Here is a 485780-nt window from a genome sequence, read left to right on the forward strand (position 1 = left end):
CACTGTGCTGGCTATCCCTGCCCTAGCCTGATCTACAGTACTATTTTAGGCAGTTTGACTCAGACGGAAGTCTGAGTTCAATGGGGCATTCACCACCACTCTCCTGACAGAAATGTCACCGCCACTTATCAGGGCTATAAGCATTTAGGATTTGTTTATAAGCCTTACTTCTTGAGGCTTCAAGTTAGATTTCAGACCTAAATAGTACCATATTTAAGTAGAATATTGACAAGATGCAACATGTGCAGAGGAGGGCAACCAAGGTGATAAAGGGGCTGGAAACTATGAGGAACAGTTGGGGGACTGAGTATGATTAGCTTGGAGAAGACTCTGAGGTGATCAGGCGGCCATCGTCATATATTTGAAGAACTGTCACATGGAAGATGGAGCAAGCTTGTTTTCTGCTGCTCCAGATGGTAGGACCCGAACCGATGAATTCAAATTGTTGTTGTTGTTGTTTAGTCGTTTAGTCATGTCCGACTCTTCGTGACCCCATGGACCAGAGCACGCCAGGCCCTCCTGTCTTCCACTGCCTCTGCAAATTTGGTCAAACTCATGCTGGTAGCTTTGAGAACACTGTCCAACCATCTCGTCCTCTGTTGTCCCCTTCTCCTTGTGCCCTCCATCTTTCCCAACATCAGGGTCTTTTCCAGGGAGTCTTCTCTTCTCATGAAGTATTGGAGCCTCGGCTTCAGGATCTGTCCTTCCAGTGAGCACTCAGGGCTGATCTCCTTCAGAATGGAGAGGTTTGATCTTCTTGCAGTCTATGGGACTCTCAAGAGTCTCCTCCAACACCAGAATTCAAAAGCATCAATTCTTTGGCGATCGGCCTTCTTTATGGTCCAGCTCTCACTTCCATACATCACTACTGGGAAAACCATAGCTTTAACTATACGGACCTTTGTTAGCAAGGTGATGTCTCTGCTTTAGGTTTGTCATTGCTTTTCTCCCAAGAAGCAGGTGTCTTTTAATTTTGTGAAATCCGACCAAATATTAGGAAGAAGTTTCTGAGCTATTTGACAGTGGAACAGATGCCCCTTCATCGGGGATCTCCTTCATCAGAGGTTTGCAAACAGAGGTTGGGGGTGTCCATCTGTCAGGGATTCTTTAGGTGCGATTCCTGCATTGAAGGAGTTTGAACAAGATGGCTGTTAGTGTCCCTTCCATCTCTACAATTCTGTTCCCTTACATTTAGGGAACAGTGTTTTCCCTTTTCAGCTGACAGGAACCACCATCCCAGCAATGCATATAATGCTTTAATTCAGCAATGTGCTCCAGGTTGCTGTCCGGGGAGAAGGATGGCATCAATTATTATCTTTTTCCTAAGCCACCCAACCCCTGTGTCACAATGAAAGAACAAAGTGTCCCAGCATATCAGAGCAGAAGGAAACAAACTCTCACCATGTTCCCAGGTGTATTTGGCAGGCTGGCATTGCTTTCCGGTGCCTTGGACAATTGCCCACCTTTTTTCAACAGAACGCTAGCTAACCATTCATTGTGATCATAAAAGCAGCCTTGAAAAGAGGAAAAGACAGACACCCCTGTCTGGGGCAGTAACTCCAGCATCTATTTAGTTCATGCTCTTCTGCATTACAGCTATTACAGGTCTGATGAGCAGGTTCTCACAGCACAGTGTCATTTGTTGTGATATGTGTCAGGATGCCATGCACCTCTCTGCCACCCTCCAGAAAGTTGTGGGTGTTCAGCAAATCCAGAGATCTGCTGATACCTAGGAAAGACTTATGAATAGTCATCCAAAATGAACGAGCAGGGATGAGGAATCTGTGGCTCTCCAGATCCTGATTCCCACCAGCCAGCCACTTTTTGCACCCTAGTGGAAGGACTGAGATAACCACAAGGCAATGTCTCTGCACCAAGGTCGTGGGTTTGAGTCCCTCGTTGGGCAAAAGACTCCTGCATTGCAGAGAGTTGGACCAGATGACCCTTGAGGTCCCTTCCAACTCTACAATTGTATGATTCTTTGATTCCGGGGATGGACAATTTCCATTTCCTTCCATTTCTCATGTTCAGCCTTCAGTTCTCCATAGTTCCACAGAAGTGTGCTTTTTATTTTTATTATTGTTTTAAAAAATCTCATGAAAATCCTTCAGCATTTGATTGTGTTTGTATGCATTTTTGCCTAAAATACATTTTGCAAAGCAGTCTTCCTAAATTGCACATTTGTATGTTATTTTCACTGATATATGCATTTTATGCAAGCTTTATCCCTGTTTTAGCGACTTGGCCGGAGAATGGTGTTTCAAAATTCAGAGAACAGAAATTTCAAAGGATTGCCGTGTTCCAGTTCTTGTTTTGCAAAGTGCAAGTTAGAAATATTTACCTTTATATGTGACCTAAAACAAAAAACCTTCCCCATCTCTGCTCCATATTCCAAACCAGCAAGGTGACCCAGAAAGAGACCATGGTCAATGGTTTCCCATGAACAGTGTTCCAAATGACAGATTACCAAATTAAACATTTTCTGAGTGCTATATCTCTAGATAGGGCTGGGAAAGGCCCTGTATGAAGTCCTGGAGAGCTGCAATTAGCATCTACTAGGCTAGATGCGACAGGGACACGGGTGGTGCTGTGGGTTAAACCACAGAGCCTAGGTCTTGCCGATCAGAAGGTTGGCAGTTCGAATCCACACAACGGGGTGAGCTCCCGTTGCTCGGTCCCTGCTCCTGCCAGCCTAGCAGTTCGAAAGCACGTCAAAGTGCAAGTAGATAAATAGGTACCACTCCAGCGGGAAGGTAAATGCCGTTTCCGTGTGCTGCCCTGGTTTGCCAGAAGCAGCTTAGTCATGCTGGCCACATGACCCGGAAGCTGTACGCTGGCTCTCTTGGCCAATAAAGCGAGATGAGCGCCGCAACCCCAGAGTCGGCCAAGACTGGACCTAATGGTCAGGGGTCCCTTTACCTTTAGGCTAGATGCACCAATGGTTTGACTCGAAAGAAGTCATCTTCAAAAGGTGTATGTGTGAATACACCTTTTTAAAAAGGACAGCAGAAGCAGAAGTCCACAGTGCAGCCCTGATGTTTTTGTGATTGCTTCAAGGAGGGGTTTAATATTGCAAACAGGTCATTCAGTATCACAAATACCTCTTTGTCAACAGTGTTTTTGTTTTGCTTTTTTAAAAAAACTGATCAGATTTTCTGCAGAAAAGACAGATCCAAATTAAATTGGGGGAGGGGGGAACTTGCTGGCATTTGGATGCTGCACAGAACTTGCATGCATGAGGAGCACCAATCCCTTGGAGTGCATAACCTCTATCCCTTTGCAACACATAAGCTACGTATATCTTCACAGGGCGCAGATCCCATAACTATGTGTGTTCATCTGCAGGCATCGTTCAGGAGTTCTGGTGCATGCGCAGAGATCAGGAGCGGGCCCAGTGGTTCAATCCTGTCCCCCTGCCCCGGCCGCTCTCTGTACATTCATTGTACACTCCATGTTGTCCTTTCGAAATCTTCCTGGGCAGGATGCAAAATAAGAGAGGGAGGGAGGATAATGCTGGCATTAAATGAAAAGGGCAAAGTCAAAGTGCACGTTCTTAATAAAAGCTGACAGCAGAATGGCCTCCTCCTTCCCCAGCTGCTTGGGAAGCTGCAACAGCACCCGAGGCTCCCTGGGATTCACAGAATTCTGCCTGCCTGCTTCGCGGAATGCTGCTCTGTTTGTTATTAGGTAACACGAAAGGGACATCGGTGTTAAGCACTGCCCCCAAGCCAAACACAACCTTTCCCGAGTGAAAGCGAGAGAACAGGAGGGCAGGGATTTATTGAGCCGCTGCTCTTGAGAGAGCAGGTTCTCGCTATTTGCAGGTTGGGCATGCTTGTGCTGACACAGATTTCTCCATGCAGTCACGGCGCCATTCCCTAGGGACGGGCGAATCCATCCGTTTCCATTTCTCTCTTTTTCTCATTTTCTTTTCAGTCTTAAATCTGGTTCTCTGCATTTCCACATCGGCTTGCAATTTTGTTTGTTCGAAGTCCTCATGAAAATTCATCAGCCTTGAGTGTGAATTTTTCCCTAATATAAATATGTTTGCATGCAATTCCCCCTAATGTACACCTTTTTGCAAAACATTGTCCTGTAATGCAATGCCATTTTCACTAGCATATGCATTTTTATGCCACTAGTATATGCATTTTTGCAAACATTGCTTGACGGAAGAACTGTATTGCAAAATTCAGAGAAATGCACATTTCAAAAGACGGCTATGTTCTGGTCTGTGTAATGATTTGGAAAGTGTGAGCTAGATAGACCTGCCTTTAAATGAGAACAGAATTGAGTTTCTCCTCCACCTCTACCATTTCCTAATCTGATGTCATCCAGATGTTTTGGATTACAGATTACCTATAGGAGGGATCTGATCGCATGCAGGGAAATTATGTTGGCACAATTAAAGTGGATTAAAGTGCTCTGGGACTCTGGTGCAACAGACTTTTTAAAAGGGCTTTTTGCAGTTAGGAAAGTGATGGGGGAAATGCACTCAAATGTGTGGATAATTACAGATTGATTGGAAGACGTGTAACCTACATGCAAGCAAATTGGAACGAATTCCAAACAAAGCCGGGGCATTGTATAAACTCACTGCCAGCTCTGTGCAAGCAAATCAGGATGACTGCTGCATAAACACGTTGTCTGCAGGAGTAGTGCAACTCTCATCAACCACAACCAGCATGTCCAATGGTCAGAGAGTTGCAGTCAGAAACATCTGGAAAACATTAGGTTGGGGAAAGGTGTGTTGTGTTCAATGATCTTGGGAGACCATTGCTTCCACACAATCATGTTGTGCAGGTTCAACAACCTGCAAAACCAGACTTTTTTCCAGAAAGGGAAGTAACAGGGAAATGTGCCGTAAAGTGTAGATAACAACTGCTTGATGGGAAAACATGCTCAACAAATCGCCGGCATCACCCTGCAAACTTTGTGCTAATTGTTCAGGATGGATGCTCAATTGACAGGTCACCTGGAAGCGACCTCTGATTCATATCCCAGCAATATGTGTCTTATGTGTAAATGAGTGGCAGAAAATACATGCCAGGTCATTCTAAGCAAGATGCCATGCCCAGACCCAGAGAGAGGGAGGGGAGAGGAGGAGTCATATCATGCTGAAACTTGTAAACAAAACAAAAATCTTTCTACCTTTTAGCGCCTGGGTTCTCTTTCCTATAACTATTTATCTTATGTAGAATTCAGCTACTCTCCAACAACATCCCCTGCTTGCTCTCACTGTGGTGGTTTTGTTGTGTTTTTAAAGGCTGCTGCTTGTTTAGTTTCAGGCTGTTGTTTGATCAGTTCTGAAGGTGCTTCCTCCAGACAGGTGTTTACTGCAGGAACTATGCTCCTCGTGCATGCACAGTTTTTTTGTAGCATCTGCTAGGGATGGGCACACCTGTCAATTCTGGTTTCTCAGTCTTCCACTCTAAAGTTCAGTTCTCTGGGTTGCATGCATCAGCATGCAATTTTTTCCGAAAAAAAGAAGTCCACCTGAAAACTCATTTTTGCGAGCAATTTCCTCTAACACAGTGTGTTTTAAATGTTACCACTAGTAAGTGCATTTCTATGCACACTTTTCTCTAATATAAGCCTTTGTATATGTTATGTGTTTGCAGTACTGCATTATGAAATTCAGGAAAGGCTTGCTACGTTTCAGTTTGCATATTGTTTCATAATCCAATGCCAACACCCCCCTTTCAATCTAGATTTGTCATTTCGGGGGGGGGGGGGATTCAATACCTTTTTTAAGCTGTTGCCAATTACCTGTTTGAGCTATATGAATGACCCGTTTTCAACATTCATCCCCCTTCTGGAAGAATCTACATGAGGGGTGCAGTTTGGTGTGATTCTGTTGCCCTTTTTAAAATCCCTGCACCCCAACTGCTTTGATAAGTACCCCACTATGATGCCAAAAGTTTGTTTATGGCTCCCTGGTCACCATTCCCGTGAGATGTTTTTAAATCATGGTATTTATTTCTAAGATTGCCTGTTTTGATACAAATCACCATATGCAAAGTTTAGGCGAATCTGCATCCTCTTTTGCCCCATTTTTGGCAATGCACAAGGGCGAACCCTATCACCATTTTAGGATTAGCATGGCAAGCCAGTCTTGTCAGGGAACCTGACTCAAGCAGAAAGTCAGTAAAGCAAATCGTGCCCACATTTCCTTGGTAGGAATTATCATTTTCTCCGAATTGAAACCCCTTTCCTTTACCCACTCACCCGCAAAAAAAAATCCATTTCAGCAGCGATGACTCTCCCTCTCTCTCTCTCTCTCTCTCTCTCTCTCTCTCTCTCTCCCTCCCTCCCTCCCTCCCTCCCTCTCCCCCATGGGCTTTCTTTAGTCCCTACAACGAAAGCTGTAACTAGCATGTGGCAGTTTGGTGAAGCTCCAGGATGTTGTTTCAGCCAACCGACTGCACCGCCATTTCCTGTTTAGATGCACTAATTCTATTTGCACAGTTGCGAGGAAGCTGTTTCAGTGTGGCTCGTTACTGTCAACTGTGCGAGGAAGATCTAAGAGAGGCAGCTCGGCTTCCGCATCTGAATTCTATACAATGGAAAAACAGCAGTTAAAACCTCTTCTCTTTGGCAAGCCACAGGTGTATCCATGACATCCATGGGGATGCTCCACATCGAACACAGCAACCCTGGCAGTGTGTGTTCCGGTTTGCAAACTTTCTTTGGAACCTGAACGTCTGACTGGGCTTCCATGGCTTCTGATTGGCTGCAGGAGCTTCCTGCAGCCAATCGGAAGCCGCACCTTGGTTTCCGAACGTTTTGGAAGTAGAACGGACTTCCAGGACGGATTCCATTCGACTTCCGAGGTACGACTGTAACTCCTTGGACAAACCATTACCCTACACCTTTAGATGATGCCCCACTGATCTACTGAGGACATTTAAGGGAACGAAACTAGTGTAAGGAGTTTTTGTGGGTTTTAATATTCTCTGGCCACTTCGTGTTAGTGGCACAGAAAGGATAGGTTACCACCACCGACAGCTAAATAAAATTTGGAAGGTAGGTGAGAAGCATCATCTTACACGTTTCGTCCAATCAAGATAGGGTAGGCATTTTAAAGAGGCAAATGGCTTCATTAATTTAATTTGTGAAAAACAATTACAATGTAAATATTGAGGAGGGCAATTTCCCCCCATGTGATTTATCAAAATAGTTAACACTTGTTAACATTGATAATGATAGACTTGTCATACCTTTTTTTAAAAAAAAATCATATACTCACATCACTCGTCAACCCTGCCTACCTGCCAAGCCCCCACTTCACCCCCTTGCCAACCCCCTTCCATTTACACCCCATCCCCTTCAAACTCTCTATCCCCTCACAGTTCCTTCAACCTCCCCATCTGCACCTCCCCACACCTTTTCCAAGTTCCATCTCATGCCCCAAACTCCCCTCTCCCTCCCTTACAGTTGTCCCAATCCCAGGATCCCAATTGCTGCCTCCACCCTCAGGGGAGAGAGAAGGGGGGTATTGGGATAGGGGCAAACTGTGAGGGGATGGAAGGTCCATGGGGTCACGAAGAGTCGGACACAACTAAATGACTAAATAACAACAACAACAACAAAGTGTTGTCACATTGCAGGTTCACTCTAAATTCAAAAGTTTGGGCCTGTATGAAGTTTTAATCCTAGCCAAACAGAACAACTTTCCTTGTATCAGAGAATCCAGACTGGCTCAGCTGACCAGTGTGAGAGGTTTCAAGGCCACATGTGCAGTACAGTCTAGTTTACATGCTTCAGAGCACTACCATAGCCGTTCAAGCTTCTATTCTCAGCCCAGCCTATGTTCCTGCTATTCTTAGCATAGTAAGAACACAGTAAGCACACAGAGCTTTTCCACATCCTGCTCCAATAGTTTAAACAGAGGTGAGAGTTTTGACTTGGCCAAAGCATTACTAGGGGAATTAGGGACACAGCATCTCAACCTTCTTCCGAAATGCTAACGCCAAGAAGCCAGAGGGCCTGTCATGTGACTCGGGAGAATGGTTGGAGAATTCTGGCAAAAAAGTGTTTGCTGTTGCTGCTTTTGGTCTGATTACGTAACTGATTACGTTTTTCTTGTCATGAAGGCCTAATTAGGGATTGTTTCTACCCTGAACCCCAACACAACAATCAGAAAGTGAAGGACGAGGTGGCTTCTCCCTCCAATGTGCTAATGTGGTGTAGTGGTTAAGAACGGTAGTCTTGTAATCTGGTGAAACGGGTTCGCTTCCCCGCTCCTCCACATGCAGCTGCTGGGTGACTTTGGGCCAGTCACACTTCTCTGAAGTCTCTCAGCTTCACTCACCTCACAGAGTGCTTGTTGTGGGCGAGGAAGGGAAAGGAGAATGTTAGCTGCTTTGAGACTCCTTTGGGTAGTGATAAAGCGGCATATCAAATCTAAACTCTTCTTCCTCTTCTTCTCCATTCCAGGATAATCTGGAGGGGAGGGACAGCAATATACACCTGACCTCCTGTCTGTGGCGTCGTTGCTGCTTACTGGGAGGGAGAGTCAAGGCAGGAGGTCAGTCGGCATAGTGTGGGTCACCAGCAGAGTCAATCTGGGCTTCTGTTAGTATGCCCATAGAATGGCTACTTCTCCACTGCTTTGACCCTGATTCCAAGCTGGGAAGCAGCAGTGGTGTCACAGACAGGAGGCCAGATGTGTGACATTGCCCTTCCTTCCGGCTGCTCCTGCTCTTTCTGCAAAAGCCAACTGGACGGGTGAATTCTCAATCGCACCTGAAGGCTAGCTTAGGGAGGCACAAAGCAGATGGTGTGGCACACACAGCTCTGTTCATCATAACCTGCCCCATCTGCCACCCGAGGCAGCTGCCTCCCTCTGCCTAACGGTAGGGTCAGACCTGCTTCAGATCTTTCCATATTCAGTCATATGAAAGACTTGGTGGAGTCACACACAGCTTCGGCGCCATACTCTGCTTGTGGTGTTTGCTCGGGTCCCACAACGGGGAAGGAAGGTCTGGCTTAGGGCCTCCCTCCACTGCAATTTACCTGGGGACCATCAACTGCTTGGTGTCTGTGTCTCTGTGGCAACAGCCACCTCTTCCTCTGTTCGTGCTAAAACTGAATTCTAGGAATGAACAGAAAGCCCCGTCGCACTTCTGCTTTGCGGACATTCTCTCTCACATTTTCTGTTGCACAGAGAAAACAGAACTAGACTTGCAGCACCATTCCCAAGATGATATTGCATAGCCTTCAGAAGAAAAGGTCGCTCCCAACGTCACTCATTGTTGCTTTTCTTTTTAGGGCAGGAAATTCTCATAGCTGGCCTCTTTCACTCGCCTAATTCCACACACATATCTTTTTTCTTGGAAGGGGAGGTAAGTAGTTCCCATGCCAGATTTTGCAGGGCCTTCTCTGAGTGGCCCCCCTCATCACCACTCTCCATCTGCTTACCAGCAACCATATGAGGCGCCTCTCTGCTCTTTTGCCTTACTCTCGTCACTGGTCACACAAGAACCCTACCTTATGTAGACTGAGTTTGCGCAATTGCCGTGAGTGTCTGGGAAAAACAAAACAAAACATGGTGTGTATATGTGAGCGGAATGGCTCACTCTAGGAGGGCATGGCTGGCTCCTTTCAGGCCTTTTGGGAAGTGAAAACACACTGCAAACTTTTCATTCCAGGTTCCAATTAAATGACCTTTATTAGGGGTTCCCAACCTTTTTGTGCCCTGGGACACATTAGGATATCTAAGCAACCAAGAAATAGTCAGGGACACCACCAAACACCCATTTCACAGAATCTCCCACCGTGGCAATGCTCAGAATTCTACCACAGAGAAACAACAGGCAAAACATCTATATCAACACTAACAAAACACAGACAAAAAAGCAGGCAACCCCACAAAAAAGAGAAGGGAAGCAAAAAACAAAACAAAACCCTGAACCCTCTCAGTTATTAAAAAAAATAAAAATAAGAATTTGGATAGGCGAAGGACCTTTGTGGGTGTCTAAGGGCATTACGGACATCACATTGGGGACCCCAGATTTATACAGACATACAGTGGAACCTAAGGGACGCAGGTGGGGCTGTGGTCTAAACCACAGAGCCTAGGGCTTGCCAATCGGAAGGCTGGCAGTTTGAATCCCCACGATGGGGTGAGCTCCTGTTGTTCGGTCCCAGCTTCTGCCCACCTAGCAGTTCAAAAGCACATCAAGTGCAAGTAGATAAATAGGTACCGCTCCGGCGGGAAGGTAAACAGCATTTCCATGCGCTGCTCTGTTAATTTGATGCTGTCCCACTCCTGATGTTCTGACCACCCCTCTGAGGATCGCTTTGTCTTCCATGCCATGTCATGTTTGTACGAGAGAAAAGCACAGGGGCAGCAGACACAACTACTACATGGTGCACTCAGCAGGGGAAAGCTCTGCCATGCTGCAATACCTTAATCTCCTCCCAGTTTTGATTTTAGCCTCATCCACTTTTGCTGCTGGCTATTGCTGGCATGCACCCCTCAATGGGATGACCTGCAAGGGAATGTGACCATCAGCAAGACAAAGGAACCACTTCTTTTTTTAAAAAAAAAAACCCAAAACAATTTACTGTATTTGGCAGAGAATGACGGATTTAGTTTTTAAAGGATTAGGAGTGTTTACTTTCATATGGTTGTTTAAATAAATGGCATTTTAAATCAAGGACCATCACCTGGTTAAAGAAATCTTTGCTGATTAGTTGTATGAGTTTTAATCAATTCATCATGAATAATTTTGCAAATGAATGTTAATTCTGAAGGAAAGATGTACTTTGGTTTTTGATGTTAGGTGCTTCACAGCAAACATTATTTTAGATGAAATGTTCTTCTTAATGCCTGCCAACTCGGTTTTTGTAAGTGCGCTTTTTTTTTTAAGGAACATTTTTCTTTTAGACATCTGCTGCCTGATTTATCAGAAGCACCTTTTTAATCCATCAAATGCTTGAAGTTGATTGATCAAAAGATTTTAAGTTGATTAATCTGATTCATCAGTTAAACTTTGCAGCCTTATTGTTTTTTTTAACCAGTTCCCTTTTCGACCATCCAAATAATTTGTTAGAGTGAGATATGATAAATACGATTTCTTTTTAAAATCTAATGTAAAATCAAAAATCTGTTTTTCATTTTCAACACCCCCTCCATCAGTTTTGTTCATCCTGGTGAAGTTGCTCCCATCCCTCTTTTCTGGTAGGTCCTCTCTGTTGATTACAGGCATAAAGGAATGTAATAATAACCAATAATATTAGTAGAAAGAATGCCTAGTTTAAAGTTTTCTACTTCACTACCTCTCCAGGCTTTACATGTTGAATTTCTACCTGCCTTGCAGTTGTAGAGCCCGGCCATATAAAAGTTGGCAACCTTAAAAGTGAAGGTCTTCAGGTTCAATAATACTTCCTGATTTGTCTTGAAAGATCTGAATGTGAAAAATAATAATAAAGAAATAGGGAAGAGTGTGTTGCAACATTGCTGCTAGTTTCTCTCTGCTAGCATCTCTCCCACTTTCGTTGGAACCTCCTCCCCACCCTCTACTAATTTCCATCTCCTCTATAATTCTCTTTCATTCATAACCAGCTGCTGTTTATGACCGCTGGTTGTGTTATTTTTAGCTACGGAGACAGGCTAAACACAAAGGAAGCACATGCAGATTAATAAGCAGGATGGGACTGAGGCCCAGCTAGCACCTAACACAGCAGATTGCAAGGCCTGCCTGGCACCCAGCATTTGTGCCCTCCTTTGGGTTGCCTATGGTTTTCACTGGCCCAGCTCCCTTGCCTTTTAACTGCAGTCTGACACGCAGATAGGTTAGCAAGTAAGAAGCTTCTCTTGGCATGGAGATAAAGTAAGGAGCAAGGCGTGGATCTGCCAAACTTCTCTGACTGTGCAGTTGCTAAAAGCACAGGAGCAGAGCCAAAAAGAAGTTGGCAACCCAAGCTTTTATTCTAATGTATCCTCTAACAGTCTCAAAAATTTGGAGATGCATGTAACATCTCAATGTTCAGACCAGCAGCCACTGCCTGCACACCCCCTCTCACTATTACCACACACTGCCGACGTTTGCCTTCTGAGCATGACTGACCCAAGATGTGATTTATAAAGCAAGCATGGGCAAACTCCAGTCTTGTGGGATGTATTATGATGACTTTACTAGAACTCTGCCATCCATCAACCAAAGCCAAGTTCAAAATGGTGGTTTGGGGTCTGAGCCAATCCCTTACTTCACCTGGTGGGCTATATACTGGGTTAGTCTGTGTATACAAGTACAAATCTCCATCTCCACCACTGCACAGCAGGGATTCCAACACAAACCCTCAGACTAGTCAGCAAAGATGCCCAAAGACCTGGGAAAAGGCAACCAGTTGGGTGGACAGTGTCATTATACAGTTTCGTCACCAGGTGGCAGTGGACCTAGTTCTAGGTCAGTCATTTCCTGCCCCGTTTTTCTTGGAAAGAGACAATAAAGTTTTTGTCTTGCTTCCTGATTGGTGTGTCCTGTAAGCCTTCCAGAAAAATTGCTTATATTTAACACCTGAAGAACACAGTGAAATTAAACGATGGTGCATTTAGCATGAATATATTTTTTTTAAAAAAAGAATTACTATTGTTAATAGCATGAAATCCTTGACTGACTTACTAAAAAACACCAGTAGTTATTAACTAAACTTTAGTCCTTCACAGTTCTGCAGACTCTGGAGAGGGAAGTCAGTCAGTCAGGGTTTTTCTTTCTTGAAAGAATTCAATAATTTAAATTTAGACATATACACAAATATATGAATACACATACATATCTTACTATATAATATTTTTTGTAAGTCATCATGCTGCAGTTCTCCTGGCTGCCAATAGGTGGCCAAGCCAACTGCAGCATGAAGATAGAACAGCAGGCAGGGATATGCAGGCACTTGGGTGGCAGGTGACCCAGATGAGCCACAGAAGAACAGTCAGGACAGGCAAGCAACTGTCTCACACTGGTGTCACTGTGCACTTGCACTTGACACTAACGTCAGAAACCAAGGAGGAAGAAAATGGCGGGACAGTCCTCTTCATTCCCCTCTCTCCCATGAGTGGCAGTGGCCTATCCCCATCACCCACAACTGGGCCCAACTCCCCTCTCACAGTTTGCCCCGAGCTCTTCCCCTTCTCCTTGTGCCCTCAATCTTTCCCAACATCAGGGTCTTTTCCAGGAAGTCTTCTCTTCACTTGAGGTGGCCAAAGTATTGAAGCCTCAGCTTCACGATCTGTCCTTCCAGTGAGCACTTAGGACTGATTTCCCTCAGAATGGATAGGTTTGATCTTCTTGCAGTCCATGGGACTCTCAAGAGTCTCCTCCAGCACCATAATTCAAAAGCATCAATTCTTCGGCGATCAGCCTTCTTTATGGTCCAGCTCTCACTTCCATACATCACTACTGGGAAAACCATAGCTTTAACTATACTGAACATTATAGAGTTAACTATAACCTCCTGGTATAACGGGCTGGGCTCCAACTCTACCCTTGAACTTTCCCTTCTCATTTTCTTTCAGTTTCTGTTCAGTGTTCTTTCCAGCAATAAACCAGTGTACTTATTACCCTGCAATAAAAATAAGTTTGTTCCATATAAGTAGTGTGGCCCTGGACAACAGCACGTACAACTCATTGGTACCTTGCTTTTGGCCTGCACATTTATTTGCATTCTGACTACACATTTATTTATACTATAAGCCATGGACAAGGAACCTGTAGCCCACCAGACGCTGAGGGACTCACAACTCCCATCATCTCTGACCATTGGCCATTACGGCTGAGACTGTTGGGAGTTGGAGTCTGTCAATATCTAGAGCACCACAGTTCCCCAGCCCTACGAACAGCAGATGGAGCTTGTCAGTCTGGGAAGTAGCCCATCTAGGAGAAGGAAAACTCTGATCCTAATCCTCTGCTGCCTTGTGTGACATCTTCGGGAAAAGAAAAGGCTAAGGAGGACAGCCTACACAAATCCAGAATGGAGTCCTGAGGATGGTTGGATGGCACCTTGCATGCCTGCTTCTGGCAAATCCTACAGTCCAGCAGGTGTCAAACGTATTGCTCTGCTTTCCTTTGGGCCACATCAGCGAGGCTGAGAGGGGGTCTTGTCATCTGGGCAGCCCAGGGCCTTCCATACACACTGCCCTGACTTGTGCCCCAGGGAGGTCACTTCAGTGCTGCTAACACAGCGGTTTGACTTCACCCCCGAAGGCACACTCCATTGTCTCTCGAGGCAGACGGATGCGAACAACTAAAAACAAAGTCATTCTGAGTTCAATTTTGAGTGCCAGTCCTTACATAAACAAAGTGCCCTGTAGCATTTCAGAATTCAGCATGTGGGTATTTATACCTACAGTCATACCTCAGGATAAATACGCTTCAGGTTGAGCATGTTCGGGTTGCGCTCCATGGCGACTCGGGAGTAACGGAGTGCGTTACTTCTGGCTTTTGCCACTCGCGCATGCGCAGACGGTCAAATTGACATCACGTGCATGTGTGGAAGTGGCGAAACATAACCCACACACGCGCAGACGCGCTGTAGCATCTTACGTTATGTTCAGGATGTGAATGGGGCTCTGGAACAGATCCCATTCGCATCCCAAGGTACCACTGGATATAAAGTAGTTAGACCTCATAGTGGCAATGGAAAAAATCTTGCAAACACAATTTCTCTTATGACTTGCCCAGATATGTTTTTATTTGGTGGAGTGGGTGGGAAGTATATTCCTTTTTAGAGTTTGATTATTTCTATGGTGGGCTGACTGCCCCATCCTTTTCTGAGGGGAAGAAGAAGAAGAAGAAGAAGAGGAGGAGGAGGAGGAGGAGGAGGAGGAGGAGTTTGGACTTGATATCCCACCTTTCACTCCCCTTGAGTCTCAAAGCAGCTAACAATCTCCTTTCCCTTCCTCCCCCACAACAAACACTCTGTGAGGTGAGTGAGGCTGAGAGACTTCAAAGAAGTGTGACTGGCCCAAGGTAACCCAGCAGCTGCATGTGGCGGAGCGGAGACGCGAACCCGGTTCCCCAGATTACGAGTCCACCGCTCTTAACCACTACACCACGCTGGCTCTCGCAGATAGCACAAATGTATCTGTGAAAAACAGGTACAGTTGCTGGGCAGTGCTCTCATACTGTTCTTTACAGAGGTATAGATTTTTCGCCACAGAAGCAGCATACAAAATGCATGTGCCGCTATCATCCTTGACTTCTCCCAGCATCCCCTTCTCCCATTCTCTGCCTCCTGCTTAAATAGCAGCTCGCAAAAGTGAAACACCGGCTCCTCCCATTGGGAAGCCTTCCTTGATTTAGCGCATAAATTACCCTGTACCGAAACATTTGAGTAATGACAGGCAGCACTTCAACACAAAAGGTGCAATTTTGTTATATTTACTGCATTTTTAATGAACCGAGCTTTTTTCTTCTTTTGTGTGCTTTCCCAAGCAGCTTTGAACATCTCTGTTCAGAGAGGGGAATGTGGGCGATAAATTCTGTTGAAAATAAAACAAGTCAAACCTGCAAAAGAAAGCGTTGCTCAGGGTTCCAATCAGCCATGACCTTCTCTGGGATATTCTGTTGTCCTGCTCAAGGTTCCATCCAGTATTTACCCTTTTCCAGGATATTCCATTCCATTCCCCCACCCTCAACAGTCATTCAGCATGCTCAGTCCTCACTGGGCTGTTGACCAAGGCAGAACAGAGTGGCAATATTACTTTCCTTGATCTGGACACTATACTAATAATGTAAGGAAAATCAGATCCTGTCATGTGTCGCAATAAATCTATGTTATGTTTTGTTTTAAAGTTTTCATTTTATGGTTTAATATTGTCTTTACTTTGGGTTACATATTGGGAGAGGCACCATAATAATAACCATCATGAACCTTCTGCTCGTTTCTTTCACACAGAGAAGCTTCCAGAACCCTCATGAATTAATTAGAATAGGAAATATCTCTACACATCAGATCAATACTTTCTGTACTAAGCAATGCAAACTGACAACCTCTTGTTCGCCTTTTCTCTAAACCCAAAAGTCCCCAGCACTGAAATATTTCTTCACAGGTGACTTGCCCCACCCCCTTGATCATTTTGGTTGTTGTTTGCCCCGGCCGACCCAAGACCATTTGTAGCCTGAGGCAAAAGACAAAATGAACCTCTCTCCCCTTGTGTGTACGAAAGCCAACCAGACTTGCAGCTGAATCTCACTTTGACACTGACAACGGGCAACGTCTTCCACTGCCCTTGAGGGCTAACTTGGGGAGTGCTAAGTTAGGCAGCTCTTGTGACTGAGGCAGGGTAATTTTTGGTTTCACTCAGTCAGCAGATCAGTGTACTTCCTTCCCAGGGATATCCAATGGCCAGCCTGGGTGGACCACATAGTCCCAGTGCATGAAGAACACTGCCAACTGCAGTTCAGTGGTTCACCACACGGGGCAGCCACACACCGCTCGTGTGTGTTTTGCACAGGAAGCTGCTGACTCAGACCATTGATCCATCTAGCTCAGCACTGTCAACACTGACAGGCAGATGCTCTCTGGATTTTCAGAGAGGAGGCATTCCCAGGCCTACCTGGAGATGCCAGGGATTGAACCCAGGGCCTTCTGCATGCAAAGCAGATTCTCTGATACAGAGTCGAAACCCCAAGTGCTGGGGTATCTCATCCTCAAAGGTTTGGTAAAGGTAAAGGTACCCCTGACCATTAGGTCCAGTCGCGGACAACTCTGGGGTTGCGGCGCTCATCTCGCTCTATAGGCCAAGGGAGCTGGCGTTTGTCCGCAGACAGCTTCCGGGTCATGTGGCCAGCATGACTAAACCACTTCTGGTGAACCAGAGCATGGCACGGAAACGCTGTTTACCTTCCCGCCAGAGTGGTACCTATTCATCTACTTGCACTTTGACGTGCTTTTGAACTGCTAGGTTGGCAGGAGCTAGGACCGAACAATGGGAGCTCACCCCATCACGGGGATTTGAACCGCTGACCTTCCGATCAGCAAGCCCTAGGCTCTGTGGTTTGGATAGGTACACAAATTCTTACTTCGAATGCTGTTGACTTTGGAAGGACATGTGTAACATTCAGAAGTCCCATTAGGGTCACTGATGCATTTTGAGTCACTTTTGGTCAAAGGATGGCCTCATATATCATTTTTGGTGGGCCTCTGTTTTCCTCCCATCGCTACTGACCTCTTAGGACTAAAAACTGAAAGTGGAGGCAGTGAGACAGGAGCCTTCGAGCGCTGAAACACATCCCCTCCACACATTAAAGTCCTCCACCCACCAGCGTCCCAATGGGGATTTCTCCCGAACAGCAGCTGAGGAAAAGGAGTGCTGATGTAATAATCACGTCAGCTAATGGTGGTTGTGGGGAGTGGGAGGGGGGTTGGTTCAAACTCTGCAGTCGCTAGGCTAACTTTGCATTACATTTTCTTGAAAACGGTATCAGTTCTTGTTTACCTCCGGAGAATGCAACTGAATGCAATTATGAAGCCGATACTGAAATCAGAGAGTCGGGAGAAATCCCCATTGGAGGAACAGCAAATTGTAATAAGCATTCCAATTAGACAAGGAAATATGCCCTAGCAAATCCAAAGCTGGCTCTTTCCTCTTGTCAGCTCTCGAATTTCCTCATCGCACCGAAGGAACAGTCCAAAGCCCATGAGTCATTCATCGTGACATCCTGAAAACAAGCGAGCTTCTTCCATTCGAAAATTCTGAGGAAAAGTTCTCTTTTTGAAGAAAAGGAGGGTGCGGATTTCCCAGCTGACAGACGTGAAAAAACAAACCGTTCCGTCAAAACAGCATGGGTGTGTGTGAGAAAAAACAATTGATGGTTAACTGCAAGAGAATTTCACGATGAACTGGCTGCAAAATTTCTTCCCTGTGCTTGGAAATCCACTAATTCAATCTACCACACGACAGTGCCACAAAAATACTTTTGTGGAAAGTTTCAGGGGTTTAAGGAGGAGTGCTATATATTTACTTCTGGGGTGGGGGGTGGGGAGTGTCTTGTTTAAGAAAATTAAAGAAAACGACACCTATATTTTAAAGCCAATGCTAGTGTGGTTCAAAATAAATGACTAGAGGCAGATTTCTTTTCAGCCAAAATACTGGATTTGTTTAAAATAGGGCTGCATCATCTTTGAAGAAGCATGATTGTTGGTTTGCTCTCATACACAAGTCAACAGTTAATTCTAGTTGAAATGCTTCAGAGAATTCATCTAGAATGAGCATTCATTCTGATTTTGAGGTTAGATGGCATATCAAAGCATGTGTTGTCCCACAGCTTCCCGTGCAATTTCTTGCCACTTTCCTTACTGCAAAAAAATCAATCTTTTGGGAGTGAAGCAGGTTTGTTCCACAAGACTTCCAAATAGGCTATAATAGCACAACCTGGATTTGCCTGTCTGTGGTTGAATCCCACCTGAAGATAGTCTGGAAACACCAAACATTCTTCCTGAGATCATTTCTTCTGAGATCTTCTGAGATCATTTCTGTTGCGAAACACAGATGCGTCATCTAAAAACAAAGAAATTTTTTTGGGTTTTTTTCAGAATTCTTTCTGCTCACATGCAAGTTTATGCTAACGTTAACTGATTTACGTCACATTGACACCATACATGAGGGAATGTGCCTATTGGGCTGAAAAATGCCCTCTATTCCTGTGCTACAACTATGTAGCCATCAGTGTTCTCCCCAGGAACTGAAATTAGTGGGGAGGGTTGTTCAAATTGGGAGGGGGGGAAATGAAAACTATTTCAAAATTCTGGAGATTTCCTTAGGAGTACTTAGGCCATTGCTCTTTGCAGGTAGGATACAATCACATACAGGTAAATTCAGGGTGTGCAATTATACTGTATGGGGAGCTCTTGCACAAGAAGCCCACTTCTGCAAAAACAGCTTTTTGCAATAAGTGGCATGAAAGTGCACTGGCAAGTATGGGATAACACTTGCATGATGCAACATCATCTAACCTCCCTGCAGACAAACCAGAACGAATGCTAGTTCAACAGCCAACATCATCTGATCTCCCTGCAAAGAAATCAGGATGAATGCTCAGTAAACAGGTCACCTGGGAGCACCTTGGGATTTAAGTTCCCATTAAAGTTAGCTACTTGTACACCCGTCTTATGCTTACTTGCATGCAGGGGCCGATCTACTATGAAACCAAGGAAGCTTAAACTGCAGGGCTCCTAATCCCAGAGGAGCCCTAGAAGTCATGCGTGTATACAGCAATTCCCTAAATCTCATCCTTCACTCATAACTTGAAAACTATAAGGCATAGGATTTTTTTATTCAGACCAGTAACTTTGACATATGAGATAACTCAGTACAGCAAATTTAATCAAAATCTGAGATGTCGTAGTTGATTTTTTTTTTTTTAAATGTGGTGACTTGTTGTGGAACAACCCTATTGAAGACCTCATTGCTGGTTGTGAAGGGGCCTCCATCACAGGTCAAGCTTCGGGGGGCCCAAAAGCTAGGTCTGCCACTGCTTGCACAACTCTGTCAGGGAATTTCTCCAATCTGATGTGGTTGTTTTATTTGTTTGTTTAAAATATTTGCACTCGTCAGTCACCCCAACAAACCCAGCAGGTACCCCATGGAAGAGGGTTGGGAGGGAGGAAGCTACCATAGCTGGTTTGCCACTCCTCTGGTGATTGTGCTTGCAGACAGCTGTCACCACCGGAAATGGCACCAATGGCATCTTCCTTGTGGGTGTCCAGCACGTCGACATGCGAGCATTGCTGGTTAGTCACACAAACATTCCAGTCACCGGAGAAAGCCAACACCTGGAAGCATCCTTTAGAAGATTTCTTTCGACAGCAGCCACCAAATCCCTTGCCATGCTTACGTAATCCTGGTTGAGAAAAGAAGAAATGTGACGGTTGTGGAGCACAGTGTATTATGCAATGGATACAACCCTCCCTTGCTTTCAGAAAAATATCTGCTGCACGTGGAACTTGTTGGTTAGGTTCTGATGACAAATCGAGGTGGCTAGACTGATACAACTGCCTAGTACAGTGGTACCTCAGGTTACATACGCTTCAGATTACATACGCTTCAGGTTAAAGACTCCGCTAACCCAGAAATATTACCTCGGGTTAAGAACTTTGCTTCAGGATGAGAACAGAAATCGTGCTCTGGCGGCACGGCAGCAGCAGGAGGCCCCATTAGCTAAAGTGGTGCTTCAGGTTAAGAACAGTTTCAGGCTAAGTACGGACCTCCGGAACGAATTAAGTACTTAACCTGAGGTACCACTGTATAAGGGAAAGTCCCAAATTAGTCTTTCTTCCTACCAGGTACAAAGTACTGGTGGCCACTTCAGGGTCCCTGTCCTTCCTTCTTAGGGTCATAGCTAGATTATAATGGTGCAACTGGAGCAACTGCACTAGGAACCCTACTAGCAGGGGCCTAGACTATTGAGTTTTAATTTTAAAAGGAGAGTGGAGGAGGGAGATAGAGGTCTCTAGCCATCCTGTGCAGAAAGTTATGAAGCAAAATGTGCAGGCAACCTTCTAAGTGTGACACAGGCCATCCTTGCTGCTCATGTCTTTCAGTGGTTTTAGCTAATGAGTGAAGTCAGAGCTGCGATTGATGAGTAAGGTGCTTGGGCACAAGACATTAGAAAACCCTGGGATCATAAACAGCTTCTGTTTTCTCCTTCCCCTTGAATGCCTTCCTGCTTCTCACTGATTTTCTAGCCCTTGGAATTTCTATAGTTTCCTCTTCCTATCTTTCTAGCATCTTTCCTGTAGTGGGCTTATCAAAGATCAGGTACTCCCTACAAGCTATTTTCTGCCACTACACAACAAGGACAAAGAGATGTTAGAGATTCCACCCACTCCACCCAAAATGGCAAGTGAAAAATCCGAAAACTTGTAGAGGCAGCTTAGGCATGTCTCCCTTGTTGCAGGAGCTGAAGTTCAGGCAGTCATTAAGATTTCACTGTATAACTGACAGTACAAAAGTATACATGTCCAAGTGGAGAGGGAGAGAGCCCCAGCCTTACAGATGCAATTTGATGACTATAAGTTGATGCTTTTTATGAGTGAATTTAGAGAAAGTCAGATTTTGAGGATTGGAGCCCCGCTTGGACTGGAGAAGGAAAGTTGGATAGATCCCTTCATGCAGGGATTTACTGACCTTTGGGACCTGGACTTGGGTCAGGAGGAGACTGGAGTTGTGGGGACCTCCAGATTTGGAGGAACTTTGAAATACGTCCTGAAATATCTTTTGAATCTTAGTTTTAACTATGGAGATTTGGCTGACCTGTCGAGAAGGAATAAAAACATTGCTAGGTGGGAATTTCCCCAAGATCTATTCAGCATCAAAGGAAGGAAAATAAGAACAAGATCAGGAGAAGACAAAGTAAAGTGCATGTATAAATATGAAGAAGACTTGCAGAAGGGACTTGGAAAAGAGTTAAGAGCCTCGGACAGAAGATCACCAGGTTGATGGACTATATGGAATTGACGGAAAAGACTGGCAGAATCCGAGACCAGGGAGAAGAGATGGTGGAAGAATATTGGAAAAAGTTTAAAGTCTATATATAGAAATAATGTAAAATTAATGAGTGTTAGAAAAATGATGAAATGGAATTATATGGCTTTAGTAGAAATGTTATAATGAATTAAGTATAAATAAGTACTATAGTATTAATGGAAAATAAGGTTAAAATATGTTAAGATAACCATATGACAGAAAATAGAGAAAGATGGAAAGGATTTGCTGAAATAATTAATAGAAATGGAATACAAAAAGGGAGGTGAGAGGAGGTCGATGAAACAAGGGAATGAAAGAGAGGGTATTGAGATGGTATGATGTGTGTTTTTTGAATTGTTTTGGCTCTCGTTTTGTTTAATGTGTTAATATTGTGTTGTGTATTGTTTATATATTGTACTGTGTTGTTTTTTCTTTCTTTTGCTTTTTCTTTTTTCTTTTCTTTTCTCCTTTTTGTAAGGTTTAAAAGTAATTTTTTTTTTTAAAGTATACATGTCTACTCAGACATAAGGGTCTGCAATGAAGGGGGCTTGCTCCCAGGTAAGTGGGTACAGGAATGCAAAGTCAAATAATAAATTTAACACAATTAAATTATTCTTAATAAAACAAAAATTATTCCATAAATTTCTATAAACATGTAAAATCTTGTTAGCTATCAGAGTAGTTTCTTTTTGTTTATCAAGATTGGGGGGAAAGGAAAAAAATGTGTGCTTTGCTGAGAGTTATGAAACCCCACAGACTCCACAATATTTTTGTAAATATATCAGTCTTTAATATACCAAAATATTTATTTTCTGGTCCTTTCTGGAGGAGAAGGGGAGCAATTCTAAGAACTGCACCGGAATCCTTAGCCATCTTGATCTGACTTCGCTTATTGCTTTGTTATACCTAGGCTGGAATAGGACCAGGTGGCCATTCAAACAGAGGACTGTCCCCTGCAAAACAGGACACCTTGTCACGCTGAGACAGATGGCTCCTGGGTCACAAGGTTTCTGTTATGTTTTTCTGTTCGTAGATCTGTTTTGAGTGCATGCCAGTACAGTCTTAAGTTCCTTTGCACTACCTAGAAATGTTTCTGTGAAAATCCCAGCTGTGTGAGTCAATTTGCGTCTCTCTCTCTTTTTCTGGTACATCTTAAACTGCAAAACAACACTCAAACCAGGAAGAGAGCTATTTATATCTCTCCTGGTGAGATATAGTCCATCAGAAACCCAGATACCGGTTTCCTGGAAATTTTGCCCCATGAAACAAGAAGCCAATAGCAGTCTTATCAACATCATTGACACAAACAACCTCAAAGATCAAGGCCCCGCCAGGGCCTGCAAATCGACTCCTGCAGCTAAACTTGACCCGGGATGTAGCTGGAAGGCACATGAAACAGTGGAGCTCAGTGGCAGAGCAGCAGTTTTACATACGGCCACCATATGCCCGGACTTCCCCAGTTATTGCTGGGATTTCAAAGGCAGAATTGATGTCCAGGGGAAATTTCCAAAAGGTGACGCTTTGTCCTGGATCTTAGGCAAGTCAATTGGAAAATTGTGGGGGTCTTTGGAGTTTCGGGGTGTCTGGGTTTTTGCTTTTTGAAATATGGCAACCCTAGTTTTGCATCCATAACGTCCCAGGTGAAATCCGCAGCCTGTGAAAGGCTCCTGTCTGAAATCTTGGAGAGCCACCGTCAAAAGAAAATACTGAGCTAGGTGGACCGAAAATCTGACTTAGGCCACATTCGCACCATCCACTTCAAACAGCCATGAATTCAGAATCCCCCCCAAAGAATTCTGAAAGCTGTTGTTTGTTAAGGGGGCTGGGAGTTGTTAGGCAACCCCTATTCAGCTCACAGAGCTACCATTGCCAGAATCCCCTGTGAAGAAGGATTGATTGTTAAAACACCACTAAGACAAGTGGATCGGATGGGCATGTAACATACTTCACAGAGGAACAGGGCCAGCCCAATCATTAGGTGCACCTCCTGCCCGCTCACCTCCACTGCCAGTGGAGGAGATTTCCGGCAAGATTTCACCAAAATAAGGTGAGATCTTGCTGAGCGCATGAGATCACACCCCAAATCGGTGAGATCTCACCCAAAATCGGTGCCTGCAATCGGCGAGATATCACTCAGACTGCGACAAAATATGTCTCTCTCGTATCAGTCTCTACAGCCACAGCAAGCACTGTCAACTTTCAACGGTTTGACTTTACCCCCAAAGGCACACTCCGCCGTTGTCTCCTAAGACTGATGGATGGCAACAACGTACAAATGAGTGTAGACAAAACCTCCTCATCAGGACCAGCACTGGCTATCTAAAATATACTTAATCCATGTGTGTGCAGGGGACTATTTCCCTGTTATTTTCTTTCAACCATTAACAACCATCGGAGCTGCAACAGCAATGCAAAACACCTACCCAAATATTTGTTTTGAACATGAAGGGAGGTATCCCAAATATCCCTTGGAGTTTCCTCACCAGAGGAGTGCAGGTGTTGCTGATGGTGTCATTTATAGCTTATCCTTCCTCATTCCTTGGGAGGTTTTTAAGCAGAGGTTGGATGGCTATCTGCCATGGATGCTTTAGCTGAGATTGTAGGTTCCAGCTCTACAATTCTATGATCCCTATAAAAAGCACCTGGGAGGTTTGTGTGAAGTGGAGAAGGCCTGGTTCCAAAATCTACAAGGAGTCTTGCAGCACTTGATGCAAACCCTCCAACTGTCCCTATTTTCCACAGACGTCCCTGATTTAGAGAAGCTGTCCCGGTTTCTGCTTTGATCCCAGAATGTCCCATTTTTCCTTGTTGTTGTTGCTTAGTCATTTAGTCGTGTCCGACTCCTCATGACCCCATGGACCAGAGCACGCCAGGCACTCCTGTCTTCCACTGCCTCCCACAGCTTGGTCAAACTCATGCTGGTAGCTTCGAGAACACTGCCCAACCATCTCGTCCTCTGTCGTCCCCTTCTCCTTGTGACCTCAATCTTTCCCAACATCAGGGTCTTTTCCAGGGAGTCTTCTCTTCTCATGAGGTGGCCAAAGTATTGGAGCCTCAGCTTCAGAATCTGTCCTTCCATTTTCCTTAAAGCTAAAGGGACCCCTAACCATTAGGTCCAGTCGTGACTGACTCTGGGGTTGCGGCACTCATCTCGCTTTATTGGCCGAGGGAGTTGGAGTACAGCTTCCGGGTCATGTGGCCAGCATGACTAAGCCACTTCTGGCGAACCAGAGCAGCACACAGAAATGCCGTTTACCTTCCCACTGGAGCGGTACCTATTTATCTACTTGCATTTTGACGTACTTTTGAACTGCTAGGTTGGCAGGAGCAGGGACCGAGCAACGGGAGCTCACCCCGTCGCGGGGATTCGAACCGCTGACCTTCTGATCAGCAAGCCCTAGGCTCTGAGTCTTCTCTTCTCATGAGGTGGCCGAAGTATTGGAGCCTCAGCTTCAGGATCTGTCCTTCCATTTTTCCTTAGGATGTCCCTATTTTCATTGAAGAAATGTTGGAGGCTATGGATCCAATCCCAGAGCTGTCTGAAGGCAATTCCGTATAGGGAAGGTGTTTTTTTATGTTTAATGTTTTATTATGTTTTTACATATGATGGAAGCTGCTGGGGCAACCCAATAAGATGTGTGGGATATAAAGAGTAAAATTATCATTATGGAATGGGACGTCCCTATTTTCATTGGAGAAATGTCAGAGGGTATGTTGAATGACGTGATCTCTCACTCATGAAAGCTTGTGCTGTAATGAATTCGTTAGGTGCCACCTTGCTAGTTCTGCTGCAAAATAGACCAATTCAGCGACCCCTCTGGGAGTGTGTGGTATCAGATACACTGAAGTGCCCAGCCTTGCAAACAAAGGAAGCCAAGTTTCCTAGCCTGCAGCTATTTTCTGCTCCTGCTAAGAACCCTATTATCTATCAGATTAGCAGCATTCTTGCCCCCAGAAATCAGGCATTCTTGGAGGGCCCACTGACTCTTGGCATAGGCAACTGAATACTTAAAAAGAGAGGGAGGAGTAGATTAGTCACTTTATGACCAAACAACAACAACAACAAAGCCTTCTAGACTTTCCTGGGTGAGAAGGGATAATTGGTCTCTAGTTGCAGCCTTATAGCCGGGCTGCAGTGGGGTAGCCTGCTCTCAGTAATGTTGAAATTAAAACAGGGTGTATTTCATGAGCACAAGTTATCTCACTTTCAAAGACAAGACGCAGTTGTGTGCAGATATCCAAAGATGCAACTCTATGCATTTACTATTATTATTATTATTATTATTATTATTATTATTATTATTAATTTCTTGATTTTGATTAATAGCATCTCTATGCCACCCAATGGCAGTGTCCTCTGGGTGGCTTCCAAAATGGCAAAGCATTAAAATTCAATAAAAATTAGAGTGCAAGAAAAACCAGCAAACAAATTCAAACATTAGAATTCAGCGTTAAAAAAAAAAATGTTGACGGAAATGACACGTTCTACTCATGTAAAAACACACTGATTCCCGGACCGCCCGTGGGCCGGATTGAGAAGGTGATTGGGCCGCATCGGGCCCACGGGCCTTAGGTTGCCTACCCCTGGTCTATGCAATTCCCCAGTGCAGCTCATTTAGAAACTGAACATGTGCAGAGTAAGAAAGAAAGAAAAGCCAGCCCTCCTTCTCTCAGCCAGGAGCCCAGTATTGACACAAAAGAACAAGAGAAGGAACAGCCATTGATGCACATACATACACACACACTGTCAATTCTACCCCTCTCCATAACAGGCCCTTCTAGGAATGTCTGGAGTTCCCCCCACAAAAAAAGAAAATCATCAAAGAGCGGCAAGCAGCCATCTGCTCAAAGGGCAGCCATCCTCCTCCTTCCTCCCCTCCCAGACAAAGGAATGAAGGACAAAAAGAAGCGCACACAGCCTGCCAGGGACTGCGCCAGACAAAGGGAGCACTTTGCAGCTATTGTTTCTCAACCTCCCTCCTCTCCCGCCTCCTCCAAGTCATCCAGGGCAGGGCAGAGAACCCCAGATGCAGGCAGAGATGTTGCTTAGCCTTTGCGTGAGGCGGAGTGAGGCATCTACCCCTCAGCAGGCAGATCCCAGGGTAGCGAGTGGCTGATATGTATTTCAGAGTTCCTTAGGATACCTCCATCCGGCTTTACAGCCCTACTCTGCAAGTGAGCAGACTTTGCCCCACCCACTTTTCCATCTGGCCCCGCCTACCACTTGCATGTGGCCCCCAGAAGGATGCCTAGGAAGGAATTTGGCCCTCAGGCTGAAAAGGGGGTAGAGAGAAAGCTTCTGCTATCCCTGACCATTAGCCACAGGTTCCCCACTTGCGCTCCAGTGACTACAATGCAATGCTGTGCTCTAGTTGTTGCACTGCAATATAAGGAGCCTCACAATCAAATCTCCTTCAATCAGGGACGGAAAGGATGTGGTATTCATGTGGTGCCAGAATCATGGTTTCCAGAAATTCTTCTTGCTCTTCCTGGTGCTAACCCTCAGCCTCTGCCCACTAGGCCACAGCTCCCAGAGATGGCCAAACGACACATTAGGTCATGGGTAGGCAACCTAAGGCCTGGGGGCCGGATGCAGCCCAATCGCCTTCTCAATCCGGCCCACGGACAGTCTGGGAATTAGCATGTTTTTACATGAGTAGAATGTGTCCTTTTAGTTAAAATGCATCTCTGGGTTATTTGTGGGGCATAGGAATTCGTTCTTTTTTTCCCTTCAAAATATAGTCCGGCCCCCACAAGGTCTGAGGGACAGTGGACCAGCCCCCTGCTGAAAAAGTTTGCTGACCCCTGCATTAGGTTATTCAGACAATGCTGGCCCTACTGTTAGGCACAGGGAAGAAATCACCTCAGGCAGCTGGTCTGGAGTGTCATGAAAGGACAGCAGCAAATTGTTAGTTATTTAATTTATTGTTGCTGTTTTAGTGCCAGGAACAGGGAGAGGTGCTGCCAACAATTGCATTGAGTGTCTCCAGATCACTTCCCCCTCGTGGAGCTGCAGTTCCCAGAGTTTCCTAAGTAGAAGACCTGATTGCTAAACGACTCAAGGAATTGTAACTCTGGGGAGGCAATAAGCCCCCTTAACAAACTACATCTCTCAGGATTCTTTGGGGGAAGCCATGACTGTTTAAAGTGGTATGATACTGGTTTAAATATATAGTGCAGATGGAGCCCTATGTGTGGGGTGTCCCCTTTGTTTTTGTTTCTTATGCATAACACTAATTTTGTTGGCAGACATTTATCTTTTTTAAAAAATAATCTACTGTGGCACTTTCTTCTTCTCTACGTCTGTTGTCAAAACAGGCATTCTGCTAGGCGCCTGTTTCACCCAGAATTAAGGAAACAAAATAAAACAAAACTGAATATACCTACAAACAATTTTTAAAAACAGCTTAAAAATATTTGCACTGTTAAACCAGTTCCACGATAAGGAGATATATTTAGGTAACTGTAATCAGTTAAGTGTTGTTATCAGTAGCTACATGTTTCTGTGCAGGCGAACAGTCCTGGATCATGACCTCAAGCCCAGCTGGCTTCGCTTTCTGACTAGGGCAGCTTGTTTGCTCACTTTCCAAACAGAATCAACTTTGTTATTCCTGTTTGCTGCGCCTCTAAATAAGTTACGGTCTCCCACTCTTACTAATCCTTTTTTGCTACTTTCCCTGCTCCACTAAGAACAAAAGGACTACACACACACACACACACAAACACACACACACACACCTTTCTTTTAATCATGCAGATGCAAAGAAATGGAAAAAAAGAACCAGCTTCCTTTCTCAGTGCCAGCCTAGCTCCTCCTAAAAGCAAACGCCAAGTATTTGGGTGCCAACAATACCAAGCTACAGTACTGAAAACCATACCCCTGAAATTTGCAGATGTACCCCAAAAAATTAAAAATGCAACCCAATTTGGCAAAAAAGCCCAGTCCGATGAGGACTGAGAATGCCCAGTAACTCTAGTCAGGTGGAAGAGAGAAAGAGACAATAGAAAAACAGGGTGGGGTTGAATAAAAACGAAGGTATTTGTGGCATGTTTAGCAAAGTCCCTTAAATACACAAAGTCCAGAGAGAAAAGTCTTGACAACACTCTACTGAACAAAACTGAAGGAAAACGGTATAGTCAGAGGAGGAATGAACAGCAACATTTTGTCTTTCTTGTCAATCCTTGTTCTCATCATATTACAACCAAACATACAGGAGAAAAACTCCCTCAGAACTACGCAGCTTATCAAGGCATCTGCTACCTCAGCAAACAGCAGGTCACTCTGCTTGGTTGCTAAGCAGCACCTCCACCCACCCCCCTTTTGTCTAGCGGATGTTAATGAAATTAACCCTTCAGTTGCAAACTGAATGATCCCTGCTGTTGCACTTCCCGCACACTGTTGTAACTGCATAGATAGATAAGAGATAGACAGATTAAAAATCCACTTTTTCAGACGTTCCCAGTGCATCTCACTTCAGTCAAAAAATGAGACGTAGGCCCTCAGGCCCTATGACTTACTATGTCAAAAGACAAGAGACAAAATAGGAGGGGAGGGGAGAGTAGAAGGGGAAGGTCTAGTCTGACAATGCTGATCTTCTCTTGTTGCTGGTCTTGCTTGGACAAAGGAGCTGAAACTGACCGAGCAGCCATTGTTCCTCTGGCCAGTAGAGTGGCGGTGTGTCCTATTTTAGACAATTGGACAACTGTCTGCCTTGGGCTCATTCTCCCCCTGAAAGAGCAGGTTTGTAGTCTGGAGGTCCACCTGGATCCATCTTTGTCAGTAGAGGTCCTGGTGACCTCAGCGGCTAGCTCCTACCAGCTTCAGCTGGTAACACAGCTACAGCCATTTCTGGACCAGGATAGGCTGACCACTGTCATCCATGCATTAGTAACCCCCAAGCTGGATGGCTGCAATGCACTCTACGTGGTTGGTCCAGAAGCTGCCGCTGGTGCAAAATGTGACGGCTCAACGGCTCATTGGGGCAGGATAGCGCCGATATGTTGTCCCACCGCTGAAAGAATGGCACTGGCTTCCAGTTAGCTACCAGGTTAAATTCAAGGTGCTGGTTCTGGCGTGGAAACTCTTAAAACAGCTTGGGACCAGAATATCTTTTTTAAAATTGTCTTACCTCTTATATACCCAATTGATGACAGGTGAGAGCCTCATGCAGACACTATCAGCTGAACTGCCCTGAGATCTTTTGATGAAGCACAATATATAAATCTAAATAATAATAGTAATAGTTACTATAATAATAATTCCATTCTGCACAATAGTGGACTTGGGCCTCTAGTGTTGTGGTACTACTCTTTGGAATTCCCTCCTCTTGAATATTATTATTATTAATAATAATTTTATTATTTATACTCCACTCTCTCTGTTGCCTTTTTGGCACTTACTGAAGACCTTCCTCTTTCAACAAGCCTAGAGATTTTCCCCAGTCTGCATCCGTACTGGAATTATTTTTAAAGTATTTTTTTAATTGTTTTGTCTTTTTTTTGTTTGTTTGCTGGGCTCCTTTGGGAGGAAGGGTGGGATATAAATTTAATTAATTAATAATTGACTCCACCCACAAGCGGCCATTTTGCTTCACTGACAAAATTTTGCATCTTGCTCCAGTTGGTGGACCTTGGAATGCATGTAACAAAAAGGAAGGAGGTGATTCTTCTGTAAGCCCTGCAACCTATCAACTCCAGCTGTAAAGTAAAGGTAAAGGGACCCTTGACCATTAGGTCCAGTCGTGACTGACTCTGGGGTTGCGACGCTCATCTCACTTTATTGGCCGAGGGAGCCAGCATACAGCTTCCGGGTCATGTGGCCAGCATGACTAAGCCGCTTCTGGCGAACCAGAGCAGCACACGGAAACACCGTTTACCTTCCCGCTGGAGCAGTACCTATTTATCTACTTGCACTTGACGTGCTTTCGAACTGCTAGGTGGGCAGGAGCTGGGACCAAGCAACAGGAGCTCACCCCGTCGCGGGGATTCGAACCGCCAACCTTCTGATCAGCAAGCCCTAGGCTCTGTGGTTTAACCCACAGCACCGTTGCGTCCCTGTACAGGCAGGCTAATAGCTCTGGGGAAAATAAACCTGCCAGTACTGTTCATAAGAGAAGTTGGCAGAAAGCCCGCAAATGGGAACCACGCCGGATTTTGCCAAGCAAAACTCAGAAGTCACAAACGTATCAGAGCTTGCAAATGTACCCTCCTGTCCCTTTTTCTGCCTGCTTTCTACAAACACTGAAGTGATAGAGTTTTATTGGCACCGGCGTTGATGGAAAGTGAATTTCAAAGCGGCATGAATGAGTAGCCATGGAAACGGAATTTTAAGCGCACACGCACAGGTATTTGTAACAGAAGCGCTCACCTGCCCGTCCAATCATCCAACGGCGACAACGGGCATGTCACAGCTAGCCAATCATGCCCAGGAACCCAACTTGAATGACAAGCAGCCCATAAACACATAGTATAGTGAACAGCACTCTATACAAGTGCAGGAAAGAACAGCCCCCTCAAAAAAAAAAAAACCCACGTTAATGTGAAATTGGCATCTGTTGTTGAAGGCTCTCAAACAGCAAAAGAAACATGTCAGATTCATTGTGAATGATTACATTATTCATTGGGAATTATTCACTCGGTTCTAAGGTAGAATTTTAAACCAGGGATTTCAGACTATTCTCGTTGCCCAAACACATATTTCTTTTTGGGGGGTGGGGAGGGAAGGCAGGAAAAGGGATGGGGTGGTCTACCAAGAAGAGGAGAGATTGTGCCTGTTTAATCCTCTGCATCATATCTACACCAGCAAAATGCCAGTTCTTAGGAGAGTCGGAATGTGTGTGTTGGACAAAGGATTTTTTGTGCACAGGCACCCAATGGAGATCCTGTTGATTATTATTACTTACATTTTTGGACAAGGTGGTGACTTCCACCTTCCCCAAAAGGGGAAATGCATCACAAAAAAATGAGGGCAAATGAGGACACGGATTGGCCGAAAATCTGCAAACCTTGGAAATAATGACTAAAATCTAAACAGAAATACAGTGCATCACACCTGAATGGGGAAGACGGTGGAATGGGGAATGGGGAAGATGTGCTAACTTCAAGGCCCCCTTCCTCTCCCTTCCTATAATGATCTTTAAACCAGATGTTGTTGTTTAGTCGTTTAGTCGACTGGTAGCTTCGACAGCACTGTCCAACCATCTCGTCCTCAGTCGTCCCCTTCTCCTTGTGCCCTCAATCTTTCCCAATATCAGGGTCTTTTCCAGGGAGTCTTCTCTTCTCATGAGGTGGCTAAAGTATTGGAGCCTCAGCTTCAGGATCTGTCCTTCCAGTGAGCACTCAGGGCTGATTTCCTTAAGAATGGAGAGGTTTGATCTTCTTGCAGTCCATGGGACTCTCAAGAGTCTCCTCCAGCACCATAATTCAAAAGCATTGATTCTTCAGCGATCAGCCTTCTTTATGGTCCAGCTCTCACTTCCATACAACACTACTGGGAAAACCATAGCTTTGTTGGCAAGGTGATGTCTCTGCTAGCCATTCAAATAAAGAACTAGCCTCCGTTAATGTAGGGCACATGGTCAATTTGTCCACTTCTCCAAGCAATGAGATGTTCCAAGAGCTCTAGGCTTATCCCAGGGGTTTGTTGGGGTTTTTTTGCCCTCTGACAGCCCTCTTCATATAGTGGACTGGCTTCTGTAATATAGGACATATTGACATCTTATTATTATTAGCATTATCCTTAGCATAATTGGAATGCTGTCAACTGCTTAACCCTGGCTGGCTGGGATCAGGAATTGTGGCAAGGAGCAATTGCAAGGGGAATTGACATCCAAGATTCGCCCAGTCAAGGGAGTGGCAGGCAATTGAGATTCGCACACTATATGGCATGACTTCATAACCTGCACAAATGAAAAGGAGGACTATCGACACCTTTATGACCCCTCTCTTCAGCTGTGGAAGAAAGGCTAAATTATGAATAGCTGTGGTCATCAATCTTGAGGAGTAGCTGCCTATCTGTGCACCGCAGACCTGAACGGTACAGAGGTGATGCTCAGCATAGGAAGAGAAACAAATAATGAATACAGAAACTATTGCTAGGCATTACCTTGTAAACCTCTAAGCACTGACTGGTACATCTCTTTTGTTGTTTCAGTGCTGGCTTTTTGGTAGCGTCCATGACTTAATAATGAAAATGATTAATAACAGCAGCAACATACAACAATTTGTACAGCGCAAAAACTATTACAGCAGCAACAGCTACTGGTTATCACTAGGGATGGAATAGAAATTGGATCCAGACTTCATTTGAAGCTGAATCTATCAAATTCGCAATTTCCAGAGCCAAAGCACTGTGCGAACCATTCACAGCTATCCTTCAGAATTCACACTTATCCCTATTTTGTTGGGCAGTACAGCAACCAATGTATATATTAGGGGGGAGAATGTGCATAAAAATTAATAAATTGATGGAAGTAACACATACAAAGTGATAGGATGGCACACTAAAAAGTGGGGGATAACACTTCCTTGATGCAACATTGTCTAATCTCACTGCAAACAAATCTGGATGAATTCTCAATAAACGGGTAATCTGGAAGTGACCAGGAGTTGCTGAGCAAACTCAGGGCTCCTTCACGTACTTTCTTATGATTCCTTATCTTTAAATCAGACTTGGACGGTACTCAAATAGGACTCTCCTCTGAGAGCTCTTTGAAACAGAGGGCTGTTCTCTGTAAAGTAGGGTACGTGGCCTTGCTACTGCATTTACGATTGTGGCCTCTGTTTTGAACGTGGAAATTCTGCTAGACAAAATTTCATCATGAGGCACGTCAACAAGGTGACTGATGGGTTCAGTGTGTGGGGTTTTTTTTTACTGGGTTGGGGGGACAAGGAATAGAGAGAGAAATTAATCACGTTGATGATGAATAGGAAACACCAGGCTAAAAACAAAGCTTCGGTTTGAGCAATGCGGAGTTGTGCAATTGTTTGGGGGTTGAATTCCTTATCTAGCTGCATGCATCACCCTTCTGTGCAAGCACGCACGGCCGCCCACCACTCAGCAAGGTTGTGCAAACTTCTGAGCTGCTCTTTCCAAAGCTTTCACAACTGAAGGCAAAGGCCCCACATGCATGTTGCACATCTTAATCAGGCGATCAGGGAATTAACCAGAGAATCCTATGGATCCTTATTGGTTACACGCCCCTAGTCTCTTTGTTTCCATTAGGCTGGTGCAGAGGGCACCTTCTGCTCCTGCATTTTTTATTTGCTGGGTCAGCATCAAATTATTATTATTATTATTATTATTATTATTATTATTATTATTATTAAAATCAAATACACTGTCCTTCATTCGAAGACCCCAGGGCAGTTCACAACAGAAAAATACAAAATGAGAATATAAAATGCATAATGAAATAAGTAGGTTGCGGCTGCAACACTCGGGGAAGGGCTGTGGCTCAGTGGTAGAGTATTTGCGTGCACAAGGTCCACCCAAGTTTAATCCCCAGCTTCTCCAGGTAGGACTGGGAGAAAGTCATCTGAAACCCTGGCAAGCCACTGCCAATCACTGTATACAGTACTGAGCAAGATGGAACAGTAGTCTGAGTCGGCGGCAGGCAGCTGCCTAAGTTCGCAAGCCCCAGTGAAGTGAATGGGACCTGCATTAATGGGCATTAAAATGTTAAAAGGGACCCCTGACCATTAGGTCCAGTTGTGACCGACTCTGGGGTTGCGGCGCTCATCTCGCTTTATAGGCCGAGGGAGCCGGCGTACAGCTTCCGGGTCATGTGGCCAGCATGACTAAGCCGCTTCTGGCAAACCAAAGCAGCACACAGACATGCCGTTTACCTTCCTGCTGGAGTGTTACCTATTTATCTACTTGCACTTGGATGTGCTTTCGAGCTGCTAGGTTGGCAGGAGCTGGGACCAAGCAACGGGAGCTCACCCTGTCGTGGGGATTCGAACCGCCGACCTTCTGATCGGCAAGTCCTAGGCTCTGTGGTTTAACCCACAGCGCCACCTGCTTCCCTATGGGGACACAAGTAATGGGCATTACTGTGTCATTAATAAATCCCAGGCTTGAATTCCTATGAGTGTGTGGGTTTGGAACAACCTAGGAATCTCAGGGGTTTCAAGAAGGATCAGTATTTGAGGATGGGCTGTGAAGACTTTCTCCCCTCGTGTGCATTCCAGGGCCCTCCCCAAAAGTTCAGCTTTTGTTTAAAAAAGAAGAGAAAGAGGAATCTTTGGCAACCATGGAGAAATAAGGGCAAGTATGCAGGAAGCATTCTACCCAATTGCTCGATAAGAAATGATTTAATCGTACAATTGCAATAGGCTCAATATATACACACACAATTTGGGCTGGCAAGATGTAAAGGTTCTCTCCTTGTGTATCACTAGAGGCAGTCAAGAGAATATTTTAGGGAAGAACCAGCTGAAGGGAGCCATAGCTTCATTCGTCTGGGTTGATTTACTTTCACATGGCATGGAGAAAGTATATCATCTAAATTATATAGTGCAATTATATAGGTTTCGTCACTAGGTGGCATTGACCTTAATTGCATCTGGGTGGAGTCTAGCATTTCCTGTGTCTGTTGTGTTCTTGTAGTAGAAGGTCAATAAAGTTCTTGTCTTACTTCCTGAGTGGTCTAAGCCTTTTAGGACACATAAAACACTTTTGGAAGTTGTGATTATTCGTGGAGCCGATAACTTTTGTCCAAACACATTCTATGTGAATGGGCATCCGTCAGAACAGACTACAAATCAAATTTACCTAGGAGAGTCTGTGTGGTGTAATGGTTAAATGTTGGACTATGACCTGGGAGACCAGGATTCGAATCCCCACACAGCCATGAAGCTCACTGGGTGACCTTTGGCCAGTCATTATCTCTCAGCCTAACCTATATCATGGGACTGTTGTGAGGATAAAATAGGGAGGGGAGAATCATATACACCACTGTGAGCTCCTTGGAGGGAAAAGTGGAATATGAATGTAATAAATCAACAAATTATGGGTTTGTCATGCACTGCATTCAAGCAAGCACACCACTTATCTCCATCAAGTAACATGTAAGACCATTTTTTTAGAGGGGGAGGGTGCATGAGGCCTAATTGGCCTGGAACCCGAGCTCAACAGGAACCTCAGATTTAGACACTTGTTCATTTTTTGACATTTGATAAGTTTCAAACCTTGTTTTCATATGCATCAGATCAAAGTGCGACACACTCTCTCAGCTTAAAGCTGTAAATCTAAGCAAACAAGAGATGTGATTTGGTAAAATGCATACCTTCACCCTCGATAATTAGTAAATTTGCGCAGAAAAGGGCTAGTAAATCATTTGCTAAATACAAAATCATTTGCTAAATACAAAAATATTCAAAATATATATTCCTCTTTCTTTTTCGGTGCTTTATTTTGTTTTTGTGGGTTTGTTTTTTATGTGTTATTGTTGTTTTATGTATAACTCTTTTTCTTTTTGGTGCCTTATTTTATTTTGGGGCATTGTTGTTGCTCTTACTATTACTATTGTTGTTCCTGAGGTCAGAAGCATCCCAGACCCTGAGATTTCAGAGCCCTGGCACTGTCACACCGGCAGACCCTGGAGATTGAGGTTAATTGGTAGAGGGTAGTGGAGAAGGCTGCCCTCCCCCCAGTCTATACTATACAGTGGTACCTCAGGTAACAGACGCTTCAGGTTACAGACTCCACTAACCCAGAAATAGTACCTCGGGTTAAGAACTTTGCTTCAGGATGAGAACAGAAATTGCACGGCGGCGGCGGCAGGATGCCCCATTAGCTAAAGTGGTACCTCAGGTTAAGAACGGACCTCCAGAACAAATTAAGTTCTTAACCCGCGGTACCACTGTATTTTGCAGGCAGCTCTTGCTGAGCTGAAACTTGCAAGCTACATGCACGGATGATGATGATGATGATGATGATGATGATGATGATGATGGACAATTGACACTCTCACCCACCTGGAGATTCAAGCCCTCTGCCTGCCAACTGTAGAGGACTAGGCAAACCTGGAAACTTCAGGTCAAACCTGGAGATCTGGCAACCCAGATTATTATGGGCAGGGTCCTCAAAAGCTCTGAGAAGGACCTGTGCAATTGCATAAAAAGCTGCTTTATACTGAATCTGGTCATTAGTCCATCTAGCTCACTTTTACCTACACTGGCTAACAGTGTCTGTCAACACAGGGAGCTTTCCCCGCAAGGATCCTTGGAGATCCCAGGGACTGAATTTAGGACCTTCCGCATGCAAATGTGTGCTCTCCCCACTCTGGCTACATTGAATGTAAATGAGTTCCCAGGAACAAAACAGCAGGAAATGCCTCAGGCTGGCAGCGAAGGGAACTAGCGAAGCCGCACAGAGAGGAACTACGAGTCCAGCTTTTCTAACCTAGCCCATGTTTGCTCCAGATTCCTACCGGTTTCAGTGGGACGGACTTCCAAGTAAACAGTGTGCAGGATGAAGCAGATAGCGTGTAGCGTCCCGAACTCGTGATGTGGCAACGTGACCCACAGCCAACTCTAGGGAAGCAAAGACAGGAGCTGTTTATATCGGAAGTGCCAGGCGATCTTGGGCAGAGGCCTGCGCATTTCTCCTTGTTGTTGTTGCTCCGTCTGCTGCTGTTATTTAAAGCATTGATACCGCACCTTTCCTCGGCTGAGGCAACTGTCAACACTAAAGGAAGGCTATTTTAACCATAATAAAATAACAGTGAAACTATACTGAAACTGAAGAGATTTTTTTGAAAACAACAAAAAATACAGACCAGCATTAAAAATAATTTAACCAGACAGCTTCCAGAAGGTTAGAACAATTTAAAGACGGAGCAAACTGCTCATGAGATGGTCATATGGTCATATGTCTTACTTTGCACAGCTTTCTCAGTCATTGCCCATCTATTATTATTATCCCGCCTCATTCCCAGCCCCTGGACAGCAGACTTTGCAGAGCCAAATATTGGCATCCACAGGCGTGGGGGACAAAGGGACATTTCCCCTCACCCATGAGCCATAACCCCGATTCCTAGGTTTCATTTTAAAAGAGAAAGCAAGTTTCTCGCATTTGTAGAACATGAGATATGAGGCAAAATGTGCATTTCTTTTGTAAGAAGCCAGACTGCTCCCACCTTTTTATCGTATTTACTTTACCTTCCCCCTCAGTGGAAAGATCCTCCAGACATTCATGGCTACCTTGGTCTCAAGTTTACCTCACCTTGGTCTCAAGTTTACCTCACTATGCTGTATTGTATTTTTATCTAAATCATAAGTTTCGCCAAATCTGCACTGGTACACATAAACGAGCACATGCAAATGTTATTCAAATCTGCATCATCACCACCACCACCCCTTTTTTTTGCTGATGTATTTTCTCTCTTTTTTTGACAGTGTTGCACAGCTGTAATAGGGTTGCCCCACTTCAAAAGTCAAAATTAAGACACCCCAAAAGGTGTGGTGCCAGGGGGAAAGTTGCACATATATGGAGCTGCAAATTTGGAATCTTCTGTTATTTGTTGCATTGTATTCCTACCCTTACTCCAATGAGTTCTTCTCCCTCCCCTCAACCAGGGCCAAGGCCTTTTCAGCTCTGGCCCCAACCTGGTAGAACGCTCTGTCACAGGAGACCAGGGCCCTGCGGGACTTGACATCCTTCCACAGGGCCTGCAAGACGGAGCTGTTCTGCCTGGCCTTTGGTTTGGGCCCACTTTGACACCCCCCCATGGGACCCTGTAAGTTCCCTCTTTGGCCATTTTAACGGCTCATGTGGGACCAACATGGATAGCTGGCCCTGATGAATACTTGAGGTTCCTGACCCCTATGGTTGTAATTCGTGGGCAGTCATTTAATTTTATCCTGATTCTAATTTTTAAGCTGTATTTTAATCAATTGTTTGATTGTGTTTTAATGTATTTGATATTTGATGTTAGCCGCCCTGAGCCTGGTCTTGGCAAGGGAAGGTGGGGTATAAATAAAGATTTACTTACTTACTTACCTACCTACCTACTTACACTGTCCTCAAAACAATCCTGTGAGGTTTGTGGTGCTGGAGGAGACTCTTGAGAGTCCCATGGACTGCAAGAAGATCAAACCTCTCCATTCTTAAGCAAATCAGCCCTGAGTGCTCACTGGAAGGACAGATCCTGAAGCTCAGGCTCCAATACTTTGGCCACCTCATGAGAAGACAAGACTCCCTGGAAAAGACCCTGATGTTGGGAAAGATTGAGGCCACAAGGAGAAGGGGACGACAGAGGACGAGATGGTTGGACAGTGTTCTTGAAGCTACAAACATGAGTCTGACCAAACTGCGGGAGGCAGTGGAAGACAGGAGTGCCTGGCGTGCTCTGGTCCATGGGGTCACGAAGAGTCGGACACGACTAAACGACTAAACAGCAACAACAAGGTTAGTCAGAGGAGGAGGAGGAGGAGGAGGAGGAGAAAAGAGAGAGAGAGAGAGAGAGAGAGAGAGAGAGAGAGAGAGAAGCCCAAAGTCACCCAGTTAGTTACAAGGTTGAATGTGGATGCAAACAGGGGCTCCTCATTCCTTGGCCTCCAAAGTGCTATCATTCCTTCTATTCCTGATGTTCAAGTGTGAGTGTCAATGCTTGTGTAGCCAAGAGGGCAACAACAGTACACGGGAAGAAGGTATCAGCATGTTCTGGGAAACCCCAACACTTGCAGAAGTACAAAAAAAAATATTTAGGGGAAAACCCCTAAGAGAGTTTGAAAGGAGATTTTAGAGCAGTGAAGCTGATTTGTTCTAGAATTAAATAAAATCATATTAATATTTAAACTCAAGGGGGAGGGCCCCCAAAACATCCCAGTGAGCTTGCTCAGCGGTCACGACATACTGCGTGACTCTTGAGGTGAAGTCGACAGAAAAACAGGGTGAGGGGATGGAAATGAGTGGCAAGGAGAACGTTTGGGTAAAGATTGGTAGGTTTTCTGGGTGTCGATCATTGTCAAATGCCATGCCTCCCCACCAACCACCACTACATGTAAGTGGAGTAAAGGTAAAGGTAAAGGGACCCCTGACCGTTAGGTCCAGTCGTGAACAACTCTGGGGTTACAGCGCTCATCTTGCTTTACTGGCCGAGGCAGCCGGCATAAAGCTCATGTATGCTCATGCATACAGGTCATGTGGCCAGCATGACTAAGCCGCTTCTGGCGAAACCAGAACAGCGCACAGAAACGCCGTTTACCTTCCCACCACAGTGGTACCTATTTATCTACTTGCACTTGGACGTGCTTTTGAACTGCTAGGTTGGCAGGAGCAGGGACCGAGCAACGGGAGCTCACCCCGTCACGAGGATTCGAACCCCCGACCTTCTGATCAGCAAGCCCTAGGCTCTGTGGTTTAACCCACAGCACCACCCGCGTCCCTGTAAGTAGAGTATGCTTGCTCAATTTCTTCCTTTCCTGCCCATGTCTACTCCACCTGTTGTTTGAATTGCCCATTTCAGATGGTGACCTCCTCAAGGACCTACCTCTCCAAGTGATTCCTGCATTGCAGGGCTGGACTAGATGGCTCTGGGTGTCCCTACAATTCTATGGTTCTGTGGGTGATCTGTGCACGGATGGTGCTGCACAAACCACCATCCTCTTGGGAGCAAACCCTGGAATTCACAGATTAGGACATCAAATCTCTGTGCCAAGAGCAAGTCCAGGCATCAGGGCCGCCGGCTGGCTGTCGTTTTTTTGTTTCTGAATGCGGAGAAGCCAGGAAGTCAGAGCCCGCTGCTGTCAGAGCAGGCACCTGCTACTCTGTCCCTGATTAATGAGTGCAAAGGAAGGCCTGCCCAGCCGGCCCTCTCTCACACATGCACACACACACACTCCATGCGCAGGGCACATTATCGGTTTTAAGCACATTTTTATGCAAACGACGCTGGCATTCTTTTCAAGAGGCACAAAGCAAGCCCAGACTAAGAGCCTGAATAGGGACAACACATGGATCCTGCCTCAGCTGCTCAGGCAGACAGACAGAAGTGTGGCTCCAAACAAAGAGATATGGTAATTGTGAACCGAAGAGATTTGGGAGAGGCAGAAAGCAGGGCTGAAGGAAGGGGCTGGCTGTTGTTGTTTTTCAACAACAGAGGCAAATCAGATTCCCTGTCCTCAAAGGCTGCCCATGATATCCAGGCCCCCGAGAGGCTGAGCATCAGATTCAATGGAAGAGCCATATGAAATAATCCCTTACAGAGGGGCTGGAGTAATTAGGCTATAATGAAAGGTTGTAATGTTTGGGGATTTTTAAGTTTAGGAGAGGAGGATGAGAATTGGAGACACAACAGAAGTGTCTAAAGCTATACCTTCACATCTCTGAAGGGCTCTCGTGTGAAAGATGGAGGCTTTCTGATTACTGCCTCTCTCTCTCTCTTGGAATTGGATTCCCCTGTTGGATTGCTGCCTGCCATGCAGCTGTTTGAAAAACACAGCTGTGGTGCACAGCCTCCTGGGACGTGCTTGCAAGGGCCGTCCCAAAGGATCTAAGCCATGAGCATGGACAAGAAGAACAACGTTATTTGTTTAACTTCTACCATTATTGTTCTATTTTAAGCAGCCAGAAAGAGCAAAGTCCGGAGGCAGTATGTTTTTGTGGCTCTGCTCAGATTCCAATACACCTTTGCTCTGGAATCAGCCCATGAAGGGCCGTTTCCTACAGTATGTGTCAATGGATGGAGCTTCTAAATCTGCCTCCTGCATTAGGGGCAGTTCAGATGCATACCGGTTAGGTTGGGATAAGCAATTCCAGAAGGGCAGCCCTCCTATCTGGAGCACCCTCTGGTTTTTATTATTGTATTGTATTGTATTGTATTGTATTGTATTGTATTGTATTGTATTGTATTGTATTGTATTGTATTGTATTGTTTAACAACTCTGTGTAGTGGTCCTATAAATATTCCCATTGTACATATATGAAATCGGCAAGAACAGCTAGTGCAGAAGGTCCTGGCTTTCTGGCAGGGGAGTCACTGCTGCTTTTAGGAGGGGTGAGGTGTCAGGGAAGTCAGTGCCATGTGCAAAGTAGACTTAAAGTGGTTTAATAGTGTTTTCCTTGCCCCTTGGAACTGCTAGAACCCTGCATCAGGTCATTCTTACTCATGACTTTCCCAGAATTCCCAGCCCCCTTAATGAACTACAGCTCCCATGAGCCTCGGGGGGAAGTCATGTGCTTTAAATGTATGGTGCATATGCAGCTTAAGAATGCACAAGCTGAGATTCCTGTGTTGCAGGGGGTTGGAATAGATGATCCTCAGGAACCCTTCCACCTCTACAATTCTGTGATTCTATCATTCTGTGGTGACCATAGCTTTGACTCTGGCAGCCATCTGCGGCAAGACGAAGTGAGATGTAGGCAGGGTAGGAACTCACATCTGAACTCAGAATCAGCCCCTATGGAAGAACATCTGGCAAGAGTTTATGTGTCTGAAAATGTTGGTAACTCAGAACTCAGATTGAAGGAATCAAGTGCCACTCAGACTAGCCCCAAGTCAAGATTGGGTTGTAGTAGCCACAGTAAAAGCTTAGTGTGTGTGTGTGTGTGTGTGTGTGTGTGTGTGTAGATAGTGTGTTTCACTCTCATCAGTATTCTGGTAAGCCCCACACGCCATGAACAAACCTAGAATCAGCAGATTTAGAATCAATATTGGCAGTGCTTTTTTTCTTTAAAAAAGTGCTTAGAGGTACTCTCATTTTCCTGCTCATATTGAAATACTGCCCCTCAATGAGGCCAAACTTAGGTTCACAAAATGTTTAGGGGTATGTGTACCCCAGCATCCATCCTGGAAAAAGCACTGAATATTGGATTAATTGTTCAGAAGAGAGAGTAGCTGCTGGATAGATTGTTGAAGGAGCTAAGAGCTGGGATAGCCAAGTTGAAATTCTTGCTCGATTGTCAACCTGATGAAAGTTGCAGAATCATAGAGTTAGGGCTGGGAAGAACCCTGCAGGCCATATTCTTCGCCAGAGCATAATTAACTTCACGGGATTGCCTGCTGCAAAATACAGCGATGGCCACTGGCTTTAGACGGCTTTAAAATACAAATTCATGGGAGGGTAAGGCTATCCATAATGAGTACGCATGATGCCCAAACAGATGTTCCATGTTCAGTGACAGAAAGCCTCTGAATATCAGTTGCTGAGGTATTATTATTATTATTATTATTATTATTATTATTATTATTATCCTGCCTTTTTCCCAGACAAGGACTCAAGGCGGTTACAAATAAAAATACAAAAAACAGAAAAAGCTATAAACAGAGAAAAGATCATAATTAAAAGTAATTAAATGCCGATAGATCGATTTTAAGAAGCGCAGGGGAGGGAGGGAAACAGACCCAGAAACAGACATTATCTTACGGATGCACTTAATGGCTAAACCATCGTTTTTCATACCTGTGCAGCAATAGCTGTAATTTCTATCGAAACGACATATCACTCATTTACCGTTTATAACTAAGCTGTCAAACAGCACTAGTGGCAGGCGAGTTGTCTTTTCCGTTTAGTAAGTGCTAAATTGGGCAACTTCCCTTGTTTCGCTGTACACAAACAGTTTTCATAGATGCTAAGTAAATGTTTCCATTTAAAGGCATTTCCTAGGCAAATAGACTTATTCCAAGATACACATTTTGGTTAAATTGTTGGATTGCTTTAGTTGCATCCTTGCCTATGTACCGGGATATATGCAAATATAAGAGTTTGTTATTTCTGTTTTCATTGGCCTTTCTGTTAAAATGATATGCGTTTCCCCACCTCCAGAATATTATGGTGTCTCTGAGACGTGGTTTATGGCCTCTTAGGGCTCACCCTCTACTTTTCAGAGTATCCCTGATATGAGGGTGGGGGAAGACAGTGATTTGGAGAACATCATGTGGACAACAGAGAATTAATGGAGATGCAGGAGATCTATATTAAACCACAAGATGGGTGAGCCCTTAATCCAGCCTTGGTTGGTGGCAATGATGGTGAGGAGGCAGACTCACTGAGGGAAGCAGAGCCGTAGAGGGTTTTTGGCCAGCCAAAAAGGTGAGCAGTGTCTGAAGCAGATGGCTAGCCACTGTGGAAACGGGACGCTGGATTTCTGTCCTGAGTTGGCAGGTTGCTTCTTATGTACCCCTTATCCCCCATATTGCAGATAGATGGACTGAGGCTGAAAGCTTGCAGCTTGCCAAAGGTCACCTTTGGCAGAGGTAAGATTCAGTGACTTCCTGGATTGCGGTTCACTCAGGTACTTAGCTATATTAGTTCTCTGTACAGAACTTGGTTCTCTTCTTCCCTGTGAACCATCCCTGATCGATTTCAGCTCGTTGCCCTATTTGTAGCCAACTCCTGTCTGGAGGCAGCAAAAGGCCTTGCAATGTTTCTTGTTCAAGGCAGCTTTCATTAAAGGAGAGATCGTGGCCCGATTCTGCAGCAGCCCAGCTACTTCTTAATAATTTGTGGCACATCCACAGCCTGGAGGGAAGGTTAAGAACATAGCTTCCAACATTTCTCCAATGAAAATAGGGACGTCCCACACATCTTACTGGGTTTCTCCAGCCACTCTGGGCAGCTTCCAATATATATGAAAACATAATAAAACATTAAACATTTAAAAAACTTCCCTATACAGTGGTACCTCGCGTTAAGTACTTAATTCGTTCCGGAGGTCTGTTCTTAACCTGAAACTGTTCTTAACCTGAAGCACCACTTTAGCTAATGGGGCCTCCTGCTGCCACTGCGCCGCCAGAGCACGATTTCTATTCTCATCCTGGAGCAAAGTTCTTAACCCGAGGTACTATTTCTGGGTTAGCGGAGTCTGTAACCTGAAGCGTATGTAACCCGAGGTACCACTTTACAGGATTGCCTTCAAATGGCTCAAGGGGGTGGGGGTTAGATAACTCCATATCCTTCAACATTTCTCCAAAGAAAATAGGGACATCCTACCATACCCTCCAATATTTCTCCAATGAAAATAGGGATCTCCAGGATGAAATGAGGAACCGGGACAGCATCTCTAAATCAGGGACGTCCCTGGGAAATAGGGACACGGAGGGTCTGTAAGAGTAGATAGCTATCTCTTTTCTAATTCACCTTGGTTGCTCACCTGGAGGATGCTTTCAATCACCACAGGTGACCAGGTAAGGGGTTGGTTTTGCTCTCATTGGGTAGCAGGTCAAAACAACAACAACACCCCCCAACTGCTTGCTAACAGTCTCCTAGAAAAAGAAAAGGAACAAAACAGAAAAGAAATCTGACTTCCAGCCAGGCAGTAAAATGCCATCTGTCTCCCTGCTGGGGGTCCCATGTCTCACAGACAGACCTCTCTTTAACATTAGAGATGGAGCAAGCACATGGCAAGCAGACAGTTCAGCAATTGAATTCTGTCTGCTCCTCTGCAGCCCTTTCAAGGGGAACATGGGGGAGGAGAAAACAGGGGGGGGGGGAGTTCTTATTCCAAAACATTTTTCCCAGCCCAGAGGATTTTTAAAATAAAAAAAAATAAGTATTTGGTTGGAACATGTCACGATCAGAAAAAAAGTTAGCAAAACAGTTAAGAGGGTCCCAAAATCAAACAAGCAAAGATGACTTTGTAGACAAATAGTATATCTTCAGTATATCTTCTGTGTCAACTTTTAAACACTCGCTGAAAGCTTTTCTGTTTCAGCCAGGCCTTCGCAGGCAATTACGAATACATCTTTCCACTGATGTCTGCTTTTACCTTTTTTTAAATATGGTCTTTATTATATGTTATAGGTATATAAACCACTTTGATATTTTCTTTTTCTTTTTGTGACATAGTGGCATATGAATATTTTTTATAAATAAATAATAATAGCAAAGAAAATAAGGCATAAAGGACCAGCACTGACTCACGGCAACTTATTGATAACCACAGATGATATATTTTAAAGCTTACAGTTACGACACAAAAAATAATTGGAAAAATTGTACACTGGAATATATACATGCTAATGTTTGATGTTATTCGATGTATGCCTATGAAAAGAAAGGATTAAAAAATAGGATTTTTTAAAAATAAAAAAAAATGTTTTGGATAGAGATGTAGTTCATATCTGAAGCGTCCCCCTCTGCTACCCACCCCCTCCCTCTTGCGCAGAGTTACACCCCCAGGGCTCTAGCAGACGGGAGATGCTAAACTGCTGAGGCCAACAATACTGGACTTTGTACAGGACGCTGATTGTGCAATAATGTGACTTTTCATTAGCGGGGAATCCCCGCCAACCCACCTGTTTCCTCCTTAGCTTTTATTTCTCTATTTACGTATTTGCTTGCAGAATCTCTCCAGGCCGCCCGACAACATGGTTAGTCTCTTGAGTGGCTCACAACTTCAAGTAATAAAAATATGATACCGTTTTGTTTCAAACAAACAAACAAAACCAAATTGCATGACAAAAATAAATGTCAGCATGGGAGGCGGTAGAACGAAACTCACCGGAGAGAAAAATAAAGGCAATTTTACCACATTACTAAAAGTACACAGGCTATTTTCTTGTTTTGCTGCTATTTAGTAACCGAGTTCTGAGTTGGATAATTTTGTTGTGGGTTTTACATTGTATTTTACTGCACTTTTTGTATACCACCCTGAGAACTGCGGCTGAAATATTACTGCTATATTATCGTCGTCTGTGGCTCAAAACACTAAAGCCACAGATTTGTTAAAGGCCCGGAAGCTGGCATTACATTACATTACATATACATTACATGCGAGTCTGTCTAGGAAAGGCCTTCCATAGCCATGGTGCCACTTCCAACTGATCTCCACCCATCTCGTTTTGATTGGCAGGGGTGCCCAGAGCAGGGCCTCTGAAGAGGGTCTCAGGATATGTATATGTGAAAGAAGGTGATCTTTCCGGTATACTGACACCAAACTATTAAGGGCATTAAGGCTCAAAGCCAGCACCTTGGACTGAAAAGCCATCCTAGAAATCAAAGGGGAAATTGGCCAACAAGGTTCCCATTGTCTCCTTCTTTTACTCCTGCTCTTTAAAATGCTTCTTGAAAGGGATGTCTTTGTTGGTTAGCCGTCTGTCTCTCAAGAGACATTGGAGTGAGCTTCTGGAGGGCAAAGTCAAACTGCTGGAGAATCACAGCGCCCGCTGTGGCTGCAGAGACCGGTAACTCATAACTGCTGCCGTTGTTTTTCCTGCGTTAGTAGCAACAAAGTGACCGCTCTGGGGTGCAAGCCTAGGCAGTGCGGATGGAGGTCCTGGGCTGCCCAGATGACAAGACCCACCCCTTGGCCTCACTGATGTGGTCCAAAGGAAAGCAGAGCCATACACCAGCTTGGCTGTAGGAGTTGTTAGAAGGAGGTATACAAGACACCACCCAACCATCTTGGGGACTTCACTCAAGATTTGTGCAGCCTTTTCTTTCCCAAGGCAGGAGATGGAAAAGGGTATCTCAGAGGCCGTTTTCACAAGTAGTATTTAAATATGGGGGGGGGGGCATTTCACAGGCCTATATTTTGAATGTAAACCTCCTGCCTTTGGGCCCGTATCCTATTTTATGCAGGACAGTCCTCTATCTGAAGGACTGCCCAGTCAAGCCAGGCTGAAGAACCCTAAGAAGGGAGAATCCTCTTGTCACAGTCTTCCTCACTGTGGTGAGATGCCCTGGGGTTGGATAATAATTCTCTCCAAATGCGTACCTATCTGTATAAATAAGCATATGCAAAAATTTATGCAAATCAATGTCCTCTTTTTGGGGGGCGGGGGGAGATGTGTATGTGGGTGCCCACACCAGTACAAAAGGGTCCTGGTGTATAAACAACTTGATTTAGGCACAAACAACTATAAGCATCAGTTTCATAAACACCCTTCCCTGATGCTGTGTACACACCAGAAGATCTCTATTGCCTTGTTCCACATTTTGCTTCTTATTTCCTTGTTTCTTTTCCCAGGGAGCAGTGGGCTTTGTGAACTTTATTCTGTTTACAGAACGTAGCAGGCTTTCCCATCCTATGAGAACTTGGTCGGTAATAACTTGGTTTAGTCTCGCTGCACTTCCAAACTGCCACAACGCTGGGATGTGATGCAATCGCATACTGGCAAATTCAGGTTGCACAATTATAGTTGACCGGAAGATCTGGGGCAACAAACTTGCTTCTTCTCAAAAGATTGGACTGGGGAAATGCTCTGGAAAGTACTGGATGAAACTTGCTTTGACATCGTCTAACCTCCCCAGCTTACACCAAAGACTAGAATTGGAGATAAAGGTAAAGGTAAAGGTACCCCTGCCCGTACGGGCCAGTCGTGTCCGACTCTAGGGTTGTGCGCCCATCTCACTTAAGAGGCCGGGGGCCAGCGCTGTCCGGAGACACTTCCGGGTCACGTCGCCAGTGTGACGAAGCTGCTCTGGCGAGCCAGCACCAGCGCAGCACACGGAAACGCCGTTTACCTTCCCGCTATAAAGCGGTACCTATTTATCTACTTGCACTTAGGAGTGCTTTCAAACTGCTAGGTGGGCAGGAGCTGGGACCGAACGACGGGAGCTCACCCCGCCGCGGGGATTCGAACCGCCAACCATACGATCGGCAAGTCCTAGGCACTGAGGTTTTACCCACAGCGCCACCCGCGTCCCGAGAATCGGAGATACCTGGGTTCAAATCACTACTGGGTGACCTTGCACCCGCCACCACCTCTCAGAACAAGTAATCTCACAGGGTTGGTGTATGTTTGCTGAGTAACCTTTTCAAATCAGCTGCATTAAGTAGAGAAATGGGGGTCTCCTTTTCAGAAAATAGACATGAACCTCTGTCCACGTGCTGCAATTTGTAAGAATTGCATTATGTGGAGAAACATGAAGAAATGGCTTGAAATAGGGTCCAGTTACTGAACAAAATGTATAATCACGCTAAGTGGTTTCATATCATGAAATGGAGAATATGTGCACATAATTGGAAATTTAGCCTAAAGAATAGGACATACATCTCCCCCTCATACACAATAATCTAAGAAGAGTCTTGCTGGCTAGAACAATACCTAGTCCCCCAACCTATCTCCCACTGCCATATTGTATTGTATTGTATTGTATTGTATTGTATTGTATTGTATTGTATTGTAATTCTATGCTGCTTTTCATCCACATAAATCACAAAACAGTTTACAAACAATAAATAAGAAGAACATAACAGAACATCACAAATAAACCATCATATAGAATAATTAACAAATAATCGGTAAAAAAAAAATACGATCTATAGAACACTTAACAAAACAACTAAGAAAAATCTAAACTGCACAAAAACAACAAAAGTCATATAAGATTCACAAAGTAGGTATGGTTACTTGAGATGCATCTGAAAACCCTTCCATTGATTAGATTATCCACATATCTTCATCCAGGCACGTGCCCCAGTTGAGGGAAGAAGGAAGTGGTGAATGTGATACTGGTATACGATCAGCCACAACACTGGGCATGTATGGATACACACACACAAACACACTGCTGGGACTACCTACAACTGTTTTCATCCATTTTCAAGTAGACACACTGCAGAGTAATGCAAAAATCAATTTGCAATGAGCTTTTATTTTCAGGATGAAACCCATTTCCCAATAAGTGTTTTTCAGGGGCAAAAAAGAGGCGACAGATTGTGTGCAGAACATGTAGAAAAAACAAGTGTGTGGTCGCCATTTATTCTGTATCAGAGGTGTAGCACGGAGGGCTGCCAGGGCATGCGCCCGGGTGCATTGGAGGGGTGGCAGTGCGGCTCACGCCACACTGCGAGCCCTGCACCACTTTGCAAGGCTAGGATGATCCCAGCCTTGCAAAGTGGCTTGGGGCTGGTGTCGCTCCATCAATGGCAGGGCTGAGCTGGCATGGAGGGTTCCATTCATCCTCCGCATCCCGTCCCCTGGAGCTTGCACACACCCCAGGCACTGGCAAACCATGCTACACCACTGTTCTGGAATACAATGTTGCAGGTACGCAGCCTGAGTCCTATAGCACAGAGCAAAGGTCTTGCAGTGGGCCCGACTGTTGGACAAAATCTGCGGTACCCAGGAGACGGGGGTGTCCAAGAAAAAAAATGTAGGTTTCTCTCTTATCCCTCTGGTGTCCCTGAGTACATCCGTTTCCTTTCTCTTGTATAAAAGTCAGTGAACAGCTGCCATTCAGCCCATGGGGGAAATTAAAGCACAACACTTTGGGGAGGGGCATAGGGTTGGATTTAGCAAGAGGACACCTGCCTATACTTAACTCCCCCCCCCGCACTGAAATCAAAAGGATTTAAAAGTGCCAGATTGCCTCCCACCCCCTCCCTGCTTTAATCAGTCTGATCATGTTATATTAAAAAGTTGGCTTTGCAACCTTTTGCTCAATATCTCCCTTTCTCCAGAGGCTTTTCTTCTTCTTCCAGAAATATGATTAGCTTATAGCAGGTAAGGCAAAACTGTAATTAACAAAGAAGGCATTGGGACCTTGCTTGAAGGGATGGGATGACTAAATACACCTGCAAAATTCAGCCACTACAGTTTGCAGGAGGAATAGCCTGTTGTCTGGCATAGGGCCTTGAACCTGAGTCTTGCCAAGGCACCACATAATCCCTGGCACTGCCCTCTGGATGGCCTCCCTGCTGAACTCAATGTGCCATTGTTGATTATAACTACAGCTAGGCCTGCTAATAATCTCAGGACTGTGCTGCTGAGTAGTGAGTTAATATCACCAGGGGTCACTTACACGCCAGCATCAGGCCATTTTGCTTAAAATACCGACAAGACGCACCCGTTTATTGTAACCGGCATCAAAGTCTTGCAGTATGAAACCATCAAAAGGAGAGTTGGGATAAAAAGATCGGGAAAGAAACAACATACCACCCAGGGGTGCCAACTATAGGGGGCACTGGGTGCCTGAGCACTCACAAAATTTTTGTGGTGGGTGCTTAGCACCCACACCACAGGAGCCCCAAATGCAACTTCCAGTGCCTCACAAAGCACTAGAAGTCACGTCTGAGGCCTCACAAGGCCTTGGAGATGCTGTCTGAGGCCTTTCGAGACCTCGGAACCTGACTTCTGTTGGCACCGTAAGTCAGGTTCCAAGGCCGAAGGGGCACGTGTGACGTCATGATGACATGTGGCAACATGACGTCATGACGTCACGTGCATTGAGCACCCATAAACTGGTGCCCAAGTTGGCTCTCCTGATACCACCAAATGGTTGGTTGGTTTTTTATGAAGGCCTCAGCTAACATCTTAAAGCATCTTTAGTCATACTATCTCCTTGAATTCTGTAGAGAGCTAAGTCGTGCCTTTCCAGAAGATGGGGTAGGTGTTTGTTTTTTTAACACAATGACCTCTGAACCTCCAACCTATTTGCTGGCACAGAAACCATATCTATCTGGAGGAGCAGATTGGGTGGTGTCTACCCACAGAATAAGGCCAAGGAACATGGAGAGAGAGACCGAGTATCATTAGACTTTGACATGCCATGGACCAGCTGAATGAAGCTCGCATACACTCAAACATTTGTGTGATCCAAATCAGGACGCTTGTTTGTTTGTTTGTTTGTGTGTGTGTGTGTGTGTGTTTTATCCTGTGCTCTCTCGGGGGCCAGCTAACTCGCCCCACAGTGCTGGACCAAAAAATGGGGCATTCTGGAATCTTTTCAGAAGCCAGGTGGCTTCCGTAATTCTAGAATGTCCTGCTTAAATCAGGACGGTTGAATGGGAAGAAGTCACAGACCACTGGACCTCTGTTTTGGAAGCCCTGCATTAGGGAAGCTACTATCACTATGTTCATGCAATCTTACTCCCCCCTCCATAATAACAACAACTTAGGTTTATATGCAACACATTTCACCATGGTGGGAAAGATTGTGAGCAGGTTTCCTGGGCGGCTGCTCAATCTGCTGTTCAAGTACCAGCTGCAGTATATGGGCAGCTTCAAGGCCCCTGCTGCTCTTCCTTTCCTAGGGTTCTTTATCTTTAAAGCAGACCCTTGGACTGAACAGCTCTTCGGCTGGGGGAGTGCCCTAAAGTCAGGCAGGTGGCCTGTGCAATAGTAGTCAGCTTCCAATACGTTTCACCAGGGTAATGATTAGCCCGTGCAAAACTTGTTGTTCAAGGACTCGTCGTCAAAACAACCTTCCCTGCATTGCTTACACAGCTGCGGTTTGCACCTCAAGGACCTTTCTGGAAACCAACCTACTGTTTGTGTGATCTCATGGTCTGGGCCAGCCTAAGACATTTTGCTGCCTGAGGCGATGAGGCAAATGGCACCTCCCCTCACCCGTGCCCTAGTCAACGCTGGGATTCTTTGGGGGGGAGTCATGTGCTTTAAATATGTGTTGTATGTGCTTTAAATGTATGTAGCGGGTCTGCCTTGTGTCACTCTGCCTAATGTTAGGGCCGGCTCTGCACCTTATGAGTGTAGATTTGCCACCAGTAGCATTCGTTTCTCTTGCTACGTCAATGGTGAGCTAGCCTTGCTGTGTTCCAGTTCATTCTTTCAGGCAAAATCTGTGCATGTTTTTGAAATAGAGATGGGTAGCCTTCAAAGCACTGTCCTAAAATAATAAAAGGTCTACAAAATTGAACATCTTGCTGGTATTCACCACTTGACAGCCTAATTTGGCTCGCAGGCAGGAGGTTCCCTACCCCTCCTCCAGACCAAGAAGCTGGATTCCACATGTAACACAATTCATGGTGTGTTGTGTTGTGTTTTATTGTGGAGGGAAAAGGACAAACCTCTCACAGCACCTTCACACTGCAGGCAGTTTGAAATGAGATTTAACCCTGTTGCATAATCTGCAGGGAAGGAAATGCCCAGCTGAGTTTTAACACCTTATGGAAGAGCTTTGTAATGCATTCACCCAGGATGACACAAGCATGTTTTGTGTGTTTTGCACTGAGCTGCTCAAATGCTTTTCAGATTAAAGGCTTTGTTGCAGCCAGGTTGGTCCCAGCAGGCAAGAAGCACTGAGTAAGTGAAAAGGGGAGCCTCTTTTTTTCCCCATTTTCCTTTTTATACTCTTGCACGAAATTAAAAGATGCCTGCTTCTTGGGAGAAAAGCAATGACAAACCTAGACAGCATCTTAAAAAGCAGAGACATCACCTTGCCAACAAATGTCTGTATAGTTCAAGCTATGGTTTTCCCAGTAGTGATGTATGGAAGTGAGAGCTGGACCATAAAGAAGGCTGATCGCCGAAGAATTGACGCTTTTTGAATTATGGTGCTGGAGGAGACTCTTGAGAGTCCCATGGACTGCAAGAAGATGAAACCTATCCATTCTGAAGGAAATCAGCCCTGAGTGCTCACTGGAAGGACAGATCCTGAACCTGAGGCTCCAATACTTTGGCCACCTCATGAGAAGAGAAGACTCCCTGGAAAAGACCCTGATGTTGGGAAAGATGGGGGGCACAAGGAGAAGGGGACAACAGAGGACGAGATGGTTGGACAGTGTTCTCGAAGCTACGAACATGAGTTTGACCAAACTGCGGGAGGCAGTGGAAGACAGGAGTGCCTGGCGTGCTCTGGTCCATGGGGTCACAAAGAAAATGACTAAACAACAAAAAGCATGCAGTGTGTGTCGGCTGTCAAGTCACACAGAGTTCTTCTTCAAACTAGATAAAACCCTAAGAGGGAGGAAGTAGAGTTCCCTAAGTTTAAAAGCTTTGCATATACTGCAGTTTGAATACCATTTGGCCAAAATGAAAGAAACACTGGTTCACTTGTTCTGAACCTAGGGGTGGGAGGAAATCACATGTGATAACAGCAGAACTGTGTTCAGATCTCCTGACATGTTTTGGGTATTAAAATAGGAACAGGAGACTCTGACACTGATGGGTGCAGTGGTGCCAAGAGATGATAAACTTAACCTTTCCTGTTCCTTTCCAGGTCAAAACCACCCCATGAAAACTATTGGTCTCAAGGTTGGAAAAACTAATGACACAAGCCCCCACCCCTGAAATTGATAATAGCAGCTTCAAATGATTGTTTAAATCCAGAAAACCCACCCATCTCCTGGTCCAGTCAAAATTCACAGGCAGTTTAAAGTTAAAAAGCGAAAATCATAGTAAAAGCTGTATGTGTATCTTCCAATCATCTGAGCAAGATGGAGGTGCACCAGTCGTAAGACGGCATCCTTTACTTCCTTCGTTCATCCAAATTCATTGTCACATTTTCCCCAAAAATATTTGTCTTCTGTTTTAAATCTTTATTACCAGTGAGTGCCAAATGCCTTCGTTTCCCAAACTGGTATGTCTGGGGTTTATTTTTACCCTCCATGTCACCAGCAGTCTAATCTCACCTTCTTAGGATAACAACTCACGGGTCTGGGAACTGAGAAAATACTGCTTTTTTTAACTTCTTGAGAGCAGCACTCCTGACAACACAGAGAGCATTCCAGTTCAACTGGAAGTCAGAATATTATGGGATGGCACCAACTTCTGCTGATTCAAAGAGATCTTAAACCAAACTAACCTATGAGAAGACGATATCACTGCATCTAGTCTCTACTCTTTGGTGAGTGGGTGGGTGTGTGTGTGTGTGTGTGTGTGTGTGTGTGTGTGTTTGTTACTAGTATTCATCTACCTCTCTTTATATCACAAGGCAGGTTTACATAAATAATGAAATTATTAAAAATTATTAGTAGTATTAGTATTATTATTAAAATGATAGAGCTAAAAGCCACAACAGCAGCATAAAACCGCATCTTTAAAGCTCATGAAAATTAAAGGTCTTTGCTGAAAGGACAATAAAGTAGGCACCAATCGACTATATTTGGGGTAGGGAGAGTGTTATAAAATTGATATATAATATGTAAGAATTAATTAATTAATTAATTAATTAAGTAGTGGGGTGTCACAATGAAGAAAGCCGCGCCGTGGTTCCAGTCTGGTCACAGGCAGACACAACTACTATTTAAAGTTTTAAGAATCACTCGATGCCAAACATATTTAACATAACATGGATTTACCGTATTTTTTGCACCATAACACTCACTTTTTTCCTCCTAGAAAGTAAGGGTAAATGTCTGTGCGTGTTATGGAGGGAATGCCTACGGGTGGCATGCCTACGGATTTTCCTCCTCTAAAAACTACGTGCGTGTTATGGTCGGGTGCGTGTTATAGAGCGGAAAATACGATAGCTTGAACTTTGCGCCTTCCACAAAGGTTGCAAACAGCTTCTATTTTTTCAGCCACTTGGTCATTTTGATTTTGCATGATGATTTCACAGAAGAAGGAGGAGGAGGAGGAGGAATGCATCAGTAAAGAAGAGGACACAGATTTGCATCAAATTCACATATGGTGATTTGCAGGTATAGATGCACATTGAGAAATAATTACTGCACAATAAAAAAGAAATACGATTTATCTAACTACAGCAGGGGAGACTGTGAACAAGTGACCTGTTGTGTCTGCTCTGCCTCCTGTCCAGGTGTAGCTAACTGTTGATGGGCAACTCCACAGCCACCATCCTCCTGCCCTCCCTAATTATCACACCTTAACTTTAAAAAGAAATTTGGACCAGACAGCCCTTCAGATCGAGGACTCTTTCAAACAGAGCAGTGTCTCCTGACAGCCCTACAAAGTAGGGCACATGACCACCCTAGTTTTATTATTTTGACTTGTTACCTGCCTCTCGGGACAGGCCACAATATTTAGAAAAACAAGCAAATTTTCAAAACCATTTTAAAACAAATTACGATCTCAAGAACAGGGTGGGTCCTAAAATATGCACTCCCCCGTGTCAAAAGCCAGGATCAAAAGATGTGTCTTCAACATATGATGGTCCCAGATGCTCCTCTGCAGAGAGGGAATTCCATGACTTAGGGGCTGCCACAGAGAAGGCCCTCTCCTGGGCTGCCCTGAGTTTTTGAGGGCAGTGGAACTACCAATAAAGTCCCTACTGCTGATCTCAACACTGGAGAGGGGACTATGTTGAAGGAGGCAGTGGTGATGATGAGAAGGCTCTACAATTCATTAAATGGGCTGCAACTGTTCTTTCCAGGACAATCCTATCACTGCTCTGGCAAGCTGCAAGGAGGGGAATGATAAGGTCTTTTTGGCAAAGATTAGCTTGATCCTTGGGAAAGAAATCTGAAAGGATTGAATGGCTCCATTAATAAGGTCAATTGCCCCCCCCAAAAAAACGTTATGCACTGCGGTAAACATGTTGTCAAATACTGATCACTTAATGAGCTATTGTTACGCCACTCAGCATGCACTAAGGTGGAGGCAGAGTATATTTTAAGTCGCCAAGGGTAGCTGAAAACCCTGGGGCTAATCTTCCATAGCAGTAGTTTGCAAACTTCCTTTTTTCGCGGACCCCTTTCGGCGTTCTCTGCAGATCATTTAATAAACTGCAAATCAAAGCACATACATGTCTCATATTTTAATATGCTTCCCATTCAGCGTAATCAAGAAGCCCAGTATTGTGAAAATCACAGGCCTTGGACCAGCTGCTGAGAAGGGCCTCTTTGACTGGTACTTTTAAAAATAGCAGCCTGCACCAAACTGCATTAGGCCCTTTACCAGAACTTGGTTGTTTTGTTGATAAAAAGCAGCACTGGTCAAAACAGCCTTGATATCCATCTTTTGAAGAGGGGAAAAAAACTCAGATGGAGGGCCAAAAGCCAATATGCTCAACTGTTCTGCAACCTTTCCACAGACTACTTGCATACAGCTAGAGCATCACAACATCACAAATGACAATCACAAGAATAGGGTGGGTCTTAAAAATATATGTCTCAAGTGTCAAAGGTCAGGGTAAGAAGGTGTGTCTTCAGCCTACGTAAAAAACTGAACAAGGAGGGTGCTAGACACACAGACCAACTGCCCAGACTTTATGGACCACCAGAGGCCACAGACTGAGAAAGTTTGCTGTAGGATGGACAGCTCTGTCAAAATGTGTACCAAAGGAAGCTGAATTCTATGTCCCATATAAATAATGCCAATCAAATACCATATTTTTCTGTCCATAAGATGCCCCCATGTATAAGACAACCTCTATTTTTTGAGCCCAAAATTAAGAAATAAATATTTTAAACATTCCGCGTATATGACGATCCCCAATTTTAACCTTAAAAAAAATGGGGGACAACATAGTCTTATACATGGAAAAATACGGTGAATCTTCACGCCTTCCCTTATTTTCTATAATTTTTTTTCATTTTTCTTGCTTTTTGCAGGGCACAGAGCTATGCAAGCCACAAAACCAAGCCCACTAAACATTGCCCGTATCTTCTCAGAACTAGAAACAGAGGATTGCTCTCTGACTGACATTCCAATAGAGGATTTCCATCTGTAGAGCAGGGCACATGAGTCGCATCTGTGCCATACATTTAAAGCACTCTTATTCCACTTTAAGCAGTCATAGCTTCCCCCAAAGAATTCTGGGAGCTGTCGTTTGTTAAGGGTGCCGAGAGCTGTTAGGAGAACTCTTATTCCCCTTACGGAGCTGCAGTTTCCATAGTTCCCTGGAAGGAGGGGTTGACACTGAAAATCGTAGCTTGGTGTGGGGAATAGAGGCCGCCTGACAACTCTCAGCACCCATAACAAACTGCAGGTCCCTGGCTTGTTGGGAGGGAAGCTATGACTGTTAACGTGGAACAAGAGTGCTTTAAAAGTAGGGTGTGGATGTGGCCGTGGTCACCTGAGCAGCATGTGACAAGCCAGCTGTGCTGCGTCTGGGGTTCCTCCTACTCTTTCTGGTGCTTGAGCCTCTGGCTGCTACTCCAAAGTCCTGCCCTGACAACACCAACTGGCTTCCCTCTTGTTTTTCTTCCCTACATCGATGCCCGTCTGTAACTGGTAATTGTATCCTACAGGTCAAATAAGGCTGATGGCAGTTCAGTAACAGAAGTCTCCTCCCTTTCCCAAGCACCAGGAACTGTGCAACGTGAACTGTTTTCATGCTCTTTCAAATGCCAATTGTGCTCAAATTGCGCAATGCATCCATGTCTCACGCTATCGAGATGTGCTCCATCAGGATGCATTCTTTGCTATCTCGCCTTGTAAACTTACTCCCTCCCTCCCCCTGTACTTCAAGCCAGCGTCTTTATATTAATCTGCCACCTCTTGGGTATGCTTTCTGTACCAGAGGTTGTTGCCTACAAAACTGCTAGTAATGGACCCTAATTTGATGGTTTCCCCTTATTTTTATTTTTTAAAAAAACTTCTCCCTGCAGCTAAAGAAATTGGCCTGGCAGGGAGAAAATATCTAGCCCAGACCTCTTCCTTCTCTGCTGGATTTCCCTCTTGCACAGAAGGAGGGATTGATTGTTAAAGTAAAAGGTAAAGGGACCCCTGATCGTTAGGCCTAGTCGTGGCCGACTCTGGGGTTGCGGCGCTCATCTCGCTTTACTGGCCGAGGGAGCCGGCGTACAGCTTCCGGGTCATGTGGCCAGCATGACTAAGCCGTTTCTGGCGAACCAGAGCAGCGCACGGAAACGCCGTTTACCTTCCCGCCAGAGCGGTACCTATTTATCTACTTGCACTTTGACATGCTTTTGTACTGCTAGGTTGGCAGGAGCAGGGACCGAGCAATGGGAACTCACCCCGTCGCTGGGATTCGAACCACCAACCTTCTGATCGGCAAGTCCTAGGCTCTATGGTTTAACCCACAGTGCCACCCACATCCCGGGCTTGATTGTTAAACCGCTCTGCAAATTGTAGCTCTGGGGGGGGAAAGGGGGCTTCAGCACCCTGAACAAACCAGTGGCGTAGCGTGGGTTGTCAGCACCCGGGGCAAGGCAAGTAATTTGCGCCCCCTAACCCGTGGATTTGCGTCCCCTAACCCGTGGATTTGCCCTAACCCCAGATGTTGCGCCCGGTGCGGCCGGCCCCCCCTGCACCCCCCACGCTACGCCACTGGAACAAACTACCACTCCCAGGATTCTTTGGGGGGCATTTGACTGTTGAAAGGGGCATCATAATGCTTTCAGTGTGTGGTGTGAACTTAGCCTCCTGGCTGGCCAGTATAAGCAGAGTCAGGACTCAGCCTCCTCTCAGTGTTTTCAATGACTGACAAGGTCTGCTTGACAGAGGATGTGTTTCTTTGCAGCCTGTTGCTCAGCCACCCCAGCAGAAAATGCAAATGGTGGAGGTGCTGCTCAGTGACCTCTCTCTGGCACCATGGGCACCAAGACCTTTAAGGAAAGAGATGTAGCTCAGCCACTGAGACTCCAGGTTCAATATCCAGCATCTGCAGTTAAGGGCTAGACGAGAAACCTATCAGAAATCTCGGAAAGCCACTGCCAGTTCAGTGTGTACTAGACAATCCTTGAGCTAGACAATGTCAGCGGGTGCAAGGCACTGTCCTATAGTTCTATCACCATCCCTCTCTACACCTGATGTTCAGGTTCTAAGTGCAGTTGCTTATGTAGCCAAAACAGCATCACCGCAAGAGAAGCAGGTATCTGCAGGCTGGGGGGGAAACCTGAAGTTTGTAAAAAGCATTGGGGTGGGGTGGAAATGTGGGGTGGGCTCCTTCAAACAGCCCAGAGAGGAGTGAGCCTGCTCAGAAGGCAAGGAATGGGAGACCCCCCAAGTGTCCCTATTTTCCCTGATTTAGGGAAGCCGCCCCAGTTTCTGATTTGATCCCGGAATGTCCCGCTTTTCCTTAGGCAAAGGTAAAGGGACCCCTGACCATTAGGTCCAGTCGTGACCGACTCTGGGGTTGCAGCGCTCATCTCTCTTTATTGGCCGAGGGAGCTGGCCTACAGCTTCCGGGTCATGTGGCCAGCATGACTAAGCTGCTTCTGGTGAACCAGAGCAGCGCACGGAAATGCCGTTTACCTTCCCGCCGGAGCGGTACCTATTTATCTGCTTGCACTTTGACATGCTTTCGAACTGCTAGGTTGGCAGGAGCAGGGACCGAGCAATAGGAGCTCACCCCGTTGCTGGGATTCGAACTGGTGAGCTTCTGATCGGCAAGTCCTAGGCTCTGTGGTTTAACCCACAGCACCACCCGTGTCCCTTATCCACTTTTCCTTAGGATATCCCTATTTTCATTGGAGAAATGTTGGAGGGCATGGAGTTATCCAACCCCACAAGCTGTGTGAAGGCAATCCTGTATAGGGAAGTTTCTTTTAAAAAAGGTTTAATGTTTTATTATGTTTTTATATATGTTGGAAGCTGCCCAGATGTGTAGGGTATAAATAGTAAAATGATCCTTATGGAATGGAACGTGCCTATTTTCATCGGAGAAATGTTGGAGGGGATGGAATGCTGAATGCTGGGCTTTTTTGTTGTTGTGGGGCAATAGAGCGGAATGGCTGGAATCCTGAACAGGGGTCACTCCATACTGCAACATTTTGTTATAGCCCCTCCACCTTGTTTCTTAGATTTCTCCGGCAGCAGCGTGCAAAACCCTCACCGTTCCCTTGCAATGGGAGCGGCTCGGATCATCAGGGGCATCATCTCGCTCGGCCATGTGCTGTAAGCTGCACCCCAGACAAAGAGATCTTGTTCCGTCTCCTTTCTCCCTTTTCTTTCTCCCTCTTTCCTTTCTTTTGCCTTCATCTGAATGACAAAGGCTTCCAATTACAGTCCTCCCGGGGAATCAAACGGCAAGGCCTGCCGCTCACTTAGGCGGCTGGCAGATTAAGATAGATAAAAAGAGGGGGTGAGGAGAGAGAGAGAGAGGGAAAGGGTGGGGGGCACCAGGGGGAGATCTGTGCAAGAGTCCCCTTTGACTCTGCGCTGGGGTAAATTCGTGCCCAGGACCAGCCCGGGCTAGTGATGTGGGCCAGGCAATATAAAGAACCACCACTAACATTTAGAAATGAAATCCAGGCGAAAATCCTCAGCTGTCTCCCCTGGGTGTCTTCACAGCCGCCACCCCTGCCCAATTCACCCCCATTGCCGCTGCCACCTCCATTGTATCACTGAAGGGTCATAAATAATTCAGCCTTGCTCAAATATTTATGGAAATCAATTTCGTCCCCGGTCTTTCATTCCTCCTCTCTGAAACAACACCATGTCTCTCCCCCCCCTTCACCCGCCCTCCTTCTGCATCTTGAGCCCATCAGAGACACCTAACACCCTTCCCTGCCAACCCGCCTTGGAACAGAACAGGCGAGCGTTTGTCCCACTTGGCCTGCAAGCTTAGCCCAGCATCCTCAGAGATAACAGGGCCTTCGCAATAACAGGGCCTCTTGTCTCCTGGCAGACGTTTGTTCGGACATCTGCGGGCGCCAGTTATCCCAAGAGATCACCCTCTTCCCACAGATAAGAGATATCGATACAGATATCACTGGGGACGCATGCCCCCTCACCGCAACAAACCTTTCGGCTGTTTTGCGACTTGCCCCGTGTTTTGTGTGTTTTTCTCCCTAGTTTATACTGCACTTTGCCTTCCCCCGTGCGAAGCTTAAAAGTGGACAGCTACATTTAGCTTGACCCAAAAGTGTTGTTGTTGTTTTTCTCACAGCCTAAAGTTCTCAGAGTAAAGACACTGAAAGTAATGGTTAGCCCATTAATTTCAATGGATGAGCTTGGCTGATGTTGTCAGATGCCACCCCAGATCAATAAAACAAGCAGAGCATAAATCATAACAAAAGCCCTCAAGATGCCTAAGTCATTATTATTATTATTATTATTATTATTATTATTATTATTATTATTATTATTATTTGCCACCCATCTGACTGGGTTGCCCCAGCCACTCTTGGGAGTTCCCAATAAAAGATTAAAAATGCAATAAAACACCAAACATTATAAACTTCCCTATATGTGACTACATATTTTATTGCTATTGCAATTCATGTAACATCTGTTATTTCCTCGCTTGTGCACATGTCCCATTGACTTGGTCTGTGGTTTTAGATACATGCATGGACTTAGGACAGAAAAGCTCTCCCCCCCCGCCCCCACTCTTCCTCCCTGTGGAGAGTGTAACATGCACAACCGCCCTTTCATCCAATGGGAAATAAATATTTCCCTCTATCAAGACTTCACTGTTTACAGTGTAGCCTTGCTCATGTTGACACAGATGTTAAGCCCTGCTGATGCTAATAGGACTTGCTTCTTAATGAGTTGTGTGTAGGACTGCAGCTCTTTACCATCACATGATATTAACGGGGATCACATAGGAGGATCACATGCTGTGGAACACGCACACCCCCCCGCCTTAATGAAATATCCTTTGTTGTCAAATATCATCCTGGGTGTTGCATTGCTAGTTTGTACAGGCTGTTGCACTCCCTCAACAGAACTAAATTGGCTCCAGTTCAACAACCTTAATTCAACTGGACTCTGAGTCCGAGGCTGTGTATACACCATATATTCTCCCAAGCAATCCTTGGAACCAGGACCGGCCCACCCATGAGGCATGGTGAAGTGGCTGCCTCAGGCAGCAGGATCCACAGGTGTAGCAGATCTGGCCTCCAAGGTGTCACGGAAAGGTGCTAGCAGAAATTGTGACACACTCCTTGGGAGTCTGGCTCTGCCACCTCCTTGGCAGCTCCCCCCATGGCGAATAGGGGGTGCTGCTGGTCTCCTTCCACCATTGTTCCCCACGTAGATCTCCCCCCTCCCATTCCTGATGTAGATCTTCACTCACTCCTTCTTCCCTGGTGGGAGGGAGGGGGTGACATTTTGTTTGCCTCAAGCACCAAAATGTCTTGGGACAACCCTGGGAACTGTAGATTGTAACAAGTACTAGGAACTGTAACTGTGTGAAGGGTAAATTACAGTTCCCAGTATTCTTCGGGGGAACCCGTGTGTTTAAATGTATAGTGTGTACACAACCTGATTTTCCTAGAACCCTGTTTCATGCATGTCATTTTTTTCTTAATTTGAAAAGGGGAAAGGCAATTGCTTTGCATGCAGAAGGTCCCAGGTCCCGCCAGTCAGTATTTGTATTTGGATTATTACCATATTTTTCGCTCTGTAAGATGCACCAGACCACAAGACGCACCTAGTTTTTGGAGGAGGAAAACAAGAAAAAAAATATTCTGAATCTCAGAAGCCAGAACAGCAAGAGGGATTGCTGCGCAGTGAAAGCAGCAATCCCTCTTCCTGTTCTGGCTTCTGGGATAGCTGCACAGCCTGCATTCGCTCCATAAGAAGCACACACATTTCCCCTTACTTTTTAGGAGGGGAAAACTGAGTCTTTTAGAGCAAAAAACACGGTAATTAAATTTCTATACCACCCTTTAGCCGAGGATCACAAGGCAGTTTCTTTTCATATTGTAAAACAAATGTAAAATATGTATGTAAGATATATATTTAAAATTATATTACATACCATAGTAACAAACAAAAACAATTCCCCCTACCCCCAGTTTAAAAGGCCATTGATTGTTTAATTAGCCAAAGGCCTGGGAGAAAAGGAATGTTTTTGCCTGGTGCCTGAAGATATGTAACGAAGGTGCCAGGCAAGCCTCCCCGGGGAGAGCATTCCACAAATGGGGAGCTACTGCAGAAAAGGCCCTGTTCTCATGTTGCTGCCCTCCAGAACTCTTGTGGAGGAAACACATGAAGAAGCGCTCAGATATTGATTGAAAGGTCCGGGGCAGTTCATTTTGGGAAAGGTGGTGTATTGCTGTCCTGGGCCGTTTTAAGACTTTCTACATTAAAACCAGCACTTTGGATTGGGCCTGGAAACTCATTCGTAGCCAGTGCAGTTGGGCCAGGATTGGTGTTATGTGCTCACACTCTTTGGCCCCAGCGAGCAACCTGGTCGCCAAATTCTGCAGCAGCTAAAGTTTCCTAACAGTCTTCACAAGCAGCCGTGCATCTGACATGTTGCAGTAATGGACAGAAGGGCATCACCAGGAGTGGATCCTGCAGCTTAATTTGACAATACGTTGACAATCCTGAGTTAAATGGACCAATGGTCTCACGCAGTTTAAGACCACCTCCTATGTTCCTGCCTTCTAGAAGGGTCGTTTTGGGCACTGAGGGGATGATCTGCTCACCCTCCGCACCCATGCTCAATTATGATATAAAATCTCACCCAAACTGATTGGTCTTCATCTTCTTTACCCAGCCTGCCTTTCTTGACTCTTCATAAATTATTCAGCTTCCCTAAATATGCATAGGGGTCTCATTAACAACTAAGTTTGCTTATTTAAAACAACAGCATAATCAGACCTATGCTGTGTCTTTGTACTGAGAACCATGAAATATTCATGTGCTGGGAATCTGCATACACACTTATTGATTCTTTAAAGAACGTGGGTTTCACAGCTTGGGGGATGCATCTGGGTGTGTGTGTATGATTTAGGCCTTCAAGATGTTGCTTGTAAGCCTGGATTTTGATTTTCAACATCCAAGATTTCACTCAGTAATCCCTGTAGGAAGGAAAGTCTGAATGCATTGTGCAGAGATGTGGGCATATATGAGTATGGAAAGAGAATATTTAGTAAAATATAGCCTGCAGTTTCCACTGGCCCTGATTTGTAACACAAACCAAAAAAGGTGTATTGCTGTGTCTTAAAGACCAATGGATCTGCAGAAGAATTCTGTGCAGTTCTAGGTAAAAAAAAAGGTAAAGGACCCCTGGATGCTTAAATCCAGTCAAAGGCAACTATGGGGTTGTGGCGCTCATCTCGTTTTCAGGCCAAGGAAGCCAGCGTTTGTCCACAGACAGCTTTCCGGGTTGTGTGGCCAGCAGGACTAAACCGCTTCTGGAGCAACGGAACACCATGACGGAAGCCAGAGCACACAGAAATGCCATTTGCCTTCCCGCCATGGTGGTACCTATTTATCTACTTGCACTGGTATGCTTTCAAACTGCTAGGTTGACAGAAGCTAGAACAAAGCAACAGGAACTCATCCAGTTGCACAAATTCGAACTGCCAATCTTCTGACTGACAAGCCCAAGAGGCTCAGTGGTTCTATACCGTGGGGTGTAGTGGTTAGTTAGAATGTTGGACTAGGACCTGGGAGACCAGGGTTCAAAATACCACTCGGCCATGAAACTCATTGGGTCACCTTGGGCCAGACACCAACTCTCAGCCTAGAGAAAAGATACAAATGTAATAATAATTAGGCCCCAGGCCTAATTTCATGTGATTGGAAAAGAGGGGGAACCAGATGGAAGGGGTGGCTGAAAAAGAGGGAGAGAGAAAGAGAAAGAGAGAGAGAGAGAGAGAGAGAGAGGAGAAGAAGAAGAAGAAGAAGAGGAGGAGGAGGAGGAGGAGGAGGAGGAGGAGGAGGAGGAGTTTGGATTTGATATCCCGCTTTATGACTACCCTGAGGAGTCTCAAAGCGGCTAACAATCTCCTTTCCCTTCCTTCCCCACAACAAACACTCTGTGAGGTGAGTGGGGCTGAGAGACTTCTAAGAAGTGTGACTAGCCCAGGTCACCCAGCAGCTGCATGTGGAGGAGCGGGGAATTGAACCCGGTTCACCAGATTACGAGTCCACCGCTCTTAACCACTACAGCACACTGGCATAGGCAGAAAGAGCGAAGGGGTGGCAGAAAGAGCGAAGAGGGGTTGGCCCCACCCACCTTTGGTTCTGTCTCCACCCACTTTTGACTTAGGCCCTGCCCACTGCCAATATGTGGGACCCCAAAAGATTAGCTTCAATGGAATACCGCCCTCAACTGAAAAACAGTTTCCCCATCCCTGAAGTGTTTGAAGTGTACATAGTACATTCAGCTGTGTGCCGTCTTGCCTGAGAACGAAGAGAAATGAAGCGAGGAAGCTATTGTTCTAAAGGTTTTCCATAACCTCCTGTGCTCTAAGTGCCTGGCAGCTACTCTAAAGCAATGCCTATTTCAGCTCAAGGAGGCAGCCACAAAGCACTTCACTCCTTTCCCTCCATCCTTGGGCTGCCTGCAAGGCGCTCTGTGCTTCTGGATAAATGAATACATTCATTTCGGCGCCTTTCTTGCAAGCCCTTTGGGAGGCCTTGGAAAGGATAGGCAAATATTGTTTTAAACTTTGCATAAGTAGAAGTGGATTTCCTAGCCGGGCAAACATCAAATGACCCAGCTTCATGTTAATATATATTCGTTGGGACTTGCTGGAGTGTTTCCTTTCCTAGCTTTTAAGAGGGCTCGCTTGTCATGCGTTCATCTAGTCCTTTGCTCCATCACTAAAGAGACGACATAGAGTAAAATTAGTTGTGCTTCAAGGTAAGGAGACCGCTTACACATTATCAAAAAGGAGGACAGCAATCTGCATAGAAGTTGCATACAAGATGCCAATCTGTATGCATATATATAAATTTAGAAATAATTACTGTACTGTGATTTAAAGTTAAAGCTATGGTTTTCCCAGTAGTGATGTATAGAAGTGAGAGCTGGACCATAAAGAAGGCTGATCGCCGAAGAATTGATGCTTTTGAATTATGGTGCTGGAGGAGACTCTTGAGAGTCCCATGGACTGCAAGAAGATCAAACCTATCCATTCTTAAGGAAATCAGCCCTGAGTGCTCACTGGAAGGACAGATCCTGAAGCTGAGGCTCCAATACTTTGGCCACCTCATGAGAAGAGAAGACTCCCTGGAAAAGACCCTGATGTTGGGAAAGATGGAGGGCACAAGGAGAAGGGGACGACAGAGGACGAGATGGTTGGACAGTGTTCTCGAAGCTACTAGCATGAGTTTGACCAAACTGCGGGAGGCAGTGGAAGACAGGAGTGCCTGGCGTGCTCTGGTCCATGGGGTCACGAAGAGTCGGAAACGATGAAACAACAACAACAAACTAGGGGAAATTGTGACCCATATAGTACCTGCTGAATCTGCTGTCCATGTGCTCACTGCTGACAGGCATGTTCAAAGCCCCCACTTTGCCTTCTTGGGGTTTTTAAAGTTTCAGCTGGCCTTAAATAAAGGACGCCTTCAAAAACAGGACTGTCCTATGTAACGGACACACAGCCTCCCTGCTGTAACATGCTATGAATGGTTGTTCTTAACCCTGAGAGTCTTCATTATTATCAAGAGTCCTGTCCTCAATAGTTCATTGGCTCCCTCTGTGTATAGGCAGCATGTGGCTTCATTGGCCAAATATGTGATTGATTGGCTTGGTGTTCTTTTCAGGGACATGTGGACATGTATGCCGCTTTTATATTTTATGTTTGGGGTTTTCCTTCTCCCCTTTCCAGGTTAATCACCCATTGGATACAACCGCCATTCCAGCTGCTTATCTCCCCCACCCATGCCCAACCGATGTAATTATATTATATTTTTTATTTATTAACATTCATATTTATTATTATCATCAGTAAAAACCATTTAAAACAGTTATTAAAAAATTCAAAAAATAACACCATTGCTAACCTAAAAATATACTTAAACACATGTAAACATTCTACATATCTGGAGAGACTTGTCTAAACAGAAACTTTTTTAGCGGGCTTCGAAAAGTACACAGTGAAGACACCGGCCTTAAGGGAATTCCAAAACATGGGTGCTGCCAGGGCCAGATTTAAGTTTGATGAGGCCGTAAGCTACTGAAGGTAATGGGGCCCTTTATATGTCCAGCTGTCCTTTGTCAACAACAAATTGTCACTGTTTTTTGTGTTGGATATATGCTATATGGTAATTTATGGACCTAATATGTATCTAAAGCCATTTGCCAGTGTTGTTGTATGTCGGTTTTATTTTATTTATGTGTTTTTTATCTTATATTTTGGAAATTTACATCCAGGTTTCTTTTTCCTTTCAATTTTTTTGGGGCCCCCAAGAGAGTGGGGCCCTAAGTTATAGCTTGTTTAGCTTATACGTAAATCCAGCACTGGGTGCTGCCACATTTGATTTCTTACAAATGTGGCGTATCGGATTCAGTTTAGAGGAGCTTAGGCCAACCTAATACACCCCAGACAATTTGGACTCCAGGTGGCCATGCAATTGTCATCTGAGGCTCATGTCCGTGTGCCCCTTCCATGGAAGTTCTGGAAAGTGGCAACACAAGAACAGAGTTTTCCACTGGTGGCTCTCCTCTCATGCAATGCTCTCTCCAGGGAAGCAAACTAGGCACCATCTTTATCTATTTTAAAATGTGAAGCAAAAATTTCCCTTTCCCCTTGGGCTTTTGGCCCTCAATTTGGAGGGTTTCAGGTATTTGTAGCCTCTTTTAATGTGGCATGATCTGTAAAAAGCTGCCTTTTAACTGTATTGCTGTTGTTGTTGTTCAGTCGTTGAGTCGTGTCCAACTCTTCGTGACCCCACGGACCAGAGCACGCCAGACACTCCTGTCTTCCACTGCCTCCCGCAGTTTGGTCAAACTCATGCTGGTAGCTTCGAGAACACTATCCAACCATCTCGTCCTCTGTCGTCCCCTTCTCCTTGTGCCCTCCATCTTTCCCAACATCAGGGTCTTTTCCAGGGAGTCTTCTCTTCTCATGAGGTGGCCAAAGTATTGGAGCCTCAGCTTCAGGATCTGTCCTTCCAGTGAGCACTCAGGGCTGATTTCCTTAAGAATGGATAGGTTTGATCTTCTTGCAGTCCATGGGACTCTCAAGAGTCTCCTCCAGCACCATAATTCAAAAGCATCAATTCTTCGGCGATCAGCCTTCTTGATGGTCCAGCTCTCACTTCCATACACTTTCCACTACTGGGAAAACCATAGCTTTTACTATACGGACCTTTGTTGGCAAGGTGATGTCTCTACTTTTAACTGTATAGCTGTTTTTAAATTGTGATTGGTTGCTTTATACTTGGTTTTAGTGTTTCACTGTTTTTGTAAGTGGCTTTTGGTCACTTTCGTGAAGAAAGAAACATACCGGTTATTATGATAATAATGTTGGCAGTGGCTGATGGGAGTTGTAGTCCAAAACACCTGGAGGGCACCAGGTTGGGAAAAGCTAGCGTGTAAGATTTTCTGCTCATTTTTATCTTCTCCCATCCTAAAGGCCAAAAACAAAGACCAGCAAACAAACAAACAAAAAACCCCACACCAAATAAATCCTAACGACAATATTAGAAGAACATTGAATACAGGAAAGAGTGAAAGAGCTGGAACAATAGATCACCCAATCTACTGAGGACAAGGCAAGAAGCTTTAATCTAATTTTAGTTTCATAATAACGGGAGGCTGATTCAGGCAGGGCTAGTCAAAGACATTTTGGTGCCTGAGAATGAATAAGATGAATTGGAGCGGTGAAAGGGGAAGCTGCTGCTTCCTGGAGGTGATTCACTGCTTTGGAGAAGTTCATCTGTCCATAGATCGTGCTGCTTCCAGTCATATCACAGCTTCCAGAATGAACTGCAATTAGCTCTCAGCTGTGAGTCAAATCAGCCTCCACAAAATGTCATCAAAGGGAGCAGACAGTTCAATGAAGCTTATGTACTTAATGGATTTCTATCCTGCCTTTCCTCCTAGGAGCTCAAGGTTCTCCCCTTCGTTTTATCCTCACCACAACCTTGTGAGGTAGATCAGAGACAGTGACTGGCCCAAGGTCACTCTCTGAGTTTCAAAGCCGAGTGGAGATTTGAACACTGGCCTCCCAAATCCTAGTCCAACATTCTAACCGCTATAGCACACCAGCTGGAAGCTCTGGCTTATCATGATTTTGGGATGAACCTGGTCTGGGGTTCACCAGGATTTCTGAGGTGTGGCCAAACTTGACATCACTGACTTCCATTTTTATTTTATTTTTTGGTTTAAAAAGGACAAGACCACTTTTGGGTGGGCAGCAGTGCAGTCAATCTTATGTGGATGCCATTATCTGTGTACCCAATCAACAACCGGGTGAAACCACAGAGTCCTGCTACTGGGAAGAGAACAGGGGTCTCCAAGCAACTGTTTGCACCCTTAACAAACAACATTCCCCAGGATTCTTTGGGAGAAGCCATGACTTTTTAACGTGGCGTGATATTTCTATAAATACATGGTGCAGACGGGGCATTAATAAAATAGGCAGGAGAGGACATTCCGCAGTCTGCAGGAAGGGTCCAGACCCTCCAAGTGTCCCTAATTTCCAGAGACAGCCGTGGATTTTCAGAAGCCATCCCAGAGTCTGATTTAATCCTGGAATGTCCTGCTTTTCCTATGTTTTTATATATGTTGGAAGCCACCCAGAGTGGCTGGGGTAACCCAGTCAGATGGATAGGGTATAAATAATAGAATTATTATTATTATTATTATTATTATTATTATTATTATTATTGAATAGGAACTCCCTATTTTCATCGAAGAAATGTTGGAGGGTATGGGGGTCTCTCTTCTATACATTATGTACATAAGAGAAAACTTGCCACTAAACACACAGAATAATTGACCAAGCCCCACGCTGATCTTCTTCAGATGACTCAGTACAACAGTGGAACAGGAATTGACAAACAGACTCTTTTGAGTCGTCCACACTTACACACACCAGTTTGCTTTTGTCCAGGCTGGTCATGTGTTGCTGATTTCCACAGGCTACAATAAACCACCTTTGAATCTGGCTATCTGCTCTGCTGAACGAACCCTCTATTTGCACAGCAGAGAGGAAAGCTATCCGGTGTCAACAAAACTTTGAATGCAATTCCCCACCCCCACCCCACCCTACCTTCCTAGCTCATACAGTCATATCTCGGGTTACGAACGCTGCTGCGTTTTCGGGTTACGGACCGCGCTGAAACCGGAAGTACCAGAACGGGTTACTTCTGGGTTTTGACGCTCGCGCATGCACAGAAGCACAAAATGACATCACGCGCATGTGCAGAGAAAAGTGTTGCAGGATTCATTTTGCAGCTGACAAATGTTGTAAACAAAATCTGCCCTTTTTCCCTTATGGGGTATCCAAGAGCCCGTATAGAGTCCTTACGTGGGCTCCCTATTGGTAGGAGAAAATAACAGAGGCCAACCAGAGAATATTGAGAAGCAAAGCAGCTAGTAAGCCTGATCTTTATTAAAGCTGTTGCAACAGGGTGCTCTCCTCACACGCAGGAAAGGAGGAGGACCCAGAACAAAGGTGTGCCTGCCCTTATATAGACATTTTAAATTCCCTGCCCTGGAGCTCAAGACCACCCCTCCATACATCATACATACATCACAGAAGGGGTGTAACCCAAGACTACCACCCCCACAAACATCAAACCTACATCACAGAAAAGGTGGTCTACAACAGAAATTTCAATGTTGTTGTTTTTCCTGTCTGCCAGGTTTTCTGATAATGCCTTATCTGATTGCCTTTCCTGGTAGTCTGCCCATTCCTTTGAAATGGTGATTACTAAATGCCAGTAACAAGGAAGGTTCTTTTCACCTCCTCCCTCCTTGCAGAGAAACATTTGGTCAGCTTGGGAGTCAAAATGGTTTCAGGACTCTCTTCCTGTGCTGCTTCAGACATGTGGTTTATATACTTATGTACTTGTTTGCTTGGAACATTTATGAACATTTATTATATATCTAAGACCTTAAAATTCTTATTACACAAACACTCAGCCTAGAGCTCCACCTCTGCTCCAGCAATGCTCCTGTGCTTTAAGGCAGGCAAAGGTTCACAACTGTGGCATTCCCACCTGTGTTGTTCTTAACTGTATACTCTGCCCATCTCAAACCACCCTCAAATTTTATTAATAGGGATGTCCCTTTCCATAATGATAAGTTTACTATTTATACTCCACACTTCTTACTGGGTTGCCCCAGCCACTCTGAGCTGCTTCCAAGATATATAAATACATAATTAAACATTAAAAAAAAACACTTCCCTGTACAGTGGTACCTCCGGTTACAAACTTAATCCGTTCCAGAGGTCCATTTGTAAGCCAAAACTGCTAGTAACACGAGGTTCTACTGTACAGGATTGCCTTCAGACAGCTCGGTGGTCAGATAACTCCCTACCATCCAACATCTCTCCACTGAAAATAGGGACATCCTAAGGAAAAGTGGGACATTTCGGGATCAAATCAGAAACCGGGATGGCTTCTCTAAATCAGGGACATCCCTGGAGAATAGGGACACTTGGAGGGTCTGGTAGAGGCAGGGCCGGTCTCTGTATGAGGCAGACTGAGGCAGCTGTTTCCAGTAGTGAAATCGAAGGGGTGCTCCTGTGGGTGGCCCACAAAGAAGCAGCGGTGGCAGGTTCAGGCGAGAGAGAGCCCCGAAATTACACAGAGGCCTTGCATGACCTTCCCAAGACACTGGTCAGTAACCGTGTATAGGACAGCACCTTCCCATTTCACCTCAGGCAGTGAAATAGGACAGGCCACCCCTGTCTATACTGCTAGAGCCCAAAGTACCAGAGAGTTCTTAATAAGAATCCCTTCCCCTGATCCACACCGAGGCAACTGGCCTGACAGGCTGCCATCGGGTGATGATACAGAGTCTCATAGAAGTTTTTTTTGAATGAAATCAGAAGTGGATACTTTCTGGAATAGCCATCAAACTCATCCCACTTGTAACGAAAACACGTGCGGTCAAACCACTTTCTGACACTCACGTTTATCATGAGAGAGAACGTGTGCAATCGCTGAACGTGGGCCTTCCCTTCCCGTTTTTCTTCAAGGTGATTTGTGGAGAGACAGGATTGGGAAGAATATTTCTCACAGGATGGGCGCGTTTGACTGTAATTGCAGGGTCCGTATGACTTTCTGTCAGGGATCCAAACCGCCGCCTTTGCTCAACGCCATCCCAGTAATGATGCCTGCCTGTCTCCCTGAGGCCTGAAATATTTGTGGCATGACAGAGCCGAATTCAACCTTTGGACCTAAACAAGAAGGTGACGATCGGCAGCTTTCTTGGGAAAGCTGTTCAGACAGGCCCTTTTACACCATGGTCTTCTTCAAATACCCAGAGGTGCTGTTAGGTAATGTTTGACTCTAGATTTAAGGATATTAGCGAGGAGTGATGGGCAAGGCACAGGGTTAGACAATGAAGTGTATTACTTCACCTGAAGAGGTGCTAAGCCAGCCCTGTTTTATTAGGGTGGTCTTCCTGCTCATTCTGCTGAGTGGACCCCCCCAGGTGCCTGCCCCAAAGTCTTGCCCTGATGCCACCCCCTCTGGTCACTCTGTTGTCCTAGGCATGGAGAATCTTCAATGGTCACCCCTCCACTGTTTTAATCTTTGATTACCTTTTTAAATGTTGCAATCATAACCCATTTCACAACTTGGATACATGATTGGCATGTACAGTTTGTTTATGTCAGAGAAGATGATACATTTGAGGGCATGGATCCGATAGCAATCACACACACAGGCAGGTTTTTGTGGAATGGGCACTATTTATATCGTTGTCTAGAGATGGATAAACCAGTTTATTTCCACAATAATTTCACCCACAATCCTGTTCCATTTCTGCATGAATCATTTTTTTTATGCATATCTTATCTCGAATTACATATTGAAACGAGTGTTCTTTTCCTTTGATGCATTCAAACTGCCAGGAACTGTGCTACAACTTTGAGAGAAGTGATGCTACTCCAGGCAGTGACACAAGGAATGTGAAAACTAGGGGATAAGCAAGTCCTTCTCCACACTGTAAAATGCGGGAGTGGGTGGCTCTAAACCACTGAGCCTCTTGGGATTGCCAATTGGAAGGTCGGCAGTTCAAATCCACCTGACGGGGTGAGCTCCCATTGCTCTGTCCCAGCTCCTGCCAACCTAGCAGTTTGAAAGCATACCAATGCAAGTAGATAAATAGGTACTGCTGTGGCGGGAAGGTAAATAACAACAACAACAACAACAACAACAACAATAATAATAATAATAATAATAATAATTTATTTATACCCCTCCCATCTGGCTGGGCTTCCCCAGCCACTCTGGGCGGCTTCCAAAAAAATATTAAAATACTGTAATACATCAGACATTAAAAGCTTCCCTAAATGGTGTTTCCGTGCGCTTTGGCATTCATCACAATGTCCCGTTGAGCCAGAAGCTGTTTAGTCATGCTGGCCACATGACCCAGAAAGCTGTCTGTGGACAAATGCCAGCTCCCTCGGCCTGAAGCGAGATGAGCGCCACAACCCCATAGTCGCCTTTGACTGGACTCTACCATCCAGGAGTCCTTTACATTTAAATGACATTTATACCCTTTAAGTGTCATGATTTCCTGGGAAATGCAGTTTACCTCTCACAGAGCTACAGTTCCTAGCATCCTTAGCAAGCCACAGTTCCCAAGATATTTTGGTGGGAAGCCACGTCTGTTCAAGCGGAGCTAGGTTGTTTTAAATCTATGGTGTGCATGTAACCTAAATTTCAATCCTCACCCTGGCTCCAAAGGTGTGGAGTGGGACATTTCTCATCGGAATTTGCAAAGACCCCATTCCTGAGGCATCCCTAAAAAAATTCCCACAAATTGGAGAGAAACCCCCACCAATAGAAACAGAATGTTGGCTGGGCACCTCAGGTCAGTGTGCATCACACGCCATGCTCCACAAAAGCTAAATGTGACCTTCATTTTCAGAAGCAGAACTTCATTCTAGGCCAGTTGTTGGGGAACAGGAGCAAGTGCAGTCTGTTGCCTTTGTGCCCCACTTAAGGGCTTTCCAGAGGCATCTGATTAGCTGCTGTGGGAAAGAAGATCCTGGATTAGATGGAGCTTTGATCTGATCCAGCTGAGCTCTTCTTTTTTTAAAAAAAAAAAAAAGACACATTTATTCAGCGTCATGATCAGTCTATTACAGTTAGCAATCAACAGCATGGGTGTGGGGAAAAATAATCATCTACATAAAACCCTTGTTGGAATGCTTTGCACTTTCCACAGAACACAAAAACTAAAATATCCTGTTACAGATAGTCACAAATACAGTCCTGATGTTTGCAAACAAGCGCTTGTCTAACACATGTCTTCATGAGGCAGTTCTACCCTGCCACAACTGTGTTTGGCTGAGTTCACAACTGTGGTAACCTGTAGCTTCACTGTCACTTCTCTGGCTCTCCTCTCGTGCTAAGCTTTGTTTCCTAGGAATTAAAACCGCCTTCCGCCGCCATAGCTACTGCCACTACCAGAGCCACTGTAGCCACCCCCACTTCCACCATATGGCCCAGAGCTCCTGCCTCCAAAGTTTCCTCCTTTCATGGGCCCAAAGTTTGAAGACTGGTTGTTGTGACTGCCAAAGTCATTGTAGCTTCCACCGCTTCCAAAGCTGCTTCCACCACTGCCGCCACCAAAGCCGCCACCTCCATTGTTATAGCCATCATAGCTGCCACTGCTGCCATAACCTCTGCTTCCTCCAGAGTATCCGGGTCTGCTACCTCCATAGCCATCGTTGCCAAACCCATTCTAGCCATCTCTGCTGCCTCCATAGCCGCCACCACCACCACCTCCGCCACTGCGACTGCCAAACCCTCCACGGCCACCAAAGCTGCCAGCTGAGCTCTTCTTACCTTCTTATGCCTCAGCCACCACTTTTCTCACAAAAAGCCTCAGTGTAGTGAACTGAATTCACACTCATTTTTTAATCATATCAGGGACAGTTCTTACTTTCCAATGTAGCACTTTTAGGTACCTGAAACAGTACTATTGTGTGTATTTTATTTGAAACTAATTCGACCTCTTCCATCCCAGTTAGCCATGCATATGCTGTTGATGGGATGCACAGAAGGCCAATTAGTCACGTACCTCAATTATTTGCTCAAATCTCTCTCTACATTATATGCGCAAAGATTGAAAATTTATACTTCTTTGCTTTGGTCACATTGGCGGATGTTATGTACTAACCTTGGATCCTAGAACAATCAGCAAGTAGGATCCTAGAATGCAACAACTGATTGGCTTGCAGGAGAAGACCAATCAGGCTCCAGGAAGAAGTTAATCAGCCTATTAGGCTGGTAGGATCGTAGACTGCAACAACTGATTGGCCTGCAGGAAAAGACCAATGAGGCTCCAGGAGGGAAGCAGAATCAGCCAATCAGACGGGACTCATTGTGTAAATAATATATACAAAAACCTGAGGTTTGGGGGGCAATTCAATCACTGTTTTACAAGGTGCAATAAAGAGCATGAAATCACTACAGGACTCCGAGTATATTTCAGCGGAGTTTCTCTGTTGTTTGGACAGGCTTCACCTGTTCAGTAGCTACTTTAAAATGCAAAGAAATTGTGGGAGGTTCAATCACAGATCTCCCACATCCCATCTGTTTGTGGTCTGCTATGCTAAGGCAAGGCATCCCCAAACTTGGCCCTCCAGATGTTTTGGGACTACAACTCCCATCATCCCTAGCTAACAAGACCAGTGGTCAGGGGTGATGGGAGTTGTAGTCCCAAAACATCTGGAGGGCCGAGTTTGGGGATGCCTGTGCTAAGGACGCTAGCAAGATCTCACTCGGATTGTTAGGTTATAGTCTGGAAATTGAGAGGTTTCTGGAAAGGTAACAGTCTATAATTGACACCAAGCTTCCCTTACTGGTGCCCTCCTAATGTTGTCAGACTACAACTCCCAGCAGCCCTGACCATTAGGCAAGCTGGGTGGGGCTGATGTAGTTTCAACATAAAACATCTGGAGGACACCACTTGAGGGAAGGCTGATTTGGGGTCCCTCCAGACTGCTGTTTTATTGCATGTGTGCTCTGCAAAAAGTTCTGTCCTGACACAATGCTAGTACATTAGTAGCAGATTTATTCTGCTTTAGTTTGCTCTGTGGTGCTCCCCCAATGCTACTGCATAATTGCTGTGTGGAGGAGATCTAGAACAATGAAAGCAGGACAAAAATAAACCAGGACGTTTGCGGTATTAAAAGTTACAGGATTTCGGCAAGGAGTTACAGGTTACGCACTGATTGAAAGTTGTGTGACCACCCCAAAACTTTTGCAGCACCAACAGTATTGAAAGCAGGACCATGCAGGACCACCCCAATAGCATCATCAGCATAAATCATCATGAATGCACAAAGAAAAAGATGTCAGGTGGAAAAACAAGTGGGCTGCAATACATTAGACAACAGGTAGGCAACTTCTATGATTAATTGTCCCTCTGTGGCTGCTTCATCTCCAGCTGCAACACAGAATTTAAAATGTAGAACAAATCTTTCTACTGCAACCTGGCATCTGAGTGCCACGAGCCATGTATTGTAGTTCAACAACATTTGGAGAGCCAATGGTTCCCCACACCTGGTCTAAAGGCACTTTGTTAAAGCTCACCTGGAATGGATCTGATCAGGGATGGAATGAATAGCTATGTGGAAATCTCACATATGCTGCCTTGGGTTCCACAATGGAAGAAAAGGTTGGATATATAAATGCAACAATTGCTTGAAGAAGCTATGCTTTTGAAACATCCTTAGTTCTGAAACCTTAATCTGATGTTCCTAGTGATGGAAGAAACCTGTCTGAATGTTGATCCATGGCATCCTAGTAAGCTTTGTGGCTGAGCCAGGGATCTTAACCCTGGAGTGTTTATTATAGCCATGTTAGGCCTTGCAAAATGAGAGCTGGTGGTGGAGCAAAGGTACGGTATGTCAAGGTCGAAAGTATGACTTAAATAGTGAAAAGAAGAAGAGGCAACGGTGTCACCTTCGCTGGCTTGCGTTGCTTAATCTCTATCTTGTTTCTAGCGTGAGTTAAGAGCATCTTCCTGGTAGGGCAGAGGCTTTTTGAAGGAAAGGAGGGGAATTTGGACAGGAAACCCAGTCAATGGAATCTTGTTTCATTCTCGCAACTTGCCAATAGTTCAGCTGAAGAACGTGCCCAGAGGTCACCGTCTCCTTATCAGCCCTTCAACAATAAAACAGGCTACAGTCATACCTCATGTTATGTCCTCATCATGTTACGTTCTTTCAGGTTACGTTCCACGGTGAAGTACCGGAAAGGGTTACTTCTGGGTTTCGCCGCTCGCACATGCGCAGAAGCGCAAAATGATGTCGTGCGCATGCGCAGAAGAGGCAAATCGCAACCCGCGCATGCACAGACGCGCCGCTGCAGGTTGTGCTCTTTTCATGTTGCGAACGGGCCTCCGGAATGGATCCTGTTCGCAACCAGAGGTACCACTGTATTTTGTTGCCCTCACTAACAACTAGGCACGGCAAACCAGGGTAGGACCCATACCACTGGGTCCTAGTTACAAGAAAGGAGATTTTGACTAAACCTCAGGAAGAACTTTCTGACAGTGAGAGCTGTTCAACAGTCGAACGGTCTCTCTTGGGCGGTTGTGGACTCTCCTTCATTGGAAGTTTTTAAGCAGAGATTGGATAGCCATCAGTCATGGATGCTTTAGCCAAGATTTCTGCATTGCAGGGGTTGGACTAGATGTCCCTTCCAACTCTACAATTCTATAGTTCCACGTATCAAAGCAGCGTACAGCCATTTCAAACAATCAGATTTCATCGACAGAGTAAGACAAGAATAAATAACCAAAAGTTCAGTCTGCTAGGTCAGCTCCATCTCTGGAGAAAATACCCGGCAGCATAAAATATGTCACAAACAGAGAGCTATGGTGGTCAAGCTCTCTAACTACCACTAGTAAAATGTTGGGAGACTGTTGCAGTGTTCACTGGCGTAAGCGTTCACTGTGCTTCAGAGAAGCCAACATAGGTAGAAGTAGAATTATGTTTGCCTTCACATACAAAAACAACAGCAGGGTTTGCATTGCTTTAATAACAAATAATAGGTTAATTGTAGCATAAGCTTTCCTTGACTGCAGTCCAGTTCACTAGATAGATGCATGAAGTTTTAATCCTCAATTGGCAAGATATATTATAGGGGTTTGGGGGTTAGTATGTGATCTAGTGGCAATGAAATGCAAGTACAGTAGTACAGTCAATAACAGCTCTGTGTATGTTAATATAATCCAACTATTATTCACAACAGCAGTGATTGATTATTGATGTATTTATTTATTTTAATTCTGCATTGAGGCCTCAGTCCTCTATACACTCACCTGAGAAGCCCCACCGAACACAATGGGACTTAGTTCTGTGTAGACATGTCTAGGGTTGTGCTGCAAACCATTTGTAAACCACCCTTCCTCCACAAAGGTACCAGGGCGGTGAACAAAAACTGAAACGAAAACAATCAAAGCACAATACAATTAGCAATAAAAACAACAACATTATCATAGTGAAGAACAAAAGGAGACAGGTCAAACCAGCAGAACAGTCTAAATACTAATCAACTTTAAAATGCCTTGGTGGATAAATGGGTTTTGACCTGGCAGGCAGCCATAACACAGTCATCTCAGTTTTACTATAGTCATTAACACTTGTTTTGGAACAGGAGACTGTGATTGTCATTTGAGCCCAACCTAGCTGAACCAAACTTCTTAATTTGTTTTCATATACAAATTTCTGGATGTATGCATGTCTCAGGGAGATGCATGGAGAGTGGCACAGCGCCCAAGTGCATGCTTGTCCTGGCTCCCACTAGACCAGGCATGTCCAACAGGTAGACTGCAATCTACTGGTAGATCGTGGGATGTTCCTGGTAGATCCTGGTAGATCTCTGGCCCCTCAGCGATCCCCTTACAATAAATGAATGAATGAATGAATGAATGAATGAATGAATGAATGAATGAATCCACTGCCAGTCTTTTTATGACAGTGGGTAGATCACTGCCAGTTTTTTTATACTGTGAGTAGATCACAGTCTATTGGGAGTTGGATGTCCCTGCACTAGACGAAGAACTTGGGTTGCAGTTTCTTCCCAAATATTTAATGCTCAGATCAGTACAATTCATAGGCAAAATTCAGTTCAAAGGTGCTACGTATGGCTACGCAAGCAAAGACGTTGATATAACAACAACAACAAGAACAACAACCCTACAAACCCATTATAAAAAAAGGGAAAGGAGCTGGCACAGCTTAAGATGGCAAGTGGTTCTCATCCTGAGCCTGGGAAACCAACCTAGCACTTCTCTGAGAAGGCTGGACCAGCCTTGTCTGTTCATGCCTGCATTGGCATCTGCATGACCTGGGTGATGGAGGAAGGCAGGGTAACAACACACACCCTGGAGGGGCAGGACTGGACATGGTTTCTGACCCCTCTAGAGGTGGCAGTCCACTGGGTCTCTCCCCAGAGTCATCTACGTGGTGCTACCTTTGAAGGTGACTTGGAAACGACAACCTTGGCCCAATATACCTGAAGGAGCATCTCCATCCCCATCGTTCAGCCCAGACACTTAGGTCCAGCTTTGAGGGCCTTCTGGCTGTTCCCTCACTGTGAGAAGTGAGGTTACAGGGAACCAGGCAGAGGGCCTTCTTGGTAGTGGCACCCGCCCTGTGGAACACCCTCCCATCAGAAGTCAAGGAAATAAACAACTGTCTGACTTTTAGAAGACATCTGAATGCAGTCCTGTTTAGGGAAGTTTTTAATGTTTGATGTTTTACCGTGTTTTTAATATTCTGTTGGGAGCCGCCCAGATTGGTTGGGGAAACTCAGCCAGATGGGCGGGGTATAAATAATAAAGTTGTTGTTGTTGTTGTTGTTGTTGTTGTTGTTGTTGTTGTTGTTGTTGTTGTTGTTATCTGTCAGGCACTCCTCTGTCCTATCCTGACCAGCTCCCCACACCTCAGGACCCATGACAACACATTGCAGAAACTCGCAGATTCAAACCACATATCTCTAGTTAAATTATTTCCGGCAGTACCACAGGGATGGAGCCATGCCTGAAACTTTGGAGAGTAACTGGCATTCAGAGCAGACAATAGTGACCCAGGTGGAGAAATTGTCTGTGTCCCTATGTCCAACTCCAGCAGCAGGATTGCTGATTTACTTTCTACAGATCTGTATCGCAAGGCACAGGAGATGCCACCAGTGGTCTGACTCAGAACGAAGGCAGCTTTATAACAAATTGCTGTGTGTGTACACATCCCAATGGCAGCTTCCTGTGATCTCAGCTGGGCACTGCATCACACAACCAAGTGCTCATTACAAGAAAGCAACCTTTTGCCTTGATATACCAGTGAACACACCATAGGAAGTCAGTGTGGAGTTTGCAGACTTTAGCATGGACTGGCAAGCTTTGGGATCAGAATCTCTGGCACGTATCCACACAAATGTTAGAGCTATCAGGGCGTGCCCAGAATAGTGAAGTTATTGGGGAATACATTGTTTTGAAATCTCAATGCAGAAGACAAGGCAGCCTTTCAAACACTTAACATTCTCAGCTATGTTGGGGCCCTGGGTGATTGCATTTCCTAGTGATTTGCAAAATAACAGAGGGCTGTGTCTGCCGAAGGCAACAGGAATATGCTGGGATGCTCAGCTAAGATCTCCAGCTGTGTGTTTTTCGAAGCGCATTCCTTCCACCAAGATCACCTTCCCATTACAGCCTCCCAATGTGGAACCCTCTTCAGATGATGGCACCCTCTGTGAAAAGCAGTACATCACACCATCTTTTTCTTAGCCAGTGCCCATAAATCTATTTGCCTATTTAACCATCCATCCAGTCACCATTGGCATAGGATACATGACAGAGTTCCATGGGTAAGTCAGATAGGTCCCTGCCACAAGGATCATACAAATCTTAAGATCATCACATTTTAGAGCTGGGGCCTTGACAGTCTTCTAATCTGACTCCCTGTAAAATGTGGGGAGCTTCCAACTACAGCAAGGATGGGGGCCGAACGGTGAATGGCATGGGATGATGTAGTTCAGCAGCATCTGGAGGGCCAAAGATTCCTCAGCCCTGTCCTAATGTTTAGCCAAAATCTGCTTCCCTGCAGCTGATTTCTTATTGACCAGTTTCTTACATTTATGTACCACCTTTTCCTCTAAGGTGCTCCAGGTGATGTGAATGGCTCTCCCGCTCCTCAATATCCTCAGCTTAGGCTGAGAAGCAATCATCTGCCCAAGATCACCCTGTGAGCCTCTTCAGGGCTGCTATATGTCTGGAATTTCCTGAAAATGTCCTTGATTTGTCAGTCGAATTTGGGTGTATGTTTTCTGACCACATTTTCACTTTATGAAATATGGCAACCCTAGCTTCTTGGCCAAGTGAGCATTTGAAGGTCTCCCAAGTCCTAATCTCACACCTTAACCACTACACCACACTAGCTTTCAGTTTCCATCCGCAACAAAAAGGGAATGGGAGTGGGAGGGAGTAAAAGAAGGAGGGAGAGGTGGCGAGGGAGAACGAATGTGGGGAAAATATATGTCAGGGATGGCCAACAGGTAGATCGCGATCTACTGGTAGATCGTGGGGTGCCTGTGGTAGATCGTGGTAGATTGCGGGACCTCTTCCACCACCCCCAGAAAACAACTTTGAGCTCCCAAAAAAAGTTCAACAACTTTGACTTCTCCAAAAAAGCTCAACAAATTTGACTTTCCTCCCAAAGCTCAGCAACTTTAACTTTTTAAAAAAAGCCCAACAACTGTGGTCAATCTAGTGGGTAGATCACTGCCAGCTTTTTTATAGTGGGAGTAGATCACAGCCTCTTGGAAGTTGCACAAGCCTGATACATGTCTTTAAAGCTTGATCACATTTGGAAAAGTGGGTTATAAGAATGTTTCAGTAAATAATAAAGTTGACATTGAAGGTTTTGAACTCCACCCTTATTGGCTTTTAATGCTTTGTGTTCTGTTACAGGCTAAAACCAGCCTTCCCTAACCCAGCACCCTCTAGATGTTCTGAACCATTGTCCCTGGTCATTGGGCATGCCAGCTAAGACTGATGGGTGTTGTAGTCCAAAGTATCTGGGCAGCACCAGCTTGGAGAAGTCTGGTTTAAATTGATTTTTTGTGCTTTCTTTTTCTTTCCTGTTTTGTAAACTACCTTGGAGTTCCTTGTTAGGGCAGGAAGGAGGTAGGAAATTGGTTCTTACAAAGGGCAATGGACACAAGCAGTGTTTATGGCTCAGTCCTACACGTGCATATAGCGAAACTACTCTTGCCTAGCTCTCCTCCCCAGAATGTCTTCTGTCCTGTTAGTCCAGTATAAAGCCTGGGATGGGCTGGCCTGCAATTAAACTGGAATACTTCTAGCAAGGATGGAGGAATGTGTCTACTCAAAGCTTGCATCTACCCGTGCAGCAGAGTGATGTGGAAATGAGAAGGCAGAATGGATTGTGCCGATTCAGATTGCAGATGGAGGATTGTTTTCTTGTATTTTGAATGCTTGCCTGTGGAAAAACTCACTGCAAGGAGAAAAAATGCACAAGGTGAAAGCTGGGACTGTTTGTTCTGATATGCTTGCTTGGTGCGCTTTTTTACCTGTAGGGCTTTTTTGTTGTTGTTCTTTTTAAAAAATGGGAGAATATTGAAAAATTATGGGAGCATCCACACCATAGATTTAAAGCACTCTTCAACAACTAACACTATGCCTTTCCACAAAGAATCCTGGGAACCTTAGTTTGTCATGTGTGCTGACCTCACAGAGCTATACTTCCCAGCACCCTTCGCAAAGTATATTTCCATGTATACTGTTTCCAAGTAGTATAACAGTGCTTTAAATGTACAGTATGGTGTAGTTGCGACCTGTATCACCCACCTGCAGTCTGAAGTGACACAGTCCACGTGTGTAGGCTAGGACAAAGATACCTCAAAGAAGGGATTATGCAAGATCTGGTGTTCTGCACCTGGTTAGAACAGGTGTGGAGACCCTTTGGCCCTTGAGAAATTGCTGGACTACAACTCCCATCAGCCCCAGCCAGCATGGCCAATGGCCAGGGGTAGGGGAGTTGTAGTTCGTTCAGCAAATGTCTGGCAGTCCAAAGGTTTCCCTTACCTGGGTTGGAGTGCCAGACCGTTCAAATACTCATTCAGCTTTGAAGGTCTCTTTGGAAAACTTTGGGCCCGTCTGCCTAACCTCAGGATAGTTTGAGGATAAAATCTGGGGAGGGAGGGAGGGAAAACCATGCACCCCACCTTGAGATTTTTTGGAGGAAAGGGAGGATGATGATGATGATAATGATGATGATGATGATGATGATGATGATGATGATGATGATAATAATAATAATAATAATAATAATAATAATAATAATAATAATTTATTATTTATACCCACTCTGGGCAGCTTCCAGCAGAATATTAAAATACAATAACCTATTAAACATTAAAAGCTTCCCTAAACAGGGCTGCCTTCAGATGTCTTCTAAAAGTCTGGTAGTTGTTTTTCTCTTTGACATCTGGTGGGAGGGCGGGTGCCACTACCGAGAAGGCCCTCTGCCTGGTTCCCTGTAACTTGGCTTCTTGCAGTGAGGGAACCGCCAGAAGGCCCTTGGAGCTGGACCTCAGTGTCGGGGCATAACAATGGGGGTGGAGACACTCCTTCAGGTATACTGGGTCGAGGCCGTTTAGGGCTTTAAAGGTCAGCACCAACACTTTGAATTGTGCTTGGAAACGTACTGGGAGCCAGTGTAGGTCTTTCAAGACCGGTGTTATATGGTCTCAGCGGCTGTTCCCAGTCACCAGTCTAGCTGCCGCATTCTGGATTAGTTGTAGTTTCCGGGTCACCTTCAAAGGTAGCCCCACGTAGAGCGCATTGCAGTAGTCCAAGTGGGAAATAACTAGAGCATGCACGACTCTGGCGAGACAGTCCGCGGGCAGGTAGGGTCTCAGCCTGCATACCAGATGGAGCTGGTAGATAGCCTCCCTGGACACAGAATTAACCTGCGCCTCCATGGACAGCTGTGAGTCCAAAATGACTCCCAGGCTGCGCACCTGGTCCTTCAGGGGCACAGTTACCCCATTCAGGACCAGGGAGTCCCCCCCCCACACACACCTCCTGTCCCCCAAAAACACTCCTTCTGTCTTGTCAGGATTCAACCTCAATCTGTTAGCCGCCATCCATCCTCCAACTGCCTCCAGACATTCATATTTATTTCATTTGCAAGTCGACTGTGACAGAGCCACTTCTTAAAACTTCTTAAAACACAAGATTTATGAGCATGAGAAGAGAGGTAGCATTTGGCTGAAAGCCGGCAGCGGCATGCCTGGTGCTTTAGTTCATGCAGACTGGCATGCGGATTCTTTCCACTTCCATGCCACTTCCTGGCTGACTGGTTGGACTTTATTTATGACTTGAAGAAGTACCGCAGCTCATCGTTAAAGCTATGGCATTTGATCCCACAGGAGGCAGAGATGGCCACCAACTTGGGTGGCCTTAAAAGGGGATGAGGCAAATTCATGGAAGTCAATGCCGTCAGTGTCAAGGCGGCTAAGGTAGTCACAGGAGCAGGGACACGGGAAGCTCCCTTTGGCCCATCTGTCTCAATATTGTCTATGCTGACCAGCAGTGGTTCTGCTGTGGTGCCTGTCAAAGCAGCAGCAAGAACATTGCTGTGTCCCAAGCTGTGAATATTCCTCATGCCTGCAAGTATAGCAATGGACTGCTCTACAGTGGTACCTCAGGCTAAGTACTTAATTCATTCCGGAGGTCCGTACTTAACCTGAAACTGTTCTTAACCTGAAGCACCACTTTAGCTAATGGGGCCTCCCGCTGCTGCCACGCCACCGGAGCATGATTTCTCTTCTCATCCTGAAGCAAAGTTCTTAACCCGAGGTAATATTTCTGGGTTAGCGGAGTCTGTAACCTGAAGCGTATGTAACCTGAAGCGTATGTAACCTGAGGTACCATTGTACAAAGGAATCAGAATGAGTTGGGAAAGCCCTGAAGTGGTAGAATGGACTGTGCCACTTCAGACTGCAGGTTTGGAATCACATTAATAACCATAATCATAATCATAATTTATTATTTATACCCCACCCATCTGGCTGGGTTCCCCCAGCCACTCTTTTAGGAACGTTTACCTTACAAAAAAATTTTTTTAATCCTTGCAGATAGAAAATCAGCACAACAGTTATAAGGCTGTTGTTTTTTTCCTTCCTGATGTGCTAGCTTAAAAAAAAAAAATCCCAGGGATTTTTTTTCAATTAAAGAAAAAGATGGGACATTAAAAAACATTATCGCCCAAGTCCGAAAGAATATAGTTCATTCTACCACCTCAAGATCTTGCCAGCTCCCTCTGATGCAGATGTACACCAGGTTCAAAAAGAAATGAGAATGGATGGGATTCATAAAGGCCGTTTGCATTGCATTAATGGCTTCACCTAATGTCTCCATCAACCCCATTTTCACATTGACTTTCCTTTGCATGATCTTTCATATCTGCCTTGCACAACTGGCAACAGGAACATCATTGCTCAGATCGATACCGCTGGGTGAGAGCGCTGGTAAACCAAGTTCGACTTAACCATTTCCACCTCTTCCTTCTACTGTAAAAAACTCATGCATATATTTTTTTTGAAGGGTGGGGAAGTTTACAACTACTTTTGTTATGTTGTAGTTATGTATCTTTCTCATATTGCAAGCCGCCTTGAGCATGCTTTGCAGCGTAGAAAGGTGGCACACAAGTAAAATTATGCATGTGCAGAGAGTTCTGCCTCCATTATTGGAGACAGTATGCCATCTAGTATACTGGCAACTAGGAATCACAAGTTCTTACCAAGGGAAGTGATGGGAACAAAGCACAACTCTTTGGGCTTCAGCCAAGATGTTACTCATGCTGAACTGTTTCAACATGTGTATATGGGTTGTTGGTTTTTTTTTTAAAAAAAAAAGATAATTTAGCAGGGAATTTGTTGAGTCAGCAGCTGCTGCTCCTCCCTGTACATGACTTTGCTGTGTGCTTCCCTTCCTCCCAACTGATACGGGAGGATTTAGAGCTGTCAGGACTTGACAGAGCAAAGGGTTGGTCTACAGCTTTTTTTGGATCATTCTCATTGATAGAAACAGTGCTAGACCTGCTTTGGCTGGGGAGTGGAGGAAATGTTTCTCAAACCAGGGCTCTCATCAACAGAGGCCCTGGCCCCTCCAGAGGTATTCCAACCACCTATTGTTGTCACTCAAAAGAAACTGAACCATTTCTGCTGGGGTGTACCTACTTGCTTGTGTGAACAAAGGTTTCAGAAAGCGATCTCTTGGGTCTCTATAAGGGGCGGGCTAACAGATAATGAGTGATGACTTCTACCTGAGGTTGACCACTAATACAAAGTTTCTTGTTGCTGCAGCGGGCATCGCTTGGAAACACAACTCAGTAAAGGCATTTCTTAAGGCAGCTGGTGAGAGTTTGGTCAGATAACAAGCTCTAAAATGCTCTGTTCTCAAAAGTGGGTACCAAGGGGGGAATTTGTTGTTTCTTATTACAGTGGTACCTCGGGTTACATATGCTTCAGGTTACAGACACTGCTAACTCAGAAATAGTGTTTCAGGTTAAGAACTTTGCTTCAGGATAAGAACAGAAATCGTGCTCTGGCAGCGCAGCAGAAGCAGGAGGCCCCATTGGCTATAAGTGGTGCTTCAGGTTAAGAACAGTTTCAGGTTAAGAACAGACTTCCGGAACGAATTAAGTACTTAACCCAAGGTACCACTGTAGTTGCAAGTCCCTTCTGAATTCTATCCAGAAGAGTCCATCCCTTCGTTGACACTTATTCAAGGTCAAAGCAGAGCTCAGTTCTGGAAAATAATAATAGTCTACAACATCTTGACAAGCTGCTTTCCAGAGTTGGGTATCATCCAATTCCATAAAGCACAGAGCAGGAAAAGGCTCAGTAGGCATAGTAGCATTAAAAAAAAAAAAATTAACTGAGCGCAGTCCGCTCTTGCTTTAATTGTTGGCCACCTGGATTAGGTGCAATAGAACTGGAGCCAAAATAAAAACATTTTTTTCATAGTTCTTCCAATTACTAAATTGAGCAGGTGGCAGTCTGCAGTGCCGATCTTCCTTTCTGCTGTGCTTAGGGAAAGAGAGAATCCCAGAGTCAGAGGAGCTTGGGGGGACAGACTTCACCAAAGGATGAGGAAAGGAATTTGACCAGGGGTGGGAGAGTCTTTGCAAGCCAAGAACCAGCTGCTGGAAGTCTATGACCATGAGGCACATTTACACAGGCACTTTCTTGATTCCGTGACCTAAGTTCCCTGCTTTTAAGTTCTGTATTATTTTAATGGTACTGTTTTATTGTGTATTTTAATTGGGGGTGTTTGTTTATGTTAAAACATAGAATCATAGAATCATAGAGTTGGAAGAGACCACAAGGGCCATCGAGTCCAACCCCCTGCCAAGCAGGAAACACCTTCAGAGCACTCCTGACATATGGTTGTCAAGCCTCTGCTTAAAGACCTCCAAAGAAGGAGACTCCACCACACTCCTTGGCAGCAAATTCCACTGTCGAACAGCTCTTACTGTCAGGAAGTTCTTCCTAATGTTTAGGTGGAATCTTTTTTCATGTATCTACTACTTAATATTTTAAAAATCTCTCAATGGTATACAGTTTCCAAGTGGTGATTTTAACTGTTTATATTTTAATGATGAGTGTAACTTGGTTTTTATACTTTGTAAACTTATAGAACACAGACCCTCCAAGTGTTCCTATTTTCCAGGGACAGTCCTGGACTTACAGAAGCCGTCTTACTTTCCGATTTGATCCCAGAATGTCCCTCTTTTCCTTAGGACGTCTCAATTTTCTTCAGAGAAATGTTGGAGGGTATGGTAGGATGTCCCTATTTTCATGGGGGAAATGTTGGAGGATATGGAGTTATCCGAACCCACCCCACCCCCCCGAGTCATCTGAAGGCAGCCCTATGTAGGGAAGCTTTTTTGATGTTTAATGTTTTGTTACGTTTTTATATGTTTGAAGCTGCCCAGAGTGGCAACCAGTCAGATGGGTGAGGTACGAGAACACCATTGGAGGGCATGAGAACACCATTTTGGCATTAAGAGATAGCAGCAAGAGCAACAACAATATTAATATTAATAATGATGATGAAATCAAAGAAAATGCAAATGGATCTTGGCCAGGTTAAGCTCCTGAAAATACAGGAAAGAAAGCCACCCTTTGTACTTGCAGATGAGTATTCAAAGCTATGAAGTTGTTGTTGGTGGTGGTGGTGGTTATTGTTGTTTAGTCGTGTCTGACTCTTCGTGACCCCATGGACCAGAGCACGCCAGGCACTCCTGTCTTCCACTGCCTCCCGCAGTTTGGGCAAATTCTTGTTCGTAGCTTCGAGAACACTGTCCAACCATCTCGTCCTCTGTCGTCCCCTTCTCCTTGTGCCCTCCATCTTTCCCAACATCAGGGTCTTTTCCAGAAAGTCTTCTCTTCTCATGAGGTGGCCAAAGTACTGGAGCCTCAGCTTCAGGATCTGTCCTCCCAGTGAGCACTCAGGGCTGATTTCCTTAAGAAGGTGGTGGTTATATTTCCATGAATAACAAAGGTGCATATAACGTCTTTGTTTTCAATGGATGGGACGCGGGTGGTGCTGTGGGTTAAACCACAGAGCCTAGGACTTGTCGATCAGAAGGTCGGCGGTTCAAATCCCCGTGACAGGGTGAGCTCCTGTTGCTCGGTCCCTGCTCCTGTCAACCTAGCAGTTTGAAAGCACGTCAAAGTGCAAGTAGATAAATAGGTACCACTCTGGCGGGAAAGTAAATGGCATCTCCGTGCGCCGCTTTGGTTCGCCAGAAGCAGCTTAGTCATTCTGGCCACATGACCCGGAAGCTGTATGCCAGCTCCCTCGGCCTATAAAGCGAGATGAGCGCGCAACCCCAGAGTCATCCGCGTCTGGACCTAACAGTCAGGGGTCCCTTTACCTTTACCTTTCAATTGATAGAGTCTGTTCTACATGTCAGTTACATTCATTGTGAGACATCGTTGTCATAGGCATCATAGCTATGTAGTTGGTTGATCTGTTCTGAGCACATTGTTATACCATTAAAAAGAATTAGGAACCTGAGCTTGAAGTATCCCACAGGCTGCCTCCACAACTAGCCCTTTCCTCTGTTATTGACACCATTTGTTCTCACGCACCCCCAGCTGTTTCACTGAAGTGTTTTCCCAGTTGTCCGTCCCCCCCCCACTTGCCCCCTCCTTTCCCTCTCTTTCATGTGCAGGTTTTCACGGATGCCTTTGGCTTCTAACAAAAACCCGCAGCCCAAGCCCTGCATGCATAGACTAGCAAAGAGCAATTGTGTCACCCGGTAAAGAGTGATCTGCGACGTGGTTGGTGACGTGCTCAGTAATGCTGTGATGCCCTGCCTGTCTGAATTACCCGTCTGTACACTGCCATGACCTGTTCTGCAAGGTGTCCGCTTATGCTGTTCCTTACTCAACACCTTTAAAAAAAATGCTATATGCACTACTAATACACCAATCCCTAGCAGAAAGTAGATAATTTAAATTTCCTTTTTTGGTGCACTTAAGCCATGGGTAGGCAAACTAAGGCCCGGGGGCCAGATCCGGCCCAATCGCCTTCTAAATCTGGCCCGCGGATGGTCCGGAAATCAGTGTGTTTTTATATGAGTAGAATGTGTCCTTTTATTTAAAATGCATCTCTGGGTTATTTGTGGGACCTGCCTTGGGTTTTTACATGAATAGAGTGTGTGCTTTTATTTAAAATGTGTCCTTGGGTTATTTGTGGGGCATAGGAATTTGTTCATTCCCCCCCCAAAAAAATATAGTCCGGCCCCCCAAAAGGTCTGAGGGACAGTGGACCTGCTGAAAAAGCTTGCTGACCCCTGACTTAAGTGCATGAGCAGAAAAAGGGAAATAATGCTCCAGTTTTTTTACAAACACTATACTGTAGCTTGGAACATGAGCTGCACTTGTAATGGTTCTACAGCACCCAGAAGGCACCAGGAGATTGCGGGTCTTTTGAGAAATCCCCAAAGCTGGGGAATCCATGCCATGGAAGGTTAGAGTATCTCTTTTGTTGCCGGCATTCTGATGTTGTTTGAAACTGTCCACTCCAGCTTTTGATCTCTTGGCTGCTTAGCTTTTATTGTTTTAATCTGGCCATCATATTTCATTGATTCTTCTGTGTATTTCAGTTTTCTGATAATCTCATTCTTAATTCTGTTTTTTAAAATATTTGATGATTATGGATGATATCCAACTATATTGTGTGGAAACTCTGTTTTAATGGGTCTATTCTGATTGACGTCGGATAGCACTTTATATTTTATTCTTTTATAATGGGGATAAGGAACTTGTGACCCTCCAGATGTTCCTGGACTGCAACTCCCATCAGCCCCAGCCAGCATGGTCAGTGCTCAAGGATGATGGGAGTCGTAGTCCAGCAACATCTTGAGGCCCACAGATTCCTCGTCTCTGATTTATAAGAATATTTAGAAACCAATTGGTTTAAAAAAAAAAAACATAGCAGGGAACAAATCATTAGGATATCATACAATACAGAACAAATGACCAACACTGGATAAAATTAATTCCCTACTTGGCAAAACAAGAAAAAATAATAACCAGGCGATGCAGAATTGTAGATGTCTATCTATTTTGGAACAGCATCGCACAGAAACTATGCCAAAGCCTTAGCTCATGTGGAAACTAAGCAAATATGAGAACATATTTGTTGTTAGTTGCTTTGGACATCTGTTCTGGAGGGGGGAAGTGAGGTGTACAATCTCTTTTAAGTAAATAAATGAACAAATAAATAAAGCAGAGTGGCAGAATTCATGTTTGGTGGGGCAGATGTTCTTGCTGCATTTCTGTGCAGAGATGTTTGTTAAAAAAAAAGAAAATAAATTGCACAGTGATTTAATGCACAGATTCGCTTGTGCCTGTGACCTACCTGCACAGGGAGCAGGGGAAGAGGTTTGTGAAGGGGATGGTCTGAAGGCTCATGAAGCCAACATCTTGTTGCAGCTAAGCAGGTCTGGACAGACTGTTCAGTTCCTAGGAACTCCACATATGCCACTATGGGTTCTACAACAGGATATCAATGCAAGACAATAAATACAGTGGTACCTCAGAAATCGAACGGAATCTGTTCTAGAAAACCATTCAACTTCCAAAACATTTGGAAACCAAGGTACAGCTTCCAATTGGAAGCCGCGGAAGTCATGATGGACAGTCAGGTTCCAAAGAATGTTCGCAAACCGGAACACTCACTTTGCGGGCTTTGGGAGCCAAAACGTTCAACTCACAAGGCCTTTGGGATCCAAGGTACAATGGTAAAGTCTACTGGCTGCTGTTGCAGCACCTACCGTATTTTTCGCTCTATAAGACGCACCAGACCACAAGACGCACCTAGTTTTTGGAGGAGAAAAACAAGAAAAAAAATATTCTGAATCTCAGAAGCCAGAACAGCAAGAGGGATCGCCACTCAGTGAAAGCAGCAATCCTTCTTGCTGTTCTGGCTTCTGGGATAGCTGCACAGCATGCATTTGCTCCATAAGACGCACACACATTTCCCCTTACTTTTTAGGAGGGAAAAAGTGAGTCTTATAGAGCAAAAAATACGGTTATTTTACTGCAGCCGCAGGATGGGCAATGTGGAATATTAACATGAGAAATGGTGCGATGGTATGGTTCTGGCCTACCCACCCAGTCTATCTCTTTTTTAAAAAAACTACAGTTCACTCAACATCCATTTCCTAGAAGTGGACAGCCCACATAACACTCTGGCAAGGTCCCCAGTACACAACTGGTTGTCTGGCAGGGAGACTGGGCAATTATAGCAGTAATTATCCATATGGCAGCCCCTGCTCCCAAGTTCTGTAGGAGGTTTATCTGCCAACTGCTCCTGCCTTGTGTTTTTGTAGCTTGGTGAGAGTCTGGGGTGGAGTTGTCCAGGAACAAACCACAGTTAAGGAAGGCTGCTGGGTTTATACATAACACCATGCTATACTTAAAACAAAGCAGGATTTATAAGCCAACAACAAACCATGGCTTCAGGTGATTATGGTTTATTGGGAGTAAGCAAACCAAAGTTAAGACACCGAGCAGGGTTCACACATAGCAGTAAGCTATTGTTCAGTAGAAGGGGATGACAGAGGATGAGATGTTTGGACAGTGTTCTCGAAGCTACAAACATGAGCCTGACCAAACTGCGGGAGGCAGTGGAAGACAGGAGTGCCTGGCATGCTCTGGTCCATGGGGTCACGAAAAGTCGGACACGACTAAACAACTAAACAACAACAACATTGTTCAGTAAACAATGTTCCGATAAACCATGGTTTAGTGTTACGTGCAAATTCTTAGCAACCGTTGTCTTCGTTTTTCTGCTGATAGACCATGAACCATTATTATTATTATTATTATTATTATTATTATTATTATTATTATATTACCACCCTTCAGCCCAAGGTCCCAGGGCAGCTTACAACATTAAAACACAATATTAAAAACAGTTTAAAATAACTTACAATCACAAAAATAAAGCAGCTCCTAAATATGTACACCTCAAGTGTCAAAAGCCAGGGCACAGAGGTACGTCTTCAGCATTCAGCGGAAGTTGTATGAAGGTGCCAGACATACCTCTGTGGGGAGAGAATTTGACATCTTTGGGGCTGCCGCCACCTGAGCCTCTGGGGGGCGGGTACTAGAAAGAGGGCTTCCTCTGCCAATCTTAGCAACGAAGTGGGCATATAGATGGTATTTCGGATATTTGGGACCCAAGTTATTTAGGGTTTTAAACACTAATGTAAACACCTTAAATTGGGCCCAGAAATGAACGGCAACCAATTCAGCTCTTTTTAAAGCAGTGTTTATATGAGGTCTAAAGGGAACCCTACCCCAAAATCTGGCTGCCACATTTTGGACCAATTGCAGTTTCTGAGTCATCTTCAAGGGCAACTCCACATCAAGCTTTAAGATCTGACGCAACTGAGTTCCAATTGCAAAATGGGAGCAAAGAACTAAGGAGGAAGAGTAGCACATGGCAGAGCTACTCAGAAAGAATAACAACTTTGCAAGGGGAAAAAATCAATAAGATTCAGAAGGTGCTGGTGTTAGTTGTTTTGTGATACAAATAGAGAAGTTGAGAAACCCATCGTGGTTTCTGTTTTCAGGATGGAGCAGACACAGAGGGGGAAATGGAGACATCAGAAACTACGAAATCTGCCCAGAGAATCTAGCAGCCTCTCAGCAGACCCGAACATGAAGCACTGGCCAGACTAGAAGCTTAGTTATAATGGCAGACCTTGCTGCAATCCTACACTCTCTTAGCTGGGAGTAAGCCCCAGTAAACTCAAATGGGGCTTCTCAGGTGAACATGTGTAAAACTCTCAGGTGAACATGGTCAAGGCGTCTTAAAATGTAGGGACAGTGTACTATCCTTCTCTTTGTCCCAGGCTCGCTTAAAATATAACTTTTGTCAGAGGAAAATTGGTTCCCTGAATTACATCAGGGTTGGGGACCAGGGATAGAACTACATAATACAAAGTACAGTGGTACCTCGGGTTACCTACGCTTCAGGTTACAGACTCCGCTAACCCAGAAATAGTACCTCGGGTTAAGAACTTTGCTTCAGGATGAGAGCAGAAATCATGCTCCAGCAGTGCGGTGGCAGCAGGAGGCCCCATTAGCTAAAGTGGTACTTCAAGTTAAGAACAGTTTCAGGTTAAGAACAGACCTCTGGAACGAATTAAGTACTTAACCCGAGGTACCACTGTACACCCAACACACATCACTCCCCAGCCCCAGCCCAATAATCCTGAAAACTGTGGTTTGATAAGGATTTGGGGGATCATAGCTCTGTGAGGGCTCTCTGATTTAGGTCTGGTTTAAAGATAAGCACGCATAAAAATGGAGAGCAGGAGGAGGAGCCTTGAAGTTGCCCCTTAAGAATCAGCATCACCTGGTCAGCAGTCGGAGAGGGCATGCAAGTCGCTTCGCACCAGCCTCTATTATGGTGAGATGGATTGTTTTGTATTTCTCTTTACATGATAGCCATTGTTTCCGAATCTGCATATGTGCACATACATTTCCATATCCAAATTGGTGGGATCTTTCGCCCTCTTTTAAAAGTGATTATTATTATTTTTGGCAATGTATAACTAGTCACTCAACTAGTAGCTGGCTGGCACAAGGTCGCCCACTGAGATTCACAGCTGAGTGGAGATTTGAACACAGATCTCCCAATGTCCCAGTCTGGCACTGTAACCCCTACCAAAGGAACAAGCTACTCCAATGAAGCCATACCACATCTTTGCTGAAATGTCAAATCATTATGACAGAGAAGTTACGTTTTCACATGTAGAGCGCTGACTGCATTTTCCTTGCCACACAGTGCCTCGCTCGCTCCCAAAATGTGACAACTTCATGATTTATTTATTTTTAAACCGTGCTAGAGCCTAGCAGAGTTGCGAAAGTTAGCATGGCGTTGGACCAAGCTCTATATTTGGGATGGGGAAGCTGCGGCCCTTCAGATGTTGCTAAACTACAACGCCCATCATCCCTAAGCCTTGACCATGCTGGCTGTGGCTGGTGAAAGTTGTAGCACAGCAACATCTGGAGGGCCCCAGGTTTCCCATCCTCCTCCACAGTCGCCAACAACCACATGTTCCCCTTGCTCCTTCCAAAATGACCCAGCTATATCTAATGCAGCATTGTTGCTTTTCTAGTTTTGTTGCAGCCTGCTTTTGAATTATGGTGCTGGAGAGGACTCTTGAGAGTCCCATGGACTGCAAGAAGATCAAACCTATCCATTCTGAAGGAAATCAGCCCTGAGTGCTCACTGGAAGGACAGATCCTGAAGCTCAGGCTCCAATACTTTGGCCACCTCATGAGAAGAGAAGACTCCCTGGAAAGACCCTGATGTTGGGAAAGATTGAGGGCACAAGGAGAAGGGGGACGACAGAGGACGAGATGGTTAGACAGTGTTCTCGAAGCTACCAGCATGAGTTTGACCAAACTGCGGGAGGCAGTGGAAGACAGGAGTGCCTGGCGTGCTCTGGTCCATGGGGTCACGAAAAGTCAGACACGACTAAACGACTAAACAACAACAACATATCTAATGCAGCATTGTTGTTTTTCTAGTTTTGTTGCAGCCGTTTGAGGTTTCAGGCTGCGGGCCATGTGCCTCTGTGTCTCATTCTGCAGCACTTTCTAGAGCAAACAGCAGCCTAAAGAGAAGACAGCGAGGAGCTAGAAACTTGGCTGTTGGTTTCACTTAACTTCCTTGCGGGGTGTTTTCAGTTTTAAAATGAGTATGTTTCTTTTTCAGCATAACATGTAATCGGAAGCAAAAACGTGCCTTTCCTAATGACACAGGGCTCTGGTGGTGCAAAACCGATACAAAGTTCAAGATTTGTATTAGGTAGAATATAAAAGTGAAGGAGTCACTGGGACTGGAATCCCCCAGGTCATTTCAGCCAAAATGAATATTCAGAAGCCATCTGGAAGCCAAGAAAGGTGGCCTAAAACCAGCATAATTTAGGCCACATCTGCACCTTATGTTTAAAGCACCCTTATACCACTTTAAGGGACGTGGGTAGCGCTGTGGGTTAAACCATATAGCCTAGGACTTGCCAATCAGAAGGTCGGCAGTTCGAATCCCCGCAACGGGGTGAGCTCCCGTTGCTCGGTCCCTGCTCCTGCCAACCTAGCAGTTCGAAAGCACGTCAAAGTGCAAGTAGATAAATAGGTACCGCTCCGGCAGGAAGGTAAATGGCGTTTCCGTGCGCTGCTCTGGTTCGCCAGAAGCGGCTTAGTCATGCTGGCCACATGACCCGGAAGCTGTACGCCGGCTCCCTTGGCCAGTAAAGCGAGATGAGCGCTGCAACCCCAGAGTCGGTCACGACCTGACCTAATGGTCAGGGGTCCCTTTACCTTTTATACCACTTTGATGCTTCCCTCAGAGAATCCTGGGAGCTGTAGTTTTGTTCTGGGAGTTGTTAGGAGGCCCCCAGTTCCCTCACAGAGCTACAATTTACAGAGTGGTTTTGTGGGAGGGAAATATATAGATCACCAATGTGTGGGCTGATTGATAAAAGAATTGGCTGGATCCCTAGACCCAAAGCATGGGGCTAAACACACAGACAGCCCCCAGCAGAGTTTAAAAGTCACAAAAGCAAGCAGCAGTATAGCGTAGGGCTGTAGCTCTTCCAAGGCAACAGGGGCCTCCTAACAATTCTCAGCACCCTTAACTACAGCTCCCAGAATTCTTTAGGGGAAGCCATGGCTGTTTAAAGGGGTATCATAATGCTTTAAAAGCATGGTATGAATGTGGCCATGGTCCCTCCTGCCAGCCCCAGACGACAATCTGAGGAAGGGTAATTACTCAGTTGCGGATCATCTGCTTTGTGTGCAGAGGTTCCCAGGTTTGATCCCCGGGATCACCAGATAGGGTTGAGAAAGACCACTGTCTGAAACCCTAGAGAACCACTGCCAGTCCGTTGGTCATGACATTATGTTTGCTGACTGGGAACAGTTATGGACTACCGGTATAAAGTTTACGGCATGTAATGCCTTAAGAGAGAACATTATGAAAATGATTTATAGGTGGTACATGACCCCAATCAAGCTTGCAAAAATCTATCATACGCCCAATAATAAATGCTGGAAATGTAATGAAACTGAAGGTACTTTCTACCACCTTTGGTGGACGTGCCCAAGGATCAAGGTCTTCTGGGAAATGATCTATAATGAAATTAAGAAGGTACTTAAGTGTACCTTTCATAAGAAACCAGAGGCCTTTCTCCTGGGCATGGTGGGCCAATTGGTGCCAAGGAAAGATAGGATGTTCTTTATGTATGCTACAACAGCAGCAAGAGTTCTTTTAGCAAAGTATTGGAAGACACAAGAACTACCCATGCTGGAAGAGTGGCAGACGAAGGTGATAGACTATATGGGACTGGCTGAGATGACTGGCAGAATCCGCGACCAAGGGAAAGAGACGGTGGAAGAAGATTGGAAGAAATTTAAAGTTTATCTTAAGAACTGTTGTAAAATTAATGAGTGCTAAAATGTCATGGGTAATGTAAAACAGAATTGCAGTGACAAATAATTGGGTAAGAGAAAAAGGATTAAAGAAAGTGAATTACAAGTAATTGAAATTAGGGGTTGCTGGAAAAGTTTAAAACAGGGATGCAGAAAAGGGAGGTATGGGGAAGTCGTTGAAATAAGGTTTAAGAAAAAGAGGTTATGAAATTATACGTGTTTATATGTTTGTTTGTTTATGTGTTGTCAGTTGTATTGTGTTTTAATATATGTTGGAAAATCAAAAAAAAATTATTTAAAAAAAAAAAAGAGAACCACTGCCAGTCCGCAAGGACAGTACTGAGCTAGGTGGACCAATGACCAGACTTGGCCTAAGGCATCTTCCGATGGTCCTATAATCTGGGCTTGACATTCTTGGCCAATTTCATTTCCCAGACTGTCTCCGTGGGCAGCTGGTGCATAGAGAGTGTAGTAGTGCATTGTTGCTGCAATGTTGGCTCCTATCAGGACTGCAGCCCAGCCCCCTGTCCCCTGCCCTATTCAGTGAATGGGCACGCCCCCCCCCCCGATCTCAGCCAGGATTGTTTCCATGAGAGTCACCCTCTACTTCCTTCCCCTTCTCTCTAGCTCCATCGCATCACAGCTTCTGCTGTTGTGATGGCATGAACCACATTAAACGAGTCCTCTGGTTTCTTTGTGGTGACAAGTGCAATATCTATTAGCAGCAGTAGCTGTGGCTCGTTTTATCATATTTCCCAGCCCTGAGTCACTGTGACTGTTGAGTGGCTTAACCCTGTACGTACCAAGTCCTGGAGGTGTCTACAAGAAAAGGAAGGAGCAGGAAGGAGGAAGGCCAGGGGCAACATGGTGGAGAGGCATCTGTGAGTGGGTTCCATGCCTTGCCAGTTCAAAGGAGGCTCACTACTACTTTGAGGCACATGTAAGATGCATTTGATCAATTTCATCTGCTTCTGTGCCATAAACCAGGACTCTTCTTTGGCGATCACTTGTAGCCAAGCAAGATTGTCTTCCATATACATGGTTTTAACAATGAGTCTGGAAGTGACTGTGGAGGCCAATTCTGGATCCACACGTCCTTCCACAGTGGGGACATAGGTTTCTGCAGCCCTACAGATGTTGTCAGGCTCCAATTCTCATCAGTTTCAGGCAGCATGGCCAAAGGACAGGGATGATGGGAGTTATAATCCTGAACCTCTGGAGGTCTGCAGGTTATCCATCCCTGCTATAAATCTCAAGACAAAGTGATTGGTGCCAACTTGGATGTATTCAAAAGAAGTTTAGGCCAACTCATGGAGGATCAAGCTTTCAATGGCTTCTAGCCTTCTAGTCCTTCCTCCATGGCCAAGATGCAATGTGTATCCCTTCTCTGCCTCAATAAAGATGGATTCCTTACTCTCAGATAAGAGACTCTGTTCTCATGCTCTAGGCAGAAGCCAGGGCAAGTGGGATGGTGGCGGAGGCTCTCTCAAGAGGACAAGAGTCCCACTGAGAGCAACTTGCCCAAAGGACCTGCAAAACCGGCAGCTAGCTCTGTGTGCAAGGGTTTCCTTCTGCATTTTTCAACAGTCCACGTGGCATTTGTTTTGCTTAGCTTGTCCTTGAGGCTCTGCTTATATCGCAGGGATGAGCAACTTGGTGCCCTCCAATTCCCATCAGCCTCAGCCAGCATGGCCAATGGTCAGGGATGATAGAAACTGTAGTCTGACACATTAGCTAGCAGTGTTGCGAGGATGTCACAGTTCCCCAGTACTCAAACCATAATATTTTGCTCTTGGAATACGCGGCTCTTCTCTCAAGGTTCCACACTTGTTGCTGTTGTGATTGCCCACATGAAACGTGGTTCCTCTGGTGTCACAAACACCCTGTCTCATTAGCAAATCAGCCCACCTGCCGCTCACATTTTGATGATGTGAGCTCCACCTTTCCTGTGAAGGAACACACCATCTTACAGAAATATTGTCTGAACAGAATTTGTTGTTCTATTTTTTAAATGCTGTCTGCTCTGTCCTCCGCAGTCTAAAGACAGGACCCTCCTCTTCCCTGATAAAACTCACACAGCCTACACCACAAACGTGCCACAAGCACCGTGATATCACTGCTGTGTAGGCAAGTGCCAGTGTCTAGATAACAAGGTTGTTGTACTGAAAGGCAAATTTCCACTTCCCACATTTCAAAAACGAATGTGGCCAGAAGTTCTGCGAATGGTGACGTTGTGAGCTGTGAGGCAGAGCTAGCCTAGGTCCCAGCTTCATCTCAAAGGCTTCCCTGTCTTCATTTACTTCCTTTTATTTCAAAGCGGTAGACTGGCAGAAGAAGGAGAACAATTTTGTTTTTTTGTTTTTTAAAAAAATAATATTTATTAACGGTTTAAAGATTACAGAAAAAAGAAAAAATGAAAAATTAAATAGAACAAATCAATGCCTTACAATACATAGGAAAGAAAAAAAAACCCAATACAATACAGTAAAACAGAAAAAAAGACAAAAGCAGTTAAAAACACATCCAATATTTCCATATCTTTATCTTTCATTAACTTGTTTCATTGACCTCCTCACACCTCCCTTTTTTGTATTCTAGAGAACAATTTTGTTTTTAGGGCGACCACTAGGATGACCAGAAGCAAAAGAGGGCAGGGCTCCTACACTTTTGACTGGCACCCCAAAACGTGCATTTTTTGGCGCCATGTCTGAAAAAGTGCGTTTGTGGGGGGTGCGATCTCACATGGGTCACATGACTCACACAGGCCCCAGAAGATGGCACCCCACTTCGGGGCTGCTTTATACTAGACTAGAGGGTATGTATTTAAAGCAGTATCATACTGTTTTAAACAGTCATGGCTTCCCCTAAAGAATCCTGGACGTGGTCGTTTTTTAAGGGGGCTGAGAGACCCCTATTTCTGTCACAGAGCTACAATTCCCTGTGGTTTAACAATCAATCCCTCTTCTCAGGGAACACGGGAACTGCGGCTTGTTAAAGGTGGCCAGAAATTCTGTCTTGTGAAGGATAAACTACAGTGCCCATAATTCTTTTGTATATTTTGTATGTACAATATATACAGGTATATATACAGTTTTAATGTGATCCCATTGAGATCCGAAGATGAAATTTTGCAGGTAGCTCTTAGAAATATTAAATAATCTTTGCATTTTTAAAGAAAATGTTGTATCGCATTAATTTTTTTAAATAACTTTTTTCAATTTTAAATTTTGTAACTTAAATTTAAAATTCAAAGTAACTCTATCATGTGACATATCATATTGAAGCCCATGAAGTTCTAAAGAGATTGGTCTTTATAGTTTTGACATATCTCAATTCTGGGCTTTTAAGGTTTTTGTGTAGTCCGGCAAGGCCAAAATTGTCTGGGGGTTTTTTTAATTCCAAACCCTCATAACTCAAAAACGGGATGAGATAAAAAACAAAAATAGATTTCAACTTAGTTTTGATCATTCAACAAGTGTACAAAATGTTAAGAAAATTGGATGACATGAAGTAAAAAAGCTGGATCACTTGGTATGGAATGACCCCATTATGCTTTAAATATATCGTGTGTACACAGCCTTCGATGCCAAACAAAGACTTTTCTTTGTTATTCCCAGAGGCTTCGTACATTTTTATCTCCAGGCTTTGACCTTGTTATATAACTGCTTCTTTTGAAACAAGCAAATAAATAAATAAATAAAGGATTATGTATTCTATTTCATTGCACTGATCTGATTGCTTCTATATTTTCTCTGCAAAGCACTCTGGGAATCATGTTGGCTGAAGAACAATAAGGAATTGTTCACAACAACAACAAAATGAGTGTGAGCGTATGGTTGAGAGATTGTTATTGTCGGCATCCGTCTGTCTCTGGAGACAATGGAGGAGTATGCCTTTGCAAGTGAAGTCCAAGTGTTGGACAGTTGCAACGCCAGCTGTGGCTGTAGAGACTGATGCGGGAAAGACATGTTTTGTTGCAGCTGGGGCAGATGAAGGCGTCTGGTTGCGTTGCTACAGATGCACCATGGCGTTTCTCTGCTCTGCGCTCCACCCAGCGGTCATTTCTCCTCTGGCCATTGCTATGGATACACAATCTGATTGTCTGTCTCCAGGCCCTGCGGTTGTCTGTGAGGGATTCCCACACGACAGGTTTAATGTTGTTGCCAGCATTCACGTCACATTCGCAGACATATTTGTAACACAGAGCTCATATCCGTCCACTGTCCCAGGGGGGAAATGGAACAGTCCCGTATTTTCTTGTGAGAGAACAGTGGTCCCAATGGCCGCTGCAATCTCTTGTCGCACTCTCGCCCCCAGAAGGGTCTTTTTTCAAGGCGGTGATATTATGCAGTGCCCCAAAACATGCATTTTGGGGCACTGTGCCCCCCAAAAAGCGTTTTTGGGAGTCCGCAATCTCATGCAGGTCATGTGACTCACACATGTGACTCACCCAGAAGATGGTGTTCCAGTTTGGGGCCGCTTCATATTGCAGGGTATGAAAGTTGGCCTGCCAATGGGCCTGGTCCCCAAAGCCAGTAATCACAGAACCAGAGCAGCACACTCGGTGCCATTGGGCTCCCTCCGTCCCTGACCATTGGCCATGCTGGCTGGAGCTGCGCTTAGAATAGAGCTGGCACATGTAAAAGTGCAGGAAGAAGGTTTTTTAGTTATTATTACTGAGTCACGGCTCCTTGGCACTTCAAATACCCTGAGGGAAGAGGGGCTGCCCCCATTGATTTCAGTGAGGAGGACAGCTGGTTGAATTAAGTACGCAGAGGCAGAGGAACCCAGTGAACAGCAGCAAATTTAAGAAATAGCCTTAGAAAGTCTGTGCAGACCCTTTCTAGTTTCTAGTTTAGCAGACGCTGGGCATATATTTTCAGATTCTGTTATTTGTGCGCGGGGGAAAGACAGCTGCCTGCTTCTGGGCAACCACATCCATGCAGATTTCCGGATCTCGTGATTATACAGTAGAACGTATAAGACCAAAGAAGGTGACTAATTTCCCAGCTTGCATACTAAGGGAAACTTCCCATAGTACTGCATGATTTGAACCCAGCACTGCAAGTTAATGTGAACTGCAGTTAGTGGAACTTGAACCAGGACTCGTTCCTTTTTAAAATGAACTTTCAAAACTCTGGCATTCATATGTACATAAGCAACCGTTCTTGCTAATAAACTGCGGGTGAGGCAAAAGAGGGCCCAATCCACATACAGTGGTACCTCTGGTTACGTACTTAATTCGTTCCACAGGTCTGTTCTTAACCTGAAACTGTTCTTAACCTGAAGCACCACTTTAGCTAATGGGGCCTCCCACTGCTGCTGTGCCACCGCCGCTGCCGCACAATTTCTGTTCTCATCCTGAAGCAAAGTTCTTAACCTGAGGTATTATTTCTGGGTTAGCGGAGTCTGTAACCTGAAGCGTATGTAACCCGAGGTACCACTGTACTGTACACTGGGCCCAGGAAACCCTGTTAGCACCCCATAGCTCAAAATAAGCTGGCAGCTGGAGTTTGTGTCCCTCTTTTCCCCAACCCGAAAATTCAGCCTAATCTTGCATCTATATATGTCTATCAGCATATACAAATTTTATGCAGATTTGCACCATCGGCCTGTGCGGGACAGGAAGGGGACAAAAGTATCTTATTCATCTGGTTCGACAAGGAAAGGCATGGTTGGCCTTTTAAAAGCAGGAAAAACACACGATTGGGAAGACCTGGGCTTAACGCGTCATCTCCATGTGTTCTTGCGTAGGAAATGGTTAAACAAGAACGGTGGACTCTGCTCTCCTGCCCTTGTGCTCAGCGCAAGAGGTTTCTAGCAACAAGGTGTGTGCGCACGTGGCAGACGGGTGAAGCCAGGTATGCTTGCCACATGCCACAAAGCAGGGATGGAACATGGAGGCAGCTGCTGCCCATTCAAGGCCAAAATGTAAAGGTGTAAAGGTGAGGGAATCACCTTGCTTAGGGCACAAGGACTTTTATCAACTCAGAGGGCTTGTTGTTGCTTTTCCCTTCAATGACAGCAGATTTCATACACCTCAGTCGTTTCTCGGGTGCTTAGGAATAACCAAAAAAAGAAGAGAGGAACCTGTAAAACAGGTCTCTGTGACCTCTTGATGGAACAGCTCCAGCTGGCCGTGAGTCACATATACAACTTACCCACTCCAGGTCTAGCAGAAGAAGCAAGCGCTACCAGGCGGGCTTAAAAACCTGCCCCAGGAGAGGAGGACTGCCAGGCTCACAAATGGCAAAGAAAGGAATTCAGCCCTGTTTGGGGTGGGGTGGTACTTGAAGAATCAGGCGTCTGGTTTTCTTCTTGATTTGGCCTTGTACCTTCATGCCCATGTAGCAGCTATGTGCATCTTTTACCCAATTTAGATGGGTGCACCAGCTGCTCCTGCTCCTGAGGTCAGGTGGGGCGACGGCAACTCATGCCTTAGTGACGTCTAGACTGGATTACTGCATTGCACCCTGCATGGGGGGGGGGCTGCCTTTGGAACCTTCAGCTGGCCCAGAAGGCAGTAGCAAGGAATGTGATGTGTGCTGGCCTCGTGAGACAATATCATGCCTATCCTGCAGTACCTCCACCAGTTTCCAGAGCAATTCAAAGACTTGGTAATCACCTTGAAACTCCTAAGTGGCCTGGGTTGGGGGTAACCAATGTGGGAGACATTGCTGGACTCCAGCTCCCATCAGACTCTGCCAGCATGGCCAATGGCCAGGAGTGATCAGAGGTGTAGCCTTTATATATCTATTTTGTTGGCATCTGACTGTCTCGAGAGACAATGGATTGAAGTCAAATCGCTGCATTAGCAGCACCAAAATGACCTCCCCCGGGGCACACGACTGGGCAGTGCGCATGGAGGTCTTTGGCTGCTCAGACAACAAAACCCTCCTCTTGGCCGTGCTGTTGTGGTCCAAAGGAAAGCAGAGCCACACATTTGGCACCAGCTTGGCTTCAGGAGTGCCAGGAGGACTGTAGGCGTACATGGTGCCATCCAACCATCTTAGGGAGTCCACTGCAGATTTGTGTAGGGTTTACTCCTAGTGGTTAAGAGCGGTGGACTCGTAATCTGGTGAACGGGGTTCGCGTCTCCGCTCCTCCACATGCAGCTGCTGGGTGACCTTGGGCTAGTCACACTTCTCTGAAGTCTCTCAGCCCCACTCACCTCACAGAGTGTTTGTTGTCGGGGAGGAAGGGAAAGGAGTTTGTTAGTCGCTTTGAGATTTCTTGGGGTAGTGATAAAGCGGGATATCAAATCCAAACTCTTCTTCTTCTTCTTATGCTGAGAGGCAGAGGGTGCTTCCAAAAGGGGGCATAATTTGCAAATGGGCCATTGGGATATTTTGTTTTTACTCTTATTGGGTTTCTCCTGGACAGGGTAAATCCTTAACTTGAGAAAAAGCATGGATTGACATGTCTTCCCCCGCCCCCAACAACATTGTGTGGACTTCAGGGCCAGAGTAAGACCTTTGGAGATGCCTCCTTTGAAAAATCAAATGTCAAATGCTTTTAACAACAACAACAAGAACCTCTCTTTTTTTGTCCCTACTTTGTTAGTGCCCTAAGCACATGCTTAGTCTTATTATTGGTTAATCCAGCACTGGTGGGTGCTGATCTAGAGAGACTAGCCTTAAGCAGAGCACAGTGGGGAATGGGAACGCTGCCAAATCCCTCAAGCACATGCACACACGTTTGCATCCATGCTAGTGGAAGATGTGTCTGCTGGTGCTGTTTGTGTTCCTTGGAAGTTCCTGCAATGAGCTTTGATTTCCAGTGTTGCCAATTATGGAGAACAGTTGCACTGCTGCTTAGTTCACAGCCAATTGTGAAAGAAGCTAAAGGCGAGGTCTTGTGAAACAGGGGAGGTTCTGCAGTGCAAACAAAAGCCGATTCACACACTGTGTTTAGGCTCTGCCCCACCCCCTTGCAGAATAGTTAGCCCTTCCCATAAGCAATGCTGAGTTGTAAATTTGTAAAGAGAGCCGGGGTGGTGGGTGACCACTGGGGCTGGTGGGGTGGAGGGCAGCGAGCCCCGCAGTAGGTGGAGTCACAGACCATAACCGGCAGAGCCAACTCTGTGTAGATTTGTCCTTATCCCTGCTCCCTGCTGAGTTCTGCAAGGCCAGACCAAGGAGGAGGAAGCTGACAGGCAGTGCAAGCCCTTGGGCTCCTTGTTGTAAACAAAAAAGCAGCCTGGTATGCTCTGCAACATATTAACTCCCAAAACCAGGCCACACATCTTCCCGGCCATGCTCTGGTGTGAGTCATGTGACCCATGCGAGATCACAGAGTGGTGGTGGTAAAGTGTAGTAGAAGCTTGTCGTGGTGGTCCTCAAAGCCACACCCACAAGTGCAGTCCAAAAATGCAGGCCCCTGTGTTGATGTATTGTATACATGCATATATCCCAAAGAGCATTATAGTTCATAGCATAATAGCCAAATTTATTGGGATCAGCTGACAGTTGTAGAATAGTAAAGTGGCAAGTGTCCCTCTAGCAGAATACGATCTGTGCTGACTAGCAGAAGCCCTCCATGGTTTCAAGCTGTTGATGTTCACAGCCCTAATCTGGAGATGAAGATTGGACTGGGAAATGGAGATCTGCATGCAAAAGCAGAAAGGGCTGCAGCCCTTCCCCCCATCATATTGACTGGTAAGCCTGGGATCCACATCCCTGACCAGCCACGAAGTTCACTGGGCCCGTTGCTGTTACAACCTGTGCCCACCTTATTATGAGATGATTATGAGGCTAAATCAGGGCGCCTCACACTCATAGATGCCACCTTGAGTTGAGGTGCTCTGGCAGATAATGTCATGTGCTGCTGCTGCTGCTGCCAGGGGGTGGGGATGGGGGAGTCCTGACACTGTCCTCTTCCACATTCCCCTCCCGCCACACCAAAGCCAAACCAGATGAACCAAGGGAGCAACCCAGCCCAAGACAAGCCCAAATGACCTGTGCCCAGCATCCATGAGCTCACACTGGCTCACATGTTATATGTCTCACCCAAAGCGGACATCTCCACCCAAGGAGGGGTGGCATAAATCAAGTCTATAGAATAAACAATAATAATGGCCTGCTAGAACATAGGTGGTTGGCCACCCGCCTGTTCCTAAGGGGTGAATGGGAGAAGGAAAAAGGATTCTGCCCATGACACAACAGTGAATGTGTAGTAGTGAGTGTGACTAATTATGCCAGGGTCGCAATAGAAGCAGAACTCCTTTTGACAACAGCTGCCAAAATGCAGAACTCTAAGAGTCCATTGACGCCAGCAAAATCTCCTCCACAATGTTGTTTTGTCTAAAAATTAGGAACAGATGAATAGATAGACACGTGTACATTACCTGGCATTTCAGAGACGCAAGTCCCTTTGTTCTTAAGGATATTGAGCTTTTGCTCAATAAAATCTAAAATATCATACATGGCACTGCACAGAAGATCGCATGACCCACAAGGACCCTCCAACACAATGATTCTAAGTGTTTTTCCTTAGCTTCGTTCCTGTGCTCCACAGTGTGTTTGACAAAAATACGGTAACAAATCATACAGCATCTAGCACAGCACATTAAAATTACTAGGGCAGGCAAAAAACAACAACCCTTAAGTGGTCTGCGAAGCAATTTTCAAGTGGTCTGTGAGTGGGGAAAGTTTGGGAACCACTAGTGTCGATTTTTATTTATTTATAAGATTTCTCACCCGCCTTTCGGCATAAGGCCCAAGGGCAAGCTACAACATAATATATAGTTATAAAAACAAATAAAACAGTTGCAATCATTAAAACAAGTAAAACCAGATTAGAAGAATATCGATTCAGCAAAAGAGATAGGTCCCAGCAAAAAGAACTTTCACTGCCGGTAGGTCAGGATAAAGAGGTGTGCCTTCAGGATATGGCAGAAATTGAATAATGGGGGCGCTAGATCTGTGAGGAGGGAGTAACACAATTTAGGAGCTTCCATAAAAACAGTTCCCATTCCTCACATTATCGAAAGTGGTGGAACTATCCAGAGAGACTCCTCTACCAGTCTTAAAACCAGTCTGTCAAGATGGAGGTGGTTTTTCAGATATTGCCGCACCCACATAAATTCTGAATAGGTAAAAGGTAAAGGACCCCTGGACGGTTAAGTCCAGTCAAAGGCAACTATGGGGTTGTGGCGCTCATCTCGCTTTCAGGCCAAGGGAGCTGGCATTTGTCCACAGACAGATTTCCGGGTCATGTGGCCAGCAGGACTAAACCACTTCTGGTGCAACATAACACCGTGACAAAAACCAGAGCACACGGAAACGTTGTTTACCTTCCCGATGCAGTGGTACCTGTTTATCTACTTGCACTGGTGTGCTTTTGAACTGCTGGGTTGGCAGGAGCTAGGACAGAGCAACACACGCTCACTCTGTTGCGGCGACTCGAACCGCCAACCTTTCAATTGGCAAGTCCAAGAGGCTCAGTGGTTTAGACCACAGTGCCACCCACATCTGAATACATGATCAGGAACACTGCAAAAAGCAGGGTCCCCAGATGAACAGAGTGAGCACATGAAACAAGTTGGGAGGTTTCTGTTCACAGATTCAGCTGAAGCATGCAGAAGCATCCCACTCCACATATGGACTGAAGGCAGACAGTTCACCGGGTGGGGCTGCAGAGCTTTCTCTTCCAGAGTAAGGTTAACCATGTAAAGTTAATCTCAGCTTAACTTGACAAATGCTCCTTCCCACAGTGGTACTTCCTGGCAGGCCTGTAGCTGTAAATTTTGTTGTCTGGGGCCTAAAGGGGATGAGGAACCTCCTTAGCAGTAATATTTCAAACATTCCTATGCCGCCTCTTCACTGAAGCCGCTATAATAAAGACACAACAATGTACAAAAAAGAAAAAGCGCGAACAATATTCAGAATAAAACGCAGCTGCAGCGGCGAAGAAGCAGAATCGGAATGGCACAGCTGCAAAGGCCTTCTTAAATAAGCGTGTTTTAAGTAAGCACCAAAATATAATCAAGATGACGCCAGCCTGAGTTCACAAAGCTCAGTGCTTCAAATCTTTACCAAAAATCCAGAACGCAGAAATAGGCAGAGTCATATACAGTGGTACCTCAGTTCCCAAATGCCTCCATTGTCGAACGTTTCGGTTCTCAAACGCCGAAAACCTGGAAGTAAATTTTTCCATTTTTGAATGCTCTTTGGAACTCAAATGTGCGACGCAGCTTCTGCTGACTGCAAGAAGCTCTTGCAACCAATGGGAAGCCGCACCTCTGTTTTTGAACGTTTTGGAAGCCAAACGATCTTCCAGAACAGATTACGTTTGACAACTGAGGCACCACTGTATTTAAAAATTATTTAACTGCATCACATAGGCCAGGTGTGGAGAACCTTTGGTTTTGTCTCCAGATGTTGCAGAACTAGAACTCGTATCAGCCCAACAAGCATGACCAACCATGACGGGAGTTGTGTGTGGATGCAACCTAGAAGCAGCCCTGGGGGGGGTCAAGTTTGGTTCTTAGTGAATGGTGCTCAGTAACCTATGTCCATGCTTGCCCTGCACAATTAAAACGGTTAGAGATTTTCACTTTTCATTTTTTAAAAAAACAAATATCATACTTTTCTGTTTATAAGATGCCCCCTATTTGGGGGGGCTCAAATTTAAGAAAATGGGGGGGAGATGGGACAGAGTTCTTGAGCAACCAATCAAACATCTACCCTATGCACTACACATGTACAGTATAAGACGACCCCCACTTTTTAGCATGATTTTAAAAGAAAAAAACATACAGTGGTACCTTGGGTTAAGTACTTAATTCGTTCCGGAGGTCCGTTCTTAACCTGAAACTGTTCTTAACCTGAAGCACCACTTTAGCTAATGGGGCCTTCTGCTGCTGCCGCCGCACCGCCGGAGCACGATTTCTGTTCTCATCCTGAAGCAAAGTTCTTAACCCGAGGTACTATTTCTGGGTTAGCGGAGTCTGTAACCTGAAGCATATGTAACCTGAAGCGTATGTAACCCGAGGTACCACACAGTGGTACCTTGGGTTACATATGCTTCAGGATACATACCTGTTTCAGGTTAAGAACGGACCTCCAGAATGAATTAAGTACTTAACCCAAGGTACCACTGTAGTCTTCACATGCCCACAAACACACTCTCTCTCTCGTATTGACACAGTGCACCACATGCTCCCAGGCCAGATCCCTGGCACTTAAAACAGGCTTCAGATGCCAAGCCCTGTGAAGAGCTGGTTCTGTCATCTCAGCTGCACCCTGTCCGCGCTCTCTTATTCCAGCAGGTATTACAAGCCTTTCACATCCTCCTCATGGGGGAGAGGTGTTTAATTAGACCATGTAGGAACTTGCTGTGCATGTTTATGTCAAAGCAAAGACCAAGGATGATGAGCAAAGACCAGCTAATTACGAATAGAGCTGCAAGTTCTGAGCGATGTTGGGGGAAGTGGAGCAAGCCTCCAAAATGGCTGCTCTCCAATAAACGGAGCAAAATTGACTCGGGTCTCCCCTCAGATGCCTCTTTTGCTTTTAATTAAAAGCAAACACCAAGGCAAGAGAGTGGGAAGCGTAGCAGGAAAGCCAGCCTCCAAAGGCCAAGAGGAAAAGTAAATACAAGAGAACAATTCAGGAAGTTTGCACTTTTATTTTGCTACTTTTAAGTCTGGAACAAGCCGGCAAGGTGGGATGGGGCCACGGAGTGCTTTTCCTATGCCCTCGGCAACAACCCAAACGTAAATGTTGCATAAATGTATAGAGGGGAATTTGCACAGTGTGTGGCTGGCATCACTTTTCGTTCATTTTTACGAAATGGATTCATATTTGCTTCGTATATGCCTACTGAAGTGCTTCAGTCTGCAGAACTTGCACTTTAAAAATGGAGCATGGTGCTTTTTACATATTTGTAATGATCTTTTAGTGTGGCAGCTTCTACACTGCGGAACTCCCTGCCTCTTGACATTAGGAAGGTACCTTCACTGTATCCTTTTTCAACACCTGCTAAAAACTTTCTTGTTTAGGCAAACCTACCCAGACATATAAAGCTGACATCTGTTTTAATCTGTAATTGTAGCTTATAATGCTCTTTTGACAATTTTCTTTATATTCTGTTTAAAAACAAAAAAAAACCTTGTTTTTAATTTCGACTTCTATTGATAATCTCAGAGCGGTTTAACTGTCATTCCCTCCTCCCAGGAAACTCTGGAAATTTTAGCTCTCTGATGGAAATAGGGGTCTTCTAACAACTATTAGCACTCCCAAGAATCCTTGGGGGAAGCCATGACCGTTTAAAGTAGTATGATACTGCTTTAAATGTATTGTAAACTGCTTCGGTTTGTGGGGTTTTTTACAGTGAAGCGGGGTATAAATTTTATTAAATGAAATGAAATAACATAAAAATGTATAATGCAAGTGGGGGCCTCAAGTGACGCCAAGCAATTGTTGTATGTTTTCCTACCATTTTCTTGCTCACAAAAAAGCTCCATTTGGAAGTGGGCTTGTTGTGCAAAGAATGCCAAAGTGACTTCTACTGCGTACTTTGAATTTGACGGTCAAGACAGTCTAGAAGCTGCCTTACGTTTATGTGTTAATATGTTGGTCTTTCAGGATTCTTTGTTTTGTTTGTTTGCTTGGTTGGTTTTTTGTTGCAGCAGACTAACACCACAACCCCTCTCAGAATAGGTAACCTTAGGTCAGTCATTATATATCAACTACCTCACCGGATTTTTGTGGAGATAAAACTGGTGGTGGGATATGAACAACACCACCCTGAGCTATTTTGAAAGAAGGGTGGGATTAAAATGTAAGCAATGAATAAAAGTAAAGATATCTCGATTCTTTCTTAACCATTCATTCATCCACTGATTAGATTTCAACATTCCTCAGCTGGGAGGGTAGAAAGATTCTCCAGCCTTTCCCAACCATCAGTTATAATCATCCAATCTTCCTGAAACAAAAATACAAGGCACTTGGCAACTTTGCCAGAACTATTAATAAATCTAAATCTCTGGCCAAGCATGCCTCAGGTAACCTACATTGACGGGGCGGGGGGGGGACGGACCCATTCACAGAAATCTGATAGAAAACTCATAACATTATTTTAGGAACAGCTTCTAGCAAAGGCCATTTGCTGAGCAGCAAGAGCAAGGCAGCTGGTCCTCCCAGTGGCGTAGCGTGGGGGGTGCAGGGGGGGCGGGCCGCACCGGGCGCAACATCTGGGGTTAGGGCAAATCCATGGGTTAGGGGGCGCAAATCCACGGGTTAGGGGGCGCAAATCCACGGGTTAGGGGGCGCAAATTACTTGCCTTGCCCCGGGTGCTGACAACCCACGCTACGCCACTGGGTTCTCCCCACCAACTTTCTCACATGTGACTTCTTGGGGCAAGTCGCTCATTTCATTGTGACTCAGTGCAGGCAAGGTGACTTTGGTTCAGCTGCCAGGGCAAGCCAAGGACACCCTACCCGCCCATGAAAGTGTGGAGCTTGTTCCTGTCATGATTATATGGCTCTCTCAGAACTGCCTAGATAGATCGTTTGTTTGTGCTATGACTAGGGCTATGTGTGCTCCGTGATTCGGCTCAAGCAGGCCCACACCTCAGCAAGGGAGCCCACGGCCAACCTCCAGACAGGGAAATGGAGCGTGCGCCTTCATCTCCTCATGCTAGTCACTGCTTGCGTGCTCAAAGAGGACAGGCGAGCCTGCAGCAGCAGCAAGAAAGAGGAGGAGGCCTCTTGGTTCACAGACATTTTACTGGCTAGGTGCTCCTTAGGCCTGCAAGTTTTTCGCAGCATCCGCACAACACTGTTAGCATCAAAATGTGGTCTCTGTGGCTATGAGTGCCTTTTACCAACTTGGCCTGGTATGTCAGCTATGGGCATATCTGTACAGTGGTCCCTCAGGTTACATACACTTCAGGTTACATACGCTTCAGGTTACAGACTCCGCTAACCCAGAAATAGTACCTCGGGTTAAGAACTTTGCTTCAGGATGAGAACAGAAATCGTGCTCTGGCGGCGCGGCAACAGCAGGAGGCCCCATTAGCTAAAGTGGTGCTTCAGATTAAGAACAGTTTCAGGTTAAAAACGGACCTCCAGGACGAATTAAGTACTTAACCCAAGGTACCACTGTATAAGGTTACTTGCCCACCATAGTCCAGCTACTGGTCACCTCAGGACTGGATTATTATGTGAGGCTGCCCTTGGGCCTCGTCTGAAAGCTCTAGCGTGTGCAGAAAGTAGCAGCTAGACTGGTGCTGGGTACAGTTGATAATAATAATAATAATAATAATAATAATAATAATAATAATAATAATTTATTTCCCCAGCCACTCTGGGCGGCTTCCACAGAAACCAAAAATACACTAAAATCACACATTAAAAACTTCCCTGAACAGGGCTGCCTTCAGATGTCTTCTGAATGTCAGGTAGTTGTTGATCGCTTTGACATCTGATGGGAGGGCGTTCCACAGGGTGGGCGCCACTACCGAGAAGGCCCTCTGCCTGGTTCCCTGTAGCTTTGCTTCTCGCAATGAGGGAACCGCCAGAAGGCCCTCGGTGCTGGACCTCAGTGTACGGGCAGAACGATGGGGGTGGAGACGCTCCTTCAGGTATACTGGGCCGAGGCCGTTTAGGGCTTTAAAGGTCAGCACCAATACTTTGAATTGTGCTCGGAAATGTATAGCATATGACACCTCTGCTCAGGGCCATAGTTAGGGGGTGATGAGGTGGGCCCCCGCCAGGGGCACAGGTGATGAAGGAGGCACAAAATCAGCTAAAAATATGTCCATAAATATAAATATTGATTATTGCCTCATAGGAAATGGTTTTAAATAGAGGGTGAATTGAATGGGTGGAGGAGGGGTTGGAGGAGAGGTGGAAAGAAGAGCTAATTTGTCCGTGGCAAGGGGGCGCAATCTGGACGGTTCTGCCAGGGGCGCAAGATCACCTAGCTATGGCTCTGCCTCTGCTAGAGCATCTGAACTGGCTAGGTTCACAGCTCTTGTTTTTGTTCACAATTCCCTGAATCACTTGGGTCCAGGATACCTTCCAGCTCAGTCTGAGGAGGAACTGCCACCAGTTACAGAGGCCCAGCTGGCCTCAACTACAAGTCAGGCATCTAATGTCATGCCAATCCCATGCCGTGGAATACTCTTCCAGGACAGATGCAACACGGCACACTCATTTTGACTTTTAAGCATCTCTTGCAAAAGAAGTAAGTCTCTTGTTAAGACCCCATCTACACTACACATTTAAAATGGCACCATACCACTTGGCTTTCCCCCAAAGAATCCTGGGCACTGTATCTTGAGAGTTATTGAGAGAACTCTATCCTTCTCATAGAGCTGCAATTCCCAGAGTTCCCTGGGAAGAAAGATTGGCTGTTAAACTGTTCCTTGAGGGGAATAGGGTTCTCCCAACAGCTCTCAGCACCCTTAACAAACAGCAGTTCCCAGGATTCTATTCTTTGAGAGATGCTATAGTATAGTTCATGGGGAGGCAAATTAAGGCCCAGGGGCCGGATCCTGCCCAATCACCTTCTAAATCCGGCCCATGAACGGTCCGGGAATCAGCGTGTATTTACATGAGTAGAATTTGTGCTTTTATTTAAAATGCATCTCTGGGTTATTTGTGGGGCATAGGAATTCGTTCATTTATTTATTTAATTTTTCAAAATATAGTCCAGCCCCCCCCCCACAAGGTCTGAGGGACAGTGGACCGGCCCCCTGCTGAAAAAGTTTGGTGACCCCTGCTATAGTTGTTTAAAGTAGTATGTTACTGTTTAAAATACATAGTGCAGATGGGGCCAAAGACACAGCTTTGCAGGGCCGATTCAAAGTGCAGAAGTAAGCTCAGCTGCGCAATCTCTATCACTTCCATGGTCAGGGCCATGCATGGATTTGCATCCATGGGTGTGTGCGCACATGTACTCCCTCCGCAGGTATACATAACAGAACTGCACACGCTGGATTTGGCAAGTGCACGCTGACAGTTCCAAAGTTACAAACAATCATTACATAATTAAACAATTAATTGACTTAGTCATCGCCTGTTTGAAAAGCCAAAACCCCTCCTTCTGAGCACAGCCCCTGAGCACCCAACCCAACCTCCTGCTGGGGCAGGCCCTGTGTAAACAGAAGCAATCCTCCCAAATGTGTTGAAGGTCAACAGTCTCTAGCTCCTGAGAGTTGTGCAGGATCTAATCCAAGTGGAAAGACATCCTCACTGCCCTTTTCTAGTGACTGATAATGGGCTGCTACTATGGAGTCCGTTCCCCCAAACTGTAAAAACCTATGTATAAATCACCTGACATGTTTACATTCCAAGCGGAATGGTTTTAAACAAGTTAATTGTTAATTAACTATGGGGAAATGGCAGCTGTCTGCTTGGAAGCATATTCTGGATGACACCTAGTCCAAACTCCTGCTCAGTACTGGATCCCCAATCTTTATTTTATTTTGTTACTTATTGCATTTGGGGGGAAACATCTGAAAACTCACCCGTTTCCACTAGCTTTTTCCTAAAAGCATTTCTTTATTTGGATTCTGCTGCTATTGAGCTTGGTCACATTCTGAAGGGACTTTTGGCCAGGCATCCCTGGGGCAGCTGTTTGTCTTATTAGATCCTAGTTTGTTATCATTTTATTTGTGAATATAGTGTACATCGGTGATTTTTATTGGAAGCCATCTTGAAAGGGTATGCTCCTAAACATAAGCCTACAAATATTTTAAATAAATATATGGTAACATAGCTGTGTTCATCAGTTGCCTCAAAATTGGGTGGTGTTTTGGTATTTTTTTACCAAAGTTGTTGAGCTTTTCTTACAGTTTTGGAGCTATTCTTAAGGAAATTCGCCAAAGTCTAGCATGTTGTAGCCCATAAAATTGGATCCAGGCCAAGTGTAAAGCAGAGCAGGGGTGAGGAACCCCATGCACACCTTCCCCACACCTGATATTAGGTGTAGGGGCAGACAGAGATGTGAGTTGCACAGCCAATCAATGAGAAAACAGGAATAAACTCTGTGTCCATCAGCATTTGGCTGGGGGGTTCAGTCCTGTTTGGCTCCCTTTGTTCCCTGTGGGGAAGTCACTGGTGCAGCCAAACCCTGCAAAATGCAGGATTGAACCTGCCACCCATCAGCTGATGGGCAGGGAGTTCAATCCTGCCAATGAATTCTTCAGGGGAACTTTCTGGCGCAGCAAAACCCTACAAAAAACAGTAGACCTGGCAAAATCAGTTGACTGAGTTAATCATTGTAATTTCCCATGGATTTCAGTGAGCTTTTTTTCTAAGTGTGAATTACTACACCTTGATTTCTGAGCAACAGTTATAGGCCGTTTTGACTGTACCATAAATCCTTATTTGTCCCCATAAATATTTCCACCTTCTTAACAATTGGCACCTGGCAGCTAACAATAAATACAGAATCAATACTGTATCCCATCCATCTTCATTTGGCCCACCCTGTATCCCCAGCAATGCTAGTGAAAGGGGAGGCATCAACTCTTGTTTCGTTATTAAATCAGTTTCTACGAAGACATGGCTGAATGGACCTATGTGTGATGTTCACAAGTAAGAAGGGTGCATGAGTGTGGCTTTTCCCCTTGTACTCATTCAGGGAAAAGATCCTGTGTTAAACAGTACTAGGGATGTAGAGAAGAAAGAGAGTTTGCCTTGGCGGTGAAGAAGAGAGGCTGAAGCAAGAACCTGCTGATTTTGGAGCTGGGGGGGGGAGGGGGGAGGAAACCACATGGCCCAGAAACTAATCTATAAATATATATCCCCTGGGGGTGGAATGTGACCTCATACTCTACTCATGCAACCACGTTCCCTGTGGGTGAAACATGGGGAAAGTAGCATTGTAACTGGTCCACAGGGAGTGTTGAAATATATCACACACTGTAAACACAAGGAAATGAGGGGTAAATAAGAGGGTAGAAGAACGATGGAGGGCTGAGGCCATGAAGGGATGCCTTGTAAAAAAAATCCCTGGCAATGAGAGCAGCAACACTGTTTTAGAAAAATGGCAAGGGCTGAAATATTGTGAGGTCAGGGCAGGGGCTGTAGCTGCCCATCCCTGCTGCCTGTAGGAAAATACTGGGCCACTTTTGTGGAATGTTCACCTTTTGGAATAGTAAATCTCTTGCCCTTTGGGGTACCGAGATTAAAAGGGGGGGATGCATGCATTTTATTCAATCACAATAAGGAAATATTTGGGCTAGATAGCAGGTTTTATTGCATTACAATTTATGTTCCCTAAAATTCAATTGTAGTGTTATATGTGCAACGGAAGAAACAATACAAATATTCTTAGAAACCATGTAGCATCTAACACAGCACAGAACAATTGCGACAACAGGCAGGAAAACCATTCAGTGGTCCTCCAAGACTGTCAGCAATTTTCAAGTGGTCTGTGATGGGGAGTGGAGCGGATGGGGTTTTCCAGGGTTTCAGGCAGGTGAATTCCTGACCCAACCTGGAGATACCAGGATTGAAACTGAGACTTTCCCCTTGCAAGGCAGCTGCTCTGCCACTAAGCTACCGTATGTTCCTTCCCCCATGCATGCCTGCTACACACAGAAGGCTGATGAAGGAGATTTGTTCCCTGTTTTTCCAGAAGGCAAAGTACTGATGGGAGGAAATTCCAGGGCAGCGGGTTTCTGCTAAACATTAGGCAAAACATCCTAACAGTAAGAGCTATTTGCCAATGGAACAGAAACTGCCTGATTAATAAATTATTACATTCCCCCCCCCCTCATTTTATGCTCCCAACAACCCCGGGAGGTAGGTTAGGCTGGCCCAAGATCACCCAGTGAGCTACATGGCTGACTGGCATATTGTGATCAGACAGACCTCCATCTGGAACTCAGCTCCTCTGAGTTAGTTAGTTAGTGAAAGAAAGAATCTTCCAGCCCTGCGCTTCAACTTATTTATCTACACATGAATGAGCAATCAGGTATGATTACATATTATTAGTAGGATATGTTGAACGATACTGACAGACCCAAGTTTATCGAGGGCACTTCTAGGATAAGTGGGGACTTGAACCCATGTCTCCCTGCTCTAAGTCCAACATTCAAGGTATTGCAATAAACTGGCTAAAGCAGGGATGGGGGAATCTGTGGCAACGAAGGTGTTGCTGGACTACAACTCCCATCATCCTGGACTGTTGACCATGCTGGCCGGGGCTAATGGGAGATGGAGTTGAAGAATATCTGGAGAGCTACAGAATTCCCATCCCTGGGCTGAAGGCTTCCAGATATGAGAAGCACTGCGTCCGAAAGGGCCCTCATTCACTGAAATCATCAGACAACAGCATCCTGAACTATGAATCATTCCTAACCTTCAGTTTACGTTGCACTGCTGTTTGTTTTCCAGTGAGTGAATCCACAATGACTCCAGAATCTACTGTATTCCCTGAGTGGTAGCAGCCATTAAGACTCCAGCAATCTCTGCATCCACAGGGGAAGTTGGGATTATTTTTCCCAACCTTCATCACTTCTGCACATTGCCTCATCACAACAGAGCCCGTGTCTCATTTCTAATTGCATTGCGCAAATCCCCTTTCCTTTGCCAGCCGCCCTGGTGCCAAAATCCGAGATGAAGTCAAACTTGTTCTGCCCCACAAATAAATCCACAGTGCAAAGAAGAGGTAGAAATAAAATGAAACCTTTTGTATTTTGGATATAAACCACCCACTTTTGGCTGAGTTGGAGAAGACCCCTCATTGCTCACAAGGGTATTTGTATGCAACATGAACAGGGATCAAATCATTTTCACCAGCCCCTATGAAATTCTCCCATGATCCCCTATCATTTTGTTTTAACCATTTTTGTTTTAAAGGGTGGGCCCAATCCCTCTGTTCTGTCAAGTAAAGGTGGAGATGTGTGGTTTGTTTTTCCAGGGACATACCACTTTTATCCATCAGTTATTGGCTGCGTTCACATCATAAACTGAAAGAAAGCACACGGCTTCTCTCAAAAAGCCCTGGGAACTACGATTTGCCACCCACAAAGTTACAATTCCCTGCACCCTTAACAAATGACAGTTCCCAGGATTCTTTGGGGGAATTCAAGCACCATCTATGGTTACATCCATACAATACATTTAAAGCATATTTATATCAAGTGGCGCGTCCCCCAATAACTCCAATTTGCTAAGACTCCTGGGAACTGTAGCTCTGTGAGGGGTAAACTTCAAATCCCAGGATTTGGGGGGGCTTAAGCCATGTGTTTTAAATGTATGGTGTATTTATTGATGTATTTTTCACTGAGCCTATCACTATGGACCTCAAGATGGTTCCCCTCCATTTTATCCTCACAACAACCTTGTGAGGTAGGTAAAAGAGACCCAATGAGAAGTATAGTCCAGGCTGGCTCCAAGTTTGAAGTAGACCTTTGGAAAAGTGGGTCCTCTTCTACATCAGTGGGTTCACCTGGCGGTGACAGCATTCTCATCAATGGCAGACAGTAAGGGGCTATCTAAATTTCCCATAATGCCCTGGAGCCATGCCACATCAGGGGCATTATGGGAAACATAAATGATAACTGCCAACCCCACAATGGGTGATGGGCAGCCATTTTAATTTCCCACAATGCCCCCAGAACAGTGGTGCATTGTGGGAAGTGGAGCCGGACACCCAGCCAGCACCAATCAGACATCAGCAGCAGGCTGTGCCACAGCGCTGGAGCTGGTACACTGGTACCTCGCAAGACGAATGCCTCGGAAGACGAAAAACTCGCAAGACGATAGAGTTTTTCGTTTTTTGAGTTGCTTCGCAAGACGATTTTCCCTATGGGCTTGCTTCGCAAGACGAAAACGTCTTGCGAGTTTGTTTCCTTTTTTATAAAAACCGCTTGAAGAGGTGCAGTTGCGACTGACCGTGCTTCGCAAGACGAAAAACCGTGCAAGACGAAAAGACTCGCAGAACGAATTAATTTCGTCTTGCGAGGCACCACTGTAGCTACTCAAGGATGCTGTGCTGTGTGGCACCAGGCCTGAAAACAGCAGGAGGAAGAGCCCAACTGCTAGAACAAAGTTCCTGGGCCAAACAGAGCAGAATTGAAGTCAATATTTGGTGTGTGCTTTCTCAAGCCACTTAACTCCAAGGAAGTGGCAACAGGTCCGCATCACATGCTATTTTTGTATACCTGAGAAAGAGGAACAGAAGATTCTCATCTGCTCCATTTCGCTGCTACCCAAAAGCAGAGGCCTCACGTGTAAAAGTGGAGGTCTTTTGCACAAGGATGGGAAAGGCATACTTCTCAGTGCTTGCCAACCATACAACCATACCATCATCATTGCGTTTATTTGTATGCAGCCTTTCCTCAAGAATTGTGTTTATTTATAACCAGCCTTTTTCTCACACCAGGACTCAAGGCAGCTTACAGAAATAAAAACAACACGGATAACATACAGAAAGCTGAAAACCATATGCAGGATCATAGAATCTTAGAACTGTAGAGTTGGGAAAGGGACACTGAGGGTCACCAATGCAGGGATTTCAGCTAAAGCAGGCATGTCCAAAGTCTGTTTCGGGGGCCTAATCCAGCCCGCCGGTCGATTTAATCCAGCCCCTGTGGCAGTTTATTTCCTGAGGTAAAATCCTATAAAAAACCCTCAATAACTTCGATCCTAAAAGATGCTGAACAACTCCAACCCTAAAATAGGTCAACAACTTTGGTCGGCCCTTCGGTCAGCCCCCACAGCCCTTCACGTCATCAAATCTGGCCGTCTTTGAAAAAAGTTTGGACACCACTGAGCTAAAGCATCCATGACTGATGGCTACCCAACCGCTGCTTAAAATCCCCCAATAAAGGGGAGTCCCCACCTTCGGAGAGAGTCCATGCCACTATCAAACAGCTCTTACAGTCAGAAAGTTATTTCTTGTGTTTAGTCAGAATCTCCTTTCTTGTAAGGTAATAGTAATTAAACTATATAAAAATTATAAAACCAAATCTATTAAAATACAGACAGTATAAACAGCAAAGCACTATTCAAAGCACTTTCCTTTAAAAAAAAAAGTTCCCAAAAGCTTTTCAGAATAAAATAGTCTTCACCTGCCAGCAGAAGGACAGCAAGGAAGGAGCTGGTCTAGCCTCTCTAGGAAGGGAATTCCGAAGTCTGGGAGCAATTTAAAGAGCCTTACAACAATGCAGTGGTTCGGTTACACTATATTTCTCAATAGAAATATTTTGTAAAGCACAATTTCGTAACAGTAGTAGTAGCAAAATAGTAGTAGCAGCAAAAAAGCAACAAAGAACACAGTATGGAAAACAACATTTCAATATTGTAAATGTACGCTTCAATATTGTTAATGTAAACATTGCACTTCTGGCAGTAGCAGCAGCAAAAATAATAATTTTGAACAGTTTTACCCTGGTCCTAGATATTCTAGTAATGCAATTCATAGGATTAGCTTTGTCTTAGCAATATGAAAAGGTCAAATGAATACAAACTCCAACCAAACAAATGTACTGTAATACCATAAGAATCCTTGGTTTTAGCCTAGTTGTTGAAAGGTGAATTTTGTCCTGGATTTTGCCCCAAAGGGAAACCCCCTCCAGATATTCCAACCCTAGGGAAGAGAGAAAAATCCTACTCTTTGAGATCTAGCAACTTGATAATGCAACCAATCTGAAATTAGGCTGTTTTCATCACACAAACATGTGGGCCAAAGTCTCATTTGTTGCTTCAGTAAGTAGTCGATTAAGTGTGTCAGGTACACAGGCCCTGAGCAAAGAGACACAAAACTGGAGGCGGGCTTTGGAAAGTGAAGCCAAAAGGTCAAGCAATGGAACAGATAAGGAGTAGGTGTGTCTTTCCACTATGTCCAATCGAAGGAATGCATAAGCCAACCAGTAGGGGCGTGACCCACTTCTAACAAGCAGGCCCTGGTGATAGGCATAACAAGAGCAATATAAGGAGGAAATGGTAGAAGTTATATGGCAATTGGAATGGGGGGGGGGGCAAGCTGGAACAATTCAATTAGAGTTTGTATGCAAAATATGCAATGGCCCTTTACACCTTCAGAAATGCTGAGTCAATCAGCATGTAAGGTGGGAAACCATTGTCTGTATTCAGGCCCAAACGAAAGGAATTGAATTTCTTGAGAAGTTCTCACGCAGCAGCTTCTCACTGCAGCCTCCCTTTGAAGTTCCTTTGTTATCCTTTCAGGTGTTAGCAGAGTTGACGCGTAAGAATGAAAAGCAAAGTGGGGTGCGCAGAAAAAAACCAAAAAGCCCCAAACAGCAATTCAGGGGACGAGTCACTCAGATGCCCTTATAGACAAAAAAGTTTCCTCGCTTTTCTTGGAAAACGCTTGGGAAATTAGCAGCAGGAGGAGGAAGGCACCGTGCGCGCGACCAGCGGGAACGCGCCGTATTGCGCCACCCTCTCCTCCCCGTCCAGCGCCCTGTGGTTAATTGAGCCATTCGCGAGGGCCACCTCTTTCCAACCGCGTGGCAGCAGATTAACATCCCCTCTGTATTTGCATAACAAAAGGCAGGTCAGGGCGAGGAATGCGCTCCCCACCGGGGCCCGGGAGTTAATAATAAACAATGCGCCTCGCAATATCTTGGCCGGCAGCCGGCAGCCATCCCTCTGCGCCCCCTCACCCGCTCACGCTTCGCCAATCGCCAGGGGAGAGCAAAGGCTGCAAGAATTCTCTCCTCTCCACCCCCTGCTTTCCACTCTCCCCCTCTGTCCTCGTGTTTGTTTGCATGCATACACACGTTACGTGCGCGCACGCCATCGTGTGCAAGATGAGCGCCGGCAAAGAGGGTTGTTAGGCGAGCCGGTTTGGAGAGGGAAGGAGGAGATATGGACAGATGGAAGAAAGCAGGCAGGCAGGCAGCGCTTCCCCCCACCCGTCCTTTCCTCCTCCTGCCTTTGCATATGCTGCAAACTCCCGCCATTGTGTTGCAATCCCTCCTTCTTCGGAGATGAAACAAAAACAGGTAGGCGGGACCCTGCGATTCTTCACCTCGGCCCCCTCTTCGCCGCTTTGGATAAAGCATCCAGGCTGGGGAGGGAGGAGAAGAGCCATTTGGGAGAGCTGGACCAATCAGAGGCGCAGGGGCGGGGACTTTGGCTCCGCCCCCCTCCGGCTTCTCCCTCTCTCTGTGTGTGTATGTATATATATTAAAAAACGCTGAAGTTTAACCTACTTGCAAATACACACAGCGGCGCCTGCGAGGGTTCGGCTGGGAGCCGGAGAAAGAGGAGGCGGAGGAGCAGCAGCAGCCGCCGCCGCCGCCGGAGGAAGGACCCGCCGCTTGGAATTGATGCGGCCGGGCTGGGGGTGCCTTTGCAAGCGCGGCGGGCAGGCTGGCCAGCTCGCTCGTGGGAATAGCAGCCGCGTGTAAGGAAGGGAAGAAAGAAGAGCCGCCGCCGCTTTCCTCCTCCTGCCGAGGTGACTTTCTCAGCCGGGCCATTTGCGAGTTTGCAGCCTTCCCTTCGGATCGCCGCCTTTGGGGTATGTAGCCGAGGAGGGAGTCGAGGAAACCACGGCGGGGAAAGGAGGGTGACATTGGGCGTCGAGAGGCTCCGCAGAGACGGCCACGATCTGAAAACTATTATTATTATTTATTTTGCATTGCCTGCCGTTCGTGGTGGTGGCCAGGAAAACGGGCTTTTTCCTTCTCCTTTCCAGCCCAGCACCAGCCCGAGTCCTCATTTGCGCGGAGCGCTCCTTCGGCGGCATTGTCTTTTGCTCGGGAGCAGGCAGGGAAGGGTTAAACTTCTGTGTTCAAAGTGCTGATCTTTGTGCTGGCGGAATGTGCCGGGGCGGGAGCTGCCTGGAGCCGGCAAAGGGGAGGAGGAGGAGGAGGGAGAGAAAAAGAGAGGGAAGCGGGGAGGGGGGTTGGCCATGGGAAGCGGGTTAGGGAACGGGCGCGCTGCTGCTTGCATTCTGAGGGGCGTATTACCAGCGCCGGGTTCTGCGATCCGACGGCGTTGGGGAGGTTGCAACAGACTTTTTATTTTCATGCACAAGGTCGCCTTCGTTTATCCGGGATGTAAAACCCATTGCATAAATGCTCTGTTCGCTGCCAGCGCCCTGCTTTCGTATTTGCAAGCTGCTTAAGGTGTCCCGGGGTTGGGCAGGAATGACAAATCGGTGACTTAGGGAAGGTGGCGAGGTAACCAACCTCGATTTCATTGCCTACTGCGTCCTTAGGCGGATCTTCATCCTCCCGTGCGCTAGGGGGCAGTATTGTCGTTCCCCTGTCGCTCCTCTAGGGGGCGCCGTGGAGCCTCGGCTTGGGTTAAGAGGGCCACCAGCTTAGATCTGTTTTTAAAAGGGGGTTGGATGAGTGCATGCCTGGCCAGTCTGTTAGGATAGGGCAGTGCATCGTGATAATCAGATCCTGTTGGCTGAGTGCATGTCAGCTGGGAAGTAAAGGGGAGGCATCGGTGGAGAGAGATAAAGGTACTTGTTTCTACATACTTGAAGAACAGAATTTTAAAACCTCAGCCTAAGAGTTGTGGATTGAAAGGAGAAGGGATGTATGCTGTGAGCTTAAGCACCCATTATTGCACTTTCAAGAACCATGATACATACAAAAGGATTTAGGCTGACAGCCCAAAGCTTGTCCCTGAAGCACTAGATAGCCTTGCGGGGAAAAGCCATGGGAAGAAGAGTTCCCCCCCCCCACACACCTTTCTTTTCCTTTTCCTCTCCCTGGGAGGCCTAGGCAGAACTACATAACCTTTGCTCCAGGGTGACTGTGGTGCCCAGGACGGGACTATTTGTTGGGTGGCGACCGTACACTGCAACATCATGTTGCAGTTCCCCCCTCCAACCCATATGGAACCTCCATGTTCAGAATCTCAGAATTGCCAGTTCCTTGGGAGCAGCAGCAACAAGGAGAGGGTTGTGTTAAACAGGCTGTGTTTAACAGTCTTTTTGGAGGCATTTGGTTGGCTGTTGTGACAAATGGGCTGTTGCATTTGTCCTGGCCCAGGAAGGGTTTTGTGGTCTCTTGTGTCCTTGGATGTGTGTCCCCTTCTCAGCTGGCCATGGGTGTTGGACAGTTCTGCCTTAGTGGACACTCTAGCTGCCTCCTATAAACTTTTCCTCCACCCCCAAAGCCTCTCTACCACATGACCTGTTAGGGAAGGGGGAGTCCCTGCCATCTGCCACTGTAGATAAGAGAGAGGTTGTAATTCTATATGTGCATGCGCGCGCACACAAAGCACAGTTTCCTTCAGTGCGTTGGCTCTAGGCCGTTGCCCTAGCCATGATGGGCACAACCTGGGTCCAGCCGGATGTTGCCACACTTAATGCTCCCGTCGCCCTAGACATTGGGCCATACTGACTGAGGCTGATTAGAATTTGGGGGCAGGAATACAGGGAGGGCCACACATTTTCCACCCTGGCTTTAGAACAGTGTTTCCCAAACTTGAGTCTCCATCTGTTTTTGGACTACAACTCCCATCATCCCGAGCTAGTAAGACCAGTGATCATGGATGATGGGAATTGTAGTTCGGGGGGAAAGGGCTAGCGACCCAAGTTTAGGAAACACTGTTTTAGAGAAACAATGTGCACCTGTTAACTCGCAAACCAGGTTTGCCTCTCCGCTGAGTTCTTGGCCTAGCTTACCTTGCAAGGTGGTTGAGAGGATGAATGGTGCAGAAGCCGTGTGTGTGTCACTATGAAACACCTTGTCGAAAAGATGTATACAAAATATAACTTCTGGAGCAGGGGAAGGGGGCACTGGGGAGCCCCATACCCTCTGGAATGGGGCAGCCCAACTTTTCACACCAAGTGGCTGCAAGAGTACAGTGCGAGGCTCTGGCAGGGTCCCTCCTCCTTCCCAAATGTGGGAAAGTGCTAAGGAGGCTTTGGGAAGGAGGTGGGAATACTCTGGGACTCTGTCAGAGCCTCACACCGCCTTTCCAAAGCCCACTTCCTTGCTTACCAGCTTTGGGAAGGAGGCACTAAGGCTGGGGGCTGCCAAAAAAGGCCTTGACCACCCCACTCTGGACTTATGTGTTGTTATCCCAGGAGCAGGCTTGCATATGTCGTGGCAGCAATGTTAGAAACTCATGTATATAAGCTAGGCGCCAAATGGCCCCTTAAACCACAGTTACAGTCACCAAAACAGAATGTCTAGTCACCATTTTTGGGGAGGCGGCTCTAAAGTCTTAATTTTCAAATGATGGGGCTGACTGCGATTGATTCTCAGTTGAACATCTGGCTAGTTCAGAGGACAACCTTGAGCTAGGTTAATGTTGGAGAACTTGAAGAAGAAAAGTCACTTGATCCAGGGACAGTCCACATATATATCGGCCTATTCTGACCTCTTTTTCTTAACGGTGACTGCTGCTGCTCAGGCTGCACAGAAAAAGCGTTTGGGGTTCCTGAAATTCATTCCAGTTGTGCAGGTTTAAAAGATAACAACTAAGAGAATCCTATAGGATGTGGTGTTAGCGTGTGATCCCCGGGCACGCACCTTTCCAGGTGGCAGAGATATCGGGCGCTGTCCAGGCTCCAAGCATCTTCACTTGGTCGCAAGCGGTTGATCGCCAGGGTGCAAAATGCGCCTGGCTAATTTCAAACACTGCATGGTTATTTGGGGGGACGGGACCCCGTGCCGCCTTGTACGTGACCCTCCTCCTTTTGTCTTCCAGTGCCCAGCTTGCGATGGCTGACCACATGATGATGTCGATGAGCCACGGGGTGAACGGGATGCAGGGCTACCGGATAGGCATGAACGGGATGCAAGGCCCTCCTCCTCAGCAGCAGCACGTGCTAAGGACGCTCCCCGCCAATCACCAGATGATGCAGTACGGAGGCCCTGCCCTGGACGGAGGCATGAGGCAGAGGCCCAGCATCAATGGACAGATGGGGCACCACCAGGTCCCAGGCGCCATGATGTTCAGCAATCCGAGCCAGCAGCAGCAGCAGCAACAACACCAGCAGCAGCAACAACAGCAGCAGCAGCAGCAACAGCAACAATACTTGGGACCGGTGGGCACTCAGCAGCTCATGGCCAGCATGCACTTGCAGAAACTGAACACGCAATACCAGGGCCACCCCCTCATGGGCATGAGCAACGGGCCCATTGGGGCAGGGGTGCCGCAATACAGGATGGGGCCCGGGCAGCACCTGGGGATGCAGCACCTGCCCTCTCCGGCCCTGACCTTGAACGTTATGGACACGGATCCCATCGACGAAGAGGTCTTGACGTCTCTGGTCATGGAGCTCGGCTTGGACCGGGTTCAGGAGCTGCCCGAACTCTTTCTGGGACAGAACGAGTTTGACTTCATCTCGGACTTTGTCAGCAAACAGCAGACCAGCGCCATCAGCTGTTGAGGTGGCTCTGCTGTGGGAGCTGGCGCTTCTCTTTGTGGCTTGATTACCACCACCACCACACACCCCTACTTCCTGATCTTCCCCCTGCACAGATCTACAGGCTTTCCCAGGTTGCCCTTGCCCTCACCTCCTGGAAATAACAATGGACAATCATTTGGAGGCTTCCCCTCCCCCCCACCCTCTTTTTTGCTTTGCACTGTCGTGCTCCTCTTGTGTAGGGGGAGGGGGGAGGAATCGGAAAGGTGTCTGTGTTGTTGTTTTTTGCAGACGAGACGGCGCAGAGATGGAGTCGTGTCCTCGGGTTGTGCCTATGGCAGCTACAGAATTTCAAGAAAAACTAAATGGCCTTTTTTTTCACCTGCATGGCCTTCTCTCTCCCCCACCCTGCAAAAAACAACTACCGTCTTGAGTTTGGACTACAAGGGGGGGCAAGTTGCTCAGAATCCACTCCGCTGTTGGCTTTGTCAAGAAAGTCTAGCAAGCCCCTCTACATTCAGTGTCTGGTTTTTATTTTTAAGCCGTTCTTTCACTGAAAGAGTGGGCAGGAGGTAAAAAATAAAATAAAAAATGGCTTGCTCTTCTTTGTAAGCCTCAATCTCTTTATTGCTCCTCAGTGGAATTAGCAACCAGTCTCTCTCCTTGACTTGAAGAGATCAGTGCCCTCAGGTTGTGTTTTGTTCTGTGTTCTTTTTTACTTCCATCTTGTTTTTGTTTTGTTTTGAAAGTGAAACTTCAGCGGATGACATTTTGGGGTTCGGTGCAGGGGAGAGTGGGATTAACCAATTGGTTATAAGATCCTTTGACTTCCTTTTCCGGCTACTACAAACACGGGCTTTTAAGATGCCATCGGAGCTCTTCTTTCTCTGCCTCTGAAACCAAATAAAATCCTTGTAATTGTGTATATTACTGATTCTTTTTTTAAAAAAAAAATCTTATTTATCACTTGTGTGTTTCTAGTCCCTATTTATTTGGAAGGGCTCGGATTTATTTGCCTTCTGAGATTATTGGGAAGGGCTAACGATAAAGGCTGGGGAATGCATGCCCCTCCAACACTTCCATGGGGTTTTTGTTCTGCTATCAGTAACTGAGAGCAAGGCTGGAAAAAAACAAAAACCAGCACCCTATCTATCTATCTCCCTCCCTCCCTCCTGGGGCTCAAATGTAAATTCTTAGTTCTTAATTGTGTTTCTCGGAAAAGAGGAAAATAAGTTTGCGGCTGAGCAGCTTGTTTCCTTTCTCGGTCTCGTTTCCAAAGGCTTTTGGAAAGTTTGCTGCTCAGGTTGGCAGGCCTCTGGAGCTTCTACTGTCCCCTCTTGTCGCAAGCACACGGTAGCACATCATTGTTGATCAATGAAGTGAGAATGTACAGGTGATTTTTTTTTTTCAAAATAAAAGCTAAAACCTCAACATTGAACCTGTTTTGTTTGGGTCATGCCTCTTGCTTTTTAAATCTCCCTGTTTAGAAAATGCAGCGTGGGTCCTGGAAGTGGTTGAAAGTCTCTGGGTTTCCTGTCTTTTTTTCTAAAAAGTGACTTGGGTGAGCTTATGTGTCTCTTGGACAACCCCGGGTCGTCCCGTTTTCTCTACGAAACCGACAACCAGCACATGTGCAAAGCTAAGCGAGAGTTTCTTGTCTGGAAACAAGAGGAGGGACTGTGTGCTCAGCACCTCACTTGCACACAGAAAATCCTAGGTTCAGTTACGGCAGATCCCATTAAAGAAGGATCTCCAAGGAGCAGGTGCTGGGAAGAACCTCTGCCTGCTGGCCTGGAGAGCTACTGCCAGTCCGTGTACACAATGCTGGGTTCAGTGGACTAGTGCCCTGGCTTTGTATAAGACAGCTTCCAGTACATTCAATGACTTCACATGAGTTGCAAGGCGGGGGGGGGGTTATATTAAAGATGCCTTTTGAAATTACCTTTATACCTCCCGCTGTCAGCTTCAAATGTGTGTCTTCTATATAGAACTGGCAGGGTAGTCTCTCTGATCTAAATAAGATGAGTCAACAACATTTTGGCGTTTGCGGCCAGACTAAATTTAGGTTTTGTTGGTGTGCCTCCAGTAAAAGGGAAACGGAGATAAACTAGCAGTTAACTGCGTTCCTGCATGGTTTGCCAATGTACACAACTAGTAACTCAATCCAGCGCCGGTTCTTTATTCCTACTGTTGTACCACCTGCCCCCCGTAAAACCCACCTAATTGTTGATTAAATTTAGCATTTTAGTTTCTTCTTGTGATAATGGTTTAGTGAGGAGCTGACTTGCTTACCTCAGCAGGTTTGCTGATTCCTGTGTGTCTATATGCCCTGGATTACAAAGCCCTTGTTAACTGGCTGCCTTAATACTTTGTGGTGAAGAGTTTATGGAGAAGCAGATGGGGCAGAGATGTAGAATTCAGAGCAGAGCGAAACAGGGTAGATTTTAGGTCGTTCACATTGACCTTCAAATTAAAAATTTCTCCTGACCTGTCTGTACCCCTGTCTGTGCTGCCATTTTGCCATGCTTGTAAAATTTGATCTTACTGCAACTTCTCAAAAACTGGACATTCCATGTGTCTCTAGTGGTGACCTCTGATGAAGTATTTTCCTAGGAGCATAGTTTTAATTCCATTTATATCCCTCCTTCCCTCTGAGGTACTTAAGGTGGCTCTCTGCCCCTCTCCACATTATCCTCACAAAACTCAGATTTTGGATTCATCCCCCTCTCTTGTGGGCCAGCACAGCTATATTTTGTGCGTGTGTGAAATGTATTTAATTTATTGATGAAAACCTCCAAGTGGTTGCATAAAATAACCAATGAAAGCAGATGTTAAAAAGCCTAGCATTTATTAAAATAAAAACAGCTGTGTTAAAAAGATGAAGCAACATATGAAAATGAACACAGCTTCTAATGTATAGTTCAAAACTGCTGATTTTACGCAGTGTGCCTGTGATTAAACAATACAAGTTTGTGTTTCTTTAAAAGTGGATAGGTCTGCAGTCAAGCAGGAGATAAAACAAGTTTTCCTGGAAGTTCCAGTAAAAAATGCTGTTGGCTCCTGATATTGGCTAGTGTTATGTAGCGTTTCCGTGCGCTGCTCTGGTTCGCCAGAAGCGGCTTAGTCATGCCGGCCATACGACCCGGAAGCTGTACGCCGGCTCCCTCAGCCAGTAAAGCGGAATAAGCGCCGCAACCCCAGAGTCGACCGCGACTGGACCTAGCTGTCAGGGGTACCTTTACCTTTATGTAGCGGTTAGAGTGTCAGGCCTAAGACCTGGGAGACCAGTGTTCAAATTCCCGCTTCGGGTCAGTCAACACCTCCCAGCCTAACCTACCTCACAAGGTTGTTGTGAGGATTAAATGAGGGGGGTGAAAACGATGTACGCCACCTTGAGCTCCTTAGAGGAAAAGGTGGGGTAATAATAAAATTACTTCTATTATTATTATTTGTAACCAGCCCATCTGCTGGGTTGTCCCAGCCACTCTGGGCGGCTTCCAACACACATAAAAGCTTAATAAAATGTCAAATATTAAAAACTTCACGATACAAGGCTGCTTTCAGATGTATTCTAAAAGTTGTGTGGTTCTTTATCTCCTTGACATCTCATGGGAGGGCGTTCCACAGGGAGGGTGCCACTACCAAGAAGGCATTCTGCCTGATCACATAAATGCAATCAATAATTATTGTTCAGATGCAGTTACCCTATTACATGCTTGCACTGGAGCTGTAAAACAACAGCTTGGTCTCAGGCTATGACTGAAGCAACTTTCTCCAACCTGATGCCGTCCAAAACTTCTGGAGGGCACCTAATAGGGGAAGGATGGTATGCAGGAATGTGATACGAAGTTCTTGAAAGTAATCAGCTCTGGGACGGCTCAGGGTTTGGATAGGAGGCAACAAAGAAATAATTCTTGGTTCCTAGATGTAAAGTATTACGTGATCCTGTGTACAGGGCACAGCGAAAAGTGGAAAATGGGCTGTCAAGAAGAAGGAGCAAGGGTCTCTTTGGTAATGAGCAGTTGGACCTCCTAATACCTACAGATAAACAACACCTGAAAGAGGAATTGGAAAACAACCACCAAAGGGATATATTCACATTTTCAGGAAATCTACAGTTGTTGCAGAGGAGACACTGTTTTTGTGTGTGTGTGTGTGTGTGTGTGTGTGTGTGTGTGAGAGAGAGAGAGAGAGAGAGAGAGAGAGAGAGAGAGGGAGAGAAAGGGAAATACAGTGGTACCTCGGGTTACATACGCTTCAGGTTACATACGCTTCAGGTTACAGACTCCGCTAACCCAGAAATAGTGCTTCAGGTTAAGAACTTCGCTTCAAGTTAAGAACAGAAATCGTGCTCCGGCGGCGTGGCGGCAGCAGGAGGCCCCATTAGCTAAAGTGGTGCTTCAGGTTAAGAACAGTTTCATGTTAAGAACGGACCTCTGGAACGAATTAAGTACTTAACCTGAGGTACCACTGTAACTTCCAACTTTTGTCATATTTTACTTTGATATATGGCATCTTCCCTCTGTCAGATGAGACCATTTCTCTATCTAGCCAACTCCAGGATTTCAGGGAGGGAGGGAGGAGTTTCAAATGGCTTGCAAAACTGATTCTTTAAACAAAAAAATAAAACCCAGTTCTGGCTCCTCTCAGGTGGGCGCCATTCCAAGAGAACGAGGGAGGCGTTCATGGTGAGTTCCGGAGCACCTCTTTTTCTAGAAAAATAGCACTGCTTGTAACGTTAGAACTCGTGGATATCCGATGAAGCTGAACGTGGAAACGTTCAGGGCGGATTTTACAAAGTATTCACACAGCACATAGTTAGACTATGGCATTGGCTTCCACGGGAGGCAGCAATGGCTGCCAATTGGGTTGCCTTTAATAGAGGATTCGACAAATTTGGGGGTGGCATATGGCTATCCATGGCTACTAGCTATGATGGCTGTGCTCTGCCTCCATGGTTGGGGTCTGTATGCTTCCAAATGCTAGGAGCTAGAAACCACAGGAAGGGAGGGTGCTTTTGCTCATGGGTCCTGCTTGGGGAGCTTCTCATAAGCACCTGGAGACCCATTGTGAGACTAGATGGGCCATTGGCCTGATTCCGCAAGGCTCTTCTGTACTCCGATGATGATGACCTGACTTGCTAGAAGGCAGTTTCCAATGTTGTGTCTTGGCATGTTTTAAGAAGCCATAGCATCACAGAACAGATGCCAGCGCTGAATCCTGGCTTATTAACACCCCTGGCAGATCTGTGAACAAATGTTATGACTCCCGAGCTGCCTCCTGCTTTCAATTGCATCATGGATCGTTCTGAGCCCGGTCACCTTCTCTCAGCGGCTGACTAGCGGTCAACATACACAAACCCCCAGCCTGCTGCGCAACAACAGGAAACGCTCATGACAAAGGGCCACTTCATGCGCTTCTTGGCCTGGAACAATTGTTCATTGATGGGATTATTCTCTGCTCCTCTCACATGAAGAGACTACTTCTCCAAACAGCGTTTGGCTTGCTCTAGTTATTGCCAGGTATGTGAACTGGAGCTTCTCTCCAGCTTTTAACAGCTTGCTCTCAGCTTGTTGCCATGATCTCTGTGACTGGGCGCACAGCACACATTTAAAGCACATGACTTCCCCAAAGAATCTGGGGAACTAGAGTTACTTAAGGGTGTTGGGAACTATAGCTTTGTGAAGGGGAAAGTACAGTTCTCAGGATTATTGGGGAGAAGCTTTATGCTATAACTTGTTTTTATTTTTATTATGTATTTTGTGGTTTTATATCTTGATTTCATTAAGTGAACCGCCCTGAGACTCCTGGGTATAGGGCGGTATATTATTATTATTATTATTATTATTATTATTATTATTATTATTAACAACAACAACAACAGTGCTTTTTCTGGGGGGGATGCAGGGGGACGCATACCCCTAAACATTTTGTGAATCTAAGTTTGGCCTCACTGAGGGGCAGTATTTCAATATGAGTAGGAAAATAAGAGTACCCCTGAACATTTTTTTAGAAAAAAGCACTAATAATAATAACAATTAAAAAAATCATGATATCAATGTATGGTATGTACGCAACTTGTATCCCACTTCTTCCACTGACATCCCTCCCAAATGTCTGCAGAGATGAAACACATCCCCTGCCCCCCAGTTTAACATAGTTTAACAGCAACAGCAGCTTAACAGTTTAACCGCAACAGCTCATCATATGCTGAGGAAATAGGTAGATTAATTCCTCCTCTTGTCTGGATCTAGGCTAGTCCTGCGACAGACTATCAGGGTCCAAGAAGAGGCTTCTACGAAGGTGTGAAACCCACGTTCTTTGCCAGTGGGGAGATTCGAGAACTGAAGCAAATCAGAACAGGGCAGGATTTCAGCAATCCGACTTGGGCGTTTGAGTGGCGGATCACAATACCGCACATGCAAAAGGTCCCAGGTTCAGTCCCTGCCTAGCATCTCCAGTTCAAAGGACCAGGCAGCAAATGATGGAGGCAGTCAGAGCAGACGATGTTGGCCAAGACTGACAGCCTGATATGGCAGGGGTGAAACTAGGATTTATTTCATCTCGGTGAAAGACCCAGTTTGGCACACCCCATGTACATTTGTGTTCACACACAGGGTGGGAGCCTCAATGGCGCCCCTCTGGAGGCTTCACCCCGGGCAAAAAATGTGGCTACCGCTCTGGATATGACATAAGGGGAGACAGGTATGACCCAGTGTATTTATTCTGAGAACAACAGGAGAGGGCTATATATTGCTTCCTGGAAGCCTCTCGCTGGTACTTGAGTGAAACATGAAAATGAGCAACATGGACCTTTTGCCTCTTACAGGGTTCTTAAGTCATGCTATCCCAATTTCTTCCCTGATCTCCAAGAGCCAGCAAAGCCGAACATCTCCAGAGAACTCTTAATGCCAATCCACAGGGGACAGAAAAAAGAGCTTCCTATTGAAAAATAAATCCAGAGGGCTGGGGTTCTATCCGCTCTGCAAGATTGCACAATTTTATATTATTTTTACACTGCGTACAGCCTGTGCGCACTGCCAGCCTGTTCTTGTGCCCTGTTTTCTTTTGCTTTCTTCCTTTTGCTCCAAGGCTCATGTGTGGCACATGTGTGCACATGCATGCACACACCTAGATGCATGTGCATATTGACACACAGTGCCTGGAGTAAACAGAATAATTGGACTGCCAGGAATTAACTTGCTTGTCATACCACTAAACATTTTTTTTAAGTCTCGTGAGTTGCATAATTAGCATTAGACATTGGGTGTTGTTGTTTTAAGTCTATGCTGCCATCTTGGGGCATGCTTCCTTTTGTTTTGTTGCTAGAGCTTTGATATGCTGCCTCAGCACACAAAGCCCTTCAAGTCCTTAAGATGCTAAAAGGCTTTTTGTTAATTTTGGTGCAACAGACCTTCATAGCTACACTTTTGAAAATTGGAAATTGTCATTCTGCTCAGATCCATGCATAATCTTCTGACAGGACAGGGATGCAGAGAAAGGAGACTGAGAGTATGGCCGTAATATTCATAATAATGATAAATTAAACTATTTATTCACATTTATATCCCGTGTTTTCTCCAAGGAGCTGAAAGTAGCACCCATAGTTTTCCCCGCCCTATTTTCACTTCACAACAACCCTTCAAGGGAGGTGTCTGGCCCAAAGTTATAACAAGCTTCCTGGCTGAGTGGGGATTTGAACAAGGGTCTCCCACATCCTAGTCCAGCACTCTGGCAGCGTGGTGTAGTGGTCAAGAGCGGTGGACTCATAATCTGGTGAACTGGGTTCGCTTCCCCGCTCCTCCAGATGCAGCTGCTGGGTGACCTTGGGCCAGTCACACTTCTCTGAAGTCTCTCAGCCTCACTCACCTCACAGAGTGTTTGTTGTGGGGGAGGAAGGGAAAAGGAGATTGTTAGCCGCTTTGAGACTTCTTAAGGGGAGTGAAGGGATGCGGGTGGTGCTGTGGGTTAAACCACAGAGCCTAGCGCTTGCCGATCAGAAGGTCGGCGGTTCGAATCCCCGCAACGGGGTGAGCTCCCGTTGCTCGGTCCCTGCTCCTGCCAACCTAGCAGTTTGAAAGCACGTCAAAGTGCAAGTAGATAAATAGGTACCGCTCCGGCAGGAAGGTAAACGCCGTTTCCGTGCACTGCTCTGGTTTGCCAGAAACGGCTTAGTCATGCTGGCCACATGACCCAGAAGCTGTACGCCAGCTCCCTCGGCCAATAAAGCGAGATGAGAGCCGCAACCCCAGAGTCGGTCACGACTGGACCTAATGGTCAGGGTTCCCTTTACCTTTACCTTTAAGGGGAGTGAAAGGTGGGATATCAAGTCCAAACTCCTCCTGCTCCTCCTTATCCTCCTCTTCTTCTTCTTCTTTCCCACTCAGTGACTCTCAAAGCGGTTTACAGACAATACAGCACAGAAATAAAACAGAAAGTGCAAATCAACACGTCAATGAAAGTGCTTAACATCCGTAATAAAACAAGAACTGATTACTATACAAATTGAACAGGGGATCAGCAGGGATACAGCTGGTTCCTGAATAGGGTAGCAAGGTTCTGAATTAACAATGGAACTGGGCAATTTGTTTAGATAGTCACTAAAGGAGCTACACTGATTGTCAGCTATGTTTCAGGCAAGAGCCATCAAAGTGCATTAGGTTCTCTCAGACTGCGGTTTAACAAGCTGCAAAGTGGCAAGCCCTGAAATCATTCCTAAACTAGGAAATGCAGGGCGATAATAGGAACTGCATTGCCAAAAACAACTGTCTGTAGGTTAAGTGGCCTTCATCTCCATTATTCTATATTTGATACCTTAGAATTCTTATGACACAAGCCACGGCTGCACAACCCTAGGCAGCGCTCAAATACACAACGCTGCTATTGTTATTGTTGTTTTGTATTGTTTGTATAAGCACAGGCTTCAGCAGCGGGCACAAAACTTAGCATGAGGAGAATGCTGTTTTTAATTTGTTTGCTTTTAAAAAGCAAGCTCCTAGCCCCTTCTGCTTGGAAATGCGTGAGTAATACCTGGTGAGGTTTCAGAACCGGAAAGAGGACTTCCAGAGACCAGAGAATACTCCTCCTGAGCTCCTTACCCCTCCCTATGATGAACGTATTAGGCAAAGTAATAAGATATATGGACTTTGGAGTCATTTGCATTTTTAATAGGTGACCCAGATTTCAGATTTCCTTGGTCCTTTGGAACAGAATCCTGACAGCTTTAGCTAGAAAGTAGGTCTGCGGTTTTCACAGTACATTTGAGAAATGGAAGTTGTTCCGTAGGGCCAAGGGGCCATAGTCCCAAAAGCCATGGCCTGCCTTCAGTCAGCCTTTACCCGCCTGCCTGCCTTAGAACCAGTCCATAGGGTTTGTCCTGGCTGCCACCTTCCTCCTCCGTAGACTCAGCCTTGCCTTTGTAGAACACAGCAGGGAGGAGGATGGGGTCGAAATTAGAATTTGTTGCCTCTGCCTGCAATTGGCTCTGGCTCCCCCTGCGTTTGGACTCCTTGCTTTCTGCCCTTCCAGTTCCAATGGGCACCATCTACCACTGCAGTCGAGTAATGTGCCAGAGTAAGAATGGGGCAGCAGAGTGCAAACAGTGTTTTTCAGAGGCAGTTGGTTCAAGTGCCATATTAAAGCTCAGCTCCTTCCCATGCAGCTATGCTATGCTGTTGTTCAGGATGACATGAAAGGGGAGGGAGATGACTCTAGTTAAAGGTACGCACTGCTAGGCACCGTGCCCTCGGATGCTTGTCGGTCAAACCACATCCTCTGCTGCCACTGCCAAGTGAAGGGAGACAGGGGCCTCCCAAGGAGAGAGCCTTTTTGGTAGTGGCACCCCAGCTGCATAAAAGACTCCTCAGAGAGGTTCATCTGATGACTCTGTGGTGGTTTCAATTTGAGGCAAAGACCCAGGCTTTTAAACTTTGTAGGAAACTCTGTTGTTTGTAGGAAACTGAGTTTGCTGTTCCCCTAACCCAAGTTGTAAACTGTGTATAGTACTGTCCTTGCTGCAAGAAAGGTTTACGCACACTCATACAGTTATATTTTATTGTTTATTGTTAATTTTAATTATTGCATCTTATATTGTCAATATTTTCTTTCCCCTCCTTCCCTTCCTTTTTATGGAAGCCATCCAGGGAATATTTACTGATGGGTGACTATACAAATTTAATTAACGTATAACAAAATAAACGAACATATGTCGATACAGCTGCGTGCTGAGCGGCTTAGGGAATGGAAGCGGTATGGTCGCCCACTTGAAATGTCCTGCAATCTCTGTAAGGGGAACAGGCAGCATTCTTGGGTGGTTGCTTTAAAAAGTGCTGGGAGCCACCATATTTATTCCCCACAATGCCCTAGGGCAGGGGCAGGGAACTACCGGTATTTCATTCCCTTTTCATCAGATATTAAGGTTCTTCTGGAGGACCTTCTGAGAGCAGCATCTCGGTGGCAGGTGAGGCCGCAGGCAAAAATAGGAGGAACAATGCATGAGTGTTATACCTTTGTTATGGTAGGCTATTTTCTCTGCCATGGGTGTAGCCAGGATTTATGTTGTGGAGGGCAGAACACCCACCTGTCATCATCCTCTGTCTGGATCTGTCTAGCAGATTCGGAATGAAATGTCTCAAAAACAGTTGTTTTAAATCACTTTCTTTTGACCCCAAATGCTGGCGGCTACAACAGGTCAGGAAAGGCTACACATAGGACATTTCCCCTATAAAGTACCTATAGAAGAGGATGGGACAGCTGTGCATAATTGGACTACTCGAACCCCACACACCGCCTTCTTTATCCCACAAAGTTGGCTTGGTTTTGTTTTGATGCCACTACTGCAAAACGGAGGAAGATGCGTTTCAAAACACAGAAATGTTGTGAATGGTTCTCCGTTGGGTTGCCTCACAGGCAAGCCAGCAAGAAAAAACAGACAGCTCTTCATTTCCTGTCTCTGTTGCAAAATCCAAGCGGAGTTGCTAGCCGTTAAATTGAGGCCAAAACAGTGTGTCGGTATCCATAAGAGCATAGGAAGAGCTTGCTGGATCAGTGTCCTGCTTTCACAGTGGCCCAGCAGATCACTGTGGGAAACTTGTGATCAGGTTTTGTGCAGAAGAGCACTCTCCCCTCTTGCAGTTTCCTGCAAGTGATATTCAGAAGCATTGCCTCCTCCAACTGTGGAGGGCAGAGCGTAGCCACTGCGGCTAGCAGCCTTCAAGAGACCTCACTTCCATCTATTTTAAAAGCATCCAAGTTGGTGGCCATCACTGCCTCCTATGGGAGCAAGGTCCATCGTTTTAACTATGCCATACCCTCTGATGAAAACAGGGACGTCCCATTCCATAATGATAATTTTACTATTTGTACTCCACACATCTTACTGGGTTGCCGCAGCCACTCTTGGCAGCTTATAAAAACATAATAAAACATTAGCCTTTTTTAAAAAAAAAACAACACCTTCCCTATACAGGTTTGCCTTCGGATGGCTCAGGGGTTGGATAACTTCATACCCTCCAACATTTCTCCAATGAAAACTGGGACATCCTAAGGAAAAGTGGGAACAAATCCAGAAACCGCAACGGTGTCTCTAAATCAGGGACATCCCTGGAAGATAGGGACACTTGGAAAGTCTGCTATGCTCTGTATTAAAAAGTACTTTCTTTTATTTTCTGTCCTGAATCTCCCAACATTCACCTTCATCAGATATCCAGTGTTAGGGGAGAGGGAGAAAACTTTTCCTCTGTCCACTTTCTCCATGCCATGCTTCATCATCCAAAGGGAGAGACCTTGGATGGCAAGGGACTCTGAGGGCACACGCTACTCAGAAGCCAGTGGGGAGTGAGAGGGGTTAAACCTGGAGGTGGGTGGACAGCAGATTTTCCACAGCACAAGGGTCACTTGTGCAGCCAGAAAGGGCATTGGGCTGCTGAGCTCTCTGAGTGGCTGGGGGCAGGAGGGCTTGCTGATCCTACCAGGAGTCTTCACATACTCAGTGGAAGGGATCCTTGTCAGTCAGGGGTGGGGGAACTTTTCCAGCCTGAGGGCCACATTCTCTTCTGGGCAACTTTCCGAGAGCCACATGTGATTGGTGGCAGGGAAAGAGGCAGTGGTAGACAGGACAATACATGTGCATTCAGGGCCGTCTTAGCCGGGTGCATGGCACCTGGGCACCAGGCTCTCAAGGGCGCCAGGCCGAGAGTCCGGGACCGAGCTGAGGGGGGGAGGCAGTGGGCGGCTGTGCCTCCCCCCCAGCATGGAACCCACACCCACCTTCATAAGCCCCTGTGGGGGGGCACTGGCACCCCCGTTGGTTGGCACTGTGAGTCCCTAAAGGTAAATAACTATTCTAAAGGTAAATAACTATTTACTTTAAAAAAGGTCAACAACTTTGGGGGTTCTATCCCTAAAAAAGGTCAAAAGGACAACAACTTTGGGGTGTCCCCCCCTAAAAAATGGTCAACAACTCTGGGTAACCTAGGGGTGCTGGGCGGATCTTTGCACCCCAGCGCCGCATATGCTTAAGACGGCCCTGTGTGCATTTTCCTTTGTACAGCAGGGTAGTTTCTTCACACACTGACACACACATCTCGGTCCTCCACCCAGGCAAGGACACATTTCTAGCCAGGCAAAAGCACCAAGGAGGGTGCAAAGTAGAGCTTGGAAGTGACCCAGGAAGGAGAGGATTAGTGTAAGCAGCTTAAATCAGTAGCGCTTTTGCACTTCACTCAAGGTGCAGCAAAAAAATTAAATTTGACCTTGGCCCTGGTCCTCCCCTCAAAGGGCCAGGATGGGCTTCTTCACAGAGTTGCGCTTTGGTACTCCAGCGTTTTTTACTGTATGAATGCGGCAACTCAACCCTGCATTGAGTACCCTTTGTGTAAAAGGCATTGCTCTGTTTTCTGTTCCGAAAGATGAATGCAGCTTTGTGGATCTGCTGCATGGGTGGGTGGGTGTGTTTGTTTGACTTGACTGTTTGGCTTGGATGACAAAATCCAAAGGTCTTTTGTCATCTTCCCTGTGGTAGCACATTGCGCAGCCAAGATTTGCAATATAGTCAAGAATATCTGTTCGTTCAGGCCAGGGACCCATCTAGCCTTGCATTCTCATGCAGGCTAACCAGGGCATGAGCAAAACAGCACTCCTGTTAATGAGCCCCAGCTTCTTGCACCTGCCTCTGTCATACTGCCTCTGATACTAGACTCTGATAGATAACCCTCATGACTTGTAGCCACTATAGGCTCATCCTCCAGGAAATCCAAAGCATTCCTGCATTGCAGGGTTTTGGACTACAGTAGATGACTCTCAGGGTCCCTTCCAACTCTATGAGTCTATGAATTTCTCTATTTGTTAAAAGCTGTTCAACATAGGAACATAGGAAAATAGGAATCTGCTCTTATACTAAGCCAGACCATTGCCACATCTAATTTAGTACCAGGCAACTCCCCATTTCTGCAGGGGTTGCGTTCTGGGTTAAAGCACACATTAGCGGAGCATGCTTAAGCCTGCCCTGCCCCATTCCGCCCCCATTCCTCCCTCTTCCAGGTCCAAAACAACCCGTGCAATTGGAATGAGTTTATACGGAATATAGTATGTTATTGATAATCATATATGTATATTGGTTCCCAGTACGTTTCCGAGCACAATTCAAAGTGTTGGTGCTGACCTTTAAAGCCCTAAACGGCCTCAGTCCAGTACACCTGAAGGAGTGTCTCCACCCCCATCATCCTGCCCGGACACTGAGGTCCAGCGCCGAGGGCCTTCTGGCGGTTCCCTTCCTACGAGAAGCCAAGTTACAGGGAACCAGGCAGAGGGCCTTCTCGGTAGTGGCGCCCACCCTGTGGAACGCCCTCCCACCAGATGTCAAAGAGACTACCAGACTTTTAGAAGACATCTGAAGGCAGCTCTGTTTAAGAAAGTTTTTAATGTTTGATGCATTACTGTATTTTAATATTTTGTTGGAAGCTGCCCAGAGTGGCTGGGGAAGCCCAGCCAGATGGGCGGGTATAAATTTTATTTATTTATTTATTTATTTATTTATTTATTTATTTATTTATTTATTTTTGTTGTTGTTGTTGTTGTTGTTGTTGTTGTTGTTATGTTACAGCTTGGTCTCTCCCACAAACGCGAGACGACTCTGGCTGTTAATTATTTCAGATTTATTGCTAAAACAACAAACTAAGACGGAGCTCCTCTACTCATCGTCCTCCCCAGACGATGGAGTTCCCCGGACTGAGCTCCTCCCCCTTCCCCAGCACGGAAGCCCCTACCTTCTCTTCCAGTATCTTTCATGCATCTCTGCCACTTTTGAAATCCTACGAGATTTGGCAGAGCATATTTCCTGCATTCCAACATCTTGCCCACTATCGAAGTTCTCACACATCTGTCTGTCCCTTTGGTCAGAGCTCAGATTACAGCTGCTGTCCCCCTCCTCTCTGCTTTCTGCTGCTAACTGTTCTCTCCCTATGCCTACTCCTTCTACTCCTGTCAGCACCAGAGCTTCGCTGACAATGTATTAAGACAATAATAGTACTTTAAAAGTTCTCTTTCCAAAGTTTCCCAATTCCCGAAGCATAGAAAAAAATCACACATTTGCTAAGTTGAAATTGGTTCACTTACAAACTCTTCAAAGGTCTGGTTCATGTGATTTTCCATACATCGGTAAAAAGAAAGTTGTGTTGGCAGTAAAATTTAGATGTTTTACAAAGTGATCAAAGTTCCTAAATTATTGGTGGCTGGTGATAGCCATGCAGTCTGAGCAGGAGCAAACAACTCAAACCTATTGACACAGGCTGCTTCTCAGGGTAGATTGGAGGAGAACAAATGCTTGATTATCTAGTTCCTCCCAAGGTGCAGGGGGATATAGCTAAACCTGGTAGGACAGCTTACTCTATGGTATTAACCCCTTCATGCATTACTTAGACTTAAGCACATTAGTTATATGAAGCTGGTTATCTCACAGGGACCACAGTATGAACTGGGAACAGCTAATACAAGTGGCGAGCAGCAGTGCCTTTTCCTACCCAGATTCATGGGTGCCAATTTCAAATACTGGTTCCTGAGCCTTGGCATAGTAGCAATCATACATGCTTATCTTTCGTTCTTCATCAAAGGAGACCACTAATGCTAAACTGGTGCAATTGTGAAAAGGCCAGGATAATGAATTACATCATCATCATTGTCGGACATTTCTTGTACCAGACAAGATGGATAAAGGAAGATAAGCTGACATTTATTTATTTATTTATTTATTTATTTATTTATTTTCTTTCTTTCTTTCTTTCTTTATAGGTCACTCCTGGCGATAAACCTCTAGGCGATGCGCAGTATGCAAAACAATTAAAACACTTCAAAGTACAGCAGACTACAGAAGATCTTGATTCACAAGATCCTTGTCACCTTGGTTTTTGCAGTGTGGCAAGGTGACCTCTTCAAGGTAGCAGTTTTCAACACAGCCGCACATCACTGTATTGCAGGCATGCCAGCTCCCATATCTTCTCAGAGCAGACAACAGAGATAAGATGCAAATCAGATGCGCATTACAAATGCGTCAAATCCACACTGGTGGCAGCTGCAGAAGTTTGCTCCGTCTAAATGTGGAGGATAGGCAGAGAATATGCATCTGGTGTGTGTGTGTTGAGGGAAGAGCCCTATAATCTTTGAAAAAGAGTCAGGCTGGATATTTTAATTAGAATTAATTTACAACCTTAGCATCTCCATTCTGGAGTTTGCAATCAATTTTGCAAAGGTGTTTGAAGAAGCCCTCAGGCACTCATCTATAAGCTCAGATGGAACACCAGACCATTTCAAGGCACGATATATTGCTGTGTATGCACTTTGCAGCCCTCCAGTGATACAGATCTTGCACCCAAGACTGTGCCAACATTTGTAGACTTGTGGGCCAAAATAAACTGGATTTTTGAGCCGATGCTGTGGGGGCACCACACTCTCAGGTTGTGCCCAAGAGTGCTACCTTGGTGCTCACCTGTTCTGCTATATTCCTATAGTGCTAACAACTTGCTAAGCACTGTGCAGGAGAATGTGACAAAGTACCACAACACCTTCCCAGAAGGCTTGCAGTCAACAATGGGCATAACAGACAGGGAAAGTGGGAGAGAGATCACAGATCTGCAATGCACAGGGGAGTGAGGAGGAAGTAAAAGCTCACTGTTGTGCCACAGTCAATAGACTCTCTCCACCACCACCCTGACCTCCCCCCCCCCACCTTATTGCACATATTAGTTGCAACATCAAATGCAGCTGAAGACTAACGCCGCAGACCGTTAAACAGACAGCTTCAAATATCACAATGCAATAACAGATGGTAACCACCAACCCCTGCCTCTTCCAACCAAATTGTTGGATTCCAAGGAATGAGCTTCATTTTCAGCCTGGGCAAAACAGGGTTCAACCATAGACCCTGTTTTCAGTGCTGGGTTTAGCCTGAAAACGCAGGCATAAAGAGAGAACGCCTCCGAGTGCAGAGAACTTTCCCCTTCTCACCAAACAACTACATCCCTTCCAACATTTCACAGCTAAAGATAGAAACAAGCTTTTAATACCCTCAACACCCACACCGAGGGCTACTTGCCCAAGCCTCTCCAGGGCCATTTACACATCTGCTTTCATGACGTGATCATTTATTCTGCAACAGCAGGTCCTGTGCTATTTTAAAAGTCAATAAAGTGTGCAGTCCTTTGGTTAAATATGTGTTGGAGAGGGGAGAGGTTTGTCCAGGGGTAGGCAAATTGAGGCCCGGGGGGGGGGCCAGATCCAGCCCAATCGCCTTCTAAATCCTGCCCGCGGACGGTCCGAGAATCAGCATGTTTTTACATGAGTAGAATGTGTCCTTGTATTTAAAATGCATCTCTGTGTTATTTGTAGGGCATAGGAATTTGTTCTTTTTTTCCCCTTCAAAATATAGTCCAGCCCCCCACAAGGTCTGAGGGACATTGGACCGGACCCCTGCTGAAAAAAATTGCTGATCCCTGGGTTTGTCCTACAGCAAGGATAGGGAACTCTGACCATTGGCAATGTTGGCTAGAGCTGATGGGATTTGGAGTGCAAGAACATCTGGAGTGCAACAGGTTACACAAGCCCTGTCTGACAATCTGCTATCAACAGTTCAAAAGGCTGTCTTGGAATCGGGCAGAATGGCAAGCTGTGTGCAAGTGTGTGTAAGTCTTCACCTTTGTGCATTTACATGCATGTCAGGGAGAGAGAAGATAAAGTGAAAGGGAGGGGGGAGATTAAACTGACTGAGATGCCAGGGTGAGAGCCAGACCCAGGAGAATGCCATCTCTAGGAACTCACACCAACAACATTTTTACCAGCCTGCTGTCACTGGAGGTAGGCTGTCCTTCCCTGGCAGCATTTACTAAGCAGAGACTGGATAGACATCTGTCAGTGCACTAGGTTAGAGGCTAGATTAGATGACCATTGCAAAAACAGGGGCAGTAATGTCCGCAAAATAGGGACCAGCCCTAGTAAATAGGGCCGAATGGAACATATGTAATTGCCAGCACTCAGGGTGTGAGTCCCTTGGGAGATAGTGACTTGTCGGAACTGTTCCTTGCAAAGTGCCATGTGCATAGATTGTGAACAATCAAAGTAATCACAAATAGTGTAAATGGTTAAATATGAAGACAGGGGAGATACAGGTATAACTCCTCACCCAGCCAAGAAGCTGGGTGACCTTGGGCCAGTTGCTACATCTCGGTCGCACCTACCTCACAGGATTGTCGTGAGGATAAAAGTACAGTGGTACCTCGGGTTACAGACGCTTCAGGTTACAGACTCTGCTAACCCAGAAATAGTACCTCGGGTTAAGAACTTTGCTTCAGGATGAGAACAGAAATCATGCGGCGGCAGCAGGAGGCCCCATTAGCTAAAGAGGTACCTCAGGTTAAGAACAGTTTCAGGTTAAGAACGGACTTCCGGAACGAATTAAGTTCTTAACCAGAGGTACCACTGTAGTGAATCTCCACAGCTGCCAACTTGAACTCTGTGGAGGAAAGGTGGGATATAAATGTGATGAAAAAGCAAATGATCAAAGTACTCACATAGCTGGGGGTCAGAGGGTGTGGCTGCTGTGGACTCCCTGCAAGAAGAGGGATAGGGAAGCAGTGACATAATAACATAAGAAGAGCCTACTGGATCAGGCCAGTGGCTCACCTAGTCCAGCACCCTGTTCTCACAGTGGCCAGCCCATTGCAGGAAACCTGCAAGCACGACCTGAGCGAAGGTCCTCCAAATGTTGTTGGATTTCAGCTCCAATCAGCCCCAGGCAGCCAGTGCAGCCAACAGGCAGGGAACACAACATCCAATTGGTCCCAGCTTCCCCATCCCCATTTTTTTGAAATTCAGCATTGATACGCTTCAGTATCATTTTAAGGGGGGGACTAGCTAAGAGGCAATCAGTCATCACAGCAGAGAGGAAAACACATGCACACACACAAACCCTGCACAAATGTTTGTGTTTTTGGAAACCATGCTAACTGCAAGGCAGAGATATTTGAAACTTAATTAGATATTCATTGGACTTTATTAAACTCCCAAACAAGGACATGAATGCCTTTGTTCTGTTGAATGCCTGCAGTAGATCATAATCAAGCTCCATTTTCTTCCACCCAGATCTGAAACATCCTTGACTGAATAGAAAGCGGGGAGAGAGAATAACTTTGCAAGCAAGCCCGCTGGCCCCTAGCATGAGCACCAGCAAGTTCTTGTATATAAATAACCAGGTTCAGGAAAAGGCACTTTCCGCTTGGCTGTCAGAAGAACACAAGCGTGAATCAACAGCTTTTTGAGCTGAAAAGGGGCCGCCTTATCCTTTCGGTTTGAAAGCCTTGCATCTGGTGCACTTTTACAACGACTGGACTTCATTCATACCCACCTGGCTTCTCCCATTTCAGATGCCAGTCTGTCCTTCACACACACACACACACACACACACACACACACACACACTGCTGAAGGGGACGCCTGGTTTCTTGCAGGGAATCAGTGCTCAAATTATGGAAGGAAAGGTAGAGGAGCCCTTACTGAATTTCACAACTTCTGACTCCCCCAATTTCTTAAGAGCATTTCTAATGCCCTACTCAGGACAAATGGCTCCCTGAACAGTTTACACCGATCAGTTAAAGCAGAAGTGGGAAACATCTGACCTGTGGGTCAAATTTGGCCCACCAGCCATCTGCATTTGTCACACCAGGCTGTCCCCCCCCCAAACCAGGCCCTCCAGCCCCATACCTGATGTCATATATGAGATGTCAGGTAGAAATGCTAGTACAGCCAGTCTCTGCAAAAAGCAGCATTGAATTCCCCACCTATCAGCTGATGGATGGGGAGTTCAATCCTGCTTTTTTCACTATCTCTTTCGCCCTGCCTTGCAGGCCAACTTTGACAGGTGGCATGTGATTTGCAGGTGGGTTAAGGTTGGTCTCTGGGGACGCAGGTGGCACTGTGGTCTTAACTACAGAGCCCAGGGCTTGCCGATCAGAAGGCCGGTGGTTTGAATCCTCATGACGGGGTGAGCTCCCGTTGCTCGGTCCCTGCTCCTGCCCACCTAGCAGTTCAAAAGCATGTCAAAGTGCAAGTAGATAAATAAGTACCGCTCCAGCGGGAAGGTAAACGGCATTTCCGTGTGCTGCTCTGGTTCACCAGAAGCGGTATAGTCATGCTGGCCACATGACCTGGAAGCTGTCTGCGGACAAACGGCGGCTCCCTCGGCCTATAGAGCAAGATGAGCGTACAACCCCAGAGTTGTCCGCGACTGGACCTAATGGTCGGGGGTACCTTTATCTTTACCTAAGTTTGGTCTCAGGGTGGAGAGGAGATGAAGCTCTGATCACAGAAGTCTTTCCCACCCCCAGCCTCTGCTCAGGGGCTGACAATCTAAAAAAAACAGGACACAAAAGGAAAAAGGATTGGAGATGGAAGCCAGGGGAGGCAAACTTGGACAGCAGTTCTTAAACAGTAGTTCTAATAATGACCAATTGTTATAGAAATTGTTCAAAGATAGGTAGAGCTGCCCGAGAGAGCTGCTTTTAGTCATACCATGCCTCCCTCCCTCAAAAACCTTCTGAAGACAGCAGCTACAGGGGCCACCAGAAAAATAGATCCCCTCCGGCTTTAATTCAAGTACTGAAGGGAAGCAATGATTCTTAGTTCAGCCCAGAGATGCTTGAGGGATTTTACCTCTGCAAATTGTGGTGCTGACTGATCTGATCTGCTCCTTCTTGATGAGTGTACCTAAGGGAATTTTCTAATCCACTACCTTCCATGCTTCCCAAATGTTGCGAACCTGTTCTTGCTTCAAAAAGGTATCAACATTTGTTTAGACATTTGAGAATCTAAGCTTTACTCAGAGTGGTACAGTTGGAATTAACGGACCTAACTTACTCATGTTCATTTATTTCAGTGGATCCGATGCTTTGAGGAGGACTAGCATTGGACACAATCCTTGGAAAATACAACTATGGTGCAATCCTAAATGTGACCATCCACCACTTTCAATGTTCTGCTGCCTTGCACTTACCAGAATGGGAGATGGGATGAACTTATCTCCCTACTCCCCTGTCCTGTTTGTAATTTTCTTCCATTGGTTCCGATCCCATTCTGGACTGGTTTTATAAGCTCCCCTTGCAGGTAAGGGCATGAAAGTCCCAATGCTACTCCATCCTCTCCCAAGGGAAATAAAGTATTGACTTGTCTGATGCATGTACACCTGTCTTAGTCATTTGCAGCCTAAAAGATGAAAATAGCTTTCTTTGAGTAGCTGGTTATAAACCCAACACTGTGTCTGCAATTCTGTGATTACTTATGTGGAAGAAAATCCCACTGAACTCGACAGGGCTTACATATGAGTAGAGGCACAGGGGACTGAGATGTGCAAATCAGATGCAATCTTCCCCAGAGGTTAAATACTCACACATGTCGTGCTCTCAGCAGTTCTTCAAACATTTGTTTTGGCACTAGCACTTGTCAAAGTTCATAGTCACAGATGTGTGGATGACAACAGTTGAATATAAACCAGGTATGAGGAACAAGTGGTGCCATTTATTCAGCAATAGCAACAATAGCTTACGAATGCCAGGATGTTATGAATGGTCACTGATTTTTTTATTTTTTACATTTAAGCTTCAATACAATTATCACAATCTGCATATTCTGCATTTGGTTTCTTTCTGACCTTATTGCCACCCTACGGCCAGCTGATAATAACATTCCATGCATCTGATGAAGTGGACTCTGGCGCCCAGAAACTCATATTAAGAGCCCCTCCAGCCTGGTTTTGTTGTTTTGTTTTTACAGATGCATTCTCCAACATTTCTCTCTATTTTATTTCATAGAATTTACATACTGCTTGATCATTAAAAAAAAAACCCCTGTTGTTTACAAAAAGAAGCAAACTAAAATCATTTTACAAAAATGTGTCATTGACTTGAAGATAGTGAATTAGTGGTAGATTTATACTATTACTACAGGGACGCGGGTGGCACTGTGGGTTAAACCACAGAGCCTAGGACTTGCCAATCAGAAGGTCGGCGGTTCGAATCCCCGCAATGGGGTGAGCTCTCGTTGCTCGGTCCCTGCTCCTGCCAACCTAGCAGTTCGAAAGCATGTCAAAGTGCAAGTAGATAAATAGGTACCACTCCAGCGGGAAGGTAAACGGCATTTCCGTGCGCTGCTCTGGTTTGCCAGAAGCGGCTTAGTCATGCTGGCCACATGACCCGGAAGCTGTATGCCAGCTCCCTCGGCCAATAAAGCGAGATGAGCGCCGCAACCCCAGAGTCGGTCACGACTGGACCTAATGGTCAGGGGTCACCTTTACTTTTATACTATACTGGACCATCCATACATCATTCTGCTTTATTAGTTGTTCTGCAATGATTCCCAGAGTAGCTGGGGAAACCCAGCCAGACGGGCGGGGTATAAATAAATTATGTATTATTATTATTATTATTATTATTATTATTATTATTATTACCAATGTTATGGCATCACTGTAGTCTAGAGTGGCACTCCTGGGCTATAATGCAACAAAAGTGGAACAAAAAATGAACAAACCCCAGAACATTTGCAGTATGAAAAGTTACAGGGTTTTATCAGGAAGCCACAGGACAAGCAATGTTTGAAAACAAAGCAGTATTCCTGCCCCCAAAAAATATTGCAGCCACAAGCAGCTTTGAAAGCAATAGCATGTATTACCACCCCAACGCCATCAAGAGCACAAATTTGTATGAATGAAATAAAGAAACATCTGGAGGGGGCCTTAATGTGTCTTTAAGGTATCATATGATTCTTTGCTCTTGCAGCAACAGAGTAACACAGCTACTCCTCTGGAAATAGTTTTTAAAATTTATTATATTTATATCCCACTTTTCCTCAATGGTTGTCGTGTGTGCCCGCCCCCACCCCCCACCATTTATCCTGTATTTTAGTCTCACAGCCCTGTGCGGTAGGTTAGGCTGAAAGACAGTGACGGGCCCAAGGCCATCGTGTGAGCTTCAAAGCTGTGTAGGAATTTGAACACAGGTCTCCCAGGCCCTGGTCATTGTAACGACTAGGCTCTCAGAAAACAGCAACAGGGGAGAGGGGAAGGAAGGAAGGAAGGAAGGAAGGAAGGAAGGAAGGAAGGAAGGAAGGAAGGAAGGAAGGAAGAAAGAAAGAAAGAAAGAAAGAAAGAAAGAAAGAAAGAAAGAAAGAAAGAAAGAAAGAAGTCTCAGAAGTGGGTGAGTGCTACTTCTGAATATGAAGTGTCCAATTTGTTGCTCTTTTATTAAGGTATGCTTAGTTTCTGGGCTTAATACAAAGTACTGGTTTTGAGCTATAAATCTTCTGCAGCTCAGGACCCCCTGTATTTTGAGGACTGCCTCTCCCACATGAACTAATCTGGACACTACATTTGTCATCTGAGGCCCTTCTTCATGTGCCCTCTCTGTGGGAAGAGTGGAAGGTGGCGCCACAAGAATGGACCTTTTTAATGACTGCCACTTCTGGAATGCTCTCCACAAGGAAGCATGCCTGGCACTATTGTTGTTTGTCGTTAGGTGCCAGAGAAAAATGTACTTATTTACCTACTCTTTGGGTTTTTAATTGGGAGGGTAGTTAGATATGTCAGTGGTCTTAGTTCTGCTCAACTAAGATAGGACTTGTTCCTTTTAAGTATATTTTCAGATGAGTATTTTAGCTTTCGTTTACTGTTGTTTTTATATCTGATTTTAATGTCTTTGCTAATTCTATTTTTAATGTGTCACTGTGAGACACCTGAGTGCCAAAATAATGGCAACAAATAAATAGAAATATGCTTCTTCTCTAACATTGCTGGTGTTACATACTAATTTTAGCACAGCAACTTTTAAAGCAAGCAATCAGAGATTTTTTTTTAAGGCTTCAAAGGTATCCCTAATTTGGTGGCAATCTTTTTTTTAAAAAAAATGCCTATCATTTTTAATACTCATAAAAAATGCAGGTGGCAGGCACCCTCTTGCCACACGCTGGAGATGATGACTGCTACAACACACATGTGTAGCACTTAAAAGACAAATGAAGTACTGCAGAATTTTTTTAGTTTGCAAATTTAATTAGCTGAGGGTGCAATCCTATACTCAAGTTATGCCAGCTATAGGATATGGCAGCATTTCCCCTCACACAGATGTAACTAGACTATAGGATTTCTTGATCCAGCTCATAGGATGAATTGACTAAGATGTCTTTATTCAGGTGGCAGCCCTGATCTCGTTACCTTTCTAACCCACCCTGAGAGCCCAGATAAATAAGACGTGGTTAAAATACTAGTGCACAACTTAAGACAGCTTGATGTTCAACCTCATCTTTCCAAAGCCAGCCCACTCAGAGAGCTCAATAGCAATTGCAGACTTTAGTAAGCATCTAGCTAGGAGAAGCAAGCTCTACAGGTGAGACAGCTATCAAGAGGCCACATCTCTCTAGGGTTGTCACATTGTTTTATGGACAGAGACCATGTGATTTTAACAGCTGAAGGGTAGGCTGAAATCAACAGGTGAAGCTTTTTCCAGTCCCTGCTGGGAAAAGCTTCATGTAGCAAGTTATAACTGTTAAAGGCCCAAAAGATACGTAGTCTATTTATAAGGTAAAGGTACCCCTGCCCGTACGGGCCAGTCGTGTCCAACTCTAGGGTTGTGCGCCCATCTCACTTAAGAGGCCAGGGGCCAGCGCTGTCCGGAGACACTTCCGGGTCACGTGGCCAGCGTGACGAAGCTGCTCTGGCGAGCCAGCACCAGCGCAGCACACGGAAACGCCGTTTACCTTCCCGCTATAAAGCGGTACCTATTTATCTACTTGCACTTAGGAGTGCTTTCGAACTGCTAGGTGGGCAGGAGCTGGGACCGAAAGACGGGAGCTCACCCCGCCGCGGGGATTTGAACCGCCAACCATACGATCGGCAAGTCCTAGGCACTGAGGTTTTACCCACAGCACCACCCGCGTCCCTAGTCTATTTATATATATATATATATATATATATATATAAAAGTGTCTTCCGTATATGGACTTTGCACACAGACAAGATGGATCCTAAGCAGGAGATATTTCAGGCTGAGACTGAACACCGCAATGGGGCATAAAGGAGGCAGTGGTCTCTGGCATCTGAGTTATTAAAAGCTTTGTAGGATAACAACAAGCCCTGCTTACTTGAAGGTCTCTCTTGTGGTGGGGAGGGTAGTGGCTTTCAAGAGCAAATGTGTCACTGACACATGCCCTGAGAACCAGCTCCTGCTGTTCTGAAACTTAGCCAGCAAAAGCAAATAAACAAAGAAAGGAAGCTTGCCATTTCATCATAACACTTAACAGTTCTGAGCTCCGCTTATCAAGTCGTATGTGTGCCACTGAAAAGCTTTCACGGGATGCTGCTGCCCCCTGCTGCCTGCTTTCTTCCAAAATGCAGTTCTCTGGCAGCAATTCCAGATCATGGGTCACCAGCATGCTCCTACAGGGAGGAGACTTCCCTGGCACTCGCAGAATGTGCCCATCCCCCTGCTGAACTTAGGCTTGTAAGAGGCATTCCTCTGTAGCCAATAAAACAGGTTGCGGTATATGCGCAGTCATCACTGCAGTTTCTCTGGCTTGTAAATGTGTCCACAGGCACCGAAAGAGCAGAGACCCCTTTTCCAGAGGGTTTGTGCCAACTAGACTTCCTGCATATGATCTGAGAACAGCTCTCCCAAAACTTTCTTTCTAGGTATCCATATTTTACTTATCATAAAAGCCAAGTCAGCCAAAGAATATTTCAAAGGTTTTTCCGTACACCCCACCCCAACTTTTAGTGCATTGACTATATTGTGTCCAAAGGTTAATACTTATCCTGTGTGACCTGTTTCTACTGTTGTCCTCTCTGTTATCAAGGCTAACAATTATTTTCCTTCTGGGATCTGACAGAGAGTTGAAGGGAATTGCCCTAAAGCCATTGTGCTTTGTTAACATGGTGATCCTCAGCAAATGCACCCATGGACCCAAACAAACACAACTGGAACCTCCCACCTTCCCAAGTTTATTTGTTAAAAAAATTAAATTTAAAGCAGCTGCAGCATGCACAGGAGTGTCACCAGGTGCTCAGAGCACTCAGGCCTGCCACAAATTTGCACAAATATTTGTGGTCAATTAAAATAAGCTGTGCACACATCATATGTTTTAAGTACATGACAAAGAATCCTTGCAACTGTACTTGCTAAGTGAGGTATAAACTACAGTTCCCAGGATTCTCTGGAGGAAGTCATGTGCTTTAAATGTATGGTGTGTATAGAGCTGGGGTAGGAGGCTGGGGTCTCAGCACTGCATTTTGCAGTGTGCTCAGTGTTTCAAAAGGGAAGGAAGGGGGCAGGATAGCTAAGCCCATAGGACCTGGGCGACCACCTAACAATACCCCTATCCAGGCAGCCTTATTGATGCATAGCAAATTGCTCAAAACAGAGTTCCTTCTGTTCAGAATTTGTTGTAGGTTGCTGCTAACCTGGGAGTCCGCCTTGTTAAACTTAACAGGGACTGAATTCTGAGTAGAAACGTATAGGTGCATCTGTCTCACTCATTATTAGGTATATAGGAAGCTGCCTTATACTGGGCCAGACCATTGGTTCATCTAGCTAAATATTGTCTACAGTGAACTGGCAGCAGATCTCTTCTAGCATTTCAGACTGGGGTCTCGCCCAGCCCTAAATGGAGATGCTGAGGATTGAACCTGAGAATTTTAAAATGCAAAGCAGGTGCTCCCCTACCCCAAGGAAATTTCAGGATAAATTTTAAAATGTTCTAAAATGTCTACTGAGGCATTTGATGGCTAAAAGATACCTTAACATTAGTAACAGTGGGGCACGTGATCACTTTCAAATGTTTGTAATGTTCTTTAAATTGCATTATTTTAACATTTTGATGTTTGCCACCCTGGACTCCTTTGGAAGGAAGGGTAGAATAGAAATTTTAATAATAATAATAATAGGGTTGCACTTTTAGTCCTGGTTAAAAGGGATGTTACTACGGAAAGACTTATTGGCTTGAATATAATTGAAGATTATATGCAATCTGACAAGTGTGGCCCATTAATTAGAACAGCTAACAATAGCAGATAATGCTATTTTGAATTACCATATGCAGAACGTATGCAAGTTATGTTTCTGAGTGTCAAACTAGATGTTCCATGATGAGAGGAAAGAGATCTACCGTATTTTTCGCTCCATAGGACGCACCTGACCATAGGGCGCACCTAGTTTTTAGAGGAGGAAAATACGGAAAAAAATATTCTGAATCAAATGTTGCACTAAACTATTTAAAGCAGCAAAGTAGGTGGCTCCTGTCCGCTTTGCTGCTTTAAATCGAGCCTCAGAGGAGGGTAGGAAGGGGAACCATGGCTTATCTAAGCCAGTTAACAATGCTGAGCCTGACTTATGGCCATCGAGATTAGCCTGGCCGTCTCAGGGGAAATCTGGGGAGGCTGAGGTGGACTTTCCAGTGGTCAAAGTGTGGTTGTGTCTTCCTGCCTGCCATCTACGGTATTTCCTGCCGTCTTTACCCCCTGCACCCCCGCACCCTGCTTCGAGGGAAGGAAGCGGAGCCATGGATCCTCTGCTCGCAACTGCAGTGGATTCCCTCCACTTTGAAGCAGGAAAGTGGGAGAGGAGCTGCTTACACGAGTGTAAGCTGCTCCCCTCCCACTTTCCTGCTTCAAAGCAGTCACGGAGGAGGGAATCCGCTGCAGCCTCGAGCAGCAGAGGATCCATGGTCCCCTTCCTCCCACTTTCCTGCTTCAAAGCAGTCACGGAGGAGGGAATCTGCTGCAGCCGCGAGCAGCAGAGGATCCATGGTCCCCTTCCTTCCCTCCTCCATAGTTGCTTTGAAGCAGGAAAGTGGGAGAGGAGCTGCTTACACGAGTGTAAGCTGCTCCCCTCCCACTTTCCTGTTTCAAAGCAGTCACGGAGGAGGGAATCCGCTGCAGCCTCCCCCACCTCCCGCAGAAGCCACGGGCTCTTTAAAGGGGCTGTGTGGCTTCTCCTGGCTTTTATGGGAGGTGGGGGGATTCCCCCACCTCGTAGAAAAGCCCGCAGGAGCTGCGCAGCCTTTAAAGAGCGCGCCGCTCTTGGGGGCTTTTCCCCGAGGAGGGAGAAGGGACTATGCGGCCAGTCAGTCCCTTCTCCCTCCTGGGGAAAAGCCCACAAGAGCGCACAAAGCTTGTGTGCGGCTCTTGGGGGCTTTTCCCGCCTGCCTCCCCCCTGCATTCGCTCCATAGGACACACACACATTTTCCCTTGCTTTTTAGGAGGGAAAAAGTGCGTCCTATGGTGCGAAAAATACGGTAATACTTTCTCCCATGCCGTGACCCAGATCCAAAGCACACACACATACATCAAAGCTGCTGTTATCTGTGAAGAGAAAATATATATACAGGCACCTGTACTGCGCCTGTCCGCCTGGCTGGGAAGGATATGAATTCAATCAATCCCCTCTCCCCCCTATGCTGTGGCCCTGATCTAAACTGAGCCCCTTGTATCTACTTTTAGAAGATGAAAATTGCCTCAGGAGATCCAGTCACAGCACAGCATCCCTCACTGTGAACTCACAAGGACTACAGAGGCATCCAGAGACAAGGCTCCTTCTTCCAAGTCAGACAACAATGCAGAAAATTATCAAGGCTGGAAAATTTGCACAATAAAGCAGGCTAGTCTCACAGGGGGCTTTCTGATTGTCACCTCATCAAATACCTCAGTATGCAAAGCAGAAGGCAACAAAAAGATCCCTTTTTTGTCAAGTCATTAGGCTTCAGGAAAAGGAAAGGAAGTTGAATTTCATCAATAATATACAATGCTGAAATGAAGCCCTTTCAGAAGACTGGATGTGTCCTTCAATCAAACAACTTCAATGTCATTTTCATATCTTGCTGTGATATCTAGTGATGTGTGCAAACCCATGCTGCCTGGCTCTGAAAAACATTCAGGCTTTTAAAGCTGGACCCAGTTTATTAATTTAAGCTGTTTATATACTGCTTAGTCACCAATGTTTATAAGTGGTGCACATAAAGATTACAAAAAAGCACAGAGTGGATAAAATCAATTGAAAGGAATCATACAGACAGTTCAAAATAAGGCTTGCACAGTTAGGATGCAATCCTACCCAACCCACCCAGTCACGCTGGAGAGTGACACAGCCGTGGCTGCATCTTCGCAGGGGGTGGGATAGGGTGGTGGTGGTGGTAGCAGAATGACAAAGCCCAATTTGGACCAAATTGGTATACAGCTCAAAATGGGTGCTGATGCCACCACATGACAGCACTGAGACCAGCTCAGAGTCAAGCAGATCTACTTGGCTAATTAAGCTGAGATGTGATTGTATGAACACAACTTCATTGTGTGTTTATAAATCAGGTCTGCCAGTGCTTGAGAATTCCAGTCTGATGAAAGAAAAGTACTCTATTGACTTATTAATTACTATGTATTAAATTTCTATACAGCACTTCATCCAGGGATCACAGAGCAGTTATAACATAAAGACACAAAAATACATAACATAGTAACAAACATACACCCATTTAAAAGGCCAGATTGCTTAATTGGCCAGAGGCCTGGGAGAAAAAGAGTGTTTTTGCTTGATGCCGAAAGATATGTAACAAAGGTGCTGGGGAAAGGATTCCACAAAGGGGCAGCCACTGCAGAAAAGGCATGTTCTCATGTTGCCACCCTCTGGACCTCTCATGGAAGAGGCACAGATGAGGCTTGCAGGGTCCGCGTTGGTTCATATGCGGAGAGACGGTCCTTGACGTATGGTCCTGAGCTGTTTAAGGCTTTATAGGTCAAAACCAGCACTTTAAATTGGGCCCGGAAACTAATTGGCACCCAGTGTTGTCGGGCCAGTGCAGTTACTGTGGCAATCCAGATGTTGCTGGAGTACAAGTCTCATTTTCCCTGACAGATGCCCATGCTGGCTGTGACTGATGGAATTTGGAATCCAACAGGTTTCCCATCTCTATACTCTCATATTTATATATATATATCACTTATCATAGAGGTGATCCCTAAGAAGAGATTCTAGGGCTAAGTGCTGCTATAAATTAAGCCTTGAAATACAACAGATACAACCAGTTAACAAGGAATTTGAGGGCATCTTAAAGACTCAACAGATTTATTGTGGCATAAGCTTTCATGGACCAGAGTCCACCACATCAGATGCATTCAGTTGGCAGATATATAAATACATAAATTATGAACAGGTGGAGCCAAATGGAAATGAGGACTTCTACGCCTTCCAATTTGCATGAGTAATGACTGCACCTCTCACATTTTATGACCTTTTTGGCTCTGTTTTACAACTCCCCATGCAAGCATATATCTGCCACTTCATGAATATGATTTGACACTAGCTCACAAAAACTTCTGATGCCACAGTAAGTCTATTAAAGGTACTATGGACTATTGCTTCTGCAGCAACAGCTAATAGTGCAATATTACACCCAAGGCAGCAATCCAATGCACACCATCTTGAATACAGTGGGATTTCCAATTAATTAAACTTATAATGAAATGTGCTGAATGGGTTGCTATCCTGCCCAAGCCTACTTCGGAGGGAGTCTTGCTGAACTCGCTGCTAACGCATGTCAGTACTTGGAATAAACAATCTTGTAAATTTAGCAGAGGATTCTTGCGCCGATGCAATCCTATGTACATTTACCTGGGAGCAAATTCCTCTGAGCACAGTGAAACTTGCCTCTCAGGGAGCATGCACAGAATTTCGTGGCAGAGATGCAATCCGGTGCACGCTGATCTGGAAGCAGGGCTCACTGCATACACCGACAGTTACCCCCAGGAAAATATACCAATCGTGCTTTTGACCGGGAGAGGAACCTTATCACAAGATGCCTGGCAGGGCGCAGCTGTAGCCAAGGGCCGCCCGCATAATCTGTAGGGGTACCAGAAAAAATAGTGAACGACAGGACGCAGAAGGGGCAATGTGTATTTCTGCATATTAACGGGTGCGGGACAAGCTACATCCGCCCTTGGACGTACAGTACATTCACTACAAAGGCGTCGCCCGCGGTTGCGGCCTGCCCCAAAGCAGCGACATCTCCGAGCCGCATTCTGTTGCCATGACGCCCAGCCTCCATTTTTTCAGGCCGCGCGCGTCTCGGTGGGCGGGGCGAGGAGGGGAACGCGACGCACGCGCAGAACCCGCCTAGGAAAGGGGAAGCCGAGGGCAGGTCGCGTCGCAGGCTGTCACTTGCGGGGCGGGTGCGCGCATTTCTTCCCCGCGCCTGCGCGGAGCAGGGGAAAAGAAGGCAGGGCCTTGTCCTTTGCGCGTGCGTCTTCGTGAAGGCGGCGGAAGCGGCGCTAGTCAGATTCGGCTGACCGTGACACAGATCCTGTGTTGTTTATCGTGTGTTTTCCCTTCTTTCGTTTTCTGTCCGGGTTTCAGGCTCGGCCATGTCGTACGGCCCGTTAGAGACGTACCGGCCCGGGGGGCTTCCGCCCCGGGACTTCAGCGCCATTATCCAGACCTGCAGCACCAATGTACAGCGCCTGGCACAATGCAGTGAGTGAAAACCGCTTCCTCCCCTTCCCCACACGACCCGCTGTGTCTTAAGTCTTGTCCCCTCAGGCCTCCTGAATTTTGTCCCCCGACCGCCTAAACAATCTCTGTTACCGCCCCCCTGTCATGTGTTCCACCTCCCAACGCTGCCTTATCCTCCTTAGATTCGTTTTTTTTTTCTTTTAAGATCCCGCCTTTCCGTTTACAATACGTTCAAGGCGGCTCACAGCTCCCTAAGGCAATTTCTCGACCTTCTGTACACTTGATTCCTTTAGCTGCAGTGGCAGGCAGTTCCAAGGGCCCCCATTTAGCGAACTTTAATCCGCAGGGACTGCCCGCTCTCTACCCCGATGGTCTATTAAAGACAATATTTAAAACCGATAGAAAGCCATTATAATCCCTCGCCCCCATGGGTCTCTCTTTTTTTTTTTAAGGCCCACTTTTTCCCCAATAGGTCCGCCCCCCCCTTATCTACACCCCACATCCTGCCTTTCCTCCGTGTTTCTGTCATAAGGGTTATTTTATTTATTTGGTTTGGTCTGCATCATAAAGTATTGCTTTTAAAAAATACAGTAAAATAGACCAACATAAACAAGAGGAAGCAAGATCTGTATTTATAACAAAAGAAGAAGTTAAAGCCACAGGCAGTCTCATTATTCATATTCAGTATGAGTGGGAGAATTATTGCAAAGGGATGAGTCAATCTCTTCTCATTGCTACCTTGCCCATGCTTCACCTAATAGCTTCCTCACTGAGGCCACTTCACGTGTTGTTTGTTGACTAAAAGGCAATCACTTTATTGTAGTCAAGAGGTGTGACCTGCATATAGAATATAATGGCCCTGTGGTTATGTATTTCATTGTGTGTCTTAATTCTGCCAAACCATTGACATCTCTTCTGGTTTCCCTATGTGTACATGTAGCAAAATACACTTGCATGTGATCACTGCGTAACAGTCTCTATATATTGTTTCCAGCTACACAAAAGTGCTTTTGAGGAAGGCAAGAACAGTCTCTGAAATTGTCTTGAGTCTAGTTAGTAAGGGCCCATCCAACCTCATCTTAATATGGAATATGTACCCTTTAATTCCCCCTCATCAATACAATCATCACCAGAGAGAGCTGCTGTCCCAAACTTTCTCCTTCCTAAATCTGGACAGTTTCCCGGTCCTTCAAAAATCCAAAACGGACATATGCTTCCTTTTAAAAGTGCCCCTCTCAGCTTGGGGCATCTTTGGTTCTCTCTTTTTTTTTTATGTGAAGCAACTTCTTCAGAGGTGGGGTTCCTTGAAACAGCATATAGTGGAAAACAGGGAGAATTGATGCCAAAACTCTGGGTTAAAATCATATCAGAATATAAACTGCTCAAGTATAGATTGCAAGAGGACAAAGCCCTTATGTAAAACAAGGATTTTATGGGCAAATCGGGATGGGCCTTAAGAGACCTATTTGCCATGTCGTTTCTTTGACTTTTATTTATGCCTAGAGCTCACCCAGTCTTAAGTCTGACAACAGTGCCTAGAAAATATATACATAGTTACCTGTCTGATCCCTTTCTCCTTCTCCCATTTGCAAATGCTACAGAAGGAAGAAAGGACAGACTTCTTGAGCTTTGAAAGGCTTTCCAATTTTTATAACAAAAAAAATTTTTTTCTTTCCAGTAGCACCTTAAAGACCAACTAAGTTAGTTCTTGGTATGAGCTTTCGTGTGCATGCACACTTCGTCAGATACATTTCGTGTGCATGCACACGAAAGCTCATACCAAGAACTAACTTAGTTGGTCTTTAAGGTGCTACTGGAAAGAAAAAATTTTTTTTTGTTTTGACTATGGCAGACCAACACGGCTACCTATCTGTAACTCCAATTTTTATGTATAAATTAACATCTGAAGTGGAAATGTACAGAGGAACACAGCTACAGTCATACCTCGGGTTACAGCCACTTCAGGTTGCGTTTTTTCGGGTTGCGGACTGCCGAAACCTGGAAGTACCGGAACGGATTACTTCTGGGTTTCGGCAGTCGCGCATGCACAGAAGCGCTAAATCATGCTTTGCGCATGCGGAGAAGCCCCGAATCGCAACCCGTGCGTGCACAGACGCAGGTTGCGAACGCTGCAGGTTGCGAACGAATCTCGCACGGATCACATTCGCAACCCGAGCGTCCACTGTACTACTTTTGTAGCTGGGAAAAAATAATCTTGCAGCTCCTACTCTACTGCACTGCAGCCTTTCCACTAGTCCTAATCTCAGATGCTGTGGAGCTAAATAAGGGCTGGGGGGAGTAGACAATTTGCATAAGCAGTTAGTTTCAATTATTAGCTACCTTTAGTAACATTTGTGTCTCTTTGATATTGGTAGGTATATATATAAAACAACCTCCAGAGGTTACATTTTGCCTCTGTAGTTCATGACTGGGAGCATGAGAAGTCTGCTAGAAAAAAGACAATTGCCCTTTCCCCAGATGCATCCCATGTTTTATTTTTTAATATTGTAAACCACTCTGATTTTTTAATATAAATAATGGTGTATAAATATTTTAGTAAATAAATTATTTGTTACATATGTTTCTCACCTTTCTATCAAAAAATGCCCAAAGCAGCTATTACCAAGGCACACAAAAACCAAGCAATATATCACAATAAAACGATATAAGATCAGGTTAAGGTGTTCAGCTTGAGGCAGAAAAAGGTCCTCCTTTCCTTCCACTCTGCATTTTTAATCTGAAATCTTAGGCGCAGTATTGCACCCAGAGCTAAGAAACTACTCGCGCTAATGAAATTCCCTGGTGCAAAATGTGCCTAGAACAATGGGAGTTTGAACACTGGGTGGCTCCATTTGGGGTCAAACAGCAAGGGGGACAAAACTGAACCCTGTAGGAAACCACAGGTCAACTTCAACGGCATTGAGCAACAATTGCCTGATGCTGTTCCCAGGAAACAGTCCTAGTACTAGGAGCAGACCCACCGTAACATGGTGTCGTCTACTTCCCACTCACCGAATCACTCAAGGAGTTTACTGTAGTTGATGGTATCAAAAGCTGCTGAGAGTAAGAGAACCAGCGTGGTTGTCGTCCTCCTGCCCTTCTGCCACCTAGGTGTCTAGTGCACTTTAGGTGTTATACCTGGACTTGAAGCTGGACTGAAATTGGCCTAGATAATCCACATTTTCTGAGCAGACTTGTAGCTGAACTGTAGCCACACTCTGAAGCTAATTGATTAGGAAGCTGTGGCCCAGTTTGCACATAATGCTAAACTGTGGTTTGATGAGACTCTGTGAGCACAAACAAAGTGTTAGGCTTGCATGCTTCCCATCCCATGAAGCCACAAGATGGGAGGGAGCAGCATGCGAGCATGACACTTTGCTTGGGTTCATAGAGATTTGTCCACATAACACTGAAACACAGACAAATGTGCATGCTCTGCCAGACTAATATTCAAGACAACTGTTCTGTGATTCTGCACAAGTTATTCACAATTGCAAGATTTTTAATATTTTTGGGCTTTATTTAAGCATTGTTACAGACTAGCTTGATCTCATCATGTTCACAACCTAGCACATGCAAGCCGTGAGTGTTAGTACTATATATACTGTATTTGCTTATAACTCTCAGAAGGTGTTTATTATGTCTGATTTAATTATCTGTTCTGTGGTTTACTGACATAAGGCCAAAAGCATCAACCTGGGACTGAACAGTTTTGAAATGTGAATGCAGAATAGTTCTCTTCCTGTCTCTGTCTTTGGACCTGTCTCTACCTCATCTCAATTCGACTTTCAAAAAGTTGCTAATTTCTACAAGAAAAAAGGAAGGAAGTCACTGAAATATATATTAATATTAAGTTCCAAAGAAAGACTTCCTGCCCATTCCTACAGAAATTTACGAGAAGTCAGTCCCGTTGAATTCAATGGGATATCATTTATTAATCTGATGCTCTCCAGTTATTTGGGTCTACAACCCCCATTGGCCATGTTGGCTGAACATGGTTGTTGGCTGTGCTGGTTGGGGCTGATATGAGTTGTACCCCAAGGTACCTAGAGAGCACTAGGTCAGTGAAGGCTACAATGGGGCCTCCCAAGTAAGTGCGTCTGTCTTCTTCTCCCCAACCTCCCTCCCTTTGTATTTTAGATTTAACCTTTACACTATCACTTACTTGCTTTATTGCTGCTTTGTACTTTGTCACTTATTGCTGACATGTAGTGATTTCAGAAGTAATTTTTTAATCGATTGAAGTTTTCTTCCAGTACTCTCTACAGTCATAACAAGAGTCTGTTAGATTTTTTTAATTAATTCATTGAAAGACAACTTTGTGTTGCCCCAAAGAATGTCTCCTTCTGAAAATAGTGAAATCCCCTTGAAATTCCTTTCGAAGCTTTAGGCTAAACACACCACTGAAATGAATGTAACCTATCCTCAAGTAATTATAGTTAGGATCAGGCTATGATTTGAGCAATGTTTTTTTCCCCCTGGCAATACCGCCTTAGAGGAGAACTTTTATGCTCAATGATAACACACAATCAACTTTGCTTCCACAGCTTCTCAGATAAAGAACTTGATGAGTCAGCTGGGAACTAAGCAGGACTCCAGCAAACTGCAGGAAAACCTGTACGTATGACCTGAGCAGTTCTTAAAGTGCACATTACAATGGCAAACCCAAATACCTGGATAAATTTTGAATATCCTGCATGGGCAGTAGAATGTGGTTGGTTGAAGAGATGATGCCACTTAAGTCTGCAAGGGGAGGCATAGCATTTTTTAATACTCTCTCCTGCTCATGTATCCCACAAAATAAAATAGCTATAGTATTTTAAGGAGAGGGGTTCTAGCCCAGACTGCTGCCTGTTGTGCTAGTACACTACTTTGGGTAAGTTCATATAGGGCAGGGATGGGGAATCTACAGATGCTGTTGGACTGTTAGTCCCATCAGCTTCTGCCAGCATGGCTAATGTAGCAGAACATTCATGAATGTGATTCTCCACCTGCAGTCTAAAAAACTGCCCATTCTACATCAAGACTTCCCCATCTCATGTGGCTGCATCTGTAGGCCATTGGACACAGTAACAAACTGCTGTACAACTTGTTAATACCAAAGAGACTAGAAATGCTTATGTGGAAGGAATGTCTATTCACTTCTGGGGGAAATGAAATTTTAATATTGGGAGGCACCCAACAAGAATCATGTGGCTGTCCTAAATTGCTGCATAACCGAGTGAATGAAAAATTAGATTTGTGGGTAGCACAGTTCCTGTTTATGTGCTCAAGCTTCCATTTTGAAGAGTCTAGAAATCAAAGCTGAAGAATGCATTCTTTTTTCATAGACAGCAGTTGCAGAACACAGCAAACCGGCTTGCCAAAGAGACCAATGAATACCTGAAGGAGCTGGGCTCCCTGCCACTCCCCTTATCTGCATCGGAACAGGTATGTGAGTCTTCTGTGCTGTGATAGATCAGAAGGAAAGCTTATTTATTGATAATGGCGATATTAGTGATGTTTTTAATGGAATACCAACATCATTGTTTTGATGGGATGTGTAGGATACTGTGTAAAGGTGAGTGAGGTCCATTTAGAGCAGGGATGGTGAACTTCTGGACCTCAGCCACCAGCATAGGCAATGGTCAGGAATGATGGAGATTGTAATGCAGCAACATGGAGAGACCCACAGGTTTCCCATCCCTAAATTAAAGGCTGAACTTTTTATATCTGCAACTTACTGGCACATGGTGGTTTTTCCATTGGAATTTAATTAGTATTCTGGGGAAGAGGGTTAATCCCTCATTTCCATCTGCTGTAGTGAGTGAGGAAACAACAGATGGTTGAAGGCAAGGGAATCTTTCAGTATCTGCTAGTGCATGAAATGGATGTAAACACTCAATTTTAGGACTCTAAATGCTAGTCTAAAGCTGGATGTTATCTAGGCCAGTTCTTTTCCCTTCCCAGGCTGCTAATGCTCATATATCGAGCCATAAATGCAGACTGGTATTTGCCTACAGCAGATATGAGATGCTCTGGGTATCTAATAACAAGCAAGATCTGCCGCTCTCCTCAACACCTGACAAGCAGATGAGGTGACTAGCTGTGGGCAAGACACAGTGCAGAGAAGTGTTTGAAATGATAATAGGAAGATTCAGCACATGGGCTAATACTAAAGTTAAGAGGCCAGCTTTTAAGACTGCCTGTGCATTGCCTGTGTACCTCTGCTTGTGTGTAACAAGGCTTTATCCACTTCTGTATTATTTTGCTTTGCAAACCACAGAGGAAGGGAGAAAGAGGTTAAATGGGGAAATCACTTCTCCTTAACTATGACCTATTGATGAACTTCCCCATGTCATATCAAATGGTAGCACAGCTGAAAGTGAGGGGCTTCTATTTCAGTGTGTAATGCCAATAAACAATAAGAGAGATTATCACCCAAGTAGCATTGCGATGATGGTCAGCTGAAACTCCTCTTTCACTTCCCTGCCCCGTTCCTGCCTACAGCTTCTGTAGAACCTTCTTAAGTAGTTTGCCTTTTTGCTCACTGCTGCACCAGCAAACAAAAGACAAGTTGTCTATGGAGTGGCAAAAAAAGTTAAATAAATATGTTTCCCATTAACTTCAAAGGAAGATGGAATGGAGGCTGGGCAAAGGAATCCAAGCCCTTGATATGCTGTGCTGGAGGGGGTTTGGATGGAGCGGAGGTCTCCTTCCACCCTGCCCTGCTGGGCTTCACCAGCTTTGTCTAGGGGAGAAGCTCCAACATCAGCAAGGGAGTTCTATTGGTGAGGAGCACCTCAATGCACACATCTGCCCAAACGTTAGACCAGAGCTATTGAGCTGGTATGAGCAATCGGGCTGATTAAGCATAGCCAGAGGTTAGGATTGTAGCCTTAATCCACTTTGCTCAGTTGCACTTCTGTTGTCAGATACCTATAAACTACAGTATAGACCCAGAAACATGTACTGGAAATGCTGTGGGTTGTTTGTCTCCTCCCTCACAGTTTGTGAAGCTGTACTTTGATTTGTGGAACAAGGTGTTATTTCCACCTTGGGAATCCTGTTGGATTACTGTTACAAACAGAATCCATAAAAGGTAGAAATAAGGCATATACATTCTCTTTGTTATTGGATGCTCCTTTTTGCTGTTCTACACAATAAACCATGGACATAATTTGTGTTTTCTAGCGCCAGCAGAAACTTCAGAAGGAACGTTTAATGAATGACTTTTCCGCAGCCTTAAATAACTTTCAAGCAGTGCAAAGAAGAGTGTCTGAAAAAGAAAAGGAGACTGTTGCCCGGGCAAGAGCTGGTTCTCGTCTTTCTGTAAGTTTGTCAGCCAAGCCTCTCCTAAAGAAAAAGGCTGTTACAGGCTCCGTTCAAATGTTTCTTTTTAAGCATTTAAATGTTTTGCATTGTATCCTGTAAACATGACAGTTCTTGACCCTGGTTTTAGCTAGGGTTCATAACAGATCCTATACTCTGCCTATTCTGTGAGGTTGAGATTACTCTTTCAGCAAACACAGTACCAAAATATAGTTGAAGTGTGTTCAGAATACACCATGATTCCCACTTGGAGGCAATACATATAACAACAACAACAACGACACCCCCTGCCACAAACAAATTTTAAAGGTCAGAGGTTGTTTAATCAGCCAAGGGCATCATACCTTGGTAGGTCATCCTACCAAGAACAGACTTCTGATGTGTTGTATTGATCTGGGAAGCCTACCAGGGTAAGTGCTTTGCTGAGAGACGGTTACTTCCTGGGACTATGAGTCAAAGCCACCCCTTGGACCACAGTAATTAGGCGAATTCTCCTATCTGTATTTTTTAATGTTGAGTAAGGTTCCTGCTCCCACTAAAACTCTTCCAAAACACTGCATTAAAATGGTTTCTCCCCTGCATTGGGGAGTTTCTCCCTCCTTTAGCATTGAGATCAGCATTGGCCAAGTTGGGTGAGTAGATAGGAGTCTGACTAATTCCCATATTTAAGGACAGGAAGCAATACTCCTAGTCATGTGAGTAGTGACTCTGGATTGCATATGTTTCCCTTGCACACACTTGTGGCACACACAGGATTAAGAGGATTAATTATAGTGAGTGATCATGCCATGCAACAGAGGGCTTGACTGATGAGATCACTATCCCTTCCTATTTAGTTTTGCTCTGTTCAAGTTATTGGTGTTTTTTAGAAACAAAAAACACCCAACTTCCTGTACTGGTTATTAGCCACCTTGAAAGCTTAGTTTGAAAGGCAACCTTAAAATCTTTTAGTTAAAAACAAGTTATCTTCTCTTGACTATCACAAAGCCTTTTAATCTATCGTTCTTTGTCCTGCCCATTGAAATCAGCAGGACATGAAGACAATACTGATAGTGATCAGGCATTATAATGCTTCAGTGTTTCATCACATCCTCCAGCCTACTTAGTACAAACCTTACCCTGTTGACTGATGAGAACTAAATTCTTTTTTCCAGGGAGATGACAGGTCCAGGGAAGAACAGCTGGTCTCATTTGACAGGTAATGTTTCCTTCTTTAAAGTGACAAATCATTTTTATCTCTTCAAATGCAATCATATCTCTTGACTTGGGGAAAAATGGGTGGGGAACAGGAAGAAAACGCAGGCATTGGTGAATTAACAATGTGTTCCAATAGTACATAAGCTTCTTACTCTTGAATCAGAACAAAAATGGCCCATTTCAGATGTCAGGCCGGTGTGCTCCCTTGATATGCTCTCTGATTCCCTCAGTTACTTCCCAGTTTGCATCAATGACGGCCAAGACCTGAACCATGGTTTGTATCCAGACTTTGGAAATTGAGTTTGAACCATGGCTTGATTCTGGCTTAGAAGCAAACTGGTTTGTGAGCACTTGTTCATGGCATCTTGGTTTGAGCAAGTAATTGTTAACGCAAACCAGGAGGAGAGAGAGGTAATTTGGGAGGGTTAGGAGGGAGTATGCCAGTCTTGGACACAGCTCTGATTGTCAAACTATGACTGAGCTGTAACATCTCAGTCAGACCTGTTGCACTTAAGTATAAATACAGATCCTGACTTTTACCAACATTATTTTTACATTTGACTGTTGGGGGCAGAGTTGCAAGAAAACTCTGACTCTCTATGTCATAGGACATTTCAAATTATTTTCTTGGTACTTTCCGTCCCAATGAACTATTAGCATGCATACAGTTGCCAGTATATGTATTTTAATTCACTTTTGGATGATGTCTGCAAGCTTTTGAGACCTAGGTGGCAAAAATACATCAATAAAATACCTATAAAAACAGCTTCAGATTTTTCTGGAGTAGTAGACTCACAATCTGAGCAGAGGAATTTTCATTGGAGAAACGAATAAAAACAGACAAATATTTTTGCAATAAATTGTGAAATAGGTAAGTGATTCATTATTTGGAGAGCACTCTCCCTCCTTTAATACAAATCAGGTATTTAGGTGAAAATCCAAGTGAGTATTCAGTAATAATTGGAATAGCAGACTGTAATGTAGCATTCTCCCTGCAGCAATGAAGAGTGGAATCAGATGCAGTCTCAAGAGGAAGACGTAGCAATAACAGAACAAGATCTTGAACTAATTAAGGAGAGAGAAACTGCCATTAGGCAGTTGGAGGTGAGTGGATTAGGACTTGAACCAGATGCAAAGTTTTAAAAATCGCTTTGTTGTATTTAAATAGGTCTGAGCGAGGACTTCAAGGTTCTTCTGAACCACACTGGTCCCATCTGTATTTTCTTTAATTGCATACTGGGATATGCTGTAACTCAGCAGTGGGGAACCTCTGACCCACAGGAATCTTGACCTGCCAGGGGGTAAAATTTGGCTCATGGGGCCATTTTTTTGGAAACCATGTCCACATGCCAATCATCGGATATGCGGCGTGGTGGTGTTTGATTCTGCATTAACTGTATGCTCCAGTACCCCGTTGGGAATGGGTGAATACAACCAAAGCAGAAGAGTTCCATGCTGCTTTTTGAACCTCTGAAAGCTACAGGTTTAAAGATCAATTGGGTGGGGTGAGGTTTGAAAGCCCCTTTGCAAGCAGTCCCACACTGCTTTTCAAACAACCCTGCACTGCACTTTGAAGTCCTGACAGTTGGGGCAAAGTATCTGTAAAGTATCGGTTCAGCTGAGCTACCCCCTGGGAAGCTGTCAAGTCTCAACCTTTTCTTCACCGGTATACAGTATTGCCTTGTAGAAATACTTATCACAAATTTATCACACGCCCCTAGTATATACACAATCAAAGATTGGGGCAAGTGTTCAGAAAACATAGACTGTGACTCTCTTGAAGTTGCTGAAAGGGAGGAGTGAAGGATGTGGCTATCCCAGGCTGGAAACAAATGTAGGAGCTACTAGGAAAAGGAAGGAGATCTGCTTGAAGGAGGTATAAGCAGGTCAGGTGGACAAGAAGCCACACTTTGGAATATAGGAACCAGACAGATGGAGCCAATGATGTTTCTTTGGTGTTGAACGGGGGATAAGTTGTAGAAACTCATCCAAGTTTTGAAGACAGAGACCTCTTCATAAATTCTGGAAAATCTGGTTGTAAATGTTTCATTTCAAAGGGATGTGAGGACTCTGATCCAAAAATAAAAATGTAATTTTAATTTTTGGCATTTTTATACACCCTATAAACTATGTCATCTCAAAGGTTTGTAAATAATACTAAGACAGTTTCCCAGGGTTCACTTTTCAGGGGATCAAACTACTATAGCAGAAAAGTGGGCAGGAAAGCCTCATCATGTGGGTGTTGCTATTTAGATCTAAACCATAGTAGAGTGGATGTCCATTTGTGTTACTTTTTCAAATGGGTTCTGTAAACATGCAGTTTGGAGAGAGTAACTCTTCATGACCTTCTTCCTTTCAGGCAGATATCCTGGATGTGAACCAGATATTTAAAGATTTGGCTATGATGATCCATGATCAGGGAGACATGATTGGTAAGATGATACCTGTGTTTGCTATGACAGTTTCCCTCCAAATTGCTGATTGTGCAACTTTTTATGGATGCTTATGGTTATATGTTCAGCCTATGGTGTGTTACTAGCTGAGAATTCATATTGGAGATCTTTGAAACAAATTGAGTGTTCTTTGTGCCAGGCAGTGTGCTCTAAATATATCATTTTTTTATCAAATATATCTTTTTTTTTTAACTGGGCAAAATAGAGGCATTTTTTACCACTTCAGAAGGTGGGGCCTAAAGTACTTGTTCACGCTATACCTTTTGAAAATGAGCCAGTAGTAGTTTGTCAGTGGTTTATGAGACACAGTATATCAGGGCTCACAGCACCTGTGATTTTTATGATAAAACAATTTTATATACTGACTAAGCAGGCTTTATTTCAAAAAGTGAAAACCTGGACACAAAAGTTGTTGGGGTTACCATACATCCGGATTTTCCTGACATTTTCCCAATTTCCACCCAGACGCTGCTTCCGACTGCTGTATGTCCAGGAAATTCTGGACGTATGGCAACCCTCATTATAGCAATGTTGAATAGTAGGGGTGGGAAAGCTGTGTCCCTTGGTCTCATTTCATGTGGGTGGAAGGAGAATAGAAAGGCGAGGAAGATCAAAATGGTGCAAAAAAAATGAAAACAGATGGAGCAAATGGAAGGGTTGGGTGAGGAGTTCTCTGCCAGCATTGCCTGACCTCTGGCAAAGGTGAGCATTCCCTGCCCTGCCAGCCCACCAGGCAAGCAGGAAGGGTGATGGGAAGAGAAGCAAGTGACCCCATCCAAGTTAGTTAGTTAGTTAGTTAGTTAGTTAGTTGTATTTCATAAAATTCAGAGTTTAACTCTGGCCCCACCCACCACCACTCCATAGGTTACTCCTGCGGGAATGGAGCCCTCGACAGAACAAGATTCCCAATCACCGGTATACAGGCTGTTGTTGTTATATATACAGGCTGTTGTAAGAGAATTGTACATCTGTATGCGCTCTTCTTCCCTATAGATAGTATAGAAGCAAATGTAGAAAATGCAGAAGTCCACGTGGAAAGTGCCAATGACCAGTTACAAAGAGCCGCTTATTATCAGGTAACAATGTCTGCACAACCACTTTAAAAGGAAGGGAGGTGGGAGCAGAATCAGTCTTGCTAAGTTTCTTCAGAAAAGAGAAAGCAAAGCCTCTTGAAACCGATGGATTGGATTCCAGCTAAGTTCTGTTCAGAGAAGACCCTTTGAAATTAATGGATCTAAGTTAGTCTTGCCCATTAATTTCAGTGAGCTGGCTCTAATATTGGATACCACCCATGGTTCTTCTAAAACAAAAGGAAAATGGTATCTACATACTTCTCTTTTTCAATTCCTTGTGACACCTTGAAATTCAAACTGATGGAAAAATGCATAGCTTTTAATGTAGAGATTCTTCCCAGTGAATTTGCCCTTTGCACAATCTAGAGGCAGTAAGCACAGCTGAAGTCTATATATGAGGACCTGTAACAGAGTGGTGGAAAGCTAGAATTGCCTATTGTTGAACCCGGGACCTTATGTACACCAGCATTCTACCAACTTGACTGTGTCCTGTCCTCTCTTGAATTTCTAACACATTCTATTTCTATCTCCCGGACCGTGTGGCACCATCTTAAAATATTAATGTTAAAGCTACATGAAAAGTGCAAATGATACATGGGCCAATGACATATTTATTACAGATATTTATGTACCGCCCTTTAATAAAATTTTGTGTGTGGTTTACAATAATACTCAGTAATTAAAATGACAAATAACTATAAAAACAACTAAACTGTAAATCTCAAGTAGAATAAAACAAGGGGGGAAGCCCGCCATGAGACACTGAGCTTAAAAGACTTAAGAAAATGGTATCTTTGCTTGGCACTGGAGTTATGAAAGAGTGATGTCGAGCAAGCATTTCATAACTGAAGCACCAACACTGAAAAGGCTCTGGTAGCCTCTTCCCTCATTTCAGAAAATTTCCCTATGTTAAAAATGCAGAAGCAAAATAAGCCAATATCCCCACACCTATCAATAAAGCATTTTTTATCTGACAGCAGTGATTATTACATTGCTAGCAATTCAGAAATGTGCACAGAGCAACCTATGCATGAACAGGCATTTTCATCTTTTTTTCTGAACAGCAGCATTTTATTTATCATATGCTGAAACCTGCTGGTGTTTTTTAAACTGGGGAGTTACAAAGGAGCTTTCAATGCAGTATGGAGCCTTAATGAAAAGGAGAAGGGGGAAAGCCCCACTTTGTGCACAAATCTACCTGGTTGCTTCTCTCAGTCAACACCACTAGCAATAAACTTGTACCTTCTATTGCTTCCTTTTAGGGACACGGGTGGCACTGTGGATTAAACCACAGAGCCTAGGGCTTGCCGATCAGAAGGTCGGCGGTTCGAATCCCCGCGACGGGGTGAGCCCCCATTGCTCGGTCCCTGCTCCTGCCAACCCAGCAGTTCAAAAATAGGTCAAAGTGCAAGTAGATAAATAGGTACCGCTCCGGCGGGAAGGTAAATGGCGTTTCCGTGCGCTGCTCTGGTTTGCCAGAAGCGGCTTAGTCATGCTGGCCAAATGACCCGGAAGCTGTACGATGGTTCCCTCAGCCAATAAAGTCAGATAAGCACCGCAACCCCAGAGTCGGTCATGACTGGACCTAATGGTCAGGGATCTCTTTACATTTTTATTGCTTCCTTTTAAATACATGTTAAATATTCAGCCTTGATTGTTTAAGCACTCTTTTGACAATTTCTGTTGTTGCCCTCTTCTTGTTGATATTTTGTTCCTTTTCTCTTTGGTTAAGTATTGCGTCCAAACACATCCCACCTTCCTAATGTACACATTTTAATGAGCTGAATGTTGTTTTCTTACCATCTTCCCGGAGTAAATGGATTTTTCCCTATTTGTTTTCTTTTAATAGAAGAAATCTCGTAAGAAGATCTGTATCCTGATTCTTGGTCTGTCTGTGGCTGTTCTAATCCTGGGACTTATTATCTGGCAGACATCAAAATGAAGCCCTTATGTTGAACTGAATGAATTGCAGAGTTGTTGTTTTCCTCCCCAAAGGGAAAACAAGTAGACAAACCCTGTGGAATGAATTGATTGAGAGGAGATGAAACACAAACTGGTTTTCCTCTAGTAATTATAATATATAGAAACTAACATGAAGATAACTAGTTATTGGATTTAGTGAACCATGAAGACAGTATTTATCAGTTAATGTAAAATTATTTTATGTAATCAAACTTGTGGGGTTTTTTTGTTTATTATACTATTGCTGTCCTGAATATAAAGTGTTGGAGAGTGTGATCGGTAACCTGTTAATTGACAACATGCACTACAAATTTAACTTTTTAAAGATACATACTGCTTTTGTAAGCGACTTGCATAGGAATAACTTCTGAGAACACCAGAATCTCACTAACTAAGCAACTCTCCAATGAATTTGTTGCTGTGATCCAGAGATTTGCTTTAAGAGTGTGCGGTGAGCTGCAACTCTTTTTCAGTTCCTCTGCTGCCTTGTATACCACTTTTGAAACTTCCAGAAGTTGCTCTTCATTGCAGCATGGTAGTCTTGTGATTAAAAGTCCAAGCTACACAGTAGCCTTTGTTTTAAACTTCTCAAGAGAACTTTAAACATCTCCCATCTTTTTTAATGGTATACCATGAAAAATGTTTTGGTCACTTGCATTTGGAACTGAGAATGTACTCCGTGATTACTTTTCTGAGCTAGAGATATTTGTACCTAGTATTCAGTAAGAGGTTTTCTCCTTGATCCATTTTTGTGGTGACAGTGAATTATTTAGCAGTGTGTCCAAATGTATTGTTGCCTAATGAAGCTGTATTTGATGGTGGGCTGATTTACTCTTGTCTTCCCAACTTGTACCTCTAAGCCCATATATTATACATTTGCAGCACGTAAAAAATACAGCACAGAGCCTGTAATGGGTAAAAAATGGAGGTGGCATAGAAAAATAGTTATACATTTTGTGAGCAACTATGGCAAATCTGTCTTTCCAAGAGAAGATTTTCACCTTTGCAGGCTAGGAACGTTACTTATCTCCTTTGGCTGAGAGATCTGACCTAGACCTTTTCTCTGCTCTGAATTGCTGGGTAGAGCTCTTAGGTCTATTCCACTCTTGCAGGATAACTGATGTAAAAAAAGGCTGAAAAGTTGACTTGTTTATAGACTTGTAGCAATTTCTTGGGTAGAATTGTAAATCTTTTTACTGACACACTCACTATTTATTCTTTTTCACATTTTACTTATTGAAATTACTAAACTGTGAAAGTTGGCGCTGGAGAAGATTGATGCCCTCAGTTGCACATCTTTCTTTGCACTACTGCTCCATCATTCCATCCATTTAACTGTCAATAAACATTTTTTAAAAGTGTTTTGACATTGTGTATTTTCTTCAGCTCAGACCTAAATGCAAGGATCAAATCACTTTCAATGCCTGGAGAAAACAACGGTCTTTGGGTAAAGTCTTTGACATTCCGATAATTTATTATGCTGCTAGTTTTTGCTATAATGGACTCGTTTGGAAGGAGGCGCATAATATAATTTAATAAATTTTATAGTTAATGCTTCTGACGTGAATTTGTGTCTCGAAGTTTGCATCATAATAAAGTAGTTTTTAAAACAAGTGACAGGAACTTCTGAAATGCTGTTCCTGATATAGTGTATGCCTCATTCTGTGAGGTTTTTTTAAAAAAAAGAAAAGTGGAAATGGATAATATGCACAGGGTCATCAGCAACTGGGAACCAATGGATTAGAGCTAATAGTTTTATCAAAATCTTGCTCAGGAGATGCCAGTGTTACAAAAAGTTAGATAATTTAATGCAATGATTGATAACGTGCATCACGACGCTTCTTGCCCTTTTATGTGTAATGTGCTTATGCCATCTGTAAAACAGTAAGAAATGAATTACACATCAAAAATAGGTGAAGGGGAGGAAAATGAGAGTGAAGCCTGCAGATTGCGGTTAAGGAGCGGGCCGAGTTGAGGAATGAGACGAAGCCCAGCGCTCCGCATTGGGCCGTTTGGACTTCTGCCGTCAACATGGCCGCCACCGCCGCGGCATCCCATGCAACTGACAGACATCGGAGCTGAAGCCTAAGCGCGCCGCCAGGTTCCCGCGCTTTTCGTACCGTCGCTTTGACGTCGCTACGCAACGCCGCGCTCGAGCTTCTCTACACCAGACCAGACAGGACCCGCGCTGCTCCCTCCTCCACACACCCGCCTCGCCGCGGTGCATCCCGGGATCGCCTCCCGCCCGCCGGGTCTTCCAGCTTCCCGGCGTGCCCCGCGCCCAGCTGAATGGGGGCAGTCACAAGATGGCGGCGAACGCGAACTCTGCCGGTGGTGGCGGCGGCGGCGGCGGCGGCAGTGGCGGGATCATCCCACTTTTTGACTGCCCGACCTGGTGAGGGCGGGGGCCTGTGGAGCGGGAAAGGGTCCCGCCGTGCAGAAGGGCCTATATTTCCCCCGGGGAGACGGGAGCGGCATCATGAAGCGGGGAGTGGGCCTGGGTGCAGCAGCCCCTGCAAGCGGGGGAAGGACCGGGAAAGTGCTACGAGCCCTGGAATGTTATGCACCTGTATATATTTAATATATATTAAAAAATCAATTTTTTAAAACCCACGGAGGGTGCTTCTGAGCATGGACAGAGAACGTATTTCTTACACGGCTGTGTGGAGTTAAAAGGGCGTCTCTGAACATGAGCAGAGTGCCTGTCTCTCAGTGAAGGGAGGGTATTTCTGCGCCTGGAAGGCAAGGGGGAAACGACCCGTTTTATCACTGAGCGTGCCTCCCTAATAAAACAATTTCATTCAGTACTGCTAAACTCGGAAATATGGGAGTGAGTGCTTCTAGTCATGTTTGATCTGCACGTTAAGCATTTGTGGCTGGGTGCCCCTGCGCAGAGGCCCATTTTGATCCCGTAGCTGCAATGCTTTGGAGGAGAGACAACCTTATTGCAAAGAGGAATGACGGTTTGTTAAGGTCTGAGTAGCAGGTCATGTTTATGGCTGGGGTGATTAACCAAAGCATGAAACCTGGGGCTCTCTGGAGTTGTGTTGAAAGATGTACACAGTGACCTGCATCTAAGGGATATATTCTCAGTATTGCCTATGTGTGTTTTTCGCTGTCAGGTACTGGCCAGCACTGTGAATTCTGTCTTTGTTGAGGTGTTTACATGCTCATTGAACCTAGGTGTCTAGGGAAATTCTTTGTTTTATTTGAGAACTAGGTCATGCAAGTATGTCTAAAATTCAGAAAACTTTTTTTTAAAAGTGTTAGTATTGTGGGTTGCAGAAGCAAAAGAAAATGTCTCTTTGGGGGAATTACTCCCTGCTGGAAATGGATCATTCATTTTGCTTGTTCAGTATTCTGCTTCAATGGGTGTTGAGCCTACTAAGTGTGTGTGTCCTGCAGTTTCTTCTTCATACAGAAACAATTTTCTTCTGTGCCAATTCTAGGAGTTACGTAGGTAACTGCACCTGTGTTTTCTGGGAATTTGTTTTTGAGTAAGAAATTTTATGACAAAAAGCAGTGGTCACTCTGGTCATAGTGCTTGCCCCAGCTGTCTGAAACTATGCTGAAGGACTGAAAGGAAAGGATGAGTTTTTGTAGTATAACACATTGGAATGCATTTGAGTTATAGAATATGCCCTTTTCATCCTAATATATACATACATACAAAAGTGACTTAGAGGTTAAGTTTCTTCCTCCCTCCAAAACAGAAGGTGTAGTGTAATGTGGTCTGCAATCCACTTTGCCAAAACTGGTCTTGGAAGGACAGGTTTTGATGACAGGACTGGAAGTATGTCATATATGTTCACAGTGAAAGGATTTTGGTAACTGCCCACAAAGGTTTATCTTTTGGTACAGATGTCATGTTTCAGTTTTTGGTTAAACAATGAATTATATAATTAATATCCTTTGAGAGTCTAATGAACACATCTTCCTTTATGATGACGGGGCTGCTAAATCATCAGAAGAGCTCTCTGGGTTGTGACTTAGCAAAGTTTTACCTTCCGTGCTAATTATAGCTGGAGCTATCCACTGTGTCACTCTTTTTTTAATGACAGAAGGAAGAATTATAGTGAGTGGAAGATAGATGACATATTTTTCATAAAATCAAGTTCCAATTTATCTTTTTCTGTGGAAGGATATTGTAATATTTTCCCACCCTTGTTGTTACATGCTTTTTCTTCTGTCTTTAAAAACTATTTTTCCAAAGCAGCTCACAAAACAGGAAATATAAATAAATAAAAATTACAGTTTCGCACAGCAAAAACAGCAGTATAAAAATCTAATCAGCAAAAAACCAACCAGTCCTAAAAAGCCTGACAATAAAAACAAATTCTAAAAGGCCATCTAAAAATGGGAAGGGAGTGGACTTGTAGGATTTCCCTGGGAAGAGAGCTGCACAGTCATGTCACCACCACCAAGAAGGACCTTTCTCTACCCACCAGTCTGAATTTTAACTAATGACAGGAGGGCCTCTGATGCTAACCTTGGGGCTCAGGTAAGTTCATATGGTTGCTTCTATCTGCCACACAGAGGAACAATGCCCCTGGGTATTGTTCTCCAGCAGTTAACTATTTAGCAGTGAGTTCTAGTACATATTTGGCACAGATTGGGCATGAAATGCTTTGCATGCAGAATGTCCCACGTGCAACCCCTGGCATCTCCAAATACACTGGAAGAACCCCCTGCCTGAAACTGGATAATCACTGCCAGCCAGTGTTAACAATACTGAGTTAAATGGACTAATGGTTTGACTCAGTATAAGACATCCCCTGGTGATCCTAAGGCATTGTGACATGCACTGAGTGAGCTTCATCTTTCTGATGGAGAAAACCTAAGTAATGGACTCTGAAAAAATTAAGCTAATAAGACCTTGTATTGCTTTTGAGTGTTCAAAGCACTTCATATACATTATCTTGTTATCCTTACAAATACCCTATAAAGCAAGGGGCAAGGAATCTCCAGATCATGGAACTAATTAGGCCTAACAAAGCCGTTTCCCCCAAACTACATCCACCTGCCCCACACCTGTCAATGTGTGAGATGTCAAGTGTGAGACAGGTAAAGATGTGGCTACAAAGGAACAGTTGAGAACTTGATGTGAGATCCCAGTTGTTGCTTTGCAAATGGGGCTCCTTGATCCGCGAGCCCCACTTTGTCCAAGTGCAGGTGCCGTTTGAATTCATACAATGCCCACAAATGGACTTCAAAGGGGCTCCACTGTAATGGTGGTCAAAGTGAGCCCCTTTGAACTTTGGCAGGTGGGCAGCTGCGCCCACCTGCCAAAGTTTGCTGGCAAGGTTTGGAAGAAATAAGAATTCGGCCCACTGGCCAGACCCAATTCCTCACTTCTGTTGTAAAGTGAATATTATTATCCCCATGTTATAGATGGTGTGAGACACCTAGCAACTTCATAGCAGATTTGAATGGCGAACTCCCAGTTTGTAGCTCACTCTCTTAGCCACTATTACAGGCATAGGCAAACTCAGCCCTCCAGATGTTTTGGGACTACAACTCCCATCATCCCTAGCTAACAGGATGAGGGATGAGCTAACAGGGTCAGGGATGATGGGAATTGTAGTCTCAAAACATCTGTAGGGCCGAGTTTGCCTACGCCTGCACTATTACAAACAAGCGCCATGTTGTAGATGGTGTGAGACACTGAGGCGGAAACACCTAGTGACTTCATAGCAGATTTGAATGGGGAACTCCCAATTTGTAGCTCACTCTCTTAGCCACTATTACAAACAAGCCCCTCTAAATGAAGTATAATGACTTCTGAATAACACAGAAAACCTTAAGTGTTTGCAAACACAGTTTTTGTTTTCTTCCATACTAAATTGCTTAAATGAGATATCCATTACTGTAGAGGAGTTCTTATCAAAAGGGGTGTGCCAGTAGGTCTTACTCCACTGAAGGTATGCGCAAAGCCCGACTGGATCAGGCGAAAGGCCAGCTAGTATGCAGTATCAAAGGAAGCTGCCTTACACTGAGACCAGTGCTCTGCCCACCTCAGGGATAGAGAACCACCAGATATGGTTGGATACCCATCAGCCCCACCTACCATGGCCAGTGATCCAGAATTATGAGAATTTAGGTTCAACAATGCGTAGAGGTAACTGGTTCCCCATCCCTGGTTTACTTTCACCGGCAGTAGCTCTCCATGCTTTCAGACAGGAGTTTTTCCAGCCCTACCTGGAGATGCTGGGAATTGAGCCTGGGCCCTTTTGCATGCAATGTGTGTGCTCTGCCACTGAGCTATGGCTCTTCTCTTAATGCAGATTCTGGTCACTATTGTTACCAATAGTCATGAGTAGGCCTGGCCCAATCTATTCCACTTTAGAGCCATGTAAGCTAGTGACCAGCATCTCGTCTTATGGTAGTGCCATACTATACATTGTCTGAAGACCCATGTACGTTGCAGTGTCCTAAAGGTGCTGACTATTAATTTCACTTCAGCTCATACTTTTTGCACCAATTTCCTGTGTTAAAGTCCAGGTTTTCCATCTATCTAATTTCAGTGTGTTGCAGCATTTATGGTTAACGTATTGCTTAAGAAAAAAAAGTATGAGAGTTGGATTTTGTTTTTATGGCGACTTCAGATCAATGTTTAACTGTAGGGGTTCTAAATGTGACTTTATTCCAAAACTTTATTCCAGAAATTTCTGTTTTTGTTTCCTAGGGCAGGAAAGCCTCCACCCGGGTTGCACCTGGATGTAGTCAAAGGAGACAAACTTATTGAGGTATGAAAATAGATGCAGAACAAATTATCCTGAACCAGGAACACACTTCTAATACTGGGCAGCTATAGAAATAATCACAAGTATCAAACACAGCAATAAAATATCCTGCATCCTTTTCCCTTTCTCTCCCGCAATGTCTGATGAGCACTTTCAGCAAGCTCCCCGAGTTGCTTCCCATTTTGCTTGAATACCCACTATACATCCAAGTATTCCAAAATACCTTAGAAGCAGGTGTTGGTACCCAGTGCTTCCTTCTGGCATCACCTTTTAACAGTGACAGTTCAGAACTAGAAGGGCAAACCTATTTTTTGCTGTTCTGAGGGGGTTGTGTTAGTTTTCACAGTAACTGAATCCCAGAGATTTCCATTTTACAGCCAAGTAGGACGAAGTGATGTGCTGAAGGGCTCCCAGGTCCAAGTTCAATTGTAGCATGCCAAGGAGGGAATGGACTGTGTTGACACAAGAATTGCCCATATCTCTGCTTATTAACATGAGCTATTTACCTCCAAACTAAGCTCCTGTCTGTTTGAACTGTAAGCATCCCCTAGGATGGAATACCTTTCGAGCCCCACAAAGCTGAAAGCAGCAACACTGTAAATTGTCAGTTGCAAAGTACACATGTTGTTCAATTCACACAGGTTTTTTAAGCACTTGATACTAACCAAGCCATCTTTACCTTTGTTCTCGTTTCGAGTTCAAAGGTATAACTAGTGATCGGCTAGGTCTAAAAAGTGCAACATCAAAACAAGCCATGAAGTAATCAAGCTCAGTGTGTGGAGGATCACACTGGGTTATAACTCAGAGGCACAAATGAGTTTTTAACCATCTTGTGGCTTCAGCAGCAGTGAAGCTGATCCTTTGTTCCCATTTCAGCTTGTAAAAGCTGTTTCTATCTTTACCAATAGCAATACCAAGAAACATAATTGCTGCATGGAGCATCATTTTTAATTTGTAACTGAATATGGCCACTCCCCTGGCACAGGCATCCCCAAACCCGGTTTTGGGACTACAACTCCCATCATCCCTAGCTAACAGGACCAGTGGTCAGGGATGATGGGAATTGTAGTCCGAAAACAGCTGGAGGGCTGAGTTTGGGAGTGCCTGGTCTAGCAGCACTGATAAAAAATGGATAAGCCCTTCCCTCTGTTGCTGATAGCTCATAGTCTTCTGTAGCAGCAGCAGTCATGATGGAAATGTCTTCTTTTGGTGACCTTACGTTGCTGTCTGTCTGATGTCTTATCATAGAAACTGATCATTGATGAAAAGAAATACTATCTCTTTGGGAGAAACCCTGACCTGTGCGACTTCACCATTGATCACCAGTCATGCTCTCGGGTCCATGCTGCCTTAGTCTACCACAAACATCTGAAGAGGGTTTTTCTTATAGACCTCAACAGCAGTAAGTTGATTGATAATTAACCAGGTAATATACAGGGGTGGGCGGCGCAGAAGGAATGCTTGGGGTGTATTTTCAAGGGATTTATTTATTATTTTGAAAAGGATGAACTAATACGCAATTCACATAAGTGACACATTGTTAATATCACATTTTTATTAGAAATTGTTAATACATGTTTAATTTGGTGTTTACAATAAAAATATTGGTACCATACTTCAGTTTTCAAAACACTCTATCGTTAAACTCCTTAACATATTGTCTGTCCTTAATAAATACTTCGAGGCTTCAAAGCACTTACATTTCAGTAATCCTTGAGTATCAGCCAGGTGCAAAAAAGGGCACCTGGGCTCGCAAATAGAGAATCTTTAGGTGCAAAATGCACCTGGTGCCCTGCTAATTTCAAACCCTGATGGTGTCATTTCCAAAAAGGATGCCCTGGTGGTTTCCACTATAGCTTTAAGACTCCCATGGCAGTGGGTGGTGGAAGTTGGAGAAGGTGCTGTTGAAACAGTACTTTTCTGAGCAACATTCTCAAGTCATCTTTCTTCCCCATAGCTATATTATTATTACTATCATTACAGGGCCTTCACTGCAATTCCTCCAAGGCTTTAGAATGGCCTCCCTAGTGAGGTTCATCCCTGATCTGCTCTTGTGGCTTTTTCAGATAAGTTGCTGCACTCAGCTCACACTCAGAAAGGGACGCTGTGGTCTTGTGTTGCCACTGTCAATTTGTATTGTATATTATTGACTTGTGTTCATTGCTGTTTTAAGGGTTCACAGATTTTAGCTGGTCTTCGTCCCAAAGCCAAAATTTGAGGGTGCCAGAATCCTCCCCCAATTACAAGCTTACATGTTTGTCAAGGACATTCACTTCCCCTCCTCGCCAGCTCTTAAGTTTGGAGCTGGAGCGGCTGGGGCCAACCCCATAGTTGTGGAAACCAAGAGCAACTTCAGGAACAATCTCCAGCCCCTTCCCTAACTCCGAATTTGGAGTTGGGAGGAGGAGAGTATTTTGGTAACGCGATGCTGGGGCCCTTTTGAATGTCTTCATCACCAAAACAGCCAGCCTCACCCTTTGCTTTGAGAGCACTGGGCAGGCAGGAAAGTGCTGCTGCTGCTGCCACGACATGTGCCAACACAGCCAGCCCTAGAACTGCAGCTCCTCCTGGAAGCATAGCTCAGCTGTGGTCTGAAGGCACATGAGCCTGCCACCTTACTGAACTAAGCAGATATAGTCTGATCAGTGCCTAGATGGGAACACCTATGTACTTTATTTCATATGTATATACCTCTTGATTGTAAGGAGGGAAACGCAAAGCCAATACACCACACTGAGTTCTGTAACGGAAGAAAGGTAGAACAGAAATGTATGAAAATAAACATACAAACAAACAAAACTAACCTCTTCAAGCTGAAGAATTACTCTAACCACCCAAGTTCCTTCTGACTCATACCAGAGGCCAATAGATCGTTTGCCATAGCGAGCAAAATTGCAGAACACTGGCTGTTTAGTGCTGCTTGTCTCTTGGAAGCAGTTTCAAAAGCCTTGGAGAATTGGCTTGCAAATGTTTCATTTAATCAACTAATTCAGATTTTCCTGGAAGAACACAGTGAAATAATTTCATACACTTTCAGTGGGGCCCCACATCTAGCTTTGAATAAACTGACAGCTAATGGACAGTTTCTTCTTTTTTTATTCCAATATTCCCAGCACATGGCACGTTTTTGGGTCATATTCGTTTGGAGCCTCATAAACCACAGCAGATTCCCATTGACTCTACAGTTTCCTTTGGTGCCTCCACAAGGGCCTATACTCTGAGGGAAAAACCTCAGACGTTGCCCTCTGCAGTAAAAGGAGATGAGAAGATGACCAGCGAGGACGACGAGCTCAAGGGTTTGCTTGGACTTCCAGAAGAGGAGACAGAATTAGATGTGAGTTCACCCACAGCATGACACCCATTTTACCTTGTGGAGGGAGCACAGGGTTCCTTGGCTGGAAGCATGGCATAAGCAACAGCACCAGAACAAAAGTCTTCTGACCTTGCAAGTGTTAGTCTGTGCTTGTGTGTGACATACCTACTTTTGCAGCCCCCCATGGTCTGGCAAGTATGGCCAAACCTTTTCATAGAATTGTAGAGTTGGAGGGTCTGTGAATGTCATCTAGTCCAACCCCTTGCAAGGCAGGGACATTTTGCACAAAATGGGGCTCCAACCCACAACCGTGAGTCTTGTGCTATTTCAGACCACTAGACCAAATTCCCATTCTCCCCTGGCTAAACCAGGTGACTTGCTGTTAGCTTGCTCCTATATTATTGTGGGCACCTTGAAGCCTGTCCAATCCTAAATGCTCATGGGGGCAGGAGATGGGAAGTTTAATCTTTATTCTTTGTTGACAGTCTCATCTTTGGTTTTCTAGAACCTGACAGAATTTAACACAGCCCATAACAAGAGGATCTCCACGTTAACTATAGAAGAAGGAAATTTGGATATCCAAAGACCAAAAAGAAAACGAAAGAATTCCAGAGTAACATTCAGTGATGACGACGAAATCATCAATCCAGGTGAGCACTGTGGGTGTGTTCTATGTAGGCCTCGCTGCATATTGCTATTCGTTCCGTGAGCATTAATGTATAGAGGTTTTGCTGGTAATAACATTTCACTTTGAGAAAGCTGGCATTAAATCCCCTTCGGTGCTGAATACACTCTTCAAAATCCATTTTAAAACTAACCACGGTATTTCAATCTGATTTACCCATACAGAGGATGTGGACCCTTCTGTTGGACGCTTCAGAAACATGGTACAGACTGCAGTTGTCCCAGTGAAGGTATGCTTCTAAATGAGAAAACAGCCTGTTAACATAGCCTGTGAAAACTGCTATCTTAGACAGGGATAGTTGTAGCCAGGATAATATTAGATCCAGATGTTTGGTTCTTTTTATTGCTAGACCAATAGAAATACGTTTATAGGTAAGACATGTAAATAAGACTTGCAGCTGCGTCCTAATGACATGTTACCTTTGCTTTGTACTGTGGATTACAGCTTAACCTTTTTAATTTATTTTTTATTTAGAAAGACATGGTTAAGTTATAAGTAGTCATTTTTTTTAATGCAACAAAAAGGCTTCTGGCAAGCTCATGCTGTGCTCCTTCCTCAATCAATGAGTTGTTTCCATTACAGTGGTACCTCGGGTTAAGTACTTAATTCGTTCCGGAGGTCCGTTCTTAACCTGAAACTGTTCTTAACCTGAAGCACCACTTTAGCTAATGGGGCCTCCTCCTGCTGCTGCTGCTGCTGCTGCTGCTGCTGTTGTGCCGCCGCTGCACAATTTCTGTTCTCATTCTGAAGCAAATTTCTTAACCTGAGGTACTATTTCTGAGTTAGCAGAGTCTGTAACCTGACCCGTATGTAACCCAAGGTACCACTGTACTTAGAAAGAAAACACCAAAGGCAGCCGCCTCAAGGCAGTCACAGTTGCAAGTGACAGCCTTACTTAGGCCTGGGCCTTGGAATTCATGAACTCAGGAAAGATTTGGATTGTCAAAAAAGTAATATGTTGTTAATACCACATCCTGTTGCTCTATAATGCAGTTGTATTCTGTGCAGCTTCCTAGGTGGCTGTAATATGTTTCCCACTGTTCTCTGCTTTTTGTCCTTGCCAAGTGACATTATGTTCCGGTAGGAAAGGAGAGTTGTTAGGTTAAACCAGATAAAACAGATAGCATCTTTGGAACCTCTTACTGTGTTGTGACTAAGCAACCAATTCCCTGAGGGTATTACTCCTTGCCAGGTTCATTCCAGCAAGTACTTAATGAAAGTGATGATGGAACAGATAGGAATGGGCTTGATGCTGCAAAGTAGTTGCATTAAGCAACTCATTGCATCCACCCGAGGGCCACATCGAACATGAAAACCAAGCCGATTCAGGCGCTAATTCTTCATACACCATATAAATTATGAAGAATTAATATATACCAATGAATATTTGGAAAGAGGGAAGCACAGATTTCTCTGCAGTGGTTTGTATTGGGAGGTTGTTTCAAAAATTAAATAGTTGTCCTTTCCACTGCAGAAAAAGCGGATGGACAACTCCGGTTCCCTGAGCGCGGATGAGTCTGCCACGCGGCGCATGCAGAACTTTCCCTATAGCGGAGGATTGTACGGCGGCTTGCCTCCCACTCACAACGAGACAGGCGCCCAGGCCCATAGCATTCATGGCACTGCGCTCATTGGAGGCCTGCCAATGCCCTATCCTAATCTTGCCCCGGATGTGGACTTGACTCCGGTTGCACCCTCAACGGTCACCATGAACCCAGCTCCAAACCCTGCTGTCTTTAATCCCGAAGTTGTGAATGAGCCCAAGAAGAAGAAGTATGCAAAAGAAGCTTGGCCGGGCAAGAAACCTACCCCTTCTCTCTTGATCTGAGGAGCAGAGCTTGATCTGTCCTGGGAGACAGGAGCACAACCAGCCAGAGTGGACAAAAAACTCTTCCAAGTGCAGCACCCACAGCTTTCAGAATCGGGGTCCTAACTGTGTGTCATAGCCAGGTTACAGGGGTAGGCTCCCCTACAAAACCAACCTCTGGAAGAACTCTACAGGCATCTAGAAAAGAGAGGTGTTCTCCCCCCCCCCATCTGCAGAACTACACTGCCTAACAGCCTTTTCTTCTTTTACTCAACCCTGGTTATTTTTATCCTAAGGTTATTCATGAATTTAAGGGGCACGAATTTAAGGGGCACAATAGTTATTTTTATCCTAAGGTTATTCATGAATTTAAGGGGCACTGTCAGGTAACACAGAGTCAAAATTAACAACTCTGTCTTGCAGAGTTCAGCTTAACCAGCTGGTCTCAGGTGAATATTCATCCTCAGAAGTGTATGTGGACCTGATCAGTTTTCTAAAGAAGCACCTGGTTTGGGTATAAGTAGTACTCATGTAAGTCAGATAACCATAGCTTGCTTTTAAACATGCGGATCATGAAGTGCTTTAGTCTAGGTACACCCCGTTGTGCTTGCCTTGTGAGTGAGTATCATCTTGAAGGCTGGAAGCACAGGGAAATGGTAAGAAATAAAAATCAAGCAGATGTATTTGCTGCTTAGCATTCTAGATTGAATGCACCAAGAAGGAAAGGAATATCAAATGAGAGCTCTTAAGGTACTTTTAACAGTGGCCCTTCCAGAGAAAAAGCAGTCTACTTGCATAACACTCCGTGTGGGTTGGTTTCCTATACACAAGCAGAATTTGTCACACAGTTCTTCCCCCCCCCCCCGAACTAATCCCAAAGCCCATGAAAGGTTAGCCAGTTTCTTAAGTGCATAATGACTGCAGTTCTGTCAAATGGGGTTATTGCGTGAGCTAAAATAGTTTCCGGATCTCAGCTCCACCATTGTGCAGTTTGACTTCAGTTTTTCATTGAACCAAAAGTAGCTCTAAGGCTCTAGTTCCAGATGTTTGGAATCAAAAGACTTGATTGAGATGTGTATATTGTACACACTAAAGTAACTATGGAAGCAGAGTTGTATTGTCTTTGTTTGAGAGTCTTACTATTCAGGCTCTTGGCACTGGGCAGGCTCTTAATCACACTGCTTGATGGGTCCCTTCTTGGTTTTGTGTACTTAGATGGTTAGTATCTCCAGTGGTTTACTGTTCCCTGTAGTACAACATGGCAGAACAGTGGTCAAAGCTTAGCCAAAGTCAGGCACATCCTGTTTGGTTTGGTTTTTCCCCAGTGGGGTGGGGAGTTAACCACATTCTTAAGTCCTCCAAATGAACCAAGTGGGATTTTAAAAAGCTAGATTGTGTCTGTTATTGCAGAAACATTACAACTATCCAAGGTTCCATTTACCACCTAAAGTATTGAGCAGGACAGAGATTTGGGGCCAAATAATTCAGGTTATCTGCTGCTGCTTTAAAAAATGTGACAACATATTCTATCATGGGGGGAGTCCGAATGGAATGTCTTGAAGTCACTTCACTTCTACACAATCTGCTTTTCTCTGTTTCATCTGACGGTGTACATAGGACCCTTTTGTGAAGATGAAGTTGTGTCTATATTGTGTAGTTACATAACATCATAATCTAGGTTGTGATGAAATGGCTCGTGAGCTGTAGGATTCCATACTTCAAATCTTCTGTAGCCTCACTTGCAACCTCTCATCTTTGGGATATTTTTAGTTAACTTTTACCCGGCTATTAAGCAGTCTTCTGGTATGGAAGGCAGCTCTTCAGGATATGTGACCAGTTTAAAGCAGTTAAGGTTTCCCTTGCTGGATTTTAAATGAATTTTTTTTTAAGTGACTTGTTTCGCAAGATGTGTCCCTTGGGATTTTACTGATTGCAGGTCTTGGCCCCTCACCTCCATGGGATGGTGCAGACTTTTAATTTCAAAATTTAAATTTCTTGGAAGCCAGTTCTGGCCAACATTGAGCATGGGGGAGGATGAGTGAAAGGTGTGGGGCTCTGTACAGAAGTTTGTACATTTGTGTAATAGGCCTTTTCACACTCTGTTGAGCTTTTTACCTGTAACCTTTACTACACTGTAAATTAAATGACTGTTTTGCCAAATTGAGAGTTCAATGTGTGTCCCAAATCTTAACAGCGCAGTCGGCCAGGAAATGATCCTTTGCCATTTCTGGTCTATTTGTTTTAAATATTTCTTTTCCCAAACCAGCATACAGTATTTTCTGAAACAGCTTATCGTGTTTTTAGAAAATCAGGAAGAACATCAATCCGTGAACAAGCTAACAGAAAATAATAAAAACAGCAATAAGCAAGAGTCCAATAAAGAAATTTTTAAAAAGCCTAGGAATGGCACCTAAATGACAGAAGCGCTGGCACAAAGCATGGTGTTCCAAACATGTGCTTGCAGAAGTCCTTTCTCATGTTGCCATCCATCTGACCTTGGAAGGAGAAGGGTACCCAGATCAGGTCCACCAGCCAGGATCAAAATTGGAAGCAAGCAGCCTGGGGCCACCCAGATGCTGGGTTCCCATCAGGTCCAGCCAGCAAAACCAGTGGTCAGGGATGATGGGAGTTGGGAGTCCAGCTGCATCTGGAGGACAACAGTTTCCCTTCCCCTGATCTAAGTAAGCAGGTAGGTTCATAGAATACAATATATGACTACAGTGGACCCAGGCTGTTTAAACACTTCATGGATCAAACCCAGCACTTTGAAGTGCATCCAGAAACATACTGAAAACCTGTATAGCTCTTTCCGCACAAGCAGAGCATGTTCATTCTGACAAATTCCAGTTAGAATGGTGAACTGCCATATTGCTGGGCTTGCATGACTGATGTATCAGATGGTCCGGGTTCCTGCTGGGGGTGTGTAGCTTCAATGGAAAGGAGAACCAGGAAACCCTGTTTTTTCTTTTATGAGAGTGGGCTTCTAGAAGCAGGCTGCTTTAATTCCCACTCATTCCTTAAAGAAACCTGACTCTTGGTTTCCTGCGTTTTTGGCCACCATGGTTGCACCAAGGCCACTCTACATGCCTTGGAAGACTATACTCTATGACCACCAAAGTGCAGGAAACTGCAGGATGTTGGTGCGTTAAAAGCTGGGTGGCAGGGTGAAATTAAACAGGTGCAATGGTGGGAACTCTTCATCTGTAGAATTTCAGCCTGTTATAAGGCTGTTGATGGTGCAGTGGGCAAATCTAGTACATTTTGTTTCCCAAGTAAAGAAGGGGTGCTCAGGTTTTGCGGCTCCATCACACCCTGCTGAAGGAGAGAGCCAGAGCTTCAGCCCCTATGGATAAAGGTCTGAAAACCACCTATCTCTTGAATTTTTCCAGCCCCTGGTCCTCCTTGCTTCCCCTCAGAAGCCTTACTCAAATGTAGAGTTTTCCGTCTCTGAAAATAAAGGCGCATAGTCAGGTTGCATATTTCATTATAAAGCCAAATGGGGTTGCAATCTCCTTTTTACCTGGGAGTAATCACCACTGAACTTGATGCATAGGGTGATGCTGAAAACAAATTGGGGTGGGGTTTTTTGGGAGGGGGGTTGTGATTGTGGCTAAACCTGATTTAAAGGGTAGCTGAGGGCTATTTATTTTTGTACTATATTTTGTTGTGCAAGTTTTTAATAGATTTCTACTCCCTACCCCTGCAAAAGAAATGATTCCTGATCTTTTATCAGGAACTGAAAAGGTACTACCTCCTGATTGGTAAATTGAGAATCTTACAGGAAATTAAAGGAAAAAACCAACACACACTTTGTATTCAAACTATAGCATTTCAGAAAGAAGCCTTAATTTTACATCCTGCACTGTATATGTATGCTCCTGTATTAATTGGGACTTCCAAGATGATGATGATGATAATAATAATAACAACAATTTTTTACATTTTTATACCACATCTTCTCCAAAGAGCTCAAGATGGTGAACATGGTTCTCCTCCCCATTTTATCCTCACAACAACCTTGTGAAATAGGTTAGGCTGAGAGATAGTGAGTGGCCCAAGGTCACCCAGCGAGCTTCGTGGTTGAGTTGGGGGGGGGGTGTCCAGCACTCTAGCCACTATAGTACACTGGCTCTTGATACATAGTGAAAGAAAACTGCTAGCACATTTGTAAAGCCAAGTATGTTAAGAATTCCCTGAATTGCAAGGGATTGAACTAAGACTATCCTTGGGGTCCCTTCCAACTGCACAATTCTATTACAGTGGTACCTCGGGTTAATAATTTTATTCGTTCTGGAGGTCCATTCTTAACCTGAAACTGTTCTTAACCTGAAGCACCACTTTAGCTAATGGAGCCTGCTGCTGCCGCTGTGCCGCCAGAGCACGATTTCTGTTCTCATCCTGAGGTAAAGTTCTTAACCCGAGGTACTATTTCTGGCTTAGCGGAGTCTGTAACCTGAAGCGTCTGTAGCCCGAGGTATACCACTGTGTTCTAAGTTTTGCGGGGTCTTTAGAACTCTGGCCGTGGCATAAAGCACATTGGGCTGGTGTTGTGAATAAGTGCAATAAGCTTCCTAATTAACCCCTTTGGTGGTTGCAAATAAATGTGTTAGGCCACTACTCTGTTCACCCTCCATGTGGGCTGCCCAGTCCACTGGGGGGACAATACTAGCCCCCACCCTGTGGACGCCAGCAACCTACCCTATATCACTGCTTTAGGTAAAGGGACCCCTGACCGTTAGGTCCAGTCGCGGAATACTCTGGGGTTGCGGTGCTCATCTCGCTTTACTGGCCGAGGGAGCTGGTGTTTGTCTGCAGACAGCCTCCGGGTCATGTGGCCAGCATGACTAAGCCACTTCTGGCAAACCAGAGCAGCGCACAGAAATGCCATTTACCTTCCCGCCAGAGTGGTACCTATTTATCTACTTGCACTTTGATGTGCTTTCGAACTGCTAGGTTGGCAGGAGCAGGGACCGAGCAACGGGAGCTCACCCCTTTGCGGGGATTCGAACCGCCGACCTTCTGATCGGCAAGTCCTAGGCTCTGTGGTTTAGACCACAGCAGAATGATAGCCCCAAGTACCATGGATAGCCAGTCATACCACTGAACCTCTATCTTGTAACTATGGTGACCAAAACAGACTAACTTTTTTTGTTTGTTTTAAAGCCATTATTGAGTTTACAAAGGTTGGTCATGAATGTGTGTGATTCTGCCTGGTGATGCATGAAAATAGGTGTGTTGGGGGGGGGGAGGGGAAAACGAGTTTCAAAAAGATCTGAAAGGCGTACGTGTGTAAAGTGAGACTTCCAGGAAATAGATGTCAATAGTCATCAGTGACTGGACATTGTCGGAATAGCATTTTCCACAAAGTTCTCTTTAAAAAATAAATGAATAAAAGAATGGAAGCAAAAGCTTCATCGCTTCATAAGAGGTTCATAGAGAAATCCTAACAAACTATGCATTTGCATCAAATTTAGCTTTCATTTTCAACCAGGCTATTCTTTGAAAGAGGAACTGAAGCTGAAACTTTAAAAATTGCACATCAGTGGGGTTTTTTAAATCCACTCATCATTTTTTCCCATTAAAAAACCACCTCCGTTTATTGTTTCTCTATCCAACTTCAGTGGGAGAGTATCTATGAGATGCTACTTGCTTGACTGCATATTGTATCAGTGTTGCTGTATATGTGTGCATACGTTTTGATTTTAAAGTTAAAGATTCCAACTGATTAATATTTCCTTCATGTTAAGTATTCATTGTTCTGAACCTGCATATCACTTCATCCTCTAGGGTGTATTTGTTGTTTGAAAAGGTGCCTTGAGTGCATTTCTAAACATGACTTGGGTTGCATATGCACCATACATATAAAGCACATCTCCCCCCACCCCAGTGTAAGGGGGAGAAGCATTGTGGAGGGGGGAGAAGGCTTGGGGTGAGGGGGAATGACCTATAAAGGGAGGGGGTTGGTCATGTGTAGGAGGAAGCAGCCCCTAGTAACTGTATATCAGCATAAAACCCTTGCTAGATGTGCAAAAGTTGGTTTGCAGCCAATGTGAACATAGGAAACTGCCTTATATCAGGTCAAGGCATTGGGCCACCCAGATGAAGACTGTCTCCTCGATAGGGGTGGAATGATCTGTCAATTTCAGTTTTCTTAATTTCTCATTTTTATTAATGTTGAATTCAGTTCTCCGCATTTCTGCAGCAATTTAAAAAAAAACTTCATGTAAATTCTCCAGCACGTTAGTGCAGATTTCTCCTCATCAACACATTTTTACATGCTGCTTTGATTAATGTACACAGTTTTGCAAGCAATTTCTCCTCCTGATAGATTGCATTCTTGTGTGTTACTCTCCACCACAGTATATTCATTTGTATACATACTGTCCCCTAATAATATGCCTGTTTGTAAGCATTGGTTGGTTGGAAGAACTGCGTTGCAAAATTTGGATGGGTGTGGATTCTGAAAGGTGGCTGGCTGTGTTTCAGTTCTCTGGTTGTTTTTGTAAGGCGTGGGTTTCATAGACCTGCCTTTAAAAGTGAACTGAATTGAACTTCTCCCCTATCCCTGCTCCTCTGTGGTTTTCCAAGGTCAGGCAGAAAAAGTATTCCCCATCAGCTGCTACCTGATTCTTTTAACTGGAGATACCAGGGACTGAACGTTGAACTTTCTGCATCCAAAGCAGGCATGTGCTCTACCACTACATCATGATCCCTCCCCGAACCTGAGAACTTCCTTGTGCGAAACTGTACATTTCCTGCAGGCCTGCTTCAAAAAGGTGCAAAAGCACTCTTCTGCCACTTCCAACGGGGCGGTTTTGGTGGGTGACACTGCTCGCATCCATGGCATACATTTAAAGCACACTTCCACAGTCATGGTTTCCCCCCCCCCCCAAAAAAAATCCTGGGAACTTTGCAAAAGGTGCTAACCTCACAGATCTACCATTTCCAGCACGCTTAACAAACAACAGTTCCCAGGATTCCTCATGACTGCTAACGTGATGTAAGAGTGCTTTAACTGTAGGCTGTGAACGTGTCCCAAGTCACCCAGGGACTGCATTATTATTTCCTGTCAAACTCAACTACAGTACTTTAAATGGCAATTTGGCCACTGGGGATGCGGGTGGTGCTGTGGGTTAAACCACAGAACCTAGGACTTGCCAATCAGAAGGCCGGTGGTTCGAATCCCTGCGACGGGGTGAGTTCCCATTGTTCGGTCCCTGCTCCTGCCAACCTAGCAGTTTCAAAGCATGTCAAAGTGCAAGTAGATAAATAGGTACCACTCCAGCGGGAAGGTAAACGGCGTTTCCGTGCGCTGTTCTGGTTTGCCAGATGCAGCTTAGTCATGCTGGCCACATGACCCGGAAGCTGTACAGCGGCTCCCTCGGCCAATTAAGCGAGATGAATGCCGCAACCCCAGAGTCAGTCACGACTGGACCAAATGGTCAGGGGTCCCTTTACCTTTACCTTTAGGATAAGCTCAGGTGACACAGCCCATTTATGTGGTACACTGTCACCACATAAGCCACTACCTCTTGTCTGCGTTGCACTTCTTGTTAAGTGCCAAGCATTAAACCCAATCTTGGGAAGCCTACCTCTTTAAGACAACCCTTAAAAGAGGAAGTGAAACTCACAGCTGAACATACACATAGCACAGCTGTCCTGCAGAGCAGAAAAGTCTCCCACACACTGCAGCAGCACTGCCTGCAACAGGAGTTATGGATTCTGTTTCCTTCCACCAGTACATCTGCGATCTGGATCTTTGCTCCTTGCCTAGAGTGGTGAAGATCTGCTCTGGAGTCTACTTCCAAGGTGAGCATCACTGACTGCTTCTCTCTTTGCTGCCAGCAGATTCATCCTAAAGTTGGGAGGCGGGAGGTGAAGACAAGTAATGGAGCTTTTTGAGCATGCTGGTTGTAATTACGGCAAAGCTTGAGCTGCAATCTTAACCCAAAGCCAAGATTGGCCTGGGATGAGAGTCTTGTTATTGGCAGGATGGCATAAGGCCAGCAAGCCCCTTCCAAACTTAGCCCTCCAAGGTCCAGTGCAAGTGTCCCTGGCTGCTTCCCCTCTGCCCAGACCTGCCCAAAGCTGTTAAGATATGCCAGGATTGATTTGCGTAGCCATTACGGGTGAGATGGCCGGTGTGCAGTGTTTGGGGAAGCAATGACTGTGTTGCTCACTGTGAAAGAGTTGTACGTGAGGACTCCTTCCACAACTATGTCCAAGTGGGGAAGTGGGAACAGGAAGAGTCACTGATTTCCCACCCTGCTTTTGGACTTGCCAAAGGTATCTGCTTGCCCACTATGGGAAATGGAAACCTCCGTTCTGATTGACCCGAGCTCCTTGAAGAAGACATTGGCATGTTTTTTCCCCCTGTTCTTATCAACAAATTGACGGTATATGTCAATCAGTGACTGCTAGCCAATAGCAGCAAAAGGGGACTGCCATGTTCAGGGAAAGTATACCTTGAAATGTTTGTTGCTGGCAAGCGAAAATGGGAGAGGGCTGTTGCTTTTGTGTGGGCCTGTTTGTGGGCTTGCCAGAGGCGTTTGGTCGGCCATTGTGAAGAACAGAATGGGGGACTAGGTCAACCTTTTTTCTGTCTTCTGAGGGCTCTTCTTAGCTTCCTAAGTGACTTGAGCAAGGCTGTTTCTGGATGTGATCAAGAGCCATGGTGCAGCATTTATGCAACTCATTTACTTGGGAGGATGGAAGGTCAAGGTAAATTAATAGAGCTCCATTGCTAAAACTATAGAACACTGGTCCCCAAGCCTTTCCTTCCACGGACCACTTGCCATGGGCTGGCTAGATGCAGAGGAGGTGGTGGGAGGCAGCAGCTGTGGGGAACCCCCAAGGGAAGAAGGCTCAGAGCCCAGGGATTGGCGGTGGGATGACCATGAGTGGCCAGAGGGAGAAGAGGGAGCAGACTGGGAGGAGGAGGTGTTGGAAGCTGAAGAGGTAACAGGGTTTAGTGAACAGGAAGAGTCTGTGACAGAGAGCAGTTCAGAATCGGAGGCGGAAGTGGAGGCTGGAGAGGAGGGGGGCCTAGGGGCAGCAATGAGTCAGGGTGGTTAAGAAGCTGGATCTTGAAGTGGCATGACTTGACTTGATTCGATTTATTTTATTTTATTTCTATGCCGCTTTTCATTCACATAAACTTCAAAGTGGCTTACAATGAATAACATAATAGAACATCACAAACACAACACAAATATAAAATAATTAACAAACCATTACCATCTATAAAACACTATTAACAAAACAACTAAAAAAATAAGCTAAACAACATAATTACAGCATTCACAATGCACTACAGCATTCATAATCTATAAAACAATATTAACATTAACAAAATAGCAACTAAAAAATAAGCTTAAGTTTTGTTGAATTCACACACCCACACTCCCCACCCCCATGACTAATAATCTTCCACTCTGTTCAGTTCGTGAAAAGACATCTGCAGATAAGGCTTCTAGGGCTGGTTGGTGGGGCAAGGCAGGTGGAAAAACCCATTGCCCACCCAATGGCCAGCATAAAATCTTTCTACTCCACATTTCAGGTTATATATGTATACTAGGTAGAAAGATGGTGTTAAGGACACCGAAAGCATCCAATTAGCTTCTGCCTGAACATTGCATTCTGATGCCACAATTTGGGAGGAGGAGAACATGCAAGCTTTTAAAAAGATATATGTAATGATAATCTTCTTATCCTCAAAGTTTTATTGGAGTAAATTTGGGAAGTGAAATAAAACATTAAGAGATGGCTAAGATGGTGTTAAGAGACTGTTTTGACGGAATAAAAGTTTTGCTATTATGACCACTGTTGTTAATGTTTATAATTGACACTATTTTGAAAAAGGGAAGCATCTGTGTCACAACAATCACGTGTGCAATTACATCAGTGTTTTGGAGAAAGTAAGAAAAATAAAAGTTTGAAGAAAGAAACCTGTTTTCAGCAGATATGTGTGAGTCTAGAGTGTGTGGGGATTCCAAGTGTATCTTAGATTTTATTTTATTTTTAAATGGTGTGCGTTTGTGGCATGCATGCTATTTGAAACTGCTGCTCAGGGTTCCGCTTTGTTGTTTCCTGCTGACTTGTTTACTTTGCCCGCTTTTTTATCAGAGCCTTTATCTGATCCTCCAGACCTTTGTGCTGAATGTGGATAGGGCTAAAGCAGAGATTGCCAATGATTGCCTTCCTGATGTTGCTGGACTACAACTCCCATCATCCCAGACCACTGGCCATGCCGGTTGTGGATGATGGGAGCTGTAGTCCAACAATCTCTCTGGAGGGCACGTCATTGATTATCCCTGGTCTAAAGTGGTACTCATGTGCGGAGACCTTGAGACCAGGGCTTTGCTTTCTCACTTCATTCTCTCACACACTGATCCAGCCAGGGCTTCTGTGTTGTCTCCTGTACTGAATCCTGTTTTATCTGTATGGGTGGGTAAATCTGTCAATTTTGGTTTCCCTCAGTTCTCTCTCTCTCTCTCTCTCTCTCTCTCTCTCTCTCTTCATTCTTAAGTTCAGTCCTTCAAAGATCCAAATTGGTTTGAGAATTTAACTTATTTAAGTCCTTATTTACAGACGCTTCAGGTTACAGACACTTCAGGTTACAGACTCTGCTAACCCAGAAATTATACCTCAGGTTAAGAACTTTGCTTCAGGATGAGAACAGAAATTTTGCAGCGACAGCACAGCGGCAGCGGGAGGCCCCATTAGCTAAAGTGGTACCTCATGTTAAAAACAGTTTCAGGTTAAGAATGGACCTCCAGAATGAATTAAGTTCTTAACCTGAGGTACCACTGTATGCACATTTTTGCAAAGCAATTTCTCCTTATATAATGCATTTTTGGATGTAATCGTCACTAATATGCACACTTCACCCATATGCTGCCTTGCGGGACCTCTTCGGGAAAAGAAAAGCCTAAGGAGTAAAACCTACTCAAATCCAAAATGGAGTCCCTAAGATGGCTGGATGGCGTCTGTCCGCCTCCTTCCAGCAACTCCTGCAGCCAAGTTGGTGCCACATCAGCAAGGCTGAGGGGGGTGGATCATGTTGTCAAGGCAGCCCAGGACCTCCATACAGTGGTACCTTGGGTTACATACGCTTCAGGTTACACACGCTTCAGGTTACAGACTCCGCTAACCCAGAAATAGTGCTTCAGGTTAAGAACTTTGCTTCAGGATGAGAACAGAAATCGTGTTCTGGCAGCCCGGCGGCAGCAGGAGGCCCCATTAGCTAAAGTGCTTCAGGTTAAGAACAGTTTCAGGTTAAGTACGGACCTCTGGAACGAATTAAGTACTTAACCTGAGGTACCACTGTATACACTGCCTATATGTGTGCCTTGCAGAGTTCACCTTGGTTCTGCTAATGCAACAAAAACAAAGTGAGAGGCAGACATTACTGGTCTCTGCAGCCACAGCAAGCGCTGCGATTCTCCACTGATTTGACTTCACCCCTGGAGGCAACACTCCATTGTATTTCGAGACAGATTCTAACAACAACCCATATGCATTTTTGCAAACATTGCACAGTTGAAGAACTGCATTGCAACATTCTGTGAAGTATGAATTTTGAAAAAGGGCTGTTTCAGTTTGTGTATTGTTTTGGACACTGAAAATTGGTAGTATGCATTTCAGATTATTTCTCCCCCATCCCTAATTACATTGGGCTTTTTCTTTCTTTGGGCTGAGCATGGAAGATATTGAGGGAAGCTATAAAGCAGAAGGGCGAAACTACACATATTGCGTCAGAGGAGTTGAAAAGTAGGAACTGGTGATGTTACCGGGAAGACAAAATAGATTGGGTATGTGAAATCAGGAAGTGGTTGTGACAGATTGCAGAGCCTTGGTTTAAAGGAGGGCAAAGCTAAGCAAAGCTAAGCTACCCTTCGGAGTAGCTTGTATGGGCGTAGGAACAGCAGGGGGCTGGTTTATTTCAGGCCCAGTGGGCTTTCCCCTTTCTCTCCCCTACTAAACAGACAGCAGAAAGTGGCATAGAGTTGTGTGCATTGACGAATGCTCAGAATAGAGAATACCAACTTGAGGATGGCATGTATACAAATTAGGAACATGTAAATTGGAAAGGCTAAAAGCATCATAAAGAACTTTGGAGGGTTGGTTTTTTAAAAAACAAGCAGCGTACAAATTTTATGAAAGAGAGAGAGAGAAAGAGAGGAAGATGTGAATCAAGGTTTAATATCTGCAAAGGACTCAGATTTCATTGGTCTCATGCAGGGGTCAGCAAACTTTTTCAACAGGGGGCCGATCCACTGTCCCTCAGACCTTGTGGGGGGCCAGACTATATGGGGGGGGGGTTTGAACCAATTCCTATGCCCCACAAATAACCCAGAGATGCATTTTAAATAAAAGGTCACATTCTACTTATGTAAAAATAACGCTGATTCCCGGACCGTCTGCGGGCCGGATTGAGAAGGCAACTGGGCCAGATCCGGCCCCCAGGACTTACTTTGCCTACCCATGGTCTCATGCTTTCAGGGATCATTTCCATAGTACTGAGCTAGGGAAGTCTGCTTCAAGGTGATGGGGCCCGTGATTGGTGGCTGGGGAAAAGGATATTGAGCAAAATGGGGTTAGATGGGGTGGGCAAGGAAAAATGGAATAAAAGAGAAGAAATTGAAGAATAAAAATGGAAGAAAGAGTGGGAAGGTGTGCTGGTTTTAGTCACTTGATTCTGGTCTGTTAGGGCAAGGGAGCACTGGCCTGAATCATCGCTCACCTGTGTGGCTTTTTACTTGTATCCAGTCCTGAATCTTGAGGCTGGCTCTGAGTCAGACACACACCTGTGCCTTCCCTTCCCTCATTTGGATTCTGCATGCACTTGATGAAGCAGATGTAGGCTACCTCTTTTCCAAGGTCATTAAAAAGAGGAACAAATAATGCTATTTGAACAGATTCATTCCCCCCCCCCCCACTCCCAAACCTGTAAGGAAAAGTTGCATTACTTCTCCCACCTAGAGTGGCTGTGTGCCCTACTTCTATCTAGGTTAATAATAATAATAATAATAATCTGATCTTATAATAATAATATTTTGCATTTGTAGAATGCTTTTCATTACTTTTTAAAATCTTTACAGCATTCCTGAAAGGTAGGACAATACTGCTATTCCCAACATTAGAGAGAAGAGAGGGGGCTCCTAAAACTGAGAGACAGTAGCTCTTCAAAGTACCTCCCTGGATTTGAACTAGGAGCACCACAGCTCTGGTCCTACACTCTACCCACTAGACCATATTGTCTTTTATAATTAATTAATTAATTATGTTTTTAAAGTAATTTTTAAAAACATTATTATTATTATTATTTATTATAAATTACTTTAATAATGGCTGAATTTTTGAGTGCTGTCCATGTAGAAAGACTAGGCCATTATAAAGAGATTTAGTGGTTCTTAATTGATCAGTGATGTGGTAGTGTTCTATTGTATTATTTATGCAAATTGATTTCCTCTGGAGTTACAGATCTGACTGGGACAAACCTTGTTATGCTGAGCTCGTATTTTGCACAATTTGTATACGGTGTCTGATTGATAATGTGTGGTTTGCTATGCCTAATAAAGGATATTTGATGATGACTAATGTTTTTACAGTATTGTCTTTTTAACCACCCTGCTAGCAGTTTGGCTTCCTGTATACTAACTAAGACCTCCACTTTCTCCAGGATCTGTTTATGAAATCTCTGGCAATGAATGCTGCTTATCAACAGGAGATCTGATGAAAATTATTGATATTCAGCTGCAGAACATCTCCTGCAAGAATGTGGAGAATGGGCACATATATGAGCTGCCGCTGGATTTTAAAGGTATGTGCATTGTTTGCTTGTTCAATTAAATTTGTACTCTATCCTTCAGCTGAAGGTTCCCATGCTCTCAATGCAGTTTACAATACAAAAAAGTGTCCTCTGCTCTTTTTAGTAGTGCCCACAGTGGAATTTTCGCAGATCGCCTCCTGCACACCGAGATGAAAATATTTCTAATGTGGGTCTAGCATGTGAACCTTACTGCGTGACTGGGGTGTGTGGATTTTTTACGTTTACTTTTACAGTGGACTTCCAAGGGGAACACACGACTCGTGAGCCACTTCTGCTTCCTGTCTCACCTTATATAATGTAACATACATGACATCATATATAATGTCAGGTGCTTTGGGCAGGTAGGTATGGTTTGGCTCAAATTGCATTTTGTTTAGTTAGTTCTAACAGCATTTATAAACCCACCCTCTTGTAGAATATTGAGGCTGTGTACAGCAATACAAAAACACCTTTTAAAAGCAGTATGAAACAATTCGTGAAAATGACTGGCTACTCAAGAAAATCTTAAACAAGGGCATGTCAGCAGGAAAAAGGAGTTTTCAAGAGACGCCTCGAAGACTAAGGCAAGGATAGAAATTTAGTGACTCAGAAGGAAGGTACATACAGTGGTACCTCGGGTTAAGTACTAAATTCGTCCCAGAGGTCCGTTCTTAACCTGAAACTGTTCTTAACCTGAGGTACCACTTTAGCTAAAGGGGCCTCCTGCTGCCGCCGTGCCGCCGGAGCACAATTTCTGTTCTCATCCTGAAGCAAAGTTCTTAAGCCGAGGTACTATTTCTGGGTTAGTGGAGCCTGTAACCCGAAACGTATGTAACCTGAAGTGTATGTAACCCGAGGTACCACTGTATTAAGAGAACAGACACCAGGAAGTGGCGTAGCAGAAACAGTATCGAGACAGAGAAGAGGGCCATGGGACTAGTGACACCAAATACCCGACTTCTGCTTAAGAAAAGCTGCGGCTCTATAATGTGGGCAACAGCTGCCATCACTACTCTGGATGACCTCAGTGGATTTATATCCCAGCCAGATGGGCGGGATATAAATGTTAAAAAAGTATTATTATTATTTTATTAATTTTATGGGTGGCCAGTGCAGATGTCTTAGCAGAGGTGTTGCATGCTGTCAGCCATCTGCCCCGATCTAGCTGTTGCACTCTGCCATACATTGGGCCATAGTTCAGCAGTAAAGCGTGGGCTTTGCATTCAGGCCCCCGTTTTCATCCCTGGCATCTCCAGGCCAAAGGACCGGGACTTCTGGTGCCATTAACTCTCTCCTCTTCAAACTTCACAACAATATGAATCGCGTGAGCCCTCTCGTAGGGCAAGGAAACAGAAGAGCCTGGCACTTTTTCTCTCGGGAGTGAATATGTCATCTGCAAGAGCAGGATTTGCCAGGGGTTTAGAAGACAAGGCAGGACCTGGCACACAATCACTTTGTTAGGTAGACCAGGCTCAGGCTGCGTATGCACCCCATACATTTAAAGCAAATAATATTGGGAGCTGTAATTTGTTGAGGGTGCTGGGACCGGGAGTAACTACAATTCCCACGATTCTCTGGAGGAAGCAATGTACTTTAAATGTACACTGGGCCCCTCCTGATGGCCTGTTTATTCAGCATTCAATGTAAGGTACTTGCACAGAGTTTATACTTGGACACGGGTGCCGACACGCCCTACTTCCACTGGTGAGAGGCACTATTTAGTGGGCTGTTGCTGGGGCCTGACACCCACCTACCAACTTTATTTTCTTAACCCTCTGTTTTGTGCAGGTTCGATATATCAGAAAACCTGTTCCCTATTAAAAAACTGTTCTACCTGCATGCATGGCCACAATGGACATTAGGTTCCTGGAATAGGGAGGGTGAAGAAGTACAGTACTAATTGTGGGAAGGAGACCAAAACACAGTGTGCGAATGCATCCCATCCAGTACCACCCACGTTTGTGAATGGGAGATTTGAGTTCAACCGAAAGTGCTTGTGTGTGGATGATGGTGCATAAAAGCCCATGTGAATTAACACTCCGGCGTGTACACAGCTCTTGCCTTGTATTTTATTGCTTTAGAAATAGCTTGTAATGAAAGTGGCGTGTATAGGGCTGTCATATGTTTTGCTTTACGCGGAACAGTGCTAGGAACAGGTGGGGCAGAACTCTCCTCCTGACACTGCCATTGCTGCTGCTTACCTTCAGAAGACATCTGAAGGCAGCCCTGTTTAGGGAAGCTTTTAATGTTACCACTGTATTTTAATATTTTGTTGGAAGCCGCCCAGAGTGGCTGGGGAAACCCAGCCAGATGGGCGGTGTATAAATATATTATTATTATTATTATTATTATTATTATTATTATTATTATTATTATTACCTAATGCAGCAAGGCAATGGTGAGGTTGGGGCAGTGCAGACCACCAGCGGAAGCACCCGACTGGCTCTGCTGCTGCACCAGCCCTGCCTGCAACCTCGCCACTGCCCTGCCCTATCCAGGTAACCTGGTGTCAGGCAGGCGGCCACAACTCACCACACTGGCCATTCCTCTCTTTGAAGGGCTGTTCAGTCCAAGTCTAGTTTAAAGATCAAGAGCCCTATGAAGAGAGAGCAGCAGCAACCCATAGACGGACTGAGCAGTCGCCTGAGCCACCTGGTCTTTCCTGCTATGGTGAGAACGTACTGTATTCCTATTAAATCAATAGGAATTACTTATAATTTGGCGTCTGTACATATAAATTAGCACATGAAGTTGCTATGCAAATCAGTGTCCTCTCCACTACCACCACCCTGGCAATTTGCAGGTGGCCCCTCTAAGGATAAAAGTAAAGGTAAAGGGACCCCTGACCATTAGGTCCAGTCGTTGCCGACTCTGGGGTTGTGGTGCTCATCTCGCTTTATTGGCCGAGGGAGCCAGTGTACAGCTTCTGGGTCATGTGGCCAGCATGACTAAGCTGCTTCTGGTGAACCAGAGCAGCACACAGAAAAGCCGTTTACCTTCTAGCCGGAGCGGTACCTATTTATCTACTTGTACTTTGACATGCTTTCGAACTGCTAGGTTGGCAGGAGCTCCTGCCAACCTCTAAGGATATAGCTACTTAAAACAACAACTCTAATTTTGCATACCCCACCCAGGTCTTTTTCAGCCCAGTTCAGAACTGCCGCGTGGAGCAAAGAGGAAATCTTTCTCTCAGGGCTCTCCCTTCCGCAAGGACAAGTTTTTGGACTGCCAACAGCCACAGCGCTACACGATCCAGGAGGTCCTGCGGTCAGCAGTCTTGCGGCGGAAGAGGCTAACCTGCCCGGAAATTGGCAAGAGTGAGGTCCAGCTCCACCCAACATATAAAGTGAAAGCGATAATGCATTGTAAGTATAGACTGAGCTGCGGCTTCCTCTAGGCTGGGAAGACGTGGTGGAGGGAAGAGCGTGATTTGGTTTGCCTTTGCAAGGTGAGGTGCGTATGTACGCATCTACCAAAATGTCTGCTTGGGGAACATACCTTCCTAGTAGGGCACCTGCTTTGCACATGGGAAGTTCCAGGTTCAGACTCCGATATCTCCCTGCTTAAAGAATCTGATAGCAGGCGATGGGAAAGCCCATGCCATTTAGGGGTTACAAAAATGGTTGCTGTGTGAAATTCAATTCAGTTCCACCCTGAAAGGCAAACCTATCTAACTGGCACTCTCTGAAGAAATAGGCAAACTGAAACACAACCATCCTTCAAAATTCACAAGTCTCCAAATTTTGCAGTGCAGCTCCCCAGCCAAGTAAATGTATACAAAAATTTATATACTAGGGCAAAGTCTGCATAAAGATTCGTAGATGAGTGAAAAGCACATACAAATGCATTCTTTGGGGGGAAATTGTTTAGCAAAAATGCGTTTATTAGGCAAAAGTGAATACAAATGTGTATATTAGGAGAAAATCACACTACAATGCTGATAAATTTTCATGAGGACTCTTTAAAAAGAAATCAAAAGTTGATGCGGCGATAGGGAAAGCTGACCTTAACACTGCTGAAATTAGAGAGAGAAATCAAGAGGCAGATTTGCTGTTCTTGCCACCAGTGCTGAAGAATTTTGGTGCATGTGGCGAGTTCTACAAAGACAGAGAGATACAGAGATGGTTTCCATATTGATACCATTTGCAGATCCATCCGAGTACAGCCAGTGGCGTAGCGTGGGTTGTCAGCACCCGGGGCAAGGCAAGTAATTTGTGCCCCCTAACCCGTGGATTTGCGCCCCCTAACCCGTGGATTTGCGCCCCCTAACCCTACCCCCCAGATGTTGCGCCCGGTGCGGCCGGCCCCCCCTGCACCCCCCACGCTACGCCACTGAGTACAGCCATAGCAGCAGGTGATGGGATTCTCCTGTAGACTCTGGAATGCCACTGATAATGAGTGTGGGCACTCATTATGAGTCTACGCTTCTATGAGTCTATGTCACAGGAAGTTTCCTTATCCCATATCAGGCCATTGATTCATCTAGCTCAGTACTGTCCACACTGACTGGTAGCAGCTCTCCAAGATTTCAGGCAAGAGATGCCAGGGACTGAAGTCGAGAGACATTCTGCATGCAAAGCAGATGCTCTTCGGTGATCTAAGGTCCTTACCCTTCTGACTGCTGTGAGGCAGGTGGGTACAAAAAGCAGGCCTCCATTTTAGTCATGGCACTGATGCTTTGGGATGCCCTCCCCAAGGAAACCACCCTGGACCCATCACCATATACATTCCACCAGCTGGTTGTAGCACAGCTCTTCTGGGAGGCTTTTGGGAACTGAGTTTGATGGCCAATATATTTCTGCCACTGGGATTGTAGTATGCATCTACTGCCTGTTTCATGGTACAGTGGTACCTTGGTTCTCAAACATAATCCGTTCCTGAAGTCCGTTCCAAAACCAAAGCGTTCCAAAACCAAGGCACGCTTTCCCACAGAATGTAATGCAAAACGGATTAATCCGTTCCAGACTTTTAAAAACAACCCCTAAAACAGCAATTTAACATGAATTTTACTATCTAACAAGACCATTGATCCATAAAATGAAAGCAATAAATTATGTACTGCACAATCAATCAATCAGTAGCTGAACTGGGTTCCACACAGTCACAAAAACAAAACGAAAAGAGCCGCAGAAACAAAAACGCAAAATAAATAGCAGAATAAATATATATATAAAGTTAAGTCCCCTCTCCTTTAAGCCTCCCACCCAACTTCCAAAGATACCTTCCACAGGATGTCTCAACTGATGGTCAGGTTCCTGTTTGTGGGAATCTTTCCCAGGGCTCTTAATGACCATGTGGTGCTTATTTCTCCAGTTCGAAATGACGTTGTGCAAATCAACTCTACCCTGGATGTAGAGGTGGTCGACGTCACCAAGGAGTCGCGGCACATCCACTTTATTAAGCCGCTGATGCTCAGCGAGGTTCTGGCAATGGAGGAAGCCCTGCCAGCGGAGGCAGAGATCCTTGAGGCCCCAGAGAGCCTGCCTGTCTTCCAGAGCGACTGGTTGTCCCACCTACAGAAGGGCTGCCAGATTCACATCCACAGCAAGTCCTCGGCATGGAGGGTCTTGGCCTCATCTCGCAAAGGCAAGACCCGGACCTGCTACTTCCTTCTCTCCAGCAGCTACCAAGGCCGCTTTCGCCGATGCCCACGCCGATTTAGCTGCACTTCAGAGCTGGCCCTCAGTTTAGCCACAGCCAAGAAACTGCAGGTCGTTGTCACCAAGGACTGTGAGAGCAGCGAAGGGGAATTTCCTTTGTTCAGTGTAGGAGACCGGCTAGAGGTGCTGTGGGTCGAGAGAGCCAACAAGCCTTCAGCCATGGACATGCTTGTGTGCTGCAGGGACAATGGAGATGAGGACAGAGAGCAAATCCATGTGCCCCTGTTCCTGGAAGCTGGCTTTGTAGAGGATGTCCGTGACAGCCGGAAATATACCATCTCTGAGGCAGTGGAGCACCTGCAGCTGCCCTGTGAGGTCAAGGTGCTTAGCACGGACTGTGCCTCTGATCCTCTAGGCTGCTCCTCTGTCCTGACCCTGGAGACCAGGATCGACTTGCAGCTTCTCACCATCAGCCTGGCTAAGGAGCCAGCTCTCACCTTTGACATTCCTCCACAGTGGTTGGACATGTCTCTCTTCTTCACTGGAGGGCCAGCAAAGGCCACCCCTCCCACTTCCAGTCCGGCGGTGGAAGAGTTGACAGAGGCCTTTTATTATCGTTTGCTAAAGTTACTCCCCAGCAATGCATCAGCACCTCCGAGACCTCCAAAGCAAAAGGACTCCAGGTGCAACATGGACCTCAGAAAGGCCAAAGGAGGAGAGAAGAATGCAGCAGAAACATCTAAGGTAATAAGGAATATGGGAGAATTAGAGAAATACAGCAGGGGCAGGATGTGTTCATGCAAAGCATTAAATACTAGGCCTGGAACCGTTTAGTCAACTATAGTGGTACCTTGGCTTAGTAATAAACAGCTTAGTTTATGAACAACTTGGATGAAGAACACTGCAAACCCGGAAGTGGGTGTTTTGGTTTGTGAACTTTACCTTGGAATAAGAACATGTTTTGCTTCCTGTTGAGTGTGTTCCATTTGTAAATTGAGTCCCCTGCTGCTATGAGAAAGCGCACCTTGGTTTAAGAACGCTTTGGTTTAAGAACGGACTTCCGGAATGGATTAAGTTCGTAAACCAAGGTACCACTGTAATGCATTTCCAAAAAACTGACTGATGAAAGAGGTGCCACTGATTGAATTTATTATTTTGGTCACAGACCAGTTCCAGCCCACAGTATCAAGGAAGTCATAAAACACGATAGGGATACATTTGAATTTGCAATTAGGTATAGCAGGGACAATACAGATATAGCAATTTAAAAAATATATAAATGAAAACTTGGCCACTAAAATATAACCTAAAATTATCATTTACTTAATCATTATGATAGCACAGCTTGTTGCCACTGCTTAATAAGCCAGCAAGTTTTTAAACAAAGAATACTTATTTGTATTTTGTGGCCTTAAATGTTTATAGATTGCAGGTATCTCAGAAGAGGCATTCTTTCATTTGGGAATGCTTCGTCTAAAATTGTGTCTGCTACGACACAGGTACACATAATCTAAAAATGAATAAAGATAACCCTCACTTGTTCGTTCAGAACCAGTTTCATCATATTGAAAGATTGGGAAAGCCAAATTGTGTGCTGTCCCTAGGAGCAGACAAAATAATACTGATGTAAGGGCAGAACCATCTCCAAACCTAGTTATGTCTCCCAACAAGTTGTGCCTTTTGATTCCCCTCTTCCATTTGTTCAACTTCTGAATAGCTTTAAAAAAATTGTATAGGTGGCCCATTTCATGACTTGGATGCATGAGTTGAATGAATGATTAATTCCTAACACAAGGTGCTAACTTTGCATGCATGGATCTAATCACAATTGTGCTCGCCCCCTGCCACCCACTGATTTGTTAATTGGGCATGGATATCATGGACGCGGGTCGCGCTGTGGGTAAAACCTCAGTGCCTAGGACTTGCCGATCGTATGGTCGACGGTTCGAATCCCCGCGGCGGGGTGAGCTCCTGTCGTTCGGTCCCAGCTCCTGCCCACCTAGCAGTTCGAAAGCACTCTTAAGTGCAAGTAGATAAATAGGGACCGCTTTATAGCGGGAAGGTAAATGGCATTTCCGTGTGCTGCGCTGGTGCTGGCTCGCCAGCTGCAGCTTCGTCACGCTGGCCACGTGATCCGGAAGTGTCTTCGGACGGCACCGGCTCACGGCCTCTAGAGCGAGATGAGCACGCAACCCTAGAGTTGGACACGACTGGCCCGTACGGGCAGGGGTACCTTTACCTTTACCTTTTATCATTTTTCCAGTGAATTAAAAAATAAAGAAAAGGAATGTTAGTACAACATTGGCCATGCAGGTCAGAGTTGCCAACTTGACAAAATAAGATGAAATGTTTGCGTTATTTATCTCAGCTGTTGAGGGGATAGCTGAGTAGACAGAAGGTGGCAAGCAAGAGCACTATCTGCTTAAGACTTAGAATAATGGAATCATGCAATCATAGAACCATAGAGTTGGATGGGACAAAGGGGATAATCTAGTCCAACCCCCCACAATGCAGGAATCTCAACTAAAGCATTCATGACAATGTTCACCCAACCTCTGCTTAAAAACTTCCAAGGAAGTAGAGTCCACAACCTCTCAAGGGAAACCGTTCCACTGTCTAACAGTGTTTACCCTCAGAAAGTTCGTTCTGACTTTCTGACAGTACAGAGGATGGCAGGGTAGATGGCTCAACACAATAAACAAGAATGGTCCAACAACAGTTATGCAAAGTAATAACTTCAACCCCTGTAAGGCCATTTAAAGTCCAGGAAGTACAGTGGTACCTCTGGTTGCGAACGGGATCCGTTCTGGAGGCCCGTTCGCAACCTGAAAAGAACGCAACCCACGTCTGAGCATGCGCAGGTCACGACTCGCCGTTTCAGCAAATGCGCGTGACATCATTTTGTGCGTCTGCGCAAGTGGCGAAACCTGGAAGTAACCCTTTCTGGTACTTCCGGGTCACTGTGGGACGCAACCTGAAAACGCGCAACCTGAAGCAAACGTAACATGAGGTATGACTGTAATACACATTACTATCTTAAGCATCCACCCCTGATAAGACCATTCAGTTAAGTGTGAAATTAACTAACTACACAGGAGCCCTACCTCAACCCCACCGCCTTGCTTCCTGAGCCAGACACCGACTTCCCACTTTGGCACTCTAGGAGGGCACTTTCCACAAAATCCAGCTCTGCCCTCAACTATTAACACACTGCTAAAAGATTCTTCTTAGCCTGCTAGCCTCTGCTTATTTACTGTGCAGTAGCTTATCCCACAGGGACGTGGGTGGCGCTGTGGCTTAAACCACAGAACCTAGGACTTGCCGATCAGAAGGTTGGTGATTTGAATCCCCGTAACGGGGTGAGCTCCCAGTGCTTGGTCCCTGCTCCTGCCAACCTAGCAATTCGAAAGCACATCAAAGTGCAAGTAGATAAATAGGTACCTCTCCGGCGGGAAGGTAAACGGTGTTTCCGTGTGCTGCTCTGGTTTGCCAGAAGCGGCTTAGTCATGCTGGCCACATGACCCGGAAGCTGTACGCCAGCTCCCTCGGCCAATAAAGCGAGATGAGCGCCGCAACCCCAGAGTCGGCCACGACTGGACCTAATGGTCAGGGGTCCCTTTACATTTACCTAGCTTATCCCACAGGCTTCTGAAGCAATCATTAAGTTTCCTTCTTAAATACAGAAGTTAAGGGCTGGGTTTTGAGTAGGTTTGTTAAACTGGTCTTAGCATCTTAAGATATAAATTGCCTTCAGGGGGAAAAATACTTGTTCTGTTTTCCTGTACCAGTTACCTTCTGGCAAGTCAAGCAGCACATCTAGAGAGCCTGCAAAACTTCCCTTCTCTGGACCTAAGCAAACAGGCGCAAGTGGGAGTGTCCTGAACAATCTTAATGAGTACACCATGGAATGCGAACGTCAAAGATTCCAGGAGTGTTCTAAACCCGAGAAACAAACCACAGGTATAATGACTTTTTGCTTGTGAACAACTACAGTAGGGGTGGGGAATCTTGTTCAGCCCAAGGGCCAAAGGAAAAAGTGGGTGGAGCAATGAATACTTTGTTGAGTAAGCTAGCTTCTACACACATTCCTCATTGTCTTCCATCCAGGAAAGCAAGTCATTTATCAGTTCAAGGGTACACTCCAGCCAAGCAAAAACACTCAAGGGCGTATGAAGCTAGCCTAGAGAGGGCTCTGGCCTGGGTAGATTGCCCAGAGCCAGACAGTAAGGCTTAGAGGGCTGCATTTGCCCCCTGGGCCTGAGGTTCCCCAGCTCTGAATTACAGTGAAGGCACTGAACATATCAAACCAATCAAATTCTCCCTAGATCTCCCAAATCATTAGCTCACTATTCTCTGGAAAGGGGAGCAAACAGGCTAAGTGGGAAAGGGACCATAACTCAAAGAGCATACGCTCTTGTCAATCCCGGTTAGCTGCAGTTAAAAGATCACATAGCAGATGACGTGAAAGACCCTGGTCAGAATAGATATGGATTGGGAGCACAGGGGTGCAGTTTGCCAGACTAGCACAGATGTTGAGAAAATGAGGATAAAAGTCCAAGAAGAGGCTGAATGCTAGTACTTTTAATGATAAATATCATTGCAAGACTGAATCAATTAGAAATGCAAATGGTTTAGAAATTGAACCTATGAAATCAGATTACTCCCAAGAAATTATGAAAAGGATGGACACACCTTAACAAGTAAACTGTTCCAATTGCACCTGTATTCAATAAGGGGAAACCTTGTGCATCAGAGATTAGAATGGAGTTTTAAATTATAATGTAGTTTAGCAGCAAGGAATCTTAGAAATTAATGGAATCAACAGTAGAGGTCTTCACCTGCAAGTCCCTGGATATCAACACTAGGACAACAGAATAAGTAGATAAAAATGATTTGTATTAATTGCATGACTCCCTTCAGTGTATTGATGGTAGAGTACTGGACATAGCCTGAGAGAGACCTGGCTCCACATTCTTGCTGAGGCAACATTATCCTTCTTCACCTGCCTCAGTGTTATAAAATAATTTACCTATTTATGCTGACCAGGGCTGCTTGTGGGGAATAGTGAGTGAAGTTCCTGCTGCAGGAATCTGAAGGCCTAAGTTCATGCTGGGTGTACAGGTGTCAAACTCATTTTTTTAGGCTCATATGGCAAGTGATCCTTATATGCCTCTTTAAACATCGCTGTCAACATTCAGATTTGAAAATAATGGATCAGCAGCCTCACCTGTCCCGGGGAGTCTACGGGATATCTAACAATCTGGGATAGCAGCGGGAAATGGCACTGAAATAAGGGAATTTCCCGCAAAAAAGGGAAGGTTGACAGCTATGCTCTTTAAAACATGATCCAAGGTCCTGTGTTATATTTCCTGTCTGAACTGCCAACTAGCTAGACTAGGCAAGACACAGCCATTTCTACAGTGGTGCCTCCTTTGTGAAAATCTCACCTGACTCATCAAACAATCCTACACAGCAGGTCAATGTGCAGTTAATGCAGAACACTTGAGGATATAGAATAAATTGCCCTGCAATGACTTTTTTACATTTTCTTTTGCTGCCTTCAGTAAATTGTTGCTTGATTTGAAGTGTGTATTATTATTATTATTATTTTATGCTACCTTTCAGAATGCGAAAGTACCATAGTGGGATATAATAAATATTTTACATGAATTATTTTTCAGGCACAGCTTTCAGTGATGATTCGGATCATGACTATGAAGAAGTTAAGGAGGTTTATGAAATGACTTCCAAACTGCAAAGAGCTGTTATTAAACACTGAGATACCTGTCTACAAAGCCACAGTGCTAGGCTAGGTCTTTCGTTCCCCACTTCCATGGTCAGAGCCAGTTCAGGAATGAGGGGAATTCTGTATTTTTAAGCAAACAGATCAACTTTACACTTCCTGGACTAATACACCAATCAGAATGTCATACTGCACACTTCACTGAATTTATGGACCCTGAGCTCAAATACATATTCAGATAACCATGTTCAGAAGTTCTAGTTACAGGTAGGTAGCCGTGTTGGTCTGCCATAGTCGAAACAAAATAAAAAAAATTCCTTCCAGTAGCACCTTAGAGACCAACTAAGTTTGTTATTAGTATGAGCTTTCGTGTGCATTCGTGTTCAGAGGTTGATGTAGAAATGGGTTAAGAATGGACTTGCGAAAGAACACTTGTGAAATTACACCAGAAACAGATTTGTCCATCCCTAGGCCACTATAACAAGCTGCTCATTCTTTTCCCATTATTTTTGCCCAGCAGCAGCCTTGCTTTTGAGTCCAGTGTCAGGAGAGACTGTGCGACTGTAATTATAATTTCCAAGCCCCAAACTGGCAGACCATGACCACTTTCTCCATTCTGAAGAAAGCACAACATATGAAATGTGGTCTTTAGAGCCTCACATGTGTCCTTATGCTTTACCTAAAGGAAGTCTGGTTCCAAAATAAGTCACCAGCACTGCAAGGAATCAGCATTACCAAAGACCACCCAGGGTGAAGAAACTGCAATCTCCTTGTTTCAGGAGACTTAGCTTTGGCAACAAAGAGGGTTTTTAAGAGTACTGTCGCCTGTCCCCACCCTTACAGTAAAATGAGGACCTGAAGTTAGGCTAGAATAAGGTTACCAGATGTCCCCATTTCCCGGGGACAGTCCCCAGATTTACCAATCAGTCCCCATACAAAATCCATTAAAGTTGGAAAGAGTCCCCAGATTCATCGGAAAAAAAATGTGGTAACCTTAGGCAAAAAGCAACCATGCCAAACACAATGCAGTACATAGAAACTATAAGGGGTCCCTCCTATCTGGGCTGCCAGACTCCCTTGGAGATGACATATTTCTGGGGCCTAAGAGCTACCATTAAAAAAAAAGTGCTAAAGCATAAAATGATATGGGTCTGCAATTCAAATGCAGCTGTTTTTTACCAGTGTACTGGGAACACAAATATGTTAAGGGTTTCAACATAAGACTTTTGCCTATTTCAAAACTGCACAGTTGCATTTGCATTGTGTATTGACAACGGTCTATTTTAGCGTAACTAAAATGCAAGTGGTGGTTAAATTTTGAGGCTTGACTTTCTTTTTTAATGTCACTGAACTACTTTTTATGCCACACTAAAAAAAGCCTAGCTTTTAGGTCTTATCAGTACTGCAGTAAAATATATATGCCACGCTAGATTCCAGAGTCCCCCAGACCGAGAAGTTCCCCACCCTTGCGTTAGCTATATATAGTAATTGCATGATCAACTATTCCCAACAAAAGACAAAGAAACACTGATGCAAAATAAAAATAGCTTTATTGAGATAGGAAATATTTCTTGAAAAAAGGCTACTTGGCATTCAAAGTGCAGTGGGGAACAGACGTGTTCAGAATTAAAAAATATATAACTCTAAGCATTTTTCTTCTACCTATAGAGAAATCTGACATGCCATTTCCAAACCATGGCAACCAGTCAAGGGTCACAGCTGGGTGGAGTGATCACTTCCAAAATTGCCCAAAATATAACACGATCAAAGACTTATAAGTTTGTATGTTCTTCCCATCAAGCCCATTTTTCTCTTCTGAAATACATACACTTGCTTGTGTATCCTTAATACTATTATAAATTTGTGCACTACTTATGTCTATCCAGAATAGTAAGTTCACCATCAACAGATAAAGATACTACCTTCTATAAATGTACAGCTTGTTGTCACTTCTGCATTATCATCTGATGGTTGATCTGGGCACAAACCACTTATTCCATAACAGTCAAATTCAAAGGACACTTCAGCTCAGTTCAGATATGATGATCTTGGTCTAACAGTTTACTAGACCAAGGTATTATATCTAAACAAAGCATTAATCGGCATCTGTAGATTTAAAGTGTTCATCATCAATAGTGGAATAGATATGTCCCTCGCTGCTAAGAAATTCAACAGCTTTCCTGGAAAAGAGAACAAGAAATAAAAGATCCAATTGGAAAATTGAGATAAACACTGGGTACGTTCTCCTTTCAAAAGCCTAGGCTGCCTATATATACGTACTTCAGTGTTGGCAGATTAATACTACGCAACTGGGACTGCAGATCCTGAAGACTTATCCCCTCAGCAGATGTGGAGCTTTTAATCAAATTCAGAATCTTGAACAGAAAGAAATAAAACAGTGTTACCCAAACACAAATAGCAGTGCAGTATAGACTCCCAAGACTAATATTCGATCTGCTTTAAGAAATATGTTCAATGCACATCACAATTTTAAGAAAGATTGTTATTCCTCCTGTTGTCATGATGAACATAACTGCTGAAATTCTAAACAGAGGTGTAGCAAAAGCAAATCAGCTTTCAGCAGTGGAATAATATACTAACTTTAACTGATAATAAAGAGGTTAAACTACTACTGACAAAGACTACTTGCACATTTTTAGAGAACAATTCAAGGCCTTCCTGTTCAGGAAGGTCTTTAGCAAGCTATGATCCAAACAGGATTTTATTCTGATATTAGTCTTTTTTATACTATGATGGATGGTTTGGTATTTCATACTATTACTGTGTGTTTGTCACTGTCACATCAAATTATAACATTTTAGCTGATCATATTCATTTTTTATTTAGCTGCCTTGATTATTAACAAAAAGACAAAATAGAAACGATCAAAAATAAGTGTTGGAAATAATATGTATTTTTAACAATAATTTTGCAAAAGTAATTGGGGCATTTTGACAGAATTAATAATTCATATGCAGCTTTCTGTACTTGATCTCAGGGGAAGAACACAGCAAGAAGTGTTTTTACTCTACCTTAAGCAATGTTTACATGAAAAAAAAGCAGCAAGGCCCTAGCTTATGTGAATCTCCTGTGTTGCAATTCAGTTCATTCTTAGGGTTTTGTTTTTGCCAATCAGGGAAGTTCCCCACTTTCTGAACAGCCAAATGTCACTCCTAGAAGGCTGCTTTAGTGTTTTATGTTGCTTGATATCTAATGTTAGTCTTACTCATGAGTAGACCCACTGAAAGGGCTAGTCTTAGCATGACTAGAATTGGTTATCACCCACTGCATTTATGACTAGACTGTATGGCAAATTCCCAAAGTACAATAAATTGTGTGCATGGCAGAAACTCAGAAGAGGCAGTCAGACTGCTGCCTCTGTAGATATAGGGGCTGAAAGCAATGAGTTCGAAGCCAGGAGTTTTTATTCTCATTAGAAAAGGCAACAAAAGTGAACCTGATCCCAAGACCTCGGACAAAGCAGTCACTGGAAGACCGAGATACAAGAAATCTGACACGCTGCCCAGAATTGTCCTGTCATCCTTATGCATACCTGAGTTTGGTGTGCTGTGAGCCCACTCACTGGCAAGGCGCCATTTCCTCCATAGCTTGACGTGTTGCCCATCCCCATCAAACCAACTGGTTGCGGCATCTTCATTGACATGGGCTAAGATACATGGAAAAGGAACAACCACCAACTTTGGTTATTATATAATACTACAGGTGTGAAATTAGAAGTTTTAGAACTGGGAAAAAACATTTGAAAGGCAACTACAAGATTCTAAAAGATGGGGTTGTTGGGAGGTTGTCTGTGCCACTGAAAAAGACCCAAGGCCCCTCTGGCTGTGCTAGTGCAAACCTCCTGCTTGCTAACACTTTCTGTGCTGCTCAATCAAATGTTTCAAAGTTGTTTGCCCTCCATGAAAAGGTTAGTGTGCGCCTCGTTTCTACATGTACCATATTGCCTTTTCTGAGGATCATATGGGCATTTACGACTTCAAGCAGGTGCGTGGTAAATTCGTTCATATCTTCAAGCGGCAGGATCTTGAATGCAACCAGGCTCTTCTTGTTCTGTGATAAAGGAAACAAATGACATCTCATTGAACAGTTATTGCCCAGGTATTACTATTATATATTTATTTATACCCTGCCTTTTTTCCTGGCAGGGACTCAAGGCAACTTACAGATAAAATGTTAGCTTCTAAATTTTTTACATTAGTGAAAGGGGGAAACAAACTTTTAAAAAAAATGTAAATGTGCTCCCTGCTAATTTTAGTGGCATCTTAAAACAATGGTTGAGTGCATTTTCCTAATTATGTTCATGATCTTAAGAAACTTTCACTCTCCCTTTTAAAGCCAAAGCTCAAATTTTCAGCGTTTGTGGAGGACTAGCCCCACATCTGAAAGAGTCTTCTGCATCCAAGAATACACTGGTAAATGAACCACTACTAATCAACATTTTCAAAGAATTATAATGAATTTGGTACACCAGAAGTTGACAAATCATATTCTCTCTCTAGAGGGAATATTGTTTTCACATATGCCAAATCCACTTGTTCTGACACTATATTTTATATAGTGGTGAATAAAATGGGGAGGGGTATATTAGGCTTGGAAGCACATTTTCCATCTCAATGAAGCTAGAGAGTATATACTAATAAACTAAATACAATCCAATTCCCAACAGAGGAGGAACACATTTCAAATTAAGTATCAAGGACTGATTTCCTACTTGAGTAATTAATAGTCACACAAAAAATGAACAGGACTCTGTATAGCAAGGCTTAGTCCTTTTGGTGTGTGGGAGGGAAGAGTAATATTAGTAATGGATAATCTTGTCTTCTTACCTGGAAAGATCGCAGATGGCCTAGAACTTTCACATATGTTCCAGGAGGCACCACAACATTCTCACTACCTGCCTCCTGTATAATAAAATTGAGAATAGGATAGTGGTTTCTTGGCCTTTACCAGCAATTTGGTAATCAAACTTGAGAAAAGTGTTTTAACAACCATCATATAGAATACATATAACAATATGGCTAAAGCCATTCAAAACACAATTTCTCACTTTTCCATAATTATGGCACAGTTAGAGAAATGACAGTAGTTTGCATAGTCCAATCAGAAGGGCTCCTCTTGTTTTTATGACTGCTTCCCTACAAGTTTTTCTGCTGCAATGGGTACAAGCAAGAATACATCATTGCCTGATCACAAACCTGTGGAACAATCATGGGCAGGGACTGGACAGACACTAGGCCAAATTAAAAAAAATCTGCACCAAATGAAGTTAAATTCTATGTAACGTGCATTAAGAATTCAATCAAGCAAATTTGAACTATTTACCTATTTTAAATTATGTATTCTACTTCTGCTGCACAGGAAAAGGAGGGAAAGGTAAGATGCCAGACAAGTCTCCTACCACCAAGTCTCCCCAGTTCTAGTCGGGAACTCTAACTATAACATTATGCTGGCTCTCTTAGTTTAGACAAACTGATATTTACATCTGCATCAACCCACTGCCTGACATCCATCGGGGCTGCGGTCATGTCATCCACTTTGTAGAGAATGTTTGTTGGTGCTTTTTCTGCTTGCCTGATTATGCCAACAACAATGACCTGCACAGAGAAACAGATGACATTTCTTACTGACACAACCTCTAGCTTCAAGTTGTATCATGAGCTTAGAAACTATCTCAAGGGCATTTAGTTAAATAATGTAACATTCTATATATTATTAACTAATGCCCACAAATCTATCCACCCCAAATGAATAATAGTTTGCCACAACCAGCAGAGATGTCTCATGATTGAGAAGAATGCTCGAATAAAGGAAGCAGGTAGGGAAATTCTGAGGAGTACTTTAGTAAAACAATCCAGGTGGCACATGACAGATTTCCTTAATCCCAGAACAATATACAGCAGTGTGGCTGGCCAGCTTACCTGTGAAAGCTCAACATCTCGGACCCTGAAAGCATCATCTACCTGTTCAGCAGAAAGTAACTGGGACACTGTACAGGGAACAATATTTTGTGATCTTGACCTCTGCAAAGACAATATTTTAAAATTTTCATCTTCAGGAACTTGCTCTTTGAAAAGAAAAATATATATTACAGAGCTCGATTAACAAGTTTTGTTGCAGCTTGAAAAAAATATATACACATAACAGCAAGAATGCTTAGAGGAAGAAATGAGAAACTTTTATAAAAATAAGCAAGAGTAGTAAAAGTGTTCTAATTAATTATCATTGTACTGCTATGGATCACTGCAAACAATTAAAATGAATGCATAACAAACTACAAAGCCTGTAAAAATTCCTAAAATATGATCCACAAATAAACTGCCACCAATAGAAATCACAGTTTACCTCTTTCCACATAAATTAAGACTGCCATTATCAAGTTTAAATGTTAAAATGTCAATTTCTAGCTTCGAGAGAATGGGATTTTTGTGGTGCTAACTATTATAACTGTTATACACCAAGAAGCCAGCTATTAAAACCTGCACATAAAATAAACATGCTAATGAGTCATGAGGACCAGTACAGCACAACTGGCCCACACAATACATTTTGCTGCCCAAGGCAAAGAACAAGATAGTGCCCTAGCTCATTCCAAATATAGACACCAATCAGACTAGCAACTGACTCTGATTTCAACAGTGGTGATGGAACAATGTCTGCACCACTACACCCAAGGGCAATAGGTTAGCCTAGCAACAGCAAATTCAGCTCTGTCCTCAGATGAGGGAAACAGTTGTGATCCAAACATTATTTCTGTAACAAAGTGCATTTCATTCTATGAAACCAATACGACAACTCTTTCAGAAGGGAAGCAAATAATAATAATAAAATTTCAGAAGTGTAACAGTCCTCACTTGTTACAGGCAAGTTACGTACCGATTTTCTTTCGCCTTGGGTTGCTGAAGGTGATGCAAACCCTCCAGGTGATTGTGTATATCCACTACCACCATAACTATTGTCATAGCCACCTGGGAATGAGATCAGAATAAAAATAAGTTGCAAAGCTATTTTCACACTGTTAGGTCACTGAACTTTAAAAGAGCAAAAGTCATCCAAGTGAATGGAGCAAAATCTATGAAAGAAGTTACAGAACACTTTAGAGAGAGTTGATAGACACAAGGATCCTAGAATCCATTAGTTGCAGCTGCCAAGAAACCCCAAAGAAGCCCATCACACTGTCCTGGTTCACTGATAGCAATAAGCCATGGTCAGAAATAAACCACAGCTTACTCGCAAAACTTGGCTTCACATTACATGTGAACCAGCACCCAATTTTCTTTCCACAAACCGTGGAAGCTAAGGTTTGTTCTTGGCTTATTACTTATAAACAAAGCAGCACTGGTTCATATGCAAAGTTAAGCTAAGCTGCATGGCCAGAGGTAGGTGACAAAACACCTGAGCAGAAGGGAAAGAGTTGAAGGCACGGCCCACCAGTCATTTTAACCCACACCTCTGTCTTTGAGGATCACCCGCAACATTCTCTTCCACACCCAGATATTTTACACACAGAGCTGCCCTCTTCCCACTTTGATACACCTTTTACCTCCACCTCGCCAATTCATTAAAATTCAATAAAATCATAGAGCTGGAAGGGACCCAAGGCTCATCTAGTCCAAGCCTCCGCAATGCTGGAATCTTAGCTAAAGCATCCATGACAGATGGCCATCCAACCTCTGCTTGAAAACCTCCAAGGAAGGAGAGTCCATACAATTTAATTCAAGTGATGATGAGAATCCTACTGTGACATGGGGTGGTGATTGGGTGGTTTATTATCTTCCCCACCTCCCCCAACTTTGCCTGGCAAAGCCAAGCCATCAGGTGCAGGAACTGAAGCCTCAGAAGTGTATGGAAGAAGGCAACCGAGGAAGAGTCCTCATCCAGAGTCATGGCATTAAGCCACCTAACTCAGTACAGTCCACACTGACTGGTAGCAGCAGCTATCCCGGGTTTCAAGGCAGAGGACCTCTCCCAGCCCTACCTTGGAAGCTGAATGTGGGACCTTCTGCACAGCAAAGCCTTCCCCCAAAGCCATCTCCCTTCCCTGCAGGCGTAGCCACCCAGCTGCCGCCACCAGAAATAAAAAGGCCCCTTTGGCCCTACCATACCAGCACCAAGAATGCTGCAGCAGCAGTGTCAGTGGCCAGCTTCTCCAACAGTACAGCCCCCACCACTGCTCTCTGTAATGCAGGACACGCATTGGTGCTTTCTCTGGGCGTGAACCTAGCAACCCCGCCTAGTGGTTAGGGCAGCCCTGCATAGCCAAATGAACTCAGAATGGAACGAAAGCTACTTCTGGTTGCTTTAAGCAGCCCCTTGGCAACTCGGTCGAGGCGTGTTGAATCTCTTACCCCAATGCACGTGCTTCTGTGCCAATATCTGTGTACCTTTCCACTCCACCTATCTTGTTAAATGACTTCCCCAATAAAAGAGTCTTAGTTCCTCCAGCAACCTTGTGACTCAATATCACTAGTTATCTGTGTTGCTCAACGATAAACAGCTTTTTCCTTATAGGATTAATAACGCAATTAATATTAATAATGCAATGAATGCAATGCAAAATACAGAACGGAGGCTGGCTGGTTGTATAAATGAGGCGCGAAGCTGCTGCACAAATGGTTGTTTTTTGCTTGTGGGGGGAGGGAAGAGGCTTCCTAAAATGTGGGGGCGCTGCCTAGTTTACCCATGGTAGCCAGCCGTGGCTCAGGGGTGCCGCCCCAAAACTGCCCCCCCTCTATGGACGTAGCCAAGGGGGGAGGACAGGCCCTAAATCATTTTTTAAAAAAATAACTCAATGAGGTTCTGCCCCTCCCCCCACGTAAATCCTGCCTGCTCCCGTGCCCCCCCCTCCCTCGCCGGGGTTTTGCAGGCCTGAGGCGAGGCACGTCGAGGAGACTTGGATTGACTCCCAAACTCTGGGCTTGGAGAAGCGGGGCCCGAGGGATGGGGGGGAGCCCGAAACCCCCACCCCCACCCCGGGGAAGAGGCTCCGCGGCGTTCCCTGGCCAGCCGCCTTCGCGGAACGGCGGGTCCCCACAAGCACGGGCACCGCGCGCAGCCGCTCACCGGCACCGCCGAGCCACATGCCGCGAGGAGGAGGAGGAGCAGCGCGCGCCGAGAGAGGGACCGTTGTGGGAAAGCGTCGCCACGAGCTCTTCTTCTTCCTCACCAGGCTCTTCCCCTCTCGCGCCGCCCCATCCCGAGCGCGCCAAACGAGCGCTCAGGATAGGCCAGCCTACTCGAGCGGGCCAATCGAGGAAAGGCAAAGGGGAGGTACTCGCGGGAGGGGCGGGTCCTGTTGACGCGCCGCGCGCGAAGCCCCGGGAGTATAGAGGAAAGGGTCTTGCAGAGAAGCGCGACGCTCTAGGTACTCGTGCGAACGCCAAGGCTGGCTGGTCGGGCTTTCGATGGCGGCGGGCTAAAGCTGTCCAAATCGGTGGCTGCCTCTTATGCGCACGCTAAAGCAATATGCAAAGCCTACAGCGTTTCAGGAAGGCAGGTGCATCATATGCCTTCAGAGTAGACCATTGCTTATTCATTACTCACCACAAATTTCAATGTAAGGGTGGGTGGGAGTTAGAAAGTTGCATTTGCACAACTGCACTCCACCCTGCGATTGCATTTGGACTGGTCCGGCATGATTGATTCGAGGCTTCATGACTCAAGGAATGCATGTGAGTAGAGTTCCTTGGAGCACCTTCTGCTTCTCCATTCGAACAAGCCAGGATTCAGCTATTAGCTATAGGTTTCCATTGCATTGCACACCTAGATACTACGGTTAACGTCTGGCAAGCAAGTGGGGATATGAAATCATTGTATAGAGTCTTGTGGCACTTTAAAAATTAACAAAATCTATTATGGCATGGGCTTTTGTGGGCTACTACAGTCCACCTCATCAGATGCATGAGGTGGAATTGTAATCAGTAGGCTGTCTGTCTCCAGGGTTTGTCCTATTCAGTGCAGACCCACTGAAATCAATCAACATGGCTAGCTTAAGCCCGTTCATTTCAATAGATCTACTCGTGAGTAGGACTTAGCAATACAGCTCAGCGAGTTCTGAGGGAAATAAAATTCAGAAAAGCACAGATAGTGATCATTACATAGTTAATGGCTTACTTAGAGGTCCTCCTGATGTTGACAAACTAAGTAACACCTATGAAGTGCTGAAACTCCTTTGTCTAGGTTCAGTCCACACATCCATCGAGCCTCCTGATTCAGTAGCTTCACTTTGCAGCCTCCTTTAGGAATTCCTTTGTTCCAGAATCGCCACTTTAAGACCACTTACGGAGTGTCCTGAGAGAATGAAATGTTTCCCACGCTGCTTTTTTGGATATTATATATTTTTATTTATTAAATTTATATCCCACCCTGCTTCCCAAAAGGAGCCCAGGACAGAAAACAGTTCTGTAATTACACTTACACACACACACACACACACACACACACACGAAATAAACACATTTTTTTTAACACCTGCAAGCTCTTTAAAACTTCTAAAAGCTATTAAAAGCATATTAAAACATCTAAATACAACACAATAAAACATCTAATACAAATTTAGGAACAGATGCATCCAACTCATCTGTCTGGGTCTGCCAAAAGAAAAGTTTTCAGCAGGTGTCTAGAAGAATACCGTAATGATGCCCGCCTAATATCAAGAGGCAGGGAGTTCCAATGTACAGGAGCTGCTTCAATAGACTCCTTAAAAACTTGCCAAATTCTGTTATTTACCCTGTTTCTTTTTATTGTTGTCTTCATAACAATCATGTAAGGAATACGATATGATACAATAATCTTTCTTGTCATTGTCCCATACAGAACAATGAAATTGAAAAAATCTACATCAGACATTCAAAAACTAAGAAGCCTGCTATCCCAGCTATCCCAGCCTGGTTAACCCCCTAAAAACTCTGATACCCTATAATTAAATACAATATACTCCCATAGAGACTACCTTAAGGCTTACACTGTGTTTAAAACCAAAATCACAATTGGATAGAAACTGTTTCTCAGGCGGCTAGTCCTAGTCTTTATAACCCTGTACCTTCTTCCAGAAGGCAGAAGCTGAAAGAGATAATTTCCGGGGTGTGCACTATCCTGCACTATCTCTGCAGCTTTCTTATGACACCTGGAAGCATAGATGTGATCCAAGGTGGGAAGAGTGCACCCAATAAAAAGCAAGCATTAAATAGGTCGGGTACAATAACAGCAACCCAGGCTCCTCCCTGCCAGTAAAGTTCACCTGAACTTGCATATTCTTGACGTAGAGAGGAAGGGCCACAAAGCTTGAACTTCCACTCTCTGCCATTCCAAGCTGGCCTTTGTGCCAAGAAATTGGAAGCGAGCCAAATCTGCCCTGCTGGGTCAGCAATATATTTCAGCGACTGAAGCCCCAGAGTAGGAGATTCCAAAGCAACGCAGCTTGAGCGCTTTTGGAGAGTTCCTTTGTAAGATGACAGCAGGACCGGCTTCCAGCTAGCTAGCTGCCTCCTTCAGCGTCCTAGCATACACCTTTGGTAAAAGCCTGCAAGTCTCACACACCTTTTTAAAAAAAAGTATTGCAAACCCTCTGCCAAACAGGAAGATACAGTTCTGAATCAGAGCAGAGTTGCTGCAGCAGCAAAAGGCGCCTGTGAGTCAGAGATCTGATAGAGGCAAGCCTGAAATGGAACCTGCTAACATTCCCCAGAGCTGCGACTACAAGCATGGAACTTCAGCCAGGGATCGCTGGCAGCGGAAGATGGGTCTTTTGAGAGTCCTGTTGCTCTTGATGCACTGCAGAGCCACAACCGCTGCCTCAGGTAACTTACCCTTTTGGCTGCACAAGTTGGTAGTTTGAGAGGAAACAACTCAGCCGTGGGGGGTTAAAGGAAGAAGGTAGGTTGCTTGTTTCACAGTTAGGCTGGACAGCCATGGCACTAACTCCTGGTTGCAAAGAGCCAACCTATGAGGTTTTGCTGCTTGAGGACAAAGATAAGGTTGCGCCTCTCACACCCATGTTTTATGTAGGGATGGGGGGGTGGAATTTAGTTTTGTTTGCATTTTAATGAGAAATTGCCCAATTCCTACTACCTCAAACCCACAAGTGAACTGAGACACAATTATCTTTTGAAATTCATGCGCATCTGAATTTTACAATGCAGTTCTCCAACCCGATTGTGTATGCTGCATAAAAATGCATCTGTTAGGAGAATGTGTGTATTCAAATGCATACATGAAAAAAGCTTACAAAAATGTATTAATTTGGGGAAAATTGCTTGCAGAAATCTGTATATGAATCAACGCTGTGTAGATTAAGAGAAAATTGCATTAAAATGCAGATAATTTATTGTAGCCAAAGTTGATGGGCACTGGATCCCTAACAGAACTAGAAGGGCGACAGGTCCCACACACCTGGTGTAGCAGCTAGGTTTTGGGTTTTTTTAATTGCTGTGTTGTTTTATTAAGGGATTGGTTTATTGCGTATTTTAATTATGGATGTTTATGTTTTAATGCATGTGTAATGGGGCTTTTAAAAACATTTAGAAGCCTATCATGGCAAGATATATGAATTGATAAATAATAATAGTTTGCCCTCTGTCAGGGAGCTCAGCTTGTACTTTGGTCTTCTTTTAGCAGATCTTCTTGCAGAGGAAGGAGCTACAACTGTGCGCCTTGCACAACACAAAAGCTCCTCCCCCTCCCCAGAACGTCTTGTGGGGAGGGGAAGGATCTAGTGGGCTGGATGAAATCTGGCTGTGGGCTCTATATGGCCCAGGAGTGCATACTCCTGCTCTGGATTTCACTAAGCACTTCCTAAAGCAAAAGCAGAACCATTTCATAAGACTATCAATGGCTGGATCTACACTGATTAAAAAACGCTATACGAGCTCTCAATGCAAAATCCTATTGGCAATGGATAGCTGCTCTACAGTGCCATCTGGTGCCACATGTTTATAACACGGTTATAACGATATAATTGACGAGTGTAGCTGAGTCCAATGGCTAGCTACTAATCCTGATGACAATATTCTGCCTCCACTATTGGAGGCAGTAGGCTCCTGAATACTAGTTTCTGGAAACCATGGTGCAAGGGTTCGGCTGTTGCTCTCAGGTCCCACAGGTACTTGGTTGCCCCGTGATAACAAGATGCTGGACTAGATGGGCCCCTGGCGTGATCTTGCAGGGCTCTTAGGTTCCTTTTTAAATTTTTCCTTTTGTCCTTAGCAGGTTATTTTTGGCACATCACAGACCTTCATCTGGACCCACAGTACAAAGTGAGCCCAGACCCCTTGAAGGTGTGCCCGTCCGCTGGCGCCCAACCGGTGGCCAATCCAGGGGCTTGGGGAAATTACTTGTGTGATGCTCCATGGATTCTTGTCAACTCTTCTGTTTATGCCATGAAGCAGGTCCTCCCGAACCCAGACTTCATTCTCTGGACTGGGTAAGGAAGTGCTTGTGCGTTGTTGTTTTTTGCCGTAAACAAAACAAATACAGTGGTACCTCGGGTTACATACGCTTCAGGTTACATACGCTTCAGGTTACAGACTCCGCTAACCCAGAAATAGTACCTCGGGTTAAGAACTTTGCTTCAGGATGAGAACAGAAATCGTGCAGCAGCAGCAGGAGGCCCCATTAGCTAAAGTGGTGCTTCAGGTTCAGAACAGTTTCAGGTTAAGAACAGACCTCCGGAACAAATTAAGTACTTAACCCGAGGTACAACTGTATGACTTTCTTCTTTGCCATTTCATTGCTCACTCAAGTTTGGCCAACCTTTGTATCAGCCAGGTGTGGAGATCCTTTGCCCTTCCAGATGTTGCTGAATTGCAACTCCCACCACTTTAACTCTCCCACTTTAAACAGGCATGGCTTCCACACACAAAAATCCTGGGAACTGTAGGTCGTTAAAGGTGCTGAGAATTGTTAGGAGGCCCATATTCCTCTCACAGAGCTACAATGGTCAGAGTTCCCTGTGAAGAGGGATTGACTGTTAAGCCGCTCTGGGAATTGTAGCTCTGTGAGGGAACTAGGGGTCTCCCAACAACTTTGTCCGCCCTTAACAAACTACAGGTCCCAGAATTCTTTGGAAGAATCCATGACTGTTTAAAGTAGTGTCATTGTGCTTTAAATGCATGGTGTGAATGTGGCCTACTAGTTATGATGACTACATATTACCTACAGGTAATACCAGCTGCTGGGGCCTGTGAGTGGAAGGGGGCTATTGCCCTCATCACCTGCTTATGGGTTTCCTGTAGGCATCTGTTTGGCAACAGAATATACAAAATAAATTAAAAAAAACAAAATAAAATAATGTTGGACCAGATGGGCCTTTTGGTTCCTCTTATGTTCTTAATTTGTTAACTCCTCTACATCTATCCAGGGACTTGACTTTTCCCAGTATCTCTGTCCCCGAACCAAATAGCCTTTGTGCTGTTTTCCAGAGACGACACTCCTCATGTAGCTGATGAGAAACTGGGTGAAGATACTGTGCTGGAGATAATTGAAAACCTAACCAACCTGATCAAACATGTATTTCCAGGTAGGGTGTGCCAGAACAATTGGGCAGTAAGAAGGCTGTGCCAAAAAAATAATAATCCAGAAACAGAAGCAATGGGTTTTGAATTGCAGGAAGGAAGATTTAAGGCTGGCGAATGTCTTCAGTCTCCTACGTGTTTCAACAATGGAGCCAAACTGTGGAATGTAGTTCCTTGAAGAGTGTCAAGAACAGGCAGGGCTGAACCCATAAGTGTAGGTAGGGTTGTGTATATTCTGTATTAGTAAAATTAATAAATTCAACACCAAATGATTCTATGATCCAGGTAGTTATTTTACGGGGGGGGGGCATTTTTTCTGTAAAGGTAAAGGGACCCCTGACCATTAGGTCCAGTCGTGACCGACTCTGGGGTTGCGGCACTCATCTCGCTTTATTGGCCGAGGCAGCTTCCGGGTCATGTGGCCAGCATGACTAAGTTGCTTCTGGTGAACCAGAGCAGCACACGGAAACGCCGTTTACCTTCCCGCTGGAGTGGTACCTATTTATCTACTTGCACTTTGATGTGCTTTCGAACTGCTAGGTTGGCAGGAGCTGGGACCGAGCAACGGGAGCTCACCCCGTCGCGGGGGTTCGAACCGCCGACCTTCTGATCGGCAAGTCCTAGGCTCTGTGGTTTAACCCACAGCGCCACCTGCGTCCCACCTGCGTTTTTTCTGTAGTGGCCTGCAATTCCCCTGTAGGTAATCTGTTGCAGGTTGGCAGAGCCAAAAGTGAGTCAAGCAACCCTCTTCTTTCTCCTTCTGACACTTCCTTCCCCTCCCATTTTTCATCTTATCACTTGCACCAGAGTAAGTCAAGGATCACCTGCAGCCCCAGGGCTCCTCCTTGCCCACCCCTGTTTTACATAATGATATTTAGATCCCAGCTTGTTCCCATTAATTTCTTCCCACATCGGAGTGACAAGCAGGATTTACGTAAGCCTTTCTTGCTATACACTTTCCTCACTCCCTGTAGCATAGCCGTAGCTCAGTTGAATCATCATGCTAAACCATGGTTTGTGCTAACCATTGTTATGAACCCATGTCGTGGTCTGAGCCTGCAGACTCAGAGCTGCTTGCCTGCTTTCTTCTTCCATCTGCTCAGCGCCCTGCTTCAGAAGTTCATAAATGCAGTCCTGTGTCCATGGTGCTCTTAATGGCCCTTAACCATGAATTCAGACAGACCTGCAAACCACGGTTGGCCCAAACTGTGATTTGTAAGCCAGCTTCAAATCATGGCTTGATATGCTGGTTTGGCAGCCCTCACACAAGCTGCCATTTGCCAGCTGAATCAAGTAGATATAGTGTATGCCTCTGTTGCATTCTGCCTGACATTATGATTTTAGGACAATGTTGTAATGTTAATTGTTGTAAGTGACAACAAAGCAGGTTCCAGTTAGTGCCAGCATTGAGTTGTTTGTTCTGCAGTCACCTCCAGCCTGTTTGGATGCAAAAGCTCTTCTCTTCCTCTGCCTCTAAACCCACTGCACTGTTGTTTTCTTGTATCCCTTCCAGAAACTCAGGTCTATCCTGCAATGGGCAACCATGACTTCCACCCCAAAAATCAATTTCCAGCTAAGGAGAACAGGATCTACGATGTAACTGCAGACCTGTGGCGCTCCTGGCTCAGCAACAGCTCTCTGCAAACATTCAGAGCAGGTGCGTGCTAGATCCAGTTGAGGAACTGATGAGGGTCATGGGAAATTGAAGAGAGATCCAGTAGGCTGAAATGAAATGCAGGTGAGAAGAAAACTAAAAGATCACAAGCAGGGGGATGTCAGAAGCTGCTTTGTATCAGGCCAGATTATTGCCTGTCTAGCTCAGTATGGTCTACTCCAGGGCTTCCTTGGGTCTCCAGCTGTTTTTGGATTGCTGTTCCCACTATCCCTGACCACTGTTCCTGCTAGCAAGATAAGAGCTATCCAAAACAGCTGGTGACCCAAGTTTGGGAAACTCTGGTCTACTCTGATTGCAAATGGTTTGGCATGATACTTATCTTCACCTGCTACCTGATCCTTTTAACTGAAGATGTCAGAGAAGTGTTGTAGCTCCATGGTAGAGCAGACCTGCTTTGCACACAGGAGGCCCCCAAATTCAATTTCTAGTGTCTCCAGGTAGGCCTTATGGAGAGAGTCAGAACTTACAGGGTTAAGAAGTTCTGAGTGACGTCTCACATTCTTTGAGGCGGGTTTAGAACACGGAAGTGGGAGTGTTCTGTGTCTCTGAGAGAGACAGAGAGTGAGCTCAGCTCCGGTTTGGAACGCACCGGGAAAATGAGTTGCATGTCACCGGGAGAATTATGATCTGTTGTTTTTGTACGAGATTAAAGCTCTTTGTAAGATAAGGAAAGACACCGAGCGTCTGACTGATTTACTGCACACAAGGCATTCATCGCATTGCTTCTACCGCTGTTTACTTCACTCTGCTAACTGCAGCCGGGGGGCCCAGAGGGAACAGAGACACGCAGGCGGAAGCGTGTGGGCTCCGTGGGCAAGCGAAGCTGCCAGTCAATTTCACCAAAGGCCTCATGGGAAAAACTCCAGCTCTGAAATCCCAGATTGCCATTGCCAGTCTGTATAGAAATACTGAGCCAGATACGCCAATAGACTGATTTCAAATAAAGCAGCTTCCTATGATTGAACCCGGCACCTTCTGCATGCAAAAGCCCATGCTCTGGCATTGAGCTATCACAGTTTTAATTCCATCATTTTTTTGTCCTGGTGGGAACAGGCCTGTTCTGGGTTGGACTTCAACTCCCTTCATCCTTGAGCATTGACCATGTTTACTGGGGTTAATTGGACATGGAGTCCAATAGCATCCGGAGCACCACAGGTTCTCTATCCCTGAAAATCTAGAGCAATGTTTCCCAAACTTGGGTCTCCAGCTGTTTTTGGACTACAACTCCCATCATCCCTAGCTAGGTCAGGGATGATGGGAATTGTAGTCCAAAAACAATTGGAGACCCAAGTTTGGGAAACACTGATCTAGAGGGTAGCTTATCTTCGGTTCCGTTTAGCTTCCATCTCTTTGTTTTGTGATTGATCCAGTTGGTTAGTATCTATTTGACAGATCAGTAAAGCAAAGTGTTAGAAATTCTGCTCACTTGTCATAAACATGTGCTAATCTGTCCATTCTTCAAAAGATAGTTTGCTGGCTTTTCAGCAAAAAGAAAAAAAAGCATTAACTAAGACAGTTCAAATCTTTTTTAAGGAAAGCCAGCGCTGATTAAAGCGATCTGGTACTGCTTTAAATGTATAGTGCAAATGAGATGACACGGGGAACACAACAAAACTAGATGGAACTGTGTTATTGGTTGTTTTGCAGGTGCTTTCTACAGTCAGATGTTATCTGGTCTTGGCCCGGCAAGGCGAATGATTGTCCTCAACACAAACTTGTACTATGACAATAATAATCAAACCAGCAGCCTAGAAGATCCAGGAGGCCAGTTCCTTTGGCTGGAAGACATGTTGACCAAGGCAGCAGAAGCAGGAGAAAAGGTTCCTTGAACCTGCCTTATTGTTTACGGATTAATAAGCTTACCCAGTTGAAAGCTGCATGACTGGTGAAGGCCTTACTACGGATTGGTCACAGAAACAGTATCAATCAGAGTTTTTTTTGGGGGGGCAAGGTTGCATGATATCAAGTATTATAGATTGGGCTCAAGCGAAAGTATTAGGTGAAGTGAAGCAGGCACCATTGTACTGGGCTGTGACATATATTCAGTAAAATCTGTGTGAAATATAAATTTCCATCACAGATACTTAGGACTGTGGCATGTGTCCGCCATAGCGAGGCTGGCTCCAGGTTTCAGGGGTCTGTGAGCAAAGTGACCTCTTAGTGGGCCCACTTGTGTGTTTGTGGGCCCTCTCAGGCTTATCTGGTGAGGGCAGGTACCCGCACTCGAAGCAATATTACAGGCAAGACCAGGTGGTTGCATTTTGTCTCATTGTTATTTCCCACAATGCCTTGGAGTGGTGCTACTGCAGGACATCGTGGGAGATGAATATGGTAGCTAGGCCCAGCCAATCAGCAGAGCTTCTTGTGCTGAGGCGGCCATTTTTATAACAGAGGACCAAGGTGGGTGTTAGCAGTAGGTCTTGTTTGGAGTGCCAATAGCTCCCCAAGGATGTCAGGTGTACTTTAGATAAACTGCTTTGAGATTTCTACTGTTATTGTTTAGTCATTTAGTCTGGAGGAGACTCTTGAGAGTCCCATGGACTGCAAGAAGATCAAACCTATCCATTCTGAAGAAAATCAGCCCTGAGTGCTCACTGGAAGGACAGATCCTGAAGCTGAGGCTCCAATACTTTGGCCACCTCATGAGAAGAGAAGACTCCCTGGAAAAGACCCTGATGTTGGGAAAGATTGAGGGCACAAGGAGAAGGGGACAACAGAGGATGAGATGGTTGGACAGTGTTCTCGAAGCTACGAACATGAGTTTGACCAAGCTGTGGGAGGCAGTGGAAGACAGGAGTGCCTGGCGTGCTCTGGTCCATGGGGTCACGAAGAGTCGGACACGACTAAATGACTAAACAACAACAACAACCTGGTGGGCGTTTGGGCTGTACAGGAATGTATTGCCAAGCAGGTCCTACTGCTCTGTCCACTTGGACCTTAGCATGTTTTTTTCCTTCTCTTTACAGGTCTATATTATTGGGCACGTCCCTCCTGGCTTCTTTGAGAAGAAACGGGGCAAGCCTTGGTTCCGAGAACACTTTAACCAGAGATACACCGAAATAATTCAGAAGCATCATGGAGTGATCGTGGCACAGTTCTTTGGGCATCATCACACTGATAGCTTTAGGATGTTTTACAGTAACACAGGTACATTCCCCCTGATGCCATAGCTCAGTGGTAGAACATCTGGCTTGCCTGCAGAGGGTCCCATGTTCAATCCTCAGCACCTCCATATCATAGCTGTCAACCATCCCTTATTTGGTGGGACAGTCCCTTATCCAAGCACCGTGTTCCGCTGCTGTCCCTTATTGATGATGTCCCTTAAATTTCCTGGGTTTCAAAGGAAGCAGCTCCTCTCCCTCCCTGCCGGCCAGGGAGGAGGGAGGCTCCAACTGGGTTGCTTGGCTGTGTTGCTCACCCAATAAGGAGTTTACGAACGACTGGGGGGTGGAGCTTGCATGCTTTGTGCCGATCAAATTGGCCACGTTGGCTGGGGACTTGCCTTTGCTCAGCGCTTCCCAGCGGAGAGGTGATGGTGGTTTTCCTTGCTGCATCCCCTTTGCTGGGTTGCTGCACTGTGGGAACCACCTCTTGAGGCTTTGTTTGGCTGCTGGTTAACTAAAATCCCTTATTTTGGCTGCTGATCCCTTATTTTCGAGGCTGCTGGTCCCTTATTTTCAAATCTGTAAGTTGACAGCTATGCTCCATATAGGACTTTGAGAGACTCCCATATGAAACCTTGGTGGCCCACTACCAGTCGGTGTAGGCAATACTGAGCTAGATAGACCAGTGGTCTGACTCAGTATACAGCAGCTTCCTATGCCTACAAGTTCAGAAATCCACTGTAGGCTGTGAGGTTGTTTTTACACTGCTTTTCAATAGAACCAGGACTGGGTTGGCATCAAAGGTCCAGCATGGTTTGGTGAAAGTCTGCTGTGCCCCCCTTGGATCTGCTCCTTCTTTTCATCATTTTCTTTTCATTTATTTTATTTGTATAATGGAACCTCAAAGCGGTCTCCAAAAAAAATGATAATATATCCATCAGAATAATCAGCAACAGCCAAAGTTAGAAGCAAGTTTTTAAAAAATCAAAATATAATTAAAACCAGCAGTTTAAAAGTACAAATGATAAAAATAATTTAATGCCATTCCGTGGACATTGCGATTGTGTTTTAAGCCGGAAGTGAAATAGCGACTCTGCTTCCAGGCGTCTGTAAACCCAAAAAAAATCTGTAACGAACTGGGCAGTCCAGCCCCAAATGCTGGAGAGGGCCAGTTTTCTTTGGGACTGAAAAGGGTTAAATACTTCGCCTTGTTGCAGTCTCAAGCATGATTGTCCCACACAGCAGGGAGGGAATGCAATGGTTAAGGTGATAGAGTTGTTTTGGAAAGAGGAGTTGTGGACCATAAAGAAGGAAATGCCTACAGCACTATCTAGTGGTACCTCGGGTTAAGAACTTAATTTGTTCTGGAGGTCCGTTCGTCACCTGAAACTGTTCTTAACCTGAGGTACCACTTTAGCTAATGGGGCCTCCCGCTGTTCTCATCCTGAAGCAAAGTTCTTAACCCGAGGTACTATTTCTGGGTTAGCGGAGCCTGTAATTTGAAGCGTCTGTAACCTGAAGCGTCTGTAACTCAAGGTACCACTGTACAGGCAATTAACCCCCTGTATAGGCTGAAACAGCTGTACAATGGGGTTATCTACACTTGGAAGAAATGGTTGCAGTTCTTCCATTGTGTAATAAAATAAAATAAAATAAAGTTGGAGCTCTGAGCAGGGAATACATGGGAGGAGGATGTTTCGATCACTATATCCTGCCGGCACCTCATTAAAAGAGTGACCAGAACATGCCTGTTCCACCCCAAATACTCAGTTGTTGGGAAGCGGTCTAATTTAAGTTTAATATTGCCTTTTCTTCCAGGTTCTCCCACCAGCGTCATGTTTTTAGCTCCAGGAGTAACACCATGGAAGACAACCTTACCAGGCGTGCACAATGGGGCCAACAACCCTGGCATCCGGGTCTTCACATATGACCGTGACACACTGCTGGTGAAGGTAGGGGCACCGTCATTTGCTTGCATTTGTCTCTAGTAAAGCAAGTGCTCATGTCAAGGGTGACCTGACAATGAGGCCATAGAGGGAGAGCATTCTGGCACAGTTATTAATCCTGCCCAGTAAAGACCAGAGAAGTGGATCAGCCTTCTGCAGAGATTGGCTGGGACTATCTTTTGCCCTGGATTGCACTACATAGTGCCAGCAAGGCAGTAGATGCCATGAAGACAGCCGCAGCTGGCACAGTCCTGCTAATGTGGGCTTTTAATTACCGTATTTTTTGCTCTATAGGACGCACTTTTTCCCTTCTAAAAAGTAAGGGCAAATGTGTGTGCGTCTTATGGAGCGAATGCAGGCTGTGCGGCTAAGCCCAAAGCCAGAACAGCTGTTCTAGCTTGGGGATGGCTGTGCAAAGTCTCCGCAGGGCAGTTGGGTGCCTTCACCCCGCTGCCCTGTGGAGGCTTCAAAGGCTGTCCCCAAAGCTAGAACAGCAAGAGGCTATCCCAGAAGCCAGATCCCTCTTGCTGTTCTGGCTTCTGGGGTTGAAAATTTTTTTCTTCTTGTTTCCTCCCCCCCAAACTAGGTGTGTCTTATTGTCCGGTACGTCCTATAGAGCGAAAAATACGGTACCTTGTTTCTTGCATTAAAATACTTAAGCCATTATTTTTAATTACTTTTTTTTTTAATGCCCCTGCATGTTGCAGCAGACACCATCTTAGAAAAAGGTTGTTGGCGTGTATGTGTTTGTTGAGTGAGATAGAGACAGGGAGATTTTTTTATTGTATTTTATTGTACAGTGGTACCTCTGGTTAAGAACTTAATTCGTTCCGGAGGTCTGTTCTTAACCTGAAACTGTTCTTAACCTGAGGTACCACTTTAGCTAATGGGGCCTCCTGCTTCCACTGCGTGATTTCTGTTCTCATCCTGAGGTAAAGTTCTTAACCCGAGGTACTATTTCTGGGTTAGCAGAGTCTGTAACCTGAAGCGTTTGTAACCTGAAGCGTTTGTAACCCAGGGTACCACTGTAAAAACTTTTAAAACAATAATGGCAGCCAGCTTCATCTTTTCTTTTAGCATAAAGAACATACAAAGCAGCTTAGGATAAATAGTGATAACATAAGAGTGTTTTTTTGTTGTGGGTTTGTTTGCTTGTTTGTTTGTTTGTTTGTTTGTTTTGCAAGGCTAACCATAGCCCCTAGTCCAGTAAGCCCTTCCAAAAGTTTCCATGAGTCTGGGGCGGGGAATATCTTTTCTAAAACGATGCCTGCTGATTTTGTACGTTCTTGTGTTTTAAAGAGTTCAGCATTTAGTCGGTCAAAATAAGTTTAACCAAATACCCATCTTTGACCCAATGTCTTCTCTTCCATTTCAGGATATGGTAACTTATTATTTAAACCTCACGCATGCTAACATGGGGGCCCCTAAATGGGAGAAAGAGTACAGCCTAACAGAAGCTTTCCAGATCCCAGATGGTTCCGCCCACTCCATGCAGCTGCTGGTGGAGAAGCTTGAGAAAGACCAAAGCCACCTACAAAAATACTACCGGTATAATTCAGTTCAATACGACCTTTCAGAATGTGACGACGCCTGCCAGACCGATCACATCTGTGCCATCAGGGAGGTTGATTTTGCAAAATACCACCAGTGTATTCAAGCCAGAAGTGACGCAGCAGTGCCTTCAGTCCCAGAGTTGGGTCTTCTGTTCTTCTGCTGCGTGATGGGGCTTGTTACTCTAGGCCTTTGAGAGCCTTGAATGAACCATGATACGAGCATGGGCACCTGGCTTCTACACAGAAAAAGCACAGGATGCGACCACTGCCACAGGCCTCAGCATCCTAAGGAGATCACCCTTCTTGGGGTTTGCGTTTTATTCGTTTTGGCAAACCTAGGATTGAAAGTATGCATACAGATGGGTGACTATTGTAGCTCACTGTCCTTCCATGGGCTATTGGACCGTCTGAGCACAGGATTACGACAACATCATTCCAGCATCAGACAAGATCATTTTAGCAGAATAAGAAACAAAGCTTTGCGTGGTCTCCTCTCGCAAGGAGTTCCCAAAGGATTTCTCCAACTGGGGGAATGGGCAGTGAAATGGCAAATGGAATTCAATGTAAACCAAGTGTAAAATGATGCACAGTGGGGCAAAAATGTCTTAATTTCACACGTATGCTTTTGTGCTCTGAACTGGCACTGAATGACCAGGAACGAGTGCTTGGGTCATAGCGGATAGCTCCATGAAGACGTCATTGACCCAATGTATGGCAGCTGGTGGAGGGGGGGGGAGTGAATTCCACACAAGTGGTCATTAGGAAATAAAATTACCAATATTATACTGTCGTCATACAAGTCTTGTGGTGCGACTGCCGCTTGGAATGCTGCCTGGGGAAAGTTCGGAAAAGAAGTGAAATGATCACGGGAATGGAACTCCTATGATGAACGGTTACAGCATTTGGGGCTTTTTCGGTTTAGAGAGAAGAGAAATAAGAGGTGTCATGACAGATGTGTATAAAACTATGCATAGTGGGGGGGAGGGGGGCACCCAGTGATGCTGAATGTTGGAAGAGAACAGAAATAACTTCTTCACACAACACATAGTTAAACTGTGGGATTCGCTCCCAGAAGATGCAGTGATGGCCACTAATGTGGTTGACTTAAGAAAGATTAGATGAACTCGTGGGTGATAAGGCCATCAGTATCTACTAGCCAGTATCTACCTCCACAGTTTGGCGCAATACACCTCTGAATGCCAGCTGCTGGAAAACACAAGTGAGAAGAGTTGCTGCTGCACACAGGCATTTGGCTGGCCAAATCTGCTGGCCAGTCTGCTGGATTAGATGAGTCTTGGCCTCTCTAACAAGGTTCTTACATTCTTAAAAACTTACGTGGGACACCTGTTTACCCTGTGGGGAGTATACTATGGTTCCCAGGATTTGGGAAGCTATGTGCATTAAGCCCAAGATGATAACCAAATATATGTCCTGAAGCTCCTAAGAAAATTTGAGCTGCTGTGTCCTGTACTATCATTTGAAGTTTCTGAATACTTTTAATTCCTCTGGCCTTGAAATTCTGCTGTGCACAACTATTCATCTGCTCCCTATTTATTTGTTTTTCCTGGATAACGAGATATCCTAGCAGGCCCATAACACCATTAAGTCCAAAGTCTAAAATAACCTAATTGCACCACTGCCTATGCAACAGGGGTGGGGAACTGCGTCTGCCTGGTGGGCCGGATTCTTATCTTTCCCTGCCCAGGCCAGGTTTGGCATATGGGTGGCACTGCCCATAAATCACCTGGCATCATGATTCCAGGTGACCTGTTTTTGTGGTGCCTTGAAGCCCTGGCAATCAGAACACCAAAAGGAGAAACCTCCAGGCTTTAAGGCTGTATTTGCACCATACATTTAAAGAACAACTTCCACCAAAGAATTCTGGGAATTGTAGTCTGCTAAGGGTGCTGGGGATTATAGTGAACTATGGCCCTCATGATTCTTGGAAGGGATGCGCTTTGAATTGGCCACTGTTAAGACCAATATGCTGGACTAGATGGACCATTGGTGTGAAACAAAAGCTCTTATGTTATGTTATCTTGTTCTAATGGTGTGTATGTAACTAACCTGGGAGTAGTCGGAACACAAGGAACAAGAGAGTGTAAGAAACTAAAATGCACATCTCCAAAAGCTAAATATTATTCTTTTCAGCAATGTCTGTAATATATATGAAAATTAATATTTGTCTGGTAATCGAAACTAAGAAAACAAATACAAAGAAGAACAAGCTATGGCCTTGTTTCTGGGGAATGTATCAAGAGTGACTGGAACAGTTTGAATACAGGATGAATACCTTTTTGGTGTTACTTTCTGCTTTTAATTTACCCATGTGCTGCCTACTTTTCAAGGGGGAATATAAACATGTGATAGAAGGGTGTGCCATACAAAGTAAAGGGCAAAGTGCCACAGTTTTTTGTTTGTTTTTTTTTATTGATGCATTACTCTCTCTAATAACAAATGTAGTTGGTAAGTGCAAACACAAATGAAACCAAAACAGAACCATGAAGGAACAAGAAGGAGGTACCCAAATGCTTGGGTGAATTCTGAGGTTAATAGAAGGACAATCTTTAAAAAAGAAGCAAACTTAAGAGTAAAATGAGGCTGGAGCATGCTCAGTAACCATGGAATATTGTGTCAGAAGGGAGGGATGGAATGTAGTATGTTAGAGGACATGGCTGACTGGCAAATAGGCCTGGAACCACATGGATGGGACATAAATTAAATAAAATTAGAGAGCGAGCAAGCAAGAGAGTGAAGCACTCCTGCAAGGTGAAAATACACTGCAATATTTTGTTGCAGGTCCCACTTGTACATTTTAAAACCCAAACCTTGTTTTTTTTCTCGTCACAGAGACTGCATGTTTAAAGTCCAAGTCAAAGGGTATGTATTGTGACATCTTACCACATAGGCTTATTTGAGACCCAGGTTTCAAATGTGTAGTCCCTTCCAACCCTAGGATTCTTTGAGTTTCCATGTACACTACCCTCCGTTAAATCAAAATATACACTTATAAAAAATAAGGAAAAAAAAACATTGACGTTTCGTTCCAAGTACAGCCAACTTGATTTTTATTACATTTTATTTTTTAGAGGTTGTAGCAATAATCTTTCTACAACCTCTACAAAATAAAATGCAATAAAAATGAAGATATGGGCATGAATGCTTCACATAACGGAATCTCAGCTAACGGACCCATGGCTTATCCTTTTTTAGCCTGGTGTGTGATTTCCCCGAGTCCAGTTGCACAAGAACCAGCAAAACAACCACGTCTGTTCCAGACTAGACGGCGAGTGGGGCCCTGGAGAGAGAAGAAGGCCTGCCCTCTTGCTGGGCGGGTGATGGGCGTGCTCCGTCCCGCTTGCTATGCCGCCTCTCCGCCCAAAGAGGCTCGGCTCCGCCCGGCCCGAGGAGGGCTTGGAAGCCGGTAGAAGGTGGAGGCAACAGCCCGCTCCGTCTGCAAAAGTTTCTGGTAGGCCTGGAGCGCGGGAAGAGACGAAAAGAGGAGGAGGAGGAGGAGGAGAAAGGCGGGCTGACGGTGCCATGGCGATCGGCCGGCGACCTACCCAGAGCGAATCCCCTTCCGTCGTCGAGGAAGGAAGGATCCTGCGCGATCCAGGGCTGCGGAGGAGGAGAACTGGGGAGCATGTAGGGTCAGCTAGCCGCGGGGAAGCCGTCGGAGGAGGCGGAGCAAGCCGGACATAGCGGCTCAGAGAGACGCCCTCGGAAGAGTCCAGGAAGGAAGGATTTCTTGGAAGTTGTAGAGGATTTTTTAGAAGGGGGGGGTTGTTGTCCCTGGAAAGACCCCTTTCCTGGACCCTATACCTCCCCCAAAAGACGACTGGGAGGGAGACCACGCACGTGAAAGAAGGAGACATTCGGGCACGCCTTAGTTAAGTTGCTCTCACTTGATTTTAGGGAAAATTTTGATGCAATTGAGGTGGGGGACCTTTGTCCCTTTTCTAAGTGACTAGCAGCAGCGAGGTTGCAGCCTACTCCCCCGCCGTCGGGGTTGGCGCTAAGGACCGCAGCCCCACTGTTGGCCCCCAAACCATGGCATGGTCTGGCTGTGGTCCCAGCTGCAACGCACCTTGGCCGCCTCGGTACCGTTATTGGGACCTAGCCTTTGCCTTGATGGGCACGGCTGCATTTCTGGTGGACCTGGGCGCTGACGCGTGGGTGGCCGCCAGCTACTTGAAGGCCGGGGACTACCACTGGGGTGGGCTGGTGCTGGGGCTGTTGGCCTTGTCGTCGCTGGTAACGCAGTTTTTCAGCTGCACCTGGTACTGGAGAGACCCCCCAGACCTGATGGAAGCGCTGCCCACACGGCGGACCCTCCTTGTGTTACACATCCTACAGCTGGGCTACCTGTACAGGTAAGGACAATCAGGGATGCTGTGTCCCTTGCTGTAAGGTACTCGGGGAGCAAGTACCGTGAAGTTCTGTGATAGGATGTGGGAGTCCTCTTTTCCTAGGAGCCAAGCCCCCCGCCCCTCATTTAGGTCTGTTTTTAGTTTATGGAACCCAGCAAAATAATCTGTGATTCTATACAAACATAAGTTTGGAGACTGGGCTACGCAAGGAGGATTGATCTTACCTCCTAGAATGTAGGGTGATTATAGTATCTGTTAATCAGACAAGTAAATCAAATCAAATCCATTTATTGTGAGGACCATGCCTGTGCACAAACATCAACACTACAATAGTTAAAAATATTAAAATTCATTACATACTATGCCAACAAAACCTTCTTCCCACAGAATAAAAAAAGAGGGAAAACGAGCAACGAGTTAAACAGACGATGAAGGGGTCTTTACATTGTCGTCCATAAATCTTTCCCTGGCTTTCATGGCCTTCATCACAAAAACCGCTACCACATGGGTAATGCGTGGGTTTGCATCAACTAACAAAAATTTTACTCTATCTTCAGGACTGGTTATAGAATTGGGTATAATTTGCAGCAATGCGTCTCTAAAGCCCGAGTAAATGGGGCAATAGAGGAGATAATGTGTAAGATCCTCTTTAATTTTCATAAGGCAAGGACATAAACGGTGTTCTACTGGGGTTTTTGTGTATCTACCGGTCAAATAAGCAGTTGGCAATGTTTGGAACCGTGCCATAGTAAAAGCTCTCCGAAGGGTGGGATCGGTGATCTCCACCAAGTAGTTGGCACAGATTTTGACTGCTTTTACTCGAGGGAACCAGTAGGAAAACCCAGAGTTTTTTATCTTAGTGGAGTCCAAAAAGGCGTCTTTTTCAAAGATCCATTCCCGAACTTTATCAGGGCTCCACAGTTTGAGAGTATTAAACTCAGGTAGGTTGTATCTAGATAAAATGTCTAGTAGATTTTTATGCCAAGTGGTATTATTTTGTAATGATACAAAGGCTTGTTTAGCCAATAAGGTGTTCGGGGCATCTATGAGGTTGATGAAAAAACGCAGGAATCTTAAGTGGGCCCTGGCAGACACAGAGGGTAATCCTACTTCCACTCTTAGGAAAGCTGCCGGAGTGCTCTGAGGGAGGCCTAGATAAAAATTTTGGAAGATTTCAAGCCGTTCTAACAGCTTCTGATTCCATCCCCAGAGTTCTACTCCGTATAACATCTGGGGAATCACTTTTCCAACAAAACTTTTTAGTGCCGGGGTCACCAGTTGCCCTCCCCTCGAATAAAAAAAGCTGAGCAGAGCACCAATTGTCCTACGTGCTAGAAGGGCTACAGTCTTGAAGTGGGCAAGCCAGCTAGATGTAGCTTGGAAAGTGATACCAAGATATTTAAAGAGAAGACATTGTTCAATTTTGTGTTCATCTAAAGACCATCTGAATGTGTGGCGAGCTCTAGTAAATACCACAATTTTTGTTTTATCATAATTTATCTTTAGAGAGTTTTGGGAACAATAAGCTACGAGCCCCTCCAGCATGCTATGTAGGCCCCTTCGAGTGAGTGCCATGACCGCCATGTCATCAGCATATAGCAGCATATTCAGGTGTTTGCCTTCCAGGGCAGGAGCTGATGACTTATACTTTGCCATATGTTGAACAATGTCGTTTATATAGAAATTAAAGAGGAACGGCGCTAACAAACAGCCCTGTTTAACCCCTTTCCCCAGTGGCAGTGGGTCAGTATAGTTGCCTGACATCCCAGTTCTAATTTTAACTGTGATGTCTGTATGTAACTCTCTAAGTATTTTGAAAAGTCGTCTATCTATATCTGTGTCATATAGTTTTTGCCATAATTTGTCCCTACAGATTGAGTCAAAAGCTGATGTAAGATCTACAAAAGCCACAAAAAGTTTGCTCTTATGTGTCTTTGTATACTTATCTATCATTGTCTGTAATACCAAACAATGGCCTATTGTACTATGGCCCTTTCTAAACCCTGCCTGTTCCGGATTAAGCAAGTTAGAGTGGTCAGCCCAGTCAACCAATTTATTTAACAGGTGGCGAGTATAAAGTTTATACACAATGTCCAGGAGACTTATGGGGCGATAGTTTGAGGGTTCTTGGGGGTCGCCCTTCTTATAGATGGGGGCTACCAGGCTCAGTTTCCAAATCAGACAAGTAAAATATCAGCAGGTGAGGCCTGTAACAAAATTCTGCAGTGTCGCGTGCCCTGTTCTATGTTCCAGACAATCAGCTTCCCTTCCCTTCTCTGCCCAGTTTCCATTTTCCCCCAACAGTCAATCAGCATTCCATGCTCACTGAGTGTGATCATCCTTATTTAACTTATTTGGATAATAATAATAATAATAATAATAATAATAATAATAATAATAAGTTGTTGTTGTAGTTATATGCCACTCATGTGACTGGATTGCCTCAGGTCAAAAACCCTGAGGGTTGTTTTCACCTATGCAAAAGGTTGTGGGGTTTTTGTACTTTTGGAAACCTCGGGGTTCCCTTGAGTCTGCTGACAGCTCTTTCTTTCGTGTGGGTGGTGTCATTCCAAGGAAACTGAACCGTAGGTAAGTGTCTTGAATCTCTCACCGCTCACTGCTTGAATCTCTCATCACTCGGAGATTGGGGTGGCATGCAGCAACATTTATTGCATTTTTATGACTCGCCCTTCTCACGAAGATCTTTCCTGTTTTTTAGCCTCACAACAACCTCATGAGGTAGGTGAGGCAGAGAGAAAGAGAAACTACCCCCGGGTCATTCTACTGTACGGTTTGGGGCCTTGTGAGGATTTGAGCTGGATCTCCGCAGTCTATAACAGCCTACCTGCCACCCCCACATTGGCTCTCCTTCATGACCCACCCTAAGAATTTTGTGTCGCCTTCCCTTTGCACAGGTGTTTCTATGTTCTGAAGGTGGGCTTCCGCGTGTGCCGGACGAAATCAGAAAAAGATATTGCTTATGCTGTTTTCCTGTCCCATGACATCAGCTTCTTGCGCCTCTTTGAAACCTTCTTGGAAAGCGCCCCTCAGCTCATCCTGGGGCTCTACATTATCCTATGCACGAAGAAAGCAGAGATATTTCAGGGTGAGTGTCCGTCCAGAAGGGCGCAGGATAAAGGACTGGTTTGTTTGGTTCCAAAAGTTTCCTTGTGTGGTTTGTGTAGCTTGTTTCAGTTTAAATCCAATAAGAAGACAAGAAAAGGCTATTAAGTTCCCACTGGTCCAGCATCCCGTTCTCGCAGTGACCAACCAGGTGCCTGTCTCGAACCATGGCTAAGAACAGGGCAGGCCCAAGACATTTTGCTACCTGAGGCGAAGAAGAAGAAGATGGGCCTCTCTCCCATTTCATGTACAGAATACAAACGAGCTGGAGGAAAACAACGAACTGAGGGCAACAGACTAGTATTTAAAGCCCTAAATGGCTCAGCCCCCAAATATCTGAAAGACGGCCTTCTTCCCTCTCAGATCAGCAGAGAGTGAGTGCCCTCTTGGTAGTTCCTCCACCCTCCGGAGTTTGTGGTGGCTTGGTGGCAAGAGAGGGCATTTTCTGTGGTGGCCCCTGAGTTGTGGCATTCCCTCCCCACAGAGGTGTGTTTGGCACCTTCATTATGCAGCTTTTGACACTCAAGATGTATATTTTACTGTAATCGTGATTCTGATTTGTTTTTAAAATGCTTTTACTGTTATATTTTATGTCATTATGACCTGCCCTGAGATCTTATGGTGAAGGGCAGGTATTAAACAATTTATTTATTTAAAGATAAACAAATAAACAAAACATTCCAGTGAGGTCACCCTCACCCACCTTGCTTTAACACCCCAACCCACCCTGCTGGGGCAACCCAAGGCATTTTGCTGAGGCAAAGGACAAGATGGCATCTCCCATTCCTTGTGGAGAAGCTGGATGGGTGGGCAGCTGAAGCTTACTTCACACCTGAGGGCAACAGACCAGTTTAAAAGGTACAGAGAAAATAGGACCACCCAGGTGACTTGTATACATCACATGCACTAATAGCAAAATTATTATTATTTATTAAATTTATATGTCGCCCTTCATAGGAAGATCAGAGGGTGGTTTACAGTAGAAAAATCCACAAAATGCATAACATAACAACACCTGACTAATACACCATTTTAAAGGCCATAAACATACATTTGTTGGCCATTATTTTTGGCTGCTTCTGCTAGTTCACACTGTCTATGAGATAAGGGCAGCATATTCTCTTCTCTTCCTGCTTAATTTTTTTTTAATCCTCACAACCACCCTGCAAGATGGGTCGGACTGAGAGACAGTTACTGACCCAACATCACATAGTTTGGTTCAGGGCACGAAAAACCTGCCCCAAGCCAAAGAAGGATAGAACTTTCTTCATGTATGCAACAACAGCAGCAAGAATACTTAATGCAAAGTATTGGAAGACACAAGATTTACCCACCCTGGAAGAGTGGCAGATGAAGGTGATGGACTATATGGAATTGGCGGAAATGGCTGGCAGAATCCAAGACCTGGGAGAAGAGTTGGTGGAAGAAGACTGGAAGAAATTAAAGACTATTTGCAGAAACACTGTAAAATTAATGAATGTTAAAATGATGTTGGATTGAAAATAAGTGGCATTAGCAACAAAGTTAATAAGAATATGCAAAAATGGATTGATAATGGATGAAAATATAGAGTTATAATATGTTAAGATATAAAGATAAATGAAAGAGGGTAAGGATTTGTTGATTTAATTATGTAAATGGGAATACAAAAAGGGGAGGAGTGAGGAGGTCAAGGAAACAAGCTAATGAGTTTAAAGATACAAAAAAATGGATTTGTTTTTAATTTTTTCTTATTTATTCGGTTTTTTTGCATTTTGTATTTTTCTTTTTTCTTTTTTCTATTTTATGTATTTTTGTATGTTTTTTTATTTCTTTCTTTTTATATGTTTTCTTTTTACTCTGTAAACCTTTGTTTTTTGTAAAATCTCAATAAATATTTTATATATAAAAAAAAGAAAAACCTGCCCCAAGACTACAGGAGGTTATGGAAGTGGCCGTCTGTCGTGGATGCTTTCGTTGAGATTCCTGCATTGCAGGGGGGTGAACTAGATGACCCACAAGTCCCCTTCCAACTCTACAATTCTGTGGTTCTATCAGTGTCCTCTGTACACTTTGTCACCCACCCTGGCATCTCAGATTTCGACAAATATCGCCCATATAGTTTCAAATGCATCCTTTCAGTCTTAAGGACTGGATTCTTATTATTTTTACACCCAACTTGAGAATGTCAGCAGGCCGCATGTTCTTCCTAGTAGCACCAGTGCCTGTCTTTGTGTAGTGTGGATTTGATTGGTCTCTTCCTCTCATTTCAGTGCTTGGGATTTGCACCTCTTTCCTGTGTATCGCCTGGGCCCTCTTGGACTATCACCAAACCCTGCGCAGCTTCCTGCGGGAAAAGCACAAGCTGGGCCGCCGGTCCTCCACCATCTACTTCCTGTGGAACTTCCTCTTGGTGTGCCCTCGCATCCTGTGCCTGGCGCTCTTCGCGGTGGTCTTTCCGAGCTACATTTCCCTCCATTTCCTGGCAGTCTGGTCTGCCATGTTTCTCTGGGTTGCGTTGCAAGGTACAGACTTCATGGAACACTCTGTCTTTGAGTGGCCTTATCGGGCTGTGGTGGCCATCATTCTCTACTTCTGCTGGTTCAATGTGGCCGAGGGGAAGACATGCTACCGCTCTGCAATCTACTACACGTTCCTCTTGGTTGACAGCACCATCCTTGCCGTCACATGGCTCTGGAACACCGTTCCCTTGAACTACGACTCTCACCTTGCGGCGCATGCGCTCTACGCAGCCCTGCCCTGCTACGTAGCCGGGATCCTTTTGAGAAGTGTCTACTACAAATGTTTGCACCCTACTTTGCAGGCTGCAGCCCCTGTCACTGGTGATGAAATGGACAATGGAGATCTAGCTGGCAAAGGCGTGCCAGCTTTTCGGCAGCTGGTTGTACGAGGACACGGTGACCAAGAGGCTATACGAGGACATATCAACCGTCGGGCATATGGACTTGCTCAAAGCTTCTTTGCTGGTGCTTCAGAGGTTGCACAGCGTCAAGGAAACGGGACTCTTGGGGACAGCTGTTTGTGAGCCCAGCTATATGCTGCATCCCATGTGGCCAAGACTTTCTAGTAATAAGGCGAGAGGAGTTCTGGGCTGTGTGTACCCATATTTTGGTCTGTACCTGTCAAGATGATCCCAGGCCTTTGAAGATTATTTTTTTTTAATGTAAGAGTTTTTTCTAGCTTCGCAGGGACATCATACAGGGCAAGCGCGTTGGGGGGAGATGGTCAATCCCACCACCATCATTTATTTTTCCCATGTGGCATCCCTCTTACGCCTGGGGTAGACAAAACGTTGTGCTCCAGATATTATTAATTCCAGCAAACATGGCCAACGGAAGGAGTGATGGGAGTGGTAGCCAGCAACATCTCAAGGGCACTACGTTGGCTATCCCCGCTCTAAGGAATTCATGTCATCACATGCTGACCTTCACAGGAGTGTTATTGGCCCCATTGCAACTCGTGCATCATCTGGGCTGGGGGCACAGATACATGGTAAAGCTGCCTCCAGGATCACCAGCATGGGCTAAGCCTAGAAGATGAAGTCAGGAACATGGCTTCCATGCTTCTTGGCCAGAGGCGGGTAACCTGTGGCCCACCAGATGTTTCTGGATTACAACTCTCAGCATCCTTGGCCATGCTGGCTGGGGCTGATGGGAGTTGGAGTCCACCAACGACACGGCTGCTACAGGTTATCCATCCTTGCAGAGGTTCATTTCAGATAGAGGTTATGGTTGCTACAGCCCTTGGCGCACTCTTAGAAAAAGACCCCATCCTGTTTCTTTTATCTCCTGTGACATCCCATATTGGCTTGGAAGAGTTGTATGTGTGCAAGGCATTCCTCAGCCTGCATACCTGGTGCATTCTTCATTGTAGCATTAAAGGAGAGGAAACGACAGGGGAAGACTGTGGCGCTGACCTCCTCTCTGTAGCCAATAGGCTTTATTTCGTCTCTTCGGGAGACAGCTCAAATAATATTGTAAGTTTCATTGCTTTAGCTGTCCCTTGATTGGGTCAGGTGCTATCTGTGCAATAACATCTTAGCCATCCCTTGTTGGGAAACAAGATCCTAGAACTTGAACCCTGTTAGGCCGTAGTCAATTAGTTTCTAATGTGCTTTTGGAGTCTTCCCTTCCTTTCCTTGCTGGTTCCTCTCTTGTGTTCTGAAGTTCTTGTCCCATTGAGTGACTTAAGCCCTTAGCTTCAATGAAGCTTCTACTTGCTGCTGGCTTCATGTAGCCAAATGGCCCATTCTCAAAGAGCCGGTTCCATGAACAGCCCTACAAACTGAGTTTCTTGGCACACCAGTCCCAGGTTTTTCTTTATAGGAGCCACAAATATGTGCCCTACATTTCTAGGTGGAATTCTTCTCCCTCCTCACTCACCTGATGTAGTTGAAGATAAAATGCTTCGAGTGTTGTTACAGCAACGTGTTTCAGATGTTCAAATTGTTGAGCCTGATTATTGTTATTATTTTAAAAAAAACTGATCTAGGGCTCAAGTGCAAGCAGATTTTTATTCAGCTGGCACATTAATTGTGTCCTGTATTTTCTTTTTCCAACGAAAAGCAGCTTTGGGAGGCTGCAGGTTTGAGTGGAGGGATGTGGGGAGGGATAGTGAAAAAGAGAGAAAGAAGCTGCTTAATCCTTTCCTCCTCAGCCGTTTTTCTTCTCAAACGTTATCCCAACCTGCTTTTTCACTCGTAGGGAAAAGGATATGGGTATTGTGGCATTGAACCTCCCTCTCGCATTCCTTCCCCTGACTCACAGCCTCCTGCAACTGTTTTTCATTAAAAATTGGATGTGCCTTTCCTGCATAACTTCAGCCATATTCCCGAGTTATTTGGGTATAAAGGGCACTCACATATTGAAGCTGGAGCAGGGCTGTGTTGTGGCGCCACCCTCAACATAACATCCCCGGGGTAGCCCCCTGCTCCCATGTCCATGCAATCAACATAGTTGATGGATTGACAAAGGAACTTTTATGCATGAGCATCTGCTCATGTTTAGTGGGTTGGTTTGAAGACATCCATGTGTTGGGAGTGTGTGTGTGTGTGGGGGGGGGGTTAATCTGAAGGTGTTCCATCAGGAGCAGGGGCAAGCAGCACAGCCCCATTCCTTACCCACTGGAATACCCAACACATGAGTAACGCATGAGCAGAGCTGCTGAGTTTGGTCTTCAGTTTAAAGCTAGTGTTAACTTATTGACATTGTTGAAGTTGTTTAGAAGAATAAAGCGATTCAGTTCCATGTTCAATTCTTGTTTTATCAGCGGTTATGTGAGAGGAGCGCAATCCCAAAGCATTCTAATTTGCAGGATTTTGAAGTGCTTCCACGAACCACAGTTTGAGTAGGCTTCCGTCTTCCTCTGTTCCTTAGGTAGCTGCCTGGTTTAGTGGATTTTCTTCAATTAGCCACACCAGTTGTGAAATGTTTGACACGAGATTTACTTGGGCAGAACAGCAGCAGCCCACAGAAGTGGAGTCCACAGGCCTATAAATCATGCAGGCTTCTAGAGAGGCATTCGCTTGCCTTAGCTTTGCACATGCACAGAAATGAAGCCACATAAGCAGAGTTGCAGTCAGGTATCTAGGCAACGACCTTATCAGAAGAGCAAAAGTAACTTCACAGGGACAGGCTTGAGGAAGAGCAAGGCCATAGATTCCTCTATTCGTGTCAGCAAATTCCTCCACAGCTTCTTCACAGACATCACAGCTCTTTTACAACACCCAACATTGTCTTCATGCTTTGTTTTACTGCCTGTACACCTTAGGCTATCTAGGGATAAATACAGCAACACGTTTTCCACCACACAGGGAGGACAGTTGTTTTTTAACCGGGAGCCCCACTAAAGCATTTTCCGCTACCCATTCATTCTCTCCGCTTTCAGTCACGTACAGCATGCATTAAATTGGCTATATTGATGAGCATGGATCCAACTTACGGTTAAATCCCTGCTTGCCTAACAACAAATCTGCTGATGCCATTTTCTTGTGGGTAGTGCTGTTTTGTTATGTTAAGGCTCCATATTTGCAGAATGACTTCACCGTTAGTCTGCACAGAATGTGGAGGGAATGAGCAGAGAATATTTTCTTTCAGAATACTAGAGCATGGGGTCTTTCTATCATAAGAACATCAGATGAGGCCTTGCTGAGGCTGCCCTGTACTTTATCTGTCCTGAATCTTCTAACCTTTGGATGTCCATGAATTCTGGTGTCACAAGAGGGAGAAAAACTTCTTTCTGTCCACTATCTCCATGAAGGGAAGGCCACCAGCCAGACACAAGTCAAATAGCATTCTGTCACTTCTGCTGTGAAGCTGCCACAGATCTGAAATACTAAAGAGAATGGAAACTTCTGACAGGAAGTTTGCTTCACACTGCCCATTATAAAGTAGAGAGCTTTATGGACTTCATGCCTTGTTTCACGTCTCCTTAACAGCCAAGTAGTCTCCAAAAAGAGGAAGAAGCTTTTTAATAGGACTTCTACCTTCCTCTCTCCAGCTTTTCAAACCAACCGCAGTGTGATGTAATATGGAACGTGCACCAGAGTTATCAAGTTTTTTGTGCAAATCAACAGTAGGTGATGCTGTCGGCTGCAAAGAACACACACCGAGGAAACTTTATTAAGCCTGAGAAGAATGAACTTGCCCTTTTCTCCCAGTACTCAGGCAGATGAGTTCTTGAGGTCCTTATCTTCTCTGATAGTAAAGAATCCTTAGATGAGTCATTTGAAAATAGACAAATGCCCATTTGTTTCAATGCAGCCAGCAAATGGTGTCCCACAATTGGGTCATGCAAGATAAGGCTTTGTATTCTGTTTGATTGAATTTGCATTACTGCTGGCGTCCTGAACACCACTGAGTGGAACAGCAGGGGCCTACAAATAAATAGTTAACAGAAAAGCCAATCAAACAGTTGAAAGCCTAGCATGATGTCGTGAGCCTGTGGCACAACTCATATAGGTTGGCACACTTATGGGCTAAACTCCAGTTGCTATTTTCCATGTGTTTCAGCAAGCATGCTTAACCTGGCTACTTTTGTTTTGGAGCAAAAGCAGTCACGGGGCCCAAGTCTGGAACACACTCCTGAGCTGAACTGGGACCTTGAACAAATCTGCTGAAACTCTCCCCTTCCCTCCCAGCTGTTTTTCCTGTCCTCCCCCCCAAAGAAATTTGTTTGCTTCTGCTTTAAAATGAAACATCCAGAATAAACATGTGACTAACGTCATGAATTTGACCTGAAAGATGGGGCTGCTTTTGCAAACTTTGAAGCCCCAAATGCCAATAGCAGCAGCCACTCATATAATATGGGAGAGGCTGAAAGTTTTTTTAAGGCCTGGGAAACTAAGAAATTCATGTGCCAAGAGGAAGGTAGGCCCAGGGCAAGCCACTCTTGGCAGGCAATTCTAGAGTTGCAGCACCTCAGTTCAGTGAGGGCATCTATGAAGAATCTCCAACAATCTCAGGAAAAGGGCAGGCTGATGCAGAGATAGACAGTACTCCCAAGCTCCTCCCTGAAAAGTGTCAATGTTGAAATAATATATGTGGGTTAGTGGGTGCAACACATGGCATCCACATGGCATTTCTGAGAACAGTCCTTTCCCTTTGAAGCCAGGTCACCTGTGCTCATTTCTAAGGGTGGAGCAGCTCTCCTTCAAAGGAATTTTAAACCACTGCTCTAGGTATTTTGGAGGTGGGGAGACATGTTGGCTTGGCGTGACTAATCGCTAAAAAAATGCAATGCCAGCTTTGCTATGAGGCTATGGACTGACACATTGGGAGTTCCTTATCTTTTGATCGTGAGCCCCACAAGTCTGGCTGTGCTTCGTATTTCGGGAAGGAAAGTGATTATCAGCCTCCTCCACATCATACTGGTGGCAGCTGTTTCTCTGGGCTCGCAGGTCTCTGCATCACAGCAGATAAGAGCTCTGACCCAAAGGCTTTGGCTGTCTGCCATGCTTTCCTTGAGCTGTCCCTTGCATTAAAACTACCCAGAGCATATGCACGTAACAGGAGCCACGTCTCACCAAGGGGATGTGGGGAACTGGTGGCCCTCCAGATGCTGTTATTGGACTCCAACTCTCATCAGCCTCAGCCAGGATGGTCAATAGTCAGGGATGATAAGCGCTGTAGTCTGGGAATATATGGAGGGCCACACGTTACCCGTCCATGATGTACACTGTTTTGAGCAAATTGCAGACAGTACAGGCCACAAACATTTGAGCTAAGGGCCACATTGATCCAGGGATAAGCTGGGGGGTGGCATGTCAAAGTGTAAACAAGGGCATGGCCAACTTAGCCTTTTAAAAATGAAGGTTGTTGAGGGTTAGGGTGACACAAAAAGCTTATTATGGAATCACAGCAGGGGAATGGTCAGTAAAAAAAACACCGAGAGGACAATCCTTTGGCATCATAGTATTACCTATGGGGGCTGTCATTAAATAAAATTGAAAAATAGGAAGAAAATATTGGGGGAGGGGACTTATCAGTCAATAAAAATGTTTTTAAGCCTTCAAGTGGAAAATGTTTGGTGGGCCTTGGAGGATCATGGCATCACAGTGGGGGGAAACCATAAAACCAGTATGGGGAAATGGGGGGGGGAGGAAGCATAGGGGATTTTTTTTTTTAAAAAAAGGGGGAATGACAAAATTTTGGAAGGGCACACAAAAATCTCTTGGGCGTCTGGCTATATAAACGGTGTGGCTTATAATTAATAAGGCTTGCAGCTTGAATGTGAGGTATAAAGTCTCAATACAGTGGTACCTCGGGTTAAGTACTTAATTCGTTCCGGAGGTCCGTTCTTAACCTGAAACTGTTCTTAACCTGAAGATCACTTTAGCTAATGGGACCTCCTGCTGCCGCCGTGCCGCTGGAGCACGATTTCTCTTCTCATCCTGAAGCGAAGTTCTTAACCTGAAGCACTATTTCTGGGTTAGCGGAGTCTGTAACCTGAAGCGTATGTAACCCGAGGTACCACTGTACATACGAATCCACACAAACCAACTTTCCTTGCACCGAGAGTGAGCTTGGATCGAGTTTTCAGAAAGCAGGAATAGAACAACGGTTTTTTTATACAGAAAATAAAGACTTTATTTTTCCAGTTCACAAGGACAGTTCCCATTACACAGAACATGATGCTTGAGGAAACCTACAGCCGTTAATGCCTTCTAATCATAACCATAAGCACAGCTGATGCCAATTCTGGACACCTGCAGGACTCCGAGGGTGAATCAGCATTTCTAATCTACACCAGCGCATGCAGCTGCCTCTGGTGCTTGGTGGGATTCAGACTGCAATGGAAACACAGGCAGAGTTGGAGCTGAGAATGCAAGACTCCCAAGCTCACTGCAGGGACGTAAAGGATGCGGAGAGCCCACGATTGCATTAGAAGGGAACTGGCTGGTGCTTGAATGCTAAACAGTGGGAAAGGGTAGGAAGGGGCGAGGAGCCAGTTTCCAAATACTGTATGAAGACCCAAGAGAAACGCAGCCAGTGAGTTCAATGATAACAAGAGCCAGGACAATGTTTATTAACGTTAACACAGAAAATGTACCATCCCCTGAGTGGGTTAGGAAACATCAGAGAGGACACTATATAAATATTGGTATCTGATGCAAAAACAAAGCTTCACGCACGTCAGCTAAAGGTCTTCTGAAATCTTGAAGGCGTTCGAAACAGTTTCACCAAGTAAAACAAAACCCAGGGCAACAACGGTCAGTTTCCTGGTGGCTTAACAAATCCCTGCCCGCTACGCTTTCTGCAAACACTTAAAAAAACACAAAAAACTAGGTTAATTTAAATGGGGGCCGGGCAAGGTATTCCTCTACACAGTTGCTGACATATCCAAGAGTTGCAATGGAAGTTAAGGCACAGAGTTGATTCCAAAGTCAAGCACAGCCCGCACTGATACAGTAGGAGATGACTCAGGAGTGGCTGCTCAGCTAGTGACCTTTCTGGCCTTCGCAAAGGAGTTAAAAATTCACAGAAAGCTGGAATTACAATAACAGGGTCTCTTTTAGAAGTGAGTTTCCTTTCTGAGGGAGTGGGATGCATTTTCATCCCAAAGAATACTGTTATGTTGCCTTCTGTGAGCTTGCAATAAACGTCAGGAAACAGCAGCTTTCTGGCACCCTGTATGGCTTTCTCTGTGGTGTATGTTCCTCTGCAGAATCTACCCATCTATTATACACTATGTTCTCGCAGGGGAAAAAAACAGAATTCTGCCTACCTAGCAAGAACTTAGTCTCCACCTGCTGGTATGAATGGAACTATGAGTCCCTACAGTTCCTGCCTTACTACTTAAGGAGTATGCAGATATAGCACTGTCGGGTGGGTGATCAGCAGTAGGTACTGCATGGTACCAAATGCAATGGGGACTTTTCTTGGGACATGAGAGTCTTTGACTGGGACTAAAAAATAAATGCATCTGCACCTGTCAAAGCCAGATGCAAAGAACTTGGCAGGGTCCCTAGCTTCAGCAACCCATTTTGGGATTCTGAATATTAAGTGGCATATAGTTGAAATAAAAATAATGAAATAAATTGTTGGAGGTTCCTCCTTGAAAATTTCGGGGGTTTCCACCCCTATAGTCATTAGCATTTTGCATTTTCTGCTCTGCAAGTGAGTACAGGTGTCCCTACTTCCCTATCACTAAGCCAGTGCTTGACCCTGACACTATGGTAACTATCTCCTATTCTGAATTAAAGAGAAGATTCGCAGACCTGCAAGTTGCCAGACACTCCATTCTGCCCAACTCCCCCCACCACAAAAAAATTGCAAAGAGGCAGCACTCTTGATGCAAAACGAGGAAGCTATAAGTTCCTGCCAAGTTGGAATATTGAATGCAAATTTGGCAGATCACACTAAAGTATTTGCAAATGAGGTGTTTTCCTAGCTGGATTTTCTCTGCTAGCTGGGCAGCTCCTATCATTTCACACTGCTGCCTCTTAAAAAATCCTGCTTCTACTTATGCAAGTCAGCTGTCAAAAAGAAGGAAGAAATGGTGTTTTCCCCTTTTCTGTCACTCAGGTAATCTGACCTCACCTGCACCTCAATGTCATGCTGCTGCTTGGGAGTGGAGAGACAGAGAGACAGATTATTCAGAAGAACTGGCCCCAGCCACCCCTTCTTGGCGTCAGGCACTGAGGGGATGGCTGCCTATAATCGGTACCCCAGCAGACACTGGGAGAACTTCTTCTGCCCTCTCAACACACAGAATTGTTTTGTGGCCTTTCCATGAAAATCTACAGCCCTTTCTGGCTTTGCAGGAAGGGAAATGTTTCTGGACCCTTTTCTGTAAAAAAATAAACAATCAGTTCACTTCTCTTTATGTTCTGAAAGCTCGAGAGAGAGGCCTGGAGGTGACAAAGTACTCTACAAAAAAACAAAAACCACAACCCACTGCTTTTTTTCCTTTCCTTTTTTTTTTAAGAAAATGCATAATATTATACCACCAAAGGTTGCACAGTGGGTTAGGTCTGTACTGCTGGAGATTCCTAGCCAGGATGCTCTGTTTTGGGTCTCCTCCTCAAATTCCCTTTGCCCAAACGCAGACAGCAGTGAAAGGCTTGGGTGGCTCTCCTGGGAAAAACGACGCTGTGGCGCCTCCTACTGTACACTTCCGTTAGCTACATTGCTCTGTCTGGATGAAAAAGGAAGTCCCCAAGTCTGCTCTTGCCAAGATGGGGCTGTCGGGAGCTGTGCCGGACTGCCTGCTGCTCAGCTCCTCACAGAAAGTCCAGTTCGAGGGCCTGGTGGAGCGACACCAGATCGGCGTGATTCGTGATTCTCCAGAAGGGCATGTTGTGCTGCAAAAAAAAAGAGGTGGAGGGGTGTTAAGAAACAAGCACATAAGCAACTTGTGCGGCGGGAATGGAAGTCAGTGCTCTGCAGGAGATGAGTGAACACAGGCCTCACCCGTGAGGAAATGAAAAAAGAGTCAGGAAAGGTTCACAGGCAACCAGCCAATGTTGCTATTTTCAGAAGCAGCAGCAGCACGCAGTTGACAGCAGTTGCTAAAGTACAGCCAGGCCACCCTACCTAGCGAGGGTGAGGCTTTCCCTGGGAGCATGTTCAAAATCCCCTTTGACATTGAGGTCCAGCTCTGAGGGCCTTCTGGTGGTTCCCTCACTGCGAAAAGTGAGGTTGCAGGGAACCAGGCACAGGGCCTTCTCGGTAGTGGCGCCTGCCCTGTGGAACGCGCTCTCATCAGATGTCAAAGAGATAAACAACTATCTGACTTTTAGAAGACATCTGAAGGCAGCCCTGTTTAGGGAAGATTTAAATGTTTTATGTTTTATCCTGTTTTTAATATTTTGTTGGGAGCTGCCCAGAGTGGCTGGGGAAATCCAGCCAGATGGGGAGGGTATAATATATATATATATATTATTATTAATTGTTATTATTATTATTATTATCTGTGGAGCCATCCTTCCGCCTTCTGAAGATCTCCATTTGTATATGCTGGGTCATCCACAGACACCCCAGGCAAGCTCCAACACACTGCGAAATGAAATATACGCAACAAAAAAAGGGGGCAAAGGACACCCAAGGATGCTATGGCTGTGTTGTCTCTAAGGCAAACAGGCTCCGGCCATCTGGCAGTGCCTGCAGGAGGAAGGGAGGCAATGGATTATTACTGGGGTGCAAAAAGGGAGCCCGCTCTTCTCAGGAAGGGTGCTGCAAGACAAACGTAGTCAACAGTCTCACCTGTTTGGCTGCCATCTCTTCATCACGCCCATCTCCAATCACCACATATGTCACCTTCTTCCCAAACCGAGAGATAATCCTTTCAAAACAGCTCTCTTTACCTGTCAAGAGATTACAAACACACTGTTGCTTATGGTCAAAGGAAAGGTACAGGCCCAGTGGGGCTGGCGTCAGTATGTGGTACCTGTGGGCAGCTGTCTGGGCCCCAGCACCATGGCAGGGCTCGCTCTTCCCTTGAACCCTGAACCTTGCCTGCAGGGCCTCTCCAACAGCTTTGTTGAAAGGCTCAGCAACCTTTGGCTCATCTCCAAATTGTTTCCATTCCTACTGTTCACTACAAGATCTCTGTAATTTAGAATGCCTGAGCTTGCTTTTTTCCTATTCCCTCCTAGTTCTTTTTCTTTTTGCATTGTGTCTCTTAGTGAACTGGGGCAGGGGCTGTCATCTCACTGATTTTTGTAAGCCATTCTGGAAGCCCTGTTTGGTGGAAGGGCAGGATAAAAATGCCAAAACTACTACTACTACTACTACTACTACTACTACTACTACTACTGCCAATGACCTTTGCAAATTGATCAACATTGTAAGACACTTAGAGAACCTGTTTAAGAAATAGTAATAAATAAATAAAATTATGTAGCTGATAGGAGTACTAAAGCCCAGTTTATCCACCCACTATAGAGATTGCAACAGTATCTGAGAGCACAGCTTTGCTCCAAAAGGCTTTGAGCCAACAAAGGTCTTTTAAGGAATCATGCAGAAGGTGGAACATGTGCTGTAGGGGTTGCTTTGATGTACTGAAGTCTCCCCCTCTTTCCAGGGAGGTTGTACAAACCCAGGTTGTACAAGAGGGCCGACTCCCTACTGCCACCCAAGACAACTGCCAAAGAGAGTTGGAATTTGATGTCACCACCTACCTATTTTTGTTGCGCTATAAATATTTTCAATTGGGAACACGTCACCTAATCCATACAGCAGAACTTTGGCCAGAGCCGGCACCAGCTGAGTAGTCGTTATCAGAACATTCACACAATTCTTTCTAGAAGGTGGCAAGAGAAATGGGTCAGGGTGAGGAGCTTGCTTATACAAGGTTGAAAAAGAGGTGGGATGCTGCTGGCCTCATATTTGCAAGCACTAATAGAAGGAACAAGAAATGACGTGAAACTCAAGACTGGATCCTCCCCTTTTATGCATTACAGTATTTGCTATTCTTTGTACCTCTCATCCATATTTCAAATGACCCTAGCTCTCTGGGGCTGACATTTGCAATGGTTCAGTGTTAAGGCTGGTCTTGGCTTCCAGTTATTCAAACGGTGATATTGTGAAGCAGCAAATTAATTGCAAAGACTTTGCCTGATAATGCACTACAGATCCATTCGAAACAATTAAATTAAGCACATAAAAAGGCAAGAGATAAAATCATGTTTAATATCTAGATAGGTATATCCAGTGCTTTTTCAGGGGGTACTTAAGGGTATGCAGTACCTCTTTTGTTGTTGTTAAAAAGTGTGGTACTTACTATAACAACTTCCTAGGTGAGTACAGGCACCTATTTTTCATTAAAAAAGCACTGGGTATATCTATATGTGCGTCTCTCTATCTAGCTAAATCTAAATATGTGTGTGCATGCAGGCGAACTAATACCAGTGTACTGGAAGAAGCAAAGATCACAAGTATTGAAGCAATGATTCTTCAACATCAACTTCGTTGGACTGGTCATGTTGTGCGGATGCCTGATTATCATCTCCCAAAGCAACTATTCTATTCCGAACTTAAAAATGGAAAGCATAATGCTGGTGGGTCAACAAAAGAGGCTTAAAGACTGTCTCAAGGCAAGTCTTAAAAAATGTAGTATAAATACTGACAACTGGGAAACACTGGCCTGCAGGCACTCCAGCTGGAGAATAGCCTTTACCAAAGGTGTCATGGGCTTTGAAGACACTTGAACTTAGGACGCAAGGGAGAAACATGCTAAGAGGAAGACATGCTTGGCAAACCCTCGCCGTGATCAACTCCCGCCCAGAAACCAATGTCCCCACTGTGGAAGGACATGTGGATCCAGAATTGGCCTCCACAGTCACCTACGGACTCATTGTTAAAATCGTGTTTATGGAAGACAATCTTACTCGGCTACGAGTGATCGCCGAAGAAGAAGACATAAGCAGGGCACTGAAATTGCCCTCCTTCGCTTCTGATGATGGGGCAACTGGCAAAAGGTATCTGCAGATTACATTATTAAACACGTAATGGGAAGCAGATTGCTGGGTGGGGCCAGCAGTGCATATGCACTAGCAGAGCCAATCTAGTACTCCTGCTGGTGCTTTTGCACTGCGCTAATCACCCCCCCACACACACACCTCACCCCTCTCCTCCTGTGTAAGCAATAATGACCCACCCATCAGGAAGCAAGTGTAGCAATGCCGCTCTACCCAGTGAGCTCCTTCTGCATGTAATATAATATTGTGCGCATGTGGCATGTACTATGATCAATAAAAAAATAATCTAATCTGACAAATGCATATTTCCTGTACACCTTAATGAGATGCAAATTATCCCATTTCTCTTGCCCACCTCCCCTGGCCTTTAAGTCTTTGACTGGATAAAAGGCAATGCAGCCATGTGTTTGGATACCAAGGCACAAGGATCTCCACCGAAACATTGTAGTTGCATCACAATTCAGACCATATATTTCTACCCAATAGTGTATGAGACACATCACTGTAAAAAACGCATAGCAAGCACCACATTGCACTAGAGCTGTAAAATATGGCAGCTGGCAGAGCAGACACTTCTCTCCATACCTTGACTGGATGAGCAGCAGGGACTTTAACGCTGTTCCCAACCAGGCATCTGTTAACATTTCTATGTCTTCCCTTAATCTCTGCAAAGCCTCCTTCTTTTCTGGGCTGAGAAGGGCTGCAAAATGCACACAAATTACATTGGTCAGAAAGCAGAAACATAAGTATATCAAGTAACGGGTTGTATCCAAACTAAGTTCTGCTCAGAGAAGACCCACTGAAATTAATGGACCTAAGTTAGCCATTAATTTCAATAGATCTGAGTATGACTCACATTGGATACAACCCTATATTATCAGTGCAATCAGAGCAAGGGCCCAACTTTGTGATTTCTGCATTCACTTCATTTGGAAGTGTTTCAGTACAGAAATGACATTATGAAAACGTCAAGTGAAACATTTTCAACATTTATTCATTTTGGAATTTATAGGTTACTTTTCTACGCTCAAAATGGTTTGCAAATGGTTACATAGAAAACATTCCACATTGCACAAAAACAATCTTGCTCTCCATTAATGGAACTCATTTTTGAATTGGCCTCTCAGAGATGCTAAAATACAGTGATAAATAACCTATTGTAAAAAGGTGAAAGGTCTCAGAGTAATCTGTTTTAAGAAAAGCCCTCTTCAGGCATTTCACCAATGTGGGAATAGGTATTTATTTTATAAAACGGGGGATTTCACAGACATGGATTAGCTATCTCTTTTGCCTTCAATATGTCTTTCAATTCCAGACAATTCAGATGTCAAACTGTTAAGACAACCCAGTTTATCCAGTTTGGACAAAATGATAAGCCACAGTTTAGCATTATGAGGATGAGCTACTGCAAGCCTTGGGCCTCCACGTGCATGGCTACAGGAAATCTAGAATCTTTCCCTGATGTTTTAGATTAATCACAGCGTCCTATGTTGTCCAAACTTAACAAACTGAGGTTAATTTTAACTATTGTTTGTTGAAAGAAGCCTACTTCAAATCATATTTTTAAGGGCCAGATCAGTTTAGCAAACCATAGATAAAATTAATCATTCAGAGTTTAGTGTTTGGATGACATACTAAACTGTGGTTAATCAAAAACAGAAGCCCTGCAAAAGCTTTGAGAGGCTACTATACGTGGTGCCAATGTAAAATTATTTAAAAGACCTGGGAAATGACATGAAAAGACTTGAAGAGAATTTTGAAAATGATTTTTGTTTTAAAAAACCTGAAGCTATAATGTTGAGATGCACAGGACTTGATGGACTTATAGAGCGAAAGACTTTGCCCCTGTATTTGAGAGTGGATGCCAGGCCAGTATCGGTCCACTCCCAAAGAAGGAAGAAGCCACCGCCAAAGAAGATAAAGAAGACTGGTAAAATAACTTAGTGAACTATGCAGGACAAATTGGATAATTTGAAAGCCAAGAAAGAAAGAGAACTTTGATTTTTTTTAAAAAGGGAAATGCTTAATGCATTTTTTAAAAAGCTTTGTGTATAGATTTCTACATTAGTTGAACTTTTAAAAGTCACTTGCAATAAGATGAACAAGGTTTGAAAATTGGATTGTTAAGAATATAAGGCTTTATGGGCATGCATGAATAAGCACGGAACAATGGAACCAAGAGGGGGAGTGGAGGGAAGTATGGTGATGTTATGGTTTGTATATACAGATGAGCTAAAACTTATGGTTTGAAATTTTGTTTATGATTTTTTTTGTTATTATAAAATTAATAAATTGCATTAAAAAAACAGAAGCCCTGGAGTAGTGGAATGCAAGTCCCAGGCTCAGTGCAACTTTTCCTCATAACAGTAAACCCCTCTTGGCATTACATGTGAACCAACCCAGTTACTACAATGCTGGCATGGTCTTAAAAGACAGGGGGGAAAAACTGCCTCACTCCAATTTTCAGGGTTGGTTGGCTGATTGTGGCCTCACCTCTCCAACACGGAAGAGCTTAATAACGTCAGAAGAAATCTACCCCTGCAGCCTATACCCTCAGGTTGCAGCAGGAACATGGACGCTGCTCACACTCACCTACTACGTTGCTTTTGTATTTGTCATAGACCTCGCGCACCTTCCGATAGCGGAAAGCCAGCTTCCTCATCCAATCCACTCCACCCTGGACTCCCGCTGAACCATGATTGGCGTTGTTTCCTGAGCCACTGAAGCCATCCGTGGAAAAATTGTAGTTGCTGAGACAGAAAATGTTGTATTTGTATTACACCTACTGGCAACTTCTGCCTGGATCATTGTTAGATGGATGACTCAAGTCCTCTTGCATAACCCACAGCAGATCTCCCTGCACATGAAAATACTCAGCTCCATTCCCTGCTGATCTGCTGCTCAGAAACCTGAATACCAGTTCTAATTAGACTTTCGTGTATTGAGGGTCTGATCACCTTATCATAATCACCAAATCAGGGCAGGTCCGTCCTGAGATCTACAGACATAGGGCGGTATACAAATTTAATAAATAAAATGAAATAAAAATACAGTGGTACCTCTGGTTAAGAACTTAATTCGTTCCAGAGGTCCGTTCTTAACCTGAAACTGTTCTTAACCTAAAACAACACTTTAGCTAATGGGGCCTCCCGCTGCCACCGCGCTGCCAGTGAGTAATTTCTGTTCTCATCCTGAGGTAAAGTTCTTAATCCGAGGTACTATTTCTGGGTTAGCGGAGTCTGTAACCTGAAGCATCTGTAACCCGAGGTACCACTGTATCTTGGGCTCAGTTTCCTCTTGAATCTTAAGTCCCAACAGCTGGGGGAAATATGGGGTTCTTCATGGACAAGTTACCCTGGAATCTCTGTTAGCAAGTATTGTTTCTTGAGCTACTTTCAGAAATGCCCCTATTCGAGAGGTCTATAAAGGAGAGACAGCAGCTCAGTGGTAGAGCAGATGTTATGCATGCAGTTCCAGTTCTAATACTTGGTTCCTCCAATTTAAAAAAAATCTCAGGTTGCAGGTGGAGGAGGAGGAGGAAGGGGGGCAGGAAGTCACTGTGACTGCTTCCTAGGTAGGGTGGACAAAACGTCACCTGTTTGAAAGTCCCATAAAAACACTGTAAGGGGTTCCTTTCTGTTGCCACATTTTAGACCTTGGAAGCAACCAATACAAATGTATCACCTTAAATCTTGCCCATTGTCATCTGATGCAACGTCTTCCACGTGAACTTGGTCACACTCCTGCAGTGAGAGAAAATTAAGTTTAGGAAGCTCCCTTATACCAAGTTGCAGGGGGTTGGACTAGATGGCCCTTGGGGTCCCTTCCAACTCTACAATTCTGTGATTCTAAGTCAGACTATGTGTCCATCCAGCCCAGTTGTTGTCTGCCCCGTGAGTAGGGAACTTGCCACTCTCCTAATGCTGCTAGACTTCAACTTCCAGCAGCCCTAGCCAGAATAGCTAGCAGCAGGGCATGATAGGAACTGTAGTCCAGTAACCTTTGGAAAGTTCATGCATTCAAACTGGAATTTGGAAGAGAACACATACCTCTAAGTCATTGAAAAATAAGTGAGTGTCGGCAACTTCAAAAATCATTTCTTCCATGGTCAAACCAGAGCTAATCACTAGAGTTGGATCCTAGAAGTTAGAATGGAAAATAGAATGGAAAAGAGGAAGAGGCCAGTATTAAACTGCATTGAAGTAAAATGGGATATTTTAGAGCATGAAGCTCATTCTACAAGGTGTGACCGGAAAGTTTGGTGAATGGTCACAGAAATTGGAAAGCGAAAAATATTTGAACGTACAATTGGCATTGGAAACCCACAAAATGCTCTCAATTGTGTACAGAGATGAAGCTGTAACTCAAAAGACAGTGTATAAGTGGTTTAAGTGTTTTCATGAAGGGTGGCAAGCCATTGAAGATGACCCTCAGTCTGGCAGACCATCGACTAGCAGAACAGCGGCAAATGTCAACGGAGTTCATGAGTTATTGATGCAGGATCAGCGTTTGTCCATCCGAATGATGGCGGAAGAATTGCATATTCAGCATGAAATCTTTACTGAGGTTACTGAGTTGTCCCACCCTCCATACTCTCCTGATCTGGCCCCACCGGATTTCTTTCTTTTCCCAAAACTGAAATCTGCACTGAAATGGTGCAGATTTCCCAACATTTCACACATCCAAGCTGCTTTGACAAGGGAACTGAAAGCAGTACGAAAAGAGGACTTCTCCAGAAGTTTCCGACAGTTCTACAAATGCTGTCAACTGTGCATTGTATCAGAGGGGGCCTATTTTGAAGGCCTGTAAGGTATGTATGTTCGAATATTTTTCGCTGTCTGATTTCTGTGACCATTCACGAACTTTCCAGTCACACCTTGTATGTAGAGCTGTCACTCAATGAAAGATACACTACAGTGCACTCTTATGCATGTCAGAAGTAAATCCCAGCAAGTTCAATGGGCCTTACTCCCAGGTCTATGGGACTGCAGCCATAGGCTTACCTAGGAGTAAGGCTAGGTCTGAAGCAAACCAAAAAGGAGAGAGAATGGGAGTGTGGATCTAACGACATCCCATCTCTGTAACAGGGCCAGATAAAAAGTTTCTCATATTTCCTTCTGAGCACTATCCCTGATTCACTGCTACTAGATTTGCAATCAGTATTTATTAGCTCAGAGCAAAGATCAAACAATTCAGAAGTTTTGCAGTAAAAGCAAAAACACTAGTTACCTTCCCGTATTTCTGGGCATATGATCCTGTTAGAAGAGAATGAAATATTATGATGGTCTCATCCAAGTCCCATAGGAACACTCGCTGAAGAAGGAAGGACAAATAGTAGAGGTTAGCTTGCTTTTGTTCAACTGCCTAGAAAGTCCCCCCACCTCCATTTTGGAAGCTTAAAGAGGACACCACAGATTAAGTCTGCTTTTGAAAAAATCTTAAATGTAGCCGAGGGAAGATCACCCAATGAAGCTCTACAATAGGAGATTCAGCAGAGTCAAAAGGAAGTCCTTCACACAACACATACACTATGGACTTACTTGCCACAAGGTAAAATATTAGCTACCACCTTGGACACCTTTAAAATGGGATTGGACAAAGTCAGGAAGAATAAGGCTACTAGTCATGATGGCTATGTATTACATCCAGTTTCGGAGATAGCATGGCTCTGAATACCAGTAGCTGGGGAAGACTTGTTGGAGAGGGCTATTGTGCTCATGTCCTGCTTGGGAGCAAATGGTTGGCCTTTGAGAGAACTAGACAGGCCTTTGATCTGAATCAGCAGGGCTTTTCTTATGTCCCTAGTTGGGTTTTGCGTCTTCTGTGCAGGAATGATAATCGATGACACTGCATCTTGAATGTATAAATATGTTTATTAAGAGACACTGTCAAAGACTCTGGGGCTTGAAGTCAGAGGCTGAGGCCTACCATAGAAAACCACTGTGAGCTGGGATGTGACCAAGTTATAAAGCTCTTTTCAGTTGCAGAAGGTAACGTGTGGGCAACATCAGCTCCTCTGACTGGCAGGCAGAATGCCGCTTTTCAATCGGCTAAAAAGTAGACGCCTGCCCTATGCCTTTGCCTGGTCAGCAGAGTACCTTTACTGGGAGGTTTCTTTCATCACCACAGATGACTTCCAAGTCCTTCTAGTGCTACCATTTTGAAGTGGGATGAGTCTATAAGTTACTTACTAAGCAGACAAGATAAAACCACACATTTTGTATGGGCAGTAATTTAGTTTTACATATTTCCATTTACATTTGTACAACTTCTATTTTATTTCATTTTAGCCATTTCAGTATTTGTTAGAGTAAGAATCACTTCTTTTTAAAGGGGCAAGGTGTGATTTGCCAAGGAATTTCAGCATTCTAAGTTTGTTTATGTTGTAGTTTAGTTGTGTCCAACTACTGTAAACTATCCTGCCTTACTTTTATATTGTTAAACTTTGCTTTGCAATGGTCTATGGACTAGAAACGCAGAAGTTTGATCTGATCTACGATACCAAACACAGTGTTAAAACTTTGGAGAGAGGGGAGGGAGAGAGCGAGAGAGCGAGAGAGCAAGAGAGCGAGAGATGTGTGATAATAGCTAGAGACTAACTTCAAGCTCGTTGTCCTGTGGTGAAGAAGCGTCTGCTTTCCTCTTCCCCCTGTTTTTCCCAGTCACGCTTTTCCTGGACTGGTCCTCGACATCTTTACTAGCTGTCGCTCTCAGCAAAGATGGACTTGTAGATGGGTCTCCTGGAAAAAAGGGACAGCACAGACTTGTTATTTTATGCTTCAATATACCAACCCTCAATACATTGCATTTCTACAGCAGCTGGTGTAACACAAAGAATAGAACAAAATGCAGACACCCCAAACAAAAACATGGCACCCCAAACAACAAACGAGGCAGCAGTATAACACACCTGGGAGTGAGAAACATTTGCAGGTGGTACAAAACATAAATGAGTTTTAAAAAACCACAGTAGGCACCAGACCAGTATCCCAAATGTGAATCTCTCCCCACCCGCCACGTTTCAAAGGGTGGAGAAACCAGCTAGAAGAGGGTCTTTGTGTTAGTATTTCACACCTCCAATGCTGCAGAAGAGATTGGTGTAAATCACATGCCTGTCTGGGAAGAGTGTGGGAATGGAAGACAGTCTTATCTCTTCCACTGTATGTACTATGTACTGTACTTTTGCTTTTACTTCTGTCTGTTCTTCTCTCGGAGCTGGAGAGAGAAGACACCATGAATCCTTTGTTTGCACAGTGGTACCTCGGGTTACAGATGCTTCAGGTTACATACGCTTCAGGTTACAGACTCCGCTAACCCAGAAATAGTACCTTGGGTTAAAAACTTTGCTTCAGGATGAGAACAGAAATCGTGCTCCGGCAGTGCGGCAGCAGCAGGAGGCCCCATTAGCTAAAGTGGTGCTTCAGGTTAAGAACAGTTTCAGGTTAAGAACAGACCTCCGGAATGAATTAAGTACTTAACCCAAGGCACCACTGTACATAGTGTGTAAATAAGTATGTAGATTAGCTCTACGATGTCTCACGCTTCTTGCTGTGTTATGTTAGAAGATTAGTGTGCATATATCGTTTAATATATGTTGCTGAAGTGCACTGGAGTAAGAAGGGAAATGCATTTTCCAGAGCTGCACATACCGGAGGAAGATCAGAGTTCAGGGGCTGCAGGGGCACCCCAGGGCATTTTCCAAAACTTTGAAGGTGGCCTAAGTGTTCAGGCAGGTTGAGGTGAGATAGGTATTCCTTCAAGTATTTGGGTTTCAATCTGTGTAGGCCTTTAGCATAAGATTTAATTCATACTCTGGGTCCCCCTTTATTAGGGAGCACTTCTGTGTGTCTCTGGCACATCTGGATGGCAATTCATTGGCTACTTGATGGAATTCACTGGTGTAAGATGTGCGGACAGCCACTCACTTGGACGGCTTTAAAGGGGACTAGATGAATTTGTGGAGGAAGAGGTGACCAGTGCCTACAAGTCATGGTGTCTATATGCTACCCCCAGAATCAGAGGCTGCATGCTTCTGAATTACCGGTTCCTGGGTTCCGCAAGCAGAATAATGATTTGCCCTTATACTCTGCTTATGGGCTTTCCATGGACACTTGGCTTTCCATGGACTAGATGCACTGCAGGGGGTTGGACTAGATGACCCTTGGGGTCCTTTCCACCTCTACAATTCTATAATTGTATGAAGAACATGTATGCCACCTTGTATACCTTGGGGGAAAGGTGTGATGTGCAAATAATTAAAAAAATAAAGTGGAAGTTGAGACCTTTTGGGACTGAGGGTTGGGGCAGAAGGCAATCGGTAGAATAGCAAAAAATAATTTCCCAGGGATAAAAGCAAAGTGCATTAATCAGACCAAGGTGCACTAAGACACAACTTATTGTATAGGTGAGTCCCCCATCCCTTCACCCCAATATGTACACACATAAGCATTTCCATACAAGCAGCATGAGCATATAGGGGCATTCTGAAATCAGCATCCTTTTCCCATCATATTACCAGAGGAATGTCTCTGCGCCGTCTGAGTAGGCACCATGGCATTTGGTTTTTCAGAAGGATACGTGGTTGTTGCTAAGGTGGGACTCTCTGTGCTGCTGTCTGCTGGTGATACAACTCCAAAGCTTGAACTTGAGTAATATGGCTGGTATTGACTTTGGCCAAGAATTGTATACGTAGGATACTCCTATTCAAAATTAAGAGGGAAAGGGACAGCAAAACAAAGTAAGTCTTATTCCAAGTAAACATGGGTGACTATTGCACTGTTAGCATTCAAGCATACAGTCTGAAAAATAATAAAAAGCTTTCTACCATTCAAAAACGAAAAGCATGGAGTAAAATAAGTTTGATGCAGGCTTATTTCTATGGGAGGAAACCATACCTGTTGAGAGATGCTGGCTACTGCTGATGCTGAAATATTGACAGCAGGTGAGGTGGTGGAAACTGAGTTGGCGTTGGTACTTGAAGCTGTAAAAATCAAACAGATGGCTATGTGTCAATCTGTTAGAAGTGCAAGCAGCAAAGCCAAATGGCATTGGAGCAGGGAAACTGCAGTGCTGGCATTCTTAGCGTCAACTGTGCTTTCCTTAATCAAAGGTGGAGTTTGCAAAGACTGAGCAACAATGCTGCCCCATAGAAATCCTTTAGCTAAACAGGATGCAAGTGTCCTCAGTTCTGGAAGCAATGCTTTTAGATTCTGCCAGATAGTAGTAGTTTTTTAATTTTTTTTAAAAACCTACATGAAAAAGATTGTTCCTTCCATACATAAAAGTCGGGAAACTATAACTTCAACTGCACAATATTACTAACAACAGACTAAGTCATCTGCATTTACCTTTCAGGAAAACCAGTGTGAAAAATTAACCAACATATTGGTTTCAAGTATGAATAACACTGTCTGGATCCAACCTAATCAATCATCATCTTCATCACTATAGAGAACTATGGTGATTGCCAATAGGATTGGAGCCAAAATAAGGCTACTGAAGAACATGCAAGTGATATCAGTGTGCTCCAGGGAACTCAGAGGTTTACAGAAACACAAGTCTTTATAAAAAGAAGCAAAACCAGAGACAGCCCAAGGAGGACTGAGAATACTCAATAGTCACAGAATGTTGTGTCAGCGGGAAAAGAAAAAAGGAAAGGGGCGGGGAGTGGAAAGAAGTACTATAGAGCAGCTTCCTGGCTAGAAAGAAAGAAAGAAAGAAAGAAAGAAAGAAAGAAAGAAAGAAAATAATAATAATAATAATAATAATAATAATAATAATAATAATAATATGTTGATCCTCTTAAAAACTAAGGCCAACATATCATTAGGCATGGTGAAGCCAGCTGAAATCAAGGGGTTTAAGCATGCCTCACTCTATGCCATATTTAAGCCTGGGTGCTGGGCTGAATAATTGTCCCTTTGCAGGAGAATTTCCATATTAAACAAACTGGCCATGAGCTGAATGTGAGAGGGGGCTCTGTCACATGCCACAGCTGAGCAGCAGCCATATAGAGATGCTCTTAATGGAGTTGAAGCAAACAATTTAATCCCCCAGAGTGAATGACCTACTTCATCCAAGGCAATAGAAAGTTACTTAATTCTAGGAAATCAGCTACATTAGCATCTGAAATCCTTCTGGGAGCTCCTTCCAGCTTGTGTGCCTATTGTTTTATAGTAGACTGTTTGTGTGATAAGCAGAAAGCTCTCAAAGCTACTTTTTTTCCAGTGGTGCTGTATTGCAGCTTACAATTCTTAATGCAACTGACAAAAAGAAAAGAAAAAGAAAGCTGCACTTAGGGGTGATAGCATGCTGTTGTTTTCAGTCCAGATCTACCAGCTGCTTGGCTGTGGCTCTCCTCATCTTACTTATGTGACATTGTTCACAGCTTGTTTTTGATCAATAAGCCCGCTATGCGTCACAAGGACATAAGATCTGGATGAAAAACACCAAATCTATCCCAGCAGTCTGCATTTCCATCTTATGGGCAAGCGGTTGGGTCTGCATTTCTTCCCAGGTCTGCTCAGTGATACCAAAAGTGAGTTTTTGAAATTCATGTAGCCGTAGTACACACAATGTGCCAGAGTCGAGGTTTGGTTTCTTGTTTTGAAGACAGCTGCATACTGGTAACCAGAACATTAAGATCACACTCTTCACTGCTGGGTTTTTTAAATGAACCCAACAAAAACCCTGTGAAATATGAGGATTCACACAAGGCCAGCTGGGTGAATACTATATGTTTTCGAGTAAAAAACAGAGGTTATTATACCTACTTGAATGTGCTACAAAACTAAGCGTTACTTCAAAATCAAATGTAGACAGGCAGTATGATTCTGTTCATTTATATAAAATCTGGTTAGGGTCAAACTACATTTTACATTAGTTTAAATGCAGGCTTTTTGCACACAAATGGCCAGTGTGAGGGGCCCAGTCCAAACAGGGGTGGGGGAGCCCTGTGCCTGCAATTTGCAGTGGAAAAAACTACTCCCATTTACTAGAATGGAAGCACTTTTTCTTATACAAACTGCAGGTGTGGGACCTGCTCCTCCCACCCCCACCCCTCCAAATCCAGATCAGGACTATATAAAGGCAAAGAGTTAAAAAAATAAATTCCTCTCCCAGTCCATGCTAGGGTGCTGATCTGGATCAGGGCCCCCACACTGTGTGTGTGTGGGGGGGAATACACTATTCTTAAAAGAATAGAGATGTAACTAAACATGTTCATTGGCTCTTCGCTTTAGTAGCTTGAGACCAGCAGCCCTCTTCTAGCTGAAGAGTAAGCAGGTGGCCAATTTATATTCTAATTGAACTGTCTGGAGTGCAACAAACCATGATTCCCAGTCTGAACATAATACTAAGCCAGGGATCATTGTTTGTTTCCCCCATTTGCGGGGAGGAATAAAGCAAACCCAAATTGATGAGTTCATGGTAATACGGAATATTGTGACATGCGAACAAGGTCAGTATTGGGGTGGAGCATAAACCATCACATGCAAATGTGGATGGAAACAGGTCACTTGCTGCATGTGGAACAGTTAAAACAGTTGCGTATATCAGCTCTAACAACATGGGGAGCTAATCATCTGTAAGTGAAATGAGCATTAACCATATTCCCACCACAATCTGAGGAAGCAGCAAGTGGCTTAACTTGAGTCAACCAGATACAGCATGAATGGGCTTTGGGCCCAGATACTCTCTTCTTCCTCCTCCCTCCAGAATTTGTTGTTACATCCAAACTGGATAAGCTAAATGCCAACATAAAACAGATGGCCTGCAAACCATGGTTGGAACAGAGTTTCCAATTCTAGTTGAGAGGTAAACCGTGGTTTGCAGCAGTAGCTACAGTCTGTTCAATTCAGAGGCAACAAGATACTATGGTTACTGCAAATCAGGCCATGAAGGAGGGAACTGGAGTGTATATGCAGCCATTGGCCCAAAATAAGCAGCTTGTAGGAGATTCTTCCCTGTCATAAAGTACTCTAACTGCCATGTTACCAGGACTGCAGCAGTGTGGGGGAAAAGGACACGTTGATCTCTGTCACTAGCTAGGAGAACAAGAGCTGTTGAATAGCTATTTCCTTTCTTAATTGTTGCAATCTGCCACAGAGACCATTTGATCAACAGGCGGGGTACAAATCTTTAAAACAAATAAAGTAATAGTTGCTAGCTCTTAACAGCTAGGCCCCTATGCATTCTGATAGCCCAGTGATATTGGGAAACGAACACAGACATGCTGAACAGTGGCATGCATTTGATTTCTGTAACCCATTCCTCCCTTTCCCGAACAGTCACCCTCCTGCCTCTGTGAGAGTTTCAGAAGCACGGCAAAGTAAAATTATCCTGTTACAGATAGCGGATCTCGGCAAATCAGTGAAAAAGGCTGGCTAATGGCAAGGTGGGTGGGAGGGAGGGAACCATGACTCACAAAGCACAGAGAAGCATGCACAAAACAAAGACAAAAACGTGCTGGCCTCTTCGCGGTTTCTAGACCGGGTTACAGGGAAGAGGTACGTAGATAAATAACCATGCTGACCTTTACCTTGAATAGGATAAGAATAATGTGCTGGGCTGGATTGGCTTGTGGTTAACCCTGTAGTGCAGGTAAGAACACTGTGCTGACTTGGAGATGGAGTCTGAATTAAACCACTCTCAGGTTTCATACCTGGCCACAGTGCACCTGAATCAGATAAATTGCACCAGTTACAAACAAAATTGGTGGTGGTCAAGCCAGGCTTCCCACCGAGATTCTTTTTGCCTCCGAGTACAAGTGACAAAACCCATCACCTAAATATGGAAGGTGGTTAATGTGCAAATTTTGAGGCACAAGCCTAGAGAAAACAGCAAAGAGGAAGAAGACGGGGAGAAAAGCTAGCCAAAATTAAAAGAGGGAGAAGAGGTGTGGTAAGGTTAATTTCCAAGCCTTTGCAAGGAGGGAAATGTGCTGGAGTTTCTAATGAAACTCTTCCTAGACTGATGCTAAGGAGCTGATTGTCACCTTTTCGATTCCTGCACAGGACTACAGGGAGCTGGTTGTGTGGAGGATAATGTTACCAGCATTTGTTTCTGTTCTGAACTGTTTCTGTGGCACACTATCCACAGGAATATTTCACTGACACATTCAATGATAATTACTGCATGGTGCATTTAAGATCAATTACCAGGAATATACATGAGAGATAAGCACAAGAGAACAGCGCACACACTTGATGAAATCAATTTGAAAAAAAGGTATTTATTTTGCTCAAACTATCCTCTTGTCACGTACAAGAGCAGCTAGACCAGACTCTCTGCTACTGTGCTCCTCTGTAATCTTTTATCTATTGTCAACTATGTTTAAAATGACCCAGATTCGAGGTAACTCTTCATTTGTCAGAACTTATCAGATGTGTTGGGTAGAGAGGGAGACCACAGGTCAGTATGTGCTTTGCACAGAGAAGATCCCAGGTACAATCCCTGGCATTAAACAGATCAAGTAGCAGTTATGGAGAGATCCTGGAGAGCCACTGGCCATGATCACATGTGACAATAAGCCAGATAACAATGACCAACATCCCAGGGAATCTGCGAGAATTTCTGAGGCACTCCTAGCTACCAGAGACACCTGCACCTCCAGTGACAGAGCTTGATCTAAAAGTACCTGCAGACTATGTACCTGCCCTTGAGGGAGAGTGCAACCTCATCCAGGGCAAACAACTGACTAACTTCCTGGACCCAGGAACTGCTCCCTCAGAGAGCTTCCACCTTGCCAGGATTCAAGCTGAGCTTATTAGTCCTGATCAAGCCCAACACTGCATCCAGACACTGGTCCATGGCTTTCATAACCACTCCTGATGTTACAGAGGAATAGAGTTGGCTACCATCAGCATACTGATGACACCTCACTCCTAATGATCGCTCCCAACATCTTAATAGATACTTAAAATAGCACCGGAAATGCCATAATGCCCCGCAGCATCCCACAGCTCAAGGGCCAGGGGCCCAAGAAACACTCATCCAATACTGACTTCTGGAAATAAGGTTAGAACTGCAGAACAGCGCCCCAATATCCAAGGCTGATGGTATCAAAAGCTGATGAGAGATTGGGCAGAAAGAGCAGGGACACTTCTCATCCTTTTTCTGATAAAGGTCAGCCAGCCTGATTCACTCCTAAAGCCAGATCTGAATCCAGACTGGAAGGGGTTTAGATAATTCATAACCTCCAAGAATGCCTGAATTCTATTGCCATGTCTTTCTGTCTCAGAGTGTGCCTCTGAGGGTGAGGTCAAACTTCTGTGTTAGCACCAAAGTGACCTCCCCGGGTTGCAAGCCGTGTTGCAGTGTGTATGGAGGTCCTGGGCTGTCCAGACGACAAGACGCCCTCTTGGCCTCACTGAGGTGGTCCCAAGGAAAGCAGCTTGGCTGCAAGAGTTGCCGGAAGAAGGCATACAAGAAGACATCCAACTGCCTTAGGGACTCTACTCTGGATTTGCACAGGGTTTACTCCTTGGCCTTTTCTTCTCTTGAATATATCCCGCAAGGCAGCAGAGGTTTAGGATCAGAGTTTTCCTTCTCCTAGATGGGCTACCTTCCTAGGTTGATAAGCCCTATCTGCCTTACTTTCTTGAGTACTGTGCCCCAAAACAGGGTATTTGAGACTAAGCAGTAGGAGTTGTTAAATAATCGGTTGTTTTTTTCAAGAGAGGCTGCACCATTTCCTCCTTCAAGGTGGCAGCCACCACCTCTTTATGCAAAGATCAATTCACCACACCCTGGACCCATCCAGTTATGCCCTTTCATACTGGCTAGCTTTAATCAGCCATGAAGGTTTGAGGGAGAATGTGGCTGGGTATAAACTTGCATGTCACTGGGCTGCAAAAACTGAAAATGATCCCGCAAAACAAGGCTTGATGGAGCATTAGAAACCTGACGGAGCTGTGATAACCATGGCATCAAACTAACTATGGAGGTGGGTGACTTTGACCTCAAAGTGCTCATCACAGTGGGTCTCCCAAGGGTTCTGGGCTCTGCCTAATGTTATAAATATCAACAGCCAATGGACCACCCTAAAGAGCTCCACTGGATGCTTACTTGAGGATAAGATGAAGGCAGCAAAGTACGCTTTTACATCTTTGCTGCTTTCACCACAACCCACACTCCAGATGTCATCTGGCTTGTTTCTTATCAAGCAGCTCTCCAGTATACCAGGAGGCCAAACACATTCTGCAGCACCAGAGACTGCACTTAGGAGCAATTATATCAATGCCATTCCACATCTTGCCATTCCACTGCAAAGTGAGAGCCTGGGAAGGATCACCAGCATCGAGAAAGGAGTATCAAGAACTCCATCAGAATCCATTAAGTATCTGGGGTTGGACCATCTTAATTGGTTCTCCACTCCTGTGGGGGGAAACTGGTAGCATTAGCCCAAACTTCATCAAAAAGTGTCACAGAACTGCCCACCCACCTTATTTCCAGGCCGCCAAACGTGCCACCAAGGGCAAAACCCAAACTGAGGGTGTACCCTTCACTATGTACCAGGTCGAAGACATCTTGAGACAGCTCCATAGTTGACATTGAGGTCATGAAGTCTTGAGCCAGACCACTGAGAGCAGTTTCAGCATGGATGTTGAAGTCACCCAGGACAATATTCCCAGGGTTCTCCAAAACCATGCCAGAGACCTCCCACATCAGTTTGGTAAAGAAGGCTGCTGGACAGCAGGTTGGGTGGTACTATCACAACAGTAACAGGATAGATAGTGCCTAGGTGAATTTCACCAAAGGAATTTTAAAAATTGCCATCAAATTACTAGAAAACTCTCTGTGAGCAGCTTGGTAAACCATTATGATAAAGTTAGTACGCTAGGGTTAACACACCCACACCCAAAATTAAGAATGCCAAATAGCTTTAGAAAATGCATGATGCTTTCACATTCAATATTTCAGGCAATGAAGCAAGTACAGTTTCTTATGTAAGACTCATGTGTCTCATTCCAGAAACATGTGTGGCTTCTTGCATTATATATATAAGAAGAGCTGCTTATGGGTTTCCCCTGGTATCTCGCTGGACATTGTGAGAAGGAGAAGGCTGGACTAGATGAGCCTTTGGCCTGATCCACAGCAGGGCTCTTCTTAGGTTCTTATGAAGGAAAATAGTAATTTACATACACAGTTTCACAAAATACCTTTTACTGTAAGAACTCTGGCTTACCAAAAGGAGGTAGTCCATAGGCTTGGGTTGTCTGAGGATAAACAGCGTATGTCTGCGACTGCTGCAGTGCTTGGTACTGAGTCTGACCAGAATAAGAGGCCATCGTTTCCGATACAGGTACAGAAAGAATATGTGCATATGGCCTGGTTAAAGAAAAGAAAAATATTGCCATTAAGGAATGTTAATAAGTAACTAGGTAAAAGGGTTGGGTAAGCTCAACCTGTCCCTCAACATATATTCCCTATAAGTAGTATTACAGCAGAAAGAGAGAGTATGCCTGGGGTACATGGAATTGCCTCCCCTTCCTGGCTTCCTCCCGATAGCACAAGGCTGCCACAGGCTGCACACTTGCTCCTTTGGGGGGAGAGAGGAAACCGCTCCTTGCTTCAAAGCAACCTCGTCACAGCCAGGGAACTCAGGAGACAATGCTCATCTCTTATGACAGGCACGTCCAACATTGAGGAGGTTGTGATCTGTAATTCAATATCAAAAACTGGCAGTGATCTACCACCCCCCGAAGTCATTAAACAAACAAACAAACAAACAAACGGATCTTTATTTCACAGTCAGAGCGTGCAGGGCTTCCCCCCCCCTCTCTCTCACACACACACACAGCATACTCACTCCACCTCCAGCTTTCCCCTACTGTTGCTTTTAAATGCAGCTGACTTCGTGTCAGCATCCCCAAGCCCTTACTCCACCTCTCTTTCCCCTAATGTTGCACGTTAAAGCCTTTCCCTCACTCAAACTCATGGAGCGCTACGGGGGCTTTCCCCCGTGTGTTTTGTTCTTTGCCTCCCTCGCTGTTTGTGGAGGGGGGGGCTCCTTTTTTATTTATTTCTTTGCTTCTGAACTAGCGGGCAAGCAGGCAAGGAGCTTTTCGTTCCCTGCTTTCCCCCTCCAGTTTGTCAAACACGCAGGCAATGCAGAGGGGGCAGAATGGAAGGAAGGCGGCTCAGATGGAGGAGGAGGAGCTCAGGCTTACATGAGACTGGCAGCAGCAGTGGCTGCTGCTGCTGCGTCCAGCTGCAGAGAAAGGCTTTCCTTTCTCAGCCTGCGATCAACGAAAATCAGTCTACAGTCCCTGAGTCGATCGCGATCGACGTCTTGGACATGGGGGTCTTATGAGATTCATGGTCTCCTATTGCTCACATTCAGGCTTCTGGGGTGTATACACCCTCTAAAAGACAGGAGCATGTGGTCTCCAGATTGCTACATGCACTTCTGTCGCACAGAAGGTGTACACATCAGGCAACGGAGGAAAATATATTTCTAGGTGCAATGCATTCGCCCTCACAGTTTAACAGGTATTTCTGACATGGGAAGAAGGACTGTATGGTGTGCATTTTTTAAGGTCAACTCTTCCAAGGAGGGGGGAAAGGGCAAGGCAGGCTTTCAAGAAGTCATGCCCATGGCTGATTGCTCCCTATTCCCCATGGGAGGGCACAATCCTTTTCATTGCAAGGAGATGGTCTCTCCTGCCATTTAAAGTATTCTTTAGCTATGGGCAAAGTTGCTACCGATCTGAGAGCGAACGCTGTGTTGTCAATGTAAAGACGAAAACTGGCCCACATCCCTTCACCTACTGAGGTAGTAGTATCTGTTGTGAAAGTGGAACCCTATTTAACACTATGGAGAAACAAACCATCAGTTGAGCCAAACTATTCAACTTACTTTGCAGAATACATCTGTGAGGTATATTCATTTGATGACCTTGAGATGTAATCAGTGCATGGCATAACTGGAAAATATATAGAGTTTGATAAGTACATGTAAACTATTTAAGAGAACAATCATTTTGAACATATCAGCACAAACATCACAAAGTTGTAATGTTCACCATTATATTTAGAAGACATATGCATTCCAGTGTAAATAATACATGGAAGTGGGAGTTTTCACCCTCCTCTCTCATGAGGGAATAAGGAGATGAGGAGAGCAGTGCTAGACCTTGAGCATTGCTGTGACTCTCTCACAATCATCCAAGGCATGGCTTAGATGGCATCTGGGTTCAGCAGATGCTGTTGGACTCAACTCCCCAAAGACCCAGTCAGCATGGCTAATGGTCAGAGATGATGGGGCTTGTAGTTGAGCAACAGATACATGGTCAAAGGGTCTCCACTCCCGGTTTAAATGATTCTCTGAACTAGGCCAACATGGGAGAATTATTAAGCCAGAGAAGTATTACATAGAAAAGAAGGAATCACAGCAAGAGCTAATTCTAGCTGTGAGAATGTGTGTAGCAGCTCACTAAAATGAGCTACTTTGTCCAAGCTTTATGCCAGAGGAGGGTATTCAAGGACAGCTGTATGGTTAGTTCCACGTGTTCTGCATGCTGTGCTTACAGAAGTAACTGTATATTCCTCCGAGAATGTCCTCCTCCTACATTACACAGTGCTTATCTATAAGCAGGCAAGTCAAGCAGGCGGTGGGGGTAAGTCCTAGAAATTACTTGTAGAATTGCTTTGTATAATTAGAAGTCTTCAATATGCTACCATACACCCTTTTCCTTCTTTGGGCCGAGTATACACCACACATTTAAAGCACATCTCCCCTCCAAGAATCCTGGGAACTGTGGTTTATCCAGCACAGAGCTGCAATTCTCAGCACTACAATCTACAGTTCCCAGAATTCTTGGTGTGTATGGTGTGTATTCTTAGAGTCCTATGGCTCTTTTCCTATGTTAGGGAGAGAACAATCTAGCTAGTGTGATCGCATAGCACTTCAACGATAGTATCTGAAACTCAGCACCTTCTTCCCAAGCTACCAGTTTGCAACTATACTTGCTATGGGGGTGGTGTGCCCAGGACAAGATCCTTCCCTATAGGTTACCTAAAGTTTGGGTGGGTTTACTATAATTAGTTGTGTCCCATAGGAAGCTGCCTTGTTCTAAAGTCAGACTAAAGCCCATCAAGTTCAATATCATCACCACTGACTGACTGTAGCTCTGTAGTGTTTCAGGCAGGATTCTTTCTCAGCCCTAACCTGGAGAAACCAGGGACTGAACCTGAAAACATGGTTACTCAACTACAGCCCTTCCCACCATTGCCTTTAAGCTATGAGCAGTAGTCTCTTGGTTAGATACCCAGGTTAGGACCAAATGCCACCTATGGCTGAACCCGCAGGAGAGCGCAAAAGGCAGTTTTGGTATGCTTCACCTGACAATGTATTGACTGTCACCAGAATGACCCAGCCAAACAATTAAAGGAGCAGAGAGATTTGAGAGAATACTGTGGTGGACACCCCTTCTTAAAAAAACAGTGTTAGTGGCTCATGGCTTTCATTTTCATTATTAGCATCATATGTTCTCTCCTGTTGCAGCAGCCCCTTGATATCATTAGTGTTATGCCTGAATTTAGCCTTTGACAGACCTAGGGGACCTTCAGCCAGATGCTTTTACACCCCCAAGTGCATGAGGCAATGGGGCCAAGACCATCCCCATCTGGTTCCTTTGCGGTTACAGAACAGAGAAAATAAAATTAAGGTGAAGAGGCTGTAGCTCAGTGGTAGAGAATCGGCTCTGCCTGCAGAAGGTCCCAGGTTCAATCCCTGAAATCTTGGAGGAGCCTAGACAATATTCAGTATATTGTCAGCATAGACAATATTGAGCCAAATGATCTGACTCAATATAAGGCAGCACTCTATGTTTCTATGACAGAGAGAGGTAGTACATTTTCTTCCCCATTTGGTTTCACTGACAGGCAAGTTCAAAGGAATAGCTTAATGGCTCGTTGATTCAGGAAGCCTTGCATTTTTCTGGTGAGTGTGTGTGTTTGTGTAGATTCTCCTCAGAAACCTGGGAATTCTAAGCACTTGTCTGTACAATTCAGGCACAAAACTTACCCAGTTCTTCTACTCAACTATAAAAATAAAGAAGGCACTTACTTTCATTGGACATGGACAGGTTTGAACCAAGGCTTGAGGATTCAGGTTTCTGATCACTATCGTCTGTGCTGTTCACTTGCCTGAAAGGATCAATACAGAAGCAGAAGCTGTTGCTTATCTCTGCAGCACAGAAGCACTGGCTCAATTTTAACATCAGGTCAAACTACCGCTTGCTCTCTAAGCACAGTTAAGAAGACAAACCAGAAGGGAGGAATCATTGCAAACTGAGTGTGGTGCCCTGCACAAATGGAGCTCCACTTGCACAAAGTGCCTCCACCCAATTTTGGGTAACACTTCTCCTCTGATGGTCCCACATGGTCCACCCCACACCATGCAGGAGGATCTCATACTATCTAGAAAGACTTGAGGGGTGAACGTTCTGGGGGGCAGGAAAGTCCCTCTCCATGTTCTTCATTCTATTCCCAGTTTTCACAATTGAAACCGTTGTTAAGTTAAATACTGTATTCCTTATCCCAGTTCAAGACAGAGAGCCATGTTTAATGCTGCAGTTCTGTGTCTGCAATGGAACGTCTTCCTCTCCTGTCCCCACAGTCACCCTCCACCCATCCATTTTGTGTTGTGTCTTTTAGACCTTGTTTTTAATCTGTGCACAGTGCCTAGTAGACATGAGGTACTTTAGACATAATGATGATGATGATGATGATGATGATGATGATAAATTTTTATTAGCACAATGTACAGCAATGGTTTTATTCCTAAACAAACATTTTTGGAATATTTGGTAGGTTGTGGACTCTCCTTCCTTGGAGGTTTTTAAGCAGAGGTTGGATGGCCATCTGTCATGGATGTTATAGCTGAGATTCCTGCATTGCAAGGGTTAGACTAGATGACCCGTGGGATCACTTCTATCTCTATGATTCTATGAAAACATGTGCTTTAACTGGGATCTAGTAACCATTTGCCCACAGCTGACAATTGTGTATGAAGCTTAATTGTAGCAAGTATGACTTTAAAAACTCCAATTTAGAGATGGGAAGGGTCATAGCAATAGAGCAACTGCTTGGCATGCATAAACTCCTGGCTTTGATGCCTGAAGTGCTGGGGTGCCATTGCCAGGCAATGTAAACAATACTAAGCTAGATGAACCAATGATCTGCCTTGGTAGAAGACAACTTTCTATGTTCTTGTGTGTTGTTAGAAGTGTTATAATGTGGAATTTGGGGGTTTCCCAGCTGCAAGTAAAGTCATGCATTCAATCATTTTCTAGAATGCAACATTACACACAAAAAGCATGCGGGATGTAGCATGCAGTGGGATCCAGTAAACAGTTACACAGAAGCTATCTGAAAAACATCGTTTATTGTTATGAGAATGAACAATTGCAAGCCTAAAGTGTTCATGGCTCCCTCTTCCCTCCCCCGTGTGGGCAGAGACAGAAAACTTCCTACAGTTTGAAACAAACCACAGTTTTCCATTTCAGAATATGGGAAACTGTGGTTTGTGCAAACTATAGTTGGGATGCAAACTAGGATCAAAGCATGGTGCAATATTCTGATTTTTACAAACCAACCTCCCATACTCAAATGAAATAGAAAACTGCACTTCCTTGCAATCTCTTCCTCTTTCATGCAAAGAGGAAAGGGGGTGGGGTGCACTAGCCTGAGGCTCAGAGATTCACATTCTCATAATAACCAACTAGGCTTTTTCTTGTACTGGGGCACTATACCCAATGGGACTTTCCCCCTCTCTGAATTTGGCTCCAATTCCTACTTCATGAAAGCCTTGAAAACAAATGGCTCTTTTTAAAGTTCCTGATCACCATCTGTGAAATGTTAATAACAGCAACCTACTTCACAGGGTTGTTGTAAAGATTAGTCAAGTAAGATTTGTAATGTCCAACAGATACTAAAACGAAGTACAAAGAAAAAAATAAACAGAGTAATAGCTCTTTCTTTTAAACAAAATATACAAAAACCCCACAGAAATATGATAAGTGCAGTTAAAAAACAAATTCAAGAATTACACACCTTAACAGCTGTTCACCTGATTCCTGCATCTTGGCTTTTTTCATCTGCAAAGAGAAATATATTCAGTGATATCAGGTTAGCCATGTCATTAATACAACTCTCGACTACAAAGAAAGGGCTGCATGCTGCTGGTAGTAAATCAATATATTTATGTTTGCCTAAATATGAAAAATAGCATACGAGTCACAAAGGTTTGGCTCAGACATTATGGGGAACCACGATTAAGAAAGCAGCCAAAGTACCCTAGAGCTATTATCCAAAAGATCTAGTTTTCATAAATTGGTTTTTCCTATTCTGTAAATATGGTGAGGAATATGTTAAAAGCGGGATCTCCCATCCAAGTTTAGAGCCACTGGAACCTAACAAAGTGAGGCATATAAGGGTAGTTTTACCCTCTTCTAGTGCCCTTACTGCCATTTTCGCTTGTTGGTTTTCTTACAATTTTTTAGATTCACACCTTCCTTGAGTGTTTTTGCCTGCCTGGAATATGTCTTGAACTGTGATCAGGCCTTTTGCTTGCCAAATGAAGGACAGAGAAAGGTGTGAGGGTGTGTTAAAACTTGCCTATTGTCTGAGGTAAATTTTACATTGCTCCACCCGCTTTTGCCTCTGGCATGTGGCCCCCATAAGGGAATGTGGCCCTCAATCTGAAAACAGTTCCCCACCCATGCCATTAATTATAGCTTGCCAATTCAGACTTCACGTTAGGGCCCATGCTCAGGGGAATCATCCAAAGTGAGCCTGTATCGTCTGCTTCTACCTTTCTCCTCTCTCTAGGGAAGTGAAAATGAAAGACCAGCCTCACATCTGGAAAGATCTGCCAATGCTTTGCCATTAAGCCTTGAGCTCTAACAAGCGCAGATAAGAAATTTTAATTTTCCTGCAAACCTGGCATGTGGCACACGTCTACAGCACTTGTAATAAGATCACTTAGCACGTTTTAACGATAGCCATCTGTGCTGAAATAAACACTGGGAAGCAACATTAAATTATCTAGTCTGGGTTACTATGTCAATAAGAGGATACAATCTAACCTTTAATGTAGAGCACTTACATAAATGTTGCGCACAGCGCAGCCTAGAGGAGCAAGCGGAGACTTTGTTTTCTTCCACTGTTCAGCCAAAACAGAACTAGCCACTTGGAGAAGCTGATTTTAGTATTAAAAGTTCCTTCCTCAAATGAACTTCACTTGGACAAGGGCCACAGCACAGTGGGAGAGGAGCTGCCTTGTACGCAGAAGGTCCTAGGTCCAGTCTCCAGTTAGGAGAATTCAGGCATGCCCCCTGCCTGAAACTGCTGCCAATCGGTGTAGACAATATGGACCAAAGTTCTGACTTGGTGTAAGGCAGTTTCTTGTGTTGAAACCACTGAAAGCCCAACAGTTTCCATGATTTGCTAACTCCCTACTGCAAATATTCTGAAAGCTGGAACTTTTTCAGTGAAAGTTTATCTTGTTAACCACCCTGCAATATTTGGATGAAGGGGGGTATATTATTATTATTACTATTATTATTCAGGTGGTGGTGGCAGAAAAGCTAACAATATTTTTAAGGGGGGGGACGCATACATTTTGTGGCAAACAGGAGATTCAGTAGTGGCTGAAGAAGTTTGCCAAAAAGTGAAGAATGTCCATACATTAAATGGTGTAAGGAAACATGACAATTTGGTGATCATTTGTTGTTGTTGCTGCTGCCGCCGCCGCTGCATTAGATATGCTTTTATAACAGCAAGTCACTTTGAGACATTTTTGTTGTAAGTAGCAAATAAATGTAATAAATATTATTATTAGTAGTAATAGTACTCATTGAAGGATAGAAGATTTACATGTGAAAGCTCACAGTGTTAAATTGCTTTATTACTTAGTGTTAACATTTATTACTTTATTACTAATTGTTAAATTACTTTGTGACTTTACTGAAAAGTGTTTGATAGCTACCTTTGTACTACATAAACTGCTTTGAGATTTTTTTTGTTGAAAAGCGAGATATAAATACTCTGAACAAATAAATGATATTAATTTCAAGTAATTATAATTTATTGATTTATATCCCACTGTTTTTACAAAAATATTGAGGAAGTGCCATAGCAAAACACTGGACTGGCATACAAAATGCCCCAAGTCCAATCCCAGGTAAGGTTGGGAAATAATCTGGCCTGAAACTCTGGAGAGCTACTGCCAGTCTGTGTTGTCAGTACTGAGCAAGTTGGACCAATGGTCTGACTTGCTATATGGCAGCTTCCTAAGCTCCTCTCCGTGCAAAAAAAAAAAGATTAACTGCATCAAAACAAAAGCACAATTTTGTTTTGAGACAAAAATCTGTCAGTGGTGTGCATAATAACCATTTTACAAATCTGACATTCAGCAAAACTTCCTTTAAAAACCCCACATTATTTCACAAATAAAACTGAACAGTGTACAAAACAGAGAGTTAAAGGGTAAACACGCAAGATTTTAAAGCATTAAAAGTTTTCTGCCTCACAAACTACCCAAGAGAGGGCTTTCCAGAAGGTGGTACTATCACTGTCATGATCAGTTGGGTATAGAACAACCTACAACAGGAATCAGCAAACTTTTTCAGCAGGGGCCTGGTCCACTGTCCCTCAGACCTTGTGGGGGGCCGGACTATATTTTGAAAAATAAAAATAAAAAAAGAACGCATTCCTATGCCCCACAAATAACCCAGAGATGCATTTTAAATAAAAGGACACATTCTACTCATGTAAAAACAGGCTGATTCCTGGACCATCCACGGGCTGGATTTAGAAGGCGACTGAGCTGGATCCAGCCCCCGGGCCTTGGTTTGCCTACCCATGACCCACAAGGTCTCCTTGAAATATTTCAAATACCAGCTTGGTCTGGGACTGGAGGTGGGAGAGGAGAGGTGGTCTGCTAGGCACCTTGATCCCAAATTGTTTAGGTTTTTACATTTCCGCAGTAAAACCTTCAACTTGGCCAGGCAACTAAAAGGTAGCTAAAAGGTATGCTTTTTTAGCTGCTGTGAGTTGTTTGTTATAATGGAAAATATGGGACACAGCTCTTTGAAAGAAAACCCATGTAGGAAATGCCTTGCTAAATCAAGTAAACTATTCACCTGGTCCAGGTCCCTGATGCCAACAGTGGTGCTGGCCAATCAGAACAGCCAGAATGAAAGTTCCCAAGCAAGACATCTAAGGAGATGCTGACTCCCAGCATCCTATGACCAGCTGGTCAATTTTAAGCAATTGTGGTTAACAGTAATAACAATGCCCCATTTTAAATAAACCAATAAAAATAAACAAATAAGCCACCCCCTCTCCAAATATTAAGACAATGGGTGATATCCAATTATCATGCCAGTGGGCGCAACAAGACTTCTCCTTCCGCTCCTCAAAAAAAATTCCCTGGGCTGTGTGCCCCACAACCACCTCAAGCAGATTTTGGAAGCACCCAGGGGCTGGGGGGATGGGAACAGATGATCTTTTGCAAGCCAGATGATCGTATTTGACATCATCCTATGTAATGCATCTCCAGGCACTCACATCTTTTGTCTCTACAGCCTTCTGCATCCCTTAGCTAGGATTCAGAATGTTTCTCTCATGCGCAAAAACCTCCCTCTCACTTGTTATTAAATTATATGTTTCAGGTGGGAAAGATCCATAGATACATTTGGGGGGAGGATAGTAAAAGTAATTCATCAAAATATTTCATTTTGTTTCCTAACCCTTATTATTGAAAAAAAAATCCAAATGCATGTCCATAAAACAGAAGAAAAGTACTTTGAAAACACCGCGTTTCTGAACATCTGCCAAGAAGAAAACATGATCCCCAGTCCCTATAATAATCTTCAGGTTCCCAAGTTTAATTTACAAAGCTCTCTCTTGTTTGGAACCTCGTTGTCTTAGAGATCTGACATGATACACCTTCATAAGAATTAATATTCCTCCTATGGCTCTTGCTAATATTGCCACATTTTGACATCAGCATATGAGTGTTCGCCACAGAAATCTCATCCTTTAATATTTCTATACCTCCATTCTCTTATCTGTGTTCCAAATTAGGGACCTTCAGGAGACAGTATAAAAAAGTGATGGGATGAAGGTCAGATTGGGAAGCTATCTGAAGTTCTTGTATTTTTGTTGTTGTTGTTGACTGCATTGAGACCACAGTTTCACAAAATGCTTTAGGTAGCTGCCTCTTGCATTTAAGTTGTGTAGAAATGCAAAAAGAGCTGTTTTTGAATGAAGAATTGCCCCAAAGCAGTATCTATGGAACAGAAGGTATACATATAACTGTGATGAATACTTCTTTAGATTTATGAGGCAAACGTTTTTTGCATGCATTTGTATGTCAGAAGTTCCCAAGTCAAATTTCAGCTTCCAATCATCAGCAAATGGTGCACCCTAGATAGATACAGTTGAATTTTAAAACTTCGTTTTCCCACAGCATCACAGAAAATTGAGATTAAAAAATAATGCTGAAATAACTGCTTCTAAAATTTCTTTTCTGGCAAAAATAAATTCATTAAAATATTATCAGTGAACTCTATGGTGTTACAAATATCCTGCCTATTAACCACTGGGTTCAGATATAAAATTCTCTACTTCTTTGTTTTCTATTCCTGCAAGCCAAATAGGACACAGAATCAATGTACCGCACTTCAGAAGACTCACTTATTCATGTCTATAGCTGTTGCAGTTTCTCTTATATACTCACAGGCTGTTCCGCTAAATCTTGTACCTCTTCCATGGATGTCTTTTCAAAATGCTCCAGTGGGCAGAATGTGTGTCTTCCTCTGCTGTCTTCAAAGTCTGGAACAAAAGATGGCCATAGCTTTATGTACTTTTGGAAGTGCTTATCATCTAGGCTGAAATATACTCAGAGTCGCAAAGTGATTTCATGCTCTTTATTCAGCTCATAGTGGTGAGGAGGAATGAATGAAAGTCCCCTCAAGGTATCTGCTTTATATACATTATTTACACAATGGGCTGCACATGATTGGCTAATTCCGGAATTCTACTGTAAGCCAATCAGGTTGTGGATTCACTTCTATCTGGAGCATGATTGGGTGGTTCCTGCCAACCAAACATACTGCTGCATTGTTCTAGGACCAATCAGACTGCTGCAGTTTGGATCCTATTCAACTCAGTACATAACATAGGCTATCAGTGACTACACTCATATCTAATGTGACAGTTTTAAAAACAAAACAAAACAGGTGGGCTTGCCCAAAACAAAGAGACACCACATTCACGTAGGGGAAACAGCAAAGGTTTACCATTAAGCCCCAAGGTACAATAGATAGGGCAAGATAACAGAGACTTGTGTATGTGTGCACACCGCGGCACGTGGCACATTTCCACAACATTTCCCTTGCAACATAGCCTGCACAACAAAAGACAGCATTTCCAGTACTTCAGAAGAGCCACGTGTGGGGCACTTGCAGAAATACTTCAGGATTACCAGAGTTACATTAAAATGATAAAAGTGCAGGCCATGTTATTAGTGAACGCTACGATACAATCTAACCTGCTTTAATGTAGAGCACTTACATAACCGTCACACACACACATGCGCAAGCACATATCACCAACGCAAAACCAGGACAAAAGTTATAGTCACAGCTGCACATACAGGTAAATGCCACTAATAAAGATGGCCTTAAAGGAGGGGGTTAGACAAATTTCTTGTTTGTTTATTTTATTTGCCACTTTTTTTTTTTAGTTGCTCTAATTATTTTCCAAGAATAACAACACAAATAACACAAACAATAACAGGAAAAGACGACTATCAACTTAGAAAGCCACCAACAGCTGAAAGTCAAAAGAGTACATTTTGCAATTTTTGTAAACAAACAAACATTCAAAACAGGGCCTTTTCAGTGGTGGCTGCATGACTAGACAATTCTGATGAAATCCATCATGCCTCCTTTCTTGCAATCTTTGGGCATGTTTTAAAACTTTTTTGTCCCGCAAAATATTTAAGGATAAAGCCTTTTTGCCTCTGCAGCGGCTCTTTGATTCTGTTTCCCATTTATTTATTTTTATGATCATTTTTAACCTGCCTTTCTAAAATGCATGCATAATCCAGGGTAGCCTATAATATGTACTCAGAATTAATTTTTCGTTGAAAATTTCACACATTAAAATAAATGGAAAGAAGAGCACCTTGTGCCGATTTATCCAAATGTTCCTTTTAAATAGTGCCTATACAAAATGCTTCCTTGGAAAGATATTATGTTGAAAGGATTACCTAATAAAAAATTAATAAAAAAGAATTTTTTTCCCTTCCAGTAGCACCTTAAAGACCAACTAAGTTAGTTCTTGGTATGAGCTTTCGTGTGCATGCACACTTCTTCAGATACACATATCTGAAGAAGTGTGCATGCACACGAAAGCTCATACCAAGAACTAACTTAGTTGGTCTTTAAGGTGCTACTGGAAGGAAAAAAAATTCTTTGTTTTGACTACGGCAGACCAACACGGCTACCTATCTGTAATAAAAAAGAGATAGCTATCCTAACCTAACCTTGGGCTGAACCCTTCCCAAAGGAATTAAAAAAAATATCAAAGTAGTAACTTCATTCTGAAGGGATGTGAAAAATATTGTATGAACATAATCATATAATCCCAATATGGCCTTTACACACTGGACAGTTTTCGGAGTCCAAGAGGGTGATCCTATGGCAAGATCCACTGAGATGAGCAGTTTAGGAAGTAACAGATCTCCAGCTCAGCCATCGTGAAGTCCCCAACCCTGGCTTAGCCTAAGATACCCTGGTGTAACTTACTCATGCCAGCTCAGCTGGGGTTCAGTTGGCTGAGCCAAGACCAGTCAAAATCCCCAAAGGGGCATTCCAGGAGTGGGACCAGAGAGGGAGGGCATAGGCTGGATCCTAAATCCATTCAGCTCATTTATTTCACCTGGCGAGAAACACTATTTTAAAGGCTTGTTTTCTCTTAGGCAGAGCAGCAGCAGCCCGGTTGCTGAACAGGGTTTGGATCTGGTGTAACTTAATTTAATTTACAACGGCTGGCTTTACACCAGCTTCTTGTGCATAGGAATTATTCCCTAAGTAAATCCTTCTTCAAAGGACATACCAGACTTTGGGGCAGCCCAGTACCTGACGCCCATGTCTCCGTGCAACTTCAAACAGCACATACATATCCAAAATCAGAAGGGCTCCCCTCTCCAGATTATAACCACAGCACGCAGACTGAAATGTGTTTTAAACAACATTAGGCACTGCAGTTAGCTTTATGAAAAAATAATAATAAACATGTCATTTGTAGTTTTGTGGTTTTCAAATTTGTTATATTATATGAAATACATTAAAAAATTGTCCAGTAGCACCTTAGAGACCAACTAAGTTTGTTCTGGGTATGCATGCACACGAAAGCTTATACCCAAAACAAACTTAGTTGGTCTCTAAGGTGCTACGGGACCATTTTTTAATTTTCTAATTTATTTTGACTGTGTCAGACCAACACAGCTACCTACCTGAACTTATATTATATGGTTTTCATAGTTCTATAATTATTAAAGACTCTCTTGATAGGATTTTGGCCTGAAAGGCAGCATAAAATATTTGTCTTAAAAAATGCACAGGTTGCATATACTTCAGTATAAAACGGACAAGAAAAAGTATTCTTTCTAGCCACAAATGATAAACAGAAACAATGTAAAGATGAATCAAAATTGCTGGACTAGTTCAATACAGTTTTATAAAGTTATCAATTTATGCAAAATATTACTATAATGTTCTTCTTCAAGAAAGGAAAAATATGCTACATAATCTAAAAACAAAGAAAATGACAATAAAGAGTCACAACAACATTAAAATAAGCCAGCAGATCACTTTGTCATAAGCAGATCTAAAATGCTTAAAATTCCTTGAAGAATAAAAATATTTTTGCCTGGGGGGGAAATGATGATCATGCAGACAACCTCCATGGGGCATTCCATTCAAGAGAAAAGAGTTTTAAACTGAGAACCGCGAATAAGAACAATAATCTCCCTTTGATCCAAATAGTAATTTTGATACCACAGCTTCCTGGATGGTCGGTTCCATCCCACAGAAACCCAGAAAAATCAAAGAATCCAAAGGCCTCGTTCTCTAGATTTGCCACTTTTCAACAACTTTCTCTCCTTAAATGGCAGCTTTAATGAAGCATGTGCCACCGTTTTCCAAACCCAATAACAATGTTGTATAAATTTCCCTTGCTACAAAGTGTCGTTTCCTATTGCTTAGCAACGTTTAATGCCCATGCCAATTGTTTTCTTAGATCTTCAAATTACTTAAATGCTAAACCCTCACAGCATCTACAAGCAGATGCATGTGAAACTGTGCAGAGCAAAAAAGCAAGCTTCATTAACCAACCTCTGGTTGAACGAGCTTCCCCAGAAGCTGTACAGAAAGAACGCGACAAATTACAAACGCATTATCGACTGCATTTCGCTTCATTTCATTTAACTGTCTTGAGACTCGTTGAATTAAAAGGTGGTTATCAAACAAAAGATGCAATTTTTTCTGCTTCTATAGAAAGATACCATGACTCAACACTTACGCTTCTTATTATTGCCATTAATAAACATTCAAAGATGAGACCAACCTCACATTCTGTGTCAATCTGTGCTAAAATCAGTTAAGTGAAGATGATATAACTATTTGTCATAATCCATGGTCCGTTTATTAAGGAAAACAGAAGTGGGTATTTTAAATTAATTTGAAGAATGAACAGTCTATCAATTTTATTAAAAGCCTTTATGGTACAAAGTTCTTTTTTTAAAAAAGGAATGAGGTTTGCCTTTTGCTTTTGAAAATAATCAAAGACACACGTCTTCTCAATATATCAAGGACAGTGACTACTTTGGGTATCTGTCCCTTCTTCCTTTAGGCTTCAACCATTTCTTTTAGAAATGACATCGAGCAGATCCCTCCATCTGTAATAGAACTGACTGTCATACGAGTGTGCTTAGCACTGTAATCTAAGACGGGATAATGTTCCTTTTAAAGAAATGAAAGAGACAAAAACATTAACAAACTAGATAATAAAATATATAACATTTATCTATGTTTTTGAATATAAAACACACTGGTTCTGTTTCCACGCTGTTTGTTTCATTTACTTCCAAGACTCTGATAGTGTTTTTTGGTTCCAATACCTAATATATATATATACTACAATTCAAAGAGCATTGGGTTTTTGCCTTAGAAATCCCTTCCAAAATTTCCTATTACAGTATACATTGTTTTAAAAATTAACGTTCTGTGCCATATACGTCTTCCCCAGTCTTCTTATAATGGGAGTTGTTGTGGTTTCCCTTCCCCTAGTTTCTGACCACTAAAGATGCTTCTTACTTGTTTAGCGTGACCACAATTTAGTACCATTGTACACAATTTAGTACAATTTCAGGTGCACAGATGTATGTGCAAACTGCTGAGTGTTTAGACTTCTTTTTCCAGACAGCCTTTCATATCCTGTAAAGCAGGAGTCTATGGCTATTCAGATATTGCTGCACTTCAACTCCCATCATCCCTGACCATTGGCTATGCTGCCTGGGGCTGACAGAATTTGAAACACAACAGCATCTAGAGAGGCAGAGGTTAACCAGTGGAAAGTAGAGGGGAAGAGCCACAACTCAGTTCTAGACCATCTGCCTTGCATGCCATATTAAATCCTTGGCACTGCATGTAGGGCTGAGAGAGATCTTTCCCTGTTTAAAATGTTGGAAAGCCACTGCCAGTCCATGCAGTAGGCAATACTAATCTAGACAGACCAATGGAAAGACTCAATATAAGGAAATTTCCTGTGTTCCTAAGTATACTAACAGCAAATTCTCCAAGCATGAATCCTTATACAGTGGTACCTCGGGTTACAGATGCTTCAGGTTACAGACTCCACTAACCCAGAAATAGTACCTCGGGTTAAGAACTTTATCTCAGGATGAGAACAGAAATTGCACGGCGGTGGCGTGGTGGCAGCGGGAGGCCCCATTAGCTAAAGTGGTACCTCAGGTTAATAACAGATTCAGGTTAAGAATGGACCTCCAGAATGAATTAAGTTCTTAACCTGAGGTACCACTGTATTGCCAAAGTGGTGCCACCAATGCATAAGAGGGAGGTGTCAGTAGGTTTTGGGAAAACTTATTTTTTTAATGCTCTTAGCATGCAGTTATTGCAAGGTAAATTAATACAGCTATCAAGAAGGAGCCATCCACAATGAGTAATATTTAAGCAGAGTATGTACTTGGGAATAATCCTTTGTGTCAGAATTGAGGCATTATGAATAGATAAGGGCACCCCCCATTTTGTTTGTGAAATGTCAGAGGGTATGCATTCATGGCTGCAGTCTGCTCAAGCAACTGGCTGGTATGAGAAAGAGATTTCAAAAACAATCCAGCTTCTATGGTGTACTATAGTAAAGATTAAGATGTTAAAAAACACCCCCTCACTGACTAAGAAACAAAGCTGATGCCTTTTAAAGAAAAGAGTCTACTTGTAAGACTGGAAATGACAAAAGCATAACATAAAAAGGGGGGAGGGGGAGTGAGGTAAAAACTAGGGCTGACCAAAACAATCACCAGTAAGAAATTCACTGTTCTATTCCATCTGCAGCAGCAAAAAAATGGTTTGCAAGGAAAACAAAGAAAAGAAAACCACCACCATTCTAATCACCCCTTTACTATTTATTGAACAGGATTTATATACCACTTAATCATCAGAAGTGATTTACATAAAATTGGTTTACACAAAAACCTCTTTTACATATAACCCTGAATACTTTGGCGAATTTATGTATTTATTTATGTTTGCATTTGTTTATTATTAATAAATTTTGTGTAGTGCCCTTCATCAGAAGATCACAGGGCGGTTCACAACAAAAAATAAAAAATGAGAACACAAAACTAATTAGCAGCCAGTGCAGTTGGGCCAGGATCAGTGTAATATGCTTAAATCACCTTGCCCTGGTTAGCAACCTGGCCACCAAATTCGGCAACAGCTGAAGTTTTTGAATCATCTTCAGACAGTTATTCCCTATGTATACCAGAGCATAGATGACAGAAGTTAGGCTATCCCTGTGTGGCTGAACCACCAACTAAAGCTGATGTAAGGCACTCAAGTGACAGCAAAGGATTCAGAAGTACCCCAAACTACATATCCGCTCCTTCAGAGGGAGTGCAACACCATCAAGAGCAGCCCACCTCCCATCCAACCATTCTAGGGAAGCACCCACTAACAGTGTCTGGATTGAGCTTCAGTTTGTTGGCTCTCATCCAGTCCATTACCAGGGCAAAACAATGGTCCAGCACATCCACAGCCACACTTGCCGATGTAAAGGAGAAGTAGAACTGTGTGTCATCAGCAAATTGCTGACAACATACTCCAAAACTCTGGATAACCCCATTCAGTAGTTTCATGTAGAAGTTAAACAGCATAGGGGATAAAATCGAACCCCACATTGAAGGCTCCACAAGGCTAAAGAACACTCCTCAAGCATCACTCTCCAGAAACAACCATCCAAGCACATCTGAGGGCTGGCTGAAAGGACAACCACAACTCCTCAGGTTGGAAGAAGGCTGGCACACAGCACAGTTGCTAACTGTCTGCCTGCCGTGCGCCCCACCTGCACACAATACCTCCCCTTGCACAGAACCACATCAATTGGGGTCATCCCTGCTCTTCCCAGCTCCTCTCTTCCCAGGCACATCTTAGGTCCCTTACTTAAAAAAAACAACAAAACCCCCCAATTTAAAAACACACAAGTTAAAAAGCAGTTTAAAACAATTAAGGCAACAGTAACAGCAACAGAACCCCCACCCTGCCTTCCTAGGCCAGGTGGAAAAGGCATGCAAGCCAGGAAGCATGTTCCCTGAGACTTGCAACCAAGGTGGTCTCTTGCACCCATGGAATGAACTGGAGCCAACCTTTGAAAAACCACATGGTAGAGTCGTCCCCAGTCTACGCCACTTAAGATGCTTGACCCATTTAAAATAAAAAATCCTTGCATTCAGAAAACTAGCCTCCTTCTCAAATGTGTAGAAAACTGACACACTGGGAGAAAAGTATAGCACCATTCTCAAATAAAGCTAAAACAGAATGGCAGTATGTCTATTTTGGTTTAGGACAATGTGATAGGGACTTGTGCCTGTCTCCACTCATTGGGATACTGCATCACTGCAACAGGTAAATTTACTTACATTCCAAAAAGTAAGCATATGTCAGTACTAAAGCATATCTTTGATTCCTAGTGCCCTCCTCTTACTGTCAGAGTCCAGCCAAATTTACAGAGCATGTTCAGGGAATCTTCCTTTCCCTTCCCCGGGCAGGGACTCTCTTCTCCTCAACTGCAGAAAAGCAGCTTGTCTTAGCACAACCTTCACATGCCAGGTGGTCTTTGCAGACTCACTTCTGGGTCAGCTGTCCTGAATAGCCACTCCATCATGTCCATGAATTAGGCACTCAGGAATTCTGCATCAACTTCCGTTTTCTCCTCCCCAAAGAGCCATTTAAGGTCCCAGCCACCACAGCTGTAGTATATTTAGTATATGGCTTATCCTGCTACCACTGAAACCCCACCCCTATCACTCATCCCTCGTCTTTCTGACATGTATTACTGAACAATGCCAATCTGGGAAACTCCATGATGGAGAGGCAGCTGGATTCTGCAATGAAAAATGAGATTGATTAGGAGTGGGATGTTATATGAATGCCACTGGCATTTAGGTAAGTGACCTTTTTTTAATAGCATCATTATCATCCCTGAACCCTTTGGCTGGATAGATGAGAAATAACAAAATTCAAGTAAGCATTCTCTTTATTAGCCTTCTTTGATGTTTAAACAGCCAGATTTTAACTGTTTATTCATGATTTGTATTTTAACATTTTGCATTTTATTGATTTGTATTGATTTTTATAGACCTGCATCATTTTATTGCTTTTTAACTGGGTTTTAAAAATTGATTTGCAGGTGTCTTTTTATTGGGAGCAGCCTCAAGTACACTTTGGCGTAGAAAAGTGGGAGAAGAGTTATTGAAATAACAAATGAATGAAAAGCACTTCAAAAACAGTATGAGAAGCACTGTATAAATTCGGAGATGGTGAGAATATAAAACTATTTAAAATACATCCAATGAAAATTCATGTATCTCTTAATTGCCCCTGTTTAGAAGCACAGCTACCCCAGGAGACCTTCACTATTATAATGTTTTGTTTTCCCATTTAGTATTTATTTCCTTCTTTCTAATACTCCTAGCTTGTCTTTCAATAAATACATTCATGCAATAGTTAACAAATTAAAAATACATGTATAAAATAAAGGTAATCAAAATCATAGAAAAAATTAATTAGTACTCATTTTACAACTCTGAAGCAACCCAAGAAGAGGCCATACTCCTTGTTCCTTCACATCTCTGTGAGATTTGCCCATTGTACCTTTTAAGCCAAATGAATAGAGCTGCAGGTTTTTCTAGCTTGGGGGCGGGGGAGTATGGTATTTGGGTTTATTTTAACGGTGCCAATACTTGAACACCCCCAGAGGTGCAACAGTACAGTAATGGGAGTGTGCAAAAAAAATGTTAAAGGAGAGACAATGAAAAGAAAAAGATGTTCCAGGTAACATCCACATACAAAACGCAGAAAACAACAAAACAATGAGAAAGAGAATATACGGTATATCACTTTGTGAAGACTGCCGAAGAGGAAGGCAGGGGGAAAGTCAAGACTGTTTTTAAAAAAAAAACCTAAACAGAACTCCAACACAGGTTGAGGAGGTGGGAATAGAACTACAAAATGAGACAAAACTCTGAAATGCTTCTCCATAGTGGCATTTCTACTGCAAAAGACTGCAGGCTGACTCCAATATTATGTGGTATTCATTTTCATGTTTTATAAATTCAAAAACAAAGCACATATATAGAGAGGTTATTTGCTTCCATTCAGAGTCTTGAAACAATGGCTTTTCATTAATTCAAACACAGACAGAATACAGCATTTGGTTCAGTCTGCAGAAAAAACGGATTAAATGAGAACAGATCACCGAAAAATTGGCTCGTGTGGACACACCTCTGGGGAAAAGCAGGGATTTCTGAAGTTGCTTTCTCACTCTTATGCAACCACCTTAGATAATAAATACAATCAATTACTAAAGTAACAAAGAGTAATATCTGTTAAACAACTTGTAGCCTGATCTTAACCATGTTTACTCCGAAATAAATCCTGTTAGCATGCTTAACAATGAAGCTTGAGATTTATTTTTTTCTGGTCTTATAATTACATCATATGACCTAATTTTCCTGGAGGCGTCACAAACGAATTTTCAACAGCACTGCCTGTTGCTTTTCCGAAGAAACCTTCATGTTTGGAACAAATCTAATACCCTTTAAAGCACAGTGTACTTTATTTTATTTTGTAACAATACTCAATATGAAATCTTTTTTAAAAAATTAAAATAATTCTGGCATCCTGGCCATAAGCACAACTTCAAAGTGCTATAATTTATTTAAGATGAGCTTGCATTACAGAGCTGACTATGTTGCAGTTTTGAAAAATATTGTGAAGCCAGAATGAAGGAACCACAATTTTTTTAAAAAATGTATTAAGCAATAAATTGTTAAAATTACTATCACTAATCTAGCTATTATTCAACATACAGTATCTTACATTTCCTATCACTGGGAAAGAGCCCCCCCCCCCCAAAAAAAAACCCACTACTGGTTCCACATTCCCAAGGTAGCCCTGGATTTGAAAGCCAGAATACTGTAGTGGTTAAGAGTGTTGGAGTACTTGGAAGAACAGGGTTGAAATCCCCATTTAGCCATGAAGCTCTGTATCTTGCTGTGGGCCAGTTACTGTCTCTCGGCTGAACATAATGCAAACAGTGTTTCTGTGAGAATGAAATTGGAATTGGGGAACCACATACACCACTTTGAGTTCCTTAGGGGAAAGGTGAGAAATACATGTAGTATCTGAAAGACTGCTTGATTCCTCATGCTGCTACAACCTTGATCACTGACAACTTCTGACTGGGCACTTTTGGGAATCTTCCATGCCCCTGAGGTTTGGGCAGTCTTTCTCAGGAGCCAACCCTTTAGTGAGGCAGGCCCTGCCTTGTGGAACTCATTGCCAACAGAAGCTCAGCAGGAGTCATCCCTGCTTTCTTTTAGGCATATTTTAAAAACTTTGCTTTCAGACATGCCTTTGGAATAACTTCTAATGCAATCAACTTTTACTGAGGTGTTATGTTTTTTAACTACTTTAAATGGCTCAGGACCGCGATATTCAAGGATCGCCTCTCTGAACCTATCCAGACCCCAAGATCATCTTGAGGCCCTTCTTTGTGTGCCTCCTCCACAAGAGGTTCAAAGGGTGGCAACAGAAGAATGGGCCTTTTCTGCAGTGAAAGGAATGTTCTGCACTTGCAGAATGCTCTTCCCAGAGAGGTTCAACAGGTGCCTTCATTATACACTTTTAGGCACCAGGTGAAAACATTCCTCTTTAACCAGGCCTTTGGCTGATTGACAGCTAATGCCCTTTTAAAATGTGTTGTGGAAGGGGAGATTATTGGGTTGTCTCTGTTTTTATTATGTGTTTTGTGGGTTTTTTATGGTGTACTTTTATGTTGCGTACCACACTGAGATCTCCAGTTATAGGGCGGTATACAAATTAAATAAATAATCATGATCTGATGGAGTCAGAAATCCAAATTCTGAAGCAGAATGCATTGTTTTTCATGCATAATCTAGCAGCAGAGGGCACAGACGCAACTGGGAATTCAGATGCCATGCAAATGATTGGGCACCCCAAAACCTCCAATAAAAAATCAGCATTTTGTGATTTATTACGTTCTTATAGATAGAGCCTCTATGTCCAACCCGTCGATCCTGATCGATCAGTCGATCACAGGGTTGATCTGGGTCGATCGCCGGCCCAAGGCAGCCGTAACACAGCACACTCCTCAATAGCCATAAAGACAACAGCTTTGGGGCATGAAGGAGCCGGGTTTCTGATGAGGGAAGGCGGGATCAGGACCAGCAACAGCATCGCCTGCGCAGGGGTGGAGGGAGGCAGGGGGAGAAGGCAGGATCGGCATCGCCTGCCCACCCTGCACCACCCATCCCTGCCCCCTCTGGGGAAGCAGCCAGCAACAGCCCACCCACCCTGCTCCCATTCTTGCCCCTTTGGGAGAAGCAGCCAGCAGCGTGCGCCCACCCATCCCTGGGTGGTAGATCACTGCCAGTTTTTATGTTGGATCGTTGGACATGCCTGTTATAGAGGGCTTTAAAAGAGAACTGAAAGAATTCTTGGAATAGCAGGCCATCAATGGCTCTTAGTCAAGAAATCAATATGTTACCTCCAAGTTCAGAAACTCAGTACAAGTTTCTGGTGAACAACAGAGAGTGTGTGATAAATGTAGAATTATCTTAAGATAATTATTGTTGCTGTTTTAAACCTGAGCATACCAACAAACCAAGAATTGCCACTGTAACATTCCAGGCTGCCAAACTGATTCACAATTTTAAAAATCCCACCAAAAACAGATGTCAAGGTATGTACACACACAACAAAAAATGAGACCAAGACTTTGCCCTACTCCTTGTGTCAAAATTACAGCTACAACATTTAGTCTATTACTTAGCCAGATAAAACAATTTTAAAACTTTTACACTGGTTATAAAGGAACTCAGTACAAGTGCTTAAAAACTGCAGCATCTTAAATGAAGCATTCTTGTTTCCAATGAAAGATAAATGACTAAATGGCTTACTATGATATATATATGTGCATAATCTAAAAACACAGGAAGAATGTCCCTGGCTTCAGAAATGCTGTTTTCACTCAGTGACAGATGAACTGATTAATCAACCAACTAGTATCTATGAATAATGTGTTAAAATCTCTTATGAACACCTGCAACTACAGTACAGGATAATTAAAAGAATAACAATCAGCTTTAAAGAAACACATTGGCTGCAATCTGACAACGGAGGATGCCGTACTGAACACAGCAGGACTTACTTCCATGTAGACATGCACAGGATTGAGCTATTGGTGATGTGATCCTAAGCATGTTTACTCAGAAGAAAGTCTCGTTCAGCAAGTGCACTGAGGACTGCAGCCTTAAGCTTTCTGTGTTGCTAGCAGCTGGCTGACAAAATCAAAGCACTAAACAAGAGTTGTATTTATTTAACTAAGGCTGCTATCAGTCTTAGTTAGCTAATGCTTGCTTCAATTACCAGCAAGAGCAAAATGTTCCAAATGTGTGCAGGGCTTCGATATGTTGTTGGGGGTTTTTTGTAAGTAATTTTTATTCGTTTTCATAGATGTGTAAGTAGACAATTAAACATAACAGTTTCACATGTTGACCACTGAAGGCCGCAAGATTCTGCACATCCTGCCTGTATAGATCTCTAGCAAGATCTTTTATATTTGTTTTCCAAAACATGTTTAGTGCTTTGCATTAGCCTATTCCTCTGACAAGAACGCTGTTCAAAGCAAGAAGCAGCCATGCCATTTGGCAGTAAGCAACCAGGTCTAGTGCTTTATGCTTTAGCAACCATGTTACCATAGTAACAGGCTCAAAACAATGCAGATAAAAATTATTTTGAAAAAAATCAAGAAAATCAGAATTTTACTGAAATCTAATTTCCCTTTAAGTTTTCTTTAAAAATCATATTTTCTCTTTTAAAAAACTGATATAAACGAAGATCTGAGTACAAGGCAAGTGTACGCTCATAATCTCATGACTGTCTATCAGTGTGTCTCACTGTTTAACAGTGAGTTAAAGCCTATTTTACTGTGGCCTGAAGAGAATCCTAGAGCCTCATTTGGACCCGTGCTCCCCCACCCCTGGCAAGCTCTTGCCCTACTCCCAAACTTGGAACTGGGGCAAAGAGCAAAGAACCCTCTTAGCAACTGCTCTTTAGATATTCTCTGAAGTTTGGACTGGCTTCAGAAACAAGGCCCTGCCACTCTGCCAAGTTGCTTGAGGAAGGGAACGATCCTGACTAAACATCAGGAATAACTTTCTGACAGGAAGAGCTGTTTTGACAGTGGAATGGACCCTTGGGAGGTGGTGGATTCTCCTTCCTTGGAGGCTTTGAAGCAGAGGTTGGACGACCATCTGTCATGGATGCTTTAGCTGAGATTCCTGCATTGCAGGGGGTTGGACTAGATGAGCCTTGGGGTCCCTTCCAACTCCACAATTCTATAATGGGGTGGTTGTGTTTAACATTGTGACCATTTGTGTGAATGCTCCACTACACCATAGGCATTGTCAGGTGTACCTTACAATCTCCTAGCTAACCCAGATTTCAAAGGAATCCAGGTTTGTCTATATAGCATGCAAGATCATGTACACAAATGGCCACCACCTCCATTACTCAGTTATTTTACCTGAGTCTTCATAGTTAGCTTCTGGGTCTTTCTTTCTGCTGCTGCAGGATTTATTTTCTTTTTGCTGTTGTTTTTATTAGAACCTCAAGATCCACCAACTGAAACCAGGTGTAAAAATATAGCCGAGGGGAGAAATATTCCTAGAATTAAGAAACAGGGTACCTCTGGTTACATGCTCAGGACAGGAATTTGTTTTCAATCCCAGAACTGAGCTGTTCTTTCCCACAAAAACTACAAGTATACCTCAGAGAATATATTGTTGATTCAGTTCTAGACCACTACAGTAAAGCAAGTTTTTGCAGTAAAGTGAGTCACTACTTTTTTGGTTCCCCCATGCATATAAAGGTTATACCTACGGGACTGCCTCTCCTGGTATGTCCCATGGAGGACCTTATGGTCTTCAAATAAAAACATCTTGAAGATCCTGGGCCACAGGGAGGTTAGGCTGGCCTCGACCAGAGCCAGGGCTTTTTTGGCTGTGGCCCCAATCTGGTGGAACACTCTATCACAAGAGACTAGGGCCCTGCGGGACTTGACATCTTTCCGCAGGGCCTGCAAGATGGAGCTGTTCCGCCAGTGCTTCGGCCAAGGCACAGTCTGACCCCTTCTCTCCTTCTGTAACCCTCATAGAACTCTAACTCAATGGTTGCCATTAATTTGATTCTGAATTGATTTAAGAATATATTTTAATTAATTGACTGTGTGATTTTATGTACACTGTGCTATTTTTACTTGTTGTTAGCAGCTCTGAGCCTGGCTTTGGCCAGGGAGGGCAGGATACAAATAAAAATTTATTATTATTATTATTACACTATACAGTGGTGCCCCGCAAGACGAATGCCTCGCAAGACGGAAAACTCGCTAGACGAAAGGGTTTTCCGTTTTTTGAGCTGCTTCGCAAGACGAATTTCCCTATGGGCTTGCTTCACAAGACGAAAACGTCTTGCAAGTTTGTTTCCTTTTTCTTAACACCGTTAATACAGTTGCGACTTGACTTCGAGGAGCAACTCATAGAACGCAGTGTACATAGTAGCCTTTTTTGAGGTTTTTAAAGACTTTGGTGATTTTTGAAGCTTTTCCAAAACTTCTTTTGCAGCCATTTGGTAAGTTAAGCTTTTAAAACTTTTTGGGGGGGTTGGATTTTGGGTTGGGGTGTTTGGAATTCAACGACTTGGTGTTGGGGAGGGGTTTGCAAGAATCTGGAAGCTTGTGTGTTTTTTTCTGCATTTTTATGATTTTCTGTGACCATTGGGCCACTCTGCTGTTTTTAAAAAAAAATTCTGGGTTTGAATTTTGAAATGCTCTTTACAGTATGTGTGACTTTAAAGAGCACTTAATAAACTCTTGTTGTACCAAATTTGGCTTTGTTTGGACTTTTTTTGACCATAGGAACGCATTAATTGATTTTCAATGCATTCCTATGGGATTTCGTGCTTCGCAAGACGAAAAATTCGCTAGACGAAAAAATTCGCGGAACGAATTAATTTCGTCTTGCGAGGCACCACTGTACTGCAGTCTATTAAACCAGACACCCTCTGGGCGCAGGCGTTGGAGGGATAAAACCTTAGCCAGTTCCACTCCCATGGCCAAGAGAGGAGCAGCAAGGGCCTTCCTTCCCCCATGTGGCTTGGCTGCTTGCAATTGCACCCACAGTCTCATAAGGAGCAATATACGTGAAGATGTAAAAACAATGTATGCTTGTACCCCCAATCTTTATCTCTTCACTCCACTTTTATTCCTCTCAACAATCTAATTTAAAAGAAAGATACCTTTTATTTTATCTTCTGCAAATAACTTTGAAATCCAGGAATAGGCATCAAACCACATTCCCCACTCCCATTACGCTTCTATATTATAAGCAAGTACTTCAGATCTCAGAACAGTCTTACAGGTTAATGCTTGAAGATTACATTACCCAAGCTGAACTTACGAGAACTGCCTGTTCCTGTAACATTTTTGCAGTTGAATGAATAAAATAAAAAATACTAGAGTGACAGTGGTATGTCACAACTGTTAGAATGCCTCTGCTGGCAGAACAAGTCCATGATGGAGCTCCAATACCTTTTGTAGCCATTAGGGTTTAAAATTAATTATTTTTTCCATTTTTCTGGTTCAGGTCTGAGCTATGTACCTTTTTCTTCAAATAGCAATAGGAAGTTGGTTAAGTGACATGTATCATCCCATTTTGTATCCCTTCCTAGGGATGTCTTAATAATGTTTTGATATGACAGTTATTTTTGAAGTGTTAGTCCTGGTATTACTCCCATTGCAGTTCTGGATCCAGGATAGTTGATTTAAAAGATCGTCATGTGGTGAAATACCAGTACTGTACAGCATTTTGCCACAACTGTTGTACCACTGCCCATTTGTGCCCGGGTTCAGGAATCTTTTCAACAAATTGAGATTCCCAGAGTCCACACAAGGGCAATCAAAGAACACACACTTGGGAGTTGAAATTAACTTGGGGTACATAAATGGCAAAACAGATGCACAACTCCATCAACTGTGACCAACACATGCACATTTAAATGGCCACAGGTTTCCCTATCTCAAACACAGAAGCATGGACCATTCCTGTTTTGATTCTATTCACGTTTTTTCAGCTTCACTTACTACTTCCAACCACCCTCCTCCCCTTTGAAATCAGCAGTGAACAAATAAAACTACACACCACCAGAGAAAAGGCCCAACAACTACAACGGCATGACCGCTGAGCTGACATTTTACTTGTTATGAGTCCTATATTATTAGACTCATCTCTTCTTTAAAACATGAGATTCTCCTCAGGGACCCAACTACCCCTATATAAGAGGTACTTCAAGATCAGTCCAAAATTCTTATCTAGCCCAGATCCAGACTGGCCAACCAGATATGGCCAAGGGGGGGGGGGTTGCACAAGCAGGTCCTGAAAACAACAGCTCTTCCTCCACCTGGGTGCATCGCCGCAGTCACACGGTATTCAGATACCCTGCCTCTGAACATGGTGGCTCGATTTAAGCCACCAAAAATTACAAAGCAATGCCGTTGCTGTGTCCTCCCCCTCCTTTCAGAGGGTCACACACCTCCTTCACCTTTGTGACTCCCGTCTGACCTCCAAAAAAACCCTATCAACCGTGTGACATTCGAAGTATGCTTTAGCTGCAGGAGTGAGAAACCTGCGGCCCTCCATCAGCCTCCAATTCCCGCCAGCCCCAGCCAGCCCGCCCAACGGTCACGGCTGCTGAGGAGCTGTAGCGCGACACCATCTGCAGGGCCACAGCTTCTCTGCCCATGTTTTAAAGCCACCACACGCATGATGTGGCAGTGAGTTCCACAGGTCCGCCACGCCGTTCCTGGGAGCGAGCAGCTCTCCCTCCCACCGCTCTCCTTCCCTCCCTCCCTCCTGGCGCTGACTGACAAGGTAACCGGCGCGCGAGGGGGGAGGAGCCACGCCAACAGCTGCCCGGGCCACGCCCACCGACCGCGAGCCGATCGCGCGAGAGGAAAGAGGAGCGGGTGAGGTGGGGGGGAGGGCGGAGGAAAGGAGGCGGAGTAAGAGCTCTTTCCCCTCTCACCGTGACGAGTCGTTTGCGCGGCCGACCTCAGCACTGGGCGACATGGCAGCGGCGACGGACCGGACTCTCAGGGAAGAAAGGAAGAAAAAAGGAAGGGAGGGAAGGAAGGAACCGAGACCCGCTTCGGCAAACCTCGGCTAGGCTTCACACCCGGAAGCGGAAGTTCTGTGCCGGAAGTGACGAGAGGGGAAAGCGGGGATTTGGTTGGCCGAATCTTTGCTATGGGCTTCTCTGAGGCGAGTCCTTCTCTCTCCCCCCCACCCCCACATGGCGCCTCGTTTCTGTCTTTCAAAGTGACCGTTGGTAGCCGGGGGCAGGGGAAGAGAGGAGCATGAGGCTTGGGCTGCGTGACTGTCAAGCAACGGCCCGCTTAGCCTCGCCTGCCTTCGCTCCCCGCTGAAGAGGCCGGTCAATTACAACGCATGCGCCGCTTTTTTGCGGACCCGACCTTCGCCAAAGGTTAGCAAAGGGCGGCGGGGAAGCAGCGGCCGTCCGCCTGCAGATGTGGCGGCGTTACTCGTCTCCGCCCCTAGGTGTCGCCCGCCGCAGCGGCTGCCTGCACGCCGTGCGATTAGTGTACGCGGCTTCCCTCAAGGGAATCCTGGGAACTGTAGTTCAAGAGTGCTAGGAGGTAGAACTCTCGAGTGTGAACTGCAATTCCCAGGATTCCTTGTGGGAAGTCGTGCGCTTTAGATAGTTGGTGTGCGCGCAGCCGATTGTACTAAACATAAATGCATGCATGCAGTTTTTATTACGTTGTGCATTGCCCTTGTTTGCTTTAGGACATAGGGCAGTATATAAGAACTTTTATTTTTATTATTAGTCAGCCTACGCAAGCTATCCTGAAACCCTTGGCAGGTTGGATTTTAAACCAGAGATGAAGGACCTGTGGCAGTCCAGAACCGGCTGGATTCCAACCGCGACAGCATAATCTTTTATCAGGGGTGATAGGAGTTACAGTCCTAACAACTGCAGGGCCACAGCAACCCCTGCCTTAATTGGAGCAGCTGTTCCAAGAATTGGGCAATGGGGTGCCCTATGCTAGCATGCTCCTAAAACGAAGTATTTGGACCCATTGCCTATCGCAAGGGTTCAGCTTAGAAAGTATTGAGTATTTGTAACTTTCTACTTGTATAATCCCTTCCTCTGTGAAGTTCAGAGCAGCCTTTTAGTCTCACAACAAGCTAGGCTCTGAAATGGTGTCTTGCCCAGAACGTCCAAGTCTGCTAATCTCCCTTACCCATATTAAAAGTATGCCAGTCTGGGCTGGGCAAAGAAAAACTTAAGTGAGGGCAATTACATCTGAGGGGTATTGGCTTTCCCAGTTTCCAGCTTTTCCTCACAGGATCTTAGAATGATGTGTGTGGAGTTGCCAGATTGCCTCTCTTCCTGTAATTGCCAGGATGGAGATTTGCCCATTGTTCCCTTACATGTGGCCTCATGTAACGTATTTTCAGGCTTTTTTTGTAGAATCCATGCTTGTGTAAAAACAACCCATACTCAATGTTCATTTTTTTAAAACTGAAGATTCAAATGCATTTTTTTGGTAAACTTAGTTTATTTATTTTAATACAATAAAGCCTTTCCACAGAGTCTTATTAGTCTTTTCCAATTTCTCTTGCCCTTAACATTTTTGACATTTATAACACATCACTGTAGCGTCTCTGTAAGCCTAGGTATGACATCTGGCTGTAGAATCTAATCACTTATTTGTAGTCTTCACACTGTACAAAAACCTTCCGTTTCTTTGCTGAATGGCTGTCACCATGATTTGAACTTTATAATACTAGGAAGTTCAATTAACTTTATAATGCTATGAATGTAATGTAAAAGGGTAGTGAACCAACAGAGTGTCTTGATAATTCTTCAGTTGCCAAGTTACTTTAGAAGAAAATTAACGTATTTTAAAAGGCATCCTCCCATTTTTGCACAGAAAACCACACAAGACACCTAGAAAAGAATTTAACAGCTGTAAGGTCCTATTGATCCCATTTCTCCTCTGAATTCAGTGGAACCTAAAGGTAAAGGGACCCCTGACCGTTAGGTCCAGTCGCAGACAACTCTGAGGTTATCGTGCTCATCTCGCTTTACTGGCCAAGGGAGCCAGCGTACAGCTTCCGGGTCATGTGGCCAGCATGACTAAGCTGCTTCTGGCAAACCAGAGCAGCACACGGAAACGCCGTTTACCTTCCCACCGGAGCGGTACCTGTTTATCTACTTGCACTTTGATGTGCTTTCGAACTGCTATGTTGGCAGGAGCTGGGACCAAACAACAGGAGTTCACCCCATCGTGGGGATTCAAACCGCTGACCTTCTGATTGGCAAGCCCTAGTCTTCCTAGTAATTAGGATTACAGCCCAATTCAATCTACATTTACATGGCAGCAAGTCCCACTAGTTTCAGTGGAACTGACTTGCAAGTAGGCATTCTCAGAACTGTAGTTTTATTTTAAAGGAATGAGTACATCTAACATTTAGATGGGTTTGATTTTATTACTGTGAGGCTACTGATGTGCTCTGATTAAGTATTAGGATGGTAAGGCTTGTTCTGTAATAATACAGAAAGTTTATACAAAAAAAAAAACCTTTCCCAAATAAAAAGTTTGAGAGCAAAAGCCAAAACCCCTTTCTATTATGATACGGACATATTATAGATACTTTCCCCACAGCTCTTGGGATGGAGAACATTTCTATCCTGCAGATTGCTGAAACCAAGATCAGAGGTCACCTCCTGCAATGGTCTTGTTGAACAGCAAAGGGTTAGATGAGGATGTTGCGTGTAGTCCTGATTGCGTGTAGCCGAAGTAGCAACCACCATTTCCTCAGACACTCCTGGCAAGAACTGTCTCATCTTGCACCACCTGACCTGCTATATTTGGCTCTTTGTTAAGAAAGTACTTGGCCCTTTGCCTGTGCAACAAAAATATCTGTTGCTTTTTTAGCTTCCTGGTATTTGATTTTCTCGCCTGTGCCGCCCCCTTCTGGTTCTTATATTCCTATCCTTCCATTCCCCTCTGCCTGGTTCAAATAAACCTATTGGTTGATTTAATAACACTTTACTTCTGAAAGCACTCAAAGAATCTATATAAAAAAAATGAGTAAATATGTTAAAATGTTAATGTTGCTACTCAGGTTCCACTTCCCTCCTGAGGGTTGATTTCACCCATTGAAGCTGCTGGGCTGTGTTTCGAATTGTTGACAATACATTGGAGGACAATAGTATACTGTTAACTTCAAGAATAATCACATTATTGGCTTTTAAATCCATTGGGACAAAGCTACCGCATAATAGACAGATTCAGCAAGCAGCATAGAGCACCAGTGTGTAACGTAGGGACACTGCTGTGGTAACCTTTATGTGGCGCTGTGAGTATGGCAATCATGTCTGTATTTCCATCTGTGAAATGTTAGATGGTATGCATTTGGCTCTCCACTTTCTCTCCTTTCATCATACATTGGTGGGCCCCACCCCAACATCACTGGATAATTTTATATTCACAGAGGGTCTCTCCTTTAAGGGATTGAATTAACCAGGTCTCCTGACCATAGAGTTCCCTAGAACAGAGGTCAACAACCTATGCCCCTCCAAATTTTGGCTTCCTGTAATCTCAGACCATTAGCCTTACTGGCTGGGATCAATTGGCATTGAAATCTTAACAACATCTCAAGGACCACAAGTTCCCCATCCCTGCCCTACAATGTCATTCAGCCTTCCTGTTCTATTGAGGAAGCTTGGGTTTGAGTTTCAGTGCTCAAATCTCCCTGGATTTGACAGCAGGAGGAAGTGTGAGGATTCATGCTCTAGTGGACCCAGAAGCTGCAGTGTAGCTCTTCCACATCCCAGACATTCCACTTGGTGGTCTTCTGTCTCCCATCTTGTTCATGTTTTCCTGACCCTCTCTGGTGTTCTCAGCCCATGGGTAAAAGTCCCTAGCCTAGAATCTGCTATTCTTTTCCAGACATCTGTACTAGTGTGACCCTCAATATGATCCTACACCAAAAAAATCTACAGACATGCCCACTGGGCTGAAAGTAGCAGTGCTGAATAGCTATAATGGTTAGAGCTGTTGTTTTTATTAATGAAACTACAGACAAGCAACAGGTATACAACTTTTCAGGCTTTCCATGATAGTATGGTGTTAGCATAGTTTCTGTATATGCAGTGAATAAGCATGGTGTTTACAGTGGCTTCTCACTTTTACTTCTGAGTGCCGTTTCATTGGTGCTATGGTTTGCCAAGCAGAAAAATGGATAATCTATTTGGGTAGGGACCAGCCCTCTATGATCTAGAGTTTGCATTGGCAAACTCAGCCCTCCAGATGTTTTTGGCCTACAACTCCCATGATCCCTAGCTAACAGGACCAGTGGTCAGGGATGATGGGAATTGTAGTTTCAAAACATCTGGAGGGTCAAGTTTGCCTATGCCTGATCTAGGGCTTTCTCCTACCCTCCTCACATCACAAAAGCAGTAATGTGGAAATATTTTAAATACACGTTAAGCAGTCTTATACCCAATCTGAATATTAGCCAACACCTGCTATCTGAACTTTTCAGCTAGAGATGCCATGAATTTAACCTTGGACCTTCTGAATGAGAAGCAGCATTATTTTTTTATTACTTATTAAATTTTTATACCATCCTTCATCCAAAAATCACGGGGCGGTTCACAGCATAAAAATACAAAATGAGAATACAAAATAACACAATAAAACAAAAACAAACCAATAACACTCCCCTCCCCACAAAAACATTTAGAAGGCCAGAGAACATTAATCAGTCAATGACCTGATTATAGCAAAAGCATGTTCTCAACCCCTGAGCTATGGTCTATTCCTGAACCCATTCCTTTCCTCCCCTCAGTTCCTGACATTTCTACCATGTGTACATTGAATGCACACCTGAGACGCGTAGGTAAATTTATGCAAAATCTCTGCTCTCAGATTATGATGATTTCTGGATGACAGCCTATGGTAGAGATGGAGAACGTGGCCATCCAGTTGTTGCTGGGCTCAGCTACCAGTCAGCATGAGGGACGATACATAGCTGTCAACTTTTCCCTTTTCTTGCGAGGAATCCTATTCGGAATAAGGGGATTTCCCTTAAAAAAAGGAAAACGTTGATAGCTATGGGACGATGGAAGATGTAATCTATCAAAGTCTGGAGTGCTACTGGTTCCCCACCCCTGTTCTATGGCCACTGAGTGTTGCAATAGTCCCTGTTGCTTTTGAAGCCCAAATAGTATTAATTCAAGAGTGATTGGGGGAAGTGTGCATGTTTTAGGTTAGATGCCTTCAGTGGAGCCTCCTCCCTGGTGCCCACTGGGTGAAAGTCAGGGAAACCAGCAGTAGGAGCCAGAGCCACCCCCTTGCCAAGTGTAAAAAAGAAAGCAGGCAGGTGGGAGTAGGCTCAAATTTGTGGGGTTGTGCCCCATTTGCCCTTATTGTCCAGCTTTTCACTGCTGTAGACCCAATCTGAATAGCTACTCAAAGGAGGAAGCTGAGCTGAGCCAACACTGATGTTCCTTTTCCTTGTTCCTATCACAGCTGAGATAGCTCAATCACTCTGGGGGAATAAGTAGAGAGCCAGGAGGCTCTAAGGGTTGGCAGTGGGCTTTGCGATGAGAGACAAATCTCAGCAGGTGCCCAAGGATGCCCATCCCTGATGCCCAACCCTCTCCAGAGAGTTCTGAGCTAGCTTCAGGATGAAATTATGGAACTAAATGTCACAACAATCCGGATCCGAACCAGAAAACGAATGTAATGCCCATCTTTTTAAAAGACATTATAAGTGATTCCAAGCATTTCCCTTTTGTTACAACAACAAAGGACAACTTAGATAGTCCGCGTTTTTCCTGAGTCACAGTGTTCTAGCTCTCCTAAGTCGATTTCAGTTCCTGCCGTTGCATCTAGAGAAGAGCTGGAAAGCTGTGTGCATCTGCCAAGCTCTTGATGAAATGCAGAGTCTGTGCCAGTCACCAGCCTGAATTTGCTGCTGCATAAGCAGAACAGAAGACTTTTAAGGTTTGATGGAGGCACGGAAGCCCTCTTCCATCGCCACCATCCCTTCCACGGTGGTCTCAGTTGTTTGCCTGGAACACTTTCGACTGTCCTTTATGTTTTTCAAGTTCTCAGAAAGGTGTTTCCTGAACTTTTTGGTGAGGAAGCAGTAAATGACAGGATCCAGAACGCAGTTGGCCCCCAGGAGGAACAGGGTTACCTGGTGGATGTGATCCCACCACCTTTTGCTCCTACAGCTTATATCCCATTTGCCCAGAACCATCAAGGTCCAGGGAAGGTCCACAATGTGGTGAGGCACGAAACATACCACAAACACAATCATGACAGTGCACACCAAATAGAGCGCCCTTTGCCTGATGTGGGCGCTCTTCCGAGCTTGAGGTTTTTGAGAGAGCAGAGTTCGGATAATGGAGGCGTTGCATACCACGACAATCAGGAAGGTGATAAAGAAACAAATGCAAATGACGATGTGGGAGGCAAGGACAGGGATGTTACTGCTTTCTGGGTCGTAGCGCTCAAAACAGCGTGTCACATGCCCTTCTTGGGTAGTGCCGCTGCCAAACAGGAAGTATGAAGAAGGGCCCGCGATCAGGACCCAGATAGCTATTGTGACATAGATGCCCCTTCTCCGCGTGGTAGACTGAGCTGCCGAAATGGGCTTTGTGACTGCTTGGTACCGATTGTACGTTATGACTCCCAGGAAGGCAACTGAGCAGTAGGTGTTCACAAAGAATAAGTAACCAGCCAAGTTACACAAAAAGCTGGGCATGATCCAGTCTCCTCTGTAGTGGTAATATACGATCCACATTGGCAACGTGATCAGGAAGAGCAGGTCGGCTGTCGTCAAGCTGACCATGAATATCTTTATTTCGTTTAGTTTCTTCGTAGCGTAAACCCGTGTGAAAAGCCACAGGACGTAGCTGTTGGCTATAAAGCCCAGAATGAAAATGATGCTATAGTAGACAGTGAACAGGGTATATCTGAACTCGGAATCCACGTGGCAATCTTCCTTCACGACGGGAAGCGATGAGAAGTTGTTACTTTCACCCTTTCGGGACATGGCTGCAGCAATCACGTTATTCTTTTAATGAAGCTCTGTTTTTCTTATCCTGAAAAGAGAGAGAAAGAAATGAATAATGCAAGAGGGAGGCAACATTCAGCAATGAAACACAATGCATTGTATGCAGAAGTTCAATCCCTGACAGGGAGGTGGTTAACCCCCGCTGCCCTGAGATGGGATGAATAAGCAAACTGGCATTTCAGTTCCCATTTCCATTTTTGATAGACTTTAACATCCCTAGCTTTAAAAAAGGTTTTTGAAAAGTGGGGGAGGGATAGGAGATCTGGGGCCCAAATGAAAGGACCTGGAGTTTGGGGGCCCTAGACTAGACCCTGCAAAATCCAGAATGGCACCACACCTGTTTCTGAACAGAAGAATCATTTGACTTTTTCAGACTACACAGCTTGATTGGCACTTTGTAAAGCAGTGTGACTATGTTAAACCTCTCACTGCTTCCTAAGAGGAAGTGAAAGCTCTGTAGAAAAGAGACATCTACAGAAGAGGATCTTTCCCCGTGAGATTGAGAAGTGCCCACGGGTCACATTAACCACAGAAAGAACTGTGTAATTTGCCAATGTGGTGTGGTTAAAAAATAAATAAAAATCCCCTGCTTAATTTGTTCGTGTTTTCTTGGATAAAACAACAAGATGCCTATGCTGTTATTTAAATAAAATAAAAAAAAATTGAAAACAGCTATTTTTATGAGGCCTAACGCTGCAGTCCTATGCATGCTTACTTAGGAACAATAATTTATTCTATTATTACAGCATAAAACTGTAAATACATAATATAATAAAAGTAAATAGTAATTGTAAAAGAAAGAAACTAAATACCACTGCCAACACATCAATTAACTGGGTTTTAACATTTTAGGATTCTGCCTTTCACAGCGTGTAAATTGAGTCTCAGGCTGAAAAAAAACCCACATTCATTTCTCAGAGGATAGAATCATAGAGTTGGAAGGGACTCTAAGGGTCATCAAGTCCAACCCCCTGCAATGTAGGAATCTCAGCTAAAGCATCCATGACAGATAGCCATCCAACCTCTGCTTAAAAACCTCCAAGGAAGGAGAGTCCACAGCCTCCCGAGGGAGTCTGTTCCACTGGCAAACAGCTCTTACTGTCAGAAAGTTTTTCCATATGTTCAGTCGGAATCTCCTTTCTTATAATTTGAAGCCATCGGTTCAAGTCCTACTTTCCAGAGCAGGAGAAAACAAGCTTTCTCCATCTTCCATGTGACAGCTCTTGAAATATTTGAAGATAGTCATCATATCTCCTCTCAGGTTCCTCTTTTCCAGGCTAAACATACCCAGCTCCTTCAACCACTCCCTGTTAGGCTTGATTTCCAGACCCTCTTACGGTGTACATACCTCTTTCCCCATACTAATGTTTCTATTCAAACAGATTTGGTTGTGTGTGTGTTTTTGTATAGTAAGAAAGCCTGCAAAACTCATTTTGCCAAGAGGTAAAAATGATTTGAGTACAGTCATCACAAGCAACTCATCCACACTGGAGTTTAATGTGGATTTGAAACTGCTTGTGTCTATATTTTTTTGCGTGGTCCACCTAATGTCCTCCTCACCCCCCTGTTAAATTTAGATTTTCCCAATCTGCAGATAATCAGACTGGGAACAAAAATCTGATATAAACTTGAATGTTACCCAGCTGTGGACATACGAAGTGAAGCATGCTGTGTAGACAGATATTTTTATATGTGTGCTGGCAATTCTGCTTCCATTTTGCTTCCATCAGCCCAAAGGAAAGGATGTAGCCTGTCCTTTCCTACTAGTTGTTGCAGAGCTTTATTTTTATTCTTTTAGCAGAGCACTTGTGGAAAACTACCGTTTGCCAAAATATCTGCATTGAAAATAAAAATAACATTTACTCATGCAACTACAGGACGTCAGAAAGGAAGAACGGAAGACAGAAAGTGGCGGCCTTTGATACAATCAGCTCCAAATGCTTGCTTGATTTGAAGTGACTCATTTATTTACTTATCTTTGACTGCTCTTTTGTGCGAAACTCATATATGGGAAAACGTATTTTTTTATTTTAAAAAAAGTGTAGTCACAGCTAAACAAATACCTGCGTGCATGGCCAGCAGGCATCAACCAGGCATTGACTCCTGAGGAGACCACATTTGGACATTGCCTGATCACACCTCCTGTGTGAGAAGAAGGGAAGGGCACATTCCACCTTCTACCTAATGGCAGAGAAGGAGCTTAGCTGTGGAATCTTAGGCAGAAGGAAGGAAGGGGAGACAGGGAGGATGTAAAAAGCACCAGAGGGAGAGGAGAAGAGGAAGAAGCCTAATGGAGACACAGGGAACAGGCTGGTCAAGCTGAATGCCTAAATTAGATACCTCCACATAAATTAGGTGGTCCTCACATTGGAGGTCTTCTTCAGGCTGTTCCCCTAAGCATCATGGAGTGTGGCCAAAGGGGTGAGACCAACAACCCATGTTTATCTAGTCCCCCTGCATCCTGGGGAGGCATAGATCTCATAGAATCTCATACAATCATAGAGTTTGGACCTTGAGGATCAACCCCCTGCAATGAAGGAAAGTGCAGCTGTCCCTTACTGGGTTGAAACCTGCAACCTTGGTGTTGTCAGCACCACGGTCTAACCAACTGAGCTATTCTGTGAGGCCTGGATTTAAGCGCTGCCTAGAGAATTGATACAGAAGACCCCTGTCCACTTTGGGGCAGAGCCTCCCCTGGAATCCTGAGGCAGCTCTGGGAGGAACTGACTGTCCCTGGGGTTTGGGACTTACTCCTGAGGAAACAATATTGGAGAAAGGAGAATTTGACACTCTGAAGAAAGCACGACGCTGAAGTAGCCCTGAGAAGCAGAGGTCTGGCTAAAGGACTTGGTGCCTGGAAGAATCTAGGCCTGAGGCGCAAGCTGATAAAGTGAAGCTGCATTTCTGGACTAAAGAGTGACTTACAGCTCAGCAGACATGCATTGCTGCCTCTGTTTTGACCTCTTATGGAAGTCATGGCACATGTCCCCTTTGAGGTTATTCTTCCCTGAGGGTCTGGCACAAATACCTGGGTGCATGCCCAGAACAGATCTCAGACTTGAGGAACTTAGGGAGGGTGGGGAACTGTTAACTGAGGGGAAGAAACAACATCCCGAATATATCCCAGCAAGCACCACCCACTAGTATGGATGGGAAACACTGAGAGAGATTTCAGAGGCATAAAACTGAAGGTGCACAAACACACATATGAAAACCCTAGTGTGGACACAGCCTTAAACAAAGAAAGGTGCAAGAGAGTGTATTGTAGTAGTAAGAACAGCTTTGTATTTAAGCACTAGCTTGATACCCACAGGTGAGAAGGAATTGCAGGCAGGTGATTTATTGGAATTCTACACAGGTGGGAAGGCTGGAAAAGGATGGGCAGACTGCTCTGTCTGCCCTCTGTGCTCAACGCCAAAATGAAACAGCTTGCTGGAGGGAGGACTGAACAGGGGCAGATATTGGTCTTTCAAATTTCAATGGCCTCCTGTGCAAGGCCAAAATTCAGTTCACCCTCCTGCCCCTCACCTTCCATTCTGCTCAATTCACCAGCTCATAGTTGCAGCGCCCTGTGGCACCCCCTGCACTCAGCACCCAGTATGGTTGGGACCCGTTGCACTGCCCTAAATCTGCCTCTGGACTGGACTCACCCTCCCATTTTTTGCCAGCTCCCAGCAGGGTAGTAAAAAAAGCAAAAAATGCAGGCTAGTAACTTTATTCAGAAGTCTGGGTTACAGTGCCAGAATAGGATGGGTGTTACATGGGCCCAAATCCTTATTCAGCTATTACAAAGATCTCATTGGTAGACTTGGAGAAAGTCTCTGTCTCTCTCTGTCTCTCTCTCTGTCTCTCTCTCTCTCGTTAATCTACTTTGCAAGATTGGTGTTAGAATTTTAAAGAAAAAAGGAAGAGGGGGGGAGACACCCACAAACACTTCCCTGTTCTCCTTGGAGGAAGGGTGGGGAATTAGAGTAATAAGTAACTAAGTGGAAAATAGAGAAGTTTGTGCCCTTATTTGGCCCTGGCATGAAATATTTTTAATGTGTGTTTTGGGGTTGTTGTTTTTTGTTGGTAAGCTCTTATTTCTTCAGTTCTGTTGCTTGGAAAGAGGAAGTAGAACCACAAACACCTTTTCTTTCTTAGAACTCTGAGCTTCCTCCTCCCACAGTCATTTTTTACCACTTTTTCCAGATAAGGTCATCTGCCCATTAACTTTGTGCCGTGCTGCTTGATTAACTCTGGAAGCCTCTTTACGCTTTGGGTGTCTCTTGTCCTTTAGAGCAAGGATGAGGAAGCTTAGGCCGGAGCAAAGCAGACCAAGAAATTTTGCTGTCTGAGACAAAGAGCAAAATGGCACTGACTAGGGACAGGAGCGGGAGAGTTCAATTTGGTATGCATTTAAAGCCTAATCTTATCAAATCCACACTTTTCAAAACAATATAACCACCGAAACACAGCTATCCTTCAAAATTCACACTTAGCAGAATTTTGCAATTCAGTTCTCCAACCAGTGTTTGCAAAAATGCATCTATTAGTGGAAACATCTTGCAAAACTGTGTACAGAAAGCAAAACTGCATATAAACTGTTTATTAGGAGAAACTCTCACAAAAATGCTGATTTGAAGAAAAAAATCACGAATAGCTGCAAAATGTAGAGAACGGAATTTAAGATTGGAAAAATGAGAAAATGAGCGAACTGAAATTGGCAGATCCTTCCATCCCTGACATCCACACACCCATTCCATTTCATGTACAGCATACGTCCTTCAACACTGCACCCAAGTGTAGCAGTTCACATTTAAAGGTGAACCTTCCTAATATGCATTTTTCAAAACAATATGAGAACCAAAACACAACCTTCTGTTGAAATTCGCACTTTGCAATGCAGTTCTCTAGTGAAGTGTTGTGTAGAAAAAATGCACATACAAATATGTGTTTATTGGGAGAAATATACTATAGAAGGCTGGTGAGTTCTCATGGGAAGTTTTTTTAAAAAAATTCACAAGGATATGTGGAGAACCGAACTTAAGAATTGGGGGGGGGGGGCAGATAGAAAGCAAAACTGGTAGATTTGCACATCCCTGCATTCTGAGGGTGCCTCCTTATAAGCTAAGTCTATCCAAATCAATGGAACTTCAGAGAAAAAATGTTTAGCATAGGAGTGTGAATACAGTGTCATTCTTCTTTCAGAAGTCTTAAAATGTGGGACAAATCTTTCTTCCTTTCTCTGCTCTCCCTCCCCTTGTCACATCACCACCACCATAATTGAACTTTGGCCCTTCTCTTCCCACTCTAGAATTCATTCTCCAGGTGCTGTTAACTCCAGGTTGCCTCCACCCCCATCTCTCCCTTCTTCAAGTTATTTATCTTTAAACAAGGCTTGGACTGAACAGTCCTACGGATAAAAGGAATGTCCAGGGGGGCACATGAGCACTCCAGAGATACTTCTGAGGGAGTAATTTGGTAGAACAATGCCTGCAGTCATATCCTCTTATCTCTCCACAAAAGTTCAAAAGGCTGGAGACTTAATTTGATTTGATTTTTTATTTAAATGAAAGTTGGATGTTTGGGACATTGCTGTCACATGCCACCCACCTCAGTAAGTACAGCTCTGCAATACATTGAAAGAAAGTTTAAACTCCCTATCTGCGGACACACCAAACATTTAAACAGCATAACTTCCCCTTGCCCAAGAATCCTGGGAGCTCTACTTTGTCCCTCACAGAACTACAATTCCCAACTCCCTTTACAAACTACAGTTCTCAGGATTCTCAGGCAAGCGGGAGTCATGTGTTTCAAATACGTTGTGTGCATGCAGCCTCCAGCTCATAGACGTAGCATAAGTAGCCAGCATTCTCGGGCAGCAGAACTCAGTCAGGGCCCACCTTGATAATGCTATTGGGATATTATTATTTTTAGCCCTCTCCCTGCCCTCCTGCCAGACAAGGTCTGGTATTACTTAGCAGCAATGATAGGTGGCTGAGAAACCGCCATTTCAAAGTGCCAACAGTACTCCAAGCAGCTGTCTTGTCAGTGCATTGTGAGTAGTTATAACGGTGGACAGCTCAGAGCGGCCCACCACATATAATGGCGCTGCTGCTGTACAGTGGTACCTCGGGTTACAGACACTTCAGGTTACAGACTCCGCTAACCCAAAAATAGTACCTCGGGTTAAGAACTTTGCTTCCGGATGAGAACAGAAATTGTGCTCTGGCAGCATGGCGGCAGCAGGAGGCCCTATTAGCTAAAGTGGTGCTTCAGGTTAAGAACAGTTTCAGGTTAAGAACGGACCTCCAGAACGAATTAAGTTCTTAACCTGAGGTACCACTGCATATTGTTGCCTGTGTGCTGGTTACCTGCAGAAGTTCATGCCTCATACTCACTGCTGACCCCCGACGTCTTATAGGGAGCTGCCTTAAACTAAGTCAAACTCTTGGTATACTCAGCTCAGTATTGTCTACGCTGATCGGCAGTGGCTGTCCAGGGTTTCGGGCAGGAGGCATGTGCAGCCCTACCTGGCGATGCCAGGGGTTGAACCCAGGACCTTCTGCATGCAAAGCAGATGCTCTGTCCCTGAAACATGGCTGGTCCCCTGCCCTCTCTTGGACTAAATGAGCAGTGACAGGAACAACCTCAGCTCACCCCACCTGTTCTCTATGGACGGTTATTCACATTGGGCCCAGAGGAAGAGGGCAATCTTTGGATCGCAGGGACAGTGGCAAAGAGGAGGGGAACAATCAGGGAGGGACCCCCTGAGTGCATCATCATCATCACTGCCATTATTATTATTATTATTATTATTATTATTATTATTATTATCAAAATCTTTTACTTCTACCAGAAGAAGCATACCAAAAAAAGAGAATTTTTGCATTTGTAATGGACCATATCAAAATACACAACATTACTAAGCATACTCACAGACTATTTGGTGAAAATAATCTTATATTTACACCTCAAGCACTATGATATTACACTTCTAAACCTCTTTTACCCATTGTAAGAGAAAGTAGTCCATTCAGCCTCTGGATATTCTCAGTTCCCTTTTTTATGTAACTGGTTAGTTAGTAAACGCCATTTGCCAAGTTGCTATTGATATTTTCCTCCGTTCTTTAACATAGTTGCTAATGTAATCAACTTTTATTGCTCACCATTTCCCCTCGTTATATCTGAATTGTATGGTTTATGGGCTTTAGCATACATCAACCTTGTAGTAGTGACTATGTGTAGGATTTGAATTTTATATGCTTGTAATGGTTAATCCTTGACACCGTTTGAAAGACCCTTTAATTTTAGGGTCTAATGGAAGCCTGACCTGAAAAATAATAATAATTACTTTAACATTATAAAATTTCATTATCATCACCATTATTTCTTCTGAACCAATTTTAATATTAAGCACAGAAACAAGGTCTGAGACCTAGCGGTGAAGGGTAGGAAAGAAATCAAAATATAATCACAATCACAACAATAATTGTACTTGTTGTTCAATGGAAATGCAGTGTTGTGAGTGCAACCAAGCTCCTCTGAGCATTTTGGGAAAGGGCTGTGAAATCAGAAGATGTTCCCAGCAAATGCCCTAAGAATTGCATCTGTAGGAGCAGCCTCCACTTACCAGAGTCTAGAGGAAGGATATTCTCCACTGAATCCAAGTTGATGGAGGGAGTTCATCAATAGGTGAGTCTTGGGTGCTTGCGAACGAACCCTCTGCCAGTCTGAAGCTTGAGGCTCTTTGCCACACTGCCAACTTCTACAAACCAGAAGGACCCCGCAAGAGGCACCTGCGTAGTCATTGGGAGTGAAGAAACAACGGGTGTCATCACTGCCACCAAGGAAACGCAATGTTGAGTAAGGCTAAGAGGAAGACAATTAACTGCAAGAGGGCGGGAGAGCCAAGAAAAACCATTGCTAACCTAGATTTGCTTCTGAAAGGCTCTTGTGACCGAGCCACGGTCTGTCTGCTACCAAAGCTCCAGGGAAAGAGCTTCTCGCTATCATTAGTCATAAATCTAATGACAATGTTTAATGACTTCCTTCCAGTAAGCACAGAAAGCCATCGCCCCAAAGCTGCACGGACGCCTTCATCTGGCCTTTGCAAGTGAAAAGTCAGTTTGCAGCAAGCGGAGAACCTCTCTCCCCACCCCAGCTGCCCTTGGAGTGGCACGCTTTCGCCTGCAACCACACGCTTTTCTCACAACAATCTCAGCCACTTCAGAGGGTAGGATTCAAATGGAACCAGTAAAACATGATGCAATGCTCACAAGGTTTCCTGACAGATATTGGAGAGGGTCAGAAGCAGGGCACATATCTCCTGCACTGGATCATACCTCTCTGTACACAGGATGTCTGCAACATTTTTCAGTCTCATATTTTTTTGATCTCAAGATCAGTTCTTCACATTTCAACACCAGTTTGTGATTTTCCTCCTTTAAAGTCCTCACCAGCATTTAATTGCACATTTCCCCAAATATACACGTTTTTGTATAAATGCACATTTCTGCAGAGAAATTTTATTTAGTATAATGCTCTTTGGAATGTTACTTTCACTAATATATGCATTTTTATGCACAATTTATGGTAGCGTACGCATTTTTGTACACGTTACTTGACTGGATAAATACATTGCCAAATCCGAAGAAGAAGTGTGAATTTAGAAGTCTGGCTCTGTTTCGGCCTATGTCTTTTTTCATAAAGTGTTCACCTTTAAATGCAAATGGAATCAAATTTGTCTCCCATCCCTGTTCAAGAATAGACAACGTGCGGGTTTCTTGATGTTATATTGGACCACAACTCCCATCATCCCTGTCGATTGGTCATGCTGGCTATGGTTGGTGGGAGTTGTAGTCCAACAACAAAGGGGCCAGCCCGCCCCCAAAGTTAATGAGCATTGCCATTCAAGTGGTGTGCATGTGCTACATATGCAGGGTGGGGCTTACCTGGGCCCCCCAATATTTTATTCAAGATGGCACCCTTGCCCCATTGGCTGGTGATCAATACAATAGCAACAAGCCTTTTAAAGCCCTAAACAGCCTTGCTCCTGTATACCTGAAGGAGCGTCTCCACCCCCATCATTCAGCCTACACTGAAGTCCAGCTCCGAGGGCGTTCTGGCAGTTCCCTCACTGCGAAAAGAGAAGTTACAGGGAACCAGGCAGAGGGGCTTCTCGGCAGTGGTGCCCACCCTGTTGAACGCCCTTGCAGCAGTTGTCAAGGAGATAAATAACTAGACAACTTTTAGAAGACATCTGAAGGCAGCCCTGTATAGGGAAATTTTTAATGTCTGGTGTTTGATTATATTTTTTATATTCTGTTGGAAGTTGCCAAGAGTGGCTGGTGAAACCTAGTCAGGTGGGTGGTGGGTATAAGTAACATATTCATATCAATATCATCATCATCATCATTCCCCCTGCCACCCAACAAACAGAATTCTGTGCTATCTTGCATGAAAGTACAATGTTATGTGTTGTGAGAGCTACTAGGCCAAAGAACTCTGGAGCTTGTAAGGATGAGAATGACCATAATTTGACTTATGACCGAGTCTAGATGTGCTTGAAACTTCAGGGCAGCCGGATATGAAAACAGATCAGAATCTTAACACCACTGCTGAATAGGGCTCTGAATCATCAGGAGACCTCGTTTCTGCAATTTCCTTCTGATCTCAACAAACCTGTTCACCCCACACAGTCTGGCATCAACTAATTGCATCATATCTTCTCTCCGCACAAGAAAAAGTTGTATGATATAAACCACAGCATTTCCAATGGGGTGTAAAACACAGGGTTAAGCAGGCATGAAGAGACCAGGGATGATAATTGGATGGTGATGATGATGATGATAATAATAATACCCTGCCCATCTGGCTGGGTTTCCCCAGCCACTCTGGATGGCTCCCAACAGAATATTAAAAACATGATCAAACATTAAAACTTCCCTAAACTGGGCTGCCTTCAGATGTCTTCTAAAAGTCAGATAGCTATTTATTTCCTTGACATCAGATGGGAGGGCGTTCCACACGGTAGGTGCAACTACCGAGAAGGCCCTCTGCCTGGTTCCCTGTAACTTGACTTCTCGTAAATAAACACAAGGGAGTGGGTGTACGGGAAGTGAGTGAAATCCCCTCCCCTCCCCTCAACACGATATATAGGGACCTCCAGATTCCCACATTATCCCTGTACCTCTAACCTTCTGAGTTAGGATAGCTCGGGAAACATTTCTATCCAAGTTATGTTCATCCTACAGTAAACTACTTGGATATTTTTCTTACTCTACAAACATCACTGTGCACGACTGTGATTGCAACAAGTGAAGTCTACTCTTTAAGGTTCACTTGCCAAATGTTGCTCATTCCGCATGCAAAAGGGGTTCAATAGGTAACTGACCCAGTTAATCGCAACAGGACCCATAGAGGGTTTCTTGCCTGAGGGCCCTCCAAAACATGGAGCTGCCACTGCTACTCATGTTCTATTTGAAATGCACAAACACACACACACAATTACATGTGGAAATAAGTGTCTCTTGGAGAGTAGTAATCATAATCAATAAACAGACTTCCGGAGGCGGCGCGACCGGTAATGGCTGCCTTCTCCGAGTAAGGAGAAGGGAGCTCCGCTGTAAACGGGTCGTCCGCTACGGCGAAGCGGAGACCCATTCAGGAAAACCACAGGTGGCAGAAGCCTGTGGTCTCGGGACCCGGCGGGCGCCAGAAGCAGCCCCCAAAACGCTGAAGGGACCCCGTAAGGGGCTCCGGATCGCGGAGGGGGTAGCGGCGCTGTGGGTCGTTGCGCAAACAGCGAAGTGAAGCCGCGTTGCTGTTGCCGGTCAGCGCTGTCCTTTCTTCCTGCAACTTTTCTGAACTTTGGAAACTACAACCCGTGAGTAAATTTGGACATTGAAAACTTTCTGAAACTTTTGTCAACTTTCTGAAACTTTTTGAGAACTTTATGAAACTTTTAAAACTTTTTTAAAAAAAGTTGAAATCTGGCTGAAAACGGAGTGAGGATAAGCAGGAAGCCCATCTCCCGCTATACTGAACTTTAAGCAAAGAGCAGGAGGAGTGGAGACAAAAAGTTATGCGTTAACTAAATGCTGGCACCCTGTTAAAGCAGTTTTCTGAGTGAAAGACTTTGAGCTATTGACTTTTGCTGGTCATATTCGGGGTGCATTGATATCCTTCTTCTGTGGCACCAGTGGATTATAAAATAAATAAGAATCTCTGGTGCTGGAGCTGCCTGGATGAGCACCAGTTTGCAACTTTGGATACATTGAATTCAGGTTTTGAAACATTCTGAGTTGGAATTGGATACTTTGAAACTGTTGCAGTCAAGGCACTGTAAGAAACACTGTTTTGCTTTAAGTTTTACTCTGCTAAAAATAATACATTGTGGAGGCGATGGACATGGATTTAAATTTATAAGTTTAACTTGGATTTGATCTTTTCCCTGAAGACGTATTAAGCTCCCTCTAGAGGATTTTGGACTTACAGCAGTGACTTTGTTTTACTTTCCCTTTCCCGGCCTCTGTTTGACTATTGTATCTGGGACTCTGCTTTCTCATGGGAACAACTTGGATTGACCTTGGATTACAGATAACTTTGGAATGAGTGGCGCAAGGAGAAGAGGAAGGACTAAACAAACAACTCTAACTTTATCTGCAGCCTCACAGCGTAGATCTTCTGTGCCGGCCTTGCCCTCCACTTTGCCTCCAGACATAGAGGCGGCCTCCCTAATACAGGCAGGGGAGGGTGAGACAGAGGAGCTGCACCTGGGAGATATGGCTTCAGGGACAAGTAGCTCTGTCTTGGAGAAAATTTTGGAGAAACTGGAGGCTCTGGACAAGAAGGCTGATTTGCATACAGCTAAAATTGAACAGAACACAGAAAGCTTGAATAAGCTGACTGGACAAGTTGCACAGAATGCCCAGTCTATTGGAGAATTAAAGGAGGCTGTAGGTGAAAATCGTAAACTGGCTGAAGATACTAGTCAAAGATTGGAAGAACTTGAGAAAGAAGTAAGACCACTCAGCAAACAAGTTGGAGAACATCAGATTTACTTTTTGATGACAGAACTGCGAAACAGGGAGACCAACTTGAGGATACGGTCAATACCAGAGGTGGAAGAAGATAATTTTATTGAATTTCTAACTAAGGAATTTGCCAAGTTTTGGAAGTTAGAGGAAAAAGACTTTAAAATTGTATCTGCTTTCAGGCTTGGCAGAGTCAGAAGGACAGAGAAGCCCAGAGATTGTTTGATAACACTGAGATCAAAGGAGGAAAGGGACAAGATTTTGGGCCTGCACTACGAAAAGTCACTAGACATTTTGGGCAAGAGAATTGAAATCTACAAGGACATTCCTAAGCAGTTGCTGGACCTTAGATCTAACTACACGGAATTGGCAAGACTGTTGAGAAGCAACGCAATTATCTTCAGGTGGGAGTTTCCACAAGGATTATCCTTTACCTACAGAGGGAGAAAGATCAAAATCAAAACAGTGGAAGATAGAGACAAGTTTTTGGGAGCACACGGAGAAGACCTCCACAAAGGACTTGGATTGCCAGCGCCAGAACTTCCAGGGGAGCCCGCCCCCTCGGATCCTCAAGGACCGGAGAACAAGGTACCACCCCAGAAAGAATAACCAGACCTATCCAGGATGTCTCTGCAGCTTTTGAGCTGGAACATAAATGGCTGTAACAGTCCCGAAAAAAGGTCTAAAATTTTTCATATTTTAAAAAAGGAACAATTGGACATTATATGCTTACAAGAAACACATGTGATTAGGCTCCATAGAAAGGTGTTAATAAATAAAAGGCTTGGTCAAGAATTTATATCATCGGACACAGTTAAAAAGAGAGGTGTAGTGATCTATGCAAAAGAGAGCCTTTCACCAAAATTTCTCTTTAAAGATGAAAGTGGAAGAATCCTCGCAATAGAAGTACAGTATCAAGGAGAAAAAATTTTGATATTAGGAATTTATGCTCCAAATGAAGGAAAATCGGATTTTTATAAGAAGTTGCACGAGACCATGCTGGATTATCTGGATTACAACAACGTCATCATGATGGGGGACATGAACGGGGTCGTATCAACAAATATGGATAAGTCACAGAACCAGAACATTACTAAAGAGGGAAGACTACCTAAGACCTTTTTTGAAATGACTGACAATATGGACTGGGTTGACATCTGGAGAGTTAGAAACCCCCTGGGAAGAGAAGGAACATTCTTTTCTGAAGCTCAACTGACTTGGACACGAATCGACCAAATATGGATAACTAGAAGTCTGGCACCTAAGGTGAGGAAGGTGGAAATCTGCCCCAAAACATGCTCCGACCATAACGCCTTGAGAATGGATATGACATTGATCCCAATCGGCTCCTTTAGATGGAAGATGAATGATGGCCTGTTTAGAGACCAAAGAATTGTAAAGAAGGCCCAAAAAACCTTAAAGGACTATTTTGAGATTAATTTGAACACTACGGTGGAAAAAAGAACTATCTGGGATGCAAGTAAAGCTGTGATGAGAGGGTTCTTGATTCAACAGAATTCCTTAAAGAAAAGACTGCAAAATGAAAAGAAAGATAAAATTCTGGAAAGTATCAAAGAGTTGGAGAAGAAGTTAAGATCTAACCCGAAGTCCCAACCGATTCTGAGAGAAATTAAACTTTATCAGGCGCAATATTCCAAGCTGATAAATCAGGAAATAGAATGGAAGATTAAAACAATGAAACAAAAAACTTTTGAATCGGCAAATAAATGTGGGAAACTGCTAGCTTGGCAGTTGAAAAGGAGACAAAGATTAAATACAGTAACAAACTTAGAGGTTGAAGGAAGGAACATTCAGAACCCGGGAGAGATTAGAAAGTGCTTCCAGAGGTATTTTAAAAAGTTATATACTCAAGGGCCACAAGATGAAATAGAGATTACACAATTTTTGGAGAGAAATGGATTAGCAAAGCTGTCAGAAGAAAATAGAACAATTTTAAATGGCAAAATAACACGACAAGAGATTGAACAGGCCATCCTGAGTCTGAAACAGGGCAAATCACCAGGGCCAGATGGACTGACCTCTAACTACTATAAGACATTGAAGGATTATTTGATACAACCTTTGTTGGAGGTCAGTAATGAAATAATGGAGGGGAAGAAGGCGCCTGAATCGTGGAAAGAAGCATTTATCACATTGATTCCAAAGTCAGAAACTGAAAAGACACAACTCAAGAATTACCGTCCCATCTCCCTTTTAAATGTGGATTACAAAATATTTGCATATGTTTTGGCACAAAGATTTAAGAAAGTTTTAAGTGAGATAATCCATAAAGACCAGGCAGGCTTTCTCCCGGGCAGACATATGTTTACTAACACAAGGAACATCATAGACATATTGGAACTTTTACAAACAAACATAAACACTAAAGCAGTTTTAATTTTTATAGACGCGGAGAAAGCCTTTGACAACATATCTTGGAAATTTATGAAGGGGAATTTAAAAGAAATGGGAGTGGGACGGGGGTTTGAGAACGGGATTGAGGCAATATATTCAGAACAAAAGGCTAAACTGATAGTTAACAATGTGGTTACAGAAGAGTTTAAAATTGAAAAAGGTACACGACAAGGCTGCCCGATTTCCCCATTACTGTTTATTTCGGTTCTGGAAGTGCTCCTGAATATGATTAGGGGGGACCGGTTGGTGGAAGGGATTCAGGTCGGAGCGAAACAATATAAACTTAAAGCTTTTGCAGATGACCTAGTTCTGACATTACAGGAGCCGGAGTCTAGTTTGAAAAGAGTACTACAACTGATTCAAAACTTTGGTCGAGTGGCAGGATTTAAGTTAAATAAGCAAAAAACTAAAGTTTTGGGGAAAAACGTGACAGATATTGAGTTGGAACAGCTTCAGAAAGAGACAGAACTAAATGTGGTTAAAAAAGTTAAATACCTAGGGGTAAACATAACAGCAAAAAATCTGAGTTTATTTAAAGATAATTATGAAAAATGTTGGTCAGAGATTAAGAGAGACTTGGATAGTTGGTCAAGACTAAAACTTTCTTTGTTAGGCCGAATAGCTGCCATCAAGATGAATGTATTGCCAAAAATGTTATTTTTGTTTCAGACACTGCAGATTGTAGACAAGACAGAGTGTTTCCGGAAGTGGCAGAAAGATATTTCTAAATTTGTCTGGCAGGGCAAAAAGCCCAGAATCAAATTTAAAATATTAACAGATGCGAAAGAAAGAGGGGGCTTTGCCCTGCCAGATTTAAAGTTGTATTATGAAGCTGCAGCTTTCTGCTGGTTAAAAGATTGGTTACTTCTTGAAGATACGGATGTCTTGGATTTGGAAGGTTTTAATAATGCGTTTGGATGGCATGCATATTTATGGTATGATAAAGCTAAGATAAATAAGGCCTTCAAGAACCATATTGTCAGAAAATCAGTTTTTAATGTCTGGACAAAATATAAAGACTTACTGGAGAATAAAACTCCGAGGTGGCTGTCACCCCTGGAGGCTAAGGCTCGGAAAAGAGCCAATATGGAGGCCAACTGGCCAAAATATTGGGAGATAATAGAAAAGGATGGTGACAACTGGAAATTGCAGAGTTTAGAAAAGATGAGAGACAAAGTGCGAGACTGGTTACACTATGCTCAGATTAAAGAAGTGTTTAAAAATGACAAAAAGTTAGGATTCCAAGTGGAAAAGTCAAAATTAGAAACTGAACTGTTAGAACCTAAGACTAAGGTACTTTCAAGAATGTATAACTTGCTGCTGAAATGGAACACACATGACGAAATGGTAAAATCAACAATGATAAAATGGGCGCAGGATATTGGGTATAATATTATGTTTGAAGATTGGGAAAGGTTGTGGACCTCTGGGCTGAACTTCACTGCATGTAATGCGTTGAAGGAAAATGTGATGAAAATGATGTATAGATGGTACATGACCCCTGTTAAACTGGCTAAAATATACCATTCGTCTGATAGCAAATGTTGGAAATGTAAGGAAAATGAAGGAACATTTTTTCACCTCTGGTGGACCTGCCCTAGAGTGAAGGCCTTTTGGGAGAAGATATATAATGAATTAAAAAAGGTGTTTAAATACACCTTTACTAAGAAACCAGAGGCCTTTCTCCTGGGTATTGTCGGCCAGAGTGTGTTAAAAAAGGACAGAACATTCTTTTTGTACGCAACAACAGCAGCAAGAATATTAATTGCCAAGAATTGGAAAACTCAGGAGCTACCCACTGTGGAAGAATGGCAGATGCAACTGATGGACTACATGCAATTAGCCGAGATGACCGGCAGAATTCGAGACCAGGGAGAAGAAAGGATGGAAGAAGACTGGAGGAAATTTAAGATTTATTTACAAAAATATTGTAATTTGGCTGAGTGTTGAATTGGATGCCAGTGCAGACAATTGTCTACCATTAAATTAGATTTAAGGCTGAATTATATGTCAAACCAAATTAAGATTATTAATTAAGATGAGTTAAATGATAATTTGTTTGAAATTAATTTAATAATGATGTAAGTGTATGCGGGAGGTGTGGGGGAGTCCCATGTAACAACTGAGAGATGTTAAATGGACAATGATAAGTTGTGCTTATCTAATATATGCTTTATTTGAAAACTTCAATAAATATATTATAAAAAAAAAAAAAATCATAATCAATAAACATTGGAAGCCACCTTGTACTGAGTCAGACCAATTGGTCCATTGAGCTATATATAGACTACTTTGACTGGCTATCCAAGGTTTCCAGTAAGGAGTCTTTCCCAGCCCTAGTTGGAGATGCCTGGAATTGAATCATGAACCTTTCTCATGCAAAGCAAATGCTCTACCATATGAGAACAGAAACATAGCCCTTCTTCGAAACCTATCCCAATTTTGTGATGCGGTTCTCCAATCAAAGTTTGCCAAAAATGCATATGTTCAGGGAAAGTGCACATAAAATTTAACAAATTAGTGAAAACAATAGACAAAAATGCATTGAGTTGGGAAATGTCGTTTGCAAAAGTTGTGTGTATATTAGTCAAAACAGCATACAAAAATATATTTCTTAGGAGAATTTCTCACCAAAATGCTGGTGAATTTTCATGAGGATTTTTTTTCAAAAAAAGCAAAGTGCAGCAGGAATGTAGAGAACTGAATTTAAGAATGGAAGCATGAGAAACCGAGAGAACCAAAATTGACAGCCTTCCATCCCTTCTGATGAGGCAGTTCTTCATATGTGACATAAATAGTTCCTTGTTATGTTCAACAATATGTACATCCTGGCTTTTCTCTGCTCAGCTCATCTTATGCAAAGGCCAGGGGTCTGTACCAGAACTTAAAAGAGTAAGCTCAATAAAAGCCTTAAATACAAAATGCCTTGTCTGTCCCAGCATCTTCCTCCCAAAACATTTGATAACTCTGAATTGGGGGTTTTCGAATGAGGGAATAATAATTATTTGAAAAATCCTCTTTGCTCTCTTCACATCATTAACCATTTGAATCTCTATCATGCCAGCAACTGATAAAGAGAGTAAGAAAACAGATCCCTGTCAGGGAAGGAGGCCTCCACTACTAGCCCTCACAAATCTGAGGCTCAGGAGGAGCCAGTGAAAACCATAAATTGCCTAAAGCTACCCTCAACTGACCAGGAAGATGCTCCACTCAAGGGGGTTACAGATTTTAGGGCTCCATACCGCTCTGACTGAGCCCACTTCCTACCTTTGGATCTTTCAAATTCATACAAATGTATTCCATCAGGGAACATTGCTCTTCAAAAATGTGTCTATTAGGCAAAACTACACGTGAATGTGTGCATATTAGGATAAAATGACACAAAGTGCCAATGAATTTTCATGAGGACTTTAAAAAAATAAATGAGGAAATGTGGAGATTGAATTTAAGGCTTGAAAAAAAGAGAAACTGAGAGAAAGCGGAACTGCCGGATTCACCCATCCCTATTTAGCGCCACCTCAAAACCAAGCAGAGGTCTTACCCAGTGGCGTAGTGTGGGTTGTCAGCACCCGGGGCAAGGCAAGTAATTTGCGCCCCCTAACCCGTGGATTTGTGCCCCCTAACCCGTGGATTTGCGCCCCCTAACCCTACCCCCCAGATGTTGCGCCCGGTGCGGCCGGCCCCCCTGCATCCCCCACGCTACGCCACTGGTCTTACCCCTTTCCACAGGATATAGATTAGCCCCGGTCCTGGACCTTCTCCTCAGGCTGCTTCTCAGATCCTGCTCCACATTCTCTCACAGCTGAGGGAACGTCTTCCTTGGTAGGGCTTGGGAGGCTTTTACTGGGCTTTCTTCCTGTCAGAGGTGCTCTGTGTGGCTTTTTACTTATTTGGGAAGGGAATAATCACTGGTTGAAAATCAAAGGGAAGCTTTCCCTGTGTAGAAAGAGTAGGGTGCCGGAAGCACCGAAACGCACACACTCTCTCTCTGCGTGTTTATGGATTAAGCCCTGGGAAATCCCATCATGTTGAACGTGTTGCCCAACTCATTTACTAGTAGTAATAGCAGGAAGCAAAAAAAAACCAAACACGCTGCAGAGGGAGTAGACTCTCTGGTGAGTGAGTCACAGCCCCATGGCATGCTTCAGCAGGTCTCTGCTTCTAATTTTATTCTAGTATCACCTTGTGTCTGAGAGAGCAACCTATCTAACAAATTCTGTATCCCATCTTAAAAAAATCACTTTCACTGTTATTTCCCAGCAACTCAGGATCTACAGTCCCATACAACACAATTTGAACAAGGACTCTTCATCAGAAAAACACCACACACCAGCTTCAGCTTTGGGGACCCCCATGTGATGTTAGCATTTCCCTTACAGCTGTAGCATATTGCTTTATGACAGAAGGTAAAACAAACAAAGCACAGGTTATTATTTGCTACGCTATCCACAAGTCGGCATACACCTTTGAGATTGGTCTTTCACTTTCCGGAATGTTTGTGTACGTAATAAGGTTCCGACATTCTCCATCAAAAGCATCCTTGTGTTTTATTCCTTTTCCTAATTTCAGTTTCTGTGTTAATTTCCCCATGAGAGCTACTTTATCTGCCATGCTCTCTTGTACCAAGATGTTAGGATGGCTCCTTTGAAGTCCTTCCAAAACATGGTGATGATCATTATTACATCCTGCTACTAGCGGAAATCCAATTAGGACTTTGTGCTTCTGGTCCTGGTTTTACTTCAGAAACAAATTCAATAAAGCCAGCACTGGGGTTCCGCTGCCGTATTTCATTTTTAAAGGAGGGAACTCCTCACAAAGAATCATACAGAGTGCTCAAATTAAGCCCAATCAAAAATACAAAAAAAAAACTTTCTGCCCTGTCATGACACCCACATCAACTCCATGAGGAGGCCGATGATTCATAACACTCTGCCTAATGGTAGGGCTGGCCCTGAGCCCAGTACTGATTTGCAAAGTTGTCTTCCAATTCTGTGTTACAAGCAAGCTGTCCCCTCAGAGAATGTACAAGTATATATTGAAAAGGCTCTGGAAGTGATCCACTGGACACAGCATGAAAGGGTAAGTCAACATGCAGTTGCCTAATCCTGGAATACACCCAGGACGCTCATCACAGCAAACAGCTTCCGTCTCTGCAGAAGAATAACTGCAATAGCAATAAAAGTGACACCACCAAAGTTATTCTGTGTGTCATCCTGACACTTAAGCCCATGGTCCTCCTGCATGCAACCATCACCACTGATGTGATGGACAGGCATAGCAATTCCAGGCATGAAAATTCAATAGAGTCCAGTTAGGTATTGACTCCAGTCTTCTCAAGGCTACCAGGTCTGGCTCCAGCTTGAGTGGATCTTGATCAAAGTGTCCTCTATTGGGCTTGTTTCTCCTTGCAAACTTACCATGCCTGCCCACCTCAGCAGTGTTGCCTTGTCTGGATCTAGTGCCATCTTGGAGTTACGGACTGCACTCCCTGCTGAAATATGGGAGGTCCCCTCTGTATTGACATTCCACCAGCTTCTGAAGACATTCTTCCCTTGGGGCTGCTGGCCCACAACAGAGCATAATGTGGATTTGCATTGGCCTGTTTACTGTTAATATAGAGGCATCCCCATGATGGTCTCCCCTATCCCACCACTGTCCTGTGCCCTTTCCTCTTTAAATGTGGAATTTTTTTATCCCTGGAAGAGTTTGTGTCAAGTAGAAGTCTACCAATGGCAATCCAGCGCTCTTGGCTTCCACTTCCTGTGGTGGGTACATATTGCTGTTCTGGGGGCCAGCAGAGATCAGCTCTCAGTGCAATCCTCTTGAGAGAGTGTTGACGTAAGGAGCAGTGAGTGGATCAAGGCTCAGCTGCAGTTTCTTTGATGAAGTCCTTGAAATCTGAAGATGATGGTAATGTGATCTTAGGTTGGGGAAATAGTGACAGAATTACATCCAACAGACCCTTGGGTTTAGGGGCGCCGCAGTAAATGGGGTCACCTGGGGTCTGCGCTGAGATCGAATCCCTCTTCCATTCTTCATCTTTCTTGGCGCTTATGGCCTCATTCCTCAAGTATGGAGAGTTTGCCCCAGGAGCCCATGACATCAAGTCTCCTCAGACCCGGTCTAACATTCTAGCCTTGCTGTGGCCCTCCTAGGTGACATCATGCTGGGTCATAAGGAAAGGGTTAAATGAGTGTGAAGTGATAGGCAAGTGGGAACCCAAGGGGAGGAGTTAGAGTGAGAGTTAGTGTTGTTAAGGAGTCAGTCAGGTGTTAGAGAAGAGAGAGGGAGGATAAGTCTGTGGGTTGGGATAGTCTGATGTGAGAGAGTGAGAGAATCTGTTAAGAGGAGTCAGACAGTTGGGATAATCAGTTAGAAGTTATTAGGAAGGTATAGGCCGGTAAAGAAACTAAAATTAAGAAACTTACAAGAAAAATTATCTGAAACCATAAATTTGTTAATGCTTATAAAATAAACTTGTTTATTTGGTTTAATGTTAACAACTGTCTGGATTCTGTGTGTACCCGAGAGAAATGGGTTGGTGGCAGCGGAGAAGCAATCACAGTGGTGGCACAGGGATCAATAGACAGTCAAACGTCCGGGGACCCTGTGTGATCACCACACTTGCTCTTATACCTCACACTCAACTGCTGTTACCACAGTTTGATGAATCAGGGATTAATCTAAATTAAATGATGGATTTTCATAAACATTGCTGGTGGTCCACACCCTTCCGGTTAATGTGAAAAATGCTTGTAAAGTGACAACATAAATAGGAGTATTTCCACACTTTCTGGTCAAATTGTACATTTTCCAAGCAATGCTGGATAACACGTGCAAATGGTCTGCAACATTCGCTGTTGATGCTAACAGTTGGTGGGCATTCTTAAAAGGTCAGTATTTGGAGAGATAAATCAGTTTAATGTGCTGGGATAGTATTCTGTTTTGATGGTTGTGTATGGAGATCTAATGCATTCCCCCCCCCACTTTTTGGCATTATTTTTTATTGTTTTGCAACCAAAAGAGCTGTGTACATTCCCCATGCCTCTGTTTGCAGGAACTATCCCTTGTGTTTATGCATATTAAACAGTAAACTCAATCTGACAGCTTCACAATCCAGGGATTACAAGCACCATCTTGTGATTATTTGAATATAATGACTCCTAGTTTCTTTAGGGTGGAGATGGAGAACCTGCAGCCCCTCCCCCAGTTGATTCTGGACTCCAGTGTCCATCATTCCTGACCATTGACTTTGGGCTGATGGGAGTTGGCATCCAGGAACATCTGCATGAGCAATGCTCAGGAATAATGGAAATAATCATAAAAAAATATCTAGAGGGCCACAGGCTAGACCTTACCCTTGGTCTAGCAAATATCTTGCTGCAGGTCTGCAGAGCCCCAGCCAGGGACTATCAGGGTAGGATGGGACAAGGGGAGGGCAGGAAGGCCATTTGGCCTGGGGCTTCAAGCTCAAGGTAAAGGTAAAGGGACCCCTGACCATTAGGTCCAGTCGTGACTGACTCTGGGGTTGCGGCGCTCATCTCACTTTATTGGCCAAGGGAGCCAGTGTACATCTTACGGGTCATGTGGCCAGCATGACTAAGCCGCTTCTGGCGAACCAGAGCAGCGCACGGAAACGCCGTTTACCTTCCCGCCGGAGCAGTACCTATTTATCTAATTGCACTTTGAGGTGCTTTTGAACTGCTAGGTTGGCAGGAGCAGGGACTGAGCAACAGCAGCTCACCCCGTTGCGGGGATTCGAACCGCCGACCTTCTGATCGGCAAGTCCTAGGCTCTGTGGTTTAACCCACCCGCGTCCCACTTCAAGCTCAAAGGGGGCTTCAAATTTACATACACGTTAATTTTTTTTGGCATTGATAACGTTCACTGCGTGTTTTTATGCACATTGGACCAAAATCTCTCACACAGCTTAATTTAAGCAAATAAGATTTGTGATTTGGCTGATTGGCATCCGTCTGTCTTGGGAGACATTGGAAGAGTGTGCCTTTGAGGGTGAAGTCAAACCTTTGGAGAGTTACAGAGGCTCAGTTGTGGCTGTAGATGTCAGGCGTCAGGGAATCCAATCCACACACCCCACCCCGGTAGGCAGCCAGAAATAGAAAGACAAGGGAAGCTCTTACCAAGGTCTTTTATTCAATATTCACAGAGAGAGGCTTAGAAATGCCACCTCTTGGAGTAATAGCATTGCTCCAAGTAAACTCCACCCCACTTCTCTCCTCAACCGTCAACAGCACCACCCACCTTACGGTGGCTGCTTAGGGCCATTTGACTACGAGCCCTTTGCCACCCTACTTTCAATGCTTGCCAGGTTCTGGGAGAAGGGGGGGTCTGGAATGCTTCCTGGTGATGTCAGCCAGCTCTGCTTCCTCCCCCTTCCTTTCCCATGACTTCCCAACTCTGCTCGTCATCTACCTCTGAGCCGTGACCTTCCTCAAGCCACTGTTGTAAATCTACAGTACCATCTTCCTCTTCTCTGGAAGGTTTAGGGGGAGGGGGAGGTGGTATCCACCATTCCTCCTCTGTCCAGTCCAACATCGAGACCGATATGGGAGAGACATGTTTTGTTGCAGCTAGGGCAGATGAAGACATCTGGTTGTGCTGATGCAGATGTACCACAGTTTTTCTTCTCCTCCCAGTGATCATTCCTTCTCTGGTCACTGCTGTGCACACAAACCCGGACTGTCTTGTCTCCAGGCGCTGTGGTCATCTACAAAGGAGCCCCACATGGCGGGGTTAATGTTGCCACCCTAGTAAGCGGCTAGGGAGAATGGGCAGCAGTCTTCACTTGCCTTGCCGTTCTTCTGGACAGTGATGGAGACTGAAACAGAGAAGGCCACTGGACGGAGAGCATTTGACAAAGAGAGACGCCCAACCACTTGGGTGGAGGGCCCCCCCGGATGTAAAGCCAGCAACACTCCACTATGAACTCCTTGGAACAAGAGCAGCACAGAAATAAAAGCAAAATGCAATATTGAGATCTGCCCCCACCCCTTCCTCAATTACGATGAGGGAGATTGTACTGGTTCGAGCCTTTTTGTGCTTAAGGCTTCTTCAGGCAGATTCATACCATAAACTTAAAGCACACGACTTCCCCCAATGAATTACAGGAATTGTAGTTTGTGAACACTTCTGGAAATTGTAGCTCTCTGAGTAGGAAACTCCATTTCCCAGCATCCTTTGGAGGAAAGTCATGTGCTTTAAATGTGAGTTGAGGAACTACCCTTCTTAGTTTCACATGGATGCTTCTTCTCCAGGCATTTGTGCTAATGTGTGGATTGCAGAAGTTCAGCAGGAGAGGGAAGGGTGGTTGCTTTTGCGGTGTTGCAACAAGAGCTCTCACACGTGCTCTGAAATCACCACAGTTGCTCAAGCTCTAGGGAGTTTCCCAAGACATTTGTAGCAAGCTGGCGCATAAAAGTGTGCTGCTTTTTAAAGCTGGGATTTATCAGAATGTTGCTGCTCGTACAACTCAATGAGATGTCATTAACGTAGCATCAAAGCAGCACTGTGAATTGGGGCAGGGGGTTACAGAAGCCCCCTCCCCCATCTCACACACAACACTTCAGCAAACCTAAATGGAGATAAGTCTGCTTTCGTTCCTTACTGCATTAAGGACACTAGCAGCCAGTTTGTGTAGACAAAGCAAGGAAGCTGGATAATTATTTTTAAAGCAGAAGTTTCTGAACTACAATTCCTATCGTCCCTGATAGGATGTGGTCCAAAGGAAAGGAAGAGTTGTGAGCATGTACTGTGTGAAGACAAACTTTCTTTTGTCTGTTCTGAATCTTCCAACATTCAGCTTCATTTGTTGTCCCCGAGTTCTACTGTAATGAGAAAGGGAGAAAATCTTTTCTTTATCCACTTTCTCCGTGCCACACATCATTTTATATGGTTCCATGTCTCCTCTTCTCTGAACTAAAAAGCTCCAATTTTCTTATTTTTTCCTCATAGAGGAAGCTAAACTAGAGGAACCTAAGCTGTGTACAGATGACCGACTCCCTGGAGGGGGGGTGGCATGTACTGTATGTGTGCCTCTGCTTCTTCGCATGTTTGCTTATCAGGCATGGCCAAACTTGGCCCTCCAGCTGTTTTGGGACTACAATTCCCATCATCCCTGACCACTGGTCCTGTTAGCTAGGGATGATGGGAGTTGTAGTCCTAAAACAGCTGGAGGGCCAAGTTTGGCCATGTCTGGCTTATATGAAAGACTGAATCCCAGAATCAGAATAGGAGTGTCAGCTGAAGGTGATGTTAGATCTTGGAGGCTTGCTAAAGCTGCACCCTGCGGAATACCTTCTTTGGAAATGTGCCCCATTTGTATAGTCTGACCTAAAATGCCTTAGGGTGTTTCCACTGAAGACTTCCTGTAGCAACATTCATGTTCAAAACTCATGCCTGCACTCATGCACTCAGGCACGAAGTAAGAGGAAAGATTTCTGATGAAAGTGCTTGACTATACAGCCATGAAGACTGATATGCATGGCTGACAGCATGTAAACGGCTAGTTGGGTATTACCTGATGACTAAAACCCCTCACTAACAGCCCAGTAACAAGAAGTGGTTTGCATGCTACAATCTTAGAATTTATTTCTTCAGAAATCACAAAAGCTTGCTGAATGGATGCACTCAGGACAGCTGCACTCTAGTATGCTTGTGAGCAGCTGAGCCACAACCCCAAATGTGTTAGATCTACTTATGTGCTACAACTATTTATAGATGTCCTCTAGCGTGCGATTGTTGTTCTGGGGCGGAGCTGGAACTGCTGCCAACTGTCTGGTGTGTGAAACTTCCTCAGAAACCAGGGTTGAGGCCGCACTTGGCTGTGTTATATCTGAAAGGCACCGTCAGGCACTGCTAGTGTAGCACGTTGCACTCCTAGTTAGGGGAGCAGTTTGGTAAGCCATTCGGTACGTTGGGCAGTAGAGGCAACCTTCCACCAATGCTAGTTAAACAAATCAAATGCAGTTTCTTAAATGAGATTAAACGTTATTAGAGCAGGCAAATCTAACATTTCAGGAGCGACTTGAGCATCAACACCAAAAGGTTTTGGGTAAAAATTTATTTTACATACTGAACATTGCCACTAACTGAATATTCAATGCAAGACTTTTTATTTACAAGGGGCGGGGTCTGGTAGTCTAGTTGGCCAGTTAACTCATCTGCAATCCTGGAAGAAAGGAGTTGCCAAGCTGCAAGTCAGAGCTGGGGCGTAAGTTCAGCTCCATGCAGCTGAGTTGGCAACTTTTGCAAAGTCCAGCTATCCATCTCCATGGCAGGCTCCAATTTTCACTACTGACAGTGGAAACTGATGCAGACAGAAACATGACAACCGGCCTAGGTGAACAAGGGAGTCACCAGGCATCAGATTCTCCAGCATCTGCCTTAGCTAGGCCTAACGACGATTTGAACAGCAACATCCTTGGAATACAGAACATTAAATTACAGGGACTACGAGGAAATGCAACAGCAGTTATGGTGGGGGTCTTCCTAAGTTAGCCAAGTGTTCTAAGTGCAGTAGGCTTGGCCCTGGACATCACATCATGAACCTCAGGGCAAATGGGCAGGAGACAGTAAATACTTTGACCAAGATTCAATCATACTGAAAACAAAGATCCTACTGGAAAAGCAAGAAAGGGTTCAACGTGACGGTAATGGGATTGTCCGCTGGAGTCTGAAAAAGCCAGGCTCATTCACGTTGCTCCATCTTCACCTTGGGGGGCCTCAAGAAGGTTCTGTTTTTCTTCTCTTTCTTCCCTTTTGTATTTGCCTGGAAATTTCTCCAGCTGTCCACACGTCCATCCCGACTTTCCTACATATGAGGAAGATGAGAGTGTAAACAAGAAGCAAGTGCCATGACGCCAGAGTGTCCTTTCCTGTTTATATCAAAAGGGAAGCGTTTCCTGAGACGCCTTTCAAGGAGCGCAAGTCGCCAGAAGTAGGGAAAGGGCTTCAACGCACTAAAAGGGCGAGTTGGTGGAAGAGATTTTGTAGCAGTCTTGTCTTAGTAACAACAGCTAGGGCTTGTGGGAAGAACAGAAAAGCCATATTACGAGCGGGGGGGGGGGATGTATGGGGAGGAACCACAGCTCAGTGGCAGAGCACATGCTCTCGAGTCAAAGACTCTTGTTTCAGTACATGCTATCTCAAGTTAACAGGATTTTAGCTACCAGGGATGGGAAAGGGGCATCAGGCTAAGAGTTTGGAAAGCCACTGCCAGACATGACAGCTTCAAATACAAAAGAAAAACTAAACTATACGGTTTTTGAGGCACCCTGGTGGGTGTTCCTAAGCTTCTAGAATTAATACCTAAATTTGCAGGGAATGCTTGGCATATCCAGAACAAAGCTGTGCATTTTGGTTAAAAGGTCAGGGTGTGTAGGTAGGCATGCATACATACATATGTATAATAACCCTTTCAACACAAGCCTTGCAGCACAGTCCTAAGCACATTTGTTCACAAGTCTGACTGAATTCAGTGGGACTTACTAGAGAACAAGTGTGCTTTGAGATTAGACTGCTAAAATGCTGATGGGACAGCCAAAGCTGCAAATAACAATTACCTCAAAATTCTTCTGCCACTCTCGCTCACGCTTGGCTTTCTCTTGAGCCTCTATTTCTTCTTCTCTTTGCCGCTTCCTAGAATAAGAGCCAAGGAGAAAAATTAGCATTGCATTCCCTGTGAGTAAAATGGTACAGTGGTACCTTGGGTTACATACCCTTCGGGTTACATACGCTTCGGGTTACATACGCTTCGGGTTACACACTCCGCTAACCCAGAAATAGTGCTTCAGGTTAAGAACTTTGCTTCAGGATAAGTACAGAAATCAGGCTCCGATGGCGCGGCGGCAGCAGGAGGCCCCATTAGCTAAAGTGGTGCTTCAGGTTAAGAACAGTTTCAGGTTAAGAACGGACCTCCGGAACGAATTAAGTACTTAACCCGAGGTACCACTGTACTGGGGAATGGGGGCCAGGACTAGATTAAGGATCAGCGTTGGTCAGCAAGGAGACAGGATGAGTTAAGGGAGATCAGCTGGATGTTTCCCTCGACAAGGATACAGGAGACAGAACAGATGGGAGAAATCTGGGAAAGGAATCCTATTTGTGTATATGACTCCCATCATCCCTGGCCATTGGCCATGCTGGCTGGGGCTGGTGGAAGTCAAGAGCCCAACAACATCTGGAGAGCCAGAGATTCCGCAGTATATCCACATCTCTATGCTATGTATCCATGTATCTCCTCACCACCACCTTTTAAATTTAAGTGTGTGCCTCTGAAAATGAAACAGCGTATTGCCCATACCAAACTCTTGGCAGAGGACAGGGTACGAATTTGGCAAATATTACATTAGGCTTCTATATGGCAAGCCACCCACACTGTCTTGGATAAAGCCCTTTGGAACAGCTTGTTCCTGCTGTAAGATGACACTTTTGAAAATGGGTTGAAATCTGGCATATTTTAACGCTTGCTGCAATGAAAAGGGCCTTGGGTGCAGAGTGCTGGGGCCCAAAATAAAATGCAGGACTTGGATCCGCCCAGAGGAGATGCACTTAGTACAAAAATAAACCTGGCTTCAGAGCAAAGAAAAGGGCAGAAAGCACATTAACTGGATCTCTCAGCCTACAAGCCTTGTAAAACAAAGACTGCCACCTGGAGCTCCAATCTCGATATTACAATGCAAGAACTCTTTTCTCATACAGTATACCTAAATTATGTATTTTCTCCTAGTCATCCTAGATTATTAGTTTTTCCAGTACATGAGACACACTGCAACCCACCTCATCACCTTGCAAAGAACTTATGTAGTGCAATACTTTTTCTCCTACAAAACTTAAGTTTGCGGTATAAGTGGGCAGAGCACTGCTTTTGGTCATGTATTAGGTGAATTCAAATCCCTGCTCCACAATACAGCTCAGAGGGCTGCATAAGATAAGTATTCAATCCCTTAATGTAGCATACATCATAAGCTAAACAAAACATCTTGTGGCAACTTAAATAATAAGAGATTTATTGTGGTATGGGCTCATGCGTACAGGCATAGAATTATTTTATAATGAATCCTAATCAAAACCATTTCCTAGTTTTTGCATATTTTATCTTGGAAGATTTCTGAACCACTCACATTATAGCATGCTATGCTATCACCTATTTACAGCTGTTCATAAATAGTCACCATGCCTGTCTTGTATACGTTTAAGCTTTCTGTAGAATTGTGTTGTATTTCTTGGCCATTTTTTCAATTTCAAACACAAAGGTAGGTGTATGTGTGTGATATATATTTATATACCCGCACAAGAAAAAAGTAAACTGAGGGTAACAGTTCATGCATCTGATGAAGTAGGTTCTATTTTTTTTTATAATATATTTATTAAAGTTTTCAAATAAAACATATATCAAATAAGCACTTATCGTTGTCCATTTAACATCTTTCAATTGTTACTTGGGACTCCCCCACACCTCCCGCATACACTTACATCATTATTAAATTATTTTCAAGCAAATTATCATTTAACTCATCTTAATTAATAATCTTAATTTGGTTTGACATATAATTCGACTTTAAATCTATTTTCATGGTAGACAATTGTCTGCACTGGCATCCTATTCAGCACTCAGCCAGATTACAATATTTTTGTAAATAAGTCTTAAATTTCCTCCAGTCTTCTTCCATCCTTTCTTCTCCCTGGTCTCGAATTCTGCCGGTCATCTCGGCTAGTTGCATATAGTCCATCAGTTGCATCTGCCATTCTTCCACAGTGGGTAGCTCCTGAGTTTTCCAATTCTTGGCAATTAATATTCTTGCTGCTGTTGTTGCGTACAAAAAGAATGTTCTGTCCTCTTTTAACACACTCTGGCCGACAATACCCAGGAGAAAGGCCTCTGCTTTCTTAGTAAAGGTGTATTTAAACACCTTTTTTAATTCATTATATATTTTCTCCCAAAAGGCCTTCACTCTAGGGCAGGTCCACCAGAGGTGAAAAAATGTTCCTTCATTTTCCTTACACTTCCAACATTTGCTATCAGACGAATGGTATATTTTAGCCAGTTTGACAGGGGTCATGTACCATCTATACATCATTTTCATCACATTTTCCTTCAACGCATTACATGCAGTGAAGTTCAGCCCAGAGGTCCACAACCTTTCCCAATCTTCAAACATAATATTATACCCAATATCCTGCGCCCATTTTATCATTGTTAATTTTACCATTTCGTCATGTGTGTTCCATTTCAGCAGCAAGTTATACATTCTTGAAAGTACCTTAGTCTTAGGTTCTAACAGTTCAGTTTCTAACTTTGACTTTTCCACTTGGAATCCTAACTTTTTGTCGTTTTTAAACACTTCTTTAATCTGAGCATAGTGTAACCAGTCTCGCACTTTGTCTCTCATCTTTTCTAAACTCTGCAATTTCCAGTTGTCACCATCCTTTTCTATTATCTCCCAATATTTTGGCCAATTGGCCTCCATATTGGCTCTTTTCCGAGCCTTAGCCTCCAGGGGTGACAGCCACCTCGGAGTTTTATTCTCCAGTAAGTCTTTATATTTTGTCCAGACATTAAAAACTGATTTTCTGACAATATGGTTCTTGAAGGCCTTATTTATCTTAGCTTTATCATACCATAAATATGCATGCCATCCAAACGCATTATTAAAACCTTCCAAATCCAAGACATCCGTATCTTCAAGAAGTAACCAATCTTTTAACCAGCAGAAAGCTGCAGCTTCATAATACAACTTTAAGTCTGGCAGGGCAAAGCCCCCTCTTTCTTTCGCATCTGTTAATATTTTAAATTTGATTCTGGGCTTTTTGCCCTGCCAGACAAATTTAGAGATATCTTTCTGCCACTTCCGGAAGCACTCTGTCTTGTCTACAATCTGCAGTGTCTGAAACAAAAATAACATTTTTGGCAATACATTCATCTTGATGGCAGCTATTCGGCCTAGCAATGAAAGTTTTAATCTTGACCAACTATCCAAGTCTCTCTTAATCTCTGACCAACATTTTTCATAATTATCTTTAAATAAACTCAGATTTTTTGCTGTTATGTTTACCCCTAGGTATTTAACTTTTTTAACCACATTTAGTTCTGTCTCTTTCTGAAGCTGTTCCAACTCAATATCTGTCATGTTTTTCCCCAGAACTTTAGTTTTTTGCTTATTTAACTTAAATCCTGCCACTCGACCAAAGTTTTGAATCAGTTGTAGTACTCTTTTCAAACTAGACTCCGGCTCCTGTAATGTCAGAACTAGGTCATCTGCAAAAGCTTTAAGTTTATATTGTTTCGCTCCGACCTGAATCCCTTCCACCAACCGGTCCCCCCTAATCATATTCAGGAGCACTTCCAGAACCGAAATAAACAGTAATGGGGAAATCGGGCAGCCTTGTCGTGTACCTTTTTCAATTTTAAACTCTTCTGTAACCACATTGTTAACTATCAGTTTAGCCTTTTGTTCTGAATATATTGCCTCAATCCCGTTCTCAAACCCCCGTCCCACTCCCATTTCTTTTAAATTCCCCTTCATAAATTTCCAAGATATGTTGTCAAAGGCTTTCTCCGCGTCTATAAAAATTAAAACTGCTTTAGTGTTTATGTTTGTTTGTAAAAGTTCCAATATGTCTATGATGTTCCTTGTGTTAGTAAACATATGTCTGCCCGGGAGAAAGCCTGCCTGGTCTTTATGGATTATCTCACTTAAAACTTTCTTAAATCTTTGTGCCAAAACATCTGCAAATATTTTGTAATCCACATTTAAAAGGGAGATGGGACGGTAATTCTTGAGTTGTGTCTTTTCAGTTTCTGACTTTGGAATCAATGTGATAAATGCTTCTTTCCACGATTCAGGCGCCTTCTTCCCCTCCATTATTTCATTACTGACCTCCAACAAAGGTTGTATCAAATAATCCTTCAATGTCTTATAGTAGTTAGAGGTCAGTCCATCTGGCCCTGGTGATTTGCCCTGTTTCAGACTCAGGATGGCCTGTTCAATCTCTTGTTGTGTTATTTTGCCATTTAAAATTGTTCTATTTTCTTCTGACAGCTTTGCTAATCCATTTCTCTCCAAAAATTGTGTAATCTCTATTTCATCTTGTGGCCCTTGAGTATATAACTTTTTAAAATACCTCTGGAAGCACTTTCTAATCTCTCCCGGGTTCTGAATGTTCCTTCCTTCAACCTCTAAGTTTGTTACTGTATTTAATCTTTGTCTCCTTTTCAACTGCCAAGCTAGCAGTTTCCCACATTTATTTGCCGATTCAAAAGTTTTTTGTTTCATTGTTTTAATCTTCCATTCTATTTCCTGATTTATCAGCTTGGAATATTGCGCCTGATAAAGTTTAATTTCTCTCAGAATCGGTTGGGACTTCGGGTTAGATCTTAACTTCTTCTCCAACTCTTTGATACTTTCCAGAATTTTATCTTTCTTTTCATTTTGCAGTCTTTTCTTTAAGGAATTCTGTTGAATCAAGAACCCTCTCATCACAGCTTTACTTGCATCCCAGATAGTTCTTTTTTCCACCGTAGTGTTCAAATTAATCTCAAAATAGTCCTTTAAGGTTTTTTGGGCCTTCTTTACAATTCTTTGGTCTCTAAACAGGCCATCATTCATCTTCCATCTAAAGGAGCCGATTGGGATCAATGTCATATCCATTCTCAAGGCGTTATGGTCGGAGCATGTTTTGGGGCAGATTTCCACCTTCCTCACCTTAGGTGCCAGACTTCTAGTTATCCATATTTGGTCGATTCGTGTCCAAGTCAGTTGAGCTTCAGAAAAGAATGTTCCTTCTCTTCCCAGGGGGTTTCTAACTCTCCAGATGTCAACCCAGTCCATATTGTCAGTCATTTCAAAAAAGGTCTTAGGTAGTCTTCCCTCTTTAGTAATGTTCTGGTTCTGTGACTTATCCATATTTGTTGATACGACCCCGTTCATGTCCCCCATCATGATGACGTTGTTGTAATCCAGATAATCCAGCATGGTCTCGTGCAACTTCTTATAAAAATCCGATTTTCCTTCATTTGGAGCATAAATTCCTAATATCAAAATTTTTTCTCCTTGATACTGTACTTCTATTGCGAGGATTCTTCCACTTTCATCTTTAAAGAGAAATTTTGGTGAAAGGCTCTCTTTTGCATAGATCACTACACCTCTCTTTTTAACTGTGTCCGATGATATAAATTCTTGACCAAGCCTTTTATTTATTAACACCTTTCTATGGAGCCTAATCACATGTGTTTCTTGTAAGCATATAATGTCCAATTGTTCCTTTTTTAAAATATGAAAAATTTTAGACCTTTTTTCGGGACTGTTACAGCCATTTATGTTCCAGCTCAAAAGCTGCAGAGACATCCTGGATAGGTCTGGTTATTCTTTCTGGGGTGGTACCTTGTTCTCCGGTCCTTGAGGATCCGAGGGGGCGGGCTCCCCTGGAAGTTCTGGCGCTGGCAATCCAAGTCCTTTGTGGAGGTCTTCTCCGTGTGCTCCCAAAAACTTGTCTCTATCTTCCACTGTTTTGATTTTGATCTTTCTCCCTCTGTAGGTAAAGGATAATCCTTGTGGAAACTCCCACCTGAAGATAATTGCGTTGCTTCTCAACAGTCTTGCCAATTCCGTGTAGTTAGATCTAAGGTCCAGCAACTGCTTAGGAATGTCCTTGTAGATTTCAATTCTCTTGCCCAAAATGTCTAGTGACTTTTCGTAGTGCAGGCCCAAAATCTTGTCCCTTTCCTCCTTTGATCTCAGTGTTATCAAACAATCTCTGGGCTTCTCTGTCCTTCTGACTCTGCCAAGCCTGAAAGCAGATACAATTTTAAAGTCTTTTTCCTCTAACTTCCAAAACTTGGCAAATTCCTTAGTTAGAAATTCAATAAAATTATCTTCTTCCACCTCTGGTATTGACCGTATCCTCAAGTTGGTCTCCCTGTTTCGCAGTTCTGTCATCAAAAAGTAAATCTGATGTTCTCCAACTTGTTTGCTGAGTGGTCTTACTTCTTTCTCAAGTTCTTCCAATCTTTGACTAGTATCTTCAGCCAGTTTACGATTTTCACCTACAGCCTCCTTTAATTCTCCAATAGACTGGGCATTCTGTGCAACTTGTCCAGTCAGCTTATTCAAGCTTTCTGTGTTCTGTTCAATTTTAGCTGTATGCAAATCAGCCTTCTTGTCCAGAGCCTCCAGTTTCTCCAAAATTTTCTCCAAGACAGAGCTACTTGTCCCTGAAGCCATATCTCCCAGGTGCAGCTCCTCTGTCTCACCCTCCCCTGCCTGTATTAGGGAGGCCGCCTCTATGTCTGGAGGCAAAGTGGAGGGCAAGGCCGGCACAGAAGATCTACGCTGTGAGGCTGCAGATAAAGTTAGAGTTGTTTGTTTAGTCCTTCCTCTTCTCCTTGCGCCACTCATTCCAAAGTTATCTGTAATCCAAGGTCAATCCAAGTTGTTCCCATGAGAAAGCAGAGTCCCAGATACAATAGTCAAACAGAGGCCGGGAAAGGGAAAGTAAAACAAAGTCACTGCTGTAAGTCCAAAATCCTCTAGAGGGAGCTTAATACGTCTTCAGGGAAAAGATCAAATCCAAGTTAAACTTATAAATTTAAATCCATGTCCATCGCCTCCACAATGTATTATTTTTAGCAGAGTAAAACTTAAAGCAAAACAGTGTTTCTTACAGTGCCTTGACTGCAACAGTTTCAAAGTATCCAATTCCAACTCAGAATGTTTCAAAACCTGAATTCAATGTATCCAAAGTTGCAAACTGGTGCTCATCCAGGCAGCTCCAGCACCAGAGATTCTTATTTATTTTATAATCCACTGGTGCCACAGAAGAAGGATATCAATGCACCCCGAATATGACCAGCAAAAGTCAATAGCTCAAAGTCTTTCACTCAGAAAACTGCTTTAACAGGGTGCCAGCATTTAGTTAACGCATAACTTTTTGTCTCCACTCCTCCTGCTCTTTGCTTAAAGTTCAGTATAGCGGGAGATGGGCTTCCTGCTTATCCTCACTCCGTTTTCAGCCAGATTTCAACTTTTTTTAAAAAAGTTTTAAAAGTTTCATAAAGTTCTCAAAAAGTTTCAGAAAGTTGACAAAAGTTTCAGAAAGTTTTCAATGTCCAAATTTACTCACGGGTTGTAGTTTCCAAAGTTCAGAAAAGTTGCAGGAAGAAAGGACAGCGCTGACCGGCAACAGCAACGCGGCTTCACTTCGCTGTTTGCGCAACGACCCACAGCGCCGCTACCCCCTCCGCGATCCGGAGCCCCTTACGGGGTCCCTTCAGCGTTTTGGGGGCTGCTTCTGGCGCCCGCCGGGTCCCGAGACCACAGGCTTCTGCCACCTGTGGTTTTCCTGAATGGGTCTCCGCTTCGCCGTAGCGGACGACCCGTTTACAGCGGAGCTCCCTTCTCCTTACTCGGAGAAGGCAGCCATTACCGGTCGCGCCGCCTCCGGAAGTCTGTTTATTGATTATGATTACTACTCTCCAAGAGACACTTATTTCCACATGTAATTGTGTGTGTGTGTTTGTGCATTTCAAATAGAACATGAGTAGCAGTGGCAGCTCCATGTTTTGGAGGGCCCTCAGGCAAGAAACCCTCTATGGGTCCTGTTGCGATTAACTGGGTCAGTTACCTATTGAACCCCTTTTGCATGCGGAATGAGCAACATTTGGCAAGTGAACCTTAAAGAGTAGACTTCACTTGTTGCAATCACAGTCGTGCACAGTGATGTTTGTAGAGTAAGAAAAATATCCAAGTAGCTTGTAAGGATGAGAATGACCATAATTTGACTTATGACCGAGTCTAGATGTGCTTGAAACTTCAGGGCAGCCGGATATGAAAACAGATCAGAATCTTAACACCACTGCTGAATAGGGCTCTGAATCATCAGGAGACCTCGTTTCTGCAATTTCCTTCTGATCTCAACAAACCTGTTCACCCCACACAGTCTGGCATCAACTAATTGCATCATATCTTCTCTCCGCACAAGAAAAAGTTGTATGATATAAACCACAGCATTTCCAATGGGGTGTAAAACACAGGGTTAAGCAGGCATGAAGAGACCAGGGATGATAATTGGATGGTGATGATGATGATGATAATAATAATACCCTGCCCATCTGGCTGGGTTTCCCCAGCCACTCTGGATGGCTCCCAACAGAATATTAAAAACATGATCAAACATTAAAACTTCCCTAAACTGGGCTGCCTTCAGATGTCTTCTAAAAGTCAGATAGCTATTTATTTCCTTGACATCAGATGGGAGGGCGTTCCACACGGTAGGTGCAACTACCGAGAAGGCCCTCTGCCTGGTTCCCTGTAACTTGACTTCTCGTAAATAAACACAAGGGAGTGGGTGTACGGGAAGTGAGTGAAATCACCTCCCCTCCCCTCAACACGATATATAGGGACCTCCAGATTCCCACATTATCCCTGTACCTCTAACCTTCTGAGTTAGGATAGCTCGGGAAACATTTCTATCCAAGTTATGTTCATCCTACAGTAAACTACTTGGATATTTTTCTTACTCTACAAACATCACTGTGCACGACTGTGATTGCAACAAGTGAAGTCTACTCTTTAAGGTTCACTTGCCAAATGTTGCTCATTCCGCATGCAAAAGGGGTTCAATAGGTAACTGACCCAGTTAATCGCAACAGGACCCATAGAGGGTTTCTTGACTGAGGGCCCTCCAAAACATGGAGCTGCCACTGCTACTCATGTTCTATTTGAAATGCACAAACACACACACACAATTACATGTGGAAATAAGTGTCTCTTGGAGAGTAGTAATCATAATCAATAAACAGACTTCCGGAGGCGGCGCGACCGGTAATGGCTGCCTTCTCCGAGTAAGGAGAAGGGAGCTCCGCTGTAAACGGGTCGTCCGCTACGGCGAAGCGGAGACCCATTCAGGAAAACCACAGGTGGCAGAAGCCTGTGGTCTCGGGACCCGGCGGGCGCCAGAAGCAGCCCCCAAAACGCTGAAGGGACCCCGTAAGGGGCTCCGGATCGCGGAGGGGGTAGCGGCGCTGTGGGTCGTTGCGCAAACAGCGAAGTGAAGCCGCGTTGCTGTTGCCGGTCAGCGCTGTCCTTTCTTCCTGCAACTTTTCTGAACTTTGGAAACTACAACCCGTGAGTAAATTTGGACATTGAAAACTTTCTGAAACTTTTGTCAACTTTCTGAAACTTTTTGAGAACTTTATGAAACTTTTAAAACTTTTTTAAAAAAAGTTGAAATCTGGCTGAAAACGGAGTGAGGATAAGCAGGAAGCCCATCTCCCGCTATACTGAACTTTAAGCAAAGAGCAGGAGGAGTGGAGACAAAAAGTTATGCGTTAACTAAATGCTGGCACCCTGTTAAAGCAGTTTTCTGAGTGAAAGACTTTGAGCTATTGACTTTTGCTGGTCATATTCGGGGTGCATTGATATCCTTCTTCTGTGGCACCAGTGGATTATAAAATAAATAAGAATCTCTGGTGCTGGAGCTGCCTGGATGAGCACCAGTTTGCAACTTTGGATACATTGAATTCAGGTTTTGAAACATTCTGAGTTGGAATTGGATACTTTGAAACTGTTGCAGTCAAGGCACTGTAAGAAACACTGTTTTGCTTTAAGTTTTACTCTGCTAAAAATAATACATTGTGGAGGCGATGGACATGGATTTAAATTTATAAGTTTAACTTGGATTTGATCTTTTCCCTGAAAACGTATTAAGCTCCCTCTAGAGGATTTTGGGCTTACAGCAGTGACTTTGTTTTACTTTCCCTTTCCCGGCCTCTGTTTGACTATTGCATCTGGGACTCTGCTTTCTCATGGGAACAACTTGGATTGACCTTGGATTACAGATAACTTTGGAATGAGTGGCGCAAGGAGAAGAGGAAGGACTAAACAAACAACTTTAACTTTATCTGCAGCCTCACAGCGTAGATCTTCTGTGCCGGCCTTGCCTTCCACTTTGCCTCCAGACATAGAGGCGGCCTCCCTAATACAGGCAGGGGAGGGTGAGACAGAGGAGCTGCACCTGGGAGATATGGCTTCAGGGACAAGTAGCTCTGTCTTGGAGAAAATTTTGGAGAAACTGGAGGCTCTGGACAAGAAGGCTGATTTGCATACAGCTAAAATTGAACAGAACACAGAAAGTTTGAATAAGCTGACTGGACAAGTTGCACAGAATGCCCAATCCATTGGAGAATTAAAGGAGGCTGTAGGTGAAAATCGTAAACTGGCTGAAGATACTAGTCAAAGATTGGAAGAACTTGAGAAAGAAGTAAGACCACTCAGCAAACAAGTTGGAGAACATCAGATTTACTTTTTGATGACAGAACTGCGAAACAGGGAGACCAACTTGAGGATACGGTCAATACCAGAGGTGGAAGAAGATAATCTTATTGAATTTCTAACTAAGGAATTTGCCAAGTTTTGGGAGTTAGAGGAAAAAGACTTTAAAATTGCATCTGCTTTCAGGCTTGGCAGAGTCAGAAGGACAGAGAAGCCCAGAGATTGTTTGATAACATTGAGATTAAAGGAGGAAAGGGACAAGATTTTGGGCCTGCACTACGAAAAGTCACTAGACATCTTGGGCAAGAGAATTGAAATCTACAAGGACATTTCTAAGCAGTTGCTGGACCTTAGATCTAATTACACGGAATTGGCAAGACTGTTGAGAAGCAACGCAATTATCTTCAGGTGGGAGTTTCCACAAGGATTATCCTTTACCTACAGAGGGAGAAAGATCAAAATCAAAACAGTGGAAGATAGAGACAAGTTTTTGGGAGCACACGGAGAAGACCTCCACAAAGGACTTGGATTGCCAGCGCCAGAACCTCCAGGGGAGCCCGCCCCCTCGGATCCTCAAGGACCGGAGAACAAGGTACCACCCCAGAAAGAATAACCAGATCTATCCAGGATGTCTCTGCAGCTTTTGAGTTGGAACATAAATGGCTGTAACAGTCCCGAAAAAAGGTCTAAAATTTTTCATATTTTAAAAAAGGAACAATTGGACATTATATGCTTACAAGAAACGCATGTGATTAGGCTCCATAGAAAGGTGTTAATAAATAAAAGGCTTGGTCAAGAATTTATATCATCGGATACAGTTAAAAAGAGAGGTGTAGTGATCTATGCAAAAGAGAGCCTTTCACCAAAATTTCTCTTTAAAGACGAAAGTGGAAGAATCCTCGCAATAGAAATACAGTATCAAGGAGAAAAAATTTTGATATTAGGAATTTATGCTCCAAATGAAGGAAAATCGGATTTTTATAAGAAGTTGCACGAGATCATGCTGGACTATCTGGATTACAACAACGTCATCATGATGGGGGACATGAATGGGGTCGTATCAACAAATATGGATAAGTCACAGAACCAGAACATTACTAAAGAGGGAAGACTACCTAAGACCTTTTTTGAAATGACTGACAATATGGACTGGGTTGACATCTGGAGAGTTAGAAACCCCTTGGGAAGAGAAGGAACATTCTTTTCTGAAGCTCAACTGACTTGGACACGAATCGACCAAATATGGATAACTAGAAGTCTGGCACCTAAGGTGAGGAAGGTGGAAATCTGCCCCAAAACATGCTCCGACCATAACGCCTTGAGAATGGATATGACATTGATCCCAATCGGCTCCTTTAGATGGAAGATGAATGATGGCCTGTTTAGAGATCAAAGAATTGTAAAGAAGGCCCAAAAAACCTTAAAGGACTATTTTGAGATTAATTTGAACACTACGGTGGAAAAAAGAACTATCTGGGATGCAAGTAAAGCTGTGATGAGAGGGTTCTTGATCCAACAGAATTCCTTAAAGAAAAGACTGCAAAATGAAAAGAAAGATAAAATTCTGGAAAGTATCAAAGAGTTGGAGAAGAAGTTAAGATCTAACCCGAAGTCCCAACCGATTCTGAGAGAAATTAAACTTTATCAGGCGCAATATTCCAAGCTGATAAATCAGGAAATAGAATGGAAGATTAAAACAATGAAACAAAAAACTTTTGAATCGGCAAATAAATGTGGGAAACTGTTAGCTTGGCAGTTGAAAAGGAGACAAAGATTAAATACAGTAACAAACTTAGAGGTTGAAGGAAGGAACATTCAGAACCCGGGAGAGATTAGAAAGTGCTTCCAGAGGTATTTTAAAAAGTTATATACTCAAGGGCCACAAGATGAAATAGAGATTACACAATTTTTGGAGAGAAATGGATTAGCAAAGCTGTCAGAAGAAAACAGAACAATTTTAAATGGCAAAATAACACAACAAGAGATTGAACAGGCCATCCTGAGTCTGAAACAGGGCAAATCACCAGGGCCAGATGGACTGACCTCTAACTACTATAAGACATTGAAGGATTATTTGATACAACCTTTGTTGGAGGTCAGTAATGAAATAATGGAGGGGAAGAAGGCGCCTGAATCGTGGAAAGAAGCATTTATCACATTGATTCCAAAGTCAGAAACTGAAAAGACACAACTTAAGAATTACCGTCCCATCTCCCTTTTAAATGTGGATTACAAAATATTTGCAGATGTTTTGGCACGAAGATTTAAGAAAGTTTTAAGTGAGATAATCCATAAAGACCAGGCAGGCTTTCTCCCGGGCAGACATATGTTTACTAACACAAGGAACATTATAGACATATTGGAACTTTTACAAACAAACATAAACACCAAAGCAGCTTTAATTTTTATAGACGCGGAGAAAGCCTTTGACAACATTTCTTGGAAATTTATGAAGGGGAACTTAAAAGAAATGGGAGTGGGACGGGGGTTTGAGAACGGGATTGAGGCAATATATTCAGAACAAAAGGCTAAACTGATAGTTAACAATGTGGTTACAGAAGAGTTTAAAATTGAAAAAGGTACACGACAAGGCTGCCCGATTTCCCCATTACTGTTTATTTCGGTTCTGATGAAGTAGGTTCTAGACCACACATGCTTATTACACAAACATTAAAATGTATTGGGGTTCTTTTTAAGGTGTCAAAAGCCTCTTTGTTATATTTCTTGCAACAGATTTAACATAGCTGTCTCTCTGGGAGCATGTGTAAAGCTAATCATTGGGTTAAGCCAGAGGTCAGCAAACTTTTTCAGCAGGGGGCCGCTCCACTGTCCCTCAGACCTTGTGGGGGACCGGGCTATATTTTTTTGGGGGGGGATGAATGAATTCCTATGCCCCACAAATAACCCAGAGATGCATTTTAAATAAAAGGACACATTCTACTCATGTAAAAACACGCTAATTCCTGGACTGTCCGCAAGCCGGATTTAGAAGGCGAAAGCACGGGATCCGGCCCCCGGGCCTTAGTGTGCCCACCCATGGGTTAAGCGTTATAAAAATGCTTAATAAAATAGCATTTCCCTCTCCCTAAGGCTACTTTTGGAAAACCCCAACAACTCAGATTTCAGATGCTGCCTACAGGCTCCACGATTCCTAACTACATGGGCTTCAAGAAAAGCAACACCAAACACAATACCCCACTGCTTCTCCTACCTTTCATGCATTTCTTTTGCTTCTCTTTCTTTCCTTTTAATTTCGAGTTCTGCAAAGAGCTTCATTGTCTGCTTGTACACCGCTTGTTTGAACTGTAAGAAACACAGGTTTAGCACTCATACCAAGGGCCCAGCTGCAATGTAAGCTTTCATTTAATAACCCCTGGGCCTGGAAAAATGAAAAGCTTTATACAAAACTCCTTCCCCCACCCCCCTCCGCAGGACTGCATGCAAAAAAAATGACACTGCAGCACACACTAGTTGGACACTTCAGAGGCCGGGACTTGAAATACTACATCTTCTACCAACCCATCACGCCACTAGCACATTCCAGAATAATCTTTCAAGTGTTTATACAAGACGCCACCCTGTAGTAAAGTTCTTAAGAATGGAATTGTTTTCTAGTTTGGGAAAGGTAACAGAGGCTGCAATCTCTGAGTAGACATGGTTAAGGCTGTCCCGTAAAACTGCAGTGAAAAGCAGTAAATCTCAGCACACGACAGTAAAATGAGGACCAAATAATGAAAAGGAAGGGAGAGCGAGCAGGGACTTGGCAAATATATACATCTATTGGGAATACCTCCATATTACCTGCTAGCCGAGGTTTCCCAAGCAGGTCACAGTATATTTAAAACACGGTAAAACAGACTGGGCCCAGCATCAACAGCCTGAGACAGCTGTGGCACCCAAGCAACCTGACAGTGTCCCCACCTTCAAACCCTCCCCAGCACACCAAGTGGCTGGGTCTGAGTGAGCAGGTGGTAAGCATATTGACATTAACAGAATAATGGCAACAAGGCCATACATATCAGGCACCAGGTCTGGGAGTGCTGTCATTTAGATGTCCCTCAAGTAGCACTGTGTGGGAATTTAAATAGCAGCATCCTGGCTGTCCAGCACTCATAGAGTGATGTTGCATCCCACCAAACCTACTGGGGGCCCACAAATGTAAGAGGGGACCCAAAAGGCACTCAAGAGACACTGAGGAGGTTTACAAGCCTCCAGCCTCAAGGCCTCAGATGTTCCAAGATGTGTATTGCTCCCAAATCATAAACAAACAAAGTACACCCCAGGCCTGGGAGAACCCAGCCCTGCCAACCAAGTATATCCTGCTAGTCAACTTACTACTTCTTGATCATCTTCTTCTATGTTGGTTGGCCTGCCTTCTTTCTTTAACTGTTTCTTTTTCTCTTTTGCCTAAAAAGGTATCACAGGTAAGGAGCACAGAAATCTTACAGAGTCTGAACTGCACTAGGCTTGTTATCACTTCTGCTATCACTTCCGACAGCCACAAGATCAATAAGCACAGGCACTGATGTCATGGGTCCTGAGTGAAAACAGATTTCCGAATTGGTTTACTTTTTACTGTCTGGATATCCAAGTTGAAAACATAAAATTGCAAGTACAAGGAGACATGATCAGTGATAATGCTACAGCTTCTTCCAATACTACATGTTTTTATTAAAAGAAAAGTTTACAGTTATCCTGGCTAAAAGGAGGCTTAGCTAAAAAGACTGCAAGCTGAACGGAAGTTGGACACTCTAACTTTCTCCTACTTCCCACATATATGTCATTATGGTCAGGCCCTCTCAGAAGTCTATAGAGTCCCGGGCCACCTCCAGCTTTTGGGACCCCTAGCCATAATAATAACTAAAAAATGATGACATATGTGGGGAGGGAGGTATAGAAAAAAGCCGGTGGTTGGCTGGCTTGATAGTCACCTGATCTTAAGAGAACATGCTGATCTGTCTAATCTTGTGCCATCAAGAACTGAAATCTTTTTATTCATATGTATAAGTTACAGTTCTTTAACGTAGCAAAATCTTTATCAGCTAACAAACAAATCATGTCTTTTGCTACATCTCATCTCTTACTTGCTTAAAAATGCATCTCTAAGTTGAGAGTGTGTCACATCTGTGTGTGATGCACATTTTAAAAAATTCTGAACGCTAAAGAAATGAAAAGCATCTAAAATTTAGGCACAGGCCAAATGCATCCCCCTCCACCCCCGCTGGATTCACCCTGGTTATGATACAGGATTCCAGTTCAGTCCCAAACAGTTTTCCATTTGCTTTTAACAAAGCTCATTTTCTAGCTCTGCAATATTCTGTTTTTGGGGTTGGTTGGAGACAAAGAAGAGGAGTGAGGAATTTAGACAAAGATGGAAAATTAGGCGGCATTCTAATCCCTCTCTAAGCTCCTCACCCATCACATACTCAAAGGTAAAGTGGCACAGCAAGAATTCCATCTAATTCAACAGCAAGAATGTGAGCAATGTGGGAGCAGAGAGCTCTGAAGGGATATGGCCTAGCCAAACTAAAGCACTGAACACATGAAAACGTTTAAACAATTTAACATAATCCACTCAAGCTCGTGTCTAGGATGGTATATGGTAGAAAGTATCATAATAAATCAATCCTATCTCCCATCAGCAAAAAATTTCAAGTTACATTTTTTTCCTAGCAGAATTTTAATAAGACAGCTTCAAAATAAGTTTAAATGATCTATTAGATTTCATCTGCATAATAATTAACATTTATCAAATTCCAAGCACCAATAGTTACATTTGGTATGCCTCCCTGTTCCCATTTCTAATATTTCAGTTCTAGTTATATTTGCAGAAAATCAAAATCATGGTTGAATAAAATATAGAAAAGCTCTGTTCTAACCTGAACTATGATGAGGAAACACTTTAGCTCTCGGCAAACATAAAATTGCACCCCCTCCCTAGACATCAAGCTCAGTCGCTTAATCCCCTCCCTCAAATCAGAGGCTAGCTGTCACGCACCCACGGTACTTACAATGTGCTCTACATATTCCTTTCCAGCCTGTATCACGTCCAAGGCCCTCTTCTTTTGTTCCTGGTCCAGCAACAACTTGTATGCTTTGTCGACAGCTGACAAACCAAACATTTCTATCAGCACACTCAACATAACTTGAATGGTCTACACTGCTTATGCGATCAGAGCTTGAGAAAACACTAAGCCGTGTTTATTTCCAGAGATCCAACAGAGCAGCGGTAGGCAGCTCTCTTTCCAAGCTCTAGCATCAAACCCAACCGCATTCATTTTGTGCAATGCTAGCATCTGGAGCTTTGGAAACACAGGAAAACCAGCGAGGTACCTTCAAATGCCTTCTGTGCCCTTTCAGGATCATCTTGGTTTTTGTCGGGATGCACCAATATGGATAACTGTAAAAGACGGAGTAAAAATGTACTTTTATCAAAAGGTGTGCTGTTATCACAGGGCTACCCATAACAGAATGGTCTGCATTGGCTTCTCTGCCTTGTTTATTAATAAAATGGCATCAAACATTCGCCACTCATTCTCCTCTTTTTGGAATAAGCCCTTCATCTGGATTCCCAGGCCTCCCCAATCTCAGCAAAGCAGCTGAGTAGATCAAATGAAGAAACCCACCCTAAATAACTACAGATTTGTGGACCTTAATACTGTGAATCTTTGTATAGATACTCAGTTAGGACAAACTAATTTCCTAGAGGGCCCTCAAATCTTGCTCCCCTGCAATTTATTCAAACTGTGAATAAAAAAACAACACCAAAGTGTTCACATCTGGGATTTCACAATGCAAGACCAGGACTTGTTACCTGGTACAAAATTTGGCATTTTGAGAGTCTCAGCTTCAATTTCAAATAAAACAAAACAACAACACACAGCTTGCATACTATTTAGCTGGAAGAGAAAGCTTGCAAAAATGAGTGGTCTCTGATGCGACCTAAGTCAGAACTGAACTTCCAGTGCTCAAGGAATTAGAATGGCGGTGGGGATGGGGCTTCAGGGTTACTTGCACAGTCCCAACCCATGACACATGGCACATCCCAAACCAATACAGTGGTACCTTGGTTCTCAAACGCCTTGGTACTCAAACAACTTGGAACCCAAACACTGCAAACCTGGAAGTAAGTGTTCTGGTTTGCGAACTTTTTTCAGAAGCTGAACGTGTTCCATTTTGAGTGTCACGCTTCTGATTTGAGTGCCACACTTCCTTTTTGAGTGTTACTCTGAGGTCTGTCTGTTTTTGCTATTTATTTTGCGTTTTTTGTTTTTGCGGCTCTTTTTTTTCTTTTTGTGACTGTGTGGAAGACAGTTCAGCTACTGATTGATTAATTGTGTGACTGCAGTACACAGTTTATTGCTTTCATCTTATGGATCAATGGTCTCGTTAGATAGTAAAATTCATGTTAGATTGCTGTTTTAGGGGTTGTTTTTAAAAGTCTGGAACAGATTAATCCATTTTCCATTACTTTCTATGGGCAAGCATGCCTTGGTTTTGGAACGCTTTGGTTTTGGAACGGACTTCCGGAACGGATTAAATTTGAGAACCAAGGTACCACTGTAGTAGTGTCAGGGAATCAGGAGCAGGAGCACTAGGGAGAGAGGATTGGGAGAGCGAAGGGGAAGAATCCGAAGGCAGCGTAGGGGAGTATGACAGTGGCCCTAGAGATTCCATGAGCTTCTCCAGCGAATCAGAAGATTCCCAGAAGGGGGCGCCGATGGTCAGGGCAAGGGGGGTCCCAGGGGGGACGCACCAGAAACAAGGAGCCAGAGGGGAACCCCAAAGCAGCAGTGGAGGATCGGGACCAGTTTCCCCACCAGAGCGTAGTGGGGGGGAGGAGTCACATGTGTCAGGAGCAGTGTCTCCTCCAGAGAGGGAGTCAGGGCTGACCACGCCTCCAACGGAGGGGAGGTCAGTTGCAGCTAGCCCCCCCGATGGGGGAAGCAGTGACAGCAGCAGTGGAACGGTCAGGAGGAAAGCTGCTGGCTGGGCGCGCGCGCCAAGTTCAAATGTGCAGGCGCGCGGAACAGCAGGAGACCCGGATGGGGAACCAGCTCCTAAAGCCCGCCGGAGGGAGGGAGAAGGCTCAGGGGAATCAGTGGGAGAAGAGGCTAGAAAGGGCGGAACCCCGGCGGGCAGGCGGACCCAGAGGAGGAAGGAGCAGCGGAGAAGGTGGAGCAAGGCTAGAATCTTAAATTGGTGTCAAGGGGGAGGAGACTCAGACGGAGCATCAGTGGTCTGAGACTTTAGACGTGGGGCTGCGCGCTGCGGCTCTGGAAGTGAAATTGAACTTCAATAAAGACTTTTATACTTAACAACGAAGCAGCGTTGGTCCTTTGTGAGCTGGGACCTAGGGTAGCTCTGACAAGTAGTAAAAATAAATTGTCTTTGAAGGAAAAGTACTTTCCCCTCTCCTCACATGATTTGCTCCAAGGCTCTTTGTATTACAAAAATAACAACAAAGGCACATACCTGGCGGAATCTCTTCTTTATCTCCTCATCTGTAACTTCAGGGTCCAACTGCAACACCTGGAAGAGACCAAAGTAACATCATCATAAGCAGCTACATTCTGAGCCTTTCTGCAATCTGGAAACTACATAAAACTTTCTTCAGCAGAAGGATTACACTCCAGTAGACAAGGCTGTGATAACATGTCATGCCAAAACTCATGCTCTTTCCCAAGCTTACATCTTTGGTTATGCAACTGGATCTAGGCCTATGTGTGCCTAAATGAGCATTTCTTCTTTGGTACACTGACTGAGAAACTGATGGAAGTGGCTTCCTTGAAAGAGGACTGCCTCAGAAAATCCTATATAAAAATAAACTCATTTTCCAGGTGATGATAGATATGTAGCCCACATCATCCATGTATAAGAGGTAGACACCAACAGGCTCAGAAAACAATGTTTGCAAAAATATAAAACCTTGGGTCAGGGGGCTTAGGTGAAAAAGTCCCCAAACAGCCCAGTGACCATTGAATGTTCACTGGCTATGGATATGTGTGTGTGTGTGTGTGTGTGTGTGTGTGTGTGGAAAGCCAGGGCAGAGCGGAGAATGGAATGGAGTATCCTGGAAAACAGCATGGCTGGCAGGCGCAAAGAATAAGATGTAATAAAAAAAATTAAAGGTATAAGAGTGGGACAGAGACAATATTAAATTAAAAGCATTCACAGACGACGTGGTGATATCTGTAGAACCAATGGAGTCAATCCCAAAAGTATTACAAGAGATTTAAAAAAGTGGAGATGAGCAAGTCTTAAGATTAATAAAGACATAACCAAACTCATGGTAAAAAATATGAATGATGAGAGTTAAAATAAATTACAAGATGTGTCAGGTCTAAAGATTGAAAGGAAGGTTAAGTATCTAGGTGTATGGTTAACAGCAAGTAATATAAATCTGCATAAAGATAATTATGTAAAAACCTAGGAAGATATTAAAAGCAATTTGCAAATTTAGGACAGAAAGAGGAGTAAGTCGAGTTTTGAAATGTTAAAATGATTGTAAAACTATTGAAATGTGTATATCTGAAAATCATAAATAAAACATCTGAACAAGAGCACTCTACGCTGCAACACTTTGTTGCATGTACCCTTTGCAGGTGCAAACTGAAGAGACGTATGACATTGCAGCTTCCATCTGCCTTAAAGAAAGTGCTAGCTATGAACTGAGCATGACTGTCAATCACACAATAAACAAATTAACAGCTGTAAAAAAAAACCATATTAATGAAAATGTGCTTGGACTTACCTCAAATGGATTCAGGTTGAAATAGGATGATCCAGGTCTAGTAAGCCTCTCAATCTGGTTTTTTGACGTTAGAACAGAGTCCCGCTTTTCTATTTGTTTCACCTGCAGAAATTAAACAGCCATCAATTATTAGAACTGTACATTATTAAAACATATGTTGAAAGGAACATCTGTAAATAAAGGTTATCTTCAGAGCCCAAGAGCAAAGCATAATTATGGGTTGGATTCAGAGATGCACTCAGAGAAGTGCTGCTCATGCTGGAAGGAGTGGAAAGCAATTTTGACTGATCCCTCCTCCTCCAGCAAGCCCCTGCTGCCTGAACAACTACCCTGGAGGGTCAGGAGACCTTTGCAGCAACATGAGGCAGTATGGGGTACTTCAGGGAAAACTGGTCCAAACTGTCTTCCCTGTCCCCTTCCTCAAAACAAATTACATTGCTGGAAAAAAAATATTTTTCAGATGTGTGAATAATATATGGTGCATGCCAGAGCCATATTTGTAGTGCAACAGGTTTCAAAATAAAGGAGATCAATACTGGTTTGTGAATTCAGTGATATAGTAGAGGTTTTCTTTTCAGTGTATATTTTATTATCATCATCATCATCATTTCATCCTGCTCTTACATGGGGTTCCAAGAGGTCTCCCATTAAAGGAGTTAACCAGGTCTACCACACCTGCTTGGCTTCTGCAATGTTACAGCATCAGGTGCTGCCAAATGACTAACTGAACCATGGTATAGACATTTATTATAATGAAGGCTGACATTGTCTGAATGACGATTTCTGTGCCCGATACCAGTTTCTGCATTTGCACATTGCAATCATATGGTACAATCCTGCACCAAGTAAGTGCCAATACTCAAACATGTGGATCGGACTGTGAGGTATCAGATTCCAGAGGGCACACAACTACAGCTGCATTAATTATTCCAGGTGTGCACTGACAACTGTTAGTCACTTAATAATAATAATAATAAAATTTATTTATATCCCGCCCTCCCCAGCCGAAGCCGGGCTCAGGGCGGCTAACAACAATCAAATAATCAAACTATCAAATAAACCAACATTCTAAAAATATTTCATTATAAAAATTAATTAAAATCAAGTTGATGGCAACCATTAAGCAAAATTCTGTACAGGTTGCCAGAGGAGGGAGTCAGGCTGCGCCCTGACCAAAGGCCTGGTGGAACAACTCTGTCTTGCAGGCCCTGCGGAAAGATGTCAGGTCCCGCAGGGCCCTAGTCTCTTGTGACAGAGCGTTCCACCAGATTGGAGCCGCAGCCGAGAAGGCCCTGGCTCTAGTTGAGGCCAGCCTAACCTCTCTGAGGCCTGGGACCTTCAGGATGTTTTTATTTGCAGACCGTAGGTTTCTCTGTGGGGCATACCAGGAGAGGCGGTCTTAGAAGACTTTACACAGGATGGATATATTAAACCAGGCATCCCCAACCTTCGGCCCTCCAGCTGTTTTGGGACTACAATTCCCATCATGCTTGACCACTGGTCCTGTTGCGAATTGTAGTCCCAAAACATCTGGAGGGCCAAGTTTGCCTATGCCTGGGTTACAGGGAACATATTACTCCACTGTTAAAATAACTTCACTGGCTACTGGTCTATTTCTGGACACAATTCAAAATAATAGTTCTGACCAAAGCCCTATTGGGCTTGGGCCCCAGGCTGCAGTACAGACTGTGCTGATCTCTAGGCTGCTGCCAGGACAAATCATATTTTAACTGCTGCCTTTACATACACAGAGATGTTATTTTAATTATCAGTTTTGTGCAACTTATGGTTATTATATTGTAATTTAATAAACGATGCTTTTAAATGTTGCAAACCGCCTTGGATCCCCCACTTGGGGAGAAAGGCAGGATGCAAGTAAATAACACCAAACAAGCCCTGCAGTGTGAGTCAATGTGTCTTATCCACAGGGCGGTGGGTTAGTGGTCCCAGATAAGCAGAAATAGGACTACAGCCACTTTTAAGAAAGCCCTGTAGTTAACAAAGTATGTGATGGCCACAGTATGCCCTTTTTAAATGTGTTGAGGGATGTTATACTGGTTTGTGGTTGCTGCTGTTATTTTGATTATGCACTTTGCAGTTTTATATTCTGATTTTATCCTGCGAACCACCCTGAGACCTGAGGGTATAGGGCGGTATATAAATTCAATTAATACTGTAACAACAACTCCATGCACACAGCGCCGGATTTACATATAAGCTAAACAAGCTATACAGCTTAGGGCCCCACTCTCTTGGCGCCCCCCAAAAATGTAAAGGAAAAAAACCTGGATGTACATTTCCAAAATACAAGTTAAAAACAAATAAGACCTACATACAGCAACAGTCTTTTGTGTTGTGTAGCTCTTATGATGCAAGTAATGGGCCCCGCCTGCTAGCCTGCTCCCTAAAATATCACTGGGTGCTCATTTCTATATATAGGGTGACTACATTCTGCATCATGGACTGGTTTCATGGCAACATGTGCAAATGGCTTTAGATATTTATTAGGTCCATAAATTACCATATAGCATATACAGTGGTACCTCTGGTTGCGAACGGGATCCATTCCAGAGGCCCGTTCACAACCTGAAGAGCCCGCAACCTGAAGCGCCATATCTGTGCAGGTGCGTGGCGTGATTTGGTGCTTGTGCGCATGCGCGAAGCGCAATTTAGCACTACTGTGCATGCGCAAGCAGCAAAACCCGGAAGTAACCCTTTCCGGTACCACGGGATGCAACCTGAAAAAACGTAACGTGAAGCAAACATAACATGATGTATGACTGTATTCAACACAAAAAACTGCGACTATTTGTTGTTGACAAAGGACAGCTGGACATATAAAAGGCCCCATTACCTTCAATAGCTTAGGGTCTCATCAAACCTAAATCCGGCCCTGCATGCACACCAGATGAGGAATGGGTCCCTCTGCCCCTTCTTTCACCATTAAAGACCCTCCCCGAGGTCCCCGCAAAAACACCAGATTGGCAACCCCAGGCAGCCATAGCCAGGACAGTCGGGGGGGGGGGTCAAGAGAGGCCCTGGGGAACCGCCGATCCTCTAGTCATGCACCCCGCAGTAACACCCATAAATGGGCCCCTCCGCCCCAGGGAGCGGGGGGGGGTGAGGTGGGAACGGCAGAGGGAAAGGCGCGTCCCTGCCGCCCTCGCGGGACAGGAGTCGCAGGGAGCCCCAAAGGAAGAGGCCAGGAGGGGAGAGAGCGCCTTGTGGATCTCCCCCCGCGGCCTAGCCAGCGCCAAGGCCCGAGGAGGGTGAGGGAAAGCGGGGGGGCTCGAAGCGCAAGGGGGGGAAAGGGCCCCAGGGACTCCGCACCTCCGTGTAGAAAGTGAGAAACGCCTCCTCGGCGCCGCGGCCCGCCTCTCGCTCCGCCGAGGTCGCCATCTCTCGCGCCACGTGACCCTCCGCTCGACCTTCCCACGTGATACGGACCCCCTTTCCCCCCCCCCTCGGCTGAAGCCGCCGACACGTGACCGGCAGCTACTCGCCTTGCCTCGGAAGGGACGGGAGGGGCTCTTAAAGGGCCAGTGCGCGGCTGCAGCAGCTGTCAGAGAGTCTTATGTCGCAGGTTTCTTGCCACCGGCAGCAGGTGTGCTGTAGCAACCAACGGGGCTAAGCGACATGGCAGCTTTCCCCCTCCCCCTCCACAAGGGATGTTGTTAGCCTGAGCTTATGGTCAGTTCTCCCTCTCTCCTTCCGCCTGCCTCACAACAACCCTGCATACACACACACATATTCCAAGTTTGGGGCAAGTACTCCTGGGTGAGAATCCCAGCAGAGAAAGTCACAAAATAGGCAGTGAAGTAGGGTGTGGAAATATAGGCTGTTAGCCCTTCCAAGTGAGTTCTAAAATGTCCCTCTTCCCACACGCAGGAAAAGGCCACACGTTTGGCAAGTAACAAATCAGTTTACTTACCACCAAACCCTTCAAAGGTCTGGTTATGTGCTTTTCCATACATCAGTCAGAAGCAGTAAAACCTTTTTATCGTTACAAAGTAGTAAAAGTTTCTAAATTATCGGTATAGGAACACAAGAAAGGCTGGTGAGAGCAATGTGGCTGAGATGGAGCAAACCAGCTCAAAGTTTTTCACACACTGAGTTCTCTGGTAGACTAAGAGGGGAGACAACACAAATGCTTTATTTGCCTATCTGCTCCCACCAAGCTAAGGGGAAGTGACATAGATAAGCCTGGCAAGACAACTTACTCTATGGTACTACTGTGGTTCAGTTTAAGTAAGCATAAAGTATTGTGCAAACATTCTAACTTCACATACACATGAGCTGGTAAAATATATCCCCAATATCTGAAAAAGACACTGGGGTCATTTGGATAGCTCAAATGAAAATGTCAATGCAGTATGCAGCTGCTGTGAAAAAGTGGATTTCTTGCTAGGAAAAACCAAAGGGTTATACACACACACACACACACACACACACACACACAAACCCTTTGCATCCAGGCAAGCAAGAGGCATTATTGTAGTTCAATGATACATTCAGCCAGGCAAAAGTAGCTGAGAAGGGTGCAGAGCAGTGGCAGTATGGAATATGGCTTGGGTCAAGTGTGTATTAGAGAAACTAGGAAAGGTGGGTGCTTTTGGCCACTTTTGTGAAGCCTTATAAATAAAATGAAATATTATGCACGGTTCTGGTCACTGTATCACCAAAAGGATATTGCACTGTTGGAAAAGGTGAAGAAAAAGGCAACAGATTGGTAGGACAGAGCCACTCCCTTATGAGAAAAAAGTTACATTTGGGATTTTTTAGTTGGGAAAAAGACAAGTAAGGGGGGTATATGAGAGAGGTTTATAAAATTATGTATGGTATGGAGAAAGTAGATAGAAGTTTTTCTCACTCTTTCATAACCTAGACGCTGGGGCTATCGAATGAAGTTGAATGGTGGAAGATTCAGGACAGACAAAATGATGTACTTCTTCACACAGTACATTTTTAAATGATGGAGTTTGCTTCCACGAGAAGTGGTGATGGTTTCCAATTTGAACAGCTTGAAAAGAGGTGTAAACCAGTTCATGTCATCAGTGCCTTCTAGTCATGTAGGATGTACTATCTACAGATTGAATTGGCTTTTATGTTTCTGTTTTTACTCTGCATTGATCTATGGACTAATGCAATCTAGCTCTTTTTATGAATTGGCTCGCAACCTGCATTTTACTGTATATGTCTACAGTGGTACCTTGGGTTACAGACGCTTCAGGTTATAGATGCTTCAGGTTACAGACTCCGCTAACCCAGAAATAGTACCTTGGGTTAAGAACTTTGCTTCAGGATGAGAACAGAAATCATGCTGCAGTGGCGCGGTAGGTCCCATTAGCTAAAGTGGTACCTCAGGTTAAGAACAGTTTCAGGTTAAGAACAGACCTCTGGAACAAATTGTTCTTAACCCGAGGTGCCACCGTACTCATAAGTAAATTCCATTGATGCCTACTCTATTCCCAGCTCAAGAATGGAAAGCAAAATACTGGTGGACAACAAAAGAGGTTTATTGCCACTCTCAAGGCAAAAGAAAAGCAGTCTAAGCCCCGAAAATTGGGAAACACTGGCCTGTGAGTGCTCCAATTGCAGAACAGCTTCTACCCAAGGCATCATGGATTTTGAAGAAGAACAAATATTGGACGAAAGGGAGAAATGAGCAAAGAGGAAGGCACGTCTGGAAAATCCTCACTGTGATCAGTTCCCACCTGGAAACCTATGTCCCCACTGTGGAAGGATGTGTGGATCCAGTATTGGCCTCCACAGTCATGTAGGCACACGCTGCTAAAACTGCATTCATGGAAGGCAATCTTACTCGGCCACTAGTGATCGCCAAGTATGCCTAATACTGTACTACAGTGGTACCTCGGGTTAAGTACTTAATTTGTTCTGGAGGTCTGTTCTTAACCTGAAACTGTTCTTAACCTGAAGCACCACATTAGCTAATGGGGCCTCCTGCTGCCGCTGGCGCACGATTTCTGTTCGTATCCTGAAGCAAAGTTCTTAACCTGGAGCACTATTTATGGGTTAGCGGAGTCTGTAACCTGAAGCGTATGTAACATGAGGTACCACTGTACTGAGTTCAAGGCACGTGTGCTGGGGATGGCATTAGGTCTATGCAACCCCAGTGCTTTTTTCTGGGGGTATGCATATCCCTAAACGTTTTGTGAATCTAAGTTTGGCCTCATTGAGGGGCAGCATTTCAATATGAGTAGCAAAATGCGTGTGTCCCTAAACATTTTTTAAGGAAAAAAACACCGTGCAACCCTATTCAGAACCAGTGCCTACTAAGTGTTACTTCCAGATAAACGTGCGCAGAACTGTAACCTGAAGAGTCTCTCCTATCACTACATTCCTCCTTCGGCGAACTGGCCCGGAATAGCTTACACCAACATGACAAAAAACACACACGAGCCTTTCAACCTGATGCCGGAAGTTCAGAATGTGAGCGTCCGTCGCCTTTCTTCCCCTCTAGTTTCATATCTCTATGGTTTCACCTTCCTCCCTTTCCACTTCCCCATGACCTTCAGGGCGAAACGTCGATTGGTCCGCTTTGTCTCGCTCCTTCGCCCTGATTGGCCCTTGCTTTACTCCCCCCTCATTTCCGGTTCCCAGGCATCAGATTTTGCTGGGCCTGGTTCCACGCCCCTCGACAAGGGCAGACTTGAGATGGCTGCGGTGGGTTCCGTACTGAGGTGCGGTTTTCGAGGAGCCCTGGCGTTGCCCCAGCAACAGCGGGCCTGGAGCTCTGGCGCCGACCAGGTACTGGGCTGGGGTGAGGTGGGCAGCGGAGGGCTTCGGGGCCGCGAAAGGCCTTGGCAGGCGCGGTTGGAAGAGGAAAGCGAATCTGGAGCCTGATCCTCCTTTTCTCCCCTTGTTTCCCCTCTTCCCTCAGCTGGGCGAGCTGGGCAAAGGTGCTGGGAAGGGCGGAGGCGGAGGCGGCGCCGTCCGTGAATCTGGCGGGGCCTTTGGGAAGCGGGAAGCCGCCATGGAGGAGCGCTACTTCAGGTACGTTGCCCCTTGCATGTCGACGTCTTCTTTCCTCCCTCCACCCCCGCCATCCTATCTGCTGCCTAAATGTACTGGTGGAAGCGTCACGCCTAGTTCTGGGTCGTGCCTACGTAGTGGCTGCTAAAAGCCGGATCTGCAACTTGTACTTTTGTATTTTTGGATATAGTTTTTGGGAGAGGAGGCGTTCGTAGGATTTGTTCAGCTCCTCTCTCTCTTTTGGCCTTGTGTGCCAAAATAAACTGGCGAATTGTTTTAGGTTGGTGGATTATTATTTTAGTGGATTGTGTTATTTACCTAAGTGTTGTGTGTTGATTTTTTTTTGTAAATTCTTTGTTATAATGTTTTAAATATTGTTTAAAACTTATGTTTTTGCCACTTAAAATGCAGGACATACATTTATTAAAGGAAATGCCTGTCTCTTTCTTTCTCCCCTGCTCTTGGTGACTCAGTGGTGGAAGCAAACTAATGGGCTTTTTTTTTTTTACACACAAAACAGTGACTTTGCTTTATGTACATTTTGAACTCTGCACAGAAATGCCATAGACTCCAGTCCCTGAATTGTACGGACGTTTAGCCCCATTGATCACATTTTTGCTCTGTTTGTGTAAATGAGCTACCTGCTCCTCTATTAAGAATAGCACTTCACTCATCCAGTGTTGGATATAGATTATAAAAGCTTATACCATAATAAACAAATTTAGTTATTGTACTATTTTTTTTCTTTTAGTTTTTGTTTGTTCTTTTCTTCTTAGAGTTAAATTGAAACATAAATCATGATGGTTCATCTTTCTCTTCTTCCCCTGCCCCAGCCTTTAAGGAGATGGGCTGAGGTGGAAATGTGATTTGATGCAGAAAAACAGCAGAAGGGGGAAGATTGAGCCATTTTAATTTTTTTGTCTTCTCAAAAAATTAATAATCATCAGTTCAAGGCTTTTATTACAGACAATTTATTGTAATATGTTGCTTGGCATGTGGCTGTAGTAGTTGCAAGCATCCTCAGAGACTTACTTAACTCAGTGGAACGTGTGTAGAAGTAAATGTGGAAGGAATGCTTAGTCTGTTTATTCCATTAAAGATACTTAATGACAGGTACTATCTTAGAAAGTTAACCAAAAGCCAGTGCAGTATACTGGTTACACTAGAGAGTTGGACTAGGAAGACCCAACACTATTATTTCTCAGCCTAAGGTGCAAGATTGTGATGGGAAAGAACCATACATAGTGGCTTGAGCTCTTTGAAGGAAAGGCAGAATATTAATGTAGTAATAGTAAATATTACAGGAATCAAACTCCGTGGCAAACCTTGGAAAACAGCAGTTGCTTAACTGTCTACCTTATGGTTTGTTTTGTGCCCTTTGAATGAGCTGAACTATTTTTATTACCGTATTTTTTGCTCTATAAGACTCACTTTTTCCCTCCTAAAAAGTAAGGGGAAATGTGTGTGCGTCTTATGGAGCGAATGTAGGCTGCGCAGCTATCACAGAAGCTGGAACAGCAATAGGGATTGCTGCTTTCACTGCGCAGTGATCCCTCTTGCTGTTTTGGCTTCTGAAATTCAGAATATATTTTTTTCTTGTTTTCCTCCTCCAAAAACTAGGTGCGTCTTGTGGTCTGGTGCGTCTTATAGAGCGAAAAATACGGTATATTGCTGTATCGGCTGACTGGAGTGTATGGGGTGTTAGAGGAGGGGTAGTACCTCTAGTGGTTGACACACACTGTGCTCCTTCTGGGGTAGGTTGTCCATCTTTGGTCCCCACCATGCACTCAATTATCTGTGGCTCCTATAAACTGTCAGCATGCAACAACAGCCACAGCCCTGGAAACAGCTTCAACTGGTCAGCTAAACCAGGTGAGGGTACCCAATGGGTCTCAAACCGTCAGTGGGTTATGGACTTCCCCTGCATGCGAAGACAGGCTCTGGCAGGTAGGGCATACAAGACGTTTAGAGTACATCAGCAAGACCAAGAGGGAGTTTTTGTTCTCAGCCCAGGTTCTCCATACACACAGCCCAGGCTTCCGCCCTGGAGAAATCACATTGGTGTTGCTAATGTAGCGCAATCCATTGTCTCTCAAGATAGACAGATGTCAACAAGTATCTGCTGAATATGGGTGAAGGTGTGAAATGGTGAGGCCGCACCTACAATTGTACACATCTAATAGGCTTGCTAAGGTTGCATATGTAGATGGGGGTACACTGTATTGCCCTATCTTTTGTGCATTGTCTTTAGCTGAAACTTGAATGATTAGCTGTGGTAATCTTCATTATTAATTCATACCATACTATTGCAGGGAGAAAGAGAGAGAACAATTGGCAGAATTGAAAAAACATCATCAAGATGAAATACAACATCAGAAGAAAGAAATAGAGCGCCTGCAGAAGGAAATTGAACGTCATAAGTACAAGCTCAAGAAGCTTACTGATGATGATTAAGTAAATTCCGTCCTTATTGGTGTGAGATGTATCTGGCATTGCTTTAAAAATGGTGTCTGCCGACATCCAAGGTCTTGCTCTTATCACAGTGTGAAATAAACAACTCACTCTCTTCCTGCTCAGTTTTTTTTCTTACTTAGCAGCATATCTAGCCATAATTATGTCTACTGAATCTTCCCTCTCCCCCAGGGTGAGATGGCAGGGGGTTACATTAAAGATTGCTAGCAAAGTCTCACATTGAGGAGCAATTTGGGATGTAATGATTGCATTACCAAACCATTTTTCTTACTGTTTTGTGCACCTTTTTCTTGTAACTGTTGGCAAATATAACACTCCCTTTGCATTAGTCGGGGAGTAGTAATAACTGGTCACTTGCTACTACATCAGGAGTGGGAAACATGTACCTCTCCAAATGCTGTTGGACTTGAAACTCCCTTTACTTTCAGCCTGTGTGGCCAGAATGGTGTGAACTGACATCCAGCAACACAATTAGTGCCATAGAATGAATGTGCACTGTGAACACTAGTGAAATTATAGCTAAGAGAAACCACTTTTATATCAGAATCCAGTATTTCTCATCAAGCCCAAATGATTATTCCCAACAGAAGCATTTTGCCCAGTAAAGCAGGGCCAGCATCAGAACCTGGTATCCTTGGACAGTTGCCTCAGAACCCTGCTAGATGTCTGATATAGGCTGCCTTTAAAAAGGAGAGGTTTTGTCTCAGAACCTCTAGTTTTTGGAGGATCAAAAAGCAGCATGGAGATGTTTGAAAAGGGCTTTCAAAAAACCCATGCTGCTCATTCTAGTCCTAATAGTTGGGGCTTCAAAGTGTAGTGTCAGCTGCTTGATATGTTGGTGACTGCCCACCAGTGATCAGTAGCCAAGATGGGCATGGAACAAGTACAGGCAACACCAAATTGCTAAATTGAGTGTGAATAAACAACTGGAATAAATTCAATGAAATCAAAGAGAATGAAAGATCGGGACACTTCCGCTATGGTTTCTGATTTATCAGTAACATCCAAGTCTGAACAGACGCAAACAAACCCTACAGAATTATATCAGCATGGCAAGTATGCCTACCAACCACATTTCAGACAGGATGTAATATAGCCTTACACAGTGCAAAGAGAAGGGTTTGTTGAAAGAGGGCATGCTTTGCATTCAAAGTTTCCAAGTCCAAACTTTGGCAATTCCAGATGGAGCTGGGGAAAATACTTTCTGAAAGTCTAGTCATTGCACTGCAGATGATGCTGAGCTTAATGAATCAATGGTCTGATTCGGTACAAGGCAGCTTCCTGTATTTCATTTTTTTTTAAGTAATATTTATTAAGGTTTTAAGGGTTACAAAAAGAAAAAAAAAGACACAAAATTAAGCAAAAACAAAACAACACATCACAATAAGGAAAAAAAACAAAACAGAAAAATAGAAACAATTAAAAACACAACGAACATTCCCATAACTTATCTTTCATTTGCTTGTTTCCTTGACCTCCTCACACCTCCCTTTTTTGTATTTTAGTTCGGTTAGCTATTTCAGCAAATCCTTTCCATCTTTCCCCGTTTTTGTCCTGTAATTTATCTTGATATAATCTAACTTTACTTTCCCTCCTTTCACCAATTAACAGTCTATTTTTACTTAATCCTTTATAACATTTCTGCTAAAACCACATAACTTCATTCCAACATCCTTCTAACATTAATTTTACAATGTTTCTGTAAATAATCTTTAAATTTCTTCCAATCTTCCTCCACCGACTCTTCTCCCTGGTCTCGGATTCTGCCAGTCATTTCCGCCAGTTCCATGTAGTCCATCAACTTCATCTGCCATTCTTCCCGGGTGGGTAGATCTTGTGTCTTCCAGTACTTTGCAATAAGTATTCTTGCTGCTGTTGTAGCATACATAAAGAAAGTTCTATCCTTCTTTGGCACCAATTGGCCGACCATGCCCAGGAGAAAGGCCTCTGGTTTCTTCAGAATGCTATATTTAAATACCTTTTTCATTTCATTATAGATCATCTCCCAGAAAGTCTTAATCCTTGGGGATGACCACCAAAGGTGAAAGAATGTACCTTCAGTCTCTTTACATTTCCAACATTTATTATCGGGCAAATGATAAATTTTTGCAAGCTTGACTGGTGTCATGTACCACCTGTAGATCATTTTCATTATATTCTCTCTTAAGGCATTACATGCCGTAAACTTCATACCTGTGGTCCATAACTGTTCCCAGTCAGCCATCATAATGTTATGTCCAACATCTTGTGCCCATTTAATCATAGCTGATTTCACCGTTTCATCCTGAGTGTTCCATTTCAACAGCAAGTTATACATTATTGACAAGTTCTTAATTTTGGGATCTAACAGTTCTGTTTCCAATTTTGATTTTTCCACCTGGGAACCAATTTTTTTTTGTCCAGATTATATGCCTCCATTATTTGATAATAGTGGAGCCAGTCTCGCACTCTATTTTTTAATTTTTCAAAACTCTGTAGTTTTAAACTGTCTCCCTCTTGTTCCAAAATTTCCCAATATTTCGGCCATTTGGCCTCCATATTGAGCTTTTTCTGAGCCTTCGCTTCCATTGGTGACAACCACCTTGGGGTTTTATTTTCAAGCAAGTCCTTATATCTTATCCAGACATTAAACAGTGCTTTTCTGACAATATGGTTTTTAAACGCTTTATGTGCTTTGACCTTATCATACCACAAATATGCATGCCAACCAAATACATTGTTAAAACCTTCTAAGTCCAACACATCAGTGTTTTCAAGAAGCATCCATTCTCTCAGCCAGCAAAAAGCGGCTGATTCATAATAAAGTTTAAGGTCTGGCAGGGTGAATCCACCTCTTTCTTTAGCATCAGTTAATATCTTAAATTTTATTCGAGGTTTCTTGCCCTGCCAGACAAATCTGGAAATATCTCTCTGCCACTTCTTGAAACAGTCCATTTTATCCAAAATTTGCAATGTTTGAAACAAAAACAGCATCCTTGGCAATACATTCATTTTTATCACAGCAATTCGGCCTAGCAATGATAGCTTCAGATTTGACCATATTTCTAAATCCTTTTTCACTTCCATCCAACATTTTTCATAGTTATCCTTAAATAAATTCACATTCTTGGCAGTCATATTAACCCCTAGGTATTTCACTTTCTTAACCAGTGTTAATCCTTTCTCCTTCTGAAACCTCTCTCTCTCAGTCACTGTTAGATTTTTCTCTAGAACCAGCTTCCTGTATTTCTAAACACAAGTGTGCCACTAAGAATAACCTTGCCACCATTACTGACACAAAATAGGCTTTGAAATGACAACCAAGCACCTTCAACTGGATTCATCGTGGGTTATTTCCCATTTTGTTTCCTTCTTACTGAAATGATAAACACCTCTTAGGCTGCATGTACACCATGCATTTAAAGGACATTCAAAATGTGGTCCAGTCCGTGAATCCTGGGAACTGTAGTTTGTTAAGGGTACTGGGAATTGTAGCTCTGTGAGGAGGTAAACTACAGTCCTCAGAATTTGGTTTTGTGGGAGATCATGCTTTAAATGTATTATGTGTACACAGCTAAAGTTGCATCCGTTGTGACATGTAGTTCAGGTGTGGTTTCACTAATTAACTGAAACATTTATATTCCTTTCATTAAAAACGGCACAGGAGGAAGATGACAACCACAAAATGTAACTGGATATGTTACACACAAATTATAACTTAATAGCCTGAGGTCATTACAATTCAAAATTAAATAAAAATGGATCATCAAGAAATATACAGTCAACAGGTTAAACACAAATAAAGCACATGCCTCTAGTCTTTACAAGTGTTTAAATGTTTAAAACTCAAAATAACTTCTAATACATTAAAATTAAATAAGCAGTATAAGGACCAAGCAGCCCACAATTGTTTATAATTTATGTTACACATAATATATAATATAGTGTAACGTATCATATAGTATAGAAAGTTGAAAATCCACAAACATATTGTCAACATATTGTGCAGCCCTATACATATCTACACAGAAATAAATTCCACTGAGTTAAATAGGGGGTTGAAACCTAAATCCAGTCCAACACAAAATCAACAAAATAACGCACTGCAATATATATATATTTAAAATTAAACGGAAAAAAGCCACCGTAATATAAAACGCTAATGCCCTATCTTCTTCTTTTCTTTCGAATAGAAAGGTTTCAATCCATTTATTAAAGGGAATTAAGAAAGGGTCCTAGTACAGAGACGTCTTTGGGAAGAAAGGACGTGATTTAGAGGCTACAACCGAAAAGGTCCGACCACAGCCTCTGCTGCAGAAATACACCTGCGCCCCCATAAAATAATAAGGATAAATCCCTAAATCTAGAAGAGGAGCGTCTCAGGAAGAGAGAATCTGTACTAAACTTCTTGCGAAACTAGGCTTTGTTTTTGGTTTTTACTTGTGAAGGGATTTATTTTGTGTGTTTTTCAAGAGGGAGCCTTCAAAGACGTCCAGGCTGAAGTACCGCCAGATACCTCAACAGAGAGGCCTTCGCAAGGCTGAAAGAGCCAGGCGACCAGCGAGCCTCCTTTGTCTGCAAAAGAACTACAAAAAGCGGGAATCGTCCGCTCTTTTTTTTAAGCGCTGGATTCCTTCCCTCTCTCCCCCCCTCACCTCCTCCCCCGCCTAACCCTACCGGCGCGCCATGGCTTTCCCAGCCGTGCGGATTGGCCGGGGCTCTCCTCGGGCTCTGATTGGCCGCGGGGCCCTCCGCCTGCTCCCGCCTCCTGGCGCCGATAGAGTCTCCGGTCTGCCTCTCCGAAACGCCTCCCCCGGATTGGACGCCGGGGAGCAGTCCCTGGAAACAGTTCCGGGAAACCCCTCGCGTTGCCGGGGTCGCTCCCGCCGTCCATGAGGGGAGGGAAGAGGAGGAGCGCGCGCCATTTGCAGCCGCTGCCTCCAAGCCGCGCCGCGCAGGTCCCGCTCCGGTGAGTCTGTCCGCCAAGGCCCGCCTGGCCGAGGAACCGGTAACCGGGGGGAGAGAAGGGATGTTGGCAGGGTGGGAGAGAGGAGTGCGCGCTCTCGTAGCTGGCGGCGGCCCGCGGGGGGTGGGGAGAGAGAGATGCCCAGGCCCGCGCTCTCCGAGGCGCCTTTTGTGGCCGCGGCGCGCCTGGCGGGATGCGTCTGGGCGCTGCAGGCCCCGCGCCGTCGACGTGGGGGCGGGGAAGGTAGGCCCGGCTGCGTGCGACCCCCCCCCCCTCCAGAGGCGCCTCCTCAGCTGAGTGCTGAGGGCCCTGATCCGCCGCTTTCCGGGAGAGGGAGAATGGGAAAAGGAAGGAGGCCTAACCCCGTTATCATGACCTGGGATGGGGAGGAAGGAAGAAGGTGTGTGGGCGTTTAAAACCAATGCGGCGATTCCTTTTTGAGCGCCTGGCGTGTTTGCAGGGGGTTTCCATTCCCTTAGAAATGGAAATTATTATTATTATTATTCCTGCCTTTTCCCCTCCTCCGGTTTGCGAATTGCCGCCTTGAATGTCGTGGTCCCTAAGGGGTGTTTGCTTGGAGAGTTGAGGCCGGCGGGCATAATAATTCTCTCGGATAAGCCTTAGGCATCTTGAAGTCCGGGAATGAGTCCCATTGGAAGCCGGCAGGGCTTTTTAAAGTTGCGGGCGAAGCTGTAACTCGGGGATCGAGCTGCAGGGCTGCATTCCTGTGCATCGCTGGCCTGCGGGAACACAGCATGGTTTTCGCTTCCGAGCAAATGTGCCTTGAGTTACTGCCCTTAAAAACAAAAACAAAAAAACACACCAATCCGCCAAATGTTCCTTTTTCTAAGGGGAGCCTGGATTCATCCCCATTTTTTATTTTTGCAAATGGAGCATATCCCTGCCCCGCCCCCAAGTACCATTTGATTTGAAACTTATCACAGTGCTTTTTCGTGGCGCTGTCAGAATCAGATTTGGTTGTGGTAAGGGTTCTTTGTTCTTTGTGAAAGACAGTGATTAATTGGGAATTCTGGTTGGTGAGATTACCATAGGAGCTGTTGACAGCTGCTGATACTTGTTTAACTTTGATGGTAGAGGAAATGGGGTGGAATGTTTTAACTGTAACAGTACTACACTTGTGAAGTTACTGTATTTGTAGCACCAATCCATGGGACCTGTAGGCTAGCTAAGTTCTTTCTGCAGCATGTGCTATTTTCAGGAATTACTTCAATGTCCTGTTTAGGTATATTAGGTATATGGTCCATCCTGTGTGTGTGATAATACTTGGTTTACTCTGCCAGGTTACTTGTAATTGTAGGTATACATACCTATTTTACATAGGCAGAGACAGTGTAGAGTTTATTGTGAGTTTGTGGTGACATACAGAATCATTTGAGAGCTAAGGCTTTTATTTTCAAGTTCAGAAAATAACTGGGTTATTTCTGAAACTCTCATTGAGATCTTGATGTGAGTTAGAAGGGATTTAAAAACTCCACATACAAAGATTGCAGCTGTGCTGTGTTGTTAGCTTGTAAAAACATAGTAACTTGCTATGGAGTGGGGAAACTTGCTGAATAACTTTTCAGTTATAAAAAAAATATACACAAATAATTTTAATGTAGTTTGCTAAACAGTAGTCCGTAACATTTTTGTCAAAGCATTTTGTCATACGTATATCCTCTTTCAGAAGTTGTATAAGGGTGTCAGTAGTACTGCAGTGGTTTAAGTTATAGTTTAGCTTCTATTATAGATCATTATCTGTGGCTACAATCCTGCAGCTCTGTACTCATGGCCCTTGTGGTCTCTACCAACTCTGATTCTACTGACTCACTTTCCTGGGAATAAGCCCTATTAAACTCAGTGGGACTTGCTTCTTTATAGGATTGCACTATACATGTCTCTCATTTATCAAATTTCAGTAGAGTCTAGTGGGCTACTCTGGTAACAATAAATCTATTTTGCTTATTTGCCTTCTCTTGAAGTAGGATATAAAATTCCAGTGTAAGAACAATGTTGTCCGTTGGTTGTGTGCCTATTTTAATTGATTTTAACTATTGATCAAACTTTAGGATAACTTACTGTATTAAGATTTTTGCTTGGTATAAAAATAGAAACACTAAAATAGAATAAACGTCACATTACTCTAGTGTAAAATGTTATTCTATAATCTTAGAATAAGTTTATTTCTTGAGTCATAGTCATGTCGGGAAGCAACTGAGCTGATTAGGGTCACAATTAAGAAAGCAACCCATGGTGAATACAGTGGGACTTGAGTGCAAACAAGTTTAGGATTGTTTTGGATGTGCCCTGTTCCTACACCAGTGCAATGAACTTGGGCGGCCCAGTTCAACACATAGAACTATAAAGCTTTGCAGCAGTTCCAAGTGGATAACAGTGTGTATAGGAGGCATAAAATTACGGTAGTTGGCCCTCCTGCATAGGATGCTGGAATTAGGACCCTAACTGGCACTAGTGCAAGGCTACACTTTTGAAATGCGAATGAGAACTAAATGCATAAGACTAATATCCAAGTGCAGGGGCCCATAGGATAAGCAGCACATATACTCTATTCTGCACATAAGAACTCACAACATTCATGGTCAAAACAAGATTCTTCAGTATGTCTCATACAGCTGCCCTGTCCTGCTGTCATTCCACAAATCTTTGGTCTAACACACTGGAGCAGGTTGCTAGAACATAAAATAGGGTAGCAAATATATCTCACAGGGGCATTACAAAAGCCACAGGTGCATTGACAGAGTATCAGCCAAGTACTAGTGCAAAGGAATCTTGCATGGTAAAAGGATAAAGTACCCCTGGATGGTTGTCCAGTCAAATTTGACTATGAGGTGTGGCACTCACCTCTGCTTTCAGGCCGAGGGAGCTGGTGTTTGTCCGCAGACAGCTTTTCCAGGTCATCTGGCCAGAATGACAAAACTGCTTCTGGTGCACCGTGTACAGAACATCATGACAAGTGCAAGAGTGCATGGAAACGCCGTTTCTGCCGCAGCAGTACCTACTCACAGTGATATGCTTTTGAACTGCCAGGTTGGTAGGAGCTGGGACAAAGCAGTAGGACCTCACCCCACTTTACAACCGAGCCTCAACTCGGTGGTTTAGACCACAGTGCCACCCCTGTCCCTGCTCTTGCATGGAGTGATGACTGGAGCATAAGATGCAGGTTACAGTATTTTGCACAGGTGAAAGCAAAAAAGTGGTGTTTGGGAAGGAGCCCGCAAATGTGGGGCTTTGGTAGCCAGCCATTATTTATGGTCACCTCCGACCCTGGCCCCACCCCTACCCCTCTGCACAGAGTGTCTATATGTGTGTGCTCCATCTCTGACACTACACAATGTCATGCAGTGTAAGAGACTGAGCTTGGAATAAGGTTAATAGGTGGGAGGGTATCACTCTTGATTTCACACTGTGCCTTAGAGGCATTCTGAGTGCCTTTAGCCTGAGTTCCAGACTTGGGGCAGCGGGAGGTAGGGTAAGTCTCTTTATCTTGCTTTGGAAGTTTAGTGACTCGAAAGCGCAATGTGAAGTCAGAGTCTAGGGAAGATGGGTGGTTGCCATGGTAACTGCGATGAGTGAATCTGTGGACCTCTGAGCATAGCATCAGGCTTTTAGTTATATGCATTGCTGTATTTGCAGCAACCTGTGCTTGGTGGTGGTAGTAGTAATATTAGAGCAGAAGGCTGAGAAGAATAGCCTGGTAAATACCCAGTTTCTGTAATTATTTGTGTAACGAGTTTTAGTTTTTAAGTTTGCCATAGTTTGGTATATTCAGAAGAAAAGAGAATCCTCTTGAACATCTTTATGGAAAGGCAGATCAGGCTTGATAAATGTGTGAGAAAAATTCTTAACTAATTGTATTGGATCTTAAACTGTGTTATTGAATGTTTTTTTATCTGCATTTGTAAATTCAGTGCTAATGAGTCCATTATAGTGAGTTGTGAAGGTAAAACTCAAAAACAATAGTAGCACTGGATCATGTGAATTTGTTGATGGGTTTCGATTGCACAGGGACTGTTAGTTTATTTTTTGTTCTTCCCATCTTTCTACAGAAGGTCAGGGTGTCTTAACAGCAACTATAAAAAACAAACACGATAAAGCAATTTAAACCATCAGCTGTCTATATGAAGAACTATAATGCCATGTAGTGAAAAATAAACAGTACTGTACAGTAAAGATTTAGGCTCCATATCAACTGTGTTCCAAAAGCCTAGAAATAAATGTTTTCAGTTTGGTGCCTGAATGTTATCAGCATGGCCGGGGGAGGGGGTACAATCACATTTCCTCCAGAAAGGATTTCCCTGGCCCCAAAAGCTTACTTCATGTCAAAGCTTGTATGCAGTTCTTCCACAGCTGCATGCAGAATAGAACGGTAAAATATGCAGACAAATCTTGAGTTTTGCTTGTTCTGACATTCTGCTTATACTGTATATAATTTTCATGCATGAATATTTGTTAAGTAATTTGTGTAACAAACTGAACTGTGGTGAAGGTGTCATTTCCTTGGGATTGATATATTGTTGTTTTTTAATAGGTTATTTAGTACACTTACTTTCCTTCTCTTGTGACACTTAAAAGTCAGCATACATAGGATTCCCATGGAGTCTCTCATCTATCCACTGAGCCAACCCAGACTTGTTTAGTTTCAGCAAGGTTACTGCTTTGCTAATAAAGCTGTATTAGCATATTTCTAATAATCCTAATAACTAAGTAGTTCTATAAAATATGAACCAACCAGCCCCTCCCCATAAACACTCTAGACTCTGATTCCTTGTGGAACCCACACCTGTCTGCAGAAAAGCGAAGCTCTGCCCAGGAGGGCCAAGTTTCTTTTTCATTGTGCTACCACCTCTGAAGAGAAATTAGAATGGCCTTGAAGTATTTTCTAGGAATTCTGTGTACATAGGGTAACTAAACTTATCTGTAAATATCTTAATCAACCAATCATCTTTTTATCACTAAAACATTGATAGACATGCTTGTGTCTTCTGTATTCTTTTTCAAGCCTTTGAGAGATGTACTGAAGTGCACTGAGAATCTTTATAAATGTCAACTATATGAACATTCTGTTGGAGGAGAATGCTTTGAAACGACAGTATTTAGAATAAGAAGTAAAGGTAGTGTTAATTTTTGTTCGGGTGCTACATATCCCCATATCCCTCAAGTTGTCTTTGCTTTGGTAGTGTTGGCATTTCATTGTTGGAGATAATCAAGCCCAAGTTCCTGTGATCAGGCGAAGGGTCCCGTCTGCACTTTCTATTTAAAGCAGTATTAAACAGTCATGGCTTCCTCCAAAGAATCCTGGGAAGTGTACGTTGTTAAGGATGCTGAGAGTTGTTAGTACACTTCTATTCCCTTTAGAGAGCCACAATTCACAGAGTTCTATGGGAAGAGAGGATGACTGGAGGTTGGAACTCTGTGATGGTACCAGGGGGTCTCCTAAATACTCCCAGCACCCTTAATAAATTAGGAGTCTTAGGGTGAAGATGCTGTTTTTAGTGGTCTGATGCTGTTTTAAATATACAGTGGACCCTCTGGATACAGATTTAATTTGTTCCGGGGGTCTGTGCGCACCTCGAAAAATCCGTAACCAGAGGCACCGCTTCTGCACATGCGCATGGCGTGATAGAGCGCTTCCGCGCATGCGCGAGTGGCGAAACCCTGAAAAATACTTCCAGGTTTGCCGCTTTCGCAACCCGAAGATTACATATCCAAAGAGGTACGTAACCTAAGGGTTCACTGTATAGTGCAGATGAGGTATCTAGAAACAATGAATTTCCCAAAATGGGTTACATTTGTCCCACTAGCCTTTGCTTGGATACAATTTTCATTAGAAAAATGGCTTTGTGTGTGACGGACCTACTTTTTTGGGTGTTGTGTTCCCCGCAAAGGAAGTAACACGTGACAAAGCAGAACTGGAACCCATAAAATGCTGCATGTAGTGTGGATGTAACACTTCTAAACATGCTTTCACTTGAGGGGGGTGGGGAATGAGGTTTAATATAACCAGACTAACCACTGAGAAATTCTTTGGGGAAAACTTGTAGCATCATAATCCCGTGTTCAGGGTGCAGTATTTGCTAAGAAGCAACTGGTCTTAATTCTTTGTGGGGTTTTGTCTCTTCATGCACCACTGCTGCTTTTCATGTAAGTGCAGAGGTATTAAGGAGCAACCTCAATAAACTAGAAGGCCTCGGTTTTGTGGATCACCAAAACAGTTTTGTTCAGCTTGAAAGCTTTTTGTGCTTTTGGTCTTAAAGTAGGACATGTGCTCAAAAACATGCAGTAGCAAAAATTTCAGGGATTTTATACAGTCTGTAGTAGAAAGGAGTGTGGTGGCATCTGCTACAAAAATGGAATAGTGTACCAGTTATTCTGCACAAGCTACAGTATGGTCATAGCCCATTAAAGTACTCATTGACCTTGAACTAAAATGTTTTGATGGCAAAACTTCTGGAGTGGGACATCTTTTGTCTTGCTTTTGATACATTAATTGTATTGCATGCTTTTAATTGGATGATTATCTTAAAGTTGTATCTAGTATTTGAAGGACTAGTTTTAGTGTTCTGCACTTAAAACGTTTTTAAAAAATCTTTGTTTCATATGTCTTACTGAGTTTTCTGGTGAAATCAAGATTGCTTTGCCTCTGCTAATATGGCACTGTCAACCAGCCCTCTTCCTTAAGTAGTTGTTTATATCACCTGTGCCGTCATGCCTGAATATTAAGCACCAGTTTGTAATCAGACACATAAAATAAGTTGGCAAAATACCTCAGTATTTGTTTGAGAAGATAGTGCTACCTTTTTTTATTCATATCTCTGCAGTCTTCTTATTGACTTTCGCATCAAGTCTTTCTCACTGATATGGAAAATTGAAGGTGCTGCCTTTCGTTTAAACCTTTCATTTAAACTCTAATATCTGGAATAACATGCTGTGCTATGATATGCAGAATTTAATACAAGTTCATCTTGCTGGTATGTGACATGCAATTCGTTTATCGATTGTTCCACTTGTGCAAAACCTAATGTGGCATGTTGTTTTTTATTTTATTTTTAAAAGTGTTCTGGCAACTAGTGTACATTAAAGCAGCATGGCTTCTCTTATGTAACAGGATTTGAAGGAAGGTATGGAAATAAGCCAGAAAACTATGGGAAAGATGGAAAGCAAGTATTGACATTTGCATATTAAGCTGCCCTGTAGGCCTCTGTATTAAGCACATTGACTTAAAATCTTTCTGAGACCAGGGTAATAATGGCAGATGTTCATGCATTTCAGTATACTCCCCACCACTAAGATCACAGAAATTAATGCCAAAATCAAAATTAGATCTGATGTACATGAAGTGCTTAAAATTGTGCGCTATTCCATGTACATGTTCCACAGTATTTAGAACTGTACTTATTTAATGTAGGTGAGCTGCATTCTAAAGGCTTTAAATAATAGGTTTAATTCAAGTCACTTGCAGCATGTTTACAAATTAGTTTAGATAAATGCATTGTCCTACAAATTAGTTATTTCTGGCTTTATGTAATATAGCTCCTGAATTTTTTCCAGCAGCATAATAAAATGGCTAATCAGGTGAATGGTAATGCGGTACAGTTAAAAGAAGAGGAAGAACCAATGGATACTTCCAGTGTAACTCACACAGAACACTACAAGACACTGATAGAGGCAGGCCTCCCACAGAAGGTGGCAGAGAGACTTGATGAAATATTTCAGACAGGTATAATATGCATTTCTTGTTTCTGATTGGTTATGAAAGTGAAGGCAAACGATTTTCAAATTTTTAGGTTTTAAAGTTGAAAAAATTTACTTGTGTTTTGTACTGTGTAGCTTTGAATGTACAGCTGCTTTCACTTCTTTGAGGTCAAATTGGGTTTGACATGTTGACAGTATCTTAGGTCATCAGGGCACTTAACTGTTTCATAGACACAAGTAAAAGTGGACATTCCAGCTTACTGAATTATAAGTTTCCTCTATAAAATAATCATTTGTTTCTACCTTTCTACCATCACCAATTTATAGTTACTGTGTTAAACACTTAATATTTCAATAGGTGCTTGGCTTATTGAGGGAAATAGCTTGCTTGCTTGACTTAGGGCTACGTTTGAATTCCAGTCTGTAAGTGAATTTCATGTTTGTCCAGCTCCTAGTGAATATTTCAGTCCATATCAGTAATTACACTGATGTGTTCAGATTAATAATTATATTTGAATTATGTTTATCTTGCATGGAGCAAGTGGCTTATTGTGTATTCTAAAGAGAGAGAGAGAACACATGTTCTGCTTAGGAAACACATATTTTTTGGGGTGTGAAATAGAAACTTCCTCTTCCTCTTTAGTATGCGTGTTGTGAATATATTTAGAAATATAAATGGAACTGCTTCATGCCCTTATCTCAAATATTTCAGTGGCAAGATCTGCTTTATCTTTTTCCCCTAAAATACTCCAAAAGTTATGTAAGGCAGTTCAAAACAATACCATATCTGTCTTCTTTATGTTGATATTTTGACTCATGTGGCTGATCTGTCTTGAATGACAATCCCAATGAGTGCCTACCAGATAGCTTTTATTTCCTTAGAGAGACACTTCTCTAAGGCGGTGCTATATGATGATGTACACTTAGTGGCTTGAGTGTAGGTGTCTGAGAAATGCATGTACAGGATTTTAGAATGTGTTGCAACTGAGGTTGTGTCATGAGGAGTTTGACATTTATCTAAACTTGTTAAAACATTTTACTACCTAGTATTCAACAATATTTGTACAACTATCTTCATGGTTAAACTTGCCCCACTGGTGTCCGTTAGTAGTGTTCGCTACAACTAATTTTATAATTAAACTTGGGGCTGAACTTCATTATTTTTAAAACCTCTGCTGAGTTTTGTCCCAGTACAAAATATGCCTTCCAATATGCAGGATCAATTCTGAAATGCAGTCTTTGTGCACTGCTATTCTGTGTGACAGAGAAGAAAGATGTTTTCAGTGCTCTTTAAAATCCTGAAGTATTCAAAACACTCTGGATAGTTATTGGAAGTTGGTACAAATATCTCAGCACCTTACCATTTAATACTGATGGAATTAGAAATTTTTCATAAACTTCTATCAACTTAAATGTAAAAGAAAGTACTTTATGCTTCAGAACTGGTCCTACTGTATGTGGGTCTGCACCTGTAAGCTTAATATTAGTGTACTTGATGTACATAACAGGGCTTGAAATAATGCCACTGGCTGGAAAGTTGTGGCAAAATGGTATTTATCTGTAGTAAAAAACATTCATTGTAATCTCCTTTTTATAGAAATGGGGATAATTTTTCACTTTAGTTTTTTTTGAAGGGGAGAAGTTGGTTTTATAGGTTGCTCGAATAGCTGCTGTAGCACAACTGTTGTTAGATTATGTAGTGTTTATGCATCACTTGTAATGGCTCCATCTTAAAGAAATATCCTAAAAGGGAATGTGAGCCAGAGTTCATTGTTTCAAACCCTGATATGTAGTGTTGCTTTGCGCAGCAGAATATCCACACAGTTCCTCAAACAATTTTGTTTCTGGATATAACTTTTTAGTTTGCCATAGTTACCTTGATGTACTGAGCTCAAATTACTTCAAATTTAGCAAAATAAAATAGTGTTTTTGAATGAAATTGCCTCTGTATAATTAAATGGGAATCTGTAACTTTTTTCTATTTTTAATTTTTTAGGATTGGTAGCTTATGTTGATCTTGATGAGAGAGCAATAGATGCTCTTAGAGAATTTAACGAAGAAGGCGCCCTCTCTGTATTACAGCAGTTTAAGGAAAGTGACCTGTCGCATGTACAGGTAAGGTAAGAGCTCCTGTGGTGTGAAGAAATAGGTTCACAGATGTAGCATTCTTTCTAACATGACTATAACAAGCACCAACAAAGGTTGTCATACTTTTTTCTGAGCTCTTCTGCACTGTGTCTTTTTGACAACCTTACCCCTCAAACACTGCATTTAGGCTGGAATCCTATGTTTCCTTAGTTGGAAGGAAATCCCATTCAACTCTGTGGGGCTTACTGCTGAGTAGACATGTATAGGGCTGCACTGTTAAAGTCTAGAGTTGCATGCGTGTAAAAAGACTCTCATATTCAGAGTCCTTGGCCTGATGTGGTGTTCAATGGAGTGGTTGTTTGTGTTAAATAAATTGTACAAAGTGATTTATTTTTTTTAAAGCACTCTACTTAGTTCTGTCAAAAGTTGCAGCAGTTGAGTGTTATGCAAGGTTCAATGGCTTCAGGTTTCTTTTTATGCCTTCCTCTTGAATGATGTCATAAATTGTATCTGCAGAACAAAAGTGCATTTTTATGTGGAGTTATGAAGACTTACAGACAGAGAGAGAAACAAGGAAGCAAAGTACAAGAATCAACAAAGGGGCCAGATGAAGCAAAGATTAAGGTAATGTATACGTATGCTGAGTGTACAGGGGAACAGATAAAGGTTCTTCTGAACTTCTATGTGGATATTTCTGTATTTAAGTAATTAATTGCATTGTTCTGATGTTGCTTTAAGGACTTGTACTGGAGGAAAGAATTGTATTGAGGGGGGAGGGCTTGTATGACATGAAATAAATAGTTAAAATCACGAGTGTTGCAAATGCGTAATAGCAAAAGAGCCCTATCTATATATAGGAGAGAAACGTGCCTCCATTATTATAATTATTATATATTTATTAATTTATACCCCACCCTTTTCCCTGACAGGGACTCGATGGCCGCTTCTTTCCTCAATCACTTTAGCATGTGCAAGCTACCTCTTTCTCCTGGGAGAAAGAGGCAGCCCCCCCCCCACCCGTCCATGCAAAGGCGGCAGCGCTGATGCAGGCGCACAGACGGAGCATTTGTGAGCCTTCCTCAGTTGCCTTAGAACGGGTGGGAGCTGGAGGAGGAGGCGACTTCGCCCTGTTCCTTGCATGGTTGGGTTCCTTCCTCCATGCGTGTGTACTGGAAGAGGTGGCTGCGGTTTTGGAAGAGGCAGAAGCTGTGCACAGTGACACTAATTGTCTCTGTGCCCGGCAACTGCCTGCCTCCTCCCCGCCTTCTTTCCAACATCATAATATACCACCATATCATAATGTTTAGCTGTCTGTGTATTACGACGATGGCAAGCAGGTATTACCCAGCCCTAGTCATTAATTTCATAGTTGGATACAACGCCTAGTCTGTGGTCCCAATAAGCAGCAAGAGGAAGAGCACTTCATTTAGCTGGGTGCAGCACCGAGTTGTTCGCGTGGCGACACAAGAATGGTCCTTCTCTGCAGTGGTTCCCCGTCTATGGAATGCTCTCCCCAGGGAAGATCGCCTGGCGCCTTCATTATGCACCTTTAGGTGTCAGGCAAAAATGTTCCTTTTTAACCAGGCCTGAGAGCCAGCATGGTGTAGTGGTTAAGAGCAGTAGACTTGTAATCTGGTGAACCGGGTTCGCTTCCCTGCTCCTCCACATGCAGCTGCTGGGTGACATTGGGCTAGTCACACTTCCCTGAAGTCTCTCAGCCTCACTCACCTCACAGAGTGTTTGTTGTGGGGGAAGAAGGGAAAGAAGATTGTTAGCCACTTTGAGACTCCTTCAGGTAGTGATAAAGCAAGGATATCAAATCCAGACTCTTCTTTGGTTGATCTTATTGACATCCAACACCCTTTTAGAATGTGGCCTTTTTGTGGGGGGTTATTGGGTTACTGCTTTTGGTTTGATTTTATATGTTGTGGTCTTGTTGTGAACTGCCCTGAGACCTTGGGGTATAGGGTGGTGTATAGGATAGATACATACATAGATAGATAGAATATGCAAGAGGTTCTATGGATGGGGCTCTTTCTGGTTTGTTTTTCTGTCTTGGTAAAGAATGTGTTGTTGAATGCCACTTGTGCGATGAAAACATCTACTTCTAATTCTTCATCCTTTATTCAGGCTTTGCTAGAGAGGACTGGTTATACTTTGGACGTGACTACAGGCCAGCGGAAGTATGGTGGCCCCCCTCCAGATACGGTCTACTCAGGATCCCAGCCTGGCATCGGCACAGAGGTTTGTATGTACATACTGCTGCACATAAATTGCAGATACATAAAGATTGTCCTTATCTAACAGTGGTTGCCTATTTCATCTAATAAGACTTAAAAACTAATTATTTAGTTTTAGCTATAATGAAAATAATTGTTAAGCTGAGTTTTCCAACCAAATTTTGACAGGAAACACTTTGAAAGCCTGTCTTTTAACTGCAGTAATATTCAGAGCTGTTGTTCATTTGGCTAACTTGTGGCCCTCCAGGTGTAATAGAAAACAGTGGTTTACTCACTGCAGCTTTGAGCTACGGTAAGCGATGAGCTCACATACTCTTCATCGCACCCCCCTGCAAATAGGAGATTGAAACTTCTGCTTTCATTTTTAAACTAGCCTTGGTGCCCCGTGACAGCCCAACTTGGAACTGTGGTTTGTTTAAACTAGGGTTAGTGACAGCAAGTCAGGATCAAATTAGGTTTCAAATCCTGATTTGTTCACAAAGCAGGTGGGGAACAAATGCGGTCATTTGCCTCTCTTTTTCCAGCCCATAGGACTCTCCCCAGGCCACACCTCTCCCTGACCGTGTTCCATGCCCTCCCAAGTGTTTTTGCCTAGCTGGAATGAGTCCTTGAACTATGATAATTCCTCTTGTTTCCCTGGATGGGAATGGAGAAATGTGTGTGTAGAAACCTCTGACTTTTACCTGACTGGAATGTAGTCTATTGTGAAGGTAAGAGTCCCATCAGTTGGACTGCCCCTATTGGCTCCTGGCCTCACCCACTTGAAAAGGTTGCTCAGAAAGGAATGTGACCCTCTGACTGAAAATGGTTCCCACCGCTGGGTTAAATGACCAGAGTTCCACAAATTCGCCATCACAGGGAACTGTGGCTAGTTTAAAATTGAAAACAGAAGCTTTTGCTGTCCTTTTGGGTGGGAAGGAGGGGAAGTGCATAAGCCCAAGGTTGTGTAGTGGGAAACCTTTGTTCCCTGTTACATCTGAACTGAGCCAGTATTTGTGTTGTGTTCAGTGATTAAAGAAAGGGTATTCCTAAAGTAGCTCTAGGTAGTGGCCCATGTGCTTAGAGCGGGAGCTTCTCTGTTCTGTGTTTGAAAAGGAAGATCAACCATTTTGAAATATCGCCTCACACAAATCTATTGCGTTTTTCTTAATTGAATTAAGAATTACTTTTTTAAATGTCATTTACTAACAAACAAAATATTTTTTTTCTTTTCCTCACCAGGTTTTTGTTGGTAAAATTCCTAGGGATTTGTATGAAGATGAATTGGTACCACTATTCGAGAAGGCAGGCCCAATTTGGGACCTGCGGCTCATGATGGATCCCCTCTCTGGCCAGAACAGAGGCTACGCTTTCATCACTTTCTGTAGTAAAGATGCAGCACAAGAAGCAGTCAAATTGGTAATTATTATGCTATGCTATATATCTTGGAGGATGGAATGACTTCGCTGTGGTCACAAACTGTAACTCAGATACTTTCTTTGCAGGTGGGCTCCCATAGTATTCTAGATCACTCAGTCATGAGCTATACATTAGCAGTTAGCTAGTTATAAACAACTAGTCATTAATTGCTGCTACTTAAGGCACTTCTCAATTTAACCATGCCATCTGATGTTAATAAGGAAAATTGCAGGATGAATCTGACTTGAGTTCTCCTTTTGGACCTTGGACACAGAGTTATTATTGAGACCTCCTTGATAGCTGTTTTTCAGCCCAGGTAAATTTTAGTTGAAAACATGAAATAGCAAGGCATCTGCAAAGGCTTGGTTAACATTTTTTGAATTATTTGCAGTTGTAGGTAAGGATGGTTGGTTCCTCACTGAGGCTCCTAAAGTTTGATAGAAAAGGGACAAAATGATGGATAAAACTGGCTAAAAAGGGGCAAGGGAAAATTAACTGATAGTTTTCTGAGTACAGAGAAGTTTTCCAAGTACAGAGAAGGGTCCCCAAGGATCTGTAATTGATCTGTAATTGATGGTATTTATCTTTCATAAATTAACTGGAGGCACAGTTAATTGGTGAGTTAGCTAAGTGTGCAGATAATAGCAAATTAGGATTTTACCAATTGGGCACTAACACAATCCTAAACTAGTCTACTCAGAAGTAAGTTCCTTTGAGTTCAGTAGGACTTACTCTCAGTAGGACCTACTCTCAAGTAAGTACCAATTGGATTGTTCCATAAAAAGCTCTCTTCAAACAGAGCAGAAGCTGAAATGCTATGTAAGAGCATCTTGAGTGATGTACTGAGTGGGTAAATGGGAATACTAACTTCGCTGATACACTAATGGATTGTAAATTGTTGGTAACAGCCTAAAAAAACCCTTCTTAAGGAGAAAGCTTACTGAAAATGTTAGTGTGTACCAGCAGCGATAAAGGAAAATTCACACTTGGGAAATGGATTGAAAATAAAATGGAAGTATAATAGTGATGACTTTATATAAGTTCTGGGGTGTTCACTGTCATAAAAATCTCCCGAGTCCTGGCTGCTTGATCTGAAAAAGGATGTTTTATCGATAGTGAAGTAACAGTAGATGATGTGCTTAGGAATGGAGTGTCTTCCTTTTGAAGATAACCTTCAGAGCTACATTACAGTGAATTGTACTAACATGCACAGCTCTTTAATAGAGACATTTATGAATAACAATGACCACGATAGCTAAGAATCTAACCTCCATGTTCAGAATCAGTGTACCTCTGAGTACCAGGTACTGGGATGAAACAGGAGATTTGTGCAAGTGAGCTTCTCAGACATCTAGCCTGAAGTTTGTGAGGATGGATTTAGCATTCTAAACCTGAGAAGTCTCCATAGACAGTGTATTTTGAGCTGGCAAATGCCTATTATTGGGAAATGAGCTAGACTACTGGAAACCTTAAATCTTTCCAAAGTGGGATGCAGGTGTGAAGCCTTTTTTTTAGTAGATAGCATTTTATTTTGAGATCTTACCCACTGGAGCAGGTGGAGAGTTTGTTGATCTGTGTACCATTAAATTGGAACTTTAAGATGAGTGTTCAGCTTCACGTTCTTTTCAGTGTGACAACTATGAAATCCGTCCTGGTAAACACCTTGGCGTATGCATCTCTGTGGCAAACAACAGGCTGTTCGTTGGATCAATTCCAAAAAACAAGACCAAGGAAAACATACTAGAAGAGTTCAGCAAAGTTACAGGTAAGGAGTTGGGCATATGACATGTTGTAAGGCATTAACATTTCACTCATGAAACAAGCAGACTAGTGTTGATGATAAACATGCCTGTTAAGACTCTGAATTTATTTAGTACAGTTATATCCTCTATCTTTCAGAATATAAACCCTTCTAAGGCACCACTTAAAATGCACACACCAAACAATATTAACCTATGAAGCACCACCCAGTTCCTTTTCATAGGGCCTGAATGGTATACAGCTTGAAGTGGCTGTGCAGTTAATTTGCATTTTACTTGAACTTCCAGCAGACATTTTGTAGGCGTCGCAGGCACTCATTTGGACTTGGGAATTTCAGGGTGTTTGAAGTCTAATGAAAATTGAGGCTGGTCTTGCTTCTCTCTCTCTTAACCCTAGGACCACTGGTACTTAATTAAAACAAGTTTGCTTCCCCCCTCCTTTCCTCTTCCATTAGCTTAAAATAACTGGGAAGGGAGAAGATGGCAAGGGGAGAATCTATACATTTGGGTGCCAGTGCTTTCCCACTTAGAGGAAGTGATGTGCTGTACCAGGTGCTTCTTTGCCTCCCTGTAATGGCCCAGAAGTTGTTTTGATGAGGCGGGGAAGCTTCCAAGTATCAGAAGAGGGGTGAGAGTGTGCAAGGAGTGGGGTGGTACGATATTGAACAGCCAAGTTCAAATCCAGTCAGGACTGGTGATCCCTTGAATGCATATTGAGGTCATCTATGGTAAAAATGAGTCTCCCAGTGGCAGCAAAATGAGAATGTCAGTACCATTTGCAGGGCTGTCTTAAGCATATGCGATGCCGGGATGCAAAGATCCGCCCGGCGCTCCCACCCCCCAGGTTGCCCAGTGCAGGAGGGCGGAGCCAGCCGGCCACCTTAGTGTCTCACTGGCTCGGTCGCCCCCGAACTCGCGGTGCAGAGCCACCTGCAGCAGAAGAGCCAGCTGCGGCACTCTGACCGACGGGCGGGCTCTTCCCCGGACTCAACTCTTGGGCCCCAGACTCTCGGCCTGGCGCTCCTGAGAGCCTGGGTGCCCCACACCCCTAGCGCCTATGGGTAAGACGGCCCTGACTATTTGGAGCGCTGCCATTTCATTGGAGGAATCTCCCTCCGCCCAGATGGCGTTAGATTTGGTAGATGGTGTCATCTTTATGGTCATTGGTGCAGACCTTGCAACCTGGGAGGCCATATAAAAGAAGAGGAATGGCAGCCCTGGATCAGATTTTGAGTGCTGGGCAAAGAAACATTACTTCTACCATCTCCTCATGCTAGAAGTAAGTTTATGTTCAAAAGTCGATGGAGCCAGTGCCTAGAGAAGGGAGAACTTAATTGTGTGTGTGTTCTGGCACTGCATCATTTGAGTGTGCTGAAGGCTTGATCTGCTTATGCTGAAGCTTCTGCATTCCAGTTTGCATTTCAAGCCAGAAATGGGCTTCTGTGTTACATCCAGGTGTCTTGTTCTTACAGAGGGTTTAGTGGATGTAATCTTGTATCACCAACCTGATGATAAAAAGAAGAATCGGGGATTCTGCTTCCTGGAATACGAGGATCACAAATCAGCTGCTCAAGCTCGGCGTCGGCTGATGAGTGGGAAAGTAAAAGTCTGGGGAAACGTCGTTACTGTGGAATGGGCTGACCCTGTAGAGGAACCAGATCCAGAAGTCATGGCAAAGGTAATAGAGCAAAGGCTGTACTGCTGAAGTGACTAACTCCAGATTGGGACACAGATCCCATCCCCCAAGATCTCACAAATTTGGGGGGGGGCAAGGAAAAGGAAATAAAAAAGACACTATGCTTGGGTGGGTGGACCCCAGCACCCTGATGGGGATACGAATTGCCTTCTTCCCAGTCATCGGATCAATCATTTGATGAGCCTGGAGGGGCCAATAACACATCCTCCTAAGCTGATTGGCGTGCATCAACTGAGGTGTGGGGGACAACGCCCATCACTGACCTGGACACCCCAGAGGGTTTGGCCAAGAATGAACATGCAGCCCTTTGAACCAAAAGTAGTTTGCTATTACAGTAGGGTGGCCATGTCTGCGATGATACTTTGCCTTTCCCCCTCCCTGGGGTGTAAGAATTACTGAAGTATACAATTCCAGGTACATCCATGCTTTTCCTCCACCTGGCAGTAGGGTTAATGTACTGATGCTGGTCAATGCCATCCGTTCCCTGGGAATCTTACAAAAAATAAGCAACATGGAATTGTGCCTGTATCTCTTAAATGAAATCTTAAAAGTAAAAGTTGATGGGGGCCTAATTCAGAAGCCAACACTGAAACATGCTGTCAGTGGTCCATGTTGTTAGTTGCTGTTTCAGTTTTAGTGATAAAATTAACGCCTCTTGTGATACAGAGATAAAGCCATCTTTTCCTGGATGGTTATTTAGTGCACTCTTGCATCTGAGCAAGCATGTATTGTAAGAGTTACTGGATTTCTGAAGCTGATATCAAAATCCCACCCTCTTTTTTAACAGGTGAAAGTTTTATTTGTGAGAAACTTGGCCACTACAGTGACGGAAGAAATACTGGAGAAATCCTTTTCAGAATTTGGAAAGCTGGAAAGAGTGAAGAAATTAAAAGACTATGCTTTTGTTCATTTTGAAGATAGGGGGGCAGCGGTCAAGGTAGGTATGCACAATTTCATTATCTAGGCCAGTGGGTGGGGAACAGTCCCTGATTATGCCTGGCAAGGATCCTCTTTCAGCCTGTGAGGTCGTTTCCCCCAAGCCACGCCCACCTGCCCAGCATATGAGGTCGTATATAATATTAAGTGCACTGTAGATGAAAACAAAGCTCCCAGCCAAAACTGGAGTTTGCTGTTCCTTTCCCTGTTTCAGACTGCATGGGCAAAGGAAAACTCTTCATTTGATGTCGTGGTGATGCATACAGACCTACGTTATGCAGCAAAATGGTAGTTGCAGTCAGCTTTTGCAGTCAGCTTCTACCTGACTTCTCCCTCCCGCTACAGCCTGTAACTCACATCTCATGCCTTTCTTGAGCCTCTTTCCTAACTTCAGGAGATGTTTTTCAGGGCATACTGGCAGGAGGAGTACAAGCATGGTATTGGATGCAATCCAACGTATATGCTTTGAACCCCCTAAAAATGCTCTATAAATGCTGAATATTGTAATTGGTTCATCTAGTCTGATACTTTCCATTTAAATCTTCTTGCTCTCCCTCACCCCGCCCCCCCGTACGTTGGAAAGGTTTTACCAGTGCATTGTTCACATTGCATATGTTAAACAGCATATGCTGCCCTGTATTAAAAAAGTTCTCTCCCCTCCCACTAAAGACCCCCAATCTTTTCGTCCCGCTTCATCTTCGGTGGTACCTTGGTTCTCAAACTTAATCCGTTCTGGAAGTCTGTTCCAAAACCAAGGCGTGCTTTCCCATAGAAAGTAATGCAAAATGGATTAATCTGTTCCAGACTTTTAAAAACAACCCCTAAAACATCAATTTAACATGAGTTTTACTATATAACGAGACCATTGATCCATAAAATGAAAGCAATAAACAATGTATTGCAGTCACACAATCAATCAGTAGCTGAACTGGGTTCCACACAGTCACAAAAACAAAGAGCCACAAAAACAAAAATGTAAAATAAAGAGCAAAAACAGACAGACCTCAGCGTAACGCTCAAAATGGAAGCGTGGCACTCAAAATGGAGCATGTTCGGCTTCTGAAATAAGTTCGTAAACCAGAACACTTACCGTATTTTTTGCTCTATAAGACTCACTTTTTCCCTCCTAAAAAGTAAGAGGAAATGTGTGTGCGTCTTATGGAGCGAATGCAGGCTGCACGGCTATCCCAGAAGCCAGAACAGCAAGAGGGATCGCTGCTTTCGCTGCACAGCAATCCCTATTGTTGTTCTGGATTCTGAGATTCAGAATATTTTTTTTCTTGTTTTCCTCTTCCAAAAACTAGGTGCGTCTCATGGTCTGGTGCGTCTTATAGAGCGAAAAATACGGTACTTCCGGGTTTGCAGTATTTGGGTTCCAAGGCGTTTGTGAACCAAGGTACCACTGTATTTGCTTTCCAGACTTCTCCTTCTTTAAAAGCAGCTCAAGCAAGAAAAAGTGTTTCTCACTGTGAAACACAAATGGAGACTGTCTTATCTTCCTTCCAGAAAGGGTATTCAGCCTTCAGTCCAATGCCCTGTTTTAAAACAAAGAGCTAGTAGTAGCTCTTCATTGTTACAGAAGTCTCTCCTACACCAGAGTAGACACACAGGTGTTCTGTTCTTGTCCCAGGCAAATTTAAAGCGATTCACTTCATAAAACATTCAGTATGTAAATATGCATTGTGTTGAAATGGAATTACTATGGACATGAGAATATCAGAACTTAGAAGAGTGGAAAGGTGGGAAATCCTGAAGGATTCTTCTCTGTAGAATGGAATTTAAACTTCTTTCCCCTTCCAAACAGGCCATGAACGAAATGAATGGAAAAGAGATAGAGGGGGAAGAAATTGAAATAGTATTAGCTAAGCCTCCAGATAAGAAAAGGAAAGAACGCCAGGCTGCCAGACAAGCCTCCAGAAGTACTGCGTGAGTGTTAACTTCATTAACTGTACTGTAGTTCAAAGACGGGAGTTTCTGTCTGATAGCAACATAGTAAAAATCTACTTTAATCTGGCATGCTGAACTCCGCTTGAACTTTTAAATTGAGAAAGCAGCGTGAACTAATGCTAATGCTTTTTTCCTGCTCACTAGGTACGAAGATTATTATTACTATCCTCCACCTCGTATGCCACCTCCAATTAGAGGCCGAGGGCGTGGAGGGAGAGGCGGCTATGGCTATCCCCCAGATTACTATGGCTATGAAGATTATTATGATGATTACTATGGCTATGACTATCATGACTACCGTGGTGGCTATGAAGATCCTTACTACGGCTATGATGATGGCTATGCTATAAGAGGAAGAGGAGGAGGAAGGGGTGGGCGAGGCGCACCTCCACCACCTAGGGGGCGGGGAGCACCACCGCCAAGAGGTAGAGCTGGCTATTCCCAGAGGGGGGCACCAATGGGACCACCAAGAGGAGCCAGGGGTGGGAGAGGGGGTCCTGCCCAGCAGCAGAGAGGACGTGGTGCTCGTGGAGCCAGGGGCAACCGTGGGGGCAACGTGGGAGGCAAGAGAAAGGCTGATGGGTACAACCAACCGGATTCCAAGCGCCGCCAGACCAACAACCAGCAGAACTGGGGCTCCCAACCCATCGCTCAGCAGCCGCTTCAGCAAGGTGGTGACTATGCCGGTAACTATGGTTACAATAATGACAACCAGGAATTTTATCAGGATACGTATGGGCAACAGTGGAAGTAAGACAAATAAGGAGGGCGTGGGAATATTGGAAAGATAGAATTTGGCTATAGCTCTACATCCTTCCAAAAATTAATGTTTCATCCTTCAGTAGTGATTGGCTGCCATTTGTATTGGGCTGAAGAATCACTCTATTGTGTATATACTCAAGTCTTTTATTATTTTTTTCTTTTCTCATAAATGCACTTGGACATTACTGAGCTTGCAGAATTCCCAAACACAGTTTTGGGAGACAGTGCTTTTTATCGTTTTAGGCTTCATTTTAGCAGTTTATCAGCAGGATGGGCGACACTGTTAAATCATGATTTTGCAGACCTTCTGTTTTTGGACAGTTTCATTTTTTCCTTTTTCTTTTTTGGATTTGGAATAGACTACATAGGCATATGCTGTACATAAAGTAAAGCTAGTACTTTGTCTCCGTAGTTTTAAGAAATTAAAACAAAATTAAGTTTTCTTGTATTGAAAATAACATGACTGTATGTTTTGCATTCCTAGAAGTAGGTTAACTGTGTTTTTAAATTGTTATAACTTCACACCTTTTTGAAAATCTGCCCTACAAAATTTGTTTGGCCTAAACGTCAAATCCGTGGCAATTTGTTCCTTGATGTGATTGTATTTCCAATTTCTTCTTGTTCATGTAAGATTTCAATAAAACTCAAAAATCTATTCAAAACATTACCTATTTCAAATTCAATTGTGTCCTAAAACATTTTATTGGTAATTCTTGCAAGAAACATCTTTTTTAGATATAAAAAAAAACTGCCTATGTGAGTGATCAAATTCATGCAAATTTCTTGCAATTTCCAACATCTGGCACTTGTGGCATATGAGTCAGAGCTAGGTCTAATCATAGCATCAAATTGAAATTTCATAATTGTTAATCTAATCTAGTTGCATTTAACTTTCAATTGGTTGCTTTCTTAACAGCTTCAGGTACATTTGTAAACTTGTGCAAATTGTTTTTAGTCATATGATTTTAAGTCCCACTGTCTGGATATATGAGAAGTTTCATGTAGGAAGGCAGTCAATAAACCTATCCTGTTTTTATGTTACTAATATGGATAACATCTAATGACTTCAACTCAATTTGATAGTGTGCAAACATAAAAACAGACAATTATGTGCTCAATTTTAATGTTGTTTTTGTTTGCTTTGAACAAAGATATGAGAATGGTTGTAAATTCTTACAAAGTACAGTGAAAATGTAAATAAATATTTTATGCTCTAGATAACAGAATTGCTAATTTGATTATAATATTAGATTTTACACCCTTCTGAATGAATGATTTAAAGCTCAAATTTCCATTGATTTGAGATATCTTCAGAGTCTAAAGAACTTTTTGTACAAAGTATTTTTGCCATATTTTTAATATTCATTTGACTCTCAATTTATGATGTTTTACCTGTTTGCATCTTTTGCACTGTGCTAAACTGCAGTGAAGTACATTTGCATTCTAGGAAATAAATTCAAAGGTCTTAAATTTACAGATCAGATTGGCCAACTTGAACATCCATAATAAATAATTAGCCCCTAATTTATGAGTTTGCCTTTGATTAGAACATAGTGAAAAATAACAAGTCATTGGGAGAGAACAAGCTGCTTGTCTGAACCTCCATTAGTATTATCTGTTTGACAGAATTACATTGTTGTGCGAACAGTGTTCGTTCTTCCTACAATTTTGTATGCTGTGAGTCAGGAAGATAATTTTCGTGGGTTTGTAGCTCTTGACTCATTGAGGAAGGAGAACCTTGTAAAAATGGCTTTTCAACCCAGCCAGATATTTGGGGTACTATGGTAACAGTAATTGACCATGGTTCTGATAAAAGAAAAAATCCTGTAGCTCTTGGTCATATAATATGTCTTTGTTTTGTCTGAGTAAAGCTGCAGGATTTGTCTTGTGAAGCTTATCTGGCTTTTAGGTCTAGTAGAAGTGGCTGGCTTTCTAATACCTAAATCACAAACACACACACTCATCCAAGTGCTTGACAATCAACTCCACAGCTTAACAATATTTGGTGAAACCAAATTTGAGCCAATTTAAAATACTTGCCCATGTCCTAAAGGGCTTTAAAGTTATCCTTTATGATGGAGCATACACAAGGACTGCCAAGAGAGGTAAAAAGCAATTTTGTATTGATGTGAAAATGTTTATGTCAGAATCTAGAAAGATTTGGAAATGTAACACACACATGTGCTTGTGCATAATGAGGAATCTTGTGATGTGTTTGTTAATCTTGCCCAAACGCCAAGTCTGTAAAATTCTTATATCCAAAATGCAACTAAATTCTGGAAGTTCTTTCAAGTAGCAAATTCTTCATACAAAATTAGCCATCCTACCTGTCCGCAAACATCTGTTATAAATTCCATCTTTAAAGACAGCAGTATTGTCCAGATATCTTAGTGGTATGTATACGCTATGAAGAGGACAATTGTGTTTCAAATTAAATACAGAACACAATCTAATTAGACATTCATGGCTTTAAGAAACTTTGCTTGACAAAAAAATTTAAATATAAAAAATGCACTCCAAAATATATTTTGCTTCATCTGTGCCTTGACCTTTTATTCAGCAAAGCAATTCAGAGGGACAAAAACCCTGTCACAGAAGAATATCAATCCTTTGTTCTTCAACGTGGGGACGGAATCATGAAATGGAATTCAATATTTGATCACTCATTTATAGCAGTTGCTTCAATGTCTCTATTGATACAAAGGTGACTTTGAAAAAAATAATGATGCCAGAGTTTTGGTACTTCGGAAACCTATATCAAAAGATTTCTACAAATTCCTAATTACATAGATCTAGCATTGCATTGCAAGCCAGATTATACTTCAGAGTTACCCACTTAACAGAACCATTCCCATTTATGAAGGAAAATGTCTAAAACTTCTAGAGGTATAGTAATAGTTCTAGGCTTACAGTTCCTTCAGTAAGGTTTGTTTTTTCTAGCTGAAGATATCAATCTTCAATTGTTTAACTGTTTTAAAGCATTTTTTCTGTTAAAATCCAAACGTATTGGAGGTATTAAGCTTAATAATCGGCTATATGAATGACCATCATTTATCAAAGCCTGATTATATTTTCACCTTGTCTGCATTTGTATGCCATTATTTGAACCTCATTTGCATTTTGAACATTAAATAACATGCTTGTAATAAGGCTATTATGAGCAAAGCAAAGAAATGTATGAAAATATTTTGATAAAAGGAGTCCAAGGGGATTCTTGGAGTCCTTATGCAAGCAAATCTTGGAACTTCAGTAGGGCTTTTTTTGCCTGGCCAAAGCATGAATTGGGTTCTTGCAACTCCTAATATACGAGCCAGATTTTTCAAACCTTGCACATAATCCTTTGGTTTAGATTGAAATATTTGTGTGAACGAGTATTTCGTGAAATACTGAAAGTGGGCACAAATAGATTTTCTGTGGTTAAAAATGAAAGCTTGAAGCCACTAAAGTTCTGTGGGCATTATAAGATGAGAACTCTGGGCTGTATTTCCCATTTCTCTGAAAATGGGAGCTTCTGTTAACTTAGGGCTAAAATAAAAACTGCTTTGCTTGATGAATTTGATAACAAAATCCTACAAAGTACAAACTTGCTCACCAAGGTGCACATGTTTAACTTTTGCAGCTGTTGGAGTAGGGGGAAACCCCCCCCCCAGTAGAAATGGGCTATTAATGCCTCTGATCTTCATTACACAATGAAGTTATATCATGATAAGTATCTGGGTATTGGTTAGAAACTGCCAAAAAACTTTTTTTTTCTTGTTTAATTTTCTTCTGGAGAAATATATTTTTAACACCTTGTAAGGCAGTTACCAGAAGCTCTGAATGACAGTTCGGAATGTATTGCATTACATTTTCTGATGTTATCCAGAAATCTGCAAACGTAACTTCTATTTTAACTCCTTCCTTTTATTACCTGACTATCAGGGAAGCGTGGTTGAGGCTGCCCTGACCTGACATGTCACGATGTCGACTTGCTAGGTGGGGTTCGCAGGGGACAGTAACCATTGGAGTTATCGGTAAGAGAACTTCCTTTCTCATTTTTCTCGAAATAACATGAAACGGCTGGCTTTCTTCTGGGTGGCGGGAGGATTGTGCTATTTGCCTTCTCTCTCTCTCTTACTAAACTATTAATTGTTTTGGGTTTCTTGTTCAAAAAAGCCCTTCATTCTAGTAGAGGAGTTGACTGTCTGTGGGAGGTGAGTATGAACGAGACCCTGTAGGTTTTCTGGAGTTCATAGGGTTGAATTATATGGGAAGAATATTGTTGAAGGTGTAAAAAAACATGGTTAGAAAAGCAGTTCATAAGAGTCATAGACCCAAAAGTGCTTTCTGCTTGTGGCAGGACAGTTCTGCATCTCACACTAGAACAGTTTAGTGAGGAAAGTGAAACAATTTCCAGATACATTAGGATGTATCCAGTGCAAGTCTTGCTCAGAGTAGGCTCATTGAAATTAATGAACATCACTAAGTTAGGGCCATTAATTTCAGAACTGCTATTGGACCTACCTGCTGTAACACTGCATGAACTCCTGCAAGCACTATTGGGTGTTTTCCTTCTGCTCACAGTTCTTTGGAGCCAAAGCATAGTTACTTGAACGAAAGAGGTTTGGAGCTTTGTTTCTTGAATTCTGGTCCATCGTGCTACATGGCAAATGCCCCCCCTCCCCAAAAAGGGCACTTGTATAGTTACATTAAAAATTAAATTAAGAAAATTAACTTCCAGAACCCAGACGTATCAGTCCAATAAAAACACTTTCAACAAACCCAGCAGTCTTATATTTGTTTCTTACGAAACGAGTTCTCCCCATTTAAGTGACTCAAGAGATGTTCAAACCACATGACTGTACTAGAATTTGATGGGCCTTTCTGGGTGGCTGTTCTTTCTGCTGCTAAAGAGTGCAAAATAAAGTCTCTGCACATGATACCTTGCTTATCTTGATGGAAACATGTTCAAGGTTTTTGACACATTTCATTTTAACATTTTATTAATTTTGAGTTGGCAGTACCTCCCATAATTTCCTGTTTGGGAATGAAACTGGCAAACCATCTTTCTTTTCTTTTTTTGAAAAATGGGAAAATTTCAAAAGCAGTTTGTGATATGGCATGGTAGTGTGTTCTTAAAAATAAATAAATAACATCTGGGTACACACAAGTCCCTGGACACTCTCAACTAGCTCTTTCGATTGGTTTGATGAAAATATAATCCGATTTCAAGGTAACAAGAGGGACAAACTTTCTCAGTGCCTGCAGACCTATTGGAGCCAAGTTTTTGGTTAGGAAGAACGATCTCTCGGTTCCCTAAGAAGAATTGTGGTTTCATCACCAGACTTTCATCAACTTGACCCTTAAAGCATTGTCGTAGTTCAGCCTTCCCCAAACTGGTACCCTCCAGTTGTTTTGGACTATATCTGCCATCAGCTGTAGTCTGCATGTTTGTGCTTTGTGGGGATGATGGGAGTTGTAGTCCCAAAACATATGGAGGATGCTAGATGAGGGAAGGCTGGCCACAAATCTAGAATGCTAATCCAGTTTGGGGCGGAAATGGCCAGATTTCTAGCAACCAGAAATGGGGAACAGGATGTTTCCCAGAGGGTTGGATGCAAAGAGAGAAGTTTTATACCGGAGTTCATATCAATGCTCTTATCTCAATCACCATGTTCTCTTTTGGCAACTCATGCTTTCAAAGAGCTGTGTTTTGAACATGACACAGGTTGGCTTAAAAAGAGAAGCAACCTCCACATTAACAAGCTGTTTTTGAATTCAGATAACCTGAAGCTTTGCTGTAGAGTGGTTAACAATCACATATTCTCTTGACTACTTCATTTTAGCTTACTTCATAAAACCTTAAATGAATTATCTAAACATGCCAATAAATTTTCTTTGCGTTCCTTTGTTTTGGCACAGTTAACCTTTCCTCCCCCCCCCCCCCACCAGCTTGAGCCTCTTTCATCCTTGCCTTCCTAGGTTGCCTAATTTCTACTATATGTTTGCGATTTCTCAATGTAAAGGGGATTTTACCTAGATTTCTGCTTAATACTGGAGTTCCTGGGTTCCTCCAGCTGTACTAAATTTTAGAGGAGTGTGTATAAACGAAATACCTTCTTTGTAGTCATTGGCAAAGAACTTCTAACTTGGACAGAAAGGATCCAGTTTTTCTGCTAAGAAAATTGCTTAGGATATAGCCAAACCAAGTTTTACTCTTCTTAAATGTCTTGTACCACATCCTTCCTGGGAATCTTCAAGGGCCCTTCAGAACTACTACAAATTCTCATTCGACAGTGGCATATATTCCAATGAGAGGTGGTAGACTCTCCTTCCTTGGAGGTTTTTAAGCAGAGATTGGATAGCCACCTGCATATATTACCGTATTTTTCGCACCATAGGACGCTCCGTCCCATAGGACGCACCTAGTTTTTTGGGGGGGAAATAAAGGAAAAAATTTTTCCCTTTATTTCCCCCCTAAAAGCAGGTCAGGGAAACCGAACCAGGTCGAGGAACAGCGGGATGGTGGCGCTGCGCCTCCCTGCTGTCCCCCGAGCTTGTGGGGCTGGCTGATGTCTGCCTGGCGCGTGGGGCGCTCTGCTTCAGCGGGCCCCACCCGCCAGGCAGCAGGCTGCTATCCGCAGCGTGGGGAGCCCTGCGGGGAACTCCTGCAGGGCTCCCCACGCTGCGGGTGTCTGCCCAGCGTGAGGGGCGCTCTGATTCAGGGCGCCCCGCCCGCCGGGCGGCAGGCTGCTATCCGCAGCTTGGGGAGCCTTGCGGGGAACTCCTGCAGGGCTCACCACGCTGCAGATGTCTGCCCAGCGTGAGGGGCGCTCTGATTCAGGGCGCCACGCCCGCCGGGCGGCAGGCTGCTATCCGCAGCTTGGGGAGCCTTGCGGGGAACTCCTGCAGGGCTCCCCACGCTGCAGATGTCTGCCCGGCGTGAGGGGCGCTCTGATTCAGGGCGCCCCGCCCGCCGGGCGGCAGGCTGCTATCCGCAGCTTGGGGAGCCTTGCGGGGAACTCCTGCAGGGCTCCCCACGCTGCAGATGTCTGCCTGGCGCGAGGGGCGCTCTGCTTCAGGGCGCCCCACCCGCCGGGCGGCAGGCTGCTATCCGCAGCTTGGGGAGCCTTGCGGGGAACTCCTGCAGGGCTCCCCACGCTGCAGATGTCTGCCTGGCGCGAGGGGCGCTCTGCTTCAGGGCGCCCCACCCGCCGGGCGGCAGGCTGCTATCCGCAGCTTGGGGAGCCTTGTGGGGAACTCCTGCAGGGCTCCGCATTCTGCGGATGTCTGCCTGGCGCGAGGGGCGCTCTGCTTCAGGGCGCCCCACCCGCCGGGCGGCAGGCTGCTATCCGCAGCGTGGGGAGCCCTGTGGGGAACTCCTGCAGGGCTCCGCATGCTGCGGATGTCTGCCTGGCGCGAGGGGCGCTCTGCTTCAGGGCGCCCCACCCGCCGGGCGGCAGGCTGCTATCCGCAGCTTGGGGAGCCTTGCGGGGAACTCCTGCAAGGCTCCCCACGCTGCGGATGTGTTCCCGAAGCGCCGGGCGCTCTGCTTTCAGGGCGCCCCACCCGCCGGGCGGCAGGCTGCTATCCGCAGCTTGGGGAGCCTTGCGGGGAACTCCTGCAAGGCTCCCCACGCTGCGGATGTGTTCCCGAAGCGCCGGGCGCTCTGCTTTCAGGGCGCCCAACGCTCCGGGAAGCAGGCTACCATCCGCAGCCTAGACACGGCTAGCGGAGCGCTGCGCTAATCCCGAAGTTTGGGGCGTGCGGAGCTCAGCGCGCCCCAAGCTTCTGGGTGCCGGCAAGGTCTCCGCTAGACGGCTAGCGGAGACCTTGCCGGCACCCAGAAGCTTGGGGCGCGCTGAGCTCCGCACGCCCCAAGCTTCGGGATTAATGCAGCACTCCGCTAGCCGTGGGAGAGCTGGGTCTCCCATGGCTAGCGGATAGCTTCCTGAAGCCTGGAGAGCGAGAGGGGTCGGTGCACACCGACCCCTCTCGCTCTCCAGGCTTCAGTGAAAGCCTGCATTCGCTCCATAGGACGCACACACATTTTCCCTTGCTTTTTAGGAGGGAAAAAGTGCGTCCTATGGTGCGAAAAATACGGTATTTAGTTCAGTTTTCTGCATTGCAGGGGGTTAGACTAGATGATCCTTGGGGTCTCTTCCAGCTCCACAATTCTATTATTCTAAGAGTTCCCACAGACTTTAGACCAAGGCAGGATTTACCAAAGTGGCACTCTCCATTTATTCTTGGACTACAGCTCCCATCACCTGTGGCGGTTTGCCATTCTGGCTTGGGTTGGTGGGAATTTGAGCCCAACTTACTGAAGGGCATCTCATTGGAGAGGTCTGGACTAAGACTAGCTCTCATCCTGAACAAAAGTTGTTGTTTTTAATGGAAACAAACATGCAAGTACAGGTTACTTACACGGGGGTTATGTTTCAGGCCCCCTGCGTGCATAAGTGAAATCACATAAAGTGGGGAGCGCCCTCTGAACTCCCTGTCTGCCACTCTCTCTTCAATCCATTCCGAAATACTGTATCCAAAAATATCTACAACTAGAATGGAAGCTCCGGGGCCTGCAGGAGGCTGGAGGACGTGTGGTAAAAGGGCTGCTGCACCACCTCGTGTGTCAGCTGCTAGGTGGGGAGGCTGAGCAGCCTAAACAAAGCCCTGCTGCACCTCCGGTCTCTGGGTCTTCCTCCGCCTTCACTGACATCCTCTTTGGGCTTCGGAGTGGGTCTCCTTGCAAACCACGAGGACTCGTATCACTCCCGCCATTTCCAGGTATGAATTGAATTAATGAATGATTTCCTGGTGCTGTGCATATACGTGGTTGTGTGTGTAAGTGGGGAGACGCCTATCAGTCAAATCAAAATGTTCTATACAAGTAATATCCAAATTTCTCATAAAATTGCAGGGTGACTTTGCTCTTTGGAATGCTTCAATCTTCCTATCCCCCCTCACTTTCTCTCAAATGTAACTACTTATCTTTGCCACTTCTTTAGTTTTACAATATCTTAGCTAACCAGTGCTTCAGAGCAGGTGGGTTCCGTACATTGTTTGCTTGACACCAGTATTTTTGCAGTAGTTAAAACATTCTGTTTTAATGATGATATTCCAGTACTAATCTTATAACCAAGCATAACAAACAGTAGATCATGAGGAGCTGCCAGAAAGATCACCACCACATACCACAATTCCCCCCCCCCCTCTATATATAATCCATTTAATCAGGTGGGGTAAGAAACCGTTGAATGGTATTTTGTAACATTTCTCCTTAAGCTTTAACAAGGAAAAAAAAGGTTTTAACTGAAATCATAAACTCTTTCAGTGGAAATAAGTGGCTGAAAATGTGTGTACTGATAAATGTTGTGTGTATATATGTATAAATTGCATACGGATAGCTCCTCATTTCTAAACAGTTAATAAAACAGCAAAATATGAATGAAATAAAAGAGGTGGGGAAGGGGAGGAAGATCTTCATAAAGACTCTGATGTGGGTAACTGCATTCAAAGGAGCATGAGCTGTGTTAGGAAGTAGTGTGTTTGTGAGCTACACAGTCCTGAATACAGGAGCAGAGTGGAAGTTTGGTTAGCTAAGAAGAGGAACACCTTTGCAGTGGACTGCGGCAGATCTTTTTGGAAATGGCCCTGCTTCCATAAAAATATGCAAAAGCTCTGGTTGGCTTGTATTCCTAATTGCACAGTATGTCAACTTTTAGTAGAATTATTTGAGCCAATTTTCTTGACAAAACCTTGCTAACTTTATAGGGTTGTTTAGAGTATTGCCGTCACATTTTATTTTTTAGTATCCAGTGACAAGTCACTTCCTCCTTGTTAAATCTAACCTTGCGGGAGCTGATCCATCCATCAAACGTTGAATTCCACTGGTATAGCTACATTACATGGAACGCTTTCTAGTAACAACTAGTTTTTGTCAATTGAGATGTGTTTGTAGAACAAGTTTCAGCTGCTGAAGAACTTGCAGAGAACATCGTAACTCCTGGTGTCCAGCTGGTCAAAGGTGCTGTCAGTTTTCAAGAGGAAGAGATCACAGAGCAAAGGCGTGTGTGTACTGGAAATCGAAAGGTAAAAAATTAAATAAAAAGCCACCATAAAGTCTTCGTACTGAATTGGAACGTGGGTTTAAATGGGGAGAATTGCTGTACATATAAAAGGTACCATTTTCCTTGGACTGAACCTTTTTGACTGAGGGTTTATCCACACTTTTGCAGGCTCCCTGTGCCTAGAAACCACGAGTCCAAGCGGTTTTCTGTTTGTCCCACCACTTTCCCAAGGGAAGCCTGCTCTCTAGTGCTAAATCGGAGCAAACATCAAATCAGTTCTAAAGAATGAGTATTCCTGGAGGGAAGTGGTGAGACAAGTGGATGAGCTCTGGGGACAAATATACTGTCAACAGAACCAGGGCAGATTTAACTTTGGCTGGACTTTGAAGGAATCCATTTGGGAATGTTAGCCTAGTTCTGGCTAGATGGCAAACTTCTCTTCCTTGTAGTCTTTTCATAACTCAAGGCTGGCATTCAAAATAAGAGAGTATGAAGTTACTTTGTACAATCAGTCCTTTGGTCCATTTAGCCCAGTACTGTCTATTCCCTGCTTGATGTGCAGAAAGCCTCCTGGAACAACAGGGGGTTATATTTCCACTGCCCCAGGGTCATGTGTTCTGGATAGAGATAGCTTTTTTTACTCGATGTGGAAGCATTTAATGAATGCATATCATACACTTTGCCCAGCTGTCAAGAACTACATTGAGGCCTTCTGGATTCTAATGTTTTGAAAGACCAATGGGATACTTTTTGTTTGTGTAATAGTTTTTATTAACTTTCAATACAATAAAAGCTACATTATCACATTACCAAATTACAATCCAATTAAAAAGAAGAAGAAAAAAACCAATTATTCAGACACCAAATTAATCAATACTTTTTGCTAAATATATGCTAGCTGACAAGTATTCTCAATGACTTGCCTCTGTTGAACCTACTGCTAAGTGAAATCCACCCTCTTGTCGTTCAGTAGCTAGCAGAACTAATCTTAAGTCATGATGCGGCCTGGAAAAAATTGCCCAATTTGTGCCACAAACTACTGGTGTCTTTGCGGTAGAGCACTTGTTTTCCACGAAGAAGTTCTAAAATCCCTTTCATCTGGAGGTCACAGGAGTAGTTGCTGGAAACCGCAGGAAGGGAGAGTGTTCTTGTGCTCAGGTCCTTGTGGGCTTCCCACAGACATCTGGTTGGCCACTATGAGAACAGGACACTGGACTAGATGTGCCAGTGGCTCTTCTTGTGTTCTTGTCGCTAGCCAAAAGGATCTGTGAGACTGAAAAGTGCACTCACGCATGCACACACCTGTGACTCAGCCAATCAGTTTAGACCTATAGTGGGAAAAGTTTGCCCTCCCTTCCCAGACACTCTTGGGATTACATCTCCCATCAGCCCAGCAAACTTAGCCAGGAGTCAGGGATGATGGGAGTTGTAGTCCACCAACAGCTGAGAGCCAAAGGTTCCCTGTAAACTACTGAGCGTGCTAGCTCAGTGGTCGTAACATTGTAGAAGGTGACTTCATGTGCTCTTCATATCTTCAAGCATCAGCCTGGAATTTATGAGCATTTTATGGTTAATGGTTAAAGTAAATAATCATTATTGCTTCCTGTTTCTCCATTAGGTATATTTCCCCCAAATATTTGACATCTGGAAGAGCTGCATTTTACAGCAGGGCTGTTCTGTTAATACCGTTAAAACTCTGACTGCAATTTAAAGAGTTTGGCTCATGCAGTGTGCTTGCAGTATTCTGGTGGGATTTTTTTTATATCTTCAGTAAGTTTCAAAAGCAGTTTGCCACAAGGCATGGAAAGCTGCTGTTTGAGGAAAATTGGAACCTTTTCAGCTTAGGCCACTGGCTTTACTGCTCATTGGATTCTGGCCAAAGTAATCCACTCTTAGCTCTTATTAGTAGTTACAGTGTTGTGGAAAATAAAAAACGGGCTAGTAATATTTTTTGCATGTGAGGTGCCCTGTGTTCAGTACTTAGATTATTAAAAAAAGAAATTAAGGACAAAGACCTCAACATACCAGCAAATGCTGGTGCATCTGCATTTAATTCCAGGTCCTGTCATTGATTTGAAGGTGCACCTAAGGTTCCCCCCCCCCATGCAAAAGTAAGTACCTTCTCAGATTTCCCTTCCGTTTAATCTAAACCAGCGTCCTAGAATGTCTGTCCTCCTGAGCCTCTAAGGTAAGAGCTGTTCTCCCTCCCTTAATAATAATATACTTATCCTGCCATCTGTATTACTGGAAGGGGGGAGAGAAGGGGTGAATGCAAAATCCCTATTTTTGTACTCTCCACAAAGACAGCTCAAGCCCACATATGAAGATGGTACAGGCAGCTTACATTATTAATGAAATTTATATATTCGTCGTTAAGTATTAAGAATTCAGCAAGCAGCTTAAGCTCTAAATAAAAAATTGCAATGAGCCGCTCAATCCTGGAAGAATAAGCACATGAGAATAGCACCAGGATAAGGAGAAATAAACAATCAGAATATAACGGGTACCCAGTGTAGGGTCTTGCAGATGTGGCTTTCAGCTCTGTGCCAATTGGCTATGTTGACTGGAGCTGATGCAAGATGGGAGTCCCAACAACATCTGGAGGACACCACAATGGCTTATCCTGAACTAGTGCAGTGGACACTGGTTCAAACGTACTTCAGATTCCCACATTCAGTAGCAAGTTTTCACTTAGCATGAATGAATCGTTCCTTTAAAGAGGCTCATGCCCTTCTCCCTGGAAGTATTTCAACTGAAGCAACCTGTAAAGCAGGGGTAAGGAACATGTGGCCCTCCAGATATGCTGAAATGCCCATCAGCCCCAGCCAGTGTAGCCAATGCTCGAGGATGATGGGAGTTGTAGTCCAACAACATCTGGAAGGCCACAAGTTTCCCATACATGCTGTAAATAGCTCTCTCTTCCAGTGGTTGAATGGGCAACCAAACCACAGGTAAGTGCAAAGTGTTGCATATTTGATTTTTTAAATCCTGAGTAGCTCTGAATATAAATGAAAGTGGCTGTGACTATCAAGAACGGAGATCTTGAGGTTGCGATGGAGAACTCGCTCAGAACCATCGTGTTTGGAAGGTGATTGAAAATAACATGACAAGTATAATGCTACTGTATAAATATATGGTGAGGCTATACTTGGAATAGAAAGCCTAGGCGTACACATTTAATGTTGCAAAACGGGCAGAGGTAACTGTATGCGACTTGGGAGTAAGTCACGCTAGTTCAACGGGGATTGCTCACAGATAAATTGGTACAGAATTGCAGCCTAAGGGTTCAGATCACTTTCGCTATGAGAAAAGGCAAACTTCATTTACAGCTTTTTTTTGGTTGGAGGGGGGGGAATGACAGGTACAATAAGAAGCTATACAATTATGAGATAAGTTTTCAATATAAGAACTCGAGGCTCATTCAATGAAGTTGGTTGGCAGTAGCCTCTGGACTGACAAAAGAAGGTATTCTTTCACATACTGCATAATTTCGTAACTTGCTACCATGAGATGTTAGTTGCTTATAAAGGAAGGAAGAACTTGGAGGCTTTGCCAGAGGCTGCTCTGTTGGCGCCAACAGACTTCTCTCACTTGCTCAAGGCCTGAATCTGACTCCCTAAGGCAGAAAATCAGGAGTCAGCTAACCAGCTTTCAGTGTGGCAGAAAGGTATGTAAAACCAAAGAACAAAAGGCAACCAGAGGTATGCTTGCAGGAGTGTCAACCTGGCCATGAGTGCCATGCAGTGTGCATGGCCCTGGCACCAAAATTTGAGGGTACCCGGCCCCTTCATGGGGAATTTTGTGGGTGCTTGGTCACCCAGGGCCCCGGGACTTGGCACATATATATGCTTGTGAATGGGTTCTGAAATGGATGGATTTGGTTGCATCACACCCCATGTGCTTTAGAGCCAATCAGAAGAGCTGCTTTTGCTTATTTAAAAAGATACGTATGCCTTCATAATTCAGAAGATTCTCAAGGCAGCTTACAACACGACTAGTGAGCCTATTCCATGCTTATTATAGACTGTTCTTGTACTGAGCAAAAAAACCCACAAACAACTGGTAGCAGGTCATATAAATAACTATTATTGAGCATTCTGCTGTATGCTGGCTGGCTGTCCACTTAAACTGGAGCAAGATGAAACTGTACAAAGCATCCAATATTTAGGGAGGGGAATAGTTGTACCAGAAGAAAGATGAATATCCTGGAGTCTGTTTCTAGTCCATGTAAATTATAAACATTTGCTGCAGATTTAAAAACAATAATAGGCACAGCTTGATCAAAACAGTTCTACTTTAAATGGTTGCATTTTCTTTTTGCCTATGGACATTGTCCCAGACGTGCCAGGTGCCTTTCGTATAACTGCTTTGTCCAATTGGGATTTAAGTGCTTCCTTAACTTTTAGTGATTGACCCAGTTTCTTAATCCACAGCATAGCTTACTGTGTCTTGTTTCATTTACCTTTATGGTCCAGTGCTGAACAATGGCCAAAGAGTTCATCAGTAAAGTAAGAGCAAACCTAACACAGAAGCTTAACTAGTTGAAGGTTGTGACTTGTTTATCTTTAAAGAAGCCAGAGGCTGCATTGTCTGCTATTGTTTCCTTTTCCCCTACATGGTGTACCCACTTACCTCTTCCACTTACCTCTTTAAACCTCAGCTGAGAGACTTGCTTGTAGCAACTAATCTCTAATCAACTGACTCCATTACAGTGGTGCCTTGAGTTACAAATGCCTCAGGTTACAAATGCTTCAGGTTACAAACTCCACTAACCTGGAAGAGTTACCTCGAGTTGAGAACTTTGCCCCAGGATGAGAATGGAAATCATGTGCTGGAACAGTTTCAGATTAAGAACGGACCTCCGGAACGATTAAAGTTCGTAACTAGAGGTACCACTGTATAGGGGAAAGCAAGACCATCACATTTCTAAAATTAGTATCTATGTTCTTTTGTAATCAGATAGGCATGATAGATACTAGAGAACAAGCATTTATAGCTTTATATGTTGTCTGATCAGACATGCGCTAAACACGGGCAGCTTGTATGGCTTGAAGAGAGGCTCCCCCCTCTAAAAAAAACCCCAGTAATTGTGTTATATAGCACTTCATACTTATTTTAAGTAGAGGCTATATGGAAAACAAACCTTGTTAGACATTTCAGGTTTTCCTGAGCATCTGAAGGATCTTTGGAATTAAGTTCACTGACACCGTACTAATGTGAAAAGAAAGTGCAACATTCCATTGTTGTTTAAAATACTACTAATATTTTTTTAATGGCGAAGCATTAAAGATATTACTTGGAAAATCCCAGATTTTATACACTGAAGTTGGCCCACTATGAAGCTGGTTTAAATATTCTTTTCTTTTCGGATTCCTCCACCATTGCCACCGTATCTTATGTGGACACAAATTATTTTCAACTTTCCTAGCCTGTCTGGAAAACGGCTAGAATTTAATCAGTAAATAACTAGTAGAATTAAAGTAACAAATTAAAAGTAGTTAACTATCTTCTTTCCTTAAAGTGGCATGTATCGTTGAATAAAGAGCACAGATCAGGTTTGTTTGTATAATTGCAGCTATAATGAAAATGTTTTGCTTATGCTGTGAAACCCTGAAATTTCAGAAGTGTCAAATGAGGAAGACAGAAAGGTCCCTTTGGGGACTCTATGCTGCTATGATTCCTGTGATTCTGGAATGATGACACCACCCAGACCTGGGAAGACAAAAGGGGTGAGTTAGCTACTGGGTTGACTTCTCAGTGGGTGGAAGACCACCCATCCCAAATAGGCGAAGTAAGTGTTGGCAGGACCCCAAAGAACCAACGCAAAATGCATACCTGGGACAACCCTGATTCTTGGCTTTTGAGTACACACCTGGTGTCAAGGTTAGACATTATAGGGTATTGGCCAAGGCTTGGCAGGGGCCCACTGCCAGCTCCCCCAAGTGAGTAATGACAAGAGCAAGGAGGAGGAGCGGCTGCCTCTGCTCACATGCACACATTGTACAAATACAATTTACGCATCACATCATTTACCCACAACTGAATGTGCCTAGCATCATGGATGTGATCCTGGGAGTCCCTGGATGTGAATATTGGGGGCCCCTGCGTAGCTTAGGCTAGGATTCTCTCCCTGACTTGCTCATCTTTTATAGGCAGCGTTGTCATAATGAATTTCTACTCACCCTCAGTCTTCGGTGATATGTTCCCAAAAGACAAATTATATGCTATTTTTCTGAAGGCACACATCAGAAAAATGAGGTGTGCATCCTAGAACAGTTGGAGAAGGTTGTACATCATTAGCCCAGTTCAGGTGCTCTTAGTCTCCCAGTTACCGTCACATGGACCAAGTAGGTGGGTTAGTGCTCCCGGTTTCTGACAGTGCATTCCCTGCTCCCTCTTTCCCCCAATCCTGTGCTGTGGAGGGTGGTGTTACACCTAAGAGGTAGGTGGCTGGGTGAATGAAGGCCTGCTGTTCCTACTGCAATGGTAATTATGTTGGTAGCAATGCCTGAATAAGGCTTCTGTGAAAATAAGAATTGGTTGCAATAAAAGTATCCATTTCTGAATCACTTCAAAATTGGGCATTGCTGAGTATTAACCACCCTTTTAAACATAGGTCGTTAGGCTCACTTGTTTAAGAAGTGAAAGCAAGCATCTTGTTTTGTTTTATTTTATTTTTTTGAAGAATACAGGGTATTTTAATACAAGGATGGGTGGTGCAAAAAACAAATTTACATAGGACAGATTGCCTTGAAAGATACGACATCTTCCAATTGGGTTGTGGAGTTACTGCAAAGTGCAAGATGGGTATAGTACCTCCAGCAAAGAAGTAAGAATTAACTGCGGGAAAGAAATTTATATTTTGTGTTTCATTTGCCTGCCTAACTCTGTGTAATTGGCTTGTTTTCCTTAAATAAACACTTTTCCGAAGTGAGTGTGTTGTGGTCTTTTCTGAGAGTCTGCTTGTTCCTGCTCAGAGAACTTTACAAGGATACACGATGCAGTTCTGTTGCTGGAGATCAATAAGTTTGGTGTGGGAGGCTGGGAAAAGGTGCACATAAAACACTCAGCCCTCGTAGGAAGAACGGGATAGAAGTGAAATGCATGTCATGATTTCTGTTGTTGGCATTCACTTATTAACCAGGGGGAGGACAGAAAATTCTGCTTGCATTTTTGGGGCTGGCTGGTGGATGCAGGGGCAGCTGCTCAGAGATATGCTCTGATGTGTAGGAGAGGGGGCAGGGGGTGCTCTGTTGTTAATGCCATTGGAAGCCCCCCTTCAAAGGAAAATAAAAGTGCTTCAGGCAGATGCTTGTATGCTCAGGATGTGGGTCTTAACATTTTGGGTTAAGTTTCATCATTGGCTCAACTTGGTACCCCAGAAGTGGACAAAGGCTACTTAAGGCTCTGTATAAAAGCTGAGGCTCAAAAGTGATGCAAAGCAGCCTTGTGTGCTTAAAGTGTCTATTTAAACAGCATTTTTTTAACAAGTTAATGCACATTGGTTTAATTAACACATCAATTGCTTTGCATATGTTTTATCATAACCGCTTGTCCACACGATACTGCATTAGTTGTGCAGCTAGTTTGATTCCCCTTTCCTTTTTCATTTTCATAGAGGCTACTACAAGAGCTTTGAATGAATAAGCATAATAAATTACACACTTGTGTCACAAGAAACTTGAGTGGGTCAGCTTTCTGTCTCTTTCCACATACAGGGAGAGGTATATGGAAATGGTAGCTCATTCAGTTTAATGTCTACTTGAGTGGCAGCCCTTATCCAAACAGCTTAATTTCCAATAAGGTAAATGAAAACAGTACCATTTTGCTCAAGGTAGATTGGAATTAAATTTGCTTTTCCTCCGAGGTATATTTGTCGGCACTGCACTGCAGAGAAACGATGCATTTATTTCCAATCTTCTATTAAAGATTTTTCTTTCTTTTTTTTGCAATGCTGGTGATTTTTTTAAAAAATTGGAGTCCCCTTTAAAAAAAGGTTATTGAAATACTGTTTCTTACATGGCTGGTGTTTTTATAAAGCTATAACCAAACACTAAAAACCTCAGAGGGGAATGAACTGAGTTGTTTTCATTTAAAGTGGAAGTGCAAAATGGGAATGGATTTGGTTATTGTAAGGGTAGGGCAACAGAGTGTGTTTAAACAGTGTTTAAAGGCTGGTTAATGGTATAAAATACTGGAGAGGAAGAGGTTTGTTTGTTTTTTAAAGGAGAGCTTGTTTGGAAGAAATGCCTTCAATACTTTTGGTAGAGGATTGAATACTAACTTGTTCACAAGGCTATGGGTAAGTGAAACAAATTTTCAGTTAACACAATTTACACCAAGCACAGGGCAAAATTACCTGTTGGTCTCCTTTTAAGTTCCAAACTTATATTTCCCTGAGATGTGAAGTGACAAAAAGTGCAGTAGAGAATAAGTACTTAAAATTTGCAGCAGGTTGTCCTGGAACTCTGCTGCAGGTTGTTTTCGTTTTAAATTTTTGATTATTCATAAATAAAGGATAAAAAGTATGGAATAAATAAACACAACAAACTACAATTGAACATTGCAGCTGCAGTCTTCTTGTATGCTTTGTGCAGGTTGCCAAAAGTGGCAACTGCTGTAGTTTTTAGTCAACAGGGGTGAATAATAGGAAGTCACAGCGAGTGGAAAATTCAAACTGTCCCTATTTCTCCTCCATACTTGGAGCGGAGTAGTTCCACATACAGGCCAGGGAAGGTTATGTTGACGCTGCTTCAGCAGTAAGGCCTGCATGTACACACTTAGAGTGCATATGAAGGATGTTGTAATAAGTTTATCATTGGTCTCTGGTTGTACAGCACATTTTTGTTACAAGTGTATATTGCTGGGGAATGTTTCCCTGGTACAATTGATGGCAGACTGGACTTCTTGCTTTACTCTGCTGTAACCAGCTACCCAACTTTACACACAAACAGATAACAAGGTGTATGTGGGAGTGCATCAAACGTAGTAACATAAAAGAGAAAACCGAAGCTGGTTTAAAGTGCAAAGGGAATCGCTGGGCCAGCTGAATTAGTTAAAAGGGGGTGGGAATTTGCTTAGTAATTTAGCTGCATAATCCCTTTGGCCCACTAGATGGCACCACAGTTCTAGTTAAATGCCGCTTAGTCTCCTGAAGGTAAGTTTGGCTTTTCATAACATCGATTCACATCGTTGATTTGCTACCTTTTCAGCCATTCAGCTGCATTCCTGCAGTTCATGGATTGGAGCATTTGTTGAGGAAAAGCGAAAAGCCATTGGCTGTTTAAAAATGAGCATTCTACCATTGTTGATAAAGTTGTCCTTTGTACTTAAAAGACGGCAGCTAACACGGCTGTTAAGCTTCTACGCACTACTTGCCAAACTGTTCCCCAAATAATAGCTGCTCAGAAAGGGAATGGGGTACAGGCAAAGGTGTACTTCATCATAGAATCTCCATCATGGAATTGTAGAGTTGGAAGGGAACCTGAGGATCATCCAGTCCAACCCCTTGTAATGCAGGGATATTGAACTGTCCCATAGGGGGATCAAACCTGCAACCTTGGCATTATCAGCACCATGCTCAGTCTGACCGACTGAGCTATTTAGGTTTATCCTCATTTCCTACCCAGCAGACTCTTACAGAGAGTTAACCTACATGACTTGAGACCGCTGTGCCCCAGATAGCAAATGGACTCGGCACATCTTTCAGTGTGTGGTGAAAACTGGCCTAGTGACATCTGCTTTCCAGAGGAGAAGGGCTGTTCTCCAAAGATTTCTACTTCACACAAACTAACCTTACTTTGCCTGCTTAGACAAGGAAGTTCAAAGCCTTACGCTGCCAAAAAAAAAAAAAAAAGCCATTGACTTCCAAATCATTTCTTTGCCGCTTTGGTTCCCTTAAATTGTCTTGCACAAAACAGGCCTTGAACACATCATGCCGTCTGAAATGTTGGTGTAACTGCAAACAGGAAAAATCTTATGCCCTCTAATGCAGCGGTGGGGAAAACCTTCAGCTTCACAGTTTCTGGAATAGGCCCACCATCTTTCCCGATTGTGGCCATGGTAGCAGACGGGAGCTGTGGACTGCTGACCTCATCCCAAGAGCCACAGCTTCTCTATCCCTTCTCTTAACGTTTCACAGATAAAAATGGGGACGTGATTATAACACCCTTACAGCCAGCAAGGATTGTGGCTGAAGGTGACTCCATTACTCATCAGAAATTTGCCATGTAGAAAGCAGAGAAGATTCCCCCTGTTGCTCCAGGGGGCAGGACTAGAACAGGTGAAGGCAGATTTTGGCTACAGGTTGGGAGATGCTTCCTATACAGTGAGAGCTGCTTGATAGTGGAATGGAGACTGTCTTGAGATGGTGATATCTCCTTTGCTGGAGATGCTTCAGCAGAAGTTGGGTGGCTGCAGGATTCCTATGTTGTCGAAGGGCTGAACTATATAATATAATAATAATAATTTATTATTTGTACCCCGCCCATCTGGCTGGATTTCCCCAGCCACTCTGGGTGGCTTCCACAAAGACCAAAAATACACTAATATGTCACACATTAAAAACTTCCCTGAACAGGGCTGCCTTCAGATGTCTTCTAAATGTCAGGAATTGTTTATCTCTTTAACATCTGATGGGAGGGCGTTCCAGAGGGCGGGCGCCACTACCAAGAAGGCCCTCTGCCTGGTTCCCTGTAGCTTTGTTTCTCGTAATGAGGGAACTGCCAGAAGGCCCTCGGCGCTGGACCTCAGCGTCCGGGCAGAACGATGGGGGTGGAGACGCTCCTTCAGGTATACTGGACCAAGGCTGTTTAGGGCTTTAAAGGTCAGCACCAACACTTTGAATTGTGCTTGGAAACGTACTAAGTGACTGTCAAGAGTCTCTTCATTCTGTAGGGTTCTGTATTTCTTTTAGAATAACCTGCCCACCACTGTTTCAAAGGGTTGCATTTTTATGTTTCAAGATTTGGAAAAAGAATGGCCCCACGTAATTTATTATTGTCTACTGTTCAGAATCAGCCTTGCTTCCCTCTGAAATGGTAGACTGTAATATAGGGCACCTTAATGTGCAGGTATATGGTTTTTCATCAATGATGAGGAACCTCAGGCCTGGGGGTGGGGGCTACATGAAGTCCTCTAGATCTCTTTCTGACCCCCTGCACTCTTCCCCAGGCCACACACACCTCGTTGACCCTGCTTTCTGCCCTTCTCAAATAGTTTTGCCAGGTTAGAATGTTTCCTTGACCCTGAAGGGTGACGATGCAAGCCTGGTTGGAGTGTGTGTGTTTAAAAAACCTCTAACTCTTCATGGCTGGAATACAGCCTACTGGACAAAGGTAAGGGTCGAATTAATTGCTCTGCCCGCCACTAGTGTGCAGCCCCCTGGAAATTTGCTACAAGGAAATACAGCCCTTGGATTGAAAAAGACTTGATCCTGGTCTACACAGATGTACATTAGCTGCAACACACATCCCTCTTCCTCTTTCTAGAGACCTAGAGGAAGGAGCTAGACTCAAGAAGAAGCACCTCAAGCAATCTGTATTGGTGAAAGTTGTATTGAGGCATTCCTTAAAAGGCAGAAATAGGGACTTGAAATGTACGGAGAAACAGAAAGTAAAAACTCCCTGATAAATGGAGGCAGTTTGAGCATGTGGACACAACGGGGCCGATGAAAGAAAAATACGACTGCGCTATGGCATCCTTTCAAGAAGGATGCTATCTTCTTTCCCTTATCTCCTCCCCCCCCATCCCTTCTGCTCTACAAAAATAGACCAAAGTTCTGTAGCATCCATTAAGAAGGGAGCAAATGCAGAATTGGTAGAAAGCCAGCCTATTTAACAGGGTTTGCTTAACAGCATTCGCTGGTTTTTATGTGGGCACTGGATCTCTGGAGGTTCTGCAGCAGCGGACTTTGCAAAATTAGGAATATATATATGCCCTGTATAAGTGGGTAAGAGATTTGGCATGGTGCCAAACTTGCCTGATCCTGTCTTCTGCAGCATGTGTTGTGGGTCAAGTGATTCGCTGAGGCTGATGGCTGGTAGGCTTTCATTCAGACTGCATTTGAGGATTCTACAGCAGTTTGGGTCTCACCTTCCTTATTTTTAGCCCACTATGTTCATCTTAAAAGAAGAGCCCGTTCCAGCATAACGCTGTACGTGTGATTTCTTCCTTCTTTAGTATATTAATCTTCATGCCCACAATGTACATGCTTTGCTCACTGTGAGCGTAAGCCATGCAGATGAATCCCCAAATTAAGCTGGTGATGTGTTCACAGGAACAAAGGCAAATTACAGAGAGTTCTCCTTTAAAAGGTTATTTGGAATGAAGTCTTTTTTTTTAAAAAAAGTATTAATGCATTTGATTAATAATCCAACACAGGCAGACACCTTTTGAAACCTTTGTGTGTGTTTCTCCTTAAAATGCAACTGTTGAGCAGAACGTTTTATTCTGAAGTTCAGAGAACACTAACCACCAAAAACTTGTCAATTGGATCTATTGATTTTTCAAAAGTGGCTGTGTGCATTCAGACTTTTCCGTTGCAGCAATGAGAACTATAATCTTGAAGGATTCTAAGGATTTGATCTGGTTTTTGCTGCTATTAGAAAGATCAGGGATGAGACGCAGTTGGACTAAAACTCACATCGTTCCTGACCTTGATGGCTTGGGCTGATGGGAGTTGCAGTCCAACAACATCTGAATTATTGTGTTGGTACTACCTGGATATTTCTCTTAAACTGCTCATTTATAGCCCATTGTTTTCAAGTGGGAATCAAAATTCCGTATTACGGTGGATATAGCATGCAGAATTTGGCAGGGCTGAGTATGTTGGCATATCTCTATACATACAATGTCTAGATCTTTTGGTTACTTATAGGAAATGTTTGTATAGTTGAACTCAATATCTGAACAGCAGAATGCTGGTTGCCCTTTTAGGTACCAAGAGTCTGGAATTTGCTTGAATTGTATTTTCTCTTTCAGCTTTGCGTAAGCAACCCCAAATGAAACATAAATAAATGAATATATAAATAGCAAAGGAGGCTTTCACTACCCTACATAGTGAATTGTCCCATGGTGATAGGTGCTGCACTTGAGCACTGCAGGATCAGGCCAGAAGTCTTCCTGTTCCAGCATCCTGATTCACACTCTAGCTAGTCGGATGCTTTTAGGATGGCAAGAGGGAGATAACCTCTGCCCCAGCCACTTATAGCCAGAGCCCCTGAAAGCTGGTATATTTGGGCAAATGGGGCAGTGCTCCACCAACCTCAAGCCTACCTCCAGTCTTTAAAATGTTTATTTATAAAAAGCATTTGTATACTGCTATTCACACAGACTCACACACACAAACAAAAGCGGTTTACAACAAACATCCAGTGATACAATAAAAACCATGTAAAACTAAAGCCAGAGAACAACCACCTAGTATAGAAGGATATTTTCTTTTTTCTCCCTTTTTTCTTCCATTATAAGACTTTTTATTACGATTTCCTCATAATACAGTCAAATTACAACTACAACAGAAAAAAATGAGAAACAGAAAAAAGGGACAATAGAAATAAAGGAAAAAGAGAAAAAGGCAGAATAAAATAAAAAGAAACAGCAAAAAAAAATTCAAAAGAACTTCTGATTTTTCAACTGCGGGTAACATTTTAAAAGAATATGATTATTTAAAACCTTTGGTCCATGCAAACATCCATCTTCTCCAGTTTCTGTTAAACAATATTTCTTTTAAGTCTAGGTGTCTCAGAATCATTCAATTATTCTTCCTAGGACTAAGATATTTCCTAGAAGGATATTTTCTTAACTGCTGGCTTACACTTGGTGGCATGAAGCATGAAACAGAAGGTGCTGGCTGAATATCTACAGGCAGAGCATTCCCCAGGACTGGGCTGATGATACGAAAGGCTCATTTTCTTGTAACTCAGATGAGCCTTGCCAACTTAGAGAATGACTCCTGGTGGTCCTGCACACGATATCAATAACTTGAGATAGGAGATAAGGATTTAAGTAGTCCCACAAAGTACCCTGGACATACAACCATTCAGAGCAGGTGTTGGGAGTCTAGGTGGTCCAGCCGCCATCAACCCCAGCCCAGTAAGGCCAATTAGGGACAATGGGGGTTGTAGTCTGGCAACGTCTGAAGGAAGAAGAAGAAAAAGAGTTTGGATTTGATATCCCGCTTTATCACTACCCAAAGGAGTCTCAAAGCGGCTAACATTCCCCTTTCCCTTCTTCCCCCACAACAAACACTCTGTGAGGTGAGTGGGGCTGAGAGACTTCAGAGAAGTGTGACTAGCCTAAGGTAACCCAGCAGCTGCATGTGGAGGAGTGGGGAAGCGAACCCAGTTCACCAGATTACGGGTCTACCGCTCTTAACCACTACACCACACTGGCTCTCTGGTTCCCTACATCTGAGTCACGGGGGAGGGGGGCTCTCTCTGTAATTGGCTCTGGCTGCACCTATTGTTGATCTCTCTAACTTCCAGCCCACCAGCACCAAGGACCACTAGCCGCTACTATTCAGAGCTTCGCTGCCTGATGAATAGTTTCCGAGCAAGACTTTTGACGGCCTGCTCAAGGGTGAAGAGGCCATCTGGTGGTACCTAATCATCACGGTGATTAGAGGTTCCCTTCTTGGTATGCAAATAAATGTTTAGACAAGAGTACAAATGACTCTTGAAATCACTGTCGGGGTATTCTAATGAGCCCATAGGAGCAGAAAGCTTTGAAAGCTCATTTGCACACTCAGTTCTAAACGCTCATCCTTGACATTCACCTCTGCATGACTATTCTCCGCACCGGAGCATGTTGAAACAGGGCTGAATATTAATGTTGGCGTTTGAGGCAAATCCCAGCTCCTGTCCTATTTTCAACGCTACAACCTGCAAGCTAAACCTGAAACAGGGCCAAGCAACCTAAATTTTGTAATGTTTCATGCGGCGCACTGATGGCGTACAATGTGAAGGTGCTTTCACGCATGGTAAATTTAAGAACCCCTAGGTAATCCAATTAAGGCTCCAACTAGTTGGCATCTTGTTTGCAGCACTAGCTTGGCAGCGGAAGTCCTCTGTTTGACATCAGTATGGAGTATTCAGATATACTAACTTTGAATAGGGAGGTTCTATATAGCATTTTTTACTAATCCTCAGCATCGCTGAGTAGGGTTGGGAGAAAACCTTTTCTAAAACCTTGGAGAGCTGCACCCAAGTCAGTGGCGGTAGTACAGAGCTATATGAAACAAAGGCCTGCCTCAGCATAAAGCAAAAACTTAGAATTCCTCTCTTCCTGTTAGTTTCCTCCTTTTTCTTCCTAGCTTTCAGAAGTGGGCTTTTCCCTTTCTTTCTGTGTCATTTAAGACGCAATGCTTTATTTCATAAAAAGTAGATATACTCCCTGCCGCCCCCCCCCCCCGGTTGTATGACTTGGGGAATAAATTCCTTTCATTTGTTTTCCAGACTAGTGGCTGGCTGTATTGGTCTGTTCTACTAGTTTTTATTTTAGAACATCTCTGCATACTTATTTGATAGCAGCCCCATTCAGACCAGCGAGGCTTACTTCTGAGCAGACCTACAAAGGATTGGGAATTATAATCTGTGGCAGCCACAGTGAAAATTTGATACAGGATGGCCTTTATGCTGGATTAGTTAATCCAAAATACAGTGGTACCTTGGGTTAAGTACTTAATTCGTTCCGGAGGTCCGTTCTTAACCTGAAACTGTTCTTAACCTGAAGCACCACTTTAGCTAATGGGGCCTCCCGCTGCCACTGCGCTGCGCTGCCCTGCACAATTTCTGTTCTCATCCTGAAGCAAAGTTCTTAACCCGAGGTAATATTTATGGGTTAGCGGAGTGTGTAACCTGAAGCGTATGTAACCTGAGGTACCACTGTACATTTGTCTCTGGCTCCACCCATCATCAACTCTGGCCCCACCTACCATTAATATGCCCCTCCCCTGGTAGAATAATTCCGGGGAAATTCAGCCCTCAACAGGGAAAAGGGGGATCTTCATACCTTTTATATTATTATTGAACATTCCTGATGATTTTCACTCACGATTTTATTGCGGCAGTTATACATGATCTCATTTTCAATACTGTTTGCATCTGCAAGCGCATGTCTGATGTGCCACTTCATTTCCGATCAGTGCATTTCTTGTAACTTCCTGATGAAAGCCTGACAGTTTTTACACCACCAGTATTCCAGTTCATTTCATTTTTACATTTATTTGGTCTCGTTTTTGAGAGGAGCACTGCAGATCAACTGATAAAGTGGAGTCATATGTGAATGGCCCAGTATAACTCCACCACTTTTGTGCTATTATTGTGTCAAGGACATGTTGCAAGATATACCTGCCCTCTCTCCAAGAATTAAACGGTCCAAGGTTGCCCATTAATTGTACTTTCCTTTCCTTTCCTTTCTTTTTAGCAAGCACGCAACTCAACCATGATGCGGGTGGCGCTGTGGGTTAAACCACAGAACCTAGGACTTGCCGATCAGAAGGTTGGCGGTTCGAATCCCCGTGACAGGGTGAGCTCCTGTTGCTCGGTCCTTGCTCCTGCCAACCTAGCAGTTCGAAAGAACGTCGAAGTGCAAGTAGATAAATAGGTATCGCACCGGCGGGAAGGTAAACGGCGTTTCCGTGCGCTGCTCTGGTTCGCCAGAAGAGGCTTAGTCATGCTGGCCACATGACCCGGAAGCTGTCTGCGGACAAACCCTGGCTCCCTCGGCCTATAGAGTGAGATGAGCGCGCAACCCCAGAGTCGGTCATGACTGGACCTAATGGTCAGGGGTCCCTTTACCTTTTTAACTCAACCAAAAAGATAACCACCTCTTAACTGGTCACGTTTTAGATAGCACTTTCATATTATGCTATACTTTGCCCTACAACCCTGCCAGATTGAGTGACTTCTTGTGCGTCCTCTGTGTCCTTTAGAGCAGGTTGCGATTGCTGCACGCGGCTGGATGTGTCTTTAATGTGAAATGTATGTGCCCCCCAACTCTGCTTTTCTCTGCCCTGAATTTGTCTCCGCTCGTCTCAGGGACTTGCAACAACATTTCCTACCCAAAAGGAGCCACCTCTGGACAGGCAATCTGTTGCCATAGGAATGTGACAGTCCACAGCTCTGCAAAAATGAATCAATAAAGCCTTTGACTGACAGCCCAAGAGATGCAGCTGACAGGCGGGAGTTGCGAATGAGCTCGCTGTTGTGCCCTTGAGAGAAAGTTTGAAGAGTTGGAGGGAGACCAAGCTTGGGACTCTGAAAAGAGGCGGCTGCAGCAAAATGTCCAGGGAAGGGCCATGGGTCAGTGGTACAGAACATGCATTACGTGCAGGAAGGCCCCAGGTGTCATGGAGGATAAAGATCTCAGTGGCCACTAGTCACGATCAGGAATGGGTGAATATGTCAATTTCAGTTTCTTATTTTCCCAGCCTTACGTGTGGTTCTCCGCAATTCCACATCATGAAAATGCATGAAAATTCTCTTAATGTATACATTTTTTGCAAGGAATTCCCCTTAATAAAATGCATTTTCACTCAAGTGTGCACTTATATACACACTTTAACTTGGCATATGTATTTTTGTACACATTTCTTGGCTGGAGAACCACGTTGCAAAATTCTGAGGCATGCGAATTCTTCAGGACGGCTGTGTTTCAGTTCACATATTTTGGAAAGTGCTAATTACATAAGTTCACCCATAAATGCAAACCGGATTTCTCCCCCATCCCTAGCTGTGATGGCTTATGTGGCCTCCTTATGTGGCTATAGGCACACGAAGGTGGAGAATAAAATCCTTATGGGTACAGTGCAGGGAGCAGGGGTGGTTATAATTAATCTAGGGCTCACCAATGTGCTGGGCACACATGTACCAGCAGAACAAAAACCTTCATATGAGTAGTCTAATATGTTAGTTAATTTTTACTGATTCATTCTAACTAGGTAAAGGTAAAGGGACCCCTGACCATTAGGTCCAGTCATGGCCGACTCTGGGGTTGCGGCGCTCATCTCACTTTATTGGCTGAGGGAGCCGGCGTACAGCTTCTGGGTCATGTGGCCAGCATGACTAAGCCACTTCTGGTGAACCAGAGCAGCGCATGGAAACACCATTTACCTTCCTGCCGGAGTGGTACCTATTTATCTACTTGGACATGCTTTCGAACTGCTAGGTTGGCAGGAGCAGGGACCGAGCAACGGGAGCTCACCCCGTCTAACTAACTAACAAATACAGTGGTATCTCGGGTTACAAACACTTCGGGTTACAGACTCCGCTAACCCAAAAGTAGTACCTCGGGTTAAGAACTTTACCTCAGGATGAGAACAGAAATCGCACACCGGCGGCAGCAGGAGGCCCCATTAGCTAAAGTGGTACCTCAGGTTAAGAACGGTTTCAGGTTAAGAACGGACCTCTGGAACAAATTAAGTTTGTAACCAGAGGTACCACTGTAAACAAATGGGTTGCCAGGTCCAGACTGGGGGAATTTTGTTCAGCTCATGAGCCCTTCTAGGCAATCTCCCAAGGGCTGCATATCTGTGATAGGTGGGGCCAGAGGCAAAAGTGGTCAGAACAATGTGAATTTTACCTTTGTACAGTAGGCTACATTCTATACACACTCACGCATCCCTATTTATCTTCTTTCTGTACAAGCAAGAGGCATGATCTAAGTTCAAGGACACATTCCAGCCAGGCATAAACACTCAGTCCAGGTGTGAAGCAGGGCCGGTGAGGGGGTGTGGCCTATGGAGAAGGGGTGTGGCCTGTGGAAAGTTTCAAGAGCCAGAAAGGGAAGGCTGGAAGGCTGTATTCAGCTCCTGGCCCTGACATGGGAAAACCCACTGACTGCAATCATCATTTGCCACGGCAGATCTCTGGAGGGGGGAAAACCACATTGGTTTGGCACCCACAATGATAACAGGACCTCTCTTTCGCTTGGTCATTTTCAAGTCCTTCTGAAGCAGAAGCATAAATACTCATAACACGGCATTTCTTGGGCTCTTTCATTCTGGTTTTGTTTTCTCCTTTCTCAAAAGAAAAAGAAGAAGAAAAAGGATTCAAGTGCCCTTAATCTGTCCTTCCTTCTGAGTTGTAAGGACAGGATCCATATCATTAAAGGCTTTGCTTTCCTACTGAAGGAACATGGTTAGTTTATTGTCTGTTCCAGGCACTTCATTACTTGAAATGTCTCACCCCACAAATGCAATCTACCACTCCTTGAAAAAGCTGGTTCCACTGCATTAAATTCAACAACGAGGACAACGCTGCAGTCATAAATTTATCCCGGAGCCACTCGGTTCAAGAAAGTTATTTAAATACCCATTTTCTCCCAATTGTACAAGAACAATGAGGTGTGGAATAGGCAGGGCACTTAGCTGCAAGGGTGTTTTGAGAAGGACACGGCTCCGTTGGTAGCGCATCTGCTTTGCATGCAGAAAGACCCAGGTTCAACTCCTGACACGTCAAGTGGGGCTGGGGAAGTCTCCGCCTGAAACCCTGCAGAAATGCTGCCAGTCAGAGTGGACAATACTAAGCTAGACAGACTGGTGGCCTCATTTAATAATACATCACCTTACCAACAAAGGTCCGTATAGTTAAAGCTATGGTTTTCCCAGTAGTGATGTATGGAAGTGAGAGCTGGACCATAAAGAAGGCTGATCGCCGAAGAATTAATGCTTTTGAATTATGGTGCTGGAGGAGACTCTTGAGAGTCCCATGGACTGCAAGAAGATCAAACTTATCCATTCTTAAGGAAATCAGCCCTGAGTGCTCACTGGAAGGACAGATCCTGAAGCTGAGGCTCCAATACTTTGGCCACCTCATGAGAAAAGAAGACTCCCTGGAAAAGACCCTGATGTTGGGAAAGATGGAGGGCACAAGGAGAAGGGGACAACAGAGGACGAGATGGTTGGACAGTGTTCTCGAAGCTACAAACATGAGTCTGACCAAACTGCAGGAGGCAGTGGAAGACAGGAGTGCCTGGCGTGATCTGGTCCATGGGGTCATGAAGAGTCGGAAACGACTAAACAACAACAACAACAACAACAATAATAATTTTTATTTATACCCCGCCCTCCCCAGCCAAGGTCAGGCTCAGGGCGGCTAACAAGCAATAATAAAGACAAATTGAATGAATACAACTTAAAAACAAAATTAAAATACGACATTAAAATATTGAAACCTCATCGCAGGAGGAGAAAGGAAAAGAAAAAAGAAAGAGGGGGAGGGAATCAAATTGGCTCCAAGCCAAAGGCCAGGCGGAACAACTCTGTCTTACAGGCCCTGCGGAAAGAAATCAGATCCCGCAGGGCCCTGGTCTCATGAGGCAGAGCGTTCCACCAGGCTGGAGCCAAAGTTGAAAAGGCCCTGGCTCTGGTTGAAGCCAATCTAACTTCCTTAGGGCCCGGGACCACTACAGTGTTGCTATCTATGGACCTTGAGGCTCTCCGTGGGGCATACCAGGAGAGGAGGTCCTGTAGGTACGAGGGTCCTAGGCCGTGAAGGGCTTTAAAGGTCAAAAGCAGCACCTTAAATCTGACCCTGTACTCCACCGGGAGCCAGTGTAGCTTAGTACAAGGCAGCCCAGGTAAAGAGATCATACCTAGAGAAAGAAAAATTAGGGAAGGCGTACCATAGCTCCATGGTCAAATATAAGCTTTGCATGGGTAGAGGCAGCAATGATTCTGAATACCAGCTGCTGGAAGCTGCAGGAGGGGCTATTGCTCTTCTGCTCAAATCCTGCTTACAGGTTTCCCACAGGCATCTTGCTTGGTCACTGTGGGATTCGGGTGCTGGACTTGATCCAGCAGCCAGCCACAACTTTTGTTCTTATGGAGACACACTGACAGTAGGCAATACAGAGTCAGGTAGATCAGTGGTCTGACTTGCTATAAGGCAGCTTCCTATGTTCCTTCTATGCCAGCTAGGGATTTGGGAGTAGTTTTTAATTAGGTGACTAACTCTCTGCTTCAGTTCTCCAGCTAGTTCAGTATTGTTTGCAATGAGTGGCAGTGGCTTTCCAGGGTGACAATGGGAGGACATTCCCAGTCTCACCTGAAGACGTCAGGAATTGAACCCAGGACCTTCTGCATGCAAACCAGATGCTCTGCCACCTTTCCCTGTCTCTCTGGGTTTGAAGAAAAATAGATTTGGTTTTCTGTCTCAATTCTGAGCCTAACCCAGGGAGGTGACGCCATTGCTTTGAATGGTCAAACAGTGAATCTCTCCCTCTCTCTCTCCCCCCCTCTCTCTCTCACACCCCCCCCACTTACTTATATTAAATTGAAATAAATAATATTGTTGTACACCACCCCAATCTCTGAGCAGTGAAAGATTCCAAGGATTCCGGCACTTACCCAGGGTTCAGTATCCTCGGAATGAGGAACAGCAGAGACTTGTGGTGTTTTTATGATAAATGGCTTATTTACACACATATACAACCTGAACCAATGATGGAGGGGCTCACAGCATTAACACCCCAGAAAGTCTTGCTTCTCTCATAGCCACAGCCTTGGATTCAAGCAGAAAACAAGCATATCTCTCCCTCTCAGGCTTTTGCCTACCTCTTCCTTCTGGCCCAATTCACACATGCAGCCCTCTGGCCCGTGTTCTCCTCACCAACAGCCCTCTGGCACAGAGCCACTTGCTTTGTTACTCTAAGACCCATACTTAGGGGGACATTAACCCACCAAGAAGCTGGCCTGGCCATTCCAGCAATTGGATCTTTGCTGATTCCAGGAATTAGAAGGGACTCAGGCATACAGCCTAGCCCCCGCTCCCCGCCCAAAAAACCCTCACAACAATATGATCAATCAAATGGTAACCGGCTGGCTACCATGCCTGTTGGCTTGGGCTATTCCTTATCAACAGTCGTAACCAAGGCAGTGACGTTTCTAACTTATGAGAAACTGGAATAATCTTTGCTGTGGTTTGTGCCCCTTGTTCCCACACAGATCTGCCCACATCCTCCATAAAGCTGTTAGGATGTTTTTTCTTGATGCTGACTGATGATAGCCAGAAGTGTATTAATGCAGCTCTCTGACACCCTCCACTAAAGGCAGTTTAAGCTTTCTGCAATTGGCATCTTAAAGAGAACTCAAAATAGGTTTCTTCAAATAATATAATTGTCTGAGTTACACAAGTGCTTCTGCGAGAACATTTCTTTTCCATGCTGAAAATTTCGACACCTTAATTGGCTGCCACTCACCAGGACAGTCATTTGTGCCCGATGAACTGTGGATCGGCATGCAGCCGAAAGGATGGGCTCTGAGGGATCCCACAGCTGTAGGAGCAGACTAATCACACCTGCTGCTTTAGGGACCCCACTGAGATGACATTCCTTTTTTATTACAGCAGCTAAACAAAGCAGATACTGCCACCTGCTGGCAGATAAAGAAGGAGGAACAAAAACACTGCAATTCACTTTGGTGCCACCCATTTTAATCTTACCTTGGTTGTTTAAGGGTGTCTCTAGACCATATTTGCAAACCTGGTGCCCTCCAGCTCTTTTGGATCACAATTCCCATAAGACCTAGCCAGCATACTATGTAGGAGGAATTCAAACATGGATCTTTAGGTTTGTAACTGAAGTGCTCTGCTGCCCTAGCACAACAAATCCACTATATAAAAAACCCCTGACTTTTTGCTGTTAGGAAAGTGATGGGGAAATGCACAAAAAAGTGTGAAATGAACAAATGATTAACAGGAAGATGTGCAAATGATTCACAGACAAATCATGATGGCTCCAAAGGGAATGTTCACTGTCATACAATGACCCCGTAAATAAATCACAACAATACGTCTAACAAAGACCATACATAGTCTAACCTCTACATAAGCGTTGTGTAAACAAATCAGGATGAATGCTGAATAAACAGGTCATCTTGAGGAACCCTAAAACAGGCATGGGAAGCCTGTGACCCTCCAGGTGTTTTTGGATTCAAATCTTATCAGCCCTGGCCATTGTATAGCTGTAGCACCCTGCTTGTGGTTAACGCTTAGCTGGAATGAAATATTCAACGCAGCAATAGAGAAATTAAAATAATAATTTATTTGTCAGACAAATAAATGTGAGGCACAGTGGTATATGGTTACCAAGCTCTGGCCTGGCCTCCTGTCATTATGGCCAGCACTTATATTCCCTCAGCTCAGCCCCCTTGCTCCTCCTTTGGCTGCCTCTGTCCAATCAGCCTGGTTAAAATTCCTATTGGCTGTTCGCTAGAACCAATCATAAAAGATACACCCATTTCCTATTACCTTTTATGGGAGACAAAGAGCTATATTTCCTTCTATTTATAATTGGCAAACAGCCATTAACCTCTACAAGGCACCTTAATTACCAGATAACCTTTTGCCCTAGACTAGGCGCCTTAACTAACATTTCATCTTTTGCCCTATTGCCCTATTCACTCCAAAACAGATCTTTTGTTCATCTTCCCACACATTATCAATGAAAGATCTCCTTCTTTGGAGGTCATTAAGCAGAGACTTGACAACCATATGTCAGGAGTGCTCCGATGGCGTCTCTCTGTCTGGCAGGGGTCCGGACCCAATGGCCCTCGTGGTCTATTCCAACTCTTCTATGATTCTATAATTTCTTACTTTCTAAATCCTTTGCATAATTACATTTAAGCCAATATTTCATACATAACATATATAGATTTTTAGAAGCAAAGACCTTTTCTTAAGTAAAAAGGAACTTTATAAAAGCTAGGTTCTCTAAGTTTTCTAAATTCCCTGAAGCTTCAAAGCAGCTTCAAAGAGAGAGAGAGAGGCCTCTTCCCTAGCCAGCTCTGTTTGTATTAGCTCTTGCTTTTTTAACCTTAGGAAGATGTGGCTCAAGTTTAATGGGAGGCACAGTGTTTTTGCAACCTTGATTGATTGTATTCTATCATTTGTATGGTCAGTGTGACCTTTTGCTCCCAGCCTGTTTTATGACCGCAATAAAACAGAGGGTTGGTAGTTTTAAATACCTGGGCATTTATATCTCTGAGGACCTCTCATGGACTGCAAATATTAATATGGTTGTGAGGAAGGTGCAGGGGAGGTTGTATTTCCTGAGAATGCTCAGGGGACTGAATCTATCTCAGCACCTACTTCTGTCCTATTATCACAGTACCATCGAGAGTGTCTTAACCTATAGTGTATTATCGTGGTATGGGAGCAGCTCCGAAACGGATAAAAAAGCTTTACAGAGAATAATTAAAATTGCCCAGAATGTTATTGGGCTCCAACTACCAACCCTGGATGAGATCTTCACGTCTCGCACTTTGAAGAAGTCACACAATATCCTGAGAGATCCCACCCATCCTGCTCACAACTTCTTTGAACTGTTGCCTTCGGGCAGAAGATATAGGACAATGAAAACACGAACCACACGCCTTCTGAATAGTTTCTATCCAAGAGCTCTGATTGCACTAAATAATGATCTCAGGGCCAGTTGCAAGAAATAGCAAGCAGGGAGTAGGAAGGAATGAGATAGGTTTTAGGTTATGTTATGCCTTTAAATAGGTTATGTTATATTCTGGATTATGTTATGTTTTATAGATTATGTCTGAATAGGATGAGAGTGTTGGAGATACGTGTAAATGTGTATGTGAACCCGGTCTTTGGGGGGGTGTTTGATTTTCGTTGTTGTGTATACTGTGTATATACGGACAATGACAATAAATTTATCTAAATCTAAACCAAAGGGGCCTCTGACAAAGACCTTGCCTGCGACAAAGACCTTGCCTGCTGGTTTCCCATCTCGAAAGAAACATGTGAATTTAAGCTCATTTTTGGAATACAGGAATCTGATCAAAATATAAGCCTTGATTAAAAATGCAGGCTATGATCAGATGCCTCATTCCCCCCTTTCAAGCTCAAGGACCTTCATCCCAAGTGTCCTTGATAGCTTGACCTTCATCATATTCCTGAGGTAAAGCTCTGTATAGGGCCATGATATGAGGTAGAGTTTCATTTGAAATCATCTTGCTAATTGTACTTCTAAAACATGAAATGATACATGGCACCATACACAAAACCATTACTACTACCGTCAAGAAAAACAAGCAAGACAATAGTATCCCTTTGAGTCCCGCAACATTTGGTAACCAGTTGGTCAGCCATCCCATATCCCATCCTTCCCATGTTTGTACTGGGACATGTGCTATATTCTCCATCTTTGTGGCCAACACACGGATCGCCTCACCATTATCAGAAATGTTAAAGCAACAGGCATTCCCTGTCAAGTTCAAGACTCCACATAGGCCTCCCTGCCTGGCAAGTACATAATCCATTCCCATTTTCAGCTGCAAAATGGCGGCTCTACTTTCATCCAACTGTTGTGCAATAAGTCTCAAACTCTGGGCCGTTGCATTGGTTACAAGTTCCACTACTGCTTGCAATCGAATTATTCTGTTTAGATTATAAATAGGATCTCGAGCCCCTTGTATGAGCTCATCAGGATTCCAGGAGGCAGGTTCATAATAGGCTATAATGCGCTCTGGTGGCCAATCATCAGTATCGCTCCAACTTTGGGTACTTCCTCCTGCTATATGAGAAATATCAGCGTTTCTTCGTGTACGCTTGGCCGAACTAGTGGGCATAATCCACATTGGTGGTAATACCCATCCCAGGAAACAAGTCCCACTCCATTTGGAAGGGAGTTTCTTGTATGCCCATTCTCCACATATCCACCACAACCATCGGGTCTGAGGTCTTTGGTACGTGGAGTGCATAAGGCGAAATATCAAAAGGGGCATAGAGCTCACAGTGCAGTATGTTAGATTGCCTTTTTCTGTCATAGTTATGTTCCACACCATTTTCCATGCATGAATAAAAGGAGGTGCACAGGGCAAGGTATTCCGAGTTCGATAGGTAGTACCGTTTGCCCAGGTTTGACTATTCTTAATATAATCCCAAGTATAGTGGCAATGAGAAGAGCCTATCATGGTAGAATCAGCTGCCTCTGATGATTTATGTACACAGAATTCCCCTTGCACAGGTATAACTCGTATTGGTTTAGTTGAGTTCCATCCGGGGAAATTCTGTACTTCTGTTTGGTGTGGCATTTCGCTTACCATACCAATGGCATTTAATGGTATTGGTAATAAGGGCATACCTCCCTCTGAATCATCTGGCCCAAGAGAGCAAACAAGGCAATTGGTCCTATTTGTAACATTGGCTACCATCTCAGCTAAGCCTACCCACATATTGTGGTTTTGACTGAATCCATATTTAGCAAATTTGCTCAAATTCAATGACCCTTCCCCTTCCCAAGGGATCAGGATTAATAATAAAATCATGTTGATGTCTAGTATATGCATTCCTTCCACAAAAGATTACCTTATTGTGATAACAAAAAAATATTAGTCCCAATATAATTCCTCCAGTGACAGAAATGGGGAACCACCAAGACCAAAACATATGTCCCAAGGATCCCCAATGAGTAATATCTCTGATAATTGTTCCACAGGGGGGGGCAGTCAATCAATTGTATAAGAGAATCTTCCCGTTCACAATCGCTGGTTCAGACGCTCCTCAAGCTTCAGGCGTGCGCAGGTCAGCCAGCTTCCAGGTTGTGGCTGCAGCAGGCCGGTCGTCTAATGTTGCCCGTGACCTAGCCCGTTCCCCGTAGGGCTAGATACAGGGGTTTTTGGAGAGAGTCAGTTTTAAAGGATTAGAGGGGTCACCTTTGCACGTCCAACTGCCTTCGGACTTCTTCAAACAGGAGTGATGAATCCAGGGGGTCACCTCAGCTACCTTCACCGCTGTTGGAGTAGAGAGCAAGACGGTGTAAGGTCCACGCCACTTAGGTGCAAGTGGATCGCGTTTCCACTCTTTCACCCATACGCTATCGCCAGCCTGGAACTGATGAATCGGCTCGGCAATGCTGCACGTCGTGCGCTCGAGGGCCCACCTGTTAAGAGAAACAAAAACACGGGAGAGAGATTGCACTTGTCCCTGTGTCACATAGTCTCCTATTTGTTTAAGGTCAGCTGGAATATCCTGAACAAAGGAGGGCGGCCTCCCATACAGGAGCTCAAAAGGTGACAACTTAAGTCTTTTTGTGGGTGCGCACCGAACACGAAACAGTGTTATGGGTAACACATCTCTGCTGTGGCCAGCATCACCATATTTTCCTTATGACACTTCTTCTTCTCTTGTTTCTCAGCCTCATCCCTATTCCGATAAACTCGACGTGCAATGGCCATAATTTGGCTCATCAGCATCCCTTCCCATCCTTCTGATTTCTGAATTTTCTTACGAATGTCAGAAGCACACTGGGCCACAAATGTAGCAGTAATCATTCTGCTGTTTTCAGGGGCTTCAGGGTCAAAAGGAGTCCATATACGATAGGCTTCCTGCAGCCTCTCTAAAAAATCTCCCGGACTCTCATTTGGTTTCTGTTCTACTTCTGAGACTTTAGACATATTAGTGGGCTTCTGGCATGCCCTGCGGATACCTTGCACAAGCGTCTGGCGGTAGGTGGTAAGCCTGGCCAGGTGAATTGCATTGTTTGGATCCCAATTAGGATCTTCCAAAGGAAAGTTATCCTGGAGATGACGGTCAATATTAAAAATATTTCCCACTCTGGCCTGCTCACGCAAATATATCTGTGCCTTTTCAATTATGTCTCTTCTTTCCTCAGTGGTGAACAGAGTATTCAGGAGTTGGCGGCAATCTGTCCAAGTAGGACTATGAGTATTTACTATTGAAGTCACCAAGTCCATCATAGCCTGAGGTTTTTCTGCGAAAGATGGGGTGTGTGTTTTCCAATTCATCAGATCCGTAGTTGTGAATGGAATGTACTGGAGGGTCGAAGTTCGAGGTGGCCGTGGTCCGGGTTGCCCGTTAACCAGCACAGGCTCCTCAAGTGCATCAAATACTCTTCTAAGAGGGGCTACTACGTGACCTTTCTCTTCGCTTTGCTCTAGGGGCCTCAAATCATAGGGGATGGTATCTGTCCCAAGGCGTTCTTTTAGCAGCTTTATACGCCTGGCTGTATTGCTTGCTGACCGATCAAGGTCTTCCTGTAACTTCTGTAATAGTTCTCTAGGATTTGGATGTACAGGGGTTTGGGGTGGGCAATTGGTTGTTCCACTAAAGGAGACTGTAGATGGAGTTCTACTGGGACTCACAGGTGGAATAACCACTTCTGCTTGGGCTTTATTATAGGACTCCAATGCCTCCTGAAGATATTTATCATAATCTATCAAGGAATCAAGTTCTGTGACTCCACCCCCATTATTCGTTCCACTTTCTTGCCTTGGGGTTACAACTGGTGGAGTATTTGGATTAGGCTCCCTTCGATGTGGAGCATAGGGTGGAGGTGGAAGCACCTCTTCCTCTGGTCCCTCAAAAATGGGTTTGAGTTTATTTGGCAAGATTCCTTTCCTAGCTTCGGCTTTTACAGCCAATAATTTGCATCGTTGGACTTTGCATTCCCTTATCCATGGAGGATTTTTATTTAATGTGCTCAGCCAAGAATCTATATATGAAAATTGTTCTGGGCACCCTCCCGTTTCTTTGGCGATATTAGTCCAAAGTTTGCTTACTAAATTTATATCAAAAGTTCCCTGAGATGGCCATTCAGTATTTTGTTTCGGCCACTCTAATTCACATAACGTTCTCAAGCGCTCTGGCGTCATTTTGACTCCATATGCCCCTGAGAAGGCTTTCTTAAAATTATTTAACATACATTCAAGAGGTGTATTTTCCCCCTTTGAACCCCCAACTCCCATTGTATGGCCCTGTGAAGTATCCACTCAGTCACTCACACACTCGCTTCGTGGGGTTCCTTGCCCAGTGAAGTCGCCTTACTGGGAAACGAAGTACTACCCACTCCACACTCAGGTCAGCTACAGATTGTACTTTCTCACACATACAATGCGCTGGATACTTCACCACACTCTACTTCCCAACCTTTCCCTTTTCCTCCACCAGACCACCGTCTGATGTACCCAACCACCTAGCGTACTCAGTTTCCCCCTTACTGAGACGCAGAAGTTTGATCAAGACTTCTCTTCCTCCCAATTAATTGGAGGGCCAAAACCCCTTTGTGCACTTACCCTTAGCGGATCCCTCTTTATTTCTCTGGTTCCCCCCGGTCCGTCGCCGTCGGTGAGCAGGGTATCAGACAGACGAGACTTCTGCGTTCCCCTGGAAAAATGTTCCAGTGCGCGCTGGGTAAGCAGTTAGTGGTCCTCCCTCTTGTACCCTGCCCAGTAAGGCGAAGGGGCTGCGTTCCAGCAGACCACTTATCCGAGTCACGGCACCATAAAATGTAGCACCCTGCTTGTGGTTAACGCTTAGCTGGAATGAAATATTCAACGCAGCAATAGAGAAATTAAAATAATAATTTATTTGTCAGACAAATAAATGTGAGGCACAGTGGTATATGGTTACCAAGCTCTGGCCTGGCCTCCTGTCATTATGGCCAGCACTTATATTCCCTCAGCTCAGCCCCCTTGCTCCTCCTTTGGCTGCCTCTGTCCAATCAGCCTGGTTAAAATTCCTATTGGCTGTTCGCTAGAACCAATCATAAAAGATACACCCATTTCCTATTACCTTTTATGGGAGACAAAGAGCTATATTTCCTTCTATTTATAATTGGCAAACAGCCATTAACCTCTACAAGGCACCTTAATTACCAGATAACCTTTTGCCCTAGACTAGGCGCCTTAACTAACATTTCATCTTTTGCCCTATTGCCCTATTCACTCCAAAACAGATCTTTTGTTCATCTTCCCACACATTATCAATGAAAGATCTCCTTCTTTGGAGGTCATTAAGCAGAGACTTGACAACCATATGTCAGGAGTGCTCCGATGGCGTCTCTCTGTCTGGCAGGGGTCCGGACCCAATGGCCCTCGTGGTCTATTCCAACTCTTCTATGATTCTATAATTTCTTACTTTCTAAATCCTTTGCATAATTACATTTAAGCCAATATTTCATACATAACATATATAGATTTTTAGAAGCAAAGACCTTTTCTTAAGTAAAAAGGAACTTTATAAAAGCTAGGTTCTCTAAGTTTTCTAAATTCCCTGAAGCTTCAAAGCAGCTTCAAAGAGAGAGAGAGAGGCCTCTTCCCTAGCCAGCTCTGTTTGTATTAGCTCTTGCTTTTTTAACCTTAGGAAGATGTGGCTCAAGTTTAATGGGAGGCACAGTGTTTTTGCAACCTTGATTGATTGTATTCTATCATTTGTATGGTCAGTGTGACCTTTTGCTCCCAGCCTGTTTTATGACCGCAATAAACCAAAGGGGCCTCTGACAAAGACCTTGCCTGCGACAAAGACCTTGCCTGCTGGTTTCCCATCTCGAAAGAAACATGTGAATTTAAGCTCATTTTTGGAATACAGGAATCTGATCAAAATATAAGCCTTGATTAAAAATGCAGGCTATGATCAGATGCCTCATAGCCAGTGCTCAAGGATGATGGGAGTTGTAGTCCAGCAGTATCTGGAGGGCCACAGGTTCCTCTAGTGTTGTATAAGTAATATATATCCCGCCTTTTTCCCTGACAAGGACTCTCACACACAAATATGAGATCTATTAAAACATACATATATAATTACAATAAAAACAAGATCACCATATCTCACCCACATTGTTACACTGGGATTATATAAGGAGCCATCTCATACAGCACTAAGTAGCACGGTATGTCTGTCTTGCTCATTACTGTCTATATCAGGAATGAAAAACCTCTGGCCAGCCACCTCCATGGCAGGCTGGCTGTTCAGCTTTTCTGTTCTGTAGAGACAATCATAAGGAGGGATCACTGTGGCTGCTTATGCATTGCCAAAAAAACAGGATGAAAGGGCATATTTGCATATGCTAACACACACATACACACTGTTTAGGACTAATGACTACCACTTAAATAGAAATACAGTACATCTTACTACAGTGGGCTAGCTTTGTGTCTGTCACCAGGGCTGGGGAACTGGTGTCCTATCAGATATTACTGGACTACAACTCCCATCAACCCTGACTGTTGGCTATGCTGGCTGGTAGGAGAGCTGGAGTCCATCAATGCGTGGAAGGTGAGACTGGTCTCCACCCCTGCCACAAATGATGGCCTATTGTGATGCTCCAGTGCATATATTCATAAATCTTAGGCATCTTTTGATGGCTCGTGTCACCTGAAACCACTCAAATGCTGTTCATGCGCGTGGATTTCTCTGCCTGCCTACCAATGCTCTACTACGTGGACTAACTATATTCCAAAAGTTTGTTTTCCCAAAAAAACCTCACAATTTGGGGCTTACAAAATTGCCACTACAGCCTGATTTAAATAAATCTGCAACCCAGAGTACCTTCTTCTCAGCCAACTCTAAACCCAGATGTCTCTACCTCCAAGCCCTTCTCACAAGCCATTTCCCCATATAACACCACCTGTCTCTCTGCTACACAATTAGTTAAGGTTCAATAAGAAGCAGGGCTGATTCAGTGCATGAAAACAGTCGGATAGGATAATTTGAGGTGCTCTTCTTGACTGTCTTCCTCCTGAGCAATTAATGTTTCAATGAATAACATGACAGCTGTGACACCTGAATGCAACACATCCCACCCTGACTGTGCATTTAAATACCTGGGAAGACTTTTTAAGCAGGGCAACCATATGCATCTTCACGCTGGTGTAAATCTAAGCTCAGCAGCACTTCCTCCCTAGTAACTTGAGAGTAAACCCCACTGATCTCAGTGCAGTCTCAGCAGTGGTGGTTGGTGCCCACTGTGACTTGTGGGGTGGAAAGCAGGGAGCCCAAACAGCAGGTGGACCCAATGATGCACCATACAAGGAGAAGATAGCAACCCTTACATGTGGCCTCCAACGATTATCAGAGTGCAAAATGGAGAAAACGTTCTCCAGGGTCCTGGTGCTCAGTGACTGGTTTTCGCTCTCTTTCCCCAGAGCTCATATCACCTTGGTAACTGCCTCATTTTGCTCCTTTTTGCCAGGACACAGGAGCTCAGATCCCAAGCTGGAAGCAGAAGTGTTGTGGGGTGATTTTAGACTTCACTGGTCTTATGGGTCTTCCTCTTTAGAGTGTATAATCACCATCACTTACATCAAGAGGTACTCAGTCAGCCCTTCTGTGTTGGCTTTTTTTTGGGGGGAAGGGGGCCTCCTGCCCATTTTGCTGAGTGGGTCTTTGGGCTTTTTCCCTAAAGTTCTGCTCTGATGGCACCGGTGCTTAGAAGGAAACTCAGCCTGGCTTTTCATCATACTTTCCTAAGACTCTGTTTCATCTTTTTCATTTCCTTCTGAAGAAAGAGGAAGATGCACTCATCTCCACAGAGAGATTAGATATGACTTTATTAGATGCTGCCAGAGCATGACTTCTAAACGAAGAGTGAACAATGCCCAGCTATTGGGGCCAAGACCACTGCTTCGATCACAGGGTTGCCAACTTTTTAACTAGCCCCTGCACCTATGCCTTTTAACTGGGGCCATAGTGGCAAGATGCAGTGTGAATAATACACCTATGCCTTTTAACTGGGGCCATAGTGGCAAGATGCAGTGTGAATAATAATAATAATAATAATAATAATAATAATAATAATAATATTTTATTTGTACCCCGCCCATCTGGTTGGGTTTCCCCAGCCACTCTGGGCAGCTTGCAACAGAGATTAAAAATAAATTAAAACATCAGTCATTTAAAACTTCCCTAAACAGTGCAGGAATTACCTGGTAATCTTGCTTACTTATCTCCATGCAGTAAAAAAATCCCACCCGCTCACACTTAAAGATAAAACCTCCCCATCTTGTTCTGTTAATGGCACAGCTTTCAGGGGCCAATTAAAAAGTTGACAACCCTGCTTTATTTCTCCCCCAGCCTCACACAAAAAGGAATTTTATTGTATACAATCACTACATCAAGCTACAAAGAACAAGATCAGTGCAGAAGATTAAAGCTCAGGGACCCACAACCCTCTTGAAATATCACAGCTCTGAAGCTTTAAGATAGAATCTCCTGAAGATAGGCAAGGAGTCTTCTATCTGGTGGCATAGAAAGTGGGGTGCGGTGGGTGCAGAAATTGGCATTATCTGGAAATCAGCTTTTCAAGGCCCACGCTTCCAGGCTCTGTTCTGCAGCTTCAGCAGCACTGTGAGCAGGGTTTTTTATCAGCCAGAACTTACCGAAACTCAGTTTCAGCCCCTCTCAGGTGGGCGCCATTGCCATTAGAAGAGAACAAGGGAGGCGTTCATGATGAGTTCTGGCGCCTCTTCTTCTAGAAAAATAGCCCTGACTGTGAGACATTTACTTGGCCCTCTGTCTCATCTTTCTCCTTTTGTGCTTCAGCCTGCGTATTCGCTTCTTTCGCCACTTAGCTCTCATGCTGTGGTTGGTTGCCCGGCTGGTCTCAGTCCCTGAGAACAGACAGCAAGGCTGTGGTCAGATGGCGACAGATAGACTTGCCAGCCACCACACAGCAGCTGTGGCCCAAGATGGTGGTGGCTGCACTTGGGTATGTTTAGCTTGGAGAAGAGAAAACTGAGAAGTGATATGATAGCCACCTTCAAATATCTGAAGGGCTGTCAAACGGATGATGGAGCAAGCTTGTTTTCTGCTGCTCTAGTAGGCAAGGACCCAAAATAGTGGATTTGGATGACAAGAAAGGAGATTCTGAGTAAATAATTGGGAAGAACTTCCTGGTGGTAAGAGCTGTTTGACCATGGAAGGGACTACCTCATAAGGTGACGGATTCTCCTTCAATGGAGGGTTTTAAACAGAGGTTGGAGGACCATCTGCCAGGGATTATTTAGCTGTGATTCCTGCATTGCAGGTGGTTGGACGAGATGATCCTTAGGGGTATCTTCAAACCCAACACTCCCATGATTCTGTCCAGTCCTATTTTATGGATCCCCAGTTGTCTCGACTGGATTGTAGCAACGCAAGGGGCAAAACTGTCTCTTGCTTGGAGAAGCAGGAAAGAGACTCGCAGGTTGTGTCTGCTCCATCTCCCCCATCCAAATCTTCTCTGATATCCCACAGGGTACCCATTTGCCTCTCAACTGCCTCCTCTGCAAAAGAAACTTATCCACAAAGCAGATTCCCTGCTGCTGTTCCTTCCTTGAGAACAAACTATTCCCCTTTTGACTGACAAAAGCGCTTTGATTGTCTTCGCTGTCAGCCGTCTCCTCTTTGAGCTCGCACAGTGCCTCGTATGTAGGATGGAAGTGTTCCCTTCATCTTGTGCCGAATAGGGCCAAGGTTACCAGTTTTAATCATCTCTTCCTCTTCATCCACATGGCATAAAAGAGATCCCATTGAGTGAACCACGGCGCTTGGCAGATAGCTCCACTTCATCCTGGATGACTCTAGCTAGGTAGGTGGGGGAAAGCCACAAACAGGAACAGCTGGGACAAAAAAAGTCAAGGAGGAAATCAAGGCATGCAGGATCACACCGTTCTCCAGGAAGAGTTTTGTGTCTGTTATGTACTGAGTTGAATAGGATCCAAAATGCAGCAGTCTGATTGGTCCTAGAACAATAGGATCCAAAATGCAGCAGTCTGATTGGTCCTAGAACAATAGGATTCAGAATGCAGCAGTTTGATTGGTCCTAGAACAATGCAGCAGTATGACTGGTCTGCCAGAGCCACCCAATCCAGCTCCAGATGGAAGTGAATCCACAACCTGATTGGCCTACAGGAGAATTCCGGAAGTAGCCAATCACGTGGGGCCCATTTTGTAAATAATGTATATAAAGCAGACATTTCGGGGGAACTTCCATTCCTCCTCACTACTATGAGCTGAATAAAGAACATGAAATCCACACTCGACTCCGAGTATATTTCAGTGTCACTTGAAAGTGGTTATGCATCACTTGAGGACTGGGCCTACCAATAGGCAGAGTGAGGTAGCAGATGTTGTGGGAGCAGGGAAGTGTGGCGAGATGAAGATAATAGAATCGTAATATCATAACCATAGAGTGACCCGATCTAGTTCAGCCCCCTGCAATGAAGGAATCTCAACACCCGGTCCTCCATCCAATTTGAAACCATACTGGACCCTGCTTAGCTTTGCAAATGTGCTAGCAATGAAGGCCCGAGCTGCGTAGGCCATTCAGCTTGCCCTGCACTGCCTTAGCTTGCCTGCTAGGTATGGTGGGGAATGCTACCCTGAAACAAGTGTTGAACTGACATTCACCTGCTGGTCTGGTCAGTTTCTGTCTGTGCAATGGAAGGGACGCCATTTTGTCCTTCATGGGAACCAGCAAAACACCTCGAGCTGACCTTGGCAACCAGCAAAATTGGCAAAGCCTTGGAGTAAAAGTTTCTGCCGCTTGGCATGTGGAACGTCTGGCCACCTTGTTAACAGCAATGGGAATATATCCATCCCAAAATGCCCAGCACAGAAACTGAGTTGCTGGGTCAGACCAAAGGGTCATATACTGTCTCCTACAGTGACCTGTCAGAGACCACATGAGAATGCCACAAGCAGGCATGATAGTGATATAGCCATCTTTAGTTACCGTATCTGTTTGCAGCATCAGGTATACTGTCTTTGAATATGGAAGCTGCATCAATAATGGTCTCAATTTTTTAAGAGCCAGTCCTTCTAGAGCCAAACTGGCACTGACTGTATACAAGAGGAAGGTGTTAGCATGGTCAGGGAAACTCTGAAGTTTGCAGAAGTATGAAATATCTTTAGGGGAACCCCCTAAATAAGTAGAAAAGGCTAAGCAAATTAATAAAATAAATCTGCACTATTTGTGGGCAGCGAAATAGGGGTGGGGCTGTTTTGCCAAATATTTTTGCAGGGAGGTAGGAAATTTTCCCAACTGTTTTTCTCCAAAAACTCTCTTCTGATAAATTTCGTCTCACTCCGTGTTGAATGAATCTCTATTATTAGATCATACTGGTGGTTGAACGAAGCAAAGAACTAATAAGAGGGGACTGGAAGTGGCCAAGCAGCAATATTAAAATAATATTGAACAACAATATTAAAATTGGATCCTGATGGGGACTAAGCGCAATAGTTCCTGCAACAATATTAAAATAATAGTAAACGATATTGCAATCGGATCTTCAGTTGCTCCCAAAATTGATGGATGGGGAAATTGGGGAGACCATTTATCTGAGTGTCCTCCGGGAACACTCTGGGAAGAATTGAAATTCTCCAGCAGTTCAAGAGGTAATCTCTTGAATATTCTAATTTTTTTTAAAAAAAATTGAAGATTTTTTTTTATTTCAGGGGAGGACATTTGAAAAAAGGGCGTATTCAAAAAATTGTTAGAAAGTTGTTTTCTGTTAATTTTTTCCTCAGTCCTTGGTGGAGGTGAAGGAAGAGGAATCAAAATGGCATGAGGATTACTGGACATATTCAGTGGGCATAGAATGAGGACTGAGTGCTGGGAGAAATAAACGGAAAACTGGGAGGAAGGGAGCGAATCAAGTATCCTGTGCTGGCTGGGAAGCTGGGAGCAGCAACCCAATACATCTAGAGGGCTTCAGGTTGGCAAAAGCCAGTTGAATCCTTCATCTAAGAGAGTGGGCCATCGCCAAATCTTGAGGCAATGGAAATCCATCAATTATGCATTGCAGGAAGAAACACTTCTGTCCCAGACCTGCTGCCAACCTATCAATTTCGCAGAGTGACCCCAGGTTCTGGTGTGCTTGAGAGAGAATTATTGCCCTCTCCATATTGTACACAATGTTTTTAATGCCAATCAAAGCCAAAGTACAACAGAACTGTGAAACTGGAGATCGGGGAGGCCTTCAGGTTTTCCCTATCTTCTTATGCCAGGAAGTAAAATTTAATAATTCCCATAACTGCTACCCACAGATACACGGAATAATTTGTTTGGTTTTTTTTTTTTTAAAAAAACCTTCCTTTCCTCTCAGAAATTGCTTATTGTGTCACCCACGCCTGCTAGCATCACCTTGCATCCTTCCCTCCCGTGTATTCTTTTGTCGAGAGATCTGCTTTTAACTCTGAAAGCTTTGATGGCTTTGTTTTTGAGAAGCCAAATAATGCACAATGGTGGGGAGGGGGAAGAGTAGGCACAAACAACTGAGGGCCGGCCCTACTGTTAGGCAGGAAGGAAGCTTGAAGCCCTGACAATTGCCACCTGACATCGTTGCGACGTCAAGGGGGACGTGTGGTGGCGGGGAAGGACTGCACTGTAAGGAGATATAGGGAGTGCAGCCTATATAGGGCACAGGAGGGGCAGAGCAATCCACCCACTCCCCACACACTGGGATGTGGGGTGTGTGAATTGAGTGGATGTGCCCCTCTACTCAGTGTGATACAAGAGGTCTGGTAGAAACCTCTTCTGGGGTGGAGGCTGAGCCAGCCCAGGATTCTCTAGATCAGGGGCAGGCCCCGGGGGCCTTATGCAGCCCAATTGCCTTCTCAATCTGGCCCGTGAACGGTCTGGGAATCATTGTGTTTTTACATGAGTAGAATGTGTCCTCTTCTTTAAAATGAATCTCTGGGTTATTTGTGGGGCATAGGAATTTGTTCATTTTTTCCCCTCCAAAATATAGTCCGGCCCACCACATGGTCTGAGGGATGGTGGACCAGCCCACAGCTGAAAAAGGTTGCTGATCCCTGCTCTAGATCCCAAGCCAGTCTCACAAATATTGCTGGCTGGCATCGGGCCTGTTCTGGACCACACTGGAGCAAGTGCAGAGATCAGGCTAAATTATCCTCCACACACACACAAGCCTTCTGTGGCAGCCACCATGAGTGGCCAGGCTGTGGATGTGACAATGGCTCTGAAAATCCTCATGTTGGGTATGTGGCAGGTTAGGATTGCTACATAATCCTGGAACTCAGTGGAACTGGGGACCCAGGGGAGTTGTGAACCACCTTGAGAGCTCCGGGTATAGGGCGGTGTATAAGTTGAATAAATAATAAAATAAAAATAATAACTTACTTTTGAGTAGAGGATCGCACTGCTAATGGATCCCTCACCACCACCTAATGTATTTTATTTTGTTTTTGTTAACCCAGTTGCATAATAGACCGACAGGCAGGCAGGCAGATGTTTAATTTTACTATATGGTCAATTTGGCTTGTAGAAACAGTTTATGCTACAGAAGTGTTTCCATTGCTGTTTTGTTTCATTGCTGTCCGCTGTGGGGTGGGGGTTTGTTTTGTTTTTTTGGGTTTTTTGTGGTGATGTTGATGGTTTTAATGAAACTTTACTAAGCTCCCTTGAATGCTGTGTATTGTGGCAGAAAGGTGGGTGGCATACGAAGCTTTCAAGCAACTGAAATACATGTGTGCGTATTAGACGAGATGCACCCACCCACATAACACTTGCAGCTTCAACTTCTTGGGACCCAGGGGAAGGGGGGAGAGAGAGACATGGCTGGTTATAGGTCAGCCTTACCAGACACCCAAAGAAGTCCATGCTCAAGCTGGGAAGGGGGCACTGCCAACCCTTTGGCCTGGTTCATTTTTATTTACCTTTACAGTGGTACCTCGGGTTAAGAACTTAATTCGTTCTGGAGGTCCGTTCTTAACCTGAAACCGTTCTTAACCTGAGGTACCACTTTAGCTAATGGGGCCCCCTGCTGCCGCCGCGCGATTTCTGTTCTCATCCTGAAGCAAAGTTCTTAACCCGAGGTACTATTTCTGGGTTAGCAGAGTCTGTAACCTGAAGCGTCTGTAACCCGTGGTACCACTGTATTTCTTTATCAGAAGGTTTCAAGGCAAGTGCTCTTGCAAGGTGGTGGCTCAAGACCATATAATAAAGCATTTATAAAACCAACAATTTCAAACCTAGATTCACCCCTTTAAACAGGGGTGAGCAACCTTTTTTTCCCCCTGCCAAGAGCTGCATCCTCTCCTGGAGGGTGTAATTTTCGGTGCGGGGAGGGAGTATGCAGGTGAGTGGAGCTGAAGCTTAACAGTGGGCAGGACCAGAGCAAAGAGTGAATGGGGCCACCCCTTATCTCCCTCTGCCATCCACTTTTCTCTCTCTCCCTTTGTTTTTTTACACCCCTTCTGTCTCCTTCCCTGCTCTACTTCCTCACCCAGCAAACCTCCAGAGGATGATAAGCTTTAAGGTAAGTTTTGCCAGAGGTCTGATAACTTTTAAAATTAAGCAGTGGGCCCCACTAAAAACGAGACAGTAAGACACAGCAATCAAGAAAAAGTGACTGAAATAAAAACTTCTTTTGGAACGTTTCTTAGAGTCACAAACAAAGGGGCTATGCACAGTTCATGGCGTAAAAATGGGGCCAACACTGGAAAGACCCAAACCTTGCTAGCCAGGGGCTTAATCTCTCTTACTGACTGGGTTTGTTTGTTTTTCTGCTGGGGAGTTTGTTTCTCAACCTGTGGGTCCCCAGATGTTGTTGGACTACAACTCCCATCATCCCTGAGCTCTGGCCTTGCTCGCTAGGGGTGATGGGAGTTGTAGCTCAACAACATCTGGGGACCCATAGGTTGAGAAAGGCTGTTAGAGAGTGATGCATGATATCTGGATTGCAGCTCTACTGACACCTGTTGATGCTGCCGCAAACGGTCTCCCTCCCCATAGCAGCGCTGCAGGAGCAGGTTGATAGACACCCCCATTGTTCAAGCATTTGTCGCTCCGATTCTTCCCCCATCTATTCAAGGTTATGCTTTTCTGATGGCTGTCATTGTCACAGCATTTGAACACCTTCCAACAAGTAATCTGACATCTGCATGTGTTCCTCATTCTTTCTCACTCTTTCATAAATCTCTGGCAAAAAAACCAAACCCGAACCCTGAGTGCAGTGTGTGTTTTCTTTAGAGTTACCTTTGGAGCAGGAGTGGGAGGGGGGTTGGTGGAAATTCTTAGCAAAGTCAGGATATATCTATATAAAGTATGTTTTGCTCATAGCTGAAGACAGCAATACATCTTGGGCTTTTTTCTATACCTTGCAATGTCAGCCTCAGCGGAATGAGTGATGCCATTCCATATTTTGCAGGGGTGTTTGAAAACTGTAAGCCAGGGCTCTTACTTGTTTGTTTAAAAACACAGGTTCCTAGTCCTCATGTTGGGGAAAGACTTTAGGATCCAGAGAGTTGGGGTTCCATTTTTGCCTGACTTCTAGTCGTATTTTCCTAGAGATCATATTCTCCAGCTCCACCTCACTCCTTTTTTTTTTGTACTTTCCTAGCCACACAATTCTTTGCTAAAAAAAATTATAGGTGCAGGTGAAGAGGCAGCAACAGCAAGGAGGAGGAAAAAACACAGGTCCAGGGTTGGGCAGTGGGCATCCTCCTTTGATGTGGCCTTTGGCAGTTGCCCAACAATGTCAACCTTTGTTGCTGGGCACAATGCATGATCTCTGAACGGCATCTGGGTGACTTTGAGCTAGAACACAGGAAGCAGCTCTTTACTGAGTGAGATCATTGGTCCATCTAAATCAATATTGTTTGTGGCTCTCCAGGAATATAGGCAGGGTTCTCTCCCAGCCACACCGGGAGGATCAAATTTCGGATCTTTGTGCTCCTATCTTGGACCAGCCATGACAGTCGCACACAAACCACTAACATGTTCCTCAAGCAACTGTAAAGGGTTAAACAAAGTTTAGGGGGTAGAATGGAGAAGACCACACTTTGCATTGCTTAGTTACCATGGCAAACACCCACTGTGAGCACAGTTTTAAAAGCTTTTCTGCTCTTTTAGTAATGTAGAGAACAAGGGGGAAAGTAGGAGAGCACTGAGACTCTTTAAGAATTCACTAAGGCTTTCAGTTAATAACATTATCATTCCCTCTAGAAATGAAATAACCTGAAATTCAGAGCGTCAAGGTAATACTCGCCATCCTTGGGGGATGTCTGAAAACTAAACGCAGGATGGACAGAGAAGCAGCAGCAAATGTGGGCCATTTTAACAAGCGATTACCTCTCTGCATTTCCCACATTAGTGATTCAGAGGTAAAATCAAGATTGGTTTGGAATGCATATCCGTGTTTATAATGAGTCTCTCTGTTACAGTTGTTCTCGCATGAACAGGACAAGCGATGTGTTCATTAGACTGAGGCCACAATCCTATTCATGCTTTCTTTGGTGTAAACCCCTGTCCTCTGTTGGAATGTTCATGAAAGTAAAAAACCACTGTATGCTTAGCCTGCAGAGCTGCAACCCTGAACCTAAGGACCTAGTGGGTGACTTCCAGTGGATCAGGGTACTCAATATATGCTACTTAGAATTTAGTCATTCATTTTTGTGTTTGAAATACTTATATTCCACCTTGCACACCTGCAGAAAATCTAAGTGGGCTAAACAATCATCGTTTAGAATAGGGGTTGGCAAGGTCTACCTCGCCTGGGCCGGTTCACTCCAGTGGAGATCCCTCTGTGAGCCGGATCGTGCGCACACCCACGATTTCCGGCTTCTGTGTTTGCGCAGACGCAATTTCTGGCCTCTGCGTAGGCGTGATTTCCAGTGTCTGCACATGTGCAGACGCAATTTCTGGCACCACAGAAGCAAGTCACTGCGCCGCACCAGTTTAGCGCAGCGGGCGGGGACTCACCAAGTGGGCGGCTCAGTTTGGGGCCAGTTAAACAATCCCTGTGGGCTGCTTGTGGCCCATGGGTCTTAGGTTGCCGACTCCTGGCTTAGAATAAGTAGTTTCTTTTATGGTCTTTAAATAAACCAACAGCAGAAACAGATTGGCAACAACAGAAGGCCTTTGCTGGGCATTAAGCTATGCAGTCACCAAAATGCCCTCCTAAAGAGCCATACCTTCTCTTTAAAGGTAAAGGGACCCTTGACCATTAGGTCCAGACGTGACCGTCTCTGGGGTTGCGGCGCTCATCTCGCTTTTTTGGCTGAGGGAGCCAGCGTTTGTCCGCAGACAGCTTCCGGGTCATGTGGCCAGCATGACTAAGCCGCTTCTGGCGAACCAGAGCAGCACACGCAAACGCTGTTTACCTTCCCGCCAGAGCAGTACCTATTTATCTACTTACACTTTGACGTGCTTTTGAACTGCTAGGTTAGCAGGAGCAGGGACCGAGCAATGGGAGCTCACTCCATCACGGGGATTCGAACCACCGACCTTCTGATCGGCAAGTCCTAGGCTCTGTGGTTTAACCCACAGTGCCACCCATCTGGGGAGAGGCCAGGACCAAGCTTTGCATATTGGTCCTGAGTTCAGACCCTGGCATCTCTCATTAAAAGGATTGTGTGAGAGGTGATGGGTCACATTCTCAAACCAGGGTAGCTAATCTGGGCCAACTAAAATTTATTCCAGGGGCCATGTTCACCCTTTTATAGTCTAGCAGAAACTGAATGCTGGTAATAGGTGCTCATTTTCTCCTGGGTGGTTTTAGCCTATTATCCTCCTTTGTGTGGCAAATGACCTTTAAGCTCTTTAAGTATTTTCAGAAGCATGTGAGATGATTTGAAGGGTGATGTGTTTGAGAGAATGAGCTGCGTAAGTGAAATAAGGGATGAGCCAGTGTGGAGGAGGTGTGATGGGAATGAGGACCGATGAGGAGAGATTGGGACTGAGCGATGGAAACACAAACTGTGCCAAACTGTCACTCATGCAATGCCCCCTTGAATCCACCGAGCCCCCTTTGCAACTTTAATGGATGAGACCATTGCATATCGCTCGCTGAGCCTTTAATTAATGTTCTTGCAAGATCGAACGAATTTATCACTAGTTCCATCTTCAAGCGCAGGACAGCCCTTCTAAAGACTCACATAACAAGAGGAACTGAAATATTTTTAACCCTGATTTGTGCGTGGGAGTGTTTCCTCAAAGAGGTTTGCAAAATAAAACCATAAAGATAGTCACAGTGCGGTGTAGTTGGGACTAGGACATGGCAGACCAGAATTCAAATCCCCACTTGGGTCATGAAGTTCACTGGATGACCTTGGACCAATCACGGCCTCTCAGCCTAACCTACCTCACAGGGTTGTTGTGAGGGTAAAATGGGGAGAAGGAGAACTCTGTACACCACCTTGAGCTCCTTGGAGCACAGATTAAAATAAACCAAGTAAAAGAAGTGCAAAACAGAGTTGTACTTAAAACAGTGCAAAACAGTGTGACACCAATGGGAAACAAAGATAAAATGACTGATGGGGCGAGGGAGGAGAATTGAGCATCCTTCTAAAAACAGAAAGGGGGGTGCTTTTTGAACCTCTCCAAAGAGAGAGAATTTCACATTTGTGATGCCACCACCAAAAAGGCCCTCTCTGAAGATCTTTCCAAATGATGGGCAAGAGAGAAGGGATTCTGACACTGATCTCAAGGCCTTAGGGCAGATATGGGTGAAGGTGGTCCTTGAGATAACCTGGTCCAAAGCCAGGCCAGCAAGTAAAATCCTCTATGGCCAATGTAGGTTCCTATCAGCACTGCAATATTTTAATGCCATCCTATGCTTCTGGGGAAAATGTGCGGTCCCTGGAACCAGATGCTACAAAGAAGGTGATTGGAGTTGATTGGGTGATCCTTTCCCTTGCCCTTGACACTCTGCTAGGGATGATGTATCTGTCAGTTTCAGTTTCTCATTTTTTGTCCAGTGTTAAATTCAGTTCTCCACATTTCTACGCCATTTTGTGATACTTTTTATAAAGTCCTCGTGAAAATTCATCAGCAGATTTCTGGTAACATACAAGTGTTTGTATGCAATTCTGCCTTAGGTACAGATTTTTGCAAGGCAAAAAATTGCCCTAATATAATACATTTTAAATGTTATTTTCACAGATATATGCAATTTTATGCATAATTTACCCTAGTATGTACATTTTTGTTGCTTTGCGTGGCTAGAGAATTGCACTGCACCATTTGGCGATCTGTAAATTTAAAAGGTTGGCTGTGCTTCGGATCGTGTACTGTTTCGGAAAACGCAAATTTGGTAGGTTTGCCTTTGAATGCATACTGATTCAACACCCCCCCCCCCATCCCTACACTCTATTAAGAAAGGGTTTTCTGATTGGGAAAGGCCTACGTGACTGGACCTTGCCCATGTGCTTAGAAAATGAACACACACACACTCTAGAAGCCCTGGTATCACTCCACAGAGAAGTGTCTCCCAAACTACTGGATAATTCTGTGGAAGAACCTTGGTAAACAAGCCATTTGTACTAACCCACTGATTGAAGCTCATTGGCTTTTAAGCATGCCCACAAGAGCTTGACAATAATAACTTGATGCTTTTACTGATGTACTCATTATAGTCAGTCTATAACACACATTCAAAAGGAGACGACATAAAGTTTTTAAAAGATCTCTTCATCTTGTGTAAGTGTCAGGAACAGCTCACAGTGTGCTCAAGGATATTGGAGTGCTTTGTGCTGCAGAAGGCTGCCAGTTTGTTGTAGGGGGCCAGGGAGAGCTGTTTAATTAACTTCTTTCTTTCTTTTTTTCACACTTTAAGGTGCTTTTCCATGCCAAAGGTGAAAAGAGAAAAGGGGTTAAGCAGCTCCTCCCCCCAGTGGCAGAGGAAGCCGGTCGGGTGCCTGGGGCAGCGTGCCCAGGGTACACTGACCATAGGGTCAGGGCGCACCATGGGGTCTCCAGAGTCTGCCTGCCTCCTCCCACTAGGCCGCCCTACAGCTGGGGGGAAGGCAGCGGGCGAACCGTTTGGGCAGCGAGGAGCCTGCACACGCCAAAGCCACCATGTCTCTCCCAGGAGAAACGCGTGGCTTGGGCGTGCTGCAGGCCCCGTGGTGAGTGCCTCCTGGCATTTTGTCACCCCCCTCAGTGGTGGCACCTGGGGCGGACCACACCTACGGCACCCCCCTTCCTCCACCCCTGCTTACCCCTTCCATTTTTTCCTTCCTAACAGCAGCCTCGCATGGCTGCTTTGCATTGAAAAGAACAGAACGCATTGGGAGACAGTTATACGCATCTCCCTTGTAGAGACTAAGGGCACTCCCAGACAACATGTTTACGGAGCATTCATCCTGCTTTGTTTTCAGGGAGATTAAACCATGTTGGCTATTTAATGAGCATTTATTCTGATTTATTTGTAGAGAGGTTAGATGACGTTGCATCAAAGCAAATGTAATCCCACACTTTCCCATTTGTTTCCCTGTTACTTTCCTTACTGCAAAAAGTCTGAAATGTATGTTAGTGGGGGGCTTTGCTTGAACACACTTTACGATGTCAGGATACATGTCATTCATTGGTTTAGTACAGTGGTACCTCGGGTTAAGAACTTAATTCGTTCCGGAGGTCCGTTCTTAACCTGAAACTGTTCTTAACCTGAGGTACCACTTTAGCTAACGGGGCCTCCCGCTGCCACTGCTCCACTACCGTGTGATTTCTGTTCTCATCCTGAAGCAAAGTTCTTAACCCGAGGTACTATTTCTGGGTTAGCGGAGTCTGTAACCTGAAGCGTCTGTAACCCGAGGTACCACTGTATTACATTTATAGCCTAATTTTCCTTCCATGAACTCAAGGTGGCATGCATGGTTCTCCCCGTCCCCCTTTTATCCTCACAACAACCCTGTGGTGCAGGTTAGGCAGAGAGGCAGTGTCTGGTCCAAGGTCACCTCGTGATCTTTATGGCTGAGTGGAGATTTGAACTTTGGTCTCTCAAGTGCAACACTCTAACCACCACACCAAACTGGTTACCTGTCTATTTCTATTCCCCATATTCTGTTATTTCTTCAAGTAGTAATAATTAGAGCTGGTTCATTAGTATCCGTCTGTCATAGGTGACAATGGAGGAGTGTGCCTTTGCTGGTGAGGTCAAGCTGCTGGACGGTTGCAGCACCTGCTGTGGCTGTAGAAACCAATGTAGGAGAGACATGTTTGGCTGCAGTTGGGGCAGGCAGTGGCGTAGCATGGGTTGTCAGCACCCGGGGCATGGCAAGTAATTTGCGCCCCCTAACCCTCACTCTCTCTCCGCACTGCACGGCACGCCTGGCACCCCCCCCCCCCACAGTGGGCGGCGACCCGGAGGCTCGGATCGGATTCGCACAGCCAGCACTGCAGTGAGAGAGAGTGAGTGAGCCAGGTAGGGGCAGAGAGCTGCGAGTGAGAGCGCCCCCCCCCGATGTTGCGCCCGGTGCGGCCGGCCCCCCTGCACCCCCCACGCTACGCCACTGGGGGTAGGTGAACTTTCAAAAACTGGTTTTAAAGGTATTGGGGGTATTTGAACAGCAGCCACCCAAGTAAAATATATACTTGGTTGTAGCCAACTAAATTATATACACAGTAGACCCATTGAAATTAATGGACCAAAGTCATGCCCATTCATTTAAATAAGTCCACTTTCAGTAGGATTACCGTTGAATACATAGTGTGGCTCTTCCTACCTCCTGCCTCCCCCCCCCCCACCTAATATTTTGGATCTCTCTGGCACCAGAGCTGGAAATATATTCCAATTTCAAAGCTAGCACCAAAACTCTGCTTCAGAGCCAGACCAGTGTTCTTATAAGAAAGTACTTCTTGACACAATGCATCATTAATTTATGGAATCTGCCTGCCCCAAGATCCGGTGATGAGCACTGTCTTAGATGGTTTTAAAAGCGGATTAGACAAAGCTGTGAAGAATAGATCCAGCTGCAGTTATTAGGCATGAGAGCAGAAAAAGAACTTCAACATTCAGAGAAAGTGAGGTAGCCATGCTGGTCCTACTCAGAGTAGACCCACTAACATTAATGGGCCTAAGATAGACATGTCCCTGAATTTCAATGGATCTACTCTGAGTAGGGCTAACATTGAATGCAACACAGTGTACACCTGAATAGCAGATGATTTTGGGGACATCCAGCAGGGAAGAGCTGTTGTTTTCATGCTCTGCTGATGGGCTTTTTGGAAGGGCATAGCTAATCATTGTAGGGAACAGAGTTTTGGATGGGATGGACCATTGTGTCTGATCCAACTCTTCTCTTCAAATTGTATTGACTTTGGTTTTTTGTTTATATCAAACACAACAACTGTGTAATTATGCAATCGTTCTATGCAAGCACAATGAGGACAATAAGAAGATCTGAAATAAAACAAATGGGCTGGTGGTAGAAGGAGGCAAGGTGGGCACTGACACATTGCCAGAAAAGGTACAAATAACTTCTCTCTGCGTTTGAGGTCAGTGGTGCCTGATATAGGTGCTTCTCCTCCCCACCGACCAATCGATGGGTGCGGTTGACAGGGGAGATGCCTGCACCATTTTGTGTCCCTGTCTCTTTTAGTGCCTTTTTAGATGTGGTAGCCATTTTGAGTTATGCCACACTCACACAGCAGCCATTTTGTGTTATTACACACACACACCCATGGCAGCCTTTATGTGACTGGTGCATAAGAGCCAGCTCCTAGGGGGAGAGGTCGCTTCAGCACCCGCTATAAAATATTTGAGGGGGCCGCCTCCCCCGAAGTTGATGGGCATTGACATTCAAATGGTGTGTGTGTGTGTGTGCCACATCATGTGATTGATTATGCAGAGTGGAGCTTACCTCGCCCCCCAATATTGTATTCAAAATTCCAAGTGCGCTCACACAAGATTGGCAACATCTGATTTATACATTACAAGGCGGTCTTCTGTACCTCTGGTTCAGCCTTTCCCAAACTAGTGCCATCCATAGGTTTTGGATGAAAACTTCCATCAGGCTGCATAAAAACTGCCATCAGCCCGTGATGGTGATGGCTGGAGCTGATGGCAGTTGTAGTCCAAAATATCTGTGGCACACTGGGTTGGGGAAAGCTGGCTTTGTTAAATATATAACACGACGACAATGTTTTGTTGGCTCCTTAACAGATTTATCATGTAAATACCAGGGAAGCCCCTGTTTCTTTCTTACTTCAGCTGTCATTTTTATAGCTGGAAGTTTTGACGCCTGTGATATGTGGCACTATTCCTAATGTGGCAGGTAACTGTGTTTTTAAAGTCCCATTTCTCCCCAGGACTTCACTGCCTTTCATTAGGCCTTTTCCATCTGTGCTACAGCTGCCATGACTGAAATGGTAAGAGACAGTAATTTCCTCAAACAAAGTGCATCTCCTGGACACAACTTGTGGGCCCTCAAACATAGGTGTGGAGAACTAAGTTTTTATCTGGAGAAAGAAGCTTGAGGGCAAGAGAAAAAGGGATTAAGAACTCTGAAGCGGAAGCCACAACCCATAAGAGTGAGTCCCAGTTGAATGCAGTAAACATGAACAAACATGCACAGGACTGCTCTGTTAATCTTCCCTCTCCAGTTTTCAGTGAGCGGAGACTTCCATATCAAATATAACTATCTTTTTAATGGCTACTGCCCAGCTGAACTTCACACATTACAGAGCTTCTGTGTGGCAGTTCCCCACACATCTGTCTCCCTCATTATTAATGTTTGGGAGGAATTTTAAATCAACCTTTTTTACCCAAGAATTTGATGGCTGAAAGATACTGTTACTGGTAACTTCGAAATGACTAGCTTGGAGGGTGATTTTAAAATGCTTGTCAGTGTTTTTGATTGCTTTAATTGGTGTGTTTTTTTAATCTAATTGTTTTTAAATGATTTTGTTTAAGGTATCGTTCTACCTTTTTTGTGTTTTTACCCTGGGCACCCTTGGTGGGAAATAAGTTTAATCATAATAATAACAATAGCAATAACAATAACAAAAAAGTATTGAGGTATTTGAAGAGAAAGTGGTAGGCTACAGTTACCCTTCAGCTGGTTCCACTTGCAAGCAGTAATAATTCATAAATACTAAATGAACTTGAAAAGCACAAGAAGAAGAGTCCTGCTAGATCAGATGAAAGGCTCATTATGTTCTTTTAGTGGCCCACCAGATGCCTGTGGGAAGCCCAAAAAGTTTATCCCCACCTGATAGACTCCATTCAAAATTATTATGGGCACAGTAGTGGTAATTGACACCCACTGGGACTGATGGGTGGAAGGCAAAGAGACCAGTGGTAGGTAGAGGCGGAGCCAATGACAGGCAGAGCTAACTAATGCTAGTTCTGCCCCCGTTCTTCTCATTGCTGAGTTCTATAAAGATAGGGCTGCCATATTTCAAAAGTAAAAACCAGGACACCCTGAAAGTTCTTGAGCTTTTTCTTATGAAAACTCAAAAAAACCCTGCTATTTTTGAGTTTCCTTGGCGAAGATCCAAAACAATCCACTGCCTTCAGGAATTTCCCCCTGGATGGCACTTCCGCCATTGAAATCCCAGGAAAATCTGGACATATGGCAGCCCTAACAAAGACTAGTTCTTAGTTCTACTAAGACTAAAGGAAAGGAAACTGGCTTGGTTGCAAACATGGAGGCAGGCTGGCTGGCTGAAGGCAGACTGAGGTTGGTGGGATAGTGCCCTCCTTGCCCAAATGGATCAGCCATCACTGGGCCACAAAAACACACACAAACACACCAGTGGACAGATTGTAAAAGGAAGGGGGGGATTCTCTACGTTTCCAGTTCCCTTCTGCAATTTACTTATCATAAAATGAAACTCTAGCACCCTACCACCCCTAATAATTCTTCACACATGCAGTTCTCTATAAGAAGGCGGAAACTTTTTACTAATAGGTAAAAAGGTGGGTAAGGTAAAGGACCCCTGGATGGTTAAGTCCAGTCAAAGGTGACTATGGGGTGCTGTGCTCATATCGCTTCAGGTCAAGGGAGCTGGCGTTTGTCCGAAGACAGCTTTCCGGGTCATGTGGCGAGCATGACTAAACCGCTACTGCTGCATGAAGGGCCGTGACAAGTGCCAGAGTGCACGGAAACGTCATTTACCTTCCTGCCGCAGCGGTACCTATTTATCTACTTGCACTGGTATGCTTAATACAGCTGCCCTGAAGCATGGCTGAAGAAATTTCCCTTCTCATGTTATATTCTCGGCTTGTTTAAAAATCCATACAGCTAGCCTAGCAAGCTGGTGCCCTCCTCCCTGAAGAGAAAACCTCAATGATTAAATCCTCTTAAAAGCAAATTGTCACAATGAATGGAAGGAAGGATCTGCGCTCCCTCTCGCTCCTTCTCTCCAATTGATAGTTCCATTCATTTGGTAAAGGCCATTGTGCCCATCACTCCCATGATGGAAAGGAACGCTTGGGCTACTTTTGTATGATTCCCTGCTGTGTTCAAAACTAAATTAGAAACATGCCCCCAAATCATGACATCTCAGTAAAGTGATTTCTGTGCCATTAGAGGAGTTTTTAATGAATAGCACCCAGCAGACAACCACCACTTCCTTCAGCAGCTAGGAACGACACATGCAACAATTTCAAACATATGAAATAATGCACACCCTGGGAGGAGAATCGTGATATGAAAGCAAATCTTGCTAAAAATGGACTTCTCCCTAGAAAGCTGTATTGCCCTATATTTTACATGTTTGTAACATACCAATTGTCATGCTAAGGAGCCCTCTTCCCCTACACACCACTGATGACAATGGCAGCTGTTTTAATTCATTCATGTATATGTTGGCTCTGTTAATTCATTTATTCTGAAATAGCCTTGTCTTCCACTGATTTAAAATCCAAAGGGGAGTGATAGTTCTGTGGGTGATTTTTATATTTTAAAATTTAATTGTCCTACAATCAACCATTAAAAACAGGGATGGGGAAGTTGTGAACCTCCGCATAGAGCTGGATTTCAATGGCCAAACCCAGTACAAATGCAAGATCCTACCACATATAAAATGGTGCTATATTTTGCTCACAAACAAGATATCTAGCACTAGTTCCACACTTGTAAGGAAATTATCTTCAAGTGTGGAAGAACCCACACTGTGGAACCCCTTGCCTGTTGAGATTAGGCAGGTGCATTTGCTGTACTGTTTTTGGCACCTGCTATAATCTCTTTGAGATGCATGTGGCGCTGTGGATTAAACCACAGAGCCTAGGGTTTGCCGATCGGAAGGTCGGCAGTTGGAATCCCCACGACGGGGTGAGCTCCCGTTGCTCGGTCCCTGCTCCTGCCAACCTAGCAGTTTGAAAGCACGTCAAAGTGCAAGTAGATAAATAAGGTAGGTATTGTTCCAGCAGGAAGGTAAACCACAGAGCCTAGGATCCAAAGGTCGGCGGTTCGAATCCCCGCGGCGGTTCAAAACCCACCTAGCAGTTCGAAAGCACATCAAAGTGCAAGTAAATAAATAGGTACCGCTCCGGTGGGAAGGTAAACGGCGTTTCCGTGCGCTGCTCTGGTTTGCCAGAAGCAGCTTAGTCATGCTGGCCACATGACCCGGAAAAACTGTCTGAGGACAAAAGTCAGCTCCCTCGGCCAATAAAGCGAGATGAGCGCCGCAACTCCAGAGTTGTTCGCGACTGGACTTAACTGTGAGGGGTCCTTTACCTTTATAATCTCTTTTGTCTAGGCAATCCAACAGAGATTTGTAAAGTTCACACACACAAACACACACACACATTTTCAACTGCTGATTTTATTTATGTTTAGAAAATAATCTAGGTCTACTTGTTTTTAAGCTTCTGGCTTTTTCTTGATAGTTTTAATTTATATTTTATGTAAAACGGGGGGGGGTGTTGTTTTTACAACTGAAGCCATATACAAATTCTGGTAATTAATTAATTACAGTCATACTGTAAGTCATCCAGAATTAGCCTGAAAAACATTCCCTTGTATAGTAATTACAACAAAGCATAAAATTATCCAGAACAACAGAGTAAAGGTAAAGGGACCCCTGAACATTAGGTCCAGTCGTAACCGACTCTAGGGTTGCGGCACTCATCTCGCCTTATTGGCCGAGGGAGCCGGTGTACAGCTTCCGGGTCATGTGGCCAGCATGACTAAGCCACTTCTGGCGAACCAGAGCAGCGCACGGAAATGCCGTTTACCTTCCTACCGGAGCGGTACCTATTTATCTACTTGCACTTTGATGTGCTTTCGAACTGCTAAGTTAGCAGGAGCAGGGACCGAGCAACGGGAGCTCACCCCGTTGCAGGGATTCGAACTGCCGACCTTCTGATTGGCAAGTCCTAGGTTCTGTGGTTTAACCCACAGCGCCACCCGCGTCCCCTGAACAACAAAGTATTGCTTTGACACAATTGCTTCGACACAATACATTTTTCAAAACTTTTTTTACTGTTGCTTTCTAATCCCTCGGGAGGAAACTACACTCCCACATTGAGATACGTGTCATCTGTCAGGGCAGCCAAGACCGCTTTGATCCCGAACTCAGGCTGAAGTCAGAATGGAGTGGGTCAGCAGATGGCATGGTATGTGAGAGAAAGCCCCGTTGCTGTTTTATTTTAAATGTGTGGATTGATTTTTTTCAAAGAAAACAGCCTACAAGCAACATAAATTAGTGCACAAAACAAAGAACAACTGCGTGGAATATATAATATATTGCTTTTGGTACCCACTCAGAGGCTCTGCTTGGCTCCCAGTAAATCTCAGAGGTTTTGTTTTGGTTGTTAGCGCTAGTCAGAAACTCTGAGTGGTTACAACTTTCAGACAAGAAAGACCCATCTTTCTTACATTCATTCAAACTAGCCACAATTTGATTTCCATCACTCAGTGTATGGTCTTTTGGATGGGAACAGCCAATACATTCACCTTGATGTAAACACCATGACTCCTTGAGCCTATCAATGTTTGTATCATCATCAGCACACCTTTTTGCTAAGGAGCTCAAGGTGGCGTAAAGGTAAAGGAACCCCTGACCATTAGGTCCAGTCGTGGCTGACTCTGGGGTTGCGGCGCTCATCTCGCTTTATTGGCCGAGGGAGCCGGCGTACAGCTTCCAGGAGGTCATGTGGCCAGCATGACTAAGCCGCTTCTGGCGAACCAAAGCAGCACACGGAAATGCTGTTTACCTTCCCGCCGGAGCGGTACCTATTTATCTACTTGCACTTTGACGTGCTTTAGAACTGCTAGGTTGGCAGGAGCAGGGACCGAGCAACGGCAGCTCACCCTGTCGCGGGGATTTGAACCGCCGACCTTCTGATCAGCAAGTCCTAGGCTCTGTGGTTTAACCCACAGCGCATACTTCATATTTATTTCACCCATTTTATTCTCATAGCAACGCTGTGAGCTAGTAGGTCTGGCCGAGTCACAGCGACTGGTCCAAGGTCACCAAGTTAGCTTCATGGCCGAGTGGTCTCCTAGGCCCACACGCTAACCACCACACTGCACTGGGTTTTAACCTGGAATTGCTTCTATCTCTCATGTGTGTAATCTGTGGCATAACCAACTTCATATAACCAACGTACTTAAGTCTAATTAATGCATGAAGAGGTTGAGACCATGACGTAAGCTGTCCTGCCAGGCTTAGTTTACCTTGGGAGGAACTACATAATCAAGCTTTCGTTCCCCTCAGTCTATATGAGAAGCTCCCTGTGTGAAGATGATTGAGCTGGTTGCTCTAGCTAAGATCACATGGCTCTCACAAGCCACTCTTTGAGTTCCTATACCAATAATTTAGGAACTTTCACCATTTTGAAACTAAGCCAAGTTTTACTGCCTGTGCGTTTCCGAGCACAATTCAAAGTGTTGGTGCTGACCTTTAAAGCCCTAAACGGCCTCGGTCCAGTATACCTGAAGGAGCGTCTCCACCCCCATCATTCTGCCCGGACGCTGAGGTCCAGCGCCGAGGGCCTTCTGGCGGTTCCCTCATTGCGAGAAGCAAAGCTACAGGGAACCAGGCAGAGGGCCTTCTCGGTAGTGGCGCCTGCCCTGTGGAACACCCTTCCAGCAGATGTCAAAGCGATAAACAACTACCTGACATTCAGAAGACATCTTAAGGCAGCCCTGTTCAGGGAAGTTTTTAACGTGTGATATTTTACTGTATTTTTGGTTTTTATGGAAGCCGCCCAGAGTGGCTGGGGAGGCCCAGCCAGATGGGCGGGGTATAAATAATAAATTATTATTATTATTATTATTATTATTATTATTATTATTATGCAACGTTCTGAAGCACATGAATCTGACCTTTGAGGAGTTTGTAAGTAAACCATTTTACCAAACATGTGGTTTCCCCCCCTCTATGCTGGGGAAATAGGAAAGTTTTGGAAAGCACAAGGTATATTTTAAACGTCTAACAGCTTATATTTCCATGTTTTACTTTGCTGCATTTTAAATCTCTGTTGGAGTTCTCTCATCAAAGAGTACTTGCCTGAAACTTGGACCTTGGCATCTAAGAATTCGTCTTTTCATACCTATTTTTCCTTGAACCAACATAACCATCCAGTGTCATTACTTCACACAAAACTTTGTGATATCTGATGGATCTATGAAAGAGCTGGTGCTCTTAACCTTGTACACATTTTGCTGGTGTTTAAAAATGTAACAGTTCCATCATCACTATGGTGCAAAAAGAAGCATCTGTTGAATTTCTGCCTGCCATCTGCAAAAATCAAACGTCCTGAGCTGCTGCCAGGGAAAAAATAAAAATAAGAAGTGGTAACTCTTGACTGTGACTTGGCATACCACACAATCATGAAAATGATATTCAAATGGTTTTAATTGCCTGTCGCTAAAATCAGCTGTGGGCCCTCGTGCTGTGGATATGCATTGTGCAGTGGAAAACAGGTTGCTCACTCCTGTAAGGCAAGATAACTCAAGCTTACCCCCATCCGCTAGACAGAGCCACCTGGAATTTCCAGCATTTGCATATCTACCCAGTTTAATTTCCCGGTCTTATGCCGCTCAGTAGTGTTCAATAAAGCAAATTACTTTGGAATTGATTTACATGTAAATAGCAATTGAAGGATAAAGTTAATGTTCTTATTCACGGGTAGAGGGTAACAAAGGACAGCTGTGCCCTACATTACCACTCGGTTTCCTGCATGACAGATGTGGCTTCTTCTTCCTCCATGAGGTCCACTTGCAGTGGGGTATTCCTGCTTCTTCAGCCTGCAGCGCAACCCACAAAATATCGGAAAGATCACTGATCATAGTGTGTTAAAATCAGCCAAGGGGGCTTTCTTGGTAGTCCCACTACCTTCAGAAGTGTGGGGAATGGCACTCAAGGATGGAGCTTTCTCTGTAAGGTAAAGGTAAAGGGGCCCCTGACCATTAGGTCCAGTCGTGACCGACTCTGGGGTTGCGGCGCTCATCTCGCTTTATTGGCCGAGGGAGCTGGCGTACAGCTTCCAGGAGGCCATGTGGCCAGCATGACTAAGCTGCTTCTGGTGAACCAGAGCAGTGCACGGAAACGCCGTTTACCTTCCCGCTGGAGCGGTACCTATTTATCTACTTGCACTTTGATGTGCTTTCGAACTGCTAGGTTGGCAGGAGCAGGGACCAAGCAATGGGAGCTCACCCCGTTGCAGGGATTCGAACCACCGACCTTCTGATCAGCAAGTCCTAGGCTCTGTGGTTTAATCCACAGCGCCACCCATGTCCCGAGGCTTTCTTTGTAGCAGCCCCTAAACTGTAGAACTCCCTCCCTGCAGAGGTGCATCTTAGCACCTTAGTTTTATAGCTACCATCATATTCTGAAGATGCACCTCTTTAACCCTGGCATTGGATGGTTATTTCATTTTGTGGCAGTAGCATTCTTGGTGGACTGATACTGTCCTGTTCTGGTTGGAACAGCTTTATTTGTTTTCATAATTGTGACTGTTATTCTAATTGTATATTATGTTGTTGTAACCCACCCTCGCATCTTATGGTGAAGGGTAGGTAAGAAAGAACTCGTACAAACAAATAGATGAATATGCTTTCATGCCCATGTTCTTACTAACACAGAGAGACTGCCAAGAAAATGTCTGCCATCGTAACTCTATCACTCCTGTGACATTTCTATGATCAATTATCGTACGATTGCTTGCCTACTGTTCTCCTGAGCAGAATGTGCTTTCTTTTCGATGAAGGATCAAAACATATGGCTTCATTTGGTAATACTTGCTAACTAAGGAATAAGTTGCCTTGAGCTTGGCAGAACTTATTTCTAGGGTGGCTGCATGGCAGACGGACATTCCTCTACTTAGGTCCAAGTCCTATGTAAAGAAAGGGATGCGGGTGGCGCTGTGGGTTAAACCACAGAGCCTAGGACTTGCCGATCAGAAGGTCGGCGGTTCAAATCCCCGCGACGGGGTGAGCTCCCGTTGCTCGGTCCTTGCTCCTGCCAACTTAGCAGTTCGAAAGCACGTCAAAGTGCAAGTAGATAAATAGGTACCACTCCGGCAGGAAGGTAAACGGCGTTTCCATGAGTTGCTCTGGTTCGACAGAAGTGGTTTAGTCATGCTGGCCACATGACCCGGAAGCTGTATGCCAGCTCCCTCGGCTAATAAAGCGAGATGAGCGCCGCAACCCCAGAGTCGGTCACGACTGGACCTAATGGTCAGGGGTCCCTTTAACTTTTACCTATGTAAAGATAAAGATTCATTGGCACAATGGGTCAGTGTGTCTGGCTGTCAACAAGAAGGTTCGTGGTTCAAGCCTACCCAGGGATGCCAGTGGGCAGGATTCCTGCATTGCCAGGGGTTGGACTGGATGACCCTCAGGGTCCCTTCCAACTGTACAATTCTAGGATTCTAAGTAACGGGAGCTGTGCACACACCATACATTCAAAGCCCATTTAAAACACATGACTTCCTTACAAAGAATCCTGGGAACTGAAGTTTGTCCCCCACAGAGCCACAACTCCCAGCATCCTTAACAAAGTAGATTTCGCAGGATCCTTTGGGGTAAGGCATAAGCTTTAAACCCCTTTGGGGTAAGGCATAAGAGCAAACCCCTTCAATTGCCCTTCTGTACTTAGCTGGACCATAAAGAAGGCTGATCGTCGAAAAATTGATGCTTTTGAATTATGGTGCTGGAGGAGACTCTTGAGAGTCCCATGGACTGCAAGAAGATCAAACCTATCCATTCTGAAGGAAATCAGCCCTGAGTGCTCACTGGAAGGACAGATCGTGAAGCTGAGGCTCCAATACTTGGGCCACCTCATGAGAAGAGAAGACTCCCTGGAAAAGACCCTGATGTTGGGAAAGATAGAGGGCACAAGGAGAAGGACGAGATGGTTGGACAGTGTTCTTGAAGCTACCAGCGCAAGTTTGACCAAACTGCGGGAGGCAGTGGAAGACAGGAGTGCCTGGCGCGCTCTGGTCCAAGGGGTTATGAAGAGTCGGACACAACTAAAGGACTAAACAACAACAACAACTTAGCACCTGGACAGCACACTGAGCAAGCACACAGCAAAGTCTTCCCTGCCATGGCGGTGAGATGCATTGCACTTCTATTTCAATCATAGGAATTATTCCTAAATCCGCATCGATAGTTATACATTAGCATGTGCATATTTTATGCAGATCTGTGCCATCTTTGCTGGTGATGTGTGAGCAATTTATTGCTGAGCAAATGTTTAAAAATTTATGCAGAGGCACTTCTTTTTTTATGTGTGTCACTGACCATCTCTGGGATGACTTAAACCCGTTCCTTGCTTTATTAGTATCGGTTTGTTTGTTCAATTGCACCCCATACCTTCAGCCCACCAAGCTCCCAAGGCGGTGAAGGAGACATATAAAAAGCACCCTCTATTAATTAATAATAACAGCCAATAACATGACAAACAACAGCAAATAAAACCAAGCTAATAAATATGTAAGCAAGATGTGTCCATTAGTGCTAGATCTCTTTTACTTTATTATCCTGCCTTGTTAATTTACCCCACTTCCTCTAGTGGGAATCTGAAAGATGTTTAGGGTAATAGAACCTTGAATTAATCTCACTGCCCAGGCCTATTAATTGTAATGAATTGTGCACTGTAATATACAAGCCTTCTCTTATACAAGTACAGAGAATGCTGAGGAAGAGTTGTTATTGCTAAAACCAAGATGCTTGTCTGTACCTTTTTTGTCCAGGGAGACATAACACGGTGTGAGAAGAAAGGCAGAATTTACAAGCTGAAAGTTAAAGCAAATTAGATTATCTCCAGCAGCAAGCATGAAGTACCTCCAGAGAACTGTTGCTGAAAATTGGGTTCAATTGAGTAAGCTCACGGAACCAGAATTGAGAAGTATCCAGAGCCAGTGGCATGGGGCAAAGCTGAAAATCGGGGCCAGAGTACCTGTGAACTCTGACAAATCAGATGGCCGTACCCAAGAGCAAGCCAGAAGCATGAACAGAGAACAATCAAAGGTTACACTGCAGGTGCGACAAACCTTTGGCGCTCTAGAGGTTGATGAACTACAACTCCCATAAACCCTGGCCTTTGACCAAGCTTGTAGTTCAGCAACATCTGCAGGGCCAAGCAGCAAATCATTGTACAGTTCTTCTTGTCCAGGGGGATACAACAGCCCATTTGGCTAGGTACGGTCCCTCACTACCATTTGCCCAAGCAACAATCCTATGTTTATGTTATGTTATGGTTTATATGTTGTGTTCTGGCCCAAAGGCCCCCAAACAGGTTAACAGGATAGTAATACCAAAATAAATGCACTAGGTCACTCATTGAAATAATAAAAGATAGCCAAAGCAAAATATCCACCGTGAACCAGCCAAAAGAGGATGGTGATTGACTGACCTAGGACTTTCTCACTCAACCCACCTCAAACCTCAGCTCTGTATCCTCCTCTCGCTACATCAGTGCAAACAAGCAAACCCCCACTGCTTTGTTAATCACCCCCCGCCCCACTAGTCCCTGCTTCCCTGTTACAAGACCCTGACAATCCATTTTCCCAACGATAGACAACAAAAGATTAGGTAAAGATAAAGGGACCGCTGCTGGAGGAGACTCTTGAGAGCCCCATGGACTGCAAGAAGAACAAACCTATTCATTCTTAAGGAAATCAGCCCTGAGTGCTCACTGGAAGGACAGATCCTGAAGCTGAGGCTCCAATACTTTGGCCACCTCATGAGAAGAGAAGACTCCCTGGAAAAGACCCTGATGTTGGGAAAGATGGAGGGCACAAGGAGAAGGGAACGACAGAGGATGAGATGGTTGGATAGTGTTTTCGAAGCTACCAGCATGAGTTTGACCAAACTGCGGGAGGCAGTGGAAGACAGAAGTGCCTGGCGTGCTCTGGTCCATGGGGTCACGAAGAGACGGACACAACTAAACGACTAAACAACAACAACAAAAGGGACCCCTGACCATTAGGTCCAGTCGTGGCCGACTCTGGGGTTGCAGCGCTCATCTCGCTTTACTGGCCAGGTTAATCTTTGGATTTTTCCATTCTTAGGATCGGTTCCTCACATGTACACTTTGGTTTGTGGTTTAAGTCCTTGTGACAATTCACCAACACTTTTGTGTGAATTTCTCCTAATCTCTTCAAATTCATATGTAATTTCGCCTAGCGCACATGTTTGCAAAGCACTTTCTGCTAGTAGGATGCATTTCTATGCACATTTCTTAGCTGGAGAACGGTATTGCAAAATTTGGAGAAGTGCAAATTATGAAGGACAGCTGTGTTTGGGGTAGTTTGGAAAGAGAAATTGGTTTGCCTTTAAATGCGAACTGGATTAAATTTATCCCACTTCCCATGCCTACACGTACTCAATGAGATACGGTTACATGATAACATCTGAAGCCAAAGAGAGTGGGGGGAAAGCTCCATGTTCTATCTTGAATATTTCTTCATGGGAAAAATACTAAAGTGCAAGAAGATCTGGAAGAGGAGATGCAAATGGCACTTCGGAACTTCTCAGCTACTGGAGGGAAACTGGAGGGAACAAGAGAACAAACTAGAAAAATACGAAAAAATGCAAAAGTTGGTTAAGATGTTAAAAGAATGTTGGCCCAAAGCCAGTTCTCAATGCCATGGGAAATGAAGGACTTCTGAAACCCAGACAAAAGTTTAGCAAGAGAAAAGGGGATTTTACTCTGAAAAGAACAAATTGTCCTTCTAAAATCACTGAGACCAACTATGCTGGGAAAGATTCCTATAGGACGTTTTGTCACAGTTTCATGCAAACAAAGAGAGGCATGTGAAGTATATGATATTGGCCTGGCATGAGTGCTCAGATGGAACATAATGATATCCAGGTGTTCCATATGTTTGAAATATCAAGAAGAGCTAATAACAGTTGGAGCCATCCCTGCCAGGACATGGCTGCAAATTTAATCAGATCTGTTCACATGGGAACAGAAACATAACTTGTTGATAATGCCCAAACGCAAGGATTACAAGTGAAACTACAGTTTGGTGTGATGTCTGAATTGACAAACAATTATTTGCAATCAGCCAGAATCAGAAACCATGGTCTACAATGTATTTGCAAAGCATGGTTTGTACTAACTATGGTTTGGTGTGATAACTCAACTGACAGATCATACAGTCGTACCTTGGTTCTTGAACGCCTTGGTATTCATACATTTTGGCTCCCGAATGCCAAAAATCCAGAAGTGTTCCTGTTTTTGAATGTATTTTGGAAGCCGAACATCCAACGTGACTTCCACTTGAGTTCAGGAAGCTCCTGCAGCCAATTGGAAGCCATGCCTTGGTTTTCTAATGTTTTCGGAAGTCAAATGGTCTTTCAGAATGGATTACGTTCGAGAACCAAGGTACAACTATTTAGGTGTTTTTATCTTCGTTAGCTATCCTTCTATCACCACAGGCTTCTAAGCCATAGAGGAAGGTGTGAACCTATGAAGCTGAGTGCTGAGAAGGGGGGAAATGAAAGCCGATGAGCCATTCTCAACCATGATTTGCCCATTGTACCTTTGGAAACTGAAACTATGGAATGCATTCTCAACTACAGTTTGCACAGATCATGGTTTGGCATGGTCTGCAGCTGGACTAACTAAAAGACCATGGTTTATATAAGGCAAAATTTACTTCATCAGATGTGTGAGCTACACTTCTATAAGACAGGTAATTCCTGTCTTTAATGTATAATAAGAGCTCTCCAGATCAGGCTACAGATTCATCTGGACCAGCAGTGGTCTGCTTCCCACAGAGGCCAAGCACATGCACCCACGAAACAACAAACATCTGTTGTTACAGGAAATATGCATGCTTCTAGGATACACAGAATTTTTCATTTGGCAGAATTCTGCCCAGTGTAACTCAAATGCTTGTATACTGTTACATCTATAGGATGCTGAATAAATAATCTCACCCAGTTAAATAAATAATCTCACCTAGTGGGAATCCCCTTGGAGTTGCATTGCATTTGTAGTGGTTAAGGAGAAGTTACTGCTATTCTCTGTTAATGTAAAAGATGAGATACAGAGAGAGGGAGGGAAGGAGAGAGTAAGGCTTACAGGCTTGATGTGTTGCAGCTGTTTATATTTTGAACCATCAAGCACATACTTCCTAAGAATCTTAATTCCACAATGCTTTGAATTTTGGTGTCACGCTTGTCAAAACAAATCATTATGGCCATAGCTATGGTTGACAGACGTCACCATTTTGTCAATAAAATCAAAGCGCATTGTTTCCCAGGATTTTGTATTTTTGGGTTGAGATTCCACTCACATATTTAATTGCAACCTAGGCTGCAAGGCACCAGAGTGCCAGAACGAGGGACACAAAACTATCACTTTTAATCAGGAACAAAAATATTGAGGCACGCACATTGAAATGAGCTGCTCCCGGGAGCCATGAAGAATAGTTCCTGTATAATGGAGGTCAATATCATGTCAATTCAGGAAATCAAATTCTGTTTAGGAGTGCTGCGAAGCAAAAGTTATTTGCTTAACAGTATTTGCTTAATTGTCTACAGGACACTCATAGAGTTTTTTGGGGGGTGGGAGGGGGGCTTTGTCAAGTGGTAGCAGACCTTAGGGCCACCATTCAGGGCCAGCCAGTGGGATGCCTTCCAAATACTTATTGGACTACATTTCCCATCATCCCTGACCACTGGCCATTCTGGCTGGGACTGACGAGAACTGGACTCCAGCAACACCTGGAGAGCACAAGGTATTGTCTACCCCCACATATTAGCAGGTAAATTTTCTCTCGACAGGTATGATGATTTTGTAGTGATTTATTTAGGCATGTTTGGCTACGTCTATATCAGTCAAGTAACATCAACATGAACTATGCCTTTTCAAAATCCATCTTTGTGCAACCTGTGCAAGGCAAAAATTGACCCACAAGAGAATTGTGTGTAACTGCAGAGGCCTCCCATAAATCACATGAGTTGATGACCTGATCGACTGGAGAATGGGAGGCTTCATGCAAGAACAATGAGGATCTGGGAGATCCCATCTGATGCCCCACTGTCCATATAAGGACTGGCTGGGCTTAGCAAGAGCCCTTGGGCACATCATATGGTGATGCACCTTCCTCCTCCTGAGTCAGGTGGTGATGATGTTTGCAAGTCACTGGCATGTTGCCTCAACTGGTCACCTCCTCCCAACACATCACAGCCATTTCCATTTGAACAGGCCCCTGGCCAAGCAAGTAGGTAGGCAGAGGAACAGATGGGACCACATGGTCCAGCGCTTGCTCTGCTCACCTGCCGCATGCTGGCACCCACCAGCAGCACTGTGCTTTTGCAGCATTTATTTGGAAGGGCAATCAATGAGCAGGTGCCGGACAGAGCGAGGTGTTGGAGGAAATGCAGTATGTACTGTGCTCGCTAAGCTGTGTTCCCTCAGGTGTGATGAAGGTTCTACTTAGGCAACAATGAGATGGAGGAGGCGGAGCAGCCAGGACCAACTCTGGGATTGGTTGCAAGCAGGCAGATGAGGTCTGACTGAGGTTGAGGGGTGTTATGTACTGAGTTGAATAGGATCCAAAAGGCAGCAGTCTGATTGGTCCTAGAACAACAGGATTCAGAATGCAGCAGTCTGATTGGTCCTAGAACAATAGGGTCCAGAATGCAGCAGTATGATTGGTCCTAGAACAATAGGGTCCAGAATGCAGCAGTATGATTGGTCCTAGAACAACAGGATTCAGAATGCAGCAATCTGATTGGTCCTAGAACAATAGGGTCCAGAATGCAGCAGTATGATTGGTCCGCAGGAGCCACCCAATCCAGCTCCAGGTGGAAGTGAATCCGCAGCCTGATTGGCCTACAGGAGAATCCCAGAATTAGCCAATCACGTGCGGCCCATTGTGTAAATAATGTATATAAGGCAGATATTTTGGGGGAACTTTCATTCCTCACTACTATGAGCTGAAGAAAGAGCATGAAATCCACACTCGACTCCGAGTATATTTCAATGGGGCAGTGCCCCATTCACCCTAATGAACCTGCCTCCACGCTTGGCACATTTTGTACCAGCCTGATAGGTATGGAATAGCATCTTCTTGTTACCTTATACAGGGTAGCATGAGGGACCCCAGGGGCCTGCAGGAAGGCTACTCAGCTCTCCCCAGCTGCTTCGGTGGTAGCAAAAGATCTCCAGCCAGCGGAAATGCAACCTTTAGCTTTTAAATAGCAGTGCAAACAATCTTGCAAAGAAGTGTTACCCTTTAAACCAGGCATTGGCAAACTTGCCCCTCCAGCTGTTTTGGGACTACAACTCCCATCATCCCTGACCACTGGTCCTGTTAGCTAGGGATGATGGGAGTTGTAGTCCCAAAACAGCTGGAGGGGCAAGTTTGCCAATGCCTGGTTTAAAGGGTAACACTTCTTTGCAAGATTGTTTGCACTGCTATTTAAAAGCTAAAGGTTGCATTTCCGCTGGCTGGAGATCTTTTGCTAAAGCTCAATATGTTATTCAAGTTGAGTTTGTTCTATAAAAATCCTGTCACGTGATCCTAATAAACCAGATTTCATTTTACTGCCACTCTTTTTCTTTTTTTTTGCAGGGAGTGCATGTGTGTATGGATCAACACATTTGCTTGCATTGATGGGCGGGGTACGTATTATGCTGGAATTATTCTGCGAGAGCCTTGTGTTCCTTAGGTGCAGATGTTTGGGCTTGCAATATTGATTTTTTACTAGAACCCTGAAAGCCAAAAACCAGAGCAGTATGCAAAAAAATTAGTGGCTGTTGTGCTCTGGGACTGATGAGAAGTGGAATCCAACGGCATCTAAGGGGCCAAACAAATCCGTTCCTCTCCTCTTTTTGGATGAGGTGGATCCTTGGTCCAAAAGGGCTCTTCCCTTAGAACAGGGGTCAGCAAACTTTTTCAGCAGGGGGCCGGTCCACTGTCCCTCAGTCCTTGTGGGGGGCCGGACTATATTGGGGGGGGGGAGTGAACGAATTCCTATGCCCCACAAATAACCCAGAGATGCATTTTAAATAAAAGGACACATTTTGCTCATGTAAAAACACACTAATTCCCGGACATCCACGGGCCGGATTTAGAAGGCAATTGGGCCGGATCCGGCGCCCGGGCCTTAGTTTGCCTACCCATGCCTTAGAACTTCCCTCAGGAGATCAGCAAACAGGAGTGTTAAGCAACATCTTCATGCTTTCATAAGGAAAGGTGCACTTCTTCTTTCCCAGGTGTTTTTTAATAACAAATCTGTCACTAAAAAACAATCTGCCGTTTGTGGGGTGGATGGGACCCTCTAAGGTATTTGTCTCGTCTTCTGGAATCCTTGTATGCTATGACTCATCGGCTTTTCGAAAGACGGTGTCGGCTTCTCACATTCATAACTTCAACTCTTCCTATGAATTTCCTGCTGTGCGTCTTCCTTTCATCTAAACAATCTTTCTTTTATGGCCGCCCTCAGGAGCAAGGAAATTAAAACCGGCGAGGTTAACATCTCCTTCCGCATTCGCTGCATTCTATCAGTAATTTAATCTTTTGGCTTAAAACCTGTGTTTTGGAATGTGCTTGATGGCACATTCATAAGGTAAGCAACATTTGGTCTCCTCTGCCTTGCGGAACACACGTTTTCATGGCCAGGCGTAAACAAAGGAGGAAATTAAAATTCACTTATGCTCCCATTTCTGATTCTTTTTGGTGGGGAGGAATGTTGTAGCAGAATAACTAAATTACTGGGTCAGACTTGAGGCGTCTGTAACATGATACTGCATTGATCTTGCATTGTCTAATAGGATTTAGTGGGGTTCCACATGCCAGGCTGGGCCAACTGCACATTGTGTGGGTCCTTTGCTCTCTAATGTCTAACCTATTCTACTGGTCTAATAAATTGCCCCACGTAGTAGATAGGAACAACCAGTGCTATTTTTCTTTAAAGAAAATATGTTTAGGGGTACTCTCATTTTGACTCAAGAAAATCACCATTTTATAATTCAAACTGGGAAAAATAAATACAGGAAATGGACAAAAGTACAGAGTCATCCTTGACTTTACACTTCTTTGCTGGCTGTGATGATGAAAAATAGTGATTTTCCTACTCATATTGAACTATACTATCCCTCAATGAGGCCAAACTTTCATCAGTAAAACACCACACATCCACATTCCACACTGCTTCACACATTAAAGGCTCGCTTCCGTCTGAGACTCAGGAAACACCGGAAAAGGAAATGATGCCGCCATCAGAGGCGGTAACAACGAAACTGACCAATCACTATGCTAGATTCCAACTCCTACTTCACACATTAAACGCCCACTTCCGTCTGAGACTCAGGAAACATCATGACAGGAAATGAGGCCGCGATGGAACTGATGATTCACCGTGCTAAAGAAACTTTTTTTAAAAAATTAGTTTCTTCTCCTATTAGATTCACAAAATGTTTATGGGTATGCGTACCCCTGCATCCCCCCAGAACAAAAGCACTGGGAACAACTAATACCTGTTCAAAGTACATCTAAAGAAGATCTAAAACACTTGGCTTCTCTTAAACTAACCTGGGAATTGCAGTTTATTAAGGGTGCTGGGAACTGTAGCTCTGTGCAGGGTTCCCGGGATTCTTTGGGGAAAGCCATGTGCTTTAAATACATGATGTGGAAGTGATTGGGGAAACTAGCAAAAGACAGAACTTTTTCTAGCATAAAGATGCAAATGGTGGAGACAGCATCACCCACTGTATTTTTGCCTACCCTGCCAGAAGAAGAAGTGGCCTTCCATTAGTGTTCAGATTTAAACATACTGAAGAATAGTGAGTTCAGCTACTGGTCCATCTGTCTTAGAATTATCTAAATCTAACTGGCAGAAGGTCTGTGGGACTCATAGGAGAAGTCACCTTCCCATTGCTACAGCTGAGATCCTTCTAAGCGAAGATGCAAATGACGGGCAATGCAATTGTGTAACATATCTACTCAGAAATAAGCTCCAGTTGAGTTCTGTGGTATGGTATTAGTAGCCTGAATTTGGGCCCTTCTGCATGTTTGCTTGATCACTGAGCTCTGGGCCTTTCCCAGTTTTTTTCTTGCTCATCCTCATTCAGAAGGGTGAGGAAATGAGGGACAATTTAAATGCATCATCTTTCGTATTCTCCACTTCCAAGGAAGCGATTCCCCTGATAGCAAGTATGGCACAACAGCCAACAATCTCTTGCTCAGGAGGAATGTGCTTATCCAAAACCCATAAGTTATTTCTACAGTCCTCCCCTTGTGATGGTCTCCACAACTACTGCACAAATCCTTCTAGTCGTCCTTGAATTTGGCATAATAAAACGAATAATGCATCCTTATGTTGGGTGCTTCTAAAGGAAATCAACAAGTTATACTATCATATTAAGACTCCCTTTCTTGTCCTTCACCGTTTCCTTTTTACTCCATTATAATTTCCCCCCAAATTTCCCAGATACAAGAATGAGAAGCACACATACAAACGGACTTCCCTCCACAGTTGTGCAAAGGAAATTCATAGGTGGGTTTAAGCAGAAATTTCACTTGAAAAACAGTCAACACATCCCATTTCTTCTAAGATAGGTGGTTTTTTTAATCAACAAACAACAACAAGTGATAAATTATAGACGAAGGGCATTTTTTATTTCCCTTTAAACATGCATTGCAACGATTGCTGGATTTTTAACGGGCTGGATTCTGTAAACATGCGGGGGGGGGGGCGTTGCATGGAAGAAACCAGCTTGAACGGGTCTCGCCCTCCCGCCTCTCCTTCCCTCCCTCCCTTGCTCAGCGAATTACTCGGGGATGGGGGGAGTTCCATATGAAATCCAGGAGGTCTCAGAGGATCGGACAGCCGATCCCTCCATCGGCACACCCGCTGCCGCCGCCACCTGAATGAAACAAACCTCCCTCAGTTCAGGCAGCCGAGCCCTCGCCGGAGAGCTGCTGCTGCTGCTGCTGCTGCTGCTGCTGCTCAACATTTTCCTTCCGCCGTCGGGGAATTCGCAGCTGCCTGGGCAGAGGCGCCTTAAAAGAGTTTTTGAAAGGGCTCCCAGTCCTGCGCCGGGACGGAGGCGGTGACGCTTCCATATCCGGACCGGAGTGAGAACTGTTCACTTCAGGCGTCGGCAGAGACCCGAGGGGGGCGTACCGTTTGACCCGGCCGGACCGGAGTGAGAACCGCCGCGTTCGGAGGAGCCCGCCACGTGGAGGAGGAGCAGCGACGGCGGAGGAGGAGGAGGAAAGGAAGGACGGGGCCCTTTCGCGCTCCTAGCTCGCACTTAATCGCAACGTCTGATCCTCTTTCCCTGAAGAAGCAGCAGCCCCTCGCGGGGCTTGGCGTTGCCGGACCGACTGCGAAACTCAAGAGTAAACGTGGTCTTCTATCCGCGTCTGCCGTAAGTCGTGCGAATGTGCGTGTACACGCGTGTGCCGGGGGGATCGGGGCGAAAGAGGAGGGCTCCGGGAGGGACATATTCAGCAAAAGCCGCTTCAGCTGCCTGGTCCAACTTGGGATACTTGGAGCTCAGGAGTGAAGTCTGTTGGCAGTGGCGATCCACGCCACGGGCCACTTCGACGGGGCTACGCGGCTTGGCATTACCCTCCGTGCTGCGAGAGATGCCACCACCTTGAAATCACCACTTTTGGAACTGAAAGGGGGGTTGTGCGTAAGGGATACTCTGGCGCGCGCGAGGAAACGGCTACTCAGCAAAGATTAGGTGAAAAAATGCTACTTGAAGAGGAGAGAAAGTGATTGGTAGCGTGGGGTAACGGTGCCATATGTAGACGGAGAACTTGCTTCGACTAAATGTAGTGTTTGATGGGCGATCGTCTGATTCAATCCAAGCTACTCTGTATGAGATCTAGGACCTGCGGCTTGCAGTTTTGCCTTTCCGAATCAAGGCAGAAATAGAGTTGGTGAGCTGACTCGACTTCTAGCTAAATCCAGCCTGACTGGAAAGAAATTTCCATGAGCTTTCACTTTGCAGACTGGGTCTGGACCTCAAATCTTGATGCTTTAAGACATCGCCGCCGCCCCACCCCCACCCCACTATTTGCCCATAGAGCAGATCCGCATAAAATCATTGATCTGGTTTGTACAGCTGTGTCCAAGCTAACGTCCTGCTTAAGGGCTAAGGAAGGGAAACAAACGGAGGAGTCCCGTGACACCTTGAAACTTACTTATTGTGGCATAATCTTCCATGGGCTAGAGCCTGTGCTTGAAAATGTGGGCTCCCAGACCCACAAAAGCTTCCACTGCAATCAGCTTGTTAGTTTTTAAGTTGCCACAGGACTGTAGGTTTTGCTGCGATAGTTTATGCCACTAATGGTTGCAGTGGGAGAGAAGCAGGGACAATCTTCCAGTTGCCTCATGCCAAAAATTGCCACTTGCTCCATTACTATTATTATTATTATTAAGCATTTGTCCTCCTGCTATGTACTCAAGTATTGCATTAGCCAATTCTGCCATGCACACGGAGCTAGGGTCAGGCTAGCCTCTTCAGCTGCCTTGTGAAGCAAGGCCAATTGAGCTCAGTGAGACTTACTGCCAAGTAAGAGTGTATAAGATCACTGCCTTAAGCAAAAAATAATGTTCCAGCATTATGCCAGCAGATCTGGTTAGGGCTGGTTAATGTGGGGGATGAATTCCATTGAAATCAGTGGGGTTTTAGCCTTTGACTGTTGTTTGTCATTAGCTGCCTTGGTGACAGATTTTTATCTCTGCTATCAGAATGTCGCCCTTGGAGTCAGTTTTCAAGCCTGAGTTTCCCCCCTCTGTATGAGTCTGTATCCCCCTTCATATGATGGCTGTGATTATTCTTCACTCATATCCTGCTCTAACTGTATCTAGGATTTCTAGCCCTCCCACCCATGAAGCAAGGTGAGGTAACTGCCTCAGATAACAGGCAGCAGATCCCGATGTATATCTTTATGGTGTTGATCTTCACTCATCCTTTTGTGGTTCACGTCAGGTGCTGAAATGTCTTGAGCCATTCCTGCCTTCCAGATTCACTATCCTGGGCTTCCTTAAATGACTCTGCCTCCCCCCCCCCGCCCATTTGCAGTAGGTCAGCACACCTACTGGTCTCTATCTCTTCCAACAAATCCCCCATCAAAATTGTAGGGAAGGGGTTGTTGCTCAGTGGTAGAAAGAAAGCAAACAACCCTAAGCTGGGAATCATAATAGGCTCTGTACAAAGCCTCACTGATAAATATGTACAGGATTTCAACCTGAATCTGTTAGTTTTAAAGACCCTAACAAGGGATCCCATAAATTTTGAGACCAATGGGAAATTTCGAGACCTTACCCAGTTTATTCATTTCTATATCTTTTTTCCATAATTTAGAATAAGGTGAAGGGATGTTAACTGGACAAGGACTTGGGTGTTCAGGATTAAATTTGTTATGAAACTTACTGTGAAACCTTGGGCCAGTCACTGTCTCTCATCCTTACCTACCTCACAAGGATAAGATGGAGAAATGGAAAACTATGTGTGCCACCTTGGAAGAAAGAGGGATTTAATGTTACTGAGAAGAGCTTCAGGTTGTCTACCCCTGATCCTTAAGGGGCATCAGGCAAGGTTTGAAATAATACAAGAACAAACCTAAAAATCTAAGAAAAAAAGACTCTGGGACACAATGCAGTTCAGACTTTACATGCAGGTTCATGACAAATCCTATGTACTGGGACAGGTTTGCCTGGATTTCAAGTGTTGAGTCCTTTTACCTATTGAAGTTTGCAGGCAATTTAATACATTAAAAGCATGCACTCGTTTAACACCCAGACAGTTCTCTGATCCTAAGGGAGATGGATGTGTGGTGCCATTAGCTCAGTCTGTGGGCCAATGCAGGTACCATAAAGCTAATGACTAAGGGCTGAACTAGATGTGGTGTTAATTGTATAAATGCAATTAACATAAAAAAAATGTAATACAGTGGTACCTCAGGTTACATACGCTTCAGGTTACAGACTCTGCTAACGCAGAAATAATACCCCGGGTTTAGAACTTTGCTTCAGGATGAGAACAGAAATCGTGCTCCGGCGGCGCGGCAGCAGCAGGAGGCCCCATTAGCTAAAGTGGTGCTTCAGGTTAAGAACAGTTTCAGGTTAAGAACTGACCTCCGGAACGAATTAAGTACTTAACCCAAGGTACCACTGTAGTAGCCACATAGGGGGCAGGTGGCTAAACTGTATTGGGACCATATGGGAGGGACAGAGCGACCCCCCCCCCTCCGTTGTGGTACGTACTAAATAACTTGCCCCATCTACTTTTATCCGGAAGAAAACAGTGGTGTGTGTGTGTATGTTAAACTCTCCCTCCTCCTGCAGTCTCGATGCTGCACAGTTAACATCATGTCCGCCTTAGCCCTTATATGAAGTAGATTATCTTAATGGACTAGTAACTTCTGAGGAATTGTATGCAAGACAGTGGCACAGAACTGACTGAATTCACAGCTGAAAGCAGGCAAGTTTGACATACCTGGCCCCTACAAGCTGTTACTGGTCTGGGCTGAGTATCTCCTTCAACAGGGCTCTAGTTCCAGAAATGTAAGAGGCAGGATTATTCTACAAGTCCTTTTCCATAGTCCTCCTCCATTACACTGCTTATTCCACAGATGCCCTCTAGATGGGCTGCAAAGTCCCATCATCCTCAACCATTTCTCATCCTGGCTGAGGCTGATGGGAATTGTAGTTCAAAACATCTGGAGTGCACCCTGCCAACTATTCCTGTTCCAGGCGCCTGGCGAGAGTTTTCCCTAACCTTGCTATAACCAAGATCCTTTGGGGCTGAGCATGGGACTTTTTGCACACAAATCATTTGCTCTGTCACTGAGCTATTGCTCTTCCCCTGATGTGCTATGGAAAATATCAGCAGGACTGTGCAATGAAATTTCAACCCTCCTCTAAAGAGAAACACATGAGAAAAGGTTGCAGTGGAATGCCAGATTTACAGGAAAGGCCCATGAACAGGAGCAAACAAGAACAGGTGGGTCTTGCCAGCACCCCATAGCACCTAATGGATTTTACATTCCAGCATTGGTTTCTCATAGCTATTTCCCCATAGAGGCAAATCATTAAATGAGAATCCATGCTTAACAGCTTGCCTAGGAGATCTGCTTTCTCCTTCATCTAGCTTTCGCTGCCAAAGCTGAAAGCGAAGGCTGCGGTGCCCCCTAACGTCAAATCCTAGCCAAACGCAGAGAAACATGTGCACTTGGATTGTGGACACATTATAGACCAACAATCTTCAGCCTTCCTTTTTGGACTCTGCGCACACACCGTTAACCACAGTCTAGAACCTGCTTTCAGTTCTTCGTATGGGGATATACAAAATTAGAATAAAGCATTTAACAGGAAAATGCAGATAAAACTATCTGCAAACACACAACTGAAACGTATAGCGCCTGGTAAGAGAAATAGCAGCAGCAACCGGGCAGTGATTTAAAAGGGCCATTCATTTTTAACTTGGGAAATTCATTGCCACCAGTCCATAGAATCATAGTATTGTGGAGTTGAAAGGGACCCCAGGGGTCATCTAGTCTAACCCACTGCAATGCAGGAATCTCAACTAAAGCATCTATGACAGATGCTATCCAATCCTTGCTTTAAAACCTTCACCCATGAAGGAGAGTTCGCCACCTTGCAAGGGAGTCTCTTCCACTGTTGAACAGCTCTTACAGTCAGAAAGTTCTTCCTGATGTTTAGTCAGAATTGCCTTTCTTGTAACTTGAAGCCACTGGTTTTCTCCGAAAGAGGAGAAAAGAAACTTGCTCTATCTTCCATGCAACAGTCCTTTAGATACTTGAAGATGGTTATCATATCTCCTCTCAGTCTCCTCTTTTCTAGGCTAAACATTCCCAACCCCCTCAACCATTCCTCATAAGGCTTGATTTCCAGACCCTTGATCATCTTGGTTGCCATCCTCTGTGAACGTTCCTGCTTGTCAGGAACTGTGGTGCCCAGAACTGGACACAGTACTCCAGGTGTGTCTGACCAAGGCAGAATATAGCAGTCCTATTACTTCCCTTGGTCTAAAAAATTATTCTTCTGTTGATGCAGCCTAGAATAGCATTAGCTCTTTTTGCTGCTTCATCACACGGTTGACTCATGTTCAGCTTGTGATCTATTCAGACCCCTAGATCCTTTTCATACGTACTACTGGCAAGCCAGATGTTCCCCATCTGGTTCTTCCTGTCTAAGTGCAGAACCTTACATTTGTCATTTGTCCCTTACTGAAATTCATCTTGATAGCCTTGGCCCAGTTCTCCAATTTGTTAAGGCCATCTTGAATCCTGATTCGATCTTCTGTAGGCGTTAGCTACCCTTCCTAGTTTGATGTCATCTGCAATTTTGATGCGCATCCCCTCAACTCATTCATCCAAGTCGCCTCTAAGCTAGAGATGGTTGTAAGAGAGGATTAGACAAATTCTTGGGGGATTAGTTTACGAGCGGACTACTAGGTACCCATAGTTTTCCTTGTTTGACCTGAAAGAGCAGAGATAAGGAACATGTGGCCTTCCAGATGTTGCTTGACTACAACTCCTATAATCCCATACAATTTCATGCTAGCCGGGACTGATGGGCATTGAAGTCTAACAACATATGGAGGGCCACAGATTTCCCATCCCTGCTGAAATGAGACAGGACTTTTTGTAAGGTGGTACCCTATTTTGCAACACTCTCACTGGAGCTAACCAGCTGATTGGTTCCAGGTGTGTACAATGTGCTTTGTCCAGGCATTTAACCACCAGGTACTTTACTTGACTAATGCTGATGACTGCCTTTTAAAGTTATGTTGGCATTGATGCTGCTTCACTTATGGTTTGATTGGTTATTTTAGATTTATAATTAGTCTTTTTGCTTGTTTTTGTAAGCTGCCTTGGACAGATATGGGGAGGGGGAGGCTATAAAAATAAAGCTAACATGGAGTAGTGGTTCAGTGTGCTAAACTAGGACGTGGGGCGGGGGCTAGGTTCAAATTCACACACTTAAGCGCAGAAGCTTTCTGTGTGATTTTGGATCTGTAATTTTCTGTTAGTCTTAACCTTCCTACTAGGTGAGGGTAACATGGCAGCAGCAGGAGAGAGATTGAAACTTGTACATTACTCTGAACTCTGTGGAGAAAAGGTGGCTTGTAAATAAAATAGGCATTTTAAAATAAATCAGCATGGATAGATGAACAATTAGCTTTATATTATAGGGTTTATATTATATTGTGTTCATCTGGAACACAGGAAATTGTCTTGTAATATTTGTCCATGTAGCTATTCTGACTGGCGGCATCTCTTCTGGGTCTAAAACAGAGGTCTGTCCCCACCACCTGCTAACTAGAGATGGCAGGGATTAAACCTAGTACCGTCTACATATCATCTATCCTGCCAAAGATAACCAGATAGGTCCACAGTGAGAAATTAAAATGGTTGCTAGACCCAGCTGCCTGTCACTATTTGGACAGGCAGTAAAGGTAAAAAGCTAAAGGACCCCTGGATGGTTATGTCCAGTCAAAGGCGACTATGGGGTTGCGGCACTCATCTCGCTTTCAGGCCAGCGTTTATTCACAGACAGCTTTCTGAGTCATGTGGCCAGCATGATTAAACCACTTCTGGCATAACGGAACACTGTGATGGAAACCAGAGCCCATGGAAATGCTGTTTAGCTTCCCGTTGCAGCGGTACCTATTAATCTACTTGCACAGGTGTGCTTTCAAATTGCTAGGTTGGCAGGAGCTGGGAGAGAGCAACAGGAGCTCACCTTGTTGTGGGGATTCGAACCTCCAACCTTCTGATCGGCAAGCCCAAGAGGCTCAGTGGTTTCGACCACAGCACCACCTGCTATGACCCACCGACAGGGAAAGGCCCCACCAAAGGCTTTTTGCCCAGGGCCTTTTCAAACCCAGAACTAGACCTGAGAACTATAACACTATAATATATAGCATTTTAGCATTGGCCATTTATGGAAGTGAGAAGTCTAGTCACTTAACAAAAAAAGTATAGAAGAAGGGTTTTATCAGGATACCGTCTTAGATTTTGGCTGAACGATTTCCTTTTTTTATCATTGCCTTGGAATCCCAGTTGCAGTGACAGCAATTTTATAGACTCTTGAGTCCAGAATCTTACAAAATCCAGGACTGTTTTCTGCCAAATGTCAACAGAACAGGGAAGCATGACTCTGTTTTCCACTGCTGCTGAAATAACTAGCCCATGACTGTTCATACTGATAGCTGCCTCAGATGAGTTATTTCATCCCTCTTGCAGAACTCGTGACATATTCAATGGGAACTATTTAATCCAGACTACCAGAGGCCTGGGAAAAAGCCATTTAATTGGCAGCCTTTAACCTTGCAAAAATCAAGTTACTGCATTTTTCTCCATATACGTACACATGTAACATAAAAATATCCTTTTGACGTGAACTGTAAACAAAGCTGATTGTAAGCATGGCACTGATAAAATACCAAACGTAGTACAAAGCACTGTTTTCGGAAGTGAAACGATTTCGATGGCATGAGATCCAAAACAGCAATTTTCCAACAATGTTATAGTACACTCTATCATTTGGATTTGCTTGTCCTTTGTAAGACACACCATTATTTGTTAAAGTCACACTGGCTCACTGAAAACTTTCCAAATTCAGCTCCTTCTGTACTTTGTTGCAGCTATTATGTTTTTATATTCTGCTGAAAGCCTCCCAGAGTTGTTTATTATTATTATTATACTGAACAAATGAGGGGCAAGATAAGTTGATTTATATGTAAACCTAGCAATGCCTGCTTGGTATCTAGGGAACACCTTCATGATGCATCTGTAATCAAATTTTCCTATGTTGAGCACATCTGCAACAGAGTTCAAAAGAAACTGTGATTGAATTTATTTTAATTGTTTATATCGTGCTTAAAAATATATATCCCTAAATGACTTACAAAAATAACAAATGAAAACAAAATATCCAGAACAAAGTAACTTTTTCAAATGCAAGGAGATAGCATTTCAGTGTAAAAAAGGGTTTCAGTGACCCTCTAAAAGCTGGAAAAGTGGCGTTTGGCAAAACTCCCAAGGGAGAAAATGCCACAACTGCAGTGCCAGCACTGAAAAGGCCCTGTTTTTCTAACATTTAAGAACATAAGAGAACTAGGCTGGATCAGACCAAAGGTTTCTGTTTCCACAGTGACCAACCAGATGACCAGAGCAGGACATGAGCACAATAGTGCACTTGCCAGTTTTCTCTCTAGAAAAGGATTGACGTTTTCCTCCATTACTTTTAGCACGGTCCTATAGAAAAACCACAAATAAAAAGTTATATAAGTTGCTTATTGCCACTCAAAATGGGTGCTTACGTGAGAAACTCTACCATAAGGCAGGAATTGGGTATTATTGATATATACCAACCAGAGCACCACCACCATCATCATCACAGTTATTATTACAGTTTATTAATATATATTGCGCTGCAGCTGAAAGGCCCACAGTGGACAGCATATTAAAACAACAAAATATACAATACAATAGAGTACAATAAAATGTCATATATTAATCAGCAAGCAAAAGTTTAAGGCTGCAAGATCACAACTTACAAAGGCCAGACAAAAACATTCTCAAGCTTGAGAAATAAAGTTCGCTTTCACCAACTATATATATAACAGGCTAGAAACCCGAACAATGAGAACTACTAAAGATAAAAAATAAAAAGGAAAGCTTACCCCTAGAAGAATTAAGGGTGTTCCCATCCTTAGTATAGTGAAGCTTTTAAATTTATGTTTCCAATCTCTCCATTTTCCACCCTCAGACGGTTCACCTTGTTGATGTGGGTCTGCGTCTCTAAGGCCAGGTAAGAATGTGCTTCTGTCATTGCTCACCTGTCACCAGCTTAATGGGTGACTCACTGGGCAATGTTAAATTAACTACATGGCTCTATGTCTTAATAATAGAACCTTTTAGCAACAAAAGGTGTAGTGATGTGCCCAGAGTCGTTCAGAAACAAGGTCATTCTTGGTAATTGGAGAGCTGCCCTGACAGCGACACAATTTAAAAGCATTATGGTTGGGGATTCCAGTGGATTTGAGGTTTGGACTAGGCCTCGGAGTCTCAGGCTCATTCTGGCTGACTTTAGCCTACTCCTCCATGAGAAACTAGGCCACAGCCTGGGCAATAATCCTCCAAATTGCAGATGGGCCCCAATGCCATGGGATGGTCCGTGCCTTCCGAATAAAAGTAGAATAAATGAATAGCACAGGGGTTTTAGTCATGGACAGAGGAACTCTTGCTATCTGTGATTCTGTCACTGCTCCACTTACAATATATTCTTGGGCTAACACACTCTGTTTCTTCCTTTAGATCCAGTCCCAGAATAATGAGCAGGGTCAGCTAGTCAAGGTCTTTCTCGGCTCCAGGATCCCTGTGTGGCTTTGCAGTTAAGAATAATAAAGCATCCTCTGCCTGATCATGAACTATTTGCAGAAGGTAAGATCACAGAACCTGCAGAGACCTTCGTCCATGCATGGCAGTAGATGGCAGCTCAGCAAAATGACGTCGTTGCAGTGAACAGACAATGATAAAGGAGAGAGAAAGCCTTGCAGATTTAACGTGGTGTGGAGAAAGTGGATAGAGATAGAGGGGAAGGTACCTAAGGAAATACTTTCTGTTCTGAAGCAAGTTCTAGTGTTATGAGAGAGGGGTTGCCTCCCTGTACTGCCAGTGTGGTGTAGTGGTTAAGAGCGGTAGTCTCGTAATCTGGGGAACCGGGTTCGCGTCTCCGCTCCTCCACATGCAGCTGCTGGGTGACCTTGGGCCAGTCACACTTCTTTGAAGTCTCTCAGCCCCACTCACCTCACAGAGTGTTTGTTGTGGGGGAGGAAGGGAAAGGAGAATGTTAGCCGCTTTGAGACTCCTTAAAAGGGAGTGAAAGGCGGGATATCAAATCCAAACACCCCTTCTTCTTCTTCTTCTTCTTCTTCTTCTTCTTCTTCTTCTTCGACATCTCAGAGTCATCAGGAAAGTCACTATGTGCACCAGAACAGGACTGTAGACTAGACAGGCCCTTGCTCTGATCTAAAAGATCTCTTTTTGTTCTATTCAGGTATCACAAAGACTTGGTGTGTGTGCCTTGGCATTTAAAACTCAATTTATTTTTCTATGTATATAGTTCAGTATTTCTTCAGATCTATAGATTTCCTAAAGGGTTCAAGAAAGTTACCCAAGTTTCTACACTTATATACTGAAAAGGAAAGGGGGGTAAAAAAAGTATCTATGCCCCTGAAGGCCTTACCATTTAATGGTGCTTAGCAGTGGAAAATAACATATTCAAAAACGATTTAACGCTTTAGCGAACAGCAATTCCTTTTGGACTTTCTGTCTTGACTCATTGCAAAATGCCAGTGCAAACTTTTCTGTGCTAAGGTAGCAATTGCTTTTGACAGCCAGAGCAGCACCAGTTGCTGGATTGGCCTTTGTTACTGTCCTTCCCTCCTTCCTTGGGCACCTCTACTTGTTTAACTCTGGAACCTGTAATGCCTGAAGGAGGAGGAGCGATGGTTTGCTGAGAACAGCTGGGTAGGTAAATCACTATAGTGATGATGGGACACTTTCCTTTCCCATTCTTGGATGAGAATCTAAGCACAAAGTGGAGGCTTTTGCTCATTGAAAATACAACTCACAAACACCAGAATATCCAAAGTTTGGGTTTGTTTGCTTTCTTAAATCGGTTTAAGAGAAGCGTTCAGGAGCTTACAGAAAAACTCATGGAAATTGTATGTTGAAGTGTCTGCCTTAACTCCCATGCAGTAAATGCATTCCGGAACATTCTGCAGCATTATCTTTTGCAAACAGGAGCTACATGGGAGTTGCATTTGCTGAACTCTGGATCCAACCGCTTTCTAGGGCAGAGCTAGCTATTGTGCCCTCCAGTTCTTGATGGACTGCAGTTATAATCATCCCTGACATTGGCCATGCTGCCGTAGGTTGATGAGAGTTGAAGTCCGACAACAGCTTGAAGGTGCCATGTTAGCTACTCCAGATTTAGGGAGTATGTTCCAGTGAACCCAGTAAAGCCTTGGGGCCAAACTAGAAGGTGCGTGACGTTTGTGAATGTAAAGAATCAACTCTTCCCCACTCCCACCACTGCAGTCCTTACAAAAATCCCCTCTTCCCCAAAGCTGCAGTTTGGCCCAGGATGGAAACTGCTATTTGTACAAATAACAGCTTTCATCCTGGGTCAAATAAGAGCATTTTTTGGTTGGACTTCAGCACAGCATGGAAGTTTTAACACAGAGACATAGACATGCCATGGTCCTGGTCCTGATTCTGCCTCCAGCAGCTGATATGTGTGTGTGTGTGTGTGTGTGTGTGTGAGAGAGAGAGAGAGAGAGAGAGAGAGAGAGAGAAAGAGACAGACAGACAGACAGACAGATGCAATTACATATTTCACATACTGTCTAGTTTGGCTCTTACTTTTGAGTGAACACGGTTAGAATTGCAGTAGAAATTATATTATTACAGTGGTGCCCCGCAAAACGAATGCCTCGCAAGACGGAAAACTCGCTAGACGAAAGAGTTTTCCGTTTTGGAGGTGCTTCGCAAAACGAATTTCCTATGGGCTTGCTTCACGAGACGAAAATGTCTTGCGAGTTCCTGCGGGTTTTTTTTCCTTCCCCCCCCCCTTTTTCTAAGCCGCTAAGCCGCTTATCCGCTAAGCCTAAAAGCCGCTAATAGCGCTAATCCGTCAATGGGCTTGCTTCGCAAGATGAAAAAACCACTAGACGAAGAGACTCGCAGAACGGATTCTTTTCGTCTTGCGAGGCACCACTGTACTGTTGATTGTATAGCCTGTGTTAATATGCCCCTGAGGATTAGCTGCTGGAGTCATAGCACAGGTATGTAGGGCTGTGCAAGTGGTGCACACTCACTGGGCACTGAGCAAAGGGGGTGCAATCTCAAAGCCAGGTGAGCAAGGCTCTAAACTGTGGGAAGGAAGTGTGAGGTTCTGACAGGGTCCTAGAGTCCTCCCACCTCCTTGCCAAAGCCTAGTTAGCACTTTCCCAGTTTTGGAAAGGAGGGCTCTAGGACCCTGCCAGAGCCTCATGACTCTTTCCCAAAGCGGCTACCTCCTTACTTACTTTTGGGAAGCCAGCATGAGGGCTTGGGGGGAGGGGTCCACCAGATTTTGGCCTTGCACTGGGCTCCATAGTACCAAAGTCTGCATCATAAAGTGCACTGTAGTTAATGCTTGGTTAATGCTTGCGTTATTGTCTTTGCTTCTGTTTCACAGTGGCGTGCTTTTTTTACCAACCTCAAAGATCTAGTTCAGAAAACCTGGTTTTGTTAAAGACCGAGACAGACGTTATCAAGTATATGTAAAGGATTAAGTTCAAAAGAGGAAGGGAGGAATCCAATACAGCCAAGAGTGACCCAGTACAACTGGTCTGCAAAGTCTATTCTCCTCAGCATGTCAAACAGGTCTCTCAACGCCAGTGAATTGCCGGAGGAATGGAACGAGGGGACGCTGCTAGGCCTGAAGGTTTCGCTTGCCGCCATCTTGGCTGTGATCACTCTGGCGACGATGCTCTTCAATATGTTTGTGATCATCACCATCATTCTGACCAGGAAACTCCACACTCCTGCAAATTACCTCATTGGCTCTTTGGCCGCCACAGACCTTTTAGTGTCCATCCTGGTCATGCCAATCAGCATTGCTTACACCATTAGCCACGAATGGAACTTTGGCCAGATCATGTGCGACATCTGGTTGTCCTCAGACATCACCTGCTGTACGGCCTCCATCTTGCACCTTTGCGTGATTGCCTTGGACCGGTACTGGGCCATCACGGATGCTCTCGAATATACCAAGCGCCGGACTGCCAGCAGAGCCGCCTTGATGATCACTGTGGTTTGGGTCATTTCCATCTGCATCTCCATGCCGCCCCTTTTCTGGAGGCAGGCCAAAGCTCAGGAAGAAATACTGCACTGCGTCGTGAATACGGATCAGATCTCCTACACCATTTACTCCACCTGCGGCGCCTTCTATATTCCAACAGTGCTGCTCATCATCCTCTACGGTAGGATTTACGTGGCCGCTCGATCCCGGATTCTTAAGCCGCCATCGCTGTACGGGAAGCGATTTACCACGGCCCACCTGATCACTGGCTCAGCAGGCTCCTCCCTCTGCTCCCTCAGCTCAAACCTTCAGGAAGGGCATTCTCATTCCAGCAGCTCCCCAGTATTAATCAACCACGTAAGGATCAAAGTCGCCGATAGCATCCTGGAGAGGAAACGGATTTCGGCGGCCCGGGAAAGAAAAGCCACAAAAACTCTGGGGATAATTTTAGGAGCGTTCATTTTCTGCTGGCTCCCGTTCTTTGTGGTGTCTTTAGTCCTGCCTATCTGTCACGAAGCTTGCTGGTCTCATCCCATTCTGCTTGACATTTTCACATGGCTAGGCTACCTGAACTCACTGATCAACCCCGTGATATATACTGCCTTTAACGAAGACTTCAAACAGGCTTTTCAGAAAATGATTCGGTTTAAGAAGTGCTCCTAGTCCCGAAACTCCTTCCGGGTTTGACATAGCTGCCAATGCATAAACTGTACCCCACCTGCACTCATAGTTTCCTATGGGGTGGATGATGATGGTCTCATTGACTGTATTCAGCTAATTATAACTCGGCTTAATGACGCTTTTTGGCAACTTGCATGCAGCCCCTCTATTTTCCTCTCCGGCTGAACAAACTAGGAAGTATTACAGTAACGGAATGGAAGTCTTCCATTTCTTCCAAACCAGGAAACTATGGTTAATGACTTCAGAACAAACCAGTATGTGTGAATTCATGGTTTGACGATACCCTAAGGCATGCCAGCCTTATGCAGGAGTAATACCCATTAATTTCAGTGGGGTTTATTCCCACATGAGCAGGTATAGGATTGCAGCCCTGATATCCTGGCTTGTTCTGAAGCCATTGGCCATAGTTTCCTGGTTCAGTTGAAACAGGAAACCATAGTTATTTTCAGGGTTCCTTGTCTGTTCACTCCTCTTGCAAAGGGAGGAGAAAAGGGGCTGCATGCATGCCCACAAGGCTTATTTAAATCTTAGTAAGCAAACATGTGGTGGAACAAACCAGTCTATTGTTGCGTGTGACTATTCACTGTCTTTTCTTTTGTTCTCTGTGATAAAGATAACTTTTTAAGACTTACTAGTCTGTGCATTGAATACATGTATCTGCAAAACCAAAAGATTTCAAAACAAGCAGAATGAAATAAATAATGGAGCTGTTATGAACTGTGTTGCTCGACACAATCTTTTCATTCTTGCTTTACTACAAATTAACAAATCTGTATTATTTGTCTCAGATTTCTCACCTACCCACTTTTGTAATTTGGGAATGAAGCGCTGAATTTTCAGAGTTTGTTTTCTAAGGGTTACGGAGCAAATTATATGAAGTGCTTTTGAGCATTTGGGCAAAGTACTATATATTATTGTTGTTGTTGCTGCTGCTGCTGCTGCTCTTGTTATTTCATTGTGCAAATTATGAGAAGAAACTGTACATTGTTGGTTGTAGGAGGAATACAGTGTGAGAAATGGGTATAAAGCTTTGCTCCTGGCTATCCCAAATTCTCTTTTCCTCCAACGCAGCTTTGAACAATTTTCATTCTTCATTCAGGATTTTGTGAGATATTCAGCAAAAGTGTTGGGTTCCCAGAGTCCGATGGGGAAATTTGCACAAAAGATCCATCAAAAATACTAATATTGTTGCACCCCACCCCAATCTCTGAGCGGTGGAAGATTCCGGAGCTTCCAGATGCTTACCCAGGCTTCATGTTTCCTTTGGAATGAGATACAGCAGAGTGATGTCTTTTAAGATAAATGGTTTTGTTGTTGTTTAGTCGTTTAGTTGTGTCCGACTCTTCGTGACCCCATGGACCAGAGCATGCCTGGCACTCCTGTCTTCCACTGCCTCCCAGTTTGGTCAAACTCATGCTGGTAGCTTCAAGAACACTGTCCAAACATCTCGTCCTCTGTCGTCCCTTCTCCTTGTGCCCTCCATCTTTCCCAATATCAGGGTCTTTTCTAGGGAGTCTTCTCTTCTCATGAGGTGGCCAAAGTATTGGAGCCTCAGCTTCACGATCTGTCCTTCCAGTGAGCACTCAGGGCTGATTTCCTTCAGAATGGATAGGTTTGATCTTCTTGCAGTCCATGGGACTCTCAAGAGTCTCCTCCAGCACCATAATTCAAAAGCATCAATTCTTCGGCAATCAGCCTTCTTTATGGTACAGCTCTCACTTCCATACATCACTACTATAAATGGTTTATTTACACATACTGTATATTCAACTTGAGCCTATGATGATGGGTTCACAACATTAACGCTCCAAAAGGAACTTGCCTCTCTGACTCTCTGGCTTCTCAGCTTGCCACTTTGCCTCCTGGCTCAACTCTCAACTCAACTCTCACCTTTGTCTTTCTAACTACCAGCCAGAGCCATCCCTTTGTTTCCTTCATGGCCCATTAGCTCACCAGTAAACTAGCTTGGCTATTCCAGGAATTAGAAAGGGGGCCCAGGCATGCATCCTAATCGCCCCCAACTCATAAGAATATATTTATGTCACCAAGCCAGAATAGCCTGATGGATCAGGCCAATAACCAGCATCCTGTTCTCGTAGTGGCCAACCAGATGCCAGTGGGAAAGAAGGGAACAGAACATGAGCAAAAGAGCTCTCTCCCCTCCTGCACTACTGGCATTTAGAAGCACTGCTGCCCCGAAAGCATTACAGGCACGCCAGGCACACTGACTGGCATGAGCATTCCAGGGGGTCTCACAGACAGAGGTCTTTCCTCATACCAAGGATTAGAACCTGGAACCTTTTACAAACAAACCATGTGTTGTGCTCCTGAGCCATGGTCTGTTCCCTATGACCCACAGCTGCTGTATGTTGTACAGGTCAGTGGCGTAGCGTGGGGGGTGCAGGGGGTGCCGGCCGCACTGGGCGCAACATCTGGGGGTTAGGGTTAGGGGGCGCAAATCCACGGGTTAGGGGGCGCAAATTACTTGCCTTGCCCGGGTGCTGACAACCCACGCTACGCCACTGGTACAGGTGTGTAGAAGGTGGAATCTTGGCAGGTGCAGCTTGCTGTCTCAAGGCCACAAAAGCCATCCTTTCCCTTTATCATAATATATGTCTCCTCCCCCCACAATTGTTGATTTAATTTTGTGAACGAACAACACTAGTCACAAGGCTGTTTGCATACATGTGGCAGACCTGATAAGGTCAGGTGCCCTATTTCAAAGTAGTGTGCTGTCGTTATCAACCCCTCCAAATCAGATCATATTCAAATAGCCCCTCCAGAAGGTTACCTGGGTTGGCAGAGGTGGACGTGCCTCCCTGTTTTCATTCATAAAGCAGAGAAATGAATGCCATGCTCTTATCAGATTGGTCGCCTTTTATCACCCTCTCTGGTGAGGGGTGAGGTGTTCAGATAGGGCAGGGGTAGGCAACCTAAGGCCCATGAGCCACAAGCAGCCCACGGGGGTCGTTTAACCGGCCCACAAGCTGCCCCCAAATTGAGCCGCCCACTCGGTGAGTCCCCGCACGCTGCGTTAAACCGGGGCAGCATGGTGTGGGGACTTGCTTCCACAGCAACGGAAAACACATCTGCACATGTGCAGATGTCAAAAATTGGGTCTGCGCAGAAGCCGGAAATTGCGGGCGCACGCAGACACACATGCACAATCTGGCCGACAGAGGGATCTCCGCTGGAGTGAACCAACCCAGGCGACGTAAACCTTGCTGACCCATGAGATACGGCTATAGCCCAAACACTGTTTAGCCACCCCTCCCCAGAGGGCTTTTTACCGAATTCCAGCATCCACCAACTTTTATTCTTACAGCAGCCAGGAATAGTGAAAGCAGCTCTTTACTCACATGAGATGATCAGAATCAGTAGCCGGTGACAGCAGTTTGAGCCCTGGAGTTGATGGCTGGCAAGTAAGATTGGCAATTTCCCAAATTCCCAATTCCCAAAATGTTGCCACTTTGGGGCACATGTTAAAAATGTCCTTGTAGCATTGCAGCCTCATCAGCAAAGGGGAAAGATGGGCATATTGATCTGAGATAGACTCCAGGGAGTCCAATGCCATTGAAGAAGTGTCTTCAGAGATGCTTCCTGGACCCTGGCAGATGTCGTTTTCAGCAGAGGTTTAGACAATACTGTATTCAACACAGTGTCATCTGTTTGTACTCCAAAATTCCCATACCTTTTAGAAACCTTTAGAATCTCCCATGGCGTTCCCGGTAAGCAGTTAATTTATTTCTGAGGCAACCACTTCCATCTGACTATGAGATCTAGTTCATAAACTTACAAATAGTACTCTGTGTCTGAAGTTTGGTTTCATTTCTGTATTTCTTGTGTAGCATAATAAAATGGCTTAAGAGAGGCATACCTGATAAAATTTGTTCTTCCAACTATTCATCAATATGGATGAGGGAGAAATTCTGTTCAGTTTGCATTTAGAGCTGGATTTACCTAATGCAAACTTTCAGAAACAATGTCCAAAAAGAAACACAGCTACCCTTTGAAATCCACACTTTTCCAAATCTTACAATGCAGTTCTTCAGCCAACTAATGTGCACAAAAATGCACAATAGTGCATGTAAAATGCATATACAATTGGGGGAAAACACAAAAAATTGATTATATTATGGAAAAGTTCTTTGCATAATCGTGTATATCAGGATAAATTTATGCTAAAGTACGAATTAATTTTCATGAGGACTTTTTTTAAAATCACAAACAGACATAGAAATGCAGAGAACTGAAGGCTGGAAAAATGAGAAACCAAGAGAAATGCATTGTATTAGGGGATAATTGCTTTGCAAAATTGTGCATTTTAGACAAAAATGGATGCACACACACACATATATATGCATGAGGAAATTTGAAGTAAAATGCTGACAATTTTTCATGAGGACTTTAAGCAAATAGATTCCCAGACTGATGTGTGAATACGGAAAACTGAACCTAAGATTGGAAAGTTAGAAACTGAGAAACCAGAACTGATAGGTTCAACCATCCCTCTTAAACAGGGGTCAGCAAACTTTTTCAGCAGGGGGCCGGTCTACTGCCCCTCAGACCTTGTGGGGGGCCAGACTATATTTTTTGGTGGGGAAATGAACGAATTCCTACACCCCACAAATAACCCAGAGATGCATTTTAAATAAAAGGACACATTCTGCTCATTGAAAAACACACTGATTCCTGGACCGTCCGCAGGCCAGATTTAGAAGGCGACTGGGCTGGATCCGGCCCCCGGGCCTTAGGTTGCCTGCCTATGCTCTTAAACATACATGAGCCCTGTATTTGTATGCCTTTGATCCCATGTGAAATATGCTGATAAGACCATAGTTGCAGGTTTGATTTCGGTATGGGACAGCTGCATATTCCTGCATTGAGGGAGTTGGACTAGGTGATCCTTGGACTAGGTGATTCCATGATTCTCTGAGTCTGTGAAACAGAAAACAAAATACAGTGGTACCTCGGGTTACATATGCTTCAGGTTACATACGCTTCAGGTTACAGACTCCGCTAACCCAGAAATAGTACCTCAGGTTAAGAACTTTGCTTCAGGATAAGAAATCGTGCTCCAGTGGTGCGGTGGCAGTGGGAGGCCCCATTAACTAAAGTGGTGCTTCAGGTTAAGAACAGTTTCAGGTTAAGAACGGACCTCCAGAACGAATTGAGCACTTAGCCCGAGGTACCACTGTACATTGAGAAAAGAAGTTACTGTCAGTTAACGTAATAATAGTCGTGTGTCAGGAGAGGGCGGTATACGCATGCATTTTGAGTACTGGGCTTCCTTTGTTCAACAAGCTGTGGGAGAAGAATGTTACCAAGATTGAAAGGACAAAAAAGAAAGGAAAAATGAAACCAACCAAATTGCTCTTCCGCTGCATGAAGCCGGGGTGCCCCACTGAGAAACAGAGATAACAAAATTGAAGGCAGTTAATAGATCCTTTTTCTGCCATTTATCTTTCAAAGATACAGCGAGGCATGTCTGCCTTACAAAGCAAATCCAAGGTCAAACGGGGTATCATGCTTCACACTAGCTGTGTGCACGCTAATACGTCTGTAGCACAAAAATGCAGTTTTTCCTCCATCCGGAATTGTTCAAGCTCGTCCTCGGCATGCTGCTCTTAATCTAGATTGATTCTAGATACGGTACCTCTGTCCAAAGAAGAGTGGGTGTGGTTTGTTTGGTACGTGTTTGAAAGCCCGCACCTTGATTCGATTATGCATGCCTTTTCTTCCCTGCACGTGCCCCAGGTGAGAGGAGGAGGAAGTGGCGGTTGCAATAATCGTGGTTCGCGTTCGTGTCATTGGGCAGGCGTGGAAACACCTCTCATTTCTGGGACCGCCTTTGTGTGTGTTCATCTTTTTTCTTCTTCAAATGGACACACTGTGAGGAAATGCAGAATCAATCTGCTGTGAGCTTTTATTTTTTTGAATGAAACCAGTTTTTCAAGAAGTGCTTTTCAGGGGCAACAGATATATGCAATGGATCTAGATTGTGTGTGGACTACGTAGAAAAATAGAAGTCTCCATTCTTTGCCAAAGATTTTCCAGCTTCCGGAGTGGTGCCTAGTTATCTACTTGCACTTTGACGTGCTTTCGAACTGCTAGGTTGGCAGGAGCAGGGACCAAACAACGGGAGCTCACCCCATCGCGGGGATTCGAACCTTCTGATCGGCAAGTCCTAGGCTCTGTGGTTTAACCCACAGTGCCACCCACATCCCTTTTTTAATTATATAATTATAGAGAGATAATAATAATAATAATAATAATATCTTTATACCCTGCCCATCTGGCTCGGTTTCCCGAGCCACTCTGGGCGGCTTCCAGCAAAATGTTAAAATACAATAATTCATCAAATATTACCGTATTTTTCGTCCCATAGGACGCACCTAGTTTTTTCCCTTTATTTCCCCCCCAAAACCAGGTCGGGGAAACCAAACCAGGTCGGTGAACAGCGGGATGGTGGTGCTGCACCTCCCCGCTGTCCCCTGAGCTTGTGGGGCTGGCCGATGTCTGCCTGAAGCGCGGGGCACTCTGCTTCAGGGCGCCCGCGTGCCGGACAGCAGGCTGCTATCCTCAGCCTAGGGAGCCCTGAGGGAACTCCCGCAGGGCTCCCCAGGCTGCGGATGTCTGCCTGCGTGCGGGGCGCTCTGCTTCAGGGCGCCCTGCGTGCCAGGCGGCAGGCTGCTATCCGCAGCCTAGGGAGCCCTGCGGGAACTCCCGCGGGCTCCCCAGGCTTGCTGACAGCTTCCTGAAGCCTGGAGAGTGAGAGGGGTTGGTGCGCACCGACCCCTCTCGCTCTCCAAGCTTCAGCGAAAGCCTATATTCACCCCATAGGACGCACACACATTTCCCCTTCATTTTTGGAGGGGAAAAAGTGCGTCCTATAGGGCGAAAAATACGGTAAAAGCTTCCCTAAACAGGGCTGCCTTCGGATGTCTTCTAAAAGTAGGATAATTGTTTATTTCTTTGACATCTGGTAGGAGGGCGTTCCACAGGGTAGGCACTGATGCTGAGAAGGCCCTCTGCCTGGTTCCCTGTAACTTCGCTTCTCGCGGTGAGGGAACCGCCAGAAGGCTGAATAAATGTGAGCGAGGAGATTCCTTTATTGAGCAGCTTGTACTGGTGAAAGAATTAGCTTCACAGCATATCTATACAGTATTAATCTTGCCTTGGGAATTAGAGGTGGGACTGTCCAGAGTTTCAGGGTTCGGTGTCAACAGTATGATGACGACATCCGGCTCTATTTTTCCTTTCCTAAATCAAAGGAAGCTATCTTGGTTCTGAACCAGTGTTTGTCATCAGTACTTTCTTTCTTTATTATTTATTTAATTTCTATACTGCATCATATATTAAAAAACATATCTAAGTGGTGAACAAAATACTGAAGCAACAACCTGGATGGCCAGGTTTCTGCAGTGGTCAGGAGTGCATTTGCACACTTAAATCTAGTGCGCCAGCAGCGCCTTTTCCTTGAGATGTCTGATTTGGCCACAGTGACACACGCCTTAGTTACATCCTGTTTGGATTACAGTAACGTGCTCTATGTGGGGCTGCCTTTGAAAAATCCTCAGAAACTTCAGCTGGCTCAAAGAGCTACAGACAGATTGCTGACCAGGGCTGGCTATAGGGAGCAGGTTACTCCCTTGTCAGAAGAGCTCCATCAGTCTGTTTCTGGGCTGGTTATGAACTATAAAGCCCTATGGTCCAAGC

At 44.2% G+C, this 485780-nt stretch overlaps 13 protein-coding genes and 5 long non-coding RNA genes across 45 annotated transcripts; 11 read left to right on the plus strand and 7 right to left on the minus strand.

Annotated features, from left to right (window-relative positions):
* Positions 1 to 19365: 19365 nt before the first annotated feature.
* LOC310769231 lies at positions 19366 to 90858 on the minus strand. The gene is made up of 3 exons (XR_014551553.1): positions 90776 to 90858; positions 78134 to 78252; positions 19366 to 19850 (listed from the first exon to the last, which is right to left on the minus strand). It is a non-coding gene; the product is annotated as an uncharacterized lncRNA (long non-coding RNA).
* Positions 90859 to 121948: 31090 nt separating this feature from the next.
* CITED4 (Cbp/p300 interacting transactivator with Glu/Asp rich carboxy-terminal domain 4) lies at positions 121949 to 127579 on the plus strand. The gene is made up of 2 exons (XM_083628040.1): positions 121949 to 122322; positions 125481 to 127579. Exon 2 carries the CDS (start codon positions 125494 to 125496, stop codon positions 126163 to 126165), a length of 672 nt encoding a protein of 223 aa, XP_083484166.1. The 5' UTR covers positions 121949 to 122322; positions 125481 to 125493; the 3' UTR covers positions 126166 to 127579.
* An 8483-nt stretch (positions 127580 to 136062) lies between these two features.
* Positions 136063 to 146873, plus strand: LOC310769185. The gene is made up of 3 exons (XR_014551500.1): positions 136063 to 136600; positions 141427 to 141571; positions 146558 to 146873. It is a non-coding gene; the product is annotated as an uncharacterized lncRNA (long non-coding RNA).
* Positions 146874 to 156817: 9944 nt separating this feature from the next.
* Positions 156818 to 172518, plus strand: STX12 (syntaxin 12). Its single transcript, XM_083627897.1, has 9 exons — positions 156818 to 157182; positions 161709 to 161778; positions 162492 to 162591; positions 164335 to 164472; positions 165627 to 165670; positions 166668 to 166773; positions 168029 to 168101; positions 169116 to 169198; positions 171045 to 172518. The coding sequence occupies exons 1-9, from the start codon at positions 157074 to 157076 to the stop codon at positions 171135 to 171137; spliced, it is 816 nt and encodes a 271-aa protein (XP_083484023.1). The 5' UTR covers positions 156818 to 157073; the 3' UTR covers positions 171138 to 172518.
* On the minus strand, positions 160661 to 171082 carry LOC310769251. 2 transcript variants are annotated; one of them, XR_014551574.1, is made up of 3 exons: positions 170996 to 171082; positions 165591 to 165735; positions 160661 to 161423 (listed from the first exon to the last, which is right to left on the minus strand). It is a non-coding gene; the product is annotated as an uncharacterized lncRNA (long non-coding RNA). The 2 variants fall into 2 exon arrangements; XR_014551575.1 differs by lacking the exon at positions 160661 to 161423 and adding an exon at positions 161794 to 161904.
* An 895-nt stretch (positions 172519 to 173413) lies between the features above and the next one.
* On the plus strand, positions 173414 to 185865 carry PPP1R8 (protein phosphatase 1 regulatory subunit 8). 7 transcript variants are annotated; one of them, XR_014551378.1, is made up of 8 exons: positions 173414 to 173552; positions 177843 to 177903; positions 179149 to 179302; positions 181014 to 181234; positions 181719 to 181863; positions 182063 to 182127; positions 183373 to 184001; positions 184062 to 185865. XR_014551378.1 is itself a non-coding variant. In XM_083627720.1 (7 exons), exons 1-7 carry the CDS (start codon positions 173464 to 173466, stop codon positions 183724 to 183726), a joined length of 1089 nt encoding a protein of 362 aa, XP_083483846.1. In that variant the 5' UTR covers positions 173414 to 173463; the 3' UTR covers positions 183727 to 185865. The 7 variants fall into 7 exon arrangements, 2 of the variants coding, with proteins under 2 accessions (XP_083483846.1, XP_083483847.1); XR_014551379.1 differs by having other exon boundaries at positions 183373 to 183984; positions 184046 to 185865; XR_014551380.1 differs by having other exon boundaries at positions 173435 to 175658; positions 183373 to 183984; positions 184046 to 185865.
* A 5493-nt stretch (positions 185866 to 191358) lies between these two features.
* THEMIS2 (thymocyte selection associated family member 2) lies at positions 191359 to 209187 on the plus strand. The gene is made up of 6 exons (XM_083627344.1): positions 191359 to 191514; positions 197390 to 197530; positions 200653 to 200883; positions 202832 to 203862; positions 206907 to 207078; positions 208800 to 209187. Exons 1-6 carry the CDS (start codon positions 191421 to 191423, stop codon positions 208895 to 208897), a joined length of 1767 nt encoding a protein of 588 aa, XP_083483470.1. The 5' UTR covers positions 191359 to 191420; the 3' UTR covers positions 208898 to 209187.
* A 1207-nt stretch (positions 209188 to 210394) lies between these two features.
* RPA2 (replication protein A2) lies at positions 210395 to 218193 on the minus strand. The gene is made up of 9 exons (XM_083627918.1): positions 217943 to 218193; positions 215756 to 215847; positions 214801 to 214902; positions 214363 to 214476; positions 213709 to 213783; positions 212819 to 212932; positions 212415 to 212528; positions 211142 to 211236; positions 210395 to 211041 (listed from the first exon to the last, which is right to left on the minus strand). The coding sequence occupies exons 1-9, from the start codon at positions 217959 to 217961 to the stop codon at positions 210957 to 210959; spliced, it is 810 nt and encodes a 269-aa protein (XP_083484044.1). The 5' UTR covers positions 217962 to 218193; the 3' UTR covers positions 210395 to 210956.
* Positions 218185 to 233962, plus strand: SMPDL3B (sphingomyelin phosphodiesterase acid like 3B). 6 transcript variants are annotated; one of them, XM_083627518.1, is made up of 9 exons: positions 218185 to 218550; positions 220457 to 220677; positions 222086 to 222299; positions 223297 to 223394; positions 224903 to 225046; positions 226712 to 226884; positions 228031 to 228211; positions 229987 to 230120; positions 231490 to 233962. In XM_083627518.1, exons 2-9 carry the CDS (start codon positions 220542 to 220544, stop codon positions 231859 to 231861), a joined length of 1452 nt encoding a protein of 483 aa, XP_083483644.1. In that variant the 5' UTR covers positions 218185 to 218550; positions 220457 to 220541; the 3' UTR covers positions 231862 to 233962. The 6 variants fall into 6 exon arrangements, with proteins under 6 accessions (XP_083483644.1, XP_083483643.1, XP_083483640.1 ...); XM_083627517.1 differs by having other exon boundaries at positions 218226 to 218550; positions 219695 to 220677; XM_083627514.1 differs by having other exon boundaries at positions 218315 to 218550; positions 219695 to 220677; positions 222083 to 222299.
* A 927-nt stretch (positions 233963 to 234889) lies between these two features.
* On the plus strand, positions 234890 to 243976 carry XKR8 (XK related 8). Its single transcript, XM_083627582.1, has 3 exons — positions 234890 to 236040; positions 238953 to 239143; positions 241413 to 243976. The coding sequence occupies exons 1-3, from the start codon at positions 235718 to 235720 to the stop codon at positions 242183 to 242185; spliced, it is 1287 nt and encodes a 428-aa protein (XP_083483708.1). The 5' UTR covers positions 234890 to 235717; the 3' UTR covers positions 242186 to 243976.
* A 4244-nt stretch (positions 243977 to 248220) lies between these two features.
* On the minus strand, positions 248221 to 299650 carry EYA3 (EYA transcriptional coactivator and phosphatase 3). Of its 9 annotated transcripts, XM_083627223.1 has the most exons (19): positions 298063 to 299650; positions 294509 to 294648; positions 280833 to 280927; positions 276140 to 276183; positions 274152 to 274231; positions 271941 to 272007; positions 270267 to 270409; positions 266619 to 266756; positions 262975 to 263060; positions 262596 to 262779; positions 260681 to 260820; positions 259310 to 259393; positions 258130 to 258219; positions 257765 to 257823; positions 256673 to 256830; positions 254666 to 254780; positions 252782 to 252903; positions 251865 to 251965; positions 248221 to 250963 (listed from the first exon to the last, which is right to left on the minus strand). In XM_083627223.1, the coding sequence occupies exons 3-19, from the start codon at positions 280863 to 280865 to the stop codon at positions 250883 to 250885; spliced, it is 1725 nt and encodes a 574-aa protein (XP_083483349.1). In that variant the 5' UTR covers positions 280866 to 280927; positions 294509 to 294648; positions 298063 to 299650; the 3' UTR covers positions 248221 to 250882. The 9 variants fall into 9 exon arrangements, with proteins under 9 accessions (XP_083483349.1, XP_083483348.1, XP_083483352.1 ...); XM_083627222.1 differs by lacking the exon at positions 294509 to 294648; XM_083627226.1 differs by lacking the exon at positions 266619 to 266756.
* A 4426-nt stretch (positions 299651 to 304076) lies between these two features.
* PTAFR (platelet activating factor receptor) lies at positions 304077 to 305138 on the minus strand (the record flags this gene model as incomplete). Its single annotated transcript, XM_083625850.1, has 1 exon — positions 304077 to 305138. One exon carries the CDS (start codon positions 305136 to 305138, stop codon positions 304077 to 304079), a length of 1062 nt encoding a protein of 353 aa, XP_083481976.1.
* Positions 305139 to 312773: 7635 nt separating this feature from the next.
* LOC310769161 lies at positions 312774 to 323652 on the minus strand. The gene is made up of 2 exons (XR_014551464.1): positions 323312 to 323652; positions 312774 to 312940 (listed from the first exon to the last, which is right to left on the minus strand). It is a non-coding gene; the product is annotated as an uncharacterized lncRNA (long non-coding RNA).
* A 7007-nt stretch (positions 323653 to 330659) lies between these two features.
* DNAJC8 (DnaJ heat shock protein family (Hsp40) member C8) lies at positions 330660 to 356112 on the minus strand. The gene is made up of 9 exons (XM_083627966.1): positions 355967 to 356112; positions 352637 to 352738; positions 351358 to 351414; positions 349216 to 349282; positions 348894 to 348988; positions 347218 to 347289; positions 346094 to 346185; positions 332176 to 332251; positions 330660 to 331424 (listed from the first exon to the last, which is right to left on the minus strand). The coding sequence occupies exons 1-9, from the start codon at positions 356033 to 356035 to the stop codon at positions 331302 to 331304; spliced, it is 753 nt and encodes a 250-aa protein (XP_083484092.1). The 5' UTR covers positions 356036 to 356112; the 3' UTR covers positions 330660 to 331301.
* On the plus strand, positions 332181 to 346087 carry LOC310769209. Its single transcript, XR_014551527.1, has 3 exons — positions 332181 to 332297; positions 332558 to 333954; positions 345521 to 346087. It is a non-coding gene; the product is annotated as an uncharacterized lncRNA (long non-coding RNA).
* A 3034-nt stretch (positions 356113 to 359146) lies between the features above and the next one.
* Positions 359147 to 362195, plus strand: ATP5IF1 (ATP synthase inhibitory factor subunit 1). Its single transcript, XM_083628167.1, has 3 exons — positions 359147 to 359404; positions 359538 to 359650; positions 361942 to 362195. Exons 1-3 carry the CDS (start codon positions 359162 to 359164, stop codon positions 362081 to 362083), a joined length of 498 nt encoding a protein of 165 aa, XP_083484293.1. The 5' UTR covers positions 359147 to 359161; the 3' UTR covers positions 362084 to 362195.
* Positions 362196 to 366886: 4691 nt separating this feature from the next.
* HNRNPR (heterogeneous nuclear ribonucleoprotein R) lies at positions 366887 to 388250 on the plus strand. 7 transcript variants are annotated; one of them, XM_083627290.1, is made up of 12 exons: positions 366980 to 367049; positions 373886 to 374035; positions 374619 to 374784; positions 376756 to 376874; positions 377364 to 377471; positions 378978 to 379091; positions 380309 to 380485; positions 382115 to 382250; positions 383718 to 383923; positions 384729 to 384878; positions 386682 to 386803; positions 386969 to 388250. In XM_083627290.1, exons 3-12 carry the CDS (start codon positions 374628 to 374630, stop codon positions 387576 to 387578), a joined length of 1899 nt encoding a protein of 632 aa, XP_083483416.1. In that variant the 5' UTR covers positions 366980 to 367049; positions 373886 to 374035; positions 374619 to 374627; the 3' UTR covers positions 387579 to 388250. The 7 variants fall into 7 exon arrangements, with proteins under 7 accessions (XP_083483417.1, XP_083483412.1, XP_083483411.1 ...); XM_083627287.1 differs by having other exon boundaries at positions 367002 to 367049; positions 374616 to 374784; XM_083627286.1 differs by lacking the exon at positions 373886 to 374035 and having other exon boundaries at positions 366922 to 367049; positions 374616 to 374784.
* Positions 388251 to 472942: 84692 nt separating this feature from the next.
* HTR1D (5-hydroxytryptamine receptor 1D) lies at positions 472943 to 479390 on the plus strand. Of its 2 annotated transcripts, none has more exons than XM_083627718.1 (3): positions 472943 to 473701; positions 473846 to 473971; positions 476775 to 479390. In XM_083627718.1, exon 3 carries the CDS (start codon positions 476952 to 476954, stop codon positions 478041 to 478043), a length of 1092 nt encoding a protein of 363 aa, XP_083483844.1. In that variant the 5' UTR covers positions 472943 to 473701; positions 473846 to 473971; positions 476775 to 476951; the 3' UTR covers positions 478044 to 479390. The 2 variants fall into 2 exon arrangements, with proteins under 2 accessions (XP_083483844.1, XP_083483845.1); XM_083627719.1 differs by having other exon boundaries at positions 472943 to 473503.
* The last annotated feature ends 6390 nt before the right edge of the window (positions 479391 to 485780 follow it).

The sequence above is a fragment of the Podarcis filfolensis genome (assembly GCF_964270895.1).
Source record: "Podarcis filfolensis genome assembly, chromosome: 8".
NCBI lineage: Eukaryota > Metazoa > Chordata > Lepidosauria > Squamata > Lacertidae > Podarcis > Podarcis filfolensis.

Excerpts from the sequence above, each read along its gene's own strand:
- RPA2 (XM_083627918.1), bottom strand. Across the intron at positions 214,477-214,800 it reads GAGATGTTGAGCTTTCACAG|GTCATTGTTGTTGGCATAAT; the intron begins GTAAGCTGGCCA and ends TTCTCTGTGCAG. Across the intron at positions 211,237-212,414 it reads TCACAGCACACCAAACTCAG|ATTCTGAATTTGATTAAAAG; the intron begins GTATGCATAAGG and ends TTTCTGTTCAAG.
- ATP5IF1 (XM_083628167.1), top strand. The coding sequence starts at position 359,162 with ATGACCTTCAGGGCGAAACGTCGATTGGTCCGCTTTGTCTCGCTCCTT. Across the intron at positions 359,405-359,537 it reads GGAGCTCTGGCGCCGACCAG|CTGGGCGAGCTGGGCAAAGG; the intron begins GTACTGGGCTGG and ends CTCTTCCCTCAG. Across the intron at positions 359,651-361,941 it reads ATGGAGGAGCGCTACTTCAG|GGAGAAAGAGAGAGAACAAT; the intron begins GTACGTTGCCCC and ends ATACTATTGCAG.
- HNRNPR (XM_083627286.1), top strand. The coding sequence starts at position 374,628 with ATGGCTAATCAGGTGAATGGTAATGCGGTACAGTTAAAAGAAGAGGAA. Across the intron at positions 377,472-378,977 it reads CAGATGAAGCAAAGATTAAG|GCTTTGCTAGAGAGGACTGG; the intron begins GTAATGTATACG and ends TCCTTTATTCAG. Across the intron at positions 383,924-384,728 it reads ATCCAGAAGTCATGGCAAAG|GTGAAAGTTTTATTTGTGAG; the intron begins GTAATAGAGCAA and ends CTTTTTTAACAG.
- EYA3 (XM_083627220.1), bottom strand. The coding sequence starts at position 281,484 with ATGTTGTGGAAATGTGCCACGTGCCGCGGTGTGCACACATACACAAGT. Across the intron at positions 258,220-259,309 it reads ATGCCCAGAAATACGGGAAG|GATCCAACTCTAGTGATTAG; the intron begins GTAACTAGTGTT and ends TCTAACTTCTAG. Across the intron at positions 254,781-256,672 it reads ATACAAAAGCAACGTAGTAG|CCCTTCTCAGCCCAGAAAAG; the intron begins GTGAGTGTGAGC and ends TGCATTTTGCAG.
- PPP1R8 (XM_083627720.1), top strand. The coding sequence starts at position 173,464 with ATGGCGGCGAACGCGAACTCTGCCGGTGGTGGCGGCGGCGGCGGCGGC. Across the intron at positions 173,553-177,842 it reads CTTTTTGACTGCCCGACCTG|GGCAGGAAAGCCTCCACCCG; the intron begins GTGAGGGCGGGG and ends TTTGTTTCCTAG. Across the intron at positions 181,235-181,718 it reads AAGAGGAGACAGAATTAGAT|AACCTGACAGAATTTAACAC; the intron begins GTGAGTTCACCC and ends TTGGTTTTCTAG.
- XKR8 (XM_083627582.1), top strand. The coding sequence starts at position 235,718 with ATGGCATGGTCTGGCTGTGGTCCCAGCTGCAACGCACCTTGGCCGCCT. Across the intron at positions 236,041-238,952 it reads CAGCTGGGCTACCTGTACAG|GTGTTTCTATGTTCTGAAGG; the intron begins GTAAGGACAATC and ends CCCTTTGCACAG. Across the intron at positions 239,144-241,412 it reads GAAAGCAGAGATATTTCAGG|TGCTTGGGATTTGCACCTCT; the intron begins GTGAGTGTCCGT and ends CTCTCATTTCAG.
- THEMIS2 (XM_083627344.1), top strand. The coding sequence starts at position 191,421 with ATGGATTCTGTTTCCTTCCACCAGTACATCTGCGATCTGGATCTTTGC. Across the intron at positions 197,531-200,652 it reads GCTGCCGCTGGATTTTAAAG|GTCTTTTTCAGCCCAGTTCA; the intron begins GTATGTGCATTG and ends TACCCCACCCAG. Across the intron at positions 207,079-208,799 it reads ACCCGAGAAACAAACCACAG|GCACAGCTTTCAGTGATGAT; the intron begins GTATAATGACTT and ends ATTATTTTTCAG.
- SMPDL3B (XM_083627514.1), top strand. The coding sequence starts at position 220,542 with ATGGAACCTGCTAACATTCCCCAGAGCTGCGACTACAAGCATGGAACT. Across the intron at positions 226,885-228,030 it reads CAGCAGAAGCAGGAGAAAAG|GTCTATATTATTGGGCACGT; the intron begins GTTCCTTGAACC and ends TTCTCTTTACAG. Across the intron at positions 228,212-229,986 it reads GATGTTTTACAGTAACACAG|GTTCTCCCACCAGCGTCATG; the intron begins GTACATTCCCCC and ends CTTTTCTTCCAG.
- DNAJC8 (XM_083627966.1), bottom strand. The coding sequence starts at position 356,035 with ATGGCGACCTCGGCGGAGCGAGAGGCGGGCCGCGGCGCCGAGGAGGCG. Across the intron at positions 349,283-351,357 it reads TAAAGAAGAGATTCCGCCAG|TTATCCATATTGGTGCATCC; the intron begins GTATGTGCCTTT and ends CGTCTTTTACAG. Across the intron at positions 332,252-346,093 it reads GCAAAAGAAATGCATGAAAG|GAAGCGGCAAAGAGAAGAAG; the intron begins GTAGGAGAAGCA and ends CTCTTATTCTAG.
- HTR1D (XM_083627718.1), top strand. The coding sequence starts at position 476,952 with ATGTCAAACAGGTCTCTCAACGCCAGTGAATTGCCGGAGGAATGGAAC.
- CITED4 (XM_083628040.1), top strand. The coding sequence starts at position 125,494 with ATGGCTGACCACATGATGATGTCGATGAGCCACGGGGTGAACGGGATG.
- STX12 (XM_083627897.1), top strand. The coding sequence starts at position 157,074 with ATGTCGTACGGCCCGTTAGAGACGTACCGGCCCGGGGGGCTTCCGCCC. Across the intron at positions 157,183-161,708 it reads ACAGCGCCTGGCACAATGCA|CTTCTCAGATAAAGAACTTG; the intron begins GTGAGTGAAAAC and ends TTGCTTCCACAG. Across the intron at positions 161,779-162,491 it reads AGCAAACTGCAGGAAAACCT|ACAGCAGTTGCAGAACACAG; the intron begins GTACGTATGACC and ends CTTTTTTCATAG.